Source organism: Camelus dromedarius, chromosome 14 (assembly GCF_036321535.1).
Source record: "Camelus dromedarius isolate mCamDro1 chromosome 14, mCamDro1.pat, whole genome shotgun sequence".
Classification (NCBI taxonomy): domain Eukaryota; kingdom Metazoa; phylum Chordata; class Mammalia; order Artiodactyla; family Camelidae; genus Camelus; species Camelus dromedarius.
Window position 1 is genome coordinate 22684495 of NC_087449.1, and position 497769 is coordinate 23182263.

A 497769-nucleotide genomic window follows, 5' to 3' on the forward strand; every position below is an offset into this window, starting at 1 on the left:
CTTCAATTTTTTGTATTAGTTTGAGAAGTATAGACATTAATTCTCTTTAAATGTTTGGTGGAGTTCCCTTGTGAAGCTGTCTGGTCCTGGACTTTTGTTTGTTGGGATTTTTTTCCTATTACTGATTCAATTTCATTAGTAATCAGTCTTTGTAGATTTTCTATTTCTTCCTGATTCAGTCTTGGAAGGTTGTATGTTTCTAGGAATTTATTAATTTCTTCATGGTTGTCCAATTTGTTGGCATATAATTGTTCTTAGTATTCTTTTATGATTGTATTTTTGTGATATCCATTTTAATTTCTCCTCTTTTATACCTAATTTTATTTATTTCAGCCCTCTTTCATTTTTTTCTTAATTATATAATGCCTACCTCTGTCTTTTGTTATAGACTTTTTTTTTTAAGTCCGTTTTGTCTGACAAGAGTATTATTACTCCAGTTTTATTTTTGTTTCCATTTGTATGGAGTATTTTTTTTTCCATCTCTTCACTTTTAGTCTGTATGTCTTTAGTTCTGAAGTGAGTCTCTCACAGGTTGGCCTTTGTTAAAAAATCCGTTCACCCATCCTGTGTCTTTTGATTGGAGCATTTAGTCCACTTACATTTAACATTTAAAGTGATTATTGATAGATATGTACTTATTTCCATTCTGTTACTTGTTTTCTGTTTGGTTTCTTTGTCTGCTTTGCAGTTCTTCTCTTTTGTCTTTTTCTTTTAGTTTCTTCCATTGTAGTTTGATAAGTTTCTTTTTAGTGTTATGTTTGAGTTCCTTTCTATTTCTTTTTTGCGTATTTATTATAGGTTTTTGGTTTGCGGTTACCATTCTAAAAGCTCTAAATTCTTGCTCCATCCCTACAAAAAAAGATATTTTACATCTTTTATGTGTATCCCTTAACTATTTATTGTAGTTGTAATTGACTTTACCAATTGTTTTTTAGCTTTCACACTAGCTTTTTAAGTGGTTGACTCACTGCCTTTACTATATATTAGCTTTTACCAGTGAGATTTTTGCTTTCCTGTATTTTCTTTATCTTGTTGTGGACTTTTCTTTTTTGCTAAAGAAGACCCTTTAAAATTTCTTATAAAACTGTTTTAGTGGCAATGAAGTCTATTAGTTTTTGCTTTCCTGGGAAACTTTTTATTTTTCCTTCAATTCTGAATGATAACCTTGCTGGGTAGAGTATCTTTGGCTATACACTTTTTTCCTCTCAGCGCTTTAAATATATTTTGCAACTCCTTTCTGGCCTGCAAAGTTTCTGCTCAAAAATCAACTGATAGCCTTACGGGTGTTCCCTTGTATGTGACTCTGTTTTTCTCTTGCTATGTTTAAAACTCTCTCTTCATCTTTAATTTTTGCCATTTTAGTTATGATTTATTTTGGTGTGAATCTCTGGGTTTATCTTGTTGGGAACTCTCTCTCTGCTTCCTGGACCGGGGTATATATTTCCTTCCCCAGATAAGGAAAGTTTTCAAACATTATTTCATTAAGTACTTTTTCTACTTCTGTCTCTTTCTCTTCTCCTCTGGGACACCTACAATATAATGTAAGTATGGTTGATGTTGTTCCAGAGGTCCCTTAAGCTATCCTCAGTTAAAACTGTTTTTTTTTTTCCTTTTTGATGTTCTGATTGGGTGATTTCCACTATTCTGTCTTCCATGTCATTTATCTGCTCTTCTGTATCATCTAATCTGCTGTTGATTCCTGCTAGTGTATTTTTCATTTCTATTATTGTATTCTTTAGGTCTGAGAGGTTTTTTTTTTTTAATATCTTCTAACTATTTTTTGGAGCTCTCACTGTGTTTCTCTATTCTTTCCTAAGTTTACTGAGCATTTTTGTGACTGTTGCTTTTAACTCTTCAAGTAAATTACTTATCTTCATTTCATTAGGGTTTTTCTTTTTTTCCTGGATATGTTTGTTTGGAACATATGCCTCTGTCTTCTCATTTTGTTTGACTTTTCCTGATTGTCTCTATGGAGTGAGGTGCAATAGTTACCTGATTCAGGTCTTGAAGGTGTGTCCTTGTGTGGGTGTGTCCCTATGCAATCTGCATGACCCTAGTGGCTTTAGCTGGAAGGTTGAAGGTGGAGTGCTGGCTGGGGCTTTTCCTGGGGCAAGTTGGGATCAGCCATTTTGGTGGGAGAAGACTAGACCTGGGAGGGTGCTAGAGTTGTAGCCCAGCACGGGCCAGGGCTTCTCCTGGGGCATTAAAATGTTTCCACCAGTGTGTGCATGGAGGTTAGGAACTGAGCCAGTGTGCGCTGGGAGCTGTGCTGGAGCACTGTTGGCAGGCCACCTAGAGCACCAGGCACTTTTCAATCTGCTATCTCGGTGCTGAGACCAGGAGTAAGTTGTGTGCACCCTGCAAGAGTAGAATCTCAGTTTCCTGTAGCCCCCTGGTTCTCCCAGTCACAAGTCCTGCTGGCTTCCAAAATCAGTTAAGGGGGCTCATCTTCCTGGTGCTGGACCCCAGGGCTGGGAGGGCCTCTAAGTTTGTGATATCCTCTTCCTCTTTCGGGTCAACTGCTAGGGTGTGGGTTCTGATGAGATTGCTTCTTTCCCCCTCCTACCTACCTCAGTGTGTGTGTGTGTGTGTGTGCGTGTGTGCGCGTGCGTGCGTGCGTGTGCTTTCTTTTTAGCCTTAGTTGTAGAAGAGCCATTCTGTTGAACTTCAGGTTGTTCTCAGAGAGAGCAGGTCTATACATAGTTGTGTGTCCCAGTCCCAAGGGGAGGTGAGCTCAGCATATTCCTACTCAACCATCTTGATCCCACCTCTGCAATGATGCATCTTTTATTAAAGAGTAATATTTTACAGCATGTATCTTGTTCTTACTTAAATTGCATTATATTAGTGTTTTATTGCTGTCATAACAAATTCTCACAAAGTTGAGGGGTTAAACAAATATTCCTTTAACATCTCAAGGGTCCGTATGTTGGAAGTCTGGTTTGCTCAATGGGTTTCTCTGTGTCAGTTCACACAGCTGAAAGCAAGATGATCAGCTGGGCTCTCATTGGGAGGCTTGGGGAAAAGCTGTTTCCAAATTCATTCAGATCTTTAGCAGAATCCAGTTCCCTGCAGTTGTAGGACTGAAGTCCCATTTCCTTGTGGCTGTCAGCTGGGGGCCTCCCTGAGCTCCTAGAGGCCTCTCTCTGCTCCCTGGACATGGTCCCTGCATATCAAAGACTGGAAAAGCATATGAATCCTCCTCGTTCTTGGAATCTCTCTGACTCACCATCTGCTTCATCTCTCCTCTGCTTCTAGTCAGAGAAAGTTCTCTACTTTCAAAGGCTCATGTGACTAGACGGGGCCCACTCAGATAACCCAGGACATTGGCAGAGTGTGTTTGCCATGAAACACAACGAATTCACAAGTTCCCGGGATTAGGGCATGGGCACCTTGGGAGGGGTCATTATTCTGACTCCACATGCACTGTGTGTTAAGTCAGGAACAGAGCACATCGGTTGCACAGCCAAGCGCAGCCACTGAGTCCTGGTAGAAACCTAGTTGACTGGAATATGGTTCTTGCTAAAAAACATAGCTGGTTCCATCTCACAATAATGAAAGCAGCATTATATGAAAATCTAGACAGAGTTATTCAAAAGTAGGTTAGTTTATGTAGACATTGTGTTCATCTTATTGTCCTGTCAGAAATCTTCAGTTTACAGAACACTGCCAGTATCCATTTGCATTTTTGCATAAATCTGACTTTTCCATAAACTGTAATCTATTCATGTTCTTGGGAAAATGTTAAATGCTTAGTGAGTTTGTCTTTTCCACACATTTCTGACATAGGAGCCATGGACAGCACAGTCAGGGAAACAGGTGATGCTTGAAATAGGTTACTCTGCGGACAGTTCATAGACAAAGGCGCTGTTCACACAGGTGTGGGTGGAGCAGGACTGCAGTGCATAAAGTGTCTGTGGGGTGGGCTGAGTAATGGCCCCCGTAATGACACCCCCTTCCTAACCCCCAAGCCTGTGCATAGGTTACCTGATACATGGCAAAAGGGACTTCACAGATGTGCAAAGGATCTTGAAATGGGGAGATTTTCCTAAGTTATTCAGGTGGTTCTAAAGGTGACCACAATAGTCCCTGTAAGAGGGAGGCAGGAGGTCAGAGTCAGTGAAGCTGTGATGACAAATGCAGTGATCAGTGAGCCAGAGAGAGATGAGAAGATCACATGCTGCTAGATTTGAGGAGGAAGAAAGGGGCCACAAGCCAAGGAATATAGGAGCCTCCAGAAGGATCCAGCCCTGCCAGCACCTTGACTTTAGCCCAATAAGACTGATTTTGAGCTTTTGACCCCCAGACACGTAAGGTAATAAGTGTGTATTGTTCTAAGCCTCCCAGTTTGTGGTGATTTGTTGCAGCAGCTGCATTAAACTAGTCTGGGCCACTTGCAGTGGAGAAGTTAGCACACCTGGGCCAGAGGGAACCAAAGGAAGAAGAGCTGTTGGTATAACACTGAGGAAGAGTCGTGTAGAGTCAGCCCCTTAAGAGCAGAGTGTTTCTCAGCCCGCAGACAGAGCCAGCTCACGGCCACCTGGTCAAAGGGAGCAAGACATCCAGTGCCCTGCTGGGCTCCCCGGTACCCGAACCCAGAGGAAGCTGGAGGAGCAGGGACCCCTCTGAGGTCAGTGTTCCACAGATCAGCAATGCAGGAGGAGAGAGAGTGGAAATGAAAATACCATAAATTGTGTGTAAGAGGCTTGGAAACCATCACTCTGCCCTGAGGACAAGTGAAAACTGAACAAAATGAAAAATTAATAACTCCTCTTAAATATGTCAGAGTAATGACATCACAGGGCAAACCACTGCTTCCAAAATTGAAGAGACAGGCAGGCAGGCACAGAGTCACAACTTAACCAGAGTAGACTCTCAGGAGCAGAAATCTTCCTGGAAACCAACACCAGGGCAGGAAAACCTGAGCTCTAATGGAAGAATCACTGGTGGCTGAGTGGGGACAACTCTGAGGGTTAAACATCCAGGTGGATCCAATGGAATATTACTCAGCACTAAAAAAGAAATGAGCTATGAAACCATGAAAAGATATGGAGGAAAATTAAAAACATATTACTGAGTGAAAAAGTCAGTCTAAAAAAGTTACACACTATATGAATCCAATTACATGGCATCCTGGAAAAGACAAAACTAAGGAGACAGTGAAAAGGTCAAGGTTGCCAGGGTTTGGGTTGGGGGGAATGAACAGGCCAAACACAGATTTTTAGGACACAGAAACTACTCTGTATGACACTGTCATGATGGATACATGTCATCATGTGTTTGTCAAAGCTCACAGAACGTCCAGCACCAAGAGTGAGCCCCCGTGTTAACTCTGCAGTCTGGGGGATGGGAATGGGTCAGTGCAGGTTCAAATGCACCTCTCTGGTGGGGGATGGTGATGGGAAGGTTTTGAGTGTGTAGGGACAGGGGATGTAAGGGGACTCTATGCACTTTCCACTCAGTTTTGCTGTGCACCCAAAGTGCTCTAAAATTAAAGCTTATTAATTATAAAAATTGTAACCTTTGTGTCATGAGCCCCGAGAAGTGAGGGAGGGGACCTGAGTGCTGACTCAGAGGAGGATGCACAACCTTGCAACACATGTTAGAGTCGACTCCCCACTGCAGTGACTCCCCGTCTCTACTGTGCATCAGAATCATGAGAGGATCCTGGAATAAATTCAGGTGTCCTGGCCCCTTACGGGACAGTAACTGAATCAGAGCTTCCCTGGGAGGGGCCCTGGATGGAGGGTCACTACCGCCTTGTCTTCCTAAGAGCACTTTTCCGGGCACAGCAACTTCATGTCTTTATATCTTGAGACTCAAGGTCTTACTTCACCACAAAATGCCCTTGAGTCTGAGTCCAACAAATGAATCGTTTATAATTCAGGTGAACCTCGTATCACATGAACTTTGCATTAGAATGGGCTCTTGTGAAAGGGTTTTCAAGAACAATCTCTTCTGATTCCACAGTAAACTGGAGGGGCCTAAACTGTAACCCAAGTGTATTTGGTGTTGTGTTTACCCCACACGTTACCTGGCTTTTGTTGAGACCTTTTCCAAACTAGAACGGCTTTTGATTAGGAATTTAAGACTGCAGAATCATCTTAACTAAAAATATGATGTTGCTCTATTGGTTACATTGGCAAAATTAGTGGTGCATTTTTGACTCCCATTTGCTGCATTCAGATTTAAATTTAAATTATTTGATCACATTTCCCATGAGCTTACATATTTTAAGAAATTGTGGCAGTTCTTTTTGAAAGGTTTGAACTCCAGTGAGCCATTCACTTTGTGACCATATAACTTATTGTTGTAACTGGAACAATTTTATGAGTGAAAAGGGCAGCTGTCAGTTACATACAGGCATAAACCAAGCACCCCCAGAACTATCCAGGGTGCAGTAGGCGCTGCTCTTCCTTGCTGTACATGACCCAGAGCCAGGAGAAGGGGAACCAAGGTCAGGGGTCGGCTGCACCTTCATCCCACGCATGCCAAGGTCTGGCTTCTTCTGGCCATGCTCAGGTTGTGGGATAAAGAGGTGACTCCGGCTGCTGTGAGGAGACAGAAGGGAAGAAGCATGGAGACGTGAGGCCCAAGTAGGATGGACGGTCACAGGAGTGACAGTGATCTAAGGGAGAGGGGTGGTTTGCACTGGAGGATGGTGGCTGAGACTGAGGGAAAACACAGGGAGTTTGGAAGAATCTTCTGTGGACTAAGTGATGGAGTGGACGTAGGGGGTGAGGAACTAGGATCAAGTCAGAAGGGGTCCTCAGGTGTCTGGACTGAGCAAGAGAGTGGACATAAGTTATCTCCTGACACAGGGGATTCTGGAGGTCTAAGAGGGTTGCCCACACATGGCTTCCTCAAGGGCACCTGCCAATCTGAAGTTCATCGTGCTCCTCTGAGACGAGGTGTGTCCTCAGGGGACAGTGCACCTGTCCAAGTTGTAGATCAGATCAGCCAGGTTGTCCACGCCTTCTGGTCTGTGCCTGGGCTCAAGCCAGAAATGCCATGGCCCCCTTTCTTTTCCCCACACTCCTTCCCCACCGTCACCTAAAGATCTGTGCTCGTCCACTTCTCCACCCAACATCAGGATCACCGGTGAGCAGTGTAGGTCTCAGGTGGACCCAACACCTAATGAATCAGAATCTGCTTTGTGACAAGATTTCCAAGGGATTCACAGGCCCCACCAAATAAGACGCACTGGAGGTCATTTTCCGACTCATCCTTGAGTACTCAGCTCAGGGGCCACCTCCCCCAGAGAGCCCTCCTTGACCTCCCACCTCACCCAAGGTTGCTGCAGAGGCAGTCTGAGAGCCGGTACAGAGCCAACGAGTGTCTAGGCCTCCTTTACAACGACTTCTGGTCCCTGAGTCCGTCTCTCCACAGCCTGCACACCCTGCAAGAGGAAACCTAGGGTTCATCTTGGTCTCCCCATGAGCAGCGTCTGGACAGCTCCACTCAGGTAGCCAGTGCCTCACACTTGGGAATCCTCACCCTCCCCTCCCGCCTTTCCCAAGCTTGCCCGCAGAGCCCCTGTGGTGGGACCCCCGGGAGGGGTAAGACCACTGATCAGGAGGGCCTTCAGGAACGGCAGACACCTGGGGAGTCCAAGTGCACATGCCTGCTCCACCCTCCGTGCATCAGAAAAGCGGGCTTTCATGGGGCGTCATCGAGCCACGTCTTGCTGAGTTTTTCTTCAGGATTCTCACTCAGCAGTTTTACTAAGTTGCTTGTAGAACAAACATACACGGCGTTCTTAGAAGAAGTCTGAGTCATTCATTCCTCTCCTCTGACCCTCAACCACCGAAACACAGCCCCATCTGTCCTCCTCCTCAGTCTTTGTGACAACCACCCTGTGCAGCCCCCAGTGCTCCATGCTGACCCCTGTGAGCCCCTCCCGCAAACTTACCCCCTCCCCAAGCTCCACCTTCCACTCTATCCCCATCCACAGAGATCTGTGTAGGATACACATCACAGCACGTCCTTGGCCTCCAACCCTCTCCCCCAGGTCTAAATCCTCCCCTGGTGTCCCTGTCCTGCACTAGAGAGATGTCTGTGCAGTGGGCGTGTTCCCCCCTCCCCACCCCCTGCGCTGTCCTCTTTGCCCCATTTCCCTGCTCAGAAACCCAGTTCTCAAGTCTCTATACTCCTGTCCTCTCTGCCTGGAATATTCAGCCCCCTGACTTTCCCAGGCCAACTCCTCTTTGCTTTTAAAATCTCAGCATAAATATCACCTCCTAATTTCTCATGTTACAGATTACCCTATTGGAATTGTCTGCAGAGCAGAGATTACCATCCTTTGTCTCTTTTTCTTTATTATCTGAACTTGTCCCTCACCGGATCCACAGTGAGTGGTCCACAGGCCTCTCTTGGTTGCTTTTTTCCATCACGGCATCTCCAATACCTATACATTGTCAAAGGTCATAGACTCTCTAGTGGATGTGAATGAAGGCAATAAAACACACAGACACAATGGATCAAATAGAGTCAAGTGTGCTGGTCATTATCCAAGTTCTATGAACCTTTTCTGGGCAGCTCGGTACCGGAGGCTGACTTCTGCCTGCCCTACCCAGGCCCTTGGGGTGGCTGCCTTTTGCTCCAGCATTAAAAGGATGGTCCGGACAGAGGTGGGGAAGTTTTCCCTGTCCCCCTGACTGCCCCTTGCTGAGCTTAGATGGCATCTTCACCCCTCATCCTCCAGACCCAGGAGTGAGAAGAGCTTCCTTACTGCCAGTACCTCAGAGCCATCATCGTCGGTCCTCCCCGCATCCCTGATACAGCCCAGGTGACTACCTGCATCTCAGTACCCTCATCTGCACCGTTTGGATGAAGGGTTTCTATTGGACCCTTACTGAATCATCAGGTACCTCTCATTTTCTGTGGATATGATTTGTGAATCTTCTATCTATATAAAAATTTTATAAACATTTTTATTTTCAACATTTATTTAATCACTTAAAAAAATGAAACTCTAACTACATTTTCAGCTACCCACAAAACAATGAAATAGGCCGAATATTTGTACTGTGGTTGGTGTGTGTGTGTGTGTATTTGCCATCAAGAGAAAACTTTTTGATTTTGACTTCACAAATTTTAGAAATGTTAAAAAACGAGAACTTTTTAACAAAACAATAACACTTAAGAAAAAATTTACAAAACAGAAAGACACGGTTGTAAAATCTTAAGTACTCCAATCTGTGAATTTAGGATTAATCCAATCCTATGAATTTAGGGCTAAACTGTGAATTTAGGAGTACACTAACAAAGATTATCTAGTTTGAATGCGGTGCTGTTTTGTTAACATTTTTGTTTCGTTTTATTTTATTTTTTTACATTTTTTAAAATCAACAGAAGTTGATTAAGGTAAATGTTAAATTACCTCCTCAGATTTGTAAAACTAGCCATTGCACACAGAAGTGGTCTTTATTGTGTTCAACTTTTCTATCCATGTCAGACTTAAAGGATGCTCTAAGTCATAGTGGGCATTCAATTCAAATCAAAATAAAATACTTCTCATTACGTGTTCATGAGAATTATATTATTGGGTCTATATTTAAATAATGCTACCATAAAGCTTTCATGCTGTTCTAATAAGAGTAATTGTGGCATCAATTTAGCAACAGTAGCTTAACTAAAGAAGGACCAAACAAAAATATTTCAACAGAAATATATGCAGATGGAAATGAAAATTTGAAAAAAATCTTACAAAGTATAATGCTTTATCTACTTAAAAAAGAACAATTAAGTTATAGCAGCTAAATATAAAGAGAAAAATCAAAATTACTTTCAAAAGAGAACACACACGCAGATGTTGTGCTGTGGTTGTGAGTGTCTCGACTGGCTGTTGTGAGCTGAGTCAAACCTGCAGGTGACCGCAGGTCCCTGGACCCTCACTGCGTTACCCTCCTCCTTCCCAGGGGGCCTGATGGCCCATGGCCCCCCCGACCCTGCCGGGCCCCCGGGGGGCTGCGGGCGGAGCAGCAGGAGCACCAGGGCCCCTGGGGACAGGCTGGACGTTGGACTCGACCTGAGCCAGCATCTGCCTGTTGCGGTCACTCTCCTTTCGCAGCTCCTGGAGCTTTCTCTCGGTGGCCGCCGCCGCCAGCCAGCTTTCCTCAGCTCTTTTCTCTTGGAAGTGGATCTCCTTGAGGTGATAGGAAGTGGTTCTCTCCAATTCTTCACCTGCGTCTTGGGCCGTCTTCTTGCAGAGGTCGCGCATCTGACATGTGGAGTCCAGGTCTCTACGCACGCTGGTGAGTTTTTTCTCTACTTCTAAGCAGCGAGCTTCCACCTGAGAGAATTCTCTGTAAAGCTGCATCACGCAGTCGTCATAGGCATCAGGCAGACTTTGAAGCTTCAGCTTCAGCTGCTCAATCTCACCATCAAGTTGGGCATTCTCACACTTTACAGATGCTTCTTCTATTTGAAGACTTGTTATTTGTGCTGTAAGTTTTTGAATCGCCTGTTTTTCTTCCCATAAGCATCTGGTTGTCCCCTGATGTTCCTCTTGGGGACATGGAAGGGGTACATTGTAGTCAGCATCACCAGTGACGCCCTTCAGATCACCTTCTGACCCGTGGACAGGGCGATGGCCATTTTCTGCTTCCTTCCTCTGCTGGACGTCTGCGTGCCCGCCATCCGCGGGACCGCCAAGGAGGTCGGGCGACGGGGTGGTCTTCAGCAGGTGATCTGCTGTGGATCTTAATCAGCTGATTCTATCTTGCAGGACCTGTGCCTTTCCTGCCTTCGGCTGCTCCAGCCTCCCTCCCAACTCCTCCTTTCCCTGGACTTGTTGCTTCTGTCTTCCAGTTTCTGGGTGAAACAGTTCTGGACTTTCTGGAAAGCCAGTATTTTTATTCAAATCCTTCTCTTCTTTCTTGTGAGCTTGTTTTCCATTCTTCTCTGATGGTTTTAAGGTGTGTTTTCCATCAGTGACTTGGGAAAGTTGAGGAGGCTGGCTCTTCTGTGCCTTTTCTATAAAGTCAACAGTTCCCTGAAGCAATGTCTTTCTCAAGTTTTCTTTCAAGGCCCAAAAGCATAAGATTTGTAATAAGGGAGGACTGGCCTCTGGCCCAGGTGGCTTGAGGGCTTCGTAAGCCTGAGTCATCGGTCCAGGAGTCTCTTTATCTTTCTCACAAACTTCATCTCGGGCTGAAGATGTTTTTCCAAGCAACTTTCCCCTTCTTAAAGCATACCATCTATTTACTGCCAGGACCAGCACCCCAGCACACACCAGGATCTCCCAATGAAACACAGAGAGACCTGGGACATGTGTCAGGCTTTCATAAACAAGCAGCAGAGCACCCGACAGCAGCTCCAGGATCAGTTGGAAAGTGGGCCCAGGGGCAGGCAGCAGGACCTCCATGGCTGTGAGGCCTCCACAGCTCTGCCTCTGAGGACCAGTGTCCTGTGGGCCCCAACTGACCGCTCAGAACCCTGCAGTGTTCCGTCTCCAAGGTAAACAGGTGCCTGACCACCAGGGCTGGGCAGTTAAGATGGGGGAGGGGAGGCCAGCAAGGTCCCAGTAAACAGTTGTCCCTAACTTGGCTTTGAAAGTGGAAAGTGACCTCACTTACACAGGCGCTGGGGGAGGTGGAAGGGCTGATCACAGCCTGGAGCTGGCCCTCCGGGCCCTGCAGCAAACCTAGGGGGTCAAGGCAGGGCCAGGCCCCATGCCTTTCTGTGCCTAAAAGCAAGTCAGACAAAGCAGGGCAGAGTGGTGGGGCCCCGTCCTAGGTGAGGGCCAGTCTCCTGAGTCAAAGTTTCCTTCTGCTGCAGAGAAACCTGGTCCTGCCCCCAGATGTCCCGGGGATCCCCCTCCTCTGAGGCTCTCTCTCCCCTTATGTGCGGTCACCAGGGGAAGACAGGGGCCTGGAATGAAGGGTGACCCCAAACGTTTAACTGGGACTAGGAATCCATCCTCACAGCTCAGGCGACCACCCTGGAACTGGCTGGGTCTTATAATTTCTTGGATTTTGTGCAGCCCTGTTCAATCCAAGTGTCCCTGGAAGGGGCTGTCTCTGCTCGGGGTGATTCGATGACCTGAGCTCCTTCCCTCATGCGTGGCTCATACCTCCTCGGGTGGCCCCTGAGTGGGTCTCCAATCAGTTAGCTCCTCCTCAGAGGTGGGCCAGTTCCAGGGTAGTCGCCTGAGCTGTGGGGCTTATCCTCTTCTGCCTCACGGTTCCATCTTTCATTTTGTTAAACCGCATCTCTCACTCCTAACATCTCTCTGCCAGACCCAGGCTCAGAACCTCCTTGTCTATCCCCTGGGTGTCTGCCATGACCTACTGGCCCCCAGCCCCTTACCCAAGAGGGAAAGGAGACAGTGGTCAGCTGAGGCCAGTGTGGGGGGCAGTCCTCTGGGTGCCAAGACTCAGGCTGCAAGGACCCCGTGGAGGGAGAGGACAGAGGCTTGGGGGTAAGAGGAGGAGGTGGCCGTGGCCTAATGTGAGAATATCCTTGTCCTTCTTAATTACATTTTACTATTTTAAGAGCAATTTTAGATTTAAAGAAAAATTGAGTAAAAATCGCAGAGGGTTCGCGCGTGCCCCCTTGCCCCTCACCAGGATGCATCCTGTACTGTCGGTGCGTTAGCGTAGTACAGCCGTTACAGCTGATGCACCCGCACTGGTGTATCATCATCAACTGAAGCCTATACATTATATTAGGGTTCACACTTCGTGTTGTACATTCCATGGGCTTTGACAGCGCATAATGCCATGTATGCACCTCCCCCACCCTTGTACTCTTATTCTATCTGTGTCTATAGGCGAAAGTGGGCTTTTCTGTAGACAACCCATCTTTGGGTCTTGTTTTTTTATCCACTCAGGCAGTCTCTCTCTTTTAATTCATGTATTTAGATCATTGACATTTAAAATGATTATTGATATATTTGGAACAATAGCTACCGTATTTATTACTGTTTTCTTTTTGCTGTGCTTGTTTTGTTTGTTTGTTTGTTTATCTTTAGCTAGTTTTCTGCTTTCTAGAGTTTTAGGTAAGCAATATAAATATTTCTATTTTATTTTTTCTCCTAGCATATCAATCATACTTTAAAAATAAATATTTTGTAGTTGCCCTTGAGTTTGTAGTACACCTGTACAAATGATCCGAGTCCAGTTTTTTTGTTTGTTTGTTTGTTTCAATGGAGGTACTAGGGATTGAATCTGGGACTTTGTGCGTGTTAAGCATGTGCTTTACCGATGAACTATACCCTCCCCCCACCAACTTCACTTCTATGACTGGTGTTCTCAGGGTCCACTTTTGCTGATTTTGACTCATTTAGTGCCGAGAGTGGTTGTGAGTTAAACTATGTTCTCTCAGTACTCAAATATCGGAGTCTTAACCTCCATCCCTCATTGTGTGACCCTTTTTGCAAATAGTCTTTGTGAACATAATTGAGTTAAAACGGGTCATTTGAATGGGCCTTAATCTGCTATGACTATGTCCTTGTGAAAGGGGGAATTTGGACACTGACACACAGGGGGACACTCTGAAGAGACAAGGGTTGGGCAGGGGGGGGAGATAAGCATTTACAAGGCAAGGAGAGAGGCCTGGGCCAGAGGCTCCCTCACCACCCCAGAAGAAACCAGCCCTGCCAACACCTTGATTTTGGACTTCCAGCTTCCAAAACTGAGAGACAATAATTTTATGTTATTTAAGCCACAACCTGTAGACTGTTATAGTCACCCCAGGAAACTGATTCCAAAGAGAAGGAAAGAGACCCAGGTCACTGAGTCTTTGATCCTAACTACAAGGCGGACTGCAGAGACATTTCAGCACTGTGGGCCCCCAACCCCTCTCACAGCACTGGGCAAAGCTGATTCCTCTTCCTCTCTTGTTACAACCCACCTGCCAACATGCATGGTTATTATCCAGACTCCAGCCCCAGACGCAGCTGAACCACTGGGAGCCAAGCCTCCCGCTCTGGGTGGAACTCATATGCTCACTCTCACCATATTTATTCCTGGTTTCCTTCACTAGAAAGAGGCCCCTAGAAAACATGGAGGGTCTGGCTGTCAGTGATTTGTCTATTCCCAGTGCCTGACATTTCATAACCACTTGTAAATGAATGGTTGGCAGGAGGAATACAAAAATGAGTGAATAAACAATCAACAAACTATTGGAGCCACCTTGGGGGTGTGTTCTGGGGTCCACTTATAGCTTGGGAAGACAGAAGCCCCTGCCTGTTGCAAACTTGACCAAACAAACGAGTCTGATGCTCGGGACCTGAGAATTATTAACAAGTTGTTTGGTCCTTAGGGTGATGGAAGAATGGCTTTTAAAAGGGGGGGAGGGGTTAGAATTAGAGTGGAACATGTTAAAGGACCAAAGACTGAGTCTGGTAGAAGGACTTTGAAAGGATCCATTTCATCCTGTGGGAATGAAATTTTTCCTTATTATGCAGACATTAAACAATTCTTTTCATGTTAAATTAAAAATGCTTCATCTTAACTGGCTCTGAAATGGTAAGATTGGAAATATGGATACTGGATTAGAGACGCAAAAGGAAAAATTTCCCACCCTGCCCCCCATCCCATCCCAGGTCCACTCTGTTTGTTCTGGGTGAGCGTCTCTGATTTCTAGAAGTCTTCAAAGTGAGGTCCAACAACAACATCCTTTCAGGGAGATCCTCAAGGTCAAAATGATTTTTATAATAATATTAAAATATTTGCCTTTTTTTAAAAAACTGTGTTGATGTTTGCACAGATGATGCAAAATCAGAGAGGGATAAACTGCTAGAGCTTTAGCACTAAACTGTACTGGCAATTGCTGCATTTTTCAACAGGTCCTTGCAGGAAAAAAACACCAGTTTCTTTTGAAAATGTCCTTGATGACGCAGAAAAAATTAATTTTATTAGTAAGTGAACACACATCTTTTTGGTTCCTGGGTAATAAAATTGAAAGTACACAGAAGTTCTGGTGCTATCAAGATAGACTGTTTGTCCAGGGAAATGTAGTTGCACACTTGACTTGCAAGCTAAACTAACCACTTCATCCACAAGCATCATTTTTACTTGAAATAGCAACTGGTGAATTACATTCATGCAGCCTTGTGTGTTTGACAGGCGTTGCCTCAAAAGTAAATGAAATGAAATGTTCCCCCCCCCCAAAAAAAAAAACTCAGTGTATTTATTTGCTGCTGATCATAAACCTTAAGCTTTCAACTGAAAATCTGAATTTTTGACAATTTATGTCTGCCACTGTGAGCTTGAGAGCTTGCTAGTTATTTTCTGGTGAGACTGGTGGTGATAGTAACTACTGTGATAATTTAATATTGTGTGTTGAAATGTGTCAACATTTTGAAGCAATATTTTCCGATGACTAATGCATGTTACAAAATCACACATGGGTAATAGACCCAAAGTGCAAGAAAGACCAGTGGAATTTATTGTAACCATAGGCAAGTTTATTGATATGATTTCATACATAACTCCAACTGCAATTACCCTTTAAGAAACTACCATTTGTTAGTTTGGGTGTAGTATAAAACGATTTCCAGTTACCTGAAACAGGTATTCAATACACCACCCTCTTCCAATTACATATCTGTGTGAGGCCTGATTTTCTCCAAAAATGTATCACAAGGGGCTAAATGCAGAGGCCAACGTAAGAATCCAGCTCTCTTCTATTAAGCCAGGCATCAAAGAGGTTTGAAAATATGTAAAACAATGTCATTCTCACATTTTGGGAAAAAGCTATTTTTCATAAAAATCTTTCTATAGATGTTATTTCAAAAGTGAATCATATTTTAAAATTTTCTTTAATTTCCAATATGGTAAATAAACATTGACCACCAGTGCTGTGCTGGTAAATGTTTAGCAACCAGCTCCCTGAGAAGGGATGGTGGGGGAGCCCTGATCTGTAGTGTTTGCTGATCTCGGTGGTGTAAATACTCTCATCCCGACCAAATTCAAGCCACCAATATGTCACTGATGCAAAGCTGGGAAGACACCTGCACCATCAGCTCCCGCCTGTCCATGGGGAGCTGGCTCCGGCACACCACTGATATGAACCACCAAAGTTTTTGGAATCCTCACTAATTTTGGAGAGTGGAAAGGAAGCCCAAGAATGGGTTTGAGCATAAGTGTCCACAGACCATCACCCTCACCTCTGTTTAGTCGTCTTGGCAATGGTAGAACTCCACGAGAGTCATGACCCCAGTTACAAAAGTCCCTGAACCTCAAATCCTAATACTCTCCATAGAAACATCCTCAAATCTCTTCTGCTATCTCCACCAACCCCCTGGCAAGGACAAGACACCTGAATCTTTCTATTCTAATTCCTTCCTAAAAGAATTTTTCACTTTAAGAAACACTTTTTGGGAATTCCTTCAGGAAGGGCTCACAGTTGGTTCCAGCTTGGTCCTGAGTTACGAGGCGATGGGTGTGTAAAATCAGTGACAGGGAGAGATGACTCTCAATGACAGAGTGCCACTGAGAAGTGGGTGGCTCTGAGCCCAGCACCCTCACTCCACCAAGGAATGAGGACCCTGACAAGGAAGAGTTTATATAAACAAAATACTTTATTGTTTGAGGAAGAGGCCAAATTACAAAATTTTTGTGCTTAAGGTCTGTTCATTACCATGCCAAAAGGTTTATCATGGACTTGCGTTTCCAGAACTCTCAGTTTGAGCCGCATGAAACTGCCAACTTTGTCAATTAAAAAAACAGACCAACATCGGCAATTTCATGTGGTTCAACACCATATAAAACGAGCCAATAGCTAAGATTTCTTTCAGCAGCGAGATGTTCCCAGTCCCATGTCTGTTGATGTTATAAGCAGATGTTGGAGAGATAAACAGGTTTTGCTTGAGAAAAACATCCTGTGCTTAAAGACGCTGGGAATGGTCTTGTGTGGGTACCAAGACCGAGTGGTTCCCGCCACGGCTCTGCTGGTCCTACCACCCAAACTTCTGGTCTTACTGCACGAATGGTTCTTCTTTAGAGATGTCACCACTGGCCCGTATCCCCTCATGCGGCTCCTGAAGGCTGTGAACTTGACTTGATCATTTACAAAGGTCAGGAGCACACGCTGACCTAGGGTTTCCTTTGAAACAATGACGAAACTCTCCATCATGAATCAAGACATTTTCACCTGAAGGACCCTAATGCCTTCTTGTTCCCATCTGGTCTGCCCTCTCTTCACCTCTGGCCATTTTGTATTAGAAAAAATAAGGGGGAAAAAAACCTCTCTGGCTGTGGACGCTGAACAGAAAGGAGCAGCTGGGTATCCATAGAGTCCAAGACTTGACAGGTGAACAGGGTGGGGCAAATCACGCTTCACTCACGTCCCAGAGGCCTCACACAGAGTGCCCTCCCCCTGAACCTTCGGCTCTGTACAATACGTTAACTTTACAGAGAGAAAGAAAGCTTTCTTACAAATTACTTTTTTTTTGTTTTTCCCCAGTGAATTGCTTTTGCAGTAAAAATAGCTGCTACAGAAATCTCTCCTGATCTCTGAAAAGGAGTTGCTTATTCCCAAAAATAAGACTCTTATTTTAATCATACAGAATAATTCGGGGCTCGGGCGTGGGGCACGGGAAGGAAATGGCTGGTCAGGGAGGTTAGCGGTTGGGGAAATACAGTTACACTGAAAAATAAAGTAAGTTTTGTGTATAAACTGATTTAAAGGCTTGCATAGAAATGGGAAACATATGCCATTTGTCAAGAAAAATACTGCTTTATAGCTTTAACATTACAATTAAAGGAGAAGCAAAGGGGCCAGGTGAGACCCCAGATAATAACCGTAAGTTTCTTATAAAAATTCCCAAATGTACAATGTCCTTGCCATAGACAATAACCCAGGCAAAACAAAACAAGACAAAACAAACAAACAAACAAAAAACCAGGAATTAACCCTTAGGCCTTATTCCTGTAGGCCTGTTAACATATAAATAATACATACATTACAACCTCCCTTGCTTGGTCTGCCCTCTGCCGAATCAATGTTTGCAAAACGCCACATGTGCTCTTAAAAAAATGGAATACACACTGGATGTCTGCATTCTTCTTTCACATACAATTAGATACTTATTTTAAATTACAGTATACAATTTACGTTAAATAGGACTGTTAGAGGATTTTGTAAGATTACAGTCACATATACAAACTAACTTCTGAAATGGCATGATTGTTTCCTTCCCCTCCTCCCCTCTGAACCAGAGACCTCTTCTGCATTTGCGATTCCTGGTTGCCAAAGGCAAAAGAAAATCCCAAACCGTGTGTCCACCACACGCTCGCTCCGTGGAGAATTCCCCACCGGCCAAGCGACCCTGTCACAACACAGCCCGCCCGGGGCCAGGCCGGCTGCCCGGCGCGCATCTCCCGGCCGTTCTCATGTAACAGCATCCTAACAGCGCGCTCCTGTCAGCAGCCTGAGAAGCGAGAAGCCCTGCTGCTTGCAGCGAAGAACCGCTGTTTCAGAGGAAATAAGGCCACTGCTTCTCGGAGTCGTTCCTGGACGCGTCCGTCCCACCTTTCAGGATCCCTGGAGCCGCGGGTCAGGGTGGCCCCACTCACGGCCCGGGCGGCCTCAGTCCCCCGTGTCCGGCCGGACGCCCAGGAGGGTGGGCAGCTCCTCGGGCGTGAAGCCCGGCAAGTCCTGCAGGCCGCACACGAAGAGGTGGACGCACGGCTTCCCCGACGTCTTGTGGATGATGTTCTTGTTGCAGTAACAGCGCAAACCCCAGCTCAGCTTCTAGTAGTTCATCTTGGGCTTGTTTTTCCTCTTTCCCCACCGTCGGGCCACCTGGGGGATGGATGGGAAAGAGTTCAATTATTTGGAGATTAAGAAAAAGTGAATGATGTTCCCCCTCGACTAGGGTTCTGACGCGTGTTCGCCCGCCAGGACCCGACCATAAGAGGGCCACAGAGCTGCAGCTGCTTTCAAGCACGTTCCCCGGGCACTGTGTCCCCCTGCTGCATGTCTGAGGATGGAGGTGAGGCCTCTCACTCAGAAAAACCTCTGGGAGTCAAGGGTTCAGAATCAGGGGGACCCCCGCCCCCACCCCCGGGGTCCGCATGTAGACCTCCACGTCCACTGGGATCGGAGCCACGTGACACTGAGCAGCCCTCCATGCTTCTGCCAGGAATCGGGGAGGCACCAGACTGCGCTCTCCCTGTGCCAGAGACCTCACCAGGGCAAGAACTCTGTCCGTGTTACCAGTCTACTGGAGTCCAGCCCCTGGGGCAGGTGGTACTTGATAAGCATCTAACTGTTTGTTAACCAGGTGGATAAATTCAATACACCATCTGGATCTCTCAAATTAGCAATAAGTTTCACTCTGCCAATGACAGCATTAATTTTGGAAGACTTTTTCTAGTTATTAGAAAAATGTGTTGCTGCCTCTAGTGCTTTTAAACAACATGGTTACATGGAACACCATTGGATTAGATGTAAAGCATTAAACACGTTTCATTATGCTGAAATACCTGTAGAACAGTGATTCAGAAAGGAACTTTTTTTCTTGTTTAGTTTTAACCTCGATTTGCAATCTTAAGTATCCTGTGTCTCTTTTTTAGAAAACCAGGAAAAGACAGATCAGTATGAAGAGAATTCACACCTCAACTCGGTTCCTCATTGGATTAATAGCAGTTCGTTAGGTCAGTGCAATTAATTCTGCCCTTAAGAGCTTGGTTTTAACTCTCCCTGTTTGACTTATGGAAGGTTTGCAGGCAAAGTTTAGACCTGTGCTATATCCCATATGGTGGCCACTCCCCGCCCCCCAATCCAGACCACTGAGCCTTTGAAGGGTGGCTGGTCCACACTGACACGCATGGTGAGAATATAACACACTCCCACCGGATCTGAAAGTCTTAGTTTTGAGCAGAAAATGTAACTATCTCCTTAATAATTTAAAAATTTTGATTACATGTCGAAAGGATAATCTACTAGCTCAAGTAAAGTGTTAAAATTAATTTCACCTGTTTCCTTTCTAGTTTTTTAACATGGCTACGAGAAAATTTAACATGGCATCAGTGGCTTGCATTACCTTTGCGTTATGTGGTCTAGGTAATTTATAGAGCAAGAGGCAGAGTGAGCCGACTGCTGTGGGCAGATGGGACCTGCCCGCTGATTTCGCTGGTACAGCTCTGCCAAGCTCAGCTGAGGGGCGTGGGAGCCCAGCCAGAGCGCTGGCATGGAGCAACTGGCGGCTGAGTCGCCCCGGGGTTAACAGGCAAATTTCCTAAGACACTTTCAGATGGTCAGGTGAGATCCTCGGTTTACAGCTTGCACCTCTGGATTAGACAATGCATGAACCCTGGCCGGTGCCCTGTGCGCTATCAGGGGACACTAGAAACTTTATCAGTGAAACAAGAGTCCACATTTCCCCGACAGTCAGGAATGCCTCGTGTAGGAGTGTTCTCGTCTGTATCCTGGTGAACCCTTTCTTGTGCCCAGAGAATTGACTCCAGGAACCCCAAGTGATTAAATCAGGTTTTAGAGCTGGGAGACCGATTTCCCAGGTGCTGGACTTACCTCGTCGGGGTCCGCAAGCTTAAACTTCCATCCGTCTCCGGTCCAGCTGATGAAGGACTGGCAGGATTTGTTGGAGAGCAGTTCCAGGAGAAAACGTCATAAAGTGGTGATGCCTAGGTAACATTTCTATTTAAGGCTGTACTTCAATGTTAGACAGGGAAAGAAACAGCATGGTTTAAGGGGCTGTAAATGCCTAATCTGGAAGTGACTTCCATTAAATGAAGCAGCGGGCAAAGGGACGTCAGGCATAAAAGGAACACACCACGCTTGGCACCCGTGACGTCCACACATCTTCCATTTTTATTGAAAAACCACCTTCTCTGGATTCCTTCAGCAATTTCAAGTGTGATAAACGACTGTTACATGACAGCATGCTTACACAAGCATACGTGTTTTGATTAACTTTCTGGGCTGTATTTTCTAGCACCTACTTCATATGACAAAGTAACCTCTGGAATGTTTCCAACCAATAACCGTATCACAGTAATGGCAGAGGCACTGTCTGACGCGCTATTCCTTCAAAAAGAACAAACAGCTACGGAAGCAAACACAGATGGGTAATGATGAGCAAGAATAATTTGTTGCCCCAAAACTCAAGAGTTAGGGGTGGGGATGATCTAGGTAATGATGCAAACCCAGGGTGAAAAGTTGGGATGCATTTTAACGTCCACTGGCCTGCTTCACAGAGCGGACTGGCAGATGAGGCTGGGCTGGCTGCAGCTGGAAACAGCCTAAAGGAAAGCTCACTGGCCCGACGTGGTCTGCTCCCAGCAAGGCACTTGCTCTCCCTGGGGTGTGTCTGGCAGGTGGGGACACCAGTCACCACGTGTGTAAAAAAGGAAAACTGTCTTCTCCGGTGTAGAACCTCTACCTGACCCTTCACACCCAAGATTCAAGACACCAACATTTGTCACTTAGGAATTGTCATCTTCCTAGTAACTGGACGACTTAGGGATACCAGGCTCAATTTGTCGAGTCTGAGTAACAAATTACCATGAGAAATTGAATCCAAGCCTGTTGGCACTTCTTGGAGTGTTTGTTCCTCATTTAACGAGGGGAAAACGGCAAGCAGGGACCGGATGAAGGTGTCAAAGGTGGGCTGGTGCTGCAGAAGCAGATGGAAAGAAAACCAAAACGTGATATCTGACTTATTTAATGATCTATTTTAAAAGTGGTTCACGGGCAGTCTCACTGAGACACCCCAATTAAACTACCAGTTACAAAGTCACGCATGGAATAGACTAGCCTGAGTAGACTTCTGAGAGGGTCAAAGTGACCTAAAGGATTATATTTTACTCTGGATCACTTACAGGCACACCTTGGAGATACCGAGGGTTTGGTTCTGGACCACTGCAATAAAGCAAATACCGCAGTAAAACAAGTCGCACAAATTTTTTGGTTTCCAGGTGCGTAGAAAAGTGACGCATGTTTATAGTCAATTAAGTGTGCAACAGCATTATGTCTAAAAAAGCCTAACACTTAATTAAAAAATACTTTATTGCTAAAAAATGCTAACCATCATCTGAGCCTTCATCTGTTTTGCTGGCAGAGTGTTTGAAATATCTCGAGAATTACCAAATGTGACCCAGAAACACAAGGTGAGCAAATGCTGTTGGGAAAACAGTGCCGATCAACTTGCTGGTCAAAGGGTGGCCGCAGACCTTCAATTTGTAAAACATGCAGCAAAGCAAAGTACAGTCTGAGAAGGTGTGCCTGTAATCGACCTCAGAGCCAGAGGCATGCCTGGGAATTTAGTTTTACTGGCCTAACCAATTTAAATGAGTAAATTAAGTAAACGAACTTAAAACAAGAGAATCTTAGAACAGTGCTGGGAGGGAGGGAGCTCAGAGAACACCTGGTCCAAACACCTGGCCCTTGTAAGCTACACAGTAGAGAAATTGAGTATAGAAGAAAAATGACCCTTGGCCAGTTTTAGCTCACCGCAGTTAAAACGAAAGGCAAGCGACTGAAAATCAAAAATCAAACAACGAAATATATTACTTTATCTGTGGAAGCATTTATTCTGAAACGTTTACCATGAAACATTTTAACTGAAACTAGAAGTTTTCCCTCCTCCATCCCAGTTCAGGAAACAGTACACATGAGAATATTCCTTAAGGCTTAATTCTGTAAAAGGAAAGTGCATTGAAAATGACCACCTCCCCACCTCAAATCATTAAGGGGAAAGATTTCCAAAGGAAATGGGTTTAAAGGTAAACTACCTACAATTCAGGAGAAAGAGGAAGAGAGTTACACGGAGAAAGATAAACCTCACATTGTGAGGATTTCTCATAATTTCATCTAATATTTATAAATGAAATAGCCTTTAATGCAAGGCTCACTTACAAGTAACAGATAAAGGCTTGATTCATCATTGCTTCACTTGTTGAGGAAAAACGTGAGAAAGGTTATTTTTTTCCGCCATAAGCTGAAAATCCCATGTTATGTGTAACGCAATGACCCATCTGCTGAGTCATCAATTTAAAAACCGCATAACACATTTACAACTAAAACGGTTTGTGTGCCTTCTATTTAGAAGTGTGGAACAATGAATGACGCATTTCATAAGAGGACAGGCAGAACCTGGAGCTCAGCCCAAAGCACTCGAGTCAGTGATGTCCCATTGATGTTGGAAACCAGCCCCCCCAAACCCAAGGCAAGGATGTCCAAAGACCCACAGGGGGAAAAACCAATCAAGCAAGTGCAAAATACTCATCTAGATTTACAAACTACCCTATAGCAGGTCTAATTTTGGTGAAACAGCGAACAGATTTTTTAAAATTCCCACTAGCACTGCCCAGGTGACTGACTAAGAAATGCCTTTCCTTTCCAGATTGTACTCTTGACTTCTTTTTTTAGAACCAGGAAGCCAAAGACAAGACAAATTCCTGCTACATATTTCAACACGTCAATTTCAGCAATGAGTTTCTTCTCCAAACCCAGAAATCACATGGGCATCGCCAAACTCTCTTACGTTTTAGGAGCATTTTTCTCTCTAGAGGTGTCGTTTCAAACTTAGTACCATAATTTCTTGTCCGGTTTCTGCCACGCTGGAAACGTCTGACCAAACTGAACCAAAAAACTCACTAGCCTGAAGTTTGATAAACTTCATGACACTCTAGAGGCCTGTGCCATATTTTGCCTCTTTGGGCTCTATCAGGCAAATAATCTCATGATGATACACGGAGAAAAACATAACATGCCAGGGATACATTATTGTACAAAAACACTCAGCTCAGAGGAGGCCAATGTAAAAATCACTGCTTCTGAGACATGTTTATTATACAGCACTGAAAAAAAAATCAAATCTCACAGTCACATTTGGAGAAGGCAAATGGGAAATTATCAGTTTCTGCTGCTAAAGAATGTTCCCAAAGGGATTGAGACAGAAGCGACATGAGGTCTGTTCATTATGCAGTGGAGAAGGCTCGCTCATCTTTAATCTGTTTTTCAGTTTACATCAGCTTGCACGGTCTTGCCAGGAAGCACAGGCTGCCTGCATCCCAGTGGGCATTGCCGTTTCTGACAGGAGAAGCAGCTCTTTAACTTCAGTTCTTAAACAGCCTTTCCGTCACCCAAGGAAACTCCTGGATGAACAGAACCGATAGTCTCTACAGCTCTGTTCTCTTGAGAATGCATAGGACTTTTCGCCTGGTAGGAGCCTCAGCAATAAACTGCAAAGGTCTCATCATCTACAAATTAAACGGTTTCATATCTGGGAGGGCCAGTTGAACAAGCACCAGGACACCCATTTTACAGACTAGAAAACTGAGACCCAGAGAGATTAAGTGAAAGTCCAGAGTCACACAGCCAGTAAATTAAAAAGCTAAGGCTAGAAGCAGTCTTCTGGGACCCAGCCCATTGTTTTTCACTCCTAGAGATTGCATTTTCTAATTTTTTAAAAAATTTAATTAAGACTTATTTACTCACCGTGAGTGTCCCTCTGTAGCTGTTGGACACAGGGGCCACCTGGTCTGTGTTTTTGATTCCAAAATCATTCATCTTAAAAAAAGAAAAGAAAAAGAAAAAGAAATGAAGAAAGAGTCAAAGAGGCAACAAATCAAGTCCATTTTTTAAGAAGTCTGCACTGGCCACATTCACACTTAATTTGGGCTGAGTCCTTCAAGTTCCGCAGCCCTAACAGGTCAGTCAAAACTGAATGCCAGGAATTCTTCTCACAAAGGGGATGCTATTTAAGTAATTAAATAATAATGCCGATTTGCCACTGAATTCCACTTAGATTTGAGGCGCACAGATAAAGTTGCTTTTGGCTCAGAACCTCCCTGGGAGCCTGGATGGGTGAGCTGAGCAGGGGTCCTGTGTCCTAGAAGAGAAGTGGGAGGATCTGCTTTTTACCGCCAATTCCAAGGTCAACTCCAAGGGGTGCAGGCTTGGGGGGCTCTGCCGGGTGGGCCGTGGGCCACCTCCTGTCTGCACCGGGGCAGTTAGCTCAACCTGCGGGCGTGACGGCCAGCCGCAGGGATGCCCTGCCCCTGGCAGCTCACCGCGGACCCGGATCCGGGAAATCCCGCTGAGAAGAGCTGCCTCAGAGGCCCCCTCCCCTCGGCAAGCTGTGAGGAAGCACAGGCCCAGGAAGCTGATAAAAGGGAGACCAAACCCTCCTGCACCGGCCCAGGGTACCCAAGCGCAAAATGCGCTGCTCTGTGTGTGGCTCAGCCTGCATTTCTTCAAGAGGAAGCAGTTCTAATCATGGATCTGCCTCACTTGCTTTGATGGTCTGGGCTAATCCTAGACCCGCAGAGACCAATATGGTAGCCACCAGCCACGTGTAGCTACCTGAGCGCCTGGCCCAGGGCAAGGGCGAACTCAGATGTGCTCCGCGTGTAAAATATACCCACGATGTCAAAGATTTCACAGAAAAAAAAGTAAACTATCTCAGTGCTAACTTTATGTTGACTGTGTGTTTATGAATGTAAGTGCGCTAGGTTAACTGAAATACATTGAAATTCATTTCACCTATTTCACACTATTTAACTGGAAAACCTTGAGTTACAGGTGTGACTTGCAGTCGGGCAGTTCTGTAGGTGACTTGTGAATGCTGTAATAATCTGAAAACTTATTTGGGGCCATAAAATGTAATTGTTTGGTCGGGTAAGTTAAATATTAATAAGTAAGAAATGTACCTTGATAATCCTGCCAGGGTGTTAAGAGAAAAAAACAGAGAAACGAAAGCTGATTTTCAGATAACCTGGGAAAGCATGAGTGACAGGAACCCACCCCCCGTCTCCATGACCATGAGCTGCAGGTCTAGAAGGAAGCTTTAGGGGTACCTCTAACGGCCCACCCTGCAGCCTCCACGGGGTATTCCTACCTCTTACAACCACGAACTTTGAGTAATTAAAATACTGTGCAATGGACAGGACTTACTGGCGGAGACAAACAGCCTATTTTCCCGTAACGACTTAATTCGAGTTTGTACTTTCTTGTTTTTTCTTTATGGTCAACATTGCGGCTAAACCAGACCTCCCAGCAACTCAATACACAGGCACACGTACACACACGCACACACAACCCCCTTGGCTGGAAAGGCAGCTTGGGAGGAGAGTCACTGCCACAGGGGAGGCGAGAGGCACTGGAGATGGCTGTTAATACCCTGAGTGCAGGTAATTATGATGGTGGCCAGTGCAGGCTCAAAAGTTTTGACAAAAAATAATATTCCTGGGATGGGGGGGTACAGAGGGTGCAAAAGTGGCCACATTTGCTCAGAATCTCCACTTGGTGGACAATGTCATTCACATGCACTCAAGAATCAATTTTCATTACTGATGGTCACCGCCCTGGAAGATTCCCACTTGTTAAAGGCTAAGCCTGAGCTGGGGGACCACACCTTCCCCCCTCACTGAATCGTCTGACATCCCTGAGTGGTAGATGTTATACCATCATACAGTGAGGCAACAGAGGTCCAGAGACCTCAGGTACCTGGCCCAGGATCACACAGCAACCATGGCCCATCTAAGGGGCATAGAGCAGACCAAACCCCAGTGGAGTATGGCCCTACCTCCTGAGCTCTTCCATGTGCCAGGATAACCTGAATGGTGAGGCCTGAGCCCTCCTGCCCCTCCCAGCACATCAGTAAAAAGCAGAGACGTCACATGGATACCATTAGACTAGGCCCCTGCTCCCTACTCCTTATCATGTGAAATGCTCCTTAATGCAAAGCTAATGTCATTGATCTGGATGAACCAAGTCCTGTCACCTGATGATTACCTTAACAAGCCTCAAAAAGGAGGCCAGAATGCAAGGACATCTTGGGTGTTGTCAGTGATCCATCTTCTTCCCGGGTTTTGCATACTTTATGCTACATTTTTCAACCTCACGGAGACAGGAGGATGGGTGCGGAAGGCAATAAAAAAGCCTCGCCTGGTTTTTGTGTACAAATACCAGGAGGAAAGGCAGTCTACCACTCCCACATAAAGAGCTGTAATTACTAGCTACAGAATAGAATGCTTTTGTTGTCCAGCTTTTAATTTGTTTTGTGAAAACCGTGTAGAATCAAAGTGCTCTACCAATGGTTTGTGGCAAACACATAACTAATCAAATTTAAGTTCACTTATTTTACTCAGCATGGCTTGCTAAGGGGCAGGCGGGCCAAGTTTCTCCACAGAAGTCAATTTCACATTGAGGTCTTCTTAGTGTTGCCCTATCGACTGCTGCTTTTGAGAAAAAAAGGGAGAAAAAGGGGGGGAAATGGTAGAAATGGAAGGGCTGGGAATGGTTAAAATTTAAAACAAGTAGAACTTGCCGGACAACAGTACCCTTATGGGAGTAAGTGATCACTGACGTGAGATCAGAGCTCAGATTTGTATTTAGGTAAATGTGGAGGGGGGAGGTGGGAGAGAAAGAAAAACGAACCCCAAACGCACTTTTGATGATTGGTTTGCTTCTGTCTTTGAAAGTTATCAACTTATAGAGAGGAATGACTAACCCCAGAAATGAGTGCCTCATTTTTGCATCTGACACCTGGCTTATTAATCACAGGGGTCTCTGCACTCAGCCCAGACTTGGCAGAGTGGAGGTTCTCGTTAAATATACATTTATTCTGGTTTACATCATCAGAACAAAGGGACTTTATTGCAGGGGAGTGCTGATCATGAGGCAGTCCAGAGAACAGCAGCAGTAAACAGTCACTAGCACTCTAGGCTGGAAGGGCAGAAGGAGGAAGCGTTGCAGCAGTCTGGGGGCTGGGATCGCCAGGGGGACGCGGGAACCAAGGTGATGCCTAGGAGAAGAGATGTCCGGGAAATGTTTTCTGACCTGTAACTGAATGCGCAGCCCAACATAGCCCAGACACCCCTCACTTCCGAGGAGCTCTTCCAGGAGTCCCCCTCCCTATCATCCCTATAATAGCTGGGGTTTAGGAGCAGTGGAGAGGCGTGATTAAAGTCACAGAATTGATCACTTCTGGGCAACCCTGGGCGGGTTACTAGCCTTCGTGTGCCTTAGTTTTCTTCTCTGTAAAATTGGGAAGTTAATATCTGTCTCAGAGGGGTACGTTGAAGATGAAGTGCGAGATTATATTTGCAAAGCATCTAAGCTTGTCTGGCATAAAGCAAATGTTCAAATTCCACTAATCCTTACCCTCCCCTTTTAAATGACACAGAACATGCTGTAACAAAAGGTTTTTGTGTTCAACTCTTTTCTATTAGAGAAGAACTTTTGTGTAGAGACTGGAAAATCTATCAAAGGACAAGCGACTTTTCTGGAAATGTTGGCCCCGTGGCTCAGAGTTTAACTGCATGCCTTGGTGGATAGGAAATGAAATACAGGGTGAGTGGTTATCCGTATACACTTAGTTGGGAAGCCTTCAAAGTAGAGAAGGACAGGGCCCTGCGAACAGCTGACAGAGGCTGAGAGAGGGTGATTTGGGGGTCTCTCCTCTTCTTTGCTCAGCCTCCTTGTCAGAGACCTTTTTGAAAATGACAATCCAATTGTGCCATGAGAATGTCTTTCTAGTTCTTTGCTTTTTTTTTTTTCAAGATGCCTATGTGTGAATCTTACTTGTATAATAAGAAGGAAAAAAATTAAGTGTCAAATTTTAGGCCCACTGAAAAGATGACACTGTTGATGAGGCTTTAACATGAGTGGTAATAGAAAAAAATGAAAATAAGGGGGCTCTACTAGGAACTCTGCTGCAGCTGCAGGAAGTAGGGATGGCCATTTCAAACCAGTCTCACCAGCTGGGTCTGCAATCCTCACATCTTTTGCTCTCCTGAGGAATGCCTTTGCAATAGTCAAAATTGTGGTGTCATTCCCTCAGGGAAAGACAGCAGGCTTTTAAACCTTAGAATGTGCGCATGCTCCCTTTGGGGAGCTGAGGTATAATTATAGTTAAAGTTGGAGATTTTGCCTTTCCTCTATTTGCTGTGCATCCTTGCTATCATGGTATTCATCTGCTTTAGTGACAGAGGTGGCTGGTGCTCACCAATATCACCAAGAAGGATGTTTCTCTTCTTCCTGGGTGCACAGCTAGACTACCTTCCCAGCCTAATCTGCAGCTGGTCATGGCCGTGTGACTGAGTCTGGCTAAGGGAATGGGAAACAATGATGTAACCCACTGAGAAGCCTGGCCTCTGAAACCTCTCACATAACCCTCCAAGCTCTCTTTCTTCACACATCAGCTGGCTGGAGGCTGAAGATCTAGTGGCTGATTGTGAAGCCCAGAAAGACAGTGGAGCTTCCAGAGAGAGGGAGCCTGGGTCCATGAAGGACTGCATGAAACAGTTCCCTCCCCCTCCTCCGTCAATCACACTGGACTGCATTGTGAGCAAGAAACACCTTTGCCGTGTCCAGCATTGCGCTTCTGCAGCTGTTTCTTACAGCAGTCAGAATACCCTTACTAATCGGCCTGCAGAGGCGGCACGCATACCGGGGGAGAAACAGCTGAGGGGTATCCCTGACAGCAGGATGCCAGATGGACACTTCCAAGGAAAAGTCACTGGAGCTGCGTAGCAACAACTCCCAAGGAGTCACAAAAAGCAAATAAGATCATTGGATATAAACCCTAAGAACAAGTGTCTCCCAATTACTTTTGCTAATTTGTGTTTCCCTCTTCCACGAATAACCACCTCTGCTTCTTATTTTTAACTGTGAGTCGTTAATGATGATGGAGAGAACTGAGCCAGGTGGGTGGTGAAACGTGTTACAAAATGGAGAAGGCTTTTGACGGTATGAATGTTTGAGAGAGTTTGCTTCTGTGAAATACCAGATTGCCTTACCTGGTGATACCGATGTGCCTCCATGAATTCTTCCTTTCTTTAAACAACTACTTTGAACAGACATCCCAGCAGCCCCTTAGGATATAACCCTGAACAACTAAGTGAACAACCGTGGTTCTTTCACTCGAGGAGCTTACGTATAGTTTAATGGGGAAGAAAGACATTAAACAACCAATTACCCACAGATAATCATGCAAACGGAACAGGTGCTGCGAAGGAAAAGCCCAGCGCACCAGCACTGTCAGAACACACAGTGGTGGGGGTGGCGGGCGGGGCAGCTAAACTCACTGAAGGGGAAATGTCTCTCTGAGAAAATGACATTGACTCTGAGGGTGACCGGCAGGGTGACCAGTCGTCCAGGGGAAAAATAGGAAGCAAGCCTTAATGAAAGAGGACTGCTAATACTGCTAGTGACAACCCACACCTTTATAATACTCATTATGTGTCAGCTAGTGGTCCAAGTACTCTTCATATAGTCATGCATGTATTCCTTTCAGCAACCCTATGAGGTAACATTTCATTCAAATGCTAATAAATGCTGATAAACAGCAAAGGAAGGATTTGCACTCCAGCGATCTGGCCCCATAGTTTGTACTCTTAGTCACAACAGCCTGCTGAGATCTGGTGCATTCAGGCAGGAACACAGAAGACCTGTATGGCTGAAGCTTGGTGAGCATCGGAGAAGGTGGCACAAAGTGAAACAGGAAAGATACACATTTGAGATTTCTTTGGGACCAGGGGATGCTATGGCAATAAAGGTCAATAAAGTCCCCTAAAATTCTGCAAGCTGTCTCCATCTTTGTTTCCTCTATGTGAATTTAGTGACCCATGAACGTTGGGGGCCATGGCCCCTGGGAGATAGGAAGGAGGCTCTGCCCTTTTGGCAACTGGTATTGTCTATCAGCCCTGAGTTCTTCCCTGAGGAGTTTAGCCATTCCCCTCTGGCTGATCTGCCTGGAGGCCACCTGGGCATCATACCCATGGGTTCAAAGTGCCTGCTGCTCTGAGAAGTGAATTTTGCTGATGCTGCCTGTGACTCCTCAGCCAGCCTGTGACACCTCCCAGATGAGCCCGGGGGAAGGTGACTACATCTAACTCAGCACAATCAACACCCTCATGTGCTTTCCTCACACAATTCACCCTTCTTGCAGTCAAGGGCAGAAAGCGCAAGAAAAATCCAAGCTTCTAGAGCTATGCTGCTCAATACGGTAGCCACCAGACACATGTGGCTATTTGCTTTTAGATTTAATTAATAAAATTTAATTGAAAAATTTTAAAGTTAGTTCCTCCGTTGAACTAGCCGAATTTCAAGCACCCAGTTGCCGCACGTGGCTAGTGGCTACTGTATTGACAGAGGTTAAAGAGCGTTTTTACTGTTGCAGAAAGTCCTATCAGACTGTGCTGCTCTGAAGACATACTTCATGCCTCTTGGGCTCACTGCAAGATCTGTAACCAGTACAGTGCTGTGTGCATTTTATTCCAAAGCCCATTCTTATTACACATGCTTCATTCCCATTTATGGGTTATTCTTTCTCCGTCAGCTAACGCACACAAACATCTACTGTTGCAGACTCTTTGCTGGGTATCGGAATAGGCTGAGCTATCATTTTGCTAAAGTCTTAGATGACTAGAGCAAAAAGTGTTTGAAATATGGATGCACTGGACTATCCCTTTTTTTGCGGGTTTGTGGGGAAGCAAACCAACCTTGGGCAAGTTACTGAACCTCTCTGAGCTTCATAGTGCTGTTGTAGGTATTAAAGGAGATAACATATGAACAACACTTAGTAAACAGTAAATGGTAAGCATTATTGTTTACATGATCATCACCTTCCCAATTGTCAGGGAACGCAGTGGGAGGAAAGCTCAGCCTTACTCATTATGGGATACAATAACTGTTACAGGCCTTCTTCGTATTGATCACAGATCAACGTTCTTCATAGGATTAAGTCACCGGTCTTAGTTCTGCCCTGGGCTGCTCATTACAGCTCTTCCATTAGCTCAAGAATATGCAGTCTTGTTCTGTCCCCACACTCAGCCCCACGTCCTTCACCTGCACACCTTCCTTCTGCTGCTTCTCCTCTTCTCTCCCTTCTGAATATTTTCTTCTTTCACAATACCTTTCTAAAAAGTGGAACCCAGAACCTCCCCAAGTGCTGCAGGTATTGCCCAGATACAGTATATTCAATGTCCACCAAGACACATGGCCATGCGGAGGGATTCATTTAAACATTTTTAAAATTAAAAAAAAAAATCCTTTAAAAAAATCATTTGTAAAGGTTTACTCCTGTAACAGAATTCTGAAAGTTAAATATAAGACACACCCACTACACACATATACATACACACATTTTTTACATAAATGATATCATAGTATAATATTGTTCATATTTTTCATTAACAGTTTATCTGGAAATACTTCCAATGCTGAGTACAATGATATGATGCCTCCATTAATCTGAGCACAAAACTCCATTTTTATTATAGGACCTAAGATTATCTTAGTTGTTTTTTAGGAGGTGGACGATTTTTTTTTTAACATTAGCTTAGGCTAGTGTACAGTCATCTAAAAACATCTCAGAATTTTTTTAATAAAATTGTTATCAAGCCAAGTTCTACAACTGAATTTTTTAAACCTAAATGTAGGACTTGGCATTCATTTCCATTAAATTGCATTTTGTTGTTTTGACCTAGACTCAAGGTCTTTTGAAATCTTGAGTCATTTATCCAGAAGTCAATCCCCCCCCCAGCTATAAATCTAATTAATATAATTTTACTTCCATCCAAATCACTGAAGCATCCAAGGCCAAGAACAGAGGTCTGTATACAATAAAACAGGTGTGACCTTGCTCCAAATACATAGCTCTGCTTCCTCTCCCACTCATCTTGGTAGCAACCTTGTCCTGGGACTATACATTTTACAGCATCCTGACCCTTTCCCTTCCCTCTTCCTCCATGTTAGGTCTTTCTCTTTAGATCTGAACCAGAGACGGTCAAGCACGGTGAAGCAGAGAATGTATTCGTTTACTTTCCTACTCCTTAACAGTTTTGGTAACAAAAACAAAATTCATCACAGGAATTTGAAACAAGGAAGATCAAATTGGGTTTGGGGTCCACTGAAGATTCTAACTGGAAATTAAATATAGATCAGAAACTCATTTGATGAATCCATTACTTATTAATCATATCCCATTAGGAGGGATTAATTAAGAGGTGATGCCCACTTGTAAAGAGTCAGCAAACAAGGAGGGAAAGGAGGAGTATCTCATACGTGTCACTTTTTCCAAACCCCTGGTTTGGTGTGTGAGGAGTCATTAGTGGGTTCACAAACGTCATTCTCTGTCTCCTTCAGGGACACAGCAGCGTTGCAGCTCCCCCACTTTTCACAGCCTTCCCCAGAAGCAGCCACTGTTAACTGTTTGACCTATACCTTTCCAGGTCTTTCTTCTTCATCTCCACATATGAATAAATATGAGTAAAATATATCACTAGAAGATATTTAGAAATATTAACCAAATTCTTCTTTCACTGCAACTCCCCAATTCAAACAGCTTGGCTCTCTTGTGCTTAATGAGAGAAGGATGGGGAAAAATAAGTATGGGGGTTGTGAGGGTCTTCCCTGGCTTTGGTTTTCCAGTCTAAAACCCTTGGAATGAGGATGAATCTTAGCTTACACCCATGGTAAATAAGAAAAGCAGAGGATTTGAGGACAGAGGGATCGCCCACTTATCGTGTCCTCACCCTTGGATATTCCCCTGGGAGGTGGGGAGCAGGGAGATTAACAGAAAGTGGTGAGGATATAGATTTTGGAGGGTCTTGGAGTGAGGGTCTTGACAGCCTGTCTCTGAGGCAGCATCCTGAGAAGTTGCCCATATACAGTCTCTCAGACATTCCAGTGCCCTGGTAGGGATCAGGAGGAGCAAAATGAGTCCTGGGCCTGAAGAATGATTTCTGTGCCCATGGGCAAATTGGAGGAGAACCTCTCTGTCTGAAAGGATGGAAACAAGTGTGTGACTGACCCAAGAATCAGGAAGATGGATAGCTTGGCAGACTCCTTGTGTTGACAGAGGACCTTGAGTATCAGATGAACCAATCACCAGCCCATCGTCTTGGTTCACATTTTCTTTCCTTGAAAATGTTGCTCTGTTGTTGTTTTTATTTGTACATTGAATCACTTGATCTTCTTGCCTGAGGGCCCAGAGGGGTCCTGCTGGACATACTAGAATATATCTTAAAGTTGACTATTCTGAGTCAGTTTTGAAAGTTCCAGTGTACTTTCAATAAACAGTGTCCCCGTATCAGAGTCAATATGTAAATTCAGGATGTCTTTGGGTTTTTTTGGTAAGTTTTTATTGGATTATATCTCTAAATATTGGTTTGATCTTTTGCTTTTTTTCTTTTTTGAAGAATTCAGTTATAGGTGTGTTAGATCTTCTTTGTCTTCTACAGCTTTTTTTCTCTTAGATTTTCACTTTTTATTTTGTTTCATTTTCTTGGAAATTTTCATTTCACTTTTTAATATCCCCCTTGTATACTTTGTTGAATATATTCCCTCTTGTACACCTTGTAATTTAGCCCTAATTTGGGGGATCATTGTCTTTTCCTTCAGTTTGTTTTCTGTGTTCAATTTCTATTTCATGTGTTTGTTTTGTGGCCATTCCTCTTCTGCGTTTGTGAGTTTCTGACTTATGTGTTTGGTTTTTTTTTTTTTTTTTTTTTTTTCGTATCTGTTGTGACTGTTTAACAATATTTGATTCCTGTTGAATGTGGTGCTGCAGCTTCTCCTACTTGAAGGCTGGGTCTTGAGTGCTTTCACCAGCTGATTCTCAAATTTTATTTAAGGTAATTTCATGTGGATGTTGGCTGCCTTTTTCTGTCATTTCTCAAGGCTTTTGGATTTTCCTGGACCAGATGTTTCTACAGATGGTGTCAAAGGATGAGTGGCTTCTAGTTCCTTAGTTCAAGACTGCCACCTTCTGTTGGTTCAGTGAAGTACTGAATAGCCTCTCTGGGGGTAGGGGAGGAGGATTAAGGAGAGTTTAGTATGTTTTAGATTTAATGAAACTCTTATTTCTGTAGAAAACTTAATTTCCACCAATTTTTTTATTCTTCTGCCTTTGTCACTAAATCTCTGAGAGATGTCTCCTCGTCCCCTTTTCTCTCCCAGCAGCTACACCCTCTCCACACTTAAATGTTTAGGTACATTTCAACCCATGTACTTTCAAGCCCCTTCCTTTCCCCAGTAGTGAGTGCTCTAACCCAGTGTGGCTGTTCTCACTAATTTTCCACTTAAGTGTAGAGTTTTTCCACTCAAGGGATGCCATTGCACTCTCCTTTTTCTGAATAATCCCTCCCTCACTCTCCACTGCCATATGGACTCCAAAGCTGGTGCTACTAATTTCAGATCCTTATTTCTCCACTTAAATGCAATGAGTTTGTAGTCTCCTGTTTTCTGTATATGGTAGATATGATTGTGTTACATGGTGAGTTGTGATTTTATTTGCTCCCCTGGAGCTGTACAGTTTTGGGAAGTGCAAGGTGGGGAGCAGCCAGGCTGTCTGCCCCTCTCCCTATCACAAGGGGCTTCTCCTGTAGGAGCTGTATTTCCTCCATGTCTCGAGCTCCCACCAGACAGGCCTGCTGGAATTTCTGCTTCCGCTGAGTAATCCTGACTCATCTTGGAGTCACATACTCTGATCCAGTCTCCTAATCTGTACGATGTCATCTGTGTAGGATGTGATGATGTGATCTGCTCACGTAATGCAGCTGTTTCAAGAATAAACTAAAGAATGCCCAATTAACATGTAAAGAATAAAGTGCTGGGAAAGTAAGGAGCTTGAGGCCACAGTAAGTGAGGCAGCATGGTGTAGGAGACAAGAAAATGAGACAGGAGATCGTGACTCTTGGGCTCAGGGTCTTGCTCGGCCACCAACTGTCACCTGATCCAGGGAACACGTGTTTCCCCATCTGTAAACGGGAGGTAAAATGTCGAGAATGGGGCTGCTGCAGAGCAGCATGGATGAGAATATCCGTGAAGGTGTGCACTGCCGAGTGTAAAAAGCTATACAAATGTTACAGGAATTCACTAGTTACAAGCAGGGAAAAAAATCTTTATTACTATCAAATTAAAAAGTATGAATCAATCTTCAAGCAAGATAAAATAATCAATAACATAATTAACAGTTAAGGGAGCATGTACAGATCAGACTACAGGTTTAGATACTTTGAATTAAGCACAAACACCAAAATCAAGAGGGCCGACAACTTCCACATGAGGAAAAGCGCTGACTTATCGTAAACACGCGACTTCCGGGGAAATGGAGCTGACATTTCACAGGACGGTAAACCAGGGACAAACTATCATTAGGTTAGAGAGCTGATTTGAGCTCGTGAGAGATCACAGTGAAATGCCGTTGCAACTCAACAATTTCCCAAGACCTGTTCGTCTCAAAAACAAGAATATATAAAAATCAGTAGTACAAATTCTCACAAAACTAGAAAAGCCTTCTGAGCCCCGACACCTCAGAGCTCACACAAAGACTGAGCTTTCATTTTTCTTCCCTTTATTCTTCTCTAAACTAGATACAAAACAGTTTGTTTTTACCTAAGCACATTTCTGACTTTGTATCCAAAGCTTTAAAATGAAGAAAAGAAAGGTTTTATGAAATGGAGTTGAGACTGCTCTTCTGACAAGTCTGAAACAGGAAATCTTCTATTTCAAGAATAATGATGTGCTTCCTGGAATAGCCTAATTATCGCCAAAGAAGGCATGAATACTCACGCCATACAAAAGTTTTCACCCTTTTGGAAATGTTTTCCCATCTTTCCCTCTCAACCCATCTCTTTCACACACACACACACACACTGCCCCAATTAGGGAATTCCCTGAAGCATACAGATAATGGCATTTGTTTTGGCAAGAATTGTGCAATTTGTTAAGAGAAAGATAAAGTATGGCATTTACCAACAATTGTAATTATAATATGTCTCAACAGATGCAGGAAGCAGACTCCTCTTCCTAGTTGAAATGTGGGCTCATGGTTTCCCCACATTGGGTTGTGTATATGTCTCACCTGGAAACCAGACTGGGTCAGTTACACATGGAAAAAGATGGTAACGTATGACCAGACCACATTCCCGTATTAAAGGAAGTCTCTGTTGCTAGGTTCTTCTTTTGAGACACCAGAGACAAGAGAGTTACTGCAAACGGAGGGGAATAGACAGAAAGCAATTCGTACTACGAACATAACTCTGTCTTACGAAGTGCCGTTCTGGCAAAATTACTGCAGCAAGAAAAGATACTGTCTATTAAATGAAAGGTACTGAATGAAGTTCATCAGGTAGATGTGAATGCCTCCCGAGATCCTGTGACCCCGCAGAGGACAGATGAGACGTGCGCCCTCTGTGTATACAGTGTGCAACTGTGCCAGGACCCGCTGAGTGCCCACCTCCTGTCTCAGCACCAGGGTGCCGAAAGCAAGGATTCCAGGTGGGAGCAAATACATTGTGTTACCTAGTAATGAGAACAGGGGGCTCAAACTAGGCAAATGTACCCCAAAAAGGCCCTTTTAAATTTCCTGATTAACCCCTATAGGTATATGAAAAGGTTAAACAAACAGGCTTATTTCAGCTTTTAAATACAAGGAGGCAAGGTAATTGAGATAAAACTATCTAGGACGTAGGGTCATTGTGGAGGGTTTATTAGGCAACGCATGTAATGCACTTAGCCTGGAGTACCAGTGAGCCGTAACTACCAACAATGCTGATACTTCAACATATTTGGAAATACTGTCTTTATGATTTAATCAAAGACCTCTCCCCAACCCAATCCCTAGCAGATGGTAAAACTTCTTTAAACAAATAGCCAAATATTGAATGCAGGTTCCAGTGACCTAAATTCTATAAAAGCCCTATTTATGGGTTTTATGGCATCTTTCTATCTAAAATTATCCCATCCACAACCTCATAAATGGCAGGAAAAGCCACAGCAGCATCTCTCTCTCAGGAATCCACCCCTCACCCGTGGCTATTCTTACCTTTTTCCCTTCCCTACCAAAGAGACGGGCATACCTGGGGGAAGCTGGGGCTCGTGTGAGCTTGGCTGCTGGAGCGCGCGGGGAGTGACCCTGGGGGAGACAGGGAAGACAGGAAGCCTGTATCCCATTTCTGCCAGGGCTGTGCCTGACAAGCAGTGCCACCCTGTCAGCAGGTGGGCACAGAGGCATGGGTCTGGCATGCAGGCACATGCTCATGTATAACGGAATACAGGGAAGATGGTACGAGAGTCAAGGGTTACTATGTCAGGGGCTCAGTCATCATCTGTTCACCTGCCAGCACTTCAGAGAAGATCAGTTACCATCAGGGCCTTGCATGGGGGCGGGAGCAACTTGTTCTGACGTCAGCGAGGCAAAGTGAGTAGTGTCTGGCCAGCTCGCAGGAGCCCAGGCCTGGGTGTGAGCACCATGGCTGGGGGCGGCCCAAGCATAAAGGTCCCTTCAGGGGCACTATACCATGGACACCGAAAGGGTAGCTGAGGACCACGGCTTGCCCCCTCCGCGATCTAGCCGGGACCCGAGCCCAGCCCCCTTCGACAGCCTTTCATTTTATTTACGGATGAGGGCTCAGACTCTCCTCTAGCAGCTTCCAGGGGAAAAAAAACAAAAAAAAAAAGGAACAGTCCCAGACAAAGCTGAAAGTCCCCGTTATGAACTCCACTATTTCTGATGTGAGGCCACTTGGAAATACAAGCAAAACCTCAGAGGCCTGGGTTGCTTGGGACGGGACACAGCGAGTTAACGTCCAGGAGCCGAGTCGGGAAAGCCTGGGTTTGAGGCCTGTCTACACTGCGCATCGGCAGCAGGAGCCAGAGCAAGACGCTTCACGCTCCTGACCTTTGCCCTCTGTCTGCACACATGGGATCATGCCTCTAACTCAAAGGACGGAAAGAGGAAATGAGATGTTTGTAAAGGTCCTGAAACTGCACATACCACCCAGTAGGTCAGGCCTTCAGTAAATGGTACCTAGTATGTGTTTGCGTCAGTGTGAGAGGGAAATAGCACAGTGACGTTTTCAAGTGGGAAGCCTGTCCGATAACGGAAAGCGAAATGAATGCAGAGCTGGCCAGACTCACAGAATATGAGGACAGGCAGGAATCTTAGAAACCACCCAAACTACATGCTTTGCCTAACTGTGAAGGAACCTCGTGTGTGGCGGTAGAAGGAAAAGCAAAGAAAGATGTCCCTTTAATTTTATCTTTGTCAAAATATTTTGAAGTCCTTTTTATTTTAACAAAATCATCGAAGGAAATGCTAGATTGTTGAAGAGAACCAGAAATAGATATTTTAGGCCACTGAACATGAAACGAGCATTATGTTTCAAAGACCACAGAAAGAATGTCTGGCTTTTCTGGGTCTCACCTAGCAAAGCTGATTGCCCTCCACTGCAGGGCAACCTCAGAAACAGCCAACACTGCTGAGACACAGGATGACTCTGACACTGGCCATTTTTGTGTCTATTTCGCTGGAAGGGAGAAAGGAGGGAAGGATGGAGGAGTGGAGTATGGAGTCAGGGATCACCTAGGCCATTTCCCATACCTCTTCCACGCTGGTGCATCTGCTAAACACCAAGAGGAGGGGAGGAAGAGGTCTGAAGATTTTTCTGCTTCCGAAAAAGCACACACTTTCCTCTTCTGAATGATCCATATAATAACCTTAACTTTCTATATTTCCTAGTCTGTGGAAATTATCTCCACAGCAGGACTACTCTAAATTGTGCAATTTTCCTCATATCAGACTTGTTTCTCTCTATGCCTGGTTGCCCAGGAAACCTGAGCTGTATCTGCATGTCTGATTTCCCCCACCCCCATCAACGGGCACTCAGGCACGACTCTCCGCAAGCACTCAGAAGTCAATACCATGCACTGTATTTCACATACCTGAACTGGGCATTTTAACTACATAAACCTAAAAAGTAAAATCATCTCACTTCACTGCTATTTGGAGGATAAGGAGGAAACCGGTCTAGGTTTCCACTAAGGTAGCCAAAGAACATTCACATGAAGGGACAAACCAGCCAGAGCTGGGGCAGGATTCGCAAGGAAGATGCACTCGCTACCGTGCAGAACACAAGTGTCAGTGAACTGACTGGGGACTCACTGGGACGTCTCCAGAAAACAAGTAATGTGTTTCAACACCACTGAAGTGCTGAAAACAGGCCTCTTCTTTTTTTTCTCACCAGTATGAAGAGCTCGACAGAAGTCACTCCCAGGAACAGTAAAGAACCCTTCCTGGGGACAATCGCGATGCATGAAGAGGAATATTTATTTTTAAGGCAACAGGAATATACTTCATTGTCCTTCCCAAAGGAGAGCAAGAATTATAAAAGATGGCCACCAAGTCTGGAAACCAGGCAAATCCTTTGTAAATGGTTTATTGATATTACATTCCAATGAATGACAAAACAGTATGATCTATATTTCTAGACTTAATGGCCACCCTCTAAAAAGCATCTTTGGAATAGAATAAAAAAATTAAGATTTTGTTTTCCCGTCATCGTAAAGCTGTCATCATCAGTCTAGGCACAGCTAGTGCAACATTTCCCTCAACCCCACAGGCTCCATTCCCTTTACCAACAACTATTTATAATACGCTTGAGTCACTCACAGGAGAGAAACACTGTCAGCATCAATATTTAGCAGCATTTTCAAAATACATTTTTTTGTCTTGAATAAAAAGCTAAACTATTCTTTTTGTCCAGTAATTCCATACAGTCTTACTTACCTCTATACATAAGATATGGTCTTTTAACATTTATGTAGGTGAATGTTCCCCGGTTTCTGAGAGTTCCCCATAGACTCTGAGGGTTTTATTTTGCCACAATAAAAGAAAGAAGCGGTGTCAACCCATGGGAGTCAGACCAGCAATTTAAGCAGACCCTCCACATAGCTCAGATCCTCGCGGATGAAGAGATTCAACACCGTCCCCTCGTGCTCGGCTCTTAGGAATTTGAGAGGGAAAAAGCAATAACAATCTGTATTGCTTAAGAGTCTAGGAAGGGAAAGCAGGTGTAAAAACTGCAGTCTAATGAAAGTCGTAGAAGCCAAATCCTTTCATTCCAGGATGTCTGGAAACGAGAGATTCTGGGGACTATGGGTACAAAAAAAAAGTGTCACTCCTAACAGAAAAAAAATGAATTGTGGACAGTCACTCAAGGCTACAGAAGCAACCACTGAGAGCAACTGGCTTCAATCCCATTGTCAGCAGGAGGGCACACAGCAGAGAACCTGGGACAAAGCCATTCTCGGGCCTCCAGGTGTAAGGTTCAACAGCCTTTGGGGCTGGGGAGAACCAGGGACCACCACCATCATTTGTAAAAAGGCTACTATGACAACAACATGGCTGTCAAAAATCAGCTAGAACTTTGGGTGTACACCATTTGAAATCCAGGCTGTACTTGCTTTCTTGTGAAGGACTTGAGACATGTGCAGAGACATCTTAAACATGCGTAGGTGACCCTTCTTTTAGAAAGGCAGAGAAGAGCCTCTTCATTAACTCTTTCTATTCATTAGTTTTCACATCAGTTCACCATTTAAACTAGAAAAGACGCTGCAAGCTATCTCAGCTAGCTTCTAATTGGGACACGGCACCACTACGACACACACAATTGGATGAATGACCATGTCTTCCTGGTTCATCCACTGGGTGGGCTCAGTATGCTTCTTTGGACTGAATAGGTGTGATCTTGTTCGAGAAAAGCGTGTAAACGTAGGGCCAGATTTTGTTCGTCTCGGTTCCTGAAAACTGGTGGAGAACTCCTCGGCTCCTGAAAAACAAAGCCCAACACACAAGGCATTTGAGGTTTCCTTTTGACATGATACCAGAACCTGGGTATAGTGTAAGCACGGTCCCGTGGTCTGTTATCACACATCACTCAATGCCCAAACGGCCCCTACGGATGTATCGACGCCACCACTTAGGTATATTGAAATAAATAAGGCCGTAGCTTCAGGAAGCGTGGCGTGCTTGCCATCCCGCCGCCTTTTCTTCTCCCCTTTAAAACATATCAAAGAAGAGCATCATAGGGACAATCCCAAATCTGCCTCAGTACACACATTTGAAAGGCAAAAATCACTGACAAACTCTGATACTCTAAACCCTCACTACTTACAACGGTAGACCATGAAACGCATGATGGATTCTAATAATATGATCAGGAACCTCTGACCTAAAGGCTTGCTAAACTGTCGGGGGCTGCAGGGCCAGAAATCGACTATAACAGAGGCAGTACGCTGCTGTCCTGAATGTGGGCTGCATGTGGGTTTTGTTCGGTTCCACGCTGTTGTTACTTTTCTAATTTGTGACCAATAAAAAAGTTGGGAGATTTTTCCCATAGACGGAGCCTGATCTCTGCTTCTCTTAAAAAATGGGGATCATTGGCCACACTGAGCCTGAGTGCCCTGTGGTGATAACTGGCTGGAGCAACAGAGGAGCTGTCCAGGCCACTGTCATGTGACTACCCAGCTTGCCATGTCCCCGACCCGGTGTGACAACCACGTCCATCCAATACCTGCCTGGCCCCTGCAGCAATCTGAACTTACAATCTGTAGTTTACAGGTTTAGCTTTTCTTTGTTAAACTCCCTCCAGACATGTGTAGGCCACAAGTCCCTTCTAATCCTCTACCCAGATCAGATGTTTACATGTAGGAGTGTCAAAATGTACATGTATTGCAGTCCCTTAAAAAAAAAAAAAGAAAGTAAGTCTAGAAGCAATTTTATAATCAAACAGACAGAGGTGAGGGGGCTTAGGTCCTTATGAAAGTAAAGTACCAGGCATCCTCTCTCATGTACAACTCCAGCACCTCATCTCACTTCTGGGGACGTATCGGGCCTTCAGGGTTTATCCAGCTTAAAGAAACGACCCCGCCCCAGCCCAGTGCCCTTCCCCTGGGGCACCACGCCTCTACGGTTGGCCCTCTGCCACAGAAACACTGACGCACACTCACTTGTATAGTTCGATGACTGGTTTCGCCACCTCTTTGTACTGTCTTAGTCTGGCAGCAACTGCTTCAGGTCTGTCATCCTCCTGCTGGACTAATGGTTCACCAGTGATGTCATCAACCCCCTATAAATACCAGAGAAACCAGTCAATACGGACAACAGTGGGGCCAGTCCACAGGCAGAGACTTCCCTGCGCAAAACCACGTGTTCACCTTTGACTCCCACCACAGGTCGAGTTAGGTCTGGGTGACAACAGTAACGGTGAGGGTAGTTGAAAAAGAAATGGCACTTGTAACAGCTTGTTAACCTTTTTCTGTGAGCGCTGACATTAAATCTTTATTAACTTCCCAGATCTTTCCAAACATGTTCCAGCGCTTTTGATAAATGATATCTTCAATTCACAGTTCAAAATTCCACACCGCCTCCTCCAACAACAACCAACCATTAGACAATGTCACAGTGGCCCTCTAAATATTCCTAAAACTGCCTTGCTTTCTAAAGCCTGAGTTCTTAAAACGGAAAATAAATGTCTCAAAGAATCAAATGGTTTACTTAGGAAAAACACCAATCTAGGAAACGGTATTTCAGTCCCATCTCTGCTTGCTTCCAAATTCTATCATGTACCTCTTCTGAGATTAATCTTAGGTTGTTTTACTAAATCAAATGATGACTTATCTAAAGGTAGATTAAAATAGGCATGAATCATGTACCCGTGATAATCAGGAAGAAACATTCTGAGAACTGAAAAACTGCAATTTTAGAAAATCTGATTTTTGATTATTTTAACCTCCTCCAGAGCCATACCTACTTACAAATAGCAAAATGGACACATCAGAATTTTTCCTCCCATGTCCGTGGCCATGGCCCACCAAGGGAGATAGTCACAAGATATAAATCTGTCAAAAGACAGGCTAGAGCAGAACCAAAAGGCTCAGACAACTCAACTCCATAACCCAAAACTGGCTGTAAGTTTGAAATGCACTGAAATTCCATGACAGCTCAGGGCCGTGGGTATGTAACTTACACTGAGGACTTACTGGTGAGCCACATAATGATCACATGTGCATTCCATGGCTGTTACCCTGACAGAACAGGACAGATGGGGTGGAAGAAGGCTGCAGGTCACCTGTGTTCCCCTCTCCTTTATTTCACCTATTGCTACAAAGCTCAGAAGTCATTTCCACGAGTATCAGGAAATACAGCAACTGCTTCCAGGAAGAGCAGAATGATGCTGGGACAACAGCATCTCCCCTGGTCGGGGAGGCGGCTACGGCCGCTGGTTGAGTTGGCCCAGACCAGCACTTCCACTGCTGTCTTTGGAAAGAGCATTGTAATGGCAGGTGTTCTTTTAGAGATACCCAGTCTTTGGAAAGCAACTCAGTGTTAAAGCTCAAATTTTAGGAAAGATCCTTCTATCAGCACAGGTCTATGCAGAGCCCAAATGTGAAGCATTTGTGTTAGATTCCAGTGAGTATTCAGAATCCTATTTTCCAATCCATTTTTTCCCCCATACTAGCTTCTTAGGATGGAATGGAAGGAATCTAATAAAGGAATTCCAGAACTACTCACATTTCAAAAAGAAGACTTCAAAAGGAGACTACTGCTTAGCACAAATGAAAGAGACTCATCAGAACTTAATAATGACTTATGGGACCCAGGAGCCAGGAAGGTGTCCTTAACCACTTAAAGTAGTTTTCTGTAGGTATTACTGACTCCATCTATTTTCAGGTCTAACCGATTCCATAAACATTAACTCAACAAGACACTATGGCCACCCCTTCCACATTTGGATAAGGACAAGTAACACTATCTACCACCAAATAATTGAAGTTGAGAATTATCAGATTGCACTAATTCCTGTCTTTACCAGAAAGAACAGTAACTCTTTAAATGAACTTGTCAATTTCAAAAGTTTCTTTAAACATATACTTTTCCATGGATTTGATTTTATGCAAATATATATTTGATGCTCACTCTGACCACTCACATGACCCCACTCACTCTAACACTGCTCCTTACTCTGTCCCAGCCCCAACCATTTTGCCAGTCTAAAATAAATCCTTTATGTCTTTATCCTACTTTATCCCTGCTCTTATGAGGCTAGAGAGTACTTATAAACACATAAACAGATATACGTAAAGAAGGGTGGTCACTGTGCTATTTGTTTTTCTCATTCAACAATACCCAGGGGAAATATTTCTCCAGGTCAAAGGATATAATATTAAGCCATTCTTTTTACTAAATGTGTAATATTCCAAAATGTGGATATTCTCGAATTTATTTAACCATCCCTATAGATGAATATTCATTTTGTTTTCAAGTTTTGTTTTGTTTTTCCCACTACAAACAACACCCTGAAATAAACCTCACTGAGTACATGACCTTACCTGCTAGTACTTTCCATAGATGGTACTCCTAGAAGTGGGCTGAGTGAAACATGTATTTAAAAATTTTAATGTAGGTTGCCAGGTTGCTTTTGTGAAAGATTATTAATATTTCATATAATACAGATGAGGATACCATTTTCCCAGATCCCCAAAAACAATAAATGTTGTAAATGTCCATTTATGTTCCTTGACTACTAGTGGATGAGAATTTAAAAATACTTGTTGGCTATGTATATACATTTGCTATTTTTGGAATAACCTATTCCTATCAGTCACCCACTTTCCAGCTGAAATGTTCTGGCTCTTTCTTGTCAATCTGTGAAAGTACTTTGTATATTCTTACATGTACATGAGGTGGATTGAAGTCCGGGTTATAGACCCTTCCACTAGGAGGGTGAATCCAACGTCGGCTGAGACGATCTTTGAGCGTTTCAAAGGGAATGTTCAAAGTGATCACTAGATCCAGTTCACATATTTTGTCCAAGGCTTCAGCCTGAACTAACGTTCTAGGAAAACCTAAATGCCAAAAACAAAACATATCAAATGCAAGACACTTCTCAATTCCAATTAATTGTTTAAATATTTTCAGTGACAGAATAATCAAATCTGTACATATACTACCCAGAAAGGAGTTTTAATCAGAATTTGTATCGACCTTCATAAATGTAATACTAGAAGATATTATGTCACTTTATAACCTAGCTTCAGCATTTGGAATCTTCAAGGGTAAAGAGTCATACAATAAAAGCAGAAAAATCACTAAACTTGTCCTAGCGCCAGTCTCGGCTCTGCTATTAAGTACCTGTGGGACCTCGGGCAAGTTGTAACACCTCCCTTTCCTCTTCTGTTAAAGAATTGAAACGACAAAATTGTATTTGTGCCCTTTTAGCTCTAACAGCTTATGAGTATACTGTTCTTAGGCTACCACACAATAGATGTACACACACATACATGTACGTTTATGTGTGTGTGTGTGTATGCATGTACATACTTCTTAGGTCTAAGTCAATCAAAGTAGGGTCCTTCACTCCAGACTTTCATTTGAGCCTGCACCATAACAAGGAGGGCAAAATTCCAAACTCAAAAAGAACTGGTGCTTTTGAAACTATTTGGATACTGCAAAACTTATGTATAAGTTTTCACCCTACTTTTCTAAATGTGGGAAAATAAAATTGCAAAATTGAAATCTGGACTCATGGGCATCACTTTCTTTACTGTAGTTAATTGACCCCAAATTTTATTTATATATATATATATATATATATATATTTCTACACCCCCCCCAGGGATTGACCTGCTTTATTTATTTTTATTTTATTATTGAAGTATAGTTGGTTTACAAAGATGTGTTAGTTTTTGGTGTACAGTACAGTGATTGAGATATATAGAGATATATAGATATACACATACATACATATACACACACACACATACCTGTATTTAGGAGCCAATCTCTGCTGAAAACTCTCCAACGCTCCCTTCAGAGCCTTCCTTATTGCCTGTGAGGCCAGGGCCCTTTCTCCCAAGCCTGTTCCTCCCAGGCTCCTCATCCTCGCCTTTTACATACAGAAACAGGCTCCTCTTCCCTCCTCTCCGTACACTGGGACTCTGGGCTAAGTCATGGATGAAATTTCTGATTTTCCTTGGTTTTGCATTTTTCCCAGTTGCAAACCAACTCACCTATTCCCTCAGCTTCACCTTTGGGCTACCCATGACACCATCTCCCTTATCTACACATCCCTAATTTACTCTTCTTTTGTCCAGTGTCAAATGACGTGGTGCCCAAAGATGACTTTGGCCACATCAACTTACTTTCAGTATTGCTCTCTGCAGGCCTCACTAGCTCCTTTCTATCTTTGAATGTGTCCAGGATACCTCTGCCTCAGGCCCTTTGCACTTTCTGTCCTCTGCCTAGAATGTTCTTCCTGCAGATCTCCGAATATCTGACTCCTTATCATCTGAGATATTTACACAAATGTAATTTCCCCAGGGAGACTTTTAAACTAGTATATTTAAAATAGCCCCATTCCGGGGGAGAGGGTATAGTTCAGTGGTAGAGTGCGTGCATAGATAGCATGCACTAGGTCCTAGGTTCAATCCCCAGTACAGCCATTAAAAAAAAAGTTTTTTCAGGGGTTGCATTAGATGTGTGGATTGCTTTGGGTAGTGCGGCCATTTTGATAGTGTTGATTCTTTCAATCCAAGAGCATAAGAAATCTTTCCATTTCTTTGTATCATTTTGGTTTCCAGAGTATATAGGTAACCTCCTTGGTTAACTTTATTTCTAGGTATTTTGATGTTTTTGAGGTAATGGAAATGTTTATGTCAGTTATAAAATTCTGGTTTTTGAAGTGAAAAAAAAAAGTGAATGAAGGGCTGCAAATGGCAAAATATCCTTCTTTCTTATGGGTGAGTTGTATTCCATTATATATATATATACATATATATATATATGCTGCATCTTCACTATCTATTCAACTATTGATATGCACTTAGGATGCTTCCGTATCTTGGCAATTATAAATAATGTTGCTGTTTAAAAAAATTTTTCAGTAAGCAAATAAAGCTAATTACACCCCTCTTTCCCCACCCAAAATAAAATAGTCCCATTCCCCTCCCATTATCTATCTTACTATTCTTTTTAGTTTCCATCGTTTAATACTATGAACAATTTCCAAGTATTTATGTTTATTTTCTATCCCTATCTCAGTCCCTGAGAAAAGGGACACTTTTTGTCTTGATCATTGCTATTCCCTTTAGCTCCTAAAAAATTGAAACAGACAGGCAATTTAGTATAGGGCCTTGTGGCTATCTCCAAAGTTCCCTGGTGAGCTTGCTTATAGTACTTTGCATGTAAGGTTGCAAGTTCCATCAGAAATTATCCATCCCCTACATCTTACTTACTAAACTCAACATCTGGTCTGCGGTTCAGTGTAAGCTTTGGTCACAGTGAGTACACAAATGAGAAAAACATTTAGGAATTTCATAGCAATTCCACAGAGTAATTTTAAGCCTGTTGAATCTAGAATTTGGGCTTAAATTTAGAGGGTTTTTTTTCCTTTGATTTTTCTAGTAATTTGTCTTTATTGTGTTTGGCAAAAGGGCGGTTCTGCAATGGACTGGAAAGCAAAACTGGGCTTTCACAGACAGTCTGTGCAAGGCTTCCCTTGGACCTTCTTTTCCAGTCTCTCCAATAAGGTGAGTTATCCAGTGGCCCAAGCTTCCAACGTCTGATGTTGTTTATGACAGAAGGGGTACAGATTAAGTGGTATCTCTTCTGAAAGGGACACAGAAACAGAGAACCAAACCTGGGGCACGTTTCGAATATCTTCTCATGACAAGGAAAGACAGAGCAAGTTCAAACAGAGGTGAAGAAAGGCTTGTCTTGCAGAGCACACCTCAGTTCTTCGGCTCTCACATGCTGAACCCAGATAAAGTTCCCACCAGGCAAAGGGCTGTTCCAACATTACAGGTAGCATCAGAAGAAATTGCTTCCACATTCTCATAAGCTGGTCTTTTGTGATCTATCTTGCATTCAGGTTGGCTCCAGCAGAGAAAGAGGTCGTTCTAATTTTGCAGCCTCGGCTCTTGTGCCAGTAGCCACCCAGCTGTATCCTCTCCTTCCTCCCACACTGACTCTCTGGCTAAGTACCTCCTTCAAGTAAAGGCACGCACGTGCTGGGGAATGACGCTTGGGAGTATGTTCTTGGTGCTCTTGCAGTGGGACGATGGGTGATTCCTTTCTACTCGTTTATACTTCCTAATTTTTTAAAACTGAGCATATAGTATTTTCAAGATAGAAAAAAAAAATATTGCCTTTAAATAAGCTGCTAACTTTTTTTCAAATCTCAACATCATTTCTGTTAGATCAGATTATGACCACTTGGTATTTGGGAAAGTAAAAGGTCAGATCACATCTGCCTAAGATCAAGTACAACGTGGACCCCTTGGCCTTAGCCCTGGAAGGTAGCGATGGCACACAGGGGGCAAACACTAAGGTAGTTAGTAGTCTTCTAGTTTTTCTACTCAGTGAACACACTTATTTTATTAGTCTGCCTTATTTTAAAAATCCCAATTTAATTCCATGAAATTATACGAATCTTTTGAGCTCCGTAAACTCAATATGTAACCTTCTTTCTATTATGGAATGGCTTGATTGCTTTAATATGGGTTCTCTTTTGATTATTAAGTTCAAAAACAAACTGAATTTTAGAACTGGGGCTTCATAGCATGTGGGCGTATTCTGGAGCCTCACGTATGTGATAGCTATCAGACAGACAATAATGTGATGCCATCTGGGTCACCAAGGAGTAAGATCTGGACCCACATGGGCCCTCAGGGCTCAGTTCTATCTACGGCTACACAAATTGGGGGTGGGGAGGTAGGGAAGGGGTTTCAGCAGAGTCTAGATAAAGCCACACCTCCTATCTTTCCCACCAGGTTCCTTTTTGAATACTGCTCACGCCCTCAGCCAGGTTCTTTCCTCCTCCTCCCTCCTCCCAGCAGCTCACTCTAGATCAGACTGCAGATGCTAGAGAGAGCACTAGGGTGGCAGGTCTGGGCACGGTGCTAGGTCTCTCAGTCCTCTTCAGCCTAGCTTCCCCCTGCGGTCTGCACCAGAGTCTGCCCTGGAAGATGAGCTTCCCAAGGTGGGGGTTTAAGACAGGTCTCAATCCCCCTGCTGTCCCCTGGGGCTGCGCCTGGTACCCTCCGCAATGAAACACCAGCAAAGTGAGGGCAGTGTGCCTTCCACATGAAGGCACTCACTCTCCCACTGACTGCCAGGTCCTGCCCTACCCTGGATAACCCGCTGTTCAAGTGACAACTGGAATTAGAAAGATGCCTGCAGCCAAAACAACCCCAAATCAATCTCTTTGCTCTTTCCCCAAATCCATTTCCAAGGAAAAGCCATTTTCTAAAGCAGGAGCTTCCAAAGAGACCCTCTTCAGAAAACAGAAAGAAAATAACAGAACTATTGCTTTATTTTTTCTCATTCTTTTTAATCTACCTTAAAGGGTTCATTTTATAAGGTATATAATAAATATAATTGTAACATAACTTACACATAAATATCCATATACCAAAGATATAAACTCAGCATTTTTACTGATGAATTGATGAGTGTGTACAAAGAATTTCAGAGACAACTTAAAGACCTGAATTCTCTGCCTAAGTCCCTGGGGCCTTCAGCTCTAGCATCACAAGCCACCACCCTGACAAAACATTGTTCTTTATCCTTTGGGTAGAGGTTGGGAGCTGGGGAAAAAAAAAAAAAAAAGCACTAGGAAAGAAGAGGCAGCTCCAAAAGAGAATAGAACAGTTCTTCCAACAAATAAAAAGTCAAATCTCACTGGCTAAAGTTTCCTTGTCTGATAAAGCCAGTCCACTCAGCTCCCCCGCAACTGTTTCTGAGCTCCGGGGGCCTCTGGAGGGACGGGTGGGAAACGCAACTAAAATAATCTGAATTCACAAGAAGAGATTTCAAAAGCCATGCTGGGTAGTGCCCAACTATTGGGCTCCCACAGTCAGACCTGCTAATGATCACAGAGCATCACTCATTCTCGTGACTTACAGGTCTTCTGCTGGGACAATAGCTCTTGCCGTGTTCTCCCCCGCTCAACACAGGTTAAAGTTGAAAGAACCATAGAAACGAAATCAAATCAAATCAAAGCTAAAATGAAGAGCTATGCTTTAAGATGTTAATATTGTTGGAATGCAACCTTTTCAATAGTTTAGAAGTAACAACAATAGACAGCCCTCATTCCACAACTTCAAAGACTCTCCATCCGATGGGGACACATCAAAATGACCAGGGAAGACTGAAAGGAAAAGAAAGGCCATGTATGGATACCCTGATTCCATTCCAGGCTTCCAAGAATGGAACATGCAGGAGCAGGAGCAGGATTTAAGTATTTTTTTAATTGTCCAGGTGACTTCAGTATTTACCTCTGATTGATAGAGAACCACCAAACTTCTCAGTGACAGCAGTGTGGAAGTGCAACATTAAGTACTTGTTATCTGCCCCATTTAGGGGCAGGTTTAACACCATGTCTACGCAGGTACAAACCACTTGGAAGAATGCATCTCCTCTGCCTCGGTATTGGGAGGAGAACTAGCAAGGAAAGTAACAGAGAGCAAAGTCTTCCAGATCCACTAAGCTCCTAACTCAAGCCACCAGTTTACGCCATTGCTGTCTGCATCTTATCTCTACAGAAAGTGTGGCCGGGGACAAAGTGTGGTACACTAGTGAGAACAGTGGAGCAGAAGTCAAAGGTCTGGGTGACAGCTGCGGTTTCAAAAGAAAGAAGCAGCCTTAATCTGGGCACACTCAGGACTCGGTATAACCTGCTAGCTGTGGGCAGAAGCTTTGGAACCAGACACCTAGATTTCCATCCCAGCTCAGTGCAGCCACAACTGTGAGAACTTCCACAGGCTTTGTGATCTCTCTGATCCTTAGTTTTCCCAGACATAAAACAAGGGGACATTAATTTGCTAAGGTATCACAGAACAGGCGGCTTAAACAAAGAAATTGTCTCACAGTCCTGCAGGTGAGACGTCTGAGATCAAGGTGCTGGCAGGTGAGAGAGGCCTGTCTCCTTGGCTTGCAGGGGGCCGTCTTCTCCCTGTGTCTTCATATGGTCTTTCCTGTGTGTGTGTCTGTGTCCAAATCTCCTCTTCTTATAAGGACACCAGTCATACTGGATTAGAGCCCAGCGAATGTCCTCATTTTAACTTGATCACCTCTTTAAAGACCTCGTATCCAAATAGAGTCACATTCTGAGGTGCTGGGGGCTAGGACCTCAACATATGAATTTGGTAGGGTAATGCCTACTGCATAGGGCAGTTCTGTGGGTTAGAAGAGACAATCCCTTGTAAGATGTTTAAGATGCAAACCATCAGGACCACAGTGAGTATTCAATAAAGGCTGCTGTTGCTCCTGGTAGAGCCCCCCCCAGAGCTCCGCTGCCTCCCAATTCAATCAGAAGGCAGCAGGAAGGAAAGGTCCCCCTCCACCAACACATCCACACTTAACCACTTTTCTGAGATTTTCTAAGAGTTTTGCTCTCTGCCGTAATAACAGCTCGGCACTTCTAGTCATTAGTCGCACAGAGTCCACATTCTAGTCCCCACCCAGTCACCAGGGAGCTCAACCAGCACAGCTCCGAGCCCGGGCACGACTCAGCACCGGGGCACAGCTTAGAGCTCAGGCGCGGCACTGCCACTGGGCCTTAAGTTTCCCACTCAAGTTATCTGTTTGCCCCTTTCATCACCTACCTAATTTTTGGATAGTAAAGCTCCTTAAATTTACTTTCCTGATCCAGTGCAATACCTCATCATGATGAGCTTTAATTTGGGTTAAAGCTAAGATTGGTAAATTCAGCACCAATGCTCAGCCGTAAGCTGCTGACAGTACAAGTGTACCCTGTGGCAGCAACTCTGGGGACACGCCTTGCAAGGAACAAATCCACACACAGGCTGCGTTAACTGCAACACAGAGCCCAAACCAAGAAAGGTATGGCTCTGAAGTCTTTTCCACTAGTGAGTGCCCCGTTTCTAGAGGCATTCACACAGACAAGGCGACTCTGCTTGGGAGAAGCTGGGCCAGATGGCTTCCAAGTCCATATTCCAATCATAATTCAGCAAACGGAGCCTTTATGCTTCACGTGTACCACAGACTACTGGTTATATAAATTTACTTATTTCATTCTTCACATCAACCCTACGTGGTGGGCAGAGCAGGAAACATCACCCTCTGTTTGATAAATGTGCGTGCCTGCATTCAGTGAGGATCAACAGCAGAACTCGGTTTGATTAATCAGGTCTCTGGTCTTTCCAGTGCTCTTTCTAGTCTACTATACTATTGTTCCAGGGGTATAAAAGGGGATATTAAAAGGACCCTAAATGTCACCCCACCTACCTTTCTTCGACCAAAAGAGCAGAGCATCATGGTAGCATCCTCACCATCACACTTACTATTTGTTGAGCATCCTTGATGTGCCAGACACACTACACGCAAAAGAAAAGCCAAAACTCTGCAGTGGCCTCCAAAGGCTTCCTCTTGCTCCTGTGTCCTTGTCTTACCTCGTCTCACTGCCCACCGCTCCACGCCAGTCACCAGAATGCAAGCTAAGTGAGGGCAGAACTTTTAAAGTTATTTACTGCTATCTCCTTAGTGCCTAGAGGAGAGCCTGGCACATGGTAGATGCTGAATAAATATTTGCTGAATGAATAAGTAAATACCTCAAAAGTCACAATAATTCTGCCAGGTAGGCATCATTTCCATTTTCAAGTTATAAAAACTGAGGCTCAGAAAAGTTAAGCGACTTGCCCAAGATGGCATACATATTTAATAACTGACGAACCGAGAGCGATCTGACTCGAGAATCACACACCATTTACCACACCTTGCTGTCTTCCTCCCCACAGAAATCTGCAGACTGGGAGAAGCAAACTCGCAGACGGAAAGAAATGCCTGCTCCTGGTGACTGCAGCAGTCAGCCTAAGACATGACCTGAGAACCCAAATCCTGGGCGGCTTCAGGGACACTACCTGGCCTACTGCTCCAGCAGACACACCAGTCTCCCTCCCCACATACACACAACAAATGTTCTGTATCTTGCTTTTTTCTTTCTTTATATCTTGGAGATTTTTTTTTTGTCTACATAGTACATTTTGCTCTCTCACTCTCTTCAATATCTGCAGAGTACTCCCTAGTTTGGATGTACCATAATTTACCCAACACCCCCTACTGCTGGACATCTAAACGCTTTCCAATATACTCCAATGAATATCATTGCACATGACTTGACAAACCCGACTAGGGAAAAAGGAGCAGAGACTGCAGGGACAAATGCTGAGGCTGGCTGTCCAGCTACACCACTTCCTCACTTTGCAGCCTCAGTGACCGAACCTCCCTGTACCTATAAAGTGAGCATAATGATACCTAATTCAAAAAACTACTATATGGAAATCCCAGAGTGGTGACTGGCCTGGGGTAAACTGCTAGGGAGGAGAGGCACACAGGGCAAAGAGCCGATACCAGGGGGAAACGAAGGCCATGTGGCACTGGAGGAAAAAAGACAAACAGCAAGTTTGATAATAAGAAAGACATGAAGGCTAAAAACAAGCTTGAGCTTTTGTAAAAGTAGGAACGAGGCAGTGGAGAGACAGAAGAAAACCATCACCACCACCATCCCCCGACAGGTTGTTTTCATAAGAAAGAGTCTCCTCAGTAACACAGGACACAAGACAGAAAGCAGTACCCTCGGGGCAGACCCAGGCTCTCCTTAAAGGCAGAAGGCAGAGAGAGCATCCTGCCAAGTTAGAAGGCATGTGGAAGGTGGAGAGAACTCTAAGGAAAAAGGATTCCAGAGGGTACAGTGGAAGGGTCAAGAATTAGGGGGAAGGAGGGAAATCAGTAACAAAGAGAAGAGGATTAAAAAAAAAATCATTGAAGGATGACTGCCCTTTCCATTAATAACCAAGCATCACAGTTGGAAGAAACCAGCCTCAAAGAGTATAATTTTCAGGGCAGGTGTGATGTCCAAATCTCTCAAGTGGGCACCAAGGCCCAGGGAAGTCTGGGGAGCAACATCCTAGAGAGAGGCTGTCCGTCACTCTGGTTAGGCAGAAGGGCAGAGGCCCTACAGAATGAGGTGCAGTGTTTATCTGTCTACAGGATTCTTAAAACATGAACATCCTTCAGCCTAGAGATCCTAACTTTAAGACTTCAGGGCACACAGGAGGAAATGGTATTCTGCAAGGAGGCATGGTGGCTCCAGCATCCTTTGAACTGATTTACATCGGTGTCTCAATTGGGGGGTGGCAGGGAGGTGCTGTGTTTGTTCCGGAAATGCCCAGGATATAGTCAGACTCCACGCAGATATGGTGTCCCTGGTGGGCAAGGATTACTGGCCAAGGGGACCAGATGCAGACTCACATTCTGTCAACAGGTGGCAGCATTAATAATTTTTCCACTTAGAAAGAACTGCAACAAAGTTGTAGTCTGCTTTTATTTTCACTAAAAGTAATCTCCAAACACACGCTTTTAAATGACCAGCAGTATTTCTGCCTCCTTAGGCAGACTGTTCCAAGTGAATATATTCCACTGTGGAGGGAACCAGAAAACCCAAGAAGTAAAGTAAAACCAGGATCACATTTAAGCATGGAAAGCTTGCTTACCTCCCTTTAGCTACACAAATGAGACAGTTCCACTGCATGGTTTCCAATCGGGAGTATGGAAAACCTACCTCATGCTTCCACAAAGGAACCCCTATCTCCCATCTCATAACCCAGCCTGGAAAAGCTGCTCTGTCCTGTTCAAGCAGTCAATCCATGACGAAAGCTGAAATTTTATGTAGTTCAATTTCGTGCTGTATCACTAATTATGGTGCCTACAGGTTGTTTTTCAGACTCTCCCTACCCACCCCACCACCACCATCAAAAAAAAAAAAAAAAAAAAAAAAGATTTACTAGGTGCAGAGAGATGTGACTAAATTCCTAACTGGTATTATGTTCCCAGCAGTGCTGGCCCCTGGACCTCGGCACCTGCTCCTCTCGGCCATGCCAAGAGCCTGAGGGAGGGCAGCTGAAGCAGGAGGTGCCACCACAACAAGCTGAGGCCGTGGAGGGCAAGAGGGAACGAGGACATTTCTGTTTTGGGAATTTGCAGAGCATCCACTCCAGAGGAAGAGCATGGGGCCAGAGTCCACCACCACTTCCCCAGGCAGAAAAGCAAACCCTCTGCTTGATGCGAATAAAAGGGCAGTTCTGAAGGGTAACTTCCAACACCTGCTTGGGCTTGCTTGGCAGCTTGTGAAAAGGTCACACAATATCAGGTCCCCTTCCCACCTCCATTAAGATCTGGGGCCAACATGGTGGCTTCTGACCACCCATCTCTTCCCAGGTGTTGGGAAAACAAGAACCCAGTTTCAGATGCAAGCCACGATCCATCACAATTAATCACTGAGGGATAAGGCTGAAAGCAGTCATTCTTCCACAGTCTTCCCTTACCCAGTGGTATTCAAACCAGTCACACCACAAACCAGAAGCCTTAGTAGGAACTTAAAATTAATCACCATCAAAATCTGTTTTATGAAGGCCTTTTCTCTCTCATATCTTATCAGTTTATGCACTATTTATTTGTATGGGTATCCAAGAGCTCCATAGTCCACTTCAGCCAATTTTTATTAACAGATGGTGAAAAGATTAAGAAACAGCTGTGCTCCAGATGTTGACAAATGGAGCTTACACTACATCATACCACTTTGTGAGTCCTGCATTTCCCACTGTGCTGAGAGTGCTCTGGGGCCTACTTCCTGCTCGCTGAGAACTTCCAGGGACACTTGCAACTCCTCTGTTACAGACCCCAGGGTTTAAGAGATTTGGAATAAGCCATACTGCTCTTAAAGAGCTTACAGGTTAGTAGTAAATGACTTAAAAGCCTAGACATGTTATAATCACTACTTAGTGATCCACTGACAGATACAAGATACAGAAAATTTGGCTTTAAACCATAAGTTTGGATCTTTGAAGTGCGCTATTAAAATTCAAGAATTCCCATGAGGTAGGCGTTCTTGGGGAAATTCCCAAATGGCATGGCAATCCTCTGGCACCAGCACAATGACTTTTCCTGTTTTAAGGACATAGATGAAACTACTAATTTACAATCCTTGTTCTTAAATTATGCTAAAGCACTGAGCCCCTTCCCCGGTAAGGAAAGCTGTATACTGCACTGAGGAGGAGCTGTCATCTGCACATCTTTTGCTTAAAGGTGCTTCTGTTTAAGAACTCTCCTTTAAAAAAAAAAGAATTGTTTGCTTGTTTTTTAAACCTAAGTCTCTAGAAACAAATTAAGGGAAAATTGGCCCCCTTGTTTCTTAATTAAAACAAAAGGAATTTGTAAAGGATTTCCTCACAAGCCCACATTTTTGCCCCAAGGTAAATAACACAAGCCAGGCACCCCCCACACAGGCTCGGCCACAGGCGGCAGGCCAGGCCTCTCTGTCACTGGCTGTGTGTCTGTAAGCCTTTTCTGTGTGTCAAGCACGATGCTAGGTACTAGCAATATGGTCATGAATAAAAAGATATAACCTCTGCTCTCTGAGGCCTACATGGAAGATGGGAGCATGAGGAAGGTAGGAAACACCAGATTTGCAGATGAATATCTGCACGTGTTTACAGGGTAAGATGAAAGAGTGACACAGGTGGATAGGATGGTTCAGGAAGGAACATCTGAGCAGAGTTCTGAATGCAGCTGTCCACGTGGACATCTGGAGGCGGAGCACTGCAGGTAGAGGCAGAGCAGGTACCAAGGCCCTGAGGTGTGGCGTGCGTGGCACCAAAAGGCAGAGTGTATGAAGTAGTAATGGAATAAAACCAAAGCTTTGATCTCCTAGCCCTGATCATGTTTGAAGACAAAAGGAAGAAAAGCAGCAAGAAAAATTTAAACAAAATATGATAAAGACAAAGAATATTCAACATAACATCCAATAACTAGCATTCCTGAAATAGAAAAACGGAACAAATGGACAACCACAAAAAAAAAAAGACATAACAACACAGGACAACTTCCCTGAAAGAACCAAACTGCAGATCAAAAGGAGACACTATATATCAGAGTGGGGGAAAACACCCGACATTGAGATACCCTATTTACTTCAAGCACGAAGAAACAGTTCTTCAGGAAAAAGAAACCATTCAGAAAAGGGAAAAGTCAGCCTGGCCTTAGACTTCTGCAGAGCCATAATCCAGCCAGAAGATGATGAAACAAGTTCTGAAGGACACACAGATCACTCAAGAATGTCACTGTCAGCTCAACTGTTGAACAATACGGAGACATTCTTAAACCCAAAACCTCATGGAATACAGCCCCTCATGAGCTGTTCAGCAAGAAGGGGGGCAGGGGGAGGAGGAAAGAGGGATGGGAGGGGCAGAAGAGGGAGATTGAACAAAACTCAGTCGACTAGGTGATGAACGGAAAAGCTGTGCTAAAGGTACTGCAGCTTCACCCATACATAATTCATACACCATAAAAGTGTGCGATTCACTGCTTTCTAGTATATTCACAGTGATATAACTAAGATTAATCAAAGTAAAATCAACAGAGTAGTGGGTTAAAAAAAGGGAGTGCACAGAATTCATTAAAATTTTTAAAATGTAAGACAAAAAACTGGGAAACTAAAGTTACAGAGAAATTTATAACTTTTAACAATAAAAGCTAACAAAAATTGGAAGGAAGGGGAGAGGATACGGGAGGAAGTATGAGCATATTAATCCTCTTACTATTCATTCTACAGAGAGAATATCTTTAAATTTGTAATGTAAAATTAAAAAAAAAAAAACAACAAATACATCAATTGCCTGTCTTCTGCAATTGTAAGGGACTCCCATAGGAATTAATATCCCTGGTGATGAAGAAAGTTTTCTCTGAAATTCAGTAATAATTCCTTTAGGTTTACTTTAGTTTTTGCTATAGTTAAATCTGAGTAAAATTAGATGCCTTTTTAAAAGTACATTAAGTATGATGCCATTCTTAGAGATCTCTATCTGCACACTCGCATGGAGAGGGGCCTAGAATGGTGGCTTTCCATTGTTAACCCTGGTTATTTCTGGCTAATGGGATTTTAAGTGATTTATTGCCTTTCATTGCATTTTTCCATATGGCCTGAATGTTTTATAGTGATCATGTATTATTTTTATAAAAACACTGTAAAAAGGGAAAATTAGATTCTCTGCATTTTCCACATGACATTCTACTTTTAACCCTCATCCACTTGTTCATCTTTCCAAAGTATTCTTATTAGTCATAGGGCAATCAACAGGTTTACACTGTTTTGTTTTATTTACTAGGTAAGGTTTAATGGAAAACTGGTGATTTTATTGAGTTAGGCTTTCCTCAAGTGTATTTAATGAGGGGTGAATCATAATCCTTATTATTAGAAAGAACATTTTTGTTAAGTTTCTCAACAGTTTATTATTGAAATGTTAAGTTCTAACTTCTCTGTCAGTGTCTCTCTCTACATACGTATGTCGATATTCTTTACATTGATAATAATAACACACATCTTCTATTTGACCACCTACTATGTTCCAGAACTCCACTACCCAAGTTTTACATTTGCTAGCCAATCCTCGCAAGTGTATGAAATACATCTGCCTATTTTATGGATGAGAAAAAAGAATCCACGAAAGGTAACTCTGCTTGCTCAAGACTACAAGCTAGTAAGTTATCGGGTCTGACTCCTAGGTCCGTGCTTTTTCCACCACACTACTGTTTTCTCAGTATGGTGCTTTGTGCATATTAAGTGTACAATGATTGTTTCATTATTAAACCAGCAAAGTATACCTCAGATGCTTTGGATGGAATTTTGCAATGAATTGTCTTAATTCATCCAATTTCCATGATACCTGTTTCATAAATTAGGGAAGCAGGCTCTCCTAACATCTAAAATGGGTCTCACCCTGTGCCTTACTTTACAGACTCCTAATTAAGTAGCAATTAGGTGTGCTAACTGCATCTGAAAGTGTGTGACATGATAGACCCAAAGACAGAGAAACCAGAGTTTAATATCTAAAGTACATCTGAATTTCAATTTTTTAAAATTTTGTTAATTTTTAAATGTTAGTTGGAAGGAAAGTTAAAAAATAAATAATTCACTCTTTCAAAGTTTTAAATTTTATTTTTAACTCCCTTCTAACTTCATTTTTAACATTAACTTTGACACTTTTTCAACTCCCTGTTTTTGAATTTCAAGAACTGTTTAAGTTTTGCCCCCACCCACTTTTCTGGTCTCATCTGCTCATATTTTTGGCTCTAGGGTGATCCAACTACTTGAGGTTTCCAGAACACACCACGTTGTTTCATGCCTCTGTACCCAGTACACGATGCTCTGTCTGTCTAATATGTGCTTTATTCCTACTTTCAAAATTTAGCTCTTAGTGTCACCTTCTCCAGGAAGCCTTCCTAATAGCTGCCTCCCTCACCCGCACAAGAGGGCCAGTCACTTTCTCCTCTGTGCTGCCTGGCCCCTCCCACCCCCTTCACTGATGCTCCCAAGATCCTACGACTGTTATTCAGCATTTGCTCCTCCTGGACTATGAGGTCAGGAAGTGTGCTATCCCCACCTCAGATGGTTCAACGCCAAGCTCATCGGGACACACAAAAAATATATCTTCAATTCTTTTTTTGATCTCTGAACCAAGTTTTTCTGGAGTATATTCAAATACCCATATACATGTGTTTTCCACCTGGCCCTTAATACTTGCATGTTATAATCTAGTCATTCTCTGAAAATACTAACCGAATAAACAAAGTCGGGATTATCTATTATATTAAGACTGTTCCTCATCCCAAGGCAGCAGTCAGATTACTCAGAAGAAACCCACCAGAAATGAACAAAGACGGGGATGAGGGGCTCAGGAGAGAATCCAGCAAAATGAAGAAGAGAAGAGATCCTGAGTGTTACCGTGCTTATCAGTCAGATACTTGGCGCTCCTGTGGACACCAAGGGTACTGAACAAAGGAAAAGTCATAGAAAAACCAAGTTTCTTGCAGCTTAGATTTAAATCAAAGATGATCCTCACAAAGACTTAACATTTTGCCGAGTATCACAGCAGTTTATTACTGAAATGCTAAGTTCTAACATCTGAATCGGTGTCTGTATATATACATACTTATCCTTTTCATTTGCAAATTCATTCCTAATAGAGAGTGTCAGGCAGGACGAACCTGGTGAGGCACCAAAGATTATGACCATTCAGTCCATGCCTGGCAGGCATAACTGTCCCCAGCAGAGTTCCATCGGTTCTCTGACCCCTCTCCACTCTTCAGCAGCCACTCCAATTGCCTGTAACCTTCTGTCCAAGGTATGAGAGTTTACATATTGCTTAACAATGATCTTAGACACAAAGGTTATCCCAAAATGTTTTCCAGGACTAAACGTTTGAATGTAAATGGGTAAGTAAGATCATCTATTACCCTCTTACACACACACACACACACACACACACACACACACACACACACACACAAAGCTTGATTATTTTTGTTCTCCAAAGTCAATGTCTTCAGTGACCTTCCAAACAAACCTATTACACATTTTATTTTTGAAATATACCCTACATTCACCAAGGGCAACAGAAGGAAAAAACTGCCCTTGGCATTTCTTAAAAGAAGTGATTCAGAAGATACGTGACTGTTGGCTTTTTTTTCTGCAGGCATATGTTGCCCAGCGGGATGTAACACTCTTGAGAGGCCTGATTCAGAAAGAAAAATAGGAAGGGGATAGGGTCAGAGCCATTACGTACCAGTCCAGTATGGTAAACACATTTGCAAATTCAGGACATACACTGCAGCTCTAGTGTCTGTGGTTCCCAGCACCCACCTTTTACTTGGACACCAAGGGCTCTGAGTGGGCATGTGTCCTGGAATACCTTAGGTCTGAGATCATTCAGCTCTCAGGGAGAACACACACACACAAACACTGCACACATTCAAGCAGCTCTGACTTCTGCTAAAAAAAAAAAAAGTCTCAGAATCACCCACAGAAAGCACCAGTTAGTGAGTGCTCAGCACTGCTCAGAAATGGAACACACAAGGATGGACGGAACGATGACTCTCATTCTAAAGTTGTCTACCTCCCATGGAAAGGCTTGAATTATATTCCACTTATAATTCCAAAATTTAAGGTTGCTTTCTGTGAAAACTAACTTTGATAACAAGTTTAAAATATCTCAGTACCTACCCTAAAGTCATCTGGCAGACAATTCTGTTACATCTTGATGTAAATTAGGACTGAGGCTGAGAACTCGCAGGTCACCATTTAGGTGCACAGGTTTGGCAGTCACGTTTAGAAATGAAAGGGAAAAAAAAAATCTATTATCTAACGCACCTCTCTGTATGCCCCATCTCGCTGCCGGCTGTTTTTTAAAAAGTGAAGAATCTGTATTTAAGCTGGTTATTGCTCCCTAGTTACTATTTCGCCTTAAGATCACCTAGGAAGCAGTAAACACCCTGCCTATGAAACAAAGCAACAACATGGCTTCATAACAAAATTAGAAGACTTGTGCATTACATTCTGCTGGTAGAATATTTGTCTTAAAAAGTAAATAAAATTATTTTTAGAAACACTGCTCACTAACATTAACTTCTAAGGAAATTAAAGAAAGAAAAAGAAAGAAAAAAAAGAGAAAGAGGAAAAAGCATACCGATATACACATATTTACACACCAAAGAGTGTTTCTTACCCAACTAGAAAAGCACACTGTGAAGGCAAGGTGGTGCTGGGCTGGTTTTGGCAAGGATATAGCTGACCAAACCACACAGCCTTCACCAAGCCCATCCACCACCACCCCTGGCGCTCCCTTGGCTTGCTTCCACGCTACTCATTTCCACCCACTATTTGCAGGATGCCTCTCTGCAGCCATATGGACCAAGATGATGAGTCATCTGTCATCCGGAATTCTTTTCTTGACCTTTCCACACTCAATCACCTTCAGCACGCTCGACAGGCACGTCCTCCACGGAACATGTGCCCTGTAACATAAGGAGTTTAAAGCTGAACCCAGAACGTAGCATTCCTGCCCGTCCTCACTTTGCCAAGTGGATTTACTCCAGAGCTTTAAAGAAAAATCACAAGCGAAACCGTGACCAGATGGGTTTTCAAGGAGACAGATACAAACTAAATCAGTTAGGAGACTGACGTAGTTTACCAAAAACAGGCCTATGATGTAGAAGAACTTCAGTCCTTCTCCCCGAGAGAAGTTTTAGCAAAAGCAAAGCAGTGAAAAGATACATAAAGACACTCCCTAACTGAAGCTGACTTTTCAACGTCGCCCAGCTAAATATTTTTAAAACGACTTTTGAACTTCACACTTCACGTAGCCACACACACACACAAAAAAACCTTACACACCCCCCCAAAAAAACCCAAAAACCTCACGCCCTGCACCTCATTCACGTACAAGTCACAAAACCTCATACTTACTTACAGCACTTACCATATGGCAAGGACTTCCCTAAGCACTTTACGTATATTCGCTTACTTCACCCTTTTTGTAATTCCAGATTTCCGTGAAGAATAAAATGCAGAGAGCCAAAGTAACTTGCCCGACCCGGGTCATCGACGCTGCCGGTAAAGGGCAGGGCTGGAATCCAAAGTGTGGAGGCTGGCACTCACTGGGATTAGTGGTTATCACACTAACCATGTTCCCAAAGGAGTTTAACACAGATGATCCCTTTTTTAAACAGATTTTTTTTTAAGTTTACTTAAAACTACGTAAGTTCATTTTACAAGGTGTGAAGTCTTACAATGTAAGGATTTAAACTAGAGAAATGACTGTTAGGTTATGGCAAAGTGAAAGTTTATCAGTCATGGCAAATACCCAGATAAGGAGTTAGGGGGCTAACTTTTTTCAGTTAAATGGTTAAAGTCTGGAGACGTTCACATAGCTGCGGAGAAGTGCAGGGAAGATGGTGATGGCCAAGGAACTCCAAAAGCTGGGAAGGCGATCAAAGAAAACCTCAGGGCTTTGGTACCTAACATCAGTCACAGCTCCCGTCAGTTCTTCCTCCTCAAGGCACGCTTTCATGAACGGTGCTTCCTTTCCATCCCACTGCTGTTGCTTAAATTCAGGCCTTCAACATCCCTCGGCCCAGTTTTTCTAACAGTTTCTCATATGGCTTCTAACCACCACCTCCTCCCTACTCCAACACCTAAAAGCTCTGCTGCTAACAGAATCGTCTTTGTGAGATACAAACTGATCTAATCGTGTTATGCCCTTTCTTAACAATTCTTCAGTGGTCTGTCCCTACAGCCAACAATTTCCAGTTTCACCATCTCTGTATGGAATCAAAGTCCATCACCCCAGGAGTTCCCCTGCCTCTCCCTGTTTGCAGTCCCAGGAACACACGAGGCTTAGTCATTCCTCTCTTATCCAGCTCACGTTGTCCCTCTGCAGAAAAATCCTTCCACCCCTTCATCAACCTGCAGAACATTCCTCTATTTATCTCTTTTTCCATCAAGCTGTTTCAACCTCAATTTCCACAAACAGAACAGGTAACTTCCTCCTTTGTGTCCTTAGGGTACCACATATATGATTTTGCTACACAATTAGAACCTAATGTTTTATACACCTGACTCCCCTACTGCAATGTCAGTCCCTTAGGAAAAGGATAGCATCTTGCCATTTTACCAACAGCACCTAATAGTCCTGACACACAGTAGGAGCTTTATTCATCACGCCCAATGAACAAATACACGGCTTCCACAGGTCATTCTAGCCTTTCTCTTGACAAAAGTTTTCAGTTCATGCTGTTCATTCCTTCCAACCCCATGAGAACTCAGTTCTCACTTTTTTCTTTTTTTTAATGGAAGGCATTCTAGAAAGATATGACCTACTTTATAGTCAACTTTTCAGAACATCTACAAAGCGAAGAATGTATGTTAAATAGTCGCATTCGCAAAGAAAGCTCCCCAGAGCCAACTCAAGAGGTTCTCAGTGGGTGCTCAGAATAAGGCAGGTGATTCTGTGGCCCAATAAATTCAGAAAATGCTTCACAATGTCTCCTTCCATGAAGAGTTAAATCACATTATCATATTAAAGGTTCATTAAAATCCTAAGAAATTGGTTAACTTAGGACTATTACCTTTGGACAGGCAAGTGAATCCTAGTTTGCCCCAGTTTCCTCACCTATTAAATGGAAATAACAGTCTCCACTTTATATGGTTTTTGGAGGGATTGAATGAGATAATAAATATCAAATGTTCAGAGCAATGCTTGGCACACAGTAAGTGCTCAATAAAGTCTAGCAATTTTTACTATTTAAACTGATATTTGCTAAACACATTTGACCACAACGTCTTTTGTCTAGCCATTATTAACACTGTGCACTACACACTCTGATAAACACAGAATTAGGGTAAGTACCCCACACCGTACTAGTCATTTTGGAGATTCATGGCTCCAGACTAGGAGAAATACAGGCATCTGATAGTTTAAGCGTAGGACAATTCCCTCTGGCTTGCCTGTGGCTGGCAAACATCAAGGCTTCAACTGTCGAAACCTCGTGAGGCTTTGGTTTCACCAGATTAAGAGAGGAAAGAGTGCACTGTGTGAACTAAAGGAAAACTACTCTGCAACAGAAAGAAGTTTCTTATATCAAAATCTCATTATCCACATTTCTGTTCCTAGAAAGCAGGATATTTATCAAGTTTCTATTTTCATCGCACCAAAGAATCTAAGACAAATAACCCACCCAGTCCATTTTTTTTTTCCTTTAATAAATCTAAAGAATTACACTGGGCAAACTTAAAGTAGAAGACTCTAAATCCCAGCTTCCTGGAGCACTAAATCATGCAATAGTCTGTGTATGAGCATCTGTATGCATTTTCCTGGGTAAAGTATCATAGGAACCACTAATTGAGTTTTTTTTTTTTAATCAGGACTAATCGGAGTTTGATACTGTTCAAATACTAAAAAACAGTGTCAAAGAGCATACACCATGAAAGGTAAATCTCTTTCCCAACCCTCATCCTCTCCTAATCGTAATGCCAAGCACTGTCATCAGTTTTTTTATACCCTTCCAAAGATAGTTTATGTATGCATTTGTAAGTAAATATAGTAATATTATACTGTCCCTCCGTTTTTACATAGATAATAGTGCATAATACATACTATGCTGCAATTAGCTTTTTTCGCTTGGCAATCTGTCTTAGAGATCTGTCCCTATCAACACATAAGCACAGATTATTTGGTTAGTGGACGTATCAGAATTTAAGGCTACCCTGTGATACATACTTAGGTTGTTACCAGTGTCTTGCTGTTTACAAACAACGCTGAAAACAAATATCCTTGAAGATATATCTTTAGGCAGGAAATCCAGCATGAAACTGCTAAATCAAAAATTACAAAGACTGCTAAACTGCCCTCCAAAGGTTGTCCATTTTATACTCAACAATACTTATTTCCTACCCTCTCAATAAAAGATTTTCAGATTTTCTATCTTTGTTAATCTAACAAGTGAAAAATGATAACTAATGCTTTCAATTTGTGTGGGTTATTATGAATGAAAGAACCCCTGATTTAAGATGAGTTTTACTTATAACAACTTCGTCATGGAAACAAAAGGCACCATAGAAACTGGAACAATAATGGGAATTCAGGGAAGGGTGCTTCAAAGTCAATGGTTCTAGGGAAGGTAGACTGAAGACAGAGAAATTAAAAGGCTTCACTGCATGGGGTTTCTATCATGTCGTCAAACAGATGACTGAATGTTTGGAGTAGGGTGGTTATTTTGCAATCTGCAAAAAAAGACACATATATTCCAATGTTCATAGCAGCACTATTTACAATAGCCAAGACATGGGCGCAACCTAAATGTCCATCGACAGGTGACTGGATTAAGAAGATGCAGTATATACACACAGTGGAATACTACTCAGTCAACGTGGATGGACCTAGAGATTACCACACGAAGTGAAGTAAGTCAGAAAGAGAAAGACAAACATCACATATCACTCACATGTGGAATCTTTAAAAATGACACCCCTGAACTTATTTATAAAACAGAAACAGACTCACAGATAGAAAACAAACTTACGGTTACCAGAGGGGGAATGGAGGTGAGAAGGGATAAATTGGGAATTTGAGATTTGCAGATACTTACTACTATATATAGAATAGATAAATAAGCAAGGTCCTACTGCATAGCACAGAGAACTATATTCAATACCTTGTAATAGCTTATAATGAAAGAGAACATGGAAAAGAATACATACATATAAATGTATAACTGAATCACTATACTGTACACCAGAAACTAACACAATGTAAATCAACAATACTTCAATCTTAAAAGTTAAATACATAAATAAAATAAAGCAAACAAATAAATTAAAAATTTAGGAGAAAGAAATGAAGAACTGTGCAGGGAGACCATGACCCACTATTGGCAGAAGCCCAGCGGACCCACAGGTTCCACTCACCATCAAGCAGCCAGTGCTGGTCACGCCTGTTCTCCAGCTCCAACAGCATGAGGCGTGTGATCACGTGATCTGGGACCAAAAGACCTTTCTCGATGTACTGCTTTGCCATACCACCAACTTCTATTAAAAAGACAGGAAAAGGGCACACTCAAAAAAGCTTACAAACTCTCTTCTGACAGTTTTGACTTCTCTCCCATTCCTCCCTGATGGCATAGGGGGAAGTTAGGGGTAAAGGTTTTTAGAGTAATTTTTTTAAACATTGGCTTCAATAGTGGTGGCACTCTCTTCCATTTGTCTCCCAAAGATTTGGAAAAGCATCTCTTGAAGATATATACACAGACAGAAATAAAAATAAAAGGAAATATAAATTAGGCAAAGAGAAAATCAGAGTAGGAAATCAAGTTGAAGTCTGGAGGGAGGGTGGTACACTAAAGGCCAGGCGAGAAGTCCGGGCTGCTTCCTAGAGGTGAGTCCCAAAGTGGACCCCGAGCCTCTCTCCAGTTTATGGTAACAAAGAAATGTGATCAACTACACAGTACACAGAAGACTACAGGAAGCCTAGGGGTACAACTATTCTTTAGAGATTTTAAGGGGAAAAAAATTTTCACTGCTCTCCTAGAAAGAATGCTGGATGATACAAAAAGCGATCAGGTGAGGAGGGTTCTAACTCAGTGGTAGTGTGCTTAGCATACACGAGGTCCTGGGTTCAATCCTTAGTACCGCCGTTGAAAATAAATAAATTAGGTGGGGAGGATATAGCTCAGTGGTAGAGCGCATGCCTAGCAAACCCAAGGTCCTGGATTCAGTCCCCAGTACCTCCACTAAAATAAATAAATAAACCTAATTACCTTCCTCTCCATCCAAAAAAATAAAAAATAAATAAATGTTAAAAATAAACATTAAAACTAACTAAATAAAAATAAAGTAAATAAACCTAATTACTTCCCCCACAAAAAAAAGTGGGGGAAAAAAGCAATCAGTTTACTTCTTTCCGAGAACCTCGGTATAAGCACACAGTATCTTGCTGACGTGGTTGTAAAAGCAATTCAGTGTTATTAGTGAAATGTCAAGTTCATAAAAAGATGTGAATTAAAAAAATTTTTTTTCAAAGAAAAAATGCTCCTCTATTAATTTAAAATAATAATTTCTTATATGTGGGAATTGTGAGTTGGTTTCAGCAGAACAAATTAGCAGTTTAAATCTGTTAAGTTTCTAGAACTGAATTTTTTTTTTTAAACCCAAGATGAAGTCCCCTGCTGTCCAGAGATCTGATAATGAACCATTAAGAATCACATTCTTGACAGGCCAATTAAGTTCTTCCAAAAACATAAAGTAGAATTATATTACTGGAAAAAAGCTCAAGAATCATTTTGCCCCTACTTTAACCTTGAATTTAAGGTAAAGCCGTCCTTCTTTCCCCCAGACTGAGTCTACACTCCGAACTCCAACTTCAACACTGAAACATGTGCTATGAAGAGTTCCCCAGCACGCGATCACTACCACTGGACAAGGAGCTCACAGTTAGACCCAAAGATGCGACTCAGGAACAGGCTACACGAAGCAGATCCCGAATGTGGCTTCACATGAAAGTAAACAAAACACATTCATTCAACAAGGATTTCTTGACTGTATACTGTGTAACAGTAACAGCGTACAAATGTAGCAGCGAATACAAGTTGATATGTAAGCAGTATTATTTCGTTAAGGGCAACAATAACAATCTTAAGCTGAGCACATACTACCCTAAGCACTGTGCTTTTAAGCATTATGTGCTATTTCATTTTAATCCTCATAAGAGCCTCATCTTCAAATAAGAGGTAATACTCATTATTTTTTTAATGACAGACTTACTGAGATAATTCACATATCATAATATTAATCATTTTAAAGTGTACAAATCAGTGGTTTTTATACATAGTCCACGTTGTGTAACCATCACCACTACCTAAGTTCAGAACATTTTTATCACCCCAGAAATAAACCCTGTACCCATTAGCAGCCACTCCCCCAACCCTCCTCCCTCTAGGTGCTGGCAGCTACTAATCCACTTTCTGTCTTTATAGATTTGCCTATTCTGTGCACTTCATACAGAAGAAGCACACAATATGTGGTATTTTGTGTCTGGCTTCTTTTACTTAGCATGTTTTCAAGGTTCATCTGTGTTATCTATCTATCTGTCTGTCTGTCTATCTATCAGCTCTTTAACCATTTTCATGGCTAAGTATTATTATTCCATTATATGGACATACCATATTTTGTTTATACATACATCAGTTATAAGCCACTTGGGTTGTTTTACTTTTTGGCTATTCTGAATAACGCTGCAATAAACATTCATGTACAAGTTTTTGTGTGAACATTTGCTTTCAGTGCCCTTGGGTAATACCTGTAAGATGTGTGTGTGTGTGTGTGTGTGTGTGTGTGTGTGTGTGTGTTTTGTATCCGACAGATCGCTGTCAGACCGACTGCTCAGAATAACTAGCAGGTATGGTGCTTACTCTGCACTGCTCAGGCCAGCCCCAGGGCCCTGGTCTTAGCCCCATTCACCAAACTTTAAGGTAGACAGAAACAACAAATATACCTCTTCCAAGGTGAGAGATCAAGATGTGCACTGGCTCCTAACATCCCATGAGGAAATAGTGAAAGAGTAGGAATTGTCTGATTTGGAAAAGAAAAGACCCAGACAAAGACAACAATTTATCCATCACCTGATACTTGACAACTGGAAAGGGCACTATTTTATTCAACCCCCAGGTCTTAGAATCAGGACCAGTAGTGGGAAGTACAAATGGACAGGAAAGCTTGCCTAAGGACATGTTTGAATGGAGACTCAAAGACTGCCCAGGAAGGGACACTGCAGAGGATTTTGAAAACTGGGTTGGGCACGGGGCTACATTAATGTTTCAGGTCCCTTCAGATGGAGGATTTATGGTATTGGGATACATTTGGATTCAGTAATTTAATGAAGAACAGTATCCACAATGGTGCCCCTAAGGCCTCAGAGTATCTGCTAAGTGGCTCAATATGTACCTCCTGCTGACACTTCAAACTTACGTCCAAAATCCCACATTCCCCTCCCACTCTGTTCTTGTCCTAGTGTTTCTTACCTCAGCCAAAACATCAGAATACCCTCCACACACACATCCATGGTTTCCTTGGCTTCAGTTATCCAAGGTCAACCGTGGTCTGAAAATATTAAATGGAAAATTCCAGAAATAAGCAACTCATAAGTTTAAACTTGGTGCCATTCTGAGTAGTGTGATGAAACTTTGTGCTGTCCTGCTCCGTCCCCTGGGATGTGAATCATCTCTTTGTCCAGAATATTCCTCCCGTTAGTCATTTAATAGCCATCTTGGTCATCAGATCGACTGTCTACCACAGTGCTTGTGTTCAAGTGACCCTATTTTATGTAATAATGGCCCCAAGTGCAAGAGGAGTGATGCTGGCCATTCAGATATGCCAAAGGGAAGCCATAAAGTGCTTCTTTTAAGTGAAAATGAAAGGGAGCAGGACCCTGTGAGCCCCCAACCCTTGCCTCTTCATAGAAAAGCTGCCATCCCCCAGGCCTCCCTGAGTCAGAGAAGAGCAGGCTCAAGCCATTGATTAGGACAAGCCTGCAGGCACTGGGGGATGGCAACGACTCTGACCACCTATCTCAACGATTAGCTGAGATTAGTCCTTCATTTCCCTTTAAAACTTTCATGGCTGGGCATAACCTTTGGAGACGGTTTTTTGAGAGAGGTGCTGGGTCCACTAGATTGCAGGCATTCTGATTAAAAGCAACATTCCTTTCTGTTACCAAGGCTGTTGCCCCCAGGATCATACCCCTGCCCCTCCCTCAAATTGAAACCAGTTACTCCTATCTGAGTCTCAAGAGGCAGCTGCAGTGAAGAGACAAGAACTGGTTAGAACCCAGTCTAAGATGGTGGCGGATTTGACTCTCAGTGGACCTGGAGCCTCATTATATGCTCATTGTAAGGTATTAGCATGGTAAGTGACACACCCACCAAGAGCCCGTAACAGTTGACGATTGCCATGACGACAACCAGAAAAGCCCGTACAAGGGCTGACTGGCTCCGTCACACCTGGAAGGAGAACATGATGGCAGAAGTCCCCCATGAAGTCCACGTGGCCCGACCCGGGCCAGAGCCGTTTCTACCACCCATCTTGGCTGATGGCTCCCCACTCGAGCACCTCTTCCTCACTCAAGTGCTTTTCTTCCCTTCTTCCTGCTCAAGCACCTTCCTTCCATTTCTCCTTCTGAGCAATAAAGCAGCTGCTTACTTTGTCCCTCTGCCTCTGCTGTGCGAATTCTTTCACAGCCAGCGGCAAGAACCCACACTATGGTGGGCTTCCTAATTTAGGGGTCCCTCCATCTGCTAACAAAAAGATGAAAGTTCGCGACTTAATAAGGAAAGGAAAATACTGTATGCCGAGGCGGCTAAGATCTATGACAAGGACAAATCTGTTAAATTGTGAAGAAGGAAAAAGAAATCCATGCTAGTTTTGCTGCTGTACTTTAAACTGCAAAAGATATGACCAGAGTGCATGATAAGTGCTTAGTTAAGACAAAAAAGGAATTAAATTTGTACATTTAAGATATTCTGAGAGAGACAGACACAATGTTCACATAACTTTTAGTACAGTATATTGTTAAAACCGTTCTATTTTATTATTATTGCTTATCTCTTACTGGACCTGATTTATAAATTGCTTTATCATAAACTTACTTTATCCTGGGCATGTGTATATAGGAAAAAACAGTATATATAGGGTTCAGTACTATCTGTGGTTTTAGGCATCCACTGGAGGCCTTGGAATGTATTCCCCATGGATAAGGGGGGACTACTGTCCTCTCTCAATGTCACCTAAGATTATGTACCTTATGTGTGTCTTGATTTTCTCAATTTCTCCCATTCTATATAATTGAACATGAAGATCTTGAAATTCTACTTTCACAGTGTCTCTCATCTCCAAGACAATTGATCAAACACAACAATGCAACAGTAACTGTTGTGAATAAACAAGAGCAAACCGTGGGGGCACTGCAGAACAGGCTATGTGGACAATGACGGCCCTGAACGGCCCTGGTGGTTAACACGGCTTATCAGAAAGCAGCGCAAAAGGAAGGAAGTAGTGAGATACACTCCAAAACCTAATTTACAAATCTTTACAGAGTGAAGAGGAGACAAATGGCCTAAGAATGAACAGACTGTGAATGGATCTCATCGCTGAGACTGAGGTGGGAAACCCCATGAAAAAGACGGCAGGAGCCCCAGACAGGGCCACTACCCTCCTGCCAGCACCATTCGGTTCCCTGGCCCTGCGGCATTATCTCGCTTTTTAAACTCTGAAACAGTTTACTTCTAGGAAAGTGGAACTTGTCCTTAAGATTCTATTGGTTCCCTGAGCTAACTCCTGATTGGCCCATTTCTCTCATTCCTGACTGGTCCATTTCTACAAAGCTTGTTCCTAATTAGTCACCTTTGTTATACCTTATTTGCATATGACGTTACAAAATGTTGCAAAGCCTAGACTGGTAGCCTATAAAAGCTTGTGTAAACCTACAGACAGGGTCCAGAGCTTGGAGTGTTAACTCCTCTGGGCCCGCTGGCATAATAAACCTGAGCTCTCCAACCCTCCAAGTGCTGCTTGGTCTCTACCAGATCCAGGTTGCTGTCACAACTGAGCTATAACACTGAGCTGTAACACAGTTTGCTGCAACAAGATCAAAGTGGGTCCTTTACCCATACCAATCTTTAAACAGATACAAATTCAGAGATTGCTTCTGGGGTCTTCCACACACAGTCAACCCAAAGAATAATTAGATTACCTAAACAGCCAATTCTCACTGCTCAGCTTACTTCCCTTCTCAGTAGCAGCAGTGGTAGTAGATGGCTCTTTTGCATAAATACAGCAGCTAGAGTATCCTTTAAAAATGCAAGCCCATCAGAATCCTCCAGCGACTTCCCATCTCACTGAGAGTATGAGCCAAGTCCTCACTTGGGCCTCCAAGGCCCTGTGTGACCAGGCCCTTGTTCTCTGACCCACCTCCTACTTCTCTCTTCATTTTCCAGCCTGTTCTAGACACGACAGCCTCCGTGCACTTTCCTGAAGATCACAACCATGTGCCCACTTAGGACCTTTGCATTTGTTGTTCCCTCTGCCAGGAACACTCTTCCCCCTGGAATTTCATTTCATAAGGGTCAAGTCCTCACTTCATTCAGGTCTCTGGTCAAGTTTCACCTCAAACAGGCCTCCCACCGTGTCTAAACAGCACAAGCACAAACGCACACCCCATCATCCTTACTCTCTTATCCTACTTTACATTGTTTTCTAGAGCCAGACCTTACATATTCTATATTGACATATATTTGTTAATTCACTTTCTGTGCCCCCTCAACTAGAATATTGTTAACTGAAAAAAAAAAATGAAACACTCTGTTCACTACCATACCCTCAGTTCTTAGAATATAGTCTGGTAAGCACAGATACTCCAAAAAAAAATGTTGTATGAATGAACACTTTGAAGATGACAGAGGATCTTTTTCCCCTCATAAAAATCAATCTGATCTTCCTGCACAGTTACAACAGAATCATTACCCCAAGATCAAATACCGCCCAACTTTGCCAGGTAGCAACTTTTTCAAGGGCGATATGAGATGAGGCGTGATCAGTACTAACTAGGTGAGACGGCCACGTTAGGTGTGACAGCTGAGCTTTATTTCTTCATCATGTCAAACCATGAATAGCAATAAGCCAGGTTGGGGAGGGAAAATGGGGAGAAAGAAACACCAGGAGCTGATGCTGTAGAGGCATGGGGGTGATTCACACACCTGGAGGAACCTCAATTAGTGACATCTGAAAAAAAGCACACCATGAGCCGTCGAGTTAGACGGGTAGGATAAGGAGCTGAGACTTTGAGGGATTAAAGAAAAAAAAAAAAAAAAACTAGTTCCAGAAATTCCAGCCCACAGCTAAAACCAACTGCTCAAGTTGCAGGGCCCAGCACAAAATGAAAGCATGGAACTTCCTTGTTCAAAAATTAAAAATCCCATGATGGCAACAGCAGAACACTAAACTAAGTGCAAGGCCTCGTGTGATGCCACATGCCCACGGCAACGTGAAACCTGGACGAGGCTGGCGTGGGTGGACACAAAGGAGGCTGTGACAATAATCCAAGCACAGACAGGACGAGCCAAAGCAAAGGTGCTCCCTGCCCCTTGATAAAGTACCGTGAGCTAACTCACTGTGCACTGTGCAACTCCAAGTTTAAAATAGCTCTGTGGAAGCCCTCCAGAGCCACCTGAATCCAGTCTACTAATGCAGGGAGAGCTCTAAGGGCAGCATCCTCTCCCAACTATTTTTGGCAGCCTTGGCTCTTCTCTGGAGCAGGACAGACAGCATGTCCTCTAATCTGACACAAAATCAAACTTCCACCACATCTCACAATCCCCACCATGAAAACCAGGAAAAGCCAACAGCAGCCAGAGCAAAGTGGACTTAACAACGCATGGGCATCTGAATGAAGACCTCACTACAAAAGCAAACTGAAGAAAAACACAGGTCAGAAGACCGGCCCATTCCAGAAAACAGGACCTTCATGTGCCCTTGTCAGGTTGCTTGGAAGGGAAAGCAGTATCATGAAATGCTAATGCTAGCATGCTTGGATATAACACATCCCTGCTCCAATTTCTCACGTAGTATTCCAGAGAAAGGCTGCAGACACACGTATGTGGTCTTACACAGCTTTTGCATCCTTAGTGTGCACACACGTGCACATGCACACTCATTGAAATAGTTCATAAATCACTAGGAAGCTTTCAAAAATAAACTTGATAAATTTAGAGTAACAATAACAACAGCAAAATGTCAGCAGCTTTGCATTTTTTAAGCATAACAACAACCAAAAAAGGGAAAAGAAAACCCATCGTGTGTTTATGAGACTGACCAGAACACCAGTGATTAAGGGCACATTTGGGAAAACTTTCTTCAGAAAAGGAAAGATTAAGTGCCAGATTATAAAATGGTATGTATTATAAAATTATGGATATATTATATTGTCAATGCTAAATGTGTTAGAAGAAAATCAATGTTTCACCTATTCTGTAACATAAATTTTGTGATACTGAATCTTAAAAACCAACTCCATTCAATTACTACTAAATATAAATTAAAATAGGTATGATCTTGGTAACCTTGAGAAATATATATTTTCAATTACTAACCAGATCAGACAACCTACAAATTTTCAAAATTGAATACTACCTATTAAGTTGTATATTGAAGATAATACCAAGTTAAAAAATTTAAGATCATACAGAATGTGAGAGTTCCTATTAAATTGGTCATCTCTCCAAAACTCATGCTTCCAGATATGAAAGAGATTTTTATTGTCCTCAAATCTTTCACATGAAAATGGCCCACATGCAGATTAACAGGCGGATATAAATCACTGCATTCGGGGCAGCAAACACGGCAAAGCACTGTCAGCAGCCCGGCGGGGGAGCGGCTGGTGCGGTTTGGCCACCACTGTGGACTATCTTAAGACTGATTAAAAAGAAAATATCTCTGTCCAAGTAACTAGGAGAGTCAGCCTAAGCAAATGACATTTCTTCAGAAAAACCATGAGCACATACACACAGATGGGTCCGTGACACTGCCAGCTTAAACATTCCAGAGACTGACTGACTCAAAGAAATAAACAAACCCATAAAGATCCGAAATGGGAAAGACAGGTTACTGAAAGGGGGTGGGTCGTAAACACCGTTCACTAAGGGGAAACTGGAGAACGTGGGATGGGGTTGGTTTTGTGGTTTAAATACTCTCTGAGTCCACTAAATACTCACTCAGCTGATACGCACGCAGCACCTACTATGCGGGAGGCCTGTCCCAGAGCTCAGAACCGAAACACTGGGACGAGGTGCTAGCCCACTGAAAGCTTTCAAGAGCAAAACTTTATAGAATCTTTCTGTCAGGATAAAAATTAAATCAAACAGTCGGTAATTCTCACATTTATACTTAACACAAGCTCCTATATTGCCAATAAAGTTCCATATAAATATACTGTGAAAAAGAAATAGGCTATTGGTCACAAACTAAATGAAAGTATTGGGTCAAATACTGAATCTACCGGCTACTTCACCTTTGACCACTGAAGAGTTAAACCCTAGTCCAGAGTTACAAAAAGCCAAGCAGGCTCCCCTAGTCTCTTGACATTGGAAACAAAAAAGATTTGTTTTAACCAAGGTGGAGGTTAAGACTCCAAGTTAATCAACATTATTCAGGTAAAATCCACTTCTGGAATGAGAGTCTCTTGAAACCAAACTTCAACTACTATTAATACTTTAAGCAAAGGCAAGGGAGGTCTTTTTACTTTATTTGAATGTATCTGTCTTAAATTTGTCTCTCTTTGTCATATATTTTTTTTTTCAATAACTAACCCAGGAAGTGCCAGCACAAGAACAACAATGACCAGGGTTCTCGTGGCATGCGCCTCCAATCAGCTGTGCGATGACTCTGCCAGCATCCTTCCGGAGAACTCCCCTTTCCCCCCTTGTCTGTGCCAAAGTCACTCCAGCTACTCAGAACCACAGGTGAAAATTCTCCTCCCCAGGAACCCTGCCAGTTATCCAGCCTCAATCTTCTGTGCATCGATTACGTGAAAGGCACCAGACAAGGCACTAGACATACAAGTATAAGAACACCCCCAAGAAAGAGGAGAGGAGTGGAGCAGACTCATGAACAAACACTAAGTTGTCACTATGTCCCAGCAAGTCAAAAAGCTGAGCAGACTGAAAAATAAATAACTCTTCCTGATTCCATAAGAGGGGAGGACACAGGGCAAACCACAGTCCCCAAGACTGGACGGACAGAGGGGTAAATACAGGGAGTCACAGCTCACCTGAGCCGAGATTCACAAGTGGAAGCTGTGTGGGCAGCCGGTGCCCGGAAGGAAACACTGAACCGCAACTGACAAGCAGCTGGAGCTCATGTGGACGGGGCTCCAGGAGGGCCCAGGCACGGGGGCCTCATGATCTTAGGAGGTTTTCCTCCAGAAGCTTGACCAGATTGCCACAGTGAGTATCAGAGAAAATTCCCCGGGGATTCCAGTAGGATGGGGCCTGGGGGGAACCATTTAAAAACAGCCAGAGCACTCTTCTTAGCAATCCCCCGTGCATGGAGAGGGAACGGGGTGGTTTCACCAGGGGAGGACTCTTTATTTAACCTTAAGTTTGACCTTGGAAAATAAACCGCTTCAGACACAATGTTCATAATTAGACTACTAGAATTACAAACGTCGTCTTGCCTCTGGTATAAATCTTGAACTGATTTTACGTCCACTGTAAGGGTAGGCTTCAAAAGACAGGATGTAACATTCAGTAGCTTCCTCCTCTCACTAATCTCCCCCACCTCCCACAATCTCACACCACTGTTTCTGTACCCTGCAGCCAGCGTGGTCCAAGTTGCCTATCTGAGCATGTCGCACCCCTGCTCAAAAAACTTCAAAGCAGTTCTATGGCAGTGGTTTTCAAGTCCCTTCAAGATCCGGCCCCTGCCTACCTCAGCAGCCTGGAAGATCTCCTCCCATCACCCATGTGCTCCCATTCCACTTCATATCTACTCTCCAGCCCCAGGGCTTCCCTCCTCAATTCTCCAAAAGGGGTTCAGTCCTCTGTATGTGCTCCCATGACATCCTGTCCTCCCACCTTACAGCACTCATCATACTGGGTTTTAATCCCTCATGCCAGTCTTCCCCACCGTACAATAGGGGATCGTGTCTGTCTGGTGTATGACTGTCTCTGATGCGCCATGCACAGTACCTGATACAAAGCAGACATTCGATACGCACCTGAAGACGGACTGGTCCTTCCAACTCCACTAAGCCCCTAGAGAACCAGGGCTGACTGAGTCTTTTGTAACAGAGGTAGCGATTCCAGACAGAACCAGATCCACATATAAACACTTCAGCCACTAATCCATTTCCACATTCAGTTCATCAAAGAGATACCAAAAACAACTACATGAACGTTCTAATAAGTGAAGTTTGCTGACCTTGCTATTACAATCCATTTATTCAAAAATATTTACTAAACAACTACTCTGTGCTGGGCTACGGCCCATTTCCCTGCCCACCGGGGAAACAATGAAGGGAGCACAGCAAGTTATTTGTTCTGTGCTCCTGACGGCTTAGCCAGGCATCAAACAGTTGACAATCTGCCCTATTTCAAAACAAAGTCAAGTTCTAAGAATGGTCTCCTGTCTTTCATTGGCACAACCCAGAAACAAAAATAAGGAAGATTTAACTTCTTTTTTTGTTTGTTTTTGCCTAAAATCTGTCCATTTATATAAAAGTTTAAAACAGACAAAATTAAACTTGAGTATTACTCAAAGTACTATTGAGGGGCACATACATATATGGCAAAAGTATATGGTAAAGCAAGAGAGTAATTATAAGATGCAGATGATAGTCAGATAATGGAGAAAAGGCACATGGGGGCTTCCAACGTACTGGTAATATTCTATCTCTTAGGCTGAGTGGTGGACACACAAATCACATACACAGTGCATATCTTCTTTTTGTTCTGATTGCCTATAACGTGTTGGCAAACTGGATACAGAAGACAGAGCCCAACAAATGTCCACAAAGTTGCAAATCCCCAAGATTTGCAAATCCCCAGCAAATGCCTGGCTCAGTCACCAGAAACAGGTAACTACTTAATGTTCTTTTCATTGTTCAAGCAAGAGAACACTAAGAATGAAAGACCCCCGTAAAAGAGCTTGATTCCCTCCTAAGGCTGCCTAGACTAGGAGAGACCAATGCCCACCCCCAGCATCACCCCTTCTCCAAGGTGTCACTGAGAACTCCAGCACACACCAACACACACACACACACATGCACACACCCTATGAGGCATAGTCAAAAATAAACTACAGTTTAATAACTGCAAACTACAAGTTCTTTATCTGCTGCCCCCTACTTGTAAGAATATTCTGGCACTGAAGTAGTTACTTGAAAAAACAATTAAGAAAAACTTTATTCTATAAACTGTCCTTCATATCACTTTGATGAATCTCTTCTAGTAATAAAATAATACATATTTTTTAAAATCTTGGTTAAGAAATAGATATCAAAGTCCCATAGAGGCAGAAATTATGGAAACTCCTAAATTTAAGACATTTGGGCACTTAACTCAGATGTCCAGGACCCATCCTACAACTGGCCTTGCTCAAAGCCAGGCTTTCTTTTCTTTCGCACCAAAAAGGGATTGGTTTTAAATCACTCCCTGACACTGGCTATTGGTAGCTACGAAGAAAACTCTGCACCTAGTGTAATGGTCAAGACCATACACTTCGGAGCCAGACTGCCTGGGTTCAAATCCTGACACTACCACTTAAAGGCTGTAAGATTGTGGGTGCGTTTGTACCTCAGTCTCTTCATCTATAAAATGGAAATACCACGCAGGAGTGTTCTGAAAGTTGCATGTGATTAACATGTTTGTGTAAAGAACTTGGAATGATGCCTCTGTACAAATGTCATTCAAGGACATGGCGATAATAAGTATATGTTCCTATATGCGAAGTGTCGGTCTAAGTGGTTTATACACATGAACCCACTGAATTCTCCTAAATATCTGTGAGACCAGTGCTATTATTTTCCCCATTTCACAAACAAGTAAACCAGAACACAGAGAGGTTAAGTAACTTTCCCAAAGTAACTCAGCTGATGAGTGACAGAGCCAGGGCTCAGACTCAAGCAGGTTGGCACCAGAGTCCATCTTCTTAACCACTATTCGAGACTGTCTCTCAATGTCTGTGAGCATTTCCTTGAAGAAAAGCACTCTGAATGTTAGGGTACATTCTTCTAGAATGGTGAAGCAAGTCCCTGTACAAAAGGGACAGAAGCATATATCTCTGTTATATACATATATACATACACACACACAAGAATGGAGATAGTATGCCCTGTGGGGAAACATCTGCTCCTGCTCTGTGTAACCACCTTGCTTCCTTTAGGTGCTGTATCTTCGACTAAATAAATAAACTTACAGCAAGTATTTCTGTGCAGCTGCTTCCTACCAAACTCTTAAGCGCCCTGAAATCCTATACATCCTAACTAGCCAGCCTCCTCCTCTCCGCAAGGTCTTCTCCCTCCTCTGATCCACCCTCCACACAGCTCCCAGAGAGGTTTCAAAAACACAGCTGGCACAAGCTGCTTCCTCCTTGAACAACAGTAATGCTTTCCCTGGCCTGCAGGATGACACGGAAACTCCACAGGATGGCATTCAAGGTCTTTCTGACCTGGCCTGGAACGACTGCTCAAACCTTACCTCCCACGCACTCTGTTCCTTTGCTACCCACCCTTTGACTCGTACACTGTGTCAGGCACAAGTCAGGGGAGACTGGTCTCTTCCCTGAAGCAGCCTACAGACTCATGGAGGAAAGGCGGGACAGGAGGGAGACAGTGCTGACAGAGATGTGCCTGGGATGGGGACACAGGGGTGGACACATCAACCTGACCTCAGGCCCCAGGAAACTTCCTGCCCTGGAGTTGGCCTTTGAAGGGCTTGCAGAAGTTGGCAGGAGAACCCCGCTTCAAGTACCACACATACCAGGCACCTCATAGCCACGCGCTTTCTACTTCCTCAGGGCAGTGGCCCCCTCTTCTGTATTCCACCGGCACTGGGGCCAAAGTTAGCCCATTCGATGCCCCTCGACAAATCAGAAAAAGGACATCCTTCTTTGGAAGATGCCCATTCCTCCAGGCTGACTCCGCTGTTTGCCAGGGAACGGTGCTTGGTAGACAGAACCAAGGCTGGGCTGCCGGACCCACACCCACACCGCAGCCAGGTGCGCCCCCACACCCCATGCAGGTCAGTCTGTAAAACCACACGTGGTTGCTCCTCTACCTACATTTCACCCCTCCTGTCCAATGGGGTTGTTTACAAATCCTCCAAACCAGATTATAATCCCCTTGAGACCAGAGACTAACTTATTTTAACATCAATAAGAGTCACTCTACTTGAGATGAAGAACTACCCTATCTTTAAAATCTCCATCCTCCCCTCCCCAAGGCCCTACAAATTCAATGAACTTTCTTATCACTGCATCCCTTATACATCCACTGTATTGTTCAACAGTCCTCATAACCGTAGTCATGACTCTAAGGCAACTGAGAGTCAGAAAAATCTTCTCAACCACACAGTAAGAATTACGTGCAGCAATGTTTCCTTTAAATGTTATTTCACAGTCTAATTCTTTGTCAAAACTTGAATAAGTGAGCAAAGTAAATTACGGAATTAAGCAAAACATTCTATTATCTGACTAGTCTATACAAATGGACTTTGTGTACTTTTGTCAATGGGTCTCACGATTATTGCTTCAGTCTGTTCAAGATCACCGCCACGGGTTGCATTTGGATCCCCAGTCTGACCTCTTCACAAGAGAGGACCTGTTCCTACAAGTGGATGCTCGCTCCGCCTGAAGCCATGTGCATGAGTCAGCTCCTACGCATTACTGAGATTAAGACTCCAAAATACCTGCTAACAGAAGAAGCAGAAACTTGAGCACAAAGGAAACAACTTACCATTTTCAAACTAACAGGCAGGCACTTGGAAGTCACCCCAGCTGAGAGTTTACATATACTAGGCTACACAGTCAAAAATCGGCTGCCTCTCTTTGAGCTGTCTCTTCTTCTGGGTGTCTGTGTAACACAGATAAATTTTACCCTAACGGTTTCTTAATCCATCACAAAGACGTGAGGGATTGTAAACCATTTCTAAAGAAGTTACCAGAGATAGCTTTGCAACTAATGTGAAATAATGCAAAACTTTGGAACTGTAAAGACTTGAATCCTATTTGTTCTTGGTTCTCTTGGACGTCATCAGACTAGGATCCCCAGAGGATCAAATCACTGACCACGTCTCTCCTGAGGAGCAGTGACTTCACCTGGTGTTCACCTGTCTTCAAAACCTTTCCTCTGCCATTTAGTCTCAGGGTAAAATATTTAGCTCACCATGGGGACAATTATTACTGGTGTTTTAACCAAAGGAAATTGTAGCTAAAATGAGTTGAATCTGTGATCCATATAATCGGTCACTCCCTAGGCCAAAAGAAGGTTAGTATTTAAAAGACTTTTTTCTTTAAATCTAGGTTTGAACCCAAATTTATGAAAATACAAATGTGTATCTCTTTACCACTAATTGTGAGATCAAAATTTAGAAATTGTAATGTGATTTCTTTTTACTTATTGAGAGCTAACAGATAACATTATATCAGTTTCAGGCTTACAACTTAACAACTTGATATTCGTCTATATTGTGAAATGCTCACCACAAAAAGTCTCGTTAACATCTGTCATCATACGTAGTTACAATTTTGTTTCTTATGAGAACTTTCAAAATCTCTCTTAGCGACTTTCAAACATGTAACACAGTATTATTACCTATAGTCGCCATGCTGTACGTGACATCCCCATGACTTACTGATTTTATAACTGGAAGTTTGTACCTTTCTTTTAACGCCTTTCACCCATTTTGCCCCACCTCCCAACCTCTGGCAACCACCAATCTGTTCTCTGTATCTATGAGCTCAAGGTGTTTTGTTTAATTTGTTTTTTAGATTCCACATGTAAGTAAGATCATACAGTTGACTCATTTTTAATATCTGCATTTTTATCAAGGGAGAAGAACCTTTTAAAAACACTGGAATGCCTTCCTAATGAGACAAAGATCCAACGTGATACAAGGAATTCCCACCAGGCTGGGAGTCAGGAGTCCTGGTTCTCAGTTTGCCTCCACGTCACTGCCAACAGGACTGACCACATCAATGTCTCTTCACTTATCATGGCCTCAAGTTTCCTCATCTATGTGAAGGAGTTGGACTCTTGCAATTTCTATCATTTCAGAGGTGGAATTTCAACTCCCTGTACCTGGCTTTGTGGCTTAGAGGACTGGCTTCCCAACATGCCAGGATCCTTTCTGCCACCAACGTTCAACCTCTGAGGTTAGGAGAAGGACTTCAGGAGAGTCTCCTTGCTTTCACGGGCAGCTAAGGCACTGATCATTATACCCATTCTGGATGTGAGGAGTGGAGTCCAGACCTGAACTCAGGCCTGAATCATCTGTTAGTTAGTGTTCTGTCATCCACACCTAGCCTGGAAGACTTCCTGGGAATCAGGGCCAATGCTTTGTTTGGCCTCTTTGCTTTTTTTCCTCTCTAGCCAGACTGGATATTTACATTCACTTAGTCTAATTTTGTACCCTGGGTCCAGAAATGTGTTGGCGGTGGGTGTGTTTCTATAATAGCCAAGATAAAAATATGCGTGGACAAAAGCCATGACTTTGGGTAGGGGAGGGGCGAGCATTACTGAGAAAGAAGGTGATCCAATATCCAAGCACAAAGAATACCCAGCAGGTTCTTTACCCTTAGGCGTTCTCATCCCAGCAGCAGATCAATGATTTGACCCTCGCCATACTGATTCAAAGAACAGTGCAGTCACTTCATTTTAAGGCTTTAAATAAATCATGAAAGAAAAGATGCTGGAATTTCATAAGCCAACAAATTTTGGGATGTCCTACATCAGAGAGTATTTTCTTGGCCCAGAATAGGAACACATGCATTTATAGGCACACCAGGAACATCTGGCCAAGGACCCCACGCTGCCTTACATAAGCAGCAGAGGAGAAAAAGCAGACAGGAATGAAGGCAACAGAAGCTGGGCAAGGGAACAAATGGGAAAAGGCAAGTAATCCAAAAGGTTTGCCAAGATCATAGATGAGTTTTAGACCCAGAGTGTTTAACCACCTCCTCCAGCTCGCATGCTGCAAGTCTGCCTTGGTATTCACCCTGCCAGGCACTTTCCAGCCCTGAGAAATAGGATCATACTGCAAATCTCACACGCTCTCTAGTTTGGGTTTGTTGTTTTTTTTTTCTGCCCCCTCCTTGTAACCTTATCAAACCCAATTACTAGGCCCATTCAGAGGACAGGGAGGAATTTCACTTTTAAAGCAACATAAAAGGAATTCCTTCCCACTTCAGAAGGCCCGGGTGTGGGCCTGGCTGTGCCAGGCTCCTGGTCGGCTGCCTCTCTGTGCAGATCTTGGCTGCAGGTCAGCAAAGGGAAGCTGCTGTTCCCTCCAGTGCCATCTGCTCAAACAGGATGGACTGCTACTGCTGCCCGTGGGGATTCTCTCCCTCTCTCTCTGCCTCCCTCCCTTGTTCCCTCCCTCCATCAGAGCTTTCTGGCAACACTCTGGTGGAGAGCTACTGCAAGAACACGGAAGATGTGCGTGCTCACCAGCCTCCCAAGGCGGGTAGCAGACAGTCCTGCAGACAAAGGGAAAGGAGGAAAACAGCTGATGCTAACACTCTCTTCTGCCAGGGCTCCCAGTGGGGTCATAAAGTCCACTGAGCAGGCTGACATACAGTCGGTCCCTTAACACCACCAAAGACAACAACAGTAATAATACCAGAGGGCAGCCGTCATGAAAGATGGCATGGAGGTTCAGCAGAAAATTAAAAATAGAACTACTGCATGATCCAGCAATTCTACCCTGGGTATTTATCTGACGAAAATGAAAACACCAACTTGAAAAGGTTTGTGTAGCCCCACGCTCACTGCAGTTCAATAGCCAGGATATGGAAACCACCTAAGTGTTCATCAGTGGATGAATGGATACGGAAAACGTGAGACAGACAGACAGACAGACAGACAGACAGACAGACACACACACACACACACACACACACACACACACACACACGATGGAATATTATTCACCCATAAAAAGAATGAAATCCTGCCTTTTGCAAAAACATGGATGAAACTTAAGGGCATCATGCTAAGTGAAATAAGTCAGACAGAGAGAGACAAATACCACGATTCCTCATATGTGGAATCTAAAAACAGCAACAACAAAGAAAAAACAACCAAGCTCCCAGATACAGGGAACAGACTGGTAGTTGCCAGAGGCAGAGGGTAGGGGATAGGTGAAATGGGTAAAGGGGGCCAAAGGTATAAACTTCTAGTTACATGCCTCAGTTCCCAGGCATGCAATGTAGCGCACGGTAACCACAGTTAAAAGTACTGTACTGCATACTTGAAAGTTGCTAGGAGATAGATTTTAAAAGTTCTCATCATAAGAAAAAGTTTTATAGCTATGGATGGTGACAGATGTTAACTAGACACATTGTGGAGATCATTTCATAACATAAATATCGAATCATTATGCTATACTGGAAACTAATATAATATTGTATGTCAATTATGTCTCAGTAAAAATAAAATAAAAGCAGTTCAATTTATTTAATAAATAGATAAAGTATAATGGGAAAAAAAACACCAGAGGCAACAGTCATTAAACACTTATTAAGTGCTGGACTAGTGGTTGTCAAACTGCTATCAGTATCACTATACTGTTTTTATGAAATTAAAAGGTGTTTTGTACACAGAAAGGGAGAATATTTTAAACTTTTTTAAATGTGTGTTAGTTTTATGTATTTCTATGTATATACTTAACCATAAGGTTAAACTAATTCCTATTGTTAAAAAAAATGATTAAAGATGACAATGTAGGTGATACAAACAAATATTAATAGTTCATGCAACGGACAGTCTCCTTTTGGAAAACTGCGAAATGGGGCAGAAGGCAGGAAGCCCTCAGAGGATCAAGAAGAATAAAGAACAAAGAGACAAAAAGGAAATATCTGATTGGCCGGGCCCACACTATCAGCCTTGGTTAGGGCGATTAGACTAGAGCCGGCTTGGTGTTAGGGACTGGCTGACTGGATATACGGGGCTTCTGGACTAGCAGAGCATTTACAGGAACACGACAGTTATCTGAGATTCGGTTTGCTGGCGTGGCACTCCAGGCAGGAGTAGTTCCATCTCGGGCCTAGAAGTTTATTTCAACACTATTAAGGGTCACATTAAAAAAATCAAACACTGGGCCAAGCCTTATTCGAACCCCTTATGCGCATTATCTCATCTATTTTTTACAACGCTGAGAGGTAGTACCATTATTATTCTTGGTTTGCAGTTGCAGAAACGAGGAGATAGAGACGCTTGATTGAGCAAATGGCCTGCTGGCTTCCCAGGCAGTATACAACCCCAGAGCCTGCACCTCACACGCCTCACAGCGCTGGCTCCCCAGGCCCGGCCCCCACGCCTTCCTCCTCTTCCTCAAGCAGTCAGTCTCTCGGCCCCAGTTCCTCCCACAGTGGAACCCTTTGTTCAGCCATCTGCCCTCTCCCCAGCTGACAAGACCCCAAGGACAGGTTCAGCTGAGTGACTTAAACTAAGCAAGCGTCAGGGAGAAAAGGATTCCCTCAATAAGTTTTAAGTTTAATAAGGAAACAAAAATGAGATTTATAAAAAAGAAGAAAGTAAAGCAAAATAAAATGTGGCAAGAGAAAAAAAAAAACAAAACAAAACACTAACACCTGAGGGTCTGTCCTGGGCAAAGGGAAACTAAGTCTTAATGAGACTCCACTCTTTCTTAGAAGTACCTGAGGGGAGGGAAATAAGAAACTTTCACCTAAAATTTTATCAGGTTTAAAAAACACACACACCAAAGTTTTAAAGCAACTGTCTATGCTTTGTTCCGGGTCCTTTGTTGAGGGGAAGCAATTTAATGAGTTTTTGGATCAGCAAATGTAGGACTAGGACTTATTTGGGGGGTTGACGGTGAAGGGGTAAACTCTTCTGGATAAGGAAGTAGTAGGTTTTGGAGGATTAAAAGCTGAGAGATAGAGAAAACAATTCTCTGGAAAGGGACAGAGCAAGAAGGTAGTTTGAACTCCAAGCTGGGGGAGTGGCAGGCAGGGACAGCGGGGTGTGTGGTACGGCCAAGGTTTGAGGACAATGGCATCTAATATGCCACGTCAAGATGCTGCTCATGCCAGACTAATCTTCATCACCCCCAGATCTTCAATACAATCACCTTAAATTAGGCAGAAAGAAATAAAAGCAACGTCCTACATGAGGCGAAGGAAGGGAAGGCAGAAAAGGGCAGCTCTTACAAGACTGAAAAGCAGACGTGGAGAATTCCAGGGAAGCAAGCAATCCGAGAAAGAGGTGATGTGGGAGAGTGGTTAGTAGGGCAGCCAGTGAAACGCTGTGTACCCACTAAGCAGGTGGGGGAACCTGAGTCTTCCTAATTCAGCAGATCATGCTGGATGGCCAGCCAGGCACCACAGACTGCCCCCCAGTGTCACCAGTCACCCCACCTCTAAGACAACACGTCTATTCCTGAGCACAAGCACTCCCATTGTAATGACTCAACACTAACGCCCAGGATCTGTGGTTTGCAAATCTCTTTAAAATGCAGTCCAAGCTGGCCCAGAAGCAGAAGTTAACGAGGAGGAAGAGAAGAAAGCGTTGGATTTCATCCTGCCACTCTGGACGTCTTATCTCACTAACTAATCTAAAGATGAGCTGGTACATTATTATCCAACAGGAAACATTAAACTCTGCCCATTAAACCGAGGATCACTTTCACACTAGGACAATGCATTCCCACAGTTGTCTCTATTCCAGTATGAGTTCCTAGACATCTGAGGATGTGGCCCTCGTAAATCAAACTGCCGCTGCTGTCCTGGTCCCCGGATTTCAACCTCAAAGCTTATTCTATACCCAAGCTTCTACATCTGCCACTAGATACTGCTATTCCAAACAGCATATCCACGAAATCGAATGCTCCACCAGACAGACTAATTTTAGACTCCATTTAAACTCTCACACTTTCTCCACCTGCCAAGTGAAAGGAGGAAAACAAAGCAGATGTACATAGTTCAGCAGCTGCCACAGCTGTTCTCCAAAAACTGGTACCAAGAAGGTGACACACGTTCCTTTGAGACAAGAATTTCTCATCCTCCCTCCACTTTTTTTTTTTTAATCCTAAGCCAGAAAAGATACCTGGAGTCTCTAAAAGTGACCAAGCTCATGCAGTGAAGCCACCTCACCACTGCAAGGCGGCAACGTCTGGCAGCAGCAGACAAAATAAAGTTATGTTTTAAACGCATTCCACTTTATAACTGAATTCCACTCTTTGGAATCTAAAACAAAAATGATTAAATCTTCAGGTGAATTTAAACCTGATCAAAACCAACAATAACTGCTATGGTTAATTATTAGTTTATTCAGCTTTATGTCGTTTATGCAAAGCATCAACAGCATCCAGCTTATGTGACCTTTTAAGAGCAACTATTTCTCTTTGTGTGGAAAGCAACAGTGGATAAATCTGCATCAAAAAGGAAAAAGAAAGGAAGGAAGGAAGAAAGGAAAGAAAGAAAGAGAAAGAAAGAGAGAAAGAAAGAAAGGAAGGAAGGAAGGAAGGAAGGAAGGAAGGAAGGAAGGAAAGCAAAGCCATTGCAATAGGGTGATGCCCTAACAGAGCTGCCTTGCCTGTAACACCTGGACCGTCAAAGACAAAGCTCTAAAACATTGATTCTGACAGTTTGGGGAAGTTTTCGGGGTTTTTTGTTTGTTTTTGGGGTTTTTTTGTCTTTCACTGGTCACTAACTATGAAACAGATTTCTAAGACATGTTTATAATCAAGCCTGTATAAAGGCAAACTGGAGCAGAACCAGAGTTACAGAAAGATTCTATCACCATAATTTAACTTTGAGAAGCACCACCTCCCACTCCCCACCAGGTTCCTGGCTTCTGTCACTTAGAAAATCTCACGCCTGTGCCAAGTGACTAACAGTAGTTCCAGCTCCAGCTCGGCCACCATCTGCGATGTCCTTCACAATTCCAACCATCCAGGAGAAGCGATTTTACAGTGTCGTGGTTTGGCTAGATTCCTCTAGACATAAGCTCAGTGCATGCATTTTTTTTTCTTATTCTCTGGGGTGTGAACTTCAGCAATGTTTGAAAAATGACATTTCAAAACCTAACATTGACCTTGATGATGAGATTTGGACTGGCACTCTGACACAACCTAAGAGAAATATCTCTGCTAGGGAAAGAAATCCTTCCACGAGGCTCTTAAAATGGATTTCCTCCACAAAACTACCATCCTTGCAGTAACTACAAACAACAAACCCCAACACACAACACGCTGGCCTGCAACCAGAGGGAGGGAAGTGTGGAGCTCTTGGGGTAAAAACTGGAGAAGACACACGGAAAAAAAAACTCTAGTAATCAAGATAAATAATATTTTAATCTAATGTTTTCAAGTATCAAAATTAAGGCCAAAATATTCATGATGCAAAACTATGAAAATTTTACATAAAGATGGGCTCCAACCCTGCACTTGTACAATTCACTCCCACACATCTCACCCCAATCTCAGTCCTGTCAAATCTAGTCTCTATCTGAAATGTCAGTATTTTGTTCATTTTACTGCATTGAACTACGATTTATCTTGGTTATTGATTTTTTTGGCAACCCTTTAAATTTTTCACTCAAGGAGAATGCCTGGCTCCTCTCACCCTAGCCTCAGCCCTGCCAACACATATTAACTTAATACACACAAGGAAACCCTATGAGGTAGCTCTACCATTACTCTCATTTATAAATGAGTAAACACAAAAAGGTTAGCTACACTGCCCAGGTTTGTACAGCTAGGGTGGCCAAGTCAGATTCCAAACCCAGCTATACTTAGAGACCTTTGCACTGCTAAAGTATTCAGCATAAGTCTCTATAGTCTTGGGGTTTAAAAATAATATGTGAAAAGCAATCTAAATAAACTATAATTAATGACAATTTGGGCAAATGTAGTCCTGAGCTGTTCATCGCCAATCCATGTCCTACAACATTTAGGCTAAGGGATAATTTCACCCAACTCTTGGAATCTTTCTAATTTGTCCCTTTCTAATTTGTAATTCTTTGGCTATTTTAACCCTCAGAGTGAGCCAAGGAGGAGAGATCTCTGGACCCTCACTCAAAGGACAGGACTTCAGAGCTGAGTAGTCTGGAGTAGCTGATATTGGGACAGGAGGGAAGAGGGCAGGACACAGACATTCAAGGAATGATACAGCGATTAACACCAAAATGACAGAAGATTCAACTCCCAGTAGGCCCAGAGGATCAAGATGGCAGGAGACTGGACTTCCAGTAGACCTTGAGCTTCATTATTCGTTCAGAGTAATCTATCAGCATAATAAATAACATGCCCACAGGCGCCATGACAGTTTCAAGGCTACCATAAAAGGTTGAAGAGTGGGCGGCAGCCCAATTCCTGGGAATCCCAGCCCCTTCCCCAGAGTAGTTGGAATGGTCCTCCCACTTGTTGGCATGTGAAGTTACAGAACCTGTAAATACTGGAGATACCACACCTCTTGGCCCTCTCCCACTCACTTGTCTTCGGAGACAGCCAACACTCTGGTCTATGGAGTGCGTATCTACTTTTACTTTAACCTGAGCACCCAACACCCACACCTTTCTCTTGCCTTCTGAAACAGCCTACACTCTGTGTAATATGTATCTTTAAATAAATCTATCTTTACTCAACTGTGGCTCGCTCTTGAATTCTTTCCTGTGCGAAGCCAAGGACCTTGGCGGGGCACGGCCCAGGGACTCAACCGAGACCTGGGACATGCCCCTCCTCAAGTCCCACATTCATTTTTTTTTTTTTTCCTGTATCAGTATCTGTGCTTAGGTCTGAGACGACCCTGGTATATACTCTCAAATACTGTTAGCTTTATGAGGCTACCTGAGCTACAGTGTGCATGGCAGGACAACGTTCAGAAATACTCTCAAACCATGTGTTCATTTAGAGAGCAGATTATAGAAGTAAATCCATGACAGCTGTAAGCAGAGAGGTTAGGGGACCCCAGGAGAAAGAGGACCAGGAATGGCTTTCTTGACATGAGAGCGCATTCTGGCCAAGGCCACTTTGCGGTCCAAGCCTGGCCACAGTGCTTGCTCTCGAACAGGTCTTAGTAATCAATGATCTTAAGGGAATAAAGGAATGCGGGGACAGAGAAAAGGCAGTCAAACACTAGTGAGAATGCAGAGTCCTTGTTCCTCCTCAAGTGATATACATAATAACTTACCTTTGAGTTCTGCCGGAACTAAGGCCCCCACCCAGGTGGAGGATGGAGTGATGAAGTTGACCTTCTTGACTTCAATTAACTAAGGCTTGGGACTCTGTCAACCTTTGCCCCAGTTCTGTGCTGAATTCTCCTCTGCTCAAGCCTCTTCATGAATATGCATGTACCCCTAGCTTAAAAACCTCCCCAATTTTGCTGTGGGGAGACATTGCTTTGGGAAAGATCCCTGGTGTTCTTCTCCTTACTTGCTGCAAGTCATAATAAATCCTTTCTTCTCCCAGTCTTTGGCTTGATTATGTCTTTTGACTTGACACCCACCAAGAGAGGAAGCCAGGTTTCAGTAACATAGCTACAAGGATCCTGCCACATTTATCCAGTTGTCAATGGGGATGGTCATAGTGAAACCAGGCTGCAAAAGAATCTAGAAATGATACCATTGGAAGAAGGGCCAGGGGAACTAGGGTTATTTTTCTTAGGGGGTAAAAAAGACAAATTAAGTCAGGGAAGTGGTGCCTAGCAACTATTTTCAATTATCTGAAGAGCTAGGGGATTTGATTTATGTGACACTAAAAGACTGAAGTTGGATAAGTGGATGACAGTTTATGGATGACAGTTTCAAGGAGCTGGCTTTCATCTCAGTATAAGGGGGAAAAGATCTGCCAACAATTCGACCTGTCCAGCAGTGAAAGAGCCTGCCTCCCGAGGAGGCAAGTGGCTGTCAGCTGCCGTAGAAGGGATCTAGCACAGAATGGCCCCTTGGACAGAAGGACTTAAAGTCCCTTCCAATTTTAGGATGTTAAGAAATGAAACAAATAATTAAATTTAACGCAGTCCTTGTTATGCATAATGTTTCATTCCTAAGAAACCTGGAAAACTAAAACAAAACTAGGAGCTCAGTGAAATGGAGGTCCTGCATTTTCATCTTATTCCAAGCTATAGTCTTGATTTTTAAAAAACTAAGCCACTGAAGTATTGCAAGTTCAAAGTTAATCTCCCTCTTGGAAAAGCTCAATTATGTCCTGAGATGGTATTTACAGTTACCATTTAAGAAAACTGGGAAACTATACTCATACACGCAATCGATATTTTCTAGCTCTCCTGCAAACTACCTTGGCTGCTTTTATCAAGATCTATAGGGGTCGTGTACAAGAAAAACTACAGAAGCAGTTGAGTTAGAATTTAGGAAAACAAAGCAAAAGTTGGATCCGCTATACCAGGAGTCCAGTACATTAAAAAGACCTTGAGAAAATCTATCCAATCAGACAGAGAGGTATAGTTAGAAAACTGTCTATCTTAATGATGACACAATTTTAAAAACGCCATTTTACTTAAGGGAGTCTTCCAAAAGAGGCACACACGTAACTTTAGCATAAATATTTTTGTTTGGACAAGAACAGAAGCAAGACAAATTCAAAGGAAAATGGAAGGATGATACAATTAACAGAGTTTTAAAACAGCAAATGCTGATAGCCTCTGCTGAGTGGCTGAGTTGTACACACACACACACACCTCCATACACACCTACCCACATATATTGCCTAAACCCCTCTGGATTGTGCTAGCGACTCCATTCAAAGCACCATGTTCACTGAGGAAGATTTTAAATGAAATCAAAGCATATGACTCGAGGGAAGAAGGGAACAAACCACAGAGAGAAACCTCTTATTTACTGGACATTTTACATAAATGACCCCATCTGACCCTCCCAATTGCCCTGTGAGGTAGGGACTGTTACAAAGGAGGAAATCAAGTTAATGCCCTCACAGTTCACAAAGCTAGAAAGAGGTTGGGCCTGAGGAATGCATGACTTCCAAACCGCAACTCTATTTCCTCTATGCCATACAGCCAACTCCCCTGCCAACCACCTGCTGTGCCAAAGGCCAGGGATCCTTCCCCTGGAACTTCCACTAGCTGTGTTAAACTATCCTCCCCACCCCTGCACTGCCCATCAGTGTTAAATGGGACTACTTTTCCTCCAATCGCTGAAGTTCCACTCTTCAAAGGGCTGCAGTGGGACCTGCCCTTACCCACCATTCCCATACACAGACGGTCACATCAGGTACTGCCATCACCTCCTCAGCTTCTCCCAAACCCCTTTTTCCATTACTTTTACCCTTTACCTGACCCAAACCGTTAGCTGTGCTCCACCTCCTCTCCGCTCCAGTCCACTCCATACTTGGCCATGAAAAACAACAATCATGCCGCTAAAGGAGGTTGAGGAAGGCATTGACTCCTCATAGCCTTCCTATTTATAAACTCGGTCTGGAACTACATAAGCCCTGGGACATCACCAGCCTCATTGCCTATAATTCCTCCAACTCTAGGTGTCAATCAAAATATCCTTAATTTTAACCACCTACTCCCGGACGTGATTCTTTGGTCAAAAATATCCTGTTTGTTGGGCCAACTGATGTCCTTCAAAGTCCAAGACTCCCATTCCTGGGCTCTCAGATATCTGCCAATGATTCTTCAAAAGATAGGTGTGTTCTTTGCTGGGCGTGTTTCCCCTACCAACAGCCCTAGGTAATGCTCAGGCTGGTTTGTTTCAGCCCACCTTATCAGAGTCCTAAATCCCACTGCCCTTCACGGACCCTAAAGTTCTTACCTCACCTGCAACCAATCAGAGACTGTGCACAAGCCAGTCAGGCACCTTGTGACCCGATCTCATAAAACACCCCAACACCTGGCCCTCGGTGCTGGAGCAGGCACCCCTCACCTGTGTGGCCTGCTGTTGCCTATAGCAGCGTGACTATTGAACTTTTCCCTTGTTCTTCACCCCGGTGCTCACACAGGCACCTCTCATCTGTGTAGCCCGCTGCTGTCTGCGACAGCGCACCCAATAAACTCCTTTCTATTCTTACACTTAATCTCTAGTAAATTCTTTCACCAACCCGCACATCACTGGCTCACTGACCAGCTGCCCCATTGGGTGTCTCACAACACTGCTTCCATTTTCCATCTTCCAGTACCTTACCCGCCCACCAAGACCAAGCTCTGATGCCATCTCTCCCATCGCTTTTGGTTACTCTGTCATCCGTAAGTGTGACAAACAGCTATTAAACACTGACTGTATGTTAGACACTGGAGATACAAAAATGAACTCTCCTTACTATTCTAATAAAACATTTTTCATTCCTTAGTATTCCATAGTATTCAGTATAACCTGCCTGATAAAACAATGACTTGGCTATATGTATTACCTTAAGAATTCTTTAAAGGTAAAGACCGTCTTACTCCCATCTACAGGACGCTATTGGAATACACTGATTTACTGAGTGCTTACTGAAGTTTAAAGTTTACTCATTTGCCTGTGGATCCTGTAACGACCTCCTAAACTGTTCTCTATAGTTTCACTCTAGAACCTTCCAATCCAGTTTCCAAATAGCCTAAGAGAGCTATTAAAAAATGTGAATCAGATCATCAGTTTCATATTTTAAAACAATGGCTTCACCTTAGATTGGGCAATGGTTTCTTAGCTACAACACCAAAAGCTCAAGTGAAAAAAAAAAAAAATCTGGACTTCATCAAAATTAAAACCTTCCAAGGACACCATTAAGAAAGTTAAAAAATCCACAGAATGAGAGAAAATATATGCAAACAATATCCAATAGGAGACTTGTAGCCAAAATATATAAAGAACTCAACAATAAAGGACAAATGAGCCAATCTTAAAACTGGAAAAACGATTTAAATAGACAATTGTCCAGAGAAGATATACAAATGGTCAAAAGCACATGAAAAGATGTTCAACATCTTTAGTCCTTAGGGAAATACAAATCAAAACCACAAAGAGAGACCACCTCACACACACTAGGGTGGCTGAAATAAAAACGAAAAAGACAATAACAAGCGTTGACAAGGATTAAAGACATTGGAAACCTCATTGATTGCCAGAGGGAATGTAAAATGGTGCCGCTTTAGAAAACATTTTGGCAGTTCCTTAAAATTAAAGTGTTACCATATAACTCATAACTCAGTAATTCCAATTCTAGGTATACACCCTTATGTCCACACAAAAAAAAAGTGTATACTGATGTTTAAAGCAGGAAACCCAGGTGTCCATCAACTACTGAATGAACAAACAAAATGTAGTATAGCCATGCAATAGAATATTATCTGGCAATAAAAAGGAATGAAGTACTGATACATATTACAACATAGTTGAATTCTGAAAACATGCTAAGTGGAAGAAGCCAGCTACAAAAAAAAAGAGAGATATATTTTATTAACCCATTTATATAAAACATCCAGAAGATTGCAAATTCATACAAACAAGGTAGATTACTTATTGCCATGGGCTGGAGGGGAGAAGAGGGAATGACTGCTAATGAGTCAGGATTTCTTTCTGGGATAATAAAAATTCTCCAAAATTAGATAGTGGCAATGGTACCAAACCCAAGTTCACATGCCCAACGCACAGTGATGTCAAACAATCGTAAACGTCTTGAGTTTGGAGCAGAGAACGGTTTATTGCAGGGCCAAGCAAGGAGTAAGAGAGGCTTGTGCTCAAAAAGCCCAAACGCCCCGATGGTTTGAGGGGAGAAGTTTTTACAGGCAAAATTTGGGGAGGGGGGGGCTGCAGGATGTGTGACTTCCTTTTGATTGGTTGGTGGTGAGGTATCTCAGCTTCCAGGAAGGTTGTGCTCGGCCTGAAGTTACCAGCCTCCACTTGAGTGGGGGCCCTGGTTCCCGCAGAAGAACTCAAAGGTATTGTTATGTATATTCCTCAGGAGGAACCCAGACCCTGCCCCAGGGCCGCGCTACTGTTTGACCATTCCTCCCTTCTTTTCTGCATTTTCTCTGATAAGCAACTGTTTGAATCTGCCCTTTGGTACTCAGGGAAGGTCTAGGAGGCTGAAGCCTTTTACCTACAATCAAGAAATGGGGTTCATGGAAAGGATTTGTAATAGAGGCGAGGGTCCTGCTTTGTTTCAGCGATGGGTATAAAATACACTAAAAACCACCGATTTATATGCTTTAAAAGGGTAAATTTTATTATATGCAAGTTATCTCAGTAAAGCTGTTATACATAAAAAGTAAACAAAAATAACTACAACCAAAAAAAAAAAAAAAACCCAAAACCCATCACTTAATATCCAGGTATAATGAAGCCCAAACTCCCAGCCATGCCAAAGGACCCCATGCCCACCTTTCCAGCCTCCTCTTCTGCCCTCTCCTCCTCACTCATGGTGCTCCTGAGACACCGGCCTCCTCTTCTCTCCACTTATGGAAGTTCACTCCTACATTAGTCTTGCCACATGCTCTTCCCTCTGCCCCCAAATCCTCACGCACCTGGCTTCTACACTCATTCAGGGCTCAGCTTGAACATCACCTCCTCAGAGAGGCCCCCTCACTTTCTAAAGCGGTCTTCCCAGTCACTCTGTCATCGTGCTGTTTCTTCATCGTACTTACATAAGGTACACAGTGTACAAAGTTATCTTGATTATTTTTCCCTTTTTTTTATAGTATGCCTCCCCTGCTGCCACAAATAGGCTATCAAAACAGTCATTGAACTGAACTGGCACTAATGAACTTACTATTCAGATGGTGAGAGACTGTAACTGAGGTTATAAAATAGATCGTCTTACAGGGAGGTGACAATGCGTGCCGTGTTAGAGACACTGATGGGTATAAGAGAAATTTCAGATTAGAAAATGACATGTAGCTGCCACAGCTGTGGAAAATTGTCATGGAAGTGATGAGACTGAAAATAGACTCTGAGAGATGAACAGGAGTGTGAAAGGGCATCACGGGAGAAAAGCACCTCTGCGTAACGCCCTCTCCCACCTTGTCCATGACCTCAACACTTCATGCTCACCATACACCCCACCAGGGCCCACGGGAATGTACTGTGGAACCTTGGACTTGAATCCTGGACCGTAAATGCCTCGAGGGCACTCATGCATGCCTCCCCATACCTAATACAGGCATAGAAACATCTGTCAAATGACTCATGAAAAATCAAGTTCAGGTATTATTCCAGAAGTCTTATCACATTATGATGAAAAGCAGTTTCTGTCTCCTCACAATTACACATGGTTTCTATTTTAGACCTTTTTTGGGTCCTTTTTGTGGGAGAAAAGGGAAAGTCGGTGTTTCCTTTTTTACATTTGTTTTTTAATGTTTTAGGAACAGAATGGCAACAACAACAAACCACATCTCTCTAGCCAACCCTTAAAACGTCTGCTGAATCTCAGTGTACCTGTGAGAACTAAGCTGCAAATATTCCCTGCCATTCATGCCCCCGTGTGGCATTTTTAAGACATTAAGTGGACAGTCACTAGTTACTGGAGTACCCACACAGCAGCACGATATAATGAATCCCAGCCATGCAGTCTCAAGAGTGAATGCTGGCTTCTCTATTTACCTGTTTGACCTAAGATAAATAACTCAACCTCTCTGAGGCCATTTCTTTATTTGTAAAATGAAGAATTACAATTGCTCTGTAGATCTGCATGTGGACTAGAGAATGCTCATACAACAGCCAGCGCAGGGCTGGCACACGCTTGACCCTCTGCACATGTTAGTTATAATGACCAAGTCACAGGAATTACAAAGTGCCAGGGTCACAGGTTACTGGTCAGTAAGAAAGTGCTGAAGAACAGAAAACAGTTGATTTCTAGCTTCTTGGGAATTTGATGAGCAGGAATGACTTTGCATTATTTCAATACTATCAGTCTCTCTGGCTAAGGAAGGGAGGCGTGCTGCTGGACCTGCCATTTAACCAGGACAAGAACTCTTGAAACTTGGAGGTGAGACTGTTAAAATGTAACATTGGCCATCTAATTGGACTTGATGAAGCTGTACAAATGAGACCTTTTGTACTGTGTCTTAAAGGCCAACCAGAATTAAAAATATCAAATGGTGGAGGGGAAAAAGGCAGAGTAATCTGTAGCCTCTACCACCTGCTCATGCTTTAAAACAACAAACAAACAAACAAAAACCTAGTTTGCTAAAAGACAATACATGGTTGATATATCTGACCCATTGTGAAAGCATACGCTCCAGAATTTTACAACAAAAATGTAATTTCCAAGTCCTTAGACAGTCTCACAATATGACCCACATAGAGCAGACTAGCATAATATAATACCACTTAGTGATTTACCTGGTAGGTTTTAAAGGAAACAGGCCCTTCATAATGGGTGAATTTGTGGCTATTAGCCTAGTACCTGATTTACTAGTTTCATGATCAGCCGTCATCACGGGAGTTTCAGGAAGTCTGAAGCAGAAGATTAAGTTTCATGGCATCGTGTGTGTGTGTGTGTGTGTGTGTGTGTGTGTGTGTGTGTCGTCGAGGTAAGCACAAGTAAGGGAAACTGGAAAAGGTGATACGGAGCAGGCATAATAACCCTTTCCTTTGATAGCACGTGTAATTAAGAGATGAGTGAGGTCTAAAGTGATAATATACAAGGTGCGATCAAGTCACAAAAGCAGTGATCTCTGTGGACCACAACCAAGCTCCAGAAGAGGAGTTCCAAGTATGTTGTGGCAACAACCACTTCTGCTCACCTCATTTGTAGCTGGGCTCATTTGTCAAAACTCGGCTCAGGAATCTCCTCTAAAAAGTCTCGCCTAATCCTCCTAAATGCTGAGTAGGCCAGCTCTTCCCTGTGTCCCCAGGACCCACCTCTTGCAGGCTTTCATGACTTCATGCTTGTTTGCCTGACTGCCTCTCCCAATTAACTTGGCAGCTCCTTCAGGGAACAGACTTTTCTCACCTCTTTGCATCCCACAAGCCAATACTGAGTGGCACTTACACATTTGTTGAAAATGTTTACAGGACATTCAGCATCACATGCTTTGTATATCAAAAGACTGTAAGTAACCTAAACTCCCAACAGCAGGGGACTGGTTAAACCGGCCATTCTCCAAGTGTGGTCCGAGGATCCCTGAGGGCCCAAGGCATCCTTCCAGAGGTCTGAGTTCCCCCTTTCTCTAACTACATATCTGGGTGAAACCAGATATGCTTCCAATTCTTTAACTAAAACAACATAGCACACCAACTGAATGAAGAACCAGATGTAAGAACCTAGCTGTCTTCTGTTAAGCCAAACATTAATGAGATTTGCAAATACGCAAAAACAACCCAGATACTTCCCACTGGAGTTTGTTCTGGAAAAGTTGCATTTTTATAGAAATACGTTAACATGTAATGGGCGTATTATTGTTATTTTTAATGAATTAGTAAATATTTTTAAGTTTTCTGTTTAATTTCTAACAGTATCTATATCTGTATATATAATAATACATATAAGTATTTATAGGTAGAACCCTTATAAACAAAGTCTCTTTGGGGTTCTCAATGATTTTCAAATGTGTTAAAAAAATGTGTTTTGGTCTTGAGACCAAAACATCTGAGAATGGATAGAAAAGAAACAACGGCACAGCTGTACATTAAAAAAAAATGCAGATTTTTTTAAAAAGAATATTGTAGATTGACATATGCTAGTTGAAATCAATGTCCAAGCTATACTGCTAAGTTTTAAAAAAAGAAGTGCAAAATAAAATATACATTTGTACATAAAAAAAAGAGGCACCACTATACATACATATATGAGATATGTGTATGCACAAATTCTTTAGATGAAAAAGTATCTGTATGGAACGTAACTGGGAAACAGAAGTCAGGGATGGGAGATTTTCCCCTCCATTCCTAGTGTACTATTTGAAAGTTTTACTATCTGCATGTATTACCTTTTCAAAAAATCAAGAGTGAAATAAAAATTATATTGAAATAGTACAAAAGCATTAAACTCACATTAAAGAACAGACTGTTAATGACACTGAAAAATAATGACACATAGTGAAATAAAACAAGCAATTTTCAAAAGAGTAATACATAATATATTCTTGAAAAACAGTCGAGAAGATACACTGCATATAAAAATATTAACAGTATTTTTTTTCCTTCCAGTTAGTGGGATTACCAGGTTTTGCTCCTTTATCTTTCTTGGCTTTCTAACTTTTGTTAACTTACACATACTATTTTTATAATCAGAAAAACAAGGAAAGAGTTTAAATACATAGGCACAAATATGTGTGTATCTCTGTCTATACTTGAATAATATATTTAGTAAGCCAGAAAGTACATCAGTAAAGTAGCACCTATTAGCTACTTTTACACCAAGACCTTGACTGGATGTTTGTAAATTTAAAACTCCCCTGTTACCCTGTGGTTTTAAAACTATTCTGGTCCAGTCATTTTATTCCTAGTAACCTATGCCAAGGTTTATCTGCCCAATGGTTTATACAATGATGTTCATAAGAGCATCATTAAACAGCAAAAAAATCAAATGTTCCACAATACATTGGTTAGGCACATTCTAGTTCAATCTAAAGGCACATTCAACCCAGAGGCTCAGGCCAGAATCCTAGGACTCATGGTAGACTGCGTTCTCTCCGTCACCTCTCACGGCCACTTCATTCTGTCCGGTCAGCTCTGCCTTCATACACATCCTGAAGCCCTTCATTCCTCTCCTCCTTCACCACCACCACCTAGTCCAATGGTCCACTCTCCTCGTCCACCTGGCCTCCCTGGTACGACCGTTGTCACTTCACACAGCATCCTAAAGGTCAATTTTTAGAAAGTCAATCCATTCACGTCGCTATCCTATTTAAAACCTTTCAATAGCTTTTCAGTGCCAAAGTCCAGTCTTTCCCAGGACCCTCAAGGCTCTACCTGCTCACCTTTCTCACCTGATCTCCTCCACATCCCCCTTGCTCATCAGGCTCCAAACATACTGCCTTTCTTGCTGTTCCTTGAACAAAGTATGCTCATTTTCACCTTAGGGCCTCTGTACTTGCTGTTCCTTCTCCCTGGAACACTCTGCTCCTAGATCATCAGGTGTTCATCCCGTGGTTCCTCACCTCCCAGATAGGCATCCCTAATCACACAACTAGGATAGCCACCTTAGACCTCATCACCAACCCATCACCATTTCATCTCCTTCATCACATGCACCTTTACCAAACACTATGCTGTTTATTCCCTGTCCCCTCCTCACCTTGCTGTGGACTCTCACCTCTAAGAACTAAGGGATATCAGAGTACTCAAAAGGTACTCAAAAAGTATCTGCTGAATGAATGCATTATTACATAGAAATTTTAAATGTGTTTGAAGAAGCTTTAAGAACACAGGAAAATGCTCACAATACATGTCTAAGTGAAAGGGGGAGCAGTTATCAACCAATACAATGCCAAGTTAGTTTGTTGGAGGTAGAGGGGAAAACACACAGAAAAGAAAAAAATAACTTCTGTTAGAATTTAAGTGTCAGAGTGGAATTGTGGGTAATTTTTACCTGCCTTTTTAATGTCTTCCACAGCTTCCCATTTTCCAAATTTTCTACAAGGCGTGACTTTAATTAGAAAAAGCTACTTTAAAAAAAAAAATGACTACACTAGAAGAATGCTCAGATTCAGCTGTGCATGTGGCAAAGGCATTCTTACCATCAGGGGACACCTTATTCAAGTCACAAATAGTTCTCTTCAAGTACGCGTGAAAGCCCTCAGACAAAGAAACCAGAAAAAATAGGGGGAGGATGTGGAGAGGACTTGTGCACCAGAGAGATTCCACCAAAATGGCCAGACCCTTGACGTGGGCTGCATCCCAAGTCTCCCTAAGCTAGGGGGAAAAAAATGGAATACAGCATATTCTAGAAATCCCAGGATAAGCCAAGAGTTTATATGGTCTACAAAGAGGTGAACTATTTATTTGGTTTAGATACACTGTTGAATATTAGTCTCTCTAATATTCTTCTCTGTCCTATAATTCTCAGAAGTTTTCATTCTTACATAAGAAAAAACACATTTATACTTAATGAGAATTAAAAAAAAAAAAAAACCTGAACCCTCTGAACTAGGTCATCTTTTCAAAGAAGAGAGGCTCAGCCCATAGTCTAATTTGAAATGCTGGCCCCATCTGCAAACCTCAGCAAGAGCTGCAGTTAATATTAATTAAAAGAAACAGGTTTGCTCTTGAACATCTTTTCTCTCAATCAAGTCCAGGATGCTTCCAAATGGAAACTTGCCAATTTTCCTGCACTCGATCCAGAACAGAATGTGATTTTTTAAAATTCCACTATTTGGCCAATCATTAAAACAGAATTCTCACACATTCAGAGGGAGGTTTCAGTCACCCATCACTCAACAAAAGAAACTATCACTAAATATAAGTTTTAATGGGACTCACTATTGAATGCCAGCCTTGTGTGTGTGCACATGCACATGTATGCAAACACTACACACATAGAGAGAAAAAAGCTAATATTCTTTATGACAGAGTGTAGGACCCGGCTTCTAGCAACCTATCAGAACCCTCTCTTCTATTCATACAATGTACTAAAGAAAATGTGAGCCTAAGACTTGGGGGTGGGTCTTCAAATAAGTTATTTGGCAAGTCCCAGCTTGCACGGCTCTGGGCAGACCAGGCAGAGCCAATGGTTAACATCAGTCACGAGGCTAACCTCAGATCCATAGTAAATACAAACTTTTACCATAAATCAGAGCTAATTAAGCAAAATGAACTTGATCGCCAGAGGCTGTTTGACTTCTACTGGGAAAGATGTAGAGAGAATCAGTGACCCATGCCTTCATCACAGACTTGTTGAACTCCTTTTATGCATTAGGTACTTCGTCAGTTCACTGCCCTTTAAGTCTATCAGAGAGAACTGGAATGTGGTGAAGGTGGAAGAAATACTGCTATAGCCCCCCAGCACCCAGAACACTGACATGCAGCAGGCACTCAGTAAGTATCTACCGGATGACGCAGAAGACATTTTCTGCACCGTATCATAACTGTATGTGACAGCAACAGAATCAACAAGCTATGTGCAGAGGAAAGAGACAAATTCTGCCCAGACTGGTGAGGGAAGACTTCACCTAAGCAATGAGCAGCCCTTCCAGAGAGGAGCAGCTTTTCAGCAGGCAGTGGCTGCAGGAAAGCCATGTGGACAGGAGCATGCCCCATTCCAGGCTGGAGCAGATGGCCTGAGCTTCTTTCCAATTCAAATTCCTACCAAGGTTTTCTTTCCTGGGGTTTTGCTGGGCTTCATCACCTCTTTCAATCCTTCAGCTATGACGGGGTACATACAGAGGGGTCGCTGAACTCCTCTACCGGGAAACTGGCTAAAAGCAAACAGCAGGTAACAGGAAAATAAACACTGCGGAATGCTTTCTTATTTAACAGGCAGTGAGCCTGTAAGACTCTTAGACCTTCTGAGAGAGAAAAATAATCCAAGATCACCCTCCAAGTCCACTAGAAACAGGCCACTTTCAAAACAAATCATTGTCCTTTATTTTTTTTCTTCTTCTTTCCCTGATAAAGTTTTTTATATTGGTTCATGCAAAAACTACTTGATTCCCAAAAGCAAAAGAAAGATAATTTAAACATTTCATAGTCACCCTGAGAGAAAAGTGGCGGGGGGGGGGGGCAGGGGGGAAGCATTTGAAAGAGAATGGAAACTAAAATTCATAACAAAGGAGAGTTAAAATGAAAAAAATAAAGGAAAACAGCAAGTGGAAAGTTTTCAAAACTTCTAAGAAAGTACAGATGGCTACTTCCCATCACATTCTCTTTAAAAATGGAAAGAGCCACTAATCCAGTCCCAGGATGGACAGTGTGAAGACCTTCATGCCAGGAGGAAACAAGTTACTATGTCAGATATAGAGAACTGGGGGAAATGGGCTCAATCCCACTCCAGCAGTTGCCTCCCCAGACTGCCTCCATCTTCCTACCCTGGAGAAGCCACACCTGCCCACAACACCCTTGGGTTGAGAGCCAGCCTTCCCCCTCATGCAGTTCTCCGCCCCTATCCCCAAACTGCATTCCAAACACTGAAGGAATAAAATGCATTTGAATGTGGTATTAAAATTAAAATAGACCCAATTATGGTAACAATACTCGAAAGAGAAAATTCAAGATGCAATCTAGTACGCAGAACTCAGCCCCTGGAGAGATGGGGGGTGGGGGGCAGTATTCTTAAAGCCCAAATAAAAGATTGCTTTTACAGCCTGCTCAAGAGATAATGAATAAAACTCTGCCTCTGAGATATTTCTTAATTCCTCGCTTTTAAGCTTCCAGTTTTCCAGCACCGTCCTCCACCAACCTCGTCAAACTAATCTTTGCTTCTGCAATGAAGATCCCTGGATAATTAGCCCATAATGGGCCACAACCATCCAGGACACCGATGAGAACAGTGTCGGCGGTGAAGCACCCCATTTGCAATAACAAGTTTTCATAAAGGAGTTGCTAATTGTGAGCTTCTGCATTCCAGAAGGGCTGTGTACCTCGCAGCGGCATAACAGCTACCTCTCGCCTTTTAATGCCAATTCATTATGCACTGGTGTGAACGCGGGGTGGAAGGAGGGGAGAGGGGCCGTACTGAAAGACCAAGAACAGGCGACCTATATCCCCAAATTCACCATGCAAGCCAATGGAGGCATTCTCAAGAAGCCATTTCCAGGGAAGCTGGATTCTAAATGTAATTTATCAGATTGAGTCTCCTCCTTGTCTCCTAACGGCCAGGCCCCGGTTTGGAAAGAAAGGGGAGTTACTGGTGAGAGTTTACCTTAGAAGGGCGGCAGCGAACAGACAGGCCTTTCAGAGCCACCCAGAGCTCTGCCCAGAGGCCCGAGGCGACGCGGAGGGGCAGGAGGAGCGCGCGCGCCACAGGTTCCCCAGCGCGCGGCGGGGCCCGATTCCCACAGGTGGGCGGCGCTCGGCCTGGGGGGCTCTGGCGAAAGAAGGGGGCGCTGCGGCGGCCACGACTCGAGAGACGGGGTGGGAGACGGCAAAGGGGCGGGGATGGCTTAGCCTTAAGGAAGCCGGGCGAGAGGGAAGCTCGCGGTTTTGAGCTGCCCTAATCTCGCTCCCTCATCTGGGTGATTGCCGGCTTTACCCCACAGCCAGAGGAGCCGCTCGCACCTCCCACCCTCCTCCCGGCGAGCCTTGGCCTCCTCCCCGGGCGCGGTTAAGCCGCACGGCAGCGGGCCACCGGCTGCATGCGCCCCGGCACGTAGGAGCCTGCACGACCACACGCGGGCGGGGGAAGGGCTCCCGGGGACCGACGAGACCCGGCCCCTCGCGGGCCCTTCGCCTCCCTGCCTCACCCGATCTGGCGTCCGCTCACCCCGCCCCTCGCCCCCGCAGCCCCTCACCCGTGTTAGCCTTGATGTTCTCCCGCAAGAAGTGGCCGCTGGAGAGATGCTGAAGGCCAAAGTTCTGGGCGATCCTCTGGCACACGGTGCCCTTGCCCGAACCGGGCGGCCCAAGGATGACCGCGCGCAGGAGTTTGGAAGCCATTGCCTCGGCGAGGAGGGGGAGGCCGAACACGCAACCCGGACAGCGGCCTCAGAGAAGCCCCGGGAACTTTGTTTCTTCTGCCCCTGCCTGACACCCTGGGCTTGCGCGGGGACTCGCCGCCGCCCCTGCAGGGGAAGGAGAGACTTTTGAGACAACCCCTCCCCTCAGCCCCGCGCCGGGGCGGCTCGAAGGCGGAGTAAGGCGCCACGCTACACCTCCCCGCCCTCCTCGCCCCCACGCTGCGATCCTGGGGAACTCCCGGGCGCCCGCGCCTGGCCAGGGCAGCCCTCGGGGGCTCGGGGGTCAGCCTGTCCCGTCCTACCTCGGTCCCTTCCACGATCTCGCGCCCCACGCCCCATCTGAGTAGGGGGCCGGGCGGCCCAGCATCCCCACGCGGGTCTCCCCGGAGTGAGGAGCCGGATGGGCGGTGACTCCAAGAGCGCCCCCAGTCGCCCTACCCCCAGAGCGGCCTGGGGACTGAGCCCCAGGCCGGGTCTCCGCACGTCGGCGGCGTTCGGTCCGCGCCTCGGCCCCTCCCCGGCGGCTGTCACATCCCCGGAGTCGTGGCAGCCACTGCTGCCCGTCGCCCGCGAGGACGCCCCAGCGCCCACCTCGGCCGAGTGCTGACGGATGCGCTCCCCACCGCGAGAAGCCGGAGTCCAGCGCCTCTCCACCCAGAGCAGCCAAATAAACACACACCTCGGCCGGGACGCGGCGCTTCCGAGGCTTCCAGCCCGGATCCCGCTGGGCGGCGCCGCCTCCGCCCGCCCCCACTCGGAGCCCCGGCCGGCCGCGCGGGACTCGCGCCTTACGTAAGCGGGAGACCAGCTCCGCGCGAGCCGCCCGCTCGCCCGCCCGCCAGCGCCCGCTCCCCGCCCTGCAGCTCCTCTGTCCTCCCCCCCGCCCAAGTGCTCCCCAAGACCCGGCGGGCCCGCGGGCGCGAAGGGAGGTGGAGAAGGCGCAGGGGACAGAAACCCCTCCCTTACGGTCGCCTAGGGACCCGTTCTGCTGTAGAGACGAAGGAAAAAACACAACTTGTTGAGCGCCTACTGTGCATCAAGTTCTGGGCTAGGTGATCTTATGCAACAACTGTTCCAGGTAGGGTATGCAGAGGAGGAAAGGAGGCTTGGAGTACAGCCATCGTCACTGATTCATTTATTCAACAAAAGTTTATAGAGCGCCTACTAAGTGCCAAACACTGTTCAGTCGCTCGGCATATAGCTGTGAACCAAAGAGATGGAATCCCGCCCTGGTGGAAGCTACATTCCCGCGGGAGTTTTCAACCCTCATCTGTCAGGCTTCAAAGCCCAGGCTCCTTGGATAAGAAGGAAAAAGGAGGGATGATCACTGACCTGCGCCAACTGATTCCAGGACTTCAGAAGCCAGGATGTTTGCACCACACTTACATGTCACTAAGTCCCAATAGGTCGGTCCCTAGCCTCCCCTGCATATCCCAATCCGTATTCTCTTAAATCTGTTCCTACCCCACACACAGCCTCTATTTCCCACCCGGACTTAGTGTGATAATCGCCTGCCCACAAGTCTCTGGCTTCCACTAGTCCATCCTTGATGCTGCTGCCAGAGCTACTGCTAAAGTACAAATCAGTTTCTCTTATTTCCCCACCTCAAATGTAATCGTCCCTTCAGCATAAAGCAAAAAATCGTCCGCAGGGGCACACAGGTGCCTTCCACAAACCTTTGCGTTCCACCAGCTTCACTCTTCTGCCCTTCCTTCCATAGGCCTCCTGCCTCTGGAGAAATTCACTGCAGGGTTCTGAGTGCCTCCACTAGTGGCTCACAGATGCGGAGGGATAGTGTGGAGAAGAGCCTTCTCTAGATCCCTGGCTGCTCTGTGTTGGGGGGTTATGGGGCGGGGGAACCTGGCACGGTATCCCAGGGCCCAGCCTCTCTCCTCCACTTCCTCCGGCACACTGATGGCCCGACAACACCTAGTCTCTGGCTACCTGGGAGCACACCCAGGCCTCCAACCCCAGCCCAGTATTTGTTCCATAGACTCATCCCCTTGTCTAAGATACTTCAGTGTCCTATAGATCTCAGGAGGTTGCTACACTGAGCCTCTTCAGCCCTTCACCTGGGAACAAAGAGGGAAAAGAGCTGGCAGCGGAGGCGGGGGAATGACTTAAATCTCCCCTGTTCTTCCTGCCATGTGCGGCATACTATATAGCAGATACTTTGCAGTCAACCTCCAACCTAAGCATGCATCAGAATGATGAAAGGCTTGTTAAGACAGATTGCAGAGCCCCACCCAGGAAGTTTCAGATTCTATGGGTCTGAGGTGGGCATTTCTAATAAAGTCCCAGGAAGTGCTGGGGTTGCTGATTTGGAGAGCACTCTTTGAAAACCACTGCTCTTGGAAAATGAGCATCGAGACACGGGTGATGTACCATCTCTTGATTCCTCTGCCTGCTGAGGGACCTTTGGTCCGTAACCTCTTCTCTTTCTAAAACGAGATTGGATTTAGCACAAGCCAAAGTTCCCTTTGTGTTTACCGAGAATCGATCCTATAAGTTCCTACGGGAAATAACAGCTTCTAGCCCCCACAAACTCGATGTAGACATCCTACCTTGCCCTCTCACCCAGTTCTTCTGCCTCCTTTTGAAATGTCCCTTCCAACATCACCTCATGGTGTCATGCAGCTGTGTTAGCCACTTACATGGTCCTACGACTTGATGCTTTAGTTTAGGAGCATATATTGTGAGACAGAAAGAGGGATTGTGACATAGGTAAACTTAGAGAAGCCCGGCTGAGATTGGAACCTAACATTTCACAAGAGCCCCGAATGGACCTTCCCTGTGCACAGCCAGTGTCTGGCTCCCACAGCTCAGCTGCTGATTGGAAGCAGTAGAACTGGAGGAAATGGGTTTTGGAGTCGAACACCACCTCGGAATTAAATTGCAACAGCACCATTCACTAACTCTGCAAGCCTCTTATCCCATAGGCTTGTGGTAAGACTGAAATGAGATAATGTATAGGAGGATGCACAGCGCTGGGCATCTAAGAAGTATTTATTTATGAACATCATCACCATGATTCACCGTGGAACCGATATTTAGCCTCTCTGATCTCGATTCCCCAGTTGTGAGGAATATATGAGCTAATGTCACAAAATACCTCGCAGGCTCCCTGGCCCTTGGAAGAGACTCCAAAATGATAGCTGTTCTTATCACATACGCTCAGGTAATCAACCTCCTCCTATTTCCTTTGCCTAGGGCTTTAAGCCCATTTATAATATGTATCACAGTCTACAAAATAATGCACATCTATGTGTTAGTCCGTAGACAAGCTATAAACGTTGAGGGTAGAGGCCAAGTTGTATTCATTTTTCTACTTTCAAAAATATACAGCACTGTGAGGGGGAGGGTATAGCTCAGTGGTAGAGTGCGTGCTAGGCATGTATGAGGTCCTGGGTTCAATCCCCAGTACATCCATTAAAAATAATAAACAAATAAATAAATAAACCTAATTATTCCCATATATATATATACAGCACTTTGCCCATAGTAAGAACCCTGTTGATGTTGGCAAATCTCCGTCCCCATCCTAAAACATTCACCATAAAGCCGTGTTGCCTCCCTGCAACTTCACTAGATGGTAATATAAAGTCTACAGTTGTTCACACTTTACACATTCCTTCATCCAGTTCTCACAAGCTTGCAAAGAAGCTAGCGTAGAGATTCTTGTTCCTGTTGTACAGATGAGAAAACCAAGGTTCTGAGAGGCTAGGTGAACTGCCCAAGGTCACAGAGCTAGCTGGTGGTGCAGCGGGGACTCACAGCCAGATTTTCTCATCCCGAGCATTGTGCCCTTGTTCACTGAACCTCCGTCATCCCCGTACTCCTTCCACAATTGTGCCACAGCCTTTCACCACCTTGGCTCTAATCTGCCTGCCATGCTTCTTTCTACCGACTCAATTTGTTTAAATAATTTATTTGAAAAAGAAACTCTGTAACTCACTAACCAAAAATAAAAGGATACACTTGGAAAAATGCAAGAAAAATAGAATAAAGCTACCAAATTCCAGCTGAACTCTCCCTGTTGAGTTTCTGAGCTTAATCTTTGTTTAAAAAAAAAATGTAAGGGTACTGTTTACCAAGTGTTAGTGAGATGTTTAAGACATGTAGCCTCTATGAGACTTTCTGTTTGTCTCTAAACATACAGCTCAAAATAGAATTAGAAAGGGAATACTTTTTTAACATTCAGATTATTATCTAAAGCTAGATCCATGGACCACTTAGAATCGGCTCCAGCACCACATCAATTTATCTCTTGCATCTTCAGGGATGTTTTCACGTACTCGAATGTATTTCAAAGAGTACCTTTGAAATGTAGTTTAATATAACTGACCAGGACTTTTTTTTTAATGATGTGACCACTTCAACCACAGTTCACAGATATGATGCTGATCCCACTTCAAACGTTAACTGCCTTCCCCCTCCCCCATTCTTTCAGCTATCACTCTCCATCACTGTCTTTGTCTCATCATTTCAGGCTTACTTCTGTTGTATTTGATGGGGACCCTAGGCTCCTTGGACATGTGGCTTCCTCTTGTTCATCATGGCCTCTCCACAGCTAGGTGTAGAATCCAGACATGGGAAGTGAATATTATTGAATGACCAGCTGAATGAAGAGCAGTTAAAGTTATTTCTCTTTGCTCTCTGTGCAGCTTCTCTGGACAGACAGAAGAAAGGCTAGTGACTTGGAAATGGCAAGCTTCAGAAGAGAAAGATACAAAATAATGGGAAGAAGGGACAGCTGTCAGCCCCAGTGTGCCTGGCCTTCTCCCTGAAGGCACACATGAAATACTTAAGAAGCCAAGAGGTTGTATTGAGTGAAGAATAAATTTAAGGACTAACATGGCATTCTGTGTGACAACAGTACATTCTTACAAGTGAAAGAATCATCTTATCCCCCAATTTTACTAGCTCACGTGTTATTAACCCATGACATCTTACCAGTTATTGAAAATGCAGCAGCATTTATTTTACAAGCTTGCTTGCTCAGACAAAAAAAAAAAAAAAAAAAAAAAAAGTTCCCAGGCAGTTAAAAAAAGAACTGGGAGGAAAGAAATCAACATTTTTCATATTTCCCTGTCATAACGCATTATTCTCCATGAGCAACAGACTGCTTACAAATTGCTCCCGGGATAACAGTCTATGATAGAGGTGCTCTCTCAGAAGACGAAAATGTTGAACTCCCACCCTTGGTCTTTTTTCACTGTGAAACACTAAAAAGCAAATTAATGATCCATTATGCTCCACCCTCCATGTATAATGATGTCATGATGACGTCTTGCTCAGTACTGTGCTCTGATTTGCACATCTGGTGGTAGGTATGGACAGCACTGTCATCCCCAGTCTTCACCCCACCTTCCTAAACACACTCAATGGCAGAATTCCTTCTCCGAGTTGCCATGGGGTTAGTAGGCACGTCTCTAATTTGGATGCCTTTGGGTGTGTCTTTTCTCTGTGCGAAGTTAACAGCTATGGGATTACAACTTTCTTTCTGCTCCAGCTGGATGAAGGAACTAGAAGTGAATGCTGAGCTTATTCTGCTCAAGTCTAACTCATCAAGGCTGGGTGGGTAAAGGGGATCTCACCTGTGGGAGCCTCCTGTGATTGGTCTTCCAATACGGTCTGTAAAGACTATCCTTAACATTTATTGAGTGTTTTCTATGTGCCAGGCCAGTTCTCTATCGTTTATTTATTATTACATTATATTATTATTCTATGTCATATATAATATTAATTCTTACAACTGCCGTATCATAGGTGGCTGATTATTGTGTGTCCATTTTATAGACCTTAAAAGTGAAACAAGACATCTGGTAACTTGCCTGAGGTTCCCACAGGTACAAGTGGAAGATTAAGGACATAAAACAAGCATCCTGACTCCAAAGCCTGTGCTCTTTAATCACTGTGCTGTGCTGATTCAAAGACCTCTGGTGTAACACTGCTATCTTTTTATTTTATCTATGAAGAAACTAAGACACTAAGAGGTTAGGTAATTTAGCCCTGAGTGTCATTGATCCAGAGCTGGGATTTGAATTCAGGCATCAGGGTCAAAGCACACACAACCACTACACCCTACGCAGTCTCCCCAGAACTTGAGTGGAGAGGAATACTAACAGTTACTTATGTTCAAACCAGCTTCACTCCCTCAACAGCTGGGTGAGACAAGCAGGATCCTATGAAAGGTTCTTCCCACCAAGCCCTCTGCCTCAGGAGTCTCCACAAGTTTTAACTTAGATCTTCCCTCCTGAACCTGCCAGTTCATCTGTCAGCCTCCTGCTGCCAACTCGTTGCCAAATCATTGCTCTGTCCCAGGTCTTGCTGCCAGCCCCCTTTGACCAGAGGTTGGCTCACTGGGGATCTGGCTCTCAAACTGCATTCCCACTTTGTTCTTCAACCCCATGACCACACACCAGCCTACCAACCCCTGGGTCAAGTTCCAGCTGCCCTCCCTCCCCACCTTGCCCCTGCTACCTCTCTCCCACGCCAGTCCCAAACTTGGCTCCCAGATTTCCAGTCATAGACCCCCACCTGTCTGAGAGGTCACTATGGACAACTCATTCTGAGAGACAAATCAAAAGGGTAGAAAGGGAGTACAATTTAAAAGTCTTACCTACAGACTGCGAGAAAATACTTGCAAATGATGCAACTGACAAGGGCTAATTTCCAAAATATACAAACAGCTCATACAACTCAATATCAAAAAGCCAAACAACCCAATCAAAAAATGAGCAGAAGACCTAAATAGGCATTTCTCCAAAAAGACATACAGATGGCCAACAGGTACAAGTAAAGATGCTCAACACCACTAATTATTAGAGAAAGGCAAGTCAAAACTACAATGAGGTATCAACTCACATTGTCAGAGTGGCCATCATCAAAAAGTCTACAAATAATAAATGCTGGAGAGGGTGTGGAGAAAAGGGAACCCTCCTATACTGTTGGTGGGAGTATAAATTGGTGCAGCCACTATGGAAAGCAATATGGAGGATCTAATATCTAGATCATTAAAAAACTAAACATAGAGTTACCCTATGATCCGCAATTCCACACAATGGAATATTATTCAGCCATAAAAAATAATGAAATATTGCCATTTGCAACAACATGGATGAAACTAGAGATTATAATACTAAGTGAAGTCAGACAGAGAAAGACAAATATTATATGATATCACATATATGTGGAATCTAAAAAATAATAGAAATGAATTTATTTACAAAATAGAAACAGACCCACAAATATAGAGAACAAACTTATGGTTACCAAAGGGGAAAGTGGGAAGAGGGATAAATTAGGAGCCTGGGATTAACATATACACACTACCATATATAAAATAGATAAACAACAAGGATTTACTGTGTAGTGCAGGGAATTATATTAAATATCTTGAAATAAGCTATAGTGGAAAAGAATCTGAAATACATATATAATTGAATCACTATGCTGTACATCTGAAACTAACACAATATTGTAAATCAACTATACTTCAATTTAAAAAAATAGCAAAAAAAAAAAAAAAAAGGTGTATCTTCTTGGAAAGTTGCACAGAAGACCCAGAGGAGAAACAAAGATCAGAAATTTGATGACCAGTTATAAGACTGATTAAATAAGGGTTTCCTAGTGAATTCAACTATAGAAAGGCAATATAACACCAGGGTTAAGAGGATGGACTCTAGAGACCGATTGACAAGTTCAGTCATTGTTTCCACCACTCTCAGATGTGTGACTTTAGCATTTCCTTAATCTGTGCTTCATTTTTTCTACTTGAAAAAAAAAATGGGAATACAATAGTTCCTGTCTCATAGGATTGTTTTGAGCTGAAATTAGTTAATACAAGTAAAGGCTTGGACAATGCCTGGCATACACTAAGTACTATGTAAGTGTAAGTTTTTTTTTATTATCTTTGGTTCTTCAACCACCACAAAGCTCAGTGTGCTTCACGGCACTGAAGGCAGGTCCTTAGAATTAAGCCATGCCAGACAAATTGATTCCACTACCAGGGCTATCTCCTGAGGACCTTCAGGTTGTTTGTATAATTTGTTTTCACATAAAACTTACATATAGTCGAAAACAGCCATCTTGTCCCACCTGAGGCTTCTCTTCTTCGTGCTGAACATTTTGAATTTCTCAGCCATTCCTTATGTAATATGGTATCTTGCTGAAGACTAGCCCACCAGTCCTGTTACCTTTCTGGTAATTCCTGCCTAAACAATAATTACCAGAAAGTTCTCTCGTTCATCCTCAAAAGATTGATAGATAGGTAACACATAGAAAGAAACTTCCCTTCTTAATGAAGCATTAATAATGATAGCAGTAACAGCTAGTATGTATTAAATACTACTGTCTTGTAGGAGACCTCACTTTGAACCATGCAAATTCCTGGGAGTTCTTAGATGATCCACAGAGGATCCCCAAAGAGGATGATACAGGACTTCCTACATGGTAAGTTATATTCCTGTCCATGAAATATTCTGATTTCCCATCATGAAATAGCCCTCCCCATCCTGCTGTCTCAGGAGTGGCCATGTGACATACTTTGGCAAATCCCTTTAAGAGTCAGGGTTCCCCTTGTCCCTTTCCTCTTCGCCAAAATGGTGTGGGTCCCAGAGAAAAGTTGACTCCACCTCCCTAGAAAAGACTGAATCATGAGGGACATGTAACATAAGCAAAAAATGAATTTTTATTTTTGTAAGTCCCCAGGATTTTTGAGGGCATTTATTATCGCAGCATGAGCTAGCCTATCTTGACTATTACATCCTCAGCCTTGGATGCTGAATGTTGTATAGAAGTCTTACTGATGATACTTGTATAATGCGATCCAGAGTCCTTTCACCCTCTGGATCTTCTGTGGTTGAATACATCCCTTCTAAGAGGAGATACACAGCAACATATAAGACATCCCCAGTGTAGTCTGAGGAACCCTCCCTTGTTCCAGACATGTGTTTTTCTATAGTAGGATAACATTTTCCACATTTCACCTCATGATCCTTCTCCTTCTTCATGCAACAGCTAAGGAATGTTACGCCCCTTGACTTAAGAATGATAACGTAGCAGATAGAAAAAGCTCAAGAGTCTTTTCTTGGCTTTGAGTTTGGGACCAGGCCCCCAGAAAAAGAGGGGGAAAATGCTGGTGCTCAAGCAATACAATTGATTTGGGAGTCTGAAAATAGTTGAAAGCTTCCTACTTCCCATATCCTGGACTTAGGAAAAAAAAAAATCCTGGGTTAGGGTGATGAGAGAGTGAGAGGAGAATTTAAGTGGAAATGAGTCCCTGCAAGGAAAGGGACCTACACACCTGCTTATTTCCTGGGACTGAGCCCAGCCCAGCCAGGAGGATGTGAGAAACAACAGATAGGTTGGGAAATGCCAGGAAGGCTTGCAGCCCCTTTCCCAGGCTGGACCTAGGGAAGTAGCCAAACCCTAGGGTGGAGTGCATCACAGAATGAGTCCAGTCCACTAGGATGTCTTTTTTGTCCAGCACAAGGTTTTTTAAACAGTTTGATTTTGGATGACTTGGAGTGGAGCACGCCTTCTCTAGGTTCTCCAGTCCTCACTCCCTGTTCTCTTCTACCTGGTCTACTATACTGACTTGTCCCCAAAGGCGTTTGAGCTTAAAATCCCTAACTAGACAGGTAGACATGAAAATACTTCACATGGTTCCCCACATGCCTCAGGAAAGCAGTTCCCTTTACCTGAAAGAGAGGAAGAGAGGACAGGTCACCTGTGATTGAAAACCAGATGTAAACAATGGTGTCTCAGTGAATGCTGATGTGGATGGGTGCCAACCAGACCAGGATGCTTCCTCAAAGTTATGACCCTTCCAAAGTCCCTCTCTCCACCAAAACTGGGGCAAAGCATAGAGACACTGAATTAACTGAGATGAAGCTTTACCACCTAGAGAAATAGACGTTTTGGGGATAGACATTGTGTTGGACCCCATAGCAGCTTTCCTTCTCTCTCTAATCGAGGACCCACAGTGAAGCTTGGGATGCTGGCACTGACTCAAGCGATACACTTGATTGGTCCAAGGGCATTTCGATTACCCCCCTACCATTAGTTAATTCAAGAATAATAAGTGACCCAATTATGAGCAATTATAAGTAGAACCGATTTTACAGAAGTTTCTGGGAAAGTTCAGAGTAATCAATGGGAGCCTGTCAATCTTTCTTTCAAACAAGATGTCTCTGTAGCCCAACTGTTGTTGAGAGCCACCATACAGTCATTAGGGGGACCAGCATTAGTTTGAAGCCAACAGCATGAATGGCAGAGCAGAAAGATGAAAAGAACTTGGTCCTTGATGACATAATTCAGCCTTAGACCAGCCCTGAATTCTTCCCCACTTTTGGACGTCCTCTTACATTAGCCAATAAATTCTTTATTGTTTAAGCCAGTTTGAGTTATATTTTCTGTTGCCGGCAATTAAAGCATCCTGATATAGACTCATAATAAATATTAATTTTAGTCATAGAAAAATTTTAAAGTAAAAATTTTTCACACAGCAGTTGAAGACCTAGATTCTTTTTGTTAAAATTTCTTATAACCTGAAACTGAGTTGCTCTTCTGGCAAATCCAGTATTATTTTATACTGACATGAAACCTTGGAGATATATTTTTGTCAATTTTTTGTGAATAATCATTGGAAACTAGATAATTTCCACTCTCTACTTCTGCCTCATTTATTAATTTAACAGCATTTATTGAGTATCGACTGCATGCCAGTCACTGAATCAGCTCTGAGGATATAATAATGGTCAAAAGAGTCTCATTTTCATGAGATTATCAGATACAAAGAATTCAGGTTCAGACATGGTTTAAATATCTCTACCAGGAAACCTCTAAATGAAAGAAAGAGATATGAGCTAAATTCTTAGATGAAGGAAAATTCAAAAAAAAAAAAAAAAAAAAAAAGGCAGCTCCAAACACTGGCCAAATGAAATCCAGGTTGAATTGATGGTGGCATAAAAAACCTCAGGGGAGTTTTAAATGGGAGGCATCCTAAGAATGCTTTGCCTTAAAGTAGACCGTATCTCAGGTTATATTCAAGGCTTTTTTTCTAATTGGCTCCAAAAGACATCATTTTCCTTTCTTCCTTAACACAAATATATATAAATAAGACACTATTCATTTTATTCATTCAACCAATATGACAAAGTTCCTAATTTGTTCCAGCTTCCAGGCTAGGTGTTGGGGGGTACCGAGTTGAATAGGGTTCCTGCCTTTAATAAACTTTAAGGTTAATGGAGGAGCCAGACATGTAACAACAAAAACACCACCACAAAACAAAAACAAAAAATTTGAAAAATGGACCCCAGTGTCCAAGGGAACTTAATTAGAAACTGGGACCCACCATTTACAAGCTGGGTAGTTTGGATCCATTGTCTAACCTTAACTCCCTTATATCTAAAAGGAGAAGAAGAAGAATACCTATTTTATAAGATTTTTTTTATTATTAAATGCTTTATGAAAAAATCACATCAAGCACATAGTAAGCACTCAAATATTAGCTATTACTGCTCTTCACTCAACATCATGATTCAGGCACTATTCTAGATGTCTGTGATGCATCAGTGAATAAAACAGACGAAAATCTCTGTCCCGCTGCAGCGTACATTACTGTTTTCATGCACTATAACACGTATAATGAAACACATATAATGCAATCTCCCTGTTGTATTCCTAGAATCTGTCTTTCTTAACTTGGGATTCTTCCAAATCCTGCATGCAGGGATTGGGTGTAAGGTGGTTTTTTTGTTTGTTTGTTTGTTTTTGACAGGGGATCCTAGAAAGCATGATGAAGAAAAGGAAAAGTGAAAAAAGGAGAGGGAGAGAAGTCAGTACGGTACACGTGACTTTGTGGGTCACCTCGAGGGGCAGCCAGGGCTCATTCTCGCAGGGATTTTTTGAATGACTGTGTAGAACACACCTCAGAACTGTCCTGGGATATTAGCCCACCAGCTTGTTTTCACTGGTAGAAGGTCGCTCCGGAGGCATCCCCCGAGCAGGAAAACACAGGGAGCCGTCCCCTCACGTAGGGACTGTCTGCCTGTGATCTCATCCGAGGATTAAGGGGATATGGGCTAGGAAACGACAGATCTGCTACACTGATGAAAGTAACGTGATATTGTAAATGCCCCTCTTACTAAGAAAACATACTTTTTAAAGAACAATTATAATTTAAAAAATTTGTCCATATAAAATAAATCTTATTGCTAGGCTGAGATAGGGCTCAGCATTAATTCTACTTTTTTTTCTGTTTTTAAAGATACAAATGTTACAGAAACTTTTCCACACAAATCAAAGGATGGGAATAGGAGCTTTGTTGTGGCAATATCATTCAATTCTTTGAACTCCTTCCAAGTTATATTCCCAAAACCACAGAGTGGTCTATCATTAAAATGTATTTCTCAGTCATCCGCTAGCTGAAACTTGACTCTTCCCTCCATTCTGTTGCAAGCAAAGAATTAGAAGGCACCTGACTTGCAAAAGTATTTGTTATCCAGTCAGGAGAGCCATTCATTTTCTGGATTTTTGGGAAGTTTATCAAAAAGGCTTTCTTAAGAATTATCGAGCGATGATTAAATCAGACCTGTTCCCTTTCCACCTAGAGGCATTTTGATTAACCTGATATGAACCTGTTCCAAAAGGTTTAGAAAATGAAAATAGTGTTAATTTCAATATCTCTTGGGTAATAAAAATTTTGACAAGAAAATGTTTCTCTCTTAAGTAATGTGATTTAAATATATTTTATTCAAAAATCTTGGTGCTGTATTTTTAGCTCCTTTGATTTACGGAAATACCCACCTAACACCTAACTGGCAACATCAGCCATCACTGTCAAACCAACCAGCCAAATCAGATTTTTTTTTTTCTGTCAGAAAAGATCTGAGTACATTTTCCTATCCAAATAAACATGTTAAGACATATCCCCATGACAACCATCTCTCTTCTGAATTCAAAGAGAGAGGGGATCTTGCTGAGAATTTGTTCCTGAATGAAATAAGGTATATAATGTGCCACCCTCTGTAATATTTTTTATGAATAATCCCCTCCACCCCGACCCCCGTTTATTTGTTGTCACAAGACTCTGTGTCAGAGGTGAGAGATTCTTTGGCAATACTCAGGGGATGGAAAGGCTGAGGTTGTTGAATAAAAAATGCCATCATGTCCCTACTCCACTCTACAGTGTAACTGGATTCAAAACATCCCAATAGGGGCCAACATAGCCCATTCCAGATGCCACCTTTTCTTCTTCACAGGATGAGCATAAGTCAGGAAAAAAACCACAAGCCCTGCTTTGGGCGCACCCAGCCTCGATTAGACAAGGCTAAGTCTACCCTCATACTTTTATTTTATTTTATTTGGGGAGGGGGTAGGTAATCAGGCATTTATTTATTTATTTATTTATTTATTTATTTATTTATTTATTTATTTATTTATTTATTTGCTTATTTACTTTTAATGGAGGCACTGGGGATTGAACGCAAAACCTCATGTGTGCCAAGCATGCACTCTACAACTGAGCTATACCCTCCCCCTCCCCTAGTGTTTTAAATGGTCTCTTTGGCGCCCTGGAGGTTTTCACACCCAGTGCAAGTTACCATAATAAGATGGAGGCAGCTGTATCTTTTTATTTCATCAAATGGGATAAAGGTGATTGTGAAAGGGGACTTGAGAAGGGAGAACAGGCATAACCCCTGAAACACTCATTATTTCCTCAGAGAAATCCTTTCTAGCAGAATTACAGATGGAAGTCAAGATCCAGAAACTGATTCCCTTTAAATGATCTGTGCTATCAGATCTCTGGGTAAGTCTTTGTCCCTGTCTTTGAAAACCATTTGATTTATGCCATTTATATTGCTTGGTCCTCACAAGATTTCTGTGAGTTCAGTACTTAAAACAACTATTAATAGGACTCTCATTTAACAGACAAGGAAACTAAGATGCAGAGACATCACATCAGTCACCCAAAGTCACTTGAACCCAGGTGAATCAACATCCCGGGTTCATTTAGCAGAATGAACTTCTGCTCCAGCCCAGGGACCATCACACCACCCCAGCACCTGGACAGCCTCTCCTCCTCCTCTCCGCCTGCTCATAGGATGCTGGGCTAAACGACACAGACTTCTGTCAATTTCTCATTGAAATTCAATTAGCATGTTTTATCTTTGGTTCAAATTAATTCTTTCTCAACATTTTATTAAGAAAGAATTTAGAAATACATCTAAATTGAAAAAATTTTATACACCCACCTATATCCCTATATTCTACCATTAATATTTTACCATATCAGCCAGGCTTATTTTTAAACAAGTCTTTGGCATCTTACATTTCCCTCTTCTATCAAACAGGAAACTACCACTCTACCGTCATCCAAGGTGTTTTCAAGGAGTGAGGCTTCTGACCCACAGAAAACTATAAATATAGACTTTCTCATCTCCACCGGATCGGGTCATTCATTTAGTTCAGTCCAAATGTGGAAGGACACTAGAACCACCCGGGAGTTTTAAAAATGTACCAGTGCCCTGGTCCTATCCCTGATCAACTGAGTCAGAATCTCTGGAAAGAGATACAGGATTTTAGCATTCAATTAGCCAACAAGTAATTGATGAGAATCAGACCAAACGGTGTGTCACACGCCAGCTGAGGCATTGGAGTGAAGAAGGAAAGTCCCTGCCTTGGTGGAGCTGCGTCCTCTTGCCTTACCACAGAATTCCTGCCTTGGCCCCTTCCCTCTAACTCTCCTTCCCTCTCTTCAGATCTTTGTTCAGGTCCCAGAATATTCTATTTCCCTTTCTCCAAGGAGGAAGCTCCTACTGATCATGCCTCAAGGTCCAGTTTGCCAGTTGTCTCCCCTGGAGTCTCACCGGGTCCTGTAGCTCAGTTCATCTCTTCCTTCTCAGGAGTCCTACTTACAACATGATCATGGGATTTCACATCATCGTTGTCATAAGATACGGTGCATTGTGCAAAGGTTCCTGGTTTTATGTGTGGGACTCCGAGTACTGTGAAGAGGCAGAGGCTGCTGTGTTTGACCTGACATCCTCATCATGTAGGAAAGTGCCTGGAACACGGCACCGTTTCAAAATTTCAAACAAACAAACAAATAAAAGGCCAGTTGATGTTGCATTGAATCAAAGGCAATCACCACATCCATGCACGGCATGTGTCCTGAGACTCAATCTGAGTTCCTTCCATATGACTTGTTTGATGTTCTGTTTTATTCAAAGGGACAGAAGCTAGACTTTGCAGGAGACAGATCAGATAATGAAGGGCTCTGGTGCTTTATAAATTGTGTTCTTAGATTTTTCTAGGTCCTTCATTGAAAACTCTTTAAAACCCTTGACCCCACTAGTGGAATTTGTAGAGGGGCATGTCCTAGAGGAGACAGGCCATGAGAGAGTCCACTCGGTTAGACAGAAATAGTCCAGCACGCAGGCTTTGATGTCTGATGGGGCAGAGGACAAAGTCTCACTTGCATCCTGCTATCTATCTGACTTAGGCAGTTTACTTAACCTCTCTGAACCTCAGTTTCTTTACCTGTAAAATGCAGGCAAATATTTTCGCCTCCCTCTCTCCACATAAGACTGCAAACTTCACAAAGAATGACATTAATAGCTAACATTTGCTGAGGGTTTACCATGTGCCAGGCACATTGCTAGCTCCTTTACAATTCAGCACACGGACCCTTCAAGGTACTACTATGATCCCTGTTTTGCAGGTCATGAAACCAAGACAAATTAAGTAAGTTGTCAATGATTATACAGCTAGTAAAGAATGAATTCAAATCCAGAGATTCTGGCTCCAAGAGCCCACTGTTATCCATGTCCCAGGGACCTTGTTTACTTTTTTCAGCCTGTGTCTGCAGGTCCTAGAATAGTGACTGACACATGGGTGCTAAAAATAACTGTTGAATGAATCAATCAATACCTCCTTGCAGCACTGTTGTAAGGAGGAAGGAAGTACTATTTATTATATACCACGGTTCAGGCTCTTTTTGGTGTCTTATCTCACTCAATCTTCCTATGAAGTGTGCGCTGTTATCAAATCCATTAATGCTAGCCTAGATGGAGGAGGAAACCCAACTGATGTAAAGTCACTTGCCCAAGGGCACGCAACTGACAAGCAACCTCCTTACAGCAAAGCCTGTGCCCTTATCTCTATACCTGTGGTCTTTAAACATTTTTGCTTACTCCGTCCCTTTTCATGTTGACATCTAGAACTTTATCATTGTTTTAAGCAATTGCAAAAGCCATAATTTCCTAAGTATTATACATATTGACATTTAAAAATCATTGCATCACCTTTCTTTGGAAGGTTAAAGATTTCTTAATTTTTCTATTTTTGGTACAGCTACCACAATTTGCAGATCAGGGCAACATGCCTGATGCAATAAAAAGAAAAGGGCAAAGTTACAACTGTTAAAAAGACCTCAGGAATGTACATCTAACTGACACTACCTTGTATTAATCATTAGTTGTACTTTTTACATGTAAGATATGACTGTGACGGCCCTAAACAAGAAGGGTTTCCTAGTTAAGCTGCAGTCACTTTTCTGGCTGTGGATGGTCATCAGTCATCATTCCTTCTGTGGCAAATTTATGTAGTTCCTCTAATGCATTTGGGACAACTGCCTCAAAGTAACCTGCAACTTTCCTGACAACTCCTTGTTCTCTCTCCTGCTAAAATTGTAGCCCTTTTGTGCCGAGTTTTTAGACCCTTCCACTACCATACCCACTACTTCTCCCACCAGATCCAGATCTATAACCACCATCATAGAGACTGCTTGCCTCCACTATCTATAATTTGACTGCTGTTGTCCATTATAATTTCCAAAATCATAGTTCCCAATACCACCATAGTTTATCACTGCCAAAATTTTCTCCTCCATTGCAACCATCCTCCACCACTGCCACCATATTCTCCACCTTGGTTTCCACATCCTGATCCATTGCTCTCTCTACCACCATCACCAGGACTGTTACCCAAAAACTGGGTTCACCTCATGATGGGTGTCAAGCCAATGGACAAAACCAAACCCAAGATCAGAAGAAGATTTATTATGACTTGGAGGTAAGGAGAACACCAGGGATCTTTCTCAAAGCAGTATCTCCTGAGACAGCAAAACTGAGATAGCTTTAAGCTAAGGGTACATGCATATTCATGAAGGGACTTAAGCAGAGGAGAATTCAGCACAGAATTGGGCAAAGGTCAACAAAGTCCATGCCTTAGTTGACTGAAGTCAGGAGGGTTGACTTCATCACTCCGTCCTCTAGCTGGTTGGGGTCTTAGTTCCTGCAGAACTCAAAGATGTATTATTATGTGTATCCCTTGAGAAGGAACTAGGACTCTGCTTTCTCGCTTACTATTGTTTGACTGCCTTTTCTCTGTTCCTGCATTCCTTTATTCCCTTGAGATCATTTGATTACTAAGACCTGTTCAAGGGCAAGCGCTGTGGCCAGGCTTAGATCACACAGTGGCCTAGGCCAAAATGAGTTCTCATGTCAAGAAAACCATTCCTGGTTTTCTTTCTCCGGGGACCTCCTAACTTCTCTGCTTACACTGGCAAACTTCTATTCCATAAACTTAATTTTACCAGCCTCTTCTTACTGCCCATCCTCCCAGCTGTTGCTATGTTAGGTGCTTCTCCTCTGTTCTGTGTTGCCTTAGTACTTGCACACATCTCTATCATCCCCTTATAATTTTAAGCCTACTGATTTTTCTTTCCCTTGTTTGTGAGCTCTTTGAGGACAGGGTCTGTGTCTTAACTTTTTGCTCCCAGAGCCTCGCTTGGGGTCTAGCGCACAGGAAGCATTCAATAAGTGTACTTTTGAAGGGCCAAGAGAGGAAGAAGGAAATGCAGAAACTAGGAACAAGATGAGGCCAGATACAATAGGAAGAACAGACCAGATGACCTAAGGCTCCTTCCAACCTTGAGCTCTGATGAGTGTCTGGGATGAGAAAACACAAAAATAATAATGAAAGGGGACTTTTATCGTGATTCATCTTATTCATCTCACCCCCTCGCTCCTCTGGTCTGCAAAGAGAAGAAAGATATATTCAGACCCTGAACAAGGAATAAGCTAGGGCTTTGCAGGTGCCATCATTTAACTATGTGCCTATTAAAGTCCAGCAATGCTCAATCTTTGCTTGCCTCCTCTTCCTTATTATCTGCCTTTTCATGAAGAAGAGAAAAGGAACAAAAGACTTACTGGAGGAATATGTGGTTGTTTAATTTGGGCCTCTCTTGTATCCTCTAATAACCCAGCAAACTGGTCATTTTTATTCCTTGCTGAATTACAAAGGATATATTATCCCTGCCCATTCTACTGCCGGAGAATAATGGCGTGGGGAAGGAAGAGAAAGGGACATTATTTTTCCAGGCCTCTTTCCCAACAAAGAGGAAAAAGCTGTCGCCAAAGGGCTATGTGTTTTGCTAGGCACTGAATCCTCCCCTCTGCTAATATCTAAAATCCTCAGGTGAACCCAGTAATTCAAAATCTCTTCTACTAAACTGAAAGTATGAATAAATAAGAAGATCGATACATGAATATTCTATGCAAAATGTTATTTGAAATGGCAAAAGACAAAAATACTAGAAACCACTTGCGCATTTATTATAGGGGAATACATAAATAAAATATGGTATATCCAAACTATGAATATTCTGCATAAAAATAACATTAAATCAATACGTATTTACCTGGAGGGGCTTGAATGAAATACAGGTGAGAAAAGCAAGTTATTTTTATGAGTTTGTGAGTCTCATTTTAAAAACAGTATGACAAAAATGGCTAAATATGTGAATATATATATGCATACACAGACATACATATATACAGTGTATATGTGTGTATATATATACAGATAGACATATATATATGCATTGATAAGGATGTGGAAAGATACACACCAAAATGTTCACACTTGTTATGAGGGGGGGTGGGGGAAGGCAGCTTAAGCAGAAGGGGGTATCGTTGACTCTTTTATATATGGTATTTGATTTGTTGCCTCAAGCTGGAATAACATTTTTTTCTTTTTCTTTTCTTTTCTTTCTTTCTTTCTTTTTTTTTTTTTTTTTTGAAAAAGCTGGCATTAATTTTGGACTTCAAAATGAAAACCCAAAATTTCAAAGCACACACACACACACATATACACTTTAAAGTCCTCAACTGCTGCTTTAAATCTAAAAACCATTTTAACAAGCAGGATCCTTTTGACTTCTCCTAAAGGCCCCCTGGTTAGCTTGTTATAATGGTACACCTGGAGAAAAAAGAAAAAAGAGGCTAAAACCCTCCAGCTGGGCTGCACAAATCTTTTTTTGAATTGACCAGCCTGCTGAGGGACGGCACTGAGGGCTGTGGAAGCCCGTGCTCTGGAATGGTCCCTCGGAACTCGCTGTTCCAGGGAAGGAGAAAAGGAGAAAAAGGCAGCCTGATTGCCTTTTGGCTCTCAGCCAAAGGAGCCGCTCGTGGTGGGAGTGGAATTTTTCCATGGCAAAGGAAGAGGAAAAGCCAGATCATATTTCCTACAGGGAGAGCCCTATTTGCTCAGGAAGATCTTGGGGCCCTTGCTGTTCATAACAGGAGCATGTTCATTGAGTCATACCTTGATTTTCACCAGTAGAAAAAAAATTTTTTTTCATTAAGTATAGTTGATTTACAATGTTGTGTTAGTTTCTGGTGTACAGCGTAGTGATTCAGATATATATATATATATATATATATATATATTCTTTTTCATTATAGATTATTACCAGATATTGAATGTAGTTCCCTGTGCTGCACAATAGGAGGACCTTGTTGTTTATCTGTTTTATATACAGTAATGTGTATCTGCAAATCCCAAACTCTTCATTTATTCCCCCGCAAATCTCTCCTTTCTTTCTTCCTTCCTTTCTTTCTTTTATTTTCTCTGTCTTTTCTTCTCTTTTATTTACCTTCAAGTTTCTTCCTAAAATGCAAACACCCTAGAGATGGACCACACGTGACTATTATTAGATGAAGTGCAAAAGGAAGTGAGGACAAAACAAATGTGAGGAGGCACTGTTGGTTCAGCAAGGAAAGTTACATCCTCCCAAAGAACCAGACATTTCTCTCTGTTACTTCACCAAACGAACCACATCAGCAGCTTCTGGGGACTGGAGAGCCCACAAGGGGAGGCTCCTGTCCGTTACCTCTTCTCCCAATCTCTCCCAGCCAGCATACTTGGCTCGGAATCACGGACCTTCAGAAACCATCGCTGTAAAATTTCACTTGGGAGTAAATTCTATGGTAAATGTGGAAGCACAGAATCGTATACTTGGAAGGCACTTAATGGCCATCAACCCCCAACTCTACCCACATACCACTCATACGACCTGACACCATTTTCTGATGGCTTACTCTTAGCTATGGGCTCTGGCATTTGATACAATGCCCCCAACATCCCTAGGAGGAAGGTGCTTCCTTTTCCCAGCTTACAGATGAAGAAACAGGCTAAGGAGTTTCCAAAGTCACACTGGCAATGAATTATTATGACCAGGCAATCAACCTCCGGATTCCACGCTCTTTGTCTCAGGTACTCTGCCTCTCTTTATGATGTCGCAGAAACGTGATCACAATCTCTCCTTGGACACCTCCAACAATGAGAGACTCTATTTTTAGAGGTAGTCCATTGCTAATTATGAAGACTTTTTTTAATGCTAGCTATCTTCTGTTCATGCTGGCCATGTTTATACTTTCAAGTGCCGCTCAGAATATATCTAATCTCTAGGTCTTCTCTGTTATCTCTTCTTTGCTCTTTTAACTGTTCCTTCCTGTTTCAGTGTTGCTATCCTGTTTTACTTCTCTATAAACTCTCTTGTTTATCAGCTTCCCAACTTAATTGTCTTGGCCAGAACTTAAAAAAAAAAAACAACAACAGAATACAGAAGAACAAAAACTACCCAAATGTAAACTCTAGATGGCAGAGAATGTATCTGTCTTGCTCATCAAATAGGGCAAAACACTCATTTCACTCTGGATGCTTTCAAAGTTGGCTACTGCTGTCCAGCTCGCTGCTAGCTTTCTTGGCAGCCCTCCCACCTCAACAGTGACAACTCACTCAGAGTTCACTGTCCTCAAATCACTGAGACTTTCTAAAAAAAAAAAAATACTGGCACATAGTCAGGCAGGTCTTCCCAAAAAAGTTTTCATGAAATAAGTTTCAATTTCTGCCTCTAGTGACAATGAGCTGTAGCAGAAAGAGAGTAGTTTTTGGCCACATACATATCTGGGCTTCACCACTTACTGTCTGCATAACCCTGGATCCATCACTTAGCCCTTTGGAACCTCCCTTTTCAGCATCTGTACAATGATGATAATTATACCTCTTCCACTGACGATTTTTTGAGGATTAAATTGAATAATGAATGCAAGGTACCTAACACATAAGAAATGCCTGATAAATTGTTAATTTGCTCAAATTTCTATGTTAAGTTCTTACACTATATATGCAACTGAATCAATCGAGGACATTGCATTCGGTCTGAAAAGCAGAGACCAAAAGAATATATGAAATTGCTGGTGCTTATATGAAGAAAACAGGACCTAGGAACTAAAACACCCAGAAAAAGAGAAGATTGGGGCTGCTCTGCAGAAGACCAGCTATCAGTGAGATACCTGCCAGGCCCAGGACCAGCAGCACACAACCTGCAACTATAAAACACTGATGCACAGAGAGCTGTTGGGCAAGGCAGGTGACACCCCGATGCCTCCAGGCTTCCACAGCGTCAGAAAGAGAAATCCAAGGCAACAAAGTGCCAGCAGTCAGAAAAGAATCAAGGTGGGTTTTCTGAGATTTACTCTACTCGCTTATCCAATAAACATTACAGAGCGCCTCGTATAAGCCAGGTGCTGTGCTCAGTGCTGCCCACACAGAGAGCAGAGAGACGGAGTTGCTGCCCTCCAGCTGCTGGAATTCTGGTAGGAAGACATGAGCACGAGTATTCGAAGGACAATCGGGTACGCGCCAATGGTATTTGCAAAGTCTAGCGGAGGCACAGAGGACTGCAGAAGATGTCCAAGAAATGACCCATTTGTTTCTAAAATCTTATACATGAGCAGCAAGCAAGATGTTCTGCTTAAAAAGCAGTGAGTTTGGAGACAGGACTTCTGATCCCTTCCTGCTACTCTTTGGCTTTACACAAGTATTTTCACCTCTGTGGGCCTTTGCATCCCAACTGAACGACGTACGTTTCATAAGGTTCAAGCAGTGACCTGAGCTCTCTGTATGTCTGCATTTCCTCGTCTGTAACATGGGGAGAGTAGTAATACCTGTCTCGTTAGGACTCAAAGACTTAATCTTTGTAAAAGCGCTCAGAACGATGCCTGATTCACAGTCAGCAGTGTACACCTTTTAAATAAAATAAATGTAACTATCCTCATTGTCACCAGGTCCCTCTTTTCAATTCTTTTCAATTCTTAGTGAAGGGAATTGAAGGACCTTTCAAGGACCCTACAAGCCCCAGCAGTGAGTCTCATATCGTCAGACCACACTCCCCAGCACCCCCCTGGCTGCAGACACGCACCAACCCTCGGCCCCTGATTTAGCTCCCAGGTCGCTGTGATGCTCCCCAGCACCGCCCACCATTATTCTCGTGATTGTTTCATCCACATGGAGGAGACTTCCAGTGTCCTGGTCCCTTCATCCCTGACTTCTCATCTTCTCTATCCTACCTGGGGGGCTCATGTGCATGCATCACACTCTAAACACAGTCATTTTGACTTTTGACAGAAAGCAGTTTATTTTTATGTTTGCTTGGGGAGTTCCTACTTATTCCTGGTTTGTACAGAGCTGTGTATAAAACATCAAGTTCTGAATATGTCCTCAGTTTTTCTGATAAAGGGACTAAATGAGTCATAACATAGTGGATTGGAATAACAGAGCTCATTACAAAGGAAGTGAATCAATTCTGTTCCTAAACAAACACATTTTAGACGTTTCTTAGTTGAAAGTTGCCGTCCTTGGAGATTAAAATGGGTAGTCTCTATTTAACGTTAAATGAGGGGGAGGGTATAGCTCAAATGGTAGAGCACATGCTTAGCATGCATGAGTTCCTGGGTTCAATCCCCAGGACTTCTTCTAAATAAATAAGTAAACCTAATTACCTCCCTCCTCAAAATTAAAAAAGAAAAAAAGAAAAGATGGGGAGGGTGTGGGGTGTAGCTCAGTGGTAGAATGCGTGCTTGGCATGCCCAAGGTCCCGGGTTCAGTCCCCAGTGCCTCTATTAAGGGGGGGAAAACATGTAATTAGGTATCTTCTTCATCAGCAGATACAAAAAAAGTTAAAAAAAAAAAAAAAAAAAAGAGTGGAAGGAGCCGAGAAGAGCCTTTGTATTGTGTACCTCTGGGGAGAATCTACATCTCAAGGAGGTTGTGGTTTTGTTATGACAAGAGTCAGGGATGCTGTTAAAATTTAAGTCAGGCTCTTCCTTCCCTTCTAGATTCTCCCATCCTTGTGTTTACCAAGCTGATAAACTACTCCTCACTCCCTCTCGCTTGTCTCTACCAGGCCTCCTCACTCTCCATCGTGGGCTTCTCCTGTGGGTTTCACCATGGCGGCCTCTAGCCATCTGGACAGAAGCAGCAACTCTCACTTCAGCTCGTGATTTGCTGGAGTCTGGCATTGGACCGCTCCCTGAATCCGCTGAGAGCCCCAGGCTCCTGCCCTAGCCCACCCTCAGATCCCAGCCTTTCAGACTCCTTATCTTCTGACCCGGCCTCTGCAACGGCATGAGGGCTGCAAATTTCTCATTTATGCTTAAATCCACCCCCTGGGCTGAGAACTCTTCTCTGAACCTCCGTCTGTTTATTTGGGTCCTCACACCCTGCTCAGCCCTTGCTGGAATCCCAGATCTCACAGCAGAGAGACTGTGTAGACTAGTTCTCTCTTCCACCGGAGTGTGATCTCTCTGAGAGAAAGGAATGTGTAGGATTTACTTTTTTTATCTCCATCAATGAGAAGAGTGTCTGAAGATAAGCCTCACTGCTGAACACTGAAATCAAGGGAAAACTCACCTCTCAAGTACTAGCTTTAAAATGCCTTTCTCTTCCCTCAAGTAGTACTCTTTTTTTTTTTAATTGACATATAGCCAGTTACAGTGTGTCAATTTCTGGTGTACAGCATAATGTTCCAGTCATGCATATATATGCATATATTTGTTTTCATATTCTTCTTCATGAAGTAATAATCCTTTTTATTTAAAGTGAATCTTTCCAAAAATTAAAAAAAAAAAAAAAGCAGTGAGAACTGGGACAAGAAACTGAAGTTTCTGAATCTCCATTCCCTTTTTCTTTTAGTACAGTGTATCTTACTTATTTTCAATACTTCAGATTCATGCTTCTCTTTCCCTGTGATCAATAGAATATAATTAAGACAACCAAAGATTGTTCTGTGTGATTTTCAACAGGAATTGAATCTGCAACCTCTGCCACATTAAGAGAACATTAAGTGAACTAACCAACTTAAAAACAAACAAAGAGCAATAGAAAAAGAAAGAGAGCAAAGGGGAGAAGGGAGTGGTGGGCAGGGAAAGAGAAAGGCAGGAAGGGAAAGAGAAAGGCAGGAAGGAAAAGAAAGGAAAGAAGGAAAAGAATCTTTACTTTCTGCATCTCCTCAGGGCTGTTGTGAGGACAAAACGAATGTGACAGGTAGATGCAGGGATGGATATAGATTAGGACACAGGCAGAGATTCACAGATTTTCAAGAAACATTAGCTCTCTTCTCTGCCTGGTTTTCCCTCATCTCAGCTTCGGGTGCCACGTCCTTGCTTTAGGCCTCCTTGAGTCTCCATGAAGGTCTGACTTTAATCCCCTACCCTCATAGAAAGACCTGTGTGTCCACCAGCCCCATCCCCTCCTTGCTCCCTCATCTTCCTCCCCAGCCTGTGCCACTGAGGTCTCTGCTTGGCCCGTGGTGGAGCCAGCACAGCTCCCAGCATTTCCACCTGTTTGGATCATCTTCCCTTCTTCCTGTCTTCTTCTCAGTCCCCAAACCCAGCCTCTCCCGACACCCTTGGCATTCAGAGTTCAGTCTGAGGATCAGCAGCAGCAGTATCACCAGGAGCTTGTTAGGAACGCAGAATGTGGTACCCCCCACCCCAGACCTGCTGAATTAGTTGCTGCATTTTATGGCAAAATGCCTAGGCGACTCGTACGCGCACTAGGGTTTGAAAAGCAATGCACTAGATTATTCTTTAGGGCTTAACTCAAAGTCGTCACTTCTAGGGAAGTGACATTGATCCTCCCATCCAACTTATCCACTTACCTTCACGTGGGCACTGTTATTCACTTTCTCCTCCGTGCTCTCACCTACCCACCACTCATCCATCCATCCATGCCTCCATCCACCCTGGAATCTGCAAACACTTAGTGAGGGCTTATCTTCAGACACTCTTCTCATTGATGGGAGATAAAAAGTAAATCCTACACATTCCTTTCTCTCAGAGAGATCACACTCCGGTGGAAGAGATAACTAGTCTACAGACAATTACAAGATGTTGATAAGTGCTATTTATTCGACAGTCACAAATGTTTCCTGAAATAAGGGTTTGAGCCAGAGGCTATGGAGTACAAAAGAGGCACACTTCACTCAGCCAAGGAGGTCAGGAGACTTACCCGAGACATTGACATCCAGGCTGAATGCTAATCATTTAAGTCTCAGCCTACACACCCCTCCTCCAGGAAACCTTCTCTGATGTCCCTCTGCTAGGTTCAGGGCTCCATCCCACAGGAATCAGCCTCCCAAAATGCCAAGGAAATACTTTCTGGCCTTGGGAACAACATATGCAAAAGTCTACAGGATAAAAATATCATGGAGCACGGGGTGTATATGTATTAATGCAATGCTCTCCGTGTTTCTCTGTCTCCCCCACGCATGCGTGAGTCCACAGGGCAGGACTCTGACTTGTTGGTCTCTGTATTTACAGTCCCCAGCACAGTGCCTGGCATGTGGTAGGCGTTTAATAAGTAAACAGACAAGACAGCAAGGAGCAAACAAGGACATAGGTTTGGAGAGGGATTTTTTCCTGGGTTTAGCTTATTGTCCTTCAAACTGGTATCTTGGCCTCCCTTCTAGAGCAGTAGGATAAAATCACTAGGGAAAATAAGGCTTTTTTTAAATTAAGGAAAAAATTACAGGTTATGGCAGGTATATGAGTCCCATGTAAGCTAAAATTATTGTTTAAAAAAATCTATCTCATTCATTGGAAATATTCAAAAGGGTGAGGAGGAAAAAAGTTCAGAGGTGCCTGAATAGTAAAGCATGAGCATATGTTTTTGGTCTCACTGCCACTCCAGTTTCAAGTCCGGGGGCACGAGTGCCCTTCCCTGCAGACTGGAGTGTGTGACTTAGTCACAGCCCCTGTGTTACACTTCTGCGTATAGCACAGAGGCCGGTGCCTCTTCCGCTCATTGCTGAGAAGGGAGCCAGAGGTCAGTTGGCTTGCTCTGGTTACATGAGCTGAAGTTGAGAGAACCTTAACTCTCACCCCATTTTTTTAATTCTACTGGGATTATGGATTCTAGAGTCAAGCAGACCTTAAATGTCTTCTAGTCCACCAGACTCCAATTTCCAGCCCTTGCCTTCATTAGCGTTATTGCCGGAGGCCTGTGAATCTCTACAGGCAGCCCACACTGGTTGAGGCCTGAATTATGATTACACGTATGTACACAAGTGTACTCTATTTTCCAGAACATAGTATAGTGGTTTAGAACACTGTGGAGCCAGACTGCCTGGGTTGACTCTCAGCTCCACCATTACAATCCATGTGCCTTGAGGCAAGGCACTTTCTGGGCCTCATTTTCCCCATGTGTAAAATGGGTATAATAACTATATTTCTCTCATAGGGTTAAATGAGCTAATAATCATATCAAAACAAAAGTGAAGTTAGTTGCAGCACTCATTACAACTCTAATAAATAATTATTGTGCATATATTTAACACTGTCTCCCCCTAGTTGGTAAGGGCATATGAAGGCCATGCTGGCCTTTCTCTTATTGATATCAACAGTGCTGGCAGAGCAGCTGGCATGTAGTGTTTGATGGATATTATCATGTGGGGTAGGCTCTTCACCTCTTTCCTCACTGCATCTCCCCTGCTCAAGAACCTACCATGGCTCCCTATTGCTTACTGCACCAAATCCAGTTTCTCTGCCTGGATTTTAAGGCCTCAATAACCAGGCCACATTGTTCTCTCTGTCCTGTGTATTCTCAACAAGGGCAGTATCGCCCCAAAGGGTGCAAAAATTGGTTCTTGGGGGTCAAAAAAACCTCTTCCTCTTCTCATGTGTATAGCACATAAGCAGATCTATAGTACATAACACATATGCAAATACCTGTGGCGGAGGGCAACTAGGAAAAATATCTACAAAGATTCCTGGACTATAATGAAAATAAGCTTAAGAAACACTGACCTAGCCTATTTCTCTCAAGAGAAAGAACACTCACAGCATAAAGAGTTGAGGAAATCATTTTCTCTTCTTTGGTCCTCGATTTCCAGGGGAGTAAAATGAGGGAGATCTGCCTGTGAGCTCTGAGGCCCTTTTCGGCCCTGAGAGTTGATGCCCCCAAGAATCAGGTGCTCACAAGACCACACGTATGGTGCTGGCCAGGAGCCTTTGCCCCTCGTGTAGGTGAATTTCATTCCCACCCACTGGCCCAATGTTAGTGCCCCCCGCCCACACACACACTTCCAGAACCTCTGTCTTCTCCTCTTTTTGAGGCCCTACCTACTTCACATCAACCTTAAGGGGGTTCCCTTGCCATGTTGCACAAGCCTGGGGGGCCCAGTGTCCATCCTGGGATGGGATTCCTGGAATTACAAAATGTCCTGCCTGAGAGGCAGGCAGGGAGGAGAGCTGGTGGTGGGGGTGTCATTATTCTTGTCTCCATTTGACCTGAAACACCCTTTCACTGGGGACAGAATGAATGAGAAGACAAGCCCTTCCGTAGAGTCCAGAGCTCTTTTCTCCACCCCAGGAGGTGGTGTGTATAGGACACTGGGGTCGTATGGGGCTCTACCCTGGCTCCTTCCTGCCTGCCGGGACCCCTCAAACCTGAGCTGTTCCCATCTCCAGGCTGCCCCGTGCGCAGCTGTGTGAGCAAGGTCAGAGGCAAGGGAACACAGCTGAGCTTGGCCATGGGCCCTCTGACCCTCCATCCCACTTGGAATTGGGAGGAAAGGACCCTGAGCTTTAGACGCGACTCTGTCACTAACTTCCTGTAAGGCTGCAGCCAAGCCATTTGGCCTCTTGACCCTCATTTGCTTCGTGTATGAAATCGGTCAACTCCCCTGTTGACACAGAGAGATAAGGCATGAGAAAGTGTTTTGTCAGACTGTAAAGTGCCGTAAAAATACGAGATATTATCATCGTTGCCGCTAACAATGTCTCCTTTCTCTGATCTCCTAGTCTGCCCGGGTCGGAACCACACGACAGCACTGACGTTTTCTCCCATTACTGCATTTCCAACGACTCGCCGTTCCCTGCAGGTGCCGTGTGCTTTCTTGTCTCAGGGTTCCCACTGCCCCTGCTCACGTTGACTCCTGATGGACCCATCGTTGAGGACTCTCTGCAGCAGCGCTTCTCCCAGGCATTGTCTCCTGGCCCCCGCCCTCTGCAGTCTGAGTAGGAAGTCCCCACTCTGGGTACCCATGCTTCCCTGGGCTCCCCTCTGTTGCTTGCTGCCTTCTTTGTGTTCCCCACCAGAACAGAAACTTCTGCAAAGCAGGGGGGCTGTATCAGTCTGCTAGGGCGGCCACAACAAAACAGCACACCCTGGGGGTGCTATAACAACAGAAGTTTATCTTCTCACCATTCTGGAGGCCGGAAGTCCTGGACGAAGGTGTCAGCAGGGTTGGTTTCTTCTGAGGCCGTTCTTCCTGGCTTGCAGATGACGGTCTTCTGTGTCTTCACATGGTCATCCCTCTGTCCATTGTGTCTGTGTCTCCGTCTCTTCTTATAGGATACCAGTCGTGCTGGATTATGGCACATCCCAAGGACTCCATTTTATTTATTTTTTTTTTAGTTTTAGTTTTTATTATTATTTTTTAAATTGAAGGATAGTTGATTTACAATGTTTCAGGTGTACAGCAAAGTGATTCAGTTATACATATATATGTATCTATTCTTTCTTATATTCTTTTCCACTACAGGTTATTATAAGATATTGAATATAGTTCCCTGTGCTATACAGTAGGTACTTGTTGTGTATCTATTTTATGCATAATAGTCTGTATCTGTTAATCCCAAATTCCTAATTTATCCCTCTCCTCCTTTCCCCTTTGGTAACCATGAGTTTATTTTCTATGTCGGTGAGTCTATTTCTGTTTTGTAAATAAGTTCATTTGTGTTACATGTTAGATTCCACATATAAGTGATATCATATGACATTTGTCTTTCTCTGTCTGACTGACTTCACTCAGTATGATAATCTCTCTGCAAATGTTATTATTTTATTCTTTTTTAGGCTGAGTAGTATTCTATTGTATAAATATACCACATCCTCTTTATCCATTTATCTGTTGATAGACATTTAGGTTGCTTCCATGTCTCGGCTATTGTATATAGTGCTGCTGTGAACATTGGGGTGCATGTGTCTTTTCAAATTAATTTTTGTCTTTCCTGGATATATACCCAGGACTGGGATTGCTAGATCATATATGATAACTCTATTTTTAGTTTTTCAAGGAACGTCTCCATAGTGGCTACACCAATTTACATTCCTACCAACAGTGCAGGAGGGTCCCCAAGGACCCCATTTTAACTTAATCATCCCTTTAAAGATCCTATCTCAAAATACGGTTACATTCTGAGGTGCTGGGGTGCTGGGGGTTAGGGCTTCAATATATGAACTTAGGGGACACAGCCAACCCATAACAGGGGACTTGCTTTTATATCCTATATGCAACTCTGGGCTGACACACAGAAAATGCCCAGCAAGTGCTTGTGAATCAGTGAATGAAGAAATGAACAGATATGTGCTATACATGTTTCCTCAACCAGAGTATAAGCTACTTGAGAACAATAAAAGCACACTGGCCTGGGAACTGGGGGACCTGGAGTATTCTTCTTTGCTTCCTGTCCATCTAGGGGGAGATCCTTTCAGCAGCAACACCAAAAGATGCCCCTTAACCTGGACCCGACAATGCCCATTCCTCTCCTAAAGCCACCAGGGATTCAGAGCATGCATTCTTCATAATGCCTAGAGCACTTGCCAAGTTCCGAGCTTCTACAGTTTCAACCTAAGAAATGCCATTTGCTGCTCAAAAAATGTATTGTTGTCCCGCCTCCCTGTATCTGCTACATTTTCTTCTTGTGACAAACCACGTTTCCCTGCCGGGTGAGTGGCTCTTCCGTAGCCACTCAGTAATCACTGGAGAATCTATTGTCTTTACTATGCAGCTTGATTAGTCGTTAGTGTTTATTCCGCCTGAATGTTTCAGACACACGCGAATTACAGCATTTGGGCACTGGAAGGAGCCTTAGACATCATGGGCTGTGGAGCTTCAGACCCGAGTTTGAACCCTGCCCCCTTGGACCATCTAAGGTTTTCTCATCTGTCAGACGAGTAGAGTGATATTTTACAGGCTTATTCTGAGCATTAAATAGGATGATGAGTATATAAAGTCTTGGACATAAGAGGACCGAATACCTGTTAGTTTTCTTCCTCCCTGCATTTTACAGATGGGAAAATCAAGGCCCAGAGGAGTAAAAAGTCCTAAGCAATATCAAACCACCAGCCTTTAAAACAAGCCAGAGCTTGAAACCTGATGTTTTCTTAATTTTTAAAAAAATTTTATTGTGGTAAGAGCGTTTTAACAGGAGAGTTAGGTGCACAGTACATTATTGTTAATTCCAGGCACAGAGCCATACAGCAGTTATTCTCCAGAACTTATTCATCTTGTCTAAACTGTATGTCCACTGATCAAACTCCCCACTTTCCTCTCCCCCAGCCCTTGGCAACCACCGGTCTACTCTTGGATTCTATGAATGTGGCTATTTTAGGTACCCCCGTATGAATGGACTTGTGTTTGTCTTATGTAACCGGCTTACTTCACTTAGCATAAGATCCTCATGGCTCATCCATGTTGTCACATATTGCAAGATTTCCTTCTATTTTAAGGCTGAGTAGTATTCCACTGTATGTAGCCCCGATATCTTGATTCCAAGTTCAAAACTATTTCTTTTGCCTCCGTGCTGGATTTACAAAATCTCTTAACCAGGAAGTAATTTTTCCTAGACAATGAGTAGATCCCTCAATTGGCAAGTCACCAGGTAAAGAACAGTAAACATTTGAAAAAGAAATGTGCTTTCCCTAAGAGACTGGCATCCAACACTCAGGTATCTGATGGACAAGCAAAGACAGCTTCTCCTGGAATGCTCTGCCACCAGGTTAATCTAGCCAGTGATGGAAATTCAAAACCGTGCAAAATGTATTTCCCCATCATAAACTCACTAGTAAACCCCTGCTCTCAGCATTACCGTCTAGATGTTTCTGAAACTTTAGGCAGAGGATTAGCCTCCACTTGAGGTCAGCAGCCTCCTCGTTAGATTTCCAGCCTCTTTCCGGTCCACCCTCCTGGTTGATAACAGAATTCTCTTCCTAGAACACAAATCTGATCTTGTCAATATTCTGCTTTGGAAGTTGACTGTTCCACCTCCCCCAGCCCACTCTCCTTCCTCTAGGCTACCCTGCCATCTGACTCCAGCACTAGGAACTTCTCAGTCCAGTCTCAGGCTACTTTACAGAATGAACAAGAACAATCTGTCTCTGAGAAATGCGCACGCTATTTGATAAATGGGGGGAAGTGGGAAGAGGCTTTGTTATGCATGTTACTGGAAGAGAAAACAAAATTGCTAATAATTGTCTTTGGGACGTGATATTATGAATGATTTTCACTTTATCCCCTAGAATAGGTTGCATTGTCTAAATTTTCTACAAAGAGCCTATATGACATGTATAAAATTTAAAGTATTGTCACCCCAACACAGGATTGTGGGCACCTTGTGCAAAGTGGAGCTCTCTGTCTCTCAATTCACAGCTCCTCAGAGGAGAGGTGGGGAGATGTTTTGGGAGGTGGTAGACAGGGTCAGTCACCTCATGCCTGAATTTGTGTTAAGAGGGAGAGTCATGACCTTGGGAGTTGGGGCAACCACAGAGGTGCAGCACTCAGATCTCCCTTCAAAAAAGAAGTTGCTGCTTGACTTTAGCTTCAGCATCTGCCTCAGCTCGTGAGACGCCATGCTCCTTTTCAGTAGCCTCCAGACAACAACTGAACGTGGTGGGATACAAGGGTATGGTTGCCTTTGCCCAGTGTGGGACTCTTCTCATAGACAACCTTTTTCCAAAGCTTCCCAGCGGGTCATCCAAGACTTTCTCAGATCACGGTCTGAGGCTCTTCCTGCACAGTCCTGCTTCTTCTCGCCTTTTATTTTTCACAGACATTCTCTCCAACAAACCTCTTGCACTCCCAACTCCTGCTCAGTGGACCTCACTGACAGTTTTATACACACACACACACACACACACACACACACACGCGCGCGCGCGCGCGTGCGCACACTGGTAAAGGACTCATGAGTCTGACTAATACCTGAGCCATCCATGCAGCATGGAAGGCCCTGTTCATTTAGTGAATGGATGCTAAGTACCTACCCTGTGCAGGAGCATAGTTCCTGCCCTCAGCAAAGCCCTGTCTAATGAGAGAGACAGAGAGGAAAATAAATCAGCAAAATATTATGTCATATCTTTGTATATACACGCATGCTTCTAGTTGTTTAAGTAAATGGAAACCTCCAATGAGCTCCCAAATTTCTCCCTACTGTTTTCTTTAGTTGGGTGAACATCCCTCTTGCAATCTTGTTTATCATTTTGCTTTGCAAAGTCTTTTGCTACTGAGACGACAAAGTTAAACTCGAATGCATCTCCAAAGGAGAAATTCTAATACATTCTAAATTGGGGATTGGAAAGAATGAATCCCTGAATAACAGAGTTGATTATATTGTCCTTTGTATTCCAGTTGCTGGTGTTTTATCGGTTTTGGCTCTGAAATGACTGATGATCAGCAGATTTAACAACGACAGTAATGACTAAAGTCCAAAAATAATAAGAATTAAGCCACAGTCACATTTAAGCCGGGAATAATAATAAGCCTCCACCCATACATTAAAGCTCAGCTCGCTAATTGTACCTGTAACTTAAGAAACCACAGCAGGAGACCACCGAGAGGAGAACCAAGAGCACACAGAGGAGCAGAGTCCTGTGGCATCACAGCTGGATTTTCTCTGTTCTAAGATGCTCCAAAAGGATGTGTTGCCACCCTTGGGGAGTTCACGGCAAGGTAGAAGTTGGGTCACACATTTGTTTTCCAGATTACTTATAAAAAGGCCTGGATTGAGTCTTTGACACAGAAGTATCCAAGTATGACAGACTTCTTTTATGTATATATAAAATGTATACATGTACATGCATACATATAAATACAGAGATATATACACATATATATATTTAATCTGAGCCTCTGTTCTCAGAGCCATGTGGAAGTCCACCACCTCCCCAAGATTTCCGGGGGCTGGAAGCCTCCTCCCATGGCTCCCTCAGCCTCCCTGCTACCAGCGTGATTCCCTTGACCACCCTGTACACCATCAAGCCTCCTGAGTCTGCTCTCCTTTCTGCCCCACTGCACCCCTTCATGCCAATATTCCCTCTGCCCTTTATTCTCCACAGCAGTCCTTGCACGGGGCTGTTGTAAGTTACAAACTCTCACGGCTGGTGTAAGAATAACCAAAGCAGGTGCCGGGCAGCACACACGGCAGTCATCTAAAGAACGCCTCCAAATTAATACAGAAAAGAAAACACAGTTTTTAAAAATGCAAAAAAAGACTTGATTTCAAAACAGACATTTCAAAAAAGAAAATATATGAATCACTAGTATGCACACAAAACAGTATTTATTGGTGTTTGTGTCAATACCATGTAAATTTGTTTGAATACCTCATTATTCATCAGGGAGATGCAAATTGAAACCGTGAGATACCATTTCTCACCCACCAGAGTGGCTGCATTTTAAAGACTGATAAATACCAAGTGTTAGCAGTGACATGGAGCACCTCAAACTTGTGTACGTTACTAGTGGGCGATGAATGGCACAATCACTTTGGTAAACTGTTTGGCAGTTTACTATAAAGAATATATCCACCCTATACCCAGGAATTCCACTTCTAAGCATCTACCCAAGAGAAATGAATACCTATGTCCACAAAAGATCATATAAGAATGTTCATAGCATCTTTTTCTTTTCTGAACTGCATCTCTTTATTGGATTATACTGGATGATGTTCATAGCATCTTTATTCATAATAATAAAACCTGGAAACAAACTGAATGTTCACCAACAGGAGAATGGATAAACAAATTGTGATTTTCTCTTTGTACTTAAAAACAATAAGTATATTCAATATTCAGTATCTTGTGGTAACTTATGGTGAAAAAGAATATGAAAAAATATATGCATGTTCCTATGTGACTGAAGTATTGTGCTGTACACCAGAAATTGACACAACATTGTAAACTGACTATAATTCAATAAAAATACTTTAAAAAAAACAATAAGGAGAAGAAGAAAATATTGATATCCATATTAACATTGATGAATCTCAAAAATACATTGAGCAAGACATAAATCAGTACATACTGTTTGATTCCATTTATAAATTTCATATGGAATTCAAAAACAGTCAACTAATCTGTGGTGACAGAAATCAGAACATCTGTTACGGCGGGGGGCAGGGGTCGGACAGACTGACAGAAAAGGGACAAATTCTGGGTAATGGAAAAGTTCTCTATCTTAATTAGGGTGGTAGTTACAAGAGAGTAAATAATTGTCAAATCTCATTGAACTACATACCTAAGGTCTGTGCAATTCATTTTATGTAAATTATACTTTAAAAAAATCCTAATACCTAAGCCATACTCTAGCCTATTTATTTATTTATTTATTACTGTTTTTCCTTTTTTTTTTTTTTTTTTTTTTGAAGGGGGAGGTAATTAGGTTTTTTCATTTATTTATTTTTAGAGGAGATTCTGGGGATGGAACCTAGGCTCCCGAACATGCTAAGCACGCGCTCTACCACTTGCACTATACCGTCCCCTCCTTCCTAGCCTATTTGGATTAGAGTCTCTGTAGGTAGAATCTAGACACCAATTTTTTTTTAAAGGTCCTCAGTAGGGGGCCTCACTTTCCACGACTAAAAACTCCATCATGGTGCCTCTAATAAAAAAAGAAAAAAATATAAAACCTTTCTCTTTGTAGCTTTTAAAGGAGCCAACTCAAACCAGAGCCAAGTGAAAAAAGTTACTTTTCTCCCTTCATTCATATTTTTTAATGGCTCACCATTGACAACACAAAAGGAAGGATGGGAACTAACACTTACTGAGCAGCCACCACGTACCACGCACGAGGCTCTGAACTATAGACTCATCATTTAATCTTTGGTACTATCCTTTTGGTGATTATTATTCCCATTTCGGAAAAGAAATCTTGAGAATCCAAAAAGACAGGTAACGTGGCCCCTATTTTCTTTTTTAAATGCACGATGGAGAATGAGATCCAAGTGTGTTTGACTTGCAAGTTTTTGTGTTATGCTCACACGACATTTTTTAGAAAATCTGACACAGCAATTTGAAAAAACTACATCAGAAAATCAAGCCTTGATTTTTAGTTGCTATAAGGCATTAGCTTTCAAATTGTTTGTTTTGTGGAGAACGTACCTTTAACATTTGGGATTTCTTTTGCTGATACACATAAGGAGGGTTGTGATCTGGCAAACAGTATCTGGCTTCTATCACAGCGAGTCCTAGATTCCACATTTCAGCTGACTGTGGTGGGGCAGACTATCTTCTCATAGAAACAGCATTATTATTGGTGGTTGCATTCCTGAGCTGAATTCTCAGCACCAAATAAGTCAAAGGAAAGAGAAGGGGCAGGGGGAAGGGTATAGCTCAGCGGTAGAGTGCTTACCTAGTATGTACAGGGTCCTATGCTCAAACCCCAGTACCTCCATTAATAATAAATAAACCTAATTCCCCCGCAAAAAGAAAAAGCAGTGATTAAAATATATGTATACCTTCGTAATCATTTTGAATAATCAAGCTGTGTTTCCCAGGCTATAAAACGATCACGATCTTTCCAAGGGTCTGAGGGTATGCTAATCAACTGTACCACAGTACATATAACGTGCAAGTCTGGGGTGGATTTGCTCATAAAACGCATCCAAAATGAATAGTCTAGCCATAACATACCTTAATTAAGCATTTAAATAATTATTTTGCTTGTGTTATTAGAGTTTTAGAAAGGTTTAAAAGATGATTTAAGTGAACCATAACTGCAAACTAGCAATTCAGTGACCAAACAGGTTGATCAGGGAAATTCTATAGATATGATATATCTTCAGTCTTCAAGCCTTTGGAAATACATTGAGAGGAGAATGGAGGGAGGAGATTAAAACATGAACACAAGATGAATGTCAGTAAGACTCATTGCAACAAATACTTATTGAGTGTTATGCTCTGTGTTAAACACTCTACTTGTATTATTTAATTTAATTCTCACAACTTTGTAAAAAGGGCACTGTTCTTACAATTATTTTAAGATGAAGAAACTGAGGTTCAGAGAAGTTAAAGAACTTGTCTAAGGATGCACAGCTAGGAAATGACAAGATGAAGATAAAGGCCAAGCTGTTGACTGTAAAACCCTCGCCTCCCCAGGTAATAATGACTCACCTTCTTGAACAGATGCTTTGTGCTAGGAACTGTTCTGTGTTGCAGGTGTTTAATCATTTCATCCTTACAAAAGTCCTACGAGTTGGAGACTGTAATCATCCTCATTTAATAGGAGAGGAGAAGGAGGCACAGATAAGTCAATGTGTAACCTACTGAGCAATCCTTCCTAAAGAGTGCTAATTGCTGATCTCCGGCAACCAGAGGGAAGGTCTCCAATGGCATACTACAGTGCTCTGTCCCTGCCTGAGCTTTTTGTTCAGAATTTACTTGGAAAAAGACTGTGAATGATTCAGCAATCTTACACCTGTGCATATACCTGGAGGGAACTCAAATTCGAAAAGATACATGCCCCTCAATGTTCATAGTAGCACTATTTACAATAGCCAAGACATAGAAACAACCTAAATGTCCATTGACAGATGACTGGATAAAGAAGCTGTGGTATATATATACAATGGAATACTACTCAGCCATAAAAAAGAATAAAATAATGCCATTTGCAGCAACATGGATGGACCTGGAGACTGTCATTTTAAGTGAAGTAAGCCAGAAAGAGAAAGAAAAATACCATATGATATCATTTATATGTGGAATCTTTAAAAAAATGAATTTATTTAAAAAACAGAAACAGACTCACAGACACAGAAAATGAATTTATGGTTACCAGAGGAGTTAAGAGGTGGGATGGGATAAATTGGGAGTTTAAGATTTGCAGATACGAACTACTATATAAAAAATAGATTAAACAACAAACTTATATTATATAGCACAGGGAACTGTAGTCAATATCTTGTGTAATGTATAATGAAAAAAATATGAAAACAAATATATGTATGTATATATATGACTGAACTACTATTCTGTACACCAGAAATTGACACAACAGTGTAAACTGACTATACTTCAATTAAAAAAAAAAAAACACTGTGACCTACTGCACAAATATGGGAAAGCATGAATTTGGTGGGATAAATTATATAGGATGGCTGAAAATCAGGCTGTGAAAAAATCTCAGGGGTCTAGAACAATGAGTTGAATCTAACAAGATGTAACTGTGAGAGAACTACACATAAAGTCCTAAACAGTTCCAGAACTATTGGAGGCCAAATAAATTAACAGTGAGACATGTAAAAGAGTTGCATAGAGTTTGATTGACTAAAAGTGTGACTTAAGTAATGGATGATAACCGAGTGCCATCACTAGATATCCACCCCTGCACATGCATACACACCAGCCATTTGGAAATTAAAAATAAGCATGCCCTTTCAAAGTAATGCTATAAAATACAGGGTAGACAAAGACAGCATCACTACAGACAAAAAATTCCCTGGCAAAAATTTTACTTTAATCTGGTTTAATGTTTTATCATATCTAAAAAGAAAAGTATGGACATCAGTAAGATGGTTGGTCAACAGTTGAAGCAAATACATAGGCAAGTCCCAGAGGTAAAGGGGAAAATCATCCTTCATCCTAGATGCTTGAACACAAGCTCTTGGTTCTTGACATGTTTATCTTCGTAGGAGATGAATGTGGAAGGCTACCATAGCTGGAGGTCAACATTACTGTTAATTGAATGCCCTAGTCTTTAGGAGGAATTTAAGGACACTGTCGTACCCTCAGAGGAGGAGTCTTTGACATTATCAAGAGTCTATTTTTGAGGGTATAGTGTTGGGAGCTAGAGGGAGTGATAGGGATGCAGCCAGCAAAGAATTTAAAAGCTATTGTGATTCTCAGGCAACATGATCTTGTACAGGAAGAATTGCAAAGGGAACCCTTGTGCACTGCTGGTGGGAATGTAAACTGGTACAGCCATAGTGGAAAACAGTATGGAGGTTTCTCAGGAAGTTAAAAATAGAACAACCATATGATCCAGCAATCCCATTTCTGGGAATATATCCAAAGGAAACAAAATCACTATCTTGAAGAGATATCTCTACTCCCATGTTCACTGCAGCATTATTCACAATAGACAAGGTATGGAGACAACCTAAGTGTCCATCAACAGATGAATGGATAAAGAAAATATGATACACACACAAACACACACACAGACACGGAATATTATTCAGCCTTAAAGAAGAAGGAAATTCTGCCATTTATGACCTGGAGGGCATTATGCTAAGTGAAATAAGCCAGACAGAGAAAGACAAATATTTCTTGGTATCATTCACATGTGAAATTTTTTAAAAAGTCAAACTCACGGAAACAGAGTAGAATGGTGACTGCCAGGGGCTTGGGGGGTAAGGGAAAAAGGGAGAAGCTGGTAAAAAGGTACAAACTTTCAGTTATAAGATGAATGAGGTCTTAGGATCTACTGTATAATATGGTAATAGAGTATTGCTTTGTATACTGTATTGTATAATTGAAGTTTGCTGAGAGCAAAACTTAAATGTTTACAGAAAAAAGAAAAAAAACCAAATCCATGAGGTGATGGATATGTGAATTAACTATGGTGGGAAACCTTTCACAATGTATATGTATATCAAATCATTACATTGTACACTTTCCTATATTAAATTTTGATGAATTATACCTCAATAAAGTTGAAAAAAGTCCTTTGAATTGCAATGAATCTATAAAAAATGACTAAAACTAATAAGTGTGTTTAATGAAGTCTCAGGATACAAGAGAAATATAAAAAAATGAGTTTTATTTCTATAAACTATAAATAAACAATTTGAAAATGAATTAAATTTAATTTTAATTTATAACAGCATCAAGATAATACAATACTTAGGAATTAATTTAACAAGGGAAGTTCAAACCTGTATACTGAAACCTATACAACATTGCTGAGTGAAATTAAAGAGGATTTAGCAAAATGGGGAGTTATACAATGTCTATGGGTTGGAAGATTCAATATTGTTAAGATGGCAATTTCCCCAAATTGTTGTATAGACTCAAAGTAATACCTATTGAAATCCCAGAAGGCTTTTTGTTTGCTTGTTTGTAGAAACTAACAGCTGTTCCTAAAATTTATATCAAAGTGCAAAGAACTTAGAATACCAAAATAATTTTGAAAAAGAAACACAAAGTTGGATAACTTTACTTGATTTTAAAACTTACTACAAAACTACAATAATTAAGAAACAATGGCCATTTAGACGGTTAGAAGAGAACAGAGAGTGCAACAGACCTTGATGGTTAACTGAATTTCTTTCTTTTTTTTTTAATAGTCTTTATTCTTTTAGAGCAGTTTCAGGTTCACAGAGAATTGAGCAGAAAATACAGAGCTCCCACATAGTCCTCCCCACCCACACATATATACTCCCCTACCCTCAACATCCCTCAACACTGTGGCATATTTGGTATAATCGTTGAACCAACATGGACACATTATTATCAACCAAAGTCCATAGTTTACATTAGGGTTCACTCTTGATGTTGTACATTCTATGGGTTTTGACAAATGCATAATGACATGTAGCCACCACTATAGTATCATATGGAATAATTTCATTGCCCTAAAAATCCCTTGTGCTCCATCTATTCATTCCTCCCTCCCTCCCTCTCCCCAGACCCCTGGAAACCACAATCTTTATTGTTTCTGTAGCTGTGCCTTTTTTAGAATGTCATTTGGTTGGAATTGTACAGTTTGTAGCCTTTTCAGACTGGCTTCTTTCATTTAGTAATATGTCTTTAAAGTTTCTTCTATGTCTTTCATGGCTTGATAGATCTTTTTTATTTTACGGCACACAATGTACTGTTCATTGTTTCTAAGAACATTTAGAGCTTTAGCTTTTTAACTCACATAGTTATCAAAGGAATAAAGTTAACCACAAGATAATTAATTCAAAAAGATACATACACCCTGCTATTAACAGCAACATTATTTATAATTGCTGAGATATGGAAGCATCCTAAGTGCACTTCAATAGTTGAATAGATAATGAAGATGCAGCATATATATATGTAATGGAATACAACTCACCGATAAAAAAGAAAGATATTTTGCCATTTGTGGCCCTTTATTCACTTTTGTTTTTTGGATTCTGTATTTTTATTTGTGAAAATTTCAGAAACAATAGATTTTTTTAATTGAAGTACAGTTGATTACAATGTGTCAATTTCTGGTGTACAGCACAGTGTCCCAGTCTTGCATATACATACATATATTCATTTTCATATTTTTTTCCATGAAAGGTTATTACAAGCTATTGAGCATAGTTACCTGTGCTATACAGCAGAAACTTTTTTTTTTCTTTTTAAATCTATTTTTATATATAGGGGCCAACATTTGTAAATATCAAACTCCCAAATTTATCTCTTCCCACCCCCTTTCTCTGGTAACCATAAGATTGTTTACTAAGTCTGAGAGTCTTTTTCTGTTTTGTAGATGAGTTCATGGTGTCCTTTTTAAAACTTTTTTATTTTTTAATTTATTTTTAGATTTTCAAGAAAGGTGTCAAGTAATTGAATGGGGTCGGACAGAATAATCCTTTAACAAAAAGTGAAAAAAGGTGAAACCTGACTCTTACCTTACACCACTCATAACATCTTTTTTTTAAATTATTTTTTATTTTTTTGGTGGTGGGAGGGCAGTAAGTTGGTCTATTTATTTATTAATTTTTTTTTTTTAGAGGAGATACTGGAGATAGAACCCAGGACCTCATGCATTTTAAGCATGCACTCTACCACTTTGAGTTACACCCTCCCCCACTTATAATATCTTGAAGAAAACATAGGACACAATTTTGCAACTTTAGATTAGGCAAAGAGTTCTTATATATGACACAAAGAGCATGAACAATCAAAGACAAAATCAACACAATTGAACTTCAAATAACAATAACAAACACTTCATAAGAATGAAAACTTACGCTCTTTCAAAGACATCAATAAGGATATGAAAATGTTTGCCAAACATGCATCTGATAAAGGACTTGAATGCAGGATATATAAAGAACTTCTATAATTCACAATAAGAAGACAAACTACCCAATAAGAAAGGAGAAAAATATTTGAATAATCACTTCACCAAAGAAGATATATAAATGACAAGTAAGGACAAGAAAAAAATGCCTAATATCATTAGTTATCAGAGAAATGCAAATTAAAACTGAAAAAAAAGGGTGGGGGATATAGCTCAGAGGCAGAGCATGTGCTTGGTGTGCACAAGGTCCTGGGTTCAATTCCCAGTGCCTCCACTAAGGGAAAAAATTAAAATAATAATAAGTAAAATAAAAATAAAAATATGTAAAAAAAGAAAAAAAATTTTAAATACCCCAAATGAGATAACCACTACACACCTACTAGATGGCTAAAACAAAAAAGACTGACCAAATATTGGTGAGGATACAGAGAAACATATACATTGCTGGTGGGAATGTAAAATGGGATAGTCACTTTGGGAAACTGTTGGGCACGTAAGAAAAAAAAGTTAAACATACACTAATCACTCGACTTAGCAATTCAATTTCTAGGTATCTACCCAAGAGAAATGCAAATGTATACTCACGAAAACACTTGTATGCAAATATTCATAGCAGTATTATTCATAATGGCCCTCAAACTGGAAACAGTGTTTATCAACTGGTGAATCGATAAACGAAATGCTGAGTATCTGTAGAGTAGAATATTACACACAACAAAAGCATTATGCTAAATAGGAGGCAGGCATAAAAGATTACATATTGTATGATTCCACTGATAGGAACATTCTAGAAAGTGCAAATCTATAGAGACAGAAAGATCAGTAGTTGCCTAGGGTTGGGGGTGGGAGCAGAGATTGATTGTAAATAGAAACGGGGAATTTTCTGGTGATAAAAGTGTTCTAAAACTGCATTGTGGTCATGGTTGTATAAATGTATGAACTCACTAAAATTCAACAAAGTTTACACTTAAAGTGGGTGAAATTTATGGCATCTAAATTGAACCTCAAAAAACATGTTTTAAATAAAACAAAACAGAAAGCTATTGTGTCTTCATGGCACTCTTTCTGGCTCACCTCTGAAATATCTGGTCCCTGCAGACCTCTGCGGTAAAATTCTCCTCTTACACCCTCCGAAGTTCCCCTAGGAGACCCGAAGTGGATGGCCTCCTGAGCAGCTCTGATCCTGGTAGGGGAGGGCATCTTCTTTCTCTCGGTGGGGGTTAGAAGGAGAAAACTGACAAATAGGAACACATGCAGATGACCTTGACTGGGATGGTAAAGGCCTTAAAATCATAGTCTAGTCACTCATTGTTTTTCCAGATTATAATTTTCGGTCTTTCTGTGCCAGATCAGTGCTGCGGCTATAAAATAATTAACATTGTGGGCAGAGTCCCTGCTCTCATGGGGCTTATATCCTAATAGTGTGAAACAAACCATAGACCATAGATAAATAGATAGATAGATAGATAGATAGATAGATAGATAGACAGACAGACAGATAGACAGACACATTGATAACAGAGATAAATAGATGGACATATAGCTGGATGGATGAATGGATACAGAGAGAGATAAATCGATAAACAGCTGATAGCTAGCTAGAGCTACTAGACAGGTATAGAGATACAGAGATAGAGAATATATAGACACAAAGGTAGATGCTAGATAGATAACAGAAAGTACAGCCATACCTTGTTTTATTGTCCTTTGCAGAAGATGCATCTTTTACAAATTGAAGGTTTGTGGCAACTCTGTGTCAAGAAAATCTATTGGCATCATTCTTTCCCAAGAGCATTTGCTCACTTCATATCTCTGTGTCACATTTTGGTAATTCTTGAAATATTTCAAACTGTGTCATTTATTACATTTGTTATGGTGATCTGCGATTAGTGATCTTTGATGGTACTATTTTAATTGTCTTGGGTCACCATGAACAGTGCCCATGTAAGATGGCAAACTTCATTGATAAATGTACGTATTCTGATGGCTCCACTGACCAGCTGTGCCCCCATCTCTCCTCCTCTCCTCAGGCCTCCCTATCCCCTGGAAGACAACAATACTGAAATTAGGCCAGTTAATGACCCTAGTATGGGCTGTGAGTGTTCAAGTGAAAGGAAGTGTTGCATGCCTCTCACTTTAGACCGAAAGCTAGACATGATTACGCTCAGTGAGGAAGGCATGTCGAAAGCTGAGGCAGGCTGAACGCGAGGCCTCCTGCACCAACCAGTTAGCCAATTCGTGAAGGCAAAGGAAAAGCTCTCAAAGGAAATGAAAAGTGCTACTCCAGTCAACACACAAATGATAAGAAAGCGAAATGGCCTTATTGCTGATGTGGAGAGAGTTTTAATGGTTTGGATGAAAGATCAAACCAGCCACAACGTTCCCTTCAGCCAAAGCCTAACCCAGAGCAAGGCCCTGACTCTTCATTTCTATGAAAGCTGAGAGACGTGAGGAAGCTGTAGAAAAGTTTGAAGCTCACAGAGGTTGGTTCATGAGGTTTAAGGAAATAAGTCATCTCCATTAACATCAAAGTGCAAGGTGAGGCAGCAACTGCTGACATAGAAGCTGCAGCAAGTTGTCCAGAAGATCTAGCTGAGATCATTAATGACGGGGCTACACTTAGCAACAGATTTTTAATATAGCTGAGACAGCCTTTCTATTGGAAGAAGATGCCGTCTAGGACTTTGATAGCTAGCAAAAAGAAGTCAGTGCCTGGCTTCAAAGCTTCGAAGAACAGGCTGATGTGTCTTGTTAGGGGCTAATGTAGCTGGTGACTTTAAGTTGAAGCCAATGCTCATTTATCATTCTGAAAATCCTAGGGTCCCTAAGAATTATACTAAATCTACTCTGCCTGTGCTCTATCAATGGAACAACAAAGCCTGGATGACGGCACGTGTTAACAGCATGGTTTACTATTTTAAGCCCACTGTTGAGACCTACTGCTCAGATAAAAAGATTCCTTTAAAAATATTATTGCTCATTGACAATGAATGCACCTAGTCACCCAAGAGCTCTGATGGAGATGTACAATGAGATTCTTGTTGTTTTCATGCCTGCTAACACATCTATCCTGCAGCCCACGGATCAAGGAATAATTCTCACTATCAAGTTTTATTATTTATGAAATACATTTCACAAGGCTATGGCTGCCATAGAAGTGATTCCTCAGCAGCTGTTGGCACAGAGAGGTATCTATTTTTCCATGATCAGCGTCCAGGCTGGAGCAAAACGCTAGTGAACTGTGTGACCCTATGAGCTGTTAAATATTGTCTAACATATACATTAAACTGTGGCATTTAATCAAATTTAAAAAGTGAGCACTTACTGGAAAAACTATGTAGAGTTACTCATTTAACATTTCCTGCCACAACTGAAGATCATTCCAAGTTCAGAGTCTTGAGAGGAACAGAAAGGAATTGGAAAAAACATCACCAAATGGAGTAAAATCACGGTTGCAATTGCCTTATAAAATTTATAGGATAATTCAAAGTAGATTTTGTTCGTAAAGTGTACAATTTTTGTTTTATAAAAGTCAATTGAAAACCTTCTGGAAAGGACTCACCATTCTAGATGCCATTAAGAACATTTGTGATTCATGACAAGAGGTCAAAATATCAACATTAACAGGAGTTTAGATAAAGTTAATTCCAATCTTCATGAGTAACTTTGGGAGGTTCAAGGCTTCAGTGGAAGGAATAACTGCAGATGTGGTAAAAATAGCAAGGGAACTAGAAGTCGAAGTGGAGCCTAAAGATGTAGCTGGATTGCTGTAACCTCATGATAAAAGTTTTGGTGCATGAAATAGCTGCTTCTTACTGATGAGGAAAGAAAGTGATTTCTTGAGATAGAATCACTCCTGGTGACGATGCTGTGAAGATTGTTGAGATGACAATAAAGGATTTAGAATATTACATAAACTTAGTTGATGAAGCAGTGGCAGGGTTTGAGAGGACTGACCCCAATTTTGAAAGAAGTTTTGCTGTGGGTAAAATGCTATCAAACAGCATTGAGGCTACAGAGAAATCATCCATCAACGTGGCAAATTTCATTGTTGTCTTAAGAAATTGCCCCAGCCACCCTAACCTTCTGCAGCCACCACCCTGATCAGTCAGCAGCCATCAACATCGAGGCAAGACCCTCTACCAGAAAAAAAAGTTATGACTCACTGAAGGCTTAGGTAATGGTTCACATTTTTTAGCAATAAAGTATTTTTTAGTTAAGGTATGTACTTTTTTTTTAGACTTAATGCTATTGCACACTTAATAGACTACAGAATAGTGTAAGCATACTTTTATATGCACTGGGAAATAAAAAAATTCATGTGACTCGCTTTATTGTGGTATTTGCTTTATTGAGGTGGTCTGGAACCTAACTTGCAATGTCTCCAAGGTATGGGTAAAAAGGAAACACGTTCAGTACTCTGAAGAGAGTTAAAAGGGTGACATCAGAGATTGGCTAAACCACAAGAGGGAGCCAGTCATGCAAAGACCAGACAGAGGAGCATCTTAGGCACCATTTTTAAAATTGTTCTTTGCCCCTTGTGTCCCTCCGTTCCCTCTTTACTCAGCTTAAAATTCAGAGTCAATAAACATAAGCACTCTCGAAACTCCCTTGATCACCTTAATTCTGTCATACTGCTTGGAAAAAAATACAACCCCAATTAAATGCAACTTTCTACCTACACTGGTCTCACCTTAAGCTTGTCACCAGGAACTTAAGAAGGCCCTTACTACTTCCCAGCTAACATCCTACATCCTCCTGATCCATTCACTCTCCTGTATTGTACATTTGTACATTCACTTTCTGCTAACGGACCATTTCACACGTCTGCCTGTCTTCCCCCCCCCAATCCTCACTCTCAGCTCATGACTATGCTTCTTTGCTCACTGAGAAAACTGAAGAATCAGAAGAGAATTTCAGTTCACTCTTACCATGTCTGCATGTCCATACAGGTGTGCCCCCTTGGACCCTGCCCTCCCTGCACACTCGGTGACCCTATGTAAAAGTTTCCACTTATGCCTTCTCCTCCTCCCCCAGCAGACTCAAAAACACCAGCCCAGCAAATCCTCCCTCCAACCTACATCATGAACTTTTCCTCTACTGGATCATTTCCATCAGTGTATGAATTTTTTCAAGCACTCTGAAGACGAACAAGTAAAAATCGCCCCTTGACTTGATTTCCCTCATTTGATTACCACCTTGTTTCTCTGAAAGCCTTTGTAGCCAAGCAGTTGTCTATACTAGCTTCTCCTTCCCCTCGCCCTCCTCCTTCTCCTTTCTTATAACAGCGGCTTCTAATTCCTCTTCTCCCGTTCTCACTTAAATTCTCTCCAATCTAGATTTTGTGGCACCATGAATCTGACACTGGTCTTTGCAAGGCCAACAAAACAGACAAAAATAAACCCCAACCATGAAGAAAAATGAATGAGACAGCCCCAGGTAAAATGAGAGGGGTGGGTAGCCAGGAGAAAACCCTGAAAACAAGCAGCTGGATCGACTACCTGTATCATAAGAATTCCTTGGGTAAATTGTCTTCTTTCCACCGTATTTGAACAATACCTCCTTTCCGTACATTTTCTTTATTTTCTCTGGAATCTACTGTTGCCCAGCTTCTGAATATCAGATTAACCCCCTTACCGTTTAGGAGAGAGTAAAACAAAATCACAGCAGCGAGTGAGGGAGCTTTCATTTACGTTTAACCGTGAAATCAATGTGAAACCTCAGAAAATTAAGTCTCTTTAATCCACCCAGGAATAATTTTTTTTAGGTTTGAGAAATAATTGCCCCCTCAAACCACATCCTTCTCTTCTAAGACGAATGTAGTTTCCATTTGTGATCATTTTACAGCTATCCCTCGCTGTAAATGGCCTTCCAAGGAATTTTGCATATTAACCTCAGGCAGGTGAGAAAGTCTGGTGGCAGAACTCTGCTTACTGATCTTGTCGAAAGGGACAGCTGTGACTTATGTCATTGAAGTGGCCTCAACTCCTTTCACGGGCACCATGCTTCCTATTGGAGACGGCACCAAATGAGGTAGGCACTGAACAACTGTCCCAGTCTGTTGGATAATAGAGGAGATCTCAATAAATTGGGCAGATCTGTGTTTAGCAAAATGCAAGTCACAACCCATTAATGGGTTATGAAATTAATTTGGTGGGTTGACCAATTTTTAAAAGATGAAATAGAATAGAAAATATCAGCGTTCATTACACACACTCAGAGCATGACAGTCCATGAGAATTTGGCTTCAGTTACAAAGAGGTATGTCCTGGATTGTAAAATTAAAATTTTAAAAATTAAAGCCACTGGTCTAGATCCATTCATAATGCAATAGCCAGTGTGGTTGAATGCACTAATCAAAATTAGAGGACGTTTGGAAAATTTCCACATCATTTTCAGCATCACATATCATCAGGCATGAGCAGGCACAAGAGCACTTTAGAGAGGGGCTTTCATATACAGGACCAGGTGAAGAGCTTGAAATTAGGCACTAACCTAAATAACCATCAGAGAGACTTTATCATTTACAAACCACTTTCACAAACTTCATCTTGAGTCTCTTGTTCAGCCTTTGTAGTAGGCAAGACAGGAAGCAGGCAGCATCTGAAACGGGTTTCAATGGTCCATCCAGTTTAGATCAGGAGCCCAGCCAGCAGCTGGGAGACAGGATTTAGCCTCACAGCCCCAGGGAGAGAGTTGGCAAGGGTGAAAAACCATGTGTGGGTCCCAGCCAAGTAAACTGGGGTTCAGGGCAGAACTCCAGTTTCAGGAGGAAGAATGGAAAGGATGAACAGGAACTGGGGCAGGTGCCTAGATATTAAACAAGGCACCCAGGTGTCCAGGCCCATCCCCAGCACATTGGATTCTATGCTCACACCTGCAAAGTTCCACCTCCCATAACTGGCTTTTGAAGATGCAGCAGCAGAATATCATGTGGATAAGGGGCAGGATGGAGAAGACATTAAGCACTGATAAAGGCATGAAGAGACTCGTGGAGAATGACAATTTAATTAATCAGGCTGGCATGAGTAGGGAGGGCTGCTAGATAAAATACAAGATGCCTACTTAAATCTGGATTTCAGATAAACAATGAATATTTTTAGCATAAGTCTGTCCCATGCAATACTGGGGACATATTTATACCCCAAAATTACTGTTTATCTGAAATTTAAATGTAACTGGGCAGCCTGTATTTTTATTTACTAAATTCAGTAACTCTATCTGTGATCTTATGGAGGATGAGGCTAGAAGGTTCAGCAGAGCAAGATCACAAAGAACCTTGTGTCTCATGTCTGGCAGATAACAGGGACCCGTGGAAATTTTAAGCAGAATAATATAACCGGGTTTGCATTTTATTTTATTTTATTAATTAATTTATTTTAAAACTTTTTTTATTGAGTTATAGTCATTTTACAATATTGTGTCAAATTCCAGTGCAGAGCAATTTTTCAGTTATACATGAACATACATATATTCATTGTCCCATTTTTTTCGCTGTGAGCTACCACAAGATCTTGTATATATTTCCCTGTGCTATACAGTATAATCTTGTTTATATATTCTACATTTTAAAATTAACCGGGTTTACATTTTAGAATCATCCTTGTAGCAACCCTTTGAAGAACAGTTCACAAAGACAGGAACCGTGAGATTAGAAAGCTGTATAAATAGACTCAAGAACTGAATATAATTTTGCTTACTTCACAATTCTGCCTGATGCTAGTGAGATTCCCAGATTCCCTTGCGCTATAGAGACAAAATTATCCTTTCAAGATCTACTCTTTGTTTCAAGGAACAAAAAATTTTCCTGGGGGGTAGGGGCAGGGAATATATATATTGCCCAAACCCTGTGTCTGTCACATACTTCTTGAGGAAGCTGGAAAGGTATGTGTCTGTATCAGCCTCCCACTAGTAAGCTCAATGTCTTGTTCACCATCGCACCCCTAGTAGGTAATCAACAAATGCTTGTTGAATGAGTTCCGTAAGGGCAAAGTCTATCTTCATCATCTTGGTTTCCTTAACATCTGACCCAGGGCTGGAAATAAATTTCTCAGAAAACAGTTCTTGATTAAAGTGATCTAATTAATTAACAACCAGAAGTGCTTCCTATTAACTACATTTGTCCAACATGACTTCAAAGGTACAACCTAGTGTATTTTTCACATGAATGCAAAAGAAGCCTGCCCCTTTTACAGGACCAGAAGACTGTTTTCAAAGGCTGTAGAATGATGATGATTAAATGGAGTTTTAAAGGTAATCTTCCTCATTTATGTGAAAATTTCTGAGGTTTTTTTTTTGTTTTTTCTTTGGTGGGGGGGCACTTTCCTAACTGCTTCCACAAGTTTTGTCATTGCCTGGGTATTAATAAATCTAGATCTTAATGAAATATTTCTCAGGTAGATCATCATAAATCAATCACTTGTCTTCAGTCCACCAGTATCAGTATGAACTATATGCCGTGTAGTTGAACTACACACCTATAGAGAACTATTTGCCATGTAGTTACTGGCATATGTATCTTTTCCAAGGCTGAAGTGTGAACTTAAGGGTAGGACTTCGTATTTATCTCAATAGTCAAAGAACTTTTCCCAATAGCAGATTTGTTGAAGGGTCAAGAGCAGGAAGCCAAAAGGGATAGAAAAATTCTAAAAGTGCATGGGGGTAAATAAGAATACAGTTAGAGATTATTACAGCTACTTGTTATTAAAAAACTATGTTCCAAGTACCATCCTAGGTCTTTACATATATTTTATTAAATTTTGATTAAATTTTAATCCTAAAAACTCCTCTTTGAGCTAGGTGTTGAATCCTCATTTTATGTGTAAAGAAACTGGGAATCAGAACTGATGAGTAACTGACCCAGGAAGACACAGCTAACAGACTGGCAGAGCTGAGATTAGGACCTGATTCCAAAGTCCATCTCACATACCAAGAATTGTCATTTTTCAAGTGTGTATTGGAGAGATGAAAGAAGATTATTGGAGTGCCTCTAAGAGCTCTCTTTAATCAGCAGCTCTGTAGTAACCCAGAGGACTAAAGTTTGATCTCTATAGTGATGTGAGCACACATATGTGGAAGGCAAGAGACATGGAGGTGTTTCCTATACTTTTGAGCTGTCCCTTTTTTTCTCTGTTTAGCTTTGGGTTTTAAGGGACCACATGACTTTACACAAAATTAGGCTTCATTGCTACCTTTCTGGAGGTTGATATTGTTGCCCATGAAATTATTGTCACACTGTTATTATCTGGGATGAGACATGGACTTTAGATGTTACAATCAGTAATACCAACTTCTCTGCCCCAACCAAAGGAAAAGGTGCAGTTCGTGCTCAGATATACAACTGGAACCTCACTGTTCTGGATGCCTATGAACTTATCTGCTACAATCCAGACCCTCTTCCCATCTGTAAGTATAACTGCAGACCTCAGCTATTTCCTAGTCTTTTAAAGTTGCAAATGTACACTTTTGTCCAGATGCTGACATCTTTCCAGCAGCCCTCTTCTGCTCTGCCAGCCTCCTCACTAGGTCACTCAGTTCCAGAAGGAATCAGTCTCATAAAGCATACTGCCTGATAATTCAATTCCAGGCTAAGCAGGATAAAATCAGTTTAAGCTTTACCAACCTTTTGGAGTCCATGAAAGCAAAAGTCAAAGGGCAAGTGTTGGCATAACTAATTATTTGAATTAGATGGAATTTGAAGAAGAGGAACCAAATATGGTAAAAAAAAAAAAAAAAAAAGGGAGACAGCAGTTGGTTTAAAAAAAAGTTGAGAAAGCAAATTATGTTTTGCTTGGCCCTATAAATTAGAAGCCTGCCAAAAATGGTCTTCAAAGGTGTAAGAATCAAAAACCATCTCCAGTGCTCTGTTTTCACAGAAAAGAAGGGAGGAATTTTCTAGAGATGGTCAGGTTGGAATTATGGAAAAAAATCCTCTTCAGACCTTCACTGGTTCATTCATTGCCCGGCGGGGTGGTAAACATGGGAGATGTAACGTGAACCGCATGGCCCTGGCCTTCAAAGCTTACCCTCTAGTTCAGGGAGGTACATCAATTGTCCCGTACACTTAACTGTGAAAGGCACCAGTACATAAATACAAAAAGGACACAGTGGATGCACAGAGGCGGAGTGGTCCCCTCTGATTTTAATAAAAGCAATTCATAACAATCATGTAGGGTTACTCAATGAAGTGGCAAACTCTCCCAGGAAAAGGTAAAGGAGAACCTAAATTAACAGATACACTGGAGTCAAATCACAAAAAAGGGCGTTTTGAAGAAGCAATCAGTTCACACTGGACACCATCTTTAATTTCTAGGAAATGAATTTCACAAAGTAGAATTGCTGCTATACGTCGTTAACTCCACCTCCCCAGCTCTCCACCGCCATCCCTCTAACAGATGTATCAGGTGAGCGGGGCTCAACTCGAATTAAATGTGCGACCTGGAGCAACTCAGTACCTCAGTTTCTTCGCCTGTAAAGTGAGGAACCCCACTCAATTCTATAAAGTCCATTTCTGCTCTGAATTATGAAATAGGACAAGAAATCAGAAAGGAAACTCAAAAGAAACAAAAGTGAAAGTGCCCAAAGGAAATACAGCAGTAAACAAAAGCACAAAATCCTATACCTCACTGAAAAGTGTGGCGGAGTTCCCAAATACTTTTTTTCTCAGCAACTGTGAACGCGAGCCTTGGGAGAGAATGAAATGTTCATCTATCACGCCTCTGAATGTGAATGAGATGAAAGTAACACGAATCCACCTTGCTCCGTGCGACTGTCTTCTTAAACAATGCTCCCTGACCTCGAACAACCACATACTAAAAATTTCCTCCTAAATAAGTCAATCCGCGATGAATGATCCCTCCCTACATTACAAACCCCAGGGAACACCACACAAGGGTGTATCCCACGTTGGAAAGAGAGAGAAAAGGGGATAGAGAAAGAAAGGAAGGATTCCAACCAATATTAGATTCTACATAGTATTGCCACGCGGTTGTCACGCACAACAGCATCCAAGCAAACTATTTTAAAACTTGTGAAATACGATAGCCTTTAAACTTTATCATTCCCTCCTTCATGGTATTAATGAGACTTATCTGCACCCCTAACGGTACACCGCCCAGGAGCAAGAGCGTGAGCTCTGGGGTGGACCGGCAAGTGGAGCCACAAAAAAAGCACGAAGCTGACAGATTCGCAGAGAGTCGGCGGCGGCTGTGGACCGGGACCCGCGACCGCCACGGCTAGAGGGCTCGATCTGCACCCACCGGGGTCACACGGCTTCCAAGGTGGGAAGATGCTCACTGATTGCTCTGGGAGCCTCCCTTCTCAGAGCGGAGGAGGGAAGGGCGTGCGCGCGCACACACAGACAGACACACACGCACACATCCTTTCCCGGGAGTTGTGTCTGGTCTCTCTTTTGTTTTTCTCCCTTCGCGGTCATGAGACCCGGAAGTTTTTTTTTTTTTTTTTAATCCTGTCTCTCCCTTTTCCAACCCCCACCCCCCCCAATCTATCACATGGCAGAGATAGAATAAAAACAGAAAAATGGCGACGGTCACGTTGTAGCGAGCACGTTGTATCCTTGCTGCGTCATTAGATAATCCTCATGCAAATAGCGGGAAGAACAAAGGAAGGGGGGCCCGGGACCCCCCGGGGGCGCAGGTGGGTGTGGGGGCGGCGTGCCGGGCGCGGGGGCGGCGGGGCGCGCGCCGAGTCAGGCGCCGGCGGGAGGCGTGCGGCCGCGCGGGGCTTGGTGCGCCGAGTGTCTACGTCCGTGTGCGCACTCGTGCGGCGCCGTGGAGCGCTGGCCGGGCCGCTGCTGGCCGGGTCTTGCGCCGGAGCCCGCCACCCACCCGCCCGGGGGCACGGGAAGCCGGGGGGCAAGGAGAGCCGTTCCAGCGAGGCTGGCCGCGACGCGCGCACACGCACACGCCGCCGCCGCCGCCGCCGCCGCCGCCGCGGGGCTCGGCCGGCTCGGCGGCCGTGCGGGGGGCGGGCCGAGGGCGGGCCGGGCGGCGGCTGGGGCCGAGGGCGCGCCGCTGCCCGGCGCTGGGCACCGGCCTGCAGCCGCTGAGGGGGACGGCACGCAGTTCGCCACCTCAGGGTAGGCGCCGGGGCGGCGGGGCGGCTGGGCGGGCCGGGGCTCCGCACTCCCGCACGGACTTGGAGGGTGTTGCTGGGCTGGGTTTGTAGTGGTTGGGGTGTGTTTTCTTCTTTCGGGGTGGGGGCGACCTCGCCCATGGGCATTTCCGCGGTTTTCCTCTGGCCCTCGTTGGGGTGTCAGGAGCGGCGCAGGCTGGTCGAGGGCGCGGAGAGCCCCCCGGCGCCCCGCTTCGGCCCCCTGGCAGGGCAGCGGCGCGGAGGGGCGGGGCGGGTGTGTGTAAATGTTGCGCACTCGCTATTCCCCCACCCCCGCCTCCTTCCAGGGCACTGGCGTGGGTCCTTCGCCGTCCGGCGGCGACTGTAAATAGAGCCTGGATGTTGTTTACATGAAGGATCCGGCGGGAGGAGTCTGCGAGGAGGCGGCGGCGGCGGCGGCGGAGGAGGAGGAGGGAGGGCGGAGAGAGGAAGACCGGAGTCCCCGCGGCGGCGGCGGTGGTCCGGGGTGAGGGTGAGCCCCGCGCGGCGCGGGGACCGGGCGCTACCACGAGGCCGTGAAGCCGGACCCTGGGGTAGGAGGGAGAAGGGGCGCGGGGCGGGAAGAGGGGGCCTGTAAGAGTGGCATTTTGAGCTTACAACCTGCCACGCAGATTCTCCGGGGCGAGAGGGGAGGGGTGTGCGGGGAGGGCAGGGAAGCCTCGATTTCTCTGCACGTTCATTCTCCCAGCTCCAGTCTTTTCCCGCTTCCTCTCGGGGCTCACCTGTTTATTTCCATTAGCCAGAGCTTGCGGTCTTTTTTTAATGTAGGCATGAGAGGCTATTTCTTTTATTAGAAACACTATTGGGGAAGGGGGTGCGTGGCTGTAATTTATGCCGGTTCCGGTCGGTTTTCAAGAAGGGGGAGGGGACTTGGCGGAGACCGCCGGCTCCCGGCGGTAGCTGGCCCCAGGGCTTCTCCCTGCCCGCACGGGCTGGGGAATCTTTTCCCTCACTCAGCTACCCGCAGGCCAGCTGCCACCTTCTTGGAGAAGAACCACACCTGTGCTTATTGCTCGCTTTGGAGGAGAGGTGAGCTGAGAAGCCGGGGAATCTTCTGTTCCTCAGAACTCTTAGCTAACCCTCCCATCCCAGAATTGGCCAGAAAGTGCCGTTTTCACCTGCTAATTGCACTGGGCACATCCATACCCCCACCCCATCAAGTTGTGGTCCACAGATGTGTTGGGATTTTTCTCTTGCTTCTGAACCTGCACCCCACCAACCAGCAACTGACTGCTGGTTTTAGATTGAGAGAAAGGTAACCAGCTTCGGCTTAGTACGCGTTCTTTATTCCCCACTGGATCTTCCAAAGGAATCTTCTCTCTCCCCGCAGACCCCTTCCAAGAGCTTAGCCCAGAATCTGGCCTAAGCAGCCAGTCTCTGGCTCTCTTTTCCTGGGCCCCACCCTGGCCCCTCTTGGTTCTCCACAGCCAGACGCGCCTCCCAAGCAGAAGGCACACCCTGCCCTAAATCTAACCATTCCAAAACGGAGAAGAAAACAGTGGAAGAGAAGGGACCCAGGGGTGTTCTTTCTGCCCTCAGTATCCCCAGCAGCATTTCCGTCTTCAGTTCTCCTGGATTTATAATCCTTTATTATTCTTGTCAGCTGCTGCTACCTCTTTGCCCCTATTCCTGTGATGGATCTTTGGGGAGGTGCAGATAGGAGAGTGGAGAAAGGTTGTCACCCCTTTTCCCTAGTGTGAGGAATTTTCCTTGTCTTTTCATTTTTGAGATACTTAAGAAGTAAAATATGTAAATATGTTTGCATGCTTATTTGAACTTATTTTCCTGCTGGCTAATGAATAGCTGGGACTTAAAACGGTGGGAGGGGAGTGATGTGAAGTGCACATTCCCCCTGGTGTCCCCCATATGAGCATCCCCATAGTTGCTGGAGAAGACCCTTCTGGGAATGCCAACAGTCTCCCTTCTATGACATCACCACCTAAGCCCTTCCAACTTTAGCTTCAGAACAGGAAGAAGGCTCAAAATAGAACTACCTTAGGAATTCAGCTCCTTTTAGAAGATCAACTGTTAAATCAGCCATAGGAGGAACCGTGAACTTTGACATGGGGAGAGAAAGCTGTAGTGTTTGAAATCAGTTCCTTTGGGGGTGGGTAGGGGGATACTTTCCGTGTATATTCAGAAAAGCTTTTCTCAAGATAAGGTGAGTTGGGTACCTAGACCAATGAATGATTAATAGGATGGTTTGAGATTCATTTATTGAATTATTCATATGTTTTGGTATGTCAATAACAAGCACTTTTCAGGATGAATTAAAGGCGTGTTCCTAGAGTGTGTTCTGGAGAATTTGCTAGAGATAGAGAAGGCTCTTGGGGGGAGCTAGGAGGGAGGACCTGAAGGCGAGGACTCTGAGGATGCAGTGACAGCTGCTGTGAGTTTGAAATTGAGAGGCTTACTGTAAACAATGACTAACTTTTGCCGGGTGATTAATATCCTGGACAAAGAAGTAATGATATCAGGATTTCCTTACCTTTACATCAAAGAATAACTCTGAATCTTTGAATCATGGTGTCTCCCTTTTTTTTCACCCTGAATTCTCTGAGCCGAAAGATTGTTCAGCCTTTAGGAAGAGCTGCTTAGTAAGTGATCATCACTTAAGTACTAACAACTGAAGGATCAGATGTAGGGAGAAAATACTTGGCATAATTTGAGTGCCTAGTGGGTGCTGTAGAATGACTTGCTGGGTGAAGAGTTCCAATTTAAAAGAATCCAGATGATAGAGACAGGGCTCTCTGTACCTGCGTTAATACTGTAGCCATTAGCCACGTGTAGCTGTGAAGCACCTGAAATCTGGCTAGGGTGATGATGAACAGGTTGTAAATTTTTACTTAATTTAAAAAGTTGATGTTCGACTCAGGTTATTGGAAAACTTCATTATGTTTGAAAACAGCTTGGGCATATGCATCTACTTTTTAAGCTATAAATTTTATGAAATCTAAATACAGATTATTTCTGATGAAAATTTAGTGTCCAAATTGAGATGTGTTGTAAGTATATAATACACTCTGGATTTCAAAGACTCAGTACAAAAGAAGAAAGTAAGGTATCTTATTAACTTCTTATGTTAATTACATGTTCAAGTGATAGTATTTGGGGTATATTGCATTAAATGAACTATTAATGTTAGTTTCACCTGTTTAGTTTTTTTTTAAATGTGGCTACTGGAGTATCAAAAATTACATACGTGGCTTACTTTTTACTTCTCTGGGACAGCACTAGCCTATAACATTGCTCCTTTTCCTTCCTGAATTAATTTCGAAAGAGGTGACTGCATGAAACAGTTATTTCATGTTTGTCAACCATTTACTTTCTGCTCCGATTTTCCATGTAGAGATTAGGGGACCCAAGATGTGCTGTTACAAAACAGGCGACCGAAGAGTGACTGCCCTGCAGATTTCTTTGCAGGAGGCGTGCCCTGCTTGGGAAGGTCAATAACAATGGCCAGGGCACTGGAAGGGGTGTCGTGGGAAGACTTAGGGCCCCACATATCTGGCTAGAGCTGCTTTTGTGAAAGGTTCCTGGGCATACCAAAATATATCCGAGAACAGTATGTGGCGCAGTAACAATCAAGACGTCTGGTGACATCTAGTCATACCACTCGCCTTTGTTTATCTTCTCTTTCTCTGCATCCAGTTTCTGCCCCCTACATCATAGCTCCACTGGTGGTCAGCCCACCAAGTTGCTGACCCCTTTCCTCCCGAAAAAAGGTACACTGCTGACCTGAATGGAGATGGTATTGTCTTTGGGGTTTGGTTTTGTCTAACGAGCCTCAGTCATGGTGCTGAAAGGGACTTGGGCATTTAATACTATCCCCTCATTTTATAGATGAGAAACTGTCGAATGCCTTACCTGTAGACATGTAGGTGGAGGAATTAAACATAAACTTTTGTTGATAACCTGTTTAGAGAATCCCTGTGAAATGAATTCTGTTGCATATTTGTTGAGATTGCACTTTGTGGAAGTGACTGTGATTCATGTTGTGAAGGGACATAAAAGAGTCAGACTTTGGGAACAATACTGTTGATCTGAGGATACAAGATGTAAACAGTGCCAAATTAAATCACAGTTTAAGAGACAGCACTTAAATGAGTACAGTACCACTGTGTTACAATAGAATTGTGTTCCTTTTCCTGATGTAGGAATAGAAGCTGAGAATGTTGGACTCTGCAGAAAAGAGGAGTGGGATTGTGTTTCTGGAACAGCTCAAAGCTCTAAAAGTGGAGGTCAGTGCAAGTCTTTGGTATTGCCCCCTTCAGCAGTCCATTGAGGGGATTTGAGAACTAAGAGCCGGCATTTTTAAACGGCAATGCTGGCAGTAATGAGGAAATCATAGATTCATTGGAGGTGGCCGGGGTTTTTAGAGATGGTTAGCTAGGGGTGGATCGTTTAGAAGTCAGCTGGTGTATTTTTGACTGGTTATTCTGAAAGGGTGCAGTAACAGAATAAAACTTACTTGTGGGCAGACTATGAAATCCAAAATCTAGGGGGGTAAAATTAACTCTAGAGCAAAATCTAAAGTAAAACAACTGTGGAGTAGACAGTTGGACTTAAGTGTGTATGCTGAGTACATGTGTAAAAGGGGAAAGGCCCATAGTGTCGAATATTATATTCTACTAAATACTAAATGGATAGTGCATTTATTTGTAAATTTTTAGTCTCTTGGAGCCGTTTTGAACTAAAATCCCCATCAGCGTTGGATGAGAAAGTTTGTTCCTCTCTCTCTCTCTGCATTCTTGTGTCCATACCGTCTGTATCAGGTTTTTGCTTTTACATGGACCTGCTGAGGTTCTGCAGCACGACTGTTCAGAGGCCAGTGCGTGGAATGGGTAAAACAGTGTCACCCCCTCTGTAATTACTCACAGTTAATGCTTTTCTGTGAGAATTGGGGCTGACTTGGCACAAGGCCGTCGTCTTGGCTTTTCCTTGTTGTTCTAACCAATTTATTTCTCCTAGAGAGAAAAAAAATGTGTAACCCCCTTAGTCCAGGTTTCCTACTGATCTTGGCACAAGTTAGTTTTTAAACGCTGTTAACAGCAAAGCTTTGCAGTAAAATGCAGGTATACGTTCTCTGTACTTCTGACAAAAGTAGTAGTTGACATTTGGCATCTTCTGTTGACAGTACGTTTTTAGTAACAAGACAGTTGGGTCAAATTTGCACTTTTTATAATGTCATTGAGTTGCATTGTGGTTTTCAAGTTGGGGAAGAAAAAAATTGCTCTTTAGTGAAAGACCAGTGGATTTAAATTAAACAACCTGGAATCACAGGCATTGCCCTTGTGTCTTCCCTATATTTTGTGATCCAAAAATAAATTATTTTTAAAGGAAAAATTAATTAAACAACCTATTTAAACTATTTTACTTTTAAAGTATTATCAGATATTTTGCATGCCAGCAGCTCATTTCATGGTTCCTCCAATTATTTAATATATAATCAGATACTTAAAGGCTTAAGATCGTCGCATTTTCACTTGAAGTCTGTAGGTAAGAGAGACATGACTTGTTTTTGCTGCGTGCATTTGTACGCCACAAGATCAAAAAGCACGTTTTTTGTATCCTAGTTTGCTAGAAGTACTTGATTTTCTAGATAGTAGTATGTAGTGCATGCGTCACGAAGAAATTGTTCTCAGTTGTATCATTTTTCTTATAGAAGAACTAAGTTTACAATTGGTTTATTCTCTGGAGGAAAGCATTTTATATCACTTTTCTCTCTCTTACTAATGCAGTAGTATCCTTTCATACTGTAGTATGAACACCTGCAGTCACTTGTTTTAAAATTAAAATAATTCCAGTTTTGTAAGAAAAACCTGTTAAAAAATAGATGTTTCTGATTTAATTTTTTTTAATGTACATTTATAGGGAGTAATTTCCAAGAAGAAATAAAACTTATATTTTAAAGTGTTTATTAGTATTTATAAAATACAATTCTGAAAACCCATGTTTTTCTTCCTTGAAACTGCTTTAGAATTATTTTGAGAAAATATTCCTTTATTCACAGAATAATGGCAGTCTGCTTTTTTTTTTTTTTTTTTTTTTACTTGGCCTCTTGGCTCCTGTCACCCCCTCAATTTAGGTAGAAAAATGGAGAGAAAAAGAAAGAAATAAAGGAAATACTCTTTACTTTTGGACCAAAAGTCTTTAGTTGTCTGACTTTTGGTCATGGCTAATGGAGTGAATTTCAACTTTGCAATATGTTATGTTTGTATGTGTGGACTTCATGTTTAGACATTCAGTTGCCCTAGTACTCAGTCTTAGTGGAGAACAGTCTGATTACTAGGTATATCAGAATTATTTGTTCCTTTATGTACCTACCCTCTGGTATCTCAGAGTAAGTATTCATCTTTTCCAAAGGTGACAGAACTTGTGGCTGACAAATGTTAGATGGTAATCTTTTTATCCTTTTCGATGGATCAGCTATCTAAAATTTTATTCTCAAATAATCGCCGTATCTTTGTTCATGTAACAGATGTTTATAATTTGGGTGAAAATGTGCAACTATTTCCAGGAAGCTTGGGTTAAGGGATCCAGTTTTTTTTTTTTTTAAATCTTCATTGCCCTCTCGTGTTTCAACTCTGTTATTACATCAGTTGGCTAAGACCTAGGCAGTGACCTCTTTAAATTTTAGATGTTTTTGCACTTTAGAGAATGTTTTAATTTGTGTGTAGGTGGATTATTTCATAGGATCTTTTCTGAGGATAAGATGTTTCACAGTGCTTAAAGTTAACAGTTGAGCTAGGCTCACTGTACTTTCCTATTTTCTGACCTCTGCTGATTTAAAGAATTAATTCATCTATCTGACTTACCTGAAGTACAGTGCTAATATCTCATTTGCATATAATGAATCTTTGAGCAAATACCTAATTGAAAACATAATTATTTTTCAAATATCTGTCAAGTTCCACGCATATTGAAATGACTTGAGAACTTATGACTGACATGGAAAAAAAAATGAATGAATCATGGCTTTAATAAGTTGATATTTTGAAGCCCGAATTCTAGTTTCAGAATTTTTTTTGTACTTTTTATAAAAAGTAAGAATCATCCCTGAAATGATTTCAGGTTACATCTCAAAGGTACAGATAATTTCAAAGTAAGTGATGTGTATTTGTTGATTTTTTAATAGGCATTCCAAAGGTTGTTAACCATCCTTGACCGTAACTGTAGGACTGACATCAACTATAATGAAAAACACCCCACAGGTGTGCTATAAATACATAATCATCAGTGTCATCAATTTGAGTACATTCTTGGCACTCAGAGCAAGAACAGTAAGTCATTTTTTTTGCTCAGGTGTATTCTTAAATTGTAAAACCCCCACACATTTTTGCTTCATGATCTGAGATACTGAGAAAACTAAAAATTTTAAGCAAAAAGTAGATGTTTTCAGGAATCTTTTTGTTTGCATAAATTGTATAAACTGAATATCCAGTTGATGGGGTTGAATGGCTAGGTCAGGGGAGAGAAAAAAGCCCTAGGCTCAATTGTTAGACATGGATTTGAACCCAGGTTCAGTGTAACTTAGTGGTATGACCAGGTAAATCACCTATCCTCTCTTAGGTTTTTATTTTCTTTCTGTAAAATGGGCTCATGCCTAATTCTGGAATCCTTTTGTGATGAATTAATGAGTAATTTATTGACAACCCCCTAGGGTTCTTGTGAAAACCAAAGGAGAAAGCACATAGAAGATTACTGAATGTTAAGTAGACATGAAGTATTACTGCCCTGTTTTATTATGAGCACTTTGAGAGCAGGGACCATGTCTTATCTTCATTTCCTGAACATCCAGAAGAGGTCTTGGAACATTGATAAATACTTGTTGCATGAATGGCTGAGGTCTGGGAGAGGGAATCAGCGAATCCGCGCAGGGGAGAGATGACACTGTGAAATAGAGCTGGGAGGCGTAGTTGATATATTGGTTGCTTATCATTAACATGTATACATCGTGTGTTCACCTTGCATCTTAATATAATTCAACTGGGTCTTTTACTGTTTCAGCCTCACCACTTGCTGGGCTGTGACCCTACTTTTACTTCTGCTTCCCCACATCCCGAACCAGAAGGGGACCTTTTAGTCCTTCACCTCGTGGGGCGCCTTCAGAGGGAGTCACGCAGCCGCCCGGGAAGGATGCTGCCGGCCGACACGGTGACTGACAGGCTGCCCTGGCTCAGTTATCACAGTGCTGATGCTGTCCATTCTAAAGGTACAGTACTGTGATAACTGAAGGATGGCAGCCATCTTGCCTTCCACGGAGGAGCCCCGCCGTGCCGGGAAGGAGGACGCGAGGCCCAGGCGGGAGAAGCGGTGGCGGGGACCCAGGAGCCCTCTTGCCCTGTGTCTGTGTTCTGCCTCTCCCCGAGCGCAGGGGACGTTGTTCCACCTGTCTTTGCCTTGTTCTGTGATAGGAGGGTGAAGAGGAGTTGGGTAGATGTTGGCCCTGTTGGGCTGAGCGGACGTATCATTAAGATCTTCGGAATTTTCAGGTGACTGATGCTAGATAAGTGCTAAGTGTGGATTAGTATTTCTGGAGTGGTATTCCGAGAAAGTTGGGCCACTTAGAAATGTAAAAAGCAACCCGATTAAAATAGCTTGATGCTTGTGAATTTAGATGTTCAAAATGAAATTCAGCTTAAGCAGGGAGAAAAAAGCCCTACGTGTTGAACAGTATTCATGTAATTGCACGAACAGAATTACATCTTTGTGTTTAAGGAATGGATGGGGACATGGCATGTTTCTTTCAGTAACAAAAAATATTTAGAAACTAGTCTAACTCAAAAAATATTTGATGAATGCCCATGTTATTGCTGCTGTCACCTTTACATGAAAGTAAAATGTGTGTAAATAATTTTCCTGTTGTCAAATAATTAAGGGGGTGGGTATAGCTCTGGTAGAGTGCCTGCTTAGCATGTATGAGATCCTGGGTTCAGTTCCCAGTACCTCCATTTAAAAAAAAAATTTAGGACTATTTTGTGATGACATCTAGAACAAATCAATTTCAGGGATATGAAGCTATAAATACCAACCCACCATCAGGTGTGCGTAAAAGACTAGGAAAATTAGCAGAGTGAGCGTCTGCAGCCTGTACTGTGCAGGGTGCGTTTGGGCTTAGAGGTGGGATTATTAGAGTACCCAGGGTTTCCCACAGCCTTCCTCCCTGAAGACTCCCAAGGAAGCTGTACACGTGGACCAGCAGCAGACAAGACGCAGGGTACACGACCTTATTATGTGTTAGATCATAGTCCGTTGCAAGGCTTGGATCATTTCATGTAGTTTAGGCTCTGTGCCTTAAACAGAGACCTCTTGACTTCTCCCCAGGCTCACGTGTACCTGGGAACCTTCCCACCCTGTGGGTAGCCGACTAGTGTAGGAACCCAAAGCAGTGGGCAAGGAGAGAACAGGGCCTGTTGAGGTCGGGACCTGCCTACACAGGGCAGGGAGAGCCTGGGAAGGAGAACAATGTGTGTGACCCTTTAATGTACAGAGACATTACCCACTAATCAGCGCAGCCCAGTTAATGTCTTCAGCCAGTTTTATTGTCAGGTTTGTCACGGGGACAGAATACAGAAGAAGAAAGGGAACTGGGAGCCAAGAGGGAAGCGAAGCGTTACCTCCCGTCCAGAGAGGTTCGGTCTGCCCCTCTCTTTGCCATCATCAGACGTTGCAGGTCATCGTGCTCCTCCGCTGGTTTGCACAGTTCTCTGACCTCTCTGCCCCCTTCTCCACCCGGAGGGGGCCCTTTCCTGGAGGAACCCCTTGAGCCACACCTGCTTGGCCCTGAGTTGCTTTCGTTGTAGCATTGATCCCATTACAGCCCAGGGCCTTCACGTGTCCTCATCCACTCAGGGCTTCTCTGAACTGCAGGCTCGACTGTGGTTTTGATTAGTTATTGGGAGGGCTGGCTCTGCCCAGTTGTGGATTTTACTCCCAGTCCTGAAAGTCCTTGGAGTTTCCTGCTCCCATAAACAGAAAAGGAATTTCTGACAGAAACCCTGGAAGAACTTCTAAGAAAGGAAAGTTTGGGGATTGGTGAGTTCTCAAGTAACTTGAAACACTCCTAATTTTTAGTGTTATAGCAGGTGGAAAAAACTGCTTCAGGGAGTGATGTGTTGTGCAATCGTTGGCCTTGGTGAGTATTTCTCCACCTTCCCTGGTCTTCCTGTTTTCTCGTTACTAGTTTTATTTTATCAGGTTTTATACTTACCGGACCTTGACCCCCCAGTTCCACACCCGAGCCTGTGGGCTGCTGCAGAGCGGAGTGTTAGGTGTAGTTTGGAGTCACTCCTGCATTTCTGCAGAAAGAGCCATACTGGGTCCCATTTCCTATCAACAGGAAAGCCTGGGGCTCAGTCTGTGGCAGGAGCACTGGAAGGCTTGCCTGGGCCTGGAGATCCCTGGCACTTTGGGACAGTTCATAGAGTTAAGGTGCTCCAACAGGTTAAGTGAGAGGTGATCCAAGAGAAATCTGATGGGGTTTTTCCAGCTTTGTTTAAAACATACATACACACAGTATGCTTTTGGTTGGTGTATTCACTGTATTCTTCGGTTTAGAGATGTAAGAATGGGAAGATGAATTAAACACAGAAATACCCTATGATCCAGCGTCTCCACTTTCAGTCACATACCCAGGTGAATGGTCTCAGATACTTGTGCACCAGTGTTCACAGCAGCATCATTCAAAAGAGCCAGAAGGTAAAAGCAGCCCAAATGCCCATCGATGGTTGTATGGATAGATGAAGTGTGTATGCCTACAACGGAATATTATTCAGCATTATTCAGGAAGAAAATTCTGACACCTGCTACAACATGGATGGACTTGGACGATAGCTAAGTGAAATGAGCCAGACTTTAAAGGACAAATAGTGTATGAGTCATAGAAGATTCCTAGAGTAGTCAAATTCATAGAGTCAGAAAGAGGAAGGGTGGTTGCCCGGGGCTGGAGGAAAGGGAAATGGGAAGTTTGTGTTTAATGGGTACAGAGTTATTGGGGAAGATGAAAAAATTCTGGAGTTGGATGGTGATGGTTATACAATGTGAATGTACTTGCTGCCACAGAACTGTACACTTAAAAATGGCTATAGTGATAAATTTTATGTCATTTTACCACCCCCCCAAAAGAAAGCATTTCAGAGTAATAGCATTGTTGTAGCCAGCAACAGAATTGAGTTTATTGCTCTCTTCTTCAGACGGTGTTCAGTGTGAAGATAATCACTGTTTCAAATAAGTAATTAAAACGTAATTCCCATATCTTTATGTGTTTAAAGTTCTGTAATATGTAGACTGTTAAACATTTTTCCAGGGTTTCTGACATAGCATAGCTTTAAAGTTTTGTGAACTATGAGAAGTATATTAACAGTACTAACTCAACAAGAAGGCAGGTGATGGAGCATCTCTTTCTGGCTTTGTGCCTTTTCTGGTGAAGCTGAGTGACTTACGGAACCTTCCCATGCTCCAGATGCCTCAGTTGCCTACTCTCTGGAATCGTGGTAAAGATGGAATTTTACTTTTACATATATATAGTTTGTATCATATGAATTATATATATGTGTACACACACACACACACACACACATACATATACATGACTATTTTGATGTCTAAAGCAGCATTCAAGTGTGGCGTATTATTTCTTATCCTCAAAAATGTAGAAATACAATGTCTGAAAAGAATAGCATTAGTATTTTAAAACAAAGTTTTAAAAAGCATCCTAATTAGACTTGTAACTCAAAGTATTATGAGCCTTATTATAAAGAGCATTCCCTAGCTTGCTCTCAATCACGAAAGGTTTCTTTCTGTGTTATTACATGCTGAAGTTTGAAAATGAGGAAAGTAGAAGCATAGAGATTAGGAAAAGATAGCAATAAACCTTCTCTAAAGGACTGCATGTTTCACTAGCCATGAGTAAAAAGCATTCATTTGTGGACCCTGGCTACTTGATCACAAAGCTCTCACTTGGCGTTGTGCTCTGGAAATCAGATTTCTTGTAGGAACTGCCGCCCCCATCCCGTGCAGTAGTCTGCCTTGATCAAAAAGTAAGCTATCATCCCTGCCATGCCAATTTCAAATATTTTGCTGTGTCTCATACATTTTGAGCTTCCCTGAATAACCAGCCAACTATACATGTGCCATAAATTTGTCTGTACCATTATTAAGCTGATTTGTTTCTTCCAAATCAGTTGCTTTTTGAGAGAACAAGATTCTTTTTAAAAAAATTTTACTGAAGTGTAATAATTACAGTGTGTCAATTTCTGGTGTACAGCACAATGTCCCAGTTTTATGTATATGTTTTTATATTTACTTTCATTAAAGGTTATTACAATATATAGAATGTAATTCCCTGTGCTATACAGAAGTTTGTTTTTTATCTATTTTTATTTATATTAGTTAATATTTGCAAATCTCAAACTCCCAAATTTATTCCTTCCCACCCCCTTTTCCCCAGTAACCATAAGATTGTTTACTATGTCTGAGTCTGTTTCTGTTTTATAGATGAGTTCATTAGTGTCTTCCCTTTTATTCTTTTTTTTTAGATTCCACATGTGAGTGATATCATAATGTATTTTTTTTCCCTCTTTCTGGCTTACTTCACTTAGAATGACAGTCTTCAGGCCCATCCATGTTGCTGCAAATGACATTATTTTATTCTTTTTTATGGCTGAGTAGTATTCCATTGTATAAATATACGACAGCTTCCTTATCCAGTCATCTATTGATGGTTATTTAGGTTGCTTCCATGTCTTGGCTGTTGTAAATAGTGCTGCTGTGAACATTGGGGTGCATGTATCTTTTCGAATTAGAGTTCCCTCCAGATATATGCCCCAGAGTGGGATTGCTGGATCATAGGGTGAGTCTGTTTTTAGTCTTTTTTTTTTTTAATTTTTTTATTGAGTTATAGTCATTTTACAATGTTGTGTCAATTTCCAGTGTAGAGCACAATTTTTCACTTATACATGAACATACATATATTCATTGTCACATTTTTTTTTACTGTGAGCTACCACAAGATCTTGTATATATTTCCCTGTGCTATACAGTATAATCTTGTTTATCTGTTCTACATACGCCTGTCAGTATCTACAGATTTTGAACTCCCAGTCTATCCCTTCCCACCCCCCACCCCCTTGGCAACCACAAGTTTATATTCTATGTCTATGAGTCTGTTTCTGTTTTGTATTTATTTATTTTTAGATTTCCACATATGAGCGATCTCAAGGTATTCTTCTTCCTCTTTCTGGCTTACTTCACTTAGAATCACATTCTCCAGAGACATCCATGTTGCTGCAAATGGCATTGTTGGGTTTTGTGGCTTAATAGCATTCCATTGTATAAATATACCTGTTTTTAGTCTTCTGAGGAATCTCTATACTGTTTTCCATAATGCCTGCGCCAAACTATATTCCTACCAACACTGTAGAAGGGTTCCCTTTTCTCCACACCCTCTCCAGCATTTATCATTTGTGGACTTTTTAATGATGGCCATTCTGACTGGTGTGAGGTGGAGACAGTAAGATTTTTGTGTTTTATATGCTTCGTAGAGGATTTTTTCCCCTAAAAATTGCTTCCTTTAAACTCTACACTCACAATTACAGTTTATCCTCACCATGTAGTTCGTTCTCCTCATTACCTGTTAGATTAATCTTTTACCACACAAATTCTTCATTAAGCAGGAGTAAGAGTAAGGGAGGCACCAAAAAACCACTTTTTTCCCTTCATATCCAAAATATGATTGTGCAGATTCCCATTGGAAGAGATGCCAAGTACTCGAGTGTATCTGGGACATTCTCAGCTGGAGTTCTTTATATTTAAAGAGTTTGAGAGGGTTTTGTGTTGTAATGCATGCTCCTAAGGTAATGTATGTTAAAACAATTCACCCAATTGAAATGGAGTAAAATAAGCTGATTGTATCTTGCTTTATGCATTTGCACTGTTACTGTACTTTTATTTTTCATGAGATTATGAGATGGATAGTGATGTTAAAGAGTGTTAAGACAGAGAACAGTTCCAATTTAGTGGGAAATTCATTTTCATTTTCTGCCACTATCTTTGTAAATGAAATTCTAGACATATTACCTAGACTCCCATTCCTTGTTTGTTTGTTTTTTTTTGTGGGAAATGAGTATCTTTGGACCAGGAATATCTTAGGGTCCATAGAGGTAGCTACCTAGAGTACTTTGCTCTTAAAGACTTTTCAGGCTACCTCTGGGTTCCACAGAAGAGAATGTTGTAACCACCCATCCAGGTCTACCTGTGATCAGCTCTCAGTGTCTGTCATCTGCATCAGATTGAGATGCAGATACACTGCTGACCCCTTTCCAGGTGCTAAAGTATTTTCAGAGGTTTAGATCTTTTGGGAAGGCAGAAATTCTCAAAGTTACAGTGATAGACTAGATTTCTGGGAACCATGTCATTGGTAACACAGACACCCTTTCTTATGGGGAGGGTATCTTGGACTTCTAATTAAAATATCTACCGGTATAATGTATAGAATTATGTCTAGATATGTATTTTCCCCATTTTGTTATCACTCATTGATTTCTACAAAATTATTGCTAATACCACTATTCTAATACCATAAAATTTGCCACTTTTTAGTAAATGCAATTTAGGCAGTCTAGTGCAATTTATATATGTAGAATTTTGTGTAAGTAATTGGGTCTAATAACTGGAAGAGATCTTCCTTCCTCCCTCCCTCCCTCTCTCCCTCCCTTCCTTCCTTCCTTCCTCCCTTCCTTTCTTATAGGATTATTTCCTTGTGATGAGTCAGTGTTGAGTGCCCTTGTTTGATCCTAATTCAAATCTTCAGAATGAAAGAGTTCTCCACGTTTCATAGTTTAAAAATCTGAGGAAGCTCACAGAGGGTTTTAAAGACACACTGCTAGTAAGTGGTAGAGCAAGGCTATGAATCCAGAACGGAAAAAGTATGAGAGATTAGGTAAATATAAACTAATCTCGCTTTGCTCTTGAACGTAGATTAGGAGATGAGGCCTTGCAAAGGAGTTAGACCGAGCATATGTTGGAGTGTTTTGGAACTGTCATACCACCCTCCCCCATCCACTCTGCCCACCTTCTGTTGCCTTCTTGGCTGTACACCTGTAATTACCTTCATAAAATGAAAATTTGGTCATGGCATGATTTTGTTTTAAAACCCTCTGAGGGCTTCCTTTACTCTTGGGATCAAGATTACTGTCTTTAACTTGCCCCTTGAGATCCTGGGCAGTCTGGTTCCCCCTCCCTCTCTGGTCCCATGGCTTGTGCCCCGTTGACTCGCCCTCCTTTGTCCAGGGAATCAAGCTTCTTTCCACCTCAGGTGCATTTCCACCTGCCTGGGACACCTGTACCACTCACTTCATCAGGCTATCCCTTATCCTTCAGTCTCTGGTTAAATATTAATTCCTCAGAGACCCCTTTCCTGACACTCCCAGCTGTGTCCAGCCCCGTGACACTGTGCTTTTCTGTCAAGGTACTCATCACAGTTGAACTACGTAGATGTATGTCTTTGGGGGGTATGGTGTGTGTGTAATGTCTTGTTAGGTTGTTGAGTTCTCTGAGGGCAGGGACCGTGGCCCTATCCATTGCTGTGTTCATGGTGCCTGGCATGGAGCCTGGTATGTGGCTAACAGTGGAAATCTAATGTGTGAGATGCTGGCTGGAGTCTTTCCTGTTTTCTAAAAATGGACGAGAAGAGTCCACAGCTAAAAAGGTGTTTAAAATCCCCACTTTTCTCTGATCAGAGAGCTGCAGCTCCGTGGCCAGCATCTTCCTGCAAAGCTTTTTCAAGAGGTGCCTTTTCAGCAGAATCAGCTCCCAGGTTGCCCTTATCCCTTACGGCCTTCCATAGGAAAGACAGCCAGGACAAGGAGAGAACCTCCGCTTGGAGATATCTTTTGTTGGGAAATCGGTGAGCTGTTAGCTGTCCCAGAAAGAGCTCCCCACACCCAGTTTCTGCTGAGCTAAGAGAAGGAGTGGGACGGAGGAAAGGAGAGATGCCAAATTTGGTGGGACAAGGATGTGGTTTCTTGGACTCCGTGGTCAGTGGAAGTGAATCCGTAGAAGGTGGCTTGGGACTAAAGCCTTCTGCCTAGTGCCCCACTGGAGAGCAGCCCCCACAACCCAAGAGTGGACCCCAGGAATGAGCCAGGATATGGGGAGTATCCCAAAGGATGAGCCTCTGGCCAGTCAGAAAACTCACCCCACCAAGGTGGGGTGGTTGATGTGGGAGCCCTCTTTCCAGCTTCTGGAGAGGTGAGCCCCATTTCATGCAGAGCTTTTTTTGAAAGATGTCATTTCAGCAGAACCAACTCTCAGATTTACTGTGGATGGTCATGAAAGGAACCAACCAAGAGAGTAAGCTCAGGGAGAAGGGGAGGGAGGGGGCTGAGAGAGAGACCACTCGACTCCTCCACCCCGGCCCTTGGAGCCTCCAGCCTTGTCTCAGCTGAGACTTTGTTTTGAACATGGGATTAAAAATTCTCATCAAAATTAAAGGCTTAGCAACTCAACTTGGCAAGAGGTCAGGTTGAAGCCCTTATTACTCAAGAGAGAAGGGTAGAAGTTACTGGACATAAGATAGTTTCATGTTTTATTCTTCGCTGAGTTGAAAATCAGAAGTTCAAGTTACTCATTTAAAGGATGGAAGGGCTGTAAAATATCCCTCAGGTCAAAGGTGGCTTGTCAGTGTTCTCTGCCCTAGAGAGTCCCCTCACCTGCAGTTTCTTACACGTGAAGGTGTGGAAATGCCAGTTCAGTCCTAATATTTCCAGCAGCCTGTTCACTCCCACTGCTGTCCTCTCTCCCTTCTCCAGAAAGCAGAAGGCAACTCAGTGAGAAAGCAGAATCCAGGAAGGGCATTTCCCCTGTCCGGACCCCTGGCACATTTGCCTGCGGGCACCGTGCATGAGGATGGATGGGAGTTACCCAGTGTTACCTGCGGGTCACCACCCAGTGGTGTGTCCCACATCTTTGACCGTCCTTCTTTGTACCAAAAGATTCACTAAGAATATCCCAGTTTAGAACCAGGTGGCTTAAAAAAGCAAAAATGAAAACTTGTAGCTGGACCTGCCTTTAAAAATGTCAGGCCTGTCTTAGAAGTGAGCTTTGTAGACGACTGGTGTGTAACGACTTCCTGGTCGTTCGCCGGATCAGTGAGCTGTGGAGGATGGGAACCCAAGAGCTCATTTGCTCCAGCAGTTTTCACACGGTGGGTTTGAAATCAATTATATGTGCCTTGACCAGCATTAAAAAAATAAATAAAACAAGATAGAAAATATGAGAGTATATAGCCCGTGGTGAGGTCATATTACTTCATGAAACTTTGCAGTTGCTTGCTTGAGTGTGTGTGTAGGAGTTTGTGTACTGGGACACAAATTTTTTTCTTTTTTCACTCTGGCTTTCAGTTAAGCCCATAAATTATTGATCTAGATGTTAGATTCTCAGTCATCTCACTATGTATTGCAAATTTGGGGAACTAAAGCCCAGAACGGTGAAGACACTTGTCCAATGGCAGCAGGAAGGGAGTAGGAACTCAGACTTGCATCTCAGTCTCAAGGTTAGTGTTTCTCCTTCTCACCAGCCTGCAGAGAGTAGCAATAGTGACAGCTAACATTTAGTGAGTGACTACTGTGTGCCAACCTCTGCGTTAAATATATCATCTTATTTCGTGAGGAAAGGGGTCATTTGGCTTTGTGTTTTGTTTCAAGTAAATGTTCATGGCTAAATAGTGGCTTAGGGCTGTTGCCCGTGGCTGGATTAGATACAGAAGTTGTGAGTAAACATTTAAAAGTTTTATAGCAATTTGATAGTAATTTCATGTCTGTTGAATCCAGTAATAGAAACATTGGCTTGCATTTTATGTCTTTAATAAAAATTTTTCTAGCAATTGATTTTCATTGTGTTTGACTAAAGTATCAGTCCATGATGGATTGGAAATAAGAACAAACTGGTTCTTCACCACAGGCAACTTGAGAAGCACTGACTTAGACCCGGCAAGGCCAACACCTTTGTCCCTTGGGGCCTCTGTGGTCCTTTTGAAGTGCCAGGTGGTCACAGCTACCCTTGGAAGGGGCAGACTGCTAGATGCAAGCCCTCTAACGTCAGAGCAGGAGCGAGTAGGGGACTCCCAGTTCTAGAAATAGCTCCCCTTGGGGATTTGAGTGGAAGAGGCACCAATGCCAATAAATACCCCAAAGCTTTCATTTCCTTCAGAACTTGTGGAAGTGGATCTGATGGGGATGTAATTTCTGCTGTCTCCTCTGGGAAAGCAGAAAGAGCTCCTTCCTCCTAAAGCTGTCCCCAGGAGACGAAGTCCAACACAGAACAAATTAAATTCTCAAATCCCAGGCTCTTCAGTCAGAGTGGCAAGAGCAGAGGGACGATGCTGCAGAGTTCTCCGGGAGAACAGGGCTGATTAAAGGGAGCCTGTGGGTCTCCTCGACTTGCAGGCTCTGTGGAGGGAAGCACACTTCATAAATCCTGCTGGACTGCTTTCTGGCTAAATCCTCGTATTTGTACGAAGAATTGTTTTTAGTGAATCAGTGTGTCTTTGTTAGCATCTTCTGGAATTCTGCAGACTGCAGCCAAGGAGTTAGCAAGGTTGAGCTCTGGACTGAACATTTAATCAGTTGAACGCTTCCTTATGTTTTCCTGGTTTGTTCTCATAACAAGTGACCTTAGTCCAACTCCTGGCAACACATGATTGTGGAATGTTCCCTTCTGAGGAATTCTGCCTTGTTTTTTCATTCTGAACACACTGAAACCTCTGAAAATTCAGATGAGTTTGTTTGGACAGTGATGATAATGTGAGCTAACTGTACCTGCTGTCTGCCCATGCGTATTACACCTTAGATATGTATTTATTTAGCATTTACATACTAAGTGTCGCAATGGTCCTGGTCAAATAGGCGGAAAAAACTAAGGCTTAGAAAAATGATGTCACTTACCTGATGTAGCTCAGTTCAAGCCTCAGCTGCTACATTCCCATGTTTCCTATAGGTTCTTACCTGCGTCCTTGCGTGAGACATTGCCAGAACCCCAAAGGCACGACGTTTTCATTGATTCTTTTCTTCTACCTGAAAACAGTATCATCGGGACCCGCTTCCTTTTGGGTTTGATTTTGAATACATACCACCTATGCAGTAATTCAGGAGTGGAATGATGCATTTAACTCTAGGTCCCGCAGACACAGAAGTCCCCAGGATAATAATAGCTAACGTTGATTGAAGACTTTCTCCATAACCTGTCCATGGAGTCATTTCTACCTGCATTATCTTACTTAGTCCTTCCATGGAAACCGCCTCCTCCTCCCTGTCCCTGTCCCTGTCCCCGCTTTGTTTTCTCATAGCACTTTTACATGGTGTGTTCACACTGGCCTGCTTCAGTTTACTTAACTGTATTTATTGCTACCTCTCCCCACTAGGATGTAAGCTCCATGAGGCTGGATGTCTTTTTAGCTCAATAGTATCAGTCCCCAGCAGGTAGAACCAGGCCTGGCACATAATTGGTTGCTCACTTATTTGTTGAATGAATGAATGAACAGTTCTTATAGGTAAATATCACTATCATCCCCTTTTTACATATAAGGACCCTGAAGTTTGCGGTATAAAATAATGTGCTCACATTAGAAGCAGTTACTCTTTTATTTCAAAATCAGCTTTTTTCTTTTTTAACTTTTTCTCTTTTTTGTTTTTGAGGGGGGAGGTAATTAAGTTTACTTATTTTTTAAATGGAGGTACTGGGGAATGAACCCAGGACCTCATGTGTGCTAAGCACACACTCAACCACTGAGCTATCCTCTCTCCTTCAAAATCAGTTTGTAGATGTTGGTGGTAAGAACTTCCTTTCTCTGCTACGTTGTTGGAATAAAAATTTTGCCACAGTCAGAAAAAAGGTTGGTTTGGCAGTTTGAGTAGCCTCCTTAGCGTAGATAAGCGGTATGGAATTGTTAAATACATTGGGCGTTTCATCTACAGTAGTAACTGTAGCCAGTAAAAGGTAATTAAGGTACCTGTTTCTTCTATCTAGTTGTGGTGCCCCCAAATTTGATAACACACAATAAAGGGCAAGCTTTACATAAATGACTTGCTAACACAAGACGGCTTCTGTTGAAGCACCAGTGGGCCTCTCATGAGATAGAATTTCAAAGTTGTGAAGGGCCTGGGAGATGTCCAGGCCAGCCTCGCTACCTCTCCCCACAAGGGCCAGACCGTGGGCTCAGGTGGTCCTTCATGGGACAGCCTGGTCCACTGATGGACAGATGCACTGTCGTCGGATGGCTGCGCTGTCAGGAAATTCTCTCCACTGAGCTGAAAGGTATCTCCAGGTAACTTGTAGAAGCTGGTCTGCATTCTGCTCTCCAGGGAATTACAGAATAAATGAAATCTTCCTTTCACATATTAGCCCTAAAGATACTGGTTTATTTTGTACTCCTTTTGGCTGTCTCGTCCCAGTGCCTCAGACATTCCTCACAGCATCTTTCCAGCCGTTTCCCCATCCTGCTTGCGCTCTCTGGCACGCTCTGCAGCTTGTTCACATCCAATTTGCTGGGTCCTCCCGGACTCCAGGTGGGGTATTGGGATGACATCCATTGTTTCTGGCAGCCACACCACCCGGTTGACTCATCCACACCCCTGAAGCCCTTGTGTGTGAACTATTGTCGAACTCCAGTGGGAAGAAAGTACTGCACAGATGGAAGCAAGGATGACTGAGGGCTATGAAAAGTAACAGTGGTGCCCGTGGACACTCTGTCCTCCATTTCTCCAGGCACTCCTGCCACACCCAAGATAGTTAGGATAAGAACAACTTTTTATTGCATCTGGACTGTGTGTAGGACGCTGTCCTAGCCACTTTTACATACACTACCTGTTTAACTTTCTAAAAAAACACATTCATAGGTATTATGGAACTCTGTGTTACACTGGAGGAAACAGAGATTAGGAGAGATTAACTAACATGCTTAAGATCACATAGCTTGTAATTAGTGGAGCACAGATATGAATCTATCTGACTCCAAATCCCAGGGTTGACAAGATGCCTTTCCAGGAGCCACAAAGAGAACAGGCTCAGCTATCCAAGGCTCCTGTTTTCATTCTCTCAGAAAAACAGGCGCAGGACAGTACTTTACAGTTGCGATATTTTCTTCCTATCCTTTGAAGAAAGAAAGGATCCACATGACTGTGTTCTTGCTCTTACCAGCTGTTCCATATCTGTGTATCTCGTTCAGTCCTCAGGACATTCTGTGAGGAGAGCACTGATGTCATTACCATTTGACAGGTGAGGAAATCATGACTCAAGGAAGGTGAAGTCGGTTACTTACTCAGCTACCTGAGCCCGGAGCCGACATGCTTTTTGCCACACTGTGTCTCTCTCTTCTTAGGGAAGGTTTTCTACTCAACCCTAAGTGCCTCCCTCCGAGAGGGTCTCTGACCAGACTTAAACACCATGACAGTCTTCCCCTCTCCTGTCCAGCATTTCCAGACTTACTGACCTACCAAATTACATGAGTGGAAATGGAGGAAGATGCACTCACCAAATTAGATGAGCATTTACTCATTATTAAAGGCTTCCTGTGTGCATAGCTTTGGGCCAAGGATCAGCTGTGGAAGCAGAGTAAGGAGCCAGATGACTTGTTCGAGCTCAGGCCAGCTGGGCCCATGATGCTTCCTTCTCCCATTGTACGAGCCCCCACAGAAATTCACGGTGAGTGCAGCGGCTGCTGCCAGGACCCGATCATTTAGTAATGTTCAGTTGAGGGCCATGGACCCACAAGCCTTCAGACTGAATTAGCTTACTTGCCAAATCATAGGTCCAGAAATTTAGGGACCACGAGTAAGAATCTTGTCAAATCACATTACTCATCTTTGTATTTGCCTAGAATGTAAGTGTTCACAAAATACTTGTTACTTACATAATTCCATTTGTTCCTCCCACCAACCTGGTAACGTAGGCTGGACAAGGGTTCCTTACCCTGTTTTGCAAATGGGGAATCAGAAACTCAGACTCAGAGACTGGCTGAGAGCCTCATGGTCTCTAGGGCAGGGCCCAGACACTGCATTCAAGCTGTGACTCCTGGCCTTGCGCTCTGTTGGCCCTTCTTCCTTCACTTCTCTCTTGCACTGTCCGCGAAACTTCTCGTGCCCCTTTGCCCTTGCCATTGGCCCATTGACTACCAGCAGTCACCAGCTCAGAAGGAACTACGCTAGACCAAGCTGGACCTGCTCTTTTCTCAGGCTTCACTTCCTGAGCCATCTAGTCACCCTGACTTTCCATAAAACAGTTGCGATGGTTTGCAGGTTGTCATCAATTTTCACCGTCACTTGAAAGTCCAGTTGACTGCAGCACCAAGCTGCCGTAAATGCTCTTTTTCCCCAGGCAGGTACCTGTGTATTAATCTTCATGTCACACTACCCATTTGAAAAACTTAACAACCTCACTTGATTTCTCTAGGGTGGACAGTAAGCTGAGGAATGTCTCAGGAAGCCAAGGCTTTCTGTGTATTGGCTCAGTGGAGATCATTTGACCTAAAGCTCCCTCTTACCTCAGCCAGTGGGCAGGAGCAGCGACCTCACGCCACCCAGCTCAGAGTCAAAGCCTGCTGGCCACCACCCCACCCTGTCCTAGCTCTAATCTAGCCTCCCTTCTAAAATGTTGTCATTGCAAGTATGTCCTATGTGTAGAATCTTAACTGTATATACCTTTTGGAATTGGCTTTTTCATCTCAGCAGAGTTTCCTGGACATTCATCCAAGTCATGATATCGATTTTTGTTTATTATCTAATGTCCATGCATTAATTTTTTTTAATTTAGGTTTAAATTTTTTTTTAATTTCACTTAGATTTTTGATGGTGGGGGAGCGGTTTGTTTGTTTTTTTAATTAACTAAAGTCTATAGCTAGAGTTACAGAAGCTCGCTCTGCTGCTTCCTAGCCAGGAGACCTTGTAGACTGATAGATCTTTCTGAGACTCCATGTCCTCATTTTTAGAATAAGCATCACAATTAGAACTTAATACTAGTTTAACTTTTTAAAAAAGAATTTTCTATTTATTTTAATGGTGGTGTGGGGATTGAACCCAGGACCTTGTGCATGCTAAGCATGTGTGCTCAACCACTGAGCTGTTACCCATCCCCCTGACTTTTTAAAGTTTCAAGGAGGAAAAGCATTCATATTCTCCTCATTAACGGAGGCTTACCATAAAGATGCGAGACAGTGTCTTCTTTAGCCGCAAGGAGCCTCCTGGTCCCAGCACTTCAAGGATTTGGATAAACAGCAGGCCTTTTGTATTGTTTAGAGGAGCAGGACCACCTTTTCTTTGTGACCTCCTCTTGTCATTTCGTATTACCCAGGAGAAAAGACCTGATTGGGTTGGTTGGCTGTTTCCAGTATAGAGAAACTGTAATGGGCCCACACCAAACCCCTTGAAGGTGTCCTCTCTTGAAGCCCTCTTATGAACACGCTGGGGGAATCTATCAGCGTCTCTGGCCATCTGTCAGAACCAAGCAAAGATGCCTTGGGAGGTGATGCCTGTGTCACTGGTGGTATTCAGGCTGAGGCTGATGGTCACATTTCAGGTGTGGGACCAAGCAGACTGCAGCTGATCCCTGCTTTAGTCCTTTGTAGATAAAGAGCAGAATGTGTTTTATTCAACAGAGTAAAACATGAAAAGTACCCTCTCAGTCAGCGTGCTCAGGAGGAACTGGATTTGAAAGATCCTTAAGGCTTAACGGACCCCCATTGAGGACAGTGTTTCACAAGGTTTATAAGGAGCAAAATTCAATGGCCAAGAACACCTTTGGCCAGCTATAAAGCCCTGTACGAACACTAGTGATTTCACAACGTCAGCTGATTTAACATGCATTCAGTCTCATCTAAGTAGCATTTTGGATATGTGCCGCTAGAAAGGAAATTTCCCTGTGTGTGTGTGTGTGTGTTTTAAATAAGAGACTTCAGAAAATGCAAATACACACACGCATTTGCTTGTGTTTCTTAAAGGAGACAGTAGAGTTCAGTATAGAGCTGGAAACAAGGCCAGCTGGTTCCTGTGAAATGTCTGTGGGCAGAAGGGCACCAACTCAGATGACGGCTTCCGGGTTTCTTGTGATGATAGTTACAGAATGGCCATCAGGGAGGAACAAAGCTTGGTCATCAGACAGATCCAGGATCCTCGGCTGTGGTGCAGTTTCTGAAACAAACATAAATCATCGAAAGCTTACAGGTTCCAGCTCCTTCCTCAGACTCCATGTTTGAGATGCTTAGAGGAACTAAACCACATCTCTGTATATTTAGTCCAACAATTTGTTCCCCTCTCAGCTTTCAGGCTGAGCCTGGGGAAATGAGAGGATCACTCCCTCCCCCTTGAACACTGTAAATAGCTTGTTCCCCTTGGCGGGGGTCCTCCTCACCTTGGTAACGAGTAATTCCTGCCGACTGCCGCGGACCCCAGGCAGGAGCAGGGCCTGCAGGAGCACAGAGGGAGATCTGTGTTCTCCTGGGCTGCTCGGCCTCTGAGCAGCCCAGCCCTGCTCGGAATCACTGGGCCTTGACCCTTTAGTGACACCCAAGACCAGATCACAGATCCTCATTTTTCAGGATGAATCCTACAGTTTTGATTTTGTGGTTCTTGAGAAGAATAGGAGGGCTAAGAAAAATCTTTGCGTATCCCTCCCCGCCCCAAACCCCAAGTCCCAAGTGCCCCTCCGCTAACTCCCTCTGCTCCCTTTTATCCCAGCAATTGCCGTATATTCTTGTCCTTCATGATTTTTCTGTCAGCTTCTCTAAAATGTGAGCTCCTTCCGGGCAAGGATGATGTCTTTTTCTCTGGGTCTCCCCTGCCCCTAGCAAAGTGCCTGGCATATGATAGGTGCTCTGTAAATGTTTATGAGCTGAACACAGAAGAACCAGAATGCAGCCACAGGAGGTTGAGCAGGCTCCAGAGGGTGGGGAAGGCCCTGGAATCCAGGTCCCCTGAGGACAGGGTTGTGTGTGTGGTGTGCTGGGAGACTGGTGGACAGAATAACAGACCCCCCAAAGATGTCCCTGCCTTAATTCCCAGAACCCTTGAATCTGTTACGTTATGTGGCAAGGGAGACTTACAATTGCAGGTGGGATTCAGGTGACTGATCTGCTGACCTTAGCATCAGGAGATTATGGTGGATGAGCCGGGCGGTCAGTGTCATCACAGGCTTCTTATAAGAGGGAGGCAGAAGGGGCAGTCACAGCAGGAGATGTGAGGACAGAAGCGGAGATGTGAGGGCAGAAGCAGAGATGGGAGTGAAATGGCCGCAAGCCAGGGAGCACAGGCAGCCTCTAGACAACGGGAAAACAATGGCCAGGGTCTCCTGCGGAGCCTCCAGGAGAAACACATCTCTGCCGCCACCTTCCTCTTAGCCCTGTGAGGCCCATTTCAGACTTCTGGCCTCCAGAGCTATCGGATAATACATTTGAATCGTTTTAAGCCCGCTAAATTTATGGTACTTTGTGACAGCAGTAGGGACCTAAGAATGAGGCTGAGCTTGGTGGAAAGAACCAAACAGAGGGCGTGAGCCCAGGAAAGGAGATGCCACGTGGGAACAGCTCAGTCAGCATCACGAGACCTCAGCAGAGTCACCTCCAATGAAGATTCACTGACAGTATGACCAGAATTGGTCAATAGCCCAATATGTGCTGCTTCTAGCCCCCCAGGGACGGAGTGCCTCTAGTAACTGGGGAGAAGCCTTAGTAGAGCATACCGTACCAGCGTGCGAAGACCTGGCTTTGAGTTCTCTGCCGCCTGTGGCCTCAGCAAGTCATGTAACCTCTCCAAGTCGTCGTTTTCTGATCTGCAAACTGGGGATAAATCTGTCTCCTAAATGGAAGGGCTGTTGTGAGGATTACATAAGAACACATGTAGTGTGCTTAACATAATGCCCACCACATAGTACACAGTTATTACTTTCTGTTACTACAGATACGCACGCGATCTTGTTTGTAACAACAGTGTTTGAGGTGCCCCTGTACTCCTCACTGACTAGGTCATAGGTGGAGTCTGTGGTGAGTTCGGGGAATGAAAGTCAGAGGAGAGCAACCAGGATGGTGAAAAGACCCCAAGTCGGGTCCTCTAAAAAGAAGGGCCAGGTGAGTGGGGAGGGTTGACATGAAGCTGCTTGAGGTTACGTGACTTGTGGGATCTGATGGAAAATGAAAGAGTGGGTTCCCTTGTTCAAAACAATTATGAAGAATTTCAAGATGATAACAACAGAGCATTAAACAAGTGTGGGGCCCTTCTGAGCATGGGGCCCTGCTGCACAGTTCGCACCCCCATGAAGTCCCTGCGTGTCATTGTGTAAAAGTGATAGCCTCACTCTGTGAGGCAGTGCTGACGGCAGCAGCAAGAAGGTGAACAAGTTCAGGGCCTTGAAAGATGATGCCAGTGGGGACCGTGATCAGAATGAAGAAAAGAGTGCAGAGAAAGATGGTGAGAAGGAAACATCTGAATGGGACGAGAGTCAGAGCGGTAGCAAGAGGAAGGCTGTTGTCCCTGGACCAGAGAGCATCCCCTGCAGTACAACTACACTTTCTGGTACTTGGGAAAATCTGGGGCCATTGCACCCACTCAGAGAGCTTTGAAGAAGATCAAACAGATTAGTATCTTTGCCTGCTTGGAGCAGTCCGCAGTTTTACAGCTCCCTGGAATCTGACAGGCTACAGTGATGTCTGTCTCTTCAAAGAAGGAATTAATCTTATCTGGGAAGATAATGCAAATAAAAATGGTGGCAAGTGAATTATTTTGCTGTGGAAGGGTTTGACATCCTGTTGCTGGGAGAATCTCATCCTGGCCGTGCTGGGGAACAGTTCACGGTTGGGGAGGAGATCTGTGGGCCTGTGGTTTCAAGAGGTCATTGTTTCAATATAAAACAAGACTGGTAGTGAGCAATCTAGTAACCACAGCCTGAATCTGGACATGTGTGTGTTTGTCCAAAATGAATGGAAGATCTCGAGCCAGTCCTTCCATCTGCTCCTGAAGGGACATCCCTGAGTCTCATGCCCCCTGCCCCTTTGCACTCATTCCTGGAGGCTGACATTGGCTAGACCCCCTCCAGCATGGTTGACTTAATAAAGCAGAAAAATGGAAACTGTGACTTTGTAATAGACCCACTTCATTTTTTAATGGAGTTCTGTAGAGGGGAGTTCAGCCTTTTGTCTTGCTCTGTGCCGTCCAGATGCCTCTCGGGCGTTCTGTTGTGTTTTTGTCACGCATGCAAAAGACCTCGTGACCACACGAACGAGCCAGAGCTGCCACTTAAGAGCTGTCGGTACTGCTAATGTCTGTGCGTCCAGGAAGAGCTTTCTGTCGGAGAGTCCCGGGATAGCTGTAAATGCTCTCTTCTAGCTCTGCTGTGAAATTATTGGGACATTATGTGAATTTCTGCCCCCTCATCCCCCAAGCCCACCACTTTCTAAAAACGTGGTACTGATTTTGTATTGTCTCTGCTTCTGCCCACCCTTCCTTCCCCCATGGCGGTCTTTCCTTGGAGGCACAGCTGCACGCAGCAGCCCATCCATTGGGCCACGCTGGCTTCGCTGAGGCGACTTAGCAGGGTTGATGCCTAGGTCAGTTAAACAGATTAGGAGCTAGATTATTATAATGTATGTTTATCTTTTTTAATGAAGTATAGTCAGTCACAACGTGTTGATTTCTGGTGTAGAGCATAATGTCCCAGTCATGCATATATACACATATATTTGTTTTCATTATAATGTATGTTTCAAGTATAGGAGTTGGAGCTAAAGACAATGATTGAAATCATTTTCCCAGATGAGCAGGGCCTGTACGTCAAGCCTGTTTCTGTGGATTCTTGTGTGCCCCTCTTTGAGGAACTTGAACTAAGGGGAAGAAACTGCAGAGGTAACATAAGGAAGAACTTTGTAAGAAGCCAGCCAGAGGAGAAACTTTGGCACTTCTGTCCCCAGAGGTGGGCAGCCACTATGCTGGAAGGCAGAGAACTCTTCATTGCTAAGGGTGTTCAGAATCTGAAGAAATTATGCTAAATGACTGCTAACATTAATTTCCAGTTCTGAGACTGGATAATTCTATCAAATGTTTTAAGAAAGGGGATTTTAAGAGCCCTCAAGCTTTTCTCAAAAATTTAATGTGATTTTTGAACAATATAGAACAACACACATGCTCTTTCCTGCACTTATAGTTTTTGATGTATTTTCCCTATCGTAATTATTCCACTTACATACAGTTTTTCTGTTTATGCATTTTCATGATTACATAATATTCCACTAAATGTACATAGTATCGTTTATTATTCCCTAGTTATTGGGTGGTTCTGTTCTTTCCGATGTTTGATTATTATAAAAAGCAATGCTCTAGATATTTTTGCATACACAGCTTCTCTTCCCTCTTGAAATACTTCATTAGAATAATTAGAGCTCATTAGGTTGCAGATTACACAGCTTGTCGGAAGAGCCTAGGCAAAAGAGGTTTGTTGGTAAGTATGTAGGACAATCACAAAGATACAAAGTGCGAGACACACAGAGGAGCTGGAAAGAAGTCCAGCACACTCCATCTTCCCTCCCCTCCTTAGTCTCGATTTCTTTAGACTGCCTTCTTCGCCTGCTCCTGGTTTCCTGTTGCTTATAACTCTGGCGCTCATGAGCCTTTGACTTGCCTTGGAGCCAGGAACCTCTTGTTTTTATCAAAAGAGTCCAGCGCCAACCACTATGTGATCAGAATTTCAGTATCTCTCATACCAGATACCTGAGCAAGAGTCTGAAAAGCCAAGCTCCTTGGACTTTGTGACTTGAGCTCTCCTCTGATTGGTGGAGGGGGAGGGGATTGATAGTAGGGCCAGGGCTCTGGAATCTGTCCAGATTCATGGCTACCACTTACTAGCCATGTCACCTTTGTTAGTTACTTAGCTTTCTTGTGTCACTCTTTCCTCATCTATAAGATGAGGATAACACTGGCACCTACTACATGACATTATTGTGAGGATGACGTCAAATAACCTGTGTCAAGGATTATAAGAAAGACACGTGAGTCCTCAGTACGTGTTAGCTCTTAGTTTTACAAAGCATTTTGTTTTGTGGAAAAATAGACATAGCACAAAATTTACCATTTTAACCATTTTTAACTGTACAGTTCAATTCAGTGGCATTAAGTACATACACATCTTGTACAACCATTACCACTCTCCACCCCTGGAACTTTTTCATCATTCTAAACTGTATCTCTTGTTTTTGAAGTATCATCATTATGCTTGTTTCAGCTATGACTGCTTGGGACTACCCTTTGGAAAGGTGTGAAGAGGACACTCCCCAAAGAATGGAACATAGTGGGGAGGCACTCTGAGTGTCTACTGAAAATACCACACTTGTACAGTTCTTTAAGCCTTACAGAGCACTTGTACATATTTTTTAATGCAATCCTCCCAAGGAAGGACTTCTTTTTTTTTTTTTTTTTTGATTAGTGGAGAGTCTGGTTTTTTTAAAGTGTATTTTTTTTTGACCAATGGAGAGTCTGATTTTATTATATATATGTATACATACATACATATATATATATTGTTTTTAAAGAAGGACTTCTTGAAATAGAAAGGGCTTATAATCCTTATTTTACAAGAGATACAACTGAGGTTCAGGAAATCTGAGTTGCCCAACATCTCCCATCTTCTTACTTGCAATGTCAGGACTGAAGGTCAGGTCTCCTCACTCCAAATTTGTGCCTTTTCCATGACATCTCAGAGATGGGATTACTCAGCCGAGCTTTATACCCATTTGTTTATAGTTCCTATTACATATTCTATTTCAAGTTATGAGAAGGAAGGGAAAAATTTCAGATTGGAACTTGTGAGTGGCTTCTTTCTGGGAAGTGCAGGCCTACAAGAAGTCTGGTTTAGTTTAGCAGTTTCCATCCTAACATATAGGAAAAATAAGAATAATTTAACTTTATTGTAAAATGTGATGATTCTGTGAAAACCAAAGAGTGGAGGGATTGGTTAGTAGATGTCTTAACTTTTACCTTGAGAAAATTCTGAAGTATTTGCTGGAAACAAATGGCATTACTGAGTGAATCTTTTCAATGAGGTAGAGAAAGACACACCATTAGAATCGAAATGGGTGAGTGTCTGCTGGTGTCTTCTGGTTTTTACAGAGAAACATATTTTGTTTGATTGGCTTGATTGATTTTTTCTAGTGAAAACCACCTTTGCCAAGTACAAAACCACAGGAAGAAAGCTTCTGTGGCTCCATAGTGCCTTTCTAACAACTAGATTACTGTTTGCTGTTAGTCTTTCCATTAAAATAATGGCCACTCTTTTGGGTTAGATACTTGCCTTCTATTTGGCACACAGACTCATTTCCTTGTCACTTGTTCTAAAGGAAAATCCCTCAGGATAACTGAACCTTAGTGTGATGAGCTTTTATTATGTCTGCTCTGATCATTCTTATATTAAACTTACGGATTCTCCTGTGCCCTTTCATATTAAGTAAGTCACTTATCTTCTCTTTGGCTTTCAGCCTGATCCCACCCCATCTGTGTCACCCTGTTATCACCCTATCTATACTGCTCTGTTTTCCTCAACTCAGCGATACCAGTAATATTGCTTTCCTTGTAACTTTCAAATAATGTTATATTCAGCCAATGCCTATGTCTTTTTCCCCATGCCTTTCCTTTACCCACATGTTCCCGAACGTTTCAGTCCTTCACTGCCAACAGAATCCAACTTACTCTCTAACGCTTTCTCGGCAGTGTCAATCCAAATCAATTTCATCCTGCTGTGAGTTTATTGATTGAGCACCTATTAAGTGCCAGTCCCATTATCTCCTCATTACAATGGCACAAGGTAATTACTGTCATCCTCATTTTACCAAAGAGGAAACCTTAGGTTTAGAAAGATTAAATAATTTGCCCAGAGTCACACACCTATATTTCTAAGCTGAAGACAGAACTGCAGGGGTAACTGATTCTAAAGCTCTTAGTCCTTACTTCTGTACAGCACAGGGAACTATATTCACTGTCTTGTAGTAACCTATAATGCAAAAGAATATGAAAACAAATATATTTATGTATATGTATAACTGAAACATTGTGCATACACCAGAAATTGACACATTGTAACTGACTATACAGTGAAAAAAAGAAAAAAGGTCCAAAAAATGCAATTAAAAGTAATTATTAAAAAATACTTTAAAAATAAAGCTCTTTCTCTTTCCACTCATGCTCTCTTAACTACACACCACCCAGCTAGATGTGTTTATGTGTGCTAGGCTTCTCTCCTCATTGGCCCTTAAAATCAGGGACTATATAATTTAAGAATTGCGTTCAACTGCTGGTTGCAGAGATCCCGAGTTAGGATGGCTTCAGTAAGATAGAAGCTGCATTTTCTCTCCTGTAAAAGGAGTCCAGAGAAAGCCAGCCTGGACGGGTAACGTGGACCCTAAGACAGCATCACGGCCCTGGCCTCCTTTGGCTCTTCCTTCTGCCATTCCCTAGAGTGTGAACCTTATCCTGTGTTTACCAGGTGGCTTCTGGAAGTCCAGCCATCATATTTGTGTTCCAGGCAAGATGGAGGAAAGGATGAAGGGAAAAGGTAGGCCTCCCAATCAAATTTTAAAGACCTTTTCCAGAAGCCTTACCGTATAATTTCTGTTTCTGTCTCATTGGTCACCACATCTGCAGTGAAGTCTGGGAAATATTTTATAGCCGAGTACACTGATTCACCGAACAATGAAGGTAGTCTGTTTCAGAGGAAGAAATGGATGGTGAACAGCCAGCTAGTGGTCTCTGCCACGGAGACCCATGTCCTGATCTTCTTTCATATTTGCATAGCATCTAGAAGGTGCTCAGTGAACACTGATGGGCAGTCTAATGTAGAGAGAAAGAGAGTGGAAAAGGTAATTTAGAAAACTGATAAATGGGGAAACTGAAGAGACAGGAGCCACATGTGATTTCTAACTTACAAGTATTTTATATATAACAAAAAAATACCTGCTGTCTTCTCCCTAAAAAATCCTGCTGTTATTTAGGTTTCCTGTATGGAATGCTTAAAAAATTAACATCAAGAGTCAGAAAATGAGGCCAAGTCATTTGGAATTATTTTGAGTAGATTCATTGTTGTTTCTTTCAGCCTTTACTCTTTGCATACATTTTATTTCCATTTACAAAATTGGAATCATAAAATGTTCTGTTTTGCCAAAGGACTCTTTGCAAACAACCACTTCTGACAAAGTGACCAGTGCTCAGGCATCTCTGATGAGCACTTAGAGGAAAAGCGTAGATTACATTTCCAATAGGAATTAGTGCTATGCATTTCTCTAGCCTTCCTGAGTTTCTTATTTTGATTTGCAGAATAATTCAAATGCTTTAAAGAAAAATCTGTGGTAATTACCTGAAGTGTTTCACCAGCCCCTAGATTCACATCTGGAGAGGGTCTTTGAGATTAAAACCACATTTTTGTAATTTTTAGTTTTGATGTAATTTCAGATTTAGAAGAAATTTGAATAAGTAATACATGGAACACCTGTATACACTATACACAACATTACCAATTGTTGACAATCTGGTCCATTTGCTTTATCATTCTCTCTCGCTCTCCCCACCCCACCTCTCTTTTTCTATGGCATGTAGGTATGATTTTTTTTTTCCTGAAACTTTTGAGAGTAAATTGGAAATGTCATATGTTAGGAGACCTCTAAACACTTCAGAATATTTGCTGAGGAAAGGATATTCTGTTATATTACCACAGCAAAGTGATCAAAATAAGACATTAAACATTGATACAGTACTGTTATCTAATACATGGTCCATAGGCACAGTCCATTAATTGCCCCAATAGCATCCTTTAATAGCTGTTTTATTTTCCCAGGCCAGCATTCAGTCTTAGATCATACATTGCGTTTCATTGTTGTGTTTCTTTAATCTGGAACTGTTCTACAGCCTTTCTTTCACTTTCTCTAACTTGATATTTTTAAAGAATACGGGACAGTTATTTGGTAGAACGTCCTTCAACTTGAGTTTGTGTGACTTGTCTCATGATTACATTCAGCTTATACCTTGTTGGCAGCAATTCCACAGAAGTGCTGTTGGATTCTTCTCAGACCATCGTATGAGGAGCCACCTGATACTGGTTCGTCTTAATAATACCACTGACAATGACTTGGATTGCTGTTTAAAGTAGCATCTGCCAGATTTTTCCACTGTTAAGATACTGTTTTTCTTTTGTGAATAATAAATTATTTATAGCAACTTTTTGAGAGTTGTATAACTATCTCTTCCTTACCCGGTATTCATCTATGAGTTTTAGCATCCACTGATGATTTTCAAATTCCATCATTCCTTCTTTTTTCATTGGTTGTCACCTTACTGTGAGAACAGGTTTCTCTCCTAAAGGAGAATTTCTGATGCTATATGGCTATATGTTTCTTTTTTTTCCCCTTTAAGCCATTTTCTTTTTTTTCTTCCAGTTTTTATTGAGATATAATTGACACACAGCACTGTATAAGTTGAAGGTGTACAGCATGATCATCCGATTTACATAATCAGGGAATGGTTACCACCATAAGGATAGTGAACATTCATCATCTCATACAGGTGCAAAATTAAAGAAATAGAAAACATTTTTTCCTTGTGATGAGAACTCTTAGGATTTACTCTCTTTTAACAACTTTCATACATAATGTGCAGCAGTGTTAATTATACTTATCATGTTGTGCAGTATGTCCCTAGTACTTGTTTGTCTTGTAACTGGAAGTTTGTACTTTTTGACTACTTTGATCCAGTTCCCTCTACCCCTGCTCCCCACCTCTGATAATCACAAATATGATCTCTTTCCATGAGTTTTTGTCTGTTTGTTTTTGAAGTATAATCGACCTGTAACACTATGTTAGCTCCTGGAACACAGTATAGTGATTCAGTATTTCTATCCATTTCAAAATGACTGCTATGATAGATCTAGTTTTCATCTGTCACCATGCAAAGATATTACATAATTATTGACTGTATTCCCCACACTGTGCATTTCATACCTGTCACTCATTTATTTTGTAACTGGGAGTTTGTACTCTTAATCTCCCCACCAATTTCTCTCCTCCCCCAACCCTCTCCCCTCTGGCAACAACCTGTTTGTTCTGCGTATCTATGAATCTGTTTCTGTTTTGTTACATTTGTTCATTTGTTTTGTATTTTAGATTCCACATATAAGTGAAATCATACAGTGTTTGTCTTTTTCTGTCAGACTTATTTCACTTAACATAATACCCTCAGGTCCGTGCATTGCAAATGGCAAGATTTCATTCTTTTTATGGTTGAGTAGTATTCCACTACATATATGTACCACATCTTCTTTATACATTCGTCTGTTGGTGGGCACTTAGGTTGATTCCGTATCTTAGCTATTGTTAATAATGCTGTAATGAACAGGGGTGTGTATATCTTTTCAAATTAGTGTTTTTGTTTTCTTCAGATAAACAGCCAAGAGTGGAACTGCTGGGTCGTCGGTAGTTCTACAGGCTGTGTGTTTCTTAGTTGTCTTGGTCTGCTGGGGCTGCTATAACAAGATACCATAGACTGGGCGGCTTAAACAGCAAAAATTTATTTCTCACAGTTCTGGAACCTAAGTCCAGGTGCCAGCCAGTTCGGTTGCTGGTGAGAGCTCTTTTCTTGGCTTACAGACAGCCACCGACTTGCTGTATCCTTACGTGGTGGAGAAGGTGCACTGATGTCTCCTCTTTTTGTAAGGGCGCTAATCCCATCATGAGATTTTCACCCTCATGACTTCATCTAAAACTAATCTTCCAAAGGCCCTAACTCCTAATGCCATTCATTACATTGGGGGTTAGGGCTTTAACACATGAATTTGGGGGGAAACATTCAGTCCATAACTGACTTTATAAAGAAAAAAAAAAAAGAAGATGGTACCTCCCTTGGGTTGGGTAGCTGATAGTTAGTGTTGAAGCCCATGCATAGTAAAAGTGATTCCTTACTCCATCCTCTGCAATATGACTCTTCAATTTAATTTTGTTTTTTTAATGGAGGTACTGGGGATTGAACCCAGGACCTCCTACATGCTAAGCATGCACTTTATCACTGAGTTATGCCCTCCCCCCTTTAGTTTTATTCTTATTTATACTATCAAATGCTAAGAGTGTTTGGCCACTCAGCTCTTATTTTGTACTAAAGTCTGTTTCTTGTTTATCACTAACAGACAACTCTGGATTTTAATTCCGTACTTTCAGTTGTATGTGTGACTTTGGGTATCTTCTTTGGACTTCAGTCTCTTTGCCTGTAAAATAGGGATGACAAGATCTATATCAAAAGTGTTGCTGAGAGTGGGAGGAGTAAATGAGATAATGTATGTGAAAGCATGTGACCATCGTGGGTGATGCAAGAAAGCAGTTAATAAATACGTTTCCTGTCTTTAAAATTCCAATTTTTGGTAACACAGTTTTGCAAGTTTCTCCACTTGCAAGAGGTTAGAAGCTTGACTTCCATAGAGAAGTTAGATGATCTTAGATACGAAGTCTGCATCTGAAAGAGGAAGGTTTAGTGGTATCTACCAACTTTTAGATGATTCACTTGGTTCTATCAGTTTTATTCCTTCCTTTTTTCCTATCTTTCTTCTTCCTTTCCTTTCATTGACATATTTAATGGCATTTGCTATGCGCAGTCACGATTGTAGGCACTGGGGATAGAGCAGCAAACAAAATTTCCTAGCCTGACATCAGTTATAATTTAATCAAAGGAGATGGGTGATAAATATAGAAACAAACTTTTTCAATCATGCATGGTATGTGCTATGGAGGAAAAAAAAAAGCCAGGAAGGGGAATAAGGATTGTTGTGAGGGGGTTGCCATTTTATTAGATGGTCAGAGAAGAGCTCACTGATAAGGGGGCACGTGAGCAAAGACCTGAAGGAGGTGAGGGAGCTGGTCATTAGAGTGACTGAGGCCAAAGCATTGCAGGCAGAGGAAATCTTTCAAAGAGAAGAAACCTAAGGTAGACAATGACCTACTGAGAAGGTCAGCCAAGGGAATCATGAAAGAAGCCAAGCACAACAACACGCCACCTCTCTGCCGTGAGTATGAGTATGCGCAAGGACAGAATGACCAGCAGGAGGTCACAGGTTGCAGCAGCTGAATGGGGTGCAACTCAGACCTCTCTTCAAGAAACAACTTGCTTCGAGGAGCGCGGACAGCTGACAGCGTCCAGCTGTAGCACCTCCTGGAGCCAGCCCAGCATCCAAGGTTGGGATGTTCTCCCGCGCAGCCTCAGCCAGTGACTGAGCATGGCGGGGAGACCAGGGCGTGACCTCCGCCACGCAGTGTGGGACTCCCTGAAGGGCAGTCCTTGTGCCAGGGCGCCCTGCTAGGCTGCCTGTGCCATCCAGAGCTACACCACGGTCTGAGGCTCTACCTGCCAAATCACCCTTCCATCCCTTCTCCTTTCACAAGTATCAGACCTGCATCATGGTGGAAAGACTCTCCCTGCTCACTCCTACTCCCTCTTCCTTTTAACTTCCACAGGTTTTACCCCTCCTCCAATAACTTGCTGGTACTTCTAACCCCATCCTTGTGTCTGTCTGCTTTCTAGAAAACCCAGGCTACCAGGGCGGAGCAGAAATGCCCATGACGACATTTTGCTCTGCCTCTACTACCTACACAAGTCAGGCACAGAGTCATGGAGATAGAAAGGGGGCCGTCCACGGTGGTGTCAAGGGGTGAGCGCTCTCCAGACGTCACCATCAGCCCTACACAGAGTCATCTCTAAGTATACTGTCTCAGTGAAACCCGCTTATTACAATGCAAACAGTTTCAAAAACAATTCCTCTAGGTACTCGTTTCAGCCAGAGTGCTGCCCCTAAGCGTTTCTTGTATAGAAATTCTGGGGCTACCAACAGAGCAGCTCCAAACTCTTAACGAGTTTCTGAAAAGTGAGGCTCTCACTGCTTAGTTACCAAACTAGAATCCAAAGGGGCAGCGTGCACTGAGAGAGGGGGAAGGTGGCACTCATTTCCATTGCTGGAAGTCAAACCAGGGGAATCTGACATTTTCCAGGCCTCCAGCTAAGATGATCATCTCTGTCTTCCACCCCAGGCTGTCTTCAGAGGCTGCTATTTGGGTCTCGTTCACCATGCTCTAATGATACTCCGACCAGAAACCATTCTCAGCGTTGAGTGAATCACGCTCTAATCACAGAGCGGAGATTGCATTTAGGGCTCAATAAAATGATGGATTCTCAGATTTTCTGGGAAAATCTCTAAAATCCCATCAGGAAAGCAAACGCTGATTGGGAAGGAAGTGACTCAGGTGGGGTCACATGGAGGGCCAGTAGAAAAAGCTACAACCCAGGATTTCAGAGTGTCCTTTCTGTGCCAGGCACTTGCACGTGTTTACATATCCAGAGCCACCTTGTGATGCTGGAATCATGCTTTCAGCTTAGAAAAACGTGATGTGGAAGGTTAAGTGGTTTTTTCCAAGGTCATAGCGCTAGCAAAAATCAAAGCTAGAATTTCAAACCAGATCTTCTAACTCCAATGTTGTGATTGTTTTTTTCGTGATTTTACCATTGGATAATTATTCTCTTGCTTTTATAAATATGCCCGTATTAATTAATTAAAAAATAATATTTTACCCTGTAGCCATACCTCCTGGCTTTGTTGCTTTGCTAAAATCCTATCAACTTTCGGTCAGACCATGGTTGGGAAATACTGTAATGGACATTTGCTAGTTTTTGACATCTCAACATTCATTTTCCTCTTCTTTTGGTAAACGTATTCTAATTCCTCTCTGGCAAACTCTCCTCCCCCACTTGCAGTCCATGAGCTTTGGGTGGGCTCCAACTCTGAATGGGCCTGTGACTCCTAAAACAATCAAGGTACCCATCCCCCTGGCCACTCCAACTGGGATTATCTGTAATCAATCAGTCTTTTGCCAGAGCTGCTGGGAGAAAAGCAAGTGCTCGTTCCCAGTTCACCTGAACCTGGGAGAACGTAGGCTGGAGCTGCTGGCACTGCACTGCTGCTGTCATTGAAGAGTGTGTCCAAGAATGGTGCTTACACAGCAGAAGCAGAGCCAGGAGATGAAGAGGGAGAAGTGGGGCCCCCTGTCATTTTTTTCCCGCACTGGATCAGGCGATTCCTGAAGCCAGAACTATCCACAGAAACTCTCAGTTCTGTGATACAACAAATTGCATTTATACTAAGCTGGTATAGATTGTCATTTCTGTTACTTTCAGCTGAAAGAGGTTACCCTGATACAACAGACTTCCTCACTTAATTCAACCACTGTTAAAAGTCAATTAGGACTCAGTATTAAAAATACAAATAGCCCAATTAAAAATGGGCAAAAGATTTGAGTAGATGCTACAGACTGAGTATTTGTAGCCCTCTGAAATTCATTTGTTGAAACCTATTCTTCCAGTGTGGTGGTGTTAGGAAGTGGGGTCTTTGGGAGGTGACAGGTCATGAAAGCAGAGCCCTGGGGTTAGTGCCCCTGTGAAAGAGGCCCAGAGAGTTCCCTTGCCCTTCCACCATGTAAGGACATGTGAAAAGTCTGCCCTCTCTGAACCAGGAAGCAACCTCTCACCAGGCACCACATCTGCCAGTGCCTTGATACTGACTTTCACAATTTCCTGGATTCTGACTAATGCATTTCTGCTTTTTATAAACTACCCAGCCTGTGGCACTCTGTTATAGCAGCCTTAATTGACTGACAATAGACATTTCTTCAAAGTAGAAGTACAGATGGTGAATAAGCTCTTGAAAAGATTCTCAGCATCATTAATCATTAGAGAAATGCAAACCAAAAACACAGTGAGATACAAGTTCATATTTTCGAGGGTGGCTTTAATCAAAAATACAGACAATAACAAGTGTTCACAAGGATATGGAAAAACTGGAACCCGCATACATTGCCAGTGGGAATGTAAAGTGTTGCAACTGCTTTGGAAAACAGTCTGACAGTTTCTCAAAGTTACCATGTGACCAGCAGTTTGGCTCCTTGATATATACCCCAGAGAAATGAAAAAAATATGTCTACAAAAAGCCTTGTATGAGAATGATCATAGCAGCTGTATTCATAATGGCTAAAAACAGAAAACAACTCAAACTTCCATCAATAGGAAATGGATAAGCAAATTGTGATACAGTCATGCAAAGGAATACTATCCAGCAATAAAAGGAGCAAGCTACTGATACATGCAAAACATGAATTGAATGAAAGGAACCAGACCTGAAGTAATATAGTATATAGTATGACTTCATTTATATGAAATCCAAGAACAGGCAAAACTAGTCTATGGTGATAGAAATCAGAAAGTGAGAAGGAAGGGTGTTTAATTAGAAAGGGACAAAGGGTATAGAAACTTTCTGGAACTTCAGATGCTAGTTAGAAGGGTATGTATAATTATAAAACATTGAATTAAACCTTAAGATCAGTGCAATCTACTTTTAAAAATTGAGTATGTTTTATTTAATTTTTTTAATTGAAATATAGTCAGTTTACAATGTTGTGTCAATTTCTGGTGTACAGATAATGTTTCAGTCATACATATACATGATATATACTCATTTTCATTATAGGTTACTAAAAGATATTGAATATAGTTCCCTGTGCTATACAGAAGAAACTTGTTTATTTTATATATACTAGTTAGTATTTGCAAATCTCAAACTCTCTCAAGTTTATCCCTTCCCACTTCCTTTCTCCCTGGTAACCATAAGATTGTTCACTATGTCTATGAGTCTGTTTCTGTTTTATAGTTAAGTTCATTACTGTCTTCCTTTTTCTTTTTTTAGATTCCACATATGAGTGATATCATATGGTATTTGTCTTTCTCTTTCTGGCTTACTTCTCTAGTGATATGCTTTTTCTTATTATCATTTTTCTATCTCACTTCACTTAGAATGACAATCTCTAGATTCATCCCATGTTGCTGTAAATGGCATTATTTCATTCTTTTTATGGCTGAGTAGTATTCCATTGTATAAATATACCACAACTTCTTTATCCAATCATCTGTTGATGGACATTTAGGTTGTTTCCATGTCTTGGCTATTGTATATAGTGCTGCTATAAACATTGTGAATACCATTTTTTTTTTAATGTTGACTGCTTTGATTAAGATACACAAATGATAACTTCTCTCTTTATATAAAGCACTGAAGTGCTAAATTAGATGTCATATCAAGTTTCCTCAATGACTGTTTTAGCACAGGATAAATTTGCAAGACTGGTTCTCCTTCTCAGCAGGGCATCTCAGCCCATTGTCAACTAAGGTGGCCAAGTTACTAAAGGCCTCATCCTTCACCTTAGAATGGAGAATGTTAATAAGCCATTAATTTCCAACTTCTACCCCTTTCTTACAAAGTTTTGTGACAAAGTTCTTTATTTCACCTAATTTAGCTCAAGAGAGGAGGCGACTTCTATCTAAAAATTCAGAAATTAAAAAGATAAGGAACACCCTGGGGTCATTGTTTCTTCAGATAATTTTTCTGCCCCAGTATTTTATTTTTCCTGTCATCCTGGGGCTCCAGTTACATATATGTTGTTAGTTCTCTTGCTATTTATGGGTCTCTGAGGTATTGTTCATTTATTTCCTCAATCTTTGTTTTTGTCTCTATTCTTCAAATTGAATAATTTATGTTTATCTGTAAGAAATGTTTACTGTCTGATCTAAGAATCATAATTAAAATTGACCTTCAACTGAGTTTATAAGTACCCTGAAAAATAGCTGGAATAAACAGCTGCAATGAAACTTGCTTCATTGGATAATCAATCTAAAATAAAGCTTTAAAGAAACCCTAAAAAAAAGAGAGAAGGAATACAATAAAATAATGATTACCATCTTGAAATCACTAAGGTAAAGAGCCACCATCCCTTACAAACGAAATTTCCACCTTTGGTAACTCAATCTCATGTCGTTAATTCTTTCTTTACCTCATCCCACCTCCCAGCCTTCTGCCTCATCACTTACTACCTGCTGATCAGTTTAATTACCCCCAAGCCGGTCGCAGCTCCCTGGGGCCGTTCGTGCCGGTCCTGCTGGCCAAGTCCTGCAGGGTGGTGGGTGCGCTGTGGCCCCAGGTGCAGGCTGCGATGGCCGCCATCTCGGAGTCGCCAGTGCTGGATGGCAAGTGGTCCTTCCTGTGCCCGGAGTCACTGAGTGGCCAGCTGCAGGCCGACCCTTGGTTACCTCTGTGGGCCTCAGAGTCCCTGCTTCTGTTCTTTATTCCCATATAGACATCAGAGTACCTGACTTCTGTGACCGTGGTCACACTGAAGTGTTAGCACAAAGTCTTCTAAAGAGAGCAGTGAGGCTAGAAAAGGTTTCTCCTAGTTGATAACAGCAGCGACTGCTGTGGGTGTCGGTAGTCAAGCACTGTGGGTGTCAGCCAAGAATGTCGTCTCCCAGTTTGCTTCCCAGCGTGAGTGCTTCTGCTGCTGAATTGGCTATGTCGAAAATTGAAATCAAGTTATCCGCTATTGCAGAGGGCAAAAACATGGCTTTCAAATGCAGAGGCAAACCCCTGCTTGTGCGCCATAGAACCAAGAAGGAGACTGACCAGGAAGCTGCAGTGGAAGTGTCCCATTGAGGGACCCACGGCAGAACAAGTGAAGGAACCTGACCGGCTTGTCTTGACAGGTGTTTGCACTCATCTTGGTTGTGTGCCCACTGAAAATGCAGGAGATTTTGGCAGTTATTATGGCCCTTGCCATGGGTCACACTGATGCACCTGGCAGGATCAGCAAGGGGCCTGCACCTCTCAGCCATGAAGTTCCCTCATTATGAGTTCACCAATGATGATATAGTGATTGTTGGTTAGAGACCTGGACTTAAGTCATAGGCTTCTTTCAGTATTGGAACACGTCATCTCAGAAGAGTTGCGGACGAGCCTTCTGTACTTCTAGTTGATTTGAAATATTTAAGAATTGTTAATACATTTACAGACTTGAAGTAAATTGAGTTTAACGTTGAATACTTTCAAGCATTCACCTAATAAGGCCACTGTTAAATATTGTTATGCTCAAAGACTTCAAAGGTGCAGTGTCTTTGATAGTCTGATTAAAATTACAGACTGGTGTACAAGATACATGTGAACTCTAAAAGAAAAGAATTACCCCCAGAAAGACTATGGAAATCCCAAAATGCACAGTCACTTACAGACTTCCCTAGCGTGATTCCTGACATCCCTATGGGCTCACTGAAATACCTATTTTGATGGTGTTTTATGGATTAGAAAGAGCCCTATTCACGAAAGAGCTTCACTAGTATGAACTCTCTAACTTAAAAAAAAAAAAAAAAAAAAAGCAATGTGAATTCCTTTGGGGAAATGGGGAGGGGCAATTCAAAAGAAAAATGGTATTATTTTCCAATACCAAGGAAATTAATCAGCAAACACATTATAAGGCATTTGAATAGTCATCACACTGAATTGTTTTGGAAAAGGCCCTGCTTTGGAAAAACCCAGGGCAAAAAAAAACATCTTCAGTGCTGTAGCTTGGCACAGCAAGACAGCAGGAAGACAAATATCTTATTATTCCCTATGGTGCCTTAATACTTAGAAGAAATCTGCAACTATGTTTCTCCCTCCCATGAGTCACCTTTATTACTGTCTAACATTATGTTAGTGCTGTTTCCCATGTCTACCTGTTATAGTGATAAGACACAGATGTACTCCTCCAGTATGTGGGAAACAAATTAATCTTGAATCAGAAGGCTGAGCTTTTAGTCTCAGCTCTTGTACTAACTGTGCAGTCTTAAGCAAATATCTCAAATTCTCCTGGCTTCGGGGTCTTCATATGAAAAATAGGAAGCAGAATACAGTGGTTCCAATGAAATGGAAGCCGACTTCCCCCTGGTCATTAGGGGTTCTGCAGGCCATAGAACAAATTTATAATGAAGGGGCGATGTATCTTTACTAGCAGTAGTTGCTGCTACGTGGTGGGGATGGTATAGGGAAGGCTGTTTAGAACTCAGGGATTCAGTGGATCATCTCTTAGCACTCCTCGGCCCAAGGGGCAAGTCTGGTCCCTGGAAAAGTGCATTCACCTATTAAAGACAAGATTACGACACCTCATAGCTTAATGCGTGAATTTTAGGTCTCTCCAAACCTGCTTTAGAAAAGCAGGCAAAGCATATTTATTCTTGCAGCCTGGAGCATGGAGAGGGGTACACAACAAAATAAAACAGCAAACAAACAAACACATTCAGCGTAAGTGCTGATAAAAAATAAGAATAGAAATGGGAGATAGAAGGTAGCCTTGAGTACCAACTTAAGCCTTGTAACCTGCTACAGAAGCAGAGGTTGTACAGGATATGTTTTTTGTCATTTAGTCAGGTTTCCTTCCCCCCGTAGCCCTTGCTTTAAAAGAAAAATAATGTTGATGGCTAACATTTTAGGTTCAGGTAGACATGTGACCAACTTCTTAATCACTCCGGATCCACTTTCTACCCTTCTTCCTGCTCCATTTCCTGGGAGGTGGCCCTGAAGGCACTGCATCTCTGACTTCTGGTTTCTAGTCCAGTTCAGCCACAAGGGAGCACAGAGAAGATGAGAGGAAGGAAGGGAGAAGAGTGCGGTCAGCGTATCTGTGCTCTTTCTGTAGTCACTGTACTGCGAGGGGGCTGCATCCTTCCACTAGAGGTCCTAGCCCCCGACACGCAGCTCTCTTCTCGTGGTTCCACTTCCTTGTTCTAAGGCTGGTTTTCTCTCCTTGCCCCTTCTAGCCAGTGTGTGATGATGGCACTACCAAGTCACTAATGCCAGGGGATTTTATTTTCATTTTTGAGTTCCTTAAACCCTGCTCACACTTCTGTAAATAGTCCCTTTTTATTAAACTCTCCTCAAATTACCAAATTTGTACAAATAAATTATTTCTTTTCTGATGGGGCCCTGACTAATATAGAGAAAATTTTCACAGGAACTGCAAAGGGTAATTGAAAGATCAAATGACATTGGTTTAAAATGTATGTGAAATTTGACGAATGTAAAGAAGCGTATGCAAAACATACAGAAAAATGTATAAACATATATGTATAGTTTGAAGAATAATTCAGAAAGTGAACACCTACATAACCAGTACTCTGATCCAGATGCAGAACTTTGCTGTGTCCCCAGAAGCACAACCTCCCCACCTACAGCTGAAGTCACTTTTATTCTATTTTTTATGGCAATTATTTCATTGCTTTTCTGCGTCTTACCAACGAATGTATATTTGATCAGCTTTGCAAGCATCCTTTCAATCTACAATTTGACTTTGCCTGTTTAGAACTTATATGTATGGAGAATTCTATAGACATTATTTTAGACTCATCCACGTTGTTGTGTACAGCATCCATGTCTTGCAGCGTACTTTGTTCCCTTTCTCTGCTATGTAGTGTTCTGTTGTAACAATATTCAACCCTTAATTCATCTATTCTACTTTTTTGTTGTTGAAGTGTAGTCAATTTACAATGTTGTGTCAATTTCTGGTGTACAGCATAATAGTTCAGTCATACATATACCTACACATATTCATTTTTATATTTTTTCATTATAGGTTACTATAAGATATTGAATATAGTTTCCTGTGCTATATAAAAGAAACTTGTTGTTTATCTATTTTACATACACTAGTTAATATTTGTAAATCTCAAACTCTCAATTTATCCCTTCCCGCCCTCTTTCCCCCCTGGTAATCATAAGATTGTTTACTATGTCTGTGAGTCTGTTTCTGTTTTATAGATTAGTTCGTTAGTGTCTTCTTTTTTCTTTTCTTAGATTCCACATATGAGTGATAATCGTATGGTATTTTTCTTTCTCTTTCTGGCTTACTTCACTTAGAACGACAATCTCCAGGTCCATCTATGTTGCTGCAGATAGCATTATTTCATTCTTTTTTATGGCTGAGTAGTATTCCATTGTATAAATATACCACATTTTCTTTATCCAGTCATCTGTTGATGGACATTTAGGTTGTTTCCATGTCCTGGCTATTGTAAATAGTGCTTCTATGAAGGGGGTTTATGTATCTTTTTGAATTAAAGTTCCCTCTTGATATATGCCCAGGAGTGGAATTGCTGAATCATATGGTAAATCTATTTTTAGGATTTTGAGGAATCTCCATACTGTTTTCTATAATGGCTGCACCAAACCACATTCCCACCAACGGTGTAGGAAGATTCCCTTTTCTCCACACCCTTTCCAGCATTTATCATTTGTGGACTTTTTAATGATGGCCATTGTGACTGGTAGGAGGTGATACTTCATTGTAGTTTTGATTTGCATTGCTCTGATAATTAACGATATTGAGCAGTTTTTATGTGCTTATTGACTGTTTATATGTCTTGATTGGAGGATTGTTTGTTTAGGTCTTCAGCCAATTTTTGGATTGGGTTGTTTGTTTTTTATTATTAAGTTGTCTGAGCTGTTATCTATTCTACTTTTGATGAATGCTTGAATTGTTTCCAGTTTCAGGCTATTCAAAACAATGCTACTAAGAAACTTCTTATGCTTACCTCTAGTGCACAATGCCGAAGTTTCTCTAGGACTGTGGTTCCTGAACTTACTGGTTTCAAGACTCCTTTACAGTCTTAAAAATTATTGAGGATCCCTTAGAGTTTCTGTGTATAAGGTTATATCTATCAATATTTATTGCATTAGAAATTAAAACTGAAAAATTTTAAAAATATTTTATATAAAAAGTAAATTCATTACATGTTAGCATAAATAATCTGTTTTTAATTTAAAAAACTAAGTTTTAGGAAGAGAATATGGAATTTTTTTTTATGACTTTGGGATAGAGAAAGAATTCTTAAATAATACAAAAAGCAAAGCTATAAAAACTGATAAATTAGAATTCACTAAAAGAACTCCTATTCATGAAAAGTTACCTAAGAGAGTAAAAACTCAAGCTACAGCAGAGGAGAAGAAATTAGCTACAGATATAACCAACAAAAGACTTGCATCTGAAACAAAAACTCATACAAGTTATTATGCAAAAGTCAGATAACCCAATAGAAAACAGGCAGAAGATTTAAAGGGGCACCTCATAAAAGACTAAGTCCACAAAGCCAATAAATGTATGAAGACTTGCTTCACCTGGTTCCCCCCACCGCAAATGCAACGTAAAACCACAATAAAGTACCAATGCCATACCAGCTGGTGGTGAGAATGTGGAGTGATGGCAGTTCTCCTAGGCAGTTGATGAGAGTGTAAATTAGTACCGCTACTTTGGAAAAGAGTATGGCACTGTCCAGTAAAGATAAAGTTATACATACCTTTTGACACAGCAGCTTCCCTCCGAGGTTTCTGTCTTAGAGCTGTGATTCTCAAAGAATGGTCCAGAACACGTCAAGGTCCCGGGTCTTCTTGGGAGACTATGAGGATAAAACTATTTTTATGACAATATTTATATGTTATTTGCCTTTTTTCATTGTGTCAACATCTACACTGATGGAGCAAATGCAATGGTGGGTGAAACTTCTGGGAGCTTAGCACAAATCAAGGCAGTGGTGCCAAACGATGTTGGTAGTCATTGTGTGCTTAAACACCACTTACCAAGGAAAATGCCAGTTTCACTTAAGAATATCATTAATAAAGCAGGAAAAATTAGTTTTATTAAATCTCAAGTACATTGCGCACTGAGTACATTTTTCTGATGAGATCAGTGGTGATATTAACAAATGTGAGATTTTTGATATTATATAAGGAAATGTGCTAACATTTGGAAAATATGCATAACTCAGTGAACTAATATTTTCCAAGCGACTAATGCATGATGTTAAAAAATCTTGATTTGTGTTAAAAGTTTCATTCAAAGTAAAAAGAGAGTGCAATGGGTTTTAATACAACAGAATACATAGTGCACTGATGTGGTTTTAGATTCTACACTGCAACTAACCATTAAGAAACAATCAGTATAATGTCAAATAGAAGAGACAATAGTAGATATCTTTACATTCTCCCTTCTTTCAAAAAGAAAGCTTCCAGTGTTTCACTGTTTAGTATGATGTTTGCTGTAGATTTTATGTAGATACCCTTTAATTGATTTTAAATTCCCTTTTATTTCAAGTTTGTTGAACTTTTAAATTAAGAATCTATATTGATTTTTTTTTTTTTTGCCATTTGCCTCTTCTAAATATATTGAAGTGGTCATATGGTTTTTCACCTTTATTCTATTAATGACAAATTACATTGATTCATTTTTTAACATTAAACCAATTTTGTATTCCTAGGATTAAATCCAAAGAATTTATAAATTTATAAGGGTTATAAATCCAAGGTGTATATTACCCTTTCATATTGCTGGATTCACGTTGCTAATGCATTGTTTCAGATTTTTAAATTAATGTCCATAGATCAAATTGGTCTGTAATTATATTTTGTCACATTATTTATGATAACTTTTAGTATCTTATTATGATGTGGGGAGTTGTTTCCTTTTTAATTTTATGTTTATGTGATATTAAAATACTTTATTTCTTAAAAAAAATTGGTGGAACTCACATTAAAGCCTTCTGGTCCTAGAGTTTTCTTTGTGGATTTCCTATGAATGATTCCATTTATGTAACGGGTAAAGGAATTTTCAGATTTTTTTTTTCTGTGTATTATAGGCTTTGCTAATTTTCCCCTAGGAAATTGGTCCATATAGACTACAGTTAGTCATCCTCCTGATCTTTCCAGTGTCTGCAACATCTTGAGTCACTGCCCCTTTTTATTCCTGAGAGTTGTGTGTTGTGTGTGTGTTTCTCTCTCTTTCACCAGATACTTGACACCTTTATTAATGTTCTCAAAGAATCAGCTATTGGCTTTATTATTCCTCTCTACTACATATTTTTTCTATCTCAGGTACTTTTGTTCTTATTGATAATAGCTTTTCTACTACTTTCTTTCTGTTTTACTGGTTTTTTCCCTCTAATATCCTGAGATGGATGATTGGCTTATTAACTTTTAGCCCTTTTTATTTTCCAATATAATATTTAAAGCTGTAAATCAACACTCTTTCAAGTACTTTTTAGCTGTATCCTACATGTTTTTGAGAGGTAGACCATTTTTTTTTTAAATCATTCAATTGAAAAAATTAAAAAAAATTTCCATTATGAGTAGTTTTCCAAATATACGAGGATATTCTGCTTACCTTTTTATTAGTGATATATTTAATCACATTATGGTCAGAAAACCTCCTCTGTGTTATCTTGGTTTTTAAAAATTTATTGAGGTTTAGAAAGAGAAAAATACCATATGATATCACTTACATTTAGAATCTAAAAAAAGGACACAAATGAACTTATCTACAAAACAGAAACAGACTCACAGACACGGAGAACAAACATGGTTTTCACGGGGTAAAGGAGGTGGGGAGGGATAAATTGGGAATTAGAAATTTGCGCCTCTGGGGGAGTGATGGAAATGTTAGCTATCTTGATTGTGCTGGTGGTTTCATAGGTGTATACATCTATCAAAATTCATCAAATTGTACATTTGAAATATGTGTAGTTTACTGTACAGGAATCATACCACAATAAAGATACTAAAAATTGTTTAAGTGTACAGTTCAGAAATTTTAAGGAAAAAAATTGTTGAGGCTTGGTTTAATGATCTAGTTTGAGTCCATTTTTGAAATATTTTGTGTGGACTTTAGAACATTTATTCTGCAGTTAAGTGTAATATATATATTCTCAATTAGGCCAACTTTATTAATCATCATTGTTTTAATCATCTATTAGTGGGATTTTTTGGTCTTCTTACTCTATTATTAACAGATATATTTTTAAAATTCCCATATAGTTATGAATTTGTCTATTTCTCCTTATAGTTCTGATTTTCTTTTACATAGTGTGAGGCTGTGTTATTAGATGCATATAAATTTTATATATTTCCTGCTGAATTGAATTGTATTATTAAGAAGCAATTGTCTTTATCTTAGTAAATTTTTATTTGGTAAAAAAAATAAAACAAAATTTTCCATTTTAACCATTTTTAAGTGTACAATTCAGTGGCATTGATTAGATTCTCAGTGTTGTGCAACCCTCACTCCTACGTAGTTCCAAAACATTTCCTTCACCCCAAATAGAAACTCTATAAACATTAAGCAAAACTTCCCCATTCTACCCCTCTGCCCCTGATAAATCTACTTTCCATCTCTATGAATTTGCCTATTATAGATAATTCATATAAGTGAAATCATATTTGTCATTTTGTGTCTGCCTTATTTCATTTAGCATAATGTTTTCAATGTTTATCCATGTTGTGGCATATGTCAGAATTTTGTTCCTTTTATGGCTGAATAATATTCCATTGTATGTTTATATTTTAGCATTTTGTTTATCCATGTATTTGTTGAATACTGGGTTTGTGTTTCCACCTTTTGGCTATCGTGAACAGCGCTGCACTGAACATGGTATACAGGTATCTGTTTGAGTCTCTGCTTTCAATTTTTGGAGGGTAAATACCTAGGAGTAGAATTGCTGGGTTGTGTAGTAATTCTGTGTGTGGCTTTTTGAGTAACTGCCAAACTGTTTTCAATAGTGCTTTTTGTTTTAAAATCTATTTAGAGTACTATTAATATAAGAATGCCAGCTCTTTTATACTTATATTTGCAGGGTATATATATTTCTACTTCTAAATTTCAGTGTGTTTGAATATTTAATACAGTTTTTTATCCAGTCTAAAAACCTTTATCTTTTAACTGATGCATTTAATCCACTTGTATTTTATTTAATTAATTAATACTAATAACTAATATATTTTAAACCCATCACCACGTTTTGCTTTCTCTTTGTTTCACCTGTTCTTTAAATATTCTCATCTTTATTTTCTTCTTTTGGATTATTTACTTTCATCATTTTATTTTTCCATCTGTACTGATTTATAGGCTACATTCTCTATGTCTGTTGTTTTAGAGATTTGCATATATATATATATATTATATAAAATTTATCACGTCAAAAGTTAGTCAATAATGTTATTTTGAGGATTGAGACTACAAAGGCTTTAAACACTTACTTCATTTACTCTCTTCCTAATTTGCATGGTTTTTGCTTTTGTGTTTTTAATTCATTTTTTGATCTCATAAGACATTATTAATGTGTTACGCACAACAATGCATTGTTCAGATTTATCCACATTTGACTACTTCCTTCACTCTTCATTCTTGCATCTCAGGGCTTCCCTCTGAGATCATATACTTTCTTCCAGAATGACATTGTTTAGAATTCCCTTTCTCAAGGATCTGGATACTAGCAAACACTCTGTGGTTCTATTTGTCTTTTCTTATTTATTAATGTCTATATTGTGCACTCAGTGTTGAAAGATATTTTCACTAGGAGTAGAATAATAGGTGAACAGTTACTTTCTTTCACGTCATGAGGGATATCATTGTATTGTCATCTGGTCTAAATTGCTGCCGTTGGGAAGTCAACTGTCAGTCTAACTGTTATTCCTTTGACAATGATCTCCACCCACACTGTACCCCAGAATACCACAAAACCTTTTTGTGTGTGTGTTCATTAGTTTTATTATGGTTAATCTGGTGTGAAGTTCACTCATCAGTTAGTTCTTCTTTCCCTCCTTTCTTGCTTTCTTTTTTCCTGGTTAGGATTTATTAAGCTTTTCCAGTATGTGAATTGATACCGTTCATTGGTTCTGCAAAAGTATAGGTCATTATTTCTTCAAATATTATCTCTATCATATCAGCTGTCACCTCTCCTTCTAGGATTCTAGTTAAATGTATGTTAGGCTTTCTCACTGTTTCTTCCATGAATCTTAATCTCTCTCGTATGTTCACTTCTCTGAATCTCCGTGCTGTATTCTGCAAAATCTTGTGACGTGAACTTCCTACTCTCTAATTCTCTTTTCCTTTATGTCTTCATATGCTGTTAAGCCACTGGTTTTTGTTTTGTTTTTAATTTCAGTAATTGTGATTTTCATTTCTAAAAGTTTTATTTGGTTCTTTAAAAAATTTCTTGGTCACTCACATAGCTGTTAGCAGGAGGCCCTAGTTCCTTGCTGGCTGTTGGCTGAAGGCCTCTGTTTCTCACTACGTGTGTCTTTCCTCGTGACATGGCAACTGGCTTCCCTCAGAGCAAGTGATCAGTGAGAGAGAGAGAGAGCAGGAAGTCTTCATGCCCATCGTGTCTTAGTCTCCGAAGTCACACGCTAGCATGTTTGCTTTTTTCTGTTAATTAGAAATGAGTCACTAAGTCCAGCTCATCCCCAAGGGAAGAGGAATTAGACTCTACCTCTTAAATGTAGTGACAAAGAATGTGTGGACATTATAAATCATTAAATCATTAAAATCACTTATTACCCACTTCCTGTATGCCAGAGTGCAAAATCAACAGAACAGAGAGATGTCTTACATAATGGAGCTTAAAGTCTAGTGGGTACGTGAACCTGAAAACAGGCAATTACAGTACACTGAGATATGGGCCCTAGTTTTTTCCCATTTGACATGGGAGACAGTAGGTGCTTGGGGGCACATGAGTCAATACATGTGAAAATGCTTTTGTGTAAGTGTAGTTTAACAAAAGTGAACCAGAAGGCCTACGTTCAAATCCCAGCTCTTCCACTTACTGGCTGTGTGACCATGGGCCAGTAACTCACCTTCTCTGTGCCTCACGCTCACTTTCCTCATCAGTAAGATGGGAGAGTAACAGTATCCCACTCATAGGGTCCTTGTGAAGATTAAATGAGTTACCATTTAGAAAAGACTTAAAAGGTGCCTGGAACAGAGCAAGGTTTAGTTACCATGGTTGTAAACTGCAAGCTGCTTCAGAAATGAAAGGAATTATGATTCTAATTTCTGAGATAGGTATATATCCTTATGCCTGTCTTATTGAAAATGAAATCAACCTTTTAAAAAGCTTTAATTTGTAGTGATATATTTGTACTTTTTTTTTTAAAGCATACGATGTGTAGTAAAATATGAGTGTCACTCTTCAGCTCCATCCCCACCCACTCATCAATCCCACTTCCTTCCCCAGAGGAAACCATTTAACAGTTTCATGAGTGTGCTTTCAGAAATTTTTCTATTCAAAAGCTATGTATTTTTAAAATACTTCAATGTAAATGGAATCGTATATATTTTTAATGACTGTATTACATTTGGTAGAAGATACATACCACCAATTCTTTAACCATTCTTCTACTCATGGGCATCCATGTTGTTTTCAACTTTTTATTATTGTAAACAATTCTGTAATTCTAGCCTTCAAAGACTTGGTGAATATAAGTGTTTTTGATTAAGACCTGTTATACTCATTGAACCTATACAACTGTGGGTGACCATTGGGTGGTCTGTCCCTCCCATAGGAGTGGCTTCCTGGTTTCCTACCTTGATCACAATTGTTTGGCCCAGGAGTTGGCACCAGTCCCCAAGCTGTGCTAACAACAGTCTCTTCTGTGGGAACTTGGAAGTGGGACCCAAAGCGAGAGTGGCGCTCTCTAGGCAGCCAGGACTGGGTCACTATGGGAGCTATGGGATAGTTACCTGATCCGTGGGGGCCAGAGATGCAGCCAAAGCTGGCTGGCAGGGACACAAGGATGAGACAGACCTGCAGAGAGGAGACGAGAGACAGAGGCCGGGTATTTCCCCAAGATAGTACCTGGTCTTCTTCCTTCCAGGGACCCAGTTACACTCCTGCCTTGGATTCTGTCAGATACTGGGCTTGCTATAGCTGGTTTTTCTTACTTAAATGCATAAAAGTGAGTCCCCTTGTATCTTCCTCCAAGGTTGAGCGCCAGTCACTCTGACACGGGAGGACTCCCTTGACTACCCCAGCCCCAGCCTAAACCTGTAGGCCTTGGCCCTTAGGTCCACGCACTTGGAACTCACACCATTTATTTTGGCCACTTTGTTTCAAAATTGTTATTATTCAACATTACTGTGCAAAGAGGAATTCTTGATAAGGAAGCTAAAGATCAATTTTTTTTCTTTTTTAAACATTTTATAATCTTGGGTGAAGTTTTTTAAGGCAGATGACAAAAATTACCTAGTTTATTAATTTGAGTACACTACTATTTCATCATTTCTGGGTGATAAACATTATAAAGAAAACTTTTTATACATAAGACATAATTCCATGAGTCTACAGGTTCAGCTAACATATGAGTAACTTGCTACTAAAGCAGAATAAAAGATGCCTCCTCTCTGAAAAGGGAAATATTATATCAAATATAAATCCCTCTTTCAAAATGGAAACTTTTAATCAAAGAAAAGCAGGGGTAGGGTATAGCTCAGTGGTAGAGCGCATGCTTAGCATGCACAAGGTCCTGGGTTCAATCTCCAGTACCTCCATTATAAACAAACAAACCTAATTACTCCCCCACCTCCCAAAAGCCAATAAAGAAAAGCATTAAGCAAACCACCTAGGCCTAAAGATACTTTCAAATTCAGGTGCTATACTGTAAAAATGTGTCAGTCTGTGCAGGTGAGAAAGCTCAGTTTATAACTTAGTGACCCACTCCCAGAGCCTTAAAGATTTATCAGTCAGGTTACCAAATAAAATTTAATTTTACCAAGCTCAACTCCCCATGGTAAGAAACGGACTTTGTCTGTTGCTTCTGCACACTTGTGTGAGGACAGAAAGTCTGTCTTGCTAGGAAGCCCACACTCATTGTTTACCTTCCTGTTAGTATGGACATCAAGGTTGGTGAAACAGGTTTACTTGTCCTAAAATGAGTATAGCTGGTGTCCAATCAAGAGAGTTTGTGAATTATACTTACTGTTAAACTTACGATGATCTTATTTTGTTTGTTTTGATTTAGAGCTAAGTACCTTGTTTCCACCTACAAAACCTCTAGTGTAATTTCAATTTGTGTTATTTTTAATTCAGTAGTTCTTTTAATTAATCATACTCATATGAGAATATATCAGTGTACATTCTGAAGAATAAACATAAAATGAGCATTCATCTAACCTCCTTCAGGTTAAGAAAAGAACTTTGTCCTTGTGGGAGAAACTCCCTGTGTGGCCTCTTCAGTGGCTCCTCCCTTCCTTACATCACCAAGGTAATCGGAGTCCTGATTTGTAGGATCATCATCCCCTTGGTTTTCTTTAGTTTTGTGACCTGTGTGTGTCCCTAAACAAAATAATATTTAGTTTTGTCAGCTTTGAATTTAATATAAACAGATCATACTGTATGTTTTCTTCTAGGCCTTGCTTCTTTCAACATTGTGTTTGTGTTATCTGTGTCGATGTGTGTAGCTGTTAGCTCACTGTTTTCATTGCTGTATAGCAGTTCCTTCTGTAAATATACAATGACTAATTAAATATTCTGGCGGATATTTGGATTGTGTCCAGTTTTTTATCATTATGAACAATGCTGCTGTAAACACATACAAGTTTCCTAGTGCCAGAGTTTCTCGGCTAGGGGAAAGAACAGAATTGCAGCGTCATAGGATTGTACAGGTTGGGTCTTAGCAGGTAATGCTCAACTGGCTTTCAAAGGGCTTGTACAAACTTACACTCTGTCTGCAGTGAATAGGAGTTCCCATTGTTCCAGAGCCATTTTCTGCATTTGGAATGGTCACTTATTTTTTATCAATCTGGTGGATATATGAAAATATTTCAGTGTGGTTTTATTTTGTATTTTCCCCCTTACTCATCAGGTGGAGCTCCTTCTCATACGTTTAATGGCTATTTGAGTTTTCCCTTTTGTGAAGTATCTGTTTTAGTCTTTTGCCCACTTTCCTACTTTGTGTTTGTTACTCACTCCTAAGTGTACCTGGTGTATTTTTATACTGCTCTTTTATCACTTAAATGTGTTGTAAACAGGTATCTCCTCCCAGTGGATGGTAGATATTTTATGAAGTCTTTTGATGGATAAAGGCTCTCAATTTTAATGCAGTCGAGTTTACCAATTTTTTCTTTTAGGGTTTGTGTATTTTATGTCTTAAGAAAACTTTCCCTATGCCAGGGTCATGAATAACTTCTATATTATTTTCTGAAATTTTTATAGTTCTGCCTTTTATAGTAGATTTTTAATTCACCTGGATATTATTTATATGTATGGTATGAAGTAAGTGTCCAATTTAATTTTTTTTAATGAATATCTAGTCATTCCAGCACCATTTACTGAAAGGTCCATTATTTCTCCTTGATTCTGCAGTGCCTCTTTGTCCACATGGATCTAGGTCTGAGCTCTCTCTACAAATTCATTGATATATTCTTCTATCCTTAGACCAATACCATACTATCTTTATTATTATGACTTTATAAATTTTAATTTCTGGATGGCAAGTCCTCTGTCTTATTCTTCTTCTTCAATAGTGTCTTGGCTATTTTTGGCCTTTTGCACTTCCATATAAATTTTAGAATTAAGTTATCAAGTTCTACTGAAAAAAAAAGTCTATTGGGATTTTGATTTGAATTGTAATTTAATCTACAGATAAATTTGGGGAGAATTCACATCTTTAAATTTTAAGTCTTCCAATCCATGAACATAATATATCTCCATTTATTTAGGTCCTCTTTAACAACTTTCAATAGTTTTATAATTTTCTTGCACATATTTTAGTTTTATTCCTGAATTTTTAAAAATAAATTTGGATGCTACCACAGATGTCACAGATATTATCTTCTTAATTTTCATTTATGAGCTGGTATTTAGAAATCAATTATTTTATAATTGTATTATTTTCTAAGGCTCCTGTAAAAAATTGCCACAAACTTTGTGGTGTAAAACAGCAGAAGTTTATTATCTCATAGCTCTGTAGTTCAGAAGACAGAAATGGATCTCACTGGGCTAATAAAATCAAGGTGTTGGAAAGGCTGTGTTCCTTTCCGAGGCTCTTGAGGAGAATCTATTCCCCGGCTTTTGCCAGTTTTTAGAGCTGCCCACATGCCTGGGCTTGTGGCCCCCTTTCTTCATCTTCAAAGCCAGCATCAGCAGGTGGAGTTCTTACGGTGCATCAGCCTGACTTTTTTGATGCCCTCTTTGACTTTTAAGGACACTTGTGTTACATACAGATAATCCAGGGTAATCTGCTCATCGCAAATCCTTAATGTAATCATATCTGCAAAGTCACTTTTGTCATGTAAAGCAACATATTCAAAAATTTCAGGGATTAATATCCAGATATCTTTGTGGGGGAGGAGGGCACCATTCTGCCTACCACAGTATTACTGATTTTGTATCTTTCAATCTTACTAACCTCTCTTATGAATTCTTATCATTTATCTACAGGTTCTTTTAGATTTTCTACATATACAATCAAATCATTTGCAAATAATGTTCATTTTGTTTTGTCCTTTCCAATGAGTGTCTGTGCATATGTGTGTGTGTATTTTTTTTCTTTCCCCTACCTTCAAGGCCAAGGTACAACAAAAAGAATGGCCAGGGGGTAAAAAACAACTGGCTAGGACCTCCAGTATAACATTCAATAGGATTAATTATATCAGGCAGTCCTGTATGGTTTCTGTACTCAAATGGAATACCTTCAGCATTTCACCATTAATTTGCTATACACTTTTTTCTCCTGAAATTGAGATGATCATATATGATTTTATCCTTTAATCTGTTCATATCATTAATTACACGAATGATTTTCTAATGTTAAACCAACCTCCATTTCTGAGAAAAACCAAACTTAGTCTTGCATTTTAGTAATTATGCTAATGAGAGATGTGGGCCTTTTATTTTCCTTTCTTGTATGTATTGTCCTTATTAGGTTATAATACCTAGGTTGTATCAGCCTCATAAAATTAGTCACAGTGAGTACCTACTTTTCTGTTCTCTGAAATTGTGTAAGATTACAACTGTTTGTCACTACATTGGTTTCAATAAAATTGCTGACATTTTCTAAACCTAAAACACATTTGTACATTCTTGAACTTCTGTGTTAAGTGCATTCTCATCTTATTTATATGCATTTAATTATTAAATCCAGGGAGATTGGAGATATTCTCTCTCTTTTTTTTCCAGATAGGGAAAATGAAGCTAAACAGGTTACAGATAAATCTAGACTGTTATCTTTCTATTTATATGTCCCCACACTTTGCTACTCAAAATGTGGTCTGTGAACCAGCTGAATTGGCATCTCCTTGGGGCATGTTGGTGGCAAAACTGAATCTCAGGCCCCCACCGAGGACCAATGAATCAGAACCTGCATTTTAACAAGATCCCTAGATGATTCCTTTGGACATTAAAAGTTTGAAAGAACATTGGCCTACATCACCAATTAGATTATAAAGTCTTTGAGAGCTTCTTATACCTTTTTATATCCCGAGTTCCAAGCACCATGCCATTCATAAAATCACACACTCATGAAATGAAGGCTATGGTGATGATTTTGTAAAACACATGGCAAATCAGAATCAGTTCTGTTTTTAACTGTGTCAGGAACTCCATATATTGCTTAATTTCAATAAGAACTTACATTTAATTTCAGTTTCTCATCCATAAAAAGGAATATAGTTATTTTCTCTAATGACCCAACCAATTCTAAAATGCTATACTAGAACTGATAAATATCATCTTATAGTTAAACTAATTAATGTTGATAACAATTGAAATTGTTCTGAGAGATTTTTCTTTGATAAAAAATTCAGTATCAGTTATGTAATGGTATTGAATGAAAGATGTAATACATTAAAAACTATCATTCGCATCCAAATAAGTTGTTATTCATAAGATCTACCTTGAAAGAGATGTTTTTAGTTTGATCAGATGCCTTTTCTCAAGCAGCATAGTAGGGCAATAACAGGGACTGACAATTTGTGTTTTCTAGACAGATCTCAGGTTCAATAGCTTGGGAAAATGGCAGATTAGAAATTGAAGTATGGGGAAAATATAAGATGATGCTTTTTTTTAAGTTTCAACATTTTAATTACTGAAAAATAAAGTGGCTTCTTACTAGAAAATTAGGAGAAGATGCTCTGATTGCCTGAACATTGGGTAGGATTATCAAAACCAGAATATATTCTTCCTAGCAGTTTAGAATTTCATGCTTTTCTAGCAATTTGTGTTTGTTCCCATCTTCAAGATATCAGAGGTAGAGAAAGGTAGAGAAGACAGCAGAGTTAGAGAGGAAGATTGCCCTATTCCAGAGTATATCTGGCTGACCTAAAAAATGAGACATTTCATAATTTGATCTGCTGTTGTGTCTGTCACTAGAAAAACCATCATTTTCTTGGATAAGAATTTGCCCTCAAATTGTATTACGATAACTATATCATAATCATCATTGTGGAAACCATTGGTGACAACCCACAAAAAGAATCAAGGTTTACTCATGATTGCTGCTTATAGTTTTGATTCCTTTGATCTTCACATCTACTTTTTTGGCAATTCTGGTCCCTAAATTAGACATTTGGTATACTTGGTCAGCCTGGGAACTTCAAAGACAACAAGCTGTCCAGCCATCTGCAAGACCGTCATGGAAGTTCCTTGTGTTCTCACAGATTGCAGCTTGTCTGTTCTGAAAGATGAGCAACAAATCTATTCCAAGCCTGAGTAAACCAACTGACCAGTCTCAGAGCAGCACCGGTGGGTGGTCACTCATGGGTCTAGCAGTTCCCATGCAGAACACCTAAACACTGTACTTAGAGTAAGATTAGTGGGAAACTGGTATCTTCCACATCTTGGAGAAGCATTGTTTGTTTTTGTTGCTGTTGCTGTTGGCATATTTTGTGTGATTAAGAAGTGGTATTAGCTTTTGGAAATAAGACAAAATTGCCTCTTAGATATCTTGCCAAATTTAACCTATTGCACGTATGTATTGGATTTGGGGATTGTTGTTGTTTTATTTATTTTAGATGAGTAGTAAAGAGGGTGTGGAGTAAGGCTTTGCAGAGATCACTGCAGAAGGCATTTATTTTCATACATAGGGAAAAATACACCCACCTTATAATTACAAGTATTTGGGGTTGAAACATTGAGACAGTTTCTATTCCTGCCTTCCACCATTAATTAGGTAGATGACCTTGGGCAAACCACTTAACCTCTAGGTTTCCTCATCTGCACAACTGAAGGCATTGGTCTACAGAACCACTTAAATCCCTCTACCAAATATTTATTCATGCAGGACCTACTATGCACCATCACTGCTAATAACACTGATTCTTGGAAAGCTCAAGATTGTGTCTCCAACGCTTCTAAGCATCACTCCCTGCTCTTCTTTAAGATCATCTCCTGAATTCTCCTCCAAAAAGGTCGAAACACTTTTCCTGCCTGAAAATAATATACACGGGGTGGGGGGAGGGAGCGGGTGCGGGAAACGTGTCAGTTGCATTCACCTGGCGCCTACCTGGGGCGGTTGCGCCAGCTTGTTAGTGAGTTTTTATTTCTCTGTAAAGGGCAACCTCTGCATTTTGAAGGGCAACCCAGTCACCCGAAAAATTGCGATTTAAAGAGCGCCTGGGGTCAGGGCGGGACATCCAACCGCTCATTTTTCGGCTGGGGAAACCTGGGAAGAATTTTTTGGGCCCCATCCGAGTCACGCGGCAGTTCCACGGCAGAAATTGTGCAATGGGGCGCGTCGGGGGGGGCGTCCGTGGGTGGAAAGGAGCGGGGAAGGCTTCCACGGTGCCAACTTCTCCCCCCTTGGGAACGGGGAGTCACGGCGCCGTGGACAGCCGGGCTCCGGCTGGCCCCGAACCCGGGCCAAGAACGCCTCGTTTCGCCTTAGGGGCCTGGGGTGGAGAAGGGCGGCGATGCCGTCCCCTCTCTCTGGCAGAGTCCGCATCGCGCGCTTCCCGGGACTCGGCGAGGGGCCGGAGCGCGAGCGGGAACGGCGGCCCAAGGCGACGCGGGGGGGGATGCAGACTCGCCATATCGACAGCGGCTGGGAACTCCGGGCTCGCACTTTCGGTAAGAGCACCGGGGCTTCCAGCGGCGCCGCGCCCCCGCCCCCGCCGGCCCGGCTGCCCTTTCGGATGGTGACGCAGCCGGCTGGGTACGCGGAAGTCTGCGCGGAAACCCGGAACCTCCCGGGCCGCCGGGGCCGCCGGGGCCGCCCCTGCCGCCTTCCCGCCCCCGCGCAGCCCCGCGCTCCGCCGAGCCCCGCGCCCGGTGTCGCCGAAGCAGCGAGGACCTGACTCGCGCTGCAAGGGTTCAACTTCTGAGTGATTCCTCTGTGCATGCCCGTGATAAATGCTTGTCTCTATCCTAGTGACGCGCGTACTATTATTACCTTCACTTAGAGGTGGGGAAACGGGCTCAAAAAAAAAAAAAAAAAAAGTTACTTGCTTGAAGTCAAGCGAGGCAGAGCGGCGAATGAAATCCGGGGCTGTCTCGACACAGGTATAATCATAATTCTCTTGGATCCGCCGCTTCACAGCTTTCATTCCAGTGAGCAGCCAACAAGTAACAGGCAGGACAGGTAGACTGGGAACCGGAGCCCCTCTTCCCGGGGCGACGGAGACAATTTTTAATGGTTGGTGTTCACGCAATCCCCCAGCTGTGCTGTGAAATGAATGAATGAATGAATAAATGAATAAATAAATAAATAAAATCTGTATCTATATCTATATGTATATTTATAGATATTGATATTTATATTTATATAAATATATATATATATATATATTTCCCGTGTATATCATGAAGTGAAAAAAGTTGGAAAGCTTTGTTTAAGCCCTTGTGCCTCTATTTTCGAACTGTATATTGGGCTCAGGGACACCGATCAAATGGGATTGTTGGATGATTAAGTAGAACAGTATTTACATGGGTGCTAGCACCTGGGGGGACCCTCAATACATTTAATTCTCTTTTTTGCGCACGCCCAGAGACATCGGGGCATTCACCTTCCTCACCTCTGGAGAGGGGATGCAGTCATTCTAGGTCAACACCTTCTCTGGCAGATGAGAGATTTAATCCACTCAACGGAAGATCATTTACCCCATCGCCATCTAATTAGTGACCGACACCAAGCTAGGGGCCTTGTTTGTCGGCCCCTGCAAGGGCTTTTTCCATTTCACGCATCTTTTCCTCTAGAAGTTTCAGAACAGCTCTAAGGCCCAAATGAGACTTCCTCGGTGACCTGATAGTAGGGACCTCTGGGAAGACTAGAGGAGGAAGTCGAGGCAGGGGACTCGAAGCCTGCCTACCCCCTTGCAGAGGAGGACCCCCAGGCCTGGGCCTCTTTGCTGGCGGGGGCTGGACTTCTTTTGCTAACTTGGGGCGTGGCTGGAGCCCAGCAAAAGATGAGTGCGCGCGCGTGCGTGCGTGCGTGCGGGTGGTTCTGGCTATGGAACGTCCAAGCAAGCATAGATGAAGGTTTAGGATTCTATCCTGAATGGGACGGAGTCCTTCCACAGCAAATCATTTCAGGATCAGTACAGAATTTTGAGGGGAGTTTATCTTGAAAAGTGAAACAGGCCAGTGGAAGTTTTCTAACATGGTAAAAAATCTTGGGAACTGTCCACTCTATTTGCTTAGGTTTTAAAATCGCTACTCACTGAAGCAGCTGTTTTTCCCTTCCAAGGCTCCATTTTGTGAAATGAGGCTAAAATATCTGGACAGCCCTTTCCCTGGGGTACCCTGGAATGTTGGAATATGAATGGCCTCTTAGTGGAGCTGGAGCTCCAAGGAGAAGTAGGGCCATGTAAGGACAGGACGGTCTCCTTTAAAAACAAAAATTCTGTTTTTAAAATCACAAAAATAATTAATACTCATTGTGGAAAAGTTATATTTTTCCCCCGAGAATCAGAAACAATGAAAATAATTGAAATCCCACAACCAGAAAACCATTGTTAACAATTTGGTGTATAGCATCATATGCAACCAGACCAAACACACTGATTTTCTCCTTGAACAACCTTTTTTCCTTGAATAAAATACCATGACATGCCACTAAATATTTTCCTTATGTGTTTGTAAATGACTATTTAGTATTTCATTGTGCATTATTTAGTCAAACCCAAGTGAAAGACTTAAAATTGTGTCCAGGATTTTGCTATTGAAACAGCAATGTAGTATGAGTCTTGGAGATAAATCTTTGAGTACATTCTTAATTATTTACATACATAAATTTTCTGCAAGTGGTGTTTCTGGGACCAGAAATAAGTGACCTTTTAAGCTTCAGTTTTTCTCCAGTGTGCCCCAGATTTTCTGTATCATTTATTCGCCAAGAATTTACTGAGCACCCATCACATGCCAGACATGCCTGGATACAGAGATGAACACTTTGAAACACAAGGTATCACAGGTATTGTCAGGAAAGGCTCTGATGCTCAGGGAAAGCCAGATGCCCAGTTTGAAAAGAGTCGTGAAAGACCAATAAACTTTCTTGAGACCAACAGATTTTAGGTGAGAGGAGGTTAATGGGGAGCATTGAAAAAGGATGGGAGGAACAATGAAAAGGTCAAGGGGGAGTTCTTGTACAGAAGCATGGTGGCCTAGAAGTCTGAAACGTGTTCATATATTTCGGGAAATTGTGAGTTGTCTTGTGTGTGTGTGTACTAAGAGTAGATCTGAGAAAGAGGGCAGGACAGAAGGCAAAGAAATAGCCTCTTATGTTGCACTAAAAAGACTGGAACCTTATTCACATAGCAAACAGAAAGTGATTGATGGGGCCTCTAAGATCATGATAAAATTGGATCCCACCACTTAACCCACCAAAGGGCCAGCTTCAATAGACCCCCAAAATCATTCCTGGGGAAGGAAAACAGAAGATAGAAAATTTTTCAAAGGAAATATCCCAAAAGAATGTTGAAATGAAAACTGCGAAGAACCAACCAAACTCAATGGTAGTGACTACCATGGCCATCACATTTAAGAGCAGGCTGTGGTTATCATTAGTAAGTTCGATCATGAAAAATTTCTTTTCTCTACATTAATGAGAATGGCCTTAATGCTGGTGCATGCCCAGAGATTACTATAGTTTCCAATCAGAAGAACAAATCCAAGACTTTCAGTAAGTCTAAAAACAGGTTGCATAGATGGTGGTTTAAGAAAAACTTTTACTTATAGACAAAAACTGTGACCAGGTTGATCATGACTTCTCAAAAATCAGGAAAATTCTCAGCTATTATTTCTTTGAATGTTTCCCCTCCTTCATTTTTGCCATCTCCTTAGAGAATTCTGATTCCATGTGTATTAGACCTTCTAATTCTATTGTCCAAGTGTGGCAGTCTCTCTTCCATATTTTGTATCTCTATTTGGATATTTTTTAGGATCTGATTGCCAGGTGACAGTTCTTTTCTTCAGCTGTGTCTAATGTCCTTTTGGACTTGGGTTTTTAATTTCTGTCATTTTTTTCATTCGTAGAAGTTCTGTTGGACAATTCTGGATAGTTTCTTGCTCATTTCTATAGGCTTTCTTTTCGTGAAACAAAGGTTTTAAAGGTAAGCCAGTCTCTCCCTTGGCCTCTGTAACTCCATCAGCAGGAAGCAAGAGGAGTCCCTGGAGTAACTCATCCTTCAGATAAGAATATTTCTTCCCTACCCCTCACGTAAGCATCATCAGGAGTGAAGAAGGAGGCCTACAACTCTGTGCTTTTGAGAAGAGACTTCTCCCTCCACAGCACTGATACTCAGAGTGTGGTTACCTACCTGGAGACCATCATAATCCCGTCATGTCTGTGTCCCCTGTTTATGTCAGCCATATGAGAAGCCCGGGACTTTCAGGTCATCCCTCATGCCCAGAGCTAAACCCCATGTGGTAAGGAGAGTTAGATAGCCTCTTCTGTGGCACTCCATGTGTCTCCTCATTTTTTCCCCACCACCTGCCGTACTACATGTTTTTTGTCTCCCTCTCCTAAAATGTAACCTCCTTAGGACCAGGGTATTTATTTTGTTAGCTGCTTTGTTCTTAGAGCTTAGAACATTACCTGGCATAAAGAAAGTAGTCAAAAATTACTTGTCGAGTGAATTAATATTAAACATTTTATATTCTGTGTCTTGACATTCTGTATCTGAGGATTTTGCAGGTCTGGTTTTTGTCATATCAACATATGCTGCTGTCTTTTATTTTCTGTGCCTTGTTTACTTGTGTGTTTTATGGTTTTGACTCTGAGCTCGTAGTCTCCGGATTTTGTCTGTGGGAATTGTTTGAAATGTAGATTGAAGTTGCATTCACTCAGAGGACATTTGTGCTTACCTTTACTAGTTGCCTGGGATAACTATTTCCCCAGGACCAAATTAATATCTCTGCTCGTTTTTCACTACACAAGTAGGGTGAATTGGGCTATAGACATAATGTATGTGGGATTATCAGCTTGTGGATGTAAATTATCAAAGGATATATATGTCAAAATATATGTATGTATATTTATATTTTGATAATTTGTAACCACATTATCCTTGGCACTTGGCTGTATATATTTTCTACCAAGTGCCAAGGGCCAGACAAGCAGGTTGTTGTCCTTGTTGTCCCTTTCTGTGCAGCAGGTGTTCCTGTTTACCCTTACACTGGAAGTATAGCCCGCTTTGGGTTTTCCATCTCTGTTAGATTTCTCCATCTTGGGTGGACTTTAGCTTGAGCTGATTTCTAAAAATCCAGTCTTCTCAGATCTTCAGATTTCCCAAGAGTAGCTTGATTTTTTTAATTTGAAATCAGCAATTTTTAAGTATTGACAGTTAATTCAAATTTATTTCTTTAAGTGCTAGGCAAAAAAAAAATTATGATGAGTCATATTTGAGCTTCAGTCTACCAGTTAGCAATTTCTTTTCTAAAACAGACTAAGCAATCAACCCATGTGTATTGAGTATATAAGATGCAGAATGCTTTCTGTTAGAATGCATCTATTAGATACAGTAACCACAGATTTGGAAAGAAAAGTCCAATTTCAGATTTCTGCTTCTTTTTCTCTATAAATATACTTGTCAGATCATGTGCCTAGATTTCCTGTTCAGGATGTATATTCACTATATCTACAATATAAGGAAATATAGTGCATAGTCCTTGCCCTCAACGTTTTACATTCTATACAAAACAGAATGTGCACGGTGGATCTAACTATCATGAGATTTAGAGAAGGAAGACCATCTAGGAAGTCACTGCCTCAGTCTGGGCCTGCATTAAAAGAGCTGGAGCAAGGGCGTGATGGCACTAGAAGTAAAGGGGCAGATACCAGATAATTAATGGAAGATGTGATAGGATTTGATAACTGAATGAATATGGGGTAAGAGTAAATATCATTTCTTCCTTATGTGATTGACAGAATTCTAAAATTTCTTTTGGTTTGCTCATTTCTTAGAAACCAAAGGCAATATGAAAGATTTTCTTAGTTATAAAAGACTCAACAAATGCAATCAATTTTTATACAATAAGAAGAAAGAGAAAAAAGCCAAGTATTGGGGGAAATATTTTGGCTGATGTATTTACATATATTATCCCCTCCTAGTACCTTTTCAACATTAGAGGATTCTCTTTCTCCTTTAATAAACAAAAATAAATTTAAAAAGTAAATAAATAAATGCACACAGGCACATCAGAATTTCAAAATATCTGTAGGCTTCTCGGGTTGGAAAGCTTCATTGAAATAGACTGTCAATATTTTCCATGATCAATGCTATTAGTTCCACTTACGGCATTTCACTGGCGTCTGACTGTTTGAAGGGGCTATAGGGAAATTGATGACATTAAGTAAGATAGATTATGGATCACATTCAACTCACAATGGGCCTGGCAGGCATTACTCTCATTATTGCTAATGGGAGTTTTGAGTATAAGCCTTTGTGTACTTAAGAGTTTGCCATTAAAAATCTGTCCATCTCCTCATCCTGGCAGTAGGTTGCGAATGGCTTTAACTTTAGGTGTAATTTATTAATTGGTTGGGACAATGGCCTGATTGTAAATGATTAACACCCAGCAGGTCCCCCCCACCCCTCTTCTTTTTAGTTGCTTTTTAGTTCCACCCTAGAATAAAGACAACAATTTAGGAATTACCAACACTTTCACATGCATAGTGTCACATTTGAATCTCACTGCAAATGTGCCCTGAAAGTAGGTGAGTGTCTTAGTTCAGGTGGCAGTAACAAAGTACCAAAGACTGGGTGGCTTATAAACAATAGAAATTTATTGCTCACTGTTTTGGAGGCTGAAAGTCTGAGGTTAGGGTGTCAGCATGATCAGGTTCTGGTGAGGACCAGCTTGTGGACCACCGTCTTCTCTTTGTCTCCTCCACGGTGGAATGAGGATGAGAGAGCCCTCTGGGGTCCCTTTTATAAGGGCACTAATCCCATTCCTGAGGGCTCCACCCTTAAGACCTAATTACCTCCCAAAGGTCCCACCTCCTAGTACCTTCATATTGAAGGTTAGGATTTTAACATATGAATCTGGGGGATACACAAACATTCAGTCCATTGCAGTTGGGTTTGCCTAGTATACCAATTTACAGACTGGTTATCCGAATTGCCTTGAAATTTCTTGTTCAGTGCCACAAAGTTTGCACATGTGAGAACCAGGATTAGAACCTAAGCCTTATGGCAACAAGCCCATTGCTTTTTTCAGAGTCCCAAATTGCTTCTCAGCCATTCAATTTAAAAAGTTTTCCTTCAGGGCTCATCACATATGTGGCTTCATCAGGCTCTGAGGTTGGCAAGAGTGCACACTATTGCCACTGCTCTCCAGGGACTTAGAGTTTATTTGATCAAAGTTTGTGTACATATAAAAATGGCTACAGCATGAACTGTATTTTCATGAAGTATTTTAGGAATGTGGAGAAAAGAGAAATCATTGTGGGCTGTTCACTGGGGAAAATTTCATGAAGGAGGCCTGTGGGTGTTCGTGGCTGCTCTGTAACAAATTGGGTTATTAGGGAGCTAATCCCCTTGAGTACCTACATTATGTCAGGCACTGTACTGGATACCTCTCATACCTTCTCTCATTTAAACCTTAACATAACCCTCTGAGGTAGGATTCTCTCCACTTTGCAGATGGGAAAATCAGTGCTTGGAGAGGTAGAAGGCACACTTGCCCAAGGCACACAGTAGGGCAGAGCCAACAATGAAATAGGACACCAGTGCCTCAACTCTGAACGACTGCTGCACGTGATTTTATAATAAATGCATTTAAAACATCTGACTTTTAAAAATGTATGCAAAATTGTGTCTAGTCCCCCAAACCCAACCCCCCCCCAACAAAAAACCAAGTTCCTCTCTCCCTCAACACATGGGCAGACCTGTGGGATAGAACAGAGAGAGGGGGATCTGTTGTGTATCTGCTCTCACTTTATAAAAGAAAAGTCCTGGTCCACACAAAATACCCCTCAGCTTTGAGATAATTGTAAAAAGGCCAAGTAATCTATCAAACATTTTGCCCAACTTAGGAAAACAAAACAAGTGAGACTCTAAGTACAGAAGACATTAAAAGATCAGTACAGTAAGGGCTGGTCTAAATCTTTTCAAGAGACTCAGTCATTGTGGTCTAATGCTTGGGGGGCAGTCTGCTTCAGGAGATCAAGATGCCACTGCTCTGCTCCCCAAACCATTGAGGAAGGTGATCCCTAAGAAAGCTTGTCTCCCTGGACCAGTTTCTAAAGCTATCAAATATGGTTTACATGTGCTTTCTAGAACTTTTATTCAATACATTTTTTGTACGTACATATTTATAATACATACGTATTTCTGTACTCATTTCAGTTTTTCCCCCGGTGCTCTATGTTCCATGCCAGCAGTTTTTGCCCATGCCAGCTGTGGTAGCTGGCCAGCATTGGTGTGGTTGGGACATCCTTCTCCCCAGGTGTTCCCAAGTGTACCACTTGTTGCCGGGGTGTCAGGTTTACAACACAGAGGAGAAAGACTTCAAGCAATTGGAAGAGAAGTGGGCAGCATTAAACAGGAGGTCACCGGTCTCAAAGGAGGAAGATAAGATCATGGAAAATTAGATGGAGGGTTGATAAACGAGAGCAGTTCGATTAGGGTATTTTTTGTGTGTATGTGGTGAAATAAACATAAGACAAAATACGCATTTTAACCATTTTTAAGTGTACAATTTAGTGGCATTAATTATTCACAATGTTGAAAAGTTGTGAGCACTACCACTATCCATTTCCAAAATTTTCTATCACCCTAAAGAGAAACTCTGTTCCCATCAAGCAATAACTTCCCATTATTCCTCCCTCCAGCCCCTGATAAACACAAATCTACTTTCTGTCTCTGTGTGTTTCTTACAGTATTTGTTCTTTTGTATCTGGCTTATTTCAAGGTTGTAGTGTGTATCAGAACTTCATTCCTTTTAATGGCTGAATTTTATATGTATATACCACATTTTGTTCATTCGTCCGTTGATGGACACTGGATTGTTTCCACCTGTTGGCTACTGTGAGTAGTGCTGCAATGAGTATTGGCAAACAATACCTGTTCTTGAGTCCTTCTCTTCAATTCCTCTGAGTATGTACTAGGAGTGGAATTGCTGTGTCACATGCTAATTCTATGTTTAACTTCTTGAAGAACTGCCAAACTGTTTTCCACAGGGACTGCACCATTTTACATTCCTACCAGCAGTGTGTGAAGGTTCCAGTTTCTCCACACCCTTGCCATCGCTAGTTATTTCCATTTTTGCTCTTTATTTGTTTAATAGCCATCTTCATACATATGAAGTGGTATCTCTCAGTGGTTTTGAGTTGCATTTTCCAATGACTAGTGATGTTGAGCATTTAAAAAACTGGGTGGTTTGCCTTTTGTTGAGTGGTAGGAGTTCTTATATATTTTGGATATTAAACCCTTATCAGATATAAAATTTGCAAATATTTTCTCCAATTCTGTGGGTTGTCTTTTCATTTATCTGGTTTTTTTTTTCCTATTATCAGCAAGGTTTTATTTCTGTTTTTTTTCCTGCTTATAAATAACTCTGTAAAAGCTGATATGCAAGAGGCCAACACAGCTGTTGTCTAAATGCAATCTGGAGGTCACTGAGAATGTCCCTCAGACAAGAGGCACTGCTCAAAATCATTGAGGATGAGGGCAGGAGGAGGGGTAGAGCTCTGCCATCAATCTCCCACCCTAGTCTCCCTCCCCCAGGTGAATCAGACTCTGCTAAGTTGACAGCTTGGAACTCCTAAGATTGCCTGAACGTTGGGTGTGTTGGGGAAAATGCCAGGGTTTCAAGAAGGCCCACATGCCAGCTGGACGGGCCCTCAGCCAGCATCTTTTTCCATTCCAGCCACAAGAAGAGCCAAGCTCCTTGCTGGCCAGGGCCTGCCCAGACCCTCGGGTGGGAAGTAGCCTTTCACCCCTAGTACCCTTGCCACTCCCTGGCAGGACTCGTGGGTGTTATCATCTCACGTGGTATCAGGTGCTGCTGAGGCCTAGCCGTGGCTCTGAGGCAGACAGTGAGGGGTGGCAGGCAAAGGTGCAAGTAGTGGCTGGGGCAGTCCCTGGCCCCTGCAGCCCTAGGCTGCCCCTGCATTTATTTCCAGACTGTGGTCTCCTGCAGGGAGGGATGGGTGGAGAAGGGTGATGGCAGCCTTACCTCTGTAGTGGGAGAAGAGGGCAGGGAGGCAGGGGGGAGATGGAGGGAGAGAGAGAGAGAGAGTCTACAAGACAGGGACAGGGCCGAGTGAGAGCCAGGCAGGAACTCGCCCTGAAGCTTGCCAGCGGTGGCCCACCTGAAATAGAGCTCTGCTTCCAAAGGGACCCGTCAGGTCAGCCCAGCTGGGTGACCACCCAGGACACAGGCAGGCTGGGCTGAACCTGGGGCCACAGTGTTAGGGAACGTTGGCAGGGGAGGACCGGGTGCAGGCAGGACATGGTGAGGGTTCAGGGTGGGATGCTGCCAGTGCCCAGCCATCAGAAGGGGAAGCACTGCTCCTGGGAGTGACCGTGTGGTCCAGGCTGGGCAGGCAGGCATGCTGGCTCAGGGCCAGAGGACCAGAGGCTCCTTCTCCAGTGCTGGATGTGGTCCTGGGTCATCTCCTTGATCACAGAGCCGCACCTGTAGTCCCAGGCTTCAGGGACTGCCATGTACCGGAGCTTCAAGTGAAATGTTCATTCGCAGTTCCTCCAGCTCCGGCTGCAGCAAAATGTCCTTGGTCTGATTGGCAAAGAGCAATTGGTACGTGGTGTGGTCATCCAGGCTCCTCATGATGACATGGATCACTTGTAGCATCTAAGTGATGTCTGTTCCTCCCGTGATCATGTAAAGAGACTCTCTTTTTTAAGAAACTTATTTATTTTTATTGAAGTATAGTTGATTTATAATGTGTTAATTTCTGGTGTATAGCATAGTAATTCAGTTATATATATATGTATATATATATATGTGTGTGTATATATATACACACACATATATATACATATATTCCTTTTCATGTTCTTTTTCCTTATAGACCATTACAAGCTATTGAATGTAGTTCCCTGTGCTGTACAGTAGGACCTTGTTGTTTATTTTATATATATAGTTAGTATCTACAAATCTCAAAATCCCAGTTTATGCCTTCCTACCCCCTTTCCCTGCTGGTAGCCATAAGTTTATTTTCTATGTCTTAGAGTCTGTCTGTGTTTTGTAAATAAGTTCATTTGTGTCCCCCCCACATATAAATGATATCATATGGTATTTTTCTTTCTCTTTCTGGCTCACTCAGTATGACGATCTCTAGGTCCATCTATATTGCTGCAAAATGGTATTATTTTATTCTTTTTATGGCTGAGTAGTATTCCATTGTGTGTGTGTGTGTGTGTGTGTGTGTGTGTGTATACACCACATCTTCTTTATCCGTTCATCTGTACATGGACATTTAGTTTGTTTCCCTGTCTTGGCTATTGTAAATAGCAGCGCATCACTTAAAAAAAAGTGTAAAGTACATAATAAATGATCAGTAATTAAATATTATTTTCAGTTACCTTTAACAAAAAGAATAAAATAAAATGAAAATAGCATGCTTCCTGAAAAGTCAAGATATAAATCTCCCTCTATATTGCCTTGTGTTCTGAAGTATTTTATGTTCTAGGTACTTTGAAATGTTATCCTCAGATGGTCTGTCCTCTGTGGGAATCACACTGCATATCCCTTTTCTATCTCTAGATCTTGTATCATTGTTTACAGTGGTCATAATCACAGGGAGGACGGTCTGTGTCCACAAGTCTGTCTGCCCTGCTGTCAACTGACCACACCTGGAAAAACTTGTTGCTCCTAATTGCCTAACATGTTAACTTTGAAGGCGCTGGAAGACTTAGAGGCATCATCCTGTCTTGGCTCCCTGCTTACAAAGGTGTTCTGCCTGGTACTGGCCCTAACAGCAGTCCCTACCCGGTGATGCTTTCCCTAGAAGGCACTCATAAATTGCCCAGCCACTTCAGCAGGCAAACAATTCTGCAAATGTCATATTGTCTAGACTTGTGCTCTGACCCAGGCTTAGGAAAATTTATGAAGCAGACAGACTGTCTTTCCCTGTCCCCTGGGTACCTAGCCCTAATTCCTTTACCAAGTCACTATGTTGTACTTGTTCCTTATCCATCCATCCATCCACCATCCATCCAACCTAGACTTACAGAGTGCCTAATGGCTAAAAATACAAAGATGGTATATGGTTTCCACTGTCCATAAACTCAGCCTGGGATGTTGTAGGGTAGAGTGGAGATAGATATGCAAACAAATAGTGAGAATATATTGTGATAAGGGAAGGTATAGAAAGATATGGAAAACAGTCTGGGAAACTAAAGGAGGAATTCTCCTTGCCTGGGGGAGCTAAGGAGGTTTTTGCAGAGTCTGTGCAGGTAACCATGGGGTAAAGCAGAGCCTTGGGGGCAGATTATGGTAGACCTTATATGCCCGACTGTGGCATTGAACTTGATCCTCTAGCAACAGTGAGCCTTTCTTTTCTTTCCTTTTTTATTGCTCTGCATCTTAGACCTTCAAGGCCATGGTCCCTGTTAATAATAAGATAATAACCAATTTTTTAAGGGCTTACAATGTGTCAGATACTGTACTAAGTGCTTTAAATTCTTCCTTATTTAACTTTATCTTCACAGCAACCTTAGAAGACAGAAAACATCATCACCCCCATTTTATAGATGGGAAAACTGAGACTTAAAACTCAAAGTTACACAAGTAGGAGTGGGCAGAGCTAAAACCCGGCTCTGATTCACTGCCAAACCTGTGCTCTCAGAAACACAAGTCAGCAGGACTTGGAGTAGTTGGGGAGCTGGGAAGAGTGCTTCCATCTCCCCACACCAGCCCTCAAAACTTCCTCACCTTTTATAACGCTCATACATTAAACCCTCTTACCTCCTAGCTCGGCTGATAGCAACCATCTGACAGCACCTTGTTTAGGAGGTGATGGTAGTTAATGTGGAGAAGGGCTTCAAAGGATGTTGACAGCAGCGCCAGTTTCCCTCCAAGAACTGTGGTTGCTGCTGGGTGGCGTTGAGTTCATGATTACTATGCTCTTGTGTGATTCAGCTAGTGCCCCTCCCAAATAACGTAGCGTGTTAACCCAATTGAAAAACACATGCCCAACCAAGCTGAATGTCAGACCTGAGTGTCAACTCCCATTTTACATTCTGTAAAAGGAAGCAGCCATTCCACTTAACACTGCTTCCCAGATATTTCATATATGTCTCTCTATATAATTTAATTTAGCGTTGACATCAACTCTGTAAGATTGTGTGTGTGCAGATGAGTAACCTGAAGCTCAGAAAGGTGAAACCATTTGTTCAAGTTCATAGTCAGTTTTCTTTCTGCTGCTGCAGGACTCGAACTATTGGGGTGGTCTGTATCTTAGTGGATAACCACTTTTCTTTTTAATAGTGAGAATCTGAATGTCTTTAAATAAGCATTATTACTTTAGAGATGTGGGGTAGTGGACAGAATGGGAACTTTGAAGCTAGGTGTTCTTGGATTAAAATTCTAGTTCCTGCTCTGTAGTGATGTGACCTTTGGCAAATCCCCTCATCCCATCTCAAAAGATGATGGTGAGAATTGAAGCAGATGGCTGATCCCTAGGGGTACTTCAATACACGTTAGTCCTTTCCAGCTGCTGGTTGGTGTAACATGAGTGGACATCTCCAGACATCTCAAGCAAATTGGTCAAAAATATTCAATATATTCTTTGAGGTATTTTATTTTAATTCAAAAAACCCAAAAAAACTGTCATGTAGCCTTTTGAGGGGAAATTTAGGGACTAGGCAAATCATGCAGCTCCTGCAGGCTGAGACTCACTCAGACCCATCAGTGAGGCCCAATACCCAGAAGAGTTCTTGGGAGAAATGGGAAAAGCTGCTGTGTTGAAGCTGTGAAAAATCTGGTCAGGGAGGCAAAACACATGGACGGATGGAAAGAGAAATAGCAATAGAAGGCAGCAGAGGACAAGTGTCAAAGGAGTGAGGCAGGCAATCAATGTTGTATGAATTTGGAAGAGAGAGAGATCACTTAGAAGGGGCCAAGAAAGCCTTCCTAACCCATCTGCCGCACTCCCTCCTCCTCCTGTCCCTCCACAGCACTTTGGGTTTCTCTTAAGAGTCACCAGTGCACTTAGCTCTTTGTAACAAGGTGGAGAAACTATCACTCTCGCTTAATAGCTGGCGCCAGAATTCCTCTTGGGGATAGAAGCATCTAGGTTTGGAAAATTCAGTGTAATAGAATAGGTTAGAGCGTACTTGAGGCAGAAAGTGAGACCCGAGGACCTGGATGTTGGAGGAGCGGCAACTTGCTGTGCTTCTACAGGGAGAGTGTGGGATTTTGGTTGGGGGGCAATCTGGGATGGAGCGAGTAAGAAGAGAGGAGGGAGGAGGGCAAGAGGAAAAGGGAGAGAGCAGCTAGCAGCCCAACAGCTGTGATTCCTCCCTCCAAGTACTTCTATCTCCAACGATTGTTGCCAAACCCAGGCAGCTTTTGTGTGCGTGCCTTTGACGGGAAAACCAGGAGGAGGCAGAGTTTCATTTCAACATTGTGCAGGACAGATGAGATGTGAGGGGGTGGAGGAGTCCCTCTGGAAGTGACCCAGCTCCTGAAAGGGCTCTGTACTTCCACAAGCCAGGTAGAAGCCAGACCACGCTTACCTAGATCTTTGAGAGGCAGGCTTCTGAGCTAGATCTCCAATTCCTTCCTCTCTTCTTCTTTGCCCTTCCCTCCCCTTCACAGCTTACCCAGTACAGTACCTGAATTATAGTAGGCACTCCATAAAAATATTGTGCTGAGTCAAATATAAATATTATATGTGGCTTCTGCCATCATGGTACCTAAAATTGAGTGAAGACAACACAAATGCATTTCACACATAAACATAAATCTAATCTTAACAATTCTGAGAAGGCTATAAATACCAACTAAATAGGCCTAAACACTTCTCTGTCTGTTTTTCAGTACCCTTCAAGGTTCAACTCACATTTCATCCTCCAGGAAGTCCACCTGGATTTCCAGTGATGTGTTCTGTTTCTGAAATCTTAAGACATTTCCTACCTGTATCAGCAATTTGACACTTGATCATTTATTTTTCAGTTGGGTGTCTTTCCTTTTTCACTACAGCCTCCAGTCCCTGAGGGCAGGAAACCTGGCCACCCCTCCTAAGGGCTGAGTACATATAGTACTTTATATACATAGCTGTTTAGTTGATTGTTACTGATTGTATGTGTCCTGTGTTATATTCTCAGAAACTTGCAAACTTAGTATGTGCTTAGCAAATACTAGTACTGAGTAAGTATTTGTTGGATTGAGTTGAATTGTTCGGCCTAGACTTCTGAGAATACATGATATCCTAGATACCGTGCTTCTACCAAAAAGCCCCAGAAAATTAGAACTTAGGAAGGAATTAAATCTAATTCTTAAGCTATAATTTATTTTCCTATTGCTTTTGAGCATGTCATTTAGGCTTTTCACTTCAAATGCAAATCTGATTTCTTGGTTAATATGTTTTACATGGATACTATGAGGTTAAAAAAGAGACACACAGAATTTTGATGCTGGTGGGCATCATAAAATCATGATCTAACCCAGAGAGATGTGAGGTTAGAGAGGTTAACCAGACTGTCTTATGCTTCTTTATAGTCTGTTGCAGACCTCGCCTAGCTTTCCAGTTTCCTGCTTTCTGGTCCAGTGGTCTTTTCAGGGCACTAAGCTGGGTTGTCAGAATAGCGTTTCTTCGAAGTGTTTTCATTATTAATGCAGTATACTAGGTCCCTGGGGTAGGATAAGCCTCGTTATTATAGCTAGTAAGTCAGTCCAAAGCAATCTGATATTCCTGTAAAACTGAATACATTTTGCAGTGAAGTATTGAGCTCACTGCCTTCTGGGGTGGCCATCATCTTATTTGTCCTATATTTAAAAAAATCCTTAAATGAGCCCTTCTGTATGGGGTATTCATTATAACTTAGTTTTATTGATTCTATTTTAGAGCTGTTAATTACAGGAACCACAAAAACCTTCAATTAGATTAAAGCCATCATAAATAAGATTAGCAGTACTTGTTCTGCTCTGTATATTGAGTGTTTTTATGATAAACTGGTGTTTATCTTTTCAGACTTGACTCTGTTGACATCTTGTAAAATAATTATATTAGATATTTTGATTTTGGGGGGGCAAAAATATTTGAGTGTCTTCTGATAACTAATGATGTTAACTATCATTATTAATCCTTATGATAATCCTATAAAGTGGACATATGATTATCTTCTTTATAGATGAAGAAAGCAAAGCTTATAGAAACTCAGTATCCTTTCCAAGATCCCACAACAGGGGAAACCAAGATTAAATGAGTTAATATACAGGTACTTAGCACAGGGTTAAGCAAATAGTGTGCTGAATAAATGCAAGAGAAAGAGTAAGTGTGAAGTGAAAATAAATGATTAAGTGAAAATTAAATAAGTGAAAGGAAAGGTGAAGCTGTTGTGAGGATAGTATATAAAGTACGTGTTATAAGTTCCTGTATATAATACACATATGACTAAAATTTGATTCTGAGCTTCATAACCATCAAAGGGAGAAATACAGTCAGTTACGTAGGTAACCGACTTTGCTTTGCTTTGCTTAAGAGAAATATAAATATTTCTGGAGTCAGACCTAAGGGCCTCTTTTCAAGACCTAGGATTTAGTTTAGCAGAGACCTTAGAGGATGAGACAAATACAGTATGAGATGGCTGTTAGAAGGCTGGAAAAAGTGATGGCCAAACCTGAGTGAAGTGGAGAAACTTGAGTTGCCCTGGCAGAAGGCAGAGGAAGGACTGAGAACTTAGAGAAAGGGGCATGCTAGAAGGGAAATATTATGAAAGGCCAGAAGACCCACCAGAGGATTACGTTCCATGGGAGGCCCAAAGAACACACCATTCACCTAAACCATTAAGAATGCACTACAGAGACGGGTACCAGCATCACTAAAAAGTGCAGGCCACTTCTGAAGGCCAGGGCTCAACACAGGTGAGTGGTCCCAGAGCTGGGCTCCTTAGGAGCCATGGGCACAATGGAGCCCCTCCCAAGTAACAGAGACCAATCGGAAGTACTTAACTTCCAGAAGCCAAGAGTTCACAGTTACCGTAATTACCAGTAAGGTCACAGGAGCAGCCAAAGGGGCTTGATCTGTAGGAATTGCAAGAGGGTTAATAGGTCACGATGTCCTTAGGGCAAATATGTAGCCAACAAAGGTACTACATAAAATCTAGAAAAGAGTGGGCCGGGCCCGTGGCCCTGGGGTCCTGTGATCATGTATATCACACAAGAAACCATCAGGAGCAGCTGACCTCACAGAGTGCTGGAAGGCCTCGGGAAGGCACGCCTGAAGTGAGAGAGCAGAATTAACCTCTGAAAGGCTAGGTCGTCATCTTGCAGAATATGCTCTAAATCAGAGACCTTTATGCGACACCATGTCCACAATTACAAGAGTAAAAGGATCCAGGAACAAGGGGTCAGAGTAGAAGGGGTGCTGCTAGCCGTCACTCCCAATGACCCCCTGGGGGACTTTGTCTTTCTTGTCCCTGCATTCTGGACTCTTCAATTGTTAGAGGTCCTGGCCCCTGCAGGAGGTATGCTTTTGCCAGGGGACAGAACAAAGATCTTACTGAAGTATAAATTGTAGCTGTCACCAAGCCCTCTGGATTCCTGTCTCCAGGAAACAGCAGGGGAAAATAGTCACCTCATGGCAGGGGGAATCCATCCTCATCAGCAGGAGGGTGTGGAGTTCCTTTTACACAGGGGGTTTGGGAGGATCAGGTGTAGAACCCAGGAGTCCCACCTGGGCCTCTCCTGGTCCTTTGTTGCCCCACTGAAACCACGAGTGGATGTGCGTATCACTCCCAGTCTGGGACAGGTGTAATTGCAAAGGGCTCGGACAGCTCAGGAATGAAGAGTTGGGTCACTGCACCAGGACCTGCCGAAGTGATCGCTAAGGGTAAGAGGAATTTAGAATGGACGGAAGAGAGAGGATGAGAACCAGCTGTGTCTCTGAGACCAGTGGCAGGGACCTGGCCATCGTTTGTCTCAGCAACCATCTTTTCTAAGTGTCCCCGTAGGCAAAGGTCTGCAAAACCACGGAGGTCCTGCTGCCTGCACCTGCACTTAGAAGCAGATCTGAGTAGCGCATCGAGTAGGATGTAGCCACCGAGAAAGTGCCCTGCTCAGATCTCCTCACGTGGGGAGCCTGACTGGCACAGGGCTCCAGCCAGTTCCTCTGTGCATCCACCACCGTGTTTGCATGGAGACCGGGCTTCCCAGGCCAGTGACAGCACGGCAAGCCCACCAAGGCAGGTGGATTCCAGGGAGCAGTGGCCGCCTTGGCTGAGGACTCCAGATCAGACTACCTGAAGCTTTCTGGGAACTGTGCTCTTTCTCCCTCATCTTCCCTCTTTTCCTCTCTTCTTCCGCAGAGAGCAGAGCTGCATCGGAGTCTGGAAGCTTTTCCCTGCTCCTCCTGCCTCCTCCCCCTTTATCCTTCACAGGTCCTTCCCAGTAAACCTCTTGCCTATCTAATCCTGTCTTACCTGCCTCTTGATGGCCAAGTAACCAGCTAATGCAGCGGGATTCATGCACCATCATGTAGTCGGAATGGTGAGTTTGTATGTGGCTCCTTACCTAATCTTCATTATCATTTACTGAGGTAAATGGGCTGGGTAGTAGTATTCTCATTACATGTGAGGAAACTAAGGATTAATTTAGGAACTTGCCTGGGGCACACAGCTAGGAAGCGGTGGAGCTGAGCTGAAGTTCAAACTTAGTTCCGTATTACTCCAAAGTCAAACTTACTACTCGGCCCTGGGACACTTGGGCTGAGGACAGAGTTGACATCGTATGAGAGTTGAAGTATCTGAGGAAGAAGAGCCTCGTGAGTTACTGGAGTGGGCTGAGGAATCAAGGTTTACCTCAGGCAATAATTTGAGGGCAGAACCAATACTGTATCCAACACGTGATGCCTCGAGGCATCAAAGTTCTACTCTGGACAGTATTCCTTCCGTAATTTTAGTCTGAAAAGGTTTTAGAGTGGGTGTTCATAAGCGTGGGTATACAATTCATTTGCTTTCATCTTTTATCCTTTCTCGGATTATGCTTTTAGCAAACGTGTGTTGGTTTTTTACTCTTATGTCACCCATAATTTCTGCTAGGCAAAAAACGGTAATCCTTCCTGTTACGTTTAATCAGACTCTTTTTCTTACACTCAATTTGTCCTTATGAGTAAGTGTTTTTGATGACCTTCTGTTTTCATGGTACTCAGCAATGGGAAAGGATCTCTTTCTTGTAAGTGTAATCATTTCCCCAACAGAGATGGAGCCAAATTCAGGGCATCAGAGAGCATATAGGAAAAGACTTGTCGAGTTACTGTCTAAGTTTAGTTCAGAGATAAAAGATTTAACACTTAACTTTACACTTCCTCTTTTTGGAGGGTGGGATGAGGGAGAGGGATTGTTACATAAAAAGCATAAATTTATTAAATACTATATTTTTAAGATAAATGACAGTCTCAATCATAAAAAGAGAGCACTTTAGACACTTCAGAGCATGCGTTGAAATTTTAGATGGTTTAAATATTAGATATTAAAAACATTTAGCTATGTAAAACCTAGAGAAATGTACAATGAACATTATGCCATTTCCCTTCACTTTTTTAGCCCTTAAATCTCTTTTTTTTTCCCTTTAGCAAGTATCACTATCTGACATTATTTTATTTATTCATTTACTTGTTTTCAACTATCCTCCCCAACTAGGAGTCTTTCCTGTTTTATTTCACTGCTGTATTTGCAGTGCAGAATAGTGCCTGGCACATAGTGGTACTCACCAAATATTTGTTGTATTTGTTTATCTAACCTAAAAAGAGGAGATGATTTCCTAAAGAATCACAGATGAAAGCACAATGCAGACAAAAAAACAACAAACCAAAAACCCACAACAATTCAACATAGTTGGACTACAAGAAAATGGAAAACTTTTACAAGGACAGTTTTTTAGAGAGCAAATAGTATGCTGGAAAAATATATAGCAAAAGAGTATGACACTCCTGGAGCACAGCGAAGGAAACCGTCAACAAAATGAAAAAGGAACCTACAAAATGGGAGAAGGTATTTGCAAATTGTTTATCTGATAAGAGACTAATATCCAAAATATAAAAAGAACATTCATAATTCAATAGCAAAAATAAAAAACAGTCTGATTAGAATACTGGCAGAGGAAATGAGTAGACGTTTTTCCAAAGAAGGCATACAGATGATCCACATTTACATAAAAAGGTGCTCAGCATCACTAATCATCAGGGAAATGCAAATCAGTACCACAATACCACAAGAATGACTATTATCAAAAAGACAAGGGATTGCAAGTGTTGTTGAGGGTGTGAAGCAATAGGGATCCTTGTGTATTGTTGCTGGGAATGTATATTCATACAGCCAGTATCGAAAACTGGAGTTTTTCTCAAAAAATTCAAAGTAGAACCACCATATGATCCATCAGTTCCATTCTGGGTAGACATATCCAAAGGAAACGAAAACAGTATATCAAAGAGATTTTTGCTCTCCCATGTTCATTGCATCATTATTCACCATAGCCAAGATATGGAAACAACTTAAGTGTCCATCCACTGATGAATGGATACAGAAAATATGGTGTATATATATACAAAGGGATATTATTCAGCCCTGAGAAAGAAAGAAATCCTGGTATTTTTAACAACACTGAAGGCCCTTGATGGTATTATATGAAGTGAAATAAGCTGGAAAGAGAAAGAGAGATTGATGGCATCATTTATATGTGGAATTAAAAAAAAAAATCATACTCATAGAACCAGAGAATAGAATAGTGGTTGCCAATGAGGGTTGGGGAAGTATAGGGGTTTTGGTAAGAGTACAAATTTTCAGCTGTAGGATGAGTAAGTTCTGAGGATCTAATGTATAACATGGTGACTACGGTTGGCAACACTATATCGTGTTAACTGAAATTTGCTGAGAGTAGAACTTTAACATTCTCATACACACAGACAAAAGATAAATATGTGACGTGATGGATGTGTTAATTAACTAGTTGGGAGGAATCCTTTCACAGTCATCATCAAGATGTGTACTTTAAATATCTTACAATTTTATTTTCAATTATACCTCAATAAAGCTGGGAAAAAAAAAAACCCAGTATGACAGAGAAACCATTGCTATTTTTGTTAAAGATTTCATTATTGGCAGGGAGGGTATAGCTTAAGTGGTAGAGTGCATGTTTAGCACTCATAAGGTCCTGAATTCAATCCCCAGCACTTCCTCTAAGAATAAATAAATAAATAAACCTAATTACCTCTCCCCCACCAAAAAAAAGATCTCATTATTACAAATTGATAGAAGATACTATGACCCCAGTAGATAAAGGACAAAGAACCAAAATAGACAGTATTTCTTCTACCTACCCCAGCACACACATTGATAAATTAAAAGAAAAATGAAAAACAAACTAGTGAGAAAGCATATGGAAAATTATTAATCTCTTTAACAATCATGGAAATTCAAAGTTAAAGCAACAAGTTACATTTTAAAAATATTAGAGGCATAAATCATTAAAAAATTATAATGTCCATTGTTTCATGACCTAACATTGTGTATATTTTTTAGAGCAGTGTTAATTTGGGGAAACTTCTTGGAAAGTGACTTGCCAGTATGAATCTATGAATCAAGAATCTAAAAATATTGAGGGAGAGTATAGCTTAGTGGTAGAGTGCTATGCTTAGCATGCACGAGGTCCTGGGTTCAACCCCCAGTACCTCCATTAAAAAGAAATAACAATAATAATAATAATAAATGAATATAATTACCCTCTCAAAATAAAACAAAACAAAAACCAAAATGCAGTCCATTTGATTCAATACTCCCATTTCTGTGACTCTCCTAAGTATCTAAATATTACATATTTAATTTTTAAGTTATTTGCATGAAGAAATTTTTAGTTATGAAGACGTTTATAGTACAGTGGAACAATGCTTAGAAATCACACTTAAGGAAAAATTTATAAAGTTACATGTACAGCATGATTATGCTTATATTAAAAATATTCCTAGTAAAAAAATAACTGCAAGAAAATACATAATATGATAAGCTTGTTTATATTAGGGTTGCAAGGTTAGAGGTGTTTTTGCCTCTCTTTTCTAGTTTCCAACTTTTTGTAATTGAATTTTATGATTTGTAGAATGGTGTTTTAGTTTAGGTTTGTTCAGTATAACCTTTTAAAGGCGAACCTCACTGTTTGAATCTAATCTATTTTCCTCTAGTAATCTAGGTAAAAGCTTTGTAGAGAAATAGACTTGGTAAGCACATGCTCTTTTTCTTTTTTTAATTGAAGTATAGTCGGTTACAATGTGTCAATTTCTGGTGTACAGCATAATGTCCCAGTCATGCATATATATATATATATTTGCTTTCGTATTCTTTTTGAAAGTTATTACAAGATATTGAATATAACTCCCTGTGGAGCACATGCTCTTTTGATGACGATTTACATGTATAACCTATGTATATATGGTTGCTGTTTTGAGGTTTCTTTTTTTCAAAGACAATTTCCTAACAGGAGGCTTCTACTTCATCATTTGTTTAGTTCAACTTAGATGAATATTTGTAGCAGATTGTAGGTTTCTTGCCACATATTGCATGATAGAAGGAAATATGTTTATTCCTCTTTTTACACTGCTCTCTCTCTCTCTCCTCTGTATATTCCCTGTAGAGTAATTTTTGAAAGCATTTCTGTTTTCAAACACAAAATTGAATTCCTCATCCAGTTTAGTTGGAGGCATACTTGGTCAACTCATTGGACAAATTTAGACGATTTGGGAATCGTGAGATTCCTCCCTCTTCCTCAGCACCCTTATCTAATCAGTCATCACCTACTGTCTATTCTGTCTCCTCAGGCTTTTGGCAACTTCCCAGCATCCCTCCCTGGTCCACTGCCTTACATGTTGTTCTTCTCACTTGCAGCTTGCAGCTCTTAATGTTGTATGATTAATCTCCTTGCCCTCCAATCCATCTTCCACATTATCCCTAGATTAGTGGCTCTCGAAGGGAATGATTTTTGTCCCCCAAGGGACATTTGGCAATGTCTGAAGACATTTTTAGTTGTCACAACTGGACCAGGTGGGAGCTGGGGAGTTGGGGTGGGGGCAGTAGAAGAAGGAGCGAGCAAGGGGGGGGGGTTGATATTGGCATCTAGTGATTAGAGGACAGAGATGTTGCTAAACATCCTATAGTGCACAGGACAGCACCTCCGCTCCCCATAACAAATAATTTTCTGGCCCCAAATGTCGGTAGTGCTGAGGATGAGAAACTCTGCCCTAGAGTGATTCTTCTAAAATAAAAACCTGCTTTCATATCTCAAAAACATACTTAATTCTTTTAGGCAAACGTTTTTACATAAGGCTCATCTTTTCTTATTACCCAGCCACACAGCATATACTTAGTACAGCCTGAACGTGCCACTTTCTCCCTGGCTCCTGTGACCTGTCTGCTGCTTGAAGCTGCAGCTTTTCTTTTTGGTTTCTTCAGACTGGGTTGTGTAGTTCTTCTCTTGATCACTTTTAGAAGAGCATGAATCATACTGAATAGTTGCTTGTCGATCTCCTCCACTCCACTGTGAGCAGCCAGAGGTCAGTGAAACTGTGCCCCAAGTATTAACAGAACCTGGTGACTAACAGAAGTTCTTGAGCTTTTCTTACAGCTTGCTAAAAACCCCACTGCTTGGAGCCTACCTTCACTGAGCAAGTATGCCTTAATTATGTTGTAGCAAATTGCATACTCTCCAAGCTTCCCATAACCTAAACCATAAGATGTTTGCCCAAGTTGTTTTCCAGGAACTTGGAGTCAGTTGTGTCTAGTTTGAGCTCCAGCCAGTTGGGACCGCTGACCCTAAAACCCAGCCTGTGCAAGTGGCCCTAATAAATGATCTTTTGACGTCGGAGGGCCAAAAACCCATCCTCAGGACAGGCTAAATGCCTGTTTTTGAACATGGATCCCATGAAGAAGCACTTACCTCAGATACGCCTGAGCAGAACGTGATTACCTCACCCTTTTCCTAGCTCCAATCACCTTTCCCAATGCTAAAGACCACTCTACTTCTTTAACTCATAAATACCCCCAGCTCCTCCCCTCTGGCGAAGTGGATTTGAATTTGTTCAATCTCCTCGCTTGGCTGCCTTGCGAATAAACTACTTCTCTGCTGCAAACCTTCATGCCTCTCAACGTTTGGCTTGCTGAGCTTCTGACAAACTTAGTTCGGTAACACCAGGAACTGAGTCTTTTTTTCTTGGAATTCTTAGCATGCGCTGCAATGCCTGGGATGGAGGAATGGATCTGAACTCAACCAAGGTCCTTCCTCCTTTCATGAACCCTGCAGAGCAACCAGATTTGCTCTTGAGCACAGTGGGTTTATTGCAGCTTTTCTTTTTTTGTGTGTACCCTTTGCCTTACCTGAAATACAATTCTTTCAAGTTTCTGTCACCACTCGTCACTCCCACCTGCTCTTTAAGGCCCAGCTTGATGAAAAAAATGTCATAATGACTTCTTAAGCCCTCCACGTGTGTCAGGGCTGTTATCATCTTAGTTCACCTTCAGCATAATCTCTATGAGGAAGGTAGTCGCCCAAGTTAACAGGTGGGGAAAATGATGCAAACAGCCATGAGCGGCAGGTGAGGCCAAACATGCACTCAGACAGCCACGAGGTAGGCAGCTGGCCTGAGTTTCCCCGCTTGATTCTCCTGTCTTCTCTGTGAACTCTCTCTCTTTCTAGAAGGCACCCTGGAGGTTAGTCTGCTCCTCAACTCTTACGAGTAAATTGCAAATTGTTTAGGGTAACACAGCTGGTTAATGGTGGGAGCCAGACCTGAAAGCCAGAACTCCAGATTCAAATGCTCTTTTGACAGGCACTGAGTACCGCACCCAGCACTTGCTCAGTATGAAGTAAACTGTAGTAACCCCGACCCACGCCAAGTCTTCAGGAATCCTCCAGCGGGGTTAGTGGAGTCAGGGCAGCTGGGGCAGCCTCAATGCTCAGTGAACTGAGTTGCAGAAGTCTGACTATGCATGGCCTAGGCACATTCTCATGCAAAGATTTTCCCAGACTAGGCGCTCGAATATTAAGCATGGGAGTGAATGGAACGGATTTTAATTTTTAAAAGCTCACTGTGGCATTAATTGGAGACTGGATTAAATACAGAGTGACAATTTTAAGAGATGTTTGTGGTACTTCAAATGAGAGATGGTGGCAGCTAGAATCATGTTGGAACATTTAGAGAAACAAATGGACTGGAGACATATTTAGGAAGTAAAGTCATCATGATTGGCAGTAGGCTGCCGTCTGGGGAATGAATCCTGACTGTCGTGTGACCCTAAGATAATAAAACCTCGATTTGTTTCCTCACAGATAAAATGAAGATAAAGCCTACTCTGAGGGACTATTAGTAAAAAATGAAAATCACTGGACACACATTAGATATCAGTAACTATTTTTATTACTACTCATAAGTTTTTAAATTTCCAGGACCTCTTTAAATAGAGTAGGTTGGATCTGGAGTAACTTGTCAACGTTGGCAGATTTACTTTCTTATTTAGTTCCTGTTAAAAGTACTCCACAATCTCACCTCGGGCTGGGTGGGAACAAGAGGCAGAGGACCGTGAGAAATACATCGCAGTGCACGAAGATGTGGTGGAGGGCACTCCAAACTCGAGAAGGGTCAACCTATGGCCAAGTCCCGACCATTTCACTTTCTGCTCTCGCAGGTTTCTCATCCGTAGCTTGGTGTTTCTAGAAGACGTGGTTGAAAAGGAGCGAGCGAGGGGCGGGGGCGTGAGCGAGGCCGGGTGGGGGCGGGGTGGGAAGGCTGGAGGCGCTGGGCGCTGCGCGGAGCCACCGCCTCCATCGCGGTCCCCGCCCCCCTTTCCGGGGCTGCCGCGCGTGACGCCATGGGGAGGCGGGGCCGGCCGCCCGGTGGTAGGTGGGGCCGGCCGCGGGGCGGGGCGGGGCGGGGCGGGGCGGGGCGGGAGGCGGGTGCGTAGCCTAGCGCAGGCCGCGGCGGCCGCCGAGTAACCCGCAGCGGCGGACTGCCCCGGCCGGCGCCTCAGCCCTGATAGCCCATCCCGCAGCCCCTACTCAGCCCCGGGTGCGTGCACGCCGGGGCACGGCGGGGCTGGCTGCTTAGGAAGCGGGCTGCCGGACCCCGAGAGGCGCAGAGACCCGGAGACCCCCGCCCAGGCGCACACGGAAGTGGTGAGTGTCATCGAGTGGAGGTGGAGAAGCCTGCCGCTGCCGCGGGCGACAAGGCGAGGGGCGCGGAGCCCGGCGCTGGCGGGGAACGCGGCCGCCGCTCTCGGGCCTCGCGCGCCGCGCACCCCCGGCCTTTAGGCGGTGGTGGCGCTGGACCCGGGGGCCGGGCGGGGGCGGGGTACGGGCGAGCGGGGGAAGGCGGGGGATTTCCAGCGGAGCGGAGCCGGCCGGCTGCGGGGAGGTTGGGGAAGCTGGGGGCCCCAGGCCCGAAGGGGAAAGGTTAAGGCTCGCCGCCCCCTCCCCCAGAGCGCACACCAAGTTTTCATAAACAAGCCTGGAGCGCGCTGACATCCTGTTTATACCACCCTGAGATACAGGCGCGGGCTTGAGGTTTGACGTCCCTCGCTGTTGCACCGAGAACTTGACCGCCAGCTCTCTGGCAGAATTGCCGGGGGCAGGAGGTTTTTTCTGGTATCTGGACGGAGACTGAGGATCTTAAGACATTTTGCTTCATTGCCATATCAGCTAGGGAAAGTTTGTGGGATTTGGGGCCTTGTGTGGGGCAGAGGGGCGTCTGGGGACTCAGGAAACGCCCCCCCTCCCCTTTTAGGTTCTGTTGGGACCCTGGCCCTAGGCAGTCAGCCAAAAGTGCGAAAGACGCACCCCGGGCGAGAGGGCCCGGGAAAAGGAACAGTGAAAGCCACTCGGAATTGTGAGTCCTGTTGTAAAGGGACTGATTAACCGAAACTGGGGCTGGTCTCCTGCTTCTTGTCTAATGTTCGGACCCCATCCGCGCGTGGTCGCCAAGTATCAAAAGGAGACGTCACTTCAGCAAAACTAGTAAACACCTCACTCAGGTCACTCCCCAACTTTACAGGGAGGTGGGTTTCTTGGATGTGTGTTTACCAAGGAACTTTTCTAGGAGTCTAGATAAAGGGAATGATTATTGCCAGGTGTTCACTTTGGTTTTTTTGATTGTATAGTTCCTGTGAATTCTTTTGTGTCCATGGAAGAGGACCCCATCTTCCGTGCCACTTCTCTTAATACGTGGCTCTGAGCTGTCTTCTGCCCCTGGTTGGATACACGGTGTTAACTTTTTTCCAAGAGTCCAGGTTTTTTTTCCCCCTCAGTGGCCGGAGTTTATAGCGGTATAAAATGGTTATTACTTTTTGAGGGGGAGGAAAGCATTAAAAACCTGGCATAGTTAAGTGATGAGTATAATGCAGAAACGGTTAGATACGATCATGGAGTGTTGGCTTGTTGACTATTTTTTAGAAAAAGATTTGAGCTCCGGGCATATACACAGTGGAAAAAAATTAAGATGAGCATTTTATATTGATTAAACCTTTGTTCCTTTCCAAAACTCCATTTTGTGTTGTTTCTGGCTTTTGCTTTGAGTGACTGATGTTTTTCAACCAGGGAGTCGTTTTTATTGAAGGATCAATGTGTTCTTTTGTACTTTGTGGTGAACGTTAATGGAGACTGCCAGGAGTACCAGACACTTTGGGTACAATATGCATTGTAACGTGGAGAAAATGTCTGCTATGTATAGATCTAGATCACATTTAAAGACATAAGTACATCATATCTGCTTGATTGTGGACATTATGAGTAGGAATAATCACAACTTTTTAATTCTGCATATCATATTAACTAAGCACTTGGACTGTATCTTAGTTTCTCTAAATAGTTACACAAATGTATTTTTTTTTTAATACTAGGATTGCAGTGTGATCCTCCATATGAATAAAGTCAGTTTAAGTGGTTTCCCCATTCCACAGTATACCAATTGCTTACTGTTATTGGGAAATGATGATAGAGGGTAAATTGTACATACATAGATGAAATAATTCAAACACTTCCCAAAATATAACTGCATTTCAATTTGCTGTAATTTAGGCAGTCTTAATAATCAATCTGGCTAATACTACACATCTACTTGTAATTATCTCTGATCAATTGGTATCTACTCTTTACAGATTTAAGGTGTTAAGAGGAATTGGGTTGCAGAATGTTTTCAATTCAGGTATTTGCTTAAATAGCTGGTTAAAGTAAGGAATTTTGAGGGCGGAGTTGCTTTTGTAGGAAAAGAGACTCAGATTAAATGGCATGAAGAAATTTAAACTGAGTGCTTCTAAATGGGATTGTGAGGTCTGCCAGTTTAGAATCTGTGTTCACAAACACTAGTGGTTTCAGCTGCAGACCACAAATTCTAACAATGTTTCAAAGTTATCACTCAATTTCTTCTCAATAGCTTAAAGTAACACACATTTGATAGAGACCCAGCTGAAGCAAGTATAGAGAATGTGTCGGTTTATACCCATTTTTATAGTGAGAACATTAAGGTATAACTGCATTAATAAGGTTTATTAGCAAAGACCAATATTTTCTAACTACTCTGTTAAATGTTTTTCTCCCCAAAACACACATTTTATGTATCTTTATTATGTATATACTTACTATATTCTAATGAGATAATATGCTTTTAGAAAATTTATCAGGACCTGTGAGCATTTATATAAGGAGATTGTTCTTGTTCATTTCTACATTAAAAAAAATTTGTTTTAAGTGGATAGGGATTGATTAATTAACTGAATCTTGCTGAGCAAGCAGCATCTGATGGTCTGTGATTTATCGTGGCCCCAGTGGTCTGTGGAGCCTTCTCACAAAATAGAGATGTCAGAAAGAACCTTGCAGATTCTTTTAGAACAGTGTTACTCAGCTGGGCGTGATTTTGCACCCAAAGAGATATTTGCAGTTTCTGGAGACCTTTTTGGTTGGTTTGGTGTTAACGGAATTCTTTGTTCATTTTTGGGGGTAGAGGATTTACTTAATGTAGTTTTATTAATGTTAGAACATTAATTTTCTAGCTGTATACTTTCTTTAAACAAAAATTATTTTCTCATTATAACTCGAGGGAAAACTCATTGTAGAAAAATTAGAACATAGAGGAAAGTAGAGGAGAAAAGTCATCCATGTTCTACTCCCTTTCACATTTAAGGACAATCAGTTTCTTACCAATTTCTTTTCTGCAAGTCATAATTATTGGAAGAAGAGTTAACGATGGAAAAAGCAGCAGCTAGTGACCAAGGAAGGTGCTGTTTGTTTCTATGTCCTTCATTTTCTCTTTTTAAAATAATGATGTGCAGGCAGTTACGTTATAGGAGACATTAGCGGAATTGGTTCATTGTCTTTATACTTTGCAGGCTAACCTCTCAGCCATGTTCTCGTTTGGCATGTTGTTTCCTCTCTGCTTCTTGCTCTCCCCTGAACTGAGCTAGGTGTGCCTCTATTGCTTCCTGTCTTGAAAACCTCGAAACCTATGGTAACACAGAGTGTTAAACAGCTGCCATGTTGAAATGACCGGGTTTCAGGGGCAGGAAGCTACTTACTATGAGCATTCTTTTCTCTGAAGTGCATCAGCTTTTTTGGCAGTTTGAGGCAACAAGAAGGCATAAAACATGAAGTTCATTTCCGTGGTATATTTACTTCTGAGGTTTTATGATCTGTGATTCCTAACAGCTGGCAGTGGGCACACATTTTTTCCCTAGGTGTTCTGTGAGTAAATTGCCGAGTCCTGAGGCAAGACCTGGTTTAGAAGCAAAATGAAAATTTCTTTAAGTCTGCTCTAGCCAGAAGACAGAGCTGGTCTTTGTTGGGATATTAATCTGTGGTAACTGAATTTACTTACCAGTAATATTCACATAGCACTTTGTTCATTCATTTATTCTTTCAGTGAATATTTGTCAAGCTCTTGCTGTGAGTCTCAGTGAATAAACAGCATAAAACAGGCAAAAATCTTGCTTTTAGAGAGTATACAGTCTAGTGGAAGACCCCTGAGCCTATTCAGGGTTTCTCAGCTGCAGATTATACACATACAAATAAGTCGTACTTTGTGATTGTAGAATGTTTCCTAGAAACCTTATGGCACTCTTTTAAAGTCTAGGGGCTGAGAAGTAGCTTCCTCCATCTTCTATTTTTTTTTATATTACAGATTCATTATCTCATTCTTTGTATATACCAACATCTCTTTGGTACTTACTAAGTTCCTGGCAGACAAATAAGACAGTTTATATGGAAATAAGACTGTTATACGTAGCTGTAACACATTGTGGATGAGGTTATAGTAGAGGTCAGAATTAAGAGCACCCTGATCACTAAAGAGAGCTAAATCCTGCTTGGAGCCCTGTCCAATTCTTTTTTGAAGAGGTTTCACTTGAGTTGGGCCTTGATGAGTGAGTAGTTCTTTTGCTTAGGGGTGGGATGAAAATTTAGGCAGAGATGGAGCATGAGCAAAGATACAAAGATAGGTATGCACACGATATGGGTAACAGACTGGGAGGTGGCTGCTGTGACTAGAGCAGTGTACTGAGGGGCAGCAGAAGGAGGTGAGGCTGGACATGCAGGAAGGGGCCAGACTGTGAAGACTGCATAAGTCTGTGAGCAGTGTGAGGTCAGGGACTGTGGCCCGTGTTGAGTGAGCAAATTGAGAAGATGGGGATCCATAGTTTTTCAGCTCAAGAATAACGTCATGAGAAACTGGAACAGCTGTGAAGCACTGACGGTTCTATAAAGGGTCAGCTTTATTTGATCATTGTGCTCCTCTTTTCATCTTCCCCATCACAGAAAAAATTCCTTATCTACTGCTTATCAGTTGTTCAGAAGACTGCTAGGAAATGGGAAATGCGTAGAGCCAAACTAGTTGTCATGAAGTCCATATGTGCTTTCCTTATAGTGGAATAAAACTTACTTTGCTTGGCTTTTAATTTATAAAGGGTTTGTTGACAATCTACCTAACAATTTGTTTTCAAGTCAATAGGAGCTTAAATACAACTAACGAAAGAGACGGGAGTTGTTAAGAGGATAAATACAGAAAGGAGCAAGCAATGTTAATTTTTATCTTGGACGTGAATGAAAAGAAGTTTATGAAAAGCAGAGCCACAACTCAAAAAAGGGAACAGTCTGGGTGGGGCCTTTTAGTGGAGGGGCAAATGCCATCGTAAATACCCTAGCAAGTTGAGGATGTCACTCTCACAACCCCGTTCATTAATTGGTATTGGTAATGACCAAGCCATTAAGAAGAGAAGAGATAAAATTTTGGAGCATAATGGAAATGAGGCCAGGTAGTGCCGGCAGCTTTAGGGTTTGGGAGATAAGCAAGTAGTGGGCGGAGGTGGGGGTGGAGTAGGAAGCTGCTGTCAGGACGGTACAGGACCAGCTCAAAGAAGAGGTTTTCTTCAGCGTGAAACCCAGTGAGGAATCTTTGCTCTACGAAAGGTGCTTTAACTCTTCAGGGAAAGTGACTTGAGTGATTGGCAAGAGGAGGCTGCTTCTGTGAAACCTAGAAAAGGGAGCTGTGGCTATCTGTGGAGAAGGCGATAGTGGCTGGAACCCACCAGCTGGGGAGACTAAATCAGATCACTTAATCACAGTACACACACTCATTTAGCCTTGTTTTTCATTATCTGTGTTTTTGGGTTTTGGAGCCTGACTGGTTTGATCCTAGCTGTGAGAATGAGCGGCAAGATAGCTCCGTTTCCTTATCCATGAAATGAAGATAAGATGGTACCTACTTCTAACATTGGATTGAGGAACTGCAGCTGAAGGTTTTAGAGTGGTGCCAGGCACATAGTATGAGCTAAACATTTGTTAGCTCGGCTAGCTCTCTTTTTTTTGTTTTGGTGAGTGTGTTTTGTGTTAAAAACAACTAGCTCAAATTATATTCAGAATGCTTTAAGATGGTAGGGAGGTGCGACCCATTAAATGCAAAACAAAGAGTAGCTGATACATTCTTCATTAGAAAGGCTTCAGTTAGAACTTGATAAACCAGGGGGTTAGAGCTCAGTGGTAGAGTACATGCCTAGCATGCACAAGGTCCTAGGTTCAATCCCCGGTATCGCCACCAAAAGTAATAATAAATAAATAACTAGATGGACCTAATTACCTGCCCCTAAACGCCTCCCCCCCAAAAAAACTTAAGAAAATGGATAAATCAAAAAAGCTTAGGCACCTAAAGAAGGCTGTTTCTCACATCTAGAAGATTAGTATGTAGACATCACCAAGGTGATAAATTAAGTTTTACTCTATTTTTAAGGAAAAATGAGAAACAGAGGTGCTTTTAATTTAACTTTAAATGCCATCCAAGGTATATAATTTGGTAGGAATGTATGAGAATTTCTGGAGAGTCAACATAAAGATACTGTGTTGCTCTCACTGATTCAGTTTACTTAGCAAGTGGTGAGCTGTTGGCAGAGAGGCCCAGGCATACCTGTAAAATGGTGTCTTTAGAGTTGCGTGGAAATTTAAAATCTTATAAATCAGGAAGTATGCCAGGAAATTTTGCTATTTAAGAAATTATAAAAATTTAAGAGAACTCTTCAATATGCATTGTTTCACCTGAATGCGGTTTTATCAGTTTCTTTTTTCCATGTTATGTGTTGCATTTTTCCTAAAGCAAGATTTACCCAAAATATAAAACTATACAAAAAACTGGCCCTTCCTCCTCATCGTTTATAAAATATATCTGTAGTTCTTTCTGTGTAATGTTTGTTGGATTTATTCATCTTCTCAACAGCAGTTGTCATGTAGTTGGAAAAGAGCTCTTGAGGATACTTCCATCCTGTGTGCTTTGATAGCAAAGAAGTTAGCTCTTTTCCTTGCCTTCCAATTTGAGAAGGAAAATGACAGCAACACTCCCTAATTTTTATTGGGAGGGAGCAGTAGGTAGGGAATTCCAGCTCAAATGGTAAACAGGCTGACCTGTAGATATTAAAAAAAAAAATAGATTTATGTCTATTAATTTCGGGTACCTTGAGTAACTCAGACAAGTTCTAATGTATAAAGCTGAAGTAGATAAGAACAATTTGTAATTAATGTAACTCTTTAAATGGTGTTTTAAAGGGCTTAAGGGTATTAGAACTGACAGCAGTTCATTCAGTTAGGCACAATTATATCTGCAGGCTTACTTGCACAGTTAATTTGCTGAGACTGTAGCAAGGCTGTAATTTATAGCAATTTCTTTCAATTAGTAGAAATTAAAATATTTTATGTTACAGTTAGAGAAAAGACAGAGGAAAAAATCAGGGAGAAAACAATCTGCCAAATGTATATTTCCCCAGTGAAAATCTTGTTATTAAACTAGTTTGGGGGACCCCACACAGGGAGGCAGATAGATGTGATTCGTGTCGTAGAGAGGTGTGCTGCATGTCTTGCCAAGTACACCACAAACCCATTTTAGGGCTAATTCACAAAGTACAGACTTAAGAAAGGAAGATGCATAATGCCTAAATTTAATATTCTGAACGATTTTTTTTTCAGTTAAAGCCATTCTATAAAATTAGGTAGTTCTGCTAATCACTGTATATCAGTTATCTAATTGGGAAAATCATTTGATGTATGGTGGTATCTCCAAAACATCCCATCTTTTTACTTGTTTAGAATGACCTTCACTCAGGTTGGTCAGAAGTAGGAGGGGAGGTCGGAGGAAGCTGGACTGGCCTGAACATAAATTGTATGTCCACTCATGTCGATTTGGGAAGTAGGGTACTTGTGATGCACAAACTAGCTGAGATAAAAATGCTGTCAGGTTTTTATGTTTATTTCACTAGTTAACAATTATCTGTAGGTCATGCATTATGTGTGAACAAGATAGGCCACATTCCTGCCCTAAGAAGCTTCCTTGCTAGTGGAAAACACAGTAGTTCAACAGTTACACAACTATTTGTTGTAATTATGTTGAGTACCTGGGGAGGTGTCTTAGTTTGCTGTAAAGCAGAGGTAGGGGGCAGTAAGGGGGGGGTCTTTGTGGTACTTTTTTTTTTTTTTTAAACATTGAAAATCGGAAGGATGAAAGGGTTAACCAGGCCGACAGGATGAAAAGGCTTTCCAACCAGAGGAAACAAGCATGCGCACAGGATCTGAGGTGGAACCAACACTGCAGCTGGAGCTGAGGACAGAGGGGCAGGCTGGGTGGGTGGGCAGGCCCCTGGTCTAGCAGGGCCTTGTCAGAACACAGGAGGGGAGAGGGGAGACCTGGAGGCTTTAGACAGGGCAGTGACAGGATAGGACTGAGTCATTGTATGAAAAACAGGAGGATCTCTCCCCCCTTCACTGCTGCCCCTGGGGGCACCTCCTCTGCCCCCCTCTGCTGCCAACTTCCTTGCTAGCTTCCCCCTACTCATTCATTCATTAACCCTTCGCAACCTGACTGCCACCTCCTTTGAGACTCCCTTGAGGTCACCAGTGACCTTTTTACTGTCTGACTTATGCCTTTTTTCTATTCTTGTTATCTGAAAGATTTGATGCTGCTGAACAGCCCCTTCCTGAAAGATGCCGCACACCCTCCTGCTGTCTGACTTCTGAGATACAGTGCTTCTTCCTCTCCATGTCTTTGCTCTTTGGTGTCTTGTCTTCCTCTTATCTCACCCCTTCCCCCAACGAAGACGTTCCTGAAGGTTCTGCAAATGGCAGATCTTACTTGTTCCTAAACCTGTAGACAACCTGCTTTTACCTGCGCTCCAGTTGTCCCTTTTACTCGTAGCCCTTCTCCTCCACCCACCTCCCTCCCCCAGTGCTGGCTGAGCTGGTTTAGGCATTGTTCAAGGCACTGCTGACACAGTGGGAAACGAGGCAAGGCCCCTGTTCGTAAGGAGCCCACATCCTAAGATGGTAAACATGTCAATAAATAAGATAATTTGAAGTGGGGACAAGTGCAATAAAGAAAATTAGTAAGGTAATGGATAGAGAGTGCCTAGGTGGGTGGGAGAGGGGTTACCTCTGAGGAATGACATTTGGGCTCAGATCTGAATGATGAATAACAAGTAGGAGCCAGGCCATGCTGTGACCCTGAAGAAGAGTACCAGGCAGGGGACAGTAGGCGCCTGGGTCCCACGCTGGGCTCCCTGGCCTGGGTGTCTCATTGACACCTCCCACTTTTTGGATATCATCTCTTTTCTGACCCAGCCATACCAGTAGGTGATTTCTGTGTTTCTTTTAGTACCATCTCTGTTCACCAGCCTCAAAGACAGTGGTGAGAGAGCTTTTTCTGTAGAGGGGAAGACAGTGAATATTTTCGGCTTCGAGGCCTGCTCTGTGACAACTCCACAGTTTGCTGCTGCAGAACTAAAACAGACATAGACAACATGTAAACCAATGCGTGTGGCACTCGTGTCACTTCAGGTTGGGTAAACCAGGGGCCTAGTATTTATTGTTTAAATTTCTCTCTCTCACCAGAAAAAAAAAAAAAAAGGAAAGAAAGGAAAAAAAGTGGGCCTACTTATATAATTATATAAGACTTACAGGTAATCATTCAGGGTCCCCCAGTGTATGCCCCGCTGACTGAGCTTTCCTTTACCTGGGTGATCACATAATCTCTAACCTAGTCTCGCTGCTTGTAGCCTTTTCCCTTCAGTCTGCCCTCTTTACAGACATTGGATAATCTCCCTGCAGCTTGGCTCAGGTCATAGAATTTCTCTGAGCACAAGCCTTTGGGAGCCCCCAGTGCCTGCAGACAAGTCTAAATTCTACCTTAGCGCAGTGTTCAGGGCTCCTTGTGATAAGAGCTCAACTTTTCAGCCTATTCTCCCATTTCTCTCCTTCTATCTGGTGCTAAAATAGATTATTCACTGTTTTGCATTCAAACCTCAAGCATTTCTCCTGCCTCTTCCTCCTCTCCCCCTCCTTCTCCATGCACTTCGCCCTTGCCTCCTGCTCTCCATTCGTCACAATTCTGTAACTTTCAAGGCCCCTCCAAATGTCCCTGATCCCCCCTGCCCCTAACAAGAGGCATGTACATATGTAGTACTTGGGCATCGCTCTGCCTTGTGCTTCAGTTCCTTTGCAGACTTCCCTCTCCTACGCAGTCCCTAGGTCCTTGAGCACATGGCTATTTATTAAATAAATGCTAAATCCTGTGTAGGTGCGTACAATTTGTAGAGGTTCAAAGTGGAAACATTTTACTAAAAGGGGTTTGGTCAAATTAAATCTTTGATTCTTATATAGAATGGTACTGTTTTGTGAAAGATCACCAAGTATTTTAGAAGACTTTGGTGGTATTCTTGGTCCTCTCAGCCTCTCAGTGGCTTATATAAATAAGTTCAGGCAAATTTTTGATGTTCCTCTTCATGAATTGACATGTTTTCTTTTACAGAGAAAAGAGTGCGCTGTCAATCATAATGTTTCCTTGTCAGGAAGCTCAAGGCCAAGTTATTTGCTTGTTTTAGGTTGCTATCCATTTTTCTTACAGTAATCTCCCTGCCTCAGTCTTGCATATATTATAATAAATGATTATGTTGTTTAAGTCTTACATATTTGTATGAATAGGCCCACTTTTTTTCCTTTTTTTTTTTTTTTTTTTTTTTTGGTGAGAGAAATTTAAATAATAAATACTAGGCCCCTGGTTTACCCAGCCTGAAGTTGACACCAAGATAGTAAAAGATAAGTATCTTGGAAGAAACAGGCAAAAAGGCTCCAGGGCAATATGGAACTCATGGTGTGTGTTTGGTGGAAAATGAGACCAGCCCTGGCTGGGTGTCTTGTAATCTTTTGGTTAACGTGTGCTTGGGGTGGGTCGTGTTGTCCAGGGCTGTTGGGGGTGTGGCTCATCTTCCCAGTGGGAGGGAGAGGGAGCAAGAGGACGAGACTCAAGATTAGTAAGCTTTTACTGTGTTTTAGCTGTTTATGTGCTTTGCATTTGGTATTTAATTTAATCTTTTAATAACCAGAGAGTTGGATCTTAATGGCATCATTTTCCATATGAGCAGACAAAGCTAGTAAGTGGCAGAGCTGGAATTCAAATTTGCAGTGCTCTCATAAAAAAAAAAAAAAGTTCTATCTATTCCCCTCCGCCAAGTTTTACAGATATATAATTGGAAAACACTTCAACTCTTAAAGGGCCTTTCTACTATCTCACTCCTCCGCCTTTTTTTTTTTTCCTGACAGTGGCATTTAAATGAGAACCCATGGAATAGGTTCCTAGACAGTTTTCCAACCCAGTGCTTCTGGAAACGTGTCTCTAGCCACCTATATTGTATTTGGTATTGTTGTTTGTTTTTTTTTTTAGGGGGGAGGTAATTAGATTTACTTATTTATTTTTAGAGGAGGTATTGGGGATTGAACCCAGGACCTTGTGTATGCTAAGCATGTGCGCTACCAGTTGAGCTATATCCTCCCACCCCCTGTATTTGGTGGTATTATATGCTAATTAATAAAGAAGATCTGAAAGGATTTTTTTTGAGGGGGCAGGGGTGAGGGGTTGGGAGGTAGAATAGGCAGTTGGACTAATTTAGCTATCCTAAAGAGAGTTTAGTATTTTATTGTCAAATTTTTTTACATTTTAAAATCAGACTTGATTTACCGTTACTTTTTATTACCAGGTTATATAATAATACATGTTATTATATAACACGTCCCATGTTTACCTATTTGGATCTGAGTATATTAGATGTGTTACGAAAAACACGCTGGGACTTGGAACTGGGGGAAGCTGGTTTAGGCCTTTTTTATGACACTAGTTCTGTGACTTTGGGCTCAAAATTGATTCTCAGTTTTTCTCAACTGCTATAAAGTGGATTTAGTAGAACCTATCACTAAGGTGGTTTTGTGAAGGTTAAATGAGGCAGACCATATGAAATAGCTCCAGCAGTGCCTGGGATTCAGCAGCACTTAATAAATGTTAGTTACCCGCTCCCCCTCTTAATGCTGAACACTGCCAGAGACTCTATAAATAATTACGTAATGTTTACATGTTTATAAGTGGAGACTTTATATAGATAGATATTATCCAAGTTATATTATGAACTTCTGATGCAGGAAACCCCCTTAAGTAAATAGCATCAGTATAGGAGAGTGGTTCAGACTCTCAAATCTGGTACCAGAGTCAGTGAGTTTGAATCCTCCTTTATTTTGCTAGGTGAGATTATTTTACTAGCAAGTTATTCAACCTCAGTTTCCTTAACTGTAAGATGACCTCTTATCTACCTTATCCCTACAAGGTTGTAAGGATTAAATGAACACGTGTCTGTGTTGTATACCAACACCCTGTGAGGGTTTCCTGCTATTATTTACTATCCCTGCTGTCTTCTCATTGTGTAGACAGCACATAAGCTGTCTGGAAATTTCTTGAAATTCCAACTCGTATCTTCTCTGATCAGGGGGATCCTCTGTACATCGTCTTCCTCTCCTTTCTCTCTGTCTCTGGCTCTTCCTGGTTACTTCATTTTAATTCAGGCTGTCCTTTTCTCCTGTAACATACACTCATCAATCCCATTCCTTGTACATCTCTTACTTAGACACTATAAAAATCTGTTTTTGTTTCATGTGGGAACTGAACATTTTCTAATAATGATGGATAAACCCAGCTATGCGTTAAGGATACCTTTACTCCAGGGAAGATGAAATCCATGTAATCTCAAGCAAATGAAAAAAATATATCAACTCTTGTTTATTGAATGTTTGCTCTGTGCCAGTCATTCAGATCAGTAAGCTGAGGCTCAGAATGGTTGAATAACACGTTTAAAGGCACCCAGCTTTTAAGTGAGGGGAGCCTGGATTTAACTGAAACGAGGCCTACCTGGCCCTTGGCCTCAAAATCCCTCAGCTTAGTTGCCCTAAAACCTGCAGGCACCTCCTCACCACTCATCTGCACCCCTTACTATCCCACACCTGGCTTTCCCTCGAGCTCCAGCTTCAGAGATGACAAGATCATTCACGGTTCTCTTTGGCTGCAGTGTTTTCTGCTTTTTTGGCAGGGCATCTGTGTAGTGTTTCAGATACTTTGTGTTAAATTGGTCATTTGTATGTTGACTAGGAAACCTAACCACATTTATAGTAGAGTGTGTTGTGTGTTGGGGGAAAATGTACTCCAAATTTTGAACAACCAACTGGGAATAAATTTTTAAAAAGGCAAAACTGTTTACAAACTAGAGACTACCAGTGTGCTTTCTGGAGTGTGTCACCTGTATTGCTAAACTTTAAAAGCTTATGTGTCATGCCTGAACCAGGCACGTTCTGGAATGGGATATGCATTTTTGCACTTACCTGCTTAGTTATCTGTCCTCCTCTGTGGCTGACCTTTGTATCACCAGCCACATAGGAGTAATGCTATTTAGTCCTCTTTAAAAAATCAATGCCGCTTTATACTTTCCTGTAGCTTGATATGTTTCAATAAAAAAAAGTCAATGGAGTGTCATGCAACATTGAAAGAGGAGTATTGCCATGCAATTACCAATCAGATGAAAATACTGCTTATGTTAGGCTGAATTGATACATTTAAAGGTATTTGGGAGCCAGACACTTAGGAAAATATTGCTTTGATTATTGAGAGGCAAGGAAAGCAGTCAGACGAGTTCCTTCTCAGCTTGGAGTCTTGTTTACTTTTCTCAGGTCAGAGCTGATAGCTCTAATGGTTTTAAGAGATCATAGAGACAGGTCTGCTATGAACGGCCAGCGTACTTAGTTCTGAGTTTATAGACGTTTTCTAGTAAGTGCTATTTAAGTGTTTGTAGCTACACAATGATCACAAAATCTTATAATAATTTTAAGAGTTCAAAGAAAATGAAGTTGCTCGGGTCACTTCCTTCCCCAATTTTGCAACAGAAAACTGAGAATCAGAGAATTTAGGTGACTTGCCCAAGACCTCTGTGGGCCACCACTTTAGTGTTTTGTTTTTTTTTTTTAATACAGCACCATGCTGGATTTGTGATAGAGAGAGAAATGATACAGAAGGTAGTCACATGAGAATTTAGGAAACTAAATTTGTTCAAAGAGTTCTGAGAAGTCTAAGACATATTTGTGGGTAGGAGATTTGGGGATTTAGAGAAATTAGGATTAGGTAGGGTCCAGCCATTGCCTTGGACCTTACGAAGAACAGAATATTGTGGGAGAAGAGATATCAAGCTGTTGTCTTTGGCCCTCGCCATACTGGATGTTGCAGAGGTTAGGGACCAAGGCCTGTTGCTTCTCCTTCTAGACTTAAGTCTCGTACCTACTCTACAGTGGATGGTCAGTAAAATATTATTGATCATGTGAATGCCAATCATAAGACGCTAACTATGGGTTTGTCTTGTGGAAGGCCTGCTGGATTGTTTGGCGTTTCTTTTTTTATGTTCCTTTTATCAAGAGAAAAGCCACTTTACAAGCACCCCTAATCTAATTAAGCCTTAATTGAGGTAACAGTTATATTAAGAATAGCAAAAACAAAGTGTTGAGAGGTCCTTACTGATAAAAAAAAAAAAGGTGCTCTCTTGTGTAACTTTGATTGAAGGCTCGAGGCAGCTGAGATTCAGAGAGTGAAGGGATCTGAGTTAGGCCCCTTGGCTGCGCTGCTCTGGCCGCTCTGGGGATAGCGCAGCTCATGATGCCTCCCCTGCCGTCTGCTCCGTCCAGCTTCTCACGGGCCCCTGTGCCACCACCCTGTTCCACAGAGCCTCCCAGAGGCTTGGCTTCAGGTCCGTCGCCTCTGGCCACGATCAAGGCCCTGCCCGCGTACCTGAGTCAGAACCACCTGTCCTTGTCTTGTTCTTGCAGCAGGGCCTGCTCTCAGCACATTCTCACTCTGGGAGCAGAGCCTGGGAAGTAACTGGTCAAGGAAACGGGCTGCCTCAAAGCAGTCTGCTACCCTGACTTGGGCCTCTGAGGAGAGAAAATGTTTTATTTCCTCTTTTCTTTGGACCTTTTTCTTAAGTCATTAAAAAGCTACAGGCTGCGAGTTCAAAATAATTGTCACTTTTTGATTTTGTACAAGAAGGATACATATTTTATGGGATCTCCGTTGACCTGTATGTTTCCTGTTTAGAGACATTAGGCCCTTGCGCTTTTAGTTGCTTTTCTAAAGAGTTATTTTTGTGTTAATTTTAGGTAATTTATTTATCCAATCTGTGTTTGAAAACTAGTTACAGTTTCTCATAGAATACTGTTAGCCATTCTTGCATTTACTTTCAGAGAAGTCAGGATATGAGCCTAATATTGGCCCTTCCTAGGCAGTCATTTGAAATTTGCTACAGCTGCTGGATTCTTTAAAAATTTATTTAGCATTTTAAAGAAATTAAACAAATAACATTTGCATTTTATAAAAATTAGAAATAAATAAGAGTTCTAAGATTTGTAACTCAGATCAACATTTTTATATTTCAGTGTTTACTGTTTTAGACTTTGTTTCATGCATACATGGACCTGTAAGTTAAAAAAAAAAAATTCCAAGGAGATCATAGAACATTGTGTTGGGATCTGTTTTGGGGGGCTTTTGGGTTTTTTTTTTGCTTTTTGTTTTTTTTTAACCAAGTGACTTCTCGCAATTTTACCCCTATGAGGTAATAATAACTTTTGGTTAGGAACTTTTTTTTTTAACAGCTTAGAATTTTTATTAAAACATATCATTTAAATTATAACAATTCCTTTTTTTTTTAACAGCTTAGAATTTTTATTAAAACATATCATTTAAATTATAACAATTCCTCAGAATAGAAAATAGCCTTCTCTGGCCTGGCCCTGACAGGAGGTGGGACTCAGTCCCCCCAGGAAGAAGTGTGGTTTGCTGTCTTTGAAAAGAGCTTCCCTGGAAGCTGGGAGAGGCCATCTCCCCAGGGCCCAGCCCTGTCAGCGAGCAACACCAGGTCACAGTGGAGGGATGTCAGCCTCAGGACTTGCTGTTTTGATTTGAAAGAGAAAGGAGAGGGAGAGAGAAAGCTGTCCCCAAAATTACAAAGTGCAATCACTCAGGAAGTGCTACATGATGCCACAGGATGCTGGCTCGCAGGGCGGGGCGGGCTCAGCACAGGTCCAAGCCGTTGCAGCTGAGGTGGGGCAGTGATCAAGGTCAACGAGGTGGCCTGTGTGGCACAGCCGAGTGTCACCAGCACCGTGCTTCTGCCCAAGGATAGGGTGACAGCTTTTGTAGGGATGGATGAAAGTTTATTTACCTAACCTTCTAATATGCTACATACATATTACTTTTTCTGCTATAAGTAATCCTGTTATAAACATTTTTGTGCCTCCATTTTTGCGTACTTTTCTAATTTCCATTAGGAGACTGTAGATGGTATTGTTGTCTGAAAGTTTTTCACATTTTAAAATTTTGGATACTTACTTATGCATTGATTTAAAAAGCACAGACTGTACGTTAACGGAACTGTCATAAATCTGCCCATTTGGTTTTCAAGGACAGTGAGTTCTGTAGGTTTCTTGGCCAACATACGGTTCTGGGGACTGGGAGATGCCTGAACAGTGTTACTAACCGTTCAATTTTCCCCAGCACGTTGTAAGCATTTTGGTGGGCTGCCAGATTCCAAGATGTGCTCTAGAGGCGTGAGATGGAAGCCACCTTAAATAGCTGAAGATAATTCTGTGGGATGGACTGGGAGGGACAGGCCTTGTCATTTTGTGTTTACCAGTTGTGCTGCAGTGAACCTTTAAAACCCTTCCAGGTAAAATAGGTTTGTCTTTTCTCCACCCTTGGTATTAAAATACTGGCTAGTCATCTTTCATGATAAAAGAGAGAAGCCCTAGGTGGTTTCAGAAGATGGATCTTTTCCTGATTGGTGGTTGTAAAGATTTCACATGGTTAGTATCCCCAGTGTTCAGAAGTTATTTTATTGGTTATATCTGTGTCAGTGAAATCAACTAGGCTAGTTTATCTTTGTGAAGACTTGCGAGAGCAAGTTTATAACTACAGTCCCTGGGAAGCTCAGTTCACTTTTAAGATTTGGCTTCAGGCACTCTGCAGCCTGATGCTGTAAGCCTTTCGGATTCTTAGATACGAAACTGGTTTGACATTAATTCCTGGCATGGTGGCCTTTTAGGTATCCTCTTTGAGTAAGTCAGATGAATTCTGCAGAGCAACACCATTCCTTCTCCCTTTATTCCTTCCTCCGTGCCCGCAAGTCATTATACCTAGACAGCCATAAACATCATTGATTAGATTTGTATTTAATAAAATTAAACCTCGTCAATTATTAGTGAAAACCAAACCAAGGGAACCTGCAAATTTGTGGAGCACTGAGTTGAACAGGGAAAGGGTGAAGTTGTTCAAATAAAGCACAGATAAAGGATCTTATGTGTGTGTTTTCCTGGCCTTTGACTTGAGTGTTAGAATTTTCTGTCCAAAGCCTCAGTTTCAGGGTAATACTTAATTACTCTCTTTTATGTTACACTTCAGTTAATTTTGAAACATTAATATTTCCAAATCTGTCTCTCTCCCTCTGCATAACCTGGTGTAGATTTATATTGATAATGATTTTCTTAAACCATTTTTTTTTTGTTCAGAAATGTAATGGTATTCTGGCCTAGCATCATGATGTATTTACCAGCTGGAAAGATTGTGTTAAGTTTGGAATTGTACTCACTAAATTATGGAATTGTGTACTACTGTTCTAGCATGTGATACTGCAGATGAACTTTCAAAAGGAGCCGTGGAGGTAAAATCCTTGTTCAGGGTCCTGTGCTTTAGCGAGACCACATTTCTTTTGGATGTCTCTATTCTTTTTATGTGTGTGTTGGTAGGGGGTGCAGAGGAGGGTGCAGGAAGGGTTTGGGGATTTATTGGCCCATGTAGCCAGAGCCTCTTAAGGGGAAGGGAGGAGAATCCATGCCCTCCTGCAATGTCAAGGCATGATCCTTCTTTAGGAGTCCTGCTTGTTTCTGCTTTTCTTTCATTGGTCTCATTTCTTGCTGGTTCTTGCCAAATGTCTTGAAAGAGAACAACTGGCTGACCCAAGATGTTGTTATTCTGGCTTCCATTTCTTAAATCTCTCTTGAAGGACTCCGGCTTGAGTCACGCCTTGGTTGCGTAGGTGGGCAGCGGTTGGTCAGACCTGGGTCATCGGCAGGGGTCAAGGTGGGACAGTGTGATCCACAGTCCTAACAGAACCACATGGGATGAAAGATTTCTACACAGATAAGGACATAATGTCTTGAACTTGCAGTTAAAAATTTTTAATTGTGGTAAAATGCACAACATAAAATTTATCATCTTCATCATTTTTAAGTTACAGTTCAGTAGTGTTAAGTATGTTTGCATTACTGTGTAACCAATCTCCAGAACTCTTTTCATCTTGCAAAACTGAAACTCTATACTCATTAACCCCTCCACCTTGTCCCCCCCACTTTAGTCCCTGGCAACCATCATTGTGCTTTCTGTCTCTGTGAATCTGATTACTCTACGTGCCTCATTTAAATGGACTCATACAGTTTTCATCTTTCGTGATTGACTTACTTCACTTAGCATAATGTTCTTAAGGTTCATCCATGTTGTCGCACGTGTCAAAATTTCCTCCCTTTTTAAAATAGAATAATCTTTTATCCATTCATCCATCAATGGACACTTAGGTTGCTTCCACCTTTTGGCTATTGTGAATAATGAATAATGCTGCTGTGAACATAGATGTACAGATAGTTCTTTGAGTCCCTGGCTTCAATTGTTTGGTGAACTGGCAGTTTTTTAACAAATTTAAGTCAAACAGGTCCAAAACTAAGTTCATCTTTTTTCTTAAAAACTGCTCTTTACCTTAATTTCCCTCTTATATCACCTTCACTATCCTGGGGCTTATTTTGACTCATCTCTTATGGATTCTTAGTTACTAAGTTCGATAGATTTTTAACTTCTGAATATCCTTTTAATCCATTGCGTCCCTGAGTATGGTTTGTTCTCAGGGTGCTCTGTGAATAAAGAATTTCATGGTCAGTAAAGTTTGGAAATTGTGTGTTGTTGCTTAGTTTATCCTTTTCTTGGAGAACCAAAACACACGTTAACATACTGAAGCCCTAAGAAATCTTACGGTTAAGAAACTATTGAATGTCAGTCGACTGTTTTCCAGTATATGATCGTGGAACCACGTTTTTGCTTAGCAGCACTTATTAAATATGCAATTGAGAAAGAAACACAGTTCTCATCTCTCCTTGCCTTTTCAACATGCCACTCCTTACTGCCTTTCTCTAGGTTTCATCTCTTGCTTGGACTATGGCCCAAAGCTCTGAAATCAGGGGTTTTGAGTCTTTGTCTCATCGATCCATTTGGCAGTGATTTGAAGCTTCCTTCTCTTGGAATAGGAGAACATTCTCAGTTAAATACTTACAATTGCAAATCATTCACTTATTTGTTAGAGAAGAGCCGTCCTCTGGTTCACCTTCAGTTGCTGCAGCCTGGAAGTACTATGAGGGGAGACAGTACTGGATGGTGGGGAATAGTGTGGTAGGGGGATTAGGACAGTCTTGTGTGGGCAGGTTATTTAACTTCTCTGTCTCAGTTTTCTCATCTATAAAATAAAGGTAATAACAGGACTAATTACAGGGTTTCATGAAAGTTAAGTGAGTCTTTATATTTAAAGCATTTAGAACAGTGACTGGTGTATATAAGCACCCAGCAAATGTTACTTGCTACTTCTTTCCTCCTTCCTCCATGGTAGCATCATTTTTATCATCTTACTGCCTAAGATGATTTTGCAGTTCCTTTGAAGTTCATTATTCAGAGCTTTTTTGCATCCATAGTTAATCCTCAGTGAAGAAACTGATAACATTCCCTGTAATTAACTTTTTCAGAGCTCAGTAGGTGGAAAATACCGAGTACCCTTTTGTCAGTGTAGAATGTTTGCTTTATTTAACAAACACTTATTCTCAAAACTCAGAAAGCAGAGTATTAGAGGAAACAGTGTGGAAGGAAGTGTGGTTATGGGTGAATGACCGACTTAGAGGATTTTTATTTTACTGAGACTTAAGTATTTTTCTATGAGAGTTTCAGCAGATAAGAGCCTGAGTTCCAATCACAGCCCTGTGACTTTGGACAAGTTGCCTGATGCCTTGCCATTTATTGTGTACCACCATTTACTTATTTGTAGAAATGAGGCTGATAATACCTACTAGGGTTAATTTGAATATTAATGAGATAACAAATGCAGAAAACATAGCCTGTGGTAGGTGGTCTGTAAATGGCTTCCTCTCTTCTTTCTCCTTCTTGGGAAGTAGAAGAGAACCCCTGTGTAATCTCCTGCTCAGCTCTAATGCTCCTCACTCTGTAGGTGGCAGATCTGTCTCTTACGAAGGGTTTATTGGCAAGCATTTTTAACTTTCCATTACTATTATTGTTACTGGTGATGTTGATATTTTGTTTGACTTGGGTACTAGATCCACATGGTTCAGAAATCGAACCAGTATAACTGGATACAAACTGAGAAGGCTTGCTCCCATCCTTGCCCCTGTCATCTTCCTTCCCTGCCCCTTAGGTATCCTCCTTTATTCAATTCTTGTGTCTAGATGCAATTAAACACAAGTATATATTCTTTTATTTGGGGGGAGGGTATACTATTTTTATTTTATTTACATTTAAATTTCACCATCAAACACTGAGCTCAAGTGTATGCTGACTCTGTTCAGATTTTTGAAGTAAAGATGAACAAACAGACGGCTGTAAGGGTGCAATGTATTAAATAAACACTGCATGATGTATTAAACAAGTGGAGAAAACCTAGGGGGTGGTATAACTCTATATACCTTTATACATTTAGTAGCACAAATATAAGGACAAGCCCTACAATTTGAGGAAAAACGCGTTCAGGAGTTGATTGCTGACAGAATCTCCTCTCCCCTTGACTTCAGACCTGAGACAAACCAGGGAGTCTGTCGGTATCCAGAAACCAGTGAGTTCAGGACAAACAGTAGCACCAGGATAGATATTAAGGAGTTGGCTCTTGCCAGTTGAGATTGCAGGGGCCAGTCTGAAGCGAGCAGTGCTGGCTGGAGGCTGGAAATGCTGCAGCTCACATCCAGAATCTGCAGATTAGAACAGCCCCTAGGGACAGAATGGTTAGTGCGTTTTTCAGAAATCCTTGGTTTTCCAAACAAGTTTCTAGGATGCTTTCTTCAAAACAGGGACAAGTATATATTCTTCTGTTTTTGCACAAAAGGTGATATACTCTATATACTATGCTGTACTTTGTTTTTTTCTTTTTTACAGTATATCTTCCTCTTTCCATATTAAGACATAGAATATTTCCTTGTTCATGTGTGTATTACATATTTAGTAGAACTCCAGAGTGTTCTGTTGTGTGAACGTACCATGGTTTATTTAACCAGTGTCCATATTCATGGACATGCTTCCATGCTTTTGCTATTGCAAACAGTGCTTCTTTGTGTAATCTCGTATGTCCAAGGAATGGCTAGGTGTCTACGTGCCTGAGGCACCAAGTAGATCTGGGGACAGTCATTTCCTCTTTTTCTTCTCTTTTCTCTCTCTTTTTAAAATTAAGACAGTTACTTTGTTTTGAACAAGAAAGTGGTATAAGCAACTGAAAGTGTGCCCCATGATATGTTCTGCACCAACCCAGAGATACAATTTTGGAAGAAAAAGTGTATTATATTTGGTTAATTATGTTGTCTACTGTTACTTGTTCTAAGGCAGGCATGGCATTGACTGATTCTGGCTTAAAGTCTAAGAGTCATATTCAGATAGAGCATGCTAAACAGTTGCCTTTTGGGAATGAGACTTTCATTTGGGTGTACAGTTCAATGTATATACTAACACAGTTACTTAAGCACGATTCTTGGTTTAATTGAAAAAGATCAATGTTATTTGTCCACGTTTTTACAGTTCCATGTAAACATCAGTTTTGTTCTTTTCATTGAAAAATCTTCTGATGAAATAGTCTTGCAAGGAAAGATAACCCAGTTCTGAATCTATAATGAAAATGCAAAGAGTAAACAACAGTAAATAATTTTCTGCTCAGTTATTATTAGGACTTTTTCAAGTAGTGCATTGGTCTCTAGAGAACACCACTATGCTGCCTGTGCCAGAAATTTCCTGTACTCTCTTTAAGCATCAAAATGGTCCATCCTGGTTCTCTAGCAAACAGCCGGAAGAAAAGAACATAGTTTTTTTCATCCAGTGTGAAGTGCTGATAAATTCCTGCAGGAGTGTTAGCATACCTTCTTTTCCCATGAAAATCTGGATCCACTTGTCCTCTTTTATCTCTTATACCCAAATATCTACTTGCATCCAAGATGTCTGAACAATAAAATTTGATATGTTCCTCATAAAACGTCTTAATCTTTTCTTCTAATTTGGTAGCTTATCTTTGCCTGTAGTTATTATGTTCATCCAGGAGGAGCAGTTTCTCTGTTTTTGGGTTTTATCTAAATTTCTTACATTTGTCAGCAGCCAGTTTCCAGTAAAAGACACAAGCTGATGTAGTGGCTCCACGTTGACTGAACTTCAGTTGGTAGAGCTTCCTCTGGTCCACTTACCACAAATCCACCATCTTCCTTGCTTCTCCTGGAGAGTTGTGGGCAAATCCTGAGGGCCACTGACGGCACGTGGCTGACCTCTGGCTCTTCATTTGGTCTTTAGATTCAGACATTACCACTAAGCTTCTTGAGTCAGGTACCTGGATTCATATTGGGGCTCTGATAGACTTTGAAACCATAGTTGAGTCATTTCATGCCTCTGAGCTTTGATTTCTTCGTCTATAAGATGAAGCTCTTTAGCAGGAATTTGAATGTAGTATCGCAGCTCCGAGATCCCCTCTCCAGCCCCACCTTCTTGGATAGGAGCAGAGATCTCTGAAAGGAGGCTAGGTTTGTTTGTTTGTTTTTTTGTTTGTTTTGCATTCCAACAAAGGGAAATTTGAAATAATTGTTGACTTCTTTTACTTAATTTTTTGTCCCTAAAATACAAGATGAGTGATCTTTATCTTACTTTTCATGCATGATTATTAAGAGAGTAATAAGCAGGTAAGCCTCAATGAAAGCCCCAAGTGAAAGAATTTCCAGTAATGTTGTTGTATTTTATATTTAAAAATATTTCCATAGAGTTAAGGAATGATTTCTTTTTCCAAATGTGGATACAAGTTACAGTAAATTCTTGATTCTTTTGAACCCTTAGGGATGAATCATATCAGGATAATCAAGTTTTCTAGATGGGTGAGAGTTTGTTATAATCATCGTATTTAAAAAACTTTAACTACTTTGATGAGAAAGCTTGAAAATATATTGCTATATGCCTTTGCACTGAGGTAACTGAATACAATTTAGTTTTCTTTCTTTATTGACTGTTGCCTTGGAACAGTAAACTCCTCAACCTCACTTGCCTAATTTTGTAAGAAATTGGGATTCAAAAACTGGGTGTAAAACAGATCTTCCATTAAATGATGGTTCTTAGGAGTATTATGGTAGGAATGTCTTCCGGAGAATATTGAGTTGTATGTATACCCACCATGTATATACAGTGTATTTGTTTGTACTAGTAGCTTTGGACTAGAATTCTTGTTGTGCTTTCAATAGTTTTTGGTCAGCTTCCCTGTTAATACTTCTTGAAGTAATCAGTGTGCTTGTATGTAAGGCCTCTTCCCATAGGATTTACTGGCTTGTTGGCATCTAGTCACTCTCATGAACAGCTTTCAGTGAAGAGGTCTGGCAACATGTGTTCTTGAATATTTGCGTGAAATTTCTGCAGCATTTCTTTTTGTTGAACTCATACTTTATGTGTGTTCCAAAACAATGAGACTTAGCACCATTAAAACATAGAGTATACTGCATACTGGTCTTCGTTTAGAAAGGAATAGTATTGAGCCACCCAGCAGGGAAGTACGTAGTCTAAGTTGTTTTATTTCCTGTCCCCCTTTTGTTGCTTTGTGTGGCACTCATACACTAGTGGTATAATACATCCAGGTTTGAGAGTACAGATTGAAACCATGTCGTAGTGTGTGAGTTGTTTGTTTGTTTTTTTGTATGGGGATTATATCCCTGACCTTGACCTTCTAAATTACACATCTGTGTGCCCAGCCCTTGTGTGTTGGATGGTATTATCCCCATTTACAGATGAGGAAACCAAGATTTAGATAAATTAAGTACTTTATTCATTTTATAAATGAGTAACTTTTGTCGGACTTCAAAACTCATGCTTTTTACCACTAAACCATGCTATATGTTAGCTGCAATGAGTGAGTCCAAACTTCTGCAAACTGTGAAGCTCCAGTGAACTTAGGGTGGGGTAAGATGTTTATACTTGTTTCCTTGTCCTATGTTATGAGCAGTAAGCTGCCACCTGCTGTGCACGACTGCATGGCACTCTTAGAGGTGTGTGTTGTGCTCATGTGTATATATCTTGCAGAGATCTACTGCTTTCAGAGTCATCTGGCATCCTCTTGCATCTCAAAAAGGATTGATGGCAGCCAGAACAGTGAGCTGTGGAACAGGGGTATCTTTAGGGCAAAATATGTTACCACCTTTCGGATCGTGCTCTAAACACATGTGAGCCAACAGAGTCTTTATGAAGAAGAATGCTACTTGAATTTGCAGCTTAGTTCAGTTTCTTTAATTATTAAATATTAAGTTAATTATAACATTAAGTAAGAATGACAGGGGAGGGCAAATGCCCACGATTCTGTTCTGAAGTGCTAAGAAGCATGTCCTGAGACAGTATGGTCCTGCCATCTGTCTCTGCCCCTATCATATCCTTGTGTAGACATAAAATATCAAGATGAGAGACTCCATGAGGAAGCATTTGTTTTTCGGTTTCTTTTTTAATGATCTCTTAATTTTAGCTGAGAAACTTGAAAGTATATGGTCTGGTGTTGAGAAAGACTTTACTTAATAGTTTCATTCAGAGCTAATACTGATTTGGGCTTTATAAATGGTTTTGGGTTGAGGGAAGTAGACAAGATAAATAGTTCTGGTGTTGAGGGAAGTGGAGCTGTAAAATCAAGCTGAAACATGGCTGTTAAGCCCAAAGTAATCCGATCACCTGTGTGCCTTCACAGATGGCTGATCGATGATCTTGGTCCAAGCCTTCCCTTAGTTCATGTAATAACATGGAATCAAGGGTTCTAACAAGTACAAGTGCTTTTGGATTTTTTTTCCTAGCTTGGCTTAGTTTATAGGATAGAGAAAGATATGTTGTTGTCTCATTATTACTGACTGGGACAATAGTTGAAAAAAATTTGTTTTTAATGGAAAGAAAGACATGAAATCACACAGTGCATCTAAAAATTTTGATTAAAGTTGTTCTTTACTAAAGTACCATTTCTGTGACTGTGTATAATTGAACTTAAAAATTTTTTTTAAATTATAGATTGACAGGAAGTTGCGAATTTGTTACACAAAGAGCCTGTTTTGTTTAATTGAATTTTAGCATAAGTGATACGTTTTTCTCCTTAATTCTTTTTTTTGATATATATATATTTATTGAAGTATAGTTAGTTTACAGTGTTATGGCAATTTCTGGTGTACAGCATAAAGACTCAGTCATACATGAACGTACATATATTCATTCTCGTATTCTCTTTCACCATAAGTTACTACAAGATCTCTTTAATTCCTTTTTAAAAGTTTATTTTTATTTTTATTAAAGTATAGTTGATTTACAATTTTCACATATACAGAAAAGTGATTCACTTATATATATATATGTATATATATATATATATTTCTTTTTCAGTTTCTTTTCCATTATAGGTTATTACAAGCTATTGAATATAGTTCCCTGTGCTCTACAGTAGGACCTTGTTGTTTGCTTTGTATATAGTAGTATGTATCTGTTAATCCCAAATCCCTAATTTATCTCTTCCCCCACCTACCTTTCCCCTTTGGTAACCATAAGGTTGTTTTCTGTGTCTGTGAGTCTATGAGTCTATTTCTGTTTTGTAAATAAGTTCATTTGTATAATTTTTTTGAGATTCCACACATAAGTGATACCATATTTGTCTTTCTCTGTCTGACTTACTTCACTTAGTATGATAATCTCTAGGTCCATTCATGTTGCTGCAGTTGGCATTATTTCATCCTTTTTAATGGCTGAGTAATACTCTATTTATATATATATATATATATATATATATATATATATATATACACACACACACACACACATACACATACACACACACTGTGTATACACCACATCATCTTTATCCATTCATCTGTCCATGGTCATTTAGGTTACTTCCATGGCTTGACTATTGTACATAGTGCTCCTTTGAACATTGGGGTGTGTATATCTTTTTGAGTTAGAGTTTTCATCTTTTCCAGATACATGTCCGGAAGTGGGGTTACTGGGTCATATCATAACTATTTTTGTCTTTTTAAGGAACCTTCATACTATTGTCCATAGTGACTGCACCAATTTACATTTCCACCAACAGTGTAGTAGGGTTCCCTTTTCTCCACATTCTCTCCAGCATTTATTATTTGTAGACTTTTTGATCATGGCCATTCTGATCCGTGTGAGGTGATACCTCATTTTGATCTGTCTGTATTTCTCCCATAATTAGTGATGTTGAGCATCTTTTCATGTGCTTGTTGGCCATCTGTATGTCTTCTTTGGAGAAATGTCTATTTAGGTTGTCCACCAATTTTTTGATTTGATTGTTTGGTTTTTTTTATATGGAGCTATATAAGCTGTTTGTATATTTTGGAAATTAGTCCCTTTCAGTTGCATTGTTTGCAAATATTTTCTGCCATTCTTTAGACTGTCTTTTTGTTTATGGTTTCCTTTGCTGTGTAAAAGCTTTTAAGTTTGATTAGGTCCCATTTATTTATTTTTGCTCTTGTTTCCATTACTGTAGGGGATGAATCCAAAAAATACTGCTGTGATTTATATCAAAGAGTGTTCTCCCTGTGTTTCCCTCTAGGAGTGTTATAGTATCTGGTCTTCCATTTAGGTCTTTAATGCATTTTGAGTTTATTTTTGTATAGGGTGTTAGATAATAATCTAATTTCATTCTTTTACATGTAGCTGTCCAGTTTTCCCAGCACCACTTATTGAGGAGATTATCTTTTCTCCATTGTCTATTCTTGCCTCCTTTGTTGTAGATTAATTTGCTATAAGTGTGTGGGTTTATTTCTGGGCTTTCTATCCTGTTCGTTGATCTATGTGTCTGTTTTTGTGCCAGTAGCATACTGTTTTGATACTGTAGCTCTGTAGTATAGTCTGAAGGCAGGAAATGTAATTCCTGGAGCTCTGTTCTTCTTTCTCAAGATTGTTTTGGTGGTTTGGGGTCCTTTGTGTTTCCATACAAACTATCAAGTCTTTTGTTCCAGTTTTGTGAAAAATGTCATTGGTAATTTGAAGGAATTGCATTGAATCTGTAGATTGCCTTGGGTAGTATGGTCATTTTAACAATATTGATTGTTCCAGTCCAAGAACATGGTATATATTTCCATCTGCTTGTGTCATTTTCAATTTCTTTCATCAGTGTCTTATAGTTTCTGGAGTACAGATGTTTTGCCTCCATAGGTAGGTTTATTCTTTGCTGTTTTATTCATTTTGATGTGATGGTAAATGGAATTGTTTCCTTAATTTCTGTTTCTGATATTTCATTGTTAGTGTATAGAAATGAAGCAGATTCTGTATATTAATTTTTTATCCTGCAACTTTACTGAATTGCTGATGACTCTAGTAGTTTTTTGGTGGCATGTTTAGGATTTTCTGTGTATAATATCATTTCATCTCCATACAGTGACAGTTTTACTTCTTCCTTTACAATTTGGATTCCTTTTATTTTTTCTTCTTTGATTGCTGTGGCTAGGACTTCCAAAACTATGTTGAATAAAGTGGTGAGAGAAGGTATCCTTGTCTTGTTCCTGATCTTAGAGGGAATACTTTTCAGCTTATCACCACTGAGTATGATGTTAACTGTGGGTTTGTCATATATGGCCTTTATTAAGTTGAGATATGTTCACTGTATGCTCACTTTCTGGAGAGATTTTATCATAAATGGATGTTGAATTTTATCAAAAGCTTTTTCTCCATCTATTGAGATGGTCATATTTTTGTTTCGTATCTTGTTAATGTGGTGTGTCACACTGATTGATTTGCAGATATTGAAAAATCTTTGGATCCTTGGGATAATTCTCACTTGGTCATGGTGTTTGATCCTTTTAATGTTTTGTTGGAGTTGGTTTGCTTGTATTTTGTTGATGATTTTTGCGTCTATGTTCATCAGTGATATTGACCTGTAACTTTCTTTTTTTAGTGATATCTTTGGTTTTGGTATCAGGGTGATGGTGACCTCGTAGAATAAGTTTGGAAGTGTTCCTTCTGCTGCAGTTTTTTTAGTCTAGTTTCAGAAGCGTAGGTGTTAGGTCTTCTCTAAATGTCTGGTAGAGTTCACCTGTGATGCCATCTGGTCCTGAACTTTTGTTTTTTGGGAGTTTTTAAATAACTGATTCAGTTTCAGTGCTGGTAATTGACTTGTTCATCTTTTCTGTTTCTTTTTTATTCAGTCTTGGGAGATTGTACCTTTCAAAGAGTTTGTCCATTTCTTCTATGTTGTCCATTTTATTTCTGTATAGTAGCTTATGGTAGTCTCTTATGATCCTTTGTATTTCTCTGGTGTCAATTGTAACTTCTTTGTCATTTCTGATTTATTGATTTGGGCCTTCTCCCTTTTTTTTTTTTTTTTTTTTTTTGATGAATCTGGCTAGGGTTATCAATTTTGTTTATCTTTTCTAAGAATCAGCTTTTAGTTTCATTGATTTTTTTTCTCTTGTTGTTTTAGTCTCTATTTCATTTGTTTCTGCTCTGATCTTAATGATTTCTTTCCTGCTAGTAACTTTGGGTTCTGTTTTTCTCTTTAATTCTTCAAGGTTTTAGACTTATGGAAAAACTTTCTAAGATAACAGATGATCAGTGCTGGGTTTCTGAAACTTTTTTGAACTAGGTTTGAATAACTTCAGGCACAACTAGAATAATGGCTGAAATCCAGGTAGTGCTGATCAGGACTGTGTTTGTGTCAGAAGCATGAAGTCGGTTGTTGGGAGCCATAAGCACCATTAGAGGGAGAATGCTGTGGGACAGTCTGGTCACTACGGCTGGGCCTCTTGGGCCTCTGGTCTTCCTGTAGGTACTTAGGGTTTTGCGGATGGTCCTAGTAGCCCTGAAGCTACTGTTGTCAAAGTAACAGGTGATGGCTGGAACTCAGCTTGGCAGCCAGTCAGCGCTCCAAATAGCCAAGGTTGCTCAACCTTCACAAGGTCCTGCAGACCAAACTACATGAGAAGGGTCAGTCCCACAGATATTTGATCTGTTTTTTAAGACAGTCATTTGAAGGATTTTCTATAATAGACCTGAGCTGCTTTAGGCACTTAGGATGAATTAAAACGCACTGCTTTGCATTCTTATTCATACCTATTTGACTTAACCACATGAAATTGCCATTCTTGTAGGTTAGAAAATGGTCAAATTTTGGAAGTTTCATACAGTTCAGCCTAATGTTTTTATCACACTGAATAGTCTTATGCTGTGGGACAGCATGTTTTCAAGGAAACAGTGGCTCTGCCTCTTCACTTATGGAAGAAATATAGCACTTGCTCTTTTTAAGTAGTTTAACTAACTTAATCCTCTTAACAATCACAAGGTAGGGCCTGGTATTTTCCCTCTTTTTAAAATCAGAGCTAGTGAGTGGTGGAGCTGGGTTCGTACCCAGGCAGTCTAGTCATGAAGCTGTCCTGCTTCTCAGCACTTCTGTTTGGCCCCACCTCCCCAGGCATGCTTGTGAAAGGCCTGGGTGTCTGCACAGCTGACAGATAAGTACGTAGGTGCCTCTCTTTGACTTCATGGGATAATGAACTTAATTTTTCCCTAAGAGTGAATTCTTCCACAATACAGGAGGTTTTGAGACTTAACAAGGATACTCTTGCAATCTTTAGGCCTCTGGAGTTGAGGGTAAGACTTATTGGCCCTAATAAAGTATAGATGGTTATTGTCTTGAAAGAGGAAGGTGAATGTTTGGAATCATGTGATTCTTTATACTGTTGCCTCTCCTCTGTGTTGCTTAAAAGGGCCTCAGCCCATGAGGGTGAGGGAGTTTAATTTAGAAATTGCTCATTGGCCTCTTGCTTACTCTGTCGTGTGTTGATATTGGTGGAGTAGGGCTGGAGGCTAGGAGACTAGGCCCTATGGGAGCTCTGTAAAGTGGGGAGGGAAGGGGTGTGTCCTGGGCCGTCTTTTTCTGGGGCAGCTGTCCTAGGTGTTGGGACATGTACCTGTTCTATTAGGTCTCTTCTAGGACGGTTTTATTGGATGCTGTCAAGTCACACTTCAGCCTTTCCTGATTTGTTCATATGTCAGTTATGGCTCTGACATCTTTTGAACAAAATTTTAAAGGCTTGTACAGTGGTTTTCCAGGGACTTTCCCTCTTCATCTCCCTTAACGTCAGAGATGAGCCATCATAGTTGTAGGTGATTCTGTCATCAGCATCTCAGGTATTCTGTCACAGCAGGAAAGGCTGGACGGTAAGTACTGCCAGAGACCCAAATGACTTCCCATTCAGGCTTGGTAGGAGGAAGAGACCAGTTGTTGGAGACTTGGGTAAAATGGATGATGATCAGTCTTCCTGCTTTTATTCTCTGATGGGCAGAGAAAGGAAAAGGTCAGAAATCTATTTTCTAAGTGTTTTTCTTCTTTTTTAATATATGTATTTATTGAAGAATAGTCAGTTTACAATGTGTCAATTTCTGGTGTACAGCATAATGTTTCAGTCATATATGAACACACATATATTTGTTTTCATATTCTTTTTCACTGTAAGTTACTACAAGATATTGAATATAGTTCCCTATGCTGTACAGTAGAAACTTGTTGTTTGTCTATTTTACATATATTAGTATCTGCAAATCTTGAACTCTCAGTTTATCCCTTCCCACCCCCTTTCTCTGCCTGGTAACCGTAAATTTGTTTTCTATGTCTGTGAGTCTGTTTCTGTTTTGTAAATAAATTTGTCTTTTTTTTTTTTTTTAAAGATTCCATGTATAAGTGATACATGGTATTTTTCTTTCTCTTTCTGGCTTACTTCACTTAGAATGACATTCTCCACGTCCATCCATGTTGCTGCAAATGGCATTATTTTATTCTTTCTTATGGCTGAGTATTATTTTTAAGTGTTTTTCAACATGTTCCAAATGTAGTGTTTTACTTTGGTCACAGTGGCTGTGAGATTGAAAACTCGTTTAATTGGTAGTGCCCTACCTCAAGATGTCGGTTACCTCTGCGTTCTCCTTCCCATTTCTAGTGGCAGTGAAGGGAGAAGCTCCCTCATTCCCATTTTAGAGGGAGCAAGGAAAGGGAGTGGTGTGTCTCTCCATGGTTAAGATCTGGTTAGTCTTCAAGTTGACTCCGTAAGTTGATCGTGCCTCTTTGTGCAAACTGCTGTGGCCTTGGGGACTTTGGATAGTCCTGCTGGTGGAATTCATTTATCCATTGATTGCCTACTATGTTCTAAGCACTGACAGTGAGAAATAAGAATGAATAAAACGCAGCCTAAGGCCTTAGTATAGTTTGATGGGCAGTACATGCAAAAAGTAAGCAAGGTTGTAATTAACATGTTTAACAAAAGTCCTATTGGGGCACCTATAAGAGAATGACTGCATTTATTTGGGAAGTCAGGAAGACTTCACAGGGAAGGAGAGGCATTTGAGCTGGACTTTAAGAGAATGAACCGGAATTCTTCAGGTCCAGTAGATGGATGACTTTCAGGAAAATCTCTGGAGGACAGAGCCTTAGGAACAGTCAGGGTTGAGGGGGCGCTCACTCATAGGGGCCCATGACCTGAGGTCCCTACTCGTCTAGTTTTGTAACCGGAGTACCAGGCTCCCCCTTTACTGTTTTTCCTTCTTCTGTTTATTTTTCATTGTCATTTTATGGACTCCTTGCGATGAGTCACTGCAGCAAGTACTTGCAGTGATGCCCGGTGTTGCAGGTGAGAAGCCCCAGCTCTTCACTGCCTGGTTTCCCTGGCTGTGGTTGCCCCTACCCTTTCCTCGCCCCTTCTCAGAACAGGATCAGATGTTGTGCCTTTGTGTTGTTCGTCGAGTAGGTTTCTCAGGACCGGACTGGGGGACGTTTGAGTTTTTGCACTTCAGATCCCACTGAAACCCTTCCTCCTTCCTCGCAGATTTCAATTGGTGACCTGGAACAGAGGCTGCTTTTGGTCCTCCTCCATTTCTCCATGTGTTTTCTGGTTTCTTAAGATACTCTGTTCCTCCTGGGTTTCAGTCAGCATTTATTTTTCTTTCCTCCTGTTTAGGACTTCTAATAGTGTCTGGGTTGCTTTCTGCTAGCTCCCCAGTGTCAGAGGTGGATTTGAGGCCCTTGGCTGTGTCTTGTTAGTGTGTTTTTATTACTTGAGAGCACCCATATTTATATAGTAATTGTACACTCTGTAGTGCCTGAAAATCCTAAAGACCAAGGCAGATTTGAATGATTCAAAGTTAGTCACTTAATAGGAAACAATGTGAGTCTAAAGGCAAACCCAAGGATTCTTTGAAAGCAGAAACTTCAACTAGAGTAGCATGTTTGATGAAACAGAGTTTGCTTTTGTGATGCCAGAAATACACTATTCTCTTTTTTATACTCTCCACCTTGCGGGGTTGTCAGAGACATGAGAATGCTTTGAAGTGAATTCTGACACCATAATTTTGTGGAGACAGCAGCATGAGAAGGAAGGGTGTCCAGTCTGTCCTTTGAATTTCCGCTGAAGTGAGCATCAGTCAGCACGTTGCCCACGTGGATCGTGAGGGGAGGGTGCAGGTGGGAGGTGGGTGATGTCCTAGGGCATCGTGAAAACATATGTGAAAGGCCTTCTGGAATCCTTTTTCTAGGCGGTGTTATGCAAGTCCCTCAGAAGTTTCTCTACTTCCTCTGGTAACATGTGCAATAGAGGGATACGTCACTCTTATGCAAAGATTACTCAGGGGCTGAAAAATGTTGTTCTTGCCAGCAGTTTTGCTGAATTGGAGATTGGTCAGATTTGACGTCTGGATGGTAGCCATTGTTATTAAACATAGCTTCCTGAGACCGAGAATCTAGGAATTTAGAAGTTGAAAGCAGCTGGGTGGGAGCCCTATGTTTTCCCTCTTCCCAGGCAAGGAAAATGTTTTCCTGGCTGTGGAACTCTCAGTAAAACTGAACTTCTTTGCGGTGGGTTTATCTATCTGTAAAATGGGGATGATAGTGGTCCCCCCCTTATGGGATGGTTCAAGATTAAATGAGTTATATAGGTAAAAGTCTGGGCACGGTGCCTTTGTATATGGCTGACACTGATGGAGTGTTTGTTTATGTTTATTTATTTTCCTCATTATTCTCTCTTATTTGAGATTTCCCCAAGGTTCTGTACTTACTTAGAAAACACATCTCCTTCTATGGCTTGAGAGTCCATCAGCAGTGGCTTAAGAATTCTTACTGGGAGGGCCCCTCTGCATGCCGGCCTGAGCTCCCAGAGTGTGATCCCTTGGGGCACAGCCAGTCAATTTTGTGCCAAATAGCTGATTGCCCCACTACTGTGGTTAGGGCGGACTGAACTGCTTTCACCCTGTGGCTGGGGGTGGGGACTCAGATGACTGGCGGCCAGGGTAGACAGCTGCTCCCAGTGTACAGAACCTTATTGGTGGCAGATAAGGGAAAAAGAAAGGGAGTACTTCTGCTTAGGCCCTCCTTCCCCTGGGAGCTGTAGTCTGCTGGAGTCAGGGAGAATGGGGTGGGTGGGCAATACAGACCTAAATTAGAAACTGCCTTCTGCCGTGAATATTAGAGCTTGAAGAAGACTTTGAGGGTCTCTGGTATAGTGGTTTTTGACTCTTTGGAAACCAAGGAACCCTATTTCAAATCCAGTCCCACTTGGAACCTCAGTGTAGATTCATTTTATAAATTCAGACTTATAAGTATCATAACAGTGATTTATGATAAAGATAAGAGAACAGTGAAGCTGATATCGTGAGCACTGAATTTTGAGTTGGGTTCAGGCACTTCCAGTCATCGGCCAGTTTTACTACCCAGTTTACATCTGAATTTAGTTCTGGTTGCCTTATGTAAAAATCGGATTTGTGTGGGTAAATAATTACAGATGTGTTTACTAAGAACTTGCCTTATAGTTTCAGGATACTCTTCAATTAAATTTACCCAGAAGCCTGAAAGAAGGATACAGGGAACTTTTTATCACAAGGTAGAATCACAATATTTAACAAATGCTTTCATTCTCTGTGACACTGTGCAAGACAGATGGTAATGTGTGCTCACCCTTTTTATGCCAGTGCAACCTGTTAGTGATTCATTTGTTACTGAGTAACTGACTATTCCCTTGTACTAGGAGTGTGATCCCAGCAGATGTACCTGAGATTTGCTTGGCAATTAATTGAGCATGCTGCAAGTATACTTGATAGTACACTTGCTTGAGCACTTTTAAGAGAGTAGGCAAGTATAGGCCTGAATTTAAAAAATGGAGTTCCAGGGGAGGGAATAGCTCAAGTGGTAGAGTACATGCTAAGCATGCACAAGGTCCTGCGTTCAATCCCCAGTACCTCCTCTAAAAATAAACAAATAAATGAATAAACCTAACCCTCCCCCCCAAAATAGAGTTCCAGCTTTCTTCAGAAACAGTGACATGTTTACAAGATGTTCAACTATGAGCTCAGAATTGATAAGAAAGCTTTATTTTGAGGTCCACAGAAAGATCACTCAGTAGGTTAACATTTGATATAAAACTTGAATTTGTGGGGGTTTATTATAATTTCAAAAATTGTTAAAATATATTTTAAAAATGAAATCTGCATACCTATCTTCCCCAGTAATCTATAGCACTCAGAACCTTTTGATTCCTTAGAACATAGCTTGAAAAATCCATATCTGTTACATATTACAGCCTCACTCATTTTATAAATGATGAAATCGAGTCCTTCCTAGAGAGTGGAAGTGATTCTCCACAGGTCGCTCTGCATGTTACTGGGAAGGCTGAGAAGAGGGATATGTGGGTCTCTGTGCTTCTTTCAGTACCCTGGTTTTCTCTGCTGACTAATTAGGACGACCTGCGGGGTCAGAAGCAGGGAAATGTACGTGGCCACCTCCTCTAGTTTTGTGTGTACACGTGTGTAGCCACACGGATACATGCCTGTGCACTGACTCACGCATCAGACTCTGAGAGGTGGGAGCTACAGGTAAGTGGGTGGAGTTTGGGGTCTCCAGTCTGAGCCTGCCTTTCCTGGCAGTACTCCTTATTCTGAATCTTTGTCACCACCTTTTCCTGCATGAAAACTTAGTCTTCTCAGTACTCAACTTTCAGGCTTCTCTGCTATGACAGTTACTAGTAGCTAATCAGATAAACTAGTGTGAGTTAAAAGGTGGGAGTGAACTGACTGACTGTCCCTCCCTGTTTGGTATTAGCGTAAGCATCTCATGGAATAGAATACTTTCACCCCAAGTGACTGTTTCAGGGACCCTGGGAGGATGGGAGGGTGTTCTTGATAGTGTCTTTTGTGTCTTTAAAATCCCATGGTATAGAGACCCAACCGTAAGAAAAAAGACTGACCCTCCTTGGGGCTGCTACTGATCTGTATGTTGCTTTTGTGAGAATGAGTAAGCAGTGCCTTGTTGATGGGGCAGTCGTGCAGCAGGGAGCATGGCCTGGCTAGCAGGAGGCAGGCGGGACTTCAGACATCACTCCCTCACCTCAGTAGGGCACTACTGACGGTGCCCAACCCACCCAGCCATACACTGTAACCCTGATCCCACCTATTATCTTCTGCCAAATACAGTGACTTTATGTTTTGTGCTATACAGAAAACGTGCAGATTTGCTCAGTGTGGGTGTTCAGTAGATGTTTGGTTCACTGGTAATTCAGAGTTGACCAAATACAGAAAATGGTACTTTGCAGGGTGACACCTGTCCTCACAGCAGCAGTACCCGTGCATTAACAAGGATCCCATAGTTCGTTCATTTATTAATTCAACAGAGATTTCTTGAGCACTTACTGTGTAGAAGGCAGGGTAGCAACAAATACTTATTTAGCATTGATTATATGCCAGGCCCTGGGCTGGGTGAGCAAGATGCAATGATGAGAAAGACAGATGTGGTTCTTTCCTTCATCTCTAGTAAAGAAGATGGACCCCAAACAAATACACAGACCAATAAGGAAGGGAATCCTAGGTTGGTTGAGTGCTCTAAGAAAAATAAACAAGGCTGTAGTAAGGTGCAAATAGGAGTTGGGGAGCAGGGGCTCAGGGGTCCTGGAGACCAGGTCTGGATGACAGGGATCTTCTTGAATAGGGTTGTCAGGGAATATCCTTCTGAGACAAGCGCACAGTCAGACCCAAAGAATGGTAAGGAGCTGGTGTGCTGGTAATTCAGAGATTGGACAAAGATGGGAAATAGTTTGATATATTTGAAGCCCTCAGAGTGTGGACTTGAAGCATAATGTGAGACAAGGTTGGCGGCAGCACCGATGGTAACAATAGCAAACACTTCTTTTGTCCATATGGTGTGCCAGGCACTGTGCTGAGTGCCTCCCTGTAGAGTAGCTCTTTCAATGCTGACAACAGTCCTATGAAGTGTGTATTATTATTCTTTTACAGATGAGGAAACTGAGGCACAGAGGGCTAAATAACTTACCCAAGATTTTACAACTGGTAAATGGTAGAGCAGGGATTCAAACATGGGCAGTCTGATTCCAGACTGTGCTCAGATTCATGATGTTATAGTGCTGATTTCAGGATCATATAAGGCCTCAGTTTCTTCATCAGCAAAATGGAACTAATATGTGGATTAAATGAGATAATGTGTAAGAGTGACTGGCATCTCAGGCATTCATTAAGTGGACCTTATATCTAGTAGAGGTGATGGTGGTGATGATACTGGTAGGTAGTACTGTGGGAGGATACAGATGTAAATAAGGAACTAAATAAAGCTCTAGGGAAGGGACATGCATACTGATTATGTGATGTGAAGAGTGGGGTAAATGCCCTGAAGAAAGTGCTGTGAAGGTTCTGAAGTGGGGTCAGTCCGTCCCAGGTGGAGAATGAAGAGATGTTTGGTGGTGGGACTGGGGAAGAGGACCTGACTGTAGACTATGAAAGATGGGCACGACTCACATACATAGAGCAGGTAAGAGGGACATTTCCTCCAAGCCATCAGATGAGCAAACATCGAGTTTTGCTCAAAGGCTGGAAGGGAGGCTGTGAGGGCAGCAGCACTGGCCATTCCAAGGAGAGAAGCAGGAACCAGGCTTGGGCAGAGTGATGGTAGATTGGAACCAGCACTCAGCAGGGCTTGATGCCATCCCGGAGCTCTGGGTCTTTATGCACCAGGGAATGTCGTAGTCTGATGTCCAAAGCTTGGTTTAGAGATCTAATTTGGGACTCCTCGCAAGTCTCAGATTGGCTTCTGGCTGAGCCAATGAGAGAGAGATTTTTTGTTTTGGCTTTTATTTGACATGCTGTCTGGCTGTTCTGAAGGTGCCTGTCCACCTCCTGGGGCCACACAGAGAAGTGCCACAGCAGTGGGAAGCTTTACTGCCCAACTCTTCCAGACAGGTTGTTTCATGTGTGGTTGCAGACAAAGAGCTAGCACGGACTTTGGAGCTAGATAAATCTGGGCTGGAATTCAGCCCAGCTTTTGATCTCTGGCCTTGTGTTTGGGCCTCATTTAGCTTCCTGTGAAGGAGAGACTTACAGCATCTCATATTGTTGTGTGAGGGTCAAGTAAGCATTTTAGCACCATGTGCCTAAAATACACAGTAAGTGCTCAGATGATAGTGGTGGAAGTTACTAGACTGTGTGTTGTGGAAGGCTCTGAACACCCACAGGAAGTCTGTCTGAACCTACTAATTGCCTTCTCCCATGTTTCTGAGGTTAGGAAGCCTAAACACTTGGCAGGACTCATAGGGGCCATGTTGAGATGGATTTTGAAGCCATTCCCAGGCTCAGTGGGACATCATGCCGTGATGTGTATTTGCTGTCCTAGTCTTAGGCTGTCATTATAGGGCAGGAACAATAGCAATAGCATCCTTTAAAGTGTTTCTAATTGTGAGTGAAATGTCAGCAGTTTTACACTCTGGTCCAGTAGATGCCATCCTCTTATTGACTGAAAATATTGGCTCTGCTTTTCTGCTACCGAAGGATGAATAGCAGAGGAGTTTTAGAAGAACGACTACCCGATTCCTCAGACTTGTTGAGCACACTTAGGAGCTAAGCATAGTTCTAAGGTCAGTACATGAAATGCAAAGACAGTAAGACTCCACCTGGCCTCCGAGCAGCACACAGCTGGTTCAGTGATTCCCGTGGGGGGCTGTTGGTTGATGGTGGGGTGGGTACCTTTGGCGCTTAAAGGGCATGGCCAGGAATACTAAGAACCCTATCATGTGCACAGGACAGTCCTACGCAAAAAAGAATTCTGTGGCCTATATGACTTTCAGATCTTTATTTAGATACTCTTGTAGGGGAAAAAAAAACCTGTTTATAATTTTATGAGCCTAGAACCTAATTTCATTTTACCTAGAGTACCTTAGGCATCATTTTGTGTATCCTGAGTTTTGTAGAAATGCAACTACTATCTAAGTGGATGTATTACACTGTATAAATAGAATACTGTTTTATTTTGTTTGGAACTTTATGTAGAGCTGTTCACCATTTAAAAAAATTGTGTTACCGATGTTAGTGTGCTTATATTTGTGTCTCCCAGAAGAACACGCTGGTATCTGTCTGCATTTGTAGTTATTACATTCATGGTTCTTCTGCCGGTGCTGTAAATATTAGACTACTTCATTATATCTTCCAGGGTACTTCCTCATGACAGAGCAGTCACATATTGAAGTACACATTCTTACAAATTTCGTTAAATCTCATTTATGATTTGGATATTAAATTGATTATTTTGAAACTTTATATGTAAATGATTTACATTATTTTTGATTTTCATTTCAGGGTAGTAAAGGGAGCAGTGTTAAATATATGTTTAAAAAAGGGGGACGAGGATGTTGAGCACCCTTGGTCTAGTGCGTTGGTTTCGTATCAGATGTGACAAAGTATGAAGTCTTTAGGGAGAAGTTTAAACTCCATTTTAAGTTGTGATATGTGTAGCCTTGACTCTAAACTCATTTGAATAAAGAGTTGTTTTTAGCTGATGGTTTGAAGTTCAAGAAAATGGGTGTATCTGAATGGATGTGAAGTGGTTACAGTGGTTTAGTCCCTAGCACCCTGCACCTGAGAATCTTAGCCCAGGGGACTCTAATTCTTGTCATGTTCACCACAGCCAACCAATGGGAGTGTCCCCATGTGATCTGAAACAGAGTGGTTTCAGAGAGTGTCAGAGTGTTCTTTTAGAATGTTAAAGTTATCTGTTACTGTTCAAGAGTGGTTTTTGCATTTTCAGGCTTCCGCAATTCTAAATAAATGGCAATTGTGTAATCGCTTGTGGTCTCAGTGTAGTTTATAATCAGCCAGAATAATGAAGGGATAATGAGACTGGAAATTAGAGAAACAGAACTCTTTCCCTAAGGCCTTAAACAGGTAAGTGTTAGAACTAGCTGAGGAGTGATTCTGGAAATATAATAAAATATTTAATAAAGTACTAATTACATTGTGTCAGTCATTTTAGGCTGGAGTAGATGGAGATAAGTGGTGGAGGAGGAGGTTAGATTGGGTGGACCTTGAAGGGAGGAGAGTAGAATATTAAAAAGCTGTAATTGTTTCTTACCCTGAATTTACATGCTGCTAGTACCCAAGCAGTCACCTTGGCTTGTAGTCTGAATTTATGTTTGTAGTAATTAATAGATGTCTTTTGTTTAGTGTCTCATGTATGATTTCCTCTGTGCATGGTCATTGGTAAGAGAGATGAGAGGAAATTGGTAGTGCAGATGCAGAAACTTGAGACCAGAAACTCAAGTGCCCAGGGCCACACAGCTCATAAGCAGCAGGGCCAGGATTTGAGAGATGCCAAAACCACTCCTTAATGCCTTTACATATCTTTGTTCTGGAGACAGCGATCATGATTAATTTGTTTACTTACCATTTTTTCTGCCCTGATTATAAGGCATATCTCATTTGGCGCAAGACTTAGAAATGTGTTTTAGGTTTTTGGCATGTAATCTATGATTGTATTTAAATGAGGTATGGTTAGAAAGTTCCAGCCCATTTAGTAATTTAGCAGCTTAAAGCATTTGACAGGCATGGTTAACCAAAAACCTAAATCATACTAAATGTTTGAAGTGGTAAAGGGTAGGGGAGATTTTTACATTGTTGTTAGTCTGCTTTTAAAAGTGTGTTTGTAAACTGAGAAGCCTAGGTGAGTGTATTTATGCTACTGATGTTAGTCTGGCTTTGGAAATTCCCTCATTGTGACTTCCTGTAAGCTTGGCTGAATAAACTGACAGGGGATTCCAGCCCTTCTTGTATAATTAAAGGTAAGAATACAGAGTCAATTTCCGTGCTCCCAGCTATTGTGAAGTTAGTTGTAGCTGTCAATGAAACTGTCAGGTCCATGAAAAATTCTTGTTTTTAAACAGAGGATAGTCTGGCTAGCTATTCTCAAGTAAATAGCTAGGGAGGACATTTAGTAATTTTTTTTTTCTTCTGAAAAACAAATAAGGAACCTGACAACACCTTGGCTGCTTAGGGAATTTTTGTCACCGAAGAGATTACTGAAAGCCCTGTTTCTCAGGAAGGATTACCAAATGCCTAAATGCTTGGAGAGAGGATTTCAGGTCCCAGGCTGCTCCACATTGCCTGTGCAGCTCTGTGATTTGAGGCCAGTTTCTCAGTCTGTCTTTGCCTCCGTTGACTCCAGCTGTGCTGTAACTAGCAGTTTCTGTTCTGAGAACACATTTCAAAAATTGTCTTCAGTTGGGACTGAAAGAAGGCGCACATCTGGGTTCAAGCCCAAACGGGCTGCCTGTCTCAGTTCTTATCCTAGTGGCCCTTCCCCCCACCCTTGGGGTTTCTCCCCTGGTCTTTGCTTCTCCTGCCTGTCTAGGCTTCTGAGCCTCTCCAACCCACTTTGTGAGGGACAGTGAAAGAAAGGTGATGGGAGCAGACTGGATTGGCTTTCGCCATATAACTTCCCCTGGGCCTGGTTCTAATTTTGGCTCCTTTCTTATCCTTTTAGAAATAGAAGGATCCATTCATTAGTGATGCTGGGGATAGGGACAAGTGAGGGGTGGTAGCTTTTTTATATACTGGCTGTCTTTAGTTGACACTTTCTTAGGGCAGAGGTTGATAATAACTCCAGCAACCCACAGTACAAAGAGGATAAATAAGAAAGGGAGAGGGAAGTTTAAGAATCATTTTTCTGGGCTTACAGTGTTTACAAAAGATTGAATTACCACTCCCATAAGTAAAATCACAAGTTTCTAGAAATTTTTATTTCAGTTGCTTATTTTCTTATCCTGAGATCACAAAGCATTTTGCTAAAAAGAGCTCAGGTTTACAAGTCCTAGCTTTACCACTTGCAGCTGGATACCCTTGGGCAATACCCTTAAATTCTCTGCAGCCCTATTTCTCCATCTGGGAAATGGGTACAGTGATGTCTGCCCTAAGCACTCCAGTGGGTCACTGGGACTCAGATGTGAAAGTGTTTTGTGAACTGCAAAGGGCTATATATAAGCCTGAAGGATGATTGTTGTATGGTTTCAGGTATTAAAAGTCTAGGTGGCTGTGCATGGACAGGTGAGGGGAGTCATGTTTTGGGTAGCTGACTGGATGTTCTGTATTTCAAAGCCCAGAAATCTTGGGTTTTTTCCTAGTACAACTGCCCTGTTCTGGGTTTTGGAGTGTGGCCAGAAACACATGCTAGACTTATTAAAGGGCTTTGGCACTCTGTAATGTGGGATTACTGGCACTGGAAGACGAAATGATAAAGGAACATCTCATTATATTCAGATGTGTGAGTCATGCACATTTATGAGTTACTTAAAAAAATGGAATCATAATAGAAGTGGGCATGGGTTCAACTTATTATTTTTCTTGGCTTTAGCAGTTTTGAGGTTAAAAATCGCTGCATTTAACTGTCTCAAAGCATAGCATTTATAAAAAGCTTTTAGAACTTGAACCCTGCCTGAAAGCACCTGAATTTGAAACTCTGTCTTTCCATTTTCCTACCAGTAGGATCTTAAGAGATAATTTTGCATTGGGTGTGTCCCTGTGTACTACTCTGACTCTTCCTCAGTGAGGCAGAAAGCAGGGACATATCGCTGGGCCCTGCTGGCCTTCAGGGAGCTTCACGGTCATTTATTCTGCCCACTTGTTTTACGGCAGGGAAAACTGAGGCCCAGAGGGGTTACCTGTCTTGTCTAAGGCCCAGTCCAGATTATGGCAGAGGCAGGATTAGAGCTCACCCAGTCTACATCGCAATGCCGACAGGTTCTGTCTCCTCACCAAGATTAGGCACTGTGTTGGCTAAGAAGGCCTCTTCCACCACCACCATCAATTTATTCTATTTGAAATCACTGTTTATTTAGTTTAAACCCCTGTCTTCTGGTTTAATCCTTTTCAGACTTGGAAGTAATTTTCAAGGATTATCCTGAATACCACTTCACCTCTTTATGCTTAAAAATTTTGCTTGATTCATTTAACCAGGTATAATCACAATGACGTTTACCTTTCTATATGGGGCTACTTTTGAATTAATCCGCTTAGTTATATTTGTCACTCTTCTTAGAACTTATTTCTTCTGATTTAATTTACTCTTTATCAACAGACATTTGAGTTCTTACTCTGTGCCAGGCCCTGTGCTAGGTAGGTGCTGGGAATGGGAGGGCATTCAGTGATGGAAGGACCTCGTGTAAGAACTTGACTTTCTCCTGAGAGGATCTAGAGTGACAGTCAGGCCCCACCTGCCCCCATTTGTCTTAGGACCATTATTGCATTTTACAATAGATAATGGACAGCTGAAAGAAGGAAGCAATCATTAGGAAAAATAATGATTTTTAAGAGGGGAGGGTATAGCTCAATGGCAGAGCAGCATGTTTAGCATGCATGAGGTCATGGGCTCGATCCCCAGTACCTCTTTTGAATTAAAAACAAACAAACAAACCTAATTACCTATCCCCCCCCAAAAAAGAGCCCCAAAAATAAATTAAAAAAAGAAAAATAATGATTTAAAAAATTTGTTTGCAACTCATAGACATAGAATACAAACTTGTGGTTGCCAAGTGAGGGGGTGGGAAGGGATAGACTGGGAGTTCAAAATTTGTAGATACTGACAGGCATATGTAGAATAGAGAAACAAGATTATACTGTATAGCATATACAAGATCTGGAGGTAGCTCACAGTGAAAAAAATGGGACAATGAATATATGTATATGTATATGTATATGTATGTTCATGTATAACTGAAAAATTGTGCTCTACACTGGAATTTGACACAGCATTGTAAAATGACTATAATGCAATAAAAAAAAATTTCTGTTTGCAGCCTAAGGAGATATACATTACCAGTAGATAATGATACAAACTGACAAAAGTCAAGAGGATTTTTGTACAGTCAAGGCTTTAGAAGGTTGCTACCATTTGAGATGGTTTTTACAGAAGCACAAGATTTGAATAACTGGGGAGGATAAGGTAATTGATAATGAATGTCTTGTAAGGATCTCTCATTGTATTAGAAGCATTAAACATATTAGCTTATTTAATCTTTTTGGGAGGGAACTTTTAAATTGAAAAATGTATCAAACAGAAGAGTATATAAAACATATGTGTGTAGTTAGAGGAAAATACCCATGTAGTCACCATTCAGGTTGAAAAATAGAACATTACCAGTATCTTAGACGTCTCCAGGTGCCCCTCCCCATTGCACTTCCCTCATCAGAGGTAACAACCATCCTGACTGTCATATTAATTATTCTATGCCTTCTGGTGTAGGTGTCCTCAAAGTAGGCACAAACCTCCATGTATAGTGAAAGGACAGCGTTGCCATCACTTTTCTCAGGAGAAAGGGCTTCATGGCCCTAGTTTGAATTCAGTACTCTCGGATCAGAGCAGAAGCTCAGGATTTGGAGTTGAGAGGCTGCAGGACCCGTTTGGAGAAGTCCGTGGGAAAAGTCATGGGAGAGTTGTGGGAAATGGGGCTCCTTATAGTTGGGCTGTCTGGGGGACTGCGGTGGGTCCATCTGTTGGGAGCCTGGAGTCAGTATCAGCAAGGAGAGTGGCTGGTCTGCATTTTACTTTTGCTTCTCAGCTCCCTCTGGCTTGCGTTTAGCCTCAGGTGAAGGCCAGAGCAGAACAGTACTTCTGTGGGGTGCAGCGGTCTTACACTGACTCAGGCCGCAGGGTATGGAGTGAAGGGCAAGAAGAACTTCATCAGTGCCTGAGAAAGAAAAGCCAGACTCAGTGAGGAAGCTGGCATTCTGCCCCTTGATGAAGTCTGGGGATCTTGCTGATGACAGCCCTGAGTAGCCTCTCTTCTGAGGATGTGGGCTGGTCGTCCCCGCAGCCTGGCTGCAGCTCTCACCCTGAGACCTTTCTGTTCTGTCCCCTAGGAATTCCCTTTGCCTCCTCTCTGTTTAATCTTTACTTCTTGTGTGGGAGCCTCTCCTCTACTGGCTTCTTGAGACATAGCAGGTAAAATTTTTAAGATCTTGAGTGTCTAAATATGCCTTTATTCCTCCTTGCTACTTTATTCATATTTTGGTTGGTTATAGACTTCTAGGTTAGAAATTGTTTGCCTTCAGAATTTTGAAGGCGTTGGTCAGTTGTCTCCTTGCTTCACCCAACTGTTAAAAAGTCTCCCAGTTAAGAAAGAAGGGAAGGAAGAAAGCCAGCCAGCCACCAGCATTCTCCATTCTTGGTCTTTTGAAGGTGGCTTCTTTTATTCTCTTTTGGAAGCTTCAGAATCTCTTGTCTTGTTTCCAGTGTTCCCACTAGTACTCAGAGCAGGTCTTCTCATCCGTGTTGGGGCCTTTTCAGTCTGGTAGCTGGTAGCCTCCAGTTTTGGAAAGTCTCTCTTAAGTGATTTTGCTGGTGGTTTTCTCTTCTCCGTTTTCTCTTCCTGGAACTCCTTTTACTCAGGTGTCTGACTTTCTGATCCTAATTTTCCTAGGTTTTCTCTCTTATTTTCAAACTGTTCTTTGCTAAGCAGTTTCCCAGGATTTATCCTCAAACCTTTCCATTGAAATTTTTAAAAATAAGGGTATAATTTGCATACAGTAAAATGCACGAATCCTGTTTATTTCACTTAGGTTTGACTGTATACACTTGTGCACCCACACCCAAAGCAAAATACAGGACATTTCCATCAACTTAGGAAGTTCCATAGGACCCTTTTCCAGCCCTGTATTTCATGTCTGCTGTCATCTATTTTATATTCAAGAGCTCCTCCTCTGAAATGTTACTTGAAAAAATCTTATTCTTGCTTCATAGATAAAATATTTGTTTCTCTCTCTGAAGATACTAATTTTGTTATATATAAAAATATTCTTTTTCATTATAGGTTGTTACAAGATATTGAATATAGTTCTCTGTGTTATACTGTAGGACCTTGTTGTTTATCTGTTATATATTTAGTACTTTGTATCTGCTAATCCCAAACTCCCAGTTTATCCCTCCCCACCCCTTTCCCCTTTGGTAACTGTAAGTTACCAAATGCTTTCTATTGAAGACATTAATTTTTAAATTTTTTTTCCTTCTGTAAATTAGCTTTGTTTATTCTGAGTTGTCTTTGTTTACGTTAGAGGCTCTCCTCAAACATTTGTTTATCTTGCCTGTTCATGGTTAAACATGAGGGAAAAGCTGAGCACGGGCATGCAGCTTGTGAACTTTGAGCTTCACTGAAAGGTGGCTTGAATGAGCCATTAACTGGGGAACCTCCAGTGTCAGTATCTTTAGATTTGTTCTTGGAGGATGGTAACATTCCTCAGTAAAGAACATTCCAGTCTTTTGCCTGGAGGGTCGAGGACTGGCTGTTGGCATTTCTGGAGCCCTGTGCGGAAGAGGGTGGAGGTTGCAGCGTCCAAGCCATCGGCATTCTGTGTGTGTGCAGACACAGTCCCCTGTGTGCCATAATGTCCCTGTTGCCTGGCATCTCTAGTCTTAGGATCCTCTGTCTTCTCCTGAGAAAATAAACCCCAAGACCTGTGCTGCCCTAAAATGCGATAGCCACTCACCACACATAGCCACTTTAATTAATAAACATTAAATAAAATTAAGATGTCAGTTCCTCATTTGCCCTTGTCACAGTGTAAGCTCTCGGTAGCCACATTGACTAGTGAGACTAGCCGTTAGTCTGCCATCTTGGGCAGAGCAGGTAGAGAACGTTTCTGTTATTGTGGAGAACTTTATTGGACGGTGCTAGGCTAGACATTTGCTGGCGTGGAGGAGTGGGCAAGGGGATTCTGTTCCTTGGGCATCTATCTCTCTCCAGTCCTCTTCTCTTACCCCGGTTGCTGGTGTTTCCAGTTCCTGTGACTTTCGAGGCTTCTGGGGTATACGTTTATTTGGTTCTCAGCTTTTGTCACTGTCAGCTTGGGGTTCAGTTTTCGTGGGTCATCAAAGTCATTTTTTATACATCCATCTAATTACCAACTTCCCAAGGTTGGTTGCATTTTTTTCCTCTCTGGTTCCTCTCCCATATTTGTAGTTTCAGCCTTAAAACAGAAAGGTCTAAACTAAGTTTGCTGTTTTATCCACACACCCACATACACACACAGATGTTTTAGTGGGGTTTTAAGAGAGAGTGAAATTAGACACTTGTGTTCAGTCTGATGTTTTAACCAGAAATACTGATTCATTTACTCTTCACAATCATATGAGGTACAAGGCATAGGTATGGTTATTTTACAGTTAAGAGAGGCAGGTAGAATAATTGGCTTGAGGTCCCATAGCCAGTAAGTAGGATTTGAACTTGGGTCAGGCTTAAAAAATCTGATTTTTGTCCTTGAATAGTATTGTGCTTCAATTTATACTTAGGAAACCACCCCCATCACACATACCTCAAGTTGCAATACTTTAAATATAGTTATTTTTAAGTGTATTAGCTCAGATATTTCTCAGGTATCCTTAAGTACATTTGAGAGGTTAACCTTGAATAATTCTGTCTCAGAAAGCTTTTCTTCTCAGCTGTTCATTCCTCCTTTGCTCTAGGATTTCATGACTTCTGACCTTTATGTGAGCAGTCTCTTCAGTAGTTCTTGAAGTGCTTAGAGTCAAACACATTCTGTTGTTAAATTTAAGCCTTTAATTCAAACTGTCTATGATCATTCTCTCATATTAAAATTGTCCCTATGTCTGTCTCTTCAGTTAGACCCCTCTCTCTGTAAGTCAGCGAGTAATCCTGTTTGCCTTTGAATCCCTCGTGCCCAGCCCTTTGTCTGAGGTAGGGGATTCATGAATGTCACGCTTTGGTTGGACATCATTTCTTCTTTGGATCATTGCATGGCTTCCTGACTGCTGGTTTCCTTGCTTTTTAATCTCCTGCTTGCCTGAGACAACCACTACATCCTTCTCAAATGCAGCATTCACTGGCTTTATCTAACTTTTGCTATAAACTCCTGGCTCCTCAGCACGGCGTAGAGGGCTGACCCTGGTCTGCCTTTTATCACTGCTTTAGCTCCATTCCCAGCGCCCCATTGCCACATATACCGCACCGCCCTGCATTTTATGGAAGGATCTTGAATCTGTGCCCTTACACATGCTTTCATCTCTGCATAAAATGTGCTTTTTCATTCCTACCTGTTTCTCCTGTTTAGTATCAACTGTTTTTCACAAATCTCAGCCCTAGGGTAATCTAACCTGTGAAACCTTGCCTTGGCCACCCTTATAGAGAGGTAGAGAATTCTGCTTTCTGCTCCCACTGCGCCACATTTCAATATACTTCATCCATCCATCCATCCATCCAAATGGGATTCTGACATACATATTTTTCTGCAGTTGGCCTTTTCAACTCAGTGAGTCCATGGCAATTGATTTTTCCTTTGTTGTCTGTGAATTCTGTCATCAATAGTTAACCATAAATTCTACTTACACCTATTTTGCCAGCATAATTATGAATAGCACCCCACTTTGACTCTTTGAGGTCTCCCAGTTTGGACAATAAACTATCTGGCCACCCACCAGTCAAACACATTGAAGTGGAGGTCCATTACTCTTTATCCAGTGGAGCAACTGAAGAGGAAGAAATACTGAGGGTATGAGATTGCATTTGAAGTATTGAATCCTATTTCTCTCCAGCCAGCCAGAGAGGAATGCACATTAGAAGAGTCACCTTTGATGCACCTTCAGAGTCTAAATGTTTCATTTTCCCAAAAGGACTGCTGATTCCTCCCAGGAGGACTTTTATAAGGAGCAGTTTATATTACAGAAATGAACCTTTCCTTCCCTTTCCTGTTGCTAACATTTAGATTTCAGTTCCAGCCAGATAGAAAACCCAAGAGCTTCTTGGATTCTTCTTCCATTGAGGCCCCACTGGAATGGGTCCTGGCTGTGGTATGCAGCCTGAATGGAAGCTAGCTGTCCTGGAGACGAAGGGGATTCAGAATAGCTTCAGGTTGCTTGGTGGGCGTGTTAAGAGCTTGGAATTTAGGTTCCAGTCCTTCTACTCTGCCAACTCCCTGTAGGTATGACCTTGGTCAGAGAACTTTATCCTCTCCCATCATGTGAACTGGCGATGAGAGTAGTCTTGTGTTTAGGAAGACTGAGATCATACGTGCAGAGCAGCCGGCACAGCTAGTGGAGCAATAGTGAGTGCATAGTGCATGTCAGCTTTATCGCTGTTGTGATGACGGCGATTATTGTCTTATGACAGGGACTCATTCAGAAGATGTTTATGAGGGTGTTGGGGGCAGAGGGAATAGGATCTGTCCTGTAGCTTTCTGACTGCAGTGTCCAGGTCTTCCACCGCCCGTCAGTGGTGCAATGCGTCATTACTTAGGTTTTTTTAGGGGAAGGTTGTTGGGTTAGGAGTTGATAGACCTGGGTGGAGTCTCTGCTCTGATAGTCCTCTTTGCAAACTTGAGTTAGTTACTTAACTTATCTCTTTGGCATTTATTTTCTTTATCTGTAAAATGGGGGTAGTATGATTGGCCTTTCTCTATCCTGCATGATGATATGGGTGGGTATAATGAGAAAATACATTTGATACGAATGTAGAGCCGTGATGAGCTCCGAGTGACCATATGTTCCTGTTTGCCTGGGAGGGCCCTGGATTATACCTGTTGTTAGGTGCATTAATAGCGCCCTCTTTAACTCTCAGGTGTCCCAGTTTGGGTGATAAATTATTTGGTCACCCTGTACTCATAACACCCATCCGTTGTATACTCTTAACCTGTTGCAGTAGGGAGGTTTTCTGGCCTTACTCTTCTAGCCTCAAATCCCTCCAAACCTCAAATAATCTAGCATTTCTTAGATGCTTTCTGGTAAGTTTTGTCAGTTCAATGTCAATCTTATCTCTCTGACTAGATTGATTAGTGATTAAGAATGTTTCTGTTTCTCCACTCCTGAAAATTTTTTTAGATTTGTCATGGTTTTAGCATTTTATACACTTTAATTGCCCATTTTGACCAATGTGTTCTAAGGAATTACATTCTAAGTACAAGAAGGCAGAGGTATCATAGAGAGGGTAGTGACTTTGTGGAAAAATACTAAAAAACAAAGAGAAATACAGTTTTTAGGCAGGTGTCCTGACGATTTTTTTTGGAGTACAAAGACTCTGTTGGTATTCCCAAGTGCAGCACAAATCTCTAAGTAATTGGGAGAACTACAGAAGCTTCAGGAGATCAAATTTCAAATGCTCCTTCCTGCCTCAGGAGAAATTTGTTTTAGAACAATACGATAAAAAAACTGGTGCATTTTCTTTTCCCCCTTTGACAGTGAAAATAATTGATTTGTTCATATTTCCTTTTTTTTTTTTTTTTTTTAACCTCTAGGAAACTAAGAGCCAAATTTGTGGCTCATTTGTTTGGAAAGCTGTAGCTTGGAAATTTCCTCTTGTCTTGACTTTTGGTCTTGTGTCATAATTTCCTTGGTCCTGGATTCTTATTTTTATTTTCAATATGTCTCTTTTATTAAATATATTCTTATAAACTGCCTTAGAATCTTGTGGATTAAGTCAGATTAAATAAGTAACACATATGAAGATAGTATGATAGTTTTGGCATTTTCATGGAACTGTTTGGAGTTGAAAAGGCAAAAAGCTTTTGTGGCAGAGACATGTATTGCCTAAGAATAATAATGAGTATACACTGATGTACCATCCCATTGAAAAAAATCCCCTCCCCACAACAATAGGGCTAAATTAAACAAATTAGCTCACCATGTTGCCTGTTAAAGCTCTTGAACAAGAATCAATAAAACAGTGTGTCAAGCATTAACATGAAGATAAGGACTGAAACTTGGAAAATTCGATCTGGATTAGAACATCCATTTTCTTTTCTCTAACAGCTTCTCATGATTCTGTTTCTCCTTGTCTCTTCATTTTATCTTTTCCAGTAACTTCTCTGTTTTCTCAACTTCACCCTTCCTATCTACCTTTTCTTCCTGCTCTTATCTTCTCCTTCCCTTCCACCCTAAAACCTTTGTATTTGATTATCACCCAGTTTCTCTTCTGCATCATCTTCTCCCCTCTGTTAAATACTTCTTCACCCAACCTGGTTTCAACCACTTCTGCCTCCGGGACCCTCTCTTCCTAATCACCTCAGACCACGTGGTGTGCATGTGCCATTTTACTTGTCAACAGCTTCTTTGTGAAGCAGCCCTTGCTAACCAGCTGCCCTCGAATCAGGAAAAGAAATACACCATTAAATACCAAGCTGTGATTTGGAGAAAAAATAAAATATCAAGTTTGATTGGAATGCCTTGCATTCCAGTAGTTTAATGGTGGGAGAAAGAAATAAAAACATGGCAATTGCTAGCATAATGTTAGCAGTGAGAGTTCCTGTGTGCTTTGTTCATTTAATCATTGTTTCATTCATTCGCCGCTTTGTTTTTCCGCCAGTGATGTTTCAGCAGCCTGGGCTTTTGATGAATAGAGCTTGGTGAAATCTATGACTTTGCCTAGGAGTTTAATACTGGCTTGATTTTGGAGCTGGAGAAAGGCCACCTCTAATTAAACAACTTCACCTATGCATAGAGGTTTGTCTCAGTCCATTCTGGCTGCTATAACAAAATACTGGAGACTGGGTAGCTTATAAACAACAGAAGTTTACTTCTTAGAGTTCTGGAGGCAGGGAGTCCAAGATCAGAGTGCCAGCATGGTCAGATGAGGGCCCTCTTCTGGGTCGCAGACTTCTTGTTGTAACCTCACAGTGCAGAAGGGGCTGGGGAGCTCTGGGGGATCTCTTATAAGAGCACTAATGTCATTCATCACTCTTGGCCTGATCGTTTCCCAAAGGCTCCATCTCCTGACAGTGTCACACTGGGTGTTAGGATTCCAACATATGAATTTTGGGGAGACACAAACATTCAGACTTAGCGAGGTTATGTTTACAAACACAGTGTACACTGAAGGTGTGTGTATATGCTTCTAAAGACTGTGGGCAAAAGCCTTTAATTTAGCAAACTTGGAATGAAATGCAGCAATTAGAATGATTTTTTGTTTATTTATTTTTAATTGAAGAATAGTTGATTTGCAATATTGTATTAGTTTTAGGTATACAGCATAATTATTCCATTATACATATATGTACTTTTTAATATCTTTCATTATAGGTATTGCAAGCTATTGAATATAGTTCCCTGTGCTATATATAGTAGGGCCTTGTTTTTTAATCTATTCTGTATATAGGAGTTTGTATCTGCTAAAAACAGACTCCCAATTTCTCTCCTTCCCCCCTTTCCCCTTTGGTAAACATGTTTGTTTTCTATGTCTGTGAGTCTCTTTCTATTTGGTAAATTAATTCATTTATGTCAATTTTTTAAGATTCCACATATTAAGTGATATCATATGGTATTTGTCTTTATCTGACTTACTTCACTTAGTGTGATGATCTCTAGGTCCATCCATGTTGCTGCAAATGACATTTCATTCCTTTTTATGGCTGAGTAGTGTTCCTGTGTGTGTGTGTGTGTGTGTGTGTGTGTGTATACACACAGCTGTTTATTCAGTCATCCACTGATGGATGCTTAGGTGGCTTCCATGTCTTGGCTGTTATAAATAGTGCTGCTGTGAACATTGAGAGGCAGGTGTCTTTTCAAATTCGAATTTTCTCTGGATATATGCCCAGGAGTAGAATTTGCTGGATCATATAGTAACTCTGTTTCTGTTTTTCTGAGGAATCTTTATACTGTTTTCTGTAACGTCTCTACCATATTACATCCCTACCAACTGTGCAGGAGAGTTCCCTTTTCCCCACACCCTCTCCAGCAATTATTGTTTGTGGACTTTTTAATGATGGCCATTCTGACTGGTGTGAGGTGATACCTCGTTGTAGTTTTGATTTGCACTTCTCTGATAATTAGTGATATTGAGCATCTTTTCATGTGCCTATTGGCCATCTGGGTGTCTTCATTGGAGAAATGTCTGTTTAGGTCTTCTGCCCATTTTTGGACGGGGTTATTTGTTTTTTTGTTATTGAGATACGAGCTGTTTGTATATTCTGAAAGTTAAGCTCTTGTCAGTCACATTGCTTGCAAGTATTTTCTCCCAGTCTGGAGGTTGTCTTTTTGTTTTGTTTATGGTTTTCTTTGCTGTACAAAAGCTTGTAAGTTTAATTAGGTGCCATGAATGTATGATTAAGAATATTCAAATAGCATTTTGCTCATAAAAGGAGTAAAAACATGAAGACTGGGAAGTATAGGAGCCATAGCCATCTGCTTCTGTGCTAGGGTCTTTGGGACCTTCTCCCAAATGCACTAATTAAAAAGAAACCATAATTAATTTAAAAATATCTGCACAGTAAAAGTTTTACTAATTGGAATAAATGGGAGAGAGGACTTGACTGAAAGCTTGAGCAGTGGAATGCATAAAAAGGAATAAAGAGTACTTGGAAATGGTAGCTCAGCAGAAAGACCGCTGTCATGTTAAATTTAATAAGGATGCAGACCACTATGTTATCATTTTGAGAGGATCACCACCATAAGAATAAGGACCAAAAAAGTAGCCTTATATATGGCTTCTATATATGGCTTAATCTGGTTTTAGGTTTTGTGTTTAAGGATTTGATAAAAAATTATTCATGATTACAGTGTATAATGTTTTAACCTGAGCAGTGCTGACTTGACTTCACTTTACATTACTGTTACTGTTTAGAGATAAATGGACATTTTCAATGTGCCTGAAATGTTCTATCTGTTAAGGAGGTTAGTAGTATTCCTTTGTCATTATTCTTTTTCTTAATAGTTTCATTTTGACCAGCTGGTACAGTGTTAAAACACTTTTGAACGTGTCTTAAGTTCCAAGCTGGGCAATTCTGATTTAGGAGGATTTAGGCTAATGGGAATAGCAGGTAAGGGTCTTAATTATATTCCAATCCCTGGGGTAATTGTGGTATGAAGCTGAGTCTTCGTAGCTTTTTTGTAGTCGTCGCTCTCTGGTAGTAAAGGAACATGTGAGCATTTCACTAGCGTGTGTTACTGCACTTGAAGGTAGCTCCTTGTCTTCTCAGGGGCCCAGTGCCATAAAAGTAGGGGAATCCTTGCCTGTGAGGGCTGAGTACACACTCCTAACACATCTTACTTGCGTGCTCTTGTTGTACCTGAGGAACCTGTGGCTCGGGAAAATAGATTTATCATTCAGAGTCTGTAAGGGGTTTGGCACACTTTATAAATTCCACTTTTCTGCAGGTCTGAGAAAGGCCCAGAGAGGTTTATTATGCTTAAAAAGTGTTATTCTCTCTTTTAGAACCCAGCCTTTTCATTTTCTGATAGTTAGTCTTTGAGGATGCAATTAAGAAAGTATAAATGCACTTAGATAAAATGTACTACTTAGCTTCATAGAAACACCCTACACCCAGCCCCGTGTCCTGATATTTTCAGTTCAGAACTGGCATTAGGCGGTGGAAGCATCTGAGCTGGTCCCCTCTCCCATCATCCTTATTAATCTTGAAACATTTTCCACTATTTTACCAAAACAGACTCAATTTTAAAGGTGTTACTGAAAAGTTTACTGTGTTTTGAATCCGTGAACATTTCTCTCCTTTGTATGCATTTCCTCACTGCTTAGAGTAGAAGTTTATTGGAAAAGAAGTTTTGAGTATGTGCATTTGAGAGAGAAGGATAAAAGGAAAAAGAAAAACAAGTACCAGGATGAAAGGTAGGAGTATTTAGCCCCCTCTCCTTTTTCCTTTAAAGCTTCAAAAGGTAGTGCGAAATAGTCCTTGCCCATGTATTTGGAGATCTGGGTTTAAGACTTGGCTTTTGTCCTTCTCTTACTCTGTGGGTCCTGTCACTTCTCTGTGCCAACATTCATTTATTCATTCCCTGTTTATTGAGCATTTATTGTGTGTCAGACATTGCAGATACAATAGAGAATAAAACTGTGTAGCCCTGCCTTCTTGGTGCTTATGTTAAGAAGAAAATGGTGACTAAGAATGGGGGCAGTGAGAAATTGGTGGGTGTGTAACTTTTTGAGTCTGAGCTGATAGAGCTGGTGATGGTTTAGATGTTGGAAGTGAGAAAAAGCGATGTCAAGACTGACCTCTGAATTTTTTGCTCGAACAGCGTGGTGAATAGTGGTGACATTTACTGAGATGTTGAACACAGGGGAGGAGGGAGGTGGTATGTAGTATTGTTGCAGGAATCAAGTGTTTTTTATATAGACTTCATTAAGTCCCAAGTAGAGAAGTTGAAGTAATTGGGTGTTTGAGATGGGAATTCTTAGATACTTGTTGACAATTTCCAAACTTATAAGTGCCACTTAAATCAACAACTGTGTGTGATTATTTTGGTAATGAGTGTGGATAGAGAAAAGGTGAAGATCAAGGTCTGAGTCCCAGGTCTCATCGACATTTGGACATTGGGAAATGGAGGAGGCTCCAGCCTCTGAAAATCAGGATGCTAGAACCTGGCCTCTCTTTCTTTCTCAGAATTGTTATAGGAATTGTGTAAGATACTACACTGAACACACACTGAAAATTATTTAGTGCTTAACTGCATGAATAAATACAGGAGTAGGGGAAGTTATTTAGGGGAATTGTTTTCCCACTTGATTTCTCTTATGAAAATCTGTGTGGGATTGGGTGAGGTGCGTGTGAATTTGGTATGTAGCAGAGGTTCCCAGTGTGCAGGTTATATAACGGGGTGGGGAGGAGGATGTGGGGGTGGGGAGTGTGTTTGAAAAGTTTTACAAGAGGCCTACCACATGATGTATGCTTTAAATATGCTTTTATTTCTGTTTTTATCAGTCCAAGAAAATATGCAGCAGAGGGATCATGGGCTATTACTGTAAACAGTGTTCTCATATTCAAAAAATTTAACACTGATAATTTGACATACATAGAGATATATACGTGCGTAGAAGTAATGTGTGTGTGCTAAATACGACTTGTTAGTTGGCGTTGTCTCTTTTTGTGAACAGGAATCTGCTTGAATTCCCAGATCTGAGTAAGCTGTTTGAACTTGCTATCATCTCAGTCTGCCCCTGTCTTTTCTGTCATCTTCCCTTCACTGGGAATGAGGCAGGGTTTCCTGAAAAGTGGGCTGTCTTCTGGGAAGAATCTCTGGCCAGCTGCCAGTGTGTCATATAACTTAGCCAATCACATAGTGAAAAGAGAAAATTTGCAAAAAGATTAGGAATGAAAACAGGAAAATCAAATGGGCTGAAAGGGAAAGAAGCAAGAAGGCAGAGGCTCATTTGGGATGGAGTTGGGGAAAGGCACCGCCACGGTGTCCCAGGTCACTGATTCTCCTTTCTCCTTGGGTTATTTTCTTTGCACCCAACTTGCTATACTCAGAATTACAAGGATTTCCCCAGGTATTTTGGTTACTGAATAATAGGGAAATGTAACTTTTCCCAGGCATTACCTTCCAGAGCACCTGCTTGAGGTGACATTGCAGAAATACTTCATTCTCTACCCCTCCTTTTTATGAGTACCTTTTTAGTCTGATCTGATTAAGCTGAAATTTTAGATTTTATTCCTATGCTTGTGTCTTTAATTTGAGGACATTGTGTATATGAGGCAGAGAAAAAGAATATGGATATAGGTGATTGAATGAATGGATGGATGAAGGATGAATGAATACCTTTTCTGAAGAATCTGGTATATTAGACTATCTGCCCAGGAATGAAGGCTTTCTGTGATTCATACTCTTAGATAAATTTACAGAATTTCAAACGTGAAAGAGAACACAGAGACCATCTGACTCAGACTTTTCCAAATATATATTCCATTAAAAACGAAGTCCCTAGGTTAAATAATTTTGCAGAAGTTGGAGTCTCACTACACTTAGTATCATATTAAAGGCTGAGTGCTCTTCAAACTGCTGGTTATCAGTGGGGAGAGGGAAGAGGGAAGAGGGGAGGGGCAATGTAGGGGTAGGGGAGTAAGAGGTACCAACTATCAGATGAAAAATAAGATACAAGAATGTATTGAACAACACAGAGAATATAGCCAATATTTTATAATAATTATAAATGGAGTGTAACCTTTAAACATTTTGAATCACTGTATTGTACACTTGTAACTTATATAATACTGTACAGCAACCATACTTCAATAAAAACATTATTTTTAAAAGGCTGAGCAGAACCAGTGGCGTGACCCATGGGCTTCTGGAACTAGTGAGCAGAGTTTACTCAGTGGGGGCGCTGACTTGATAGTGTGCCACGATCCAGGTGTGCAGCTCAGAAGTCAGTGGAACTGCACTGGTAGCTCTGAGGGCAGAGAACCCCAGGGACACCAGGGCAGCACACTGACATTCCCACAGCAAAAGCGGGGACAAGGGCAGAGTCAACAAAGAGTACTTAAAGCACTCCAACCCCACCTACTGCACACCGCAGCTCAGAGCCGAGCCTCCATTCCAGCAAAAGGGGAGTAGGCCCACCCCTGTCAGGGCTGTGACAGCCACAGAACAAAAAGGAGGCCCCACACAGCAACCAGGGCAGGCTCTGGTCAGCACAACACCAGCCACATGCCCAACCAAAGGGATAGCAGCCAGTGCACACAGAAGAAAGATGTGACAACCATCCATACTAAAAACAGCTTGTGACAAAATTATTAGGGGCGCACAGTCTACACAGGAACATATGCTCTTTAAAAAAAAAAAAATCCCATCAAGACCACAGTAGATAACTGATACTCCATAATCCATAGAGCCAGAGAGATATAAGTAAAATGAAGAAGCAGAGGAACTACTCCTAAATAAAAGAAGAGAAATCCCCTGAAAGAACGATCAATGAAATAGACCTTGATAATCTACTAGATCATGACTTCAAAGAGGGAGTGATCAAAGCACTGAAGGGGGAAAAAAAAAAGCACTGAAGAAACTAAGAGACTGAATAGAGACAGAGAAGACTTTAAAAAGGAAATTGAAACTATAAAGAGGAGCCGGTGAAAAACAGAAAACTCAGTGATTGAGATAAGAGCTGAGCTAAAGGCAGTCAAAAGTAGACTAGACAATGCAGAGGAACAAATAAGTGACTTAGAAGACAGAATAACAGAAGTCACCCAATCAGAACAACAGACAGAAAAGCGAATAAAAACCAATAAAAGCAATATAAGGGACCTATGGGATAATATAAAGTGTGCTAACCTACTCATAATAGGATCCCCAGCAAGAAGTACCCAAATAGACCTACACCAAGACACATTATAATTAAGATGGTCAAGGTTAAAGATAAAGAAATGATTCTAAAGGCAACAAGAGAAAAACAAAGAGTTAGTTACAAGGGAACCCCCATAAGGCTTTCAGCATTTTTCTCTGCACAAACATTGCAGGCCAGAAGGGAGTGGCAAGACATATTCAAAATTCTGAATGAGAAAAAGCTGCAACCTAGGATGCTTTATCCAGCAAGGCTATCCTTTAGAATAGAAGGAGAAAGAATTTCACAGACAAGCAAAAACTAAAAGAATTCAGCAATACTAAACCTATACTAAAAGAAATATTGAAAGGTCTACTCTAAATAGAAAAGAAGCAGGTTGCTAATAATTGGGAAAGTGATAACTACAATGAATTGCAACAGAATAAATATGAAGATGTAAAAGAGGACATCAAAATCATTAAAGGTGGGAGGGGGAGCAAGAAAATATAGATTTTTTTTTCTTTGTTCTTTTTAGGATGTGTTTGAGCTTATATGACTATCAGTTTAAAGCAAATAGATATAGTAATGGGTTAATATACTTGAAAAACAGGGTAACTACAAGTCAAAAGCATAAAACAGTGTCACAAAACCCAAAAAGAAACCAAGATAATACAAAAGAAAATTATCAAACAAGAAAAAGAAAGGAACAGAAACCTCATGGTCTTGGATTGGAAGAATCAATATTGTTAAAATGGCCATACTGCCCAAGGCAATCTCAGATTTAATACGATCCTTGTCAGATTACCCAGGACACTTTTCACAGAACTTGAACAAACAATCCTAAAATTTATATGGAATCACAGAAGACCCATAATTACCAAAACAATATTGAAGAAAAAGAACAAAGCTGGAGGAATAACCCTTCCAGACTTCAGACAATACTACAGAACTACAGTAATCAAAACAGCATGGTATTGGCATAAAAATAGACATATGGATCAATGGAACAGAATAGAGAGCCCAGAAATAAATCCACAGACCAGTGGTCAATGAATCTTTGACAAAGGAGGCTAGAATATACAATGGAGAAAAGACAGTCTCTTCAGCAAGTGGTGTTGGGAAAACTGAATAGCAGTATGTAAATCAATGATAGAACACTCCCTCACTCCATACACAAAAATAAACTCAGAGTGGCTTAAAGACTTAAACATAAGACAAGACATAAATCTCCTAGAAGAAAAACATATGCAAAACATTCTCTGACATAAATCTTAGCAGTGTTCTCCTATGGCAGTCTACCAGGCAATAGAAATAAGAGCAAAAATAAACAAATGGGACCTAATTAAACTTATAAGCTTTTTGCACAGTGAAAGAAACCATAAGCAAAACAAAACGACAGTTTATGAAATGGAAGAAAATATTTGCAAATGATGCGACTGACAAAGGCTTAATTTCCAGAGTATATAAACAGCTCATACAACTTAATAACAACACCAAAAGAAAACACAGCCCAATCCAAAAATGGGCAGAAGACATAAACAAGCAATTCTCCAATGAAGCCAAAAGGCACATGAAAAAATGCTCAGTATCACTAATTATCAGAGAAATGCAAATCAAAACTATAATGAGGCCAGTCAGGATGGCCATCATTCAAAAGTCCATGAATGATAAATGCTGGAGAGAATGTGGAGAAAAGGAAGTCTTCTTACACTTTTGGTGGGAATGTAGTTTGATGCAGCCATTATGGAAAATAGTATGAAGATTCCTCAAAAAAACTAAAACTAGTTACCATATGGTCCAGCAATCCCACTTGTGGTCATATACCCAGAGGGAACCCTAATTCAAAGAGATACACGCATTCCAGTGTTCATAGCAGCACTATTTACAATAGCCAAGACCTCGAAGTGACCTAAATGTCCATCAACAGATGACTGGATAAAGAAGTTGTGGTATATTTATATGCAATGGAATACTACTCAGCCATAAAAATGAATAAAATAATGCCATTGGCAGCAACATGGATGGACCTAGAGATCATCATTTTAAGTGCAGTAAGCCAGAAAGAGAAAAATACCATATGATATCACTCATATATGGAATCTTTAAATAAATTTAAAAAAAGGACACTATGAACTTATCTACAAAACAGAAACAGACTTATAGACATAGTAACCAGTCTTATGGTTACTAGGGAAGGGGGTGGGAAGGGATAAATTTGGGAGTTTGAGATTTACAAATATTAGCCTATATATAAAAAAGATTTTAAACAAATTTCTTCTGTATAGCACAGGGGACTATGTTCAATATTTTATAATAATCTTTAATGAAAAAGAATATGAAAATATATGTACATATATGCATGACTGGGACATTGTACTGGACACCAGAAATTGTCACATTGTAACTGACTGTACTTCAATTAAAAAAATAAATAAATAAAAAATTAAAAGGCTGAGCAGTCTTGTTAAAAATACTATTTACTAGTGTTTCCCTAATTTATTTCACTATGGACTTCCTTTTTTCCTTCTTTCTGTTTTCTGAGTTATATGTGTATAAAATAATTAATATTGCATAGAACACAAGGTTCCAGAAAACATGGTTTGGGAATGCTGATTTAATCTAACCCTTATATTCATTTTGAGCTTGCCACTTCTCTTGGTCTTTGTCCACATTTATAAATGAGTAGATTGAATGAATTAGTCACTAATGTTATTCTTGGCTATGACATTTTCTGATTCAGATTTATTAATGTAACTGCTGTTTAAAAAGTTATGTTTCTATATAAAAGAATCTTATCTTTCTTGTTTCTCATTATAACCATAGCACCTTGTACAGTGCTTGGCATGTTGTAGCATCTCAGTGTTACTGGGCATGTTAATTTCAGAGGACTGTGTTAAGTATGCCTTGAGGCTGTAGAGAAGAAAAGATCTTGTTCTTGCCCTCTGGGAACTTGTAGGCAAGTTGATGACTTTCCCAAGTGCATGGGATGTACCAGAGAGAGAACCCAAGTTAGAGTTTGATTGTGATAATCTGTACGGTGGTGATGTATTAGACATGATTTCTGACCCTGAGTCGGATGTGTGGACTAGAACACAAGTGGGTTGGGTCACCATAACTTTCATGAGCAAAGGTGTCATTTAGACTTATGGCCAAGGTAGCAGCCACATGATTCTTTTATCCCAGGCAAGGACTTTATGATATTACCAGCAACTGGTATTATTCCCATTTTATTTTTGAAATCTCGTAAATTTTATTCTTTTTTCTTTTCTCACATTTTTGTCTTTTAATGCATTCCTACTATATCATTTATGTTACGCCTAGTTTCAATCAGGTCAACATAGATTATTCATTCATTCACTCATATTTAGATGTAATTGACATATGACATTATTAAATTTTAGGTGTACAACATAATTTGATATGTTTATACTATAAAATGATTACCACAGTAAATTTAGTTAATGTCTATCACCACAGTTATATTTTTTCTTATAATGAGGACTTTGAAGATTTATTCTTTTAGTAACTTACAAATATACAATATAGTATTGTTAACTATAGTCACCATGCTATACATTATATCCCTAGGACTTATTTATCTTGTAACTGTGGAAGTTTGTCTCTTTTGACCCCTTTCACCTTTCGCCCACCCCTCTACCCCCAACCTCTGTCAGCCACCAATCTGTTCTCTGTATCTGTGGGTTCAGTTTTGGTATTTTTTTTAAGATTCCACATGTAAATGAGATCATACAGCATATGTCTTGCTCTATCTGACTTATTTCACTTAGCATAATGCCTTCAAGGTCTATCCATGTTGTCACAAATGGCAGAATTTCTGTCTTTTTATGGCTGAATAATATTCCATCGTGTGTGTGTGTGTGTGTATTTTCTTTACCATTCATTCTTTGGTAGACACTTAGGTTGATTCCATGTCTTGGCTATTGTAAATAGTTCTGTAATAAACATAGGGGTGTGCAGATATGTTTTCAAGTGAGTGTTTTCATTTCCTTCAGATAAATTCCTGAATCATGTAGTAGTTCTATTTTAATTTTTTTGAGGAATTGCCATACTGTTTTCCATAGTGGCTGCACCAATTTACATTCCCACCAACTGTGCACAAGGGTTCCCTTTTCTCCACATCTTTGTCAACACTTATTGTTTGTTTGTTTTTGTTTTGTTTTGTTTTGTTTTTTTTTGATAACAGCCATTCTAACAGATGTAAAGTGATATCTCATTGTGGGTTTTATTTGCATTTGTCTGGTGATTAGTGATGTTGAATGCCTTTTTACGTACCTTTTGGCCATCTATGTCTTCTTTGGAAATCTGTTTAGATCCTCTGCCCATTTTCAATTGGATTGTGAGTTTGTTTTTTGTTTTGGGTTTTTTTTTTTTTTTTTTTTTGCTGTTGAGTCATGAGTTCTTTATAAATTTTGAATATTAACCCCTTCTCAAAGATATGATTAAAAATATTTTCTCCCATAAGTAGTTGTCCTTTTTGTTCTGTTGGTAGTCTCCTTTGCTGTGCGGAAGTATTTTAGTTCAGTGTAGTCCCTCGTGTTTATTTTTGCTTTGTGGCCTTTGCTTTTGTTGTCAAATCAAAAAAAAATCATCACCAAGACTGATGTCAAGGAGCTTACTGTCTGTTTTCTTCTAGGAGTTTTATGGTTTCGGGTCTTACATTTAAGTCTTTAATCCATTTTGAGTTGTTTTTTGTGTACAGTGTAGTAGTCCAGTTTCCTTTGCATGTGGCTGTGCAGTTTGAAGCCCATTTTATAAATGAATTGAGGCTCAGAGACTTGGGAACATGTCTACGTGGTCATATCTCCTGAATGAAAAGCCAGAATTAGCACTCTGGTGGGTGACTTTAAACTTTGAGCACTTAACCACTAGGCTTTCCATCCTCCCCTCAGTCCTTGTATCTTTAGTTATTCCATTCATATTAGAAGCTCACCTTAAAGAGGTTCAGAGACAGTACACATTTCCAGAGGATTAAGAAAAAGGGGCTGGCTTCTTGGAAAGAAGCTTCCACACAACACTTCGTATAATTTATATCCAGTTGGCCAGAATTTACTCACAAGGCTCCACCTTGCTGTAAGGGAGGCTGGTAGTTGTGGTCTTTATTGTGTGCATCCATACGTGCAGTTAAAAATTACTGTTGAAGAAGAGGAGGAAGGATAATGGCACACAACTAACAGTCCCTGCCACCCCCTCTTAAATGGGAGGTCTGTTGTCCGTCCATTCCCATCTTCTTCCAACCATTTGTTAGTAGATCATCCTTTTCCCCTCTGTACCTTCACCTTTGCCCTTCTGATTCTTTTCTTCCCATCATCACTTAAACGTTTCAAGTCTCTCTTGACATGATATAACGTAACACAACAAAGGAAAGAAATCTGTAAGTAAAAGCATTGTGTATCCCCAGTGTTCATGCTATATCCCTAGATCCTGGTACAATAACTATTTTCCATAACTGTTGAGAGAGCAGGTGAGTGAGTGAGGGGTTGAAGCCTTGTACTTTAGCTTTTGTCGGCCGGCTGGGATTTATCTCCGAGAGGGAGCTGCTGCTCAGGTTTACCTGTGGCAAAAATAGTTGGACTGATCTTACTGCTGAGAATACCAAAGAGAGTAACATATACTGACGGTTCTGGTTCTACCGCTTACTAGCTACACTGACATTTGGCAGATAATGGCACCTTTCTGAGCCCCAGTTTCCTCATTAGAGGAAATGAAGACTCCACTGACCTCACAAGGTTGTTACATGATTCAATGGGGAAAACTATGATAAAGATTTAACTCCTTGATAATACTATTTCCACTTTCTATGTTGCTTTTTAAGATCAAGGAGTATTTTTGCTCCTACTATTTTATTTCTCTAAAGTGATTTTTAAAATTTAAATGCCTTCATACCATGGAATATTTTTCAGCCATAAGAAGGAATGAAATACTCATGCATGCTACAGCATGGATGAACTTTGAAAACATTAAGGTGTTAGGTACAATAAGCCAGACACAAAAGGCCACGTATAATGTATGATTTCATTTATATGAAATGTCCAGAATAGGCAAACAGATTAATGACTTCCAGGGGTGTAGTATAGGAGAATGAAGAGTGACTACTATTGGGCACAGGGTTTCTTTTTGAGGTGATGAAAATGTTCCGAAATTAGACAGTGGAAATGGTTGTACAACTTTACCAATAGACTAAAAGCCACTGAATTGTACACTTTAAAAAATTAACTAAAAAGTTTTAAATGCCTTCACAGACAATATTATAGTAAATCAGAGAATATTTTAAACCTGTGTCTATAAATTTTGTTCCCAATTTATCATTGATTCTTCTGTAACAACAATCAACATTTGGTCCATACTCACCATGAACTTGAATTTTTTTTCACTTCCTGGCCCAATTGAATTGGTTGATACATCAGCTTAGACTGTCATTTCACCTAGGCAACTCCCAACACACTGAGAAATCTCAGGTGGGGGAAGATACTAAAAAATATAAGGTTACAAAGTTTTGTACAATTCAGTAAGGCCTCTAACTACACATTTAATATAAAGTTTCTCAATCTCTTAATTGCAAACTAGTATCTAGTATTCACATGGGTTAGGTGGGTACTTCTAGAGAGATGTGGGGATGGTCAGGGAAGGCACCCTGGAAAAGGAGATGTTTAAGCATCTGTTCCTTCCACGAGCATTGATTGAATATCTGCTGTACCCTAGGCACTGTTGTTGGGTGCTCCCTGTAGCCAGATAATAGCTACGGTTCCTGTCCTCGTGGGGCTCAAAGACAGTGGAGAAGACACAGTTCTACAGGCAGTCACAGAGCAGGATTGTAAGTGCTGCTGTGAAGGTATGCACAGGCTGCTCCTGATGTCCCAACTTGGCAGGTCGCTCAAATCAGGGAAGCCTGGGTGACAGATACGATTTCTGAGCTGTGAACTGAAGAATGAGTGGGAATGACAAAGGCTTGGAGGACAAGGGTCTCCTGGATTCCAGGAATTGCAGATAATACATTGGAGTTTAGGGTAGAAATAGTGATAAGCCATGGGAGGTGAGATCACAAGTAGCTTTTGAAGGCCATCTTTTCTGAGAAAGTAGAAAATAAAGGATTTTAAGAGAAAGCATAAGACTTTCAGATTTGCAGTTTAAAGATAGGCTGCACTATGGAGACTGGAATAGAGGCAGATGAGAAGAAAGACAGCAGCTTTTCAGGAGACAGTTGCACTAATTTGAGAGAGAAATCATGGGATGATGGAGAGAAGTAGATGGAGACAAAGGAGTTAGAATGATTGGGGCTTATTCACCAGTTGGGGGCGTGAGCAGTGACTCCCAGGACCACTGTCCACTGCGCCATCACCTCTTCCATCTCTGTCTGACCCTAGTCTGCCTCCTCCGTCTTGTTTCCTGCTTCGCTTCCTGAATATGCTCAAGTCACCTTACTAGGTAGGCTTGCTGCTTTTCTCCCTGCTGCCTTTGATCACACCTTTATCTTCACCTGGAATGGAAGTCACCTCTCCTCTTTACCTGTCCAAATCTCTGACTTACGAAGCCTTTGGAATCATTCTGTGTGCCAGTGATGTCTTTCTCCTTTGAAGTCACAGCATTTCCAATACCTCTGTCACTTACTAATAAATAATTATATTTTGCCTTGTCACATCTCTTAATTGCTTTGGGTTGTTAGTAACTCTTGAACTGTTTTAAAATTACAGCAAACAGAGAGATGTATTGATATGATAGCTTAACTAGTGGACTAGGAGTCAGCTCTCCTGAACCCCCGGTCCCAGCCCTAAAGAACTTATAGTTTGAAGATGACAGTAATTTATACTTTTAACTAATCAGGATTGTATTGACAAAGACAAGTATACCACCTTTACTGATTAGATAGGTAGAAAACTGACATCCTGTTATTTTGACTGTTAGTGGAATTTGACCTTTTCACCATGATCGTTTGTCATTTTTTTCTTCAGTTGTTTGTTTCCTTTGCCTCCTGATGACTTAGATTTGAGTCCCAGTTAATAAATACATATGACCTTTCACAAGTCACTTAGTATCTCTAAGCCTTAGTTTGCTTATGATTAAAATAAGAGGAATGATAATTAAAATTATTGTGATTTAAAATTGTAGAATAGATAAACAAGATTATATTGTAAAGCACAGGGAAATATACACAAGATCTTATGGTGAATATATATGTTCATGTATAACTGAAAAATTGTGCTCTACACTGAATTTGACACAACATTGTAAAATGATTATAAATCAACAAAAAAATGTTAAAAAAATTATTGTGAGGATTACTGGAGATCATGTATTGAACGTGCTTTGTAAGCTGTAAAAAGTATAGGATAGTATTTGTTGATTTTGTGTTTATTGATTTTGCATTGATCTTGATTAGTTAATGGATATGAACAATTAAACCAACTCTGCTTTCTTGCATTCATTTGAATAGAGGCTAAAAAGGCAGAGGCTATTTCATTAATGTGTATTTTGGTGCAGTGTGGGATCCGTGAGATGTGACATCTGAGGACCTGGTTTGTGCTGCGCTTCTGGTGCTTGTTAGCTCTGTGTACAGGTGTAATGCACCGAACAAACAATTCTTTTGGCCAAGACAGAGATGTTCAGGGAACACCTGGCTGGAGACACGTCGGAGAACTCCATGGCTGATAAAACATTCATGTAAGCGCATGGAGACTGTTTAAATGGATGATAGTACAAGGGAACTTGTTGATGCAAATTCCACTAACTGGATTCCCCCTCTCCCCCTAGTTCCCCTCCTCATAGTTGTGTGAAATGAAAATCGGTCCAAATCACGATCCTAAGGTCCGAGGTCTACTACGGCCTTCTGAATCATCAAAGGCAGATGCATTTCCATTCAACATGACTTTTGTGAATTCTGCCATATTTAGATCCCTGGAAACATGCGTACCTTGTGTGTATCAATTATCCAGAACATTGAATCTAGATAAAAGGGAAACAGGCTGCATAAACAACTCTACTGAGTAATAGATGACCTCCTGACCTCCTATTTTTGTCTCTGTGTCCTGTTTTCCCAAGGACGAAATGTTACAAAAATAATTCAGAGTGACTCCCTAGGTATCCCTGTGAACTCCCCGCTGAGACTGCACTGCAGGGGACGATGAATCAACAGCCAGTGTTCATCCCCCAGTGCTGTTTGTGAATGTCCTGGCGGGGCTGGCTCTTCAGCCAGGAGGCCAAAGCTTTGGGAAAGTTTTTTCTGACTCATTCACAGTGTAGTTCGCAGAAGAAAACCTCTAGCTTCTCATTTTATTTTTTTTAAAGAAAAAAAAACTTCTTTGTGGGAGTCCTGTGTGTACAGTAAGGTGAGTTAGAGTATGGGTCCCCCACATGAGTATTCAAATTAGCACCTACCAGTAGCAACATTTGGGACCCTGCTCAGTTACCTTTTATTGTCCTGGGATGTTCACACTGGGTAGGGGAAGGGGATGGGGAAATCTTAGTGTACGGTGCCTGTGTATCCATCAAGGACTAGTTGATCCATTTAAAATGTGTTAAAGAAGAGTATTATTTTTCACAGTTGAATTTCAAGTGCTCCTATGCCGTTCCCATCATCTCCTTGTTCCTGAGTTCCCCCACCCCCACGTAGCACACATATTCATGTGCAGGGGGACTTCCTTGTTTCTGAGGAATTCATGTAGGTCTGGGAATTTAAGTTCTCCTCTAGGGTTGTCTCCTCAAAGGAAAATCCATACTTCTTGTTTAGGCGTTTGTGGTCCACTGTAAACTGACCTTAGCTTTTTCCCTTTCCTCATTTCTTCCTGTTCCCACGAACCTTTTGTTCAATCTCCAAAGGGTTTTACACACCACTTTTCCTTCTTTTGTTGCTTCCTCACATCTCCATTATTTGCAGTGTTCTCTTCAGTCAGCTGCTGTTGTCTTCCTGTTTGTGTATCTTCCTCGTTCCTAAAGGTTCAGTGCAAATCCCACCTGCTCCATACAGGTCGTGCTGTTGTATTGCCTCCTATGGGCCTGGTGTTCTGTTAGACCTGCATAGTTTTTTTTCTCTCAGTTTAGAACAATCCTGTAAAATAATTATTATTATCCTTATTTGCTCAAGAGAAAGCAGTCTCAGAAAGGCAATCTCCTTGACCAGAATGTTTAACTCTGCCATGCTGGCTTTCTCTGAATTTTTCTGGACTGGATGAACCTCAGCTCCAACCTCACACCTTCTCTTTTGCCTTGCTGGGGCGTGTCTTGCTTTTGGTAATCAGTCGTGGATTATCATCATACTGGGTCGCTCATTCCTCCTTGATGATGTATCTTTCCTTGCATTCTTTTATGTTCCTACCAAGCTGTGCTTCACAGGCTTGTCATAGAGAGTTTCTGTTTGTTTTACTTAATGGGTGATTTCCAGGAGCAAATGAGTTATTCCTTCTAGTTGTTGTTACGCTTATGTTTCCGTTAGTCTAATTAGTCATTAACGCTCTACCGCAGTATTGACCTCCAAGCGGTCTTAGCACATTATCCTCCCCTTCTCTCTTTCTGCGCTATTATTCCCTTGAAAGGAGAGGCAGAAGAAGCTCCATGGCTGGAGTCTATGTTGTTCTCCCTTCCCCCAGAAATACCAACAGGAAAATTAAACGGAATGAATGAAGACCAAGCACTGCCACCACATATTTTGGTGCAGTGCGGTGGATGCCAGTTTGGTTATATTTAAGTGTTCATTAGACAAGGGTTATTCTTGCTTGGGACTTTGCCTCAGAAGTACCCAAAAGTGTCTTATTGAAGTTCTGCCTTATGTGCAGAGTATAAAGTGAGCTTTCATCTTGAGAAGGAATACCTGTGTTTGATCACCTTTTTCAGCTCATTGGTAGAAAAATATGAAGTTGCTACAGAAGACTCTTAGCCAAATTCATGATACATACCGTCTACCAACTAGACCTCTAAAACTTGAGAAGCTTCCCCTTCCCCAGAAATACCCATTGCTGGTCATATGCTGAGTTCTTCCATTCACAAAGGTTATTTCCATGAAATACATTGAAAAATGTTCACAGATACGAAGTAAACAGAACAGATTTTGAATTCTTTAGTTTCCTGCAAAGCTGGAGAGGTGATCGTAAGGTTAGTGACTGGGGACTGTGGGAATAAATCATGGGTAATTATTGGCAGAATTTAAAACATAAATATTCCATGCTTTGCAGATATCGTTTTTATGTTTTCCTGATCTCTGGCACCATTATATGGATTTAGGAGGTAACCAACTGAAGAGCTTTCTTGGAGAAAAACTGGTTTGTGAAATGAAGACTGTGGGTGTGGCGGTGTACAATGGGTCTCAGTGCAGCTGACAGTCAGAGGAATTCCCGATGAAATACATTTCACTGTTTCATGTTCAGCTGGGGAAGATATATGCATTGAATATGAACAGTGAATACAGAGTAAATTTTATTTTGGTAATCTGTTTGTGTCCTTTAAACCAGTTGTTCTCAAACTGTGGTTTATTATTCATTAGTGGACTGTGAAGTTGTTTAGCATTTAAAAATCTGTTATAAAAAATAGAAGAAAATAGTACAGAATAGAAAATATCAGAATGAATTGTGCATAGTAAGGATATCTTTGTGAAACTCATTTTTTGTTATATACATACTATAAAATGTATTTCTTACTGTGGGTCATGGTCAAAAAGGTTTGAAAAGCTGTTGCAAAGCATAGCTGTCAGCACAGGTTCCTGGAATGTCAGATCGTGGTGTAGAACCATTACTGGCCTCTGGGCTGGTGCTGGAGACAACTGGGACAGGCAGGGAGGAGAGTGAGAGGAGGCTTCCTGCTCTGCAGGAGCAGTGTTGACCTGGTGATCAAGTCTGCTGCCTAGGTGAAGACCGAGTGGGTTACTCTGCAAATACAGATCTCTGCAGAGCTCTGCCTGCAGTGCAGCCTTGGAGACTATTGGCAGGCTGTTCCAAATCTAAGCATAAAAACTGATTACAATTTCTTGGTTGAGGAGAGGTGTAGGGAACCATGTAGGGAAATTTTTCTTGAGATTTCCTCTTATTTTTCTTCCCCAGCCTCTCTTATCTTGAGACAGTAGATGAGATCCTTTGAAGGTTAGACTGGAGTGGACATTGCCATTTGGCAGCAGTTAACATGCATTGGCATTGCCTAGCATGCGCCTTCATTTCTGGAATGACCTTCATTTGTTGCTATGGAAGCTGAAGGAGATACAGACGTGTGACTGGGGGGGAAATAGGTTTCAGCTTTTTGGATTCCTCTGTTCCAAGACATTGAGTCTGGAGGGAATGATGCAAATAAGTAGGGGCAGCTTGAGATCTTTTTGTGGAAGCAGCAGAGCCAGGAATCCAGTTGTGATGGCTGGTTGACCAGTGGTGGCCATGGGAAAATGATGTCCTTATCAGACTGTTCCTGTGTCCTTATATCTTTCCCTTAATTCATTTTCATCCTAAGGTAAACAGAGCTGTTTCTGTTGTTTGCCTCCAAGAATCCTGAGTGGTTAAAGAATTACAGGAAACATGTTAGATGGGTTTCTGCCTCCAAAGAGCTTAGTACATAACAGAGAGGGAGTAGGTGAATATACGATAGACATACAAAAAAATTAGTAAAAGTTGACAAGGGATGGGGAGGACTCAGGGTTGTTTCCTGCACTTTCCCTGAAGTTTTATAGTTACCTTCAAGCTTTGTCAAATGACATAGCAGCAAGAGGTTCTATGTCTTTGCATGATGGTATTTTGAAAATACAAATTAATGAAGAATTAGTTGTGTTGGGGTGCAGCATAATATGGTTTCAAACATTTGTAAGATAGCGTTTCTTTGCTTTGTGACTTTTGGGTTTTGTTTTGTTTAAATCTAACTTTTTGAAAGCTTTGAGTATACTCAACAGAAAACTGATGAACTAGTGAACTGTGAGCTTTTTGAGTGTGAACCAGTCACAACTTATTTTAGAGTAAGAGATTTGAGAAATCTTGATTCTTCACAACAGCCCTGTAAAGTAGATACTGTATTAATTCCAGAGGAAACAGAAACTAGTAGAGGTTGAAAAATTTGTCTAAGGTCGCACAGACACTAGAGCTGTGATCCGATCCAGGTAGGGTGACTCCAGACCAAGGCTTCTAACTGCTTCTGTTCTGTAAGGAACCTTAGGGGTCATCTCATACATTTTTTTTATTACACAGGGTTTGAGCTCAGAGAGATTTAGAGGCCTGATTAAGACCTGGCAGGTCCTGACAGAACCCAGGTCTCCTCCTGATTGGCAGCTTCTCTTACTGCCTACGGGCAGAAACTGGGACCCATGCGCATGCACAGTGTCCTTGGTCCACCCTCCCCACCTGCCATGCAGTCTGCTGCTTTCCTGCCTGACCATCTTGGTCTGCATGGTCCTCCCAGCACTTCCATCCTTGTGATTTTCCTTCCTCCCACCCATTTCCAGAACAGCTGCACCCTTCCTTTTGTTTTCAGTCTTCTCTATTTCTTGAGGCTGGGCATCGAGTCCACTCTCCCTGATCACTTCATAGTCCTTTCTTGACTCCTGTGGTTCCTGATGCCTGTCTCGCAGCAGCTCCTCCACGTTCGCTTTCCTGAGGTTCCTGCGTAAATGTGTATCTTGCCAGCTGTTAGTAGGCTGTAAGATTGTGGCAGGCTCAGATTTCAAGCGTGGTACCTCTTTAGGTTCACCCAGAGCCCCACGCCTTGCCCAAGGAGGTGTGGTGCATTGAAAGGGCATTGAAGCTGGATGCTAAGAAATGTGTCTGAGCCCAGTCTTGCCACTTACTGGCCACCTGAGCGTGGGAATGTCTGAAGCTGAATCTTCTCATCTGTGAAGGGCGGGTGAGAGACTTGAATGTGGTTACAGATGTGAAAGCCCTTTTTTAAAGCTACAAAACACCATATAAATGCAAGGTTTTATTGTGATGGCACAAGTGCTTAGCAAGTATTTTAGTAATGAATGATTGGAAAGCACGAAAGATGAAGACAGGTCATTCTCTCCACCTTCCATGGTTGGAGTATCCACTTCCGCCACCTTATTTCGACCCCTATATTTGGGCTCTTTAATGAAGTTATAGATGTATTAGTGGAAAAGAAGCAAAGGTTGGGAAAGGGATAGCAACGCATCCTGATGCAGTGTGGCTTCTAGGTAAACACTTACTGACTTTAATTAAGCAAAACACTGTACTTACTTTGACCCGAAGCAGCCCCTCGGGGAGAGCAGGCTCGCTGGGAGCAGTGCACAGAGCCCCAGACCTCCGCGTTGGCATTGATTGTTGGATCACCCCTAGTTTATTGTAAATGAAGCAGCACTTACGGTTCTGGAGTATTCCTGGAATTGCTGCTATAGTTAGAAGTGAGTTATTCCACGTGGCAGGAGTGGCATATAGAAAAGCCATATTTCTAACATGCTGACAGGAAAAAATAGCAGATTTTGTATTTATGTCATCTTTTTGGCTGGAATCCATCAGCTTTGCATAGCATCTTGTGATGCCTTCATCAGAACAGTTACCCGGGTTTCGGCAAAGCCCGGGGCACTGGGAACAACAGACACAGTCACTTCCAAGGCTCTGGTGGGTGCAAAGCCCCGGGCGATGGGACTGAGAGGGAAGCAGAGATGCTTTCCCTGGTGTGTGTGTTAGGCCTAAAGGGATTTCTGTGCCCACCAGGGTGGGCCTGCGCCAGGACCACCAGAACTTCCTTCCTACACCTTCCACCCCTACCCTAGTGGTGCCAGAACACAGCGTAAGTTGTGGGCTGCAATGCAGGCAGGGTGGGGGGCACTTGAATGAATTTTTGGATGACAGTTCTTTCAGTGTCTAGAGGGAAGGGCCTGGAAAGAGATCAGTCGTCCCAGGTGGATGATAGACTATGGAATGCTAAGAAGCCAGAGAAGACAGTGTTGTTGATGATGGGGGGCACTTTAAAGCCATTTTTATCACCCTGTGGAAAGAGCCAGGTCCTTGAAATCAGGAGTCACGTGTTTGAATTCTGGCACTCCCACTCACTGGCCTAAAACCTCTCCTGCCCTTCTATGAAAATTAAGTGCGAACCTGAGCTCCATGCATGAGATGTTGCAGATGCTCGTTTATATTAGAATTTCCTCTCCTTGACTGGAACTGCATTCCTTCAAGCTGTAATCAGTTTAACAGAAATTTACGGCCAAACTAGGAATGCTTACTGCCTGCTGCTCAGTGTTAGGCACTTGATATACATTAACTCATTTAACTCTTAACAACTCTTAAGAGATAAATGCTATATTTATCCACCCCGCCCCCTTGCCCCCTTCTCCCACCCCACCCCCCCGGGGCTGAGAATGTTGAGGTTTAGGAATATTAAGTAACTTGCCTAAGATTACAGTAGCTAGTTGGTCGGAAGGAAGGATTCAAACCCAGGTCTGGATAACTCCAGCTCACACTCCTGACTGCTCTCCTGTTTCATCTGAAGTTTAAGAAACGGAACTTTGATTTATGACCAGGCTTCTGCTCAGAATCCAAATTCTTTGTTCTAAGTAATTTGACAGCGCACTTCAGTCCTCTGCCACAAAGCCTACATTGCTTTAGCACTAACATCTTTTACATCAACAGCCTCATTTGAAAAAGGCATTGTAGGAGCTTAAGGAAGACTTTTCAAAAGATCTCTTTGATCCTTAGGGCAGGATGTTTCCTCTCAGGTTAATGGATGGGCTCAGATTAAAATGATTTGCTCAAGGTCCACTTGCTGGTCATGTATAGAGGCAGTAAAACCCACAGCCTGGATTACAGTGATATTTCCTTTGGGCAATGTCGCTTGCTCTGTTACCTTCATCTTTCATAACCATTTAACTGTTTATTGATCACCTAGTATGGTAAAGCACTGAGCAGAGACGACAGAAGCCCCTGCCCTCTTGGGGTACATATTGTTGCATGAAGCTTCCTCACCAGTCTTAGACTGGTGCCTGCTGAGGTAGTTTTAAGGTTTAAGATCATCAGTCTTAAAATTTCTTAAGGCATTGATTTCAGGACATTTTCTAAATAACATATTTTCCTTTTCATTTTGTCTGGGTTCATACCTTAATTCATCACCATCTTTGTTTATATTTTCTCCTTTAGAAAGCAAAAACTTTATTTCCTTTAAGACATCCATAAATGTAATGTTTTCTTGAGTAAATACCCGAAGCATTTTATTTTGATTCTAGTCATTGATTTTAACCATCATCCAGTCTATTTTTTTTTTATAACCATGCAGATCTGGCAGTGGCCTTTGGCCAAAAGCAGTCGTATTCTGATCATCATATTTGTGAATATTAATATGGTCTATCTTTAGTAGATCACTATTCAAATTTAAAATTTATGTTCTTCCCTTATGTAGGTACCCGTGTTTCAAAAGATGTTCTTGAAAATTTAAGAGGCTTTCAGTATCTTTGGACATAGATTTCTGGAATTTTGCATCTTAGGAAATAGTTGTGCTGTCCCATCTTTTGCAGTTAGTCCTGTTTAAACTCACAAAATTGTGTTTTGTTTCTCTTATTTTTCCCTCATTCAGAAAGTATCAGATATACATGCCTCTTGCATAAGATTTTTATAAACTAAAAAATAAAAGAATCTACAAAATTTCCCTGATTGTTTAAAATGTAAAGTAGCATCTGCAATATTGAGCCACTAAAATAATCCTTTATTACTGAAAGAAAGGCATTTTCTTTCAAGTCCTTGAAAATTTATGAGTAGAGTGAAAAAATTCACTATCATCGAAAAGCTTTTGATTACTTTTATTTTCCCCATTTTCTGAGCTTCTGTGTGTTCATTTGAGTTAAGACTGGAACCCAGTAAATCATGTTATTTTTAAAGGGTAGTGTGATTCCTACTGGTCAGTTTTTCTAACATTAAAAATTTTCTTGTTGTTATCTTGAGCAAAAACTTGAATTGATTTCTCAGAACTATCCAAAGTATCTACAAGTTGGTCTTACTCTTTTCCTACTTGTTCTAAAAATAAGTAGCTAGAGCATATTCAGTTTATTTAGAAGGAAACGTTATTTGAATGAAGCCGTTGCACAAACACTGTGGAACCCAAGAACACTTGTCATCCTGAATGAGTCATCATTTCATATAAAATGGATCACCAGTCTTGGGTTTAAGTGCTTAGAATGGTGCCTAGCATGCCTTTTAAGTGCTTTGTGGGTGTTTGAAAACTTTTATCATTACAATGTCAATTTTCTGAGAGCAGGGATTTTGTTGTTATTGAATCAGCCTATAAAAACATCATAGTAAATGCCTATTGTCAAGAAATTCTGTTGCTGATCTTGATTTCTCAGAATTTAACCTCTAGGCTAAGTGTCACAAACTGATACCGTAGTTTTATTATCCTGTCCAGTAATTCTGAAGGTCAGTTTGAAAATTAGGTACAATGTGGTTTCAATATAGTGTTGCTTGCAGAAGAGAAAGAATAAGGGGAAAAACAGACTCTTCTTGATTACAGATTTTGATAGAATCCTAGTGATTTTAGTCTGATTCGCAAAACTTGCCTGAGGCCCAGAGCAACCCCATGACGCCTGTGTTCAGTAACACGTGATCTGACGGTGCATGTTAAAATGCTTTGTGAGTTTTAAAAAGATTTATGTGGTAGCCCTTCTTAAAGAGCCTAGGCAGGTGGAATTTTAGGTCTCTTCCTACTCTAAACGGTTCTGTGTTTGTGTCCATTTGCTGTCTGGGGCAAGCTTCTTACCGTTCTGAAACGTGGAGCCCATTTGGTCGATTTTTGGTCATCCTTGGCAGCGTGCTGCGGGAAACGTGGGGTAGCAAGGCCCCAGACTTGCTCTTAGTGAGTGTGAATGGGCAAGTGCTGTTCTTTACCCAGGGGTAAAAAGGCACTGGAGGGATATCCCCATTTATGCAGCTGGAGAGACCAGGCTAGCTCCTTTGCTCCGCAGGGCCTTTGCACATGCTGATCCTTTATCCAGACTTTGTTCTCCTGTGATAGCTGTTACATCTCAGCTCAATATTACTTTCCTCTTGAGTCCCATGCTGCATCACATTCCTCTTACTGTGTGCTCTCTTTTCTTCCTTCATGCATTTTAAGTTCTTTATGGTTACTTCTTTCTGTGCATGTTTGTTTGATTCTATTAGTCCTAAGGACTGTAAGCTCCACATGAGTACAGACCATATTACTCTTGTTCTTCATTGTGGCCTCCTGTTATAGCTCAGCTTCTGGCATGAGCTGCTGAAAAATACTTGTTGAGTGAGTCTCCTGAATGTGGGACTTGAACCCCTGTTCTGAGCTGAAGCAAAGTATTAGCATGTAGCTAGTTTCAGATTGCTGTTTTGATGCAGGGCAGGGTATTTATTTACATAATTAAAACAATTGCTTACATTAAATTTTTAGAGCTGAAAGTGCAATGATTTGTTCTTTGAATTTTGTTGAAATTTTCCATGACAAAATAGCCAAGTCACATCAAAATTCATACTTGTATCCCCTGCCTGGCCTCCTATTACTACTTTTACCTAAGTCTTACCCACTGCAGAAAGCCTTCCCAAACCAGCCCCCTCCAGTGTTAGTCACCAGAGTTAGCAGGAGGCATAGAAAGTGATGTCATGACACTCCCAGTCCACTGATTTTTGTGTTCCTTTTCCGCTTTCATTTGTGCCACCTCCCACTTCAACTGTGAAGCCTTTTGGGGACGCTGGCCTTGTAACCGCAGAGGTAACCCGTCTCCCTCTCCTCAGGCCCCTCTCCGCTTCTGCCATGTGATGCATGGGACTTTGCTCTTTCTCAAGCTGGATTCTGATAAAATGTGTTGAATGACCAACAAAACTGAGATAATAATACCTGTTCACTTGGAAACCACTCACAGATCACTATGGATGGTTGTTCTTTATCTGCAAAAAATAGTTTGATTCTACTCTTAAGACAGAATTTGTGAGGAGCACCAAGGAAAGTTGTTAAAACAGCACAGAGCTGTGTGTGTGTGTGTGATAGTGGTATTGGCTGGTGGTGAGAATGGGACCAGGCACTTTTAATTCTGCAGAACCAAGCTGGTATTTTTGTTTAGTATGAATTAGATTTTGAGGTGAGGTTGGAGTTGGAAGGGCCTTTATTGCTGCCTTAAGTTTTCGAGTAAAAATGGCTCTAAATCTGTTGGTGAACTGAAAGCATATTGGTCAGATTTGTCCCCAGGCTCTCTTCCTTTCGCATACCATCTGCTGCTTTGCCATTAAAATGACGTCTAGGGTAGGCTGGTTTTGGAGGAGGGTAATTCTAAAGGAAATGGGAAATAAAAGTGCACATCTTTGGAGTCCTAAACTATTGTTCACAGCCTCAGGAGATAGAGTTTGTTGATGGAAAAGGCACACAGTCCTCACTTCCAGTGGACAGGACACCCTATGCCAGGAAGCAAATGTCCCTGGCTTCCTTTCTTGAAGCAATGAAAATAGTATCTTCTTTGATTTTTACACCCTAAGATGCCTCTCTGTTCGCTCAGTGTCCTCATCAGTGTTTGTTTTTCTTTTTTTCCTTCTTCCTCCTAAATGCTTTTTCCTGCCCACTTATGGTTTGAGCTGCTTCCTTAATGAAAGTGTCCTCTTATTTTCTGATGCAATTACCTCTGCAGCTGATTTATTTATGTATCTTTTTGTCTTTAGCTCATCTCTGAACAGGCGTTGGAAAGTAGAGAAGAAAATCCAGTCTGCTTTTGGGGGACATTGGACAGCCGAATAAATGCAAGTATGTACATTTGTGTATTTAGAAGAAAGACAAAAAGGAAAATAGCTTTTATAAAGAATAATGAGACTAATCTTAAACTTGTAGGACTACCTATACTGTATCCTTTATTTTTCAATATTGTTCTTTTAATTTTTGTCCATTCTGAATGTTGAGTGTGCTTGTTTAAAAAAAAAACAAACTCTAGTACAAAAGTATAGGAAGTACAAAGTCAAAGTTCCCTGTAACCCCTCCTAGGTATGTACCACTGTTAACAATTTAACGCCTGATTTTCCAGATTGTACATACACATAATCAAAAGGATCATAATATCCATATTATGCTTTTCCCCCCCTTGCAGTATGTCATATACATTGCTGTGTCGGTTCCAGTAGCTTTATGTCCCCTGAACAGCTGCATAGTATTCCTCTGTTGATATTCCTCTTTCTGTTTAGTAAATCCTCTCCTGTTGGACATTATATTTTTGTTTTCTGTTTCAAATGGTGACACATCCTGTACACATACAGTTATATATAGTTGCCTGATTTTTTTTTTTAGGGTGAAAATGTGTAACACCATCTTTGAATTCTTCCCCTGCCACGTCTGTGTAGATGCTCAAGCACAAAGGTTTTTCTTACATTATGAAGCTGACTTTAGCTACTTTGTTTTTCATCCCTATTTTTCATTGTGGGGCAGAGTTGGAGGCTCAGTGTTGGGTTTTAAAACTTTCTTGTTTGACAGTTGATCTGAACCTCAAGGTAAGTTATGAGCTAGTCTTTCAGCCTGGTCTCTGGGAAACTCCAATTTTCAGATTTATTTTGGAGATTAAACAAGTAAAATCACATGCCCCTCAGTTTGTAGCATTGAGGCATATGTGGTTCGTGTCTTTCTGGTAAGTATTTCACTTCACCAGAGCGGCTAATAGACCAAGCACTTGAACTTGGTGGAAAGAACTGTGACTGCCGTCCACCCCCTATGACTTGTCTTGGGTCATTCTGCAAGCTCTGTGCTAGGTACTGGTGATACAAAGATGAACGGCACAGCCCTTGTCCTCAAGGAACTCACAGCACAAGGGAGTGAGAGACATACGTGAATAAGATGGTCATGATTCAGTGTGGTTAGTGCGTTGTGGTGAGTTTGAGAGAGGGCATCTAACTCGGGGGGTGATATGGGGTTCAGAGGAGGCTTCCTGGAGGAAGTAATGTCCAAGCAGAGTTCTAATGAAAATTGAAGTTTTCCACGAAAGGGATGAAGTGGGAAGGCACTCCTGGCAGAGGAATCAAGCATGAGCAAAAGCAGGAAAATGAGAAAAACAGCATTGGCCTGGGGGTTGGGTAACAAGACGATGGCAGCTTTGTGGGTTTCAGTGTGAAGTAAGAAGCTGGGAGTGGTACCAGATGAGATGAGGCAAGTGAGGCAAGCTGGCCGCACAGCGGAGGAGGTTGGGATTGGTCTGTAGATTAATGGGGAGCCTTTGGAGGATGTGATATGCTATGGGGACGTTAGGGGGATAAGTGAAGGTTGGCCTGGCAGGCAGTAGGAACCCGGGCTTGGGGAAAGTAGTTTGAGGCCATTGGTGTTGGAGTGAGGGGAAGAAAGAACATGTAGGGCTTTCCCAAGCTCCCCCCACTCTCTGGCCTTGCTGAGGTTGGCTCTGTGATCCTAGTTGCCCTCCCTTTTGTGGGCACTCATGTGAGTAGCTTATTTACAAGCTTTTCACTGGTGGGTTCTGATCTTTTTGAAGTAAGGCTTCCTGCTCTCATTCTGGTGCCATGAGGCGCTGCCCATTGTCCCGGCTGCCTGTGGATGAAGGGACCTGGCTCCACTCATTAATTTTCATTACCCCTTCCATGTGGCTTCTGGACATGAATTGGTGGTCATTCTGTGGGCAGTGTTGCAGAGCCAGCCCTGGGCTAGGCTGTGGGGACGTGAAGGTAGGTCATGAGTGCTTAATGCCCATGCTGAGCTTGCCCTTCAGTGGGAGATAGAAAATTAAAAGACAATGTGATTTGTGCCAATAGGTCTATTCAGAAGTTAAACAATTCCAGTGGAGGTAGCCAGGAGTATTAATAACGTTAACATAAGTGGTTTCAGAATGAGGCACGTTGTCAACTACGACTTGTGCGCAAATAGAAGAACTAAATTTAGGCCATTTCTAAAATTACTCTGATTTTTGAGACTATGGTCTGACTGTAGTTAATTAATCAGAGCACATAATTGATTATTTTCCACGGTTTCACCTGCTGTAAGCTCTGATGCATTTGTATTTCATGGAGGGAAGGCGCAGGGGGAGATACTTATCCAATACTGCTTGCTTGCTTTCAAAACACTCTTTCACCACTTGAACTTTCAGCATGTAGAATGACCACCTTGTCTTATTTTCCTTCTGCTACAGTATCTAAACATAAAAGAGGACTGCAATGCCATGGCTTTCTGTGCTAAAATGAGGAGCTCCAAGAAGACCGAGGTGAATCTGGAGGCCCCTGCGCCCGGGGTGGAGGTGCTCTTCTATCTCCCGGACAGGGAGCCCCTCCGGCTGGGCAGCGGAGAGTACACGGCGGAGGAGCTGTGCATCAGGGCGGCGCAGGAGTGCTGTGAGTACACGTCCCTGTGTGCCTGCCTCTGGCAGCTCCGCTGAGTGGGAAGAGGTGTGGGCTCTGGAAGTCAGTGGTTCTGCCCTGCCTCTGCCACTGACTTGCATCTGACCCTAGGCCAGTGATTTTAATTTTGAGAGTGTCATTTTTCACTTTCTTCATTGCAAAGTGGCTTATCCCGGCTGTGTCACTAATGAGCTGCAGGGTATCAGGGAATGATGCTTGCTTTCTATGGAGGCTCAGTTTTTTCAGTCTCCCCTACATCTGTGAAGCTGGAATAATATTGCACTGAGCACAGCGCCTGGCACAAAGCCACAAGCTCAGTAAGTGGCATCCCTCAACATCTCGGTCATTGTTCCAAACTTCTGAGAAGTTTGCCGCCATGACCTGCCTCCCTCTTGCCCTGGCTCCGCCCCCTGCACCCTCAGCGGTGATGCTGAATTGAAGTGAGAAGTTACGTGTCACTTTGTGGCTTGGTCAGATTGCCAAGTTGTGAAGAGGAAGGACGGTGACGCTGTGAACAACACAATCTTTTTTTTTTTTTTTTTTTTTTTTTAATAAAGTGAGACTTGTCCTACTAAAGTTAGCCTGTTGCCCTCAGAAGGTGGGAAGCCAAACTGAATAACAAAATAAACCCCTTTCATTATCCTTTAAACTTGGGGTCACTGGCGGTTTTTACCTACCAGCTTTTAAATGCCAAGTAAAATTAATTCATAGAACCTTAAAGATCTAAAACACTTAGATCGTGGGGCTGGTTGTACAACTCTGTAAATATACTAAAATTCATTGAATTATACCCTTAAAATTAGTGGATTTTATGGTATGTAAATTACATCTCAATAGAGCTTTTTTTTAAAAAAAAATTAATCATTTTATGATGAAGTAACTGGCTGTGATGGCAGACAGTCTGATCCATGCTTCACTTATTTCATCTTAGACCTCAACTCTGGGGAGAGTTTGGTTACTTCAAGAATCACTTACCTTGTTTGTAATGCAGCTTATGTAGAAAATCCATTTTCTTCCTGATATATGTCTTTCTGCTTAAAATGCTTTAAATACTAGAGTTCCAATAAAAGGAGAGAAGCTGGTGCTGTAGGGAAGAGTGTAGCAGACCGTTAATCACTAAACATAGCACTAGACAAAATTGACTACATTATAGATTATTAGGGGAAAATGCATTAATACTTTGAAGTTACTTTGGCTGTAGATAGCAGAGTGTGTAAGGAACCAGCTTTGGACAGCAGTATGAAAACTATCTGTCATTACCAAAACAACTAGATGTGAATTGGTGTTTCCCAAGTATTTCTTTTAAGGCTTTTTTTTTTTTTTCCCTTTCCCTTGAGAAGCTGGCTTATTGTGTTTATTCTCTTAGCCAGGCTTCTTGCCATTAGCATGGCAGGTATAGACCTCAGTTTGTCAACAAGGATTGTTTGTGCAGAATTGTTGGGCTCCAGTTAATGAGAGGTTGAGGAATTGCTTAAGGAGGTGAGAGGGGAGAGCCTGTGAATCTGAAGACAGACACAGTCACCGTATCTCCTGTGACTCTGGGCTCAGGGTCAATTTGGGGCACCAGTTTCTGTGCCCAGTCCGTAGAGAATGAGTAGTGTATCCTGTAACCAGCTGGGAAGAGTGTTGCAAAAATTAGTTAATTTTAAAAATGCATGAACACAGAATGCTACAGATTCTGAGAGCTCTCATTATTACTACAGTAAGTGAAGTCTTGGGGGGCAGCACCGTGTTCTTCCTCGTTTTTCACCAACGTCCGGTGCATTTTTGTTCTTTCGCGCTCATTATTTTACCCCGTCAGTAGCTCTGTCTTGGTTTGAATCCTAGCCCTGTGTTTTGCTAACTGAGTAACCTAATCAGACTAAATCTCAGGAATTTCTTCATCTGTAAAATGTTAAAAATAATACTTAGCTTATTAGGTGTTAGGAGAATTAAAAGGTTGTAGATGTGAAGTGTATTAGCCTGATGCCTGACACTAAGCCCTCAGTAAATACTAGTATTGTTGTTATTCAGTACTTTTATGTAAATGATATCGCTGATCTTCCTATTTTTAAGTAGTAATATTGTTAGAATCGGAGACCTGTGGTAGAATTACAGACACATCCATGGTTGCAAATAAATTATGCTCCAAATATGTACGTGTCAGTGTACATTCAAATATGGATGTGTAGAAAGAAAGGCTAGGTGTCCAGACCAGTCCACAGAGGCCAACTTATGAATGAAAACCTACTAGTGTACACCTGAACCACAGTCCTAATAATATTGGATCCAAAAGCTATTTGCCATTGTTCCCAAGGGAAACCTGCTCTTTGACCTTTAGCTCCATCTTCTCTGTTACATGGTGGAGTGTAACCTCTGAAGGGGCGATTCCCTCATATCTCAAGCAAGAATTGAGGCATTCACAGAGACATGGAGATGCCAAGGCGCCTGTAGCATCTTAACTCTGTGCCTTGGAGAGAGTCACTGCCTCGCGGGGCAGGGCCAGCGGGGTCCCAGTCAGTGTCAGTCTCACTTCAGATGTCTGAGTTGGGAGACAGGTGCCAGTTACCTCATGTTCTCTCGTCATTTAAGTTCCTTGTGTCTTAATTTGAGGCCTAGCCACACATGAAAAGATCAGTAATTGATTATTTGCAATCATTCTCCTACCTCACCCTATACTTTCAGATTGCAGGTCTGTGTCACTTTGGTCGTGGGCTCAAAAGTGAGTTTGTTGTCACTGGCTTCATCCTCTTCCTTGTCTTTTCCAACATTGTTGTAGCAAAGGAGGCAGTTAATGTGGTGGGGAGGTAAGGGAGCACTGTTGGACCACGTTCCTAAACGTGTATGTTCTTGTTGGCTACTAATAGAAAATATTTTTGGTAACTATACAGAGTACTTAAGAGGTATATTATTAATGGTAATAGATTTTAATCACTGATAAAAATCACTTTGGTTACTTACTCTAACACGCATTTCGTGTGCTACTACTGGGAACATTTTTGGATGTTTAATGCCTAATCAATATGTTAAGAGTTGTTCAAACATTTTCTGTGGGAGACAGATTGGGGATTTCTCAAACTCTAAGAATGTTTCTGACTGTGACTGTGCATGTCAGGTGGGATTTGGGAACCTCTCAGATGGCCTTTTTCTCTTTGAAGCACGATTTGATAAGACTCTCATAAATACTGTAATGAGAAATATCATTAGACTTTTTTTTTTAATGGTTTTAACCCAGTTTGCCAGGAGCTATAGTACATATTCCTGGGGAGCCAGGATTCTTTGTTATTTGATTAAAAACTGCCTGATTGAACATGCTTGGAAGTCATATTTGGCCCTAAGAGGACACAAATATGACCTGGATTTTTTTTTTTTTTTTGGATGAGCGAATTCCTGGTCTTTGCATATGTCATACTTTGGAAACAGATGGCCAGATGTATCTATCTTTAATTTTCTGATGTGTTCTTTACTCTTCCCCAGGTATCTCTCCTCTGTGTCATAACCTCTTTGCCCTGTATGATGAGAACACCAAGCTCTGGTATGCTCCAAATCACACCATCACCATCGACGACAAGACGTCGCTCCGGCTCCACTACCGGATGAGGTATGCATACCTGCCTGGCTTCCTCGTGCAGGGGCGGATGACAGCTGGCCTAGAGCCCCGAGTCACTTACCAAGAAGTATTAGTCATTTTTGTAATGCATAAGTTTTGTATTTGCTTGGTATGAGAAAGGACTTCTTCAGTATTTGGAATACAATTCAAGATGAGTTTGATCCCCTTCCTCTGCAGCATTTTAGAAAATCATTATGGTGTAGTGGGTATTTTGAATAGAATTAGTAATCTGTAGCAGAGTTTTTTAATATAATTTCATATGAATCATGGTTATGAATTTAATTTATTGAGTTATGACTAGAATTTTTTTAAAAAAAGAAACATGAGAATAAACAGTATCAGCATATATATATATCCCTAAGAGTATTGGTTTTTAGAACTTTGAGATGTATAATCTATCTGCATGTACTAGGTCATGATAAAATATATTTTTTACTAAAAGCTGCCACTAAACGGCTTGAGAATCACTGCCTGAAGTGAAAACCTAGAAATTCTAGCTTAGTCTTATTCTAAAGGAGTGGATGTTTTGATCCACTGCCCGAGGACTTTTGTTTAGTGGGGCTGTGGGTTTTCTTCTGATGGATACTTGCCTTTTCTCCCCTGTTATAGAGTTTGTTAAATGTCAGTCTCCCAAGGTGGCACAGTCAGTCAGAACTTCAGAGCTCTAGTCTCTTGAATTTATTAGCATGTTTGTTCTGTACGTAGAATTCAAAGTTGACACGTGTGTTTAGCAGAGGAGCATATAAATAGGATGAATCCTTTTTGAAAAGGATCTTAACTTACATAGATATGACTCAGTCAGTCGATGAGCTCAGGTGCTAAAGGAACGCAGGGACTTGCTGGAGAAGTCCTCGGGGAGCTCAGAGGCTCTCTCAGCTGCTGTTCCCGCTGGGAAGTCAGACGTGTTGTTACCATTCCAAAGTGGCCTGGGTGTTTTTCTCAGCGGAAGCTGAACCAGATCTGTGTTCTTTGATAATCACCCTGGGGCTGACTTTTTCTCTTCTCTCTCTACTCACCCACAGCCTCACCTGAAGAAGAGAGGTGTGTGTCATGTGAGATTTCATGCCCCAGATTTAGAGAAACCATCCCCCCTTCCAGCTGAGCCTTCTGACTATAATTGGTTTTGTTTTTCAAAGTGCAATCTTGCTTTCTGTGGCCTGGGGCTTGGCTGTGTGACCCAGTGTTGGTCATGTATCTGCAGCTCAAAGTCTAGGAAGGAGACATGTCCTTGAATTTCAGTTCTTTCCCTCTAGCTTTTTCCACTTGGCTCGGAATCTAGAATAAGTAGAATTTAGAACTTGGAAGAGATCTGAGTTTGCCTGATTCAGCTCTTCCAGTTTTTAGGGGGAAACTGATGTCCGAAAAAGAGAAGTGAGTTATTCAGAGTTGCACACCTAGTGTATTGTCTCATTAGCACTAGAATCCTCTTTGAAACATTCGACGTTATGGGCCTGTGAGTGCCTCACAAGTAAAAGCTGTCTTTGCCGGCTCCCCATTTCTGCCAGCTACCAGGAAGTACACGGCTGCCTCATTTTTGGCACCTTGACTTTGTACCTGACATTGCGCTTCAACAGGATATTGCTTTGTTACCACAGGCTCTTTGAACTGGGAAAAAAGATCCCACCCTAAGCTAAAACATTTGCATTACAACAAACTACAAAAATTTTGAAACCTCATCATCTCACCGCTAAAGAAGGTGTAATGTGAAAATAAATGTTGGTGACTATTTCAGTGGAAACCCAGCTCTGTTTTGGGAAGTACTCTTGTACTTTGATTGTAGTTTTCTGTTTTTAGATAATGATTTTGATAGTTTTTTGTAATGTTTCTTAATAAAAGACAAGCATATTCTTTGTTCCTTTTTAAGAAAACAAAATTTTCTTTTTCATCCAAATATACTTCCCTATCCACCATTAAATTTCTATAGAAACCTAAAGGGAATTCGTTGTGTGTTATATCTGCACACAAACTTAGAATATGTGGTTGTCTGTAATATGATTTTCTCAAAACCTTGCAAGGAGGGCGTGTCTCTCATTGGTAGGTCTGTTTATCTGATGGTCTCCCTCCTGCCCACCTTCCTTCCTGCAGTGTTCCACGTCATTCTGCAGAGGAATCTAAGCAGCTGTCATACTACATTTATTTAGGTCATTCTTTATTTTCTTTTCCATTAGCATGTTACAGTATCAGGAGTTTTGTGAGGCCCAAGTTCAGTAATTGACTCTGAAGAGAGTGCAGAATTTGTCTTCCAGTGTACGTTTTCTAGTTTTGTCTTACTTAGCGATGAGGAAGGTGTTAATTTTTTTTTCCCTTGAAACATTCCCTGTTGTTACATTTATTTATTTTTATTGACGTATAGTTGATTTACAATAATAGTTTCAGGTGTGCAACATAGTGATCCAGTATTTTTAGAGATTAAACTCCATTTGAAGTTCTTACAAAATAATGGCTGTATTTCCTTTTGCTGTACGGTATATCCTGTTGCTTATGGAGGATGTTGGTTTTGGTAGTCAGTGATCTAAAGGTTTTTTTTTTTTCTTTTTATTGTCTTATAGAGAGTAGTCAGCTTTTTTCTTAAATTTTTTATTGATTTATAATCATTTTACAATGTTGTGTCAAATTCCAGTGTAGAGCACAATTTTTCAGTTACACATAAACATACATATATTCATTGTCACATTTTTTTCTCCATGGGCTACCATAAGATCTTGTGTATATTTCCCTGTGCTATATACAGTATAATCTTGTTTGTCTATTCTACAATTTAGAAATCCCAGTCTATCCCTTCCCACCCTCCGCCCCCTTGGCAACCACAAGTTTGTATTCTATGTCTATGAGTCTATTTCGGTTTTATATTTATGCTTTGTTTGTGTTTTTTTTTTTAGATTCCACATACGAGTGATCTTATGTGGTATTTTTCTTTCTCTTTCTGACTTACTTCACTTAGAATGACATTCTCCAGGAGCATCCATGTTGCTGCAAATGGCGTTATGTTGTCGGTTTTTATGGCTGAATAGTATTCCATTGTATAAATATACCACATCTTCTTTATCCAGTCATCCGTTGATGGACATTTAGGCTGTCTCCATGTCTTGCCTATTGTAAATAGTGCTGCTGTGAACACTGGGGTGCAGGTGTCTTTTTGAAGTAGGGTTCCTTCTGGATATATGCCCAGGAATGGGATTCCTGGGTCATACGGTAAGTCTTACCTAGTCTTTTGAGGAATCTCCATACTGTTTTCCACAGTGGCTGCACCAAACTGTATTCCCACCAGCAGTGTAAGAGGGTTCCCCTTTCTCCACAGCCTCTCCAGCATTTGTCATTTGTGGATTTTTGAATGATGGCCATTCTGACTGGTGTGAGGTGATACCTCATCATAGTTTTGATTTGCATTTCTCTGATAATTAGCGATATTGAGCATTTTTTCATGTGCATATTGATCATTTGTATGTCTTCCTTGGAGAATTGCTTGTTTAGATCTTTTGCCCATTTTTGGATTGGGTTGTTTGGTTGTTTCTTATTAAGTCATATGAGCTGCTTATATATTCTGGATATCAAGCTTTTGTCCGTTTCATTTGCAAAAATTTTCTCCCATTCCGTAGGTTGTCTTTTTGTTTTACTTACGGTTTCCTTTGCTGTGCAGAAGCTTGTAAGTTTCATTAGTCAGCTTTTGACTATATGTAATTTCTAGAGATTCAACCTTATTTTAGGCTTTCTAAAATATTGCACATTGTGTTTTTGATATCCTCAGCCTTATCCTGTCTGAACATCTTACCGAAAGGCTTCCAAGCCAAAGCTAGTCCCATAGGGCTCAGGCAGCAGCCTCAGTAAATGTGCTTGTTTAGCCCCAAGGGAGCATGCTGGGCCCTTGGCTCTTCACAGAGACACGGCGGGATGTGGGAGAACCATGGCTCCAGCTGGTTCAAGGAAAATCTGCCTTCAGGGCTGCTCTTTAAAACAACTTCTTCCATCCTGGACTTCTTCTCCACCCTTATCCCAGGTATCCTTCCATACCATATGTAATGCTCATTCTCTCGTCGCCTTCTTCCCCTGACTTCTGTGCCCTCTGTCAGAACCCCGCACGGAGCTTGTGTATGTGGAGCACGTGGCACGTGGTGAGCGCTCAGAAGCTGTTAGCTGCTCCATTCATTGTTCCCTTTAGATCCTCTCTCCTGTCTCCTTCCAGGCAGAGCTCCGGAGCTTCTGGTGGATCCAGCTGTTGTATGAATGATGCGAACTCTCCGTTCGGATTTCCCTCAGCAGTCAGAGGGGTTGGCTGTGTCCTCCTCCCATTTTCTTTCTGCCCCGGTGTCAGATTTCTCTGCATCTGCTCAGCTGGTGGAGCTAGTTCACATCTTACTTTCTGTCTACCCGCAAGAGTGGATCCTGGGGGAGTCCTCTTGGCCTGTGCTCCGTTCTGCCCTTGAAGAGTGGGCTCCCCAGCCTGGGGACAGCATGAACACCGGCTCTTCATCAGCTGAGAGCCTCAGGCTTCTACTGTTCCCAGGCCTGATCCCCTCTCACATGGGAGGGTGAGGGGACAGTCGTGCAGCTGTGGTTCCTGCTGCACGTGGACTCTGGATGTGTGGTTCTTTCTGTGTGAGAGAGATGCTAAAGCACACGGTCACCTGTCCGTCACGTTCATAAGTTACACTGAAGATGGGCTGTATAGAATCACCTGAAAGTTGTAAAATGTTGATTTTACCTTTAAATTAACTTCCTTATCCATCCTTTCCTTTCCATTGTAATTGCTACTTCTTACTGTTTATACAGCCAAGCATGTATCAAGCACCTGTTACATGCCAGGCACTAGGGATTTAGTGGTGAGTAAGATGGCTGAGGCCTCTGTCCCCTCAAAACTCACGGCATTGCACACACTGTTGCCATGGGCACCGGCTTGCCTCTTGGCCTGTCTCATTTCAGTCCATCTCCCATAGGCCTTTCTTCCAGGGGGATCCTGCTTCACATGAGCTTGGCTCTTCTTTTGCCTTCTGCATATGGTCCAGACTTTATCACCTGGCGTTTATTTATTCTAGTGCCCTTTCCCTCCCTGGCCGTGGAGGGCAGCTTCTCCCTCCTCACTACTCCTGTGGCACCATATCTGAGACTCATGTCAAGGAACAACTTCGCTGTGAGGCACAGTGCCTGGGGCTCACAATGTTATCAGTGACCCACAAAAGTGTTTTAATTTCATGTAAAATCAGGAAAAAAATAAATATAATCCAGCCTGGAGTATAAACCAACACAGCTGTAAAATAAAACTTCAGTATTTTTTTATGGAGGAAGGGAAGATTCTGTGGGGTCACAGTGTAGTCCTGTTTGTGAGATGTGCCCACTTGTATGTCCCTTTATTATTGCTGGATTGGACTGATGGCTATGGGGGACAGGGAATTCAGAGTAGGTGGGGCTGTGCCCGAGAGCCCTTTGCATTCCAGAGCGTGGCACAGGACCTGGCGTGTCCTAGGCTCTGCGCGTATAGCTCAGTGACAGAGTCTGAGGTTAGTGGCAGCACTTTTTTGGGAGTAAGTTTTATCTGTTCCTTCTGCATGCCATGGTGATTTTCCATCAGCACGTGGGCACGTCAAGGGAGAGAGGCCCAGGCCCCAGCTGAGTCGCTGGCCTAGAGCTGTCCTGGGTCAGCTCAGCCCAGTCACCTTCACACATGCCGGAACCCAGTGTGTTTCTGTTACAGGTAACCAGGGAAAGCAGAGTTGAGAGAAAAGGTTTGTAGTCTTAGGTCACATAGCCTCTTGGAACTTCAGTTTTCCTCATCTATAAAATGGAACAGTGAAACATACCTTGTGCAGTTGCTGTGAGTGTTAAATAGCATAGTATACGTAAAGTGTTTTTTAATTTAATTCTTGACAATGCAGCTGATGTTCATGTATTTCTTCTGTTTTAAAACCTTGTTCGTTGTAAGATAAACTAGCAATTTAATAATAGCGATCTGGGAAATAGGAAACACTGCCATGTTAACTGTACATCTTGACTGTTTGACGAAACTAGATTTCAGAAATGTTCAAGAGTGAATAAAATAGGTCTTGGATTTAAGGCAGGGTGGCATTACTGAAGGTGAGGGGAATTGCTGGGCTGGCATCTAGTTCTAGTCAGCAGTGTTTTGTTATTTAGGAAGACACAGTGGAAAGTCAGAGGTACTATCTTTGTGATCTTAAGGAAGTCACTTTATCTCCCTGAGTCACAGACGAGGTTCTGGCAGGACGCTTTTCAGAGTGATTGTAAGAATGAAAAGAAAAGGACCTTATAAACAGTGAAGTGCTACACAGAGGGAAGGTCTGTCTATTTGCTTACTTTTCAAGGAAGTTCAGCCTCCAGCACTGATCACCCTGGATCATCTCTGCCACACATGCCAAGGTCTCCTTTCCCACAGTCATCTTCCTGCCTTCCAGGTTCTATTTCACCAACTGGCATGGGACCAATGATAATGAGCAGTCAGTATGGCGACATTCCCCAAAGAAGCAGAAGAATGGCTACGAGAAAAAAAAAGTTCCAGATGCAACCCCTCTCCTTGACGCCAGCTCACTGGAGTATCTGTTTGCTCAGGTGAGACGTTTGGGCTCAGGAGAACCTGGAGTTTGTGGGGAGGGTGAGATATGTTAGGGTTCACGTTCTCTGGTGCAGCTAACCCTGGTGATGGCTGGGATACTATATGGCCTGCTTCGTGGGTAGTTCTTGCCAACCCTGAACGTGCCCCAGGTGAGGAGGGGCAAGGGGCTAGTTATCCCTCTTGTGGGTTTTCTAGGCTTTACTTGTTCTCTGTTCCTTTGTTTTTCCCCCTACCATGTTACTTCTTGTCTGCAGTGCCTCCTGTGCAGAGAGCAGGGGGAGCTGTAAGCGAGGGACGGTAGTTCAGCAGGGCTGACACACTTCTCAGCAGTCACAGTGATGCTGGAGAGGGGGGAGGTGGCCACTTTAAGTCACAGTGGTGGTGGTGGTAGGGTGGTAAGATTAGACACTAGAAGGAAGCCAGAAAGAGAAGGTAGAGTCACCTAAATTATATTATCCTGAGATAGCTAACATTTTTGTTTTATGTGCTTCCTGATTTTACCATGCAGATATGTATTACGCACCATATAGTTTTTGAAAATATCTTATTGTTTCTATTTTATAAGCTACTTTTTAATTCTATTGGTGATGATCCTTCAAACATCAATTAAAAATATAGATCTTTGTTTTAATGGCTTCCTAGCAGTTCATTTATTAAACAAATATTTGCCGAGCATCTCTGTCCTTTTCACTGGGGCACTGCTGATATTGTGGCAAATAAGCGTCAGATGTAATTGAGTTGGACAAACAAAATAAGCAGATAAGATGATACATAGATAATACACAAGAAATTATGAGAGGTGCTATGAAGGAAAAAGCTTTTGTGACAGAGAATGGGGAGATCTGATTTAAACCACGTGATCAGAGACGGTCTCTCAAAAGAGGTGGCATTAATACTGAACCTTGAAGAGTGAAAAAGTGTCTGCAGCTCTCAGAGGGGAGTGGGGAAAGTACTTTTCTGCATAGAGCAAAGTTCTTCAGCAGCAGCAGTACTGGCGTTCGGGCTGGCAGATTCTCTGCTGTGAGGGCTGGGCCCTGTGGGTGTTCACCCACACCCCTGCCTCCGCTCACTTGGTGCCAGGAGCACCAGTGTGGTGGCGGCAGAGCTGGAGAAAATGGATGAATTTGCAGTTAATTTTGGAGATAGACTTGATCTGATTGGCTCATGGGTTGGATATAAACAGTGAGAGTATCTGAAGAATCAAAGGTACTTTGAGATTTCTGTTTTGGGCCACGTTTGATTGATAATGGCATCATTGCCTGCATAGGGGAAGACTGGGAGTGACAGGTTGGAGGAGGGCTGGAAACTAGGAGCTCTTTTTGAGAGACCTATGAGATTTCAGGTAGGAAGTTGAGTATGAGGCGGGAATCCAGAGGAAGAACTGTTCTTTATTTAACTAATCCTGGTTTCTGAACATTTTTGGTTTTTCTTGATTTTTCCCTGTTATGCTGTCACTGTTATAAAACAGCCTTATATGCATGTCTGAATATGTGAAATATGTGTTCTGCTTATTATTTCTTTAGGGCATACGTGTGGGTTCTGTGTGACAGCTCTGTCCCGTTGCACAGCTTTAACTATGCATTGCGCACTGTCCCCATCCTGTAATGCACCTGGCAGCTGGCCTCGCAGACAGCAGATAAGTGACATGAGGCACAGCCTCGGGCAGATGCTATGTGGAAAAAATTCAGTGAACTGGCCATTTGCAGATTGGTCTTTTTGAATTCAGCCTCCCAGTTTAATATATATTCATATCTGAATTCTTTTACCTTTTTTGGGAGAGGAAGTGTAGAGAAAGAGTGCACCAGACTTCAAGAATAAGTGTTGTGTTAGAACCTGACCTTTGAGAGGTTCACGAATGAGTTACTTGAGGCAGCTGCACGGTGATGTTTACAGAACATCAGAGCCAGACAGAATGGTGTCAGGCTTTGTCCTGCTCTACGCGCGTCGCTGGCAGAGATGATCATTGTTGGTCCTCAGTAGCTTGTAGAAGTGGTCAGTGTCCTTTTCTTACCTGAGAGAAACAAGAAGTCCCATTTTGGAAAAAGGGGAACTGCAACAGTGAGAAGGCTCCATCCCCAAACCACTAAACTAAAGTCCCCTCAGGGTAAGTGAGTTCTTAACGTACGTGGGAGCGCCACCCCAGATTCACCTCTGCCTCTGTCCGAGCTGGAGAAGGGCTGACGCGGTCACGGGCCTTGGAGTTCTGTGTATGCCGGCAGCGGGGTGCTGCAGAACCCCAGCCCTGCCGTCACGCCGGGGTTTGTCTCTCCACTCCCTGCTCATGAGGTCCCTGGCTCCCACTGCATCTCTTTCTCCTTGACTTTGGTTCTGGTAACTACTGAGGTTATATGTTTCTATTTGTTTATTCTTTCTTTCTTTCATGGACTCTCCACGTGGTCAGGGATGTGGTTTGGCTTACTCTTGTATCCGAAGTACCTAGGGTAACATCCGGCCCATAATTGGTTCTCATTAATCAGTAATTAGCAAATGAATGAATGAAGTTGTTTAATCTTTTGATGCCTTAGATTCCTCATCCATTAGGCAGAGGTGATGATGTTAGCATCCTTGTCACAGAGCTGTTGTGAAGATTAAATGAAATAGTAAGTGAAAGGAACTCGCACAGTCTGGCACTGAGATTAGGGTTTAATCAAGGGGACCCAGCATTGACATTGTCATGACTACTCTGTACAAGGCGGGTATTGGCCACTGCTTTTTTCGTTTTATTTTTTGTGGTTGGAAGCCCTCATTGGCTCTGGGAATTGCTGCGCACCCCCGTGAGTGAGGGGTGTATTTTGGTGATACATTTCACTACTGGAAACTTGAACAGAAGATTTTGAGACACCTTAACATGTGGTGCGAAGCAGTGTGGAATCTGGATTCCTTCTCCTTTCTGTAAATCTTTATCAGAAGAGGGTGTGGTGCCCCGTCATTTATTCACCAGTTCCCTTGCTCAGTACATGTTTGTGGAACTAATGAATGACCAGACCCCAGCCCACTGGTGCTGTCCAAGCGTAGTGCGTGCTGCGTTTCACCCTCACCTGCTTGGGAAGTCCCGCAGAGCCCTTCACGCCCAGCTGTTGAGAAAGAGCTTCCATGCGAGAGAAATTGTAAATCTCGTTAGTCTCACTGCTGTCCTGCTTTTGGGGTGGCACCTCCCTGTGTGGGGAGCCTTCCTCTCAGGATCAGGGACATGGGTGGACTCTTGAAACTAAAATGGTGGTTCATTTCTTCTCACCTCTGCTCCAAAGGGACAGTACGATTTGGTCAAGTGCCTGGCTCCCATCCGAGACCCCAAGACGGAGCAGGACGGGCATGATATTGAGAACGAGTGTTTGGGAATGGCCGTCCTGGCTATCTCCCACTACGCCATGATAAAGAAGATGCAGCTGCCCGAGCTTCCCAAGGATATCAGGTAACCTTCCTGCTGGCTCCAGAAGACTGTGGGGATGCTGTTATTTTTGTAGGTTCTCATGTATCTCAGTTTAACCACTGCCAGCTTTTGGCTGACTGCTGCTCTCTGCAGAGCCCAAGTCATTTTTAGAGTATTTATAAAAGGTAGCACAATTATATCTGTGTCCTGATCTTGAATGTTGGCTAACTGATGACCTCTGAGTTTTGCACTAGGGTGAAAATTATGGACTGGCGATGCCAATCAAATTAATGGCCCACGTGCCCTCCTCTTTCCTCTCTGCCCTTGATGAGCGTTGCCATCTGTCACTGCACTTTTTCCTGTTGTGCTGGATCTGTCCTAAAATCTTTCTCGGTATATCTCTCTGGGCAGCTACCTCCAATTGCCAGCTGGAACTAGAGTTCAGTAGAAGGCTGTTAATTCTGATGGGAAGCGCGATCAGTTGTTAACCTTAAGAAAATTGTGTTTACTTAAAAATATCATTTGCAATCAGGTTTTTGTGAAAAAATACTCAGTCTGTGTAACTTCTACCCATCTATGAAATACAGTCGATATACTTAGTGAGCTGTTGTGATTGTCGTAAGTCAAGACATCTTATTTTGAAGAGGGAATTATTTATAGCTGTGTTGTTTGTGACGGGCGGCACGCATCTTCTCTTAAGGTTACTTGTATCTCCTTGTGCGTGGCCGGAGTCTGGCGCAGACCACCAGTTGCTCCCCAGAAATGCAGGGACTGATTAGACGCGTGCTGCACTGCTACGTTCTCCTTTTCTGTGGCTTTTTGCTCTGGGTACCTCTTACTTATTTTTTCATGAGGCTAAAGTGAAAAATGGCAGCTCTTCTCTGATCTTCCTCTCTACTACATAAATCTGAAAACATTATGATATTTATTGGGAATAAATGCCAAACTCCACAGTTTTCCACTGTTGTGTAACCGTCCGTGCAGCAGGGGTTCCTCGGTGCCAGGTGCCTGCTCAGGCCTGGGAGCAACAGGCTGACCGGTCTCCCCACTTGTTTGGCCCCCAGTGGCCTTGTTCTCGTTTTCTTACTCTTCTTAAAGTCCTGTTCATACTCTTCTTCTTTTTTAATCTATCTGTTTATTTTTTATTGAGGTATAGTCAGTTTACAATGTTGTGTTGGCTTCTGGTGTACAGCACAATGCTTCAGCCATACGTGCACACACATATATTCATGTTCGTTCATACTCTTCTTAAAGTTGCCACCTGTCCTAGCAGAGTGTCAGTTTGCTGAGATTCTGTTAGTCATAGATACTCTCTCATTAGCCCCTGGACGGGTAATCTTTCAGTTTACTAGTTGATCCATTTAATAGATCTGGGACATCTTCACATGGCAAGCACTGAGTCTTCTGTATTTAATTAGCTTTTATGTGTTTCTCCCACTTCTTATAAAAAACAACATGTGGTCTTTGTAGAAAAGCTGTAAAACAGACGTCCAAGTGGGATGTACAGAGTGTCTGCAGTCGCTCTCGGCACCTTTCAGACTGCTTTGTAACGGATGCTGAATCTTAGTAACTGTGTTGTGTGAGTGCTGATGTGCACAGGAATCGTGACACCAGCAAACACACACATCAATAAGTCAATTTTGCCTCCTGCCTTTGTGACCCAGAAAATTTGATAATACCTGCAAGAATTGCCATTTCAGTAAGATCTGTGGAACATGTACTTCTCTGTTTTGTTCAGTCCCTATTCACTGCCATCTCCTTAGGATCATCCTTAGTGCTTGACTCCATCTGAGACCTCCTGGGAGCAGAAGCTACTTTCCCATGTGGCAACACATGGGAGAAAGGTTTATAGACTTGGGTTTGTTTCTGAGCTGCTCTCTCCTAACCTATACATGAAAAAGAGATGTATTTTTCTACTTTCTTTTAGCTACAAGCGATATATTCCAGAAACACTGAATAAGTCCATCAGACAGAGGAACCTTCTCACCAGGATGCGGATAAATAACGTTTTCAAGGATTTCCTAAAGGAGTTTAACAACAAGACCATCTGCGACAGCAGCGTGTCCACGCACGACCTGAAGGTGAAGTACCTGGCCACCTTGGAGACTCTGACGAAACATTATGGTGCTGAAATATTTGAGACATCCATGCTACTGATCTCGTCAGAAAATGAGATGAATCGGTTTCATCCGAATGACAGTGGAAACGTTCTCTACTATGAAGTGATGGTGACTGGAAATCTTGGAATCCAATGGAGGCAGAAACCAAATGTAAGTGGTGATCGGTGGGTGATCAAAACAGAACAGCCTGTGTGACACAGTGTGTTCTGTTTATCCTGTGGGAATTATCTCTCTGCATGTTCATCACCCCTGCCAGCTGAGTTTATTTTAGGGGCTAGAGACCATGTATTATTCATCTTTTATTGCATCTACGTAGCAGTAGATCTAAAAATAAATATTTATGGAGTGCTGTAGGGAAATAGAGGAATATAATAATAACATGTACAGTATATTGTAATAACAGACATTTACTGAGTGCTTACATGTACCAAGTACTTTTCTAAGCATTTTACATGTATTAGCTCATCTATTCCTTAAAACAAACCTTTGAGGGGATACTACCATTTTCCATATTTTATAGAACACAAAGAGGCACAGAGAAGTTAAGAGACTTGTCCAAGGTCATAACTAATAAGCGATTGTGCTAAGAATTGAATTTAGGCCTGTGGCTCCATGAAATAGGGTGATTTTTCCTGCAGTTTGAAGCTTCTTTTTGAAGTCTTTGTTGGATGAGGCAGTTGAACAGAATGGCTTAAAAGCATGGGTTTTAAATCTAAATAGACCTGGTTCAAATCCTAGCTCCACTGCTTACACATGCCTGGCCTTGGGAAGGGTTCCTCCACATAGGTCAGCAGCATACTCTTCACCTACGGAGATGGAGATGCTTAAAGCTGTATCTACCTCAGAGTGCTGTTGAGAGAGCTGCATGTCATTTAGCACAGAGCTTGGCATATAATGAATGTTTAATAAATTGTAGTTGCTGTCATCATCATCATCATTATTGTAAATAATAATATTGAGGTAAAGGTGAGATTCATTTTCTACTCCTGTTTTATTCTTACACTAAAATAACAATGCCAAACACCACGTGCATTCTATTTACTGTGGGAACTGTGTTATTAAGAACTTACCTACTTCTCGAAGAACCTTGTGGAGGTGTAAGAGCTCCATTTTATGGATGGGGAAATGGAGGCTCCAAGAGATGACCTAACTAGTTAAATAAGTGGCAGAGGCAGGAGCTTATCCCAGAGGTCTGGTCTCCAAGACTCATGCTGCACAAAATACGTGAACTTGTGCAGACACGTATGAATGACTCCCTAGGTTATCCAAGCATGGGATTCATATCTTCTGAAAATTCTGACTTGAGTGTTTCTACAAAGTCAAGACCATCAGTGATTGCTTCTAAAAGGAGAAAGCCAATGTTCTGTCCAGAATGTGTTTTCCGCCTGTTGAAACACATGCATCTGTCCGGGAGGGAGGGGACCCGATTGTGGACGCGGTCTGGTGGGCAGTTATTTCCCTTTCTGAGTTTATTCGCGTCTCACGGATTATGTGAAGAGTTTCGTCGGTGTGTCCATTAAGGTCTCTTCTGAGTGAAGTTCTTTGATGGGACCCAAATAATCCCACGGGTGCCGACTCTCTGTTCCTCTGTGACTCCAGGGGCGCTGGCTTTCTCCTCCTCCGCTGCAGGCCCTGCATTGGCTTCCCGGGAGCGTTGACCTTTTACCAACAGAAAGTGAGAAAGCTGACCTAACCTTGTCACTTTTATGCATCTTACCAGGTTGTTCCTGTTGAAAAGGAAAAAAATAAACTGAAGCGGAAAAAACTGGAAAATAAACACAAGAAGGATGAGGAGAAAAACAAAATCCGGGAAGAGTGGAACAGCTTTTCTTACTTCCCCGAGATCACTCACATCGTAATCAAGGAGTCTGTGGTCAGCGTTAATAAGCAGGACAACAAGAAAATGGTAAGTTTACTCCAGAAGCGGCTCTCCTGGGTCTGTGCTGAGAGGCAAACTTTGCTGACGACGGCTAGGCTGCACCTGCTTTTTCAGAGTTCCTGTCCCAGAGAGAAAGTCTCATGATCGTGTTACTTAGGCCAAAAAGTCCCTTTTCAGACACTGAATCAATGTCAGTTTTCAAGTTAATTGGGTACATTCTAGTGTCTTTCTTCGGTCTTCAAAGGTATGTCTGCTTCAGGGTTTGCTGTCTTCCCAAAGATACTTCAGCGTCGATGTTTTGTTCACCAATGTTGGCGGATTTGAAGGGGAAGGATCAGTGAGAGTCAGCATTCCCCGCCGCGGCTCCTGTCTGCTGAGTTGGGTGGATCATCCGGGGTGAGATCGGTGGGAAGCCCCGCTTTGCACTTGAGCTGACTGTCGGGCTGGTGGCTCCGGCCGCAGTGGCCACCCTCGTCGTGGTGTCAGGAACACCCAAGTGACTCTCGGACAGAGGAAGGGGTGTTCATCTCACTTCCTCTTTTTTTTGTATCACTTGAGAACATAATCTAGACAGGCAGGCCAGCGTGGCAGGGGAAGTGGGAGCCCTGCCAAGTAAACATGTTTGTGTCAGGGAAGTAAGTCATGGCCGGCTACGCGGGCAAATACTGTGCTGAAGTCATAACGCTCAGTGCTGGGAGGGAATCTGGTGATACGGTTAGACAGATGGTCATCCTTTTACATCTGGAAAACTTGTCCTTTTGGCATACCTTTTGGGAAAGCAATTTGGTAACGTATCTTAAAAGCCTTGAAAATGTCTGTGTATCACTTCTTTCAGGAAACTGGATCTGTCTTCTAGAAACAGTGAGGGGCCGGCAGTGGTCTATGAATGAGAATGTTCATCCCAACAGCATTTACAGTGTCAAAATACTGAAACTAGCCTACATATATGATCATAGAATGGGAAAATAAAACACAACTCATCTGAGTGGTAGAATATTACATAAACAAGTTGCTGAATTAAAAAAAACAATCTGGAAAAATACTTTATAAATGGGAAAAAGCAGAATATAAAACTATTGTTAGAGTGGAACTAATTTTGTTAAAAGTTTTTATAGAGTATGCATGTACATACCCATGCCCTTAGAAAAATAATCAAATATTAACAGCTGTTTGTTTATGATGGGATTATGAGTAATTTTAACTTTCTTATTCTCCTCATCATCCCCCTTTTTTTAAACAATAAAAATACATTGATTTTTATTAGAAAACTGTAGTAAAAATGTGAAGGGAGAAGTAGAAAAGTCCAGATGGACGTTAGTGGAGAGATGGAAAATGGACAGAGGGAGCAAATAGAAACAAGTGCTGTTTATTCAGCACATTACAGACATTAGGTGGTGGTACACATGTGTCTACATTATCTCATTTAGTCCCTACAGGGACCTTAAGATGTTGGAATTTTGGCTCCGTTTCCATCGGGGAATCTGAGTCTTGCTGTAGCGATGCAGAAACTTGCACAGGGTCACGCAGTGAGAACGTAGCAGCTCCAGCTTGCGCTGCTTTGGTTTCCAAGGTGTTCTCTTCCCCAGGGACTCTGTAGTGAGGGAAAGGTGGGCACGTCTGTGATCTGACTCTTCAACCAGGCCAGGCCCTGAAGACGCGGGGCAGAGGAGGAGGAAGAATGGCTGCCAGCTGTTACCTGTTTTGTGGGCCTGCCCCCTTCTGTCCCAGCTGAGTCAAGAGCAGCACCCAGATGATGCACCTGTCATCTAAGTTAGAGGGCACTCTGTGCCAAGCTGCGTTACTTTGTAGGGAGGGGAGGCAGGTAGGAAGAAGGAGATATTCATCTCCTCATTACTCTGTTTTCCTTTACAAACACCAGCACTCATTGTGTGCCACTGAGGGCTTTACAAATAATGACTCTTTTCATTTTCACATAGAGAATGAGGTGGGTATGTTATTATCCCCATTTTACAGAGGAGGAAACTGAAGCACAGAGAAGTTAAGTAACTTGTCCAAGGTCACACAGCTTTGAGGTTAAACCATTTGAAATTGCTGATATTTGACAATTTTTGACTTATAAAAATGATGATTACATATGCTTAAATGTAATAGCAAGTGGAGATACTGAAATTTGAACCCAGACTAGCTGGCTCCAGAACCTGTGGGATATTTAACACTATGTGATGCTTTTTCTTCTTTATCTCACTCCTGTCTCTTCCCAACCATGGGAGTTCCAAGCCCTTTGATGGGGCAGTACTTTGGTCGCTGGTCTTTCAGGAGAGCATACTACCATGTCATCAGATCATTATCTTGATTTATCTCCTCTCTCTCATCTTCTTGACATCTCCCATTTCTGTTCAGACTTCTGCTTTCAGAGAACTTAAGTGCTCATGTGGTCTTGCTTATATGTGACCGGGTACAGGGCTGCCCAAGCCAGACCATCTTGAAATTGCTCTTCAGAGCACTGCAGGTACATGCCAGGTGACACCTGCAAGGGAGCACACTTAGCACAGAGTCCCCTTCCTGAATTGCCATCACCATGGTGGCCCTGCCCTCTCTTGGCCTCCTTGGCTCACAGTCCCAAAGCTCCCTTCCTTTGGCATCATAGCTGACTGTCACTAAGCCCCCCTTGCCTCCATTCTGTCTGGTTGCTTGTCTCTCCCCCTTCACTGGTCTTCTCGTCTCTGTCTGCTTTTCTCTGCCACCAGCCTCCTCTTTCTCCAGTGTTATGGAAAGAGCCTTATGTTCAAATGTCATTTTGCCCTTCTCTGAAGGCTCAGGTGCTTGTCAACATTTTTGTAAGCCAAAGCTCTAAATCATGCCTTTATATACCTTCCTTCATCAGATGTTCCTGGTTGATCCCACAGTTCCTCTCAAATGGGGTGGTATCTGCTCAGGGGTGTAAGATCAAGGCAAAAACGCCACCTGTCTTCACCTCCAGGCATTTTTCTGAAAACCTTGCTTCTGTGGAAATTCCCTCCCTCCTCGTCTTCTCTTGCCTTCGCCTCTCCCACCTCCAGTGAGACTGTCTGCCTCCTCCAGAGCTTCAGAGGCCCCTGGATTTAATGTAGCAACCTCATCGCTGTGTCTGGTACCATTCTGGACTAAAATCCAGGAGTTTCACCTTTGAGACCAACTCCATATGGGATGAAGCACCTGTGTCTCTGTTTCCTTCTCTATGAAACAGGAATAATGCTTAGTGCCAAGACCAGGGGACCCCCTGCTCCCTGCACCTCCATGTTGAGTCCTCTGCCACCTTGGTTCAGGCCTCCTCCTCCATCAGGACCCAGGTGGCTGCTTCTCCACAGTCTCCTGCTGCCATGGCTGCCCGCCCGGCTTCCGCCTTCCCTGCACACAGATACACTGTTGCTCATGTGATAAAGTTCAGTAGATGAATGTGGTGAACAGTCAGTGTATATAAATGCAAGGGGTACAGTTACTGTCAACAAAAGAGTTTCCCTTTGGGGTCATTTATGCATTCTCCATGTGTTAAGTATCTTCTCTGCGTTCCTCCCCACAGAGTCAGCTGCTTCAGGTGGCTGGCATGGGACATAACCACGGGCATTTCTTCTCTCTCCCCAGGAACTGAAGCTCTCGTCCCACGAGGAGGCCTTGTCTTTTGTGTCCCTGGTGGACGGCTACTTCCGGCTCACGGCAGATGCCCACCATTACCTCTGCACCGACGTGGCTCCCCCGCTCATTGTCCACAACATACAGAATGGCTGTCATGGGCCAATCTGGTTGGTTCTGGAACCCGCTCAGTTGCCTTTGGTGTGAAAAGAACCCATGTGTTTAGGGATGGGACGTGCGGCCTCCGCAGGCACAGGCGCGGTCAGTCAGGTGCTCAGGCCAGCCCAGCTGAGCGTGTTGCTCGGCGCTTACTTAGGCCCTCTTCCGTCCCTGCTGTCCTGTTGGGGCTCCCTGTCATCCCGTACCTTGGTTCTCGCAGCAGGCCCCCACCTCTGCTCCCTGACTTGGGTGCCCTCACAGCACCCCCCCACAGCTGACCAGAAGTGCCGCGCTTCCTAATCACTGGCTGTGCCAGACACGCTGGGTGATTCCAGATCGGACCCAGGTCTCGACAGCAGACGGTGTAGTAACAGAATCCTGAGTCGGCTGGTCCTCCGGTGCCAGGTGACCCGCCAGGGTGACCAAGCCTCAGAGGTGGAAGGGGCGTTGCCGGGTGTCTCGTCCCACCTGCACCTCAGCGCTGGGAGCCTGTGCTCGGAACCCCTCCGGTGATGTGCTTAGGACCTCAGGAGGGGGCCGCGCAAGCCCTTCTGATGGGGAGTTGAAGTCTGCCTCCCCGTGACTTCTGCCTGCTCATCTGAGTTCTGCCGTTTGAAGCAACAGGGACTCATTTTAGTTCCTCTTGTGCATGATCAGCCATCAGGCAAAGGAAAACAGCTGCTGTGTGTTTTTTTTTTTTCTGTCTCTCTTCCCAGACCAAAATACATCTGCGGAAGCATCTCTTCAGCTTCCTTTCACATGCGCTGGCTCCCATTTCTTCCCGGTTACCTTGTGGACATGCAGTTTGTTAGTGGTGTGGTCCCTGGCCTGGAGAGGCAGACAGACTCACAGAATTGCAGAGCAGGGGTTGAGCTGCATAATAAAGCATGTGCCTCAAATATCCCAGCTCTAGTCCTGGCCCTTGCTTTTCCCCTTGGCCTGGAAAGCCCTCCCTCCAGAATCTGTGTGGTCATCACTTCCTTGAGGTGTCACACAAATACCACCTTATTGGTGAAATCCTCCCCCACCACCTTATATAAAGTAACACCTGTTCCCCCTCTGTACCCCACACTCCCTGGCTCCTTCACGCTGCTTTATTTTCCTTCAGGGGCATTTGTTGCCTCCTGACATAGAAGTTTATGTTCACTTGTTTCTTGTCTGTCTGCCCTCACCGCCCATTGAACATGGAGCTGTTGGTCTCTGCCTTTCCAACCCGTGTTGACATGCAGCCCTCCTCCAACACTTAGCAGAACTCACTGTGTGTAGTAACCTCCTATGTGGGTTTATTTAGCAACTCTTTGTTCACTGCCTTTGTGCAGGCCTAGGGACACATAGCTTTCTAATCCTCATTGACTTCTTTATTCGGTGTTCATTACTCAGTTATTCACTTATTTATTGAGAGCTACCATGAGCCAGGCATGCTGTGACTTGGGGGGACACGGCTGTGAACAGAACAACCTCAAGTTCATGCCATCCTGAGGCTCATGTTCTCGCTGTGCTGCCTGGGCTGGTGGGGAGGGACCCTACCGCTGCATCATGGGCTCCACACCCCCAGCCCCGGGGGAGCTCTCTGGCTGGAGTGGGGTCGGCGTGTATGGGGAAGTCAGGGGCAAGTGGGCTCAGTGCCTTGGGCAGCAGGCTGAGCCCTCTGTACACACTGGAGACTTGACCTGTTTTGAGACTTCTCAGCATCTCAGCTTGCCTGATGTCTCACTGGAGAGGACTTTAGGACCCTTTAGGTAATGCAATGGACCGTCAGACTTGAGGCAGCTCAGGGAGGTGGACATCCCATGGGTTTAGGGCGCCTCCCTTTGGTGTGAGCTTTCTCTTTGCCTCTCTCTCCCTCTAGCACAGAATATGCCATCAACAAATTGCGGCAAGAAGGAAGCGAGGAGGGGATGTACGTGCTGCGGTGGAGCTGCACCGACTTCGACAACATCCTCATGACCGTTACCTGCTTCGAAAAGTCTGAGGTCAGTCGGGACACTGGCTGAGGCCAAGCTGTGTGGCCACAGGGTGTCCAGTGCAGCCTGGTCCAGGCGCTGCCGCAGAAAGGACCACCCTTGGGGGAGGGGGTAGAGAAGCCTGGGGCTTTGAGAAAAATCCCTGGCAGTTTTGACAGGAGAGACCTGCTCTTCAAATGGAGCCCACTCCCCGGCAGCCAGACCCCATGGCCTCTCCTCCTCATGGCCCTTTTCTCCTTCAGGGGACCCATGGCAGGGTCCCCTGTGCTCTGGAAGGTGGAACACTACCAGAAAACAAGCTCACATGAAACACTAAGTGGTTTACCTTACACTTGGTGCCAAGATCATCACAGACGCAGAGCTATGTCTGTTGGCAGCATATTCACTGGTACAAACCACTGCCAAGAGGGCCTGTCGGCAACCTGGCCTAACACAGTCTTCCCCAGATGGTAGCTGCAGACATTTTAACAGGCAAATGGCTGTCCTGTGTTTTGACAAGTGGAGCTGTCTCTTAGTGGAAGCCAGGAATGATGTGAATCCTGGAGGCTAAGGTCGAAGCTACAATTGCCGACTACTTCACTAGACCTCAGTGCTTTGTTGGTTATGTAATTTTTTTAAATACAAGAAATGGACTCTTTTAAAAGACAGAGTCTTATAGAATTAGTCCAGATAAATACGCTAGTGTCAGTAGGGTTCACCATGAAACTGGGGCAGGGAGGGGCCTGCAAGGTGGAAGCCAGCACATCAGCATGTTATAGACCTCAGGCACCAGAAGGAAAAGTGCTAGAGAGTCCCTGGAGGCTGGACTCAGTCGAGAGTGGACGAGGAGTGGCAGGAAGAACCCATGCTGCCAGTGTTCTGGGTGGAGTCTTGAGGGGCCACTGCCCGCCTGGGGTGTTCCCGTACGGCGAGGCCTCGTGGCCCAGCACTTGGCAGGCCTGCTGCCTTGGCAGGATCCCTTTCTTCTGTATTCATCAGTCTTTGGAGGAAGCTGAATGTTTTTATCACGGATGGAGCCGTGAGACAGCCCAACTACGTGTTGAGGTGGATTCGACCTGTGCTGTGCCCAGAATGTCAGTGATTCACTACGGGCTACCTGGGTGTCAGGTCACCCGGGGAGGACAGGAGTCGTAGACACGATTACTCCTGCTGTTTCTTACAGCTCACCAGACGCTGTGCCAAGCGCTTTACCTGCCTATTCTTGTTTAAGCCCTACACTAGCCCTCGGAGGTGGTGAGATGTCCCCAGTGAACAGATGAAGACAGGAATCAAGATTTTAAATATCTTGTCCTAGTTTACACCATAAGTACACCTTTCTCACCCTCACTCTTAACCACTAAAATAAGCTTCCTTTGTACAGAAGTGCTCATGAAGGAAAACTTCTGCTCATGCTCCCCCTCTGGGGCACCATACAACCCCAAAACCAGATCAGACAGCTGTCTGCCACCTCCCCGGCGGTTCTTGGAAGAGCTCAGTTTGAGGGAGTTCCTGCATAAGTTTTGTTCTAGTGCTTATTATTTCACGCATGATGATAGCTGCTAACCTTCTAAAGTGCTTCCTAACTCTTCTACCTGCACCTTGTCATATAATCATAGCAACAATCCTGTGAGGTGGGTGTTTCCACAAAGTTCATCCTAAGGGCCAAAATGAAGTGATACTCTTGCAGAAATCACTGCTCTGTTATGCTGTCTGCCTGGTGTTAACTCCCTTTTATCAGTGCCTTCTCCTGTCTCCTTTTATTAGTTAGTTATTGTTTCACTGACTCATTTATAATAAGCTTTTTATTTCTGAATAATTTTAGACTTACAGAAATGTTACAGAGACAGTACAGAGTTCCTGTATGCCCCCCACCCAGCTTCCCCTGTTGTTAACATCACGCATACCCATGAGAGACTTGCCTGACCCCTTTTAAAACAAATCCTTTCTGATCATTTTCTGAATGGCAGGTGCTGGGTGGCCAGAAACAGTTCAAGAACTTTCAGATCGAGGTGCAGAAGGGCCGCTACAGCCTGCACGGCTCAGACCGCGGCTTCCCCAGCCTCGGGGACCTCATGAGCCACCTGAAGAAGCAGATCCTGCGCACAGACAACATCAGCTTCGTGCTGAAGCGCTGCTGCCAGCCCAAGCCCCGAGGTCAGTCTCCCCGCGCCAGAGCCGGGCCGCGGCCCTCATGACGCTGCCAGACCCAGGTCAACCGAAAGATGCTGGCTGCTTTGAAGACAGTAGTGCCTCCCCAACAGCTTCTAGGTGTTTTTCACTGAGTTTTGTTACAAGTCTGTTCCTGACTCAAGTCCCATTCCTCAGGCGTCAGCATTTTCTGTAGAAAAGATGTTCTGGTCTTCTCAGCATCTCAGGCCACAGAAAGAGGCGTGTACAGGATTAGTAAGCAGAAATTTACTTCTTTCTTCTTTTACATAAAATGTCTTAAGAGTTCCCCTGTCAGTGGTTTATCTGTTTGAGAAATGATCCTGACACATCTTCTGTGGGCCAAGAACTATGTTAGATGCAGAGTCAGAAATGCATGAGACTCAGTGCCCCAGGGTTCTCCAGCCTGATGCAGAATATGTTGCTGGTAAATGAGGCCACTGGTGTGTGTAAGGGATGTTTCCATCTGTCTGTCCGTCCGTCCATCCATCCATCCCCGGGGTTGCAGAGGAGTAGATGGTCAAGATCCCCGAATCACATGGAAGGCTACACGGAAGAAGTGGATCTTGAACCAAGTGTTGGAAAATGAGCGGGAGGCACCAGTTAGATAAGGGCATTCCCAGCAGGCCTGTGCAGGACAGAGTGGTGGGCAGACGCAGTGGCTGCAGAAAGGTTTTGGAGGGCTAACGTGTTTAGTGAAGTTAGAGAGAAGGGGGAGGGGAGACTGGGAGGGCAGAGATTTGGGATCTTGGGAGGCCTTGGACGCCATGCCAAGGAGCAGGGCGACTTTATCTTGCAGGCAGTGGTTAGGAAAGGTGAGGAAGTCAGCTGCTCTTCTGTGAGCCCTGTGAGCAGTGTTACTGATGTCCTGCAGGTGCATTCATCATCACCTCTCAGAGTGTGAGAATGGAAGGACACTTAGGGGTCACCTGAGCAAGTGTCCCATCTTATACATGAGAAAACTGAGGCCTGGAGAAGTGAAGTGGGTCTTATTAAGGATCATAGTCAAGAGTTTGAGTGCCAGGTCTACCCCCAGTGCCAGATGCCATGAGTATTGGTCTTTGCTGTTTCTCTACCATAAGGTAGTGCCCTGCATGTGGCAGGGACTTCCCTTAGAAGGAGGCAGGCCTCAGGAAAGGGCAGCACAGTGTCCCTGAGACCCTAGTGAGTGTGGTCAAGGATACCCCGAGGGGTCTCTTTGTCTTTTAATGGGGTGGGTCCATGAGTCTGTAGGGGTGAGCAGAGGAAGCAGCACCAGAGCAGAGAGGGTCCTGGGCTCTTGGTGTTTGAATCGCCTTCTGGTCTCCCGGCAAGGCACTGTCACTGAACTCGGTGAAAGGGGAAGGACTTGGGCTCTTGTTGATCAGATGGCCTTTCCTGCCAGCCTTGGGGAGTAACTGCAGCCTTCGTTTCTGTGCTTGAAGATGTTCTGCAAAAGTAAAGATGTATCTGCCGCTTGGCTGTGAGACCTGGGAGTGAGTTAGAACCTTAGCGCCCGACAGCCCTGTTCACTCACACAGTCTCTCCTTCCAGATGTCAGCAGTGGTTTTTGTTTTCCTGGGAATGGGTGGGCTCTGGGTGAGCCTGAGGCGATGGAGAACAGCAGCCACGGGAAGTGAGTCAGTGGCGGCAGGTTGGAGACTGGGACGTGATTTCTTTGCTGGCATTAGTTGCAGAGGTCTCTGGTGTAGACGCTGCCCCGACTGGCCCAGACATGGGAGCCAGCGACTGGTGGGAGAAGCGCAGGCATGGAATTGAAGGCCTTTCTCACTGCTCTGTTGAGGCTCTTGGAACTTGGCGCTGAGTGTGTTCAATGTCTGTCTCTCCACTTGGTTATAAACTCTTAAGGCAGGACCTGGTCTCCCCACCCTGACTCGTGGGCAGCACACACTGCACAGCACAGGATCGGCGCGCTCACTGATGTCTGTCAAGGGAATAACGACAGCAGGAGCGCCCGTCTTGGTGGGTACCTACCAGTGCCAAGCAGTGTATGTGCGTATTTGCATCTTTTAAATCTACACAATAGCTTTTTGTAGCTATTAAAAAGATGAGGAAGTTGAAGATCAGAGATGTTCACCGGCTTGCTCAAGGCCACACAGGCAGTAGCAGCATGAGCAGCAGGTACAATAAGGTGGTAAACAATACCGATGACGATGATGGCTGCTGTCGTGTGAGTCAGTCTTGAGTTTGGCAGGCGCTGTTTGAAGGGCTTTCGTGTTTTAAGTTACTGAGTCCTCAGAACAACGCAGAGTATTACACTTACCAAGATCACTTAGAGGAGCTAGAGGAGTGGGGATTTGAACTTAGGTTTTCTGACTCCTACTCCAGTGATCTTTCCCCTATGTCACAGTCTTTGCAAAGGTGCAGGTGCTGGCGCCAGCCCCAGACTCCAGGGTAAAGGCCAGTTCTCCTGACCCTGGGGGTGGGAGTGCTCTGAAGGAGGGAGTGAGACCAGGCCGTGTCTGAGGCTGTTTGACGTGGGCCATCCCATGGAAGCCCCCCGTTCTCTCTCTGCCACCTGCAGTGTAGAGACGTGGTGAAGCTGTGAAAATTAGAGAGAATGTCGTCTTGGATTCCTCAGAGCCGCAGCCCTTCTGAGCACAGGGTTCTGATGGCCAGACCCTAGTCTGGGTTTCACACTTGAAAATATAACCAAGAAATTCCTCATGAAATAACTAAAAAGCAGGTGGCCACTCAGAGTGGGTGTGACAGCCAAGCCGGCCCACATCTCTTGTGCGTTGTCCAGCACCGCTGCCCCTCTCCACACCTGAGGGGGACCTTGTTAAGGCGACCGGGCCCCTCAGGACCCACTGGCCCAGTCACCACTGAGCCTGCTCACGTCCTCGTACGTGGAGCCAAGCTTGGAGCTTGATGTCTGCGCCATTCAGCTCTGACACTGAGGACGTCTGCAGATTGTTGCCAGGGCTCCAGGAACAGCTGGTACAACCAGGGCGATGGCACTGAGGATGGAGTTCTGGTCCTAATCACAGCAGCTGCCGTCTTGGAGCCCTCACTACACACCAGGCACTTGATCTCGTTTATCCCTCACAGCAGCCCGGTGAGGGGCACGCCTGAGTCGCCCGTTTTTCTAGTGAGAAAACAGGTTCATGGAGGTTTCACAGATTTCCCCACTCACATGGTTGACCCTAGTGCCGTATTCCCTGAAGCAGCTGTGGGGATAACTGGCTCATAAATGGCCCTGTTCCATCCTCCTCTCTGATTTCCTGGATGGCTCTATTGCTCAGACCCTTTCCTGGGGGCACCATTCAGGTGCCCCTTTCTTGATGTCCTTTCTCCATCAGCGCAGTCCTGAGTTGCCTGTTTGAATCTGATTTTACCCAGGTAACACGGTGGACTCAGCGTAACAGGAAGGAGGAAAGGAGACTCTGGGAAAGGGAGTTCCCAGGCTGTGGTAACAAGGGGAACCTGTATCTGAACCCAGGTTTTGACTCCCAGATTTGTACCCCCCTCTAGGGCCAGGAGTGCTCCAGGGGATAGGAGACTGGAGTCAGCCCTGACTTCAGTGTGAATCCTGAGTCTGGGGCTCAGTAGCTGCCTGACCTTGGGCAAATGGTTTAATGACACTGAATCTGTTTTCTGATCTACAAAAGGGGATAAGAATACTGCATACCTCATAGGATTATCATGAGGAGAAAGGAACTGCTGTGTATAGAGCTCTTCAGGACAGTGGCTGGCACAGAGAAAGCAGCCAAAGTGTGAGCTGAAAAAAACAAAGACACAACAAACCCCACCCTGCAGGGCAATGAGGATTCGAGGGACCACGTTCGAGTCACTTGGCCCACTCTAGGGACCTGGTACTTAGCAGCTAGTGGCTGAATACTTAAAAATCTTCAGGGGTTCCTAGAATACTCTGACTACTAGTCCGAATCTGGAAGGTGCTTTCCTCTGCACAGTATCTTTGTAGCTCGTAGTGGCCGTGTGTGGGGAAGGCAACTTCTGTGGATTATAAATTCCCAGTTAGCCACCTGTGCTGACCCTGGCCTGGCAGATTGTGTAAAGGGTTCGGTTTGCTGTTTGAATCAGTAGAATCTGGGAGATGGCCTGCTCGTAGTCTGTACCTTCAGCCAGCATTTAGTCAGTGCCGGGTGAAAGGTGCTGCTGGGAGCCCGGAGAGGCTCAGGCACCACCTTTTGGCATCACCTGCTGTTCTTTTGCACAAAACCTGTCTTTTCCAGCCTCCTGCCTTAGTTCTTGTCACTCCCAGCATGCTGCCTCCATCCTCAGCTCTCCTCCAGCCCACACCCTGATTATTTTTGTTCACACATTTAATAGATATTTACTGAGTGTCTACTGTGTACCAGGCTGCAGAGGTAGAGCAGGAAATAAGATAGACACCGGCCCTACCTTCTTGCAGTTTCTGTTCTCAACTTCTAACACTTCGTTTCCTCCCCTCACCTCTGACCAGGACAGATCCTGCTGGGTCAGCCCCGGAACGCCTGCACCTGCCCTTTAGAGGAGCTGCGCAGATTGCAGCTTTTCCTTTGATTGGTTGATTATTTGATTCATTTTGGCTGTTACTAGCCCGTGAGCTCCTGGATGGGAGGAATCAAGTCCTTAGTAAATATTTGTTGAACGGTTGAACCAACAAATGTGCAAGTATGTACTGAGCAAGCCCCGTGGCTCAGCATATGTTGGATGACTGGGAACTCAGACCTTGGCTGCTCCGCTCAGACTGCTCCTCTCTCTTCCACAGAAATCTCCAACCTGCTGGTGGCCACTAAGAAAGCCCAAGAGTGGCAGCCCGTCTACCCCATGAGCCAGCTGAGTTTTGATCGGATCCTCAAGAAAGATATTATGCAAGTGAGTCACTGCTGCAGTTCTGGGTCCAGCCCTGGTCCTGCCTCCCCACGGCAGAGCAGCCTGGGGAGTGGGCGGCCAGGGTGGTGGGAGAAGAACAAGGAAACCTCCCTGTTGTAGGTAAAGCTGGTCAGCCAGGGCCCTGCTGTCCTGCCCAGGTGCACGCCAGAGACTTTCTCCCTGAAGGAAGTGATTAGTCAAATTTTGTGGGGTTACCTGGGGTTACAGGAACCATCCATTGTGGGTCTTCTGCAGAGAGGAGTTGGAGAACTCAGAATGCTGACAGGCAGCAAGAATCTGGCCCCCCGTGGGCAAGTGTGACCCTCATTGTCCCAAAACATGCTGTGTGAAAAAGCACCTCTGAATTTCAGTTCTGGGCTTTCTGATGACGTTTCCAGAAGGAGCAAAGCTAGGGGCGCACAGAGCACAGAGGGAGCAGGAGACGCACAGTTCAGACCTGAAGGAGAAATAGATCCCTCAGACCAGTGTCCCAGCCCTGGGGGCCTTTTGCCCAGAGTCTGCAGCCTTAGGTGGGCCCACTTTCCCTCGTAGCTGCCTTTGGGCTTTGGCTGGGGTGTGAGGCCCAGGGAACCCCCACTTTCCGTTCTGCACTCCCTCCCCAGCCCCCCTACACACTGCACGCCAGGAGGAGGCTGAGGAGACAGGGTGTCAGCAGCCTGGGAGGGACGGAGTCAGCGCAGGCCGCTTCCTGCCTTGGAGGTGTTACAGGGTGAACCGTGGGCTCGCTGTCACCGAGGAGCCTGGTGGAGGCGGGCAGGCATGGGGCTGGTTGTCACTTACTTTTTGAAGTTGGTACTTGAAATCGTTGGGGAGGTTTTGAGGGAGTGGAAGTCCACGGCCACAAGCGCCTCGCTTCCCTCATGTAAATGCTTCACTCAGGGCCGGTCTTACTGCTCTGTCCCTGGGGTGGGGGTGGTGCCAGAGCTGTGTCCAGAGACTCAGGTCCCCAGGTCTGCAGCGCCCCAGCCCCTTTCTGCCTGCAGCTTGGCATGTACTTGGGGTCTTTGTCTTTCCTTCCCCTTGAGCCTCTGGGCACATCATCATCCTCCACGCCACCAGCTGTCTTTTAGGCAACAGTGATTGAGCATTTCCCCGTGTCAGGCACGACTGTCACCCTCAGCAGGCTCACAGCCCAGGAAGGGGGGCAGACGCTCGTCTTTCTTACACAGATCGTTCCATAAGCAGGAGACAAGTCCAAAGTAGGGAAGCATGGCAGGATGTCAGAGAGGGCTGTCAGAGACGATCATTCTCCCTGGCCTTGGGAGGACAGAGATGACTTCCTGGGGGAAATGGCCTCAGAGCAGAGCCTCAGAGGATGCACACACGCTAGGCCAAGGCAGAGGGAGCAGCGGGTGGGGAGGCTGAAGTGGGACATGCAGGAGCCTCTGGGTCACTGTAGAGTCCTGACAGCATGGTGTCTGACTCAGCCACTGGAATAAGCAACCCTTCTAGGGAAGACTAATTATTCTGAAAGCATATGGCTTTTACGGGATGTTCTGGGAACACAACTTCCCATAACCTTGATGAATTGCTTCATGACAGATGTAGCTGTAATGAATAGCCATGAGGATACAGTAGACGGGACGGATGTATCACTATTCTGCTATGACAGATGACAAATGGTGGCATTTGAGCAAATTAATATACCCGATTAACGATTGTGTATGTTCCTGGGGGGTCAGGAATTGGCTTAGGGGGTCAGCACGACGCATCTTCTGCACTTACAGGGGATCCTAGGATAAGAGAATAATAGGATTCTGATTTGCAAGTTTCGTGGGGTTAAATGTCAATAGCTTGACAGTGCCTAAGTTTCATGAGTCACATTTTGATTTTCAAATATTATGAGTATTTAAATGGAATTATTAAAGCATAAACTGGAAAGGTCCTTAGCGACAGATCATTATGTGCTCAGGGCCTTGAGCAGACAATCTCATGTGTCTACTCATTTGGTCTTATTAGCCCTTTTCATATGTGGGGAAACTGAGGCCTGTCCCCCAGTCTCTGCCTGTCTTCACATCACCTTCCTCTGTGGCATTGCTGGAGCAAATGCGTGTGTAAATTGTATCGCTAATCTTAATGCATGTACATGTGCACCCCCATACCCCAGACGGATGGAAAATGAATAGTGTGGGTGTGAGGGGACAATCAGACAAAACACACTGGCCCAACAGACTGGCTGTTACCTACTCTGTGCCCAGGTTTGTACCAGTTCTTCACTTCATTCTGACAACAGCCCTACGAGGCAGGTACACTGTTACCCATTCACAGAAAGTGGGTGGAGACTGAGCAGGGTGAAGGAAGGCTTCTCAGTTAACAGGCCAGCAAGCAGTAGGGCTAGGACCAGCAAGCCCGTCTGCTTTGTGCCCCAGCCCGTGAGGGAGGCGGCCCCTGCGGGATCCGCTCTGAGTCTGCTCTGGAGGCCTCGGGTGGGGCTGATGTCGCTGCCTATCAATCGCACTGCGCAGTTGGAGGTTTTGTGAAAGTCAGGGCTATGTTTTGGCCCCAGGCTGTTCCTGGAGGTAGAGAGCAAGTTGCTGTTGAGAGAATATGGGGACTGTCTGCTGGGGTCCAGGAAGTGCCACATCTGTGTGTGGCCAAGTAGCTTTTTGTTTTCTCCGGGGTCCTGACGGGACCGGCATTGTGTGTTCCCATTAAGGACTCAGTCCCGGCTCTGGCACCTCGGGCAAGGGCAAGGTCCCACTAACCTCCTGCTGCTTCCTTCAGGGCGAGCACCTTGGGAGAGGCACACGGACACACATCTACTCTGGGACCCTCATGGATTACAAGGATGACGAAGGAACTGCCGAAGAGAAGAGAATAAAAGTGATCCTCAAAGTGTTAGACCCCAGCCACAGGGACATTTCCCTGGCAAGTGTCTTCCTCACGACCACCCTGCCCTCCCCATTTCTGGAGCTGGTAGAGCACAGTGGGCCGAGAAGAGCCTGGGCCCTGATTGTGGCCATATCTGTTGCTGTGAAGCAAACTTGCTTTCCACACAGGATTCCTTTCGCAAATACAGTCTTAGATAAACCTGGTGTGTAAAATGAGTAAAAGTGGTTAGAAGACGAGGTGGGTTGAGCAGCAGCCGCCAGCTCGGCCTGTTTCTCCCTATCCCTTCCGCCCTCCTCCCATTTCCTTCCTAGAGGTCCACGCGGTCCTAGAGGTTGGTGCAGTCCAGGGTTGTCACTTCAGAATCTGGAAAACTATAGCCCAGAGGAGTAAAATGATTTATCCAGGATCCCACGGACTGTGAGAGTGATAAAGCGAAGTCTTGAGAGATATCTGCTGCATTGTTTTCCCTTTTACTTCAACAGTGTAGAACAGAGTTTGAAGAGGAAGTGGTGGACATGAGTATCCCGTGGGGAGGTGGTCAGCCAACCTGTCCCACCAGCCCAGCTCTGTATTAAGTTTTTTAAATAAGTCCCACATCCCAGCCAGATGGCCCTCTTGGTAAAGGCTTGGCAGGGCTCCTGGGCAGTTGAGGCCAGGGGAGTACTCTCAGGGTGTCAGATGAGGACGGGGTGAGCTTTCCTGGGATCTACCAACTTTCCTCAGCAGAGCCCCTTTGCGATCAGACCAGTGGAGGCCGACCCTTGACCTTTCTTTGTCCTGTTCTCACACAGGCCTTCTTTGAGGCAGCCAGCATGATGAGACAGGTCTCCCATAAACACATCGTGTACCTCTATGGCGTCTGTGTCCGAGACGTGGAGAGTAAGTGTGTTCTCTCTGGATGGGGAGGTTGGCCCTGGCCGGGGAGCAGGGCTGCTGTGAAGGTGTTTGGCGCTGATACCCCCTTCATGTTGCCCAGGCTTCTCGCCTTTCTTTTTGCGCTCAGCCAATTCAAGGTACTGAGAAGGTCACTTGCGTTGATTTCCCTTAATAGTGGACATGGGACTAAATCCCATCTGTTTTTCACTCACTTAATGTTTTCTTGGCAGCTCTGGGCCCTACGCTGTGCTAGACCTGGGAGGTGGGGGTCACCGAGCCAAGTTCATTGCCCTGAGAGTGAGATTAAGAGGAGCTCTGGGCAGGGCTTGAACCCAGGCCTGTGCAACCCTGAAGCCCTCTGCCACGTGCACCTCCCAAGCCAAGGACCAGCCACTGAAGGGGGCTCTCGTGAGGGCACGAGGGGTTGCAGATGTGGCCGCTTTTGTGCTTGTAGATATCATGGTGGAAGAGTTTGTGGAGGGGGGGCCCCTGGACCTCTTCATGCACCGGAAAAGTGATGTCCTCACCACACCCTGGAAATTCAAAGTTGCCAAGCAGCTGGCCAGCGCCCTGAGTTACTTGGTAAGTATGTTCTGATGTCTGTGGTGGTCCCCACCAGGAACTGGAATGTCCTAGTAGGGTCGCAGGAAGGAGGCACCAGCCCAGCAGGCTGGAGGGGCCCAGGCTCTGTGCTCAAACACAGGTGTGCCTGGTGCTTATTGAAAACAGTCGTCTTGGGCTGTTCTGTGTATGCTCATGTATGAATCCTGCTTAGAGGGAAATTTTACTTCACTGCAGTGTATGGTAAGAGCAGAGATAGTTCGATACTTGTTGAAAGAGTGAATGAAACTTATTAGCATCAACAGCAACTCCCATTTATGGAGTGCTTACCATGGTTCAGCTGTCAAGCTGTTTTACAGGCTCTAGTCAGTGTAATTCTCACGAAAGCCTGATGAGGCCTGCTCCAGTGTCTCCCTGATGAGGGAACTGGAGTAGAAGGATGTTACGAGATGTGCCCGGGTCCCACAGATCTGAGGGAGAGCTAGGCTGCCTGGGTCTGGCTGTGGCTGGGGAATGTGGAGAAAAAATCTGAGGCTTAGAAGCAGGGAGTGTGGGAAGGAGGGAAGATGGGCAGCCCCGTGGGCAGCTTTGCTGAGCTCAGCCTTTTCACTCTGCAGGAGGATAAAGACCTGGTCCACGGAAACGTGTGCACTAAAAACCTCCTCCTGGCCCGCGAGGGCATTGACAGCGAGTGCGGCCCGTTCATCAAGCTCAGTGACCCCGGCATCCCCATCACGGTGCTGTCCAGACAAGGTGTGTCTCCCCTCCCTCCGGCCTCCTCCCCCACCCCTCCACCCCACCCGGGGCAGGGTCAGGCCAGCAGTGGGAGGGCGCTGGGGCTGGGGTTCTGCCTCCTTGTAGAAAGCACACTTCTGCAGAAGGTGTCTGGTGCTCCTGCCAAGATGTCAGATGTGGGAGGGTTGGTCCCTGCCCTCAAGGTGCAGCTTGCCAGAGGCACGTCCAGTCCTTGCCATGAAGGAGCTGTGTTCCAGGTGCTGGGGCAGCACAAAGGGAGGTCGCGGGTCCGGGGCTGCTCAGAAAGCTGTCGGGAGGAGTGGGACCTGGGCCCTCCCTGTGTTCCTTTTGAAATCCACTGTAGCAGTGAGCAGTGTGAGAAGGCGCCTTAACAACTGCTGTGGCCTTGCCTTCTCTTTGAATGAGGTTATCGTGAGTTGAAGGCTCCAAAGGAAAGGACAGCCTTGGGAGCTGAGACACTGAGAGCAATGCCCAGGATGTGCTCTCCCTGTAGGCCACATGTGGGACCCTGGTGTCCCCCCGGGCCTGCGATGGCCTGCAGCCTCCAGCACCGAGCACAGTGCCTGGCACTTAGAGTTTTGCTCAATTATTCAGTCAAGGGGTGGACTGAGTTTGGAAGGGAACCAGGATGAAAAGCAGGCCTCACAGATAAGCCCCAAATCATCCGTTCTTTGGAAGGGGAACGGGAAGCTTCCTTTAGTACCTGTTTGACACTTACTATCTGGCCACCACCCGACAGTCCTGAGACAGATTCAGCTCTGAATCTCAGCAAGGGTCTCCGACAGACACTGAGGACTAGCGCACAAGTAGAGAAGCTTCAGGATCCCACGAGGGGTGGCCCTAAAATGTTGTGGGCATGCAGAGGCGAGAGACATCACCCTGCGGGGGCCGAAGGTGATTCAGGGAGGCGGTGGGCTTCGCCTGGGCCTTACAGGTCAGCAGGTGGGCCTGCAGCACGGCCCGCACGTGCCTGTGCCAGGAGGAAGGACGTGAGAAGGTGGGGAAGGGGGGGCCGGGGGCCTGACCATCCCGCTTAGGGATGGCCCTTCAGCTTCTGGTGACATTGGGAGCCAGGAGGCTACTCTGGGAGGCCACTGGGCTTGTTAAAGTCCATTTGCATTGATGTGGCAGGGGTTCCTGCTCTGATCACTGGCCTTGGTTAGTAGCCAGGTGCAAGAGAGGTGTGACTTCTTTACCTCAGTCTTCTCTTCCCTTGTTCTTTCCCAAATGAAAGAAAACCCGTGTGAAAGGGATGTGACCCTGCAGGGTGACCGTGAGCACGTGAGGTTGGCCCTGCCCGCTATGCCTGTCGGCTGCTTCTCCCCTGCCATCTCCTCCGCAGGCCTTTGTCCACATGACCCTCTGTTCTCCCTCCCCAGGGTGTCGGCCTCCACCCCAGGGTGCTGTGCCATTTCTGAGGCCAGAGCTTCAGAAGACTGGCTCACACGACCCTCCTGGGGAGCTTGTGATAAACAGACCCAGCTGCGGCCCTGACCCAGACCGATGCATCTGAAGGGCCAGGGTGAGGAGCCCGGGAAACCGCCCCTTTAACAAGCTCCCCGCAGGATCAGTGCAGCCGTGCTCCACGTTTGGAAAGTGCGACTTGAAATAGCTTCTTTGTTAGCTCCTAGTTCCTGCTGCAGTGACAGTGATCCACTCCCCAGGTGGTTCCAGAAACTGATCTGTGTCCCTTGTCTTTTCCAGAGTGCATAGAACGAATCCCATGGATTGCTCCCGAGTGTGTTGAAGACTCCAAGAACCTGAGTGTGGCTGCTGACAAATGGAGCTTTGGAACCACACTCTGGGAAATCTGCTACAATGGCGAGATCCCCTTGAAAGACAAGACACTGATTGAGGTGAGCAGTTGCTTTCCAGGGTGTGAGCTGAGGACCCCTTGGACACTCATGAACGTCTCAGGAATCATCTCGAAGTCTCACATGGTGGAAGGAGTGGGCCTGAGTTTGGATTGCTCCACAGGCTTACTGGCTGTGTGATCTCACAAATGTTACTTAATTTCCTTGAGCCTTAGTTTCATCATCTGTAAAACGGGGATTAAATAATGCCAACTTTGCGGGATACACCCAGAGTGCCAGGTACACAGTACGTGCTCAGATCGCCATAGCATGATTTGAAATTTTAAATGGCTACTTTTCAGCAAAATTAGCACAAGGTGTTTATTGAGTTCCTCCTGTCCTAAGTTGAAGCTGGGGGTGCACAGTGAAACAGATGCAGGCCTTGCCATACCCTGAGGACCCTGGGCTGTGGTAGGAGAGTTAGGCTCAAAAAGCAATGATGAGGATTCCATGCAGTATCTGAAACCGTCACCCTAAGAGCCCTGCGTGTTGGTGGCGGCAGTGTCATTACCCTTGTTTTACAGGTCAGGTAACAGACGCAGGTGGCTCGAGGCCTGGGCCCCTCAGCCAGGATGCAAAGCCACGAGGCCCAACTGCTCTCGTGTTCACTTGCAGAAAGTATGGCGGCTCCAACTCCAAAAGGATAAAGTAGTAAAAATTTCAGTAAAGGACCACTGATCCCAACCCAGTGATTTGATTGTTGGGACGTGCCTTGTGTGTTTAGAGAGGCAGGCATCATTTTTAGCCAGGAGGGAGTGATCAGAGTCTAGAGGAAGGTGGCATTTCAGTTGTCCATGGGAAGCAGCTCGTGGTTTCGTTTGCCTGGAGTGTGGAGAGGAATGACAGGCAATGAGGTGGGAAGCGTGGTATGGGGTCAGACTGTGTAGAGGCCCCGAATGCCAGGCTGCAGAATTTCACCGGGGGTGATGTGGGCATTGGAGGGTTTGGGTGGAGTCAGGTGCTCAGGGGCTGGCCTGCCTGGGGACGGCTCCTCTGCATGGTGGTTGGATGGACGGGCTGAGGAGAGGCCTCATGCTCTGAGGGTCTCAGTGGGGAGAGACTGAACCGGGAAGTGGCCGTGGGGACCCGGAGCGGAGAGTGCACGTGTAGGAGATGCTGAAGAGGCAGACCCTTTAGCTAGTTAACCTTTTGACAGGTAAAGATGACATGGGACTTGGGAAAGAGAAGTTAAGCTGAAACCAACAGGGAAGCCATCACATCTATAAATCTGCTATTTGGGATTTTCAGCCTGAGCTTTTGGGAGTCATTTTATTTTTAACTTCCTTGGAAACAAAACAGTATACCCTTTGCTGTCAGTCACTGTTTGTTGAGTGCCTTCTGTGTACCCTGGGCTGAGCAACATGCAGAGATGGTGTAAGGAAGGGTCTGTCCCTTTGATAAAAGAGAGCCCTGATCTCCTCCCAAGTCGGTGGGTTGGGCGGCCCTTCCACCGGGCTGCCCTGGAGGCTGGAAGGGTGAGACACTCTGATAGCGGGGGCAGCTTCTTAAATCCAGCCTAGAATGTAGTGATTCCACTTTGTTTTTTAAAGTATTAACCCCATTGGTGAGAATTTGGAAAATACAGGAAACTATTAAAAAAAAAAAGTATTAATCACTGTATTCTGGGCACTGCGACTACTGCTTAACGCTTTAGCATGTTGTCTTCCAGTCTGTTAGTGTCTCTCTTCTTAAACAAAATTGGGATCGTGCTAGATACAGTTACACGTGCTGTACTTTTTCATTTAATGTAGTGGGTACTTCCTGTATGATTAAATAAGTCTTAAAATTTGTACTAATTTAAGGTAAGAGTTCACTGTTTGATTAAACTCTAATTTAACTAATTTTATATTTAGCATTCAGGCTGTTCTCAAATTTGTAATGTTTTATTTTTATTCTGCAAGGAATATCTTTAAACATAAATGTTTATATCTGACTTATTTCTGAGTCATTCAATAATTGGAATTAATGAGTCAAAGGGTTTGAAGAATCAGAAGATTTCTGTACATGTTGCCAAATAGCATTCCAGAAGGTTGCGTGACTTTGCTGGAATACAGCTTTCGGAACTGGGCGGTTACACTGCCTGTCTTCCTTAAATTTAGATTATTTTAGTATCAGGACTGAGGTTTCCCACAGCTGGAAAAAGGCAGTAGCATGCACACACGTTTATAAAGTCTACCTTTAAGAAGAGCTGTTGGGAATTAAATTAGGGATTGTTAGGGAGCTCCTTCTGACCTGGGGCTAAGGCTTTTGGGGGTTGGGAGGGTTCCTTTGGTTTCTTCTACATGGTTCTTTTCTTTACAGAAAGAGAGGTTCTACGAAAGCCGGTGCAGGCCAGTGACACCGTCTTGTAAGGAGCTGGCTGACCTTATGACCCGCTGCATGAACTACGACCCCAACCAGAGACCGTTCTTCCGAGCCATCATGAGAGACATCAACAAGCTGGAGGAGCAGAGTAAGTCTCCGCTCATGTTGCCCCGCCCCGAGCAGCCCGAGCCGGGAGCCCGCGAGGGCCACTCCCTGCCTTTCACATGTTTTCTCTTCTCTTCTGTTAGATCCAGACATCGTATCAGAAAAAAAGCCAGCAACCGAAGTGGATCCCACACATTTTGAAAAGCGGTTCTTAAAGAGGATCCGTGACTTGGGAGAGGCAAGTTTCATTCGAGTCCCTGCTGGCCCCTCACCTCTCTGGACATCCAGAGCTGCTCTCTGTTCTCTCATTTCTGGTCCAAGTTGATCAGAGAAAGCCTCTTCCTGTGTTTTCTTTGGACCAATGACATCACAGGGGATTGTGTGTGTCTCCACCTGACGCTCACACGGTGACGGCGTGCATTGTACCTGTCTCCATGCACACAGGACATCGTCAGCCCCTCCAGAGACTCGGTTTTTCTCTAAGGGCCGGAAGAGAATAGAAAGGGGGAGATTTGGGGACATCTATACCTATCTCTGACTTTTCTGGGAATATATATCCCGTGGGGTTGCTTAAATGAGGGATGGGTTTCCTACATAAAACACCAAAATAGAAGGCTAGCTTTCCCTTTGGACTTGGAATGGCAGTTTTCTAACAGGAAATGTGGCTAGAAGAGCTACTGGGATTGGCATCTTCATAGGTTGTCATTAAGTAAACAAAGATTTTGTCCCACCTGGAGTACCCGTCACGTACCAAGGCCATGTGCTGAGCACCTACAGCTCAGCGTTTTTGCCTCCTCAGCCCCCCTAGGGGTTCATCACCACTGTGTGCACTGAGCACCTCTGGTGCCCGCGCGGACGCCTGGGTGACTGGGCCCGCGTCGCTCTCAAGTAGCTTAGCTGGGATCGGACCCACGTCTTCTAAAGACACCTCACACCATGCTCTTCGCAGCTACGTTGTGGGGCTTCCCCTGGAGCCTGGGCCCAGGGCTGTCCTGCGTGTCCAGAAGTAACCTTCACTGCTGCTTGGGTTACACTTTCACGGAAGCTGGGATTGACATCACTTGATACTTTTGTCACAGCTTAGTAGTAGAAGGGGTGGCAGGTGAGCCGAGGGAGGAAGGACTGTGACCAGGCTGTGTCGGCCTTCAGGGGAGCGGCCCGAGGAGCACGCCTCGTCTCGGAAGTGTGTCCCTGCGGCGCAGGCTGGGGCTGCCCTGATCAAGCATGTGCGTCTTTCCCTCCAGGGCCACTTCGGGAAGGTTGAGCTCTGCAGATACGACCCCGAGGGGGACAATACAGGGGAGCAGGTGGCTGTCAAATCTCTGAAGCCTGAGAGTGGAGGGAACCACATAGCTGATCTGAAGAAGGAAATCGAAATCTTAAGAAACCTTTATCACGAGAACATTGTGAAGTACAAAGGCATCTGCACCGAGGACGGTACGTTGTGCACAGGCGGGCTGGTTTAGAGATGGAGTGACTGCCTGGGGTCCTGAAGGCCGGTGCTGAGCAGGCAGTACCCTCGCCTTCTCTGGGCCGCCTGAACACGCTAGCTGAGGGCCCCCAGGGGCCTTGGCTTCGGAGGCATACGCGCTATCAAATCCCTCAGCAGAGCTTCCAGGAAAGGGGATGATTCCAGCATTGCCTCTCCCGGCTGCTCCCACACCCACGCTGGGGACTGGACTTCGCCTGTCCTGAGACCCGCACAGTCGGGCCCTGAGGCCAGGTGAAGCTGACCCCCCGACCCCCCACTCCTCCCCTTGCCCTGCTCTCCTGCTCCAGCACGAGCCGGGGTATTTCGTTTCCTAGTTGTCTAAATCAAGGTGGCAAGTAGTACTTACTGAGAAGTGTATCTTTTACAAGCCGGTCCGATAGTTGGGGATTGTACTTTAAAATTGGTAGTGAAATGACGTGGCTCATAATTTTAAAAAATCATTTGCCTAGCGGTTTGCAGAACACGGAGTTGTCTCAGTGCGTGCTGGCGGCCCTGGGGTGGGCGCACAAGCGTAAGGATCCTGAGGCTCTGGGGCCTGAGAGGTCCGGGGACCTGCCTGTGGTGCAGTGGCAAAGCTGAAGTCAGTTCAGGTCCCATGACTCCGGATCGTGTGCCCTTTACTCTCACACAGTTCCGTCATCTGGCAGCCTCGTACTGATGGGTGTTGTTTTTCCCTGAACAGGAGGAAATGGTATTAAGCTCATCATGGAATTTCTGCCTTCGGGAAGCCTTAAGGAATATCTTCCAAAGAACAAGAACAAAATTAACCTCAAACAGCAGTTAAAATATGCTGTTCAGATTTGCAAGGTAAAAAGAAAAAAGAGACAGCACGGTAAAGGTGAAACAACTCCGGCACTCTGTCCTGGGTGAGGGGTTTGCAACTAGGCTGCAAGCGGGAACCTTTCCAGTAATTGTGCTGCGTTTGTCTTGCTCTACGTGATTTGCGTGAAAGGATTAGTCTCTAGTAAGAAAGGGAACTGATTTGTTAATACGGCTACTTTAATGTGTATTTCTTCAAATTAGGTGGTCTTACTATTTTTGCATAAAAGTAAAAATCAAAAAAAAAAATTCAGTGATACGTGAACGAAATGACATTTGTATTTTTTTGTTACGAAATGATAGCTACAAAACCCAGCCTGGGCTGGTTGCAGCAGCGCGCTCTCCCTTACTTCTCTTCCTCAGGGGATGGACTACCTGGGTTCTCGGCAGTACGTTCACCGGGACTTGGCAGCAAGAAATGTCCTTGTTGAGAGTGAACACCAAGTGAAAATTGGAGACTTCGGTCTGACCAAAGCAATTGAAACTGATAAGGAGTATTACACAGTCAAGGACGACCGGGACAGCCCTGTGTTCTGGTAACTGAATCAAACGGATTTCATCAGCACTTCGTAGGGTTTCCACTGTTGTGACAGGCCCTTTCCTAGCTATGTTAATGTCTCTTACTAGTCAAGATTAGAAAGACTTAGGATTTTTGGAATTTACTCCTTACACAAATAGGTATCAAGGTCCTAGCCTGTGCCAAGTACTAGAGACGTGGCGGTGAACAAGACGGCTGAGTCAAGGATTTACTGGGGGAGGCAGCCACTTCTGTGATCCCGTAACTGTAGAAGGGTTCAGGCTTGGTTTTCTGGAAGTTCTGTTAAGATAAGGCCTTAAAGGATTCCTGGGGGTTAGTAAAGATGGTGAGGAGGCGGCACGTGTGACAGCAAGAATGGGACAGAGCAGGGGCTGTCCCAAGAACTGAAATCAGCCTCGTGTGGCCGCATCGTGAAGGGAGGTCTCGGGCGTTGCCGAGTCACAGAGCGAGGGCTCTGTCCCAAGAGCTTTGGGATGCTGTTGGGGGATTAAGGGCAGGGACTTCTGTTTAACAAGACCACTGGAAAGGAGAGGAGCAAGATAGGAGTCCAGTTCGGCCAGAGCCAGTGAGGGTAGGACCTTGGACAGTGATAATGGTGTTTAGGAGAACAGCTTTGGAGGTGCCTCAATTTCTGGCTCAGGCAATTGGATGTCATTCACCAAAACAGCTGACTTTGGAAGAGGACTGAACAGTGAGGTCACTGCCGCTTCCTCCCCATGGAGGAATGAGAGCACGGGCTTGTCTTACTGGTATTTGGGGGCAGGTATGTGCTACGGGGGGCCCAGAGTGGGTACTGAACTGTGTGTCAGGTGTGCCCCACAGCAGCCCACAGGTGACGAACACATAACACTCTCACATGTCTTAGAATATTAAATTCTAAGAAACACCAGAGAGCTGATGTTCCTGAGTTACTCTGTCATGTTTTTTGGAATATGCTTTCCAGGAAGTGAAGTTTTATGGTCTGCTTTCTTTCAGGTATGCTCCAGAATGTTTAATTCAGTGTAAATTTTATATCGCCTCTGATGTCTGGTCTTTTGGAGTGACTCTGCACGAGCTGCTTACTTACTGTGATTCAGATTCCAGTCCCATGGCAGTAAGTCTTACTTGTCTGTCGTTACAATCTGGCACCCAATGAAAATGTGTCCATCCCTCCGCTTTGTAAGTGGTATTCTTAAGTGGGGCCCAATCAGTGTGTTCAAATGGAAAGGTAAAATTTCTAGAATTATATTGGAAATTAAATGAAAGTCCAAGACACTTTTCCTTAATATATGTGTAAAGTAAAGTATTCTGTTTGGTTTTATTTTTACCTAGTTGTTCCTGAAAATGATAGGCCCAACTCATGGCCAGATGACGGTAACAAGACTTGTGAATACATTAAAAGAAGGAAAACGTTTGCCTTGTCCACCTAACTGTCCAGAAGAGGTATTTATGGGCCATTTCACAGTAATAAAACTCAACTTTTTTTTTTTTTTTAATGTTTTCACCACTTGGTTATCCAGCATCGGACTGGAGTGGGGGAGCAGGAAGTGGTAGAATACTTCAAGATAGTTTTCTGAAGCTGAATTTCAGATAAGAAATCTGGGAAATCATGACAGCCACCAGTTATATGTAAAGCAAGGGATTCCCTTCAAAAGTAGGCGCACCTCAGTGAGCGCCCTAAGGAGCATGTTTTGCTGTAGCCGTACCGTGACAGACACACAGAGGTGCGTGTGTGTGTGTGTTTCATCTCACTTCTCCACAGCATTTCTCCGTGAATTGAGCCTTTAAGACTAACTTTAGACTATTTATTAAGCAGCCAGTGAGGAGATTTGAGTCTAAACTGAGCTATCACGTCATTATCTGGATTTTTCTGAAGGTCAGTTAACTTACGAGCTTCCCAAATATGAAAATATTATTTATGAACTATGGTTGTCACATTTTCTATATTTTAAATTACTCAAATACTCTTGTTTTCTAGTCTTACTCATTAAGGAAAATCATTTACATTTCCAAAATTATTTTCTTGATCTTTCTATAATTATTTTTTAAAAAGTTTCCAAATCTAATATGTTTACAGTTATTGTTTTTTTCTTTCTACAGGTTTATCAACTCATGAGAAAATGCTGGGAATTCCAACCATCTAATCGGACAACCTTTCAAAACCTTATTGAAGGATTTGAAGCACTTTTAAAATAAGCAGCATGAATAACATTTAAATTCTACTCTGTACAAGTTCTCTCCCCAGCCAATAGCCAAGCCATTTTTAAAAAATTTGTTTTTAATGGAAAAAGTTTGTATTCTGTCTAAAATGATACTTGGGTACGTATCCATGTGTAAGGCACTGTAGTGCTTAATATGCGTAAGTACTTCCTTTAAATTTGGCACCAGTAAAACACTGACAAATAATAACAACCAAAATATTAGAAAGCACTTAAGCACTCCTCCTTTTGGGAAGAATACACCACTAACCAGACGAAACAATTTACTTACCATCACCCTTGAGTACCAGAGTAGGATTTTCCAAAATAAGAGGAGCTTGACAAAGTCATCTCAACCTAATTTTTGTTAGCTGCCGGTTTATCTGAAATACTTTTTTGGCACATAAAGATTGATGGACTTAGCCGACACTCTAAACATGCCCTCAAATTTCAGCATCTACAGTGACAGACAAAGCATTCTTGAAATACTAGGTATCAGTTAGTATACTCTTGTTTCTCTACAAAGATGAGTGTATTCCTGTCAACAGTAGGACATAAACTGAGTTGTTTCTGCAATGGCTTAGCCCCTGTCCCCTTGGGTGACCAGTGGTACCTATTTTAGAAACCGGTCACAGCCAGGGGGACAGGTATGGAATACTTTGCTGCATGATGTTAATTCTCGAGAACTAAGCCTGTGCCAGTGCTTTCCTAAACATATACCTTTAGTCAGGATTGACTCCAAGAACCTGGATGCTCTTACACATGCTTTTCAGAAATGTCCAGGTAATGTACATTCTTTTATAACTCTACCACTTCGGGGCAAGCTGTTCCAGCATTGATTTCGGATACTGAATGTCAGAATATATATACCACGTACGTTGCACTGTTCTTAGAGTGTTTCAGTACTTACCATCCCTCTGCAAGAGTTGATCACTATTTTGACTGCCACCTTACGTTGTAAAACTTGAAAGACCGACCCCTCTGGAAGCACTATGGACTTCAGGATCCACTAGACGGTTGCCGGTTTGCTTGGAGGTAGCTGGGTAATCAAAAATGTAAAATCTCTGATTCAATGTGAACCATACGATCTTTTTTGACCAAGAGTCTGCATCAATGCTGTGTAGCATTTCTTTTGGTATCATTACTTTTCCCCTTTTGAGCTTGAAAGAGGTCTGTATTGATTCAATGGCAACAATAAACTTGCCATTTAAATCTTTCCAATAACCCTACATCACCAAGGTCTCTCTCTGTGTCAAACCTGTGGCCACTCTATATGCACTTTGTTTACTCTTTATACAAATAAATATACTAGACACTTCACATGCATATGCCTTTTAATATTAAGATCCATTTTTCAAAGCATTTCAAACAGTTTGTTTACATAGAAAAATAACAGTATAGACTATGGCTGGGGGATGGGGGTAATGGTCCTTATTACTGACACCACTTAATTTGTACTTATCTGTCTTTCAGTTCTTCCAACCTCTTCCTGCTTCCCTTTCTTCTATTTGTACTGTTGTAGAGGTGTGGCAAAGCATTGGAGAGGCTAATGCAACAGGAAAAAGGGAAGAAGTGCAGAGCATGGAGAAGCCATTATTGAGCTGCTGAGTCAGAATTGACTGATGCCTGTCCTGATCAGTTATTTATGGGTAGTATACTTATTAGAAATGCTCTTAACTTCCTAGCTGTCATTGCCAATAGAAGTTAATATATGCAATAAATTAGACCAAGTAAAACTCTTCACAAATCATACCATATGTACCAGTTTTTAACTCCATAATTAAAACAGGAGAGATACTTTCTATCATAATTACAAGATATTTAATGATCTGATTTCAAAAAGACTCTGATCATTGAGATTGCCTAAACTCCACATCATCAATTACAGTCTCGTAACAAGGAACAAACTTACAAATGTCTAGATGGCAAAAGGGTTTCTCATGCATTTAATACCAAGCTCTTTAGGAAATGGTGATGTCAAAAGTTATATGCAATAGTAAATTGGGTTAAATAGCTGATAATTTTTCAGCCTAATACACTGCAAAAGAACAAGAGACAAAGCAGAGAATGAAGTACAGCTTATTTCCTCAAAATGGTTATTAATACTGTTCCTTCCATAAGACTTCCGGAAGGGCAGAATTGCTGCTTTACTGTATTGTGGAACTAGGGCATTTGATGACCAAAATATACCCTGTTCTAGTAATCAGATCATCACTAGTCTGTGCTGTGAAGTATGACACAGAAACCTATGTTCCTTGCCACTTACAAATCTGTTGCAAAAGTTAAAGGTCTTTTGTAGGTGAAGTAAAGGATTAGAGAATTAATGGTATTATATCAGGAGTCATTGAACTTTATAAAGGGCCAAATAATTTTTAAGTCAGTTTTTTCCCCTCTAACATTTAAAAATGTAAAAATCATTCTTAGCTTGCAGGCAGTACAAAAACAGGTGGAGGACTCAAATTTGACTGCAGGGGGTTAGTTGTTTGACAACCCCTGAAATTAGATCAAAGCTACTTTTCTTAAAATGTCTTGTTTCTTAGAAAAGGTATAAATGGTAAATAACAAGTAAAGCATCTGTAGTAGTGTATATCTTGGATGTCACTATCACCGTGTTTCACTTTAATTTTGCATGACTTGTTCAGCGCTAATAATTTTGTCTGCATGTAGAGCATCTTTATAACATTACTATCACAGTATTTTGTACTTGCGCTCTTGTAGTTCTAGGGAAAGTAAACTGAAATGTACAATGGCTTATTGAGAACTCATTCTAAGGCTCGGGAAATAAGAACATTTCCCATTTATTGCTTCAAACTTTAATATATGGTGTCAAAATTATTCCCACTCCTAAACGAGGAATATTGGAACATATATTAATTTCTCCAATGGACTGTGTAAGTTAATATCAGATTAAGATACATCTAATGCTAGTGGAAAATGTCCTCAATTGATGTCTCTTCTTATTGCTACTCATTTTTTTTTTAATTTGGCAATTCTGCCTGCTGCACAGCAGAGTTCCTTGTGGGAAGTTTTTAACCCGTATTTAAAGGATATGGCTAGTCTGAATGTAGTTAAGGCAGCGATGAACAGCAGAGATACTGCAAAGAACCCTAGGAGGTTTTAAGGAGAGAACTTAACTCAGTACACTCGCTTCTTTTTTAAGTAGGTTTCCATGTAATGTGCTCCTGTGCCCTGAGAATGCTGGTCAACAAATTCCAACGAACCGCCTTCTGGGGCAGAGATAAGATACGACGAGCCACGCTTTTCATTTCTTAAAGATGACACCTGTTAGAAAAAGAAATCATAACTAATGCTAAAATCTAAATTAAAATTCGTTTATTTGTTAAAGAGGTATTATATAAGAGAAGCAATTCTACTTGCGATTTGGTGTAAAAACAGAATAGCAGGATAAATAACAAAGCTATTCAAAAAATTACACAAAAATTTCTGTATCAAAATCACTTGTGGACCTTCCTCTTTCCACCACTCCCTACATTTTAGGGAAAGAAAAAAAGTGACATTTTAGTTGCTTCTGCCGTTTGTACCTAGTTAAATCCCACTGAATTGGAATAGCAACACAGAATACCAGTACTCTTCTGAGGAAGGACAGTGGGCTAAGGAATTGAACTGCATGTCAGATTACATGTTAAGTTCATCTAGTGATAAAAGACATGGCAAGAGAATAAACTAGTAGGTGCAGAAACCAGCAAATGATGTCAAGAATAATACAATGATACATTCTAGAGAGCAACGTGAACTCTAACTTTAGTCTAATATAATCACCTGGAAAGCTTGTTAAAAAGCAAGTTTCCAGGCTGTATGTCAGATATTCTAATTCAGAAGTGTTTATGATAAGGGCCAAAATGTTCTTCACAAGTAGTCAGTTACCACTACAATAAATCAGATTGTAGCACAACCTCCTGACCACCTAAAATCCTTCTTAGTTTTAGGTTTCACAATACTATGTGTGACAAGCTTACTGAAGCAGAATTCTGTAACTTAATATACAAGAATGTAGAAGTGACTCATAAGGAAAGCTTCCAGCATTGCAGAAGAGCCTTCTCGTATTACAATTAAAATTACAATTGAAGTTGAACCCCATTTTAAGTTGGTTAAAAACAAAGGGGACAGATGATGAATCTATCCTTGTAAATAAAGCAATTCTCAATTATTCATGTTAAGGATCAGGAGGAGACAATCAAGATGCTGACCAAGTTGACTCCAGAGTTCCCCTCCTCCCAGGGACGTGCCAAATGTACAGATACATACAAAGCAATTGCCTCTAAAAGAGGTCCAGAAACTAGCTGAGCAGCTCCTATACACTGGACAAATGAGAAAATACCCACATCAAAATATGGTAAGAAAGGCTAAGATACAATCCCCATAAACAGCATAGTACCATACATCAGAAGGGAACTCCCAGCACTGCGGGGTGAAGGGTTTGGACCCTACATCCAGTATCCCAACTTTTAAGGCTCCCAAAACACCTACCTCTGAAAGCCAACAGAGCTTGTATTCATGAGAGCCAGAAGACTGTAGAAAATAAGCATTCTTTGGGGCACACAGCACTCATGGGACTATCCCCTCAGGGCAGGCAAAAATCACCCATCTCTCAGTCTTCCCCTGAAAGAGGTGTTTATCTGCATGCTTCAAAATCTGCTGCCCGAGAGCCAGGTGCAAGGGCAAGTGCAATCTTCCTCAGACTGGGGAAGCTGCAGGACGCCTCTCCCACCTTCTTCCAGCCCTGTCTAATCACTAGTATCTACCTGGAGGGCCTTGCAGGGATGTGTCTATGCCATGCCTCTTAAGTCTGACACCCAAGGAATGGTCTGTGGATCGCGTAGCTCTGATAGCCAGTGGGGCCTGCATTCAAGAATTCCACAGGACTATAGCAAACAAAAAATTCTTAATGAGTGCAGGAGCACTCCTCCCAACCGCCTAGTGACTATACACCTGTGCTCAGCACAGAGGGAGCAGGCAAAAATGCCCATTTTTAACTTGGAAGGGGCTTAATACATACTTTCCCAGCTGCTGCCTGAGGGTCCAGAGTAATCAGTCTGCATCTAGGTGCTAACTGCAGACTCCCCCCCCCCCCATCCTGTGCCTTTGGATACTCAGGTGGAACACACTCAACTACTGGAAGCTACTAAGAGCCAAAAAGGAGGCTCAGGCTATTACAAACGATTGAGAATAACAAAGCTTAGACCGGGCTGAATGACAAGGTCCATCATCTACCGAGACTATTTGTTCAAGACTGGGAGAAGTCGCTGTTTTATCAAATGCATAAGACACCAATAAAGGAAATGAAGCAAAAAGATACGTTCCAAACAAAAGGACAAGGTAAATATCCAGAACAGATCTTAATGAAACAAATATTAAGTGACTTGCCTGAGAGAGAGTTCAATGTAATAGTCAAAAAGATGCTCACCAAGGTCAGGAGAGCAAGCATGAACAAAGAATTTCAATTGAAATAGAAAATATTAAAAATTAACAAATAGAAATCACAAAACTGAGGGATATAAGTGAACTGAAAATTTAGAAGGGTACAACAGCAGACTAGATCAACCAGAAGAAAGGATCAGCAAACTCAAAGGTAAGTCGATGGAATTCATCCCATCAGAGTTGCATAAAGGAAAAATAAAAAGAGTGAAGACAGCTTAAGGGACCTATGGGACACCATCAAATTGATCAATACACACATTATAAAGATCCCAGAAGGAAAAGAGAAAGGGGCAGAAAACCTTTTCAAAGAATTAATGGCTGAAAACTTTCCTAATCTGAGGGAAAAAGCAGACATCCAATCCAGAAAAAGCCCAGAGAGTACCAAACAGGATGAATCCAAGAGATCCACAATGAGACAAGTTATATTCAAAGTGCTGAAAGGAAAAAAAAAAAAATTGCCTACTAAGAATATTCTACCTGGCAAAGCTGTCCTTCAGAACTGAAAACGTTTTCCAGACAAAAACTGAAGGAGTTTATCACTAGCCCAGCCTTATATAAAATGTTAAAGGCAGTTCTTCACACTGACATGGAAGGATGCTAATGAGTAACAGGAAAACATGTAAAAGTATAAAATCACCAGTAAAGATAAGTATATACTTAAATTCAGAAAACTCTAATAATGCTGATAAATCAATAATTCTAGTATGAAGGTCAAAAGACAAAAGTAAAAAAAATAATTATACAATCATTTGTAAATGAATATGCAATGTAAAAAGATGCAAATTGTGAGATCAAAGCAATGTGGAGGTTTGAGAGAGCTGTATGCATTTGAAGTTAATCAGCTTAACACAGACTATTATATATATAAGAAGTTTTATGTAAGCCCCATAGTATCTACAAAGGAAAAGCCTTGAGTAGATATATAAGAGAAAAGAAGTTAAGCATACAACTATAGAAAACTATCAAATCACAAAGACACAAGAGGGGAAGGAAGGACCAGAGGAATAACAAAACAACCAGAAAACAGTGAACAAAATAGCAATAATAAGTCCACAACTACATTACTTTAACCCACACCTACAATCAACTAATCTACATCAAGGAGGCAGGAATATACAATGGAGAAAAGACAGTCTCTTCAATAAGTTGTGCTAGGAAAAGTGGACAGCCACATATGAAACAATGAGATTAGAACATTCTCACAAACAAAAATAAACTCAAAATGGATCAGAGACCTACACATAAGAATGGAAACCATAAAACTCCTAAAAGAGAACATAGACAAAAATACCCTGACATAAATCAGCACTATTTTCTTGGATCAGTCTCCTAAGGCAAAAAATAAAAGCAAAAATAAACAAATGGGGCCTAATTAAACCTAAAAGCTTTCACACAGTAAAGAAAACCATAGACAAAATGAACAGCCTACTGAATGGGAGGAACTATTTGTGAGCGATGCGACTGACAAGAGTTTAATATTCAAAATATACAAACAGCTCATACAACTCGATATCAAAACAACCCAATCAAAAAAAAAAAAAGGCAGTGACCTGATCAGACATTTTTCTGAAAAGACATACATATGGCTACCAGGCACATGAGAAGATGCTCAACATTGCTAATCATTGGAAATGCAAATCAAAACCACAATGAGCTCTCATTTCACAATGGTCAGAGTGGCTATCATCAAAAAGTCTACAAATAACAAATGGTGGAGAGGATGTAGAGAAAAGGTAACCCTTGTACACCGTTGGTAGGAATGTACATTGGTGGAGCTACTCTGGAAAACGGTATGGGGATTCCTCAAAAAACTAAAAAAGAACTACCACACAATTTAGCAATTTCACTCTTGGATATATACTGGGGGAAAAAATCACCAATTCAAAAAGTTACATACACCCCATTGTTCATCTCAGCATTATTTATAATAATAGCCAAGATATGGAAGCAACCCAAGTGCCCGTCAACAGATGATTAGATTAATAAGATGGGTTTTATTCATACACAATGGAATATCAGCCATAAAAATAATGAAATGCTGCCATTTGCAGCAACAGGGATGGACCTAGAGACTACCATGATTAATGAAATGAGAATGACAAATACTGCAAATCACTTATAAGTGGAATCTACAAAATAATACAAATGAATGTACATGCAACACACAGACTAACAGATACAGAAAACAAACTGTGGTTACCAAAGGGGATAGAGAAGGGGGGAGGTACAGGATTAGGGGTATGGGATTAACAGATACAAACCACTATGTATAAAATAGATAAGTAACAAGGATATACTGTGTAGCACAGGGAATTACAGCCATTATCTTGTAAAAGCCTGTAATGGAGTCTAATCTGCAAAAATACTGAATCACAATGCTGTACACCTAAAACTAACATAATATTGTAAGTCAACTATACTTCATTTAAAAAGAAATTTAAAAATAACTTTGATTAAATTTAAATTTTGTCTATGTCTAAAGACAGAGTGGCTGAATGGATAAAATCAAAACCAAACTATATGTTGACTAAAAGACTCTCACCTAGTTTAAAGGACACACATAGACTGAAAGTAGAGGGATGAAAAAAGATATTCTATACAAACGAAAACCAAAAGAAAGCAAGATTAGCTATACTTAGACAAAATAAACTAAGTCAAAAAATGTAATGAGACAAAGAAGGTCATTATAAAACGTCAATTAATCAAAAGGATATAATAGTTGTAAATATGAACCAAAATGGGAGCACCTAAATACATAAAGCAAATATTAATTGGGAAGAGAGAAAAAGACAATAATACAGTATCAGGAGACTTCACTTTCAACAATGGATCATTTGGGCAGAAAATCAGTAAGGAAGCATTGGACTTAAACTACATGTTCAAGAAGATGGACCTCAAAGACAAAACATTTCATCCAAAAGCAACTGAGTACACATTCTTCTCAGGTGCACATGGAATATTCTCCAGGATAGATCATATGTTAGGCCACAAGTCCTAATAAAGTTAAGAAGATTGAAATCATATCTAGCATATTTTCCAACCACAATTGTATGAAACTAGAAATCAATTACAAGAAAACTGGAAAACTCACAAATATGTAGAGATTAAACAGCATGCTCCTGAACAACCAATGGGTCAAAGAAGAAATTAAAAAATACTCTATGACAAATGAAAATGAAAACAAAACTTAGTGAAACTTCTGGGATGCAGCGAAAGTCATTCTAAAAGGGAAGTTTACAGTGATAAATACCTACATGAAGGAAAAAGGAAGATCTTGGACAGCCTATCTTTATACCTGGAGGAACTGGAAAGAGAAGAACAAACTAAGCTCCAGGCTAGCCAAAGGAAGGAAATAACAAAGATAAGAATGGAAATAAATGAAACAGACTAAAAAGAAAATAAAAAACAATAAAACTAAGAGCTGATTTTTGAAAAGATAAACAAGATAGACAAACTTTTAACTAGACTTACCAAGAAAAAAAGGGGACTGACATTAAAGTATAAATGAAACAGGAGACATTACAACTGATAACACAGAAATACAAAAGATCACAAAACCCACTGTGAATACGTATATGCCAACAAGTTGGATAACTCAGAAAAAGTGGGTAAATTCCTACAAACTATACAACCTATGAAGACTGAATCATGAGGAAGTAGAAAATCTGAACAAATTGCTAGTAAGGAGATTGAAATAGTAATCAAAAACCTCTCAATGATTTAAAAAAAGAAGTCCAGGGAGAGATGGCTTCACTGGTGAATCCTACAAAACATTTAAAGAATAATTAATACCAAACCTTCTCAATATCTTCCAAAAATAGGAAAGGAAAGAACACTTCCAAACTCATTTTGCAAGGCCAGCTTTACCTTGATACCAAAGACATCTGGTATACCAAGACTGACAAAAACATTACAAGAAAGAAAATTACAGGCCTATATCCTTGATGAACACAGATGCAAAAATCCTCACAAAATATCAGCAAACTGAATTCAACATTAGAAGGATCAAACACCATGATCAAATGGGATTTACTCCAGTGGTACATGGATGGTTCAATAGCCACAAATCAATAAATGTGATATATACCACATTAACAAGATAAAAGATAAAAACTGATCTCAATAGAAGCAGAAAAAGCATTTGACAAAATTCAACATCCATTCATGTTAAAGACTCTCAACAAACTGGGTATTAAGGGACTGTACCTCAACATAATAAAGGCTATATATGACAAGCCCACAGATACGGACAACAACATAGTCAACAGTGAAATGCCGAAAGCTTTTCCTCTAAGATCAAGAACAAGACAAGGATGCCCAATGTCACCAGTTTTATTCAACATAGTACTAGAAGTACTAGCCAGGACAGTTAGGGGGGAAGAAAAAGAAAGAAAAGGCATTCATGTTGGGAAGTCGGAAAGTAAAATTGTCACTGTTAGCTGATCACATGGTACTATATAAAGAAAACCCTAAAGAATCCACCAGAACACTGTTAGAAATAATAATTTCAGTAAAGTTTCAGGATACAAAGTTAATATACAAATATCAGTTGCTTCTCTCTGCAATAACAATGAACTATCCAAAAACAGAAATTAAGAATACTTAGGAATAAATTTTACCAAGGTGAGAAATTGTATGTTGAAGATTATAAGAAAGATAACACAAATAAATGGAAAGATAGTCTGTGTTCATGGATTGGAGGAATTAATATTAAAATGTCCATACTACCCATGGCAATCTACAGATTCAATGCAATCACTATGAAAACTCCAGTGACATTTTTCATAGAAATAGAATAAATAACCCTAAACTTTGGAACCTGAAAAGCCAAAGTAGCGAAAGCCATCTTGAAAAAAAAAGAACAAAGCTAGAGGCATTACTCTTCCTGATTTCAAACAATATGGCAAAGCTATAGTAATCAAACAATATGATAGTGTCATAAAAACAGACACAAAAGATCACTGGGACAGGATAGAGAACCCAGAAAAAAAAAATGTTATATGATAAATTAATTTATGACAAAGGAGCCAAGAATATACAACTGGGAAAGGATATCTTTTCAATAAATGGTGTTTGGAAAACTGGATAGCCATGAGAAAAGGAATGAAACTAGACCACTATTGACACCATACTCAGAAATCAACTCAAAATGTATTAAAGACTTGAATGTAAGACCTGAAACCATAAAACTCCAATAAGAAAACATAGTGGGTAATAAGTTCCTTGACATTGGTATTGGCTATGATTTTTTGGGTTTAACACCAAAAGCAAAAATAAGTAAGTGTGATTACATCAAACTAAAAAGCTGTACAGCAAAGGGAACCATCAACCAAATGAAAAGGCAACCCATGGAACAGGAGAATATATTTGCAAACCATGTATCTGTTAAGGGATTAATATCCAAAATATTCTTGGAACATATACAACTCAATTGCCAAACCCTACCCCCCAATTTAAAGGTGGGCCAAGAACCTAAATAGACATTATTCTAAAAAGAAATACAAATGGACAATAGATATATAAAAAGTACTCAATCTCACTAATCCCTAAGGAAGTGCATATCAAAACCACCTCACACCTGTTAGGAAATCTATTATCAAAATGACAATGGATAACGAATGCTGGCAAGTACATGGAGAAAAGGAAACCCCTGTACACTGCTGGAATGTAAACTTGTACAGCCACGACGGAAAATAGCATGGAGATTGAAAACAGAACTTCCATACAATCTAGCAATTTCACTCTGGGCATATTCTGAATTCCTTTGGAAAGAAAATAATTAACTTGAAGAGATATTTGTACTTTCACATTTACAGCAGCATTGCTCACAATAGCCAAGGTATGGAAAAAACCTAAGTGTTTAACAACAGATTACTGGATAAAGAAAATAAAGTGTAGTATGTCTGGATATTAATTTGCATTTCACTGGGTGTACACACACACATATATATACATACAATAGAATATTATTCAGCCTTAAAGAAGGAAACCTTGTCATTTGAGACAATAGATAAATCTGGAGGACATTATGCTAAATGAAATTTTTTTTAAAAGATTAAAAAAAAATAGTCAACCTCATAGAAACAGAGTAGAAAAGTGGTTGCCACTGGCTAGAGGCTGGGGGAAATAGGGAGAGGTTAGTAAAACGGTACAAACTTCCAGTTATAAGATGAATAAGATCTGAAGATCTAATTTTTAACATGCTGACTATACTTGATAACACCATATTATATAATTAAAACATCCCGAGACAATAAAACTTGTATGTTCTCACCAATAAAGAAGACAAGAGAGGGAGGGAGGGAGGACAGAAAGTGAACTGATGGGTATGTTAATTAAGTCATTGGGGAGATTCCTTACACAATGTATATGTATATCAAATTATCATATTGACATATTTTCAATAACTTACAATTTTACTTGTCAATTATATCTCAATGAAGTTGGAAAAAAATAATGGAACTTTTTTAAAAAAGAAAAGGGATGACAAGACAAAATCAGAAATCCATCTATTTTGGTGCTTTAATTTCATGTGGTCTACTGTTGTGGTAGTCCACTGAAATCCTTCTTCACATACATAAATGTTTAAAGAAATGTTTCACAAACTGAAACAGATTAGCAAGGAATTTGGTTTTAACTCCTGTGTCTAATTTCTCCTGGTAATAAAATATATATCTGAAGTTTGTTCTGAAATAACGAGGAACAGTTACGAGTAAAGATGGAAGAAGCCTGGCGGTGAGGAAGCAAATTGTTAAAACTGGGTTAATGGTACAAGAAACTCCACCCAGTTTTAGTTCTAGATGGTGATGTAGGTGGATCCTGAACTCATCTCCACCCACGGGCACACTGAGTCTACAGCTACATATGGAGCAGTTTCCTCCGAAAGAAACCCCAAAACTAGATCAGTGACTCCTAAACACTGGGCAAGTAAGAAAAAACCCACATCACAATGGTAAGGAGAGACTAAGACACTGTCTCCCTGTCAACCCCACCCTCAGAGCAGCAACCCACAATTGGGAGGGAATTCACAACCCTGAGCATCTCCCTGAGACGTGAAAAGGTTGAAATCCCAATCAGGCACTCCAACTTTTAAGACCTGCACCTGAGAGACGAGCCCCCAGAACATCTACCTTGGAAATCCAACAGAGCTGGCATCCACCAGTCCCACAAGGCTACAGTGTTCTGAGAAATGGTTCTTAAAGGGCTTGTACAGACTTACACACCCCGGGGCCCCTGCGCAGAGGCAGCCAACTGAAAAGCATCCAGTATGTCTGTGAAAGAGACCTATTTCTTTATCTTAAGCTTCAACCTGAGGGGCAGGCATCTAATTTAACACACATATAGGAGCCCACTGACACCCTCCTAAGTGGAGGCTGGTGGGTGCCACCTTCATATTCTCCCTTTGCCTTCCTTGAGGTCACCAGTGTCTCTGAGAAAGGAGCTTGTGTACATGCCTGGTGCCCTCAGTTTTGTGCTGCTGCTTGACTGCTCGGCTCTGCTAGCCAGCAGGGCTTGTGCTCACAGGTTCAGCGGGATGGTAGCAGACAACAGAAACAGTTCTTAACTGCTAATAACACAAGGCTCACTGCAGAGGAAGCAGACAAATGCCTGTCTCCTAGTCTTCCCCTGAAATAGGTATATCTGTATATTTTTAAAGCTGCTGCCTGAGGGTCTAGCTTCCGAACAGCCTGACTTCTAGGTGCTGATGAAGATCCTCCCCTTTGGGACACTGACAGGTCTTGGCACACCCTCACCTCCTGAGAGCCACCAAGAATAAAGCAGGCTGCTTGGACAATCACAGATTCAAAAGACAACCAAGAGCTAGGGCAGGATTGAACGGTAAGGTTCACCTTCTACCTGAAGCCACTCCTTCAAGACTGGGAGGAGCGTATATTGTATCTAACGCGCAGAAACCAACACAGTCAAGGAAAATGAAGAAACAGAGGAATACGTTCCAAATGAAAGGAAAAGATAAAACCTCAAAAAAGATCTTAATGAAACTGAGATAAGTGATTTACTTTATAAAGAGCTCAAAATAACAGTGGTAAAGATGCTCACCAAACTCGGGAGAATAACAGATGAACAAAGTGAGAATTTCAACAGAGAGAGAAAACGTAAGAAAGTACCAAAAACAGAAACCACAGACCTGAAGAATACAGTAACTAAGCTGAAAAACACAATAGAGGGATTCAACAGCAGATTGTCTGAAACAGAAGAAATGATCAGTGAACTGAAATAGGGCAGGCGGAACTCATCCAAACCATGCAGCAAAAAGAAACAAGAATGAAAAAAAAAGTGAAGACAACTTAAGGGATGTATAGGACATGATCACGCAGACCAACATTTGCATAAGGGTCCCAAAAGGAGAAGAGAGAAAGAGGCAGAAAAGTTACTTGAAGAAATAATGGTTGCAAATTTCCCTAACCTGGGTAAGGAAATAGACATGCAGATCCAGGAATCCTCGGGAGCTCCCAGGATTGGATAATAGGATAAACACAAGAGACTCATGACAATTAAAATGTCAAATTAGAAGCAGCAAGAGAAAACTTGTTACATTCAAGGGAACCCCCAATAAGACTATCAGCAGATTTTTCAGCAGAAACTTTGCGGGTCAGAAGAGAATGGCATGAAATATTCAAAGTGCTGAAAGAAAACACTTGCCAGCCAAGAATACTTTACCCAGCAAAGCTGTGCTTCAGAACTGAAGGGCAGATGAAGAGTGCTCCAAACAAGCAAAAACTAAAGGAGTTTATCACCTAAACCAGTGTCACAGGAAATGTTACAGAGACTTTTTTAAGCTGAAACAAAAAGGTGCCACTTAGTAACAGGAAAACATCAAAGTATAAATCTCACTGGTAACAGTAAATATACAGTAAAATTCAGAACAACCTAACGTAAAGGTAGTGAACTGAGCACTTACAAAACTAGCATGAAGATTAAAGACAAAAGTTGTAAAAATAACTATATAACCACAATAATTTATAATGGACACACAAGATAGATGTAAATTGTGACATCAAAAATAAGATGTATTTGCAAATACTAACTGCTATAGATAAAATAAACATGTTTATACTGTATAGCACAGGCAACTATATTTAATATCTTGTAGTAACCTATAAGGAAAAAAAGAATATGAAAACAGATGTATGTGTATGTATGACTGAGACATGCTGTCCACCAGAAACAGATGCAACATTGTAAACTGACTATTCTTCAATAAAAAAGAATGTCAAAGAAAACAAAAAACAAAAAACAAACAAACCCTCCAAAAACCAAACAACAGAATGTGACACCAGCATCATGGTGGAGTGAGACACTCCCTTTCTCTCTCCCCTTCAATCCACAACCAGTAAAACATCCACAACTCAACCAAGGTGCTTCTGTTCAACACACCAGGAGGCCAGAGAACTCCACACGTCTGTACATGTAAAGGTGGGAGGACTGGAGCACAAAGAGGAGGCAAAGCTGGGAGACGAGCAGAGGCCGAGCCCGTGGTCCTGCTCTCCCAGCCACGGCAGCTGAGCCTGCAGGCCCAGAGAACCTGGTGGCAGCAGGAGAGGCAGCATCCAAGACTCCGGCCTCCCGGCCATGGTGCTGTTCACAGCCACAGGTAACTGGGCAGCAGCGGCAATGTGGCTGGCGACCTGTCCCATCAGCCACTGAGGCATCGTAGATTCCAGCCCCCATTCCCCAACCCACAGTGGTGGTAACTGGGAACTCCATAACCCCAGACATGGCAGAGGTGCCCATGGCCTCAGCTCTCCACCCACCTCCCCCACAGCAGCAGAGCCTGCAACTCAGGAGATCTGAGACATGGTGGAAGCACCTGCCATCCTGGTGCCTGAGGAGGTGACACCAGCCACACCAGCAGCAGCAAGGCACTAAGACCCTGGAGGCACAAGAAACGACAAGGAGGGCGCTGGGCATCTCTGACAGACCTGGGAAGCGCTGACCCTCAAGTATAGCCACAAGCGGCGCCGGTGAGAAAACTAACAACTTGTGCTGTGGTGCCACCTACTGGAAGACAAAGGGGCGCCCTCTGATTTCTAACCTGTTGAATCATTAGAATCAAGTTTTTCAAAAAAGCTTGAACTAAAGAAAGGTGTTCATTACTTCAAACGCACCAGCAGAGGAACAACTCACCAAGAACCATTAAAAACCCACAGTAACACTGTATTCAAAAAAGAAAATGACAGTTCTCCAGAAACCAAACTTAAAGTCACAGAATATTGTGATCTAACTGGTAAAGAACGCAAAATCGCTGTCGCAGAGAAACTCAGGGCAGTTCAGTGAGCCCAGGAATAAAACAGAAGGAACACTTCACTACTGAAACTCTAAAAAAGAACTAAATACATTCTGGAGCTGAAGAACTCAATACACGAGATGCATCAGAAAACACCAGGAAGAAAGCAGACCACATGAAAGAGAGAATCAGCAAGCTTGAAGGCAGAAATCCAGAAATGACACACACATAAGGAAAAAAAGAGAATTAAGATCTAAAAAATGAGGAAAGTCTACAAGAACTATCCAACTCTTTTAGGAAGGGCCACATTAGGAAAATGGGTGTCCCAGAAGGAGAAGGGAGGGAGAAGGGAGCAGAGTTTATTTAAAGAAATAACAGCTCTTCACTGGAGGCACGCATGCTGCCACTGGGGCTGCCGCCATGTCCCTAGTAAGCCCTGCGAAGTCCCAGCACGCTTTGTGAGTATTCAACGCCAACATCAATGGGCGGCAGAAAATTGCCTTTGCCATCACTGCAATTAAAGGTGTGGGGTGAAGATACGCCCAGGTGGTGCTGAGGAAAGCAGACGTCAACCTCACCAAGAGGGCAGGAGAGCTCACTGAGGATGAGGCGCAATGTGCAATCACGATTATGCAGAATCCACGCCAGTACAAGATCCCAGACTGGTCCTTAGACAGACAGAAGTATGTGAAGGATGGGATATACAGCCAGGTCCTGGCCAGTGGTCTGGACAAGGAGCTCCATGAAGACTTGGAGCAGCAGAACAAGATTTGCACCCACAGTGGGCTGTGCCACTTCTGGGGACTTCGTGTCCAAGGCCAGCACACCGAGACCAAGGTTGCCATGGTCACACTATGGGTGTGTCCAAGAAAAAATAAATTTGTGGGTGTTGTCTGTTAACAGTTTATACAGTTAAAAAAATAAAGAAATAATAGCTGAGGACTTCCCAAACCTGGGGCGTGAACTGGATATACAAGTCCATGTAACTAAGAGAACATCTAATTACACAATGCAAAAAAGACCTTCTCAGGGGGGAGGGTATAGCTCAAGTGGTAGAGTGCATGCCTGGCATGCACAAGGTCCTGGGTTCAATCCCCAGTACCTCCTCCAAAAATAAATAAATAAACAAACAAACAAACAAACCTGATTGCCTCCCTCCCCCTGCCAAAAATAAAAATAAATAAACAAACAAACAAACAAACAAACAAACAAACCTGATTGCCTCCCTCCCCCTGGCAAAAAAAAAAAAAATTAAAAAAATTGTCTCTAAGACAATACTAAAATTGCCAAAAATAAATGACAGAAATAATTTTAAAGGCAGCCAGGGAAAAAACGATGGTAATCCACAAAGAAACCACCATTATATGGTCCACAGGTTTCTTGGCAGAAACTCTACAGGCCAGGATAGAGTAGACATTCTCAAAATACTGAAAGATAAAAACTGTCAGCTGAGAACATGCTATCCAGCAAAGTCATCATTCAGACATGAAGGAGATGTAATGACTTTCCCAGACAAACAAAAGCTGAGGGAGTTCAACACTGGACCTGTCCTACAAAAAATGTTGAAAAGTGCTCTTCTACCAGAAACAAAAAGGCAAAAGTACACAAAGCTTTAAGTAAGTAATAGACAGAGAATTGCCGGTCTCTGTAATAAAGTGTTTGAAAACTCTATATCAGAATAGGTTTTCAAACACATTATAGCACAAAGGTTGATGAGGGGAGGTGGACAGTAAAAAATAGCTATACCTACTTCAATTTCTTAAACTCACAACATAAAGAGGGATAACTTGAGACAACAAAAACATAAAAGAGGAAGAGAAAAAGGATGAAACCTATATATGCAAATGAAGATAAGATGCTATCGGCACAAGATCAGACCATTTTATACAAACCTTATGGTAACCACAAAACAAAAATCTAAAGCAGACACAAGAAACATAAAAAAGATGAAACTGAGAAAAACATCATAGAAAAATCACCAAACCAAAATGGTAGACAGAAGCACAAGGAAAAAGGAACAATGGAGATACACAATAACCAGAAAACAAAAGATTAAATGGCAGTATTAAGTCATCCTTTATCAGTAATCACCCTAAATGTAAATGGATTGCATTTACCAATCCAAATAGCAAGTGGATGGATGGATTAAAAAAAAAAAAGACCTAAATACGCTGACTCCAGGAGATTCTGAATAGACCAATCACTAGTAAAGAGATTTAAATAGTAATCAAAAACCTCCTAAATAACAAAAATCTAGGACCAGATGGCTTCACAGGTGAATTCTACCAAACATGCAAAGAAGATTTAATACCTATCCTTTTCAAACTCTTCCAGAAAACTGAAAAGGAGGGAATGCTTCCTAACTCATTTTACAAGGGCAACATTACAGTGTTACCAAAACCAGACAAGGACTACAAAGAAAAAGAAAATTAAAGTGCAGCATCTCTGATGAACATAGATGCAAAATTCATTAACAAAATACGAGCACATCAAATACAATAGTACATTAAAAGATCATACACCATGATCAAGTGGAATTTATTTCAGGGATACAAAGATGATTCAACATCCAAAAACCAATCAACATGCTACACCACATTAACAAAATAAAGGAGAAAACCATACGATCATCTCAATAGATGCAGAAAAAGCATCTGACAAGATTTAACATCAATTTATGATAAAAATTCTCAATAAAATGTGAATAAAAATAACATACCTCTACATAAAGGCTGAATAGGAAAAACTCACTAACCTATCCCTCTAAAATTAGGGACCAAAACAAGGATGCCGAATCTCACCACTTTTATCTTACGTTCATTTTGATGTAGTATTATAAGTCCTAGCCAGAGCAATTAAGCAAGAAAAGTAAAAGCATCCAAATCAAAAATGAAGAAGTAAAACTGTCCCTATTTGCCCATGATATGATTTTATATACAGATAACCCTAAAGACTCAACACACAAAAAAAGCTATTAGAAATAATAAATGAATACAGTAAAGTTGCAGAGTAAAAAGTCAATATACAAAAATCTGTTGTTTCTATATTGCTAACAATGAGCTAGCAGAAAGAAAAATTAAGAAAACAATCTCATTTACAATCACAACAAAAAGAATAAAATGCCAACGAGGTGAGAGACCTGCACAGTGAACACATCACTGAAACTGAAGACGACACAACTAAATGAAAAGATAATCCATGCTCATGGACTGGAAGAGTTAATATTGTTAAAATGTCCATAATACCTAAAGCAGTCTACAGATCCACTGAGATCCCTATCCACATCTCAAGGACAGTTCCCACAGAAATAGAACAAAATTTTTTTTTTAATTTATAATAATCCACAGAAGATTCTGCACGGCCAAAGAAATCCTGAGAAATAAGAACAAAACCAGGGGAATCACACGCCCTCAAACTATATTACAAAGCTATAGTAATCAAAACAACATGGTATTGCCTGCCCCCCCCAAAAAAACTAGATACATATATCAACAGAGCACAATAGAGGCCTGAGAAATAAACCCACACATATACAGACAATTAATTTATACCAAAGGAACAAAGAACATACAATGGAGAAAAGATAGTGCCTTCAGTAAATGTGAAAACTGGACAGTCATATACAAACAAAATGAAACCAGACTACTATATCACACCATACACAAAAATCAACTCAAAATGGGTTAAAGACTTGACTGTAAGACCTGAAACCATAAAATTCCTAGAAGGAAATGTAGGCAGTATGCTCTCTGACACTGGTCTTAGCAAAATCTTTTTGGGTATGTCTCCTCAGGCACAGGAAATAAAAGCAAAAATAAACAAATGGGACTACATCAAACTAAAAAGCTTCTGCACAGCAAAGGAAACCATCAACAAAATGAAAGGACAGCCTATTGAATGGGAGAAGAGAAGATATTTGCAAATCATATATCCAAGAACGGGTTAATATCCAAAATATATAATGAACTCTTATAATTCAACGTCAAAAAACAACCAACCAGATTAAAAAGTGGGCTGAGGAGCTAAATGGACACTTTTCCAAAGAAGACAGCCAGACGGCCAACAGGCACATGGGAAGATGTTCAGTATCACTAATTACTAGGGAAATGCAAATCAAAACCACAATGAGATATCACCTCACACCTGTTAGAATGGCTATTATCAAGAAGGCAAGAAATAAGTGTTGGCAAGGATGCGGAAAAAACAGAACCCTCATACTCTGTTGATAGGAATGTAAATTGGTGCAGCCACTATGCACAACAATGTGGGGTTCCTCAAAAAAATTAAAAATAGAACTACCATTTGATCCAGGAATTCCACTTCTGGGTATTTATCTGAAGGAAATGAAAAAAACTAGTTTGACAAGATATCTGGCTGTGTTCATTGCAGCATCATTTACAAAAGCCAAGACAAAGAATCAACCTAAGTGTCCATCAGTGGATGAAAATGTGGGATACCACACACACACACACACACAGAGAAGTATTACTCAGCCATAAAAAAGAAGGAAATCTTGCCATTTGTGACAATATGCATGGACCTTAGGGTATTATGCTAAGTGAAATGTCAGTTAGAGAAAAACAAATACTGTATGTCCTCACTTATACGTGAAATCTAAAAAATAAACAAAGCAAAGCAAACCTAACTCACAAAGACTGGTGGTTGCCAGAGGTGGGGGGTGGGCAAAATGGGTGATAGCGGTCTAAAGGTACAAACTTCCAGTTACAGAAAAAACAGGACCTGGCAATGTAATGTATAGCATAGTGACTATAATAATACTCTATTGTACATTTGAAAGTTGCTAAGAGAGGAAATATTAAAACTTCTCATCACAAGAGAAAAAACTATAATAACTATGTGCAGTGATGGATGTTAATGAGATTTATTGTGATGATTATTTCACAATATATATGAATGTCAAACCATTCTATTGTCACATGAAACTAATGTTACATGTTGATTAACCTCAACTAAAAAAAATAAAAGAAATCCCACCCTAGATGCGGGCTGTCTGCAACAATACTGCATACCTGTCTACTTAGCTGGAGCCTCTCCCTCCTAAGTCCTCTTTCTCCACCATCAAGCCTCTTCATTATCCTCTTCAGCTGCCCTCTCCACGAGGTCCAGGACCAAGCTGGAGTAAACCTGCATAAGCCTCTAGTCCAGTCTCATCCACGAGGGGGCAGATATCAGAAATAAGAAAACAACAATCCCAAAGCTTGTAGAAGGAATCTGCAAACACAGGGCAGACTTTACCTGGGACCAACTGGACCCTGGCCCTTGGGTGACAAAAGAGGAGTGCACTACTGGGACACACAGGACATTTCCCACAGAGGGCCACTTCTCCAAGGTCGAGAAACATAACTAACCTACCTAAAAATACAAATAAAAAGTTAGACAATATGAGGTGGCAGAGGAATATCTCCCAGGCAAAGGCACTAGATAAAATCCCAGAAGAAGAAATAAGTGATGAGGAGATAGGCAATCTATCTGAGAAGGAGTTTAGAGTAATCATGGTGAATTTGTTCACTGAACTCAGGAGTATAGATACACAGAGGGAAGTTTTTGGCAAAGAATTAGAAAATACAAAGAATGCCCTGGGTTGAAGAATACAATTACTGAAATGAACAACAGACTAGAAGGAACCAAGAATAGACTAAATGAGATAGAAGAATGGATCAGTGAGCTAGAAGACAGATTAGTGGAAATAACTACTGCAGAACAGGAAAAAGAAAAAAGAATGAAAAGAAATGGGGATAGCTTAAGAGAACTCGGACAATATGAAGCACACTAATATTCACATTATAGAGGTCTCAAAGGAGGTGAGAAAGAACCTGAGAAAATATTCGAAGAGATAATAACCAAAAAATTCCCTAACCTGGGAAAGGAAACAGTCACCCAAGTCCAGGAAGTGCAGAGTTCCACACAGGATGAACCCAAAAAGGAACACACTGAGGCACACAGTAATCAGATTGACAAAAATTAAGGATAAGGAGAAAATATTAAAATTAGCAAGAGAAAAGCAATGAATAACATACAAGGGAGCTCCTATAAGGTTATCTGCTCATTTTTCAGCAGAAACTCTACAGGCCAGGAGGCAGTGGCACGATATTTAAAGTGATGCAAGGGGGAAACTTACAACCAAGAATACTCTATCCAGCAAGGGTCTCATTCAGACTTGATGGAGAAATCAAAAGCTTCAGAGATAAACAAAAGTAAGATTTCAGCACCACCAAACCAACTTTACAGCAAATGTTAAAGGATCTTCTCTAGTCATCAGACCACAAGAAAAGAGAACAAAAAGAAAGAGGAAAAAAAAAAGATCTACAAAACAGACCCCAAACAATAAACAAAATGGCAATAAGGACATACATATTGATAATTACCTTAAATGTAAATGGATTAAATGCTCCAACCAAAAGACACAGACTGGCTGAATGGATACAAAAACAAGACCCATATATATGCTGCCTACAAGAGACCCACTTCAGAGCTAGAGACACATGCAGGCTGGAAGTAAGGGGATGGAAAAAAAATATTCCATGTTAATGGAAACCAAAAGAAAGCTGGAGTAGCAATAATTATATCAGACAAAATAGATTTTAAAATAAAGACTGTTAAAAGAGACAAAGAAGGACATTACATAATGCTCAAGGGATCAATCCAAGAAGATATAACAATTGTAAATATATATGCACCCAACACAGAAGCACCTCAATATATAAGGCAATTGTTAACAGACATAAAAGGAGAAATTGAGAACAACACAATAATAGTGGGGGGCCTTAACACCCCACTTAAATCAGTGGACAGATCATCCAGACAGAAAATCAATAAGGAAATACAGGTCCTAAGTGAAACATTAGACCAGATGGACTTAACTGATATCTATAGAGTATTTCATCCAAAAGCAACAGAATACACATTCTTCCCAACTGCACACAGAACATTCTCCAGAACTGACCACATGTTGGCCCACAAAGCAAGCCTCAGTAAATTTAAGAAAACTGAAATTGTACCTAGCATCTTTTGCGACCATAATGCTATGAGGTTAGAAATCAACTACAAGAAAAAAACTGCAAAAACTGCAAACACGTGGAGGCTAAAGAATATTCTACTAAACAACCAATGGATCATTAAAAAAATCAAAGAGGAAATCAAAAATACTTTGAGACAAATGGAAACAAAAACATAGTAAGTCTACTCCTAGTCTTTTGAGGAATCTCCATCCTGTTTTCCACAGTGGCTGCACCAAACTGCATTCCCACCAGCAGTGCAGGAGGGTTCCCTTTCTCCACAGCCTCTCCAGCATTTGTCATCTGTGGACTTTTGAATAATGGCATTCTGACTGGTGTGAGGTGATACCTCATCATAGTTTTGATTTTCATTTCTCTGATAATTAGTGATACTGAACATTTTTTCATGTGTCTATTGATCATTTGTATTTCTTCCTTGGAGAATTGCTTGTTTGTCTTCTGCCTATTTTTGGATTGGGTTGTTTGTTTTTTTCTTATTAAGTCATATGAGATGCTTATATATTCTGGAGATCAAGCCTTTGTCAGTTTCATTTGCAAAAATTTTCTCCCATTCCGTAGGTTGTCGTTTTGTTTTACTTATGGTTTCCTTTGCTGTGCAGAAGCTTGTAAGTTTAATTAGGTCCCATTTGTTTATTCTTGCTTTTATTTCTATTGCTTGGGTAGACTGCCCTAGGAGAACATTTTTGAGATGTATGTGAGATAATGTTTTGCCTATATTTTCTTCTAGGAAGTTTATTGTATCTTGTCTTATGTTTAAGTCTTTGATCCATTTTGAGTTTATTTTTGTGTATGGTGTAAGGGAGTGTTCTAGCTTCACTGATTTACATGCTGCTGTCCAGTTTTCCCAACACCATTTGCTGAAGAGGCTGTCTTTATTCCATTGTATATTCTTGCCTCCTTTGTCGAAGATTAGTTGACTAAAAGCTTGTGGGTTCACTTCTAGGCTCTCTATTCTGTTTCATTGGTCCATATGTCTGTTTTTGTACCAATGACCCAGTAATCCCACTCCTGGGCAGATATCCAGAAGGAACCCTACTTCAAAAATACACCTGCACCCCAATGTTCATAACAGCACTATTTACAATACCCAAGACATGGAAACAGCCTAAATGTCCATCAACAGATGACCGGATAAAGAAGATGTGGTATATTTATACAATGGAATACTATTCAGCCATAAAAATGACAACATAATGCCATTTGCAGCAACATGGATGTTCCTGGAGAACGTCATTCTAAGTGAAGTAAGCCAGAAGAAAAAGAAAAATACCGTATGAGATTGCTCATATGTGGAATCTAAAAAAAAAAGAACATAAATACAAAACAGAAACAGACTCATAGACATAGAATACAAACTTGTGGTTGCCAAGGGGGAGTGGGGTGGGAAGGGATAGACTGGGATTTCAAAATTTGTAGATACTGACAGGCATATGCAGAATAGATAAGCAAGATTATACTGTATAGCACAGGGAAATATATGCAAGATCTTGTAGTAGCTCACAGTGAAAAAAAAATGTGACAATGAATATACATATGTTCATGTATAACTGAAAAATTGTGCTCTACACTGGAATTTGACACAACATCGTAAAATGACTATATAACTCAATAAAAAATGTTTAACAAAATTAAAAAATAAAGACACTGTAAAAAAAAAAAAAGAAAGAAAGAAAAAACACAGTGATCCAAAACCTCTGGGATGCAGCAAAAGCAGTTCTCAGGGGGAAATTTATAGTGATACAAGCCTACCTCAGGAAGCAAGAAAAATTTCAAATTAAACAACCTAACCTTACACCTAAAGCAGCTGGAGAAAGAAGAACAAATAAAACCCAAAGTTAGTAGAAATCATAAAGATCAGAGCAGAAATAAATGAAATAGACTAAAAAAGCAGTAGAAAAGATCAATGAAACTAAAAGCTGGTTCTTTGACAAGATAAGCAAAATTGATACACCTTTAGTCAAACTCATTAAGAAAAAAAGGGAGAGGGCCCAAATTAATAAAATCAGAAATGAAAAAGAAGTTACAACCGACACCATAGAAATACAAGGGACTGTAAGAGGCTGCTATGAGCAACTATACACCAACAAAAAGGACAGCATAGAAGAAATGGACAATTTCTTACAAAGGTACAATTTGCCAAGACTGAACCAGGAAGAAATAGACAATATGAATAGACCAATTACCAGTACTGACATTGAATCAGTAATTAAAAACTCCCAACAAACAAAAGTCCGGGACCAGATGGCTTCAAAGGTGAATTCTACCAAACATTTAGAGAAGAGTTAACACCTGTCTTTCTGAAACTATTCCAAAAAATTGTATAGGAAGGAACACTTCCAAACTCCTTCTATGAGACCATCTTCAACCTGATACCAAAACCAGACAAAGATATCACAAAAAAGAAAATTACAGGCCAATATCACTTATGAATATAGATGCAAAACTCCTCAACAAAATACTAGCAAATTAACTCCAACAACGCATCAAAAAGATCATACACCACGGTCAAGTGGGATTTATCCCAGGGATGCAAGGATTTTTCAGTATCTGCAAATCAATTATCATTGTGTGTAACTGTGATAACACCACATTAACAAACTGAAGAATAAAAATCATATGGTCATCTCAATAGATGCACAAAAAGCTTTTGAAAAACTTCAACATCCATTTATGAAAAAAAACTCTCCAGAAAGTGGGAGAACACACCTCAACATAATAAAGACCATATATGACAAGCCCGCAGCTAGCATCATACTCAGTGGTGAGAACCTGACAGCATTCCCTCTAAAATCAGGAACAAGATGAGGATGCCCACTTTTGCCACTTTTATTCAACATAGTTTTGGAAGTCTTTGCCACAGCAATCAGAAAAGACTCTCTAACATGTCAGAACAGCAATTCAAAACTGTCTTCAGATTTATTCACACTGTATACTATTCTTTTGTTGATTTTCTTAAACATTTACAAAACTTACTTGGTTTGTAAACAGACTTCAAAAACTTGCTTTCCTTAATTCCAGTTTTATCAAGAATCATTTTTTAATGTACTCCCCAAGTTACCATCTCGGGCAAATATAATATGTGATTCGATAGTTACTGTTTAAAGCAGGTTTACATTTTAAAATGTATTTCTTATAGTTAGTGTTTGTCACAGGATTCTGATCTACCACAGTCCACATAAAAACTCTTTTTGGAAAGTTTCTCTGCATTGTTTTCCCACTAGGTGGCAGCATTAGGCTCAATATGAAAGAACTAAGCATCACAAGGCCTTTTTGTTCATTTTTTGTTTTTGTTTCCTCTTCCCTCATCACACGATCTCATCACACACTCTCTGGTTGATTCCCTGGAATAGGTAGTCAGCTTTCTGGCAGGAAAGACTCCTGTAACCAAGGGCAACACTGAGTACAACATGCAAGTAGCTGGTGCCGCCCTTACGTAGGGCACACCACCACCCACCCACTGTGGCTAGCGCCAAATGAAAACCCCACACCACAACTTAGTCATATGAAACAGCTGAAATGGTTCTTACGTTATTCTTTACATTATTAAAACTAATGATTATGTCAAACAAAAGTTGCCTGACAGAAATTTTACCTACTCTACTAATAGTGAGGAATGCCTTGTTTTTCACAGATTATAATTTGATGTTAGATTTAGGTGTTTAATATTTAATAAATTGGCTCAAAGGCTTCTTCCTTCAGGTGGGTCTCTCCCAACCGTCTGACATAGATGTACCTACTGATCTCCAGCTCAGAACTGACATTTCAAACTCCACCTGTACTTTCAAACTAACAGGATTATACAGCTGATTACAATGCTCTTATCACTGCTAAAGTGGGCACGGTGTGTTTTTAAACCACTGCATCTATTTCCGATTTAAGTTTTCTCAGTAACAGTTCAAATATTTAAGAAGCGCAGTTGTTAAGAAAATAAAGAACTGCAGCTCAGTCGAAATTCTCATTAATTACTGTGATCAACTAGAAAAATGGGGGGGGTAGCGCATTTTAAATTGGTTTCTAGTTAGAACTAGGTCTGGAATAACTGATTTAACTTGTTTGCTTCTCATTGAATACTTCTTTAAGATCTCTAAAACACTGAATGAAAATACTACCCTTTCAGTACAGTTAAGGCTTGTTTTAGTAAAAGTACCGTCCAACATTTGTTTGATATTTTCACAAGGCTGTGCAACCATCAGCACAATTCAACTCCAGAGCATTTTCACCACTCCAGAGAAGATACCCTGTAGCTGTTAGTGGTGACTCCACAACTCCCTCTTCTCTCGGCCCCACCTTTTTTTTTTTTCAAGTATCACAATGTTTATTGACAGATACAAGTACATAGAATGAGGGCATGAACATGATAAATTAAGTAGACTTAATTTCAATACTGTAATAAGAGGGACCAATTCAAATTCTCACCATTTGTTTCACACCCACAAAAACCTCTTCAAGGGCATTTACAATCTCTCAAAACTGATCAAGTAAACTCTCAAAACTGATCAACTGTGCAAGTAAACCATGTTTCTTTTAAAAGCACTTGTGGCACTTGCCCAGGCTCAAGGATATCAAAATGTAACACATAAAGCCCATTACAAGAGGTAGAAATACAGGCAATATATACTATTACAGCAACAACCATCAATTACAGTTAAAAGAGTTTTTCTGTAACAACCAAATGGATAATCAAATATTGCAACAACTCAAGTATTATTGAGCAAAGTGCATTTCTACAGTATTCAGTGTTGCTATTCAGTTTTCTAACTTAAAACAGCCTATGATAACTGGCAGCAAAGAAGGTCCTTGTAATAGACTGCCTCTGCTTGAGAACTATGATGTAATTATTGCATGCTGCTAATATACTATCTAAACATTAAAGATACTCCTAAAATATTTGATGGTAGACTATGATTAAGACATTACACTACAAAAAAATCCTTATGCAGAAGGAAATCCTAACTGACGTGCTTCTGCTTTAAATATTGTGGAGACATTATAGCTTAATGAATTTCCGCAGTGGTTAGGTCAAATGCAGTTACACCACAGCAACAGTATGTTCTACACAATTTAAGGCTTTGTCTGGTTCTTTTAATCAGCTTCTTCCTCTGATTCTTCTTCAGCAGTTTCTAGCCAGGTGAGCCACTGATTCACCTGGAACAAAGCCTTGCCTTTCCCTGGAAACTCTTGGGTTATATCTTCTTTCCAAGCTAAGAAAGCTTCTTCAGTGATTTCTACTGAAGGTAAACTACTCTCTGTTTACCTTCTCTGAGGATTTGCCTATTCTGGACATTTCATATAAAATGACATCATATAATACGTTCCATTTGTATCTGGCTTAATTCACGTAACATGATGTTTTCAAGGCTCATCCATGTCGTGACAAGGATCAGTCCTCCATTCCTTTTATGGTGGAATCAATTCCATTGTTTGGATATCCCACATTTTGTTTACTCATTATTCATCAATTGCGGTGCATTTGGGTTGTTTCTCTTTTTGGCTATTATGAATAATGGTGCCATGAAAACTCATGTTCTGTGTAGACATATATTTCAGTTCTCTTAGGTATACACCCTAGGTCATATGGTAACTCTGTATTTAATATTTTGAGGAACTTCCAAACTGTTTTTCAAAGCAGCTGCACCATTTTACATCCCCCCTCTCCCCAGCAATGTATGAGGGCACCAACTTCACATCCTCCCCAACACTTGTTATGGTTCACTTTTCTTTATTCTATTCTTCAGACTGGACAATCTCAACTAACCTATGTCCCAAACCTGTTGATTATTTATTCTGCCTGTTGAAGTCTGCTACTCTGCCCTAGTGAATTATTTTTCATTTTAATTATACTTTTCAGATTCAGAATTTCTGTTCAGTTCTTTTTAAATATAATTTCTGTCTCCATACTGATATTTCCTACTTGGTGAGCCCCTGCTTTCACACTTTCCTTTAGTTCTTTAGATGTAGCTTTCTTATATTTTTTGAACATATTTAAAATAGATGATTTCAGTCTTTGTCTAGTAACTCCAGTGTTGGGCATCCTTGGAGACAGTTTCTATTAACTGCTTTTCCCTTTGTTTATGGGCCATTTTTTATTTCTTTGCACATCTCATGATTTTTTGTTGAAAATGATATAATGTGGCTACTCTGGAAATCAGTTTGTAGTTCTTCAAAATTTGTTGTCATTGCTGTTTGTTGTTGTTTAGTGACTTTTCTGAACTAATGTGTAAAATGCATATTCTTTGTTAGTGGTAACTAAAGACTCTACTCCATTAGCTTAGTGGTCACCTTATGATTAGACAGAGATTCACTTAAAACATCTGGAACCAGTAAGTCTCTCGGACTTTGCTGAGGGGCTGTGTGTGTGTGTTGGGCCATGTCTTCACCACTCAGCCGGGTCATGACAACTCTGCCTTAGCCCTCACTTCTACAAACGAGAGCTTACAGCCTTCTTAGGTCCTGCCCAAGCATGTGCACGATCCTTCCTGTGTGCATGGCCTTGGAAGAGTCCCAGGATATATCCGAGCTTTTCAAAACCCCTGTGGATGCCTAATTCCTCAACTTTTCCTTTAATGCTTTTTGGTTAGCCTTTTCTTGTTTTGGCCCAAATGTTATCTACCACCTCAGGCAGTCACAAAATTAAACAATTTCCTCTAAATGTTTTCAATAGACTCCCCTGAGGAAAAGCTTTTCACATAGGGCAAGCTCCGAGTCAGGTCAAATGAAAAGTGGGGTGAGGCCATGTGGAGATCCCACCCCTTTCCTGCCCACTCTGGGGAATCTCAGCTTCCTGATTTTTGCTGTGATTATGGGCTGTTATAAAGAGACAGGAAAACAGAAAGAGGACGGGCTAAGAGACCATCAAGGTAGCTGCTCTTATCAGTATTCAGATATTTTTCTTGAATAAATACTCCCCAGGTTGCTTCATGCTTTTAGTTAGTATCCAGAGTTCTGTAAAAGTTGACTCTGATCATTTCTGCTCATTTTATTGATGCTTTTATGGAAGAGAAAATGCTTGGAGGTTCTTATTATGCCATTTGACATTATCTGTGGCTGGGATTTTCCATTTAGGCCCAAGATACACTGCAAATTAATTTTACAGTATGAGGCAAGAGTTAGGGTTCATGTTCCCCAATATGGATAATCAGCTGTTTCAACAACATTTCCATTTTTTACCTATGGGATTGTTTTTGAAATCTTTGTCAAGAATCAACTTACCATTTAAGTATGGGTCTATTTTTGGAGTCTCTTCTATTCACTAATCTATTTGTCTTTCATTATGCCAACACCACACTGTCTTGATTACTATGATTTTATAGCAAATCTTGAAGTTACATAGAAATATTTCAGTTTTGTTCTTTTAGAAGATTGTTTTGGGTAATGTAATTCCTTTATATTTCAATATAAATTTTAAAAATCAGCTTGTCAATTTCTCTTTGTAGAAGAAGACTGCTGAGAAATTGGTTGGGATTGCAATGAATCAATAGATCAATTGCGGAGAACTGACATCACACCGATAGTAAGTCTTCCCATCCATGTACATGGTGTAGCACTCCATTCATGGGCATCCTCTTTGATTTCTCTCAGCATTGCTTTGTAGTTATCACTGTATAGTTTTTACAGATCTTTTAATTTATTACTATGTATTTCATGTTTGGTGTTACTATAAATGGAAAAAATTTTTAAACTATTTTCTAATTGTTTCCTGCTGGTACAAAGAAATACAATTCATTTTCACATATTGCCCTTCTATCCTGTGACTTTGAAAGTTTACTTATTATATTTAGTGGCTGCTTTTTAGATTCTTAAGGATTTTCCATGCACTCATGTCATATGCAAATAGAGGCATTTTTACTTTTCCTTTCTTATTTCATACCCTTTTAATAAACGTTGTTTCATTAACTAAAACCTCCAAGCTTGTATTGTTGAACAGAAGTGGTAAAAGTGTATATTCTTGCCTGTTCTGACAATTAACTGGAGCTTGTAGTCAATTATCATTTCCTATTATTATCATTCAGTTGAGGTTTACCACTGAGCTATTTGTTTTCTATTCATCCTAAATGACTTTTTTCCTTTCCTGACATTTTTTGGCTTATTCAAATGTTTTTAGAATTCCATCGTAATTAAACCGTTGACATTTTAGCTATATTTGTCTACATAAGAGTTAATTTTTCTACTTCAGGTAAAATGTAAACACCGCAGAAACAATTTCATTCACCCCATACTATCCTCTGTACTATTATTATCAAATATGTAATGTCTACATACAAGCCCCACCATGCACTATTACAATTTTGCTTTTAAGTTTAAAAAAGAAAATATACAGCTTTTTTTTTTAACCCACATATTTACCAGTTGCTTAATCACAATGATCTCAGTGAGAGGCCATCTATTGGGTAGAGGGCAAAGATGCTGCTAAACTTCCTACAACATACAGTATAGCCCCACTGCAACAAAGAATTATCCAGCCCAGAATGTCAATAGTGCCAAAGTTGAGAAACTGTTCTAAGATGCATTATTTTTATCTGGTTCTTTCAAGATAATCTCTTTGTAACTTTGGTTTTCAACATATAAACGATGTACCTAGATAATATTTTGTTTTTCTTTATCTTGCTTTGCAGGGGAAGTCTCTGACTTTTTTAGATCTGTAAGATTTTTTAAGCAAACATGGGAATTTTTTATCATTATTCTTTCATATACTTTATACCCATTTATCTTTCTCTTCTCCTTCTGAGACTCCAATTACACTTATTTTAGTCTGCCTGATACTGTTCCTTAAGTCCCTGAGGATCTGTTTGTTGGTTTTCAACCTCTTTCTCTCTGTTCTTCAGACTGAATTATTTCTTTTGAGCTGTCTTTATTTTAACTGAACCTTTTTTCCTGCTTTCTCTAAACTTCTGCTCAGCCCATCCAGTGTATTTTTTTTTTCAGATACTGTACTTTTTTTTCCTGGAGTTTCTATACTTCTTTTTTAGTTTATATTTCTTCCTAAAATCCCCCATCTGTTCATTTTTACCTTGTTTCTTTTAAATTGTTGAACATGTTTACAGTAGCTGTTTTAAGTAAGCCTTGGTCTACTGATACCAGCATCTAGGTCATTTTGTGGTCAGTTTCTATTAACTGCTCTTCCCCTTAACTGTGGGTCACATTTTCCAATTTTTTCAACTTTTGAATTATTTTTGTTGACTGAACATTGTATATCATATATTCATAGAGACTATGGATTATACTCCTCTGAAGGTTGTTGATTTTTGTTGAGTAGGAGTTAACTTACATAAACTCAGACTCCAAACCATCTCTGTGCTGGAAAGGAGTTGAATCTCTTCGCATCTCTTCAGCCTTCCATCTGTCGCTTTCCACCAGGTCCCCTGGAGTCTCTCTCACGCAAAGTTCAGGAGTCAGTCAAGTGTATTTAGGTTGAGTTTAAACAGATTTTTTTCTGGGATTTTCCAGCCTGGCTAACAGTCCTGAACTCTATCCTGTGACTCCATCAGCTGGTAGGACTTTCTGCACAGACTAGGGGGTGGTGTTAGACAAAAAGCCAGAGAGGCATAAATCTCAATCAGTGCAGTTTCCCTCTTCCAAGGGCTGACTCCCCTTCAGTTTCTACCTGTTTCTGGTCATTCTCCAGGACCTTCAAATAGTTATTTTGTTTCATACTTAATACAACTTTAATCATTGTTATCTGCAGAAGGGATACTCTGATACAAGTAACTTCACCAATACTGGAATGCCAATTAGGATTTTTAAATGTGATAGTTTTACCAAAATAGAAATTATTATACCCATCTATATCTTGACATGTCCCTCTCTCCCAATCCTTATGCACAGCCACCAGTATAAAGCAATCCAACAGTTTCTATAAGACACCACTTTCATGCCTGAAGAAACTTCCCCATGGTGTAATGAAAATAATGTGGATTTTGGAATCAGAGAAATAAATGAGTCCTTTACGAACTGCATAAACTTGGAACGATTACTTTCCCCTTTACGCTTTTCCACCTGTACTATGGAAGTGGTCATTTAAATCTCACCAGATTGTTATAAAGATCAAATGCTTACATTACAAAGTATATAGCAAATGTTCAAAACAAAAAATGTCACTTTCCCTTAGATCTCTTCCTCCATTCTAGCAGCGGAAATAGAAGGAACTCCTAAAACATGGCCACCTTTTACTAGTTACTTTATTCAATTAGTAACATCTAATTAAATTTAGGTTATAAGGGTGAATGAACACAAGGAGAGAGAACCAATCTCACTTTAAAAACAAGCATGAGGAAACAGCAGGGACTGCCCAAGGAGACACTGAATGCCAGGAGGATCCATCCACACCTCCACCGTTTCTCTCTGGTTAAGCAAGGGTAGAGGCAGGAGGAAGGCTGGCAATGCAAAGACATCTCTATCACAGACTTTCTCCATGTGTAAGTGGGAAAGGTCTTTCTGGGGCTACAGTAAGTACATAATAAACCACAGTAATCTAATAAGCAAAACTGCTAATGAGAAAAGCAAGACAAATTTCAAAATTGAAATAAAAGAAATGAAAAGGTAAGTATAAAAAATAACTTTTAAAAGCTTAAATCATACATTTAAATAAGTTTTAAAAAAATCTGTGAGTTCCAGTCAAGATGGTGGAGTGGCAGGACCACGAGCTTGCCTCTCCTTGCGACCACAACGAAACCACAACCGAATGTTAAACCACCATCGAAAAAAGACTGGAACCTAGCAAAAAAAGATCTTCTGCCACTGGAAACAAAGAGGGAACCACAGCAGGATGGCAGGAGGGGCGTGCTCGTAATATCACTGGGCCCCATACCCCCACAGTGGGCAACCCAGAAGCTGAAGATTTGTTAAGTCACAAAGGACCTCCCACAGGAGTGAAAGCCCTAAGCCCACGTCAGGCTCCCCAGCTCGGGTCCTGGCATTGGGAAGAAAAGGAGACCTCAGGACATCTGGTTTTGAAAGCTAGCAGGGCTTGGCTCCGGAAGCCCCACAGGACTGGGAGAAACAGAGACTCCATTTGCTTGAGAAACGTACACAGAAACTCACGTGCACCAGGTCCAAGGGCAGAGGCAGCGATTTCGTAGGAACCTGGGCCAGACCTGCCTGCTGGATTTGGAGGGTCTCCTGGGGACATAGGGGGCGGCTGCAGCTCACTCAGGGGACATAAAAGCTGGTGACGGACATTCCAGGAGTGTTAATCTACATGAGCTTTCCTGGAGGCTGACATCTTGATTGGATCATTAGCACCAAGACCTAGCCCCACCCAACAGCCTGTAGGGAAGCCTTAGGCCAAACAACATACAGGGTGGGAGCACAGCCACACCCATCATCAGACTTCCTAAGCCACAAAGGCCTCTAGACACAGCCCTACCCACCAGAGGTCCAGGACCAAGCTTCACCCAGCAGTGGGCAGGCACTGGCTCCTCCTGCCAAGAAACCTGTATAAGCCTCTAGTCCAGCCTCAATCACCAGGGGCAGATACAGGAAATAAGAAAACAATAATCCCAAAGCCTATGGAAAGAATCCACAAACACACAGAAAGACAGACGATATAAGGCAGCAAAGGAGTATTTCCCAGGACAAGACACAAGATAAAATCCCAGAAGAAGAAATAAGTGATAAGGAGATAGGTAATTCACCTGAGAAAGAATTTAAAATAATGATGGCCAAGATGTTCAGAGAACTTAAGAGGAGTACAGATGCACAAAGTGAAGTTTTTAGCAAAGAGGTGGAAAATATAAAGAATACCCAAACAGAGTTGAATAAAATCACTAAATGAACAATACACTAGAAGGAACCAAGAGTAGACTAAATGAGGCAGAAGAACGGATAGGTGAGCTAGGAGACAGATTAATGGAAATCACTACTTCAGAACAGAAAAAAGAAAAAAGAATAAAAAGAAATGGGGATAGTTTAAGAGAACACTGGGACAATACGAAGTGCTCTAATATTCGCATTATACGGGTCCCAGAAAGAGAAGAGAGAGAGAAAGGACCTGAGAAAATATTCAAAGAGATAATAACCGAAAACTTCCCCACCTTGGGAAAGGAAACAGTTACCCAAGTCCAGGAAGCACAGAGAGGTCCACACGGGATGAATCCAAAGAGGAAAACACCAAGGCACATGTTGTCAAATTGACAACAATTAAGGATAAGGAGACAATATTAAAATTAGCAAGAGAAAAGCAATGAGTAACATACAGGGGAGCTCCCTAAGGTTATCAGCTGATTTTTCAGCAGAAACTCTACAGACCAGGAGGGAGTGGCACGATATATTTAAATTGATGCAAGGGGGAAACTTACAACCAAGAATACTCTTTCCAGCAAGGCTCTTGTTCAGACTTGATGGAGAAACCAAAAGCTTCACAGATAAACAAAAACAAAAACTAAATGATTTCAAACAAAAACCAAAAGCTTCACAGATAAACAAAAACAAAAACTAAATGATTTTGTTTTCAAACAAAAACAAAAACTAAATGATTTCAGCACCACCAAACCAGCTTTACAGCAAATGTTAAAGGACCTTCTCTAGTCATCAAACCGTAAGAAAAGAGAACAAAAATAACAAAGAGGAAAAAAAATGAGAGAGACCTACAAAAGATTGCTTTGGCTCTTTGGGGTCTTTTGTGATTCCTTATAAATTTTGGAATTGTTTGTTCTAGTTCTGTGAGGAATGTTGTGAGCATTTTGATGGGGGTTGTGTTGGATCTGTGGATTGCTTTGGGTAGTGTGGCCATTTTGATAGTGTTGACTCTTCCAATCCAAGAGCACAAGAAATCTTTCCATTTCTTTGTGTCATTTTGGTTTTCAGAGTATAGGTAACCTCCTTGGTTAAGTTTATTTCTAGGTATTTTGTTGTTTTTGATGTAACGGAAATGTCTCTGCCAGTTATAAAATTGTTTTTTTTTTTAATTCTGGTTTTTGAAGTGAAAAAAAAGTGAATGAAGGGCCACAAATGGCAAAATATCCTTCTTTTTAATGGGTGAGTTGTATTCCATTACGTGTGTGTGTGTGTGTGTGTGTGTGTGTGTGTGTGCGCGCGCGCACGCACATGCTGCATCTTCATTATCTATTCAACTATTGATGTGCACTTAGGATGCTTCCATAACTTGGCAATTATAAATAATGTTGCTGTTAATAGCAAGGTGTATGTATCTTTCTGAGTTAATTCTTATTTTGTGGTTGGCTTTATTCCTTTGATAACTATGTAAGTTTAATAAGCTAAAGCTCTAAACATTCTTAGAAACAATGAACAGTACACATATGTAAATTAAAAAATTTATGTGCAGTAAAAAAAAAAAAGATCAAGCCATGAAAGACATGGAAGAAAGTTAAAAGACCTATTACTGAATGAAAGAAGCCAACCTGAAAAGGCTACAAAACTGTATGATTCCAACCAAATGACATTCTCGAAAAGGCACAGCTACAGAAACAATAAAAAGATCGTAGTTTCCAGGGGTCTGGGGAGAGGGAGGGAGGGAGGGAAGAATGAATAGATGGAGCACAAGGGATTTTTAGGGCAATGAAATTACTCTGTATGATACTATAGTGGTGGCTACATGTCGTTATGCATTTGTCAAAACTCATAGAATGTACAACATCAAGAGTGAACCCTAATGTAAACTATTGACTTTGGCTAATAATAATGTGCCCATGTTGGTTCACCGATTGTACCAAATATGCCACACTGATGAGGGATATTGAGGGGAGGGGAGTATATATGTGTGGATGGGGAGGGCTATGGGGGGAGTCTATTTTCTGCTCAATTCTGTTGTGAACCTGAAACTGCTCAAAAGAATAAAGTCTATTAAAAAAAATTGTGCTTCCTCTTGTTTATAAAAGTAAATGTTTTCTTGTTAAAAAAAAATGAAAATTGTATAGGACTATATTTTATAAACTTTTAAGATTAACAATAGATTATGAAACATGTATCGTGTGTTTACACGTTGGTCCACATGATTCTTAATAACTGCATTTCCTCATATAAATATGACATAATTTGTTTATTCAGTCTTCTACACTGTTAGAAATTAAAGCTGTTTCTAATTTTCACAACCATAAATTATTCATAAATGATTTACACATCTGATAATATCCTTGCCTTCTGTCACCTGTAAATGTCATCAGCATACAATGTCCTTATCTAAGTCATTAGTTAAGATGTTAATTAATAAGGGAGCAAAGATGAAACCTTATGAAACATAGAAGAGAATGCCTTCCAGATTGTATCAATTTACTATTACTGTTCCTTAAGTATAGCTATGTACCACCTAATTATGTCATCTTCGAACCCACATTTTTCCATCTTTTCCATGGATATATGAGAGACTTTATTATATATTTTGCTAATAGCCAGCTTTACCACTTGTACAGAATCTGCTTGACCTGTGTTTCAACTGCCCTATCATAAAAGCATAGTCAGGCATCCACTGTTCCAAGTGAACTTGCATCGGTTTCATTTCTAAGTTTATTAGAGATGAGCGAAGCAAACAGTTTCCCTAAGAAAGCAAAGCGGAAGTATTGCTCCCATAGACAAGATGGAGCAAAGAAGGTGACTGCTCTGAGAAATAAGAAAGAATCAGAATTGTTGTTTATAAAAGACTCTCATGATTACATAATAATATAAAGACTAACACAATACACACTGTCAACTTAAACCACTAAGAACAAGCTGAAGGAGAAAAGGCCAAAGTGAAACTGACATTTAAGTAATGACACAGTATGTCTATTGAATAGAATACTTTTTATGTTATTGATTGAATGACTGGTTTGAAAGTTAGCATAATAGTGCCTGTCATTATGATCATGTCTCTACATACGAAAGCAGTGGTGAATTACAGAGGTATTTCCTTAGGTTCCTGAATCAGGTCTACACCACAGGTCAGCAGAGATTTTCTGTTAGGAGCCACATGGTAAGTATTTAATCTGTGGGCAATACAGTCTCTGCTGTAACTACTCAACTTCGCCACTCTTGCACAACAGCACCATAGACAGTACGCAAATGCACGGATGTGGCCGCATCCCAGTAAACCTTTACAAAACTGGTGGTGGGGTGGATTGGCTCCGTGGTTTGCTCACTACTAGTGTAAATAATGAAAGGGAAATATCTAGTGCAAAATGGTACTTAGCAAACTCTTGAATGCATCTTGAAACTCCAAATGGCGAGGAAGAAATATTGTATAGATCAGTGCAATTTTACTTTCCTGTAACAGGAAACACAATTTCACATCCAGTGAACTCCATACACAGTTGAACCAATTTTTCTATATATCATCAAAATCCGAGAATCATGTACCTGTGTGTAGTCACCAAAAGGCTGAGAATAAGCAATGCACTTTTCCAACGTGTGTTGTGATTCATTTCCCTGAGAGATTGCATCCAGAATGTTGCTTGCAATTCCAGTCTTCTGCAGAGCGGTTTTACTTGCAGGGGCTAATGACAAAACCAATACATGTATTTTAGTTGGGTTGTTTGATTATAAATTACAAATAGAGTACAAAACTCATTTTCAAACCAAACATAAATTGTAATTTGCCAGTAATAGCTAGATTTATTATCCCCAGGGGAAAAATATATGGTATATGCTATTGTCCCATTTGTTTAAAACAAATGAAAGTGGAAGCCTGCCCTATGGGTAAGTAACTTTGATAGAACCATTTAAAAAATGTATGTCTAATCTGTAAAACAAGACATACAAAATGTAAATTAACTAATCTTATTAATGCAATAGTTATAACCATCAATTTTTAGACCATATAAAAATACAGCAGGTATACTAGAAACACATTAAGTTTTTATCTAGCTTTTAAAGAAAAATTATAAAGTAATGTTTAGGTTTCAGAAGATACTTCATAAAATACAGAGTGTGTGTATTAAAAACAAAATTCACCATTCATCTCTTTTCATTCAATCCTATTCTTTTCCCCAGAGGTAACAATTTATTTTCCTAGATTTATGCATTTACACATTCGAATATGTACATATAGGAATATAGGGCTTTAAGTAAATATACATGGAATCATTTTATGCATACATTTGCTTTTCTACCTAACAATCTGCTTTAGAGATCGTGTTATATTAGTACATCTAGCGCTCTCTTAACTTATATATACATGCTGAGTACTCCATTTTATGATGAACTGTGATGATTACTCACGCCCCTACTGATGTATATTAAGGCACTTTCCAATTTTTCACTACTGACAACCAATGTTAAATTTCTGGGGTTTTTTTCTTTTTTCTTTTTTAAGAGATCTCACAATTTTTTTTTAATCCTCCACATGTGCTTTGTTTTTTTCTTGGATGGTAGGGGGGAATTAGGTTTCTTTACTTATTTAATGAAGGTACGGGGGATTGAACCCAGGACCTCATGCATGCTACGCATACACTGTACCACTGAGCTATATCCTCCCCCTCAACAACCAATGTCGCAGTTAGTATCTTAGTGCCTAGAGAACACCATATATGTGATTTTCTCTTAATTTGAATTAATAGTTAATTTACGCTAATTGAAGGCCTGAGGAGGTATCTAAAAAAAGCAAATGAGAATTCTACTTCTGCCAATTATTAGCAGACAGTATATTCTGGGGTATTTTGCAAATATTCTGGATTTGTGAGATTTCTTAAAGGTTTAAACATCGTATTTTAGAAATATGATTCCATATGTACTATAAGGAATTATAGTATTGCCAAATAACTGCTTTACCCAATTATTTTAAATCATGATTCCATAGTAATTCAATTAATTGATTATATTCTTAATAAATATTATAAAAGTTGTTTTCCTTCAATAAAATTCAATGAATTTTAAGTGTCTCAGTTTTAGTTATTTCAATTTAGAGACTACGGACATAATTTAGGCTTTCATTGGTCAACAGGCATTATTTACTTCCATTAAGTAAAAAAACTAAAGTAAAACTCATTAAGAAAAATGTTCAATAAAACTCCAAAATATTAATACAAGAGCACTCACATGATAAGCACACACTGGGCAACACACTTGCCAAGTTCAAGTATGGATTTTTACTGAGCCGAATTTCTTTTGGTGGTTCTCCCAAGAGTGAAGTCTGATTCTTAGAGGCAGCCTGTTTATCAAAAACAAGAGAGTGGGTGCTTAGTAAGAGGTATGAGACAGTAAGAATGCAAAAAAATCAGAGAAACATTTATTCTTCAATAAATCTAGTGCCATAATAATCTGTGAAACCTAATGTTTGATGCTACAAAGTCTTGAAATATTTCTGAATACTGATTTAAATTATGACATTTCACCTGCTATTATTTTTCAATTGGTGTTTTTAAACTATTCTAGAACCATAGAACTTAAAACTGAAAGAGAATTAAAGGCCATGTGTACAACCTTCTCATTTGAACCAGGAGAGTTTTCACGTTCACAAGAAAAAACAAGTCCCATACCTTATTTTCAGAAATACTGTTACCAACATTTTCTTACTAATATTTTTATGTGTAAACCAATTATACTTCAAGTTTAAAAGGTTAAAAAAATATTTTTACTTAATATTGTATGGCCACAGCCAAATGACAAAGGCAAACCTTATTTATCTCTGGTTAAAAATAATACCAAAGAGAACAAGTAGATTTAATAAAATCCAAATCAACGTTTAGATTATAACCCTAGAAATTCAAAGTTCTTGAAAATATGTGATATCAATATATTTTTACACAACTAGTTGTAAGGATTCTAGTATTTCTTTAGTAGAAAAAAAGGAGACAAAATCATGGGCTGATTCTTTGATATAGTCCATATTCTTCTGCCATAATTTTTTGTTTACTTTTCACTCTCAGGTGGTAAAGATTTTAAAATAAGATACAATTCAGGTGAACACTAGTAGCTATGTTTTCTTTTTAAAATAATTTTTATTTTGTTCCCTGAACAGAATGAAGAAAGTATAATCTCAAGTGCTTATTTCTATATCTGACAGCCAGAGCTCCTTAACATTTGTTCCTTATCTGGCCAGTCTGGTATTTGGATGGAGAAGTCTGTCTTGTACACTTTCATAGGCCCCCTAAAAGTCCACGTGTGCTTTTGATATGTAAATCACAGGTGCAGATGTAGTCATCCATTCATATGTGTTTACTTAATACTTGTTATGCTCTAGGCACTGTGGTAGGCACTGGTAATACTAAAATGAGTAAAACAGGGATACTACCCTTAAAGAAACTCAGCCCAGTAGATAATATAGTTCAAGAGATGTCTAAAATGGAACTATAAGATTATAATCAGGAGCTAAAACCATTAGATACAAGCCAAAGAAAAGCATATAGCATGAGAAGGGACAGTAGCCTAAAGAAAATTCAATGACTGAGTAAAGGAAAGGCAGCCAGCAAAGAAATGTCAGATTTTATTTCTAAAGTATTCAGATTACTAAAGTCATCAGATTATATCCATAGTAGGGTTTCTCAACTCTAGCTATTCATGAGAATCACTTAAAAACCTTAAACAGAGTCTCTCAACAAAGAAAAGCCCTGGACCAAATGGCCTCACTGGAGAATTCTACCATTTAAAGAGGAATCACCATCAATCCTTTTTAAATTCTTTCAAGAAATCGGAGAGAATGCTTCTTAACTCATTCTATGAAACCAATATTACACTGGTACCAAAGCCAGGCAGACAGTACAGGAAAAGAAAACTACAGACCAATATCCCTTATGAATACTGATGCAAAAACAAAACACTAGTAAACCAAATTTGGCAGATTATTAAAAGGCTTATATACCATAACCAGCTGGGATTACAAAAATCATTCAATGGAATACACTCCATTAACAGACTGAAGGGAGAGAAAAATACATGATCTTCTCAGGTGATGTCAAAAAAGCATTTGACAAAATTCAACACATTTTCATGATTAAAATTCAACACCCTCAACAAGCAAGAAAACTACCTTAACATAACAAAACCCACATACAAAAAGCCAACTTTATACTCAATGGTGAAAGACTAAAAACTTTCTTGTAAGATCAGAACAAGCTAAAGATGCCTGCTTTTTTCTGTTCAACATAGTATTGGAAGTTCTAGCCTGAGAAGTTAGTCAGGAAAAAGAAATAAGAGGCATTCAAATTGGAAAGGAAGAAGTAAAATTATCTCTCTTTGCAGATGACATGAAAACCCTAAAGATTACACACACACACACACACACACACACACACACACACACACGCTGTTAGAACTAATACATGAAATAAGCAAATCTGCAGGATAAAAAGTCAACATGCAAAAACTGGTTGTGTTTCCATATACTAACAATAAATGATTCAAAATGAAAATTTAAAAAAGTAATTCCATTTATAATAGCATCAAAAAGAATAAAATATTTAGGAATTAACTGAACCAGGGAGGAGAAATACTTGTACACTGAAAAACCACAAAACATTGCTGAAAGAAATTAAAGAAGACAAATAAATGGAAAGACAGCCCATGTTCATGGATTGGAAGACTTAATATTGTTAAAATGTCAATACTACATGAAGTGATCCACAGATTTCAATATAATCCCTATCCAACCTTGGGGTCAGAAATAGAGAAATACACCCTAAAATTCATATGGAGTATCAGGGGACCCCAAACAGTCAAAACAATCTTTAAAAAGGTGAAAACAGAAGAAGAATGGAGGGCTCACCCTTCTGATTTTAAAAACTTAATATAAAGCTACAGTAATCTCAACAGTATGGTACTGGCATAAAGACAGGGATATGGAACAGTGGAAAATAATAGACAGCCCAGAAACAAATCCCTGCATATATGGTTAAATAATTCCAATGAGTGTCAAACCTACTCAATGAGGGAAAGAACAGTCTTTTGAACAAAAGTGATGGAAAAACAATATCAATATGTAAAAGAATGAAGTGGACACTTACATAACACTACATACAAAAATGGATCAAAAGCCTAAATGTAAAAACTAACACTATAAAAGTTTTACAAGAAAAGCTTAAGTGGAAAGCTTAATGATGATGGATTTGGCAATGATTTCTTGGAGGTAACAATAACAAAATCAGAAGCAAAGAAAGGAAAAACATGCTGGGCAACAAAACAAGTCTCAACAAATTCAGGATTATTTAGATCATATCAAGTATTTCACTTCAATGATACAAAAACTAGAAATCAATACTAGGAGGAAAATTAGAAAACTCACAGATATATACAAATTAAACCACACATTCCTGAACAACCAGTAGGTCAAAGATGAAATCAAAAGGGAAATTAAAAGGTATCTTGAGACAAGTGAAAATGGAAACACATCATACCAAAGCTTACGGGATGCAGAAAAATCAGTTTAACAGGGAAGTTTACAGCAATAAATATCTACATGAAGAAAAAGGAAGATCTCAAAGAAACAACCTAACTTTACATCACTAGGAACTAGAAAAAGAACAGACTAAGCCCAAAATTATCAGAAGAAAGAAAATAATAAAAATTAGAGCAGAGATAAATACAATAGTACGAAAAAGACAGACCAATGAAATTAAATGTAGGCGTTTTAAAAGATAAATGAAATAGACAAATTTAGCTACACTAACCAAGAAAGAGAGAACTCAAATACAATTGACCCTGAATAACACAAGTTTGAACTGCACAGGTCCACTCAGATGTGGATTTTTTTCAATAAACATAGTACCTGTATTTCCATTTTACAGATCTTCAAGTTAACTTAGTGTGGGGAGAAGTTTGTGTTCAATTAGAGATCACAATATATGGAATCAAAAGAACAATGGTCCTGATTCTATCCAAACTGTTTCAGCTTCCTACCCTTGGGTGAGTCATTTATCAATTCCTTTGTTTTTGAGGGAGACAGTAGAACAGCAATTTTTGGCTTCTCAGAAGTCCGTGCTCCTAATCCCAGCATTGTTCAAGAGTCAACTGTAGTTATAAATCAAAGTGGAGGCATTACAACTGGTACCACAGAAATACAAAGGATTATAAGGGATTATTATCAACAAATATATGCCAACAACCCAAGTTACCTAGAAAAAGTGGATAAATTCCTAGAAACATACAACCTACCAAAACTGAATCAAGAATAAACAGAAAATCTAAACAGGCCAATAATGATTAAGGAGTAATCAAATACTTGACAAAAATGAAAAGCCCAGGGCCAAATGGCTTCACTGGTGAATTCTACCAAACAAGAAAAATTAACATAAATCCTTCTGAAAATCTTCCCAAAAACTGAAGAGGAAGGAATACTTCCTAATCAATTTTATAAGGCTACCATTACCCTCATACCAAAACCAGAAAAGGACACTACAAGAAAAGAAAACTACGAGGATTGTACACCATGATCAAGTGGGATTTATCCCTCGGATGCAAGGATAATTCAACATAGGCAAATCAATAAATATGATACACCACATGAACAGAATAAAGGATTAAAATCATATTATCTCAATAGAGCAGAAAACACACTGGACAAAATTCAACATCATTCCATGATAAAACTCTCAACAAACTGGGTGCAGAGGGAACCTATATAACTCAGCAAAATAACAATCATATATAAAGGACATGTCCACAGCTAACATCATACTCAATGGTGAAAAGCTGATAGATCTTCCTCTAAGATCAGAAACAAGGTAAAAAAAAATGAAAAAGAATATATGTATGTTCCTATATGACTGAATTATTGTGCTATGCACCAGAAATTGACACAACATTGTAAACTGACTATACTTCAATTAAAGAAAAAAAAAAAGGGGCAGAAAACCTAAACAATTCTCCAATGAAGACATACAAATGGCCAATAGGCACATGAAAAGATGCTCAAATATCGCTAATTATCAGACAAATGCAAATTAAAACTACAATGAGGTACCACCCCATACCAGTCAGAATGGCCACCGTTCAAAAGTCCATGAACAATAAATGCTGGAGAGAGTGTGGAGAAAAGGGAACCCTCTTACACTGCTAGTGCGAATGTAATTTGGTGCAGCCATTTGGAAAACAGTATGGAGATTCCTCAAAAAACTAAAAATAGACTTACTATATGATCCAGCAATCCCACTCCTAGGCATATATCCAGAGGAGATCTTAGTTCAAAAAGACACATGCACCCCAATGTTCATAGCAGCACTATTTATAATAGCCAAGACATGGAAACAACCTAAGTGTCCATTGACAGATGACTGGATAAAGAAGTTGTGGTTTATTTATACAATGGAATACAACTCAGCCATAAAAAATAATAATGTCATTTGCAGCAACATGAATGGACCTGGAGAATATCATTCTAAGTGACATAAGCCAGAAAGAGAAAGAAAAAATACCATGTGATATCACTTATATGCGGAATCTAAAAAAGAAACGAACTTATTTACAAAACAGAAACAAACTCACAGACATAGAAAAACTTATGGTTACCAGGTGGGGAAGGGGTGGAAAGGGATAAATTGGGAGTTTGAGACTTGCAGATTCTGACATACATAAAATAGATAAACAACAAATTTATACTGAATAGCACAGGAACTATATTCAACATCTTGTAGTAAGTTATGGTGAAAAAGAATATGAAAAGAATATACTTATATTCTTGTATGACTGGAGTATTGTGCTGTACACCAAAAATTGACCCAGCATTGTAAACTGACTATACTTCAATAAAAAACAAAAAAAAACAAAAAAAAACAAGGATGCCCACTCTCACCACTTTTAGTCAACATACTACTAGAAGTCCTAGCCAGAGCAATTAGACAATAAAAAGAAGTAAAAGGCATCTAAGTCAAAAAGAAGAAATTAAATTGTCCCTGTTTGCATCTGTTGCATTTCTATACAATAACAGTGAACTATTTGAAAAAGAAGAAAATAATCCTATTTGCAATATCATCAAAAGTAAAATACTTAGAAATAAATTTAACCAAACAGGTGAAAGATCTGTACACTGCAAACTAAAAGACATTGATATAAGGAACTGAAAAGGATGCAAGTAACTGGAAAGATATCCTGGGTTTGTGGATTGGAAAAATTACTATTGTCCATATTGCCCAAAGTGATCTGCAGATTCAGTGCAATCCCTGTCAAAATTTCAATGAGATTTTTCACAGAAATAGATCAAACAATCTCTAAATTTATATAGAACCACGAAAGACCCCAAGTAGCCAAAGAACCTTGAGGAAGAAGAACAAAGCTGGAGGCATCACGCTTCCTGATTTCAGACTATATTACAAAGCTATAGTAATCAAAACAGCATGGTACCTCAATTTTTTTAAATATTACAAAAATAAGAATAAAAAAGCTAGCATGGTACTGATATAAAAACAGACACATTGACCTGTGAAAAGAATAGAGCCCAGAAATCCATGTATATGTAGTCAACTAATATTTGAAAATGATGCCAAGAATATACAATGAGTAAAGGACAATGTCTTTAATAAATGGTCCTGGGAAAATAGTATGTCCACGCAGGAAAGAATAAGACTGGATCCTGGCCTTACACCACACACAAAAATTTACTCAATTTGGATTAAAGATTTAAATATAAGACTTGAAATCATAAAACTCCTAGAAGAAAACATAGGGGAAAAGTTCCTCAACATTGGTCTCAGCAATGATTTTTTGGCTACAACAACAAAAGCAAAAACAAACAAGTGCTAAAAAACTAAACTAAACTAAAACGCTTCTCTCTACAGCAAAGGAAACAATCAAGAAAATTAAAAGGCAACCCATGGAATGGGAGAACATGTCTGCAAACCATGTATCTAAAAAGAGGTTACTATCCAAAGTGTATAAAGGAACTCGTATGACTCAACAGCTTCCCACTGCTAGTTATCAGGGAAATGCAAATCAAAACCACAAGGAGATACCACCTCACACCCGCTGGAATGGCTACCATCAAAAAGACAAGAGATAATCTAAGTGCTGGCAAGCATTCAGAGAAAAGGAAATCTTTGTGCATTGTTGGTGGAAAAGTAAATTGGTACAACTGTAACAGGAAATAGCATGACGGTCCCTCAGAAATTCAAGACAGAACTACCATGATCCAGCAATCCCGTTTCGGCACATACATCCAAAGGAAATGAAATCACTATGTCAGAGATATTTCTACTCCCATGTTCACTGCAGCACTATTCACCTTAGCCAAGACATGAAAACAAGCTAAGTGCTCAGTGATGGATTAATAAAGAAACTGTTTATATAATAAATATTTAATAAAGAAAAGTGGTGTGTGTGTGTGTGTATAAATCAGAGAGAATAAGACAAATATTGTATGATCTTACTGATATGTAAAATCTAGAAAAGTTCAACTTATTAGAACCAAAGAGCAGAATGATGATTGCCAGCACCTGGAGGGGTGGGGGGAAATGGGAAGATGTTGGCCAAAGGGTACAAACTTTCAGACATAAAATTATTAAATTCTGAGGATCTAAAGTACAACATCGTGAGTACGCTGTATACATGAAATTTGCTGAGAGTAGATCTTAAATGTTTTCACCAAACACACACACAGAACAAAAAGTGATATGAGGTGATGAATGCATTAATTAATTTGACTGTGGTAGTCACTGCAGAAATGTATATGTATATTAAATCACTATGTTGTACACTTTAAAAATTAACAACCTAAATATATTCAATTTTTGTCAATTATACCTCAATAAAGTAAGGGAAAAAATAAAAGAAACAGACAAATTGAACTTCTTCAAAATTAAACTTTTGTGCATCAAAGGACACTATTAGCAAATGGTGTCAACTATCAACAGTGGAAACCCACAGAATGGGAGATAATATTTGCAAATCACATATCTGATAACAGATTAATATCCAGAATGTAAAAAGAACTCCTAAAACTCAACAACAACAAAATGAAGAATCCCAACAGGCAAAGGATTTGAAGAGACATTTCTCCAAAAAAGATATACAAATGGCCAATAAGCACACAAAAAGATGCTCAACATCACTAATTATTTGGGAAGCGCAAATCAAAACCATGGTGAGACATTATGTTAGTGAGGATGTGGAGAAACTGAAACCCTTGTGCTTTGCTGGTGGGAATGCAAAATGGTACAGTTACTGCAGAAAACAGAATGGCAGTTTCTCAAAAAATTAAATGTAGATTTACCATTATGATCCAGTAATTCAACTTTTGAGTAAATAACCAAAAGAACTGAAAACAGGGACTCAAACAGGTATTTATATACCATGTCCATATCAGCATTATTCACGAGAGCCCAAAGATGGAAACAACCCAAATGTCCATCAGTGGATGAATAGATAAACAAAATGTGTATAAATATAATATTATTCAGCCTTTAAAAAAAGAAATTCAAATACATGCTAAAACATAGATGAACCTCAAGCTGTTGAGTGGGTAGAGCTGCAGTGTGGAATGATGAAAAAGTTCTGGAGGTGGAGAGCAGTGATGGTTGCAAAAACAATGTGAATGCACTTACTGCCACTGAGCTATATACTTAAAATTCAGATCTCATCCCTATCTCCATGAATCAAATTCTCAGGGGTGGGGGAATTAAGAATCCAGCCCTCTTTTTAACTCCAGAAGTAACTCTGACAAAACAAAATCAAGAATCACTGGTCAACTTAAAATCAAAGATGCAAATCTAAAACTCCAAAGCCAAGTTTAACCAATTGTTCAACAAAGCCCAAAATCTTGATATATTTGGAAAACATACTTTGGGGTTACCTGGTCCAATCCCCTACTGCCAGAAAATCACCTGTACAATAATCTGTACAGATGTTCACCTGGGGTCTGCTTAACTGTTTTCAGTGATACGACATTCACATCTTTGTGAAACTGCCAAACCTTTTCTTTGTTCGAAAACTTCAATGGCTCTTTGTTATATTACGCCTAAGTCTGCTTTATTGCATGTCATACTTATTGGACTTGTTCTGCCCACTGGAGAAACACAAAATACCACGTGACTAGATCAGTCTGTGAAGTCTTTTGTAATGTCAAATTAAATGTCAGCTGTTCAGCTCTTGCCAAGTTCCATATATCTGTTTCGCTTGCTCTTCCCAGGACTGGTTTCCCAGCCCTGCCCGACTTGGGCAGTCTTTTTCCAGGTACACTCTCATTTGTCCACTATGTGAACCACCTCCAGTCCAGTTTTTCTAAAGACCTTGGTGCTTTCAATGAATTAAAGAGTCTGTGCAAAAAGATACAGACTATTCATATATAAGTTTTAATTTTCCTCAATAACTCAAACAATTAATACTGTACATAAATGTTTAAAATTCATCCTATGAAGAACTGCCTTAGCCCTCTCAATGTATGATTGTAGTGCTTTCTGTCCATACCACCTGCCATGACTAGGTGACACCAAAACCACTACAAAGTTAATATTACTATTTTGACATATGAATATAACCAACTAGACAAATGTTTTTTCTCACACGCCACTTACAAACCAAAGAGTATTTTAGGGTACAAAGAAAATGAAAACTAAATGTACTTTATCCTACCTACCAATTATAACATTTACAAATGTCAGTGGTTTATGAACCAATAAAATACTGGGTAAAAAACCGCCAGCATTAAAATCAAAATTATATTTCTTTAAACAGACCAGAGTAATAACTGACACTGAAGTTTTTCAGATAAAATAGTATTTGTTCTGCCTTTAAATATTAAAATACCCTAATTAACTACAGCATATACATTTAAGATAGAAAAAAAAGAGTGTATTTTAAAGAATAGCATTATTATTTACTTAGAAAGCCTTATAAATGTCATCATACAATTAAATAAGTATTAATGAGTCTTACACTTTTCTAAACTACAAAATTCTGAACTTAAATTACTTTATATTTTATTTTTAAAATATGTAGTTTTCAAAAATACCCGATATTTAAGTTTAGAAAAGGAAATATTTATAGAAATAAAGAATTCATATTTAAATATTTTATAATAACAGACTTAAAAAAAAAACTCATTTTATACAAATTATTTTAATGACAAACTGGCAAGTAGTTAAAGCAGAGTCCCAAGCATCATTTAGCATAACTTATCAAAGATGGATTTTTGTTTGTTTCAAGAGTTTTTTTTTCAACCTCTTATTATATTTTCTTCTATTTTGAGAAGTAAATGTACACCATGAAAAAGTCACCATGTCCTGGCATGTTATAGAAATTATCCAGTTTGTAATCCATATTTATATACTTTAGGTATATTATTAACTTCTTTTGAAATTTAAAAATAGTTAAGATTGCCTGGTATTTCATAAATTTTACCAGCTATAAAACAACCAAAAATTAGAACACTCTAGAATTAGAATAATTTAAGATGTAGTTAAAAAGGAATATTCACGTGGCTATATTCCTTTTTAGTATATGCATATGTGTGTAGCATACACATATATGTGTGTACACGTGAATATATATGTATGTGCGCACATGTGCGCGCACACGCACACACGCGCACACACACACGGTTTTCTTACCCCTGAACTTATCTCCGGGCCTTTTGGCTGACTTTGCTGTTGCTTATGATGTCCCGAGAGCAAGCCTCCAGCAGTAAGGTTTGGAAAGCTCTGAAGATAAGGCTGTGACCCTGAGAAATTTCCTTCTGCCATTCCCACGGAGGCTGGCTGTTTCTCCTGAGTGCTCCCAGGCCCGGGCCCCGCTTGTCCAGCAATGTGCTGATTTGGAAAGAATGGTAACATGCCCACGCCAGCTGTTACAGTTGTTTGAGTTGGAATCAGATTAGATGCTGCAGTGAACCACAAATGCAAAAGGCTTTGCATTAGACAAGGCTTATTCACAATAGTCCTTCTGATTTTGTCAACTTGTGGGCAAAAAGTGTGCAAACCTATTATTTACCTTTTGGAGAACAGTTAAATTTAAAAAGTGAGGTAAGAGGTTGTAATTTAGCAGGCTCCCATATGGAAAAAACAAAAACTTCTGATGGTAATCATGCTTTTCTTACTTTCAACAACTTCCAGGATCATCTCAAGGATGTTATATTTTTTTAGTTCCAAGTTTTAATTGCATATTTTAGAAGCTGAGAGCAAAATTTATGTACTTGTTGGCATTTAAGTTACAGCAGTACCTTTTTTTGGAAAGGAATATATATAATTTTAAAAAATTTATATAGTTTTCAGTTTAAAAAGATTCTCTCTCAAAAATTAAGTTAGATTAAACCCAACAATAAATTTATTCAGCCAGCTTGCACCAGCTCGTAAGAATCAATTGTACTTTCTCTTTTTTGCTTTTGAACTCAAAGTCTTCACATGGGTAACCTGAAATCAGCCATGGCTGGAGTGTTTACATACAGAAACCCACAAATACTACAAATCAAGACTACTTTTTTAACCTAGAGAGATGGTTTTTAAACACCAGCACACTGCTGGTTCAAAAAACATCAATATTTGTGAATAGATAAGCACCAAATGAAAGTTTAACACATGAAAGTTTACCATTTTTGTTTATAATAAATAACAAGGAATGAAAGTTTTAGTAGGAAAATTATGAACCATTCCACTTTTTAAAAATCTACAGGTCAAAAAAGAAGAGAGCTAGTTGTGATAACTATTTTAATTAAATCAAAGTTATATTTTACAATTCATTAAACAAACTTCTTAAATTATTTTTAGGACTAAATACTTAGATTCTCAGCTCTATTTTTTAGTGATATTTATTTGTATACTTTGAATTTTCAGTGTTCTTAAAGCAGTAATGCTAAAGCAAATGGCTTATTTAACCCAACACAAATAATAAACATTTGCATAAGCTTTTAGTCCTATAAAATTTAAATTTTAGGATAGACCCCACCATACCATAAAAATTTATATACCTGTTGGTATACTGGCTAAACTCTGGCCAGCTCATAAGTCAATTCCGATAGTCTAAGTTGATTATCTGATCATTTGACTCGTTGGTTTTATGTACAAGAGGCTAAATATGCTATCCAAATTTGACTTTTTTTTTTTTATTACTAGTAGCCCTTCTTTTTTCCCCCTCAGTATGCTCACTTCAAACAAATTCCAATCAACTTTGAAAGTGCCTTTCAAAATCACATTCAAATCAGAAATCTAGGCATACCACCATGCTCCTGTTTTTCTATAAAGGAAAAAAAAATTGTTCTGTTTAAATTTGTCATCTTTTCAGAAGCACAAAGTACACATGAAAAATAACACAGAGATAATCAAACTTTAAATTTACAATTACCAGATAATCTTCAAAAAAAGCTAAGGGTCTCTTATCCAGGCAAAAATTAAACGGATCCCTGCGTAATGTGCTGTCCGCCCAGTGGGCAGCATGTCAGTCTCAAGGGGATCAGTGTCTTTGCCTCACGCTGCTGTGAACCTTCATCAAATATTAAAGCATATCCCACAGGGAAGGTCTTATCTTGGCATGGAAGCAGTCCGTCCATAACTTATCAACACTGTTCTACTATTAAAAATAGAAAAGCCAAGAGGGTGCTTGAAATTTTAAGTGAATAAAACTCAAATCTGACCTTCCTGTAAATCAAAGTAGAACACAGGTAAACTATCTTTAAATCTCTAATCTGTTCACTGACTTCTCAGCAAACACACATCATTTACTTTTATGTGCTTCTCCAAGATGGCCCAGCTCTGTTTTCAGTGGAAGCGCTGACCCGATCCCTGCTGCGGTTTGAAGTACCAGGGCTGGAGCTTCTCCGAGTAAGCCTGGTTTCTGCAAAAAGAAGAAAAGAAAGTCAGACTTCGGCCCGTGGCAACAAAATGCAACCTAGTAAGAAAAGCTACGCATGTGAAAATTCATAAACGATCTGACCAACGGCCTGATTACACAAAAGGAATGAACCCATTTCAAAAGAAAAAAGTAATTCCCTACTTACATTATTAGTATGAATATTCTCAAACTTCATTAACTGTTGTTGTGCCACTGGTACATGAGAAAGATTCTGAAGAAATAAATTAGAAGTATTACCCAGAAGTGAGCTCTGTGAAAACGATAAAACATTAAGTTAGTTTAATTTTGAAGAGCCACCTGTTGTATAACCCAACTCATTTTAAAGTTCAGTTCCCCAGTGGATCTGAGCCAAAGCAGCAGCTTCTTAATGCCCCGCTTCCCAGCTACAGGCAACACTAATTAATTTTTTCAATAATATAACAAGATGTGACCACACAGTCACAAAACTAATTCCACACCCCTGCCTTCTTTTCTTTCATCCTTCCTCCCCTCTCTTCTCCCCTTTCTGGCTTTGATGTCAGTGTCACTCAATCATTTATTTATTCACTTAATCATTCAACAAAGAGTTATCGAGCTCTTCTATGTGCCAGGCAGTGTGCTACATAGTGAGAAACACAATATGATCTGCCCTCATGGATCTCAGAGTTCCCTGAGGAAGGGAGATCACTATAAAGCATACAATTACAGATGGTGATGAGTGTATGAAGGGAAAATACAAGGAGCTATGAGAACAAATAGTGGTGGGACTTGATTTAGATTGGCAAATTCAAGGAAGGTTTCCCAAGGAACTAACTCTTGCACGGAGATCTAAGCCTTAGATGAAGCCTGGGGGAACCAGGTGGTGTTGGGGTGGGAAGCATTCCAGGCAGAAGGAACAGCTGGAGCAAACACCTACGGAGAAGAGAAGAAAATCCTTCAAGGACCACAACCAGTTCACTGCAGCTGGACAGTGATACTCAAGGACCACAAGGAGGAGGAGAGACCTGCTCGGGCAGGCCCACAAGGCCAAATTAAGCAGTTTGCTCTTATTTTAAGGTAAAGAGAGTATTGTCAATACTCTGGACTCCCCTCTCAGACCACTCTTTAAACCTTACTGTAATTAACTATTAAATGTTTTTTTTCAATATCTATTGAAATTCTGTTAGAACAGTGACTATGAATATTTTGTTCAGTGTTGTAGCCTCAATGACTAGCAGAGTGTTTAGTACATGTCAAATTTCCAATAAAATATGTTGAGAAAATGAATGAATAAAGACTCTATAATGTACAAGGGCCTATGTTAGATCCTAAGAATGAAAAATAAATAAAGGATAGACCTCTTCCTTAAAAAGCTGGGTTTAGAAACAGACATTCATTCATTCAACCTACAACAAACATCTAGTATGTGTGAGGTTTGATTTGTAATTAGGCTTCAATACAGATACACCTGAAATGGTACCTGAATACAGTGGGTAATGTTTATCTCCAATATTATGGATATTTATATATACAAACACATTTTAAAATATTTATCTGAAAAAGGTAAGAAAATAGTTTTACTCTCATAAATACAGGAATTATTTTTATAACACTGATTTAATTTTAAGATATAAGAGTTAATGTTCATTTATTTTTTTCTTTCTGTAAATACTTTAAGACCACATAAGACTTGTTTTGAGCTACTCATTCCTAGAAAAACATACCACAAAATATACCTCTTCCCTTCTTAATGCCCTGCAAATAAGAACCAATAAATGTAAGTATGCTGCTTTGATTTGCTTAATGTGATCTGCTATGCTTTTTAAGTTCTATTTTTATGCAGCTATATTTATTAATAAGGACTTAAAAAAATACTCATTTAACTTCTTGAGAACTTAAAGTGTTAAGAACAAACAAAACATTCACTCCGAACGTTGGATGCTTCAGTGCTCAGCGCTCTTTATATACCTGATGTGCTTTATTCAAATGTAAAAATGCAGGGGAGACGGACGGATTCATCAGATGTGGCAAGCTGTGAGGTGTTCCAAGAACTGCTTTAAGGAAACAAAAGTAAACATTTAACTTTATGATATATATGGAATTAAAAATAAATAAAACAAACTCCAAAAAGGGTAAATGGCTATTTCTTCAAATTTTTAACAAATTCATTGGAAGTTCAATGATTTACTGACCTTTTCATTGTACAAAAAGTGACAGGCTCCTTTCCTTGTGACTCAACCCTGAAATTTGATTTAAAATTCCAACACCTGTCTTAACGGTAAAATACCAAAGCTAGCCTTTCTTTAGTACTTAGTGCAAGAAAACTAATTCCATCTTTTAATAAGTATAGTACTAATTGAACCCATATTATTTGCTGAATATTTTTGTTAGGTATTTGGGGTATTTTGGCATGGGGTCAGAATAGAGGGGAAAGAACAAGACACAATCCTTGTCCTTAAAGCTTATAATCCAATTGAGAAGAGAATATTTGTATATTTTTAAAATATTTATATAAAAACAAAAGAAACAATACTGTACATAGTCAATAAGAGGAATAAATGGCAACCATACTCTTTCAAGTCTGTATAAGAGTATAAATACAGAGTACACATCAAAAGATATATTTTCAAAATAGATAATATACAGGGGGGAAAAAAACCCATGAAATAGAAAATATATGAAGCAACTTCATCTAATTATTAGATGGAAATAGTCATAATATACAAAATTCTCTAGCAATACAATAGTTAATTAGAATCATGGAAGGTCAGGCTTAGGAAGGACTTCAAGAAGCATATAATCCTATGATCAAACATATTTGAAATTTATAAATAGTATCTTTTGTACAAGTACATCCCATGCTTTAAAAACTGCATTTTAAGTTTTTGTTACTTGTTGAGGCAATCCGTTACATCTTTGGAAAACTGACCATTAGAAACTACTTTCTTTAGAATGAATCAGTTTCACCATAGGTGGTGGAAAGATTAAATCATTAGGATAAGTTGCTTACAAAGGAAGACATTGTTCATTAGGAAAGACGGATAAAGACGGTCATTTCATAATGATAGAGGGATCAATTCATCAAGAGGATGCAGAAGTCTTAAGTGTCTGTGCACCAAATAATAAAGCTTCAAAATATATAAAGCAAACATTTCTAGAACTGAAAGGAAAAGTAGACAAATCCACAATTACAGCTAGAAATCAACACTACCTCCTCTCATTTTTCAGTCACTGTATTTTGTTATAAAGTATTAAATATATTTTCATAGCTCTTAAAGAATACAGTATTTCCCAGTTTAAAACAATCAGAATTAAAACACTCTGAAAATGTCCAGTCTCACATCTAACTGCCCTTACCCTTAGATCTTGGCTAGGTCTCCTACTAAGCCTCATTCCTCCCCCTCACTAACTGACAGAACAAGTTGACTGGAAATCAGTAAGGGTAAAGAAGACTTGAACAACACTATCAACCAACAATATACACAAAGGATTATAATACAGCATGACCAAGTGTGATGTATCCTAGGAATAAAAGATTAAACATTCAAAAATCAATCAATACAATTCATCAAGATGAATCAATACAATTCATCAAAAATAAAAAAGCCACATATAATGATCTCAATCAATGGAGAAAAGCATTAGACAAATTTTGGTAATTATCATAATAAAATTTCTCAGTAATATAGGAACAGAAGAAAAAGTTCCCAGCTTGAAAAAGGAAATCGGGGGGGGGGGGGGGGGGCTATAGCTAACAAGGTATTTAATAGTAAAAGAATGAATGTTTTCTATGTAAAGTCAGGAACAAGACAAGGATGTCCACTCTCACCAGTTCAATGTACAAATTATGCTGGAATTTCTATCAACTGCAATAAAGGAAGAAAAAGAAGTAAAAGGCAAAGGAAGAAGTAAAACTGTGTTTATTTGTAGATGATATAATTGTTTATACAGAAAATCCTAAGGGAAAAGCCTATTAGAAATAATATGCAAGACTGCAGGATATAAGATAAATACACCAAATCAATTGTACTTCTATATGTTAGCAACAACAGAAAATTGAAATTTAAAAAGCGATACTATTTAAAATAGTATCAAGAGTATATAAAGAACTCAGCAACAAAAAGACACACAATCCTGTTTAAAAATGGGCAAAGAATTTGATCAAGCATTTCCCCAAAGAAGACATAAAAATAGACAACAAGCACGCAAACAGATGCTCAACATCACTAGTCATTAGAGAAGCTCAAATCAAAACCATGATGAGTTGCCAGTTTATTCTTATTTGGATGGCTGTAATTAATAAAAAACAACAAAGAAACAGAGCCTATGAAGATATGGCAAAATTAGATCATGTGTATACTGCTATGGGAATGTAAAATGGTACAGGCACTCTGAAAAAGTCTGGTAGCCCCTCATCAGGTTAAACATAGAATAACCAAATAACCCACCAATTCTATTCCTAAATATATACCTCCAAAAGAATTGAAAACAGATATTCAAATACTTGTATATGAATATTCATAGCAGCACTCTTTGCAAGAGTCAAAAGGTGAAAACAACTCAAATGTCCATCAAAGGACGAATGAATAAGTAAAACGCAGTATATGCATACAATGGAATATTATTCAGCCATAAAAAGGAATGAAGTACTGGACACTGATGGTGAGAATGTAAAATGGTTCAACCACATCAGAAAACAGTTGGGAGAGTGTCTTGTAACTTAAACATACATCTACCATATGACCCAGCCATCCTACAGCTAGATCTTTACCCAAAATAAATGAAAGCATAAGTCTACATGAAGACCAGAAACAAATGTTCACAGCAATTTTATTTGTAATGACCCCTAACAGCCAATAATCTAATGTTCAACAAATCAGTGAATATGCAATTTGAAGAATGAAATATTTCTCGGCATTAAAAAGAAAAAAACTATTGATACATGCAGCAACGTGTATGAATCGCAAAATAATAAGCCAAGGGAAAGAAGCCAAACAGCACATACTGTGTGATTCCGTTTATATAAATTTCAAGAAGACACAAACTACTCTATAGTGACAGAAAGCAAATCAGTAGTTTCCTGGGGGTGGGGGGAGGAGTGGGTTAGAGGCAGAAGGAAAGTTCTGAGAATAATGAAGATGTTCATTATTCTGATTACAAAGATAGTCTCACGGGTTACGCATATGTCAAAGCTTACCAATTCGTACAATTTAAATATGTGCAGGCGAACGTGCAGTTATACCTCAATAAAGCTGTTAAAAACACAATTTAGACCATAAGTAATTATATACCAGTTAAAATTTAAAATAGACACACACATATAGAGAGAAAGACATCTAGAATGTTTACATTATATATTTCTAAGGTAGTGAAAGGTCTGGATTGAAGAGAAAAGATCAGTACGGTCAGAGAAACATAATCAAAGTGGGTGTGGGAGGAAGATCAACCTGATGGTGGTGCACAGGTTAGATGACAGCAAAGACCAACAAGAGAAGTACTTAGAAATTTACAGACTAGACCATACGTAACAAGGTATGTACAAACTCTGCAACAGTGAGGTAAAGGAAGGAGATTTTTTTTTTTGAGGGGGGAGATAATTAGGTTTATCTATTTATATTTAGAGGAGGTACTGGGGATTGAACACAGAACCTTGTGCATGCTAACATCCTCTACTACTTGAGCTATTATACCCTCCCCCCTAAAGAAGGAGTTTAATCAGTGAACAATATTTGAGTGTTTTTCACTACAAATAGCAGTTCTGTTCTAGGCACCTGAGATGAACAACACAGATAAATCTTTGCTGTTATGGGGTCTCCTCTCTTCTAGTGGAAGAGAGAGACAATAAACAAGTAAATATGTGTCCGTTACTTGGAAAAATGATACAATGACAAAACAGTAGAGCAAGGGTTTAAATACAAAATATCATATATGCATAACCCAGAGATACTGCAGGTTTGGTTCCAGGCTGCTCGGATAAAGTGATTATAGCAATAAAGTGAATCATACAATTGTTTTGGTTTCCCAGTGCATATACAAGTTACATTTATACTACACTATAGTTTATTAAGTGTGCAAGAGCATTATGTCTAAAAAAACAATATATATACCTCAAATTAAATATGCTAAAAAATGCTAACCATCATCTGACAAATAACTGTTGCCACAAACTTTCAATTTGTAAAAAACAGTATCTGTGAAGCACAATAAAATGAGGCATGCCTGTAGATATATATTATACAATATAAACAATTATAGAGAATTATGACTTTTTATAATTATTTTTGTTTGCTCAGAGGCCTCTGTGAAGTTTAGGATATAGTAAGGGATGTAGTTAAGATATACTAAAGGACGTAGTAAAGGAAAAACAAATGGAACTTATTAATAGTTTGTCTTTCCTGAACACCAAGAAACTTTCCGTACATTCTCCGGAAGCTTTCCATCTGTCCAAGGGAGGTATTTAATCCTCTTCCCCTGCCATTCCACACAATGAGAAAACCACCTGTGTGATACTGACACATCTTCCTTAAAATTGTCAAAGTAGTACAACAATAAAAAAAAAAAAAAGCATAATCTCGCATGATCATACATCAATCCGAGTGGAAAGGCAGAGTGGAGAATACATATCTTAGATGAAAAGAAGAGACAAAAATAATTTGGGGGAAAAGTTACTTAAGACAACCCAGAGCCCAAAGGTTTGGATAATACATTCTAAAAGACCCAAGTGTAATATCCTTATTTAAACACTGATACAATCTTGAACTGCATTAACAGAAACATAACGATCATAAGAAGGAAATCCAACTGCATTCTGTGCTGATTAGAACCCATCTGTGGGATAAATTCACATCTGTATACACCGTATTTCAGGACAACCCAGAAACCTAGGTTTATCTACAAGAGGACAATTTGTTGGGGGGCTCTAGAGAGCATATACTATGACATGTTATGGAAAGTCAAATACAGAACTATAGTCTACAAAGAGGTAGAAAATGTGTAGAAAGCAAATATTAGAACTGTTATTTATATTTACTTTCATCTTAAAAATAAAAATATTAGGCTTGATCATTTCTTAATATATGGGCTGCATTTTAAATACATGAATGCATTCATATAATTGACACAGAAGTGATACATACACTGCATATATTGGGGCTCTGCTAAAAATATATTTTCCTGATAGAGCTGCACAGTCAAAAATAAATAAACAATAAGAGACCACTGGTCTGGAGAATAGAAGACAAAGAAAATCAAAGAAGACTATGGTTTCGTAATAGTTGTCTTCAAATATTAGAAGGCTTCTCTTATGGAAGCAACAGATTAATTCTGTGCTTCTTCATAGGGAGAACCAGAATAAGCGGGTAAAAGTTTTAGGAATTACCATCCACTATAAGGGAAGAACCTTTTAATATGTATAAAAAAGAATTTAACTGGTCTTTGTCTCTGGAAGGAAAACTCTAAATCCTTGGAATTTCCCAAGTGATCGAAGCGTCTTTGTTATGTTAATGAGGTGACTCCTGGTGGGCCCCTAGATAGCTTCAGGAGGGTTGGGGTTTGAGCTATGTGGTATCAGCCTGACCTTCTGACCTCCCGGGAGAGGAAGGGGGCTAGAGGTAGAGTTGAGTAACATGGCCAGTCTTACCTACATAACAAAACCCCAGTAAGAACTCTAGACACCAAAGTTAGGTCGGTAGAGACAGCTGGCTAGTGAACACACCGGTGCCGGGCGGCAGGTGTGCCCCAGCCCCACAGGGAAAGAACAGGAAAGCTCCGTACCCGGGACCCACCTCCCCTCCCCGGGGCTAGCCCGAAGCCTCTAGATTAGGCTGTTTCTGAGTTACATCCCTCATAACAAAACTGTACTCGTTAGTGTAGTGCTTTCCTAAATTCTGAGAGCCCTTCTACCAAATTATTGAATGTGACGAGGGGTCGCAGGAACCTCTAAATTTGAAGCCAGTTAGTCAGAAGTGTAGGCGGCCAGGGGACCTCCTGAACTTGTGGCTGGTGTCTGAAGCAGGGGCAGACCCGCTGGGGAGTAAGCCCTTATTTGTAGGATCTGTGCTAACACCAGGTAGTTAGTTGGTGCTAGAATTGAACTGCAGAATACTAGTCGGCGTTAGACTAGTTGGGGAGGAAGCAAAATAAATGTATTTATTCTAAATATTTGTAATCTAAAGCTTAGTGTTGAATATAGGCATTCATTTCCTCATAATGGTAAAATACACATCTTTTGTATGTACAATTAGTTGTGCATTTCAGAAGGTAAATAAATCTTTCTCAGAGAAAGAATACTAAATAGATATTTAATGTATGCTAACATTATAAAAATTTCCATGACACTCAGCAAATAATAATGTTTTGGTCATTTTCTACAAAGTGAAACAATCTTATAATAAAAAGGAAAGGTAAGCTCAGAGAGGAAACAGAACTTAAGCACTTTCCATCAAAGTGACTCTGCTAAAAATGTTACACAGAGAAGTATCATATCCTTTGTTAATATAGGCTGTAACAATATAGTGCGTTATTTATTACCTTATTAATCCATATGTAACCTGGTCTATAAATTGACGTCAACTAGTAACTCAACTGAAGGTTTAATATTTAATATTTATTTATACTTAAAAAATAAAGCCAGAGCAGTTTTTAATCTACCAAAAATAGTCAAATATAATATCATCTTGGATTATTAATTAAAATTCACTGATAAATTCTAGAAAAAAATAAATATTTTTGAACTAATTTAAATGTTTTTTCACGTAAAACAGCACGATTAACTTCATGCCGAAGTTCCATGTTTAATCAGCACATGTGATGTTTACCTGGTTTAACAGTCCGCCCGCAGAGCTGGGGTTGAAGGAGAACTTGTAACATGGCAGGGTTGTTTAAACTTTTCATAATTTGCACTGGATTTGGCTCTGGAAGTAAGCCCTTTTGATTACTGTGCATCTTCAATGAATACAGAAACAGAAAACATTACAACAAGGATAAGCACAAAGATGAAATTTTAAAGGTTTTTTCTTTTTTTACAGAAATTCTCATTTATCTGATAAGATCTATTCTATGATAAACAATTTGCTTTACATTATATACTTGTATATATTCCACCATAATTCCTAATTATGTTAAGACATTCTACCATTCAACGATACACTGAAATCCTCATAGAATGTCCCAGTTAAACAGAAATTGGCTTTAAGAGGACTAACAATAGCAAGATAAATCTCTTCATATAAGTAGAAAGATATCAAGAGAATCTGAATTTAGTAACAGAGACATAACTTGCTGATACAATATGAATACTTTGATACCATACAGGACCTTTACTATAATGCTGATCTAAAGTTTAATAATGTGAGTTGCTTACAAACCAACCTTTTCTTATAATAAAGATCTTTGTTTCCATAGCTTAATCCTCTAACATGAGACAAAGATGAACTGGCCTTACATACATGTAATTGGGTAGCTTCTTAAAAACATGAAATTGTTTTGTTTTAAAATACCAGCCTGATAGATGAGAATATTAATATAATGATATGAAAGGAAAAGTATAAATTTCCAGCCAAGAGAACTGACAAGGACAACTGGATTCTCTCTCTCAACCCAGACTGAAAAACTGAGAGAAGAGGGTGATGGATCTGAGAACCTGACACAAAACCCCGGGAGCAATCCCTGGACAGACACAAGGTAGCACAACAGAGAGTGTGAGAGAGCCTGGAGCCCCAGACCGGGTACTTCAGGGAAAAGCCTTTTATTTTTAACTATGTTTCCCCCTCCACATATCATCTAGGGATCATGGCTTTCCTGACCAGCACGAGGCAGGAAAACAGCAGCATCAGTCCACGGCAGCCATAGGACCGATGAATTAGCAGCAGGGTGGCACGCAAACTCAGAGACAGTGGGGACCACGTGGCACTAGGTGCAGGCACCAAGAACTTCCTTCCCACTCTCTCCAGCCATTTCCAGTTCCTTCCTCCCGCAGTATTGGGTAGAGGGGTTGTAACTGAGGCAGACAGAACTTGGAAAAGAGCAGGGCGGGGAGCAGAGATTAAGGAGACTGTCTAAGGTGCAGCGTTGCCTGGCTGGGGTGGGATAAAGGGCTGTGATCAAGGCAGAGGCTCTTGGCCCTAGGTCCTTACCTGCCTTTCCTACACCCTCACTAAGGCCAGGCTTTACTCTTCTTGTCCACCCTCCACCCCCTTGACCTCTAAACATTCACATACAAGGAAGCTGACCCTTGCCTCCACCAAAAGAAATACATATTCACAGAACAAAATAACTAAATAGCTGGACAATGTAGCCACAAAAAATAAAGGCAACAAACTGAAGCACCTGTAAGAGGTAAAGCAGAATTAAAGGATAGGAAATAGTAAGAATGTTAGATAAACATAACAGACATACTAAAGAAGATAACACATTTTTATCAGTAACACGAAGCAAGGACAAGCAGTTATAAAGAACAACTGCTCAGAAATACAAAGCATGACAAACATAGCTGCTGGGAACAGTAGCAGCAGCCATCACTTACACTCTCATCTGGCACTGCTCTAAGCATGTGCCATGGATTAGATCACTCAATGCTCCAAAACAACTCTACAGGGTTAGTATTATTACCCCCATACTGTAGTTGAGGAAACTGCAGAAACATATAAAGCATTATTCATAACCTCTACTCTGTGCTTTAACAGATAGGTTAAACAGTAGAATATATGTGACTGAAAAACAAAATAGGGATCTGAAAGGTCAGGTCAGAGGAAGTACCCAGGATATATGAGCAAAGGATAAAGAAATGGGAAATGCAAACAAAACAAAGCATGGAAATGAGAAACGCAAAATAAAACAAAAGAGAACACCAAGGCAACAAAGAGACTAGAAGTCTTAACATCTGTCTAACAGGAGTCCCTGAAGGATTAGGAAAGAAAGGCAACTTCGAAGAAATAATGGCTGAGAATTTCCCAGTATTAAAGAAAACTTAAAGTCCACAAAAGGAAAGGGTTTAGAGTATTCCAAATATGATGTAGAAAACCAACACATGTAGTCACATTTTTTTGGTGTGAAATTTAAGAACATCAAAGCAAACAAAACAAACAAACAAAAATCTAAAGCTTCCAGTGAGAAAGAACATATATCAACAAAAAACCAAGAAGCAGACTAATATCATCTTCACTCTCAAAGCATCAACACTGGATTCAAGAAGGCAACAAATTAATATTTTCAAAGTATTACCAAAAAAAACCTTTGAATCTAGATTTTTATATTCAGCTAAACTATTACTTAAATATGAAAAAGAAATTAAAAATATTCCAAGCCACAATCTCATTTTTTTTTTTTTACTATATGAACATCCTTTCTCAAAATGATGAAAGAGAATAAATGCATGCTGATGTTACATGATACATGGAAATTAAAGAATGTAATATCACAGTTAATTTTAAATCTTGTACACAAAAGTCAGGATCATAAAAACAAACTAACAAACAAAAATATTCAAGGCAACCCTAAAGTAAAAATGTGGACACCACTATGGTGGTAGGTGGTAGACAGGAAGGAAGGAGGACAGAGTTTAGGATGAGTTAAGCGGGAAGAAATACGGGTCAACCTAGGGGGGCTAATAAGCTAGGAACACTCACCAAGAGGATAAAATTGAACATACCACTCTCAAAGCAGAAGAAGGAAATTTTAATCTATCTAATAGTAGATGGGAAATAAAGGGAAAAATATAGTTAAAAGAAAGCATGACAAGTGTCGGCAGGAATGTGGAGAAAAGGAAACCTAGTGTGTATTGGTGAGAATGTAAACTGGTGCAGCCACTATGGAAAACAGTACATAAATTACTTTAAATTTAAAAAGTACAAAATATTAAAAATAGAAATACTGTATGATCCAGCAATTCCACTTCTGTGTATTTATCCAAAGAAAACAAAAACATTAACTCGAAAAGATACATACCCCTCCATGTTCACCACAGTATTATTTACAATAGCCAAGATACAAAAACAACCCAAGTGTCCATCAATGGATGAGTGGATAAAGAAAAGGTGGGGTGTATATGTATACAGACAATGAAATATTATTTAGCCGTAAAAAGACTGAAATCTCACCGTTTGTGACAACATGGATGGACCTTGAGGGCATTATGCTAAGTGAAATAAGTCAGACAGAGAAAGACAAATACTACATGATCTCACTTAAATGGAGAATTTAAACAAAAACAAAACCAAGCCCATAGATACAGAGAATAGATCAGTGGCTGCCAGAGGCAGGGAGGAGGGGAGGATGAATGAAGTGGGTAAAGGACATCAAAAAGTACAAACTGCCAGTTATAAGATAAGTAAGTCTTGGGAATGTAATATACAGCATGGTAACTCCAGTTCATAATACTCTGTTGCATATTTGAAGGCTGCTAAGAGAGACCTTACAAGTTCTTGTTACAAAAAAAAATTTTTTAATTATGTATCACGATGGATATTAACTAGAATTACTGTGGTGATCATTTCACAACATATACAAATACTGAATCATTAGTGTACACCTGAAACCTAATATAATGCTGTATGTCAATTATATCGCAATTTAAAAAAAGTGTATCAGAAGAATAGTTTTATAAAAATTTCTAAGTGGCTATTAACTGAAAAAAACTATCAATTAAGCTAAAAGGACAGTATCACAAAAATATGAGACAGTCATAAAATTTATGACACATAGGCATAGAATTAGTTACAGAAGTAAACTTATTTTAAATAGGTTTATCAGAAAACAATCTTGGGGGAGAGTATAGCTCAGTGGTAGAATGCATGCTTAGCATGCAAGAGGTCCTGGGTTCAATCCTGAGTACCTCCATTAAAATAAACAAATCTAATTACCTACCCCTCTTAAAAAAATTTTTTTTTAAAAAGTGAGTTAAAAAAAGAAAAAGAAAATGATCTAGGTTGGAAACAAAAGAGATAAATATTAATATCAATAAAGATGGGGGGAAAGAGTAATTCCAAAGAAGAAAGGAGCAAGGAAACTATAAACAGCAGAAATAAGCAAGGAAGAGAAAAAAATCAAAATAATGAGCAAAACAAAAGCCATTTCTTTGAAAAGCAAAACAGATAGCTTGCAAGACTGATCAAGAAGAAAAAAGAAAATGCAAATAAATAAAATATACAATGAAAAAGAGGAGTATATATGACAAATTTTAAAACTAAAATTTTATAAGTAGCTATGTGCCAATAAATTTGAAAACTTAGACAAAGTGGATAAATTTATATGATATAATCAAATGCCAAATATAGCATATAGAGAAAAATAAAAGTAATATATCTAATATCCATGAAAGAAACTTGACTAGTAATCATTATTTTCTCTCTGGAAGAGGTTCAAGGACTAGGTCTATGCGGTTTCATAGATGAGAACTTTCAAACTTTCAGGAACAGATAACCCCTATTTTATACGAATTGATCCATGAAACAGAAAGAAAAAGAGGAGGGGAAGAAAAAAAACACTTAAATTATTTGATGAGGTCAGGGTTCTCTTGATTCCAAAATTAAGTGAAAATGGCTCTCATATTTCTATAAAGTAGGGGCCACGATCACCTGACAGAAAGAAGGACAAACATAGGAAGAGTGAAGATCTGAGACAGGTGCTGCACAAAATGGAGAGGAGTGGCTGACAGGAGATGAGCTAAGTTTTGCTGGGGAATCAGCTATAAACGTATGTCAGACGTTTGATGGGGCACCACGTCACCTATTCGTTTGTTTTCCTCCAAGAGGACAGGGTGCGCTGGCTACAGAAGTGAGTGACTGGATGGATTCAGGATTGGAAACAGCAAATTCAACCCAACAAAGAGACAACATAACCAGAGGCTGTGAAATTGATGGTGAAAGGCTGGCTGAGGCCGTCAATTACGCAAGCAAGGATATGAGTACGACCTGCCTTCAGGACAAACTAAGAAAAGGGGAGAGGGCATCCAGGACCACAAGTGAGGTCAAAGATAAGAGGAGGAGGACGAGCGATATGAGAGAAGCAACTCACGACAACCTCCCATCGGCACCCCCGCCACCCCGCGATCACCCCTCTCTCCCGTTCATCTACAAACCCTTTTCAGACTATGTGATCGCTTGATGTCTTAATTCAGGTTCTTTCAATGCCTTGATGATATGCTTCAAAGTCCTCTATGGGATCTATAAACTTGAACTTGCTGCTCAAGTTCAATCTAAACTCTGAGTGCAACAGCCCTCCCTCCATTGACAGCAAGCTACCACCTCACCACACGTCTCTATACACTCGGTCTACCCAGACCACTCACCACTCTTCCAGCATCAAAATTGACCTCATACTACTTACTGCTCAAAAGGTTTTGTCGCAGCCAGAGGGTGACCGCTTTCTCTCTCTGCTTAGGGTTGCCAGATTTAGCAAGTAAAAATACAGGATGCCCAATTAAATTTGCATTTCAGATAAGCAATGAAAAAATTTTAATGTAAGTATATCTCATGCAAAATTTGTATTTATATGGCAATCCCATCTTCCACTCCCATCAACACATTTCAAAATCATACTTTGTCACACTCAAATGTCTCCTTCATCCTGATGTCTTCCTTGATCCCCTCAAAGTGTATTCCTTCCTTCATTTGCTCAGTGGGCATTTACTATGCTAAGTGCAAGGAGTGAAAACTGGGAAAAAGGAATAGTCTCTATCTGCAAGGAACTTCTAGACTAGAGAGGTAGAGAGAGGAGAAAGCAGACAGCTCCAATAAAGATGTGAGCGCAATGTGCTACGTGTGTGCCACTGAGGCCCACACCTTCCTCTGCTTCTACTGTGGATACTTATAAACACTTTTTGAAAAGAGGGGCACTCAAAACTTACAGAACAGAAACTCAAACTTTACTGAATAAATGAAGTTCCCTCAAGATTTTTTCTTGAGATAAATACACTTTACTAAACACAATTTCTTTTGTATTAACTCCTGGCTTGATTTGGCAGAGGTACCATTTAGCCAACTTTAAAAAAAAAAAAAAAAAAGGAAGAATGTCTTTATGTAATGGAAATATAATGAAGGTCCAATCAATGGTCAACTAGTCTGGATACATTAAAATACTACTTGAATTTACCTATATCCTGAAATAGAACAAACTTACCACGCGCTGAGCTGCTATCAACGCTGCTAATGTACTCCGCCCTGGTGCTCCTGGGGCACAGAAGGAAACTTGAACTTTGCTTCCCTTGATTGTCATACCATCGGCTGCCTGCTGAACCTCCTCAGCGTGCTCTGCAGTGCTATATTCAACCACCGCAAAGCCACCCACGTAACTACCTTCATCCTGTGCAAGCTGATGTAACACATTTATTAAAAGGGGAATTCTAATACTTAGAAATATTTATTTACAAGCATGTCATCTATAAATTCAAGGACAAATGTTTCAGAGCATGATACTAGTGAAAATCATGTATACATTCTTTCTGAAAATAAAAGTTTACCAGTTGGGTAGATGCAGTGCTTCCAGAAGATGGGAAGGTAAGTAAGATTCTGTCAAGTTTCCTTTTACTTCTTTGAATCTCTGATTTATTTTAAAAGCCAATGATCAAAGGATAACAGTCCCTTTATTTTAAGAAATACATATAACTGATAATTTATAGATAAATATGGGGATACAATAATTAAAACTTTCTCTAAAATAAATTCACCAGATACACAGATGATGAAACATGCTGAACAACTATTTAATCAGGTTTCTATGTCAAATAAAGTCTGTGTATGCAACTCCTATTTCAGTATTTTAGGCAGATCCCAGGAATCTGGTCAAGTATACCAAGCAAATCTGATTTAGGAAAACTGTGCCCCAGGTTTGCTTCTAATACCATATGCGGGATGCAACCTTTTTCTGAACATGCCCTAAGTAAATTCCCGCAATGCAGAACTCGATTTGTTTCCAGTTACCTACCTGAAAGAGTGTAAAAGAAGGCATTCAAGTCCTGGGTCTGTAAAGACTGGTACAAAGAGCAAAAGGAAGGACAAAACAAGACGCTAAAAGGTTTCTAAGTTCCGAACATGACACGTCCACGCTATAAAATGATATAGGTGGTAAAATTCAGCTTGATATGTCTTTAAGACACATCTACAACACTTCTACTTGGATTTGGCATCTCATAAATTGATATTATAATTAAATCATTTCTTATTGCTTTTTAGTTTCTTTTCTCCTTTTTGAAGACAAACTTTCTTCCACTTTCTTGTGCAGTTAGACCAAATTTTTATTTTCCCTTCACATTCTTCCTTCCTTTTAAAACTGTCCTCAAATGTCTTTTCCTCCATAAAAACTTTTTCCATTTACGTGGGAGAAAGGGAAAAATATCTATCTCTTCCAAACATTTCTCCTACAACTTCATTCCCTTCATAATCCAAACCAAATCTTAAAATCAGTTTTGTAAAAGCCATTAGTCCCTTTGGTCCCATCTGACCACAAGGTAGGAAGACTGTGTCTTCAACATAGTCTAAGTCAATCTACCAAGCAAAAGAGCCTGAGTTTAACAGAGCTACTGACAAAGGCTTTATCAATCTTTTGAAAAATTCTAAAACCTGTTCATTATTCCTGGTTCATTATAACCTTCATGCCAAATAAATTATACCATTTTAAGTCCACAGCATCAATCATTTTAAAGATGGCTATTTCAGTTCAATACGAGGGCCATTCAAATATATAATGGTCTGATTTATGATATAGTTCATTTTCTATTATTTTGAAATAGTTTAACAAAAGCTAAATGATCACTCACAAATATTGTAACAACCTTTTTTCTTTTTTTCAACCAGATGGAAAGCTAGACTAGATATGCTCTCAGGTCCCTTCCAACTCTGGGATTCATAATTCAAATACAATTTGTGATAAATGGTTCTTCCCCTCACTTTAGCTCCAAAGGTCTCAACTAAAGCTACAAAGAAGTATGCTTGGCCACAGGATATGAGTGTATAATTCTTAGTATTCAAGAACAGCATAGCAATAAGACAATCAACTTCCAGTAACTTAACAAAGATTTGATAAAAGATTTGTCACAAAATATTCTAATTTTTTGAAGCTCCTTGGGTAATTTCTCAGATGCTTATTATATTGGGATGGGGGAATATAAGAAAAGTTAAGATGGTAGCATTAATTTTAATTAATTAATTAGATATAAATAAAATATCCTCAACCCCCCAAATTTCTACTTCAATGTACTATTCAACAAATCTATGATTATAGAAAAATAAGGGTGAGGGAGAGGAAAGATGGGAGGCAAGACGGGAAGGAGTACAGGAGGAGAGGGGACAAGAGAGAAAGAATTTTGACAGGCGCTATAAAAATCTGTAATGGGAGGAGCTATAAACAGTGTATATTTTTGCCTACTTAGCAGAATATATTCAATTTTACTTGGATAAAGTCCTTACCTCTTGTCAGTTTTCAGGATCTTCTCTAAACGCCTCACTTACCCATGACCCCACTGAGAACAGAATTACACATTCTTCTTACACCTGTATTTTCTATTTTATCAATCTTCACACAGAATTTACAATTATTTGCTTACTTGTCAGTCTCTTCTACAAAACTGTGAGGTATTGAGAGAATATCTTTCTATTCTCTATATTTCTGATATTTAGCAAGATAGTGTCTGGCACAGAAAGGTGATAAAATCTGGATGGATGAATGGATTATTGCACAAATGGTTCAAGAATAGATGGAATGAAAAGACAGATGAGAAAGTGATGGATCTGCTAAGATATACTTAATTATATAAAAATAATATAGTTTGGACCATCAACAAAAGAAATTGATGTAAAATTTACCATGACATTAAAGTGTTCACTACAGACTACAGTAGAATTAGATTATCCATTGTGATATTCATATAGATACATATGCAGATATTTTTAAATCTGTCAAATGAGACCTTAAAAATACATACCTGGCAAAACACAGGTTTATGGATGCTGGAAAATAACTGCAACAGCTCCTCTGAATCCCTGTAGTCACTAGGGAGTTTATCTATACAAAGGCACTTAGAATGAATGAGCTCCGCGGCCAACAGATTAACATCCATCCACTGTGCAAAAAGAGCTGATGCCCCCAACTGTTTACCCAATAGCTCCAATCTAGCCTTTGCAGCAAAGTCCTTCTTCATGTATTCCACAAATCCATAGCCTTTGGAGTGGCCCGTAACTTCACTGTAGACCAGAAAACATCTTTCGACATTTCCATAAGCACGCACAAGTTCTTCAAATTCTTCTAATGTAAAAGAAGTGGGCAAGTTGGTAATACAGAGCAGAGCATCTGTTGGCTGGAGCTGGACTATTAAGTCTTTTCCTCGAAAAGAGTGTTGATGAAACATCTGAATTGCATTTTGGGCCTGTTCACCATTCAATAAGGTAACAAAAGCTGGAAGAAGATAAAATGAATGAGAGTTCTTTGAGTCAGTGTTTTCAAACTTTTTTGACAATAACCCACAGTAAGAAATACATTTTCTATCTGTGACTCAATAAACACATCCATATGTCTATTTCTGAAAGTATCAGGAGGTAACACTCCTACCATGTGCAATGCACTCTCATATTTCCTATTTCATTGTTTTACATGCTGACACACCCCCACTTAACTAATTTCATGACCAGTAACGCAAATAAAATGTATAAAAAGAATACTAGGAGTTCCACTATAAGATACCACAGTATTCTGGGGTGGGGGGTTGGTAATCTTTTCAAACTACATACAGATTTGTTATTTTTCCCCAATAACATATGATGCAAAATTTTGTGAACTTTTCCTTCCTCCCAGGGAGTTCTAAAAGATCCTGTTTGATAACAAGAAACTAAAAAAGACAAAACAAAGCAAAAAAAAAAGAATGCCCAGAAGAAGCCAATTCTTCCTGCAATTCATGTATATGTCTCCTTAAAATCAAATTAATTCCACTGAAACAACAGACACACATACATTTTGGTATGCATTTTGGATGAACAATATGGTATGAAAAGATCACAGGACTATGATACTGGACAAGTAGCTTAACTTTGAATCTTTGTAAACAAAAATCTGTCCCGTTGACCTAATGAAGCTGTTTCACCATTAAGCAACAAACACACATAACAATTTGTAAAATCTAAAACATGATACAAATATAGAGTTCTAAACCAATGAAGTGTCACACACACATGCATATCAGATAAAATGAAAATGTAGCCATATCAAAGTGTTTATCTGTTCTCATAAAGGCAAAGAATATAAAGATTTCAAGCAATAATGTAAGAAAAGTTGAAAGCCCCAACTAAAAGAAACAACACAGGCAAACCACAAATTACAAACACACTGCTCTCTCAACGTTCCTCCCTCCCTCTCCCTCTCTGGAACAACAAGTGGAGTTGCTCCATATGAGCATCCAGCTTATCCAAATGCATTGATAACAACATGGCAAATATGTACATAGCAAGAGAGAAAGAAGAGCTTAAATAGCATGGACAATCCTGCCTGTCACTTCAGTCAATCTGCTCTGCCCTCAGCTGGTCTCAGTGCCCATGTGGCTCTCAGACCGTATCTCACCACACAGTATGATGCTAACATTTAAAAGAAACATATTTTTTCATTTAACATGATCTCCACATACAGGGAAACTACTGACAAAGGAATAGCTAACTCTCCCAACCCCAGGGGGAAAAATGACTTTCCTGTGCTTATTGACAATATTTCTTGGTTTCCAGTATCCCCTTTTTAAAGGACTTGAGTTATTTTGATTCTATGCTTGTCTTCCCTTATGCTGACACAAAACATCATTTAACGATGTTTTGCTAAAACCAGCAAACAAGCCAATCAAATCAGCTCATATACTCATCAGTTCACATTTGGTTTGAAACTGTTAACCATTAACTTCCTTGATAAAGTCCTTCCTGATTTTCTTCATACCTGTCCAAGTATTCCTTCCTCCATTTCCTTTTGCTAGATTTTTCTATTCCACTAACACCTGTAAGGTGGCAATACTTAAGGTTCCCTCCTGGCAGAGTCACACACAGTGACACCTGTGTGACTGTACCCAGCAACTCTAAGCCATGAATCTCTCCTCTGTCTATGCCCTCTTTTCTCTGTGCACTCACATCTGTGCCCATTTATTCAGTCTCACATGCCAGGTACTGTGCTAGGCACTGGAAATGAGTTGCTGAACAAAACAGATCCCTTTCAACATAGAGCTCACAGCCCAACAGAGGATGACAGACATGACAGAGAGTCACAAGTGTGGTGTTACCAAAGCGGAAGTACCAGGGGCTGTGAGAGCAATTAAACAGAGCAAAATGGCCAGTCTGGGGGCTCAGAGAAGCCCCTACACCCCGTTAACTCTCAAGTCTATGTTTCTAATCCTCAGTTGCAAGCCACACATGACCAAATATAACTCGAGATCGTCGCCCTCTCCTTGCCATCCCCCTAAAATCCCCACGTTGCTCGTCTTCCTTTTACCTTAGCTGGCAGTGTCACCCTCACAAACCTGGGAGTTACCCTGGACCCTGTTTCCTTTACCTCCCACATAAAAGGAATCCCCAAGTTCTGGGCTTGAATCCATCCTCTTTTCTTTTCTTTTTTTTTTTAACCTTTTCTTCTTTTTAATCCTTTTCCCACAATGACAATAAAGTGATCTCTCAAAACCAGCTTAACTGTGTCTGTTTACTGCCTAAAATGCAATGGTTTGGTATCACCAATGGAGCCAAGTCTCAGGGCAGTCATCATGCCTCACCAGGCCCTTGGTGCTCCAACTCCAGCCTCGTTAACTGCCATACTTCCTTTCCCCACCACACTTCCTTATCTCCTAATACAAACACTGAGTTTTTTGTAGTTTTTTGCTCCCTAGGTATCAACTTGTTTCAAGCATCTATACATTACCATGTAATTCCTCTGCCTACAGGATCTCTCCCCATATTTTCAGCCACTCAAATATGTTAGTTGGCTTTTCAAATCCAGCCCAGGGATTAAGGCACCAGGACCTCCAGGAAGCCTCCCCTGATACACTCTTCCACTGAGAGTTAACCATTCCTTGTTTTACTACACAACTGTATCCTGAACCCTGATTGGATTATTGCACACATCACACTGCATTACGATCTATTTGTTCAGATGCCTACTATCCTACTAACTGTGAGCTCCTCCGGTTGCTAATGAATGTATCTCCATCAGCTACCACAATGTCAGGCACATAGCAGAGTAGGGTATCTTACAGTAGAATTTAGTTACTATAATGAAGCAAATTTAAACACCCAGGCAATAGGGAAAAGAGGTCATTGATTCTTTTCTTTAGCATCTTCTATTTCTTTCCAAGGCCACACATTCTCCAAAAAAAGTCCAATTTTTCCACACTGACTCTGTGGAAGTAGATGCTACTCTACAGAGAAAAGGCTGTAAGGGATTTGGAGATTAGTTCTGTTTCCATTTCCCCACCAAAATTTTAAAATGCAACAATTGGTCCCAATCCTTTCACAAGTCATAATTTTCTTTATTCTTTTGCCATAGCTTGCTCTTCTAATTAAGTATTGGGACATGGCCAGCATGTGAACACATTTTTTGTCAATGTATCCTATTTTAATACAAGTATTTCTTCTTATCTATAACAGAAAGAGCTAGTTTCAAAGTCACAGTTTATAACTAGAACTATCTTTCATCAATTTGTTATTATTTATTTCTTCAAGCACCACCACAGCTACTGCAATTCAAGGCAACGTCATTTAATACAACTACTGAGCTTCTTTGTTGTATTTTTCTAGTGGGTGTCCAGGCTTTGTAGAATTCATCTCTAACTTATCAGTTACCATCAAGGGATACTGACCTCCCTGTGTACAGTCTAAAAACTTTACAGCAGTATCCTTCCATTCCTCCCTTCCAATCTTTGTACTGTCATATTTTATTTCTACATGTGTTATAACCTTCACAATACAGTGTTATTATTCTCATTGTAAACAATTATCTTTTAAAGAAATCTGACTATTAATAAAACAGTCTTTACACACACAGAGACATCTGGTAGTCTTCATTTTTGTGTGTGTAGATCCAGAATTCCAACTAGCATCATTTTCTTTCTGCTTAAAGGACTTTTTAAAATACTTCTTGTATTTAGGTCGGATGGTAAAGAATTCTTTCAGCTTTTATATGACTGTAAAACATCTTTCTTCACCCTTATTTTTAGAAGATATTTTTGGTGAGTAACTAATTCTGTGGGATTTTTTTTGAGGCATAAATCAAATGACATTATATTAGTTTCAGGTACAGAGCTGATAATTCAATATTTGTATATGTTGTGAAATAATCACCACAATAAGTCTAGTTAACTTCCATTAGTTACAAAAACTGGGGTGGGAAGAATGAGAACTTTCAACTTTCTTAACAACTTTCAAATATGCACTACAGTATTATTAACTATAGTAACCATACTATACATTATGTCTCTATAACTTATTTATTTTATGACTGGAAATTTGTACCTTGAGACTCCCTTCACCCATTTCGCCTAAACCCCACCCCCAGCCTCTGGCAATGACCAATCTGCTCTCTGTATGTATAAACTCATGGGTTTTGTTTGTTTAGATTTCACCTATAAGTGAGATTATACAGTATTTGTCTCTGACTTATTTCACTTCGCATACTGCCCTCAAGGCCTACCCATATTGTCACAAATGACAAGATTTCTCTTTAAATATTCCACTGTCTATATATACCACATCTTCTTTAACCATTCATCCATTGGTAACCACTCAGGTTGTTTCCACGTCTTAACTATGGTAAACAATACTGAAATGAACATGGTAGTACATAAATCTTTTCGAGTTAGTGTTGTTTTCTTCAGATTAATACCCAGAAGTGAAACTGCTGGACAATATGGTAGCTTCAGTTTTAATATTTTGAGGGCACTCCATACCATTTCCCATAGTTGTTGCACCAATTTGCATTCCCACTAACAATGTACAAGGATTCTCTTTTCTCCACATCCTCTCTAAAGTGATTTCTTGTTTTAGTAACTATTCTAACAAGTGTCAGGTGACATATCATTGTCACTGTGATTTGCATTTCCCCAATGATTAATGATGCTGAGCATTTTTCCATGTATCTGTTGGCAATCTGTATGCCTATTTTGGAAACATGTTTATTCAGATCCTCTGCCAAGTTTCTAATAAGAATGTTTATTCTGCTGCTACTGAGCTGTATGAGTGCATTATATTATGGATGTTGGCCCTTTATCAGATATATGATTTACAAATATTTTTTCTCATTAAGCAGGCTGCCTTTGCATGTTAATGGTTTCCTTTGCTGCGCAGAAGCTTTTTAGTGTGATGTAGTCCCACTTGTATATTTTTACTTTTCTTGCCTTTACTTTAGTATCAAATCCAAAAAACCATCACCAAGACTGATATGAAGAAGCTTACTGCTGATGTTTTCTTCTAGGAATTTTATGATTTCAGGTCTTACATTCAAGTCTTTAAGCCTTTCCAAGTTCATTTTTGTGTATGATGTAAGATAGTGGTCCAATTTCAGTCCTTTGTCTGTGGCTGTCCAGTTTTCCCAATACCACTTACTGAAAAGATTGTCCTTTCCCCATTGTATATTTTGGTTCTTTTGTCCTAAATTAACTGACCATATATGTGGGGGGTTATTTCTGGGCTCTCTATTCTGTTCCACTGATCTGTGTGTGTGTGTTTTTATGCCAACACCATACTGTTTTGATTATTATAGCTTTTTAATATACTCTGAAATCAGGGCGTGTGATGCCTCCAGCATTGTTCTTCCTTCTCAAGACTGTGCAGGATATTCTGCAATTACATAAAATTTTTAGAATTATTCTATTTCTGTGAAAAATGCCAATGGAATTTTGATAGGGACTATACTGAATGTGCAGATTGTTTTCAGTAGTGTGGACATTTTAACAATAGTACTTCTTCCAGTCTATAAGCATGGAATATCTTCCATTTATCTGTATATTCTTCAACTTCTTTCATTAGTGTATTAATAGTTCTATGGTGATCTTTTTTTTTTCTTTCAGCTAAAAAGAAAAGATGTTGCCCCGTGGACTTCTCATTACATTCTCTCCAAGAAATACACATTTTGATCTTTTCCCATCTAAATATAATATGTCCCTTTTGGGGGCTTTTTAAAAGATTTTTCTCTTTATCACTAATTGCAAGCAATTTGATTACAATGTACCTTATTGTAGTTTTTTTCATATTTTTGTGCTTGAAGTTGGTTAAGCTTTGGTGATCTCTGAGTTTAAAGTTCTCATCAAATTTGTAAATTTTTGAAACATTAATCCTTTAAATATTTTTTTCTGCATTATTTGCTCCTTCAGAGACTCCATTACTCCAATATTAGAACTCTTGGAGTTTGCCCAGAGTTCACTGATACTCTGTTCAGGTTTTATAATCTTTTTTTCTGTTTCGTTTTGGTTACTTCTATCTCTATGTACTCAAGTTCACTAATCTTTTCTTCCTCAATATCTACTCTGCTGCTAATTCCATCTACTGTATTTTTCATCCCAGACATTGTAGTTTTCACCTCTAAAAGTGTGACTTAAAGTATTTTTTAATATCTTCCATCTTCTTAGTATGTTCAATTTTTACTATCAATTCTTGTACATATGGACTACAGTTATAAAACCTGTTTTAACATCCATTTTCATTAGTTCATCTGTTTCCGTTTCAGATTAGTTTTGAGTGACTGATTTTTCTCCTCATTATGGGTTATATTTTCCTGCTTTGTCATATCTGGTAATATTTAACTGGATACCAGACATAGTGAATTTTTACCTTGCTGGCTACTGGATGTTTTTGTAGTCATACAAGTATTCTGGAGTTTTGTTCTGGGTTGTATTAAGTTATCAGGAATGAGCTTGACCCTATCGTGTCTCACTTTAAAATTTTTGACATCATTAGTCTAGAGTTAATTTTCTCCACTCTTGAGACAAAACACTTCTGTATACGCCTTCTGATCAACCATGAGTTATGCTGTCTACCATCCTAGCTGGCGAGAATAGCACCACTCCCAGGCCTGTGTGGGCTACAGTGCCTGTGGTCAATATTTACAACAGTGAAATGGTACATAACCTACGAGTCAGTAATTCACCTGTGGAGAGACAGCTGCAATGTATTTTAGAAGACAAGTAAAAGCATAGTCATTACAGCATTGTTTGAAATACTGGAAAAGTTAAAGCTTCTTAATGTCTATCAATAATGAGTGGATTTATCAGTGGGGATAAATTCACAGAACAGAATGATACACAGTAGTTTAAATCAATGAACTAGAGCTATATGTATCAATGTGGAAAGACCTAAAAAAACAGGTATAGGTCAGAAAAAAAAAAAAGCAAGTTGCTAAATGAAAAGTACAGTAGAATACTATTTGTGTTAAGTTTTTAAAAACATCAAGTACAACACTGTTAACTTTACATATAGTAAAATTTCAGGCATTAGTTGGGATGTTTTGGCAAGAAACAGCTCCACAATTTCAATTGCTTAACAAAATGAAAGGGTTTTTTTCTTGTTGTTCTTCATGCTGCATATCCCATGCTTGAAGGAAAGAAGGATGGAAAGAAGGACAGACGGAAGGAAGAAAGGAAGGAAGCAAGCTTTGCTCATTAAAATCATACTGGGACTTATGTTTAAAGAGGTTCTACAACCTTCCTCAATCACTTTAGCAAGTAGAGGGGTGAGCAGGGAGTGCATCGCATGCTAGCTCTGAAATCTTCTACCTGGAGGGGATACATGTCACTTCATTCATGGAAAAGGAAATCATATGCCCACTGGTAACTTCAAGGAGAGACAGGGAAGCACTATCTCACCTCATGCCCAGAAGAAAAAGAACCTGTGAACAGCTCTAATGACTACCACAGTATAACAGCACAGATTGCAAAGTATACACCAAATTCCTAAGTGCCTGTCCTCAGGTAAGCAGGGAGGGAGGGAACAGAATCAGAGAGGTATAGGAACTTGATCTCATGTTTAACTGCAATGTTTCTTTTCACAATTTTTTGTAAGTCAGAAAAAAATTAATGCAGAATTCCTAACCATACTTTAGAAGTTCTTAATAGTTCTATATTTGGGTTCTAGCATCTGTATCTTTTTAATGACCAAAAATACTTTAAAAAAAAACATTTTAACTGAGATATAACTGACATACAACACTGTAACAGTTTCTAGTGTACGACAGAATGATTTGGTATTTGTATATACGTGAAATAATCCCCACAATAAGTCTAGTTAACACCTGTCTCCATACACAGCTAAAAATTTTTTCTTGGAATGAGAACTCTTAAGATCTACTCTCTCAGCAACATTCAAGGATGCAACACACTATTATTAACTATAGTCATCCTTATAAATTACATCCCCAAGACTTTTTTTTTTAATAACTGGAAGTTTGTACCTTTTGACCCCCTTCACCTATTTCATCTATCCCTTATAAAAAAATATTTTAAAAACATAAAATATTTCTATGAAGTATTTGCTAACTTGGGAGTCTGCCTGTATATGACTGTTCGAACACCCTCCACACATTTCCTTATTTTTTAAGTCATCTCAGAGAGATGTTTTTGAACATTTACATATCATATGTACACAAAGAAGATAATCTAGTTCAGACTTTTAATCTCAGATATAAAACTAACACACCGAATAATTAAACAATTTCCCCAATTTGTATAACTCAAGGTCCAATCACATAATCTAGTCACTAAGTCCATACAGCAATATTATTAAAAACTGAAAGATACTAAGCAGATCAAAAACACTCATTATAACGTTGTAACATTAGAACATTCATTATAAAAATTCATAAAGCTCTAGTAACATTATATTATTTTATGTATAATTTTAAAAACCAGTGCAACTTCACTTTCTGGCTTATTTTTTATTGAGGTATAGTTGATTTACAATATGATATTAGTTTCAGATGTATAACATAGTGATTTAAAAAAGACATGAAGCTAATCTGATCTCTAATGACGACATGTAGAATTAAAATAAAATCAGGTGCTGAGAACTGAAATCTTACCTGTTCGCTTATTTCTGTCCACATAACAATATTTTAACTCATAGTCTTGTAATAAATCATGAACTTCCTGAAAGAGACAAAACATGAGCTCAATACACACAGAAATGCAGTTAGTGGAAAATACACAGTCCTCATTTTAAATTTACGCTGATACCTTGACACAGCATGGGCCAAACACACCACTGCAGCTCTCAAACTTCACCTGAAATCCCATGGATCCTTTGAAATCCCAGCTCAAATGTTCTTCCACGAAGCTTTTTAAAATTCTTTTCCACAGAATGTCACCCCTCCCACCTCTAGCAATGGTCATACTTTATTTATGCCTCTCTTACAGAAATCATATTCAACATTTCTACTTGTGTACTACATTCTGAGTTTTTAACAAGTATTACACTTGTCGATGGTTGTAGCACCAGCATGTAGAACAAAGAGATAGAAATTATAAACCTAATTCAGAGATTCCTGGGTATGAAATAAGGAACAACCATCAAGGTATAGTATGTAGTCCAATTTATTTCTTGGCTCCCCAAGATTTTTAAACCAGCTGTCTTATTTGTTCAGCTTCTATTAATAATCCAGTCTGAACTTTTAAATTCTGATATCGTAACTACCATTCAGCTGGGAAAGTATAGTGTATTTCATCTGTTTTTCCCCAAACCTTTCTATTAAGTTGATAATACTCAAATACAGGAACTGTATTTTATATATTTGTATACTATCCACATTGCTTTGCATATGCTAGGCACTCAAATATACATTAAAGTGAATATAACTTATTTTGTCATTGACTTGATATATTTGGCCTTGAAAATTTTACTGACAGATGTAGTTATTATTTTTTTAAAGAAATTGGACTATCACATAAGTGGACATTTGGACTCCAGATCAGAGAGGTACAGCCAACCTACTCTATATTGCAAATGAATAAACTAAACAGACATAAGTGCTAGAATGTTGTCTGCAATCTAAATTAATTAATTCAATAATAATCATTCTTATTACTGCCATAGTTACGACAGTTAACATCATCTAGCTTTTACTAGGCACCAGAGCACTGAACTCACCCTTTTTATTAAAAAGCAGGAAACCAGAGCTGAGCAAATTCAAGTGACTTGCCAAAGTCTTATACTTAGCCATTTGCTGAGTGTAGATTCACCAGTGGGTCCGGTTCCAAGGACCACACTCTTCACCTCTGTGCTATACTGCCTTATTCCCTCCAGGATTAACTAAAAATAGTGCATCACCACTAATAGTTACAAAAGCAATACCATCAATGCCCTAAGAAGTGATCATATGGAAACGGAAAATAAGAGAACAGTTACAAGTTGAGAAATATTTTCTTTTAACCCAATGGAAGGGGTGGGGGTAAGAGTGATATAATAGGCAAGGTATAGAAACAGTGCTGGGTGGGAAAAAAGACAGTCATCTATGATAAAAGAAAGATAAGATAAAGTTGGTAACTTTATATTCTTTATTACTAAGACAGTATTAGAAAAGTTTTAAATTACCAATTCTATAAAATACTGTTTGATGAATTATATACTACTATGATGAATAGATACAGATTTATTTATATATTACCATGGTAATTTTTTAATCTTGCAAGCTTCAACGTTTCCTTGGACTTAAAAGACAGATAGTGTATTCTTTGTAATAAAACATAACTCTCTCAACAGCATACCACACACATCTTGCCAATCGGCTAATTTAATACTTTATACAGAAGGTGACACAGTTTTGTTTGAAGGATCCAGTGTATGCTTTTACTTGCACAGACTCTAATCTCTCATTTCACTAGTTAACAGCTGTCAAATGCCAGATAAAGAAAACATGATACTGCTCTTCATATTATCAAGTACTCATAAACAAATGACATATTATGTTTCTCATTTAGCTGACAGAACCACCTGAGAGAGATCTGAAGCTTTCAAAGATGCATTTTGCAACTTAGGGATTTTATTTTTAAGACACCCATAATTCTAAACATAGCTTTCCTATGTATCAGATGTGGAATACACATTTTGCCAACTGGGAAACTTTTCAAAGCTCCCTGCAAAGAAAAAAACAATTATTTTTCTCCATGCCCTCATTGTTTTGACCCAGGCAAAAGTGGGTCACCCCTCAATTTGAGCCTCAGCAAGTTGGCCAAATTAAAAACTTAAAACCTGAAAGAGAGCCCTAACAACCATTTGCCAAAATTCTACTCTGCTCCACCACACAAAACCGAAAGGACTAAAATTATGCCTCCCTGTAGTAATCTCGCTTTAGGACATTTCTATTAACTTACAAGCTAATTTTAAGGAACGAGACAGCAATTCTGATGATAACACTTTGTCCTCTGGCAATATCATTTACCAACTTCTTACAGTAACATGAGTTCATCAAAACTGATTATTATTAGATAGCTTTAGAAACCTATTTCCAGACCAGATTCACCATCATTCCCTGGGGAGAAGTTCAATAGCCTTCAAGTCAAAGCAATCAGTCAACTAACCTTCCAAAAGTTAAGTAAGCATTGTTCCAGCTGGTCTGGACTTCTTCCTGAATGAAACCCAGCCTAAGTCTTAAACTTGAATCATATAAGAGAAGAGGCATCGAGAATCCGGGCTCAAAGGAAATCTTTGAGATCATATAGTCCAACATCCTACTCAGTGCAAGCATTTCTCTTACAGCATTCGTGATGTCCTAACTGTTGGAATAGTTCTGTTATAGACTTTGGGGTCTTCTAAGCCCACTGCAGACTTACGTGCTTAAAAAAAAGGCTTTCGTAGATAAAGCACTCTTCTTTTACTTTTTTTAAAGCACTCTTCCACTTTTTTTTTGGAATAAAAAAAGTTTTATTTATTTTCTTTTAAAATTTTAAGTGATTTGATAATACAACAGGATTATCTGTAACACATATTATGGGGCATAATAATGAAATAAGCACACAGGAGCTCCAGCAAACTTAAAGACTAGAACACTGGCAACGCTTTTCTGTCATACTATGCCTTCCCTCACTCGCCCATCCCCCATAGCTGGTGTTCTCACATAGGTTTGTAATTCCAAACAATGTCATTTTAGCTTACTTGTTCCTGAGCTTTATAAAAACGGTATTATGCTATTTTTAACCTTCTGTGCCCTACTTTTTATATTCAATACTCTGTTTTTAAAATTCATTCATGAGCAACATGGCTATTATTTATTCAGTACTGTTTAATATTCCATTCAGTGATTACAGTATGATTTACAGATCTATTTTTCTATCAGTGAATATTTGACTTGTTTCCAGGTTGTTGCTATTTTTCTATTTATATATATATATTTTTCTTTCAATATATGTTTTTAAAACTACTACAGCCTTCTTGTAAATTTTATGTATCTCCTGGTGTTCATGTGCAAAAGTTTCTGAAAGAGTGAAACTCCTGGGCTGTACACATGTAAATGATCACCTTTACAAGAAAGTGCCAACTTCTTTACCAGAATGATTGTAAAGGTCTACATTCCCATTAACAGTATGTGAGAGTCCTTACAATGCTTGGTCTCATCAGATTCTTAAATTTTGTCAATTTAGTGGATATAAAATCATACCATGTTGTACTCGATTTGTATCCCCTTGATTAATAAAGCATTGTGCTGGTTAGTTTTCTGTGTGAACTTAGCTCCAGAATCCAGTTACTTACTTAAACCCTAATTTAGGTGTTGCTGTAATGGTATTTTACAGATACGGTTAATATCTACAATCAGTTTACTCTAAGTGAAGGAGATCACCTTAGACAATGTGGGTGGGCCTCATCTAATCAGTTGAAGGCCTTCAGCATGAAAATTGAGGTATTCTGGAGAAGCAATCCTTTCTCATGACTGTACATCAACACCCGCCTGAGTTTCTAGCTGCTGGCTGGCCTAACAGATTTTAGTCTAGCCAGTTCCCACAATCAGTCAATCAACTTTTCTCTATATATGTATTGTATAAATATATATTAACATAAATATTATACATAATCTGCTTTACAGAAGAATTCTGATACAGGTATCTTTTCATATTTATTTACCATTTGTTTACTTCCTCTTCTGATAAACATTTACTTATCTCTACTGCCCATTTTTCTATTGTGTTTGTCTTTTATTGACATGTAAGTTTTCTGTTTTTGTTTTTAATACTCTGGATACTAATCCTCTGGGGAAGCATATTATAAATGTATTCCCCTAGTAAGTGGTCTGTCATTTTGTTTATTTGTGGGTACTTCTGATAAAGAGAGGTTTTTCATTTAATGAAGCCAAAATTATCAATTTTTCCCTTTACAATTTGTTCTTTTTGTGCCTTATGAAATCCTTTCCTGACCAAGGTCATAAAGATATTTTGTCTTTAAACAGTTTTAAAATTTTTTCTTTCACTTATCAGTTTTTAGACAGCTGGAGTTAAGCATATTATATTAGCCACAATGTCCAGTGCAATCTTGAACAGAAGTGATACTGGTATTGCCTGTAATCTCACGGGAAATTTTTCAATATTTCACCATTGAATATGATTGCTTTTGTTTTTCCTAGATAATCTTTAAGTTTGAGGAACTTCTTTCCTGTTTGCTATGAGTTTTTATTATGAATGGGTGCTAAATTTTATCAAATTTTATCAAATGCTCTTTCTGCATCTATTGAGATGACTTAAGTTCCATCTTCATGCCAGTGATCTCCAAATTCTTCATTTCCACCTCAAATTTCTCTCCTTGGCTCCATACCTATATATGCTATAACCTATAACTGCTTGCCTACAACTTCATTTGAATGTTCCACACCAGGTAATACTTTTTTTTGGCCCAAGACAAAGCCCATCATATGATACCTTTTGTGATACTGGCTGAGTAAATGCGGTGTCAATTTTAACTTGGCTAAATATTTAACAGCTTTCAATGCAGCTGTTTTGTTGGTAAGTTCATTTGAATACCAACTTTTTGCCAAGGAACATTTTGACTTGGCCTAAAAAAAATTAATAAACATTCAGCTTTTTATTAGTTATATAATAGCAATAATCTTCTCAATGATGACTTTATCCCAGGCACTTTATTGAAATAATCTTGCTTAACCCTAACAACCCCATGATCTGGATTTTAAAGTTAGAGGTTATTATCCAGATTCTGAAGCTGAGGATGTTGAACCCTAGAGAAGGGACTTACATAGACAGTAGGTAGTGAATTTGGGATTCAAAGCCAGGTTGACAGACTCTGGGGCAAACACAGTGAACTACTATTACACACACACACACACACACACACACACACACACACAGCATCTCAAGTATCACCAATATAAAATTAAAATCTATGAACTATTCAATCTCAGCACATTCTTCATGCTTACTGCATCACTAACTTCCTAACCTTAGGACAGAGACCAGAGTAAGAACCCAATTTGAAAGATAAAAATAAAAACAACATAATCTCACTCTTTGACAGCTAGAAATCTGAATGCATCACTCCCTTTGTTTAAATATTTCAACGTATCTTCATTTCCCTTAAAACCCAAATTCTTTTATATGGCTTATAATCATCTGGTCCTGCTTAATGTGCTGATCTTATACTGAACCAGAACCTCTCTCAAATGCTGTGCCTCGGCCACGGTACGCTAATTATTGGTCATGCTTTTTCTTTTCTTTAGGACTTGTTGTATCTTGTTACTACTACTATGAATATTCCTCACCTCTTTCTTTCTTTCCCTTCCCCTAGTTAACTTCTCTCTTCCTGAGTTTCAGCTTAAATGAGTTTCTCTAAGAAGCCTTTCTGAATCTCCCAAGTGTGGAGTAGACATCTTTCTTCTGTGTTCCCACAGTATTTTCTACTTCCTCCATCATAACACTTACAGTGCTTGTCATCTGTATTTTAACTGCTCATATACCTGTATCTTCATTAGACTGTAGGCTTAGTAATAGTAAATACCATATATCTGCCTTGTTTGCAGAAAGGTCTCCAACATCTGGCAAAAAGCAGACCTTGAATGTCTGTTAAATGCATGAATATTTATTTCTACAGGTTGCTTTTATCAACTCCAATACAGTATTTTTTTCTAAGATTATTTTATAATCTGAACATAAACCAATATATTTCAAGTACACAAAAAGGAAAAAAATTGAAAATACTCTTTACACTAACCTAATACCTAATTCACTTAAAAGAAAATATTCAACATATCTCAAATTAATATTATACATCTAGCCATAAGAGGTTCTCCTTGAGCAGTTTTTGTTTGCAGATATCCCCAGGGGATGGATTTATCTCTCCCAAATAATAACCATACATAACCACAATCTCCTTTTCCCTGACACAAATGTTTTTTCTCTCAAATTATTTCCTGGATGTACCACTGTATTCATTTTCCATTGCTGTGCAACAAATTAGCACAAATTAAACTGCTTAAAACAATGCCCATTTATTATCTCTCACTTCTGTGTGTCAAAATTCCAGCCATGCTCAAGTGAGTTCTCTGCTTAGGATCTCTCAAGGCCAAAATCAAGGTCTTAGGCAGACTGGACTCTTATCTAGAGGCTCTAAGGAAGAAGGCACTTCCACTCATTAAGGCAGTTAGCAGAATTCAGTTTCTTGTGGTTGTAGAATGGAAGTCTCCGTTTTCTTGCTGTCATCAGCTGGGGACCACTCTCCACTCCTAGAAACAGCTCTAAAATCCTCATACATGGCCCACTCCATCTTCAAACCCAGCAACAGAGCGTCAAATCCTTCTTGTGCTTCAAATCATCAGACTTCTCCCTCTGCTACTAGTCACAGAAAACTCTGCTTTTAAAGGGCTAGTATGATTAGATATGGCCCACCTGGATAATCTCCGTTCCAATAACCTTCAATCAACTGATTAGTAATCTTAATTACATCTGCAAAACTCCCCTTTTGTCATGTAACAATCACACATGTGATACTTCGTCACATTCACAGTTCCATGGATTAAAAATCTTGCAGGGCCATTTCCAAAATCTGCTACCACAGCTACCCCTAATAATAGATCTCACTTACTGTACACTTACCCATATATTTTACACAAAATACCTTATTTAATGTCTCAGGTTTCAGAGTGCAAGCAAAGTGAGGAGGACACCCACACAGCAGGAAAACCCAGCACAGAATGTCAGAACTCAGGTAAGTGTCGCTGCCCAGTGGAGGAGGAGGGAGCCTATGCTGGATGAGGTGGGCATCTGCAAGGGGGAGGGGACAGACATCTGCAGTGGTGATGGGAGATTCATTACTTAGAAGAGGATTGTTCAAATAGGTAAATATATTAAGGATAATGAACACCAGGTTTCTCACTGAAAGGAAAAAAAGTAATGAATATGGAATGGGAGAAAACCAGAAGGAACTCTATGGTGTCAGGCTACAATCTGATGTGTGAGTATGAACTCACTGCTTCCTACAGGTAGATGTAGGTGTACATATACGTGTGTGCACACATACATACACTCACACATTCTCTAGCTCTGCCTACTAAGGGGAACAGATAGCAGTGGCATCTCAATGGTAGTGAGTAAAACCAGCTCCCAGGTCTTGGCTTCCTAACAGTACTTTCCCCTAGAAGAAATTAGGCTCTGTAACAGTCCTCTAGGGCTGCCCTAGCAGAATATCACAGACAACAGAAACGTATTTTCTCATGGTTCTGGATGTTAGAATTCTAAGATCCAGGTTCTAGTTGATTTGGTCTCTACTGAAATCTTCCTGGCTTGCAGACAGCCACCTTCTCACTGTGTCATCACACGGCCTTTCCTTGGTGCTTGCACACATTGAGGTGTGTGTAGGGGGGTGAGACACACAACAGAGAGAGAGCTCTCTGGTGCCTTTTCTTCAATGGCATTAATCCTATCAGATCAGCACTCCACACTAATGATCTCCTTTAACTTTAATTACTTCCATAGAGATGCCATCTCCAAATATAGCCACATTGGGGGTTAGGGCTTCAACATATGAATTTGGGGGAACACAAGCATTCAGTCTATAACAGGTGCCTTCATGAAATGGCTGATTCAAGGACTAAAGCACAGAAAGTACAAAATAAGCTGCAACATCTAATTGTGTCAAAAGCAAAGGAAGTGCTCAGTGAATGATGAGGACATGTCAAAAGTATACAGGACCAATAGCCAAGATACAGAAGCAACCTGAGTGTCCATCAAAAGATGAATGGATAAAGAAGATGTGGTGTGTACATACATATACAGTGGAATACCAGCCATAAAAAATAATGAAATTCTGCCATTTGCAACATGGTTGGACCTAGAGGATGCTATGCTTAAGGAAATAAGTCAGAAAAATACTGTATGTTATCCTTTTCATATGTGGAATATAAATGAAACTAATGGATGAATATAACAAAACAGAAACAGACTCACAGATACAGAAAATAAACTAGTGGTTACTAGTGGGGAGAGGGAGTTGGGAAGGGCACAATAGGGGTAGTGGATTAAGAGGTACAAAGTACTATGTATAAAACAAGATACTGTAATACATAACACAGGAATACAGCCAATGTTTTATAATAACTCTAAATGGAGTATAATCTAGAAAAATATTGAGTTAATACATTGTTGTATATCTGAAACTAATATAATTATTAATACTGTAATAATTTTTTTAAAAAAGGACATAGGACTCTTCCCTTAAGTGTATACTGGAATTAGTGACTTATTTCCAAGGACTAGTGAATGGGAAAAATAGTATCTTTACAGAGGAGTGATGTGGCAGACATCATCTCAAGCAGATGATTAAGGTTAACATCACCAGTGGTTAGTCATGTTAACATCATGTCCCCCCTGAAATGATATAATCATTAGTGGACTTCACCTCTGTGGAATTCCTCCCAAAATTCCATAACCCTAATCTCTCACGAAAAAAAACATCTTCCAAATTGGAATTAAGGTGCATTCTAAAAAATTCCGGACTAAACTATAAACGTCATGAAAAACAAGGAAAGACTGAGAAACTGGTGCAGAACAGAGACTAAGGAGACGTGATGACTAAATGCAGTGTGGTCCCCTGGATTGGATCCTGGAACAGGAAAAAGACATAATTGAAAACACGAGTGAAATCCAAACAGTCTGCAGTTCAGTTAGTAATGATGTATCAATGTTAATTTCTTAATCTTGACTAATGTACCTTGGTTATATAAGATGTAATATTAGGGGAAACTGGGTAAAGAATATACAGGAATTCTGCATACTATCTTTATAACTTCTTTTGTAAATCCAAAATTATTCCAAAATAAAAAGTTTATGTAAAAAGAGGACATAGGAGCCAGCTTGAAGGAGATCCCACTGCCCAAGTGTAAAACAATTAAAGCATCAAAATAAGTAATGATAGTAATAAAGTATAACCCATCGAACAACACAGGAAACCAAGAGTTTGTCTTGTATATAAAGTAATAAATGAGTAAACTGAACACCTGCAGCGATATTGTAGGTTCAGTTCCAGACCACTACAATAAAGCAAATATTGAAATGAAGCAAGTCACATACATTTTTTTTTGGTTTCCTAATGCATATGAAAGTTACATTTACACTATACTGGAGTCTCGTAAGTGCAAAAACATTATGTCTCAAAGTACATACCTTAATTAAAAGATACTTTATTGCTAAAAAATTGCTATCCATCATCTGAGCTTTCAGTGTGATACTCTTTTTGCAGTAGTAACATCAAAGATCACTGATCACAGATCACCATAACAAACATAATAATGAACAAGTTTGAAATACTGTGAGAACTACCAAAATGTGACAAAGAGACAAAGTGAGCAAAGACTGTTGGAAAAATGGTGCCGACTTGCTTGATGCAAGATTGCCACAAATCTTCAATTAGTAAAAAACGCAGTATTTGTGCAGCACAAATGAAGCAAAGAACACTAAAGCAAAGTGTGCCTGTAGAATGTTTACAGTCTTAATTATATCTCCTCTCAAAATTCTCATGAATTACAAAGAGAAAGACCTTGCATGGAGAAGCCTGGCTGATGTCACTTTAATAAAAGTCAGTCAGAGTGATCAAAGTTAACTTCATCAACAATGGGACACATCTAAAACGTGCACCACCCTGGGATATTCCTGCCAAGGATACATAACTTGGATCTAATTATGCAGAATTAATCTAACTATAAAAAATGTCCAAATTGAAGGACACTCTATAAAAGTAACTGGCCTGTAATTTTCAAAAGGGTCAAGGTTGTAAAAGTCAAGTTACTTCACACTGAAGAAGACTAAAGACAACAACTAAATGCAATATGTGATTCTGAATTGTATCCTTTCACTATAAAAGATGTTACCGGCAGAACTTAAACATGATCTGAAGGTTAGATGGCAGTATTTTGAGTCTGATGGTTGTGATGTGCTTATGCTAGAGAAAGTCCATATTTGTAAGAAATACACAATAAAGTACTCAGGCTGGCAGAGAGTTAGGTCAGCACTCACTCTCAAACAGCCCAGGAAAAAAGTTCTTTGTACTGTACTTACAACTTTTCTGTAAGTTTGAGATCACTTCAAAATTTAAAATGTCCCAGGGTGGGAAGGGATAAATTCGGGAGTTTGAGATTTACAAATGCTAGCCACTATACACAAAAACAGACTAAAAAAAAGTTTCTGCTGTAGTAACCTTTAGTGAAAAAATATGAAAATGAATACACATATGTATACACATGACTGGGACACTGTGCTGTACACCAGAAATGGACACAGTGTAACTGATGGTACTTCAATTAAAAAAAAAAAAAAAGTCCCAGATTCACATGTTCTTGTTTATTGCCAATACTTCTACTCTAGATCAGGATACAAAAACCCAATGAGGTATAAAGTCAGAAAGATGGAGGCTAACCTGGAATCAAAAGCAAGCAGCTGAACTTGAGAGTAATAGGAGATCCAAAGTCCAGGAAATAAGGCAAGCTGGGAACTGAAAGCAGATAATCACAGAGGAAAGATATAAAAACTGATTGGGGCCAAGGAGAGTAGAGCGAGGTGGGGCTGGGTGAAAGGGAATGGCAGGAAATGAGGCAAAGAATAGGAGTACAAATGCAGGCTCCAACAAATGCAGTGAATTCTAACGCTATTTTGGCATTCAGGTGGTAACAAATGTTTAACAGAAAGCTTCAAACACACAAAGGAAATGTACAAGCATAGGGACAAAGGAAATCTAAAGATAATGACAGTAAGTAAGCACAAAATTAAGCACCAAGTTTAGGGGCTCACAGTAAGTTAGAGACTCACAAACCTAACAAAAAAGAGAAACTTTTCTTAGCAACAAATGCTTATTGTGAATAGTCTTGATACGTTTTAAAGAGACACGTTCTTTATATTACTCTTTGACCTTTAACACACGTTAAGTGGGAAATACTACACTGTAATATCCTGGACTCTAAGGAAAAAATGTTTGCACATCCACTCTGTGCCAGCACACTGTGAGTGTCAGTACTGCCGCGGGACCAGAGAACCATGAGCTTTTACATCAACCATGATGTAACACAGGTGTCTTTTCTGCAATGAAAATTAAGGAGGCTGATTCACATTCTTGCCCAGATGGAAGATCATCTCACCTATGCGTAACCATGGCCCACAGAAGTTTTTGATGAGAACTCTTCTGAAACAGCAGTTTTGGATCTACGCAAGTGGTCCACACTCAGGTGAAGTCCTAAAGACATGATCAAAATCACATCGGCTTCTCAGCCTAGATCGTAAGTCCCCCAGGGGGAGATTGGGGTAAGTCACAAAAGATCCATAACCCCTTGAAATTATGTGTAAATTTCGGTGCGCCTAAGCATATAAGCACTTTTCTGGAGAGAGGGTTTATAGCTTTCAACTTATTCATAAGCCATAAACAGTTGATTGATTGAATAATTACCTATGAATGAAGTTCGCTGCCAAAAAGCTAACAGTCTTAACAGTGCAAAATGTGTTCATCTTACAAGATAATCTTGAAAACCTGCCATGTGTCAGATGCATTAACAGAAGTACAGCATTTTAGAACAAATACGTGGGTAGTCTCCTTCTGTTTTAAATTTCCCTTGGAACAATGTGTCAGGTTCTAGATTAAACACTGATGACACAAAGTTAAGTATCACATAACCCCTGTCCTTTGAAACACAATACAGTGTACGTGTGGAGGGGAATTACAATCATAATGTGTGTGATAAGAATATGAGCTTTGGAATCAAAAAAAACATTCGTTTTCTCCACTCTGCAACCAATCAGCTGAATGACTTTGGGCAAATTGCTTGACATCAATTTTGCATCTCTGTTTCCTTATCAATAAAATGGGAATAAAGTATTCTAATCTTACAGCCTTGAAAAAAGGATTAAATATAGAGCAAATGAAGCACAACGTACAGTGCCTGGCAACAGTTGGCACCCAATACACAGACGTTAATATTACTACAGAAATCCAGAGAAAAGGGAAATTTGCTCGGGCAGAGGGATTACAGGAAGATCTCAACTAGACCAGCATACTCAATTTTGGGTGCCACATATTAAGGGATGCGATGACAAAATGATAGTAGTGTATGTTCAGAGAAATATAAGATGGTGAAGAAACTTGAACTCATACCCTAAAAGGTACTGGTATGAAGGAAGTGAAGTTATACATTTAAAAAAAAAAAGAAAAAAGAATACCATAAATTCTCTGTGTTACTGGAGGGAAGAAGTTGGATCAAGAAATTAAAATTTGGGGGAAATAAATTTTCTATATTTAATATAAATAAGAAACAACAAAAGCCATCTGAAGGTGGAGCAGGATACCTTACAAAGCAGTGATTTCTTTGAAACTAAAGGTGTTGAAAATGTGCTAGCACCCATGTGTTTAGGACTCTGTAAACTGGATTTGTGTAATAAGCAAAAGGGATGGATGAAAGGTATTTAACCATCCCTTTCCAATACTAAGATTTATGTGTTTTTAAATTAAGATTTTATATTATTTGGGATACTACTGGTTGGTAGTAACAGAAGACTCAACTTGAAACAATGAAAAATAAAGGGAATTTAGTGGCTTGCATAACTAAGATGTCCAGAGGTAGGTCAAGCTTCAGATATAGCTTGATCAGGTTTCCAGCTCAGCTTCTCAACTTTTTCTCTCTCTCTCTCTCCCCTTCTATTTTTCAGGTCAGTCCTCCTTTGGATGTCTGCTCTGTCCTCAGACTGTCAGCTACAATCAGAGCAATATGTCTCTGCATTCAAATCCCATGGGAAGAAAGAATTACTTAAACAACCAAACAAAAGTCCTAAGCTTCTTTATCATAGTAGGTTGAAATAATCACTAGGGCCAAGGGACTACCATGTACTGACTAGCTTAAGTCCAGGTTATTGCCCATCTTTTAACCAATTCCAATGGCAAAAGGGAAGACTCCTGTTTGTTGGTTTATGTCACCTCTGTGGATGGGGACAGAGAGTAAACCCAAACAATTAATAAATAATGAAGGAGGGGTAGGTCCTCAAAGGAAAATCTGGGTGCTATTACAAGAGAGGAAGCACGGAGACTGAGCAGGCAATAGCGTAAGAGGTCTCAGCAAGAAACAGATGGCACGTTCAAAAACTAGTAAGTGGAGAGAAGTTTTTAAACAGACTATCTACAAAGGCTTGAAGAAAGCCCATAGTTAGCGAAAGTCCCCTGCAACCCCTAGGCCTAGGAAGGGAAGGGGAACAATGACAACAACCCAGAGAGCTTAACTGCATGGACAGATCCACTGGAAAGAAGCTGTGACCTTTGAAAGAGAAAACAGCCAAGCCACAGAAACCTGGTAGACAGGGAGCTGGGTGAACAAATGCTCCCATCTCTCTCTCCTCTGCCCTTTGATCTCCCATGAGTGGCTCTGACCAAACGATCAGAAACCAGAGGATGAGAGAGCCTTGTTAGTGCAATCCACAACACAGTGAGCCTCCCAGGACACAAAGCAGGTGAGAAGGGTGGGGATAGGTCTGGAGGAACAAACGGAAGGTAGTTAGTACACAGCAACCAAGGACGATGCCCCACAGATAATCATGAACCAAAACATATAATACAGACAGGTGTTCTGGGTGGCCTGATCTTCCCACTTCTCATTTATGACCGACTCACTGTACACTATCCCCTGACAGTAAGGCAACTGCCTCTTTAGGCAAATGAAATAGAAACAAAGCCAGGGCTACTAATAAGCTATTAAAGGTCTTTCAATTTATAGAATATTTGTTTTCTTTACTTATGTTTTAACATTCCTTTATTTGCCTGTTTCAGCTGGGCTAAGTAGAGCTAAACAGAGCTTTTTGCCCACAGATGAGAAATGGGCCCAGGGAACTCCTAAGGGCCACTGCCTGCCAGGTAGGGAAGATAAATGCAAACAGAAGAATCAGGAGACAAAACTGAGGGGGTTAGTGAAGGGGCCCCTTTGGCAGCAACAGCCTTTCACCAGAGTTGACCTCATTTAATGCTTCCCTGATCTTCTGAATCTTGTTTATTTAAAGAGCAGTTCCCTTAAACACAGCTCTTTCTTGAGCATCTGACACAAGACACAGGTGCACCCATCAATGACTTGAAGATGGGAGTCTCCGCTCCCACACAGAGCCAATCAGATGTTAATTGTACTATTTAGAGTAATCTTACACTTTACAAGCATCATGGCTTAAATATTAAAATGCCAACTGGCAAAACTAAATACCATCTACCATATTCTTTCTACAAGAAAACATGGTGGAAGCCCAAAAGTAATTTATAAGCACAACCCATTCATTAATTAGGAAATGGTCTGTAAATCACCTGAGATGTCTTTGGACTGCTTGTTAACACTCAGCATTGTGATGCTAACCACAAAGTACTCCTCTTCTCAAATGTGTTTTCAGAGCAAGAACAAGTATTGCTGAGACACTTTTTAAGAGTTTCTGCCAAGACTAGGAATTTACCAAGCCAGCGGTGTCCCAGAAATCTAGAATTATATTCCTTTAGCAGCTTTCAGCACCCTTGTTACACAGGGAATAGGATAATAGAAGGCATAGAACCCACAATTCAATTGATTAACCAAGTTGAAAAAGAAAATGTAATAAATAACTTTAAAGTAGTAAAAACTACACCATGAAAGTAACTTTTGGAAGGAAGGAAAATGACATTCTCAATAAGAAAAAAATAATTTCATAATGTGAAAACATCCCAGGACCATCAGGAAAAAGCGGTGAATAATAGCCCCAGTTTAGAAAGAGGCAACAATTACTGAATACATTGTCAGAGAAAATAAATAAGGTACATTTTTAAATCCCACAGCTAACACAAAGCATGTGAGAAAATTCTATTGGTTTTTGACTAATATAAAAGAAAAATGAGAATAAGTAGCTTAAAAAAGATCAACCAGAATTTCCTAATATTTGGTGGCTTGTTATTCTAAAAAGTGCTTAGTTGATAATACTATGCTTTCAATTGAGCCTCTATGAATTAACCATCAAGCTTCTCAATTAACTTCCATAGTAGAGACTTTGAAATGAAAGTTAATAATACCCAGTCAGACAATAGACTGTTTCTTCTATTTGCTGATCCTGGCTATTGGCCCTAAGCACTCCACATTTTCTTCTAATTACACAATAAAATCTTTTAGATTTTAAAATAAACACAACAAAAACAAAATACATGTACATACATACACTATGTAAGAAAAAAACTGAGTGAACTCAAACGGTATAGGAAATAAAAGCCACTGTTTTCTCCATTTCTCCCAGTAACAGTGCTACTGAAGCAGAATCAGGTTAACCATAAAATACAAACAATTTATAGAAATACAATAAAAAACACATTAGGGCCTTACCTTAATCAAAATTCTAAATTCAGAGTTGCAAAAGACTTCACACATATAGACACACACAGATACATGGCTATTCTAAATAAGAACCAGTGTTCACAGCAGCATTATTATTCATTGTCATTACAGTAATTATTATAAATATTATTCATGATAAATTAATTGCTACAATTACATTACAAAACACTAACATTCAAAGACAACTACAAATACCAAGTCACAGTGGCAAGAAGTATTCAAGGAGCTAGGTAGCTTTAAAAAATTAAAGTAGAATCCAATGCAGGACTAATAAGAAATGAGACTGGAGATGCAGGCAGGGGTCAAGTCACAAAAGCCTAGAACCTTAGATTTCTACCCTATTATGTCGTGCTTCTCAAAGTGAGGTCTGAATACTCCATGGTAATACAGGAGTATGGAAAATCATAGGATAAACATGGTACATCTTCTCTAAGTGTCAAGTTTATGAAAAAAAATTTAGAGGGGAGTTTAAAAAGTTTGTCACTGTTTTTAAATTAAACCCAATTTTACTGGAACATAAAATTCATATGAATTTTCCAGACAGAACATGAAGACAATTCACTCTCCAAACAATTTGTCCTGCAGTAAGCTAACTCAGGTTTGCTACAGCTTAAAATTTGAGGAAAAGAGACAAATGAGGGATAATTTGAGGAAAAGTCTGAGAAGCAGTGCTGGGAACATGGAGCCAAAGGTTTCTGTTTGTTTTTGCTTTTGTATTGTTTTAAGCAGAAGTGACATGATCAGATTTGAAGCTCTCTCAGGGAAGCAGTAAGCAGGATGGGCTAAAACATAAGACACAGGAAAATAATGAGGGTAGGTGACCAAAAGAAAAGTTGTAATAGTCTGTGCAAGCGATGGAAAGGATATGAACCAGAATTGAGGCTACGAGAAAGCTGGGCTAGGAGGATTCCAGAAAGCATACCATGCCGACCAGACAGCACCTGACTGACAGCACAGTAATGATTCAATGAGACAGCTTTTGAGAGCTTATTAGTATGAAGGTCTTTGGGGTTTTTTTAGAGCTAGTATTATTACTACTGTAAGTTATTTGATATTTGTATCCTTAAAAGCTTCCACTTATAAATGACACTCTCAGTGTGTCTTCTAATCATAGGAAGTGTAAAGCTATTATATATTTGTGATACCAAAAATTAAACAAAATTTGAGTAAAATTTATGCAAACTATGTTTAATAAAGAAAATATCCATGCTTTCAAAATATTAAGAAAAAATTACTGGGTTCCTACTGATCAATTACTAACATAGCTTTTCTAGAAACATAACTATAGTTTGAGAATCAGAGTTAGGAATGACCTTGACCTTTAATGTGATATTCCAGAAAAAATGAATGAATAAACATAGACTGTTCCTAAAAAAAAAAAAAAACGAAAAAACAAGAAGCTGGGTATTTAAAATATCTGATTACTTAGAGACTGAACAAAAAGTAGTTTTTTTTTTGTTTTTTTTTTAACCATGTTAGTCATTTCAAAAGGAGAATATGTAGCCAGGTGATACTGGCTAAAAGATGTAAAATAAAATTAAAGTTAATCCTTCACTAGTAAGTTGACAGTAAAATGCGGCCACTAAGAAAAAAACAGAATTAAGGGAAATGAAAAATAAAATATAAAAAAATTCTTGCAGAACATATTTATGAAAATATTACAACTTGAGAAATGGATCAAATAAATGTTAACTTTATTTGACTAATAAAAAAAGTAATTCTCTATCTAAATAATCTAAAGAAAAGACTGTCTTTTAATTGCTTTTAGAAATTAGCATATTTTGGTCTGTTCTATTTATTTATGTAACATGGACCACTAATAGCTATGACTGTGATCAGAAAGCTTAGGAAAGGTACAAGTATAGAAGATGGTAAGAAAAAAAACACTACTTAAATGTTATCTATAATCAAATGTTTATCTGTTTTGAATTTAAAACTATATCATCAGAAATCCTTAAACTAACACTTTATTATAGAAATCATAATAGAGAAAAATAAACACTAGCACGTCTGGAAACTAGTCTCTAGGTCCTAGCAACTTTTTTTTTTTTTTTTTTTTTTTTTTTTGCTCATAGATGAAACTTTTCAGCTCTCAAAACAAATGTGGCATAAAAATTTAACTTACCATAAAAATTTAAGATTACTTGGCAGTAAAAGACTCATCTAAACATACAAATCTTATACTAATCTTACGTGATAGTTTATGCTTGCTATCTTACAGAAAATCCTAAAATTTAGGCAAAACATAAATTCATAAGAGAAAGAATACCTCAAAAATACACGAGTGTAATTCTCATAAAACCTCTCTCCATCCTTAACAACAGGTAATTAAAACTGTTCCTTTTATTAGACCATTTGATATATTTTTTCAAGTCTCTTGAGAAGGAAGATGAAAAAGTTACCAACAGCAAAGCAGGAATATACAGAACCATCAAAAATTTTTGGTCTAAATATTTTTAGAATTAATGTAAGGAAACATAAGAAAAATAGGTGACATTCTACAAAGGAAACCAAGACACTTCTCCGTCTCTCTTCTAGATTACACACAGAGCTGTTATTTCTTCAGTTTTTTTAAAAAATGCCATCTGCCTTTCCCAAGCCTCCCTCTTCCGAGCTCACTTGCTGTCTATTTGCCATATTTGTGTGGGCAGCGGAAAGTTGCTTCTATGAAATGAGCCCATTGCAGGTGTTCTTACAGGCAGCATCACAAAATACTACCTGCCTGATGGGAAGTGGACAATGATGGAAAGCATTCAAAGAGAGATGAGATGTACAAATACTGACAGAGACTTTATATTGCTTTTTGAGACAAAACAGCCCTCACGTATATGAGTTATAAGGTTATATGCTCACATTTACTGTGAGTGGCTCTGTAAGGTCTAATTACATAGTAACGAAGCATTGGTCTTGTTATTTTGTGGATTTTATGGAAGAACTGCTGCGGTTATCAATAGACAACCCTACTGCAATTCCATGCATCCTGCCACAGGATGAACTGCAGGAATTGCCCCAAATCTGCAAACTAGGAGAGACTACCTTCCCTACCCCCACAAAGTGTATAAATAGCAGTTATTTGTAAAACACACGTGAACATCTAGGCAACTAAGAAACCCTGAAGAATCAAAGAAATTCTCTTTTGGGGGGGGGATAAAACAAAACTACGTACATATGTGTATACACGCACAGGAAAAGAAAGCTAACACCCCACGTTAAAAATGGTTATCTTTATGTATCAGAAAAAAAGGTGGTTTCTATTTCCCCCCTTTGCGCTTCTTTGTATTTTCTAACTTTCCTACAATGAGCATGTTAATTTGGCAATCAAGGAGGGGGAAAAAAAGTCAGATAAAGAGTTTTTAATCCTAAAGCAACAGTTAATCAGGATCAAAGACAGCGTAGCCTATCTTTAAGTCTCCTCGGAGTCTCTGAGTAACAAATCCTCCTGGACTTGGCATGGCAGAAGAGGGCTGCAAGGCTCCCCACAGCGCAGCGATAACCTCTCTACTCCAGGGCCTCAGCAAACTGAGGGGGCAGAGTTTTTTCATACAAACTTGGTCAAGTGCTTTTGCGACAGCAAAACTCACTCCTAGCTCTGCCGTGACCCCGCCCCCCATGGCACACCCAAGTCCCGAGGACCCCGCGGGACCCCCCGCCCGTCTCCAAGTGTTCCCGAGACCTGGCCCCCCCAAATCTGTGCCCCACAGCTCACCTCCACCCTCTTTCACCTCTTTGTCCACGACTACTCCCCAGACCCCTCCCTCCCACCCACCCACACACACGCCCCTGACCACAGGGGAAGGAAAGCGCGAGCCGGACTTTCCTGTGACCTTGGACGAGCCAATTCCCGTCGCCTGTCCGAGACTCAGTTTCCTAAAGTACCACCCTCGCGGGGTGACCGCAGGCTCAGAAACCCGGAGGGCTCTTCAAAGCCACGGACCGTTCTTCTAACTCTGCACGACCCCCTCCTCCCCAGGACCGCTCCCAGGCGCCTGGCACCAGCCTGGACACCTCGGGGGCAGCTTCCCCCTGAAGCTCCCGCCCCGTAGCCCCCGGGACGCGTCGCCTCGCAGCCCGTGCCGGTACCTGGCAGTTGCTGTCCTGAGGCAGGTTTTTCACCAGGATTTTCCTGCGGTTGCTCAGCTCCCGGCGCATCCGCTGCAGCCGCACGGCGACCTCCTCGGGGTGCAGCGCGGCGGGCGCGGGGCCCCGGGCGTCGTCCTGCGCCTCGGCGGAGGGGCCGGGTCCGCGCCGCCCCGACCCCGGCCCCGCCGCGCCGCCCGGGCTTGCGCCCCCCTCGCCGCCGCCGCCTCCCGCCGCCGCCATCTTCCCGGGCGCCCCGCGGCTGCGGGCTCCTCGGAGGCTCGAGGGGAAGGGAGAGAGCGAGCGGGAGGAGGCCTGGGCGGGGGCGAGGCGGGCCGAGGCCGCAGAGCGGGCCCAGCCGCGGGGAGTGAGGGAGGAGGGAGGCGGCGCCGCAGCCGGCAGCCGGCGGGCGGGAAGAGGAAACCTGAGCGCCGAGGAGGAGCCGAAGAACCACCTCGCGGGAACCTCCCCCTCGGGCCTCCGCGCACGGGCGCGCCAGCCCCTCCCTCCCGCCCGCCCGCAGGGGCCCGGGCGCCGCCACCCGGACGGACACCTGTTCCCGCTCGGGCGGGCTGGCGAGCTCCTCTCCCAGCGAGGCGCTAATGAACGCCCAGGTTTGGGCTCTGCGGATGCAGCCCTTTGGCGCCGGCTTCCCGGGGGCACTCGAGCCCCAGGCGCCGGTCCCCGCGCGGCCTCCCCACGTGACACCGCAGCTGTCCCCGGGCTCCCCTCGAAACTCCCGCGCTGGGGCGGCTCGGGGGCTGTAGACACAAATTCAGGCTCCCCGAACCCGGGGAGGTGCCCTGCAGGCTCCGGACGGTTACCCTTCTGCTATGCTCAGGATAGGCACGCTTGGCAGAGAAGTTTGAGTTTGCAATGAAAAATAAAATTTGTGGTTTCCTAGGGAGTACAAAGATATTCTGGAGGCAATTTTATATATTTGGAAAAACGTGTATATACGAGAAAGGCCGTGCCCTTAACCCGTCCCTCCGTTTCTTTCGTACGTTTCCTAAAATGTAAACCCTGGATGGTTGCATAGGCAACATGTAAAGGGATGCCGAAACAAAGACTAAAATGGAAGAGGAGCTGTGGCAAGAGGGCTGGAGAAAACGCTACAAGGAACATTATTTTACTTGAAACTTAGAGGGAGAGTTACATTGTAGAACTAAGTCAGTGTTGTTATCAGATCAAACAGTTGGGCAGCCTTTGACTGGCACCAGCCCAAGTGACTATCAGCAAAGAGAAACATGCAACTTAAGTGTGTAGCATGCAAATACACTCACAAAAAAGAAAAAAGAAAGAAAGAAAAAACTTTAACATTAATATTACTCCGTTAGGGGTAAATATTTTAACTAAATGTAACCAAAAAGTAAAACCACAAAATATTTAAAAACATACCATGTATTTAGTATTTACCCTGTGCTCCCATGTATTTCTAAGTACTTTACATATATTTCATTTACTCTTTGCAATAATTCCTCTAGGTAGGTTTTATTTTCCTCACTTTACACTTGAAGAAATAGAGTCAGGATGCTTAATTGTAAAGCCCAATGCTCTTAATGATACAAAAAGACTCACCTGTAATCTCTCCACTACAAATTAATGACTGAAAATAGTGATCTGAGTCTAATTTTAGTGATGTTGCCTTTGCTGAAAATGTTTTTCAAACTGCTTTTTTTGCTATCGACTTCAGAAGCCACGGCAAATTGTTCTGTGTAGTTTTTGTGGCAGTGAATGTTCATCTCTTAGAGATGGGTTTGATTTTTTTGAAATAATTAAATGTTATTTGAAGCCAATTCTGGTGAATGAATCAGGCGTTGATTATGCTTTGAGGATTATAATTATGTAATTGGGGCTTGGGGCCCCAAGTGGGACATGATTTCAATGTTATCAAGTTATTAAACCAATTTGATTAAGTAGCTACTTGGACTTGATCCCACTCCTGTGTCCCGTAGGGTGGTGGCTTTAAAATTTTGACCCAAACCAGTGGGAAATATACAAATACCACAGTGGGAAATATATACCACAGTAGGAAGTATATTTTACATCCCAAGCCAGTGAACACACATCTGTGCAATTGAAACAAAGATTTCACAGAACAGTATGCCCTTACCTGATGCTGCACACTCCAGTGTTTTTTATTCTCTTCCATTTTTTTTTTTTTAATTGCTGGAGTAACACACTAAATTGATTTCATGTGCCACTAATAAGTGCTAACTGACATTTTGATGAACTGCTCCAGGTTTCACATCAACTAACTTTCTTCATTACTTTGGCTCAACTGTTTTCAAGGAATTCAGGGGGAAAATAGTATCTATTGATTTTAAATTATTTAACTGAATTGGTTATTATTGTTGCCACATAAAAGAATTGGATGGAAACTGCAAAGACTTGGATATGCTGCTGTAATTCCGAAGAGTTCCTCTTATTCCAGGTTTTAGCCTGACTCTTTAAAAAGCAGCTTCGGTGATAAACTAAAGGAACATTCTAATCTGAGCCTGAAGAGGAGCACAATTATCAAGCTGCAACATATTTACCAAGCCCACAGGTAATTATCATGAGCTGTATAATTACCTTGTTCTTAAAACCCGAGCCATGTGCTCACATTTGCCTTTATTTTTTAAAATTACTGGTAGTTATTTTCACCTGGTTTTAAAGTTCCACAATTGGGGAAAACATTGGCAAGGCTTAGTAAGTCTCAGTTAATAACAATAATAATATGGCCTCTTGTATCCAAACAAAATCTTTTGCTTCTATTATGTGATAAAAACGAAAGTATGTGGAAAGATCTTGTAAACTATTAGGATTATTCACTTCTGGTGATCATTTATTCACTCAGTGATATATAGTAAAGGTCTGCAATGTACCAGATACTATACACCAAATTTGATTGATTTTAATTGAGAAACGGTCTTTTCCCTGGGGAATGCAATTCTAATTCAGTAACTGCAAATTCAGCTGAAAAATACTATGAATAAGGTACTTTTAATGGCACAGAGGGGTGTTTGATTTTTGACATAGGGGAAGGTAACTTGAGGGGTTTTGAAGGGTGAGTAGGAGTTTTCTAGATGATAAGGGGCAAGTACTGAAACAGGCAACAGAAAGAGGCCAAAAAGCATCAAAGAGACTGGCATGTCTATGCAAGTTTGGTGTTAGTGAAGGCTGTGCTACTTTTGGGAGAGTAGCAGGAAATACTGAAAAAGGTAACATGTCATTCCATTTTAAGTTGATTTCATTTTAAGTCACTGCTTTAGTATGGCATAAAAGGCAATCCCATAGAGGAAAGGCGTATCAAAGGTTTTTACGCAGGGAAGTGACATAATCAGATTTAGCTTTTTAAAAAATAATTCTGACAATAATAGAGAGCATGAATTTAGCAGGTCTTATGTCAAGGACACCAGCTGGAAATCTTTTGAGACAAAGTGAAAATATTTGATGGCTGATATTGGAGATTAAACTTTCCTTAGATTACCTAAGCATCCTATGGGTATTAAGTGTATTGATCTTTACACGGGTTACCTATAGTCTTTTCTTTCTTTGTATTATTTAATTTTAAACCCTATAATCAACCTGTGATGTAGCTAGTACATACCTCCTTATCAATGAGGAATTAAAGGCGGAGAGGGCAACTTGTTCAAATTCACACAGTAGGCAGGGCCCCCAGGATTCTAGTGCAGATCTGCTTTGGGGTCCAGGTACATCAACTTGTGTAACTGTAGCTGGAGGAGGCGCTGGATTTGTGAGACTTTTCTGAAAGGAACACAGTGGAGCAAAGTAAAACCAGAATCTAGTGATGGAGAGAGCAGGATCTGGAACTAAAATGCCTGGATTCAATTCTGTGTAACTGGAGTGAGCTATTTAAAGCATGAGAGAATAATTCAAATATGCCACACCTCAGACACTCCATCTCTAAAACAGAGATAATAATAGCACCCATAAGGCTATTATTAAAAGCTATCATGAGGATTAGATGAGGTAATGTATATACAGGGCTTAGTAGAGTGCTATCTCAAGGGTTACGTAAAAAGGCAGTCATAATAATAATAACGAATTATTCATTATTTTAAAAAATCTTGGTGTCTTATTGGATGTCAGCAAAGGAAGAATTTAAGAATGGTAACATGCTTTCTAGGATGAGAGATTAAATGCACTGTGATGCTGCAGCTGAAAGAGGGGACAGTTTAAGAAGTAAAGATAAGCTCGATTTAGGTATCTGGGTTTCCAGTACTGCAGGACATGTAGACATAAATACCCAGCAGACAGACTAAAACTTGTAAGAGAACTAGGTAGTTTAAAAAGGAGACTGGATGAGATCATTCAGGCTGAGTGTGTAGACTGAAAGAGCCGTCCAAGAAATAGGACCTTAGGGAACAATATTCAAAGGTCAGAAGGAAAAAAAAGCAGAAGGTACTTGGCAGTCCTGTTAAAAGTCGGCTTATACTCCTTGTGCACCCAGCCCAAGAAAAGAGAGCCAGGTGAAAATGGAAAAGGTGTCGGGCAAAAGTGGTTGGGTTACATTAGGTGTAGCAACCTGCATTCCTATCTCCAGTTACCTTGGGCTGTTCTCTAGCTCCTGTCACGTTCCCTAGCTCCTGACCCATTCTCCAGCGCCAACTCTCCCTTACAGCTTTTGGCACCTCCTCTCCTTGGCTTCTGTGCCTTCACAGTATTGACCCTGGTTGTTGGCTTTTTAAAAATATGGTTTTTTTTTAAAGTATAGTTGGCTTACAATATTGTGTTGATTTCTGGTGTACAGCGTAGTGATGGAGATATATGCATATTCCTTTTTATATGTTTTCATTATAGGCTATTACAACGTACTGGATATAGCTCCCTGTGCTATACAGTGGGACCTTGTTGTTTATCTATTTCATATATAGTAGTTAGTATCTGCAAATCCTGAACTCCTAATTTATCCCTGCCCATCCTCTTTACCCCCTGGTAACCATAAGTTTGTTTTCTATGTCTATGTTTATATGAGTCTGTTTCTGTTTTGTAAATAAGTCCATTTGTATCATTTTTTTTTAGGTTCTACATATGAGACATATCATATGGTATTTTTCTTTCTCCTTCTGACCTTCTTCACTTAGTATGATGATCTCCAGGTCTACCCACCTTGCTGCAAATGGCATTATTTTGTTTTTTATGGCTAAGTAGTATTCCATTGTGTGCGTGTGTGTGTACATATATATGTGTGTGTGTGTGTATATATATATATATACATACATATGCATATACACACACAACATCTTCTTTATGCAATCATCTGTCGATGGACATTTAGGTTGTTGCCATGTGTTGGCTATTGTAAATAGTGCTGCTATGAAGATTGGGGTGCATGTATCTTTTTGCATTAGAGTTTCCTCCAGATATATGCCCAGGATTGGATTTGTTTTTTGACTTCCTTCTTGGATCACAAACTGAACCTGCTCACCACTCACTGCTTTCTGCTACTGACCTTGCACTCCATGACACACTAGCCATAAAAGAAACCCAAAAGCAGAAAGACAAAAAAAAAAAAAAAAAACACATTAAAATGAACTAGAAAGAGAGGCTTCAGAGAAGCTGAGAAATCAAAACATTTCAAGAAGGAAAATGGTCAACATGTCATGGCAGCAGAGAGGAAAAACAGAAAGAGGACTGAAAAGGATTTGGCATTTAGGAAGCTCCTTGTGTCTCTGAATGTGAGTGACTTCAAGAAAGTGGTAGGGATAAGAGACAAATCTATGAAGAATTGGTAACATAAACTTTATACCCCCTAATTTTCTCCATGAAGCAGAAAGAAGATCATTCTTTGATAGTGAGGAGAGTTTAGTGGGAAATCAAAATTTGTAGTCCACATAGTGATTCGCATGTGTTTAATTCTCACAGCCACCACTGGAAGTGGGTATTAACATCCCCATACACTAGGCACCTGACATGGTGAAGTCATGCAGCTGGTAGGAGGCAAACTGAGATTTCAACCCAGGTCTGCCTCCAAATTCTCTGCTTTTCTTGCTGCATTCAGATTTAGAACAGCCACCAAGGGGAACGTGGAAGTGCTGTGATAGTAATCATAGTAGTAGGATTATAAATATTATTACTCACATATAAGTATATAATACTGGTAATAATGAGTGAAATGGATCAGACAATGGTAGCGCTGATAAGAGACATGAACGCCTCTGCTCCAAATCTAACTGCAAGTAATAGCCTCACATGTAACTTTATGCCATAAAACACAGTGCCTGTGAGTACCTACAGCTACATGATGTTACTTAATACAAATGACTTCTTGTAGTTTTAATATAGCCCAAAACTATCATTCATAAACTTTCCTTTTAGATAAACAAGTTCATGCTGTATAGTACAGGGAACTATATTCAATATCTTGTAGTGACTTATGGTGAAAAAAAAGAACATAAAAATGAATATATGTGTGTTCATGTTTGACGTGCTGCACACCAGAAATTGACACAACATTGTATACTGACTATACTTCAATAAAAATAAATATTAATAAAGCAAAATAAACTTTCCTTTTGTTATAGCTAAACATGCCTTTAAAATATTTATAAAAATATAATTTAGATTTATTTTTATTTCTACTGTTAGGAAAAGTATTTTGAAAGTATTTGTAAGTATGTCAACTACAAACAGTTCCCTTGAACCTTGACTTGTATTTAATAATTCAAAAAGAATTATACTCTTTGCCACTGAAGTTAGGATCCTTTTGGCCCCCTGCTTGCTAAACTACAGAAGTCAGGAAAGTAGCATACTTTCTATCAAAAATGTAATTTAAAAAAAGATTGCTATAAAATTATAGAAAAATCTTGGAACAGGCAGCAGAAATATTTGAAAGATAATAAAGTATAACCCAGCTATCTGACAGAGAAATAAATCTTTTTAAAGCATTAAGGTTTCGTGTAGAATGGTGGGACTTGGCATTTAAGTTAGTGACATTTAAAAAGTCATTTTGTTGAAAATCTTTCTAAAGTACACATACAAAGGAGTACATATTTACTTCACAAAACAGATGATACTCAACCTGAATTATCCTTTTTGTGATGATTTCAATAATAGGGTGATTGCCCTCCGGGTATATTGAGGATTATAGGCTGATTTCCTCCCACATTAAATGGTTCCATAAAGCTATGCCTTCTTAATTCTTGTGTCTGCTTTTCATAGATTTTTTTTCCTCCTCCCTTCCCAGAGCTCATGTCTCATGGCAGCCCATATACTTGCATGGACTCATTCATGCCTGTGGTAACATTAACCAGCCCACCAAACCCATATGCATGTAAACAAAGGTGGAATTTACACCTGCCCATGCTTATTATCCACAATGCTCCTTGGAAGCCTCCCATTCTATTTGCCATGCGGCCTCCTGGCCGTAGCTTCTTTTCCTCCTGTTTCTGCCAGTTAGACTTGACTGTGGAGACGAGACCCTCAGATCTCCCTCCAAGTAGCATATGAGCTGTGGTTGGCCAACAACCTCCAGCTAGCCACGGTCGGTCCCTCCAGGTCTGCGGTATTCACACCAAGGCCATTCTCCTCCCCAGGAAGCCCCCCGCCGATGACAAAACACAGTGGGGCACCATAGCCAGGCCATTTCAGCCACACACAAGATTTCTCTAGTGGGCAGTCTGCCCCACACTCCGCAGTCACCTGGCCAAAGCTTTCTCTTGCTCTGTACTGAAGCCTGGGGCTCTTGCTGACCAATCTTCTCTCCTTCCCTCTCTCCTTTCACAAGCATCTGAACTGCTTTGTGATTTAGTTTCTCCCCATCTGCTCTTGTTCCCCTCCCCTTTATCCTTTACAAATGTTTCTGCAATATATCTTTTGCACACCTAAAAATTGGCTTGGTGTCTGCTGCCCAAGAAACCCAACTGGCACAGTTGGTAAAAAATGGCCCAAGAAAGTAGGCAGTAAAACTGGACTTGGGGACTGTTCACACATGCTTGGCTGGCAAGGAGGACCTCATTCTGAGTGGAATGTTGGGAATAGGTCATTCCTTGGCACAGGGTGGCCCCACAGTTGCTGAAGATTTCACTGGTGATGACCTGAGAATGCATCCTGGGAGAGGGGAACAGCTTTGTTTCAAGATTTAGGCATTTGAAAGATATGGGAGACTAATGCCTACAAGGACAGAGGTGTTGGCTGGTTATTTCAAAGTTCTATCTGCAGAGGGATAATGAGAAACTGAGACGTAATCAAACAGCTACAGGCACAGTGTGAGAGACGGGAGCCTGTGTGACTTGGAACATTTGCTCAGAAAATGGGACTTAACACCACTACAAGGCCCCTTGCCCACCGAGGGGATGGGGCAAATTCACTGTAGGGTGGCTCTTGGAAGCCTAGAAAAGGTGATGGTTCATGCTAATGTGGAAATGCCTGAGTTGCCATGGCAGATGGTAGAGGAAGGAATAAAAAGGCTGTGGGAAGGGTTAAACTGTACAGGGTTCATAATGTGAGGCCAGAGGGCCCATCAGAAGATTATGTTTCCACAGCAGGGCCCAGAGAACACATCGTTCTCCAAGGCTGTTGGAATGCACTGGTGAGAGAGGCGCCAGCATCATTATGAGTCCCGTGGCAGCTCTCTTTGCAGGCCAGGGATAAAGCTGTCACAAATTTGGGCTCGTTAACAGCAAAGGGGGTGACAGCACTCCAAAATAATAGAAGCCACATACCCAAGCAAATGGGAGCCAGGGGGCCACCATTTCTATAACTACCAGCAAGATGGTATAGCTGGCGGTTAAGGGGGCCTGAGCCACAGGAAGGTGTGGAAATGGCTAATGGAATCTGGTGTTCCTAGGGGCAAAGTAGAAGGGTGTCCAGTGAGAGTGCCATTTAACATCTACAATCAGAAACAGGCAAGACCAGAGAAATAGGAGGATGAAGGTACCTGCCCCAATAAAAAATCCATGATTCATTGCTCAGTTCCTGGACCTGAGACAATTTTCAGACCCAGAATGCAGTGACTGAGAGATGGCTGTGTCCTACGGAGGGATAACCCTGCAAGATCGTGGCAAGTATTAACTGTAATGATTTCCCCAAGTCCAGCCCTAAAGGCACCTACAGCCATTTACCTAGATGGGTATGCACTGGAAGAAGGGAAACAGCCACACATATTGAGGACTTTGGACGTACTTTCCAAGCTGCCATCAACACCTGAAACCCTAAGGTGTCCTCAGCATCCCCTGTTAGAGTTGGGACCCAGTAACACATGCAGTCTGGCTGAAAACCAGCTTACAGTGGGTCTCCTGGGTCCAGGAACTCAGTTGGTGGATCATTCCATCCATCATTAGTGAAAAATTAGGATTAACATTCATGGCAGTTTGACTCACTTAGGTCCTTGACTAGCAGGGTGAGAACCAGCATATTGGGGAAAGCCAAAAGGAAGCCTCTGGAACTACCACTTTCCCAAGCCAAGACAGTGAATCAAATATAATATTACATCACAAGCAATTCTCCAGTGAAGACATACGAATGACCAGTAAGCACATGAAAAAATGCTCAGTATCACTAATTATCAGAGAAATGCAAATCAAAACTACAATGAGGTTATTACCTCACACCAGTCAGAATGGCCACGATTCAAAAGTCCACAAATGATAAATGCTGGAGAGGGTGTGGAGAAAAGGGAACCCTCCTACACTGCTGGTGAGAATGAGGTTTGGTGCAGCCACTGTGGAAAACAGTATGGAGATTCCTCAAAAGACTAGGAATAGACTTACCATATGACCCAGCAATCCCATTCGTGGGCGTATACCCAGAGGGAAACTTAATTCAAAAAGACACATGCACCCCAATGTTCACAGCATTACTATTTATAATAGCCAAGACATGGAAACAACCTAAATGCCCAGTGACAGATGACTGAATAAAGTAGTTGTAATATATTTATACCATGGAATACTCCTCAGACATAAAAAATGGTGAAATAATGCCATTTGCAGCAACATCGATGGCCCTGGAGACTGTCATTCTAAGTGAAGTAAGCCAGAATGAGAAAGAAAAATACCATATGAGATCGCTCATATATGGAATCAAAAAAAAAAAAAAAAGACAAAAGAACTTATATATAAAACAGAAACGGACTCACAGACATAGAATACAGACTTGTGCTTGCCAGCAGGGAGGAGGGTGGGAAGCAATAAACTGGGAGTTCAAGATTTGCAGGCACTGACTGGTATATATAAAATAGATAAACAAGTTTATACTGTGTAGCACGGGGAACTACATTCAATATCTTGTAGTAGCAGCTCCGTTACAGCTGCTGTGCCAGCCTTACTACTGATGGTAAAGCAGACCATGAAGGCCTTCGTTACGTAGTCTGCAGCCACTGATTTGACAATTGCATTCTTTTCTATACCAATCAGAGAAGAGGATCGGATACAGTTCACGTGAAGTGGACAGTAATATTCACTTACAGTTCTGCTCCAGGGCTGTGTTAACGCTCCATACTCTGTCATAACGTAGTTCAAAGAGTCTATATCATAACGTTGATCCAAAGCGTTAGGGATATGATGCTGACCTGGCAGGACAAGAAAAAGCTGGTTTGTGTGCTGGAGGCCTTGGTAAGGCACATGAGCATTAGAAAGAAGGTGGAAGATAAAAACTCACGTAGCTGCAGGGACTTGCCACTTCAGGGAAGTTTTTAAGAGTTCCTTGACCAGGGGCAAGCCAGGATATCTCCTCTACAGTAAAAGGCAAATGCCGCATCTTGTATCTCCTGGTACAAACAAGGAAGCATGACTCTTGGTGGATTCCTCTGGGTTCTGGAGACAATCTGATCTACAACAAATATTGGGAATACATTAACTATATTCCAGCCAATAGACTTTATGACATGGAAGATTGCCAGCTTTGAGTAGAAGCTGGGGCACAAAAGAGCTTTGCAGCAAGTGTAGTCTGTAGCTCAAACATTGCTACCACTGGAATTTGAGGCATGAGGGGGTCTGCAGTGGAAGCATGTGGACAGACAATATGGGAGTGGACATGAACTGTGAAGATTTTTGTATTAAGTGTTAATACCCACCAGAGAGCATCTACCTTGGAAAAGGCACTGAAGAAGCAACTAGTTAATATTACTTGACTAGTCAATTAGCCAGCTTTCACATTGGCCATCCCAGAATTGACACAATGGGCACATGAATGAAATTGCTATGGTATCAAAGGTGGTGTCTGTGTAGGGGCTCACACAGCTTGAATACCTGCTTACCAAGGTCAGTCTAACTACTGCTGCCTCAGAGTATTCAACCTACCAGCAACAGAGACCAACACTGAGACCGAATATGGCACCATTCCTCAAGGAGATCAACAGCCACTTGGAGTCACTGAGCTCTTCTGTCCTGGAAGGGCCACCAGTTCATCTTCACAACAATAGATACCTATTCTAGGTCTGGGTTTCTCCTTTCTGCCCGAAGAGCCCCAGCTGGCATCACTGTCCCATGTGGTGTACACCATGTTTGCTTCGGGGGCATGAAATTCCACATGGCATAGCACCTGACCAGGGAGCCCACTGCACAGTGAAGGAGCTGCAAGAGTGGGCCCTTGCCCATGGAATCCAGTGATCTCTCACTATCATCAAGTAGCCAGCCTGACAGAATGTTGGAACAGCTGACTAAGGCAGCTAAAACACAATCTCAGAGGCAATACTCTGCAAGGATAGGTGACATCATTCAGGATACAGCGTATACATTAAATGAAGGACCACTACGTACCACTGGGTCTCCGAATGAAAGAGGCAGAGGAACCCAAGGGTAGAAGCAGTTGTGGTCCACTTACCACTACTCTCTATGACACTGGAGGACATTTTGCATCCTGTCCCAACACCTCTGAGCTCAGATGATGTGAGGGTCTCGTCCCCCAAAGGAGCATACTCTTGCCGAGGGGACAGCAAAGGTTCCATTTAATTACAAGCTATGGCTGCTGCTTGATAATTTGGACTTCTTGTATCTAGTAACCAGCAGGCAGGAAGAAAAGTCACCATCTTCACCAGAGTAATAGGCCCCAAACAGCAGGAGGAAGGGGGCTGCATTTCAACAGTGCGTTCCGTTTAGATGCCTCTTGGTAAATGCCTTGACCAGTTACAACCACGGATGGACATGTGTAGCAGTGTTGGCCTGAGGAGGTATGATTACCATGGAATCAGTTCCTTCAGGAACGAAGGTTTGGGTCATACCATCAGATAAGCCACTGGGAACAAGAGGTGAGTTGAGGGTGAGGGGAACTCAGAAAGGACAGTGGAGGATAGAGCCAGTGAGTACCAGTTACAGTTGAAACCAGCAACAGCATCTAGAGGTAGAGTTTGTCCCACTAACCTCTCTCCTGAAAGTTTCTTCCGAGGAAAAGAGGCTCACAGGAATCGTGGACGAGCTATTCCCCAAACATGTGTGGGAAAATGTAGCTGTGAGGCACAAGGGGTGGACCAGAGCAGCCATGCAGGCACGCCACTCAGATCTCCCTTCCAAACAACCTGCTGTGAGGAGTGTGGTCATGTGGTCGGCTGACCATCTCCAGCTGCTGCACTTTGTGACCTGGTACGGCATTCATGCAGAAGCCAGGCTCCCCCTAGGCTGCTCCCAGCTAATGTCTGAGCAGAATGGTGCTACCAGAGCTGGACCATTTCTCCCCAGCGCATGACTGCTCAAGCAGCATCCTTTGCTAGGGCACTTGGCATCAGCCTTGCCACACTGCACTTTGGGGCTCTTTCTACAAGACCCCCCTTCCCTTCCTCTCTCCTTCCACAGGGATCAGACCTCTGTTGTGGTCTGAGAGCCCACCCCAGCTATCCTGGCTCCCTCACCAATTTATCCATCACATGCATTTCCCCCAGTACATTTCCTTCCCATCTCATTCTATTTTGGGGTCTTGCTTCTCAGAGGACCCAAATGGAGACAGACTGTTTTTTCAACTTTGATATATTTAGAACTCCCTACAAACTTTGATATATGTTCATCCTTCTGTTTTATTCTTCTGCCATCTTGTGTAATCCACTTCAGTTTTATTCCCTTCGTCTCCAGCCCCTGGAACATTTCCATGCTATGTTTGTTAATCTCTGCTAGAATCTGACATTCAAATGCACTTTTAAGACCATATCTAATTAGCTCAACCCTGACAGCAGTCTTATCACTGATTAGTAATGGATTACAGTCCTTGGACAATCACTGCTTTTGAAGCCAAGCTAACAAGTACTTCATATCGTCAGTACATAAATTATCTGGTCTCATTTAGCAGACAGCTAAAACACATATTAAACTTTCCTTCACAGATTCTACATTTCCACCTCCCCTCTGGGCCAACCAAGGTGGGGGTTTTCAAGTTAATTCTCCCCATACCTCCACAAGTATATTGCTGGATCTAAACACCTAGTATTCCCTGGTTAAAGTCTGCATTTTTTTGTAGAATCATTAGGGTTTGAGCGACCCACTCAAAGGAGTGTTTCTACAATGGCCTCTGTTTTCAGCTAATTTTACATCCCTCCACTTTGCTGTCTGCCAGTTCTCTTGCCAGCTCTCCCATTTCTTTTTTGGTTGTAATATTCCACTGCCCCTTCTGCTTTTGCACTCAACTGTCCATTTACGGGCAGCATTTTGCTTTTCTTCATCCAGCAAGAGAAACCCAACCTTTGAAACTGTATGATTCTAGAATAGTTTTCACATGAGCACAGACCTTTTTCCTAATATACTTTTCAGCTGGAGAACTTATTTCTTACACAGAAAGATTCCAAAATCAGGCATGACAAAGAAAACCTCAGTAAAGTAGGCTAGTGCTAATTCCAGAGTACTGTTGGGAAGTTTCCTGGGTGTTCATAATTACAGGAACCTACATCTTTGATGCAAATGCACATTTAATACAACTGTAAATGTTTCACTGAGAGAATGTCCATTCACAAAGCTCACCCAAGTTTCCACTGAGTTGAATCTAACACAGCACAAGCATATCTATATCTGCCGCATAATGACCACCTTAGAGAACCATATGCCTGAAGGAGTTTTAGGGAATCAGCTGTGCTGTATTCTCCTGCCTTCAGGCAGAATTGTACATAAACACCCAGATAGGAAAAAGCTTCCCCAGAAAGAGTCAGTAACCTCACTCTAGTATTTAACAGTGAGTACAGTGAGGAACACCCAGATAGGAAAAAGCTTCCCCAGAAAGAGTCAGTAACCTCACTCTAGTATTTAACAGTGAGTACAGTGAGGAATTTCTTCTTTGAATATTGAAATCCCTCTGTTACAGCTTGAATATATTTTTGATTATAAGTCTGATACAGAGGTTACAAATTCTTGTATGTTTTTTAAAACCTCATTTCTTTTTCTTTTTTTATGGAGGTACTGGGGATTGAACCCAGTACCTCCATAAAAAAAGAAAAAGAAAGAAATGAGGTTTTAAATATGCTAAGCACATGCCCTGCCTTTGAGCTATCCCCCCACCCCCTTATGTGCTTTTTTAATGCAATGAATAAACATATTCTCCAAGTTGCAACTGTTTATTTTCATGTTAATCAAAATATGACTTTTCTATTTTAATCAAAATATGACTCATTCATTCACTCAATAAATAAATATTTTAAAATTTCAATCCATCCTTTTAGCAGATTTTTTTCAAGTCACTTCTACCTTTGGAAAGTTACCGTGGACTCATGGCTCCTTTGATAGACTCAGTACCTTCCAATTACTGTGATCACTGTTTCTGCCAAATTTGTCACCTTTTGCCCAGTGACTAATTTCTGCCCTCTGTACTGTTGTTGATGTAAATTTAGGCATTAACAAAAACATCCGTTTTGACAACAGCAAGACATGTTTGGCTCTGCTCTTTCCTCCTTTGGGATCTGGTATCATACACCTTCCGAGGAGCCCTAATCCCTTTACTGAAAAATTTCGGAAGGAGAAAAACTATGGTGACTAGGGGTACACATTACATTTTCCCCCATGACTAATGAAAGTAGTTTTCACTAAGACCTGCAGGGTACAGAGCAGTTAGCCAGGTGAAGTGAAGCGGAGGGGCAGGTGCGTTTTAAGAGGTGGGGATGGGGGTCGGATCTAAGACAGCAAGATGACAAGTAAACAAGAAGTAAAATCATGTGTACAGTGGTCACCCCATCCATGGGGGATACGTTCCAAGACCCCAAAAGGATGCTGAAACTGTGGACAGGACTGAACCCTACATATACTGTTTTTTCCTATAAATACATACCTGTGATAAAGTTTAATTTATAAGTTAGGCACATTAAGAGATTAACAACAATAACTAATAATAAAATAGAACAATTGCAACAATATAATGGAATAGAAGTTATGTGAATATGGCCTCTTTCTCTCTCAAAACATCTTACTGTACAAATTTAATGCCTTTTCCATCTTAACTAAGCACTTACCATGCATGGTGGCATAGCTTTTGCAGCAGAGACTAGAAGCTAGCATGAATTCTTTTTCCTCTTTCACAATTTCACAGATATAAGATTTGCTTTTATCATAGATCTTGGCAAACATGGCATATGACTTTTTTCCCTTTCCTCGTTAAGTCAAGAACGTTCACTTCTTCACTTAAAGGACGCCCTTTTTAGCTACTCTTTGGCACAAGGAAACGGGCAGCTGTACTACCCTGGTGCTGTGGGGCCGTGATGAAGTAAAATAAGTGCTCCTTGAACGTAATCGCTGAGATGCCCCAACAGTGGGCCTGGTAACTGAGATGGCTACTGAATGACTAACAGGCAGGATCCATAAATAAAGGGATATTTCACATTCTGGATGGGATGGAGCAGGATGGCTCGAGATTTCATCCAGGCTACACAGAATGGCACACGATTTAAAACTTACAGACTGTTTATTTCTGTAATCTTCTGTTTAATATTTTCAAGCTGTGGAAGGTGAAACTGCAGATAAGGGGGTGACTGCTGAGAGGTAAGGGGATGTGAAAGCACTGTGGAAGCATATCAGAGCAACACCTCACGTGGGAATTGCAAATGTTGGTAAGAAAAGGCTTTCTGAACTAAGTGACTATTGGCTTAGGTAGAAAACTTCCCAACGTTCACCAGAATCCAGTACTGCTTTCCTATCTGAACATCTGAAAGGCTTGGCTTCCTGGATCCCCTCTAATAAGTCTAGGCCGTGTAGCAAGTACAGACTAATGAAGTGCGAGCAAGGGGCCAACAATATTCTAGATGGTGGAACCTCCACCACCTGGATCCTCGAATGACTGAGTAAAACACAGTGTCTTTGTCTGCTTACTACAGGCTTAGTGTGAGTAACAAATACTCTTCTATGTGTTGAGCCATTGAAACCTGGAGGTTGTTGGTTGCTGTAACAAACCTGGTCTATCATGATGAATACAGCCTCAGGTCTCCCTTACTCCCCTTGGGGAAGCTTGACACTTCTTGGGTTGGCACCAGCAGGGAGGGCAATCAGGCATCAAGATATCAATTTGCAACCCAAGCTTATTCATAAAAGCCATCAGGAAGGTAAGCTTTACTGTCTCCTAATCCAAGTTTCCTTCTAAGAAGTGATGCTGTCAGGCAGAACAGTAGATTCAAAAAGATTTAGTCTGTTTACACTAGTTATGATCAAATCTGTGGGAGATATAACAGGCCAATCCCCAGGAAGTTCTGGAGGTAACTCCACCCGAATTATGGTTTATTGCACATGCATGTAGTTCTTCTCACTATGCTATATTAATATGGGGGGTGGGGGGGTTATGAGACCTGTAGCAGAGGCAACTCAGTCCCTACACAACTGAGCCTGAGCGGGACCTCCTGCTCTGTGTCATCAAACTCCCACTCTCAGTTTATCTCCATTGTGAAATCATAAAAATGTCAACAATTTACAGTCAATTTATCTGTCTGTGTCTTTTCTTATGGGCCCAACACATTCTCCTAAACCCACTAGATTAATACTTTGTATTTCTCTTAATATAACCCACACATGACATGCAGAAGAGTTCCAAGTATACTTCACTATATAATTACACCTTTCAAAATCCTTTGTTGATGATTGTTATAATTTTGTTTGTTTAATATCACCTTCTTCCCATTAAAATGTAGACTCCACAGGGGCAAGGATGCTGTGTGTTCTGTGCTCTGCTCCTGTCCCCAGAACTTAGCACAGGTCCTGGCACACAATGGGTACACAATACGTATTTGTTGAATGAATGACTCATGCTCCAAGAATCACTTGTAGTTGCAATGAAAATAATAGATTGGAATTCAGTGAGACTAGAAGCAGAGCGTCCAGATGGAGACCAGCAGTTCTTCAAATGAGAGATGATGATGATTCAGATCAAGGCAGTCACGGGGGTTGGAGAGCAATGAACAGACCTGAGACATATTTAGAAGGCAGAGCAGAAAGGACTTGGGGATTGATCGGATGTTAGGAGATTTGCAGGAGCGAAAGTCGAGTTCCACCTTGGGCACTGACTTGGGCAAGGGAACCCTGAGGAGGTCACAAGGTAGATGACAGTGAGTCCAGTTGGTTTGGACTCCCATGACCTGTTCAGGTGCCAATGCCCAGTCAGCAACTGTGTGTATCAATTCTGAACTCAGGAGAGTGGCCTGTGCCTGAAAAGTAGTTCTGGGAAAAAGCATAGCCATAGAAATTTTCAGCCATGTGAATATACAAAAGGGCCTAAGATAAAACCCTGAGGATCATCTACATTTAAGATCTTTTTTTGGGGGGGGGGGGGGAATTAGAGCATGTTTATTGAATTGGTTGTACTTGGTAGGATGTACTCAGAAAACAGCTTTATTCTTCTTCATTGACAAATGCCTTCAAACCACTCCCCCTTGGACCATATCTTGAGCATATTCCATTAACTTCTTTTTCAACTTCTCAGTATGTAAATAGTCCTGTTATCATATACTAAAATGTCCAGGCCAATTTAAATTAAAACTTCCACCTAAAAGCTCCCATCCAGTGCAAGCTTTCTTCCCTCCTCTGGCTCCAGGCTGACGCAGGTTCCTACCACAGAGGAGAGACAGGGTGTGGTCTCTCCTTTCGCTCTTTCTGCGCCACACGTCCCCGTTCCCTCTCCGGCTCTGAGTTCCTTCCAGGTTCATGTTGGAAAGTGAGATCAAAGAAAACATGGCAAATTATTTATTTTGTCGTTGGTTGTCAAACGCCCCCTCCCATGATAGATGTTACAATGGTCTTCCTCCCGTGGGGGCTTTGTGAATTCTCCAAACACACTTATCTTCCCTCCAGACACCTGGGGACCTCTCCAGCATATTCTTCCTTGACTTGGAAAACCATTATTCAGCCAGTGTTTCACAAGGGCCCTGTCGGGCTGCACCTTTTTTTCTGCTGGATAACCAAGTCCTGCACAGCCCACTTCCCAAGTTGGATTCTTCACAAGGTGATGCTGCTCTCTGCACTCGTCAAGATAGGCCCGGTTATGCTGCAACAGTGCCTTCATCCCAGCAGAAACGTACACTCACCCACATGTCTGCTGTGGGTTCGCAGGGGGCTCTCTGCCTATCATAGTCATCCAGGAACTCGGGCTGGTACACACGCCCTCCTGACCCGTGCTTCTGTGATCACCACGTCAGGTGGGGGGAGAAAAGTCATGACACATCCTGTGCTGACTCTTTAGGCTCCTACCCAGAACTGACACATATCATCTGCCCACATTTCATGGGCTAAAGCCAGGCGTCCGTCCAACTCGAACTTGAAGGACAATCCACATGCCCAGATAAAGAGAACTAGAATATTTCAAAGCAGCCCTAATGACCACCACATCCCCATACGGTCCAGCTGGCCAGGAGGAAATATTCCACGTCCAGGTAACAGGGGCTCCTCCCACTCTCTCTCTCTCTCCCTCTCTCCATCCCCCCCACTCCCTCCGCTGACAGAGCCTTTCCAGGCAGCTTCTGTCATTAGCACATAGACTGTTAAATTCTTTGAAGGCCACGTCAGGCTCCCCATAAAATTAGGCTGGGCTCTGGGATGAGCCTGGAAGTGAAACAAGGAGTTTTTGCATTTCACCTGGGAGCAGGAGGCCAGTGTTCATCTCTGGAAAGCACCTGCCCTAAATTTCTCGGAGTGTTCACTCACTGACTGCCTCTCTCACTTGGCTTGAGATGAGGCAGGCTGCCCCCTACCCCTCTATGGGAGGAGAGAAAACACGCTGCGACGCTCCCAACTTGGCCGCAACATTCTTCCAAGAAAGCCTCCTCCTCCAGTGATTCCCTGGATGAGCTGGGCACAGGACAAGCTCTGCCCACTCTCAGCAAGTCACAGAACCTCTCTTTTGAATATGGGGGTTCATGTTGTTTGTTCCCAGCTTTGGGTTTCAGCTTAAATTTGAGACATCAGGGAAAGTCCCATTTAGCATTTTATTCCATCTGTTAAGTGGACTAGGGACAAACTACCAAAGAGGTAGAAAGAAAACCAGGAGAATATAGGGTCTAGAAAGCCAAGGAGTGCTTCAGAAAGAAAGAAGTGTTCAACTGGCTTTGAGCCTGTTCAGAGACCAAGAAAAATAAGGGCATAAAAGTGTCTTTTGGATTTGGGGCGAAGTGTGATCAGCTCGCCAAGGATGGTTTGAGGAGAAGGGTGGGGACGGAGTCGCATAACTGTGCCGAGAGGGAGAGGGAGATGCGGAGGTGGGAGCCGCTAACACAGCGAGCACACATCAAGCACTGTGGCTGTGAAGGGCGGAGCGGGGTAACGTAGTGCCTGAGGGTGACATGGGGGGAAGAAGAAGGATAATTTTTTTTGAATAAAAGAGTTGATCACGATTAAGTGCTAGTAAAAAAGGAACTCGAGAATGAGAGATGAAATGGGTGATGAAATGGTTTTCAATCAGTACCTTCTCACTTTGGAAGGAAAACAAACCCACATCACGGGTGTTTCATTCCCTGAAGAGAAGCAGGCAGGTAGTGGGACGCCCCTCACCGCACTGGTGGCGGCGGTGGCGGAGAACGAGAAGAACTGGAATTCTGTCTTCGGTGAGGAATGACGGTGCGTGGGCAGCTGTGGTTTTTCGTGCAACAGAATAGATATATTCCAAGGGCCCTAAGAACGTATAAACCCCATTAAACCCGGTACATGGTTTTATTCTCTCGGTGGTGAACAAGCGTCTTATCTTTCTTTTCTGGTACTGTTTACCCAGTTCATTAAAGTGAATTTTTTAAATTGATTTCATTGCTTTTAATTGGAAAATCCCTGAAGAGACCGGTTGACATCTGTAAGGAACTAATCTGCTAAGTGTTTCTTATCTTCCAGCACTCACTCAAGTCCTTTGCTGCAGCAACAACCATCTCTCCCTTCCAGATGTGTGAACCTTTTGATTTCTACACATTTTAAATTATTTAGCTTGGGATGATTATTTTTTAAAAAACCAACTTCCTGTGGTATGTGTAAAAAAAGATGTGTTTCCACAGCTCCATTTCAAACTTGTTTCCAAATTGAATTGTGTGGATTGGATTGCTAAGTCTGATCTCAAAATCATCATAATTAAAAACCAGGCCATTTTTTTTTTATCTCAGCCCCTGACATGCCCCACTCCCAACTTCCCTTCACCACAAACATCTAATACTGTGCCTAGAAATAGGGGGAGGAATGTACGAAAGAATCAATTAGTGTTGTACATGCAGCAGATACTACAGAATGCCTCACTCGCCTCCACGCCAACGCCCCTGTCAAGTGTTCTATGAGCAACCGAGGCTGGAAAGTGCAAAGCTACAAGCTTCAGACTTTCTAACGGTTTGTTTTCCATAGATGACCTCGCTTCCACCAAGGAGACACAGTTAAGTGAAAACTGGAAGACGGACGTGGCTACTGTAAGATGGAGAGCGAGTGCCTGTCAGCTCTCTCTGGAGGCTTTTGACTTCCCTGCAGCGGCGGTAGCTGAGGTTCTAGCATATGGTTCTTAACCCTGAGGGTATTTGGAGGTTAATGATGCAGCTTAAAAGCCTTACAGAGTGTTTCAAAGATAGAGTGGCCGAGGCAGTGCAGTTCTAGAATCTGCTGTCATGGCTACAGCTCCCCCATCACGTCAGAGGCAGCAGCGCCACTGGGTGGTCCGCAGTGCTGTTCTGAGAGTCGGCTGTGGAAACTCAAGCCGGATGCCTCTCCTCCAGTCTTTCCAATGACTGGGTAAGCAATTCGTGCTCCTTTCTGGGCAGATGGTAGGACGGCTCTCCCCCCACCCTCTTGGAGTTGGGTTTGGCTTTGGGACTTGCTTGAGCCAGTGAGATGAGAGCAAATGCCACTTCTCTCTTTACTGTTGGCACGGCCAACAGTAATGTTCTGGAGAGTGGCTGTTCCATTAGCTTGGAATGAGGATGTCACAGAACGGAATCCCTAGGCAATCCATGATGTTCACATAGCATGAGTGACAAATAAACCTTGGTTGTTTCATAAATATGAGGTTTGGGGGCTGCTGGTTACTGTAGCACAGCCCAGGCCATCCTGTGGATCCAGTAAATCATCTCTTCTTTTCTTAAACTATGTTGAATGAATCCTGTTGTTTGTGATCGAGACCTGAGTAATTATTTCCAGGAATATGACAGTGATAGACGGGTTAAAAACGAAACATGATTAAGCTTGTAAGATCATTACTGCTCCTCAAATGACGGGAACCATCTTCTACTTCTTTTATTTCTCCATGGCGCATGAACCCTGGCAGCAGGGCCGCCGTACTGCACGCCCCAGGGGGGCACGATGCACACTGTAGTGGTGCCCCGAGGAGAATGCACTGTGAATGATACTCCGGAATTCTGGCAATGCTCAGACCCAGCCAAGTGCTAGAGGCACAGCAGGAAATGATCTTATTTGGTTTGTCTCATAAGAAGGAGGTGGGGAAGTAAACAAAGCCAATAACTATGACCTAATGTTTCACTAAATTACAAACTAAGTTAATGCAGTTATAATGACAGTAAGACCCTGCGGGGTGAGGGGAGCTGATTATTTGGAACCGTCAAAAGTTTTATTAAAATGCTCAGTATAATTCTGATTTTTCAGTCTGAGTTTTTAAGTCCAAAATCTATCATTCAAGAGGACAGATGGTGTACTTGTCAGGATTAGGTCCAGCTATCTGTGGCAGAAAAATCCCAAATAACATTGGCTGACGTAAGACATAAGTTTCTCTGTTACACAGAAGTTCAACAGGAGACAGTCCAGGGTAGAGCAGCTTCATGAAGTTGTCAGGGACACAGACTCTCAGCATCCTCAACATGTGCCATCACTTTGTAGTCCAAAGTGGCTCCTCAGGGCATCACATTTACATTCCAAGAAGGAGGAAGAGGGAAGAAGAGCACATTCCTTCCCTTTAAGGATTCACATTGCACTTCTCATTACATCGTATTGGCCAGAACTTAGTCACATGGTCAAACTCTCAGTGGTGAGGCTGGGAAATGGAGCCTTTATTCTGGGCAGCTCTGTAGCTAACTAAAATTGCAGTTTATATTACTAAGAAAAACAGGAAGAACAGATTTGGGGAATATTTAGCAATCTATAGCTTAGATGTTTAAGTGTGGTGGGTTGAATGCTGTGCTTCCAAAATTTATGTCCACCCTGAACCTCCGAATGTGATCATAGTTGCAAATAAAGTCTTTGCAGATGTAATGAGTTAAGGACCTCAGGATGAAATCATCCTGAATTTAGGATGGGCCCTAAGTCCAATGACTGGTATTCTTATTGGAAAAGGAAAGAACAGAGAGACACAGAGAAAAAGGTCACGTGAGGATGGAAGCAGAGATGGGCGTGATGCTGTCACAATCCAGGGAACACCAGGAGCCACCAGCAGCTGGGAAAAAGCAAGGAAGGAGCCTTCCCTAGAGGTTTCAGAGGGCAAGTGGCTCTGCCAACACCCTGAATTTAGACTTCTAGCCTCCAGAACTGTGAGAAAGTAAATTTCTGTTGTTTCAAGATGGTGAGTTTGCAGTACTTTGTTACAGCAGCCCCAAAAAACTAATACAGTGAGTTAAATGCTGCTCACAGCTGCTACCGGAGCTGAGGGCTGACACAGCAGAGCTGTAATAATAACGTTAGTATATCATTTGATTATAATCCCTATCGTCATCCAGAGGCAGGTTGGCTTTTGATTTGGTAAAGCTTCCCTGGCTCAGGATCTGTGCTTTCACTATTCCCATCACAGAACCACGATTTCCAGCTCTGTACAAAAGCAAAATGGAGAGCTAGTACAGGTGATTTACATTTATTTAGCACCTTCCACAGAGCAAGCCCCTAACATATATTTTCTCACGTAATCCTTACAACGATCCTATATTATGGTTAGTATTATACCCATTTAACAGATTAGGATATAAGATGATAGCAGTTAAGTCCATGGTGTACATGTCGTCAAAGGGAGAATCAATGCTTCCACACTGGTCTGTCTGACTATCAAGTACAGACTCTTTCCCAAAGGGGGCGACTAAGCTGGGGGATAACTGACTCACCTGCCAAGCAGAACACCTGGTGCCAAAGGCCAATGACCTCGCAGAGGGGATACAGCTTTCCAGTGATTATGAGTTCACTTCCAGGCACAACTTCCCATGTCAAAGAAATTCAGTTCAAATAAATTTAACAAATCTGAAGGGGACACGATGCTGGGAAGACAATCCTTCTTCTCAAGTTGCTTCCCTTCTTAGCAGTGTCTAGGGACCGGAAGTCTATAACGGGATTTCATGAATGTCTTTGAACACTGGTGCTTATTCATGGTTATACATTAGAATAAGGTGGGCACACTTTCAGAAATCCAGATTCCTAGGCTGCACCCCAGCCTAAGGAATCAGAATATTTGACAGTGAGCGCAGGACTCTGCCTTTTAATAAAACTCTCCTGGTGATTCTTAACTAGCTAGCCCAACCCCCATTTTAGGAATAAATACTTTCCTTGTATCATACCTTAAGTACTGGTGATATATGAAAACACTAGCTACATATGATAATACATACTATAATTTTTCTCAGCATCAATTGTGTATTCCTTACACACCTGAGGAGCTCTAATATTAAAGCACTATTTTCACAGTTCTAGATTTATATTGTCCCTCTGAAGAGGGAACAGCATTTCTTACTCTTCTGATAAATGTGCAGATAGATTACCAAGAGGCCATATGATCTAACTTATATGCCATCAAAACCATCAAGCAATAACCTAGCTCTCTGACATCCAGATGTTTCACATGGACCAAGAATTGAGATAAGGGAGTTTTTCACTCTCAAGCAGCTCATGGTGAACCCAGGATTTGGAGAGGCAGAGAGATAGGTAGGTCAAGGTAAGATATGTGCTTTCGTAGCTGGATTCGCCACAGCTCGAGACGTTTGAATCACAAAGTTACAATGAGACTTGAAACTCTTACCTATTATAATAATATCTATTTACAATGAATACATTGCATCTTAACCACCACTTGAATTACGTGTAACCTCTTCACTCCCCAGGAAGTTAGGTTAGCTTTAAAATTCTTTCCACTTAGCAGTGAATGGAATGTTCTAAAGATGCACTCTATTTAATAGGCACGCCAGCTGCCAAACGGGGCTACTGGCGAACTTATTTAAATTTTTAATCATCATGGCAGATGAACACAGAGGGAGAGAACTATATAAATTCTCCTACTAGTGTAGCAATAAGAATATCCAAACAGTACTGGAAAGGCCAGTTTCCATTTTGAGGAAATAAGTTTGGTGGGCACAGTGTACTACTTTTTCTCTCACTGTTAAAAAGTACTTCTAAGTCATGTACATTCAATTAGGCATTTCAGGATGTATATTCAATTTAGTATTATTATTAACAAAAATAGCAGTTTTTCCTTAAAAGCAACTTTTCCCTTAATATCAAAATTATTAAGCAAGAAGTTGATTTGGGAAAATAATTTACAGAAGGAAATATGTGAATAATAGATGAATGCTGTAAAAAAATTGTTATTTTCCTCTACTGGGAAAAAACAAAGAAGTTTGAAATATTAAAATAAGTCTTTATTAACTTAATATTTTAAAATTCCATGAATAAAAAAATTCTGACTAGTTTTCTTAACATTTTGGGGGATGATGCCATTTTGCCGTCAGCAAATACTGGTCCTGCTACATCTAGAATCTGGACTCATACAGCGCTTTATTCCCTGAATGCATGTGCTTGTGAGAGGTGTAGAAAGTAGTCCTGAAGACCAGACTGTGGTTCTAGATTGTCTGGGTTTAAATGCTGACTTCGCCTCTCAGAGGCTGTGTGACACTAGACATCATCCTTAACCTCTCTGTGCCTCAGTTTCCACCTCTGTAATGAGTACAATGAAAGCACCCAGCCTATAGGGTGGTTGTGAGAATTAAGTGACCTACTACTTGTGAAGCCCTTAGAACAGTGTCTGGCCGGAGTGAGCACTCAGGAAGCCTCAGCTGTTGTTATTATTCTCACTTATTTGAGAGCTGTTCTCTCTTCCCTAGTGCACCAGAATCACAGGCGTCGGCAGGTAGCTGACGGGCTGCTAAGCGGCCTGTACAGAACGCACCCTGTAATAATGGGGTAATTTAACCATAAATATTTACTGTAAGCTGGCTCTGTCCTAGACACACAGAATACATCAGTAAGCAAAAACGAAAACCTCTGCCCTTGTGGAAATTACACTCCAGTAGGGGCAGATGGAAAATACATAACAAGCATAATAAACGAGTAAACTGTATCACCTGTTAAGAGAGAGTAAGTACTAGGTGAAAAAAAGAGAGCAGGATACAGGGAATTTTTAGTTCAGGTGGAGGGGACCAGGAACGTTGAGAAGATGACATTTGAGCAGAGAAATGAAAGGGGTAAGAGGAGTTGACATTGCAGGGGACCAGCAGTGCCAAGACCCTAAGACAGAGCATGGTGCACACCTGGCTCGTTCAAGCAGCAGCAAGGCCAGCGCGGCTGGAGTAGAGAAAGTGAGATGGGGAGCAAGTGGCCACGAGTGACATCAAAGACTGAACTGGGAGCAGGGTGGGAGCTGTGTGCAGGGAAGCAGATTCAGCCGGAAGGACCACACAGACCTCTGCAGGACTTGCCCTGAGTGTGACGGGGAGCTACTGCAGGGTTTGAAGCTGAGAAGTACCATCATCTGAACTAAGTTTTCCGCACTCTGACTGCTGTGTGGAAACTGTAGGAGATCAAGGAGGAAAGAGGGGGGCTGGTGAACAGATTGTTCAAGTAATCTAGAGAAGAAATGATGGTGACTTGGACAGAGAGCAGCAGAAGGGATGAGAAGTGACCAGATCTGCATATGTTCTGAAAACAGATCCAGGAGAATGTCCTGATGGATTGGATGGAAGGTGAGGGAAACCGGGAAATCAAGGGTGACTCCCAGATTTTTGGCCTAAAGAACTAGAAGAATGGAGAAGGCATCAGCTGATGTGGGGAAAGACTTCACGTGGACAAGGTTTCAGGTGGGGCATGAGTGGAAGCTCTGTGTAATTATTTTACAGTTTTGCTGGGGCAAGATTTGACACCAATATTTCACTGTAAGAGAATGTCATGTGTTTCATTTTATTAAAAATCCACTGTTATGGAATTCTTGACACAAACATACTAAACCTACTAAATTAACCCATAGGTACTTTAGTTTACTGAAAAAACTGTTGAAGAAAAAATATGATTATTATGGAAAAAAATGACATTTTTATCTAAAAATGAAAAGAAGTTTTTGAAAAAAGTTCTCCCTGATTACAAATGTAATGCATATTCACTGAAAAAGATGCAAGAAAATATAGTAAATTATAAAGTAGGGGGAAGTTACCTGTAGTTTTACCACCCAGAGAAAACTGATGCTTACAACCTTGTATGTTTTTCCTCTCGCTCTCCCTCATTAATTAATATTCATACCTATCGGTATATTCGTATCTATATCTACACACACGACAACAACGTGTCATATTTAGATACAATTTTGTAGACTGCTTTGTTCCCACGGTTATGAATATTTTTCCAAATTCTGTAGGCTCTAAACACTTTTCATGGCTTCATACTGTTGTTTCACACCAATAAGCATAATTTCCTCCTATTGACCGCTTAATTTTCATCATGAATGAAGATTCTTCTCCCCAGAGCCAAGTCAGTCATCATTCTTCCCCATCTCCAGACACTCTCAACCAGTCCCACAACTGCCAATATCTCTATGCTGACAACCCCCAATTTATGTTACCCACACTGGCCTCTCTCTCCTCTCCAGATCCAAACACCCAATTGTCTCTTCCTTACAATCTTTTTCATCTTGGTTGATGGTACCTCCATCTTCCAGCTGCTCAGTCAAAACCCTGACATCATCTTTGACTCCTCCCTTTCAAACTACCCATCCACTTGGTCAGGAAATTCTCTTGACTCAACCTCCAAAATACATCCAAACTCTGACCATTCTCACCATCGTCACAGCTACCATCCCAGTGAGTACCCACCACCTCTCACTTGGGTTATTATGGTAGACGTCCCCACCCTTCTTCCTCCCTGGCACTCGGTTGAATATTCTCAGCATGAGATCCAGAGTTATCCTGTAAAAACCTAACTCAGATTGTGTTGCTCAAGACCCTCCAACGGCTCTCCATCTCATTCAGAGTCAAATCCGAAGTCCTTCAAATGGGGCACAAGGCCCGACACGATCTTCCCTTACCTCACCTCTGACTTCTTGCCTCTCCGTTCTTGGCACTCCTCGAGCCTGATCAGTCTTCCTGCCTCATTCACTTCATTCCAGCCACACTGTTCTACCTTCCCTGTTTCTGGAACAGCCACACCTGATCCCATCTTAGGGCCTCTCCTTGGCTGTACCTTCTGCCTAGAAGGCTCTTCCCTCAGACACCCACATGACCCTCATCTCCTTCAAGTATCTAATCAAATCTCACCTCCTCAATGAGGCTCACCCTGACCACGACGTTCCTGCAATTTTTTCCCCTTAGCGTTCAACATGTTTTTATATCCACATCTTTTATGGTTTTTAAAAAATGTTCCCTCTTCCCCACTAAATACAAAGTCCACAGAACTGAGACCTTTGTTTCGTTCACTATTGTGTCCAAGTACCCAGCATGGCGTCTGGCGCATAGAGTGCTCAGCACACACACAATACACATTAAGTGAATGAGTGCCTGTCTCTATTTTGTACGGCATTTTCACAAGAGACTTTTTTCCAGTTCTTCATTCAAAATATTTTCAGTATGTATGTACAGATATTTCTTTTGTCAAGATTTATCTTGATGATGGGTTTTTTTTTTTTTTCAGTTTTGGTTATTCTATGACAACACGTGAGTTAAGGACTGCTTTCAAATGCACCAGGGGTAAATAAAAAACTAAAAATGCATCAGGGATTTTGTTTTTATTTAGATATGGTGAGGCCAGTGGCTCCAGAGATGGCCATTAATTCAGAGATAGTCTGATGGTTGTTAACTAAACTTATTTCGGTCATCATTTTGCAGTCTGTGCATGTATCAAATCGTCACACTGTACACCTAAAGTTAATACTATATTATATGTCACTTATGTCTCAATAAAACTGGATTAATAGATAGTTTGTTACTCACAGTTTCCAAGAGAGGAGGGCATGCCAGTCCAGGCCACTTGGGGAAACACCAGGGTTGGTCAGGAGGCTGGGGGAGTGTGGAGGAGACATGGCCACAAGCCTTTATGGTGGTTTCTGTGGGAAAGACAAGGTGGGGTGAGCAGATTTAGGACTGGCTAGTTTGAATAACATCAGTGGGCTCTGGGCTATAGGGGTGGTCCCTAGGTGTGCCTGGCTCTGTGGTGCTTTAGGACAGGGGGATAGTGTCCTGGACTATAGAAGCCTGATAAAAGTGGGCAGGGGGAAGCATGGACTCAGGATCGGTTGGTCTGTATATCACAGACACATTTTCATTCTCTAGGAAGTAGCTAATCCTGGTCCCCTCCTGGTCCCCAAGATGTCAAATACATACATGTATTTAAAACTATAACTCAAGATGCTTACTGTCTCATTCAGCTCTTCCAATATGCTCTTCTTCCCTTGCCTGGAACTCTTCCCTCTCCTTGTTTGCGTGACTATTATTCATCCTTCAGATTCTAACTGGAAGGTCATTTATCAGGTTGGCCATGTGAGAGCAGTTTGTCCTTTTCATTCATCACCGTATCCCCAGTGCTCAGCCTGGCATCTTCATGATCTACAGAGGAATTTAATACAAGTATTAAGCCTCAAATCTTAAGGTTCTGTTTGAGTGAAGATTACAAGTCTATTTCCCAAAGAGTCAAAGCTGATGCATTTAAAATATTTGAACGGCTGTGATTCAGTTTCCTTTTTCTTGCTGTTGGCCCTACCAACCTCTCCCTTTGGGTTTATATAATTATATAAACCATGCGTGCGGCAGAAGAGTTTCGATTAGCAGTTGAATCTATTAGTTAACAGCCTGACGTTGCAATGTGTACCTTACACAGTTTCCAGAGCCTCTTAAACCTCCTATTTAAATTAAGTAGGTCAGACAACTTCTTAAAGGCTTCACACTGTTAAAAACATTCGGTAATGCTGTTACTGCCACTGGTTTTGCAACTTTGAAACATATGCTCCTATTTCCAAAGTGAGATTTTGGAGTTATTGGAAACTTTAGAAATTTGACCTGATTTCATCATTTCAAAAACCTCCAAACTTTTACAAGTTACCCTATTTCTATACCATACATATTTTGTCCTATTGCCTTGGAGAAAAGACTCCATTCAAATGATTCTGCACTTTCTCTAACTCACCATGATGTTTAAAATAGAGAATGGCTTGGCAGCAAGCTGCATACTGTGGCTGCTCTTGAATGTCTGACAAAGGAATGAAAAACGGTAGAAAGTGTCTTCTGATTACATTTATGTCAATCTGTATTCTTTTCCTTTGATGGAAAACTTTCTGTATTTTCCAAATGAGGCATTTTGCCCC

General features: G+C 41.3%; 3 protein-coding genes, 1 long non-coding RNA gene, 1 other non-coding gene and 2 pseudogenes across 12 annotated transcripts; 4 read left to right on the forward strand and 3 right to left on the reverse strand.

Moving 5' to 3' along the window:
- Positions 1-35809: 35809 nt before the first annotated feature.
- Positions 35810-106128, reverse strand: AK4 (adenylate kinase 4). Of its 4 annotated transcripts, XM_031465307.2 has the most exons (6): positions 106002-106081; positions 105246-105515; positions 67089-67208; positions 45446-45618; positions 42721-42839; positions 35810-41540 (listed from the first exon to the last, which is right to left on the reverse strand). In XM_031465307.2, the coding sequence occupies exons 2-6, from the start codon at positions 105388-105390 to the stop codon at positions 41426-41428; spliced, it is 672 nt and encodes a 223-aa protein (XP_031321167.1). In that variant the 5' UTR covers positions 105391-105515; positions 106002-106081; the 3' UTR covers positions 35810-41425. The 4 variants fall into 4 exon arrangements, with proteins under 4 accessions (XP_031321167.1, XP_031321171.1, XP_031321169.1 ...); XM_031465311.2 differs by lacking the exons at positions 105246-105515; positions 106002-106081 and adding an exon at positions 106090-106128; XM_031465309.2 differs by lacking the exon at positions 105246-105515.
- Positions 106129-147295: 41167 nt separating this feature from the next.
- TRNAT-GGU (transfer RNA threonine (anticodon GGU)) lies at positions 147296-147367 on the forward strand. The gene has a single exon. It is a non-coding gene; the product is annotated as a tRNA-Thr (tRNA).
- A 7866-nt stretch (positions 147368-155233) lies between these two features.
- On the forward strand, positions 155234-204771 carry LOC116156904 (cytochrome b-c1 complex subunit Rieske, mitochondrial-like; annotated as a pseudogene). Its single transcript, XR_004140835.2, has 6 exons — positions 155234-155346; positions 156403-156498; positions 157406-158748; positions 163383-163466; positions 166364-195924; positions 196301-204771. The product of XR_004140835.2 is annotated as a cytochrome b-c1 complex subunit Rieske, mitochondrial-like (transcript).
- JAK1 (Janus kinase 1) lies at positions 159738-370113 on the forward strand. Of its 3 annotated transcripts, none has more exons than XM_031465304.2 (25): positions 159738-159758; positions 321629-321710; positions 324082-324280; positions 327743-327866; positions 334277-334430; positions 337683-337846; positions 339732-340074; positions 341645-341830; positions 345386-345543; positions 347382-347505; positions 349443-349629; positions 354356-354462; positions 357205-357348; positions 358104-358191; positions 358643-358770; positions 359367-359502; positions 361210-361361; positions 363660-363810; positions 363911-364005; positions 365012-365204; positions 365942-366066; positions 366442-366614; positions 367592-367709; positions 367928-368038; positions 368696-370113. In XM_031465304.2, the coding sequence occupies exons 2-25, from the start codon at positions 321705-321707 to the stop codon at positions 368789-368791; spliced, it is 3462 nt and encodes a 1153-aa protein (XP_031321164.1). In that variant the 5' UTR covers positions 159738-159758; positions 321629-321704; the 3' UTR covers positions 368792-370113. The 3 variants fall into 3 exon arrangements, with proteins under 3 accessions (XP_031321164.1, XP_031321163.1, XP_064349574.1); XM_031465303.2 differs by lacking the exon at positions 159738-159758 and adding an exon at positions 244492-244706; XM_064493504.1 differs by lacking the exon at positions 159738-159758 and adding an exon at positions 281386-281548.
- RAVER2 (ribonucleoprotein, PTB binding 2) lies at positions 370110-468335 on the reverse strand. 2 transcript variants are annotated; one of them, XM_031465306.2, is made up of 12 exons: positions 467953-468335; positions 448111-448177; positions 439016-439485; positions 436216-436407; positions 429918-430044; positions 423070-423155; positions 421289-421354; positions 421014-421125; positions 418911-419179; positions 408478-408589; positions 406801-406937; positions 370110-372075 (listed from the first exon to the last, which is right to left on the reverse strand). In XM_031465306.2, the coding sequence occupies exons 1-12, from the start codon at positions 468190-468192 to the stop codon at positions 371929-371931; spliced, it is 2025 nt and encodes a 674-aa protein (XP_031321166.2). In that variant the 5' UTR covers positions 468193-468335; the 3' UTR covers positions 370110-371928. The 2 variants fall into 2 exon arrangements, with proteins under 2 accessions (XP_031321166.2, XP_031321165.2); XM_031465305.2 differs by having other exon boundaries at positions 421289-421393.
- LOC105107126 (small ribosomal subunit protein uS13-like) lies at positions 384826-385356 on the forward strand (annotated as a pseudogene).
- Positions 468336-471573: 3238 nt separating the features above from the next.
- Positions 471574-478633, reverse strand: LOC135322823 (uncharacterized). Its single transcript, XR_010383726.1, has 3 exons — positions 478555-478633; positions 478362-478465; positions 471574-471699 (listed from the first exon to the last, which is right to left on the reverse strand). It is a non-coding gene; the product is annotated as an uncharacterized LOC135322823 (long non-coding RNA).
- Between the last annotated feature and the right edge of the window lie 19136 nt (positions 478634-497769).

Coding starts and splice junctions, on each gene's coding strand:
- AK4 (XM_031465307.2), bottom strand. CDS start 105,390: ATGGCTTCCAAACTCCTGCGCGCGGTCATCCTTGGGCCGCCCGGTTCG. Junction 67,209..105,245: donor GAACATCAAGGCTAACACGG/GTGAGGGGCTGC, acceptor TCTTTTTAATAG/AAGTTGGTGGTATGGCAAAG. Junction 41,541..42,720: donor CCAGTCATCGAACTATACAA/GTGAGTGTGCGT, acceptor TTTGTTTTTCAG/GAGCCGAGGAGTTCTCCACC.
- JAK1 (XM_031465304.2), top strand. Junction 361,362..363,659: donor AAGACAAGACACTGATTGAG/GTGAGCAGTTGC, acceptor TTTTCTTTACAG/AAAGAGAGGTTCTACGAAAG. Junction 364,006..365,011: donor GGATCCGTGACTTGGGAGAG/GCAAGTTTCATT, acceptor CTTTCCCTCCAG/GGCCACTTCGGGAAGGTTGA.
- RAVER2 (XM_031465305.2), bottom strand. CDS start 468,192: ATGGCGGCGGCGGGAGGCGGCGGCGGCGAGGGGGGCGCAAGCCCGGGC. Junction 448,178..467,952: donor CTCAGGACAGCAACTGCCAG/GTACCGGCACGG, acceptor TGTCTCTTTCAG/GAAGTTCATGATTTATTACA. Junction 436,408..439,015: donor ATAAACCTGTGTTTTGCCAG/GTATGTATTTTT, acceptor GTGTTACATCAG/CTTGCACAGGATGAAGGTAG.